The sequence below is a fragment of the Acomys minous genome, assembly GCF_964271855.1.
Source record: "Acomys minous genome assembly, chromosome: 2".
Taxonomy (NCBI): domain Eukaryota; kingdom Metazoa; phylum Chordata; class Mammalia; order Rodentia; family Muridae; genus Acomys; species Acomys minous.
Genome location: NC_140484.1, coordinates 32535761 through 33043260, shown reverse-complemented (window position 1 = coordinate 33043260; position 507500 = coordinate 32535761). Strand labels below are relative to the sequence as shown.

General features: G+C 42.5%; 2 protein-coding genes, 4 long non-coding RNA genes and 1 pseudogene across 13 annotated transcripts in view; 3 read left to right on the top strand and 4 right to left on the bottom strand.

Moving 5' to 3' along the window:
* Positions 1–73455: 73455 nt before the first annotated feature.
* LOC311583348 lies at positions 73456–91373 on the bottom strand. The gene is made up of 4 exons (XR_014774465.1): positions 91343–91373; positions 77902–78043; positions 74503–74649; positions 73456–73586 (listed from the first exon to the last, which is right to left on the bottom strand). It is a non-coding gene; the product is annotated as an uncharacterized lncRNA (long non-coding RNA).
* A 59645-nt stretch (positions 91374–151018) lies between these two features.
* Positions 151019–151328, bottom strand: LOC311591851 (U6 snRNA-associated Sm-like protein LSm3; annotated as a pseudogene). The gene has a single exon. The product of its transcript is annotated as a U6 snRNA-associated Sm-like protein LSm3 (transcript).
* Positions 151329–195762: 44434 nt separating this feature from the next.
* Positions 195763–199846, bottom strand: LOC311608126. Its single transcript, XR_014782843.1, has 3 exons — positions 199674–199846; positions 198224–198327; positions 195763–195909 (listed from the first exon to the last, which is right to left on the bottom strand). It is a non-coding gene; the product is annotated as an uncharacterized lncRNA (long non-coding RNA).
* Positions 199847–228376: 28530 nt separating this feature from the next.
* LOC311608119 lies at positions 228377–404528 on the bottom strand. Of its 2 annotated transcripts, XR_014782839.1 has the most exons (6): positions 404397–404528; positions 404101–404252; positions 325790–325892; positions 313517–313772; positions 260603–260694; positions 228377–228514 (listed from the first exon to the last, which is right to left on the bottom strand). It is a non-coding gene; the product is annotated as an uncharacterized lncRNA (long non-coding RNA). The 2 variants fall into 2 exon arrangements; XR_014782840.1 differs by lacking the exons at positions 404101–404252; positions 404397–404528 and adding an exon at positions 341491–341540.
* Positions 312340–330431, top strand: LOC311608129. Its single transcript, XR_014782855.1, has 4 exons — positions 312340–312407; positions 322156–322250; positions 330060–330162; positions 330337–330431. It is a non-coding gene; the product is annotated as an uncharacterized lncRNA (long non-coding RNA).
* A 13312-nt stretch (positions 404529–417840) lies between the features above and the next one.
* On the top strand, positions 417841–450624 carry VLDLR (very low density lipoprotein receptor). 6 transcript variants are annotated; one of them, XM_084800355.1, is made up of 20 exons: positions 417841–417930; positions 418532–418701; positions 431520–431639; positions 436379–436501; positions 437835–437957; positions 439581–439952; positions 440038–440160; positions 440249–440371; positions 440935–441054; positions 441158–441283; positions 441735–441906; positions 442504–442722; positions 444128–444246; positions 444795–444934; positions 445213–445354; positions 446558–446704; positions 447562–447645; positions 447978–448058; positions 448806–448975; positions 449969–450624. In XM_084800355.1, exons 2-20 carry the CDS (start codon positions 418620–418622, stop codon positions 450002–450004), a joined length of 2622 nt encoding a protein of 873 aa, XP_084656481.1. In that variant the 5' UTR covers positions 417841–417930; positions 418532–418619; the 3' UTR covers positions 450005–450624. The 6 variants fall into 6 exon arrangements, with proteins under 6 accessions (XP_084656481.1, XP_084656480.1, XP_084656477.1 ...); XM_084800354.1 differs by lacking the exon at positions 417841–417930 and adding an exon at positions 417994–418191; XM_084800351.1 differs by lacking the exon at positions 417841–417930 and adding an exon at positions 417995–418114.
* Positions 450625–507322: 56698 nt separating this feature from the next.
* KCNV2 (potassium voltage-gated channel modifier subfamily V member 2) overlaps positions 507323–507500 on the top strand; it is a gene marked incomplete at both ends in the record, with an annotated part of 11767 nt that continues 11589 nt past the window's right edge. Inside the window, one exon of the mRNA XM_084771689.1 lies at positions 507323–507500. This exon is cut by the window's right edge and continues 1220 nt beyond it. Within this exon, the coding sequence (XP_084627815.1) occupies positions 507323–507500 (178 nt within the window).

The window sequence follows — 507500 nt, the reverse complement described above, 5'->3', positions numbered from 1 at the left end:
TTCAGTCCATGGGAGAGTTTACCAGTGAACAATAATTGGCATACTTCTTTTTAGTTTGAAAAATTTTTGGTTTTGTTTTTTTGAAATTTCTTGAGTAGAGTAGAATTATTCAAGTCATTTATATCTTCCTGTTGTGGAGAGGTGGCTGATTGAATCTTTTTAGGAATTGGTTGATTTCTTTTAGTTTATCACTTGTGCAGGCTATTTCTCAATGACCCTTTCAAGGTTGTCTGACTTTTTCTTTGATGTAATAAACATTTATTTTGGCTCATGGCTTCAGAGGGTCTGGCGCATCGTGGCAAAGAGGATATGTTGGAGCCAATCAGTTCATATCATGGACCGGAAACAGAGAGGAGGGAGAGGGAGGAGGGAAGAGGAGGGAAGGAGGGAAGGAAGGAGGGAGGGAGGGAGAGGGAGAGAGAAAGCACACCTATTTTTGTAGGCTCTCTTCTATTTTCCTCTATTGATTATTCCTAGGACAATTCTTTCCGCTTAGTATTTGCAGAAACTCTGTTATAGGCAGAATCAGAAGCTTTCCTACCCTGCCCTAGTTTCTCTCTCTCTCTCTCTCTCTCTCTCTCTCTCTCTCTCTCTCTCTCTCTCTCTTTTGAGACAGGGTTTCTCTGTGTAGCCTTGGCTGTCCTAGACTCACTTTGTAGACCAGGCTGGCCTCGAACTCACAGCGATCCACCTACCTCTGCCTCCCGAGTGCTGGGATTAAAGGCGCACACCACCACGCCTGGCTCCCTAGTTTATCTCTTAAACCAATCAATTTGACAATCAAGATCAACCCCCACATATAACTTAATTTCATTGATCTTTTCAAATAATGTTGCTGTTTTTTCTATTGACTTCCTCTTTTCTGTTTTTTTTTTTAAATTCCTGTTCCAATTGTTACTTACTTTCCCACACTTATTTTAGATGTAACCTGCTTATCTTTTCTAGTTACCCACAGCAGAAGTTGACTACTAATTGTATCTCTCCTGTTTTCTAATAAACATGTTCAAAACAACACAATGTTTTCAGCGAACTGGGCCAATTGTGTTTTTATTTCTTTTTAATTTCAAATTTTGAAATTTATCTTGAGATGTAGTCCTTCATGAATAGGTCATTTAAAAGCATGTTTCATATCCAAATATTTTTATATTCTCTCCCTTTCCTTTTGGTAATTGGTTTCTGGCTTAATTACATTGAGGTATGAGAGGAAACACTATATGGTTGGCATTTTTTTCATATTTGTTAAAATGGATTTGATGGCCCAAAATATGGTCTGGCTGAATGACAGCTCCTTAAGCGGTTGAAAAGAATGTGCTCTCTTTTGTGTTGGAAAGAGTGTTTTGGTAGCTGATGGATGGTGCTGCTGAACTCAATGCTGGCCTTACTGATTTTCTGCCATCAGGGTGCATCCTTTTCTGACATAGGGTATTGAAGTTTCCATCAGCACAGGTGGATGCATCTGTCCAATCAGCTCTTGCTTCATATAATTTGACTGTCTTCTTACATGTGTATGCACTATGAATTATCTTTTCTTGAAAAGTGTACCTTTCTGTCTTGATATGATGTCCATCTTTGTCTCTGTTAAAGCTTCCTGCTCTGACATCTGCTTTGCTTTTCAGTTAGCCTGGCCAAATTGATCTCTGATCATTGGCTTCTGATCTATATGTGCAGTTTCATCTTTATGTGGATTTCTTTTAGACAACATATAATTGGGTCTTAATTTTTGATCCCACACAAGAACGTCTTTTAATTATTATAACTAGACCATTGCCATCAATGACTTTTACTGGTGTAGTTGCATAATTATCTATATATTTGCTAATGTTTTCTATCAATTGACTTTTTCTTGATTCCTATCTTAAACTGTTTTTGTGCTTTTTGGTAATTGTAACAACATTTCAAACAACCATTTTGTGTGTGTGTGTGTGTGTGTGTGTGTGTGTGTGTGTGCGCGCATGCGTAATGTTTTCAGTTGTCCTACAGGCTACAATACACATCATTAATAAATTCAGTATCACAGAATTTTCATAGGTAGTGTTGTTTATAAGAATCAAATACTGTAAATTTGCCACTTTTTTTCTGTGTCACTATCATTAAGTTATGTAGGCACATACAAAAGTATCCACATAGAAGCATACTCACAATTATAAACATAAGCAATAGAATGCATTGCTATTATAATTCTGATCAAAATGTTGTACATCAAAGAAATAAAACAAAGACAAAGACTAAAACAAAACAAGAGGACTGGGGATACAGCGGTAGAATACTTGCCAACATGTTTAAGATTTAGCTCAATCCCTAGTACCAGAAAAAAAAAATCATAGAGACACATACCCATAATCCTAGCACCCTCCTCTTAATATACACTTGAGTGTCTGGTCTACTTATTTCTTTCTCTCTCAAGGAACTTAAAAACAAAAACAAAACTACAACATTTCTTGTAAGATAGTTCTACCAGCAATAAACTCTAGATTTTTGTTCATTTGAGGGAGGTTTTTTTTTGTTGTTTTGTTTTTTTGTTTTTTTGAAGATTAATTTTACAGGTCTATTAGCCTGGTTTTTGCTTGTTTGTTTTCTGTTTTATATAATGAAATGCCCAAGACTGACTACTTTACAAATTGAAAGGGTTCATTTAGCTCACAGCTCTTGAGCTTCGAAGGGCGTGGCTGTAGCACTGCCAGGCTCTGGTAAGGATCTCATGGCATCACGGACAAGAGTGTGCAGAACACGGATTGACCACGGAAGCCAGAGACGCTGGGGTGGCGAGGCTTGGTCTTCTGGGTGAACTCAAGTGCTTTTTGAGAACAGATTCAATCATTGCGAGGCAGTGTCTCCAGTGACTTACAGACTTCCGCACCATCTTGTAACATTGTCACAGGTAGGACCACATCCCCAGCACACGAACTCATTCAAGGAAGACCATAGCAACGATATGTAAGCCACAGCAACTTGTTCAGGATTTTAAATTGGTATCCTCCCTCTCTTTGCTTTCATAGTTTCTGAGAAGCTGGATATAGTTTTTATCTTTGTTCTTCTATAGGACCTCTTTGTCCTTGGGCTCCTTTCAAGATCTTACAATTTTAATGTGTACTTCTTGAAGCTAATATGTCTTTGGGAGGGAATCTGTGTCTGATGTTAATTTGCAGGGATTCTCTGCCACTGTGGGTTCATCTACCACTTCTGTTCTTTTCCCTCTTGCCTTTCCTTCTGATATTCCCAACTGTGAAACTGTGCTTATAATTGGTTCATAGTTGTTATACATTCTAGATATTTTTTTTCTGCCATTTTCTCTTATTTTCCAGCTTTGCCAGTGTCTACTGAGCTATCTCTATGCTGCAAAGCCCCAGCCGTGCCCTGCCCATCAAAGACAGCCTTCATCTCTGTTAGTGCCTTTATTTCTAGCATTTCCTTTTGGTTCGTAGTTTCCATCTGTTTACATGTCCATCTGTTCCCACTCACTGTCTCCTTTGCCCATTAGAATCCTTTGCAGATTAAACACAGTTGTTCTCACCTCTGAATCTGACAGTCGCAACATTTCCACATCCCTAATACTGATGCTTTCTCTCCTAAAACCGTGTGTTTTTCTTTTTCTTATTAATATGCCTTGTAATTTTTTTCCAAACAGAAAGATGTGATGTACTAGACGAGGTGGACCACGGCCAACAGGCCATTAGTGGCGTGGTGGCAAGGTGTGGGAGTGAAACCACATTGGAGCATTGCTGATCTATGAGTAGGCCTGACGCTCGCATTGAACTTGCACTTTCAGTGAACCTTCTTGGCAGAATTCCTCTCCTTTCTCTTTGGAGATGAGACAAGGTGTCTGTTTGGGGCTGGAATTGGGTGTTTTGTTTTGTTTTGTTCTTTCTCTCTCCACAGTCTGATAAGTTCTAAAATATCCTCATTTTACATTCTAGAAAACTCCTTGGTATTTTGATCCTGGTCTTGTTAAGATGGATATGGTATATTTCAAAATGGTTTTCTCCTGAATGAGGAGGTTTTTCTCTCATCCTCACTGTGAATGACCATCTAGGGGTAAAATGCGCAAATGATTGGGTTTTATAGATGGTCATGAGCCACCATGTGGTTGCTGGGAATTGAACTCAGGATCTCTGGAAGACTGAATAGTGCTTTTAGCCATTTCACCAGCCCCCATGGGCTTTAAAACTTGGTGTGCCTACCCTGAGCCTTTGACTCTTGTGAATTCTCCTTGAAGTTTTCCTATCTCAGCTTTGGTTCCCTTGAAGGCCTCTACTCATTGCCTTTAAACCTGTAATTTATGATTCTCTGTCCCTCCTTTGGTTTTCTTTCCCGTTCTAAATGTATCAGCTCTCCCCATGGCCTCATATTTTCGGCAGCTATAAGAAGGGTTGTTAGTTATTTGTCTGTTCACATTTTGCTTTTGGTTAGGACAGAGTGGTATCTTACAAGTTCTTTACATGATGGGTGAGAAACCGGAAGCCTCAAAGGTTTGGACCGTGGTTGGAAGATGTATAAGGATGGATCCACTGTTAAAAGGAGGTAGTAGGGTGGCCTCTGCGTGGCAGTCTGCCCAGCTCTAGGCAGAGAGAAGCTTGATCCTCCGGTGAGGTCTATGACACAGTACACATTGTATCTAATTTCAGGTTTTTCTTTATATTTGTAATTCACTACTATTTCTAATCTGCAATTAAATTTTCTTAAATATTATAATTCACTATTTTCAGAGTGAGCCAGTATCCAGGCCTGGGAAATGGGGACTGCATGTGTCTACACAGCTGTGAACTTCTCATGCTCCAGCAATGTCCACTGTCCCCACGTACCAAAGAGGGATGGCAGCTGTTAAGCTTGCAAAAGTGAGCTTGAAGCATCGGCCCTGAAAGGGAGCACAGGCTTGGAGAGGCTAGGTGACCAGGATATATTGTACAATGGAATTATAGGAAAGTTCCAGAAATGCTTTAGGTAAGAACTGAAGGGTAAGATGAGGCTCCAGATTCATACCATTGGGCATGAGAAGGGAAGCAAAATTCCCAAGTGCTGCAGAAGCTGGGGACATCTAGGTTATCCTGGTCACATTCCTCAACCATTCCACTGGCTGTTTCCCCTCATCACAATCCTTTCTCCACACCCCTACAGCCTGGTGGTCCCTCGTTTTATCTTGTTAAGACATTGCATTCCCAATGAAAGCTCAGAAAAAAAAAATCACTTTACATACTCTCTTCTCTTTCCAAGAATTCCATTAGCCACAGTGTTTTGTTCCTGATATAAATGTGGGAGTTAAGGGCATCTGACAGAAAAGAAATAAAACACAATTCACTCTGAAACCTTGTATTCTAATTTAATATGAGTTTAGGCCCTGACTAAAAACTCTACCTATTGATCTGTCTGACAGAATTATTCAGACTGAAAGCAATTCTCTAAAGGAGTTAGGATGAGTTGTTAAATAAATTGAGGAACTATGTTTCCAGATTGAAAGCATCATATAGTATGAGAGCTAGTCTTGCCTATCAACCTGATTAGAAGGGGAAATGCCTAGGATAGTAACACACACCTCTGGGTGTGTTCATGGGGGCGGGGCGTCGGCTCCACCTAGTCAAATGTTTGGTTCCTTGATGGCTTCATAGTATTCTGCCCTTACTGGCAGGGAGGGCCTGCAGTAGGAGCAGGTCACTGGACTGTGTCCTTGGACTTGATATCTTGCCCTGGCTTCTCCTTGTATGCTTTCTCTCTATTTCCTAGCCACTGGTGAGAGACTGTTCCACTCTTCCACTCCCTCCTTTCCAAGATGGACTGACACCTCCGAAACCAAGAGCCAAAGTAAATGATCCCTCCCCTGATGTTGTTTCTCTAAGGCATTTGGTGATGACAACAAGAGAAGTTATTGATCCACAAGTGCACTAGAGCAGCCAAGGCCAGGGACACTCACCGATGTCAACAACCACATGGGGGGCACAGCTCTTGCATGTCAACTCCAGGTCGTCCTTGCCAGACATCGCTGTGAGTCTTTCTTGGTGGCTGTCATTTCTCTCCTTTATGTCCCTACACTCATTCCTAAAAACATTACTATGTACTTATCATGAGTTTCTTCTTGAAATCATTTTCACTTCTCTACCAATACCCTAATTTGTACTCCACTGGTCTCTTAATGGTTCTCCCCTATGCCGACTTACAACTTACACCGCCCCCATCCTAATTCATCTCCCATATAGAAGTGAGAAAGATTATTTTGAAAGCAAGGTTGGCACTGACCTTCCCACTAAAAGCATTGCAGTAGCTAACCAAGATTGCCAGGGTCAACTCCAAAACTCTTACAGTGGACAACAGGTTTATGAAGTTATGTCCTGCCTACTCTACTGCCTTTTTCATCTACCATGTCTCTTGTCACTAAGGTCCTGTCTGACCCACCTTGATTCCATTCCTCACCTATGCCATGTCCCCTCCTGCCCCATGATACTGCCCATGGTCCTTTTCCACACAGAGCTTTCTTCCTCCTTGAGATGCCAATGAGGACTTAGCCCTGTATTAGTCTCCTGATACTGTGACGAAATATCAGTGCCATAGCAACTGAAAGGAGAAGATTTTACAATCTATAGTAACAGGGAAGGCATGGGAGCAGCAGGGAAAGACCAGCCTGAGAGTCATGAAACAGACAGATCACTTCTCATCTACATACATGAAGCAAAACAGGAAATTTCTCCCCAGGACCTAGCACATCCCCTTCTAACACTGTATTATATGAACAAGTGTGTCTGGCACTGAAGCCACACGAGAAAAGAGACAGATATTCAACACACACACACACACACACACACACACACACACACACACACACACTTTAAAAATTTTTTTAAATTAAAAAAAAATTTACTACAATTTATTCAGATTACATTCCAAATGTTATCCTCTCACTTGTATCTTCCTGTTCACACCCCTTCCTCCCTCTTCTGCCCTGTTCCCTTCCCCTAGACCTCTGACAGAAGGGGTCCTCCTCCTCCACCATATGGCCACAGCATATCAGGTCTAATCAGGATAGCCGGCTTCCCCTTCCTTTGTGTGCCACCGGGCCTTCCCACCTAGGGGAAGTGATCAAATAGGGGGCACCAGAGTTCATGTCAGAGGCAGTCCCCACTCTCCCCACAACCTTGGAGAATGAGCTGTCGCTATGCTCACCCACCCACGCATGCACATACTTTAACAGTCTAAAAAGTGACTTAATGCCTATCACAGGAGTTGTTCCAGAGCCCAAGTCTTTTCCTCCCAGGACACCCCAACCTCAGAGAGGTTTTCTGGCTGACTGAAACATCGGCCCTGGACTGTAAAGGGGCCTTCACTCACCCCTCCTCCACTTCCTCCCCACCTTCCCTGGTGCAGCCCCTCTGTGTGCATATACATATGGGTGAGGCCGTTATTCTGTTTTCATCCTACAAGGCTCAGAACGTGCAGCTGATGTGACAACAGTTTTGTGCATGGGAGTCACAAGTCATGGGTTCAAGTCCTAATGCTTCCGATTTCTAGTCACCATGGGAAACCACCTGTCTGGGACTGAGTTTTCATCCATGTCCTGTGAAGGGGCTGATGTGACAAATGCTCCAGGTTTCCTTTTAGCTCTAGTAGTCTGCAATTTTTATGATGGAAGTCATAAGAGCAGACAGCTCATCTTTCTGCAGATGGCTCTAGTCCTAGTGATGACTTAACTTTGCCAAGGGAGGCTAAACAATCCTGAAGCTCTGCTTGAGCTCTCCATTACACAGGTCAGTTCTCGCTGAGCCCTCCCACGTTCTTCCGTAAGACACACTGCAAATAGTAGGTGGACAAAGCATTCTCTAGGAGCGCTGACGTGGACAATCGATGGTCGATAGCATCGCTGGGAGAATGCTGGCAACTTGGGGAGTCTTTCCTTTCACAAACCTCTTCCTTCAGGAAACGTTCTTTAGGAACAACATGACCCTATTTTCAGGGAAGGAACAGTGATAAAGTCCACGGTCTTTTGCCAAGGCAATGACTTCATAATGATTAAAGCCACAGAGAAAAGCCGAACAAGAGCCTCTCATCCTGATCTGACTGTACAATACAGGCTTAAGGCCCATGGAAAATGATCTTCTCTCTAGAGAACAAGCCGATTGACCACAGAGGTCCCCCCCCTCCAGCTTCAGATACAGACCACCAGACTCAGACACCCACATTTTTCCTATGCTGAGACTTACCAATCTGTCTGGATCTGCTCCAATGCTCAAGATAGGGAATGGCTTTGTAGGAGTGGGAACGTCTTGGTCTTCACCCTCCTCACTTTCCAAAATACCAAGGACACATACCCACGAAGACATCGACTCCCAGTGTTTGGGGACTAAGTATATGAGATCCTCTAGACCATTTTGACTCAAATTATATATTATTAACCCCATTTTTTTTTCAGGTGAAAACCAAAAGAAAACCCTAAGCTGCTTCTCTGATATCAAAGGATTATGGGAGAGCAGATTTAGGTTTCACTGATATCTCAGAAATCCAAGTCTCATGCTGCCAGTTATATCAAGAAGAACCAGGGGCGTCAACTCTCCTCCCCCCTGGCCCTTTATGATAATAAGAAAGCAGCACAAATAAGCATAGCCACCACCCCTCATCAAAGACCCTCCCTTTATAGCAAATGGGAACCATTACAGAAAATCACAAGTGGACACAATGCATAGATGAACAGAATTGTATAGAATTTAGCTTCAATGGATACATCACATCACATCTTGTAGTGGTTTGAATGAAAATGCCCCCTACAGGCCCATAGGAGTGGCTCTATTAGGAGGTGTGGCCTTAGGGGAGGAAGTGTGTCACTTGGGGGTGGGTTTTGAGGTTTCAGACAGTCAAGCCAGTCACTCTCTTCCTGCTGCCTGCGGATCGGCCTGTAGAACTCTCAGCTGCCTCTCCAGCACCATGTCTGCCCGCATGCCACCATGCTTCCCACCGTGACAATAATGGAGTAAACCTCGGAACTGTAAGCTATTGCCAATTAAATGTTTTCCTTTATAAGAGTTGCCATGGTCACGGTTGCTTCTTCATAGCAATATAAACCCTAAGACACAGCTTCCCACACTTGTGGCCCAGGGAACAATACAGAAGAGGGGATGGAAAGTTTGAGAGAGCCAGGGTACCAAGAAGTCGGCTGTGAAATAGTCTCTCCTGGAAATGACTCATGAGTGAGGTTGAAACAGTGACAATATGAATGAATGTACTGACATGAGAACGGGGAAATGTCATGAGGTCTACCTCTAGACAAAGAACTACAGGCAGCTAATGACTACAGGGCAAAGGAGAATTAGCCTCTCCTAGGGATGAACACCCTGATTGATTGTCCACTGAAGAGTGGTCAGCCCTGAAATCATATATACACAAACAACAAAAACAGATTCAGTGAGTTGTTGTTAAACATATTTGTGTATACATGTATATGTATGGAACAGTCATTTACCAAAGGAGAAGAAGTTATTTCAACCCAAAAGTGGTGTGTTTGTGGGGGGTGGGGTCAGGGGTAGGTCAGGGCATCTGTAGGGAGGAAAAGGAGGAGGAAAGTAAATTAAGAACAGTAACTAGAATCCTAGGTCACATTAGAAAGCCAGCCATTCCTTCCAGGCAGAATATGCATTGCCCCTTAACCACTGAGCCAGGATGGGGCTGACAGGTGCCCCTGGGGGGCGCCAAATCACCAGGCTCCTATGGACCATGCCCAAGCAAGGGATAGGTTGTAAAAGCAATCCCCAGACACTAGAACAAAGAAAGTGATGGAGCTGGAAAGCCTGGGATTTAATGGAGGTGAGCATGGGAGGCTCATCGGGATGCATGTAAGGGGAAATGGGTGTTTGGGAAGGGGAGGGGAGATGACGGGAGCAGGAGAAGCACTGAGAATCATGGCTAGAGAAATGGAGGAAGGAATATTACAATGTTGACATGAGGATGGTCTCGATTAGGATTTAGAATATATTGTATTAGTGAGTGTGTGTGTGTGTGTGTGTGTGTGTGTGTGTGTGTGTGTGAGAGAGAGAGAGAGAGAGAGAGAGAGAGAGAGAGAGAGAGAGAGAGAGAGAGAGAGAGAAGGGGAATCAGTCACATCACAGAGCGGTATCTTGTAGCTCAGATTCCAGGTCCTCCATGGCTTCTCCTTTCACCTTGATCTCTGGAGGAGGACTATTACTTACAAGCATACAATCTAGAGCCAACAAGGTTATGCAAGAGTAGAGGATGATGCTCCATTTTCATTAACTCTGAAGGAAATATCACTAGTTCAGGGTGTTCAAAACATTGTGATCTTCTTTCCACCAGTTCTCCACCGGGCATATGGCAGGTTAACGTTCGTGTTTTATAGAAGCAGGTGAAAGCCAAAGGACCCTGCAACAGCGGCTGTCATGGCCCCTGAGACCAACATTGTCTGCACTGAACTCTGCAAATAGAATTAGCCTCAATGATAACTGAATTCCCAGTCCTGTCTTCCTTTTCTTATTGGGTCCTGTCTGTCATGTACCTGGGACAGGTCAAAGTTTCAAAGACAACGGTAAGAGAATGTCACCAAGAGAAACAGCTTATGCACAGCAAAGGAAACAGCCATCACACAACATACACTGTGCTATATGTCCATATCTCTCACTATATAGACACAGTATATAAGGAACTTGACTCAAAATAATTGTGAATGGGTAAAGGAAACAAAAACGTATTTGTCAAAAGAAGATATACATGACCAATAGTTATATGAAAGAAAGCTCATTCTTGCTACTTAGAATCTAAAGGAAAAATCAAACCCACAATGAGCCGCCACCTCACACCTGCGAGGGCAGCTACTATACACACTGGAAAAGAGATGACAAGCCTTGGCGAACCTGTGCGGGAAAGGGAGCCCTCGTCCACTGCGGTTGAGAATGTCAGGCAGTAGAGTCGCTATGGCTCAATATGAAATTCCTCAAAAGAGCTCAAAGTAGAACTGCCACACGATCAAGTAGTTCAAATATCAGAAGTAACTCCTGGGCATACACTGAGAAAATAAAATCGAGGCATCAAAGGAGCACGTGGGTCCCTATGCTTACCCATACCTTATTCACAAAACCAGGATGTGGAATCAACCAAAGTACCATCAGTGGGTGAACAGCTAAAGAAAGTAAGGTATATATACATGATAGAACCTTCTTTGACTCTAAAAATCCTGAAGAGTCTAATGTTATATGAAAGATTTCAGGAATTGAAAATAAACCAAATACCACAAGATATCAGTTATATTCAGAATAATAAAGTTGAACTCACAGAAACAGAATGAAATGGTGGCGGGGCATAACAAAAGGGGATCAGAAGGATGCTGGTCAAAGGATAAAAAAATGCAGTTAGACTAAAGGAATAAGTTCATATCTATTGTAAAACATGATGACTATATTGATGGCAGGTTACTGGCTCTGACAAGACAGCTCAGAGGGTTAAACTGCTTGCTGTACAAACCCCATGTCTTGAGTTCAATCACCCGCTATAGGAAAGAACTCTCTCCTGAAAGTTGTTCTCTGACTTCCACATATGCAACATACATACCCAAGTGTGTCCATACTCTTACATATATATCATATAAACATCCATTCAATAAAAAAGAAAATTTTAAAATAATATGTGATTAAAAATAGTGGCACGAGTACATTTCAAATATCCTCAGTATGTGAGGAAATGAATGGTGTTAACTTGATTTAGCCATCCCATGATGTTTACACATATGGAAGCACATATAACAAATACGTATTCTATATATTTTTTCAATAAAAGAATAACTCTGAAGACACTGGGTTTGTTATATCCTATTTAAAATAATAACAGGGTTGGAGAGATGGCTCAGCAGTGACATGCACTTGCTACTCTTTATTCATTTTCTATTTATGAGCGTACACCTAAGTAAAGTTTATGTTCTCCACATGCAGAGCCCAGAGGGTGTCAGCTACAGGAATTGGGTGACATCTGATGCTCTTGCAGAGGAGCTGGATTTGCTTCCCAGAACCCACATGGTGGCTCACAACCATCTGCAACCATAACTCTAGCTTCAGGGGAAATGAAAATGTCTCTGGCCTCTGTGGGCAGCTTTTAAAAAAATGTTTAAAAATAATTTGAATGATGTAAAGAAACCAATAGAGAACAAAGATGACCTCAGGAGAGCTGGAGGTTCAACCAGGAGCTGGACTCTAAGCAAGGTGCAGCTGAGGGTAGAACAGCTCTGAACCGGTTTGTTCAAAGGAAAGAGTAAGCGTGTTGGTGACTGCTCCACCCACCTATTCTGGGGTTTGCAGAGATCACCACCAAGGCAGGAGGGCGCTGCTCTGGCTTCCAGGTGTGCCCAGCCTTTTGGCACCACAACATGATTTTGCCATCTGTAATATTCTTGATCAGGAAACACACAATCAAGTTTTTTTTTAAAAACATATATTTTTAATCTCATCGTGTTTTAATTAAGTTTATGATTTTAGATTGGGCTGCCTGAGGCATGCAGTCTGTAGTCTGGACACACCTAGGCCATCCAAACTGGGGAAAACACACACCTTTCCCATTCCTTGTGTTTTTAAATTTTTTTTTATTGTTTATATAGGGTTTATTTTTTGTTTGTTTGTATACACCTGAGTAAGTTTTTGAGCACCACATCCGGAGGCCAGATGGTGTTGGATCCCATAGACTTGGAGTAGGTTGTAGTGACTCACTGGATATGGGTGCTGGGATCTAAACCTAGGTCCTCTGGAGGAACAGCAAGTACTCTCGCTCACTGAGCCATCTCTCCGGCACCTCCCATTTTTGTGCCCTGTTTGGTTCCCATAGGAAGGCTCTTATCTTACTGCGTGGAACACAGAACCTTACCACAAGCTAACATGGCCTTCGGGGACACAACTGAATCCAGGGCTAAAGTGTGGGTACCGTACTAAGTACACATCCACGGTCGGCCACTCTGAGGCTTCTCTCAAGGTAAACCCCCTCGGCCCTAGACCACACCCAAAGCGTGGTCTTTCCAACGACAGGCGCCCCCCTCTTCCTACCCTCTCGAAACAAGTGAGAGTATCTGAAAACAATGAGGGGAGCTTCTGGGAAGCCAGCACGTGGCCATCTTAGCTCTCAACCCTTGGCCTCTGCGGTCTGCCTTGATCAAGCACAAACCCCAAATTCATACCACATGCGGCTCACACAGTCCAGAGTGTCGGGTTTCTTAATTTCATATCCCCAGCCGGCTTCTGCTTCTGAAGCCCTGCTGTGCAGAAGGTTCGGGAGGTCTCCTTGCTTTGTGGATGGTGAAAGCAGCTATGGTGTTTTTAGAATGGAGTGACAAGCGAAAGAAACTTTAGATGGCACTGATTTCTGTTCCTGCTTTCACTGGTGAGGGCTCCGACCCAGAGCACATTTGGCTTACTGACCATTGGAAGGCGCTGGGTCATTTATCGTGTGGGTGCTGTCTGCTCTCATAGCACCTCATAAGCCATATTAAAGAGTGGCTAAGCGAACAGTCCCTATGTTGGATGGCTACAATTCAAAGTCCCTGTCTGCTGGTTTGTAATTATGGAATCCTAATCACAGCAAGGAAGGACAAAAACGATTCGACGCATTTTAACACATCTTTGCGTACCGGAAGTGATGCCTAGCATACAGCAGACATGTATAGAATGCTAGCTAAAGAAGTCAGCACCTCGCAGGACCAGCTCCAGAATTATCAGATGACAAGTTTATCACAGTACCTGGAAAACACATGCTCACAAAATCGGACAGCAAGGGTTGGAGGTTGTTCCTCAGCTGACTACTTTTTCTCCTGACTACCAACTGATCAGGGAGGAAATGGAACTGAAGATTTTAATTTCAAAGTGATACTATTTGGACACCTAGAAGTATTTCGATAATAAGTTACGCACTGTGAGCACTGAAGGAGTGTCCTGAAAGCCTTGAGCTCTTGTGTCCTCTCTGAAGGGGTCCTAGGACATCCTAGAACACTTTAACATCCCTGCTTCTCTTTAGTGGGCGGGGCCAGGGCTGCACTAGAGCTGTGGCCTCATTAGTTAAGGATCGTAACCACTCGCTTTAGTTTTATGTTGTTATAGCAAAATACCAGAGATACAAGCTTATAAGTCGGAAAGCTTGTATTGATTCACGGTTTTAGAGGTTTCAGACAATGGCTGCTTGAACCGTCATTTTGGGACCCTGGCAAGGCAGAAAAACATGGTAGGGAGCATGTAACAGGACAAAACTTCTTACTTTAAAGTGCTAGGAAGAGAGAGAGGAGGGGGGAGGAGGGAGGAGGAGGAGGAGGAGGAGGAGGAGGAGGAGGAGGAGGAGGAGGAAGGGGCCAGGGTCTTCACAGGTATTGAGGTCCCAGTTGACTTAATCTCCAGCTAAGGCCCCTAATGTCTCCACCTCTCAGGCACCTTAAGGTTGAAGATACAAGATCAAAACCATAGCATCCTTTAAGAAAGACTTAAAGACTCTCATCCCGGCTCACATTTTGGCTTTTAGTGTTCGATGACCACTATCACATTTCGTAAATGCTATATAAATCTCAAGCCTAAATAGGGGTCACATGGTCAGGAAGCATACCACACCAAAATGAGCCGACGGTCTCCTTGGGTATAAAATAGGTGTCTGAACTCAGGATGGTTGAGCTGAGAATACAAATCAAAGTTCTCAAGCTCATGGGAGGGCAAATGGGATAAGAAGCATCGCTCCAACAGGGCAGGACTTCTTTGTGGGTGGCCTTCGTGCTACACAGAGCATTTCAACAGCATACTGATGGCTATCAACCTCATAAAAAGAGGTTTCTTTCTTAGGATTCCAAAAAAAAAAAAAAAATCTCATAAGCCAGTTTCATTGTCCTGGCTTAGCCATGTGTCTGTTCCCTAATGGTGTGTCCGTGGCCAGGCTGGCACTGGAGTCGTGATAAATTATGCTGTTTGGCCAGACCAAATCGTGATGCAACGCTTACATTTTGGAACACTGGGTTAGTCCCAGGCAAACTGCATGAACAAATAGAGAAAGCAGGTAGTAGCGAGGAAAAGCTGGGCACTGTTACCCAGTCTTTTGAAAAGACTATGGGTACTGGACAAGTGGACGTTCTAATGGCCCATCTATTTCCACCATTGTGCACCCCAGGGCTGTAGCTAAGTCAACTGATCTTCTCATCTATAAAATGAGAGCTTTGGACTAATGAGGGCAGGACATCTCTCATGTTAGAGAATCTAGGAATTCTCTTAATGGTTAACTCCTTAACGTAATTTTCCCTGAGCCCCACTGCCAGGGATTCTGACTCAGTAGGTCTGGGATCTGGGATGCTGTCCAAGGGGTTGGCTGTCTGTCAAGTACCCAGCTGATGCTGGTGCTGATGCTGCTGATCTGAGGGCCACACTGACCTAGATGCTATCTTGTTTTCTTAAAACATGATAATGCTTTCAGCGATTATGAGTCTTCGCTGTGAGGTTTAGCCCAGAGCTTCTCAGAATGAGAAAGACAATATAAGCCCATGACTGGACCCAAGACTGACAGCTCTCGCTTCCCAGCTTCCCTGAAAATACTAAGTGAGACCTACCTCTCAGGAGTTAAGTGGGCTGCAGTAACTGGCCTGCATAGAGTCAAAGTAGCGGAAGCCTTCTCAATTCCAAAGCTCCCAGTTAGCAACTTCTGTCCTCCCAATCCACATTGGCCCTTGTCCAAATCTGCTGAAGACTGATATTTACCAGGGAGGCAGAGGGCTTTTAAGTAACGACACAGGCTAGTGTCAGGTAAACCTGTACTCTCCTACTCATTTTTACTCATTAAGACCACGTGACCTTTTGCAGGCGATTTAATCACTTTGGGACTGTGGCAAGGCAGAAAATCATGCTTACAAAACTGGCTATGTATAGGGGCCCTGCTCATGGGGTAGAGGTTAGGATTGATTGGCATAAAGGACTTAGTACAGTGCCTGGCTTATAGAGACTTAATCAGAACTAAACATGTTTCACCGAGTTCTGGCCCAGTATACCCCTAGAAAATCCATGGCTGAGCCTCTTTTAATAAAGTATTTTTAAGTCCACCCTCAGTTATGAATAGCTTAACCAGGGGGTGCCCATCCTTCTAATGTGTTCAGTGTGTTTGCGGAGGGTTTCTAGGTAGAAGGCACTCTGGGGTCAAATGTGTTTTGGAAAATTCTGGATTAAAAGCTTTATTATGGGATTTCTTAAGGTTTTTACAATGATAATTTTCAATGAAAATTTCCAAAAAGGAGCATTTGGTATTTGATGGTTCCTAAACCTTTTGGGGGCATGAAAATCTTCCCATAAGTTCTTGTTAACATTTGCTGGCACTGCAGAATGCTGGGAAACTGCTGAAGAGCTTACCTCTATTCCAAAGACTCCAGTACAGTGGCATTCACATTTGGAGAAGCCCCACAGGACTGGCGAATCAAATGCTATGGGTGTTAAAGTAAGCCTTCATGGTGGGCCAGCTGCTTCAGGATAGAAGGGCTGGCCCAGGTAGCTGCCAACACAGGAGAGCTGAGGATACGGGTCACGTTTTGGCAACAATTTGGTAAATCATTTTTGTTTGTAGCTAGGAGGATGTAAACATTTTGAAAACAGCCTGTTAATCTTCTTTTTCCTCTTTCTTGTGATGGAAGACAGGCTTAGGAGCTGGGCAAGCAATGCGTGAGTGGCTTCATTCCCAATGGGAGGAGAGGTGGGAGCTTTGATGTCAAAGGAAGTGAATAGGGAACAGGTTCCTCTTTGTGTAGAGTAGGGAGGGGACAATGACACCTTAAAAAGGCCTAGGCTGAGGCACCATTTCTGTATCTGTTGTAGGCATGTACAACCCTGCCAGGAAGTGGTTAAAAAGTTACTAGAGTGTTCTAGGTAAAGAATCATCTCCAGTACGGTGAAGATGATACCATATTTATTTATATTATAAACATGTGGTTCTGATGACTGGAAAGGAAATAGCTGTGCTTTTCAAAACAGTGCCAGATGCAAATGGGATGTCCAAAAGATGAAATGTGGGGCCACTTGGGCCTGTTGCCTTTTTCTGATGTCTTTGGGCTTGGTGGAACTGCAGGGTCAGCATATTTTCTCAGATTTTTTTTTTTTTTTTTTTTTTTGGTATGTAACTTGTTGAACTCTTTTAAGAACAATAAATAAAACAAATGGCTGTAACAGCTCCACAACCAGCCTCACACAATGTGCTCTCTTGCGCAGTTAAGAGCCTTTGGACTTTGAAGCAGGCCTGGAGCACAGCAAACTGGCTGCTCAGAGAGAGTAAATGTGTTCCTCTCAGGCCGTCAGCAAGCCGAGACTCCGTTGCTTCCAGGCTCTTCTTCTCACCAGCTGGCCTATGTCATGTCTTCATTAGCAAGAGATTTGAGATCTTCAGCCCAGATGGACTTAAGATTGGGGGACCAGCCGCGTCTATTTACAGAAGTCCACCGAGTGTCATCTTATGAGGGCGGCACACAGGAATGTGACAAGGATGTGGCTTTTTAATTGCCAGGAGAAGAAAGCATTTATTTTTAAGGCTGGCAGACTTCTGGGGGGAGCATGCCAAGGGTGCTTCCTAGAGCATAGTTCTGGTACCCCGAGGCTGAGCTGCTTCACAAGCTCTTTCCTAAAGTCATTCTCTCAGCCAAGCCCTTCCCTGGGACTGGCTTTTCTTTCTTGGCTTCCTAGATGTATTTGCAAGCCTATGACTGCGGGACCCCAGCCGGCAGTGGTCAGCTCTCCCTCCTTCTGCAGTAGGGCTAGCTATTGGTAATGGGATCTGCGCAGTGGACTGTGCTAAGCAGATGGGGAAGCCTCCAGCCTTCTCAGGCCCACATGCTCTGGCAGTGGGTTCTGCTCAAACACTTGCTTTTAGTTTCTGTGTGTTGCTAAAAAGCTGCTGCCCTGGGGGCTTCTGAGAGAAGGCAGCAATGAGGGGAGGAGAGGAAAACAAACAAACAAACAAAAAAACAAAAAAACAAAAACCCACTGGGATCATCGGAAAGGACCAGCCTTGCTCCCCACTGGATGTCAGCTGGATTCATCAGAGACAAAACCGAGGGAAAGTGAGACGTGGTCATTTCAAAGGAGGCTTATGATGTACTTGGTACCTGATGACAAAGACATTAAGACGGAGTCTGTTGAGTCCAGAGCGGGACTCACTGTCTCCAGCACCCCCTCCTTCATTTCTTCTTTCTGCCACTCAGCTTGTAATTTAAATGAGGAATCTCGGCAGAAATAAGAGGAGCCCCTAGAAACCTGCTCTCTGGGGCACGGCACTCCAGTACTGATCACATGGTGTCAGCGGACAGATGTGCAGAGCCCTGCCGTGACCACGCAGAGATCGTGAGGCAGCTGTGTGCGATCAGACGCCGCCACATGAGGCGATGGTGATTTGAAAGCAACAGCGAAACACCACAGCACCTTCCCCCCTGCCCCCCACTAAACACAGTTCCCGGGGAGACCCGTGCACTTCTTTCCAGGCTCCTATCTGGACAGGCCATCACTTCTCTTTGGAGGCACAGGAATCCACATGCAGTGAAAACCACCGGGAAGGCTGGTTGGCAGGAAAGCTGCAAGTGACCTCATGAGAGCAGAGTGAGTGTCTCATTCCTTTTGGGGCTGTGCGTGTTAAAGTGCAGAAATGGAACAGGGGTGACTAAGAAGTGTTCACTGATGGCCCTGGGCCACCATTTACTTCATCTGTGCAGTATTGTTTGCTTTCTCCAAACCAGCTCTGCACATACGTCCTTCACGAAGCCTTCTGTGCAGCAGGTTTTCTCAGGTCTGGAAATGGATGAACTAAGTGACTCACCCATAGGGACGGGACAAGTGAGTGCAGAGGGGCTAGTGCCTGGATGGAGGGGACACTTCAGGCTTTGAAAGAAAAGAATGAGAACTTCCAGGGCTCAAATTTGTGTCCCTTGACTCAATGTTTGGGGCTGGAGAGATGGCTCAGTAGTTAAGAGCATTGACTGTTCTTCCAGAGGACCTGGGTTCAGTTCCCAGTACCCACATGACAGCTCACAACTGTCTGTAACTCTAAGATCTGATACCTTCATATAGATATACATTCAGGCAAAACCACAAATGCACATGAAAATTCAATAAATTATTTTTAAAAAATCAGAACAGCTCCATGCTTGTATTTATTTGAAGTATCTTACAAAGCATTAAAATTTTCAGTTGTAAAGTAAAAGTGTAAACATATAGTGATGAAGACCAATGTACATTATGGATGAATAATGCTTTCCTCTGGGTTAAAACCCAAGCCAAGCTTATTATTAAGCTGGGGAGAAATAATAGAGAGACTGGACCCCACCATAAGGCACAAAAATATAAAAAGAAAATCACACACACATACACACAAATCCAATATGCTGATAATGGAAAATAGAAATAATGACTATATAAGAATTGTGAATTATTTACCTTGGACACATTTTTTCCCCTAGTAAACTAAGTATTCCACTTCTTAGAACTAACTGATTCGCTGTACATTTAACTTCATCTCTCCATCATTCTTTAATTTTATGAGCATAACCCAGTGGATAAGGTGCTACACTGTATACTTTTTGCCCTGTTAAGGTCACAGTGTCATTTTCTTACTTCACAGTATTAGCACTGTCTCACCTCAAATGGTCCCCATTAGTAAGATCTTCCATTACTCTAAGGATGATAGACTCCTGTTGCTATGACACAGTATCTGTTAGAATCACGTAAGAAAGGTTAGGGCTTATTTTGCCTCACAGTTGAAAGGTTTCAAGCAATGTTTGTGGAGTGGTGCAGTAGAGCAGAACAGTTCACCTCAGGGTACCCAGGAAGCAGAGAGACAGAAAGCCTATGGCGGATTTCTTCTTTCTTCCCTCAGTTGACGCTCTATCCCTTGTAGGTTTACCCAGAAGCTCACTTTACTAATCTTTTGTATGCTTCTTAATCTAAGCCCATTGACAAGCCCATCCTGTGCAGACTTGACACACAAACATATCTCCTCCAATCATCACATTCTACCCTTGGACCTCAAAGGGCCCATGTTCATTTCACAACGCAAAATGCATTGCATTCATCTCTAACAGCCTCCATAGTTTCAAGCGCCACCGTTGTTCAAAAGCCCAAGTTTAAAGTCTCCTCTAAGACTCAAGGTATATTCTTACCTATGAATTTCAAAAAGGAAATTAGATACTTATAGTACACAATGGCATTCCCATTTCAAAGAGAAAAAGTAGGGAAGGAGGAAATAGGTCCAAGTCAAGACTGAAAGCCAGCAGGCCAAATGTTAAATCCTGTGGGTTCATGCCTGGCATCCTGGACACATGGTGGTGGGAAGCGAACTCCAAATAACTTGGGAAAGACTGTTTATGGTTTTGTCAGTGGCAGCTGTACAGTCTCTCACTTGGATGGGCTCTACTAGCCTCGTGCACGCCAGCCTTGCTCGGCAGATGTGCCACATTCGTGATATCAATGACATCCTAGGGTCTACACTACAGCTCAGGTTTCCCCCTCAGCTGTAGCCTTCTCAGGAGCTGCCCACAGGGATTCTGACCCTGCTGGGTATTGTCTGGTTTCCTATGTTCCCCTTTAAAACTTGGGTAGATGCTTTTATACTAACCCTGTGATTATTGCATTCTACCTGCCTGAAAACCCAGCAATGCATAGAAAACATCAAGGACTGCAACCAGTTTGAACAGTAGCAGGGTCCCCTTTAGACCCACGGCTATAGTGGCTTCTGGGTATGGCTAATTTAGAAAAACAAAACCACATACCTATGGCAGCCCTGGAAAGCAGTGTGCCCCCCCCCCCAGAGCTCTTTTTTTCAAATCAAGGTCTTCCAAATGAGTTAAAAATCTTTACTCCTTTGAGCCTACAATGAGAGGGATTTAGGATTCCATCAAAAACATATTTGCTATTGTCCCACTGGAAAAATATTTTGTTTCCTTTTAATGTCCCTGACCTGTTCAGCAGCCATGCTTTCTCCAACCCCAGCTTTAAGCACATTTCTTTGCTACTCTGCTCTTCATTCATTATTTTCTTTGTAAAGGTGTCTAAAGGTGTCTAGTAACCACTTGCTCTAGCCTGAATACCAAGTGGCCTTGGATTTTTTCACCATATTAATCAATCCATTTTCTTTAAACTCAGCTTCAAAGTCTCAGGGCATAGGCCAAATGTAGACAAACGCCTTCTCACAACATGACACAAACAGCCTGTGGTTATTTAATTCTAGGTTGTGTCCCTGACCCTATCTGGAACTTCACAGGTACAGATTTTATTGCTGACATTGCTCCCCACATTATGGCCTCCTGAGCTCTTGGTAGAATCATGCATTACGTTCACCCTGGAGTATTTTCTTAGCTTTTTTTCTAGCCCATATGTCCAATCTTTTCCAGCTTCCTCTCACATCTGTACTGTCAGGTAGTCTGAGCAATGGTCCCACTTTGCTGCTACCAGTTTGAAATTTCCATAGCAGACTTCTCATCACAGTGGGAAAATAATGCAAAATGAGCTTATCTGGAGAAGTATTGGGTTTGGGCTCATATGTGGTAGAGCAGAGCGCCTCACCCCACTGAGGTCAGAAAGCAGACAGGGGATGCCTGATTTCTCTGTTTTCTTCTTCTCTGGCAACAGCCCTGTATCCCAGAGGCACAGTAACCTCCTACTTGCCTCTCAATTAATCAGATTGAGAAGCAAGATTAACCCCACAATGAATAACTATCAAAAATCTGTTTCTTCTTCTTCTCTCAGTAATATAACCTCACGATATTGTTCCCCCATGGTGGTATAAATTGGTTGAAGGCAGGATAATAGTAACAAAAACTTACACATATATTATATATTATGTATCATGGATCTACACATTGGTCATAAATGCAGATATAGTGGTCCCTTGGTATGTGTAGGAAATTGGATATAGGATCCTTCAAGAATACCAAAATTGTAAATGGCATGTTCTTATAGTGTCTTGTTTTGAGAATAATAACTAACTCTCTCTCTCTCTCTCTCTCTCTCTCTCTCTCTCTCTCTCTCTCTCTCTACACACACACACACACACACACACACACACACACACATATATTTTCAAGTATTTCCAATCCCTTATTACATTAGACATATGTAACCCACACACCTTGAAAGTTGACTGTACAGCATATCTACTATATTAAAATTTCACGAGACTATTTGGTATAAACTATATTTAAAGGTGCTAGGAGAAATATTGGTGGCGCAAAAATAAGACCAGGCCTAAGAAATATTGGCAAGCATCTATGCTTGTCAAATCTGGTTTCATGGTAGTTTCCTTGAGATCCTTAAGAAATAGGGACTCCAGGGGTAGAGGAAGTTGTTGTTCAACCCACTCATTGTGATAACCTCCCAGTAGAAACAACAGTTCTACAGCTGTTTTTGCACCAAAAGACCAGCCTCCAAACTCAGGAAATCAAGTGATCCATGGCGCCTGCCTTTAGTATAACAAAATAGAAAAGGTGCTTGAAGAGGAAGGGTAGAAAGAGCAATTTCAAATTTCTACCCTAATTTTGAACTACCCAGTCAAGACAGAGAGGGAGGGGGTGGGTCGATCCCACTTAGGGGAAGATGTGAGAATTCAGTCCAAGTCCTAGACTTGAAATGCAGTGGCCAGTAAAGTAGAAAGTAGTATTGACCAAAGCCTTATCCTAGAGCTGACCTACAGACCGAGCCACTGCAAGTGCAAGCATTGTAAAGAGACAGTGGCTTCCATCGTTTGTCCAACCTCAGACTTTAACCAGTGGGGAGCTTTGTCTCAGAGTCCAATGTCATACTTTCTATAGTGAGACCAAGCACACCGTAGAAACTAAAGGCCCCATTTGCAGATAGAGATTCTCAACTGTCTCTGGCAATGTGGTGGAGACATGTATGTGTGCGGGACTAACTCAGATTTCAGGGCTGGAAGGGGCTTGGAGAACATTCATCCTCTTTCTAAGACTCTGTAGGCCAAGAGACTTGGCTGTGACCTAGTTTGCCACTGGCCTTGGTGGCCCAGAGGCTGCCTCTGCTTTCTAAGCCCTGAGCCCCTGAGTGCTGACAGTGCAGTCAGGCCCATGCTCATACATGTGCCCGGTAAGACAGACTCATGCTTGAGCCTGCATCCCTGATGTCCGCACTGTAGCACTTGGGACATGGCGCACAGCTTTGCAGCTGAGGAATACAAGGCATTGGCCAAGTTGAAGCTGAGCCCGGTGGCCCAGGTTCTGCCTTTATCGGTACTACCCCAACTTTAGACAGCATGGTGTGGTAGGAGAGCTGTTTGGGGGGGAAAGGGCTGGGTAGTAGTCATAAGACTGACTATATCCTGGGGTTTGAGCTGAACCTGGGAAAGTTAGCCCCTAGGTCCACTGCCGCCCTCCGCTTCCCACCCCCACCGCGGGTGGAGCCTTGGGAACAGTTCTAATGCCAGGGGAAGATGTGTGGCCTCTTCCAGCCAGTATCCCATGACTGGTCGTAGTGGCTTTGAACCATAGGTTCACCTAAGCAACAAATCGCTCATAGAGGTGTGGACCTTGGTCCTAACTATTATCAGTATTGTGCTAATCTTTTCAGGCTGTGGGCTCAGGGCGTGAGAGGACTTTATGACTTTGGTTGAGTATAGATGTGACATAGAAGATAAAGGTGCTTTCTTTAAGGTGATTCTACCCAGAGCTAGACAAAATCCAGAATTGTCTGACCGCAGGTCAGTGGTTAGAGATGAGCCATCTGGGATTATCCTGGATGGGAAGAGGTTTATGAGGACATGGAACCCTTCTTAGATATTGCCCTTGCTTCCCAAACAATTTACTAACAGAGTATTTGGGACAATGTTGTCCTTTAGTACAGAGGGAGTGACAGCATGCTCCTGGCAATTCTGCACCTGCGCGCCACCTAGTGCTGATCTAGTGGAAGTGACTCCAGGCTACTAGAAAATAAAGTGACTGCTTAGAGTGGAGGTGATGGTGGTTACGTGCCTGTAATCCCAGCACTTGGGAGGATGAGGCAGGATTATTATGTCAAGGTCAGCCTGAGTTACACAGTGAGCTCCAGCCCAGGCTCAAACAACATAAGAAACCAATTAGGGAAGACTGGAATGTCTTGGGGCTTTGTGTTACTATAAAACAAACAAACACCCCAAAAACTGTTATAAACAATTTAAGGAGTTAAAGGGTTACTTTAGCTCACAACTGCAGAGATTTCAGCCAGGCGTGGTGAGAGCATGGTAGAACAGAGTTGTTTGTGGCAGCCAGGAAGCATGAGGGAGAATAATGTATGACCCAGATGTAGCTTTCAAAAGAATTTCCCAGTGGGCCACCCCTCCATCTGGGTTTTCTGCCTTAAAGTTTGTATTACCTCTTCTGATAGCACTGTCAGCTGAGGACCAATAATTCAACACACAAGCCTGTGTAGAATGGGTCATATTTAAGCCATGCCACAGGAATAAGTAGGCCTCCCTCAGTGCCCAGGTGATGTCTCACACAGACACCATCTGGACCTTTCGGAAGACATGACTTTACCTAGTACTGAGTGTCAGCAGCCCACCAGGCAGCCCTCAGCACAAGAGTACTAGCAGGGAATTTAAAGCATCTGTTTTAAGGACACTCAGTGAGTTATGGGGGAGGGTACCCCTAAACAGACACCTAACAAAGAGATGGAAGCAATTAATAAGAAATCAAATGCAGTCTTGAACTGAAAGTAGCATGTGGTGAAATTAAAAATGCAACAGAAGGCATCAGTGGCAACACAGATCAAACAGGAGCAGGAATTAGTGAGATTGAAGACAGGCTATTTGAAAATACACAATTGCAGAAGAAGAAACAAAGTAAGGAGGAATGAGAAAGCTTATGGGAGCCTTGAGGCAGTATAAAAAAAAAATAAATGTTTGTGTTATAATGAAAGAAGGACTTTATAATTCCCCAGGGTTCAAAAGTTCATGGTGACAGAACATTTATGGAAACCTTGAAGTGGGTTTCAGGATTTAAAAAAAAAGAAAAAGAAAAGAAAGAAAGAAAGAAAGAAAAAAAGAAAGAAAGAAAGAGAAAGGAAAAAGTCGCTGATAAACTTAACTCAGGCCCATGACATGTTCAAGTCTAACACCCAAAAGTAGAAGATGTGACTGAAGCAAGTCAGAAAATCAGCTGCTGGACAGAATTATTTCCTGCAACTCTATCTGCGTTTGGTACCCAGAGCATGTGTGGCATAATCTGTGTTCCAACAGGCTTTGTTAGCGTTGCTGCATATCTGCTGGCTTTCCTTAACAAACAGTCTCCCTTTCTGGCAAGAGCACCACCAGGGTCTCCATTGTTGCTTACGCCTCACCTTCAGTGTTTCTCACACTGGCCTCTTTGTGTCTGATCTTGCCATGCATTGTCTGGCCTCACCTGTTTTACTCTGGAACCTTGCTGCAGTCTTGATGATCCCACTGTTGCTGCATCCTGCATGCCAGCAAAACCAGAACCACACCGGACAATTTCTGCAGCCTGCCAGAGATGTACCAGGGTCCTCTCTCTCTCAGCACAGCTGCAGTGGCCTCTGAATGCCTTCTGGCCTGAATGTAGAGAAACATTTCCCAAGGTGGTTCTGCTGGAGCAGCGGACCCAGCTTAAACCAGCGTGTGTGTGCAGGCTTCTTAATCTTTAAAACATACATTCTCCCTTCTTAGACGAAAGAGTTTCAAATACGACTGCAGTTTTTTCACCTGGAACCTTCACTGGGTAGAATCTTTCTTTCAAGGCACCTTCCCTGTCTTCCTAGTGGCTAGATGGGAGTGTCCTCCTCCTCCCTTCCAAAACTGTGTGCTCCATCAGTTGAAGGAGATAAACTTGCTCTATAGAGGAGAACAGGTCTTCGGGAAAGGGTATATTAGTATTATTATCTGCAACCCTCGCTAGAGCCTCCAAGTGAGCTCTCAGAAGGTGTTACCTGGGTGACTCTCACAGTACCCACAAAACAAACATATGTGGTGTGCAAACACAAGTCAATGAGCAAGGAATCAAAATATACAACTAAAATCATTCACTTAACTGACAAGGACCACTATGAGAGGCAGGGAGAGAAGTAAGGGATGGAAGGAGGGGAGGGGGAGGAGAAGGGATGGAAGGAGGGGAGGGGGAGGGGGAGGGGAAGGGATGGAAGGAGGGGAGGGGGAGGGGAATGGATGGAAGGAGGGGAGGGGGAGGGGAAGGGATGGAAGGAGGGGAGAGGGAGGGAAGGAGAGAAAGAAAAAAGGAGAGAGAGGGGGAGAGAGGGAGATTCTTGTAACACTTTTACTATTAATAATTACTTTGAATGTAAAAGAACTAAATTTATCAATTAAAGACAGTTACTGAGTGAATTAAAAAAAAAAGATCCAACCATAAGTTGCCTATAAAAAAAAAAAACAAAACTCAGTTTAACTCCAAGGAAATGATGAAGCAAGAGGTTCCTTGCAGATGAAATTTACAAAGAAGCAGGAGCAGCCCTGTTAATTTAAGATCAAATGGACTTTAAAGACAAAGGAATACAAAGCAATGAGGAAGTACAGCAGACAATGACAAAGGCACCAGTTCAGTGGGAACTGAATTCTAAGAGCTTATGCACCAAATGGTGGAGGTACCCAACATAGAGCAAGTATTACAAGGCTTTAACATGCCACTTTCAGCAGTGGATACAGATGGTCCAGGCAGAGCATCAACAGAGAAACACTGGAGTTAAAGTTTACCACCGAGAAAATAGAACTAACAGACATCTATGAGGTACTAGAGAAAACCCAACGTTTTCAACAAATAGTGCGAGGAAAATAATCATATATCCATATGCAAAAAAATGATGGTGGGTTCCTATCTCTTACCATTTACAATGATAACTCAAATGAACTCAAAATGCAGCAAGATTTACATGTAAGTCCTGAAACTATGAAAACACTAAGAGAAAATATGAAGAGAATTATTCTTGACACTGGGATGGGAAAGAACTCTTTGGGCAAATCCTTAAAAACATAGTGAAAGCAAAGCAGACAAGTAGGATCATAAGAAACAGAGAGCCATCTGCACCGAGTAGGAAATGCTTTCTGAAGTGAGGACAACTTACACATTGGGAGCAAATGTTTGCTGACTGTGTAGTAAGGGGTCTATATCCAGAATATTCACTCAACAGCAACACCCCAAATTAACTCTATTAAAATATGCAATACATTTAAACAGACATTTATCAAAAGAAGATATACAAAGAGCCAACAGGTATATGAAAAAACAGAATATCACTAATGACCAGGGAAATGCACCAGGGAAAACTAGTGAGTTATCACTGCAGCAAGGAGAAAAGAGAACTTTTGCATACTAAGGGTGGAAACCGAACTAGTGCAGCCATGATGGAAGATAAGCTTTTAAGAAAATTAAAAATAGAACAAATCTTTTTAAAATTTTTAATTTTATTAATTTATTCAGATTATACCTCAGTTGTTATCCCATCACTTGTATCCTCCTGTTCCTCCCTCCCTCCTGCTTTCACCCTATTCCCCTTCCCTAGGTCTAAGACTGAGGGGGACCTCCTCCCCCACTATATAGTCATAGGCTATCAAGTCTCATTTTGGTAGGCTGCTTATTCTTTCTTTGAATGCCACCAGGCCTCCCCACCAAGGGGAGGTGGTCAAATATGGAGCACCAGAGTTCATGTCACAGTCCATCCCCACTCTCCACATAACTGTGAAGAATGTTCTGTCCATTGAGTAGATCAGAGTAGGGGTTCGATGTTTACTACTTGTATTGTCCTTGGTTAGTGCAATAGTTTGAGCAAGAACAAATCTTGATTCATCAATACTGCTACTGGGCACATGTCACCCCCGACTAAGATCAGCATGCTGAAGGAATATCAGCAACCCTATGTTCATTGCAGCACTGTTCACAATAGTCAAGGGATGGCAATAGCCTAGGTGTCTATCAAGTGACGGATAAAGAGAATGTGGAGCATGCATGCGATGGAACACTATTCAGCCTCCAGGAACAATGAAATCCCGTCATTTATGATCACATGGATGGCACCAGAGAGCCTTAGACTAACCGAAGTCAGACATGCACAGAAACACAAGGGCCGCATGCTCTTGCTCTTGTGGAATCTGAAAGAGCTGATGTCATAGGAGGAGAATAACAAGGACCAGAGTCTGGGGAGGGAGAAGGGGGGAGTGAGAAAAGACTGATCAAGGCTCCTATGATACAGCTGGCAAGAGGCTCTGAGGTAGTACCATACAGTATGGCAACTGGAGATAAAAAATTACATACCACAAATTTCCAAATGCTCGGGGGAGGCATTTTGAAAAGTTTTACTATAACAAAATGAGGACTGTTTGAAGACATGACTCTATTTGTATCAAGTTAAACATTGTGATATATATATATATATATATGTGTGTGTGTGTATATATATATATATATATATATATATATATATATATATATATACATATATATATATATATATATTAAACTTGATGGTACTCAACTAATGTATCATTTTTATTTTTTTGTGTATTTGCTTAAAAAAAAGATGGATGGATGGATGGATGGCTTCTTACCAGGGTTTCTAATGTAAATAATCTGATGGCCCTGGGCATATCTGTGTAAAATGTCACCAGATGATTCTTCCTTCAGGTGGCAAACTTGAGAAGTGCTGTTCTGGATTGCAGGTAACAGAACACTCCACCATAGTAGGCATGCCTAACATGACAGTAGTCTCCCTGAGACCCCACATGTGACTCTGGATTTTTTTCTCCATACATTTTTGTAATTATGATATTTTGTAAATATTTGATAGCCTATGACTATATAATGGGGGAGGAGGTCCCCCTCAGTTTATGTGATTAAATAAATCTCATTGTTATCTCTGTGCTAGACGGGCTTGTGCTAAGCTAGAACCCAAAAGCCATGTCTTGATGTTTTAATACCCCACAGCCACTAAATAAATGTCTTCGTGCCTTATATTTTGTCATTATCCTTCAGTGATGCTGGAGGAAAGGAGCATGAGGGATGAACTGATGGTGACGCAGAAAAGAGGAGAGGTTAGTGAATGCCGGATAGAGTAGAGACAAACTATTCTTGGTTATACATGGATAATATTCCATTGTCATTACAAAATGCCACTTTTGAGACAGCATGAAATAATCCCAATTGTTTCATTCCATGGCAGGCTTCCTTAGGATAGCTGTTTTATGCTGGCTTCCAAGGCTACAATGTTCATCAGGTAGGCACAAAGGAAGAACAGGAATCAATGCCAAGTATTAGGATTATCTTCAAGTGAAAAGTCAACAAAAACAATTCCATGGATAAGAAATTTTATTATTTAGTTACCCAAATTTAAAACAGCAATAAATATATTCTATAGGAACCTTCGGAAACAAATTCCTTGAATGCGATGGCTGAATTAAAAACAAAGTTGATATAACATTAATCATTTCTTAGGCTATTCATGTGTGTGTGTGTGTGCGCATGTGTGCATGTGCATGCGTGTGTATGTAATAGTTTGTGAAACAAAACAGTAATTTGGATAAGGAAAAATGGATAGGACAATAGTTACCTGGAAATTATAATTTTTGAAAAAAAGCATCAGGTGGGCAAAAATTTGAAAAGATGGAAATACCAAACTTGCAGAGGGTCTAGAATAAGATGATATGGCGATTTTTATGGCAACACCTCTACTAGGCTCATATGTTTGAATGCTTGGTCCCTAATTGGTAGAACTATTTTGGGAAGGATTGGGAGGTGTGGCCCTATTGGAAGAGGTTTATCAAGGGGGGTGGGCTTTGAGCTTTTAAACACCCATGCTAGGCACAGTCTCTGTCTGTCTCTCTATCTGTCTCTGTCTGTCTCTGTCTTTGTGTGTCTCTCTGTCTCTGTCTGTCTGTCTCTCTGTCTGTCTCTGCCTCTGGCTTGTGGATGAGATGTAAGCTCTCAGCTACTTCTTCAGCACCATGCCTGCCTGCCTGCTGCTGTGCTTCTCACCATGATGGCCACCCTATAAAACTGTAAGCAGCCCCCGATTACATGCATTCTTTTCTAAGTTGCCTTGGTAATGGTGACTCTTCATAGCCATAGAACAATAGCTAAGATAGGCATCCTCTCTCTTGTGTAGTGAAAGTAAAGGGAAAATAAATCAAACCACTTTGGAAAAATAGTTTGGCTTGTCCAAGGTGATCTTCCTTAAATTTCATAGCCTGTAACTGTCTTCCTAGACACTTTAAAAACATGTGTTCCTGTGTGGCAGGGAGACCACTTGCCGTGATCCCAACAGAAACAGTGTAATGTCCATGGCACAGCACAAACAAGAAACTGACACAGTAACGAGCTGACTACTGTCCAGCAATGAAATTGATATTCTTCAAATAAAAACTGGATGGCTTTCTTAAATATAGTGCTGAATAAAAAGATTTTCCAAATATTTTTAAGCATATAAAACTAATAATAACCTATAGGGGTAAATACATAATAGAGCAATACAGCAAAGTGGGAAAGTAATTCCCACAAATGTCAAAAAAGCAGTTAAGAGAGATCAAGGCCGTTGCTATCATTTAGGGGCACCAAGGGGTAAGCAGAATGCCCACGCTTACTGATAATATTGAAGGAGGAATGTATCATCTATTTCAAGACACTTAAAGTAGACTTGAGAGGCCCTGTTAGCCCAGGTCTCAGGCACATTGACACTGTGAGCTGACCTTATGACATGCCCACCTAGGCACAAGTCACTTTGTGCCTGTCAAAAACACACTTAAGACAGAAATTCACTAGCTTGTGTGCCCTTTTCCCTAAACTGAGACACAGACTGTGCTCAGTCTCTTTCTTTGCAAACTGTCAGTTGGAGAGGAGATAAACAAGTGAGGCAATGCTCTCACAGTCAGTTTAAGCACAGAGTACATTCTCAAGGCTCGACTTTGGTGTTCCTAGATAGAAGTCTTAATAATTTCCAAATAAACATAATTTTTTATCTCTGAACGCAAGTTTCCTGACCCAGGTAGTTGTCAAGCTTATAGTGTTGAAGTTATATAAATTAGATTTTAATGAAATCTTCTGAGTCATATTGTATTTCACAATAAAAAAGTTTCCTAACTTCCATTTTTTCTATGGCTTGTATATTAATGTATTAATTTAAGAGGCAGGATTTGTTTGTTTGCTTGTTTTGCGTGCGTGAACATCCTAGATTCTGGAAGAGAGAGAATATGATCACCCTTATATTAAGCCCCATTGACTGTCTACCCTGACCCATCAGAACTGTATGGAGTTGACAAGCACTGTTCTTCAAAGGCTGGTGGAGAGAGCTGGAGGTGAAGAAGACAGAGGCTAGACACAACTCAGTTGTTGGACACTGTCAAAACCAGCAGAGAGGCAGTGCCAAGATGCGAAAAACGTGCTCACGGGAGAACCATAGTGAAATCCCTACCCATGCTTCACTCCAAGGCTAGAAACAAGATTGATGCGCACATGGCCACCAGCATCATAGGCTAAGGTTCTTCCCACATTGTCCTAACTCATCCTATCTTCTTATTCAAGTAATGTGTGACAGCCTAAAGGTGCTCACTCCGATCCCTTCCCGGTCCAGAGCGTCAGACTCCAGCCTCTGATTGTGGTCTCTTCTCCACTGAGTTTTTCTATGGTAATGAAAGAAGCAAGAAAGGACTAAGGTATAGTGAAGATGTGCCAAGAGTCAATGGTCCTGGCACAGAGGCCATGCTCGTCATCTACGGGTCAGCTTCATCTTGTACACAGAAGCCATTACAGTCTAGAAAAGGCTGGAGGGGTGGCTCAGCTGTTAAGAGCATGTTCTGTTCTTGGAAAGGACTGGAGTTCGGTTCCCATGCAGGGCAGCTCACGACTAACTCACTCCAGCTCCAGGGATCCAGTGATGCCCTTTGGTGACTTGCTCTGGCATACATGCACATATAAATGCACATTAAAAAAAAAAGATAGTTTCAAAAATATGAATGTACATGTAGCCACACCCTTCTTCATAGCACCATCTGGACAGTGAACCACTCTGAGCCTACAGATGTTCAGGAGTCACATTCATCACAGAAGACTCAAATAATATTTGTTGTGGAGTCTGTAGCTATTCTTCTGGACAGGGGAGCAATTAATAAACATTAGCTCATTAACATTGATAAAAAGGAATCTTAACCACACCGCAATTCAGGGTTACCATCGTACTCGCTTTGGACCTAACCAAATACTTTGCTTTCGGTAAAGCTCCTATTATTGGTGGATTCTGGGCTGTCTTTGGCATCCACAGTCCCCATCTGATCTCATTATTTTGCATCTAGGCACCCTGGCTGGCACTGTGTCTTCTGTCTTTGGTTCTCCCATCATATAAATGGGATTGTTTTATGGCTTCCTTTCTCCAGAGCTTGGGTTTTTATCCTGGCTTGGAGTGCACTGCAGGTTTAAGGATAGAAACCTGAACGCAGGGTGAAGGTCTCCGGCTCCCAGGGGGCCCTTGAATGGGTGACCTCCCTCTGCGGGGGGAGGGTGCATTAGTCCTTGAGGCTTCTCTGGGGGCCCTCGGAGTTGAACATTCCAAGTTGGCCCAAGCACTTGGCAGACAAGCCCCTTGATTGTTGCTGGAGACCCCAGGTCAGTTTGGGGGCGGAGCAAGCCTTTTTAGGAATCCAAGAAGCTGGGACAGGCATGCTGATGAGGGAGAAACGTGCTGGGGAGAAGGTAGGCCTCGATGTATGGCCCGGTGGACAAAAGCTGCTAGTGTCAGCTTGATTTGCAAGATCAACATTCATGAGTTCAACTGCTTAGAAAGGGGGATTATCTACAAGCCGGGGTCTGAATGGGAGCCATAAATAAGTGATTTCACACTACCAAGCAGGAAGAATATTCTGCCTCCTAAATTATTCTGAACAGCATGTTCGGCCCCTCCCAGGTTCCCACCAGTGACTAGCCCTGGGGCCGGGAGGTGCTCAAATAAAGGACCTCTTGGCGAGGAGCCTCTGCCTCCTCCAGAGGCACCCCTTTTACAAAGCCCTGGTGCAGCGCCTGCTTCGCTTCCGAAATCCAATCCAGGTTTTGCCTCCTACCGTCTCTATGGCCCATTTCAGGCTCCGGTTTTGGTTCCAAGCAATGATTTCTCTCCAACCACAACCAACCCTGCTCTGCTGGGGTTCCCAGGCCGTGCACGTTTGAAACGTGCTCGAATATTCATCAAAGGCATTGGGAGGGTCTTTCATCCACTGCCGAAGTAGGGACATGCTCCTAGCTACCCCATTTGTAGCTGAGTTTGCTCTGAAATGGAAATGTACCTCCTGATGCACGGAGACAGGGTGGAAGGCTTCCCCCTCCTCCACTCTGGGCAACCGATTTGATTTCTCATTTTTTTTTTTTCTTGCCCTCCTCCGTCCTTTGTGCAAGCTTTGCTGTGTTAACCCCGTGAGGCCCTTTTTGCATGTGACTTGCCCTTGTTTTCCTCTCCTCTATAGCTACAGGGGGGCTTTCTCTGGACATCTTCAGGACGGCACCTATACCTCCCTTTATTAGGGGAGTTGCTTGGGAAGACATAGGATCGACACTGTTGGATATCACTGAAGCTATATAGACTTATTTATGTATGCCGATGAGTGGTTTGCCTGCATGTAGGTATGTGCGCCACATGCGTGCTCGGGCCATGGTGGGTATAGAGACCAGAAGAGGTCATTGGACTCACTGAGACTGCAGTTACTGGCGCTTGCTTGTGAGCTACCATGTGGTTTCAGAGATTCAAACCCCCGGTCCCCTGCAAATTCAGCCAGTGCTCTTCACCTCTGAGCCACCTCTCCAGCGCCCCGCCCTGGTTACTAAGCTTGTAGAGGGTCTACGTGATGGTGAAACCTGTAACTCTCCCTGCTGCCTGCTTACCTGGCCAAGCATCTAGGCTGTTGTCGTTCTTGTGGCAAATCTCCCCCATATTGCCTCTGCTTACTTTGCCTGAACCCCACTTCATTTCAAGAATTCCTGGAAAGAAGCTGTGTCTTTGGAGACTGCGAAGACCGGGATGCTGCAGATCTGGAGCTAACCACCTTATGCTGGGCTAGTTCTAGGCCTCTGGAACAACTGTTTCTTAGCAGCTTCTGCATCTGAACTAACATCTTGTAACTAATAGAAAACGTTTGGAATCTATTGCCTTAACAGACTGCTAGCTGCCATTAACCCAAAGCTAAGGATGTTATCATATAGCCTTGGGCCTATAGAAAGCATACCCCTGTCTTGCTGTAACTACCATTGTGATGTGCGCTGTTAGACAGGAGTCTGTGAACTCCCTCCACAGAACCACTTCTGTAAGGCACAGGGAAGAGTGTCCTGCTAAGAAACAGCCTGTAGCTGGGCTGAGGGCCACTGTGAACCTAGCATATTGTAAGGGGGGGGGGGGGCTCACTCATTAGGCTCTTTGGAAAAGAATGATAAATAAATGCAGGCTCTCTAGAAACCTGGTCTTCAAGGCTCAAAGAAATCGTCTTAACAAATTACAAAAGAGTTCATAAAGCATGCTACCTTTTGTGAACTAAAGGGAAAATGAGAACTACATATGTAATGATTTAAAAAATAAGAAAATAAGATGGTAAGATAATAAGATGCCAGGCAGCAGATATTATATTATGTGAAGTTTATTAAATAAGCATGGGGAGAGAAGGAAAAGGGGAGAGGTACCCAAGAGAGAGGGGGGGGAAGGGAGGGAGTACAGGGGTAAGAGAAAGAGCAACTAGGAGGGTCTGTCCTTTTATATAGCCCTGGGCAGGGCCACACCCCCATGGCAGGTAGGCAATGACATCACAGGTAAGCCTACGGAAGCAGAATCCTAGCAACACATATATGTCTATATGATACAGGAGAATTCTATTGGGAAATATGAGAGGGATAACATCTTTGGTACAGCTTTATGAAAAATTATTCTCAAAAGCTTGCTGATTTTCAATATATGTAAATATTAAAACAACAAATATAGGAAGAAAAAGCCCAAAACCAAGCCATGAAAACAAACTTAGCTATATTTCAAAGGAGTGATGAACACCTAAAAATTCCATATAACTCAATGGATTTAGGAGCAAGAAATAAACTATGCTGTAACAGGACTTGGGTGGTGTGGAGAATGGGGAGAATTATAAATAAATGCTAAACTCTTTTAAACATGTTTGTTTCTGTCGCGGCATAGACAGTATGAATATGGCTGTGAAACCTTTTTATAGACTGCATGCAGCATAAATTTGGGCAGATGCATTGATATTGTTGAGAGCAGGGCTCTCACTGTGAGGGGAGAGACTTGTAAATACAGAAAGGGGAAGGCAAGGATATAGGAAAAATAGTCTTTAGCTGGAGTCGTTATATATATATTTTTCTTATTTTTAAATTTTTTTTATTTTTTATTTTTTATTTTTTTAGAGCTGAGGACTGAACCCAGGGCCTTGTGTTGCTAGGCAAGCGCTCTACCGTTGAACTAAATCCCCAAGCCCCATGATTTCTGAAGTATATCTGTGCTTTTGTGTATCACACTGTGAATACCTATCCATACTGTTCTGGCTTTATCTGAAATCTCATGCAAATACCCAGGCTTGAAATGCTTGGCCACCAGACTATGATGATATTAGAGTGGGTGAGTCACTAGTAGGTGGGGCCTAGTGGGAAGAAGTTAGGTCTTTGAGGTTTATTGGCTTTTCACAGCAGCCTTCCCCTGCCAGACTTCCTTTGTTCACTTGGCAAACTTTGTATATTTTGTAGGAAATTGTCCCAGCCCCTGCTGAGGAGCTCCAGCAGCCAGGCTGGGCAGCTTTAAGTTTTGCTTCTGGGATCCCCCTACATCTTTCCCTGGGCACCCATTTGTGCTCTTCAGCTCCCCTGAGTGCCACACACTGTGGTCCCTGAAAGGGGTGCTTGGCTCTTCAGGTTGTGCTGCTGGCCTCTCTACTCCTCCAGACAGCAACACCACAGAACTTCAGAGTCGCTAAGGCTAAATCTCCACAGCCCTGGGACCTGAGATCAGACCTCAGGAGAAACTGAGAAGCTGAGGCCACAGAGAAGGCAGCAGCACCTGAGGCCTCAGTTACCACAGCTGCTGACAGGGAACTAGGGGAAGGAGGCGTGTTTAACTGGAGCTAGTCGGAGAGCTCAAACAGTGCCATCTGTGTGGTAACAGTGTATAAATTAGCCATTCCCCCAAGCAGGGAGCTTTACATTGGTTTGGCACTGTCAGCCAGGGACCAGGACCAGGAAGCTAACCCCTTAGAATAAGTTCATAGTTTAGTTAAGGAAAGTTGTTTTGTTTAGTTTAAGTGTTCAAGGCTGTGTAACCATCCTTAGGGTATGAGTTAATAGGCTCCTCCCTGACACCTCTCTGTCAAACTGGCAATTTGGCCCCTAAGTGGGGCCCCTCCCAGATTCATACTAATTTTAGTTGAAAAGGCTGAACAAAAACCTATCAATTGCTAAGCTTACCCCAAGCTCAGGACTTGAAATGCCACCAATCCTCATTCTGGAAATCTCTGCCCTAGAAAGCTCTGCTCTCTCTTAAAAACAAAACAAAACAAAACAAAACAAAAAACAACAACAACAACAACAACAACAACAAACTATATAAAGGTTGTGTTTGTCCAGTTCTCCGCTGTCTCCTGCCAGGAACAGAGGCAGCCACTACTGGATTTGTCCCTTTACTCCTTGATTCGTCCCTCTGATTTACTGTCTGGTGTGACTCTTTCATCAGAAGAAATGAAGAAGAGAAGAAAGAAGAAGAAAAGAAGGAGCAAAGCTTAGGCTCCTCAGCTCCTTAGGAGTTGGGGTAACCTTCCCCTGGGGCCTGCAATGTCTCTGATGAGGAGGCCTCCTCCCAGAGCTGTGTGGTTCTGTTATGCTCAAGTGGCGAGACCTCCGAAGACTACCAGGAACCAGCCAGATGCAATTTACACAGGGTCTTTTATTGAGCAAGCGCCAGAGCAAGGACCATCAGTTTCTCAGTAGCTGGAGGAAATTGTGGGCCCCGACTCCTTAGGGTACAGGGTTTATAAAGGAAAAAAACCACAAGGCGGGCTTTCCATGCCTTGGCATTACATAATTTGGTAAGGGGTTTATAGGAAGTTGGTCTTAACACTGCTAGGGTAGGAGGGTTGGGCCAAACTTCAAGGGGAATTTTTATCTACTGTGACATTGTGGGTTTTACACCTGATTAGTTGGCCCCCGGGGGTAAGGGAGATGTTACCAGACATACTTTTCTGGGCTTTCTGAGAACTTGGGGAACATGGGGAAAGAGGGGAGTTCACCATGGGGGCAAGACAGGGGCCTGACCCTAGACGGCTTTTGGGGAAGGGGAGTTCACTATTTGTTTAGTCCCCACAGTTCCTGGGCTCCTGTGTCTCAGGATACCCTTGGGACACTGACCTACCGAAGACCTGTAATGGAGGTTTTAGTGTATTTGTAAACTCAGCTGTGTTATGTACATATGTTTTTGTTCTAATCCCAAGGGTTAGGATTTTAGTGTGAGCTTTAGTTTATCCACACCTGTTAATTCTCTCCTAAGGGGCGTGGCTTTTGCCAGCTGGTAACAGCCTTAGGCTCCTGCAGCAGGGAGAGGGGCGTGGTCTAGAGCTCCGAGGATATAAGTAAGAGACAGCAACGCACTGTGGTATGAGTGTTGGTTGGTGTGTGGCCAGTAGCAGTTTGAAGAGACCAGACGGAGAGAAATACTTCAGGGCTCAGAGAGTTGGAGGAGACTGCTGGCCTGTTGATGGAGACTGGCATAGCCCAAAAGAACACGATTGACCCTAAAGAGCTAGGAGAAGTAAAGGGAGGGCCCTTCCCCAGTAACCTTCTCTCTCCTAAGTAGGGTTGGGAGGTTAGAAAGGAGGTTGAGACCTAAACACCCCAAATAAAGTAGAGTTTAAAAGAAAGAGCACTCCGCAGAGCTGCGTGGTTCCTAGGCTCTCATGTTCAGGATACCCTTCCCTTTCCTGGACCCCTTCCCACCCAGGAAGCCAAGGGATGTTAGAATCCCCCGGCCCCTTCTTCTCTTTCTCTTCCCTACTACCATGCAGTGAGTGAGCAGCTCCAAACAACAGGGTGGGGGATCATGGATTGAAGTCTGTGCGCTAAACTAAAATAGATCTTTTCCTCCCTGTAATGCTGGAGGCCACTGAGGATGGCTATCTGTTCAGGTTTCTTAAAAGAAAGCTGCTTTCTTTCTCTGTATCAATGGGGCTCAAAAACCTTCCTAATGCTATGACCCTTTAATAAAGGTCATTAGGTTGTGGTGACCCAACCACAACCAAATTAATTTCACTGCTACTTCATAATTGTAATTTTGTTACTGTTATGAATTGCAAGGTAAATACTTCTGGAGATAGAGGGTTGCCAAAGGGGTCACGGCCCACAGATTGAGAACCACTGCTTTGGATCAAAAGCGTGGGATCTACTTCTGGCCATGGAAAGCATGGAAGACATCCCTAGCCCTTTTGCCATGAGACTTTCTATCCACCACCTGGCTGCTTAAAAATGCCATAGCTAGGCTGGAGAAATGGCTCAGAGGATAAGAGCACTGTCTGCTCTTCCAGAGGTCCTGAGTTCAATTCCCAGCAACCACATAGTAGCTCACAACCATCTATAATGTGATCTGATGCCCTCTTCTGGCCTGTAGTGTACATGCAGGCAGAGCACTGTATACATAATAATAAATAAATCTTTAAAAAAAATGTCATAGTTGCTTTCTTGGCCAGATATTCTGTTGCCCTATTCCAAAGATTAGAACATTAAATATTATTGCTTCCTCCTTAAAAGTTAATTCAGCTGGGCCTGTTAATCAATTTTTTAAAGAAACCATCTCTCAGGAAGTAATGCTAAGGAGATGGGAGGAATAATTACTCCTTCAACAAGATGGTGTACTTAGTCTTCCCAGAGGCTCATCCTCCATACTGTTGACTGCAGAGTCTTCACCTTGTAGCTCTGCTAAGCCTGCCCATGTGGGCTACTCAGAAAAGTGTAATCTCTCTTTCCTTCAGTCTCTTTCAGATACAGACCAAAATTTGGGCGTGCTTTCCAGGCCACTCTGGGCTTTCTCATTTTTTTTCTCTGACTATATCCCTACCCTTATGCCATGGAATTGCCTATCATGTGGTTGCTTAAAAATGGCATAGCTGATTTCTTTGTTCTTCTTCTCCATATGCCTTTCCTGACTGTTGATGAGCTCGTCAGCCTGCCTGTACTGTTGCTTTTCTATCACACTAGTAAAACTGTTCTCAAGCTTCTCTATGAATCCATTTTAAATCCTTTTACTAATGAGACAAAGGACCTAAAAGCAAACCCTAGGTCCCCTGACAACAGTACATTGTACAGGTATTTGTCACAATGATGGAAAGTTGTATATGCACTCTCTTCCTCACTTCCTCTGTCTCTGAACACACACACACACACACACACACACACACACACAGACACACACACACACACACACACACACACACACACACACACACGAGAGGCACACAGAGAGAATCATCCCTAGGTATCTCAAATGGATTGGTTCCAGGGCCCACTGGATTTCAAAACCCATACATGATATAGGGGCCAACAAGGTAAAGACCCTTGCTGCCCAGCCTGATGAGCTAAGTCTAATCCCTGAAAGTCACATAACTAAAGTGAAAACTGACTCCCACACACGCACACTGTGGTAAATATATGCCTACCTCCTGGGCCCTAAATAAATAAATTCTTAAAAACGGTGTGGAATCTGCATTTAACCCATGCACTTCCTCCCACGCACCTCAAAGCATCTCTAATACAATGCAAGTGTTACTGCTAGTTTAAACAGCTATTACGTTGTATTGTTTAATGAATAACAAGAAAATTTTCTATGGTGTTTGGTACAGGTTCACTTTTTTTTTCTGAATATTTTAGTCTCACGGTTGATTGAATTTGTGGAGATCCAAAGGTAATATGTAACATTTAATGAGAACTTGGAGTCTCTTATTGTGCCCCAGTGTAAGAAAGCGCTCAAAACACAAGGGGAGTTTGTTCTAAGGACAGAAGGGCCTTCCTGGGAGGTTTATCACAACACAGAACTAAGACAATTTAAATGCCCAAATGGTTAAGAATAGTAACAAACGATGGGCCATTGAAAAGGAAAGTGGGAATTCATTTAATGTACTCATCCACATAAATGTGTATGCAAGAAGGGATAAATTTTGGGTTTTTGTTGCTATTATCTGCAACTTTTATTATTATTTTTAGACAAGGTCTTACTATGTAGCCCTTTCTGGCTTGGAACTCACTGTGTAAAACAGGTTGGCCTCATACTCACAGAGATCTACCTGCTGCTGCCTACCAAGTGCTGGGATTACAGGTGTCTGCCACCACCCCAGGCTTCCAGTCTAACATCAGTTGGTATTTAGAGGGACGTTTTGACAAGTCACAGGCAATTTCGTGGTCTTCATGTTTTTGATCACAGATTGCTTTTTAGTCACAGGGGAAAAAAATTACAATCATGCAAGTTACCAACATGGAATGATAAGCAACATTTCAGGCCCATCAGCTATGAGTTTTAGCTTCTACGTCACCTGTCAACAAAGTAAAGCTCGGGCTGAGGAAATCCCTCATTGGGTAAAGCACTCGTCCCATTATCATGAAGGCCTGCATGCACATCCTCAGATCTCAAGTCAAACAGGAAGTGGAGCCTATGTCTGTAATCCCAGAGTTCCTCACTGTGGAGAGAGAGGGGAAGTAGAGACAGGAGAATTCCTGCAAGCTCATGAGCCAGCTAGTCTAGGATCTGACTCTACCACAACAAGGTAAGGACTGATGCCTGAAGTTGTCCTCTGTCTCCCACATGAGCACCCCGCCATGCATACACCTGTATTCACACATATACTGTCACATAGGCTCACACAGGCACATAAACACACATACACACAAGACAAAAAGGACAGACAGTATGAGATAAAGAAGCCCTAGGAAGAACCATATTTCTATATTTAGCCGTGACTAGTCATTTTTCCCAAGATGTCTTTTTTTTTTTTTTTTAATACTTTTACTGATAGGAGCTAGGACTTTTAGGAAACTGGGGAGAGTTCATATTCTCTGACTTGTCCTTTTTTGCTATTATTGTTAATAACGGTTTTGTTAAGATACAATTTATATTGTATAAAATTCGCATGCCCCAGCTTGGCCAGCCATCCTGACTAGGTAACTTCAGAACATTTTCCACTCCTCCCACAACATCCCTGTCTGTATCTAAGAAGCTGCATCACATCATATTCCCTTTCCTCCTCAGTCCCAGGAGAACACTGATCTGCTTTCTGTTTGAAGACTGTCCTATTCGGTGTTTATTTGAATAGACTCATATGGTATGTCTTTTTCTACTGGGCCTAATGTTTTCAAGGTTAAGTCCAATTATAAGTTACTGGTATATTACTTTTGCTGTGAAGATTGTAACTACAGTTTTGTACATAACATCCCTACCACTGAGCTGTGCGGCAGTCAGTATCTCCATTCTTAACTGTCAGATACAATCTCATGATATAGAAATGACTATTTTTTCATCCATTCGTTAGTTCAAAGAAACTTGGCTTGATTCTATTCTGGGATACTATGAGTAATAAATACGAGTGTTTAGGTACAAGTTTTTATACAGGCATAGAGACATACCTAGGAGGATTGAAAAATCTATGAACAGAACCCCTAGGTCACATGGTAATCCTGTTTAAAGATTTTTGTCTTTTTCCTTCAGATAGGGTCAGATGTATCTTACGTATCCCAAACTGGCTTTGAATTCCTCACATTGCTGAGAATAATCTTGAACTCTGGGTCTTCCTGCCTCTACTTCCCAAGTGTTAGGATGACAGGCATGCCTGTACCCCCATGCCTGCCTTCTGCGTTTTAATATATTTTTGAATGCATTACAGATTTCCAGAATTGCTTATCTTATATCAGTGCTGTAATTGCCTGAATTTCTTTGTGGGTCCGTGAGAGACATACTTCTTCAGAAGGCAATCCGTGAACGGATTCCACAGGGTCTTCCTTAAGTCCTTCCTCCTTAGTGGACTCACTGCAGCCCAGCCTGGATGATTGTTTCCACTCCTTGCCAGCCATCCTGCCCCTTACCTTCCTGCCTCCCACTGTATCTTCACCATCTTTAAGCACATACCTTCTGTTTACCCCCAAATAACACGAGCTTCCGGAAAGCGAGACTCATGCACTATCTTTCTTTCGTGCCTTTCATCACACTTAGACAAGTGTGCGATTTAATTGAATGCTAAATGTTAATCAGGGACTATCTGCTAGACTTCTGAAGTTTTCTTCAGAGCTCTTGGCTGAGTGTTGGGCATATAAAAGGTGCTTACTTATTGTTAAAAGAAGTGGATTTCAGCTTCCTAAGATGTCTCCCTAAAATTACTTCTAGTTTTGAGCTTAACATGGCTCCCATTTGACAAATCTAGTTTTTGGGAACCAGCATGCTCATTCTACCTAGACACTAGCAAATCTCTCCATGTCTCAGCAAGGTTGGTCCCTGGTACATGTACCGTTGGACTTCTGATGAATTTGGTGGGGAGAAGAGAATGAAATGGGCGTTTCCCTCCTCTTTCTGATCCATAGCGACTTTCTGAGACACACTGGCTTGGTCTGTTCTTACCTTTCCTCTACAAAGCACTCTTTTGCAGCAATGTTTTTGGCATTGTGCTAGGCAGACTAGGAGGAATTAAATAAGCACTTTAGCTTTAAACCACAGCATCCAGGCCTCATAGGCTCCCTTCTACTCTCTTTCAGTCCCAGACATCCTGTCTTTAACTCTAGAAAGGTACATACTGCAGAGAGGCTCATCTGAGCATCGTCCTAGTTAATAAAAAACATGACCAGTCAAGACATTATACCCACAATACCGTGCCTGTCATTAAAAAAAAAAAAAAAAAAACAAGACAAAACCTAAAACATAAATTTACTCAGCACCGTAGTCATCTCTTTAGAGGATTCACAGGCTTTTTGTGGCATTTAGTATTATACTACATATATGTGAGAATGCTGAGAAACGGAGAGCATTCTGGATCACAGAATGACTGTTGTGCTCAAGCACTAAACTCCTTACATTCCTTCCTCAAGAGGAAGCAGAGGAAAGAGAGACCAAGCAAGCAACATTGGAAAGCAGACACGGGCAGCTTCACCACTGCTGTCGTTAGAAGTCAGGCCTTGCTTCTCACTGCGCACTCAGCTCTCCTGGTACTGAGATGCCGCCTTCCAGTCTGGGGTAGGGTGGGCAAGAAATCTCGGTTTGTTTATTGAAACTACCATGAGAGCATCTAAAAGGGATGCTCCCCCCTGGCTTCTACCACTCACAATTTCAGTTGCTCACATTTGCATCTTCATTGGGATTTTTTGTGTTTGAGTTATTCACGTCTCTTTGCAGCTGGACCACATCTGCTTACGCTTCAAATGTGCATTTCTCAGTCCAGTGGGGGCCACTCTCGGAGAGATTGGCTAGAAGGATTCTTCTTGTTGGGATAATGATTTAGACAGAAGTCTTTCCCTGAGTTCTCCTCAAGAACATTGGAACAGTCAGACCATTAAGAGGTTGAGCCTCGTCTTTGGTTTTCTTTGAGCCGTGTACCTTTGGCTCCGGGGACTGTTCACACACATCAGATTACTGATCTTTGCCAAACTGTAGGGATGTGTTAAAAAAAAAAAAAGCTTAAAAAATGCTATCTACTTTCAAGGTAGAAGAAAGTCACACCCTCCCCCAACTTTGGCCCCTGATGTGTTTGGGCAACTAGGACACTCACAGCAGTTAACAAGCTTATCTGTGCCATCAATCCCTTTGCTCTTAGAAGCCTTCTCTCAGCTAGTTGCAGTCACATTTTATCCTCCTATCCTGATTAATGTTCTTCTCAACACTTGTTACTATCTAATTTAACGTCACACATAACCTGATTAATGGCACACGTGACCTGATTTATTATGATTCCCATCTCCCAGAACAGATGCCTTGTCAGTGACTTAGTTTACTGCTTTCTGTAAACTTTCTCCCAGAGCCTAGCACACAGCAGATGCTCACTAAGTACCTGTGGGTGACTGGATTAATTATTTTAGTCTATTTTATTTATTTTTTGAGACAGGGTCTTGCTAGGTAGCCCATACGGGTTTGAAACTCACTATGGAGCCCAGGCTCAAACTCATGATTCTCTTGATTCTCTCTCCTGAATGCTAGGATCAATGGCATGTACTGCTGAGTCTGGGCTTGAGCCACACTAACGAGCCACAACTAATCCAAATCTCAGAAGTTGCTAGTTAATGTCAGAGGTAGCAATTCGTTTGGTTAATGCCACTGTATTTAAGAACTGGAGAAGTTTTGGGGGTACTTCATAAAGCCAGGTGTGATGGGGCATGCCTGTAATTCCAACACTCAGGGAGGTAGACACAGGAGTTTGAGGGTATCTCTGGCTGCATAAACCCACCTTGGGCTATATGAAACTTGTCTTAAAGCAACAACAAAACAGAAGTGGTGTACTGGCTACTGACATATAGAGGGTGTGTGAGAGCCAAAGTTACGTTTTAAGTTTTAATTGCCACGCCTAAGAGATCCATAAAACAAAGATGCCTCTAACCTGCAAGCCCCTTGCCCAAGGATAGATACTTCCTGAAATGTTAGAGACAATTGTTTATGAAAGATAATAAGACACATGTTGCCACTCCCTTACGTAAGTTTGTTTGACCCAATTGCACTGGATGTGCTTGATCACATGTAGGTGGGTGGTACCCAGGCAAGAAATACATCATGTTACATGCTTGTCCCTAATTGGACCTGGTGGGAAGTGCATGGCCTTATGGGTTTGCCTCTATCAGCTTCTTTAAAATGTGACATGGGCCATTTTTCTGGGAGCCTAGGAATGGAGCTGGCCAGAGTTCATCATCCTGGCTAGAATTTAACTAAAGCTTCCTTCAAATATGGCTCAAAATTGTGATAGTCGTCTTAGTCTCACCAGGAGGGATTAACATGTTCTTGAGGCATTAGAATCAAATATGTGGACTAGGCAAACATAACTAATAGCGAAGCCAGGAGCATCCTCAAAACAAATGGAGCCTGTATGATCTAACAATTCAGAGGAGGTAGGTATAGGTATAGGTATAGGTATAGGTATAGGTATAGGTATAGGTATAGGTATAGGTATAGGTATAGGTATAGGATAAGACAGGGAAATTTGGCTCAAGTCCAGCCTGATGACAAAAAGAATTAGAGCCCAACTTAGGCTAAGTAATGAAACCCTATCTCAAAAGGGAGCAGGACAAGGAAGAGGAGGAGGGAAAGGAAGAGGAGGAGGGAGGGAGGAGAGGGAGGAAGTCAGAAGTTCCAAAGAAGTAGTGAGCGGGGTTTTTTTTTTTGTTTTGTTTTTTTTTTTGTTGTTGTTTTTTTACTTTTTCCTCCTTGTGTTTTCTGAAGAATTACACTAATCAAGACAGGCTTCCTGGAGGCCATTTAAATTGCCACCCAGAAGGAAGGCACAGAAATTAGCTAACTGCAAAATAAGGGGAATAGTCCACATACAATATCTTACTTTGACACCAATTACCAAGTTCCAGGTTTCCAGAAACCACCCTGAGGTTCTGATACCTCAGCAGAAAGACTCAGTGTCAGCAGCTACGTTCTTGCCCACATATGGCTTATTTAGTGACGTTTGGAGACAAGGTCTCACTCTGTAGTCAGATAGCTGTAAGAACAGCATGAATCAGAGTTAATGATAGGAACTGGCTTTTCCATCATTCTTTCTCACAGAAGGAGAGAGGGATAATTCCCGAGATGCTATGTGTGATAACAGAGCATTGACTACAAGGAAAATAGTCATGCCCTCCCCTGCTCCATCACAGAGCTCCCTGCTCACGTGACTGCCCTCCCCTGCTCCATCACAGAGCTCACTTCTACTGTGACTGCTCTCAGTTTGCAGCCTTCTGAGCACTTGAGTTCGTGTCCTAACGTCCCTGTCCAGATCAAAGTCCTAATCTTAAATCCCACTGATAGAATGTGGTTGGCCCAAGGTTTCAGGGTACACAAAGACCCCCTTTCTCAGGTCTGAGATACCAGGGCTAGGAGGCTATTCATATGCCCTCCACCTGGAGTAAGTTCTCCGTAACACACGCGAGGAAAGACGTTAGATAGGTACCTCTGATCAGCTCGGTAGGGATTCTGCCAAGAATGCTGACTGTATTCTTTCAGGGAAATAAGGAATTCTCCAGTTTCTCAGATTTCTTTCTCTGAAATGGCATCTTTCTCTGTAGCCTAAGCTAGTCTGGAACTCACAGTGCCACTGCCTGCCTTAGCTTCCAAAGTGCTGGGATTATAAACCTACACTATCAAGCTTGGCTTTGTAGATATATTTTTTTTTATAATTAATGTGATTCTTTTCTAATGTAATATTCTTTACTATTTCTTCCAGAATTCCATACGATGTATCACCATCTTCACTCTGCCCTTATTCCTCTCCTAGTTCCTTTCAGATTCACCTCCCATCCCTCTTTTTTAATTACTATTGTCACGTGTATATATGTGTATTAATATATGAATATAACCTGATGGATCCACTTAGTACTGCTCATGGGCTTATGTTTTTTTTAGGAAAATGTCATTTTCTTTAGTTCACAGCAAAAGCAAACATGAAACCATAAATGAATGTGGTGAGAGCAAAGTTACTTATTGGTACATAACTAACTACTCCAAAAGTTAATGCTTCAGAATAACCCGCTGTATTTGTGCATGTATTTGTGCATGCCTCTCCTGGGCTCAGGGTTGTGGTTGTTCTTGTTTTAGCCTGTGTCAGCCTCGAGTCTGTATCCTGTTGTAGTTTGACAGGAACTGGGTGATCTAAGGTGGCCTCGCAAACTGCTGATTGTTAGCTGTTGGCAGGTGCTGTCAGGGTACATGGCTGTCTCCCATACTGGCTTCCCAGTAGACCAGTCCGTTGTCCACATGGGTCAGATTCCAAGAGAAGAATAGCAGCAACTCTAGGCCCCTCCACACTAATGCTGGGAAGGCTGATGACCAAAGCTTTTCAAAACACCCCCATTGACCAAAGCAATCCTCCAGTCTACCCCAGGTTCCAGAACAAGAGAAACAGATCTTGCATCTCAACAGGGTCAGTAGCAAAGGGTTTGTGGTCATTAAAGAAACTGCCTCAAACCCAACCATGACAACCACTTTCACACTCCAGCTTCTAAAAAGGCTTGGTAAGGGTCTAGGCTCTCGCTTCTCTAAAGCAAACAGTCTTTGTCACAGAAGTAGGAAACTGCGAGCTAAAGTGAGGGCTCAGTAGATAAATGCTTGCCATGCAGACATGAGCAATGGAGCCCTGATCACCAACATCCATTTAAAAACTCAGTGTTTGTGGCAGTGCCTATAATCTTAGCACTTGGGAGGCAAAGTCATAGGAAGCAAGGCAAACTTAGCGGGCCAGGCTAGCTGAATCAAGGTTCACAAGGAGGCCCTGCCCCCACTTAATACAGTAAAGAGGAAGATAGCAATTTGATAACCTCTGACCTTCACACACATGGAGACAGACATGTGCCTCCAAACATACAAACACACATACATGCATACATGTGCAGATGTAAAAACTAAATACAAAAAATCACACTGAGTTTTCTGGGATTCCATATGAATTTTGGAATTTGGAATTTGAAAAACATTTTCAAATGTTTGAACACTCCTTTCACATGTGCAAAGGCCCTCGATTTGATCCACGGAACCAAAATCCAAACCAAAACAAAAAGACCTAAACAAAATCATGTCCTAAACATACCCTAGTTTGGACCAAGGAGGCCTTTCAAGAGAAAAAGCAATAAAGTGGTTAGTAAAAGCAAAAACCTAATGACTGTGACATCTGTATAGTAACTTCTATTTTAAAATTGTATCCTATGATTAAAATAAAGGAGAAAAAAAAACCTGTGGCCCTCCCTTCCCCAAAATCAAGGCGCATTTATGTTTAAATGACATAGAAGTGTTTAAATGAACAGGCTAATGAATTATTCTCCTCCTCGAAGCTACCCATTTCTTGGGTTAAAGACAAAAGCCATGTGTGTCCTCAGGGGGCTTTGCTCTGTCTGGCCACACCCACTTTGGGGGCCTGACTTTATAAGGTTTACTCTAGCTGCCCTGATATTCTTCTTACACAGTGACCTCATACTTGTTCCCTTCTCCCACAGGACCTTTGCAGAAGCTGCTTGAGCAGGAACTCACCATCCATCATCTTTTTTTTTTTTTTTTAAACCTCCAACTTGAAATCAATTCATTATTTCAGGCACCTGTCCTGAAGCAGGCCCCACACTTTGGGTGTGATCATTGGATTAAAGTTGGAGACACTGTTTGCAAACGTATGGTCATCACTACTTTGTAGTAGTGTTGCATTGTTATGAAGTTTTAGATGTTTTCTTCTTCTGTTTGCAGTTTTTTTTTTGTGTGTGTGTGTGGGGGGGGGCAGTGCATTTTACCTAACTATTGTCTTAGTTCACTTTCTCTTGGTATAAAAGATAAGTTTATTTGGGTCTTGTTCCCAACACCAGAAGTCAGAGAGGTAGCATTTGCTTAGCATTGGGGGAGGACCTCATAATGGGAGCCACTTTGGTGTCTCTTCCTCTACTTAAGAAGCCACTAAAGCTACCATGGGGTCCACCCACCTCACCCTCTAGTCTTAATTCCCTCATAGTAAGCCCTCCTCCAGATACTTTCAGCCATTACTGTGGTGAGTTAGAATTCTGACACATAACTTGGAAGGGGCACATATGCAAACCATGGGAGCTAGGCTGCCTTCTACAGTAGAGGCTCTTGCTATCTGAGTCTACAAAATAACTGCCCAGCCTGTCTGGGATGGAGACACTTGTTTTGGGCCCGGCTAATGGCGCCTGCCACTTCCCTGAAGTCTAATGCCCTTCCCCGTAGGAAAGGCTTTTGGGGAAATAGCTTGAGTCACTCTGCGGAGGAGACTGTTTTATTGATACTGCATCCAAGATGCCGGAGGACTTTAATTTTGAAGGCTGGGGTGTTGATTTGAGGATGAGACTCCCCTCCGTCCCGCCCCCCCTCCCAGGCTGGCTCGGAGGTGGGCTGCCACGTTGCTGTTTTCCCAAAGCCGTGGACACTGTGATTGCTCCCAGTGGGACTTACATTTCAGAGAAGTAAAAATGGATACCACAGAGCAGAGCTAAAATCTCAAGTCGTGTAATGTGTCCCCAGTGCTCTTTGTCATTGCAGACCCGGGTCTCATATTAAAATGTTTTGTTCCCCTCCAGATGATGGCATTTTCATTTCTTAAGTGGTGCATCGCTCTTCTTGCCCCCTTGGGAAATCAGTGCTATTTGCCTCTCCGGTCAGCGGCCAGCTGGATGGCCATGGTCTCTGGTTCCTTCTTACTTTCATTTTTCTCTGCTACCCGCAAACAGGGGTCAGCATTATAACAATCTGCCCCCGCGAGGGCAGAGACTAGAAAGGTAGAGGAATCACCCTGCTCCTATCAGGAGTGAAATATTTTCAGAAATTGACCTTGGAGTTTCCGCCAGCTGGAAACCATGGCAACCATCACTGGCCCCTGGAAAATTATTTCTCTTTACAGCATCCCTGTCAATCAGGCCATGCTTCCTCTAACTTCTAAAGCTGTGATCCTTAAAAAAAGAAATGGCAGCAAAAATCCATCATTCGAATATGGGATGGCTATTGATGTCTGAGACCAGGGGAGGCAGCAACCTTTTGTGCTTCGGCCTTTTGTGTTTCACCCTGGTGTATCTAGGCATAACAATAGCTGGCTAGCATTTCTGTATCACTTCACACACACTGGCTACCTGCTAAAAGCATTTTTGTTTTGTGCCATATTCATTCATTTAATGCTCCAAATTCCATAAAGGGGGCAATATTAACTTTATTTTCTATACCAGGACACACGACACAGATCACTCAGGCCAGCGATCCTGCTCTGAGATCTACCCGACAGCCAACTGCGTTGCCTCTCATTGAAGACAGGGACTCTTTCCCAGCTTGAGGGGAGATCGCAACCCTTTGCCACTAGTGTTCTTCTAATTTCTTGTCACCTTGTCCTCTTAGCTTTTTAAGGCCCTCGACTTCATCTGAGTCTATCAGAAAAATGGAAAGCACTTTAGGGGTTTAGAAAAGAAGGACTTTAAACAGGGTGTTGTTGACCTAGAGGACGGAGGAGTTATGACAACACAGATGAGTCCGGAAGAAGCCTGTTAAGTGAAATAAGCCAACTGCTGGAAAACAAAGACAGTGCCGCCATCTCATATCTACATGTAGTGTAAGGCTGGGAAGGCTGGGAAAGATGGGGCAGATTGGTCAACGGGCACGGTGCCAGAGTTCTATAATAGGAATGGTGTGTGTGTGTGTGTGTGTGTGTGTGTGTGTGTGTGTGTGTGTGCACTAGGGTGGCTATTGTTAAGAATGACATATTGATGATGCCACAAAAGCCAGAAGAAAGAATTTGCAATGTTTTCTCCACAAGAAAAAGATGCTTAAGGGTATGGGTAGACTACTCTGATTTGATCAATACACAATATACACACATAAATATTATATTGTACCCATAACTAGGTATGACTCTGTCAATCAAGAATAAAAATGGGCCGGGTAATTCAGATCATTCCTAAGCAAACATACCCAGATTGATTACTGACTTTACTACCCACAGAAATGGTTATTGTATTTATAAAAGGCTCCTTTAAGAAACACAATAAAGTAATTTGTTCTTCGTTTTGCCAAGGAGATGCCAACAAGGCTTTCACTTTGCACATCCCTAGATGTCCTAGTAACTGAACTGTGCAGAGCTTAATACATAAGAGCTCGAGAACACTTCAGACTTTTTCTCCAAGCCATAACTCTGCTCAAGGGTCCATTGTCTGTTCAAAGCTAACTGATTTCTCCATTTGATTACTGGTAGTTAGGCACCCAGTGAGTTAGGAGTAAGGGGGTCTGCATTTCCAGAACCAAGCATCTTTCTGAGGAAAGGGCTTCTAAAAATCTAGGTCTTCTAGGGTCATACACCTCAGAAGAAGAGGTTTTTTTCCCCTCTAGTTTGATTAGGACTGATCGCTAATGAGGCAGAGCTATACGCTAATCTTGGTGTGCGGCAGGTGCTTTTGTGTTTATGGATTTGAAATTTCTGAGCAAGGAAGGGGTCTTGGAGGTCATCTAATTCAATTCTGCCATTTTGTAAATTGAAAAAGAAAAAAAAAAAAGCCAAAATGAAAGTCAGAGAGGTTAAATGAATAGCTTCTAGTCACAATTATGTCTACAGACTGCTTTTAACCCTGTTTGCCACACACCCTACTCACTTTGGGGAAAAAAAACTCCATAAATCAAAGCACATTGTCTAGTAGCGAGCACCCAGTGCTTTGCAGTTTCATGGGGATGCCCACTGCTCTTGGATGAGATTTTAGGGACCCACAGACAACAGAAAGACTGCCCAGCAACATCCTGCCAGGTTCATTTCCCTTTGCCCTCTTACATCCTGTTCCTTACCATGTCTGCTAATCAACGGGCCACAGTCCCCAAGCATCCCCAAAGTGCCACATTAACACTTTGAAATCTGGATTAGGAAGAATGACAAAGGAACCCATGATGCCACTGGCTGTTTCTGAGAATATAGCAGACTGGAAAATGTTCATTCATCAGCAAGATGACCCTCACTTTCTGACAACCCAGGAAGCGCCTACGTGTGGGGATTAAACACTAGGGGCCCCAGGGCCTCTATTCCCAGCCTAGCTGTGTCTAGAACTGGGGCCCATGTGTAATGAGGGGCCAGGAAGGAGCACGCTACTAGCTACTCCCAAGACTACTCCTGTGACATGGTAGGGCAGGTGACAGCTTCAACTCACAGAGCACTGACTTCACCCAGCATAGAGACAAGTGAGCCCAGGAGAGAAGAGGGACGTGGGCACCTTTGTCTCTGGGACCTTGGAGATGTTGCTAACATGGTACTTCACGGCAAGTCTTGGATGACACTAAAAACTCGTGATAAATGTGACTGCACCCTTAGATATAAGCTGGCTGGTGCTCATCGGAGTCTCTGTGGATGCTCACCCTCACACATAAGCTGCCTGCAGTGCTCACTGAAGACTCTCCCTCTCCCACGTTCAGTGTGGCTCCCATGTACAGGCAATAGTACGGAGCAGAGAACATGGTAAGGGCATAGTAAGGTGTGTCAGAGCTAGGTCAGCAGTTCTGAGTGTGTAGTCTTCCTCTTTCTTCCCCTCTTGGGGAAGGAGTCTCCACAGACGGAGGAGAGCTGACCTACAAGAGGCACGTGAAGGGTTTGAGTAGAACCTTTCTTGCAAAGCCACAGAGAGGTGGGGGTTATGACAGCAATAGCAAAACTTACACGGTCACAGCTAGGCTCTGGGCATAGACAGGGAAGACTGATTTTTGTTGCTGTTTTGTTGTTTAATACAGTCCCCACCTGGGGAAGCCATTGGTTCATAAGCCCTCGCTCCCCAGGCTCTACTCCATTCCATCCTGGCATTTGGTTTCTAGTCCAAGGGCTCAACTGCTTCCCTCACCTTGAGTCTCCCGTGCCTCTAAGCCATAATCATCTTAGGAAACACTTGTTTATAACATAAAACATGACTGTGCCAGGTCCTGAAAGTCTCTTAAGAGAAGCTCAAGCATCAGGCCAGCAAATGGACTGAATGTGGGGGTCCCTCAGTCACCCAGCATGCTGATCCCCATCACCTGGGCAAGTACGCTGCCTCTTGTGCAGCACTTTTGATTGTGGATACTGCAAGGAACTCTCTGGAGCTGAGATAAAGGGAGTCCAAATTCCAGGGAGTCAGGTCCAGTGATATCTTCTTTCTTTTTTTTAAGTTATGATGCCCAGCCTTTCTCTCTTTCTTTAAATACGTAGCTTCACTCGTTAGCCCATTTTTAGCTTGGAACCCATGGCGTCCCTCCCACTCCAGCTTCTTAAATGCTGAAATTATAGGCACGGGCCATCAAAATTGGATAACATTTCTGTCCGTTATGTAAACGCTTTGTTCCTGAAGCAAGGTGCTTTTGCTTCCAATATTTAAACCTTAAAAGTATTTAAAAAGTATAGTATTTGTTGTTAACCCAACCACAAAGTATCTACACGTGTTCGGTCAGTATGCAGAGGGGGAATCTATATGTGTACACATATGCACTCTTCTATAATGCAGACATATCATGCATGCTTCCTCAAAAAGAGCATTACATTCTGTGTTGTTTGCTATGACTGAAGGTCCAGCTTGCCAAGTGCTGAAAGCATCACATTTTGTTTGTGTGACATCTTGCCCTGCCACAGCTCCTTTCAGGGACATATATAATCAGAGATGTTTAAGAGATGACTCAAATAGGTCACATGGTCCTTCTCTTACTGCAAATGTGTGTGGTCTGCCACTGGTTTGTGTTCCTGGGTGGCATCTGTGGACTTGTCTCTGGGCCTTTTCGTCCTCTTCTGAGGTTTATGTTCCAAATGGCTGAAGGCCAGCCCAGCCAGCCCCCTGATGTCCTTTCTCAGCTGTCTGCACCCACAGCCCCTCGGTGTGTTGCTTAGCAATCTCCTCCAGTCCATCCTTGGACTTCTCACAGCCCCTCTTTAAGGGCTTGGCTGTATTTTATCAATTAAGTGGAGGAAAGCTTTACACAGCACTTTCCCTCTGAGTCACCCTGCCTCAACGAGGGGGATAAATCGGAGATGACAGTACAGTTAAAGAGGGACTGACTGGCACAGAACAAAGGGACCATGCTGTATGAGGGGGAGGTGTCCTTGCTTGGTGACTTGGCACCTTAGGGACAGGCTGTTTCTTGTTTGAGTCAGTGGCAGTTATTTTTGTTAAACTAAAGATGCTCTATTCAGTCCCTGGTGACATGAAATCAATGAGTCTTAAGATCTGGGGCAGGCTTTGGGGCCTGTGACATCAGAGGAAAACACTGGTTGAGGACTAATGTGTTCTGGGGAACACCCAGGCCCAAATAATGGCATTGACCTAGTGCCAAAATGTGGCTGGGCTAACCCAGCAGTCTACTGGGAGCCACTGAGACCTAGGGCTCTTTGATTTGTAACCTTTGAAGGGGTGAAAAAGCAGACGTGCTAGCAAGTCCCGAGTCCTGCTGTGGTGGTGGTAGTGGGTTCAGGATGAAATGCCCACTTCATCTTCAAAGACTCTGGAGGCCTCACAGCTCTGAGGGACTGAGGGGAAACTGTTATTTTAATAGTCACTGATCAAGTTCTCAAGTCCCACGTTCATGCATAGCATGGCTGCCTTTTATGTGTGAACCCTTGAACTGTCAGAGAAGCTCCAACCCAGTTATCAGGAACTTATCTGTGATTCCAAGTAGGGTGTGTGTGTGTGTGGGGGGGGATCCTTAATAAGACAGCTATCGTTTTGGACAGCCTGTATAACTCATATACAAACACCTGCCATGGGGACCAAAGACATGAGTTCACACATCAAGCATCCTCCCCCTCCCCCTTGCTTCCCAGGTGCTCCTGAGATGACATTGGATCTAGTGGAGACCAACATTTTCCTCTCTGGTTTCTGAGCAGTTGTAATGGACCATGGCAGCCTCAAGAACTGTCTCCAAGAGGCATTCAGGGCACATTCTAGGAAGGGGTGTCTGGGCTGGCACTGGATAACTTTATGGGCATCACAGGCTTCTACTAAGTTGTCCCCTTGCTTTCACAATTCTTGACATTATGCCAGGAAGGAAACGTGAGGTGCCTATGACTGTTAGCATCTCTCTTTCATCTCCTTTTAATTTCTTCCCTTGGCTCAGGACTGCAAAAGAAATGCTCCTCACAGGGATCTGGTCTTCCTTACCACATGGAGTGCTTGGAGCAGATCTGAGAGATGCCTTCCCCCTTCCTTCCTGATTTCGTTGCTTTAGTCATCTGAAAAATGACTAGGTTAGGCTGAAAATGGCCCTGTGTATAGCTCCCTAGTTCTGGGTGTTCTTTTTCATGCATTATTCATCTACCACAGCCTGATGAAAACCAATTGTCTTCATGAATCTTCCACCTCAAAAGTTCACGCATATTCTTTATCGGATCTCTCCCTTAAAGGATATCACGTATATTCGGTGGCTCTTACTCGCCTCCCCACTTATCGATAGAAAAGTGGGAATTCCAGGAAATGAGATGATGCACTTGCTGTTGGCCCAGGACTGAGACCAAAGCTCTTTTTTTTTTTTTTTTTTTTTTTACTGCACCCTGGCCCTTCAGCTGACAGAGGCTGCAGTTATCAGTCATGTCAACTCCTCGATGCTGTGGGAGAGCTTTGTAACCTATTTGGTCATTTTGCCCTCGAGTTAAAAAAAAAAAAACCAACTTGATTGTGAAGGATCTGGGAAACTAAGATGGATGCTTAAATATCCCCTGTCATAAATTCACTGTCCATCTGTCAGTCCCATAGTGTATATTCCATTTCGGCTCTTAGGGTTTTGTGAGGAGAGAGGAGGAGCCTGGGAAGGAGATCTGAAACCATCATCCTGGCCCCTCCTCCCCATTAGGAAGTGCCTGTAGCCTCCTGGGCTTCCCTTTGAAAAACAAAATCGTCCATGAGGCAGAGGCAGTTTGTCATGTTCAGACCTTTGGAAGAACCGCTTGGAAAATGGACTTTGACAGCTTTACAGACATACACTGCCGCACTGTTCCCCTCCATCTACCTCGCTTTCTTCCAGAACAAAGCCTCAACAGTTGGAGGAAGAGGGCTTTGAGCCAACATAAATAACCCTGTCCTAAGCACAGGCCTCAGGGGCCACTCTATGCCCTGCAGTCTTTTGCCACTTAGGAAAGGCTGTTAGGAAGGAAGGGGGAAGGGGGCTCTTACATGGGGCTTTGGGAAAAGATGGGCCCTAGGTTGTTAGTAGGCAAACAAACAAACAACAAAACAAAACAAAACATGAAACAAAACAAAACAAATCCAAACAAACAAGCAAACAAACAAAACCATTAAAACAAAACAAAACAAACAAACAAACAAACAAAACAAAAAAAAACCTCCAAACGTTTTCAGGGCTTTGACTCTTGAAGTACTTTGTAAGGTTTTATTCCAAGGTATGCTTTCTAAATGTAAAGTAGTCAAAAGACCCAAGTGGGTCAGGGAAATGCTAGTCTTTCAAGTCAACATCAAGAGTACCAGTCTACGAAGCAGATCTGACAGCACACATCTCTTCTGGTGATTTTCCCTCTTTGGTACCAGAAGGGTTTCTGCTAGCATGCCGCTATGGGATGTACTGTACCATATGCCCATCTCTGGGCTGCGCACTGGTGATGTACAAGTGGGCAGAGAACAACGAATCTACTCTTTAGGAAACTGAGCAATGCCAATTTGGTTGTTTTGCTTCAGTGTGCTTTAAAAAAAAAAAACAAAAACAAACAAACAAAAAAAACTCTACCATTATTACTGATTTAAGCCTATTTAACATCATCTACATCTTTTACATGAAAGTTTCTTTCAGGCTGCACTTAGATAATTTTGGGGGCCTGTTTTTCTTCCCCAAAGACTCCTTTCCTCTCTTTGTAAACACAACCCTTTACAGGATGGAATTCTGGTTTTGTGTGACTAAAAACATCTTCGCTTACTCTCATTCCTAAAGGTTACTTTTTTTGGGTTATAGACTCAAGGGTAGCCTGTGTTCTCTGACCTTTTAAGATGTCCCTCAACTGAAGAATGGAATAAGAAACTGTGGTACACTTATTTACACAATGGAATACTTCTCAGCTGTTAAAAATAAGGAAATCTTGAACTTTGCAGGCAAATGGATAGAATTAGAAAAGATCATCCTGAGTGAGGTAACCCAAACCCAGAAAGACATGCATAGTATATGCCCACTCATAAGCGGATATTAGCCATAGAATACAGGATAACTATGCTATAACATAGAGACTGATGCATCAACCAAGGACCATATATGATGTGGACCTAGACCTTCTGCTCAGATGCAGTAGATAGGCAGCACAGTCTCCCCGTGGTTCCCACATATGGGGAGTAGGGACTAATTCTGACATGGACTCTGGCCCCCCAGCTTTGATCACTTCCCCCTGGCAGGGCAGCCTTGCCAGGCCACAGAGGAAGAGGATACAGGCAGTGAGGATGAGACTTGACAGCCTGACGTCAGATGTTAGAGGAGGAGGGCTCCCCTTTCTGAGGACTTGGGGAGGGAGAGAGAGGTGATGAGGGAGAGAGGTAGAATCAGGATGTGAAGAACTCAAACTACAAAACAAGCAGGTAACTTATATTGCTAATCCCAGTACATGGGAGTAACTCTGAGAGTGGCTGAGACATGAATGTCTATGCATAGGCAGTGCTTCTTGCTGGCTACAGAGTCCCTGTGAATTATTATTAGATGCCATGTTTTGTGTGACACGAATGAAGGTTTACAGATGTCTTTTTTCTGCACATACAAAGAGTAGAGAACCAACCTTAATTGTTAGGTGCATCATGTACACCTTATGCATTTATAATTGTAGGACTGTATAATGCTTGTGGGAAATGATATGTCCTCAGAACAAAAGAACCAGACACTAACGCTGGATCAGACCTAACAGGATTCATTCCTCTCAGCATGCTGGACATTGACATCCTGCATCCTTCATGTTCCTGCCCCAAGTGCTTCAGTTACTGTGCCTCATCAGAACAAGACAGCCCCCAGGTAAGCTTCGAAGAAAGCTTCTGATCCCAATTGGTCCAGCATTTCAGACTATCCCACACACGACTTCTATTGAGCCTGGAATTTCTCAAAATTTAGAAACTGGACCACAAATGCTATTCCTAGATTGTTTAACCATTTCCCCCCATTTTATTTGGGCTTCTACAAAGGTATTATTTATCTCAAATCAGCTGGAAGAAACCTTAAGAGAAGGATGCCCCATTTCCCTTAAGAGGGGTTGGGTAGATTTTGGTTGCTTTCTTGGGTGACAGATGTTTATTTTCATTGGGAGTTAGTTATAAGTTATTATTAGTCTTATTTGGAGAGAAAACAAGGTTGGGCTCAGGGATGTCTCTCCTTTCTTTTATCTTTCATTCTTAGGTTTGGAGATAGGGGTTGAAACAAAAGAAGGGGGAATATAGAAATAAATAGGAATGATAGGACAAAAAGTAGATTAGTGAATCTGCTCCTCAACTTAATTGTCACTTACAAGGTTATTTTTTATTCACTGGTATAGAATTTGTATATAAATGCAAAATAAGTTTAATTTTAGATACATTGGTATAGAATTCAAATTTAAGATTATTCTTTACATACGTTATATATTTTCTACTCTAATGTGTGATATTGTACCCATAAAGCTAAATTATAATACAAGGTTTATTACTTCCAATACTTTGAAAGCGCTATTGCAGGCTGTTTAGGATAATTAAGTTATACAAGTTAATTGTCAGTTGATCAAATCATACTCATGTCAATTACTAGTCTATTTTTATCACAAAAATATACATCCTAGGTATAACAGATAGATATGATTCTATAGAAAGATAAGGTAAAGTAGATAAGGTCTTAAAAAACCTCAGAGACATATAGAATATGGCAATTAAAAGATTTTTTTTTATTATTTCAAAGACACATTTACAACAAGACAGGTTAACTCCTGGCAAAACCCAGCCTACCTCAAAGAAGATGAGCATCAAAGAACCTCCTTATAGAAATGGCTTCAAATGTGGCAAACAAGCCACTGGGGAAAATGTCCTCATTCCTACCACAGACAGAATTCTGCCTAAAAGAGGGCAAGCTTGGATGCAGGCAGAGTCGATGGCTAAACTCTGCCAAGACAGGGTAAGCAAGTCCTCAATAGTTCCTGCCTCACAAATATGTCTATCAGATATATTGGGCTGAAGATGATGCTCCAACATTATAGAGAATTTTGGGTGACTGTTCAGTCAACAAACTGTCTCTGTCCTCTTCTCATTTGGGAAGCTGCTAATCTGCACTCCCTGAATATTCAGGTAATTAATTTTATTCCTATTCAAGTCTCTGATGGGATTGAAAAACAAATAGAACTCACAGAAATTATAAGTAAACATATATTATTGCATGCACAGATCTTATTCATATTTTCCTGAGAAATAATTTATCAGGATGTTATTTGCCAACCAATAGGATAACTGCTATTGATAAAACAATAAACCTTTGAGTCTAGTAATATGTAAACAATGACAATATATTATGTTTAATTATGTTCTAAGTAAAAGATGTATTTCTTGAAGTGATGTGCCTAAGTAGACTGAAAGGGGACGATGTGAGAGATTAGCTTGATAAAATATTAGAGAACAAGATGAGGGAGGGGGTAAGGAATGAATGCAAAGGCATATGCCTGGATCCGAATGCCAGGCAATCGGGTGTCTTTCTTCATTGAGTTGGGAGTGCCATAGCACATTAGAAACACTACATCTGTAAGGGAGTTTCTAGAGGCCTTGGAAACAAAGCAAGAACCACAGTGTGTTCATGGTGTTTTTGTTTTGTTTGTTGTAGAGCTATGACCAGAATGCCAGAGAAAATGTCAGAGATGAAATGACTTGGTTTGGGTCACAGCCCTGGCTCAATCCATGACTGGTTGGCCCCATGGACCTGGACCTGGACAGAGCATCGCTGCTGCTGCAGCACATGTTGGGGCAGTTCACATTATGGTGGATAGGAAGCAGAGACATCAGGAAGGGGTCAAGATATAGCTTCCAAGGACATGTCCCTAGAGACCTACTTCCTTCATATAGGCCCCACTTTCTACCTTTTACCACCTTCTTATGATGTCATTGTGTTAGGGATTCATCAAGGAATGAAACCATTGATTAATCTAATCTTTCCTGGAAGTACCCTGATCTCCCAGGAGCTTCTCAGTATATTCAAGCTGACAATCCAAGCTGAATTACACACACACAGAGAGAGAGAGAGAGAGAGAGAGAGAGAGAGAGAGAGAGAGAGAGAGAGAGAGAGAGAGAGAGAGAAGAAGGAGGGGGAAGAGAAGGGGAGAGGAGGAATAGAAGAGAGAGGGGAGGGGAGAGATGAGAGAGGATCAAGAAGAGGAGAATCAAGAGAAAAAGAGAGGGAGCAGAAAGAAGGGGGAGAGGGGTAAAGAGAGAGAGAGAGAGAGAGAGAGAGAGAGAGAGAGAGAGAGAGAGAGAGAGAGAGAAAGGAAAGAGGAGGAACATTTGGACTGTTAAGAGTTCAGCATAGGTGCAACTAATGTCACAACTTCCCATAACTAGCTTCACCACATCTGTGCCATGTTCTGTATCCAAGGGATGGTGACGGGCTGAGAGACAATTACAACTCTGGCTTCACTAGAGCTAACAAGTGTGGCCTTGCTAGTCCCTCATGCTCCTCATCTTTCTCAGTCTGCCTATTCTTTTCCTTCTGCCTTTCTTCCTTTATGCCTCCTTTACTTTTACTTTCTTTGGCAGTATTATTTGGGTAGTGTGGAAATCTCTTGCCCTCTCTGGATCTTTACCAAGGAACCAAGAACGTTGGCCACAGCCCTCAGGAGTCAAACTCCTCCTGCTCTCTCTTGCTACTCGCCTTAAAGAACATTCTTTTTGGAATGCAGGTTTCCTGTTGCTCCCTTGTTCTTGTCTCTAAGGAGACTGCGAGAGTTGGATAACCGAGGCCACATATGATCCCCTCAAAGGACTGTGACTGGAGTGAGGTTTGGAGTGGGTTTCCTCCTGGATGTCTGTCAGCAGCTCAGTCAGCCCTGCTGGAAGAGAGCACGCTGGGGTCATTCTCTGTGCATTAACCCCGGCAGCTTGCTCTCTCCATCTCTCATCAACTGTTCCTTTACCATGGAAAGCACACACAGTTCAGATAATTAAACACTTGTGGGCCATTGCACATTTTCATGAATCAATCAGCGGTGAATTATTTCTGAATGTGCTCATGCGATGCACTCCAGGTCTCTTTGCCATATTTTGCAGATGCGCAGGAATGAGTTTGTCCTGAAGCCAATGAAATAGACGCTGGTCTCTTATGTGCTGGGGTCTCCTCTAAGGCCCCAGAGAAGGAGCCCTGGTGGCTTTCTATTGCAATTTGTGTGTGCGATGATAGTCTGCCCCATGGCAATTAGAGACACTTCAGATCCCACAGTGACTGGAGGTTCCCTTGGGGTAGGCACGGTATTTGAATGAGGAGATTTCCGAATGAGCAAGAGGCTGGGTTTCTTGCCATATGTGCCAGGTATCGCCGCCTTTTCTCCTGATGTCAGGTATAGACCTTTGGGTTAGGCCTGATGGAGACTTCTGTTCCTTGCAGGGGAGCCAGTTTATTTTTATATTTCCCTTTCTCCGCCTCCATCTTCCTCCTGTGTTTCTTGAGTATGGTGTGAAGAAAGGGCTCTGCTAAATTCCAGCTACAGGCAGTGTAGCCTCCCTGCAGCTGGGAACTGAAAACCCCGTCTACATTTCTGTTCCGGCTGTGCCAGGCTTGAGATGCTCATAAAGCAGGAATATATGGGCAAAGGCAGATCCGGGAGATGAAGAGCTGTGCTCAACGGCCAGCGCTGATGTGAGGACTTCCTGATTAATTGTCTGTCCTTGCTTCTGCTCCCTGGCAGCTTAGGTTGTCTCTCTTTCCTGCCTCCTTCCTCTGGCCTCAGACTTATGCAGTGGTCTGATGGCCTTCCCTGAGCTCATACCATTTCATGCTGTACATGTTTTTTCTTTAACAAAATACTCTCGGGGTAAATCCCAACTTAGTGATGTTCACACACTAGGACAACAGGAGAGAATAGGGATGGGGTGGGAGGCATTAATCAAAATCTAACTAAATGTTCAGGAAGTAAATTAAAATTTAAAAGCAATATAGTGCTGCATCTCCTTGTGCTTGACTTTTGTTCACACTTGAAATTTCATTTTCCCCTCTTTCCATCTAAATATTTAATATTTTAAATGCAACGCCATTCCATCTCTTCCATGAAGCCATTTTGATTTTTCCCTTCTTTTGAATTCCTATAGTCTGGCTTCATGAGCTTAATCCTGTTGATTCCAGATCAATTTGTAGTGATCGAGCAGTCAATCTTCAAGCCCCCAAAGGCCTCACTCAAGTTAACAAGCTCTACATGTCCTTCCCTCGGCAAAGCTTCCAGGATCAGTATTCCCTGAACTACAAGTCTAGTGACAAACATTCACATTTTAGATAGAAAGGCACTTTGGCCAAATGAATCTGAGAGAAATCTCTATTATGAACTGGGATCCTTTCTGTGGTGCTTAAATACATATGAGTACACAGGGGGGCTTAGAAAAAAATGATGGGCGTGATTTTCCTCCATGTTCGCCAAATCTTCATAACAGCAATGTGTTTCTATTAAATCTCCATTAACAGTCATGGGTTTTAAACAACAACATTTGAGGTCTATGAATGAAGATATTTTTTCCAGGAGGGCTTGTGCATCGAGTCCATCAGTGGGTGACATTTAGTGGAAATGGGAAGGAAGGATACAAACCAAATGCTATCAGTGACAGCCAGGACAGCTTGGAACCTCAGCAACGCAGCCCAAACAAGACAGGCAAGAAGAAAGGAGGTGCAATGTCCAAAGTCAGGCTGTGGAAGCCTGTGCAGGACAGAGTGAATTTACTCTTAGTAGTTAGTGTTTGGGTTGAGGTGGCAACAGAACAGCTGTCTCTCTCTTTTCCTGCACAGATACCAGCAACCATCATGTATACCCAGGACACTCCAAGGAAGACCCAGGAAGAGTCTGATGCCTTGCTTTGGCTTGAAGGCTATGTTTCACATAGTTTGCTCTACAGGCAGATTAAAACTGACACAAGGAATGTGTCTCGCCATTCTTTAATTCACCTCAGCATCTGGTATGCCCTCCCTCCCTCATTCACCTAGTAACCGTTTGTCTTGCTACAGCTAGGCACTGCTTTTGGTGATGGGTATTCAGCTGTGTTCAAAGTCCAGGCTTCCTTTCCTCATGGGAATCAAATTCTAGCCGAGCAGATAAAGAATAGCCCAAGCAAGCACACCAGAGTTTGACAATAGCAGGAAGTCCTCCACAGAGAGCGAATAACTCAGGATCACAGGTCAGTAAGCTAGGCTCAGGCTAGTCACCTAATAACTGATTGTTCAGGCATGGGCTGCTTTAGTGTCTTCTCTGCAGCCACCAGAGAGAATGTTAATGAGGAAAGGGCCATCTTGCCTTGCACAGGTGTGAGCATGCCCAGAAGGTGGAGAAGCCTCAGCGTGAGCAGGAGGCCTGTGTGTGTGTGTGTGTGTGTGTGTGTGTGCGTGCGCGTGTGTGTGTGTGTGTGTTTGCCTCTGTGAGCCTGCGACTCCCCCAGGCTCCTCCAGCAGCCACAAACTCGAGCCTCTCTTCTGCACTGTCAGAGCTGTCCACTTAACACAGTTCTTCAAAGCCGTGAACATCATCCAAACCATGCTAACTTCCGCCACCCCTCCCACTCCCTTGTAATTAATGCAGTGATTTCTAGATTAAGACATTAACATCCAGAATGTTTGTGGGGAAGAAAAATTGGCAAGCTGTCACCTCTACATTCCCATCTGAATTGCTGAATGAATAATAATGCAAAATTCCTTGCTGGAAATAAACAGAATCTCATTGTGGAGCAATCAATCCTTTCCTGCAAAACGCCGGTGAGGACCACAGCTCCACACCACCTCGTTTCCCCCCAAGTACCCAGGCTATTCTGCTCAGTCTTTTTCTTTTCCAGAAGTGGCTGGATGGGCCTCCCCTATTCTCCCTCATGGCATATTAATACAACAGGAGTATATAGGAAGGGATCCAGGTATGCAGTCTTGGGAAGAGAGTCCTGTGATTAGAATCAAGGATTAGCTCAGCAAGTGGTGCAGAAAGGGCCATGCTCACTGTGGGAAGAGTCAACACAGCTCATTTTTATTAGCCTTTAACCAAAAGAGATAGATCTTTTATTCCACCTAAAGAGCAAGATTCAACGGCATCCATTTTATCCACAGTGGGATAGCTCAACCCATGTGGAAGACAATGTAAATACACTGAAAGTGGCTACTTATCCATTTGAGTTGGAGATGCTTCTTTCTGGAAGGTTCTACACAGGTCCTTATCCACGGGGCAGACCTTGGGTCAAGCAATAAATGCCACTTGTTTATTTTTGTTGTTCTTGGTTTTGTTTTTTTTGAGACAGGGTCTGTCTACATAGCCCTGACTGTCCTGGAACTTGCTGTGCAGACCACACTGGTCTCAAACTCACAAAGATCCACCTACCGTTGCCTCCTGAGTGCTGGGATTAAAGGTATACACCCCATGCCCAGCTATAAAGGCCTCTTGTAATCCAATACTGAAAGAACTACTTATCTACTGTGTTGTAGAAAACTGGTTCTTAATATTTGCTATTAATTCATATAATTATTACAGTAGTATTACTTAACCCACTATCATATCAATAACAGACAGAGATGCCTGTTAGATTTTTAGTAACCTTAAACCACTGGGGTAAGGCAGATATAAAGCCCCTCCCAGCCCCACATCTCATGTCATGTGCTTTAATGATCCCTATCTAGGCCACGCCCCATCTATAATTCCCATAAACATTCGCATATTATTTTTTCATCTGTGCTGCTTCTCTCAGAATAAATCTGTGCTGATTCTCAGAATAAATTCTTCCTGGCCACATGGTTCTTCTTTATCCTAACCCATGATTACTCCACTTTTTTTTTCCTCTCCTCTCTCTCTTTCTCCTTCCCCTCTGTGATCCCTCTGTCCTCCAAGTCCTCAAACCTTAGCTCCTCCTACCTCACTTCTGCCCAAGCCAGGTGTGTAGCCAACTTTACTAAGTCAATCAGGGATAATTTGGAGGCAAGGTTCCACAGCATCCCTTTGGTATATGTGAGGCTTTGCTTGCAGAACAGTAAGAATCTCAGAGGGCAAACAATTAATTAGAAAGCACCAGACCATGCCATAACAGTATTGTGACAATGTCATACAAGGGACAAACTTTGCTCATTATCCCATCAGCACAATCTGCTAGACAGATTATTATAGATTATTGGATAATCAAAATTATTCTTCTCTACTTATTCACATGTGAGGGTCAACGTGTATGTTGTGATCTCTAAACTGAGAGTAGACTTTTTTTTTTAACCTTACCTTAAAGCAGTTGAAGTTTAGAGACATTAAATAATTATCCCAAGGCCTTACAATTAGCAAGTGGGCAGATCTAGAACTGAAATGCCGGACTCTCTGAGAAGTCCTTGAAAGGCCAGACTCAAATGGTGACAAGGAAGATCTGTGCCAGTTAATAGGGAGCTAAAGCAGGGCAGAGACCAGCAGCTCTAGAAGAAAATTTACAAAGTACATTGTTGGAAGTTTGGCATGGGAGCCAGAGTTTGAGTATTAAAAACATGGTGTTCTAAACCTACCAACTAACAGAAACCCAAACCCACATAAAACAGACAAACGCATAGAGTGAGGGGGAGTGAGATGTGAGAGTGCTCCATAGATCTGACCACCGACCTGAAGTGTAACCAGCATGTGACCACTGGGGTAAGCATCCTGTGCAACTCAGGAAGGCAGCAGAGCGGAGCAAAGTGGAACTAAAAGGTGGAGCTACACATAATAGCCCAGCCTTCTTCCCACCTGATTGGACCCTGAGGGGCTGGGGGTGGGACTAAGTTGTCAGAAGTGACACTTGTTTGTCTGTATGGGAACCAATCAGATAAGGCCTTGAGGCATGTTCCACCTCCTCAAGGCTTTTCCTCCCTCCCTCCCGCTCCCAATCTCCGCAGCCTCTGTAGTTGGTTTCTGAAGCCCTAGCCTCTGTGCCCTACCCTCTGTGCCAGAGCCAAATGTTCCCTTCTACTTTTAGACCCGAAAAAAAATCACACCTCTTGCGTTCTACACACTGAAGCAGCTACTTCCACGCTGTGACGGCGTCACAGAAGAGACAAACATCTGCTAACAAATACTAAAGGATGCCTCCTTCCTTCTGAGGACTTTCCCAATGACTTGTTTTTACCTTTTCAAATTAGATGCTTATTATGTGAAAAAAGGACCTTTCTCATAGAAAGTAGGACAGGGGCCACGCTATAAATGGCATCCGCGGAGACCCATCAGTAGCCTTATTCGATCCAAAGTCAGTTCATGCCTGCTCTTTAAGAAAGCCACAGCCCCAAGCAGTATGAATGTCTGGAGAACAGGGGGGACCTGCTCAACGTGCAAAGCTGTTGACTTCCTTCTATCTCTCACAAGACCAGGGCCTGGGGAGACGACTGTCAGTGGAGAGCTTGTTTTGCAAGCCCAGGGACCGGAGTCCAGTGCCCATGTTCCCATGTGCAAAAGGCTGGGTAGTGAGGTGCAGTTCTGACCCCAGTGCCCAGAAGGTGGAGACGAATGGGCTTCTGGGCTCACTGGCCAGTTAGCCTAGCTCACCTGGTAAGTTCCAGGCTTGGGAGAGATTCTGTCTGAAAAATAAGGATAGCGTCGGAGAATGACACATCCAAGAGGCCTCATCTCCACACACACACGCAAATATACAAATATGTACACACACACACACACACACACACACACACACACACACAGTGGTGCGGGTGGTAAACATCAAATTAGAAAAAATAGCTTTATCTTATAGGAGTGGAAACCACATGCTTTCTGAGATTGTTGCCTTTCCGTTAGAAGCCACCTACTCATTCCAGCTGCCTTGTGCTTGGCAATTAAGCATCTTTAAAGCAAGGAAATAAACTCATTTGCTCACTACCACCTACATTTTTCTATACATCTAGAAAAAGCATCAACTCCAATGCGAGACCATTAATTCAAGCTCTTCTTTCTTTGGGGGGTTAAATGTGTAGGGTTTGGCCTTAGTGGTGTTTGAGAAGACTTGATGAGTGAGAAAGGTGAACTGTGGCCTGAGAGACTATGTCCCAGGGGGTTGTGTACACCAGACCCAGGTTTTACCACTCTTTCACAAACTCTCAACACTGGGCAACATTTTTACAAACCTCTTTTGAACCATCCGAAGCAATATAATTTCTGAGGTTCACGTATTAGTGCATGACTGAGAACAGAAAAAAAAAAAAAAATATATATATATATATATATATATATATAAATGAATCTCTATAGAAGTGTAGTAAAGATATGGGATGAAACGCTGTTTAATTAAGAACATGATGGAAAAGTCTTTTATTTGATGTCTGTCTGCTTCAGATGTATTCATCACGCTTGCCATCTCCCTTTCTCTCAGTTCTTTCTTCTGTCGGCTCTTCTATTGTTCTTTCTTTTTTTCCCTTTGGCCCCTGGTTCTCCTTTCCAGCAAAGATCGACAGGGAGAGTCTCATAGATAATGAATTGCAGTTTTAATTTGGTTTGTTTTCAGGGATTCTAGCTCTGACTTAATGTATTAACCGAAGCACCAGGATTTAATCAAGGAAAGGAGACCATCAGGAAAAAGACAATCAGCTCTGCAGGTGAGAGGGCTCGAAGTCATTTGCATTAGAGATGTTTGGTCCAAGGTCTTTCAGTAGGGGAAAAAAAATGGAAATGAAGTGATTGGTGACTTTAGAAGCTGACTAAGAACAGGGCTCGCAGGAAGCTCTTCTGATTTATTTATTGTGTTAAGACATCAATCATCTGTGCTCACGGACCATTGGGAAAACATTAATTGACCAGAAAGAAGCCTTAGTTATTGTCTCGGAAGCATCTCTAATCCTTCGGAGATGGCTGGTCTTGACCAGGGTCTTGACCTTGGGGCCTCAGACTCCAGCTGTAATGAGCTGGGGTTGGGTCTGTTGCCAGTGGTCAGAAAGTGCCAAAGGGAAAAAAGGCTTAGTAATTCCAGAGCCTCACTGAGCACCGCCTCCTGATCACATTTGAATGTGGACACCTGGGTGACGATCTCGACTGTGCATTTGAGAGTTTTTGCCTGTAATTTAAGCAAGCAGGGGAAAAAAAATCCTGCTGTGTAGCAAAAATTGAAATGGACAAAGAACTGTTGATTGTAATTCCTCAACCCGGGACTTTAGATGCCAGTAATGATTGCCAGGAATAAACACCCATGGAGTTCCTCCCTGAAACCTAATTGCTTTCTTGTTACTTACTCAGAGCGTACAGGGCAGCTGGATTCATTTAAAGAGGTGTGCTCTCAGGCCTCAATGTATGCCAAACTGCGGCTACGCATGTCAAAGGGCATGGAGAGGAAGATGTTTATCTGCTCCTTTTCTTTGCTGTCCCAGGAAGATTTTTTTTTAACTCCCCAGCTTTCAAAAATAAGGACTCTGGTTCTCTTTTAATTCAGTCCCATGTTTACTGAGAAAAGGGATGTGGGCCCACCAAAGGAGAAAGTACCTTGAGGGAACTTGGGATGTTCTTAAGAGCAAAGGGCAGTTAGGAGGAGAGGCAGGATGGAGCTAGGAAGGGGGCTTACCAACCAAATTGTGTGGACTGTGCAGTGATGTGGGTGGGCCCTCAAGAGAGAGAATCACAATATGTGAAAAGTCCATCAGTGGACCTTCCCCAGGTCCCCGGAAGGCAGCTGCTTTAGTATGCAGAGGGACCTGGTACCAAAGCATTGCTAGGACTCCCTCACTTAGCAAGGCGGAGAGGTATGTGTTTGCTCCCTTTCCTGTGCCCAGGAACTGTAACGGAGAGCATCCTGTATCACATCCAAAGTCCCATTGCAGAACGGAGCCTAGATATCTCCTGAGGCTTCCGTCAGCCCTTTTTGAATTTATTCCCCACAGACATAAGCCATCCTCCAAACACTTAATTTTGCATTGTATGCATGAAGCCAGGAAAAGGAAGGAGGCCCCAAAGGCCAGAAAGGGGTAGAGGTAAGTTGGGGATTGAGGGAAACGTTGTCTCATCACTACAGGAGCCTCAGAATTCATCATACAGAGAGAAGGGTCAGTGACTAATGACACTCAGCTTAAGAAAACCAAACCCAAATCAAATCCTAGCATGAGCTGCCACTCAGCCCACTGGCCCCTCCTTTCCAGGTGGGATTAACTCTGGTTCTGCCCGGGCAGCCACATAACCCTCTGTGCACTTCCCTTTCACAGTTAGACTTTATTTCAGCTAGGAGAGAGGCCAGTGGAAGAGTTCAGAAGCCAAAGTCTCAACAGAGTCTCAGAGCCAGCTTATAGCACTGTAGAAAGTCAGAGGAGCCATGATTTACTTCCTCTGGTTTAGCTTAGAACAGGGGAAAGAGGCTTTAAACTAGAAAATCAGCCAAGTATGTATGTATATATGTCATATTTGCTGGCCACATTTAAGTTTAGGCCTTTAAGACTAGGGTTTTGTTTTGGTTTTGTTTTTTGTTTTTTTGTTTTTTTGTTTTTGTTTTGGCCTTTAAATGGTGCCTGGGGCCTGCAGATCAAGCCTTCCCCTGTAGATAGTGATAGATCAGTATACATTTCGAATGTCTGATATTACTTACACTATTTTTGGCCCTTCACCTATATGCAGAATGTTATCTTTCCAATAGGCATTCTGGTGGGAGCTAAAGCCATGAGGATGGAGACAGCAAGGCAGGGTGTGCCCCATCCCTGCAAATGTGTCACCAGGCAGCTGGCTAGAGCAACTATAGGTATTGACTGCTTGCATGAAGTGAGTCAGTTCATCCATAGCAGAACTTAAGGACCATCTAATCCAACTCTGGTCACCAAATAATAATAATAATTATAATAATAATGTTATTATCCTCCTCCTCCTCCTCATCATCATCGTAATCATAATCATCATCATCATCATCATCATCGAGACGGGGTTTCTCTGTGTAAACTTGGCTGTCCTGGATTCACTTTGTAGATGAGGCTGGCCTCGAATTCACAGAGATCCCGACTGCCTCTGACTCCCTGAGTGCTGAGATTAAAGGCGTGCACCACCACTCCTGCTTTAGTCATCTGCGTTCCTGAGACTAATAATCATGCTTTTTCTTAAACTTTTAGTGATTAAAAAAAAAAAGCACACAAATGAAAGTCTCAGAGTTGTGACAAGGACCCCTCAGAAACTGTATAATTATCCTAAAGCAACTTTTGAACAGTGCCTTACTTTCCCTTCCGAGTCAGCTGGGCCTTGCTGGAGAATTAGAGGCAAAATCTGTTGATCCTCACTCGCAGCTTCTGCTGGAGGGGAAAATCCCTACTGAGTCTGTCAGGGCACAGGCTCAAGGCTCTTTACAACCTCCACGCTAGGCACAGTTCATCTAGCGCTAGAGAAATCACCTAGTGGGACACCTCTGTACTCTGGCATCTGGGTGCACAACTTCTTGTGCGGATAATTAGGGTAAGTACCGGCTCAGCTTGCTGATTGACTGAAGCCACTCAGCCAAATTTAATGTAAGAATTTCAGGTTTTTATTGCTAAAGTGATATTCCAATTTTCTGTTAACTAGAAGGAAAAAAATTAGATGAGATTTTTCTAAAGAGTTGGAGGACGGGGTTGCTAGAAATGGCCTAAGGCCTTTTCTTCTTCTTTTTATCATATGCAATTAGGGTCAGCTGTGTGTGGTAGAAACCTGGTTTAACAAGAGAGGAGTGTTTAGTGTTCCTCAGGAAAATGAAATCTGGGCACACAAGATAGCTCAAAGAAGCCCAGGCCTCCCTCCTCTGTGCTTGCTTTTGTCATTAGGTTTAGATTCTCTTCTGAAGGTCAGAATTTGTTCACAAACCGTGTTCACTCAGATGTGCAGAGCCTAGGGTGGCAACCATAACTGAGTGATCCAGAAACTCCTGGGTGGGCATGTCATGGGCATCCCAAGTGCCACCGACGGGAAGCTGATAGGGCTCTCAAGAGAGTTACACATGGGCCCGGAACATAGGAGGAAGAACAGTGAGGTGCTTGCTCTGCTTTCTGAAGAATGCCTAGGAAAAAGGCTTTCTCAGAAGTCCTGACAATTGACCGTTAGCATCTCCTTGCACTCCAGCCTCCCCCATGAGGGAATGCAGGATTCAGCTAGGCTCCCTACCACCCTCAGTGATGCGAGGGGAAGGAGCAATTGATACACGGCAGGTTAATAAGAAGAGAAGATCAGTAAGGTGCAGGGGCTGGGTGCATTTTGCTAATGGTTTGAACTGACTAGACTGGGCAGTGAATCATTCAGCGGGTAAATGACTTTTGCTTTCAGCCTGCCGCTCTGCCCTCTCCAATATCAAAGGCCTCACGGATCATGAATATGGTCCGAGCTGGTTGAGTGAGGAGATTCAATGTCTGTTCATGTGAAACAAGACTTTCGCAACATTTTCTCTAGTTGAGCTTCACATTTTTTTTCAAAGGTAGGGAAAAGGTGCTCCTGCTGGCAGCAACTTTTAAGGGGTGCTTTTGGACATCTGTTCACACATAGTCATATTGCTTATAGACTTTCCATACCCTTGGTTGAACAAACTGGCCTGTGAGAACTACTAAAAAGTCAAAAGAGGGGAAATCCAGGTTCCGGCTCCTCAGAGTGCGTGCCACAATCCCTCCGTTCTTACCCGCATCCAGTTTAGAAATACGAGTTCAATAACACAAAGTGACACTTACCTTGGGAATCTTCCCGAGACAATGAACTCACCTTAAGTCAGCTAGCTGCTCACAGTGGCTTCGCTGTCACCTTTCTGTCTCCATCTACAGCTGCAGGGCTGTGTGGTGGTGTGCCTCTCTGTTCGAAACTGTCTTCAGTTAAATTCTCTACAGGAGAGGCAGAGACAGGGTTTGTCCAGTTATGGTGTCTGTCCCACAATCAACGCCAGTGTGAAGGGAGGCACGTGGAATGTGAGGGCCCTGTTGTGCTTCAGTACCGCAGCAGAGGCAGCGTCATCATCATCATCCAGCTTGGAGCTCTGACCCATAGCTTTGTTTCAGGTGTGTGGGAAAAGAGAGGGTGGAGACTTTCTACCCACCCACTGGCTGCCCCTGGCTGGAGACCTGCAAGCTCAGGCTTGGCAGTGCCTATAAATCAGAGATTTTAGCCAAAATACCCACAGCTGGGCCAGGGAGTACTTAAGCCCTAAAGGTAACTCCAAATGTCTGAGTTGTCCAGAATAACATCCAGCATAGTAATGTCAGACGATTTTTTAGTTCTAGTGTCAAAAATATCTAGTCATGAGAGGTACTCTGGTCGAATCTGTGTCCTCCCCCTGGTCTACAGATCTATACATGATCCAGCGCCTGTATCACCTCCCAATTTCTCAGTAGCTTTCTCCACCCCCCACACTGCTCTTACAGCAGCAGTTGTCAACGTGTGGGTGGCAACGTTTTAGGGGTTCAGATATCATATACCCTGCATATCAGATATTTACGGTGTGATTCCTAACAGTAGCAAAGTTATAGTTCTGAAGTAGCAAGGAATTAATTTTATGGAGATCACCTCAGGATGAGGAGCTCTATTAAAAGGGTCACAACATTAGGAAGGTTGAAAGCCACTGTCATGCAGTGTCCTGAGTACCTCAGTATCAGTGCATTGCTGTTCCCTCTCCTGGACTGTGTGTCCCACAAATCACAGGTCTCCTCAGATGTCCACTCTGATAAGACTATCTTAGCAAATCTCAAGCATCTCCATTATCTTTCTGTCTATTTCTTTGTTCAGCCTCATAAGATTTGTTACCGCCTCACATTTTATGATAGGCCTTTTTGACTTTTGTCTGTCTTCCACCCATAAAAGGAAAATCCATGAAGTCACAGGCTGGTTTGTTGGCTCAAGGATACATGAGGCTTCTAGAATAATGCTTGGTACAGGGTGGAAATTCAGTAATATACAGTGAACCAATAAATTAAATTCTCTGTGATTAATTCCCTGAAGTGGAAAATGTTACTTTTCAGCAGAAATGAAGAAAGTTAATAACGATCTTTGGAAAAGCAGAAACTTAGAACCAACATGTCCCAACCCTTGGCACAAGCCCTGTGCTTGGAAGGACGTATCAGTAATGCTTAGCATCTTGTATCCCCTTGGAATCAATATCCACAAGCTTAATTTACATGTGGCAAACTGTTTTCTGCCTGTTCAATTTTGTACAGCCTTACCTCTGGTCATTTTTGGAGGGGGATCTGTCACTTTAACTAGGTCCTGTGGAGAAGGGCTATCAGGGACAATACTGGACATGGCTCACAGTTGACCCTTCACTTCTCCCCCGACCCCCTGCCCCATCACCTGGAACAAAATCAGAGTGGGCTTTTTAATTGTCCTTTCTTTAGATGTAACCAAATATCTGATTTTAGGGTTCTGCATCATCAAGGTGGGCAAAGGGCTTCAGTGGCCCCAGTACAGCAATGCTCTGGGCTGATCGAGTTCTAGTCGGTCCCCGCTAAAGAGGTCTTCTCCCTCTACCTGTTTGATGATGTCCTGGGGGTGGGAATATAGACCTTGGAGGACATGCCTGGTCTCAGAGGTTCCTGTAAAGGCAGCTAAGTGCTGCTGTGGTATTGCTAGCCAAGGTCAGAGGTGACAGACGTGATCTCATGGAGACTCTGAGGGAATCCTGACCACACGCAGAGTAGCAGCCGGGCCAAGATTAGCCAGGTTGGCCCCCAGAGTTAGGGACTCACTTATCTGATCTCTGCAGAGTACCTACAGTTCTGTTGTACCTCACCCCCAAATGAACTTAAGACTCATAGGAGACCCCCCACATATCAGAGATGAGTAGCAGAAACAGGGGCTTTATTTATTCACCATGGCAAGCGGGGGTAAGGGTGGGAAGGGAATCAGGGATGGGGTGGGGCAACCATAGTTTCCATTGCTGTGGGCACACGGAGACATCCCTCAGACCCTTCTGGCAATAGCTGTGGCAAGGGACAGAACAATTAGATTGAGTATCTATGGGATCGAGAGCCACTGTGATTTCCCCCCTCAGTTTAGATGTGACCCTGTTTGCATCCATAGCCAGGTGGCTTTTGGGTCAAGGGATGCTTGGCCTGGAGTCTTTGCAACACAATTCTCCTGGAAGCACTGCTTCTTTAAAAAAAAAAAAAAAAGCTTAATTTCCATCCCAAAGAGAGCACATCTGTGTTCAGATTCACTTTTCTTACTTTCCTACAAAAATGTAAGTTCTAGCCCTGCAGAATCTAATCGATGGACAATTAGAGGAACTCAAATGTACTTGCCCTGCCTTGGAAAGTGCACAAAGCTGGTTTGCTCTGTCCTTACTCCACCAAGGCTTGGACCTCCCGGGATCCTCTTGTTTCCCTCCCTCTCACTTAAAAAGTGACAGCTGACATCTGTTTCTGTTCTTGTCATCACGCCTATTCTTTTGGGTTTTAACAAATATTTCATATTTATTTCTTTTAATCAACTCTCCCTTAATATTAACTACCCAATGACGTAGAATATAAAATGTACCTTGCTATCACAGAAGGGGAAATTGAGGCAGAGGGGTTAAAGACATGGTTAGAGAGCCACAGAATGGGACCTCAAGGTCTTTCTCTGATCACCACTTTGTTCTTCCTTCTACTTTTTCCACAGCTGTGGCCCTGTGCATGCCATCCTTAGGTCTAAACCTAGTGACACACAATCACCGCTCAGTGAGCTTTTAGTGTGTGGCCAGTTGATAGCTGGTAAAATGAGTGACAGGCTCTTTTTCTGAGTAGCGACATCAAAGGTCTTCAGAGCACACCACTTGCAATAACACCGATGACTGAGGACCGGCTCAGGCCCTCCAGCAGTACGGAGCACCTGCCTGGCTACCTGCAGAGCACCCACCTGCTCTGTTATTTCACACATCTTTTTTGGCCGGTGTTTGTTAGAGCACTTGAAGTCCGCAGCAGGTTCCTTTCCCCGGAAGTCTCAGGCTCGCTGATATCCTGACGGGCAATGTGATTGATCTCGGAGCTTTCATGTTGGTCCTGTCTGAGGTAAGAGTGGCACGGTGTTTGAAAGCAAGTTAGAGTCTGCAATTGCTTTTTATCGAGCACGGGAGAGCCATCAGGTCTGAGTTTTTAATTAAAACCGCACAGGCTGGCCAAGAAAGTGGAAGCTTCAAACAGCCTAGTTTAGGGGACTTGGTTCCGGGCTTTCGGCTTGATGGAGTCCCTCCTGAGCACATCCGACTGTTCAGCTGCCTGGGCTTGGGGACTTCAAAGCGCCACCTCCCTCTGCATCAGGCCTTCCTGTGCCAGAAATTCAGTTTCAGCTCTGACTCATTAATGACAATGTTCTTGCCGCCGTAGCCTTTATTGATATTTCATTAACAGGACTAACAGTCCTTCTGAACGATGCTCCCGCACTCTGTAGAAACCCATCCCGTGGGATCCCAGCACACGTTTTGCTCTCTAAATTTAGAGTTGGTTCTCACACTTTTTTTTTTTGCCCCCACTGTGAGTTGAGTTGGTAAAACTTTGTTGAGACCAGTTTGGTGTTTTCCCTTTAGTTTGGGATGGCTTGTCTGCTCTTCTACAATCCCTCTTCATTCACAAACCAAAACATCTGCTGGTCCTGAATCATTTTTTTGTATTATTTCTGCAGAGCCTTCTTTGAAACTCTCTACCAGGTGTTCTATAGGAGACTATAGTTGTGACTCATGTAAATAAATGTGACTCAATGGACAGACAGATGGGTATCAAGCAAGACAGAGTGAAAATTTTTTGAGACAAAGTCTCACTATATTGCCTAGATTTGCCATGAACTTACATTGCCCTGTGTAGGTGTATCTCATCTATTTTATTTGGGTTCCTATACCTCTACCTCCCTTCCAATTCCTGAACACTAGGTAGGGGATAAAGAAGGTTGGAGGGGAAAGGTGACTTAGACCTCCTTAAAGAACATCCTGCTGACTAGGGGCAGGGTTGATCTTCCTGACATGATATCCAATTTCTTCTACTTTGTTTCTTTGCCTACAACCACTTGACAAACCACAACAACAGCAACTAGGAGCAGAGAGAGTAGCAGCCTTCTTCTTCTTCTTCTTCTTCTTCTTCTTCTTCTTCTTCTTCTTCTTCTTCTTCTTCTTCTTCTTCTTCTTCGAAGTGTCCCTGTCCCTTTCTGGGCTCTGGAATTTATACCTCTCAAGACTTTCCAGAATTCCAAGTTATCTGCAGCTGGCAAAGATCACACCTTGTGCACCTAGTGCACAAGGCAAATCATAATCACCTGCAGTGAAGCAGCCTCTTAGCCCACACCTGGGATTAAAACAAAACCTTACTCTGATAACCTAACTGGGTTTTTAAAGAAACCAAACTTCTCGCTACAGTACTGCCTTGGTGTTTGGGGTGCCAGGATTACAGGCAGGCAACATCATGCTCAGCCCATTCTATGAGGATTTTGGCAAAGAAATGAATGAAACTTGGAAGCCTCAAAGGGACAGAAGAAGTGTCTGATTTCTAATGAAGGAAACATATTCTGTATGTATTGTGAATTTTTTTTTTCAGGGCCCATTTTATCCCATAGTTCCTAGGAAAGGGTAGCCAACAGAACTTCGGAAGGTGCCACCTGATTGTATGCAGAGAAGAGGGGACGAAAGAGGAGGTACCTGCCTCACGGTACACTATCCAGAAAAGTCATCTGACACGTGTGATCCTGATTACTTCTCCCTTCAACTTTCTCAGTTCCTTATTCTTCTGCCTTTGCCTCATTAGGTACCACAAGAAAGGAAGGAAGGAGTGATACCCATTGATATCCAGTCAGTCCATCATTCCTGCATATTGGCCCTCGGGGGCTGGTGCCAGTAGACCAGCAGTGTGGGGCCCCTGCCTTTCTTGGCATGGCTCAGAAGCTTCTGAACCAGTGAGCACGGGGCAGTCACCTAGAACATCATCCTGTCCCTCCCTGGCAGAGGGATGCTCTCAGAGAGATGCCTCAGGAACGCATTCTTCAGCCTCGACATCTGTTAGCTGAGCTTCCTATTTAATTTTATGAAGATTTTAATCCCACAACTACTACACGAATATATTTTTATTATAAACCTTAAAATCCAAGGATAGAAATAAAGCCAAAGTTGTGCCTTGCCTGTGTTTTCCCCCCATTCCTAACAGTCACTAGTTTTAATTTTCTTATGCATTTAGAATCCTATGATGAAGATGCAGGAAAAAAATGTGTGTTTTTTTTCTATTTTAAGAATGTAAATATCATCATATAATGTGGCATTTTCAGTAAATTGCTTTTTGCTTGCATCGATATTTCTTTTCTTGTCTGTTTATACAGATTGGCTTCATCTTGCCTCGCTGCTGCATGCAGAATGGCTGCGGGCAGTGACGTGTTTAACAGCTGCCTCATTTGTAGAAATTCAGGCTGCTTACAGCGCTTTGCCACTAGAGACGACAAAGCCACAGAGATCCTTGTGCTGGCTTGTGTGTGACCGAGTGAGACTGTTGCTATGAAGCATGAGACATTATAAAAGCAGATACAAAATTTCAGTGCACACCAGCAAAGAGCTCTTAAAGCAATTCCTAATTCCACCAGGTAAATAAGTACTATTTATTACTTGTTGGATAATAGTTTGTCATTTCTTATATTAAAATGTCATATTTATCATATATTTACTATTTGTATTTATCTGGTTACTCACTGTCTTATTCAACAAACATGTTCTGAGTGCCCTCACCCCTACCCCATTTCACCTACAGACAATGGGATCCATAGGCAAAAAGGGCTTCTAAAGACAGCAGCTTTGGGCCCAGTGGTGGTGGCACATGCCTTTAATCCCAGCACTCAGGGGCCAGAGGACAGCCTCGTGTATACAGCAAATTCCAGGACAGCCAGAGCTACACAGAAAAACCCTGATTCAAACCAAACCAAACCAAACAAACCAAAACAAAATGATATGACAGCAGCTTCACAAGCAGTAACCGGCAGTGTCAGGAAAGGCCCTCTGCCTGCTGTGGATGCCCCTTACAAGGAGACTTCTGCTCCTGTACCTGAACAGCCATAAGGCTGTTACTGCAGAACTGCTGGAGGCAGGACTCATAATCACAGGAGAGACTGGATCATTTTGGAGAGGGTGTGGCTGCAGGATTTGGGAGGTGTGGAGAATGGTCAACCACAGACAAGGGGAAAGACAGAAAGGTTTTACCCACTTCAAGCTATCCTTAGAGTTACCTGGGTATTACTATAGGCTCGGGGGCTTTTGTATATTTCTCCTCGAGTGGACAATTATAACGGGCTTACCGTGGTAATGATGGCGATGAAGACACTGACAGTGATGAGTAATGGCTTTAGGTCCATTGATTGTTGACTCGTTATTTTGTGAGCCACTGAGAAAAAATGCTGCCAATCATAACTGGAAGATGCTACTGATTATAAGTCCATCCTGCTTTAATAGATGTAAAAATGTCCAAATAAAGAGTCTTAGATTTTATAACATATGTTAACAATTTAATTTATTGCAATAATTATAATACCCAAATACTTACTGTATACACAATACTCTAAAACCTTTCAACATCATCTTTTTTTAAACAGCTACCTTATTTAATTCTTATAAGTTTGATAGCTCATTCTCCAAAATAAATACATAAATAAAACTAAAAAATAAACAAACAAGCAAACCCACAATGCTCTGATTTGTAGAATTCACCAATTTCCATGGTGTAAATACTCCCAGATGGTCATTTTTGACCTCCCAGCATGAAGCCACTGAACTCAGAGGAGGGAAGAAAAGCAGAAAACCAGCGATGCAAGCCAATGGCAGCTGGTCCAGAGACTACTGGAGACAAGGATGAAGATGAAAGGTTCAAAGCTTCACCTGGAAGCAGCTGGAGTTGCAGCATTAGAGCAAGAGAAGCAGTTGTTATTGCTGTACCGCGTAGGAGGTAACTGAGGTTTAGGGAGCTGACATAATTTGCTCAGGACTATGCAGCCAGTAAGCTGGACTTGTCACCTCCTTATCTCCTTATGAAACCATGAGAACCAGAGGTGGGGAGGTGAGGTGGGGGTGAGGAAGGATGACTACCCACTGCACTGAGAAGCCAAGCTCAGCTGACCTCTTGAGGGTCTGGAACATCCTTGGGGACCATAGGGACAACTGTGCTTGAGTCCACCTGTTCCCTGCCTTCTTTCCTCCATGGACGAATTTGTTCTTTTGTTTTACTTCAATGTAGCAAATGCCGGTGGAGCGTTTTCAGCAGGGAAAGCATCGTCTGTGGTACCATCTACTCAGCTTCCCAAGGGCATGGGAAGGCACCCCTCCCTTCCACTTCCCAGCGAGAGGAGAATAACTGCTTAGTATATATTGGAACTGTCAAAAGTACGTGAGAGTGCCTATGAAAAATGTGAGACCTAAATCAGGATTCTGTTTGTGTTGGGGTAGAATAATAGATCATTTTTACTCGAGGAAGAAAATTAAAATCTACTACCATATACTCTTCGCCTTTCTCCAAAACATTTTAATTAAACTCCACAGTGGAAGACAGGATAAGGACAGCATCTCTCCGACTTTTCTCATTATCTATATCCTTGGCCCAAACATGTGATTAGATTGATTGGATCTTTCGAGCCCCAGGAAGCGCTGGGAAGTTTGTGTTGTCCCAGAAATGATGTTATCATTCATGGGATGAACAACCCAAGAGTAAAGTATGCTGGAGAATTCAAACTGCAAGTTCACCATTCTGGGATAGAAATGGCTACATCTGTGCCTTTGCTGTGGCTTGGAGCTCATACTCGGCTCCCGAGGAGTGGATTACATCCAGATGGGGTCTGTCACCGCCTATACCAACAGCGTGCCACATACTGAATTTATTTCTTTGCAGCCACGCCTTGTGTCCTTTTGTTGTGCTTAGCTATTCCCCCATGTAGCCCACAGGCAGGTGTCAGGTTCTCGGTGGCCTGATCCGCTTGTAGGGACATCACCAGCACACCAGGGCATGACTGTCTGGGCAACAGCCAGATGATGGAAATAGTCAGACACTGAAATGGTGCCAAGTTGCAGGCATTCTTGCAAAACCGACGTGGCTTTGGAGACACGGGGCCCTGATGAGGGAGAGAGAGAGGCTTGATGACATTTGTAGAAAGCCAGCTGTTGCAGACAGTGACGTTAACTTGCCTGGCTTCCGTGGTAGTTGTCTGGGTTTGGGGTCACGGTACCTTAATATAGATTTGGCTTTTTGTCTCTACTGCTGGTAAGCTGTGCCTAAGGACCTCGGTGGCAGCTGTACACTTCTGAAAGGCATGTGTATACAGTTCTATGAGCAGGAATATATTGGATCACATGGCCGTACAATTCACCTCCAAACTGGAAATTCAACTTTAGCTGGAAGCTGGCCTAGCAGGAGAACAAAGGCCACACAGAAGTTTCTAAGAAGAGGGTAGTTTTCTCCAGGGGCTGCGGGCCCTTTCAGCCATGCAGGCCTGTGGCTCAGCAAGGAGGCTGAGTACAAAGAGAAACAGGGGCCTGCTTTTCTGATTACTTGTCAAACTGATACACAAAGCTGGATTTAAGAGGAAAGAGGGTAGACTGAGCTGGGACATTATGAATCCCACTCATAGTCCCAAACACAAAGAAGACTTTTCATTTATTCTGTTTCTCTTTGTTTCATCTTTTCCATGGGAAAAATGCATGAGATTTATTTAGTAACTATTATCTATCTATCTATCTATCTATCTATCTATCTATCTATCTATCTATCATCATCATCATTATCTATCTATCTATCTATCTATCTATATATCTATCTACCTATTTTTGAGACAAGGTTTGTCTCTGCAGTCCTGGCTGTCCTGGAACTCACTAATTAGATCACGCTGTAATCACAGAGGTCTACCTGCCTCTACTTCCCAAGTACTAGGATTAAAGGCACGTGTCACCACGCCCTGCTTGTGAGACACTTGTCTCTCAACTTCCTTCCGACCTCTTGGCCTTACATTTAATTTATTGGATGTTTATCTTAGTGTCCAGCAATGTGCCAGAGATGCTCAGTGGTACACAGTGCAGCAGGACTTCTGCTCTTGAGATATCCTTACAATGACAGCATGCATGCACATATAGCATAGTAGAAGAGGGAGAGGAAATCTCCTGAGTATGACATCACTTTCTCACGGTGACAGGTGGCAGGCTGTGGCTTCCTTTTCTTCTTCTTTTTCACTTTCCTTCCTCTGTTCTCACTCTCTGGAAGGAGGAGCAGACTTTAGATGGGTGACACCAGGCAGGGAACATGAAGGATTTCAGGAAACCGAGTAGTGAGAGTGACAGTGGCATGAGGGGCTGAAGCAGCCAGCTTTGAAACTGGTGCTGCAGCCTTCAACCAGGTGGACTCTGCCCAATCCTTCTGTGGCTTCTACTGCCTCCTCCGTGTCACACCCTCAGCATAGGTCTCAACTTCCTTAGCCCCTCATGCTAAGTGCTCAGCTCTACGCTGTGCCCTGCTTGTCTCTGCTGTTCAGCTGCCACTTCCTGAGCCATGCAATGGCCTCTGTAATATGGGTCTTCTTTTCCAGGCAAGCAGAGATGGGAAAGGGAAGAAAGTGCCCTGTGTGAGCACCCAGTAGGTGGCAGGGTATTGTGAAAACTCAGGTTTGGTGGCGTTCAGAGCCTGGGCTCTTGTTCTCTTGGAGTGTTGTGCAATGTGGAGGTTTGTGACTGGGGAAGTGAATAATGCTAAAATACCCCGAGGGTATATCTGAGGCTTTCCTTTGCTTAGTTGGATGATATGCTTCTTTTGTTGGACGTTTCTTTAGCTCTGAGATGCCCTTGTCATGAAACAGACTCATGTCACGTTAGCTCAGGACGGGCTGTTGCCTCTTATTCCTGGCAGCTGTGCTCTGAGGCAGGAGAGCACATATGAGCGTGCTTTCTGCCCAGCTCAGAGTATTTCAGCCATTTGTCCCACAAAGCATGCATGCTTGGAGGCCCAAGAGATTTGATCTTGGCTTTGGGAAGGCAGCATTCTTTCATGTGGGGATTCCTCCATGCATTTGGAAAGGTGGAAGAGGTCCAATTTGGGGTATATCCTTTGATGGAAGTGTATGACAAAGTTTTATAGAATGGAGATTTATTTTTTTAATTTTTTCTTTTATTGAAAATAGTTTTTTCCCCATATAATATATCTTGATTATAGTTTCCCCTCCTTCTACTCCTTCCACTTTCTTCCCAACTCCATCCCATGTGGATCTACTCCCTTTCTGTCTCTCTTTATAAAACAAACAGGCTTCTAAGGAATGATAATAAAATAAAATATAATAAGAGAAAGCAAAAATAAACGTATTAGAATAGGACAAAACAAACAGAAGGAAATTAGCCCAAGAAAGGATGCAAGAACAGAGACCCATTCGTTCTCACACTCAGGAATCCCATAAAAACACAAAACCTAAAACCATAATATATACACAAAGGATGTGTAGGAGAGGGAGAGAGAGGGGGGGAGGGGGAGAGGGAGAGGGAAAGAGGGGGGGAACAGGAAGGAGGAGAGATAGAGAATAAAAATAAAAATATGAAATTAAAAACAGAGTAGAAAAGGAAAAATACTGACATCACATTATAAAACAAGAAACATCCTAAGATGCCCTTGAGTTTGTTTGTGTGTTGGACATCTACTGTTGGCATGCAGCCTATTTTTAAGAGTAGTTTGTTTCCTCAGTGAGCCTCCCTTGCAGAAAACTAAATTTTCATTTGCAAGTGGTTAACAATAGGAGATAGCTTCTAGGCTGGGGATTGCGCACATGTATTCACTTCTTTCAGCTCTAGGGCTCCATCTAGCACAGATCCGCCCCCGCCCCCCCCCGGCCCCCCCGCACCCCTTGCCAGGTCCCTGCCCATGCTACCTCAGTTGCTGTGAGTTCTGTTGTGCATTGGTCCTGTTGTGCTAAGAAGCCCTTGTTTCTTTGACGTTTTTTGTCCACTCTGGCTTTACACTATTTCTGCTTCTTCTTCCACAGGGTTCCCTAAGCCATGAGGAGGATTTGATGGAGATATTGTGTTTAGGGTTGCAAGTTCCCTTACTATACATATGGTCTCCCTATGAGTCTCTTTATTTGTTCTCATGTGCTGCAGGAGGAAGTTTCTCTGAGGGTGGCTAAGCCAGGCATTGATAGCATAATGACTACATTTATTCAATGGAATATTAGTCAGCTGTTAAAAATAAAAAATTGCAGGTAAAAGGATGGAACTAGGAAAAAATCCACAGACAGGCAATCTATACTCAGAAAGACAAAATGGTATGCAATTATTCATACATGAATATTAGCTGTTAAGTCAATGATAAGCAAGCTATGATCCATAGACCCACAGTGGTTAGGTAATGAGTAAGCTGATTGGGGAAAACAGAGAGCTGGCCCTAGGAAAGGGAAATAGAGATAATTTTGGATGTATGGGGTGGGGTGAGGGGGACTGAAACAGGAGGATCAAGCAGGGAGGGGGAGCGGAGAGGAAGAAGATGGAGAAATACAGGGAGGGACAGCTAAAATTAAGAGCCAGTTGAGGGGTAGTTTGGAAACCCAATGCAGTAGAAGGTTCATAAAAAATACACATATATGAAGCTGCTCTAAATGTAATAGCTAAATAACAAGGAAGACAGAGCCCCAACTGGACACTTCTTGTCATCAAATTAAGACTTCTAGGACTGGGTTACATCAATTGAGTTGTTGGTCAACAGGGCCCCGTGGAAACCCCCAAATGACCCAGGTTATTTCTAAGGCTCTTTATTGAACTCTATAACCTTAAAGCAAGGGCCCTGTTGCTGAAGCCAACACCTACACAACTCATTGAGTGTGGAGAATTCCAGATGATGCCTACATAGAGCCTTCAACCCTATAGGCCAGTGTTCCTGGTACCAGAAGGTACTCTGCTCACTAGCAAGAAACATCAGCACCAAGCCAGCTACAATCCCTTTGATATATAGTAGTGCCCTGCCTGCAAGATATGCTAATGTAATGGTGGCACAAATTTTATGGGAGTAACCAACCAATAACTTCAGGCTCACTACATGAAATGAAACTTATACTTAACAGTCCTTGGGTGACCAAAAAGCCTGAGACTAGAAAGTCAAGGGACCTAGCATAAAACCACATACTACTATTCTTCTAAAGAATGTAGCAATCAAATGACTCCTACTGGTATTCTGCTACACTCAGAGAAAGGAGGTTTAAATAGTTCATATGGATGAGCCTGTATATACTGCTGGAGCAGAAACCTGGGAAAGAGTGTTTTTTTTTCTCCAGATCACATGGAAAAGAGGCAGAAGCACTTTTACTGCCAAGACAGATGACAGGGATGGTTAGAGAAAAGCCAAGGGCATATTACAGTAGTCTTGATGAATGTCAGCCCCAAAACCAGCTCAATATTTGGACGCTATAAATTGTATTAAGAAATTTAAGACCAAATAAACCTCTGGGACTGGCTGTGAGTGATTCAAGATGGCTGAGCTTAAACTGCTGTTGGTAAAATGGATGGGGCCAGAATAATGGTATTAGCAATTTGACAAAACCCTAATAAATCAGGCATGAACCTGAATTAACTTAGACAGTCTTGCCAGGGCACACAGGCTGAGTTTGGCTGAGGTTGGTGGATCAGATGGAAATGGAAATTGGAGCCCGGAGTCAGTGCTGTTTGGACTCACATCTGTATCTCCAGGAGATAGGTGTGGTGATTCGGGGAAGATGACTTCTCTCTCTACATCACTGTCTATCTTATAAGCCCATGTGTCGTACTATGCCAACATCACTCATTCAAGTGCCCTGTTTCATTAGTACTTGGTTTGGGAACCTCTCTCTTATCTCAGGTTTCCATTGCTGTAAGAAATATGAACAAAAGCAGTGTGAGGGAGGAAAGGGTTCACTGCTGCTTCCAAGTGTGAGGTTATGGTCCATCACTGAGTGAAGTCCTCACAGGAACCTGGAGGGGGAGCTGAAGCAGAGGCCATGGAGGATTGCTGCTTACTGGCTTGCTCTCCATTTCTTGTGCAGCCTACTTTCCTATAAAATCCTAGACCACTTGCCCAGAAGTGGCACCACCAAAAAGAGGCTGGACCCTCCCACATATAACACTATTTAAGAAAATGCACCATAAGCTTGCCTACATGCCAGTCTTATGGAGGCATGTGGTTCCCTCTTCTCAGATGACTCTTACTGTGTCAAGTTGACAATAAACAAACTAGGACATCACCCATCTTTCAGTTGCCACCTTAGGGAAAATGATTTATTACCCACTAAGGATATATGAGAACATTCTTATTCACTAAGTCTTCAAATGTTTCATGGAATTGGACTCAATTAAAATTTTAAGGCAAATACTAGTAGAGAAAGGTGGTCATAGTCAGCAAAAGTCCCTGCAAAAAGATGGCGAGACATTTGTAGTTGCCCAAAACTTGAGACTACCCACATATTATAAACAAAATATTATATGCTTATATATTATATAAGGATCTAATATTATATGCATACGGCATGCTTATATATGCATATGTTATATACTTATAGTTACTATAAGCATGCATAAATTGTGGTATATTCATAGAATGTAATTCTATTTAGCCATGAAAATGAAGTAACTACAGCTATGTAGAAGAAGATAGATAGTACTCAAAAGGATAATTTTGAGTAAAGAAGGTAAGATATCAGTTGGAAAAACTGTAAAATTCTGTTTTTATAAGATCTTACCTGTGTGGTGATATTCAGTGTGCCTGGAGGGGTGACGGAAGGAAGGGGGGCTCCATTTCTTAGCTGTGCTCCTTCTGTGGTAGCTCCGTGAGCTGGCTGTTTATGCACTGTGCATGATTTTGGCCTCTGCTGAATATTTACTTTAAAAAGATTAGAACATGATGGATATGGAGATGTCTCTGTGGATAAAAGCACATGCTGTGCAAGCACGAGGGCCTGAGGTTTTTGTTGTCATTGTTATTTTTAAACATTTACTCATTTTACATCCCAATCATAGCCCCCTCCCTCATTTCCTCCAGGTCCCACCCTCTGATACTCCCCTCCCTTACTCCCCTCCCCTAGTCCTCAGAGAGGGGGAGTCCTTCTCCACTACCAACTGTCCTGATCCTATCAAGTCTCATCAGGACTGCCTGCACCCTCTTTCCCCGTGGCATGGTAAGGCTGCCCCATGGGGGAAGTGATCAAAGTGAGGCAATATAGTCTATGGCAGGGATAGCCCCTGCTCTCCTTAATAGGGGACCATATGGAGACTGAGCTGCCTATTGGCTACATCTGAGCACGGGGTCTAGGTTCTCTTCATGCACCGTGCACGGTCCTCATTTGGTGCATCAGTCTCTACTGTATCCCCCCTGCCGCACCCCCTCCCCACTGATTTATTGGCTCTATTGGCCTTCTTGTAGAGCTCCTTGTCCCATCCAGGACCTTCTATCCCCCAACTCATCTGTAGGACTCCCTGCACTATGTCCAACATTTGGCTGTGAGACTCAGCTTCTGCTTTGATTCCCTTGATGGGTGAAGTCTTTCAGAGGACCTGAGTTTGAATCCTCAGAACTCACACAAAACAGGCAGGGCAATACACTCCTAGAATCTCAGTGTTCACACAGTGGGAAGTGAGGCAGAAGTGGAATCCCTTGAGGCTATGGGACAGCTGGCCTGACATACATAGCCACAAACAAGAGACTGCCTCAAATAAGGTGAAAGGTGAGGACTCATACTGCGGTTGTCCTCTGACCTCCACATGTGTCTCCTGCCACATGTGTGCCCACACTCACACATGAATGTACACATATCCTAAGTTTTAAAATGCCAAGAGCATTATGTCAGCAGGTATATGATGTTTCCTGTGCAGGGCCAGGAAGCAATGGATTATGGGGGTACCCAGAAGCATCCCTCCAGTTCAGATGGTGCTACCTCAAAGGACTGGTTAAGGTAAAATCCTTCAAGTCTATCTTTCGTGTTGCTGTCACTCATGGCACGTGGCTCCATTTTAGACTATGTCATAATTCGTTGTCTCACTAGATCCTTATATATATAATATATATATTATAATATATATATATTTCCCTGTTGAATTCAACACCCCGAACTCATGATAGATTTTTCAGTATCCCCTAACAAATCCAACACACTAACCCTTCCATTTTCAGGATGCATTTGTGGACTCAAATCACCCCAGGAAGAATGAATAAAGAGTAATTTTCTTTCTCAAGAACAAAGGGTGATAGATTAGCAAGAAGATTCAATCTGTCTGTCAAGACATTAACTTGCTGGAGTCACCACTGTCTAACTTAGAGCAGGGTGCAGCTGTGAGAAAGAACAGCTCTCTAGTTCACTGGCAGCTCAGGGCAGGACCCCTGTGCTCTGTTCAAAAGTGCTGGTCCATGCACCTTCTACCATGGTCCTATGGGCCTCACCATCATGAGCCCCAGGCACTGTGCATGCAGTCCAGCCAGCATCCTGCAGCCTCACTCACTTAGTGGCTCCCTGGGGCCTGGTGGAGACCTTCTGCCCCCTGCTTTCTGCCTCCTGTCTTCTGGAATAGCCCTCACAGTCCATGATATAGTTCAGGAAACTCTATAAAACATGGCTTAGAGCAAGCATTATTCTACCAGAAGGCAAACTATAATTGATTTCTTCCTCTAATGGTCCCTGGTTACAGAGAATGCATGTTTTGATGGGATGAGGGCCACTCCTGGTACTCGATCATCCTTCACTATGGGGAACAGTTCATATTTTGTGGGAGCATTAGCACCTCCTTGGCCTATAGGACACAATTCATCAGCCTTTCAAAGGGCAACAACACTGTGTCTCCCAGACAGTGCCAATGTCCCATGGAAGGTCAACTTACTGAGACCAGTGACTCAGAGGAATTCCAGCTACAGGGTCATATGTCCCTTTAGACAGAAATCTGACTCAGACACCGCCTGCAATTTGACTAATATATGTTAATAACAGTAGCTTAATATTCGGCGTTAACTTAATATTATGAATATATTATTAACATCAATAGTATGTTTTATCTCTTGGGGAGAGAGGTAGATGAAGAAGGCCAGGGGAGGGAAGAGCAAGGGCCTCAGGGCAGGCACAGACATGGAACCTCATTGGCCTTGGCTTTGGCTTCTTAGTGAATCTCAAAAGCCCACAAGCGGTAGCTGATTTAGTTGACATAATTTCAGGATAAGAATTAAGACTTGGTTTTTATGTCATGTATTGATAGGTGAGGGGATGGATGGGTTGGAATAACAAGGTTAGGGGAGATGGAGCATAAGAGAACCTCAATTCTAATCGTGCCTCGTCTTAGATGGGTGTACGCACTAAGTGTCTTAGTTTCTTGCTTCTTGTTTTTGTTACCACTAAACAGGCCTCGTAGCACACACCCCTGGACTGTCACCTGCCACTGTGACATGACATGGTCAAGTCAGGCTGGCCTGTGGGAGGCAGCTGTTGTGCAGGACCTAATGATATAGCACAGCCCTGTGCCATAACTGACCATGGGTGGGGCCGTCAGGGGGTTGTTGCCAATCATGAGTATCCGTTTCTAGTTCTATAGAAGGACTGAGCTAGGAGAGACTCAAGATCACGTCAGAAAAACTAAAGCTTAAATAAATATGATGTCAAGGCCAGTGGGTTAGATATGAGGCTTAAAAAAAAAAACAACAACAACACAAAACAAAACAAAACAAAAAAACAAAAAACAAAAAACAGATTGAAGATCTTTGATGCTTTTTTACAGTGCAAAATGCAATTTCTATGCTTATATTTGAAGTGCGTCCCTTGAATAGCCCCTGCATTGAAAACTGGTTCCCCAATGATGCCTCTATCTTGGGAGGTTTTGTAAACAATAGGAGGTGGGGGCCTTCCTGGAGCAATGTGATCACTGGAATTGGTCCTTGTAGGGTATCTTATCCAGGGCCCCTCTGTGTTCCTTTTCTTTTTCTTTTCCTTAAAAAATTTTTTCCATGATGGAGGCAGCCCCGCGCTGCTCTGCACCCCTGTCTTGATGGACTGAAACCGAGGAAAATAAATCCTTCCCCCTGTTAAGTAGTTTATGTCAGAGATTGTTACAGCAGTGGCGAAAGCCGACACAGAGAGAAATTAGCTCCCATCAGCAGCTACTCTGGAGGCCGCGCGATTTGGGCTGTTTTTCATCTAAGAGAAGAGATAAGAACGCGCCACCTCCAAGAGCTGCCTTGCTCTGCTTATTTTTATAGACTGCTCTTCTGTTCGCTCCACCTCTCTGTGTCTGCACAGCCATTCATCCTGAGACAGCGCTCTTCCTCACCTTCCTCTGGGGAGATGACTTGCTCAGGCCCCCATTGTAGCCCACTCAGCCATTTGTAGCAGGGCAGGGAGCACGGGGCATGTAGGTGCTGAGCAGGCGAAGCGCTGGAGCACATCTGTTGTACTGCACAAAGGCCACAGTGTTTGGAAAGAGTCACAACCTCTCTGCTAGCCTCTGAGAGGACTGATGAATCTGTGCGAGTTAGTGAACTTTGTGTTTAACAAGAGTTTAAAGTTTCCTCAAGCACTGACTGTGATGTGCAAGTGAACTGACACGGAGCCCCACCCCCACCCCTAACCAAGAAGCTATTTTATGTGCCCTCTTCCCTTCCTCCACTTTATTTGTTGACTTTCTCCCCACACCTCCCGTAGGAAATTATTTTTCCCTCCAACATAGTATTTTTATTAATTATTTGGGAATTTCAGACAATGTACCCCAATCATACTTGTTTCCCATTCCTCCCATGTCCAGCCCCCCCCAAAGGCAACAAAACCCCCCACCAAGTCCAATTTGTGTTTGCTCATATGGGCATATACTCATAGGAGCATGGGCAAACTCCCAGTGGCCAGCCCCTTAAAGAAAACTGAGTCAGGTAGCCATGTTCCCCTCACCCACCCCTCACCCCATCCCCACAAGAAGCCAGCAATTGTGAAGAGCATCTTTTTCACAGAATTTAAGTACTTGTTTCAATAGCTTCCTGTCTGGACTGTTTCTTTTTCAGGGGGTGGAGAGGTTGCCACAGAAGCCTTCAACTTCTCTCATTCTCAGTTGTGAGTCTGCAGTTGTCAATACCACTTTGTCCAAAGCAGCTAGTGCTGGCAAGAGGGTTCACGGACATCAACATGTTCTCCAGCGGCAGAACAGACCATGGACCTCAACATGGCTTCCAGGGGCAGCACGGAAACATAGGGAAGTCTTTCGAGGAGGCTTAGTCCAGAAAATGAACCATTGTTCATCTCAGATAGCTTATTGTTGCTAAGTCAGGGCGATTGTGTGGCTGGGCAGCATGTTTGGGGGCAGGAACTGTTCCAGCCGCAGGCTGCTGCAAACCACCCTGCTTGCGGTGCCAGCCCCCATGCAGGTATCCGGAGTAATGACCTCATGCTCCTTTCTGTCCAGCAGGGTGAAGGTGAGAGCCACAGCATCAGCAGCTGCTCCATGCTGTAGGCTGTAGGCTAGCCTGGTGGTTGGCACAAGTCTCCCTTTGCCTCTACTTGGCAACACCACCTTCTTTTGTCCCCTGAGACTGTGTTTCCGTACCTGATGCCACTGCCACTCCACTCTGCCATCTTTTTCCAGTTCCATGAAACCATTTTTTAAAAGCATCTTCCTTTAAGATCTGGTTTTTTTTTTTTTTAATTTTAAGTTGTTCTGGAGAATTTAAAACTCTTCAGGCTCATTCTCCTCTGCTTGGCTCCCCTCAACACCTCCACGGGCCTCTCAGGCTCTCAGAGCACAGATGCTGGCAACCACACCATCTTGAATCTCTGTTGTTGGCTTCCTTCCTTCCTTCCTTCCTTCCTTCCTTCCTTCCTTCTTTCCTTCCTTCCTTCCTTCCTTCCTTTCTTTTCTTTCCTTCCTTCCTTTCCTTCCCTATCTGTTTTGATATTAATTTTTGTTGGTTTTTCCCATGGGTTTATCACTTTATTGGGTGACAAAAGGAACATGAAGGTAGGTGGGTAAGGAGGTAGTGGAGGGGAGATCTAGAAAGAGTTGGGCGAGGGGGAAGAATATGATAAATATATATTACATGAAAAAAATTAAGGTAAAGATTTTTTAAGAGTTTAAGGGTTCCCAATCAAGGATAAATGTGATCACTCTTTGAACTAAGCAGCAGTACCCCCCAAACACAAGTCCTTGGATGAAGTGGAAAAGGCAAGTTTTACAGCTCAATGGAATAGATGGTCACCTACAAATACTTTTGCAAGGACTTTCAAATAACTCTCTGGTGTTCAAAAAAAAAAAAAAAAAAAAACAACAACAAAAAAAAAAACAAAACAAACAAACAAAAAAAAACCAACCCAGTTTTAGGGACAACTAAGGACCCACAAGTTATCACTGATGGGTCTAGATGGTGGAAACAGAATATGTACATACACACAAGATGGACTCGACAGCTGGTATTTAACGTGGTTATTAGAGATGAGAAAGATGCCCAGCTTTTGAAATGAAGGCATTTCTCTACTGACATCTGCTGTCCTTTTAATCATATTCTCTCACTGTTATGCAATGACAAGAACTCCTTGGTGTTTTTTTTTTCTTCCACAAACACACAAACACTAATGCACTACAGGCCGTTACTGAAAAGAAACAGCGTGTGAGTCTAGGCATGGGTAGGCATTGTCATTAACGATCCCTCTCTGTCTTGTACCGTAAATCTCCCCATTTCCACTGGTCTTAGTTTCTACGTTGCTAGGAAAAAAATACAACTTAAAATGGGGAAGATGCACTTTTGCTCACGGTTTCAGAGGTTCCAGTCTGTTGTCAGCTGTCTCCGTTGCTAGGGGACCATGGTGATGAAGACCACCATAGCAACTAGAGCATGAGCACTCACCTCAGGGCAACCAGGGAACAGAGCGTGTGTGTGCGTGTGTCCCCTTCTTTTATTTTTTACTCGAGTCCTTAGCCTATGGGATGCTGCCACACACATTCAAGGAATGCATTTCCCTTTATTAAACTGCCTCTGGGAATACCCTTCCAGGCACATCCATAAAAAGGCTTTACTCATCTTCTAGGAAGTCCTCGTTCCAATCACACAGACAATTCTGATTGGCCATCACAGCCACTGATCTCCAGCTATCAACAGACCCAAATCTCCTCTATCTTAAAGAAAAACCCAGTCTTCCAAAGCACGCCACTCCCCCAAGCATCCCCTGAGGATGCTGTCTTCTCCTTCCTCTTTGCCATTTTCCTCTGACATGCTTCTGTCTTTGCACATTCATCCAAGGGAACTGTCTAGAACAAGCTCTTACTTCCCTCCCTTGCTTAGCATCTCATGGTGGCCTCTTCTCCCCTTGTCCTGGCACTATACAGCTGAGTTCCTGTCCGCTTGCCAACCTTATCCCTAGCCATTTATTATCTGCTCAAATTGCATGGGAACCCTTGTTGCTACCCATTGTTTTCTGAACACTGCCAGGGTTTTCTTTGCCTCGAAACCTTTGTCCCTATTAATTCTTCTGTCTAGATGGCTTTTCCCAGTTCATATCTGATAAAGTCCTCTTATTCTGTATGACTCAGCTTGGGACATCTTCCTTGTGTAAGGAGCCTAACACCCCGATCCCCTTTTAATCTAAAGTTTGGCTAGTCTCCTTTCCCAGTAACTGCTATGTAAATATTTCCCCTTCTGCAAGGATGCCCACCTTTTATACTTGAGTTTTTATTTTATTCATCTTTATACCCCACGTTTTAATGGAGTGCCTGACATAAAAGGATATCCAAGTGTTTATTGAATTAAGTTGCGTATGAGTTATTTTTTTAAAAATTTCATTTCATATTAGGATTTTAGACTTAAAAGTCATTATCACTTCAACCTAGAAAGAGACACCTACAGAGACGTAAAGTCAGAAAGCATGTCATAGCTCCAGGGAGGTGTACAGCTATGGATGGGCTCTAGCCTCTCAGAAGAAAACAAGTTATGGAGAATTACCAGGCCCCTTAGTTCTGAAATTTCTCTCCCCAGCTGTCTTTTATTTGATCTGATGGAAAAAAAAACATAGAGTCTCTGACCTCCTGGGCCATCAGAGATTCTGCAGAATAAACTGGCTATCACAAAGGAGGACGTGCTGGACCTAGGCCCCGTTCCTCAAGCCCACCCTATCAGCCAGAATCCACAGGGAAATGAGTCGTAGGCTCAAATGCTCAGGCCTTGGTGCTTGTAGGATCCGAGCAGGAAAATGAAATTAAGAGGCTGAGTTATTTTCATCATGCAAAACTTAATATTTGCTTATAGGTCAAAGACACAGATAGGGAACAAAGGCCTTAAGGGGAGCACCTTACAGAGCCCGTCCCCACCACCTTCTCAATCTCTGCGTAGACTCGGCTGGCTTCCAAACTTCATGTACATGTTTTCTGGACTACGCAGAGATTAGCTGCCCAGGTCCACACTGCAAGCAGAAGAGCCAGCATCCTAAAGGCTCCACGGCTTGCTTTAACTGTGTTGACTTGCACAGGCTCTCAGCGTCTAAAACAGGCTGGGTGGCAGTGTGCATTTCTGTACTGGCCATGGGTCTACAGCAGATAGGAGAGTTGTAGTGGATGGATACATGTTTTTCTTTTGATCCCAAGTGTGGGATGTGAGACAGACTTGTGTGAGGGCTTTGAGTGGTTGGATCTTCCCACCGCCACCAATTCTCCTTGCGTCCATACAGTGGAAGGGTTCTGTGTACTAGGAAGATGGATATGTTCTCCTTGTGACTCAAGTTGAGCTTACATCTTCATGAACTGACTCTGAAATGGATAGTAACTTAACAACAACAACAACAACAACAAAAAGACACCAGTTGTATGTGCTTGATACTAGTAAGTGCACGGCAATGCTATGATCTTTATATTATTTACAGAAATAATTTCACAATATTCCTTTTAAGTATGAAAATACATGGGGTTTCTATCTGATCAACAGTGAAGGAAAAAACTGAGTTCTGAATCTTTTACGACTTGAGATACACCCAGAGTTATTCATGACATTAAAATTTCAAATCCAATAAAACCATGCTCATTTAGAAAGCATTCCTCCACGCCCTTATAACCCTCCAGAGGAGAATGAAAAAGAATCGATAAAGGCAGGCTCCTATAGGAAAGAATATTTCATTCTCTAGCTCAAAGACTTTCTGAGAAGCAGGATATAAACACGCCAGGAGTGCAACTGATGCTGCGAAGCCTGCATTTGATACCCCATCTGCATCTGAGGAAGGTCAAGGAGTCAAGGGCAAGCCAATGATGTTGGCTCTGAAGCTAACTCATCACCAGTGTCCCGGGAGCAGAAAGCAAACCGTGACAAGGGAGTTTCTCAAAGTTAATAAAACATAAGGGTGAATGGCAAAAGGGAGAGAATTTGAAAGAAAGTACTGGGTATCAATTTCTAAGTCTTTATTCTTCATCTTTTGGTCTTCCTCCATCTTCTCAAGTGCCAACCATTTATCAATATCTGGAAAACTTAATACCAAAGCAAACATGAGCTGTGACACTGGTCTGTGTGCTGTAGGTTGAGGTCAGCTGAGCCTTTCTTTAAGTAATATTCAGTTTGCCACTTTCCAGAGTTTTGATCCGCCCTTTATTTTGTACAAAGTTGTTGAATAATATTGGGTTTTCTTCATCTTGTTATTAATAAATAACCTTGAGAGAATGCTATGTGTTTCCTGATTGTACTTTCAGTTACTTACCTTTGTACTTTCTCTAGAACCTATTTTTTTTTTTTTTTTTAGTGTTTACTCTAAATTCTTGGCTTTACATTTTGCTTGATTAATATAAAATGACAGTATAGATAGATAGATGTTAACATTCCTATTTAATGCTATGGAAGTTTCAGATGACTAAAACTAGAATTTTGTTTTGGCATTATAGATAAAATAATAAAATTAAAAACAATAGGTAAATAGTATAAAGCCACAAATCTCTTTCTGCCTTTCCCCTCATATCCTGGCTACCACCATTTGATTAAATTGCATGCTTAATACATTCCTCAGAGCTCATCAAAAGAGGGCAGGCAACCCACCATACCTAATGCCATATTCTGGTTTCTCCCACATTACAATGAAATAGAAATGTCAGGCCCCAAGAAATGGAGGTTGAAGCAGAGGTCATTTGTAGGTACGATGAGTTTCCTTCCTTTGTTTCAGAGTCTCAGCGTGTCTCTCAGTGTCAAAGGTTTTCTCAGTGTCAAAGAGATAGATGGTAAGTGGCCCACCCAGGATTCGAATACCAGTGAAGCAGTTCCACGAGCTCATGTCCCTCAGCAGTGTCCCCACACTGCCACATGTGTCTGAGTCCCTTGAAGGACTGGCCACACACTGCTGCTTCACACTCACAGAGGTGGGACCCACAGATTTGTGTTATTGTGATACTGCTATTGTGATGCTGATGCTACCAGTCCTCAGAGCACATGTAGAGAATCACTGTGCTGTGTATATAGCTCCCCCATCATCACTCCTAGGCAGCTGGACCACACACTATGCTAGCAGTAGCTATAGTCAGTCGTATAGAAACTGTAATTCCAAACATGATGAAGAACAAATAAAGTACAAAACATGGGTTTACAAATAATTAGCAGTGAAAAGCAAAGAGGAATTGCTTTTGAATAGGCCATGGCAGGAATCAGAGACATCTTCAGTGAGACACTTGAGCCAGAGCTAGATACGTAATTTGCAAAGTCTGGTACAAAGCAGACTAGACATCTGGGGCCCACAGTTTGAAAAGATGGAAAAGGGTGTCACTCGTGGGACTAAAACACAAAAGTTTTGCCTTCTATTCTTAGCCTCTCAGCTTGTCCTGGTGTTCTGATTTGCTATGCAATAATATTATAAATAAAGAACAATTTTAAATTTTCACTTTTGCCATCCACCTTTATGCACATTAAAAACACATTTAAGAACATTAATTTTGTATTCAGAATCACTGGCATTCCATAGTTCATATTTCAGAGTCTTACATAGGTGCACATTTCACTCTTACCAGAGCGGTGGACAGGCCCCTTTCACTTCCCATCTTTATACGTGCCTGTTCTGCTAACACTGTCTGCCTTTGGGTTATTGCTAAGGAAAGCCTAAAGGAAAAGGAGCTACTGTGCCCTATCTGGTTACTATGGCAGCTTAGGTAGTTAGCTAATACAGCAAAGTGATATGGGCCCCATAGGGCCTTTGTAGGTTTTGTTAGAATACCATAGTCTTCTCAGTGGGTAGAAGCGAGTTCTAGTTAGAACAAAACAGGACTTTCGAGGTGTCTGGTGTCCCTCTTATTCTGCCTGCTACAGAGCATGCTCACTGACCTCGAGCACCTGAGCTGGGTACCCACGGTGTGTCTTGAAAGCCACTTGTACACACAGTGAGCAAGAAATGAGGGACTCTCAGGTTTACACACCCTCTGCTCAAATACACACACTCTCCTGCTCCAGTGGGCATCTCAAAACATAGATTCCAAAACAAAACCACTATAAATTTCAAGGTGGTAACAGCAGGACATTAAACCATGCGTGTATTTAAGCCTGTGCCACACTCAACAGGCAGCATGACCCTATGCCAGCAGACTTAAGATCTAAAATGATACTGTATTAAAAAGGGAAGTAATAAAAAGAATCCCAGACGCAGTGACCTGGATCTAGTGGAGGAAGGGGAGGGGAGGAGGAGATAGACATCAGCACCATAAAAATACCAAGGAAACCACATCCTGACTGGGGGCAGCTTCCTTCCTTTTAGACCCGTGTTCTTGTCAAGTGGCCAAGAATCTGGCCAGCTGGCTGACGAGAAGAGGTGCTCTCGTTGACGGAGGAAGCTGTTGGAAATTCTTTTTTCCTTTGCCCATCCCCACCCCCAAACTGACTTAAGCTCATATGTAAGAATCAAAGTAGATGTAAAGTCATTTTATTACCATGGCTGCCGCATTTTCTCTCGAAAGCAAGGGTCTATCTCATAAAAGGCCCACATGTGTTATTGATCAGTGTAATAAAAGCATCCAAAAAATAATTTCTAGTCTTTGGCTGCCTAGAGGGCCCTTTCATTTCTTTAATGAGATTATAGAGAAATATATCCAGTTGTTTGTTAGCCTTTCCATAGGAACAGTGTTTATTAGATCATGGTGTTATTGCCTTCGCTTTCCCTTGGTTAATATCGTGCAATTGTGAGAAACGGTGCCATCGAGGTTCGGGATTGCTTTGCAACACAACTAACATTTTAGGAAAGAGTAATATAGCTTTCCTTTTCAAACTCCTATCACGGGAATTAAAATTAGGCCTCACATCTATTTATAGTATCCAAACCAGGAGAGCATTCTTATCAAAACTCCAGTTTCTGATTTCACATAAAATACAGCCACTTTCTGACAAGAGATGAGGTTCTACATTGTAAATCACATTAATATTGCACATATGTAGCATTTAACTTTTCAATATAAATTTCAGTTAGAAATGCTGCTTAAACTCTGTGATAACGAGCCTTTTAATGCCTGTAGGTAACACACCAGGGCTCGTGACCAGCCTCTAATACTTGAAATTAAAGAATAGTTTGTAAATTTATAATTTTCAATATATTTGAATTTGACGGTAACTAACCCGCATCTTTTCATTATAAAACAAAATTCAAATGTTGTAAACACTAGTCAGTCTAGAGCATGGCTTCTCAACCTGTGGGTCGCGACCCCTTTCCCAGAGATTGTACATCAGACAGCCTGCATATCAGATATCTACATTACAGCGCACAACGGTAGCAAAATTATAGTTAGAAAGTATCAATGAAATAATTTTATGGTTGGTGGGGGGGGGATCACCAGAACAGGAAGAACTGTACAGAAGGCTCATGGCATTAGGAAGATTGAGACTCACTGCTCTAGTGGCAACACTTACTATCAGGATGACAGGCTGAATTTTTTTTTTTTTTTGTATTCAGATCCTAATGTACAATTGTAAATCGGGATTTTAAGTGATATCTTTGTCATTGTTTTGTTCAGCTATCTATATGTCATAGAGTTACAAGCAGATTATTTTTATAGATCATGCATTAATTTTGAGAGCTGTCAACATCTCTTTTATGTTTTGTTAGCTGCTTGTTTTTCTCTGCTGGCAATGGCTTGGCTATTTCCAGGTTTTCCTTTCCTTACAATAGTGTAATGAGCAGCCTGGCACATGCCTTCTCGCTTACATGCAAAGTTATTCTTAAGGATGATAAGGGAGAAAATAGAACCGATACTCAAAACATACTCTTCTTTGTACTCTGCCAAATTGCGGTCAGATAAGGCTCTGTCCCGTTCTAATATCCATCTTTACTCTGCATCTCTTTCAATTTCTGTCCCTTGATTTGGTGTCACTTCTCTGTACTCCTCGCAGGTGGGAGACTGAGGCAGGGGGAATTCCTAAGTTCAAGACCAGCCTAGGATAGCTACCTACTGAGACTCTGTCATGTATACACACAATTGACAATCTACAGGACAGGGGTTCTTAATAGTGAGAGGAGAATCTAATGTTCAAAATTATGCTAGTAAAACAAACTATGTTAATAGAGAAGAACATCATATATGCTACAAATGCCCTTTTCTGTATGTGTATGAATGTGATGTGCAAGTGTGTGCCTGTGTGCTGTGCGGAGGACGCAGGATGACATCTGATATCCTGGTCTTTGACAGTCCACCTAACTCCCTTGAGACAGGTTCTCTTATTGCGGGCAGGCAGCAAACTCTAGTAACTTTGTCCCCCCCCCCCCCTCCACAAATGCTTTTGACGTTAAGTCCATCTTTATGGTAGTTAATTGAATGCATAAACATGATCTACATGAGGGCACTCGGATATTTGGCAAACATTATTTTAGATGCTTCTATGAGGGTCTTTTAAGAAGTATATTAACATTTAAATCAGTAGATGTTGAGCAAGGCAAGCAAGTACCCCTCATCTTGGGAGTGGGCCTCACTTAATCTGTTGACAGTCTTAAGGGGAAGAGGCTAGCCTCCTCAGGACTAGGGGGTTCTGCTGGCAAATGGTCTTCAGGTCCAAACTGCTGTGTCAGCTTGTTCCTGTGTCTCCCATTTGCCTGCCTACCCTGATAGGCTACAGGATTTTTTGCCCTCTACAAGAGTATGACTCAGATTCTTGTAACTCTTTCAATTTGATCAATTAAACTATCTACCCACTCACCATGCCCATTTGTCCTTCTTTTTGGTTGTCTGAATCTTGAATAGTACACCCCCTAATTTAAAAATGGAAAGAGACTTTTTTTTAGCTCCTCAGAACTAGAGGGAGCCTTCTTTAATCTCACTAGCATCTACTGGAGGAGGTTAAGAAGCAACGTGTTGAATGTTGAAACAGATGTAATTTCTTCTTGGATAGTCTGCTTAACAACAACAACCAAACTTATATAAATTGCACCGGGGAGCCTTGACAATGTTATTTTAAAAAAATAAAGAAGTATGAGGCATAACTGCAGTTATTAGTGGGTGTTGTGATAGCCTCTGGAACAGTCTGAACAGCCAGCCAGCAAGGCATGGGAAGGCCTCTCACCTCTGCACAGCCTCTCTGTTCTCAAATTAGCCTCCAGCTTCTACCATCCCTGCCCTTTTCTGGTAAGTGATGATTGTGGCTTCAGTGTGTCTAGGCAGGAGACTTCCTTCCTGTCATCACAACTTACTATTCCCAGCAGGCCAATCATGAGCAATGCCGGTTCCATGGAACAGAGCTCTGCCTTCATAAACTCATCTTTTAAATATATATACATAAGGGAAGTGGGGCCTTAGCAAGCCCAATTCATTGCTACTTAACACCTAATCAAAAAAAAGAAAGATAAAAGAAAAGAAAAAGAAAGGAAGACATGTAGATATGTAAATATCCCTTAACTTACAATGGAGTTACAGTTTTAGAAACTGTTACATGTTGAAAATATGAATCGTAAGTCTCAAATGCACTGGGCACTGCTGCTTGCCTGTCATCTCTGTACCACATAGAACACTGACTATTTCCCCTTCTGATCAAGTGGCTGATGGGAGCGCCAGCTCACTGTTACAGCATAGTCTCCTGAGAGAGTATCGTCCCATGTCACCCTAGCCCTGGAAAGACTGGAACTGTGCCAGTGCACCTGAACGCAGGCCACTTTCACACCACCATGAAGTCAACCTGCCATAAGGCAGGGGCCATCTGAATTTGGCCTAAGTGAAGGAGATGAGACTGAGACTCTGAGGCGTTGGCTCCTCGCCTACTGCTCTGTCCAGGTGCCACACATACTTATAAAATAACACCAGCAGCAGCTGAGTATTGGCCTATGTTACAAATCATCCTAAGTGCTTTCTGCAAACTAACCTCTTCAATTCTCTCAACAGCCTTGTTAAGCGAACTAGAATTTGAGCCCAACTACGTTGGCTTTTTCTGTCACCATTATCTTATTCTTTTAAGCAGTTCTTAAGGGAAATCCCCTCCCCCACATGCACACCCAGGATTTATTATTCTATGAGAGGGAGAGAATATAAAAATCAGGTCTCCTAAAAGATGAAGATAGGAAAAGCCGTTATCCTGGCTGTGTCCTCACCATTCCCATGCCATCAGCTGCTCCTTTGGTTACTTGCCCAAATGTTCATTTAATGGAGATTCTTCATCTGCTCCTTGGGACTGATCCAGGTCAGATAGTAATACGAATGCATTTATAGAAATAAAAAGGACTTCAAAGCATAGACCTGAGCAGGAAGGTGGATTGTCCCTCTTCCTAGCTGTCCATGTATTCTCATAAAGCTGTGTCATCTTGCGAGATCATTGTCAGGGTGAAATAAGCCAATTGTCCTTTCACTTAACTGATGTTTTCAAGACAGACACAGGCATTACACCTGTTAAGTAAGAGCATGTGCTGGGAGCCAGACAGCAGAAAATCTGTGCCAACCCTTATCGCTCATCAGCTGAGGGACCACAGACAACTGGCCTAACCTTATTAACTTAGTTAAGTTATTCTGTACTTTTCTTACTTCGCCTGTGAAGTGGGGGGGGGGGGGGAGGGGGGCGGTTCTAGGGAGTTCTAAACGTGCTCATGTTGCAAAGCTTCAGACAGGGCCTGGGAGACAGGGCACACTGAATGACAACTGGCCATTGTTATCATTGACATTGTGTCTGTCCTCAATCTGAAGCTCATGCTAGAGGGCTCAATGTAGCACAACACACGCACAGAGGGATCTCAAAGTACCAAAGAGAGGCACCAGACCCACTCTAAGGATGCACGGGGTCTTAGCTGGTACATTACCTGAGTGAGGGCAAAAGAATCAGTCCTGAAGGGCAGGAGCTGTGACACATACATGCCAAGCCCTTGAGCTAGCACATGGGAAGTGCGTGTTCTGTTCCTCCTGTCTAACTCCATCTGCCCACCCACATCATACCCTGTAGGTGGCTGTGCTCCATGGGATAACCTCACACATGCAGACATGGATGGGCTCTGCTGGTCCTCTGGGTAATTCGGTGACATGGTCTCTTTATCTCCAGGAAGCCTATACTTTTCCCCATTACTAACGTCAGAAACACTGTATTTTCCCTATAACCAAGTAGGTCACAGCAGCCAAACTGACCATGTTGAATACATAATAACATTATAATCTTGTAAACCCAAATTTCCTTAAAGCAAATGGAATAACCCCACTTAAGCTAAAGTTGTCCCCAGGTAACAGGAAACCACATCGTTAGCTTACTAGTTTATTGGCTCCTCCAGATTTGCCTGTATTTATAAGTATAAATTAGTTCCCACTTCTAGATTGTCAGCCTTGCTCTACTGAGCACACATTTTATCTGAGTGCTTGAGGAACACTGGGAGACATATTCAAGGAAATCAAAGATTGGTGGCCAAGATTTCAACTAGAACGCTCATTTCCTAAACACATTGACTAAAATGAAAAAAAAAAGTGATCATTCTTTTATACAAAAATTGTAATTATTTGTAGACAAGCATCCACACATACACACACACACACACACACACACACACACACACACACACACACACATGCACACACACAAAGCATATAAGCACGAATGCACACTCACACTCCTTGGCTAGGTAAACAGAATACAAACCATAAAAGGAGCTGACTTGATATCAGAACACCTGCGTTCCATTCCTGATTTGCCATTTATTACCTGTTTTGAAAAGTTATCTATTATTGATATGATATAGCTTCATGATTTATAAGAATAATAAAAAAAATAGTAGCATTCTAGTCACAGACTCACAGCTTCTAAACAACTATTTATTGGAGGGGTTGCTACAAGACCCTCAGTGCTAAGAGCTTGTTTTTAAAGGAGTGGACCTGTTCCACCCACTCTACTCAGATTGTCTTTTCATCTATCCTTATTTAAACTGATTCAGCTGTCGGCTTTGAGACAAGAAGCCTCCATTCTTTCTTGCTTTCAGATGAAGGGAACAAATATGAATATTCTGGCTTTGGGCTTTATGTAAGAATAGATTTGGCTTTTACAAGCAAAAATATGCCCCATTAGTATGAAAGGAGAAAATAAAACACAGATGTGATATTGTGAAATACATATATTTGGTACTTGTCTTGTTTTCTAGCATACAAGCCCAGAAGTCTTTGAAATCTCCAAAATGATGGCATCTTTCTATATGTTAATGAATTGACAAAATGGCTGAGAGGCCCTGGGTAGCTTTTGGTTAGGTCCCCAAAAGACCTTGAGAAAATTAAGGAGTATTTTTAGTCCTGCTCCCCAGCCTCTAGGGAGAGGAGATGTGATCACCCATGCCTACACAATAAAGCATCCATTAAAACTTAAAGGCCTTCTGCATAGCTGATAATGTAGAGGTCCCCTGGAGGTCGGCCATGGATGTCCCAAGCCCTTTACCATATACCTCTCCCTGTGAACTTCTTTCTCTCTACTTTTAAAAGTTTTGTTTTAAAGACAGGATCCTATATAGCTAGTCCGGGTGTCCTTTACATAGCAGAGAAGGATTTTGACGCCCACATGCCTCCACCTCCCAAGCACTAGGATTTCAGACATGCATCTAGTTTATTCAGGGCTGGGAATTAAACCATAGAGCGCCATGCGCGCCCTCTGAGCCAGAGCCCCAGACTTGCCAGTGTCTGGCATCACTGTGTTCCCTTGAAATCTGTGAGCCAACCTAGTATACCAATAGAACCTGCTGAGGGGTTTGTGGGAATCTTTGTTTATAGCTAGTGTGTCAGATAGAACAACGTGGGGTTTGGAATTGGAATCTAGCATGAAGAGACAGGTCATAGGGACTGAGCCCTTGCCCTATTGGATTGGTGATACGAAGGTAGAGTGTTTAAGCAGCGAATTGGATTAGAGGAGACCGAGTGGCTGTCTGTTGCAGAATGGATGTTTCAGGGAGAGAGCTCTACAAGTTCTGAAGTCATTCAGGATGTCTGTTGCTTACTGCACAGTAAGAGCGGAGAAAACGCACTCTACTTTTCCAATGTTACCCAACATCCCTACTTCAAGAAAGCATCCAGACTCAGTCTTGAGAGTGCCTCGCATACACTGTGCTAGCATTCTGGAAGTCATACTAAGAAAGCCGGTAGCCATTAAAGAGCTAGCTGACCGATGTGATCTCACGAAAACCATAGCTCTGGGATGATGGAAGCTACTGCAAAGTTAAAAAGATAGGTGACAAATAGGGTAGCTGCAATATATACGGTAAATCAAGATTTGCATCTAGAATCTACACCGAGTTCTTAGAAATTGATATGAGAAAGACAAACACCTCGGTAGAGAAATGGGCTGTAAATGAATAAGCAATCTGCACAAGAAAAGCAAAATTCAATAAACATGGGAAAAGATGTTCAACCTAACTGGTAATTATAGAAATGTAAATTAAAACTATAATGAGCTATCTTCTTCCAGTTTAAAAGCCTGGCAATGCATAGTGCTGCTGGGGATTTGGGGAAGCTGGCATTCTCAAACACTTCTGCAGGGCAGGGAAGAGGTAGGAATGTTGGGACTTAAAATGTGTAATACCCTCTGGATCCCAGCCCGCCAAACTGTGTAAGTATGTGGTAGGTGTTGATTTCATCATAGTTTGTAAATAGCAATAAAAGGTAAAAAATTATAACAAGGAGAGTCTAAATAATATTTTTTTCATCAACAAACTAAAAGAATATTTTGCTGGGTGTAAAAAGACTGATAGACACTGGGAGGACATTGTCGCCAAAGGACACTCATGGTTAAAAAAGTAATAATACTGTCATTGTTATTATTTAAAATGATGTTTAGGCAAGGAACAGTAGCACATGCCTATGATCCTGGGACTCAGGAGGCTGAGGCAGGAGGCAGCTTGCCCGACCTACATAGTGAATTTTAGGTCAGTGGTCCCTACAGAGTGAAACCCTAAAGCAAAAGAAAAGGAAAAACACACAACATGACAAAAACCAAACCAAGCCAAACCAAAACAAAAAATGCAGCAAAACCCTAAGATGACATTTAATGTATTAACACCTGTTTTTTAATTTCTTGAGCAACCTTAAAACACAAGGGCTGCTACACTGAACTGCACGACACTGCAGTCTTTGACATCTTTTGGCCCACCTAAAACACTGCAGCATCACATAGCTCACACTAATATTAAAAAAAGTTAAAAGCTACATTTAAAAAATGCAGCAAAATATAGAAGGTGTACTCAAGAAACACTTTGCGGCCTTATATCATACCTTAAGTCTTCACCATGAGCACACATTGAATGATCATGAAATAGCATTTTAATTTTTTAAAATGAAAGTTGGGCTTTACTTATTATTACGATTAATGATTACCTGCCTTGTACCGTGTATCTAGGTGACATACGGCATACAGCAAACACTCCAGGAATGCTGTTAAACATCCTACAGTGCCCTTAGCAACCAAATGTCTGCTGTTCACATTGAGAAATTCTGATTTAAGGTAACAGATGAGAAATGATGAGGTGCCCCAAACCCAGAAACAGAAACAAGCTGTTACGTTATGTATGTCTGACGGGGCGGGTACTTCATCTAAAGGGACAGCAAGAAGGCAGCTGGCCTGCAGGGTGAGAAAGGTGCTTTACTAAGAGCCAAATCAGCCAGCACTTTGATCTTGAAACACCAGCTTCCAGATTTGTGAGAAGTACATTTTTGTTATTTAACCTCACCCACCCCATCTCACCTCATCTCCAGTCTGTGCTATTTTGTTACAGCTGCCAGATATGACTGACTCTCTCTCTCTCTCTCTCTCTCTCTCTCTCTCTCTCTCTCTCTCTCTCTCTCTCTCTCTCTCTCGCACTGTGTGTGCGTGTGTGTGTGTGTGTGTGTGTGTGTGTCTGTCTGTCTGTCTGTCTGTCTGTCTCTGTCTCTGTCTCTGTCTCTCTCTCAGCCTATTCCAGGATATCACCATATTTGATAGGTCTCAGAAACATGGTCTTTAGGCAGATTATTCTCTAACCCTGGACCCAAGAACCCTGTGGAGTCCATTAATCCTTCCTGTTGCCCAGGTTCCACCACTGACAGCTAGTCTGAGGCAGGTATTACGTACATCTGATTCTCAACAAAACCACAAGGACTGCTGTGTCAGAGAGCCACTACCCCCTCCTCCTGGCTCCTTTGGCACTTTGAAAGTGTCAATCAAAAGTAACTCACTTGTCACAGCCTCTGTGAAGTCCAGCCAGGCCGGGAGTTCCTAAAGCAGCAGAGATGCCTACTGGTTCCAGGTGCCACCACACGTTCTATTGCATGTCAAGTCAACTGAACATACTGCTTTTGTTGGGGAAAGCCTATCCCTCCACGTATTGATGAGGAAGGGGCACTCATAATAGCAAATTTGTGTCCTCTGTTGAATATTTACAACCGTATTGATCCAAAGACCTTAATCCTCCTTAATAAGCAATAGATCCACGTAGCAGACATCTGAGACATTTAAGTTAGTGCCATGGGGTTTCCAAAGAGAGAACTGAGTGGGCTAGCAACCCAAGTTTTAGGACAAAAGCCCAGGCTCCACCCAGTAGCCTCAATGGGCTAGTGCCAGCCATCTATCCCAGGATGACAATTAGAAAGACAAAGAACGGTGATGTGAAAGGGGATTTAATCAATGTGCTTTAGGAAGAGTAAGAGATAAAAGGGTGCAATGTCCCCAAGTTCTTGTCTTTGTCTTTGGGGTACTGATAGAAGCTTTGAAATGGAGAAAAGACTGGAGCAGGGGGAAGAAATGCACCTAATTAAACATTCCTCAGCAAGGCTTGGGTCTACCTGCCATTCTCAGTCCTGTCTTGCAAGGTGGGTGGTCTGATAAGAAGCTAGCAGTTAATTGCTGTCATCTATCTTGATGGTTCCTACAAGATGATCCATCACAGATAACTGTCTTCCTCTCTAGGATGGGCTGTCCTGTCTGGGAGGTCCTGTTGCTCCTTGTTCGCCCAAGTGAGGAAGGAGTCAATCAATGCTTTTGGGATAAAGCAGTTTCTTAGGTGCCTGTTACAGACTGAGGACATAGGAGAGAGGCTCTTAAGGGGAGTGGCTTTGATGGCATCCTAACTGATGTGTAGCTGCTGCAGCAGAAAGACAATGAAATTTCCATGTGGGGGAGGGGAGGGGATACTTTAGAAGAGCGTCTATGTTCAGAACACTTGCCCGAATAGTCTTATACCACCACAAGTTGCACAGTACAGTGGTTAAAGGCTCAGCCTTTGGCAATTTTGCAAATAGAAAGCCTAGCTCCCCTATTGGACAGATGTCAGCCCTTACATCTTTGTGCCTCAATTATATCACCTATTTTCACTGACGCGGTCATAGGAGCTTAGTTTACGGGCTCATGGAAAAGACCATTGCACACATGAGACCTCTTTGGGTACCCACTCCAGGCTAACTGTTCTTACTGCAATAGCCCAATCAATCAGCTCAACTGGGGGATGCGCTCCCCTGTGGACTGCCAAGAGCTCCTTGCAGATGAGGGATATGCATGTCAGAAGAATCTTTTCCTCTGTGTGGGACAGCTGGGAAGAGGAAAGGCTAGGACTGAAACCAAATCTTGTCTGTTTTCAAATTCTGCATGCCTTTATCTCTCTTCCAGCCCGGCTCTGCCTTTGTGCTTAAAAATTGTGTGATGCTCTGAGTGCCACTATAGCTCTATCCTGTTTCCTACCCTCTGGCTGAAACAAGGAAATTGTAGTGCTGTGCTATGTTCTCTGACACTGCCATCGCACCTCTTGACCATGCCACAGCAGATAGGTTGAGAGTCAACCACACGCTGGGCTTGTTTCTTTTTAAAATGATTTTTCTACCATAGAGGTGTTTACATTCCACCCATTTCCCAAGCAGCAGTAATTATAAAAATAACTCCAGGTTACCAAGAAGAGACTTGATACCCTATGAGCATATACAGGGGAAGGAGGTCCCCCTCAGTCACAGTCATAGGGGAGGGGAGTAAGGGGAAAGCAGGAGGGAGGGACGAATAGGAGGATACAAGGGATGGGATAACAATTGAGAAGTAATATGAATAAATTAATAAAATATATTAAAAAATAGATAACTCCCCCCATTTACTGAATACCTGTCAAGTGGGCCAAGCACCCTCCTGTGTGCTAAGCGGTGTGTGGACGACACTTCCTTTAATCATCACAGCAACATCTTCTTACCACTACGCCTACAGCACTTGGGGCAAGGATAGAAGAAATAAGTTGCTTCTTCTAAATGCCACCATTGCTCAGTAGGTATTCTGTTGGCACTTGATCCGAGGTCCATGTGATCTCATTAGCCTCTCTTCCCCCAATTCATGACATTTGTTCCCTTAGAATGTTCTTGAAATAGAAGAGTAAGGATGTGAGTGTTAGAATCATCATTGAGACCTCAGAGTTCATCTCAGATTACAGGATTGTTTTGTATGGTAGAATCTTCTCTTCTTGACAAGGAGAAAAGGCCAGCACCTGGGTGACTTTTGGTCTGATTGCTGTGGAGAAGTGCAGAGGTGATTTGCCTCCATCCGGGTATACCTAGGGTCGCAGGTAGGACCTGTACCCTTCTACATACATCTTTCATCCTTACTTCTGATGAGAAACTGAGGCATGCATTTAAAAACATACAAAATGCTAAAGTGCTGCTGACCATAATTGGCTCTTCCTGAGAGATAGTCCAATGTGTACAGAAATATGGTGATTCATTCCTGTGTAAAAGCTTACCACTAACATCTGTGTGATGTACATGGTCATCCTGTCCTCAACAGAAATGAAAACACATGAGGACAAGGTTGCATGTTTTCCCTAAGACGCATGGTATATTCTGCTTGGCAATGCAGAGGTTCACTCATATGTTACAGGGAAAGTGTCTCAGTGGCTAATGGGATGAGGGTTCGCTTTCCTTTTGATGCTCTGAATCATCCTCAGCTCCAAGATCTGTGCTAGCAGAGCAGGAGTGGTCTAGGAGTTTCTTAGTAAGCCTCGTGAAAGGAAAGAACACCTCTGCAATCTCATACCAAGGGTTAAAGGTGCTGGCTTAGAAGTGCATGTTTTTCTGAGAAACTCATTGGCCATAGAAAGTCAAGTGGTTTCTCTCCTCCAAGAACCACAGGAAATACCTGAAGTGGAACAGAGGAAGAAGCCAGTGACATAAGCACCACTGGTTACCTGGGAGCACTGTTCCGTGACTGCTTAGGTCGGATGCATGAACCCTGAGCTGAGCCAGCAAAGCAGTTGTCCTGACAGTAAAGAAGCAATGTTGTCTAAAATACAGAGACCATCAAAACAACTACGAGCAGCACTCATTCTCATGCGGCCCACGGTGGCACATTATGCTTTAAGGCAAAGCAGATTATGAATACAATATCCGAAGTATAAAAATGTTTCATTCACTGTTATGTATTTTGCGGTGATTTATACATATATTTGTATATTTTAATTTACAGAGAAATCGATAGAGTGTTCCAGATCACTGAAAAGTCAAGTTGTCCTTTTGTCTGTTACTTGCACATTGAAGATGTTTTAGAGCCATAATGATTCAGCCCACGGCCCTGAGTTCCTCAATGCCATTCCAAGGGTACGCGGCTTATTATAGGATTTCCTGATGGGGACTGGAGAACTGAACTGAAATCTAGAATGTGAATAAACCAATGGATTGTAAAACTCTGTCATTCCTGAGACCAGGCCTCCAATGAATTTGTAAAGGTTGGGCAAAACTTTGAGCTGCTGAAGAGACCAATTTCACACGCCAATGCCTCTGAGCATTAATCTAAAAATAAAGAAGTGATGAAAAGATAGAGAAATTGCAGCTATCATTGATAGTTTCAAAAATTAACAGAATGGACATATTTGTGTCATTTTAAGATAGGAGAATGAAAGATTTCTCCCTACGTGGTTTTTAATTCGCAGGCCACACAAGCATTGTGGCCACAGAGGAATGTAGGTCAGAATTTTGTGATGTGCCCTCAGCATCTTTCTTCTCATTCAGCCGCCTTAAGCACCTGAACCATAGACCTCCCACACTCCCCAGCATGGGGGCTCTGCATTGGATCTTTACTGGTCACCAGAGACAGTAGGATAAATTAGGCTATGCCTTGGATCTGGATACTCAGCATCCTTTGGCCTCTAGGAAAGACATTTCCCAGCACTGCACTGCTCCCCAGACTTGGGCAGTGGCTGGAAGGAGAGAACTATCAATGACATCTCCTACACGCCTTCTAGCCTCCAAGTGCTGGCAACCACAGGTGTGAAAGCCCCTTCAGTGGATGCATGGGTTGTGAGGAAACGCGGGGTTGTAGGCTGCCTCCTTAGAGATATATCAGGGGTGAGTGTCTCAGGCAGTTTAGGCTGAGAGTTGGGCCATCCCCCAGATCTCTCCCACTGCTCCAGTAACCACTCTGTAGTCTTCTCCTTCCAAGTTGCCTGTTTTCAGCCTTTCTTCATTCTCCTGTAACCACAGCATAACCACGCCCACACGGAGACTTCCTTATTTCTTAAGATGAAGATTCACTGTCCAGCCACCCCGTGCCATCTCATCTGAACATGTGGATATATTATTAGAAAAGACATTTAAGGTGCAAGGATACGGCCAAATCCCTATGATATCAGCTCAGTTGCTGTTCATTCTTCTGTAGATAGCTCAATACCATGGAACCACCATCAGGTCACAGCTAAATGATGAGTTAATATAGAACCAGCTATGAGAGTCATATGAGAAGATCTGTGTGGCAAACATTAGCTTCTGGGAACTTCACCCCCTTGTAGCCCACATGGTCCCTGGAACCAGCTTCATATTCAATTGGAGCTCATGGCTTCAGTGCAAGCAGGGAAAGAAACCATTTAGGGACAATGCCGCCAGACTGCAAGGCCCTCTCGGTAGGACTTTCCCCTTTCTAGCCTTCAGTAACGCAGCTTCTTGCAGATGGAGTCGGCCATGCCACTACGGCCATCTCTGCATTTACAGTGGGTTGTGATCCATGAGAAAGATGTTGCGAAACGTGGCCTGGGGCTCTTGAGAGTCATAGAAGCCAGAAACCAGTGCGTGTGAGCAGTACATCCCAACAGCCAGGAGGGGGTGTGATCAGTGAAGACTTGGCCCCATGCCTGATGACTGAGGCAAAGGCCCCTTTCACCCTGGACCCTACCTGCCCCACCCATCATGGCAGCCCTGCACATAAGCAACTTCAGGTTGGGACTTCTTAACAGGAGAGTTAAGAAAGAATTGAGTAATCACCTCTTTCTCCTACTATGGAGTACGATAGTTACTCAGTAGTAAATATTGACTAGTGTACACTTTTGCTCACTTCAGAGAATCCAAAAAGTCATCAGTGTGATAGCGGAAAGCTGCTATGTACTCCTCAGTACCACACAACTTCATCTCTTCAATTTTAAAGTGAAGGGCTTCCCAGCCTAAAATCCTATACTTCAGCCTGACAGAATATCAGGAGTTGAAGCTGGGCATGGGAATATGAGGTTATATTGCAGTCTTCTCCATACTTGGAGTATGTTCAAAATTTTATCTGAACACTCAAAAGCAACCTGCTGTTTATAGACTTAAAAAATGTGTGTTTGTGAATGTGAGTGTGTGTGCAGGTATGCGTTTATGTGTGAGTAAGTGTGTGTGTTTGTGAGTATGTGAGTGTGTGTTGTATGTACAACCTGCTGTTTATAGACTTAAAAAAATGTGTGTTTGTGAATGTGAGTGTGTGTGCAGGTATGCGTTTATGTGTGAGTAAGTGTGTGTGTTTGTGAGTATGTGAGTGTGTGTTGTATGTACAACCTGCTGTTTATAGACTTAAAAAAATGTGTGTTTGTGAATGTGAGTGTGTGTGCAGGTATGCGTTTATGTGTGAGTAAGTGTGTGTGTTTGTGAGTATGTGAGTGTGTGTTGTATGTACAGGTATCTGTGTATGTATATGTGAGCGTGTGTGTATGTGTGAGTGAATGTATGTGAGTGTGAATGTGTGGGTGTTTGTGTGTGTATATGTGTGTGAGTAAGTGTGTATGTGTGTGTATGTGCAAGTATCTGTGTGTGTGTGTGAGTGTGTGTGAGTGTGTATGATTGGGTGTGCGTGCATGCGTGTGTGTGTGTGTGTGTGTGTGTGTGTGTGTGTGTGTTTACATGCATTGAAGTTCCCAAGGATGCTAAAAGAAGGTGTCAGATCCTCTGGAGCTGGAGTTACAGTTGGTTGTGCGCCATGTAAAGTGGGTGCACAGGTCCTCTGCAAGAGCACTACATACTCTGAACCATGGAGTCATCTCTCCAGTCCTACACTCTATTGTTTTTCTAACCATCTTTCACTGCTGTCCATGTTTTGAAGGTACATATCATAGATGAGTATTGACTCACACATTATAAGGATGTTCAAATCTTTAGTCATTAAACAATTTATATAGCATATAATTGTGGCACTCTGATGGATAAGGTTGAAGTCTGACTTCTCTGGATAGCTATTTTTCACTCAATCTATGATTGTGGACTCACTTTTCTCAGTCGGGGTTCCCACACTACCTAATCTGGTAACTCCAGATCTTGTAAGGAGTGTTGCATAGTCCTCCAGAAAAATTACATGCCCTACCTTATCCTGATAAGGAATTTGTTCAACAAGCACAGGGAATTCTTAGAAGTACCCCACCCTATGCTGAGGAGATTCTAGCCTCTTGCAAATGACCTTCCACTGTACTTAGAAGTTATCCCCTCACCCATAGGATAATTAAATACTCTGTTTTCCTTCTTGTGATAGAACTTGTATTTGCTGCATGTAAATATACTATACCACTATATGTAGATTAAGTATTCTGGCACCCTTAGCCTAGCAAATCAGGCACATTCGCCCCCAAAACCCATCCCTACTGGCCATGGTTTACAAATAAAGGCTGGCTGACACGCTTGGGAGCTCACTCTCTTGCTTGTCGTTCCTTCACCATGACCATCGGAGACTCTGTTTATTCCATGGGAAACTGACACTGGATGCTTGGTGGTCAGACAGCAATGGCAGAACTGCCTTTGCAGCTGCTGGGACCTGCTCCACCACTGCTGTTAGCTTGGTGCTGACCCCTGGTGAAGACCTGCATCTCACTAGACCTGCCTGCCAGCAGGTTTCAGATACCTTCCTGTTCCTGCTGTGCTTGGCACAGTAGCTCAAATCAAGGGCTGTAACACTGGGTATAATCATGAGCTTGTGGAGCTCCTGTGTCTCCACTGCCCTCTGAGACCTGCAGTCTTGTTCTAAGAAGAGCAAAACAGTAACATCTGGTGGAGGGTCAGGAGGCAAGCAGCACCTGGACCAATCTGAGTAACATGGAATCTGGACCAACTCATATGTGGTGGCACCCACACCACTTACCAGACACTGTCCTGACCCACCCCCTTCAGTTCTGGACAATACAATCCAAACTATATACATTTACTTCTGTGACCTTTCAGACCCTCAGTGAAGATACTTTCAAATGTAGTAGCAATACTGAAATGCTTGGTCAGATAAAAGCATATTTTAGATGAATAATAAATTTCCCTGTGTAGGATTCAAGTGTTCATCAAAATGACATCTTATTATATATATACTTATAACATATAATAGACATAAAATTCACATTATATACTTATGCCACATCATATATGTGGGGGTCATGTTATACATATCAGCAAACTTTGGCCACCTGCAGTGCACCTGCAGGATACTCAGACAGCAAACAATGGCTCCCCAACTCAATGTGAACAAGATGGGGCTGTTTAAACTTTGTGCAAATGAACAATCTCATTTCTATTTCAAGTTCTCTTTATGCTAAAATAACATAGGCTGAATCATAGACTATTTTGGGAATCTTCCTTTCCCTGTGGTAATCTGTCATTTGGGGGGAGGGACTTTAAACTGTATGAGTGGAAAATGAGGGTGTTCCACATTGTCATTTTGCCAGACAATTCTACTGGCACTCCCTCCGCCCATAAAGCAATCACTAACTGTCCCTCATATTAGCTAATAAGGTTCCCTGTGGAGCAGGTAGCAGTTCTGTGGCTCCTATACCAGTTTGATGACAATGAGATTTAAAAAAAAAAAAAAAGGATGTGCTAGGTTCAAGCATTCAGCACACCACACAGCTTCTTTCGATAGAGCCTGGCCTTTTCCCTGGGGTGTCTCCTAGGGGCACAAGGATAGTGATCTCAGATTTTCTTCATCAAACTGAAGGTACTACTGATTGAACTGGCTTGCCTCCATCTTAGGCTTGAAAGCCATCTTATAGTAAAGACAAACTAGACTTATCACTGTTTATGATTAAATCTCTGTTTCTCAGAGAATGGCTAGGCCCTACCTGTAACATTAACTACAAATGGTCCTGTACTGCCTGTTCCAAGAAATGGGAACTATATCTTTGTTTCAAGAGGTTGTTTTGGCCATTTTGCAATCCTACTTTTGTATCAAAAGGTTACTATAACCACCTGATGCTATGAGTACCTGATGTAGTGACCATCTTGTTACGGGTCTGCTTCTGTAATCCTGGCTATTTGCCTGCTAAATTCCTCATTTGGAACCCCCCCTACCCTTTAGCTATTAAAACCTCATCTTCCCCAAGTCTAATTCTGACCTCTTGAACCCTGCCTTAGGGGGAGGAGGCCCATGTAAACCAATAAAAGATCTTGCCTTAATTAATTTTGTCATAATTATTTGGGCCAGTGATCTTTCTCCTTGTATTTTTGGGATTAACACTTCTCGGGTTTAGTACCATGTTAATGCAGAACACTCCTGTGTGTCTCCACCACAAATCCACACTATACACTCAGTCCGTTTACCATGGTGACCACTGTATCCCTAGTCCAGGGACTCTCCTCTGGTCTAGAATGGAGGCCTCTTCTAACTCATCAGGCAATAGTCCCAGCTTGTTGTTTATGCCTTAGGTACCCTTGGGGATAGGCTTTTGAAAATGAAAGTCTTTTTTTTTCTCTTGTTGCAGTCACACAAATTCACCATGACAATGAATCCCTGAAGCCTGGGCTTGTTATGGGGTTATAGGATGAGAGCAAAAAATGAGACAATTAAGACTCCTCTTACTAGTTTAAAATACTTTAGTTTTGCTGCAGCTCACAATTTGCAGAATCTCAGCTTACCTTCAAAGCTCTCCACGCCTTCAAGGATTCCTCCTGGGGTCCTTATAAATTCTTTTGTTCTCCTTCTCAGCAACTAGGCTCCAGTTCAAGCCAGAGGCTGCTACAAAGCTTCCTATGGCTGCCTGACCAAGCCAGTGTAGGATTTTTGTTTATTCCAGCGACCTCATGATTCCAAAAAAACAACGTTTGGTTTGGCCACCCTGATGAAAGAACTGGATGTGAGCCCTTGAGGCTAGAACAGGAAGTGGGCTCAGTAATAGACATGGCCTGGGTCCTCAGCACCCTTGGATCACTTGGCTTCAATGTTAGCCTGAATCTTTTTCTGCAGGTTCCTAGGGTCTACGGGTGAAGGTTGCTGGGTGGCCTCTAGGCTCTGTGGATGCCTTAGAGTTGAATCTCAGGATATAGCGGCTTCCCAAGTTGAACCTCACCCACTCCCAGGATACTGGAAATTCCTCCCAGAAATGGTATTTGATCCTCCAAGGCCAGGACAGAAACTATTCATCTCTACTCATGGATATCCAACTAACTCCCTCCCTGTCTACTTTGGTCTCCAAAATTAAAAAGGATATTCTTGAGGTCACTCTATGTTCCAAGGATGTATCAGGTAATTTCTTCCCCCATTATTCTGAACATAGCATCCTTCATGCTAGAGCTATTTGCACATGAAATTTATATTTGAAACTACAGAGGAGCTATATTTAATTTTAAACATTTATATTTAAAACTATTAGAGTAAACACAATTCTCCTAAACAACAGCTCCCAAATGTGAGGACTAAAGTTATGTTTTAAGATTTAACTATTGGCTGCGCCCCATTCATGGTCCAGACCCTCATCCCCAGAGGCCTGTGGTGGGTACGTACGTCGAGCAGACAGGTGAGACCTCTGACTGTCTGCAATAGGCCACTTGGCAAACAATAGCAGGGGTGAGGTACAACTTGCCCCCTGAATGCTCTATCTATTGGAATCCTGAAGGAATCCTAGAGATGGAAAACCTAGGGAAGAGAACAGGAACAACAGACACAAGCATCACCAAACAGAATCCAAGAGATGGAAGAAAGAATCTCAGGTGTAGAACATAGGATAGAATAAATACACAAGAATGATACACCAAAAAAATATTAAATTTAATTCCTGACACAAAGCATCCAAGAAATCTGGAATTTTATTAAAATATCTAAGCTACAGATAATAGAAATAGAAGAAGGTAAAGAATTCCATCTCCAAGGACAGAAAATATTTTAACAAAATCATAGAATAAAATTTCCTGAAGCCAAAGAAAGAGATGCCTAAAAACATATAAGAAACATAGAGAACACGAATTAGACTGGACCAAAAAAGAAAATCCTCTACTCCATAATAATCAAAACACTAAATCTACAGAACAAAGAAAGAATATCAAAAGCTTCAGGGGAAAAAGGTCAAGTAACAAATAAAGGCAGATCTATCAGAATTACACCTGACTTTTTACCAGAGACCCTAAAAGCCAGAAGGGCCTGGGCAGATGTCTTTCAAACCTTAATAGACCACAGATGTCAGCCCAGATTACGATAACCAGCAAAACTCTCTGTCGGCATAGATGGAGAAAACAAGATATTCAAAGACAAAGCCAAATTTAAGCAATATCTATCCACAAATCCAGCAACTCTGAATACTAGAAGGAAAAATCCACCCCAAGGTGGGTAACTACAACCAAGAAGTTAAACAATTCCACACCAGCCAAAATAAAAGAAGGGAAGCACGCACAAACACAAACACACACACACACACACACACACACACACACACACACACACACACACACTACCAACATAAAAACAACAATAATTAACAATCACTGGTTATTAATATCTGTCAACATCAATAGTCTCAATTCACCAATAAAAAGGCACAGGCTAACAGAATGGATACAAATCTAGGACCCATCATTCTGCTGCATACAAGAAACACACCTCAGCTGTAAATATAGACATTATCTTAGACTGGAAAAATATCTTCCAAACAAATGGATATAAGAAGCAAGCTGGAGTAGCTATTCTAATATCTAACCAAATTTATCTAATATCAACCAAAATTAATCAAAAGAGAAGGAGAAGGACACTTCATACTTATCAAAGGAAAAGTCCACCAAGATGACATCTCAATTCTGAACATATATGGCCCAAATTCCAAGGGTACCCACATTCATAATAGAACCATTACTAAAGCTTAAATCATACATCAATCCCCACAAATTAAAACTAGGAGACTTCAACATCCCCCTCTCACAAATGGACAGGTCATTGAGACAGAAACTAAACAGAGAAATGATGAAACTAACTGACATTATGAGTCAATTGGACCTAACAGATATCTACAGAACATTCTGTCCAAACACAAAAGAATATACCCTCTTCTCAGCACCTCACATAATCTTCTCCAAAATTGACCACATTCTCAGTCACAAACCAAGCCTCAACAAATACAAGAGCTATCAGACCACCATGGATTAAAGTTGGACTTCAACAACAGAAACAACAGAAAGCCTGCAAACTTGTGGAGACTGAATAATTCTACTCAATGACCACTGGGTCAGGTAGAAAATGAAGAAAGAAATTAAAGACTTTCTAGAATTCAATGAAAATGAAGGCACACATACCCAAATTTAGAGGCATTGCTAAGAGGAAATTTCATAGCACTACAAATACTAACAATTTAAAAGCACACCTGAAAGTTCTAGAACAAAAAAAAAAAAAGGAAACACACCTAAGAGAAGTAGATGACAGGAAATATGAAACTCAGGGCTGAAATGAATACATTAGAAACAAAGAGAACAATATAAAGCATCCATAAAAACAAGAGCTGGTTCTTTAAGAAAATCAACAAGAGAAAGAAATCCTTACCCAAACTAGCTAAAAGGCAGAGAGACAGTATCCAGTTTAAGAAAATCGGAAGTGAAAAGGGGGACATAACAACAGATACTGCTGCATGTGGTGGCAAATCCCTGTAATCTCACCACTCATGGAGGCAGAGGCAGGCAGATCTCTGTGTGTTCAGAGTCCAGCCTGGTCTACAAAGTGAGTTCAGGACAGCCAAGGCTACATAGAAAAACCATGTCTTGAAAAAACAAAAGAAAGAAAGAAAGAAGAACAAAAACAACAGACACTGAGGAAATCCAAAGAATCATAAGATCTTACTTCAAAAACCTGTATTCCACAAAATTGGAAAATCTAAATGAAATGGACAATTTTCTTTTTTTTTAATTAAAAAAATTTAAAATTTTCTTGATATATACCAATTACCAATGTCAAATCAAGATCAAGCAAACAATTTAAGTAGGCCTAAGTGGTAGTCAGTAAGAAGTAGTCAGTAAAAGTGTCCCCCCCCCCCAAAAAAGCCCAGATGGTTTCAGCATAGAATTCTACTTTCAAAGAAGAGCTAATACCAATAGTCATGAAACTATTCCACAGAACAGAAACAGATGGAACATTGCCAAACTCATTGTATGAGGCCAGAGTTACCCTAATCCTTAAACCACACAAAGACTCAACAAAGAATGAGAGTGTCACTCCAATCTTATGAACATTAATGCAAAACTACTCAATACAATACTCACAAACTGAATCCAGGAATACATAAAAAATATCATCCACCATGATCAAGCAGGCTTCTTCCCAGGGATGCAGGATGGTTCAACATATGAACATCCATCAATGTAACCCACCATATAAACAAACTGAGAAGAAAAAAACCCACATTATCATATCATTAGATGCTGAAAAAGCTGTGGACAGACTACAATACTCCTTTTTGTTTAAAGTCTTGGAGAGATCAGGGATACAAGACACATACCTAAACACAATAAAAGGAATATACAGCAAGCCAATAAAACACCAAATTAAATGGAGAGAAACTTAAAGCAATTCCACTAAAATCAGGGACTAGACAAAGCTGCCCACTCTCTCTGTATCTAGTACTTGAAGTTCTAGCTAGGGCAATAACACAAATAAAGGAGATCAAGATAAAAATTGAAAAAGATAGATCAGAGTAGGGGTTCGATGTTTACTACTGTATTATCCTTACTATTGTATTGTCCTTGCTTAGTGCAATAGTTTGAGCAGACCCCCCCACCCCTGCCTTGGTCCCGATCTACCCATCACAGTGTTCTTCTTGTAGGTGTCTAGGACTCTCTGGGTTCTTCTATTTCCCCATATCCTATATTTCTCTTACCTAGAGTCTCAGTAGGATGTCCTCATATCTATCCCAATCTCCTGGTAAGTGAGGACTTTTGGGCTAGTGCCCAACTATAAGTGAGTATATACCATGTGTGTCTTACTGCTTCTGGGTTAACCCATTCATTATAATAATTTCTAGTCCCATCCATTTGTCCACAAATTTTTGGATTTCCTTGTTTTTAAAAGCTGAGTAGTATTCCATAGTGTAAATGCACCACAGTTTATTTATCCATTCTTCAACTGAGGGACACTTAGGCAGTTTCCAGGTTCTGGCTGTTATGAATAAGGCTGCTATGAACATGGTTGAGCATATGTCCTTGTTTGGTGGATCATTTTCTGGGTGTATTTCAAGGAGTGGAATTGCTGGGTCTTGAGGAAGCCCTATTCCCAGTTTTCTGATAAAGCACCAGATAGATTTCCAAATTGGTTGTACAAGTTTGCATTTCCACCAGCAATGAAGGAGTGTTCCTCTTTCTCCACATCCTCACCAGCATGTGGTGTCACTTGAATTTTTTTGATCTTAGCCAATGGACAGGACATTCTCCACAATTATGTGGAGAGTGGGGACTGACTTTGACATGAACTCTAATCCTCCATATTTGACCACCTCCCCTTGGTGAGGAAGTCTGGTGGCACTCAAAGAAAGAATAAGCAGGCTACCAAGATGAGACTTGATAGCCTATGACCATATAGTGGGGGAGGAGGTCCCCCTTAGTCAGAGAACTAGGGTAGGGGAGTAGGGTGAAAGCGGGCAGGAGGAAGGAATAAGAGAATATAAGTGATGAGATAACAATTGAGTTGTAATCTGAATAAATTAATTTAAAAAAGAAAAAGACTTAAGGGCTGGGGAAACGGTTCTGCAGTTAAGAGCACTGCTGTTCTCGCAGGAGACCATGCTTTGGTTCCCAGCACCCACATGGTGGCTCACAGTCATCTGTAACTCCAATTCCAGAAGATCTTACCCACTTCTGGCCTCTGGGTGCACCAGGCATGTACATGGCATACATGTATAAATGTAGCCAAACACTTATACACATAAAATAAAATTAAAGAAAACTTTAAGAACTGCCTTTTAAAAAAAATTGAAAAGGAAGAAGTCAAAGTATCACTAGTCACAGATTATGATAGTATATACAAGTGACCCCCCCAAAACTCTACTAAAAAAGTCCTGCAGATGAGAAACACCTTCAGCAAAGAAGCTGAACCAAACAATAGTAGCCCTCCTTTATACAAGCATTAAAAAGGCTGAGTAAGAAATTAGGGAAACAACATCCTTCACAGTAGCAACAGATATCTTGCTGTAACTCGACCCAAGCAAGTGAAAGACCTGTCTGAGAAGAAGTTCAAGTCTTTGAAGAAAGAAATTGAAGAAGATCTTAGAAGATGGAAAGATCTCCCATGCTCATGGATAGGCAGGATTAACATAGTAAATGTTAACAAAAGCCATCTACAGATTCAATGCAATTCCCATCAGAATTCCAGCACAGCTCTTTACAGACCTTGAAAGAGCAACCACAACTTTATATGAAAAAAAAAAAAAAAGACCCAGAATAGCTAAAACAATTCTGTACATAAAAAAGAAAGAAAGAAAGGAAGGAAGAAAAAGAACTTCTGGAGGCATCACCATATCTAATCTCAAGCTGTACTATAGAGCAATAGTAATAAAATTTGCATGGTACTGGCATAGAAACTTATAGGTAAATCAGTGGAATCAAAGCAAAGACCCAGAAATAAGAAAAGAATGCAAATAGATACATATTTATCATCCTACAGAAAACTCAAGTCCAAGTGCATCAAGGACTTCAACATAAAACCTGATATACTAAATCTATTAGAAGACAAAGTGGGGAAAGCCTTGAAGTCATTGGCACAGGAGACAACTTCCTGAACAGAAGACCATTGGCTTAGGTTATAAGGTCAACAATTGATAAATGGGACCTCATGGAACTGAAAAACTTCTGTGAGGAAAAGTACACTGTCAACAGAACAAAGCAACAGCCTATAGTGTGGGAGAAGATCTTCACCAACTCTACATTTGACAAAAGGTTAATGTCCAAAATATATAAATAACTCAAGAAATTAAACACCAAAAAACCAAATAACCCAATTAAAAAAAAATGAGGTACAGAGCTAAACCGAGAATTCTTAACAGTAGAATCTATAATGGCCAGGAAGCACTTAAAGAAATGTTCTGTGCCTTTAGTCATCAGGGAAATACAAATCAAAATGACTCTGAGATACCATTTTATACCTATCAGAATGGCTAAGATAAAAAACTCCACCACATGCTAGAGAGGATGTGGAGAAAGTGGAACATTCTGCCATTGCTGGTGGGAGTGCAAACTTGTTCAGCCACTTTGGAAGTCGATCTGGTGGTTTCTCAGAAACTGGCAATCTATCTACCTAAGACCCAGCTACACCATTCCTGGGCATATACCCAAAAGATCCTCTAGTATACCACAAGGACATTCATCTGTGTTCATAGCAGCTTCATTCATAATAGCCAGAAACTGGGAACCACCTAGATGTCCCTTGACCAAAAAATGGGTAGGAAAAAATGTGGTACATTTACACAATGGAATACTACTCAGCTATTAAAAACAAAGACATCATGCAATTTGCAGGCAAATAGATGGAACTAGAAAAGATCATCCTGAATGAGGTAAACCAGACCCAGAAAGACATACATGGTATGTACTCACTTATAAGTGGGAATTAGTCATAATGCACAGGTTAACCATGCCACAATCCACAGATCTAAAGAAGCCACACAAGGAGGGTTCAAGGGAGGGTGGGTAAGAAGTGTGGGGATATAAGATGTGGGGAGATCAGGGGAGGCAAGGAAGGGAAGGACCCAGAGAGGGAATGAAAACAGATGGCAGAGCATCACTTATATAGGGGATATTCCCAGGAGTCTATGGGGTTGACCCTAGCTGAGAATCCTAGCAGTGGAGTATCTGGAGCCTGAAGTCACCACCTCCTATACTCAGGCAGGACTTCTAGTGGAGGGAGGGGACACCAACCCAACTATAAAACCTTAGACCCACACTTTGCTCTGCCTACAAGAAATATAGGGGTAAAGATGGAGCAGAGATTGAGGGAATGTAAATCCAATGACTGTCCCTATCCCATTTGAGAGAGACAACTGATGACACTATTAATGATAGTCTTCTCTGCTTGCAAACAGGAGCCTAGCGTAACTGCTTTCTGAGAGGCTTCCTCCAGAAACTGATGGAGACAGATGTAGAGTCTCTCAGTCAAACAATAGGAACTTTTGTGGAAGAGTGGGAGGAAGGATTGAAGGATTTGGAGGGGTCAAGAACATCATAAGAAGGCCTATAGAGTAAACTAACCCAGGCTCATGGAGGATCACAGAGACTGAGCCAACACCCAAAGAGCTTGCTTAGGCCAGACCTAGACCCCTACACAGATGTATCCGATGTGCAGCATAATCATCATAGAGATCTCCTAATAATGGGAACGGGGCTGTCTCTGGCTCTGCTCCCTACCTTTGGGCCCCTTTCCACTAGCTGGGCTGCCTTGTCAGGCCTCAGTGGAAGAAGATGTATTTAATCCTTCTACAACTTGAAGCGCCAGGGTGGGTTGGTACCCTTAAGGCTCCCCCTTCTCTGAGAAGAAGGAGAGGGGTATATGGAAGGCAGGACTGGTTGGAGAGGGGGGACAGGGCCTGGTATTAGGCTATAAAGTGATGAATAGAAATAAATAAATACATAAGATCTAATTACTGTGCTTAAGAGTTCTATAAAACAAAAATATGTCTAACCTATAAGCACCACTTGCCCATGGACAGATAACTTCCTGGAATGCTGGGGGCTGTAATGTAACAGCCATGTTTTCACGTTAGTAAGAAAGGTTGCTTCTCCCAACTGCACAGGATGATCTGGAACACATGGAGGTAGGGGTTGTGGAGACAGGAATTATGTCAGGATGTATGCTTGTCCCGCTTTGACAAAAATGGGAAATATGTAGCCTTGTGAGTTTTGCCTTCCTAAGCCCCTGTCTAACATAATTTGGGGCCATTCTTTGGGAATCCCAGGTAACGGACCTGGCTAGTGTCTGTCATATCCTGGCCAATACTGAATAAAGTTTGCTTTAACGTTTGCTCAAAAATTGTGGGAGTAGTCTTATTTTGCCTGATAGGATTAACGCCAAGTATGCTCACATTCTAAGCCTAGCCCCAGGGAGTATTAAGAGTCACATAAATAACATAGGCTATTGCATTGGTGACCAAATTCTGTCTTAACGTGGAGAAGTTATCCTGGAATGCCTGTAAGGCCTAATGTAATCATCACAGTCCTTATAACAGAAGGAAGGGGAGAGTTCAAATCAGGAAATGGTATAAGGACAGAAGCAGATGTCACAATGAGGGGAACCACATGCCAAGAGCCACCTGCCAAAGAGTACCTAGCACCTAGAACAGAAAAGTACAGACTCCCCTTTGGAGTATCTGGCAAACAGCCTTGCTGACAGCTTGATAAAGTGCCTGACTTTTAGCCCTGCATAATCGTATTCTTCTAAAATGATAGCCTTGTAAAAGAGTTTAGTCCCTCAAGGATTTTCCCTGATAAAAAAGAAAGGGGGGACGCTGCAGCCATCTGGCTTCTAATACCCTAAGACTTCTGATATGGTAAGTAGACAGAGCAGCCACAGGAAACTATGTGTGTCTTCTCTCTCAAGATAAACCCATCACAGCTCACCAGATGAGAACAACAGAGCTGGCCTGACCTCTCTCTGGAACCTGCACCTACAACTCTGCAACTGCTGAAGCAATAGAAGATCTCTTGTCAAAGAAACATTTGCTATCTGCCTGCCTCTTTGAAGTACAGAGGACGAGAAGCTTCCTATGAGGTGGTAAGTTCTGCATTCAACCTTGACTCAGTTGACTATTTTGAACTCACCTGCACTTGCTAGCAGAGTGGACAAGTAACTGACCTTTGAGAAATGGAAAAGATCAGTGTCTACTGGTCCGGTGAGATAATGTAGGTGAAAGGTTCGATATACTCTACACACCTTCACATGCAGGAGGCACACTTAGAGATGAAAAGCGAGGCAGATAGTATCTAAAGGATTTTAGCTATTTGCATTTCCTGCTTCCTGCATACACTGAAGTCCGCCTCAGGTATGCTCTCATCATGGGCACTGGACTCTGTCTCTCAGGTCCCTTCCAATTCTGCCATCCTATAATTCTACATGTCACCATGACTGATCTGATGATGGCACCATTAATTCTCTCATGGCAGATAGATGGAGACTGAAGGGCCAGGAAGGGAGCTGGCGGTGATCAGGAATGAAGGATGGTGTGCTCTGCTGTGGACTTCTGGGTGAGTGTTTTATTCGTGCACTCTTTATTCATGCATTCATTACGCATATAATCACAGAGTAGATATTGCCTGTGCCAGGGGCTAGACTAGACACCGGCAACGAGGAACAAAGGGTGACTGAGGATAAGGACAGTTATGAGAATGAATCAAACAAGGCTTGTGACCTCAGGGATTTTACATCAAGTGGAAGTCACAGACATACAGCCAATCAAAACCCCAATACCCCTCAGCCTGCTGCTCCTGGGGACTGCAGGGAGATCACAGACATTTCTACTCACCCAGAAAACATCGTGCAAAACCATCTCACATCTTTGGGGCTCATAGGAGAATATTCTATTTTCTCTTGCCACCATTTGGGAGCTGCTGGCTGGTGCTCTCACCAGCAGGGACCCTGAAAGCCTCATGCTGTCTGCTGCCATCAGAGAAAGCAGGGAGAGCCATTCTATTTCATAGAAGTAACCTTCAGTCCGGGGCTTGTAGCAACCAAACCATCCCCAGTTCCCTGGACTTGAAGCAGCTCCTATCCAGCCCCCCCAGCCCCCCCTGCCCCCCCTGCCCCCCCTTTCTTCTATTCCTCACTTCCTCTGTCAGTTCTTTACATTGTTACTAAAGAGTCCATCTGCTTCTGTTTACAAAGATACTCACATCCACCAAGCACCAAAGCCTTCCTGTCCCTTCCTTCCTTCTTTTTTCCTTCATCCTTTCATTTTTCCATTCTTCCTTTCCTTATTTGCGCTCTCTCTCTCTCTCTCTCTCTCTCTCTCTCTCTCTCTCTCTCTCTCTCTCTCCTGTCCCGGATATAACATAATTTGTGTGATAGGAAAAAAGGGAGCATCCAAAGGGAGAGTCATTTATTGAAAAGATGGTCTTTCCCACCTATAGGCTCCATGCACACTCCTTTCCTCTCTTCCAGCCACCAAAGCCACCCTGCCAAGCAAACCCTTCTCCCCCATCTTCCTGAACAGCCAGATTCCCTGGAACTCTAGCTCTCACTACAGGTACTTATCAGAGTAATGTCCCAACAAGGTGCTTCAGAAACTATCTACGTATATACAGATACGTGCATGCATCCAATGACAATTAATATAAAAAGAGGCCATGGAATTGAAGAAGTGAAGGAAGGGTATATGGGAGGGTTTGTGAGGAGGAAATGAAAGAAAGGAACAGTGTTATGAAATTACAATAACAAAAATAAAAAAATAAGGGGGGGAAAGGGCAGAGTCTCACATGTGAAACTGTCAGGATAAAATAGAATACGCAAAGTCCGTAAAACTCCTTCCATTTCATCCCCTGAAGCACCAGCACACATCTGTTATCTGTTATTGGAGAACACAGAACAGTCATCAGCCTCAGGAGCCAGTAGTGTGCTGGCAAGTTGATGTTCTATTGCCAAGGCTAGCAGGGTGGGGGTGGGGCCAGCACTCACACCCTGGTGGTGACCAAGGGGACCCTGCAGCACCCACCCTTTAGTCAGAGCAGATGTTCCACTCCTGTTTCCGGATTCTGGGTGTTTTTAAATACCAGCCATGTACCAGATGTCACTACAGGAGGCTTTCCTGGATACAATCTGATTTAAAGCAAGGAGGCTCAGGTGGGTGCTCTGAGCTAGGGTAGGAGGGACACACACAAAGCTAGGTGGATTTCACCAAGAGCTAAAACAAAACAAAACAAAACAAAATAAAACCAAACAAACTTGTGTTCCGGGGCCTGACATTTGTGTGACTCTCTTCTAAAGTCCAGTTCCTAATTTTTTTACTTGTAATTTATATTCATTTTCTTGGAGAGGTTTCCCCAATTTTTAGGTCTCGGGTCCCATTAATAAAACAGCACTCCAGTGTACCAGGGTCCCTGTGGCTACCAGCCTGATCATAGACACACAAAAACAAGAAGTCACTGGACCAGCCCTAGAAAAGCTGGAACTGTGAAAACTCGTTCCCTGTGTGCTCCTCTCCCCTGCCCCCTCCTCCTTCCTCAGAGCTGTGGCCTTGACCTTGGAACTCCCTGGGCTCCCACACTGAGCACAGATCGGTGGCCATAGTTCTTGTGTCCCTCTAGCCTGCTCATGCCCCGCTGCCAAATCCACAGCTTCCCAGTCCATGGCCCATGGGCCTCGCACGGTTTGTGGGAGCACAGTTCTAAGGGGCACTGCAGTCCTCAGGCCTGTGTGGTGTTTATGCATAGCTTATACCGCTTCCAGGAGACAGAGTTGAGGGGCTGCCATAAGCGCTAACCTGCCCTCAAAACCTGAGGTAGTTCCTCTCTTGCTTCTACAGAAATGTTTGTCATCCTTTGAGTGGATTCCAGGGATCTTGAACAATTACTGATGATACCAAAGATCTACTTAAATATAAATGAGTACGATTCATGACTGTTCCCCCCCCACTATGATTAAAACCCTAACTGCTTAGGCTCCACAGTCATATCCCCATCCCTGATACACTCTACTTCGCACCCTTCTGCTCACAGTTACCACACGGTCCTGTTCTTCCAACAGTGAGTGTTGTCCAGCACCCATATCTTGGGCCCAGCTGTGAATTCTTCCTAGAAGCCCTTTCCTCTGGCTTTGCCACAGCTCTAGACACAAATCTGCCTACTGGCAAGACTTCCCATGACCATTATCAAATGCCCCCACCTCCCCATCACTTAATCTCCCTGTGCTAGTTTCTCTTTTCATATCTCCTACAGCATCTTGTTGGACTCTTTACCTGTTTGCCCTTTGGTTTCTGATATTAGCATAAGCTTCGTGGGCCAGGGTGTGCTCTGTGTGCTCCATGTTTGAAAAGTGCCTACCGCAATAGTCTCCTCCAAGACTATGTATTGAAAAGACATGCGTGAGCAGAATGGCCCGGCTAGAGCAGGTCATCCTGAAAGCTGGAAAGGAGTAAACACTAGTAGAAGCTTTTCAGCAGGGCACACCATTAGGGTGTGTACACTGCAGAGCCTCGGTCACAGGGGAAACTGGGGGTCCTCCAGGAAACATTGAGGTGTAGGCTTCAGGATTCCTCTGTGACCAGGACAACGTCAGCTGCTGAGATAGATTTAACCCACAGCTTAGGATGCCACAACTGGAGAAGGCAAACACACATTAGACATCAGGCTACACAGAGAATCTAATTGCTTGACACAGTCCAGTAGATAGCATGGGTCCTGAAGAAAAACGGAAGCAGGGCCTTCACTTTAGAATCTTAGGTAGCAATATATAATAGTCACTAGCAGGGAGCCTCTCTGATGCCATGCCATCCTGCTGTTGGCCAATAGCACTTCTGAGATGCATTTCTACCCTGCAGCCCCAAAGTCACCATGTCCCTCTGACAAGCTCAGAAGCTTCTCTTCCTGTCCTCTTCCACAGCCTGCTTACTCTCCTCCCTATGCCAGGAGAGCCTTCCTCACGCCTCCCTCTTGACTAAGGTCTGCCTAGCTTCAGTACTATACTTAACCCCCAATTCCACCACCTCAGATACCCCAGACTCTGCAGTAATTTTTTTCTAATGATACTGTCATAATTTATTCTTTATTAGGTTTGTACTGCTTTACCCCAAACCTAACCAGTTAAAGCAGCTACTATCTTAAGTTCTTTCAGGACTTTGTGGATCCAGAGGTCTGCAGGTTTTCTGCCCAGCAGGTTAAGAACTGAAGCCATTGGCTAGAGCTCTCCTGGTGGAAGGGGAAGTGTGCTCCAGACTGCCCCCTCCAGGTTAAGCACCATGCGAAGAACGGTGGAGGTCTGAGCTTGACCTGATGTCATGTGGATACCTACACTTGGCCTACAATGTGTGTAGGTGGCATTCACACCCCTTTTGTCACTGCTCAGGGTTCCTGGGGGTTGGGGGAGGGGGAGTTCTAAAACAGGAAGTAGAAGCTCCTTGGTCTGTGGCTTCCTCTGGGAATGCAGATATGTTTCTTAGTGAGCTGTTTCCCAGTCAGCCCCTACCCAATGTCACCCACTGTAACTGCCTCCAGTGTCTGCATTCTAAGCCATCGCTCTTTTCTTTACCTGGAAAATAAAGGACTTCTAGTAATCTCTGACAAATGACAACCGAATGTTTTAGGAGCTGTCTTCAGGGCTAAGGACAATGAATCAACCTGTAGAGCAGGGTTGTAACTGAATACATACTTCACCGTGCTGACAAAAACAAGCAAATAACACAGTTGTAAAAAAAATAATAGCTTCTTTATGTGTTTAACTGATCTGACTTTCCTTCTTCCTGTTTTGTTTCTAATCCCTGATAGATAGCAAGGCTATGCACAAGGAGTGAGACAAAATGTGACAGTTACCAGTGTCCCCTAGGGAAAGATTTCTTTTTAATTTATATTTAAACTCCTTAAACGAGTAATTCTCCTTCTTTCTGCTATCAAGATGGCTTTTGGGTGAAGGGAAAGCCTTGGGATCTTTTCTCATAACTAGAGGAGTAGAATAGAGGGGGGAGATGTTATAGAAGTGAGAGACAACTTTCCCAGTCACTGTCATCTGGAGGCCTGGCATGAGGGGCTGTATTGAGCTGCTCTCAGGGTTGACTTCTTTGATTCTTAGTGTCCTCTTCTGCTCATGGCCTTTCTCCTTGACTCTCACATCCTTTCTGTTGGCTGGCCATCCTCTAAGTCTCTGTGACTCCTCCCCAGCCTAGGCAGGAAGTTCAGAGTCTTGCCTCACCCTCTGAGAATCAGCTTCCATCGGGGCAACTCTTTCTCCCTGCTCTGTCTCCTAGCGCAGACCCATCTTCTGACAGGTGTCTCCCTGTGCTCCTTAGCTTGGTGTTCACCAGATCCCGGCTGAGGAAGAGGCCATCCTCAGAGAGCACAGCTGCAAATGGAGGTTCTCACAAAGGCAGGAGAATTCAGCCTTAGTCCTGGGAGGGCGGGGTTTCCACTCAAGATTCTCCCAAAAACAGAAGGCAACAGCACACCTGTATCTTTGACTCTGGATTTCCCCAGGGCCTCCAACTTAGTTTTCATTCATTCTTTTATTTGTTCACTTGGCTTCTAACTTTTTATTGCAACTCATTAAAGAAATCAGACTTCTCCATTTTTTCTGTGTGACTAAGACTTCACAGAACTTCTAGGAACCAGTGTAACATCCCCCAAGGAATTCAGGGATTCATTTTGTCTACAAAAGCCTGGCTTGAAAAACTGATTTGCTAATGATTCAAAATTCTAATCTATTAACTTATTGATGGGATTTGTTTTCATCTCTTCCTGAGCACCTTAAAACCAGTGACTCAGGGTGACCCTGACCCAGGGTGACAATGACTCAGGGTGACCCTGACCCAGGATGCTACTGACCCAGGGTGACAACCACTCTAGAAGATGGAATACTACAAAAATGTATTTTAAATTATTTTCGGCACATGCATGTATGTTATAAATGAACTCACTTTTTAAAACGAATAGTAATATTACTGGGACCTCAGGGACTTAAGAAACAAACAGAAACTCACATTATTTTGCTTCCTCTGGATTGAATGTTTTCCTGGGCCTATTTCAACAACACCTGGGCTTTTGACATCTTTCTAAAGATAGGGCTTGTGCCTCATAATTTCTCTTATGAAGCCAATGCACATTTTGAGTTCACAACACTGTGGATTTCCAGGTAAAGCAGGTGAACTGAGTCTAATGGCTACCCTTATGGTCAGCACAATCAGCAGAAAGCACTGCTCAGCCTGATCCTAGCTTTTTGATGGAGAAGGCATGTGATGTAGCAGAGACCCCGTCCTTCTGGGTTTTCACCTGGAAGTTTAATCCCCTGTTGGGGCCATTACCTGTGTGTTGATCTGCGTGAAGTACTTGTTTGTGCACGTGACTCTTACGGTCCCCATCCTAACCGACCGAAGCTCGTCATTCCATGACGTAACTTCCAGGCTGCCACCTGCAAATCCCAACAGCCCTCTTTGTTCCCCACCCACCTTTCTGACTCAGTTTGCTGACCCCCCCCCCCCTTTCACATAGTTCTTCGCATGCAACTGGCTACCAACTTCCCACACGGTGTAATAATGACCACTTAGGAAAGATCCACTCCTTGCTACATCTCTATTTCTAGAACCTAGCACAGTATTTGGTGAGAGCAGAGACCCGAATGTACATCTGGTAAATCATCTATTTTATATCACCTGTGGTAGTCATTTATGTACACACTTTTGATATCAAAGAAGCTCCTATGTATACATGGTGACCTTGGGTAAGCATCCTAGCATTCTGAGAAAAACAGGTAAGTTTTTAAAATTTAGTTCAAATATTCACTCATAGGACATTGAATCATTTGAGGCCTGAAAAAGAAGAAGAACATTTTAATTTTTAAATAATTCTTGTGGAAAAGAATAAGTTGGCTTACAGTCTGATAAAACATGATGATGGGCTTTCAACTTCGTTACTCAAGGATGAAGGGGAGTTTTTATATACACCTTCCTGGGACATCACCCAGCAACTGTCAAGCTCTCTCTGCTTAGGTTTATTGGCAAATGCTCCATTTTTTATATCTAGTAGAACAATGTGGATCAAAACAATCTACTAATTAAAGGTAAAATGTTGGATAATATCTCAGCATCTCAAAATTATTAGTCCAAAGTAAGAGGCAGAATAGTTAAGCAAGAAGAAAAGTCAGGAAGAAGGGAGAGACCATGAAGGTAAGACATCAGGAAGAAAGCAGAGGCGAAAGGAAGTAAGACCAGCAGAGTCCATGCATTTGTGAAAGGGAAGGCAATCTGGGGATTTCAAGCAGCCCACAACTTTACTGTTCCCTATCTCTTACTATTTTTATCTTGGTGGAAAGCTATGAATGAGATACCAGCCATAGCTCACACCATAGACACTGGGGACCTTTCAGGGTTTGTAGCATCCTGAGTTATCACTCTACTGTAAACTGGCTATGTATCTTAGCAACTTGGCTCCCCACCACCCATAATTACAAATAGAGCTGTCCGCAGGAGGACTTGACCCTGAGATCCTTAGAGGCACTGTGATTTCCTTTCTCCTTCAGTAAACTATTGCCTCCAGAGCAAAGACTAATGGTGGCACTTCGATTCACGGTTCAAGGAGTGTTTACTGTTCTCACGGTGATAGATGGGATGGTGACTGCAGTATGTCTGCTTACTAGACTGAGCCATAAAGAACATTTGGGGGCCCAGCTTGTTGTTGCTCAAATTATAATGTACACACAATCACCACGGGATCTTGCTAAAATGCGAGTTCTGATCCAGCAGGAGTAGGATAGGGTCCAAGGGGGCAAAATGCCAAAAAGGTCCCAGGTAATATTACCAAGCCTCATTGGAACATAAACCATGTGTGAGTAGTAAAACACCCCTTCCCACCTCACAGGGGAGATGTGTTGGAATGGGACAGCTGTCATGACTGCTTTGGGTCTAGCTGGTGATGCCATGGTGCTTCTCTTATCTGGAATTCAGTGGACTTGGCCTCAGTCTTCCTTGACACAAGCCAGTGAGCCTGGGCTTGACGAATTCTGCAAGCATGGTGTCTTCTCCTGTCACAATGGACCAGGGAAGACAAGATGGGTGCCCCCGAAACTCACCCACACAGCGCACAGCATGGATGAGTCCACAGAGCAATGACATTTCCAAATGGCTTTGCCTTATGACCTGATTTACATCTCCACAAAGAGGAAGGGACACAAGCAATTTTCCCAGGCTTAGGTCCTACTTCCTTGATGGCCGAACTCCTGGACGAAGCGGGAGGTATGCATAACTTGAAGATTTGTGCGAAGTTCCCTTGACTAGCAGAGCAGATGTAAGCTAAAGGGATATTTTTGAATGTGTATATTTAGGTTCTGCCAAAGGGGAGTTCCTTTTATCACCTGAATATGCCACTTCAATTTGATAAACAGCAGGAGAGAATGGCATTGAAAAATGTGTAAAACACTGCACAGTGCTTCAATTAACTGGCACAATGGATGGTTATAAGACAGCAGCTTTATTTTCAGCCCTGCTGTGTTCATTTTGCTCAGTTCAACAAACACACATTCGAGTCCCTATTTCACAGTAGCACTGTGCTGGGTGCTGAGCGAGCATGAAATAGCACCTATGCTTGGGAGGTATTCAGCAAATCTGGGAGATGGAGGAGAGCAGAGTCAGTTTCTGTGTACATGGAGTAGGATGGGCTCTTCTCACCCATACTGGACTGAGGAACATAGAGTAGGGAAACACCACTCAATCTACAAGCTTTAGTGGAAATTAGTCAGTATGTTTAGCTTTTGGATGCTATGATAAAACATCCAAGAAAGGCAATTTAGAAGGCAGAAAGGTTTGCTTTGCTCAGTTTCAGCCCAGGGTCACTTGGCCCCCATCACTGTGGGCCTATGGCAAGATAGATTGCCATGGTCAGGAGTACATGATAGATCAAGGGTGCTCACTCTGGCAGCTAGGAAGCAAAGAACAAGAGAGGAAAGATCCAGATGCAAAGTATAGCCTTTGAGGGCATACTCCTAATGACCTACTTTCTCCAATTTAGCCCCACCTTCTAGGGCTTCATCCACCTCTCAATAGCCCATGGAGCTAAGACTCTATCCATTGAATTAGTCTGAGCCCTTATGATCCAGTCATCTCCCAAAGGCCCTGATGTCTTGTTTTCCCTTTTCTAGACACATAATACAATTGTACCTTATCAGATTCTGTGGTCTCACTTGGCATCCAGTAATTTGGCTATATTACTCCACCAAACCACTCTCATAGGAAACTCACAAGCCCATTTGGACCACTGGCCAAGGACCATCGGCCCGAACATCTAGATTCCGCGGTCACTTCCATGTTCTAACTAACTTGTTTGCAGTTTTCTAAAACACCTACTGGGGCCTAGAAGAAGGTATTTGGAGCAATATGGAGCCAGTAGATACAGTCATCTTGTTTTCCCAGGACTGTTCCATTATTCTCACTGTCTTGAATTTGAGCATGGCCTTTGGAGTAGATTTTGTTTTCTGAGAAACTTGGGCTCACATAGTTGATTTCTGAAGTGGTTCAAGAAAAGAAACATCCAATAAGTTTTGCTTGCTCATTTATCAGAAGGCAAGATGGGTATCAGTTACCATGGATACACAACAGTATCACAGCAGGTACCTGTATTTTTACCTGTAGGTTGACTGAACAAAGTCACATAAATAAGAGAGTGTGCTTGGAGACTAAACAGCTCATGTACTTTATCAGTGTAAAATTCTCTAAAATAAATGTCTAGTGCCAAAAATCAGGGCAAGACCCTTAGTACAAGGCCCTTATAAAAGGTAGTGGTTTTGTGTGCCAAGTAGATGGCCCTCCTATGTCAAAATAGCCCTGATACAGAAAGAAGGAAGCCTTGAAGCATGAAATATGGACATCTTTAGGGGTGGGCAGATATTAAACTCAAATTTATTTGCCACTTCTTCATTGGCTAGAGAACAGCCCTGCCATCTTATAATGATTCCAAGAGAAACAAATGCCTTAAAAGATGGTATTTATCATTGTCAATATCTGTTTCACCACTTCTCATTGCTTCCAGGCCAATAGATAGAGCCAGGAGTAAGATCAGCTTGAGGAAGAAGTATCAACTCTTTTTTTTTTTGGTTCAAAAATAGTCTATATGCCAAAGAAATAATTGTGCTTGATTGAAGCTATTGAGAAGGCCAAGATGAACAGGAGCTACAGGAGTAGATGCTGGAGATGTCAGACCATAGGGATGGGGCAGAAAATATATGTTGGTTGGAGAAGACTTTGTTGGAAAAGGGACCTCACTCTGACTTGAGATTCAATGCTCTGGCAACCATGCTTGGAGTTTGTTCTATTTTCTTTTGTAATGGACCTGAAATGCTGAATATGGTGATGGCTGATAGCACAGAGAGCATTGAGGAACACCACACTTCAGAAGGAAGTAGGGGGCTATAAACTTTACCATGAAGTTACCTCAACTGCCACCGGGAAGCCAAAGGATATATTTATAGAGAATTTCTGCGTAGCCTGTTGGTACATATTCTACTCTTATGGATTTAGAGAATCCTCTTTCCTCTTGTTATACAGGAATATAAGGAATGGAAGGCAGCCTGTTGTTACAGGAGGAGACTAGCAGCATATGCTTCTTGTCCATTTACTGGCTTTAATGCAATCTTCAGAGACTGTGACACAGAACAGCACATAGGACCAATATATTGATGGCGTTATGTTACCTAAAGTGGATGAACCAATCATGGAGGCTTCTCTACTCACCCCAGTAAGGAACATGAATGCCTTGGCCAAAAGTGGAGTTCAAACACCCTATGCTTGAAGTTTTCAGAGTTTCTGTGGTTAATAACACACCGGAGGCTCATTCAAATATAAAAGGTGAATGTTTTTCATTCATCTTAGGATCATTAAGAAAGAAGCACAATTGTGCCCCCTTTTTTTTGGAGAGAACATATTCCATATTTAGCTTTTTAAAAACAATACATTTATTGGTTGACTCTGAAGACTTCAAAGGTGATTGGGAACATAAGAGTTCTGTAATAGGCCCAAGGCCTATGAACTGCAGTTCTGGTAGGTTATTAGTGGCTTGGACAAGTATGGGATCTCTGAAAAGTCACTACTGGGTTCTGAGCAGAGAGGTTCAATATTTAACAAACTACTGCTAGTGTGGAGATGGTCTCTAGTAGATGCCTGTGTGCCTGGACATGGAACGTCACGTGACTTTATGAACTTGATGATCCTTTAGGACCCAGGCATTTACTTAAGCAAACAGAGCAGGCCCAGGAGCGACCACTGAGTGTGGAGAATGCTTTATTGTTGGCCGGGTGCAAGTAGAATGTGCACATTACAAATTTGGTATCTCACACTTCCTTATTCCTCACTTCCTACTATGTTCATTGTCGTTATGTGACAAAACAAGTGTACCAATGACAGACCAGAGCCTGAATCCCACCAAAGTCTAACTTGGCGAACTAGTGATTTTTATTTAGGTTACTTAGAGAAATATGGGTGAAGGGTTACTTATATGAGCAGAAATGACTCAACGACGGCTGCATCACCAAAGCCCACCCCGGCATGGGTGACAGCTCATAGCTGGGAACGTGGAGCACACTGTATAACCAGCAAGAAGCTCAGTAGGTTGGGGGGTGTCTTTTAAGTGACTCTGGTCTAAAGCTCTTCTAGGCAGCTTGGCTGGTCTTTGCTTCTTCCAGGCATCTGGTCTGGTGTCAGAGTCCTCTTTGTAGTTTTGCTTGTCTGAGAGGGACTCTCAACTTTAATTGCTTACTTTGGCAAGGAAGGCCCTAGAGAATCTGATTGACTTTATGGACTTCCTGAACCTAATTTGAGTCGTTTACTTCCTGCTTAAGGCGCTCCCTTACAGGATGCAATGTTTCCATCTCAGAGGCTAATGTCACACAGCAATTGCACCGACCCCACTCATTCATGCCGACCTGTCACCAGAAGGGAATTTCACACTTGACTAATGAAGGAGAAAAGAATTCTGGCCCGTGTCACCAATGAGTCTGAGTAATATGTCAGTGTGAGTAGGAAATGGACAGCTGCTGCATTAGGGTGCCACTTGGGTGTCACCTAAGGGAAAGTGTGAAGGGAAATCCTCCCTGTGAGCAGAGCTGTAAAGAATGGGCCCATTATCACTTCAAATGGAGGCAAAGATGACTTGAAGGATGAAGATATGCAAATTTTAATAGCAATGTTCCTGAAAGGACTGAAAAGAACCGGACTGGAAATCAATGACAAAGAAGGTCTGAGAGAGGGGTATGTCATCTGAGAAAGGTGGATGTCATGGAACTCTATCAAAAGACCACAGATGATATGCATATTTGGCTTTTATATTAGTGTCCATCTCCCCTCCTCCCCCAGGCCCTCCAAAAGAATCAATGGAGGTGAGGGAAATAGAAAGATGACTCAGCAGTTAAGAACATGTACTGGTTTTAAAAAGGACCTGAGTTTGATTCTTGGTGTCCATGTCACATAAAATAAAAATTTTAAATGCCAGTAAATCTATCAATAGCCAGATGGTATATCCTGTACATGGTCATCAACTTTTATGGGTTATTCCAGTGTTTCTACTATGGACCAAGCAACACAGTGGCCAGGTAGCAGAAATGGAAACTTTTAGGGACTGTGAGGCAAATGCTGAAAGTCAACCAGTCATCATCTGTGGTCCACACTCTGCCTTCAATACAGCATTACCCTTGGGAGATCACCCAGATACTCCATGATAGCCTCAGAGTTCTGGATCTCTTTCATTCTGGAGAGAGCAGTGACTTGGCCTTCTTACCCACAGTGTCTCTGTTATCTCTGTGTTGGGCATGCAGAATGCTTCATCAATTGGTATAATGTCCTGCGGAACACTGCCTTGGATCGATGTACATTATTTATGGCACGAGAGATAAAAATTGGCTCATAATTATGGGCTCCACTGCTTTCATCATGAATTCCATCATCCTGAAACTTTTGGAGTCCTTTGCCACCTCTTGATTTGGATGAAGTGTTTTCCCATAAAGCAGGAGTCAACAAGCTATGACCTGCGGCCCAAATGCAGCCTGCTGCATGTTTGGGAGATGAAGTCTTCCTGGAATACAGCCATGTCCACTTATTTGAGAAAGGAGCATACTTGCTTGGATACTGTAATGGTAGAACTGGGTAGCAGTGAAAGAAACTATGGGGCACAAACCCTACATTTTACCACCCATTGCCTTATGGAAAAGTTTTCAGATCCCTGATATAGGACATGTTCTCTTATTTGCCAAGGGGCTGGGTGACACAATAAGATGTCAAGATGAGTTCATCCCTGAGATGAAAAAATTTGACCAGCACTCAATTCACTTCTCTTCTATCTGTCCTTTTTGGAACATGTTGTGCTTTGTGGCTTTCTTTCTTTCTTTCTTTCTTTCTTTCTTTCTTTCTTTCTTTCTTTCTTTCTTTTCATTTGGTTTGGTGGTTGTTTTTGTAGAAATGGGGACTGAACCTAGGGCCTCACACGTGCTCCAGCAACGTGGGCCTCAGCTCTCTAACTCGGTGACCTCATGAGAACCACTGCAACAGTTGCTTTAAAGCTTTTATCTGGTAATTCCAATTTTAGGTTGTCTTCGAACTGGCATCTGGCTTTTACATGAGAATAGCTTTGCCTCACGCTTTGGATGCTGAGTCATTTTGTGTTTTTCTTTTTTTAAACCCTGAACATTCTGTGTATGTTACAGTGAGACTCCAGGTCGTAGTAAAATCTTTTGGAGAAAGCAGTTTTTTTCTGTTTGTTTTCTGAGCAAGTAATGAGCCTGTCCTGCCGTTTGAGGCAGCAGATTCCAGTGAGATCCAATTTTCAGTCTTGGCTGTTTGGACATGCTTCTCCCTGCAGAGCTTGAGAAGAGGTGTATGTAGCAGTTCACTTCCTAAAGCAGGAGAGGAGCCAGGGGTGCTCTGCACATGCGCATTTGGGGAGAGCTAGGGCTTTGTATTGAATGGATGGGACTAGGGAATCTTTCTTTTCTATTCTCTCCTCTATGCTATTAATTTTGGCTCCCGACAGCATCGTTTATCACTCTTCTATCTACAAGCAAGGGCATTCCCTGTAGTTGGACCTACTATCTTGCCTGCTTTCACAGAGAAACAAAGGGCAAGAGAAAGGATTTCCTCCCCTTGTTGCGTACAAAAAAAGTGCCTATTTTTCTTATTGTATTCAGAAAGATGGGGGTGATCTCCAAGGTTTTAGTTGTTCATCTCACCACAGAAATATGCCACTGTAATTGACCTTGAAGCAGGACCAGGGAGAAAAGAGAGCATCATCGGAGGACCAGCTTCCACTGCACACTGGCTATGCCTGCCTGCTGCCAGTCCGCTGACAGAAAGCTGGACAGAAAAGGGAAACCCTTGAGTTTTGTGACATAGGCCTGCTGAAATTTCCCCTCACATAACTTGTTCTTCTATCAAACAAAGCTCAGCGATAAAGCTTGAGGAAACAGACAAAACTCAGAGAGACTCCATCGTCCTCCAAGACATCGCGTCCCAAGCAACCTATTACCACTAGTTCTTAGAGCCAGGTTCTATTTTGTCAAGTTTAGTCAGAGACAGGTTTACGGCCACGTGGGCCAGATCCAGAAAGACCTACACGCAGTACCTGGCTCCGTAAGTACCCCAAGCCTGCGCTCCCGAGTTCTTCCCACCACACCGGCTGGGAGCTCCTTCGTGTTAGGGTAGAGGTCGTACCTATCATGAAGAAAGGTGCAAAAACCAAGCAAAATGATTAATAGACTGACGCAGACAGTCTAGAAGTTCCTTCACGTTACCGTAGGATTTCCAACTTAACCGGTGTCCACATGAAAAATTAGTGAGGATCTAAAACAGACACTGCCTACCTTTCAGCAGAACCAGGGGCTGCTGAGGGGAGAAGAGATTTCTGGAGGCTAAGTCAGGTGAGCCTGGGGCATGAAATAATGACATTTCCTTTATTAATAGATACCATAGATGGAGTGGTCATTTACAAAGGCCTGACAAGCAGACCCTGTCTTTCAACCACTAGCCATTCCTCGGAAGAGCTAGAATTCTTTATAAAAAGTATTATTATTATTATTATTATTATTATTATTATTATTATTATTATTATTATTATTATCATGAATATGGGTGTTTTGCCTGCCTGTTTGTCTGTGTATCACACTCGTGCCTGGTGCCTACAGAAGGCAGGAAAGAGTACTGGACCCCTAGAGATGGAGCTACAGATGGTTGTAGGTTTCCATGTGGGTGCTGGGAATCAAACCCACGTCCTCCAAAGGATGGATCAGTCAGTGCTCCTAACTAATGAAACTTCTCTCCAGCTCCAAGCTTGAACTCCAGGTTCCTGCACGAGCAGGCCACGGTAAAGAGTAGGCTCTACTGTGAGCAGGAGCTGGGGCTCTGTGCAATAGCCATGGCTGTGTCCAGCCTTGGCCTGGCATCTCACTAGTGCCTATTGCAAATGACAAGGGAAAACGAGGCACCCAGCCAAAGGGGCAAAAAGCACATGCTCGGTGGCAAGCAGGTCTGGGATGTGGGATGTGGTTGTTTCCAGCTGAGGAAGACCTGGGTGTGCTCTCTCTCTGCCTGACCCTAGCTGCATTGACTGCAAAGCAGAAGTCGACACCGATGTGGAAGAGCTGAATGAGGTAGCATGTATCGTGTGCCTCTCTCATCACCAAAGCCTTTCCTCCAAGCTCTAATGAGAGCTCAATTACAGATTATCTTATTTGAAAGAGAGATTTATATCTTCAAATGTTAATTAAACTCTGCTTATAAAGTATTGCATAGTAAACATTCGCAGTTCTCCTTTAATAAACAGATAAGGGTGATTAACAACCAGCATGCATTATTTATGAGTAACATAATGCGCTTCAGAAATTTTGAAGTTCGTTGTCTACAAGTAGGCCTGCTTTCCCTGTCTCCATTTTATTATGTAAATTATTACTGTAATAATCTTTTACCTAGGAATGTTCTAAATGAATAGGCCTGGAATTAATGAAAGTTTCTTTTCATGTTGATTTCTCTTTGTGTCATTCAGTTTTTAAAGTCATCGTAACTTTGATTCATCTTCCTTTATGCCAGCCTCAGAGACAAACATAAACAAACATCTAGTAACTATTGGCTATATTAATTAATGGCGAAGGGCACATGAGTGATTATTTCTAGAGTCAACTCAAATATTAATGTAAGTGGCTGAAACACACACACACACACACACACACACACACACACACACACACACTTCATGTGTCTTTTCAATTCTAATCACTTGGAAAATTTAAATTTACAGGTAGAACTGTTAATTCACAGTAAGATCTGATCACAAGAGAACTTAGCCATGATGAGAAGTCCACTGCTTTCTAGGCCAGCAGCGATGCCACCGGGCCTGGTGCTTTACAATAAAGAGAGAGTGGCAGAGCAAGGCCAGTGGACGGAAGCCGGAACAGCAGGTCATTTATCACTATTTATAACCATTAGGTTTCCTTTCTTTTAGGATGACATATTGTCAAGAAAGATAGTTGTGGGACTTTGCTGAGAAGACAGGGGACCCTGGCCATCAGTGAGACTTCTCATTAGGTGGGCAATCCAGACACTGGAGAAGCAAGAGGACATGAATATTCATGAGCACCAGGCTGCACTCATAGCTCTAGGTACCTTATCTTACACAGCCCTCTCCATTACAACCCTGTGAGGGGCAACTAATACGTGATACCCACTGAGGGCTGAGTTGGGGCCCAGCATTTTACATTCTCAGAGCAATCTATGAGGTACAGGTACCCTACACTTTATAAGTAAGGTTTCAAGGGTTAAATGGCTTCCCTGTGGCCACACAGCTACTCAAAGCAGAAATGGAATTTGAAAGTACGTGGTTGAACTTCAAAACCTGAACCCAAATGTTCCTTTTCTCCCCTTCAAATATAAGCCACATTTTTCTTATGAGAGAAATAAAATATGCTGCTGTCAAAAAAGTAAATCAATGCAGAAAAATTTGCAAAACAAGTATTTATCTGTTTAAATTTTGAATAGGTAATATATTCCCATACCTCAAAAAGCAAAGTTGATTTTTGAATGGTAACCATGGTTATTAATCTGCTGTGACCCACCCGGAGGGCTTTTATACATATGAGGATTTATTTCTCCTTTTTATACTGACACTAGCGTATGCACACCATCTTACAGCTTGCTTTTCCCCATTTAACCATGTGGGTAGAAATCTTTGCAATCAGAGCCTAAAGAACTTTTAATTAATTTTTAATACCTGCATAGTATATTATTTCATTCCTTTCTAAAATCAAGGCTAAAACTTATAGAAGAATGGTCCTTGTTTGATAGGGATTTGACTTGTTTTCAAATTTTGGCTTTTTGACACATTCTGGATAGAATGACTTCTCACATAGCCTGTGTATCTTTACTTTCAACTACTAGCGGGGGGTAGGGGGTGGGGGTGGGGGTGGGGTGTACCCTTAGTAGACACAGCCCTTGACCTTCATGGGCACGTGCCAATTTCTCCTCTCACTGGCAAAGTTTGTGAACCTTTGTTTCTTTATGTCTCTGCAAAGTGCTTTTGGTTTTATTTTATTTTGCCAAACATTTTTGAGTTTTTCCATTCTAATAACAGACTAAAAGTTGAAGGGAGTCTGAATTACTTCTCTTTTTAAAATGATGAAAGAGGCTGAACATGTTTTTCCATGTGGAAGGAACACTCCTTTCTTCAGCACTGGTCTCTTTGCATCCTTTGCTCATGTCCCTTCCTGAGTCAGGGAGTTAGATTTGCCAGTAACCACTCCTAGTTTCTCTCTTCTCTTTTGATATGTCATGCTGTCTCTATGGATTCCTTCTCTCTCTCTCTCTCTCTCTCTCTCTCTCTCTCTCTCTCTCTCTCTCTCTGATCTCTTTCTTACTCACTCTCTCCTCTCTCTCTCTCTTTCTCTTTTTTTCTCTCTCTCTTTCTCTGTATGTGTGTTGGTATATACATATGAATGTTCTGCTTTAATTTATTAAGAAACTTCCAGCTCCCGGTGGGCATGGGTCCACGTGCTGGGCATGGGGTTTGAAAGATGAGGTCCTCAATGCATTCTGAGGAGGATGATTGTGTTCCAGAGCTACACTGAAATGTTCACACCCAAGAGCAGCCTGATCGGGAGAAAACACTTAGCGCAATGTATTAGAAATACCCAAGCCAAGATCGTCCAAGGTGGGGGCAGTCATGCACTGTGTCTGATCTGCAGAACAACAGTGACTGCACAACCATCAAAGGACCATACTGAGAGCCCCAAAACACAATGCTGGTCTTTCCCAGAAATAAAGAAACCCTGTAATGTAGATAGTCCATGCCCTACTGCCACAGGACCACGGGACCGCGCTCCAGTGATCTCCCAGGCACTCAGTCTACTGCCATTGCCTCTGCTGCTGCTGTTATTCTGGCTGTGGCCCAGCACAGTGCTGGCCAAGGAGATGGCATTTGAAGAGAGAGTGCTCTTCAGGTTGAGCCCAAGCAAGGACTATACCATCTATGCTGCAGGCCTCAAGGAGGCATGAATCAACAGAGCCACAATTCCCTGGGACAAGAAGCTGAGCTGGGCCAACATCAATAGTTCCTGTAAGCTACTCAATGAATACTTTGAGGAGCCTCCACTTGCCACCTGCTTGATGGCCCACAAGATCCAGTACCCACAGGAGTAGGAGGCCATCCAGGCCTTGACAGGCAGCAACACTCTGGCGAATTGAATGGGAGCAGAAGATCTGGCTCTGAGGACACAGAAGCAGGAGAGCTAACCCTGAGGACACAAGAACAGGAGAGCTGGATCTGAGGATGCAGGAGCAGGCGAGCCAGCCCTAGGGACATGGGAACCTGAGAGCTGACCCTGCCTTGAGGACAAAGAAGCTGGAGAGCCAGCCCTACCATGAGGACACAGAAGTGGGAGAACCAGCCCCATCCTGAGGACATGAAAGTGGATGAGCCAGCCCTGCCCTGAGGACACAGGAGCAGGAGAGCAGGCCCTGCCCTGATGACATGGGAGCAGGAGAGTGGACCCTGACCTGAGGACAAGGTAGTGGGTCCTGATCCACGGCTCTGAGTGGATCTCACCTGAACATCTACCCCATGTATGACCTGCTGGAACACATGAAGTGGCCGGACCTGCAGATCCAAAGATGAAGAATCTCCTTGACACACAGCAACAACGGGATATCTGACAGCAGTCCCAGTGAGGATTTGATAATGATAGTGTAGGCCTCCAACCAGACCCATGACTCGTAGCAATGAACATTTGAAAGTAAACATAAGTGGACAAAAGGCTATACTGTGTGATACACTACAGCTTCTGTGACAAGACTGCTTGTTTTTCTGTTTGTTCATTTTAATGGGGGGAGGAGAGGGATTTTGGTGCATGACGTGTAAATCATAGACAGTCAATAAAAGTAATAAAAAAAGAAAAGAAAAGAAAGAAAGAAAGAAAAAAAAGAAAAAAAGAGAAACTTCCATACCAATTCTCACAGTGGGTACACAAGTTTATACTCTCACCAACAACAAATAGGAATTCTTCTTTCACCATCATCTGGCCAACATTTGTTGTCATTTATATTCTTTTTTTAAAAATTCACTGTACATCCTGTGAGTAGTCTCCACTGTCCTCTCCTCCAAACCCACCCCAACCCTTTTTCTTCCCTTATCCCCTTTCTCCCTAACACTCAGAAAATGGGAGCCCCCCCCCACTAACCACCCAAACACATAAAGCCACATCAGGATTGAGCACATCCTCTTCCACTGAGGCCAGGCAAGTCAGTCCTGCTGACAGGAAGTAATAAAAAAAAGCAGGCAATAGAGTCCATGTTAGAGATAGCCCTTGTTCCTCTTGATAGGGGACCCATATGAAGACTAAAGTGCCCATCTTAGGTCCAGTCCATGCAAGGTCTTGGGTTGGAGCTTCAGTCTTTGCAAGCCCCGCTGAGCCCAGGTTAGTTGACTCTGTTGGTTTTCTTGTGGAGTTCTTGTCACCTCTGGGTCCTTCTAGCCTTACCCTGACCCTTCCAAAGGTTCCCTGTGCTCTGCCTAATGTTGGCTGTGAGTCTCAGCATCTGTTTTGATCTGCTGCTTGGTAGAGCCTTTCAGAGGAGAGCTATGTTAGGCTCCTGTCTTCAAGTATAGCAGAGTACTGTTAATAGTGTCAGGGGCTGGCTCTCTCCAATGTGGGAGGTCTCAGGTTGAGCCATCTCCTCAATCTCTGCTCTATCTTTATCCCTGCACATCTTGTAGGCAAGGTAAAGAAAGCATCTTCAACACTAGTCTAACTGGATGTCTACATGTATGAAAATGCAAATATATCCATATTTATCACCCTGCACAAAACTCAAGTCCCAGAACTTGGCAGAGAAATGCAGATCCCTGTAAATTGAAGGCCAGACTAGTCTACAAAGAGAGTCCAGGATAGCTAAGGCTACACAAAGAAACCCTATTTTGAAAGACCAAAAACAAAAACAAGTGTATCAAAGACCTCAACATAAAACGATAAACACTATGTGTATTAAAAGAGAAAGTAGGGAAGAGCCTTGAATTCATTGGCATAAGAAACAACTTCCTGAACCAACAGCTCAGGTTCTAAGATCAAAAATTAATAAAAGGGACCTCGTGAAACTGAAACTCATCTGTAAGGCAAGGGACACTGTCAACAGAACAAAACATCAAAAAGATCTTCACCAACCCTACATCTAACAAAAGGCTAATAGCCAACATATATAAAGAACTCAAGAAATTAAACACCAACAAACAAAATAATCCAATAAAAATTAAGAATCCAATTACAGAGCTAAACAGAGAGTTCTCAACAAAGGAATCTCAAATAACCAAGAAGCACTTAAAGAAATGCTAGAAGTCCGTAGTTATCAGGGAAATGCAAATTGAAAGGAAATTCCATCTTGTCAGAGTGTCTAAGATCAAAAACTCAAGTGACAGCACATGCCGGGCAAGGATATGGAGAAAGGAGAGCACTCTGTCATTGCTGGAGGGAGTGCAAATTGTAGAGCCACTTTGGAGTTTCTGAGAAAACTGGGAGTAGTAATAATAAATCAATATGACTGTGGCTATATGGAATCTTAAATAGTTTTAACTTGCACTTTCTTGATGGCTGAAGATGTGAAACCTTTTTTCCCCCAAACACCAAGTTTTATGAAAGAATCCATTATAATAGAATACTTACTAAAACTATATGAAGTTCTTTAATAGGTAAAATTTACCTATTAGATGTCATTGCCTCTCGGTTGTTACTGGCAAAGAAGAGACATGTAGGAGTCTACTGGGGCACTGAAATATCCAATGACTTCATCATGGCCATACTTAAATAAACTATTTATAGAAATAAACACTTGATATTTGTACATATTACTACAAGTAAATCATAACCTTCCAGACCATAGAAATTTTTCCCTGTGGTAAGTACTATGGTAATATATATCCTTATGCACAGATCATAGCTAGCATATCTGCATATACAAATGGAAAGGCAGCACAGCACAGTATGGTGGTAACATGAGCCAACCATGAGGTTAGGTTTCATTGACATAAATTCTACTTCTGCAATTGGTAGCTGCCCAGATGACTACCAGATTAACTTAGCTTGTATTGCTGCTAATCTCATCACCAAAATGGCAATAAAATACCTACCTAATATGGCTCGATGGGATTCAACTGCCCTGATGTATGTAAGACACTAGGAAGTATCACCTGCATATTTTGAAAGTTATTGATAAATGGCATAAAAGTTGTTTACAGAAAGGTTTATATTAGTTTATATTTCAACTACCTGGTTTTAAAGCCCTTTAAAAATATTTACTGGCATTAGTGTTTCATCTTTTGAGAACTGTGTGCTCAGTTTGTTGGTCCTTTTATGAATAGACAGTTGTATTATTTTGATGTATAAATGTTACAGTTCTTTTTTTATTTCAGTTATTAGCCTCTTATATGAAGCATCACTGGCAAAGATCTGCTCCCATTCTTAGGCAATCTCTTCACTATTTAAATAGCTTCCTTTGCTGTACAGAAGCCCTTAAATCCCAGGTGATCTCACTTGTCAGGTCCTGAGGTCCTGTTCAGAAAGCTTTTCTGTATGCTTACATCTTGTCATGTTTTTTTTTCTTCAAGTAGTTTCAATGTTCTATACTTTAGTTTGAGATCTGTGATCTACTATAAAATGATCTTTGTGAGAGTGAGAGATATGGATTTAATTCCACTCTCCTCCAGGTGGCTACCCAATTTTTCCAGCGTTATTTGTTAAGTAGGCTTCTCCTGTGTGTACTTTTGACACTTTTGTCAAAACTTAGGTGGCCACAACAGTGTGCGCTTCTTTACATGCCTTCATGTCCATTTGTTTGCTGGTGCCATGCTGGCTTTGTCGCTATGGCTCTGTAGACTCTTTGTCTATTTGTGTCTTTTTCTTTCCACATAAACTGTAGGCTTGTTTCCTCTAATTTTGTGAAGAATTTTATTGGAATTTTTATGAAGAATGTATTGAATCTTTAGGTTATCTCTGGTAATACAACCATTTTTCACAATATTATTTCTCATGATCCAGGAGTCTGGATTGGTCTGATAGGTCTTCTTAAGGTCTGGGATCTCCTTCCATTTCTTCATTCAGTATCTTAATGTTTTCATAGTAGAAGTCTTAATCTCGTTTGTTAGGTTTGTTCTGAGTTGTTTTTTTAAAAACTACTGTGAATGGTATGTTTTTCCAATTCTTTTTCTTAGCTAGTTTATTATTAACATATAAAAGCCTGTTGATTACCATATGTTGATTTTTGCATCCCACAACTTTACTGAAATTATCAGATTTAAAGGTTTTCTGATAGAGTCCATAGAGTCTACTAAGACTAGAATCATGCCACCTATAAATAAATATAATTAGACTTCTTTCCTATAAATATCCCTTTTTTACATTTGTATTTCCCTATTGCTCTAATTAACATTTTAAACACTATATTGAGTAAGAGAAGAAAAAGGTATTCTTTTTTTGTCCAGTTTTAGAAGAAATGCTCTAATTTTCCTCATTTAGTGAAATGTGACCATAGGTCTGACATATATGTTCTTCATTATATAGTAACCTGTTCAATCTATTCTGAATTTTTATTATAAAAAAGTTGAACACTATCAAATGTCTTTTCTGCATCAAAATAATCTATTTTGTTTTGGGTTTTTGTTTGTTTGCTTATTTGTTTTGTTTTTCAAGACAGGGTTTCTCTGTGTAGCCTTGGCTGTCCTAGACTCACTTTGTAGACCAGGCTGGCCTGGTACTCACAGTGATCCACCTGCCTCTGCCTCCTGAGTGCTGGGATTAAAGGTGTGCACCACCACTGCCCAGCCAAAATGATCATCTTATTTGTTATAAGTTTATTTGTTTGGTATATTACATTTACTGTATAAGTGATGTTGTTATTTCTTCAGATGAGGGGATGCAAGGAAAGCCACTACCAAGGTACCCCTTTCTAAACTCTTGCTGGTTGGTTCAACTCAGCTGTTCTAGCCCAAACTCTTCTCCTAGCTGACTGATCCAAACTGGCTTCTTTTGGTTTCTGACTGAATTACTCTGCCTGGCCTCAAACTAATTTTGGCAATACCTTTTAATCTTCTGGATCCTTCTCATTCTCTGGCTCATCTGTCTTCATCTGTGTCTAGCTTGTTTGCTCTGCAACCTGTCTTTGTCCCATTATAAACTTTGCAGTAAAAAACGACAAACAAACAAGCTCTTTTCTTTCCTTTACTGTCTCTTAAATTTCTTTTTAATTTTAACTTGTTTACTTTACATCCCAACTGTAGCTCCCTCCCTCATCACCTCCCAATTGATCCCACCCTCCCTCCCACATACCTCTTCCTCTCTCCTCTAGTCCTCAGAAAGGGGAGTCCTCCTCCCCTAACATCTGACCTTAGCCTATCGAATCCCATCTGAACTGCCTGTATCCTCTTCCTCTGTAGCCTGGCAAGGCTGCACTGCCAGGGGGAAGTAATCAACGTGTGGGAGCCAGAGTCCATGTCAGAAGTAGTCCCTACTTCTGTTATGGGACTCAAAAGGGGACTGTGCTAATGCACTACATCTGAGGAGAGTTCTAGGTCCACCCCATGTGTGGCCCTTGGTTGGTGCATCAGCCTCTGCAGCATCCCCTTCATCTGCCCGGATTTGTTGGCTTCACTGGTCTCCTGGTGGAGCTGCTGACCCCTCCAGGTCCCTCTGTTCCACAGATGTCCCTCAACTGAAGAATGGATAATGAAACTGTGGTACAATTACATAGTGGACTACTACTCAGCTACTAAAAGCAAGGAAGTCAAGAAGTTTGGAGGCAAATTGATGGAACGAGAAATGATCATCCTGAGTGAGATAACACAAACACAGAAAGGCACACATGACATAAACTCACTTCTAAGTGGATATTAGCCAGGTAATATAGGATAACCACACTACAATGCACAGACCTAAAGACACTAAATAACAAGGAGGATCCTAGGGAGGATGCTTAATTCTCAATCATCAGAAGGACAAGTAGAACAGACACCAGAAGCAGTTGAAGAGAAGGAACAGGAAGGGAGCCTACCAAAGAGGTCCTCTGAAAGACTCCACCCAGCAAGAGATCCAAGCAGATGCTGAGACACACAGCCAAACTCCGGGGTGGAGCACAGGGTGTTCCTCACTGCTCTTAAATAGCCTTTCTTTCCTGTCCTGTTCTTGTGAGAGTTGGGAATATACCATCTTTGACTCATTCTGTCAGATCTTTCTCTTATTTATCACTTTGTCTGGCCCTCAATTAGACATTACTTTCAAACATGGCTGCTTCCTTCTCTACACTAACTTTACCTTTACTGTTTGGGATCGAAGGGGTGTACAAAGAGTATGTATCTGCATTTTAGGCAGATCATATAGACTAGAAGGCTTTTGGATCGCAGAGTAGCCATGTTGCTGGATTAAAATTCCTCTACATTACTGATTTTCATCTGTTGAGCCAAACTTCTTTCATCAATCCTGTTTACCATGACTTACGATATCAGTTTTTAAGAGATGAGACAGGGTTTCTTTTTGTAACCTTGGCTCTCCTAGACTCACCTTGTAGACCAGGCTGGCCTGAAACTCATAGAAATCCTCCTGCCTCTGCCTCCCTGTGTGCTGGGATTAAAGGCATGCACCACCACACCTGGCAACATATAATATTCTTAATGTGAATTCATTTTGCAAATATTTTCTTGAAGGTTTTTACATCTATATTCATCAGAATAATTGGTTTGTAGTTTTATTTTATTTGGAGGGAACTTCATTTTGTTTGGGGTATTATGGTAATACTGGTTTCATAGAATGAAGTTAGTGATATACATTCCTTTTTATTTTGTAGAAAAGTTTGAGAAGTCTTTGTGCTATACTTTTAAAGTCTTTAGAAATTGGCCAGATATAGTGGTGCATACCTTTACTCCCAGCACTCAAGAGGCAGTGGCAGAAATATTTCTGTGAGTTCAAGGCCATCCTGGTCTACATAGTAAGTTCCAGATCAATCAGAACTATACAATAAGATCTCTCTTAAAGAAATGGTTTTAAGAATTGGTTTGAGTTTATGGAGAGATCTTACTGCTTTAATCTCATGGCTTGTTATTGGACTTTTAAAATTGTTTATATCTTTTGATTTTAATTTTGGTAGAAACGTGTATGATGGCTGCCTATTCTTAGTTGTCAACTGAACTATATCTGGAAGTAACTAAAATTCAAAAATGGATGGAATACAACTGAGAGCTTTCCCCCCTCATTATTTTGAAGTAGGAACATCCACTTGTAATCTTGATTTTGAGGTGGAAAGACACACCCTTAACCTGGGCCACGCCTTCTTCTGGAAGCCTATATAAGGACATGGAAGCAGGAAGCCTGTATAAGGACATGGAAGCAGGCAGCCTGTATAAGGACATGGAAGCAGGCAGCCTGTATAAGGACATGGAAGCAGGCAGCCTGTATAAAGACACGGAAGCAGGCAGCATGTGCTCTTTGCCTGCTTGTCCTTGCCTTGTCAGTAAGTGCATCTCTTCGCTGGCATGAGAACCTACGCCTTCAGGTTCCAGTATCTAGTGAAGACCAACTAAGACATCTAACCTCACGGACTGAGTAACTTGGACTTTCTATCCATAGCCAGCTTCGTGTGTGTGTGTGTGTGTGTGTGTGTGTGTGTGTGTGTGTGTGTGTGTGTGTGCGCGCGCACACACGCGTGTGTGCTTGTGTTAAAAGTTTGAGGTGCATCATCAAACTTACTTATTTGAGATTTCCGATACTTTAATGTGAGCACCTACAGTTGTTAACTCTTCTCCTGGAACTGCTTTAGGCTGTCATGCAGAGGACCTGGGGAACTGTGCTCTCAGTTCTCACTTGTTTCTATGCATTTTTACTTCCCTATCTGATGTCTGCAGTGCTTCAGTGACCTACTATTAATTCAAAAGCATTTGTGTAGGCTACTCATTTGTGTAGGTTTTAGGTGTTCTCTTGTTAAGTCCTAGTTTTATTCCATTGTCATTTGATAAGGTACAATGATTATTTAAATTTTTCTTCTTGTATTTTTAAGGCTTTTTTTTTTGTGGTCTATAATGGGCTCAGTTTTAGAGAAGGCTCCACGAACTGCTAAGAGGAATTTCTATGTGTTGACTAGAATAGACTATAGGTATTTATTAAATCTGGTTGACCTGTAGTATAATTTTCACTCTGAAGTTTGCTTCCCAATTTTTTTTTTTGTTTTGAAAATCTACCACAAAAGTGGAATATTAAAGCTTTTCGCTACTACACTGCCAGGATCGAAGAGAACTTTTTATCTTTAATGTTTGTTTTATGAAACTAGGACCCTAAAAATACTATGCATAAAAATTTACAATTTCTATATTCTCTTGATAATTTGCTCCCTGGATTAATATGTAGTGGCCTTCCTGATTTCCTATGAGTAGTATTGGTTTGAAGTCTACATGATGGGATATGAGAATATCTATGCGAGATTGTTTATTACTTCTGCTTGCTTGGTAAATTGATTGCTACCCTTTGGTTCTCATTGCTGTGGTTGCCTGTGCTATCTGTCTCTGGTTCTTGGTGACAGCATATAGTTCCCAATCCAGTCTCTTAATCTGCACTTATAAAATGGTGAATTAGACTCATTTGCATTTAAGGCCATTAATGAGAGGGCTTTAATATTTCCTGTGTTTTCCCTGGTTGTTGCTCTGGTTGATTGAATTGATAGTTCTATTCCTCTTCCTCTGTTATTATTAGAGGTCGGCTGATATGCTGTACATGGTAGTATTTGTACGTGGTGGGTTCCTTTCTAGCTGTCCTCTGATCACCTGTTCCCCATCAAAACCTATCATTTTCTGTGTTCTTAGGGATGAGTCTTTCTTCTTCTTTTGTGTGTAGTATATGTTAAAGAATTTTGTGCAGTGTTGGATTGTTATAAATTGCCTTAATGTTTTTGCTTTGAAATGTTCTTGCTTCTCCAGGAACATTAAGAGACAACATTGCTGGATAAAGTAGTCTTAGTAGCTAGTTATTTATTTACTTCCTGGGCATAAAATATGTAATTACTTATTATAATAAAAAAATAGTTTGAGGGATATTAGGGTGAGCAATGAAAGATCTGATATTTCTTTCTTAGCATGTAAGTTAATGTTTTCTCTCTCTTTTTAAAAAAGGAAATATCACATTGAATTTAAAGAAAAACAACCTGAAAGCAACTGCAAGAACAACAGGCAAAGCAGCCCCTGAAGAGGGCAAGGTGGTTACGCTGACTAGAGAGCTGGAGAAAAGGAGCATGTCATTTAGCTGGAGAGGTTGTGTGTTACTTACAAATGAACTTTTTTGAGGGTGGAGGGATCCGTGGGTCATTTCTGGCTATCAGAACGCATGTGAGCTTCTCTCTGTGAGTGTCCTGCAGATATCAAGAGGTAAAGTCTCCACTTTCCCACACAGGTTCATCTTCTGTCTCAGCCAACACTCAATGTAGGGGCAACTAGAACAGCACCGTCTCCTGCATGAAGAGCGTGGGGATGTTCTGTGTTGCTGATTGATATATCTCTTCACACACGTCTCTTCATCCACCTCTATCATCTTCACAGTTTCTTCTACATCTTCCAGGATCATATTTAAGTGTTGATCACAAGCATGTAATCTACCTCAAATCTCTTGATCATTTCTCATCTCCACATAAATTTGCTCATCCAAACTGAGCCTGATGAGATCCAGGGAATCCGCTATAGTAGTGGTAATCTGTTGCTGATCTACATCGTCCACCATGTTTTCTGTTTCTTCTCTTAAGACTTTGAGTATTGTGTCTTTATTTTATGTATTTGATATATTTGCTATGTTGTCATGGGAAGGTTCTCTGGCTTTGTCTGTTTGGGGTTCTCAGTGCCTCGTGCGTTTGGATGTGCATTTCTTTATCTAGGCTTGGGAAATTCTTGACTATGATATCACTGAATAACTTATCTAAATCTCCTTATTTTACCTGTGAATTCTTAGTTTGGGCTCTGGAATATTTCCCAGAGCTCTTGGAAGTTTTCCTACTGTTCATTATTTTCTTAAATATATAGATGTATCAATGTACAACTGTCTCAACCTTGTCCTCCATCTCTGGAATTCATCCTTAATCTTGATTTTATGTTTTGATCATATTTTCCATTGTGCTTTTAAACTGGTAGGTTATTTTATTTTCAAAACTTCTGTTTGATTTTTTTTTTGGAACTGTAATTTACTTCACATGTTTCCCCTTTATACTTTAATTTTTTTCTTTCGTGTTAGCGACAGTTCCATTCACTTTACTAATGTTCTCATCTGAGACTCACGTTCATGTCCTCATTTCCTGTATCTTCTTATTTGACTACTTCATATGATCATCAGACTTTGATAGATGCTTAATTCTGAACTCTTTTTCTGACATCTCAGCTATCCCATTGTCTCTGCTTTCTATCACTGAGAAGTCATGAGCTAGTCAAGGTCGCACAGTGGACTGATGCCTCCTGCATTTTGCATTCCTTTTCTGTGTTTTATACATGTACAGGGGTAGATGTGTCCTCCAGTTTTGCCCCTTCCGCTCCACTGTTTCTGTTTCATTTATTTTATATGAGTCATCCTTGGGAGTTGAGTTGACTTATATTTATGATCTGGAAACCGAAATGCAAGAACAAATGTAATGATTTGATAGCATTCCTAATGTTGACTTCAGAGTACTGGTTGGGGGAAGTATGAAATATCAATAAGTAAAGTGAGTAGAATGTAGGGAATGGAGAAAGTAGAAGCAAAGTAAGAATAAGAAGGAAAGTGTATGGCTTAGGAATTCCAAAGTATATAGAAAAATATTTAATATTAGTGTAAAGAAAGGAAGGCTTAACAGCCATTTCCATCCACAGACAAGTTTTTGTTGTTGTTTGTTTTGTTTAATTTTGTTTTAAGTAATGGAACAATCAAAGTACAAAAATGTAAATAATAGACCTGGGGCACAGACAGCAGAGCACTATAACCACCTTCTGGAGGAGACCTGCCAGGCCCCAAGAGGATCCAGGTTACACCCTCCTGCCAGCCCCCTGCCTGATGGGTCCATCTGGGGCACATTCAGCAGATGTGAGTTGCATACTGTCTCCCAGCACCATCACTTGTCTTCATGAAGAGTCCTGAATGGCCCCATGAACATCCAACTTAGCCCACTTCCCACCAGTTCCCTACCTGTGTAAATAGCCTATGGCACAGCCAGCAAAGGTGAGTGTTATCTGTCCCATTAGCTCCGCTGTCAGTCCCCCAGTGCTGCTTCCCTTCTGGAGGAGGCCTGTGGGACACCAGAAACATTCAGGTCTATTCAGGGCATAGGCAGCAGAGGTAAGCAGCAGACTGTTCCCTGAGCCCCATTGCCTCTGCCTGACTCCCCAGTGAGTCCTGCTGGCATTAGAAACTTCAAGACAACACAAGAAACAATGAAATGGCTAAAGGCCAGTGTAAGACTACAATAAACAAGAACCAGAGCAATATGGTACCACCATAACCCAGCTATCCTATAGCAACAGGCCCTGGATGTCCTAACATATGCAAAGCACCAGAAGATGACCTTAAATCCAATCTTATAAAGATGATAGAGGCCTTTAAAGAGAAAATAAATAAATCCCTTAAAGAAATACAGGGAAATATAATAAAATAGGTGAAATAAATGAATAAAAAAAGTTCAAGGCCTTACAATGGAAATAGAAGAAATAAAGAAAACACAGACTGAGGGAATCCAGGAGACGGGAAACTTAGGGAAGAGAACAGGAACTACAGACATAAGCATCATCAACAGAATACAAGAGATTGAAGAGACACTCTCAGGTGTGGAAGACACAATTGAAGAAATCCAAACATTGGACAAATAAACTGTTTAATCTAAAAAGTTCCTAACACAGAACATTCAAGAAATGCGGGCCCCTATGAGAAGAACAAATCTAAAAATAATAGGAACAGAAAAAGAAGACTCTCAGTTCCAAGGCCCAGAAAATATTTTCAACAAAATCATAGAAGAAAACATCCTCGACCTATATAAAGGGATGGCTGTAAGTACACAAGAAGCTCACATAACACCAAATAGACTGTACCAGAAGAAAATCCTCCTGTCACACAATAATCAAAACACTAAATGTATAGAACAGGGAAGAATATTAAAAGCAGCAAGGGAAAAGGGCCAAGTAACAAATAAAAGCAGACTTATTAGAATAGCATCCCATTTCTTAACAGATTCTAAAAGCCAGAAGGGCCTAGGACAATGCATTGAAGACTCTAAGAGGGCCACAGATGTCACACCTGACTACTATACACAGGAAAACTTTTAATCACCATAGATGGAGAATACAAGATTTTCTACTACAAAACCAAATTTAAACAATATCTATCCACAGATAAAGCACTACAGAAGACACTAGAAGGAAAACTCCAATCCAAGGAGGTTAACAACACTCAAGAAAACACATGGGAAATAAATAACCTCACACCAGGAAAACTAAAAGAAAGGTAACAAGGGTAACAGTCAGATAGAAAGACAGACAGACAGACAGACAGACAGACACACACACACACACACACACACACACACACACACTACTACCATCAAAATAACAGGAATTAATGGTCATTGGTCATTAATATCTCTTAACATCATGTACTAAATTCCCCAATAAAAAGACACAGACTAACAGAATGTATATGAAAACAGAATCTATCATTCTGCTGTATAAAAGAAACACACCTCTGCAACAAACATAGACATTATCCCAGAGTAAAGGACTAGAAAAAGGTTTCCAAGCAAATGAACTCAAGAAGCAAGCTGGAGTAGCCAATTGAATATCTAATAGAATATACTTTCAACCAAAATTAATCCAAAGAGATAGGGAAGGACACTTTATACTCATCAAAGGAAAAATCCACCAAGATAACTTCCTGATTCTGAACATGTATGTCCCAAATGTGAGGGTAGGTACATTCATGAAAGAAACATTAATCAAACTTAAATCACACATCAAAACCCACACATTAATAGAGGGAGGCTTTGTTACCTCTCTCTCCCCAATTGGCAGCTAATCGAGACAGAAACTAAATGGAGAAACAGTGTAACTAACTAATGTTATAAATCAAATGGACCTAACAGATATCTTCAGGACATTCCATGCTAATACAAAAGAACATACCTCATTCTCAGCATCTCAAGGAACCTTTTTGAAAATTGAGCCCATAGTTGGTCACAAAGCAAGCTTCAACAGATACAAGACAACTGAAATAACTCCTTATATCATATCAGACCACTATGGACTAAAGCTAGACCTCAACAACAACATAAAGCTTGCAAACTCATGGAAACTGAACAACTCTCTACTTCATGACCACTGAGTCAGGTAGGAAATAGAGAAATTAAAGACTTTCTAGAATTTCATGAAAATGAAGAACAACTTACAAAAACTTATGGGATACAATGAATATGTGCTAAGAGGAAAGTCCATAGCAGTAAGTGGCTTCATAAAGAAATTGGAGAGATCACATACTAGCAATTTAAAAGTACATTTGGAAGCTCTAGAACAAAAAGAAGGAAATACACACAAGTGGAGTAGACTGCAGGAAATAATCAAACTCAGGGGTGAAATCAATACATTAGAAACAAAGTGAACAGTATAAAGAACCAATAAGAGCAAGTTCTTTGATAAAATCAGCAAGATAGAGAAATCCTTAGCAAAACTAACTAAAAGGCAGAGAGAACATCCAAATTGTCAAAATCATAAATGAAAAGGGGACATAACAACAGACACTGATGAAATTCAAAGAATCATTAGGTCTTACCTTAAAAGCCTGTACTCCACAAAGTTGGAAAATCTGAACAAAATGGACAATTTTGATATATAACACTTACCAAAGTTAAATTAGGATCAGGTAAACAGTTTAAATAGTTCTATAACCCCTAAGGAAATAGAAAGAGTCATAATAAGTCTCCCAAGCCAAAAAAAAAAAAAAAAAAAAAAAAAAAAAAAAAAAAAAAGGCCAGGGCCAGTTTTAGCACAGAATTCTACCAAACTTTCAAAGAAGGGTGAATGCCAATAATCCTCAGCCTAGCCTACAAAATGGAAACAGAAGAAACATTACCTGCCATTCCCCAAGACCAGAATTCTATGAGGCCATAGTCACCCTGATACCTAAACTATGCAAAAACTCAACAAAGAAAGAGAATTTCAAACCAATTTCTTTTATGGAAATCAATGCAAAAATACTCAATAAAATTCTTGTAAACCAAATCCAAGAACATAATAAAAACATCATCCATCATGATATAGTAGGCTTCATCCTTAAAATACAGGAATGGCCCAATATATGAAAATCCATCAATGTAATCTGCTATATAAATAGACTAAAAGTAAAAAAAAACATATGATCATCTCATTAAATGCAAAAATGCCTGAGAAAAAATACACATCCCTTTATGATAAAAGTCTTGGCGAGATCAGTAGTTCAAGGTGCATACCTAGACACAATAAAGGCAATATACAGCAAGACAATTGCTAACATAAAATTAAATGGATACTTAAAGCAATTCCACTAAAATAAGGGACAAGACAAGGCTGCCCACTCTCTCCATATCTACCCAATACAGTATTTGAAGGGCTAGCTAGAACAATAAGACAACTAAAAGAGATCAAGGGGATACAAATTGGAAAGGAAGAAGTCAAAGTATCACTATTTGTAAATGATATGATTGTATACATAAGTGACCTTCAAAATTCTATCAGAGAACTCCTACAGATGACAAACAACTTCATCAATGTGGTTGGATACAAATTAACTAAAAAAACAAAATAGTAGCCTTCCTTTATACAATCAATAAATGGGCTGAGAAAGAAACTAGGGAAATACCACCTTTCACAACAGCCACAAATTACATAAAATATGTTGATAAAACTCTAAGCAAGCAAGGGAAAGACCTTCAAGTCTCTGACAAGAGATTTGACAAGAACTGCAAGTCTCTGAAAAAACAGATTGAAGAAGGAGACATCAGAAGATAGATAGATCTCCCATGCTCATAGCTTGGAAGGGTTAACATAATAAAAGTGGCCATCTTACCAAAAACAATCTACAGATTCAATGAAATTTCCATCAAAATCTGACCACAATTCTTTGCCAACTTTATAAGAGCAATTCTCAACTTTATATAGAAAAATTAAAAATCCAGGATAGGTAAAATAATCCTGTACAATGAAGAACTTTTGGAGGTATCACCATATCTGATTCCAAGCCATACTACAGAGCAATAGTAATAAAAACTACATGATACTTGCATAAAAACAGACAAGTTGATCTATGAAATAAAATCTAAGACCCAGAAATAAACCCATTTACCTGTAAACACCTGACTTTTGACAAAGAACCAAAAACTATACAATGTAAAAAGAAAGCATCTTCAACAAACTGTGCTTGTCTAACTGGATGTCTATGTGTAGAAGAATGCAAATAGATCCATATTTATAACTCTGCACAAAACGCAAGTTCACATGAGTCAAAAACCTCAACATAAAAGCTACTAACTAAATCTACTAAACTAATAAAGCTACTAACTAAAGCAACATTAAATCTAATAGCAGAGAAAGTGGGGACTAGCCTTGAATGCCTTGGTAGGAGGCAACTTTCTGAAAAGAACAACAGTTCAGGCTCTAAGATCAACAATTAATAAATGGGACTTCATGAAACTAAAAAGCTTCTGTAAGGCAGAGGACACTGTTAACAGAACAAAAAAGTACCCTGAAGATTGAGAAAAGATCTTCATCAGTGCTAAAAGGAATTCTTTCCCTAGGGGACACTGGTAATGGTCACATTTTGTCCCACTCTGTATGCATAGCCTTGCTATCTATCAGGACTTAGAAATATAGCAGGAAGAAGGAAAGTCAGATCAGCTAAACACATAAAGAAGCTTTTATTAATTTTACAACTGTGTTATTTGCTTGTTTTTGTCAGCACGGTGAAGTATGTATTCAGTTACAACCCTGCTCTACAGGTTGATTCATTGCCTTTAGCCCTGAAAGCAGCCCCTAAAACATTCGGTTGTCATTTGTCAGAGATTACTAGAAGTCCTTTATTTTCCAGGTAAAGAAAAGAGCGATGGCTTAGAATGCAGACACTGGAGACAGTTACAGTGGGTGACATGAGGTGGGGGCTGACTGGGAAACAGCTCACTAAGAAACATATCTGCATTCCCAGAGGAAGCCACAGACCAAGGAGCTTCTACTTCCTGTTTTAGAACTCCCTGGGGACCCTGAGCAGCTACAAAAGGGGTATAAATCCCACCTACACACATTGTAGGCCAAGTGTAGGTATCCACATGACATCACAGGCAAGCCCAGACCTCCACCGTTCTTCGCATGGTGCTTAACCTGGAGGGGGCAGTCTGGAGCACACTTCCCCTTCCACCAGCAGAGCTCCAGCCAATGGCTTCAGTTCTTATCATGGTGGGCAGAAAACCTGCAGACCTCTGGATCCACAAAGTCCCGAAAGAACATAAGATAGTGGTTGCTTTAATTGGTTAGGATTTGGGGTAAAGCAGTATAAAACTAATAAAGTAGAAATTATGACAGTGTCATTAGAAAAAAATTATTGCAGATTTCGGGTGGTGGAAATGGGGGTTGGATATAGTAGTGAACCTAGGCAGACCTTAGTCAAGAGGGAGGCGTGAGGAAGGCTCTCCTGGCATAGGGAGGAGAGTAAGCAGGCTATGGAAGAGGGACAGGAAGAGAAGCTTCTGAGCTTGTCAGAGGGATATGGTGACTTTGGGGCTGCAGGGTAGAAATGCATCTCAGAAGTGCGATTGGCCAACAGCAGGATGGCATGGCATCAGAGAGGCTCCCTGCTAGTGACTATTATATATTGCTACCTAAGGTTCTAAAGTGAAGGCCCTGCTTCCGTTTTTCTTCAGGACCCATGCTATCTACTGGACTGTGTCAAACCATCAGGTTCACTGTACAGCCTGAAGCCTAATGTGCCTTCTCTGGTTGTGGCATCCTAAGCTGTGGCTTAAATCTATCTCAGCAGCTGATGTTCTCCTGGTCACAGATGGAACCTGAAGCCATGATACGGGTGCTGGACAACACTCACTGTTGGAAGAACAGGACCGTGTGGTACTGTGAGCAGAAGGGTGCGAAGTAGAGTGTGTCAGGGATGGGGATATGACTGTGGAGCCTAAGCAGTTAGGGTTTTAATCATAGTGGGGGGGGAACAGTCATGAATCATACTCATTTATATTTAAGTAGATCTTTGGTATCATCAGTAATTGTTAAATGTCCCTGGAATCCACTCAAGGGATGACAAATATTTCTGTAGAAGCAAGAGAGGAACTACCTCAGGTTTTGAGGGCAGGTTAGCGCTTATGACGGCCCCTCAACTCTGTCTCCTGAAAGCGGTATAAGCTATGCATAAACACCACACAGGCCTGAGGACTGCAGTGCCCCTTAGAACTGTGCTCCCACAAACCAGTGCGAGGCCCATGGGCCATGGACTGCGAAGCTGTGGAAGCAGCGGGGTATGAGCAGGCTAGAGGGACTCAACAACTATGGCCACCGATCTGTGCTCAGTGTGGGAGCCCAGGGAGTTCCAAGGTCAAGGCCACAGCTCTGAGGGAGGAGGAGGGGGCAGGGGAGAGGAGCACACAGGGAACGAGTTTTCACAGCTCCAGCGTTTCTAGGGCTGGTCCAGTGACTTCCTGCTTTTGTGTGTCTATGATCAGGCTGGTAGCCAGAGGGACCACAGACTCTGGTACACTGGAGTGCTGTTTTATTAATGGGACCTGAGTCCTAAAATTTGGGGGAAACTCTTCAAGAAAATGAATATAAATTAAAAGTAAAAAAAAAAAAAAAATAGGACTTTAGAAGAGAGTCACACAAATGTCTGGGCCCGGAACACAAGGTTTTTTGTTTTTTCTTTTTTTGTGTTTTTAGCTCTTGGTAAAATCCACCTAGCTTTGTGTGTGTCCCTCCTACCCTAGCTCAGAGCACCCACCTGAGCCTCCTTGCTTTAAATCAGATTGTATCCAGGAAAGCCTCCTGTAGTGACACCTGGTACATGACTGGTATTTAGAAACACCCAGAATCCAGAAATAGGAGTGGAACATCTGCTCTGACTAAAGGGTGGGTGCTGCAGGGTCCCCTTGGTCACCACCAGGGTGTGGGTGCTGCCCCACCCCCACCCTGCTTGCCACCTCATTGCTGGCTCCTGAAGCTCGTGACTGTCCTGCGTCCTCATATAACAGATGACAAATGTGTGCTGGTGCTTTAGGGCATGAAATGGAATGAGTTTTATGGACTTCGTGTATTGTATTTTATCCTGGCAGTTTCCCGTGTGAGAGTCAGCTCCTTTTTTTTTACTTTCCCTTTTTTGTTTATTTTAGTGATTGTATTTTAATAACATTTCTTTCCTCCTTTTCCTTTTCTCAAACCCTCCCATGTATCTTTCCTTCATGCCTTCAAATTCATGGCCTCATTTGACATTAATTGTCTTTATTTGCATGTATGTATTTGTATATACATAGATAGGTTCTGAAGTGCCTTGTTGGGGAAAATACTGTGATATGCACCTGTAGTAAGAACTACAGTTCCAGGGAATCTGGGTGTTCAGGGAAAATGGAGGAAAGGTGTTTGCTCTGCAGGGTGGCTTTGGTGGAGGGAAGAGAGGAAAGGGAGTGTGCATGGAACCTGTGTATGGGAAAGGCAGACTTCTCTACAAATGACTTTCCCTTTATATTCCTAGGACATGAATTGCCAGTTACGACCAGGACAAAAGAAAGAGAGCAAATAAGGAAGGGAAGAGTAGAGAAAGGAAAGGATGAAGGGAAAAAGAGGGGAGGACTGGGGGAGAGACAGTAGAAATAGGTGGGGGCATCTCTGGAATGCTAGGAGGGGAGGCTTCTCAGAGTCTATAGGATGTCCCTAGCTGAGATTCCTAGTAGTGGGAGATATGAAGCCTGAAATTGCAGTGTCCTATTGCCAGGTGGGACTTCCAGTGTAGGGAAGGGAACATCAACCCAGTCATAAAACCTTAGCCCCCAAAACTGCCCTGCCTACTAGAAGTGTAGGGATAAAGATGGAACAGAAATTGAGGGAAAGGTCAATCAATGACTGGCCGAACTTGAGATCCTCCCCATGGGATAGAGCCAACCCCTGACACTATTAATGATACTCAGCTATGATTGCAGATAGGGGTCTAGCATAAGTCTCTTCTGAGAGGCTTCATCCAGCAGCTGATGGAAACAGATGCAGAGATCCACAGTCAAACAATAAACCAAGCTCAGAGAGTCTCATTGAAGAGTGGGACGAAGGACTGAAGGAGCTGGCGAACTCAAGGACACCATAAGAAGACCTACAGAGTAAACTCACCTGAGTCCAGGCTTGCCCACAGAGACTGAACCATCAGCCAAAGAGCATGTAGGGGCTGGACCTAGGCCCCCTACACATATATAGCAGCTGTGCCACACGGTCCACTAACAATTGGAGTGGTGGATATCACTAAAGGTTGCCTCCCTTTGGATCCTTTTTCATAGCTTGTCTGCCTTGTCTTGCCTCAGTGGGATAGGATGCACTTAGTCCAGCTGCAACTTGATGTGCCAGGGTGGATCGGTACCCAAGGGAGGGGGGATTCTCTTCTCAGAGAACGGGAGAGGGAAACAGGAAGAATGGAGTGTGAAGGTAGGACTGGCAGGAGGAGAGGCTGTGATCAGGTTGTAAAGTGATTAAATTAAAAAAAAAATAATGAAAAGAACAACAAAAGTAAATAACAAAATTAAAAATTTTAAACTAAAAAATAAAAATGAAGTAATTAAGAAGAGTAAGATGGAAAATAAAGCAAAACAGTATTGGTTTCTGATTGAGAAGACATAGTTTCTCCCTCTCCATTCATGGTCTTTTTTCCCCAAATCAGTTCTCAAAATGGGGTGGTGCAAATTAAGTCAGGTATCCTTACAGAAAGTGGGATTTTGTGGTTGAAATTCTCTGCCGGAATTCCCTGTCTGATTCCTCCAGGTTGCACATTACAAATCTGACTCCGGTGCTTTGAGAGGCAGCTGGTCTCTGCCAGGCTTCCTGGGACTGGAGCTGTGAGTGGGTGTGGAGGCCCTGCCTACCTGCGTTTACCTGTTGTGAGTCCATCATGGTACTGAGTCAAAGTCTGCAGCTTCCTGGCTTCCTGCCGTCCCATATAGGTCATCCCAGCCTGGGGGTGGGAGGCAGAGAAAGACACTGGGGTCTTTCAGGCTCAGATTCTCTTACCGTCCTTTTGCTTTTATCTCCACAGGCGCTGGGACTTGGGGTCTGTTCCAAGTTCAATCTGTGCTTAATCTCTTGTCCATCTGGGCAATGGTGGTGAGGTGGGTGTTGCAAAGCTCTGACTTCCCACGACTGGACTCTCCCCCTGGGGCCGTGAGTGCTCACTCCCCTTGCCTTCTCCCATATGCTGAATGCATGCATCAGATTTAGGTTCAAGCATCGGATTTAAGGAGCATCTCTGGCTCTGATGTCTGGAGTCTATAACCACGTTCCACAGCAGGAAGAAACTAACCTGAGAAGTTTCGTGTCACTGAGATCATCCGCTGACTTCATTATGGAGAATATGTCATCTTGGCTTCTGTTTTCTGTAGTTCTTTCTCTCATGTCTCTATTGATGGCTTTTTGTCTTGACCTCCTTAGTCAGTCTCCCAGGGACAGCTTTGCACCTGCCATCTTGGTCACCAGGGAGCTTGTTTTCTGAGGATCTCTGGTTTTTAGAGTTGAATTTACCAGTCCCTCTTCTGAGATGCCTAAATTAGCCCAGTTATCAAAATCCCTACCTCTCCAAGGTTTGAGTTCTCCCATGGGTTTGAGTTTTTTATATTTAAATAATTCTAATTTAGAAACAGTCCTACCATTGGCATTAGCTCATGCTATATCTATTTATGTATGTGAGTTTCCAGTTTCCCCTGTAATGTACATTGAGTCATTTCACCACTGACTGGGATACCTTCTTTATCATATGCTGACTTCAGATCTCTATATTTTCAGATGTATTTTTTAGGGACTTTCTATTCTATTTAGTAAATCTGTTCCTACATTCTTAACATACTGTTTTTAATAAAGAAATTTCAAAAAAATTGTTTTAAATACTATAATTCCTTGAATATCACTTTCTTGGCTACCATGGTTCCTTTTCAGGTATTTCTTGTTCATCTTATTTATTTATTCATGGGAACATTAGACTGACATCGTCCAGTTTCTTATAAAATAGGTATTTTTTTTTTAAAAATCAAGATTGCACTTAAATTAGCTCATAGAAATTTCACCTCTTTGCCATAGTGTGTGCCTTCATTTTTTGAAAGTCCCTTTAGCTCTCTTAGAATATTGCATTAATAATAATTTTAAAATAAATTTAAATTTAAATTTAAATTTAAAAATAAAATAAAAATAAAAATAAATTTAAAAGCTTCTGCACAGTCTTATGAATGTCTGTGCTGGCTGCTTTACTCACATGATCATCTCTTAGGTAATGGCACATATGTATGTGTGTGTGAAAGCTAATGTTGTCATTGCTTTTTACACTCATTATCTGAGCTTTATTGATTGTGCAATCCTGACAGTTAGCTTTCCTATTCTCTGGCATATGGTTATCACACTAGTGAATCATCGCCTTCCACCTGTAGAATTATGATTTCTTTCTCATTCTCCCTTGCCTTGGTTAGAACTTGTAGTACAAAATCAAATTTCATTTCTGATTTTAATTGGAAGATTTAGGATATCTCACTCAGAATACCACTAGTTTTGAGATGATGACTGAGAAATTTCATCTCATGATAGACCGTATCCAATAGTACTTAACTGCAATTTCTTTTTTAAAGGTAATTAAAAATTTTTACCTTTGTTTTAGATTTTGTTTGTCAGTATCACTTAATACCTTTCTTGTGGCTACATAGCGTGAAACAAGGGGCCTTGTCTTATGCATGTAAATGTGGCTCGTGTCATATGTTTACCCAAATATTGTGATTTTTACTGCACAATATTTTATGGAATTCTTTCCACTTATGTCATATGCATCTTGCTCATCATTTTTATGGCTTTATAATATTCCATTATTTTCATATATCTCATTGGTTTTCCTATTTCCCTATGACTAACGTTCAGTTTTTCCTTTTTATGTCCCCGTCCTATAAACAAATCTGCAGTAATCATCCTTGAAAGTGTAGTTTTATATGATTTGTCCTTTTATTTCCAAAAGCTGCATTCCAAGGGACGGGAGTGCTGAGTCAAAGGTTTTTACATAATTCTGTTTTAATAGCCACTTTGCTATAGCATTCAATCTCAGAGCTAGAGCTGAGACTCACAAGGGTTCTTTGACTTTAAAGCTCATTAAACCAAAGCGCTGCTGAAATCACAGCCATAAATAAAACAGATCATGGAAGCAGTGGCTTCTGAGTGTGATTCTGTCACACCTCACCTCATGGACCAAGACAGACAGGAAAGGCTCTTTACCTCACAGGGAGGATGAGCGCTCCTGAGATTTTGCACTCAAGTAGATTGCAGGTCTCTGCAGACTTGGAGAAGTCTGTCTTTTTGCCATTCTGTATATCCAATTTGTCCATCTTGGAAATGGTAATAGAACAGTGGGCACTTCACACAGGCTGAGTTCAGAATGCTGGCAACCCATGGTAATGTGTCCGGAACAATGTATATGAACCTTCTTGAAACTTTTATTGACATTATCCAGCTGTTGTGGTTTGGATATAAAATGACCGCAAATGCTAATGGGTTGAAGGCTTGGCCTACAGCTTCTGGCACTATTGACAGGCAATAGGACCACGGGGCCTTGAACTTCATCAATACATCAATGGACTGAGGAATTCCTAGCCAGCACATTGACCGTTAGGAGGTCAGACCTGGTTGGAGGAAGCAGGGCCTTTGAAGAATTGATCTGGTCCCCTGACCTTAGTCTCCTTCTTCTGGCTTCTGAATTTCACAGGATAAGCAGCCTCCTCTGCCACCTCTTCCACGGCCGTGATATTCTGCTTTTCCAGAGGCCCAATAGCAGCGGAGTCAGCCAAACTGAATCCTGAAGCCATTAGTCAAAAAAAATCAAGCTCCCTCTTTTAGGTTGTTTTTCTCTGGTACCTTGCCACAGGGGTGAGAATGACTAACCAGAGAAGTGACTCGAACTTTTTCTGGGTGTTTTCGAGTTGCCCGTACTGACAAGACACGCGGAATGGCGAGTCTGACCTTGCTTGACATGTGGACCACTGGAAAGAGAAAAAGACGTTGAAGGGCTGAGATCAGAGTGAGACGCACACGGTTCAGGTCAGCCTCTGCTGGTTGATGCCTCATGGCTCACAGCATAGGAAGTCAGTATGTAAGAGAGAAAGGAGAGGGGGAGAGGGAGGGAGGGCGGAGAAGGGATGGGGAGGTAGAGAAAAGATGTGCCTATTGGTCAGCTTCCAATTGTTGCCACACACAGAGTTCTTCAAATGGTATAGTTGTCACCCAGGTTTGCAGAGCCCATCTCACTGGGCTAAAGTAAGCACTGGCAGCGCCGCATCATGCGGAGGTCCTACAGAGGCATCTAGTCATCCCACTTGCATGTTTAGAAACTACCCACACCTCTTGGCTCCATGTTTAGACTCGCCCTATCAACTGATTTTGTGGAGGCCTGCCCTTTCCCGATTGAGATCCTCTTTGCTCCTTGAAATCCCTCGTGATTCCACTGGACTCCCATAAAAGACCACAGCCATCTCCTCGGCTCAGTGTCTGAGCCTTTAATTGCATCCATAAAGCCCCTTTGCCACTGAGGTCCCAGCTTTGCTGGTGCTGGGATCTGGGATGCAGGCATTTCTGAAGGGGCCTGGTTCTTTGTCTACGCACAATCCATGGCTGTTTGCAGAGATTCGTTCTCACACTGAAGGATCCTCGCTTGGCAAGCTGGCCTTTGCCTTTTCCTGCTTCCCTTCCTTCCCTGCTCACATATGCAGCATTCTGCATGGAGGGTGGGCAGAGAGTCTTGGGAGATTTTCATTGTCAGTGCCCCCTCTCTCTGTTGAGAGAGAGAGAGAGAAAGAGAGAGAGAGAGAGAGAGAGAGAGAGAGAGAGAGAGAGAGAGAGAGAGAGAGAGAGAGAGAGCCCACTCTAACTGAAGAGGTAGCCATGAGGTTAGCTGATCTGCCTCGTGCAGGGCTATCTCTAACCTGATTGCTCTCCAGATGCCTGGCCTCTGGCTTGTCTCACTCCATGCCCATCTTTCCCTGCATTCACTTGCTTTGATCTCTGCCCTCACTTTTACCTTGGTATCGGACTGTTATGGCTTCTACAGCAAAATACCACAACTAGGTGGCTTAAAGCACAGGATTTACTTTCTGTCAGTCTGGAGGATGGAAATCAAGGGTTAGTGCATTGACAGATTCCTTTGTTTGAAGTCTGTTCCTAGTTGCCAAGTTATCACTTCCTCTTGTATCTTCCTATGGTTCTCTCTCTCTCTCTCTCTCTCTCTCTCTCTCTGTGTGTGTGTGTGTGTGTGTGTGTCCGTGTATCTGTGTTGTATCCCTTGTGTCTCTTGTAAAGACATCTTTCAGGTTGTTTTAGCGTTGATTTTTAACTTTACTTTTCTAATAACATGGTCTCCAAATACGCTCAGCTCACATTATATGGCTTCAATGTATGAATTTTTTTTAAAGGAACACAATTCAGTGCATAAGCTCTGTCTACCCTTCTTTCCCTTTATGTGCACCCAGACCATACGTAATGCATGCCAGCTCTGCAGCCCTCATCTACCATCTGTTAATTTTTCCTGGTACCCAGATTAAAACATAGACTGGCTAGCTGAGGCCAGTGTAAAATATCATCCTCTGCTAAACACAGAAACCAAGTTAGGTAGACTAAAGAGACTGGACCAAGTCATTTGTAGCTTGAAAATAACGGAATTTGGCATTTTAAGGAATGTTTGGTTCTTGGAAGGTATCAGCTTCTTAGAGAAAAGCCTAAGGGAAGGCAGGGATAGAAGGGGAAGGAGTGTTAGCAGGTTTAAGTAGTTTACCTCCCAGAGAGGAGTCACGTCAGGGTTAGGGAACTCAGGACCCTTGGTTACAACGTTATTCTACCATCTCACCACTAAGAATATAGAAAACTGAGGCCAGGGGAACAGCTCATTTGCTAATGTGCAAGCACTGTGCAAACGTGTAGGCATGGCGGCATTATCTGTAATTGTAGATCTAGTTAATTGGACACAGGAGGAACCCTGAGGTTCACTGGCCAGCAAGTCTAGACAAATCACTGAGGCCCAGGCCCCAGTGAGAGACCCAGGTCCCAGGCACCATCGCAAAAATCAAGGTAGGGGTGAGGAATTTGTTATGTGACAAGCATGAGGAGTAGAGTTCTGATGTCAGTATCCATCGAAATGCCAGATGGACATGAGGGTCCATATGTAATCCTAGCACTCAAGAGCAGAGTCAGGGGAATCTGTGGAACAAGACTAGCCAAATGAGTGATGCTTGGTTTAAGATCTATAGATTGGAGAGTGGTTACCTGATGTCAAACATTGGCCTCCATACACACTTATGCCTATGTGTCCCACCCCCGCCCCAAACAAACAATCAATCAAATACCCAAAGATGGATTTATTTTATTTTTAATCTTTTGCATAATGACAGCTGGAGTTGACTTCTAGTTTCAACACACACACATAGACACAGACACACACACACAGACACACACACACACACAGATACACACACACACACAGACACACACACACACACAGACACACACGCACAGACACACACACACAGACACACACACGCACAGACACACACGCACAGACACACACACACACAGACACACACACACACACACACACACACACACACACACACACACCTACCTCAGAACTTCTCTGAATTTCAAGGTATCCATAAAAAAAAAATGGGAATGACCATGCTTTGATGAGAGCATGAAACAAACAATTTCTAAGCTCTTGAAGTCCAAATTAAATGCATAAGTGTTAATTTCTACTATTATCTCCCAGATTCCATCCTGTGTAAAATTGTATCTCACAGTTGATGGTGCTGAGAGCTCTGCTGCTGTGGTAGAAATGTGACAGTTCTTAGCCCTTGGTGCTGGGCATGCATGTTAAGTTTGTATCCTACAGTGTTTTCAGTTTCCTAAAACAGAAAGATTAAAGAGTCAGGGGAAAGGAAGACAGAACCGAAACAAAGCTTTGAAATCAGAGAAAATAAAGCTTTGAAAATCATGAAATAAAACAAACTGACTCTTGAGGGCATCTCTAGAAAAACAAGACGAGGCATAGAATCCATCGATTCTGCCTTGGGTTGTATTTGTAAGGAAACAAAGCAACCCTAGGAGCGTCTCCCAAATGCAGTCCCATAGGCTGGACGTTCAGGGCATGGGAAGGGAGCACAGTTGTCCTATGCTTCTGTAGGCTTCACAAAGACAACGGGATGCACAGGAGCCCTGCAGGCACCCTCAGGCAAGGGCAGAGTGAGTGCACACACATGCTCAGCCCTCTCTTTACCCCTAGGTGAAGCCAGCTAGTAATATTTGGGGAGAGAGAGAGAGAGAAAACAAAAAACCAAAAGGCTAAGAGAGACAGAGACAGAGAGATATCGATCCAGAGAGAAAGGGGGAGGGACGGAGGGAGGGAGGGAGGGGAAGAAGGCAGGGATCAGGGTGGGAGGAGGAGGGAGGGAGGGAGGGAGGGAGGGAGAGAGAGAGAGAGAGAGAGAGAGAGAGAGAGGGTGGGGGGAGAGAGAGAGAGAGAGAGAGAGAGAGAGAGAGAGAGAGAGAGATCAAGCATATGTTAAAAATATCTAAGCCTCATTTTAATCAGAATGTCCTATCTTAAGAAAGCATTAGATACAATCTCCAAATAACCATAACCTTCCCAAATGACAGTCTCTTTGTGACCCTCTCAACAAGTTTACTTGCATTTAACGAAGACCAAAGACATCCTCCCATTTTCTCTCTTCAAATGAAAAAAAAATTTTTATCACATTTTCATCATTTGCCATTTGCCAAGACCCCTCACCATGCAGGAGAGGGTGCGTATTTGTGCCTGTGTGCAAGGAATGAAGGAAAATTAGAGCAGGTGAATTTCAGGAAGATCGCTGAACCAAGGATGGGGAGCTAAACTTATATAACCTAGAAAGGAGCTGACTCTGGGGAGCAAGATAGAGCCACACTTGGCAGAAGCCATATAAACAAAGGGGTGGAAGGAATTATTCAAGATCTCAGAAGGTGTGTGTCAGGGGAGGGACAGAAGGGTTGTCACCAAGCCAAGGCTGGAAGGGGAATCACGTGGATGACAAAGGAGGAAGGAGAGGGCTCCAGAGGTGGGACTTGGTCCTGTCCTCTTCAGTTCATGTCTGATGCCCATGAAGGATCCAGGCATACCATGGTCATCTGAGTGGCTTTGCCTGCAGCTTCTTCACCACTGAGTTCCCTGCACCACTATGAGCACTGGGATCAGGGACATGCTTCCTGTGAAAGTAACTTTGAAATCTTCTCTGTAAACAGGAATAATATTGTAGCTAACAACCTAGTTGGGTGCGCTCCTGTTAAAACTGTCCTGTTCTGGGTTTTGGTAACAAGAGACATCTTAACACTTGGGAAGTATTTCGTTCAGGCGACAGCTGAGGACCCCTTTTACTCTGAGCACAATAGCATGGGCTTCTGATGGTCATTGCATGGGGCTTAAAGCCACCATTAAGAGCAGTGTGCTGAGCTGGGAACAGAAGGCAAATGTCCATAATCTACTTCTAATTCTGTCATTATGTAGACATGAGTTGTTGACATGCAAACGTGTTTGAAGGACTGCACCATGGGACCATTTCATCACTAAACATTAGAGATGCAGACAGGGCAGGGCAGCCACTCAGCCTCCCAAAGCAATCAAGAGGCATAGTAAACACTGTCTGAGGCCGCTGCAGCACTACACCACTTAGTTTTACAGCACACATTTTTTTTAAAAGCAAAGAGAACATGCAACAAAATATAATGAGCAGGGCCATAATACATAAACCGTTTATTGCCACAATCACTTGAGAGATGCTACACATCTTATAGGCTATACTTGTTTTTAATATATTGCTTATTTATGTTGTGGGAAGATGCTCATGCCACAGGGTACTTGTAGAGGTCAGAGGACAGTTTGTGAGAGTCTGCTCTCTCCTTTCAGCATGTGATAGTCTGTATCCATTTACAATGGACCACGTGTAAGACGGTGAGCAGGGTTGAGCTGTAACCTCCCGCTGATACTTCTGGATACTTCTGGATCCCTTAAAGCAGTGGTTCTCAACCTTCCTAAGTTTGTGGCTACTGTTAAGACTCCTATGTAAATATCCGTGTTTTCTGATGGTCTCAGGCGGCCCCTGTGAAAAGGTTGTTTGATCCCCAAAGGAGTCATGACCCACAGGTTGAGAACCAGTATCTCAAAGATACCAGGGACAACCAGCAAGAATCTTAGGCTAGGTTAGATCTATAGGTCACCAGTCTGACACCATGCTAGATAACATGGGGGCCCTATATAATTTTGTCTTATTTCATTATTCTATAAACTGTGTCATTTTGCATATGTCCAAAGCAAGTAGTCCTGGCCCTTCTGAGAGTCATAGGTTTTAATTCCATGAGTGATGAAATGACAGTATGACTGTAAGAGGATGTCTCATTGAAACTATTTTTCTGCCAAACAAATGAATGCTGATGACTGGGGGAAAGGAAATTGCTATTTTTCTTGATCCAAACCCAGGCTGACTGTGTGTTTCCCATCAAAATAAACAGGGGGGAGGGTGTGGGATTTCCTAAAGGTAATCTGTGATCAGTTGAGGAGATACTTTATGATCCAGTTCAAGCATCCCTCATCTGGGCACCCCAAATCCAAAGTGTTCTAAATCCCAAAACCTTTTGAGGGCTAGCATGAGATTCAAGCAGCATCAGATTTGGGGTTATTTTGGAAATCTGAAACACTTCTGGTACCACACGTTGTGGATCAAGTATATTCTATTATATATATATATATATATATATATATATATATATATATATATATATATCTTATACTACTACTACTACTAATACTAATAATAATAATAATTTGTACTTTGTCATTTCCTCAACAAATATTTGCTGAGCTCCTACAATGCCCTGAGCTGAACATGCTCTAAGGAGATAAAACTGAATAAGACACTGACCTCCAGGATCTCCTGGTGCACAGAGGGCACAGTGACAAGACAGTGTGATGAATGACAGAAGGAAGGGTAGCCAAGGTTACACACCCACAGTGGAGGGGCCAGTGGGGTTTGTGACGGGGTGATGGTTTCCCCGAGGGCCAAGTGTAGCTTGCCCCCTTCACAGGGCAGGGTCTACTTTTGATGTCCAGATGCTTTATGATAGGATTACCTCACTGATCCTCCTCATATCCTGGGATTGCTGGAAGAACATAGGTATTAATTACTCTGCCTGGTAGAGAGACAGCTATGTGGGAATTGTACGACATGAAGCAGAGGCCTCCACTCACCACCACACCAGCACCTAATGAGATCCCAGGGCAAGGCTAGAATCCCTCCCCAGCAGCCACTGGATTTCATGGCTCAATTGGGTTCAGAGAGGCAGCGGGGTTGAAATCATATTGCCTGTGGCATCTACATATTCTGGTCCAGGATGGACTGTGGTATTGTCACTGATGCGGCTGGTAATGGGATAACGATTACTGTGGCACAGTGCTTGGGGTAGTGTGCACAAACGTTTCTTTGAGAGCAGCTGAGAGCCTGCTTTAGAAAGCAAAAGTATCACCTTCTTTCAAGTTTTGAAGAGATTCAGTTACACCCACCATTAAAGCACCCAGTCCAGGATAAAGATAGGTGTTTGCTTCAATATGGAGTTAATTCATATTAGATCGAAGAGGGTCATGCTTTTGTCTTATAATATGCTAATTGAGAGAGAAAAAATTAAAAAGCCATGTTGTCTCCTTTGTTTTACTAACACTATCCTTAAGCCAGTTTGCTTCAACATTTTTTTATTTTTCAAACCTGCAGCTTGGTCATTATATTCCTAATAGACACTCCCCCCCCCAAAAAAGCATTTGCACACTGGAAATGCTACAGAAAGCTGTCTCCACTGTCCTCCTCACTCTGTGACATGAGTGAGGCCCAGCTATTGTGCTTCTGTGACCACAGAGAGGGAAAAAGTTCTCTGTATTTATTCATCTGTGAGCTGCCCAATCATCGACTCTCCACTAGCCCCGCAAAGCTGTCCAGACAACATCTGTTTCGATGAGAGAGCAATTCAATAATTATCTAAAACACCAGGAAGATGGCAAGCTTAAGACTCAGAGGAGCACACGAAATCAGGCAGGAAAATGTAGCTGTTTTCAAACTTTCTCTCTCTCTCCCCTTTATTAATCCGTGCACTGCCAGTGACCTTTAATATCCAACAGAGCCCCGGGGCAGCTTTTACAGGATGTGCAGAGGCCTCCCTGAGTGTGGAGGGGATCCCTTGGGGTATGTAAACTCTGGAGGAGATTCCTTTTCATCCCCGACAGCTGAGCAGCCAGGCCATTTAGACTTGCAAAAATGAGTAGTGAGTGATGCACATGCCCTGGCTGCCTGTGTACAAGGAGCCTGCTCTCCCAACCATGCCAGCCCAGCCCTCTTAGCCGCTGATGTGACCTTAATATTCAGGATGCTCGGAGTGGCAAATTCACGCCTCGATTGTGCACGGGTGAGTTGTTTCTCCTTTGACTCATTTGCATTCTCTTCCGCCCTTGCCCAGAAAAACACATCCAGGAAAATCACAACAGCCCCTTCTGGAAAGAAACAGAAGGCCAACTCTTCTACCCACGCACCTGCCTGGGGTCTTCATGGGAGGTCCCACCTCCACCCCAGCCAGCTACTATCTTGCCACTGCAAGCATGTGGCCATCCTCCTGCCAGCAAGCCCCATGCAGTCACCCTTGGTAGACACACAAATGCTCAGCAAATGGCCTATTCAGAGCAGGTTTGGACTTCTGTACTGTCTCAGAAATCTCTGAGGCGGCCCCGCACAAAAGGATGCAAATGACAACAGCAGATGCTGCACAATGAGGTTGGGGACAAAGAGCATTCAGGGCTTTGTGTGTGTGTGTGTGTGTGTGTGTGTGTGTGTGTGTGTGTGTGTGTGTGTGTGTCTTCCCCAAATGGCACCTCATTCTTCCCATGTCATTTTCGATGTCAGCCAATCCTATTTTCATGTCCAGGAGCCCCAGTGAGGGCCTCTGGACTTGATTCCGTTTGAGGTTTTTCTACCCCTGGGTTGAAAGAGTGTCCCTTCTGCTGTGTTTGCAGAGTGGTGACATGTGTTCCTCAGAGCTTGGTAACAGCTGCCCCATCTGGCCCCATGTCATAGGGATGGCTGTGTTTTCTTTCCTGTAGAGTGTAGATTGGAGTATATGTCTGTACACAGCACACTTTAATCTGGAAGGAAGAAGACATAGGAGCTACACACACACACACACACACACACACACACACACTTAAGGAAACAAAGGGGAGAATGTGATGCTTACGTGGGTTTGTATCCACATCTCTTGCACCTCTATAGAAGAGGCGAAGGCGAAGGTCAGTCAGGAGACATCATCTCCTGTGTGACAATTGGAGTCACTGTCTCTGAGAGAATGAGCATTTTTTTTGAAGGGAGCAGCAGATGCAGCAAGGCCAAAGTGAAGTCAACCCCAGTGTCAGGATAGCTTTGCTCCTTTCTTGTACGTCAATAACAACAACAACAACAACAAAAAAACAAAAACAAAAAATCACATTTACCTAATGATGACCATGTACTAGAGACTATTCTAAGTGGCATCTAAGTACCATCCATGAGGCAGATGGCCTCGGTGATGTTATTCTTGCATGAAGAGATGAAGCAGAGGCAAGGCACTTAGGTAGATTGTTTAAGGAATGGAGAGAAGCCCATGGGGGCTAGCCTGGAACTCTGGGAAGATTCTGGTTCCTACTTAGCTCAGGCTCACAGATCTTCAAGTCTAGGCAAAGTGGCTTGTTAACAGAAAACTAAGAACAGCACCAGAGAGCATACACAGGACTTTATTTTATTTTTCTCCCTGGTTATAAAAGGTGTCTCCCAGAGGCAAGCCCAAAGGCGGCACGGTAACTCCCTGTCACTGGGGTTGGATTTGTTTTTATGTGCCACCTTCCTTACAGAGTAGTCACCTTCAAATCCTAAGTTCACTTATTGTATGAAAAACTGCTCATCGAATCTTGTTAGCTATGACTCGATCTGAGATGAAAGCAGGGCAGTGAAGGGGAAGTAAGCCAGCCTCATTGTCTAGAACTTAGTGATAAGACCACAACCACCTACAAGAGAGATTGGGGCATACAACTTTTAGGGAGCGTGCTCTGCCTTTCTGAATAAAATAAGTTCCCCCTTTCAAAAGGAGAGGAGACTAGATCTTGGTAGGGATCCAACATGATCGAATAGGATCCCAGTCGGGCTTAACTGGAGACATGGCTCCGACTGACACTTGTCTACCACAGTTCTCAGGGGAGACAAGAAGCCTTCTGGGAATTCTTCATGTTGATCTAAAACTGAGATTCTGGCAAGTAGCACCTAGCATGTTCATTGGCCTGGGCAATGGTGGGTGTACAGGATCTAAAAGGTCACTTCCTGCAATGGCAGAGCCTTTTGTAGGGAACACAGCACAAAGGTATCCATAACTCTGAGCAAAAAGTATCGTGTGGTGCTAAGATCCACTGTGATCACCGGACTCTGTGTATTGTGTTCATCCTAGGGGCACACTTGTCTTTGCACAAGAACTGAAGTAACTATATTGTTCCATCAAGTTTCAGACCTAGACATAGACAGCCTGACTGCAGAGCTCCCTCGGAGGAAGGAAGCCATTTCTAGCTATTATTTCATGGGTTGTCACTGAATCACAGAAGTGACTTGAAGATTAACACCTGCCGACCAGGGAGTCCCAGAGGGATGCACACCTCACAGAGGCAGAGAAGGGGGGGTGAACAACCGACCCAAGGGACAGAGCAACGCTAAGTGATGTCACGGATAACATGGTACAGGTAGCAGCTCTTTCCTTGGGACTAGAGATGGTAGGTGTAGTGGTTTGGATCTCAGAGAGAATGACAGCTTGTACTCAATGCGGTGACGTTACTGATAAGCATACTGAAGCCAGGGCATGTGGGGGGGGGGCACTGAGGTCACCGCAATGATTTGGTTGCTCAAACATCTGGACCTGGAAACACAATGCACGTGGGGGTGAGTTCAATTTTCTCACTTTCCCTTCTGTAACCCTTCAGCTTCATTTCAGTAAAACTCAAGCAGGTAGCTGTTGACAGAGGAACATAAGATGAAGAAGTGAGAAAGGAAGAGGAGCAGTCAGTGTAGCAAGGACAGAAAGAGGGGTGGAAATCAAGGTGAGGGAGTGCAAGCCACAGTTCCCAAGATTCTGATCCTCATTGGTAAAATGGACAGCGGGAAAAGTAGCAGTGGGAATCCCTAGAAACTATAGTATTATTCTCAGCCCAGTTAGTAAGACTGGGATGTTGACTGGGCCATCTGCTTCTTTCAGATTTCTTCATTTTGAGACTATATATATACATTCATGCTCTGTAGAAAGTGAGCCTGTGACTAAAATACATTAAAAAGGGGGGATAAAGCTGTGGCTCTCAGGTCTCAGCTCGGTCTCCTGAAAGACAGCATCAACTCACCCCAACTTGCCAGGATGATGTGAGTTAAATGAGAAGATAATGGCTAAAGTGCTTCTCTGCTTCTAAGTTTCATTAGGATGTGAACTGTCAGGTTGAGCAGAGGTTTGAGACTCGGGATGAATGCAGGCTCACCAGTCTCCTCCAAGGAGTGAGCAGCCATCTGCAGGTCATTTGCTCTTGTGAGTGCCACTCTAACAAAGGGACAGCGCATGAGTGAAATACACCATCTGGGAAGCAGAAGGCAGTCCTTCAGGTTTCAATCCTGATCAGGGGTTCCAAAATAATGCCCTTTGGGTAGTTTAAGATGTAATATTTTGAAGATTCAACCAAATTGTATGGAACATTTATACACATATACACACACATACACACACACACACACCACACACAGACACACACATACACATACATACACAGACCACATATAAACATACACACACATGCACACCACAGACACAGATATATACACACATATACACATATACATATACATACCACACACATAAAAATACACATACACACAGACCACACACATATACATACACACTACACACAGATCACACAGATACATACATACACAAACCACATACACAAACACACAGATCACACACACACACAGTCTACACACACATACACACAAATATGAGAACACACACGTACACACACATACACATAAATGTGAGAACATGAAATTAAGATACTTGTATCAAAACTTTAGGCAAGCTGGGGAGACAGCTCAATAGGGAAGAGCATGAACTCTGCAACCAGGAACACCTGAGTCTGAGGCCCCAGACCCCCATAAAATGTTGAATGTGGATGCATGTGTTTGTAATCTCAGTATTAGGGTCAAAGACAGCAGATCCCAAGACCTTGCTCACCAGCCAATGTAACCAAACCTTCAGGTCATGCCTTGCCTGCACGTGTGCCTGATCACCAGAAGAGGGCACCAGATCTCATTGTAGATGGTTGTGAGCCACGATGTGGTTGCTGGGAATTGAACTCTGGACGTTTGGAGGAGCAGCAGGTGCTCTTAACCTCTGAGCCATCTCTCCAGCCCCCAGTCATGCCTTTTGAAAAAGTATATTTATATCTTGTGTGTGTGTGTGTGTGCGTGCGTGTGTGCACATGCATATCAGTGCAAATACATGTATGTACACATGCTTGTAGAGGCAGAAGATCAATGTCGGGCATCCTCCTCAACTGTCCCCCATATTATGATTTTGAGATAGAATCTCTCACTGAACACAGAACTCACAAATTCAGCTGTGCTCATTGGCCAATAAGTCCCAGAAAATCTACCTGTCTCTGCCTCCCTGGTGCTGGGATTAGAAGTGTGCGCTGCTGCTCTTGGCTTTTTATTCAGGTGTTGAAGATAGAACTATGGCGAGGCAGAGGTGGTGCATGCCTTTAATCCCAGCACTCGGGTGGCAGGGGCAGGCACGTCTACACAGTGAGTTCCAGGACAGCCAAGGCCACACAGGGAAACCCTGTCTCAAAAACAAAGATAGAACTCTGGTCTTCATGTTTTCATGGCCATCTCCCCGGCTCCCTTCCTAGCTTCCACGTGACTGAAGGCTACTAAAATTTGCAAGCTGTAGCGAACAAAACTCTTCTATAAAAAGAATTTCATGTTAAGCCTGTAAACATTCCTTCAGGACAAAACAAACAAAAATTAAGGCCAAAGAGAATGATATGTGGTCAAAAATAGCCAAGCCTCCAAAATAGGATAGCATGAGTAACAATGAGAAGAGGCAGCCAATGAATGAACCAGCCAGACAACCTTCACATACTGTAATTACCAGGTATTGCCAGCAATGTACTGTTCATAATATATAAAGAAGAGACACCTCAAATTTCCTACAAAAAATGATGATGTATACAAAGTAACCCAACAGGTATGTAAAACATGCACAGCAACTCATGAAAGACAATAAAGAAAAATAAAAGCAGAATGAGCTTGCTATGGTTAATATGAATGGTCAGATGTCAAGATTTGAACCCCTGGTCCCTGGGTGCTGGTGCTGTTCATGGAGGCTGTGTAATCTTTTAGACAAAGGGTCTAGCAGGCACTCATAGGACCACAGTGGTAGGGCTGTCAGTTTGCTGTCTTTTATCTCTCTTTTGGCCTTCCTGTCTTCTACCACAATGTGAGGAATCCTGGTGACCTCACATTCTCACCATGGCAGATGGAGCATCTCTGGTTGCCATGGATATTCTGCCATGATGGACCACACCCTCACACACTCATCAGGCAAATATAAAATTCATTGCCTCTTCCCTTACCTGGCTGCTGCTTAGATGAGCAAAGAAGCTCTAATACAGAGTTTATTAGAAAGAAATGATGAGGAAAGATGGTGCTGTAGCTGTGATCTGGAAAAGAATCACTGCACAGACAAGAAGCAGAATGGAAACTGCGGAAGAGAATGACAAATACAAAGGGCGAAGAGAAGAAATCCAACAGACTTCCTCAGGGTTCTTGAAAGAGAAGAGGAAAATAAAGAGTTGGAGGTCATATTTACACTCAGTGTTCAGACCTCAAGTGATGAAGAATACTAATCAACAGTCTAAAAGGCCAAATCTGAGAACAGTAATAAAACAGTCTGTGCTTATGCGTTGAGGAAAAGTCTCTGAGATACTGCAAAAGAAAAAGAGAAGCTCTTCAAATCACTTTCAGTAGGAAAAGACAAACCGCCTTCTAAGAAGCAACTGTTGTTCAGACAGGAGGCTCCCCAAGGGCAGCAGCAGAGGCCAAGGTGAAAAAGATCCAACAGCAAGGATCAGAAAGCAAGTATCTCCAACCTAGGATACTGGACCACACAACGCATTTTTAAATGATGAATGGAAGTCAATGTGGGTGGACAGCTTCACCCAGCCGATGCTAACTAGTCGAAGACTCTACTGGCAGTAATTAAGAAAATTCTGGCAGAAGGAAAGTAATACAAGTTTGCAAGCCCAAAATACAAGGGAAAAAAGTAAAGAAGTGGAGAACAAAGGAACAGGAAGGACACTGTTAAACTACAAAAACATGAAATTGTACCACAGTACTAGTTGACTCCTAAAAGAAAGGAAGTCAACAAAGGGAAAGTCAAGTCAGACATATGAACCAATAGGAGGATGGACTTCAGTGCCCTGAGTTCTTCAGCCATCCTGAGATCCAGACAGTATTCACTAGTCCTTGAATTTAAAGTTATTTATCCTGTGGTAGTCGCAGTAACTACAAAAGTGGAGAAACAAAACAACCTCCGTTTTAGCAAATGGAAATGTATGTGGAATTAGGAAAAAATCAAAATCAGTAAAAGAAGAAAGGGCATGAGCTTGAAAACCAACCAAATGAAGGAAGCAAGCAAGCAAGCAAGGAAGGAAGGAAAAGGGAAGTAGGAAGGATGGGACGGGAGGAAGAGAGGATAGGCGCGGGGGGGGGGGGAGGGGGAGTATTACCAAACAGACATAATAATAATGTTAATGTTAATGAAAAAATCTATCCAATTAATGAGTGAATATTGTAGTATGGAAGGAAAATAAAATAAAATAGCAATGTAATCTGATTATATGCCATTTATGAGATGTATGTCTAAAATATCAGAATCTGAAATGTTAAAATGTGTAAAAATTATAAATACTATAGTTTGGTTACTTCAATATTAAACAAATCTTAAGACAAAATATGTCACTATAGATAAGTATAGTTCTTCATAAAGATAAATGATTCACATTATCAGAAAACTACCTTATATTTTTCCTCATTTTTATATTCAATGGGTTCATAATAATGGCACATATAAGTAGAGTGGTACATGAGATTCTAATGCATGTATGATGTATAATGATCAAACTGGAGTGATTAACTTACAGCTTCAGAAACTTACTATAGTGAGTTTACACTGTCTTAAATGTCTTTACACAATAACTCATCTACACACTATATAAATCAAAATTGACAAAAGTATAAGAAGAAATGTAAAAATAATAATCAGGAACTAATATAGTTCTCTTAAAAACTATTACAAGAAACACATCGCACGAACCATTGTTCTACTTAGGGTGACTATTGCTGTTATCAACATCATCATGGCCAATGGCAAGGTTTAGGGAGGATAGGGTTTATTTGGCTTACACTTCTATAACACTGTTCATCATCGAAGGGAATCAGGACAGGAGCTCAAACTGGGCAGGAACGTGGAGGCAGGAGCTGATGCAGAGGCCATGGAGGGGAGCTGCTTAGTGGCTTGGTCATCATAACTTGTTCAACATACTTTCCTATGGAAGCCAGGATGACCAGCTGAGGAATGACCCCAACCACAGTGGGCTGGGCCCTCCCCCATCAATCACCAATTAAGAAAATGTTCTACAGGCTTGCTTACAACTCGATCCTGTGGAGGTATTTTCTCAACTGCTATTCCCTCCTCTTGGATGACTCCAGCTTGTGTCAAGCTGACATAAAATTAGTCAGCATAGCCATGTTCTGGAATATTTAAACAAAATCATTAATAATTTGGCTGACTGAATGTATATGAATACATTATAATCAATAAGTAGAAAATGTATTTTCTTTTTAAGTACAGAAGGAACATTTTTAAAAATCCTGAAGAACACAGCAAGATTCCACACATTTTAAAGGGTAGAAATGATGGATGCTATGTTCTCTGGAACACTGCAAGTAATTTAAAAACCAATAGAAAAACATAATTAGAAAACCCTTATTGATTTAGAAATTAAGAAAGCTACTGCAACATAAGCTATCAGTTGGAGAACAAATCAAAGAAAAAAATTAAAAAGCTAACCAAAAGATTAAAATTACTCTTTAATATCTATACAAGTGAAGACATCACAGTAGGGATTTATAGCTGTTGATAATTATATTTGAAACATCTGAGAAGTAATGAGGTAAGCATTCATTTGGGAAGTCACACACAAAAAAAGCCAAATAAACTCAGAGAAAGAAAAAGGAAATAAAAATGAAGCCAGAAAGTAGCTTTAGAAACGACAGACAAAATAAAGAGAATACACCAAGTCAGGAAGCTTGGTTTGTTGAAAAGTTATTACAACTTAGAGGCTGCAGGCCAAGCTGCTAAGAAGCAAATGACACACGATGAGTATCAAAAAAGAAATGATGTCACTGGGCAAGTGTCACAAACATTTCAAAACGTGACCTGTGGCTAAGTTACGAACTTGTGTGGATGGGCTGGGAAGAAATTAGCTTAAAGAGAAAGGGCCTAGAGAGCCTAAAAACATTGACACGATGCAGTCATACACGTAAGGAAAACATTGGTGAGTTCTCCCTCAGATCTGAGGAAGACTATTTCAATTTTTCACCGATTCTTTTCTTAAAAAAGAAAAAAGAAAGAAAGAAAGAAAGAAAGAGAAAAGAAAAGAGACACAGAACTAAATAGCTTCAGTATTCAAATGCCATGACTCGTGCCTGCCCTCTAACCCCCCTCCACCATGTAATTACTCTTTCTAAATACAGCGATCCACACAGAAAAATATGGACAAGGTGCTGCCATTCTTGTCTGGTGCAAGATAGATGGAAAGTGGCTTGTATTCATATTCCTCTCGACTAACAGATCTTCAAGGAAGTGTTGCTTTCTATGGAGAGGAGGTAAAGATAGTGCAACATCAACATTGCATCCTTAGGACAGACCACTCACATGTAATGAGCAAGCATAACTATCTTACTTAAGTTTTATAAGTATAATAAGAAAGCTATAAGCCCATCTATCAAATAGGTACAAAAATCCTAGGCAAAATTTTAGCAAGCAATCCTATAATACAACATAGTTCAAAGATTGGTTTAGAATCCCAACTCACGTAATTAGACATATTAATACATCTACTATTTCCTTTCTTGGAGGTTATTTTGACTTCATTTTGTTTTTCCAGATACACAATCAAACAACATGTTACTATATAAAGAGAAGGATTATAACAAATATAATTTATTTATAGAAAACCAGAAATACAAAGAGAAACATGTGATTCCCAAAAAGACCATTGACGAAAATCAGAAGATACAGGGCTTTGGGGTGAAATGTGCTATGCTTCTCCTTTGAGATCAGAAGCATAGGAATTCCTCTTCATCCATGCTGCTGTTTCGATATGGAACCAGATTCCAGTCAGAGGCAAAAACCAGGGGAAAAGGTAACAGATGAAAACAGCTTTCGCCACTGGTGGAAATAGAAAGATACTCAGGAAGATCTTCACATCTATATGGGGGATGTCTAGCAAGTTTCTGGGTACACAGTGCATCAGCTGGAGCCTACAAGTCAGAGCCCAACAGAAGATATTTCAAAGATCTCTTAGGTCTAAGTTTAGCTAAATCTATATATAAGACATTAGGCTTTCTGGAACATGTGTGTCATAGACCATAAATATGTCCATAAATTACAAGTATAGACTGAAATACTAAGTATTATAAATAGTCAATTTCCAAAAAATTGGTATATAAAATAAATTCTATAAACTAAAGAAGTTAATTCTAAAATGTAGATGCACAAAACAGCCACATATATCTGGGTAGAATAAGGTGGAGAATATTGTTCTAAGAATTGTCACAGTTTATTCTCCAGCAATTATGATGGTATAATACATGGGTATATAAATATGCCAGTGAGACAAACAGGTCACTTGGAAAACCTGTCTTTCTGCACACTGTGTCAGTGTGTATAGCAAAGAGATGCCCCGACAGGAGTCAGAGGGAAACTATCCTTCTTTGCCACTTGTTTCTTGTTCTTTTGAGGCAGGGTCATATATAGTCTAGAATAGCATGAATTCAGCATGTAGCTGAGTATTGGAACTTATCTGGGTAGCAATCTGTTTAAAATTTTCATATGATGCTTTAGAGAAACAAATTCTCAGTGTATAAGTAAACTGTGAGAGAAAATGTTGTATGGCTCTAAGAGGGTAAAACAGAAGAATGCTGTCAGAAAAAACTTAAAGAAGAGCAGAGTGACTCAGGAGAGTATCTCGAGGGAAGAAAGTAAGGCACAAGAACACACTGTAGAAGAAAACACAGTAAAATTGACATTAAAAATCAAATTATTCTCACTGAGAACAATAGAAGCTCTGACGAGGAAAGTGAGGCAGTAGCTGTTATGTCACACAGAGCTGAAGGGGATGGGGCTAATCGATAAGGAAGGAGAAATCGATGAGAGATGATGGATAGAACCTGACACTGGAAAGGGGCAGAAAGTGTGAACAAGCATTTCAGAGGACAAGTGACTTCTGGTAGGCCCAGAGTAACAAGTCCGCAGGATCGAGTTACAGAGATGCCAATAAACTACACTGAGATGACTCTGCCTACCTCCAGATACCTTCAGCAAACAGGCAAAGAAAATCCCTACATATCCGTTAGTGCCTTTCTGTGATGTGCCAACTGGTCTAAGTCCTTTAGGGAAGTGACCTGGCATGATCAGTCAACCAAAGCAATAAATGACTCATGTAGGCTTATTTCTACATATGTACTCATCAGCTGCATGTATTGTGCACGTGTGTGTACATAACCAGGTGCACAAATGAACCATCTGTTACTAAGATAGTTTCTTGTCAAATAAAGAAACAAGATAAAACTGAAGTATATTGCCTACCAATATCTAGGTTCTAAAACTACTTTGGAAAACCATTTTGTTTTAAAGAACAAGTGGTAGAGTCATGGTTACTGATGCGACAGAGAGGTGGTTGTGAGACGGAGCAACACACGGAAGATTGGCAGGGTGCCTGCAAGAGTCATGGGCCTTCAGAGGAACAGAACCTGTACACATGAGGGGAGGAGGAGGGGCGCACAATGAGGAACTGACCCATGGGGCTGCGCTGCCAGTGCAGCCCCACACTCGGACATCTGTGAGCTGGAGCCCAGGGGAAGCTGATGGCGTAAATTCAGTCCTAGTTAGAGGGCCTGAAGTCTTAGGAAGCCCATGTTACAAGTCTTGGTCCAAGGGCTGGAGACTGATGTCCCATCTCAGGAAAGTAGGAGGAAAAAAAAAAGCATCAATTTTCCCCCTTCTGCTTCTTTATTCCATCCAGGCCATAATGGTTTATACACACACACACACACACACACACACACACACACACACACACACACACATACACGTGTGCACACATGCACACTCACACACACATGCACACACACACATGCACACACACACACATGCATGCATGTAAGAATGCACATACATATACACATACTCACCCTACCTAATCCCCACAGCCCCTACGCATTACACACTGTGCAGGGCAACCTGCCTTACTGAGCCCACTGATTCAAATGCTAGTCTTTTATGGAAACACCCTCACACACACCCAGAAGTTCTGTTTAATCCAGGAACCACGTGGCATAGCCAAGCTGACATATACTGTGAGCCATCAGCAAACAAACTGGTCCTCTGAAAGGACAGATAGAAGTTATTTTAGCCTTTTAGGGCCATCTGGTTTCTATCACAATTACCCAACACTGCCACTGTCGCTGAAAGCAGATATGGGTAATATGTGAAAGAATTGGCAGTTGCGTATTCCAATAAAAAACCTTATGAGAAAGGGGGCAGGAGGAATCAGGCTGCATTCAGCTCAGGGACCACATTTGCCATTCGCTCTTCTAGGTAACAACTGTCTATGCTTGCATTACCATTATATATTTTGTGTATTTTTGTATGCATGCCATTTTCCATGAAAAGAAACTAACTAAGACCAAAGAAAGGCACTTATACCATGTTAAGCATCAGTGTTGCACAGTCAGGAAGCTTGAACAGGACTCGTGCCTTGCCCATTTGCAAAGTCCTAGGCCTTGGACAACATAATATAATCTGTACACTGGCCACACTCTGCCTGCCTAGCGTGTTTGTGTTGAAGATTAGCTGAGAAGTCTGGGTTAGGCACTTGCTAGAGCGTTCAGCTCAGTATTTTTTCCCCCTCTGACAGATAAGAGCTGATCATTAAATCATATGTTATGACCCTCACCAAGACTTTAAGGAGGCTTTCATTACTGTTGGCATAAATGATCGCCTATGGAATAAGTTTATAGAAGACATGAAAATATACATCATCTCCTCTATATAATGTGGAAAATCACAAGTAAACATAGTTTATCGCCTACATGTGTCGCCTAGTATTTCTTGGAAAGCACCAGGTTGCAACATACTTTGAGTGCTAAATAGGGGACTTGTAAAAATATACTCTCCAAATGTAAATTCTAAGAGGAAAAAGGAGTTTGGAGGGAAAAGTTCATTTCTCATTCCAAACTTAGAATGACTGTGCTTTAGTACTGAGAGAGTCTCACTGGAAGATAAAGCCTATCTATCTACAGAAGACCAGGTGGCTGCAGAGAGACACCCCAGGATCATCTGAATTCCCCCAAAATTTGACAGTGCTACCTTCTATGACAAAATGGACTTTGCAGCTGTCATTGAAATCAGAATATTGAATGGGGAGAATGTTGTGGCTGTTTAAGAGTCCTTAAAGATGAAGATAGAGGTAGGACAATTAGAGCCAGGGATGCTCAAGGATGCTATGCTGATGGTTTTAAGGAAAGAACAAGGGGTCTCTAGCCAAGGAGTATTTTGGTCTTTTGATGTTGGAGAAGGCAACTCATAGATTCTCTCCAGAATCTATCAAAGAAATGAAATAGAGTTAATGCCTTAACTTAACCTCAGTAAGACCCATTCTGAAATTCTGACCGACAGGACTCAGGCAGAGCTATGTGGCTTAAATCTACTAAGTGTTATTATAACAATGAGAAACTAACAAAACTGTCTAATCATGTCCACTTGGGGTAATATGACTTCTTAAAACTTGCCTGCAGAGCCAGGCATGGAGGCACACACCTTTGATCTCAGCACTCAAGAGGCAGAGGCAGGGGGAATCACAGTATGTTTGAGGCCAGCCTGGTCTACAAAGCACGTCCAGGATAGCCATGGCTAACACATAGAGATCCTGTCTTGAAAAACAAACAAACAAACAAACAAAAAAGGAGGATCTCTACAGCATACCATGTGTTTATTAAAGTAATTTTTGGGGGCTGGAGAGATAGCTCAGAGGTTAAGAGCACTAGCTGCTTTTCCAAAGGTCCTGAGTTCAATTCCTAGCAACCACTTGGTGGCTCACAACCATCTATAATGAGATCTGGTGCCATCTTCTGGTGTACATACAGGAAAAAAAACTGAGTATATATGATAAATAAATACATTTTAAAAACTTGCTTGTAGCATTTTGATAATGTATCTGAAAGATGCTTAAGAATTATCTCCTGGGTACCAGGTTATAAGGGAATTATGTGACTCCAGGCCTTAAATGCTTAGAGAAGTGCTGGGCATTTCCTTCATGGCCCTACACATCCTGTGGACAGAGGCAGTGACAGTCTATGTAAAACAGTTCACAGCGATGTGTAGCAGCATGATAAGCAGCCATGTATAGCAGATAACATGCCTCTCATTAGAGCAGAGGACGTACACTCACAGCTCAGTGAAGTCTCTGCTTCCTTGAGCTCCTTTGCTTCTTGGCATTGCACTGTATCTGAATGCATCATCTTGCCTTCTCTTTGACATCCTATGGGAACTGGGGCTAGAAAATCAGGTTCAAAAATGCTGCTCCTCCAGTTACTGCCATGACAGTACATTAACAGACAAATCAGGTTTTGATTGGATGCCTCATGTCATCAATGGGCATCCATGAAGCTGGGGCAGCCTAGCTTCTTAGCTTATGAATTTCAGCACAAAAGTTTTAGGCCTTTCATATAGGACACTTTTGTGAACACGGAGGAGCAGGACTTACTAAAGTTCTTACAACAGAAATGAAAGAGGCATCACCTCCACCAGGTACTTTGTAAATATTCTTTTAAGTTTCACAAAACTCTATCAGAGAGACCATATTCCATTGCATTAACCATCAGGTGCCAGCCTGGATTAGCTGATCCCTTATCACTCAGTCAAAAAAGACTCACCATACCCCAATTACCCTAGTAACTGTATACCCTTAAGATGATCCAGTGGTGTCAGAGGACTCCAATGTCATGCCTTTCAAATGAGGGGGATCTCCTCTGTTTGATAGTGGCAGCACATATTTTTGGTGACAACAGCTTGGGATAGAGCTATTATTGCATTCAGTGGTTACAGACTTAGAGCATGCAGCCCTCCTATAGTTAACACCATAGCCCCACAGAGAAACATCAGTCCGAATTACCAGTAATGCCCAGCACAGAGATCCTGCCTAATATTGAGCACCCCTGAGTTCTGGTCATCATCAGAAGCCTTTAGTGTGTTTTTTGTCCACAGACATCTTTGTCTTACCTTGGCAACTATCTAAAAACCCATCCTTCTCTCCCTAAAACTCAGTCACCACCACATATGATTACTACAACCCATAATATTTTGTAAATATATAGTTTAGCCTGAGGTAGATAGGTTTTAAAAAAGCAATTGCATAACAGCCAAAGCAAAAACAAAACCCAAACACCAAATAAAACCACAAGCAAAAAACAAGCCATCCAGGAAGAAGCTCTGCTTTCACAGTCCTTTGTCACCTCTGGTTGGGGCTTCCTTGATGCCTCTGCCATCTCACTCTTTTACCATCCTGTCACTATCTTCGTAGAGCCTCTTCCCAGACCCTATAGGCATTGCATATCTCTCTCCCTATCATCAGGGACCATTGAGTGGGCCACTGCTCCTCTAAACCCAGTCCTGGGCTTCCCTTTACCTCAACCAGAGTCTTCACACTTGAGTGTGAAGTGGGGGATCTGTATATATCAGCTTCCTGGGTTATGATTCTCCAATGCACACTTGAGAATTTACATTTACTCTAAGTTCCCAGGTGAGCTGAGGCCACTGATCAGGAAGAACACATAAGGTCCATAATAACCCATAAGCCTAGTTAAATGAGAGAACCACCATTCCTACAGCAGAAGCACAAAGTTCTGGAGACCCTGAGTGAAGATCTTTCTCTTCTCTTGATCCACACATTTCAAAAGATAGCAGATTCTATATAGCATTTCCTGCCTTCAAGAGAAGTAGAGACTTAGTCACAAGGGCGCAACCCAGAGACTAGGTCTATGAGATGCACAGGGTCTTTTCTATGTAAGTAGAGTTAAATGGAGGGTGTGTAATGAAGCTGCCATTTTGGCTAAACAGATCTTATTTTAACAGTATAAGGCGGTGTTGCTGGTAGAACTCACACATCTAACTCAGGACTGCAATTAACTATAGTTCAGATGCCAGCCACAGTGGTGGGAACTGCCGTACTTCACCATTGATAACTCCTCAGGGAAAGTATGATGTCTGGACCATCATAAGGGTAACAGTGGAATCTCCAGAGTTCCTCTATGTCAATGAGGACGTGTGTGTGTATGTGTGTGTGTGTGTGTGTGTGTGTGTGTGTGTGTGTGTGTGTATGTGTGTTGTGACTGTATAGGATATGCCTGGCCTGAGATGGCTGATGCATTTATAAAGCCTTTGAGAACAGAGACATACATGAGCTTCATAATGAGGAGTGAACCCATTGCAAGATGACAGACTATCACACAACATATTCAGAGAAGATGCCCTCCTGATGAATCTTCCTCTTCCTCCATATAGAACAAAGGTTACATTTATCATCTGGAGAGAGTCAGGGCACTGTGGTACAACTGAGTCCTGGCTTGGGAATTCAAGAGATGCATATTGCTAACTCAGGGTACAACACTTCCTGGAAAGTGCTGGCTTCTGGATTTCTGTGGTTTGTTTGATCTATACTCTTGATAGGTCATATCTCAAATCAATCTTATACATGACCATGATTAAGATAAAAATCAATTTGAATGATCACAAAAATGTCTTTTTTTTTTCTGGATGGATAGTAAGACAAACAGCACAGAGATGCTTGATTGACACAGGTAATGGCCAATGAAAGATCACGGTCATATATTTATTTATGTACTTATGTATTCACTTTACAACCAGTAATAGGGTTATAGCTTCCTCCTGTCTCTCCTCCTAGTCCCACCTTCCTTCCCACAGCTCCTATTCCTCAGAAAAGGGGAGACACCCCTACTCACCTACCACAGCTCATCAAGTTGTATCAGGACTGAGTGCAACTTTTTCCCCTGTGGCCAGGCAAGGCAGTCACATCAGGCAGAAGTGATTAAAAAGCAGGTAACAGAGTCCATGTCAGAGACATCCCCCTCTCCCCTTACTAGTGGACCTGCATGAAGCCTGAGCTGACCATCAGCTACATCTATGTAAGGACCTAGATCTAGCCCATGCACGGTCCTTGGTTGGTGCTTCAGAATCCACAGGACCCTCTGGCCCCTGGTTAGGTGGCTCTGTTGGTATTCTTGTGGAACTCTTGTAACATCTAGGTCCTTTTATCCTTCTCTCCACTTTTATACTAGACTCCCTAGGCTTCACCCTGTGAGTCTCAACATCTGTTTTGAACCAGTGATGGGTAAAGCCTCTAAGAGCACAACTGTGATAGGCTCCTGTCTGCAAGCATAGCAGAGTAGCGTTAATAGTGCCAGGGGTTGGCTCCCTTCCATGGTGTGGGTTTCGGGTTGGGCCAGGCATTGGTTGGACATTCCTTCAATCTCTGCTCTATCATCTTTGGTTTTGAGTACAGAATCTCATCCCTTTTGACCCACATGATGCCCTACGTGTGTATATCCAATTCTAATTTGGGAGCCACTTGCTAGATGCAGCTTTGAATATGCACTGCCCATTCACTATCCAGAGTTAAAACTATGGAGATGGGGTAGACACATTAGCTTAGGCAATGTCTGAAACAAACATTTCTGAGTCACTATGACTAGCGTTAAGTGTCCCTTCTCTGGAGACTCATTAGTTTGGACATATTGGTTAGTCAATGGAGCCCAGAGCAGAAGAGAGGAGTAAAGATGGGTGCCCAGGGGTAACAATGATACAGGAAGCAGAGAAAAGATGCCTGGAAGTAGAGGGTGGGAAAGCTGGAGATAGCCTTCTATAAAAAAGTAGCATTAACTGGAAGCTGAGGTAACAAAAAGCTATTATCTCATAGATCAAAAGCTAAAAGTCCAAATGGAAATGTTGCTAGAGGCCCAAGTTCCCTCTGGTATCCATGAGGAAGGAAAATTCCCTGCTTCACCCCATCATCCATCCCTTGGGTTGCATATGGGATTCCTTGTGTCTTCATATTGTGTTCCCTTTGTATTCAAATAGCTTCCTTTCATCGGGACATTGGCCACATTGGATAAGGCACTCAATGAAGACCTCATTATGAGCTGGGGTTGGTGGAACTTAGGATCCAATACTTAGGTGACTGTGGCAGGAGAATTAAGTGTTTAAGACCAGCTTGGGCTATATACAGAGGCCCTTCCCAAAAGAGGAAAGAAAATACTTCATTATAGACATATGGAATACTACAGGCTAATCTCTCTCCTCTCCTCTCCTCTTCTCTCTCTCTCTCTCTCTCTCTCTCTCTCTCTCTCTCTCTCTCTCTCTCCTGTCTCATCTCTCTATCTGTCTCTATATTTCTCTGTCTTTGTCTCTGTCTGTTTCTGTCTCTCAGTCTATCTGTGTCTGTTTGTGTGTCTGTGTATCTCTCTCTCTCTCTCTCTCTCTCTCTCTCTCTCTCTCTCTCTCTCTCTCATTCCCTCAAGGCAGATGCAACCCTGCAGAAGGTGTGCTTTTACTAGTACACAACCTGTACAAGTGAACACTTGCAGCCCTCCTCAAAGCAGTTCCATGAACTACACATCCTCACTTGCTTAAAATTCAAAATCCTCTTTCTAAAAAGCCAATAAAATAAGTAGAAATGCCATAAAGAATTTGCCAGGGCATGGATTGGAAAACTATCGACCTCTGTGTATTTGGACTCTGCTCTGTGTCTGAGTGCAAGGAGACAAAAGTAAAGGAGATGGATGGTGCGGTTCAACTGACAGGCTGGTTTCAAAAGCAATAGATGAGCTAAGGCACCAGCATTTTGATATTCATAGGTCACTGTGATAGACAAGATGGAAATAAAGATAGGACTTCAAATTTATCTGTTCTTTGCCTTTCAGCCACCCTGAAAGAATGAAGGAGCTTCTGTGGAAAAATTAAGAAAGTGCATTTGAGGGCTTACAGGATGGCTTGGCAGGAAAAGGAGCTTGCCACCAAGCCTGACAACCTGAGTTTGATTCCTGGGACCACATGGTTGAAAAAGAAAACTGATGATTGCACGTTGTCCACTGACTTCCACATGCATGTGTACACACACACACACACACACACACACACACACACACACACACACCAGGAAGTTTTTAACAATAAATGCACTTGAATTTGTTTAAAGCCTCAGTGGAAGGCCAGGCTGCTGCAGTTGTACTACTGGCCTGTAAGTTCCTCCTCATGTCATACTCAAAGCCTGTTTGAAGGGGACAAAGAATCTAGAGACAACCAGGCCAGGCTCGTGAACACCATTGTATTTTCCCTAATTTGTTGAAAGTACTGAAACAAGCCACTGTTGTCATCTGGAGAACAACTTTCATCCTCCATCCCCAAGCCATCTTCAAACTGACAGCATGCTCTGGGTGAACACACTCCTCCTCCTCCTCCTCCTCCTCCTCCTCCTCCTCCTCCTCCTCCTTCTTCTTCTGAGTAAATATTTATTTTTTTACTAATTAAACTTTTTATTTTTTGCATATACATTTATATTATTATATATATATATATATACAATAGACTACCTATAGCAAGAAGAACCATGACACAGTCAGGAATTATATAAATGTTACATTCTTAATGTTTTGGCTATTTGTATTTGACAGTCTTGAAGAAAATATCTTCACACACCCTTCTGAATGTCTCTCTCAAGCACTGTCCAGGGGTCTGTGCTTTACCTTGTACAAGTCAAACTATCCCTTTATGTGCTGCTTCCTGTGGCCACTTAAGAAAATTAGGCAAGAGCTCAAGGAACAGGACTAGAAACATGAGGACCCTTCACTCCATCCCAAAGAAAACCTCAAGGGGATATGGCTGTTCTTCCTTCTAATCGCTCCTCTTGCATACTTTTGTTTGGCTTAATTCTCTTTGGCTAACATTATCATTCCTTTCGGTTGCTGTATGAGAATTTGATCACACTGTATACAGAATTCAAAAGAAGGAGCTACACGAAAGAAAAAAGGAAAATAACAATTATCTTTTTTTAAAAAACCTTCTATTAAATGCATTACTACTAGTTACAGTCTAGCGTTTGCCAGGAAGGAGCACTGTTCTTCAACCGTAAAGGACGATACCACAGACAAATGCTGGTAGAGTCCTTACAACCTCAATTCAACTTGATTTATGTCTGTGAGATGTCTACAGATGGCTTTGGTTTTTGTTTTATGGGAGGGAATAACAGCCGTTTTTAAAATCCTACTATCACAGAATCAGTATTTGGCAAAATTTCCTGTCTTACTCCGGTGTTCCCATGGCTGGCTTCATCTACCACCCAAGAGGATGTTGGCTAGCTTCTCTTTTCTCCTCTTTGACTTTGTTGTTGGCATGCATTTTTGTTAGCTTCCTTTCATCAGATAAAAGGATGTGAAGCTAACCACACTTAGAGGCTACCAGTGGAACTGCTGGTTTGTTTTCACTGACATTTCAAAGCCAGAGCTCTGCTGGGCCTCTCATAGCCCACAGGAGTAAATATTGAATGTTTTATGCCTTTTATACACACATACACAGAGGAGAGAGAGCGGGGGAGAAGTGGGGAGGGAGAGGGAAATTAAGGAAGCTATCGTTAGGGTTTGGTTTTAGTGTTTCCCCTACCCCAAGGGACAACATATATAGAAACTTGGTCCTCAGCATGGTGTGTTGGGAGCAGGTGAAAATATCAGAATTATGACACAAGCTAGCTCCTTGTGGGCACTGACCTCAGAGAGGGTTAAAAGTTATTATGGGCACTAGTTAGTTCCTACGGCCTGGCTGACCCCTTCCATCCTCTGGCTCGCTCTCCCAGCAGATACAGGATGCCATAGGCATTCCTCCCATCAAGACACTGTTTACACGAGACCTTTGCAGGAGACCAGACCAAGGGTCCCACCTGATCTTAGAATTCCACCTCTACAACTGCAAACATTCTTTTCTTTATAAAACACTCAGCTTCTAACATTTTTGTTATAGCGATGAAAAAACGCACTTAAAATGTGTGAACTACACTAAATGATTGGTAGGTTGTTTGTTTATTTGTTTGTTGGTTGGTTTTTTTGAGACAGGGTTTTTCTGTGTAGCCTTGGCTGTCCTGGACTTGCTTTGTTGACCAGGCTGCCCTCGAGATCACAGAGATCTACCTGCCTCTGCCTCCTGAGTGCTGGGAATAAAGGTGTGCACCACTGCACAGGGCTAGTTGTTTTTTTTTTTTTTTTTAACTAATCATTATTGTTCTTGCTATAAGCCTTGATTGTTTAAATTGGGAACATAAAGTATAGGAAGGATAATGAAGATTATTCATATTTCCATAGCCTCAGGATAAGCACTGCTAGTCCATCTTCTGTTACATTCTCAAGCTGTTCCTAGCACGTGCATGTTTTATTGACTCACAAAAAATATGTGTGATTTCAATGGTTTTCTAGTTCTACAAGATGCTGCTCCCATTATGAATGCTGTCTTAATAGATTGCCAATTGTTTAGTAAATTACCCAGACACTTTAAATATTTTGACTTGTAGCCAAAACCCTAGATTTTTTTTTTTTTTTTTTTTTAGTTTATGGTTTCAAAGATCTCAGTGGAATTTTATTCTTGCTTGCTAGGTGTAGTAAGTTTTTATTTCTGTTGGTATTTAGGTATTCATAGTTTTGGTGTTTTTCATTTTTGTCTGTTTGTTGTCTGTGAGACAAAATTTCATACCACCCAGGTTGGTCTTGACTTTACTACGTAACGGAGGATAACCTTGAACTTCTGACATCCTGCCTCCCTTTCCCCACTTGTGGCACTTCAGGCTGCACTAGCTTGCTTTTGTTGCTGCATTACACTGCACCCAAAAGGAATTTGGGAAGATAAACTGGTTGTTTGGCTTACACTTCCTGGAAGTCAGGGCAGGAAGTGAAGCAGGAGCCATGGAGGAATGCTGCTTGCCGGCACACTCCCTCTGCCTTGCTCAACAACCTTCCTTAGAGAGGCCAAGCTCACACAGGGATGCTATCACTCACAGCGCCCTGAGCCCTTCTCTATCAATTAGAAATTACAAAGCTGTCTTATACACCACTCTGGTGGAGGCACTTTCTCCACTGAGGGTCTCTCTTCCCAAGTGACGCAGGGCTGTGTTGAGTTGACAGCTGAAGCTAACTATGACACAAGCAAGAGGCATGCACAACTCCATCCACTTTCATAGTTTGGCTTTGTTGGATTTTCTTTGCATTTTGGGGAACACAGCTTGTCAGAGGTCTATTCTCTTCAGAGCTGCTCTTTTAAACTTCAACCTTAAACTGAACGCTCTCCTCACAGTGCTGCAGAAGGCGAAGGAAACTTGGCCCATCTTTTGATCCCCCCACTCATTTTTATCTCTCAGTACATGTTATTGAACACCTGTGAAGCCGAAGGTTTCCCTAGGGTCTGGGCTGCAGCAGTAACACCTCTGATGGCCTGCTGCCTCCAGACAGAAATCCTGTCTTCTCATCCACCTGCATGCTGTCCCACCTGGCCCCGCAGCCCCAGTGACGCCCTGGCACCCAGCAACATGACACTGCAGGCATCTGTCAGATGAAGAAGTGAAAACTAAATTGCTCTGGAAACATTTCGCTATAATCTTTGTAGATTTATGTTTCTGAATGAGAACAAGCCAATTCTAGTCTCTAGGAGGAAGTAACATAGCAAATACCCCTGAGCCATTAGTATGTTGGTGGAAATCAATCTCCCGACTAAGTGACTTCCAAATTTGTACTGGGAAAGGAAAAGGGAAAAATAATCACTTTGGATCAAGAAACGCTTATGACAGGTATGGAGATCCTTCAGGGCCACCCTGGGACCAAAAGAGTGGCCTAAGAAGGCCAACATGCAGGGTAGGAAGCATGGGGGGGCGTGATTTCAGCTAATCTCACAATCCCATTCTTAATTTTCACAAAGGGGGGCTAAACCCACAGATTATTAAATATATTTACTAAGCATCTCTATGGAGTAAATATGGAAATGCCAAACAGCATGCCTGAGGATAGAGACAGGATGCAGTTCCTTGCATTCACTCGTGTCCCGGGCACAGAGGGCATTTCTTCCTGGCAAGTGCATATACCCATATTGTGCGTTCTGTTCTGATCTCCAGAGGGCTCCCTGGGGAACAGTACCTCTTAGGCAATATTTAGCTGATTGAATTCTTGGTTCTCTCAAAACCAGAATGTTGGAAAATTGAGAAATATGAGCAACGGGGGCAAAAGACACAATAGGAGTCAGTGGTGCCCTTATGAATAAATTCTCTGACTTCTTCCCCATTGAGATTTGTTAATCATGCCTATAAACACAGGTGCAGAATCAATCTATGAGGGCTGGCAGCATTCATTTCAAAATCTACAAAGGCAGCTTTATAACGATGATAAAACTAAGGACTTCATGATTGTACACTCCAGATCTTTTTAAAATTTAGAACTCAATTCACACGAAGACACAGAGTACAAAAAGAACAAGTAGAAAAAAATCTCAAGCAATATCTAGTAAGTTACTGAAGACTATATTGTTTTGTTAACTTAAAAGTGGGGTATGTCGGGGGAGGAGGTCCCCCTCAGTCACAGACATACAGGAGGGAAGTAGGGGGAAAGCGGGAGGAAGGGAGGAATGGGAGGATACAAGGGATGGGCTAACAACTGAGATGTAATATGAATAAATTAATTTAAAAATTTTTTTAAAAAGTGGGGTGTGCTAGGTGTTATGCTCTGTTTGGATGGCTTTGTCTGAATTATTTCAGGTCAATATCAGTGGACAAAGCACAAAAGCAAACAAAATGATGGGGAAAAAGGAACAAGATGGGCATAAGTGTTGGCATAAGCATATGACAACAATTTGATCCTACATTTATTAAAGCATCTTGCTGTAGCCTCATGGGTTATCTACTTAGGGGATCTGACATAAAAAATTCAAAATCACTTCATTTCCCAAACTAATCTTCTAAGGATCCTCTTTGAATATGGATTGATGTTGAAATTCTTGGCATGTTATATCATTTATAATCCAATAGTGGATTATAGGCTTGTCTCCCAGGCAACACCCCACATGGGTCCTCACTGCTTTTCTTTTCCCTTACACCTGATATTTTCTCCAGAAAATCTATCCCTCATCTCTACCCTGGGCCCAGTGTGTTCATCACACTCTGAGAACCTCCCTCCTGTCCACAGGCCAGTCTTCCTTAAACAACATGTCCCTTGAGAACGTGGATATGCCCTACATCTTCTCTGAGGCTCTAGGATATGACCCTACACGAGTTGAACAGAAACACTGTTTCTGGCTAAGGGCTGCCTGACTGGAGTGGAAGCCTAGCTGACTCTCCTCACTCTGGAAAAGTCCACACTTGAGTGGGTTACCTGTCAACATGACGCCCATCTTCCTGAAAAGCATCAGAGGGTGGAGTAGATGTAAACGCAGAGCTGGTAGACGTCCCTCTCTGTGTGTTTCTGCTGTGTTCTGCTCTGTCAGTTCTTTCCCTGTTCTGGCAGCCATGTGTCATCTCAGCATACCTGCAGAACATACCACAGCCAAGCAATCAACTACCCAACAGACCACCTCCCCAGAGTTGGAGAGTGGGAAAGACTTTAGGAGCAACTGTCTCATGAGGAACTTCCTTTAGATTGAGGGTTATGGGTTTAGTTGCTTTTGAGAGCCAAAAGAGTTGTAAGAATATAAACAGGATTGAAACAAGATATTTCCAAAACACCCAAACACCCCTGACTTTCGTATTCTACTCCCTGGTTGTTAATTTGGAGCTTCTGACTTAATTTTTTTGATGACCCCCAAAAAATTGTTCCTGGGACCCCATTAATAAAAATTCACATTACTCAGATGAAATTTCTTTGGGCAGAATGTACTGAAAGACATTATTGATGTCAGCATGGTTGGACGAAAGAAACAGCTTCCCACAGACAGGAGATGCTAGATTATGCTATAGTGACTAGGCGTGCTCACCAACGGGCAACAGGTCAGAGGTTAAGGGCTCTCTGGCTCGTAGTGTTTGAAGGTCCAGCTAGGTTCTGAGGTTTGTTTATTCTTTATTCTCTATATGGACTAGCTTTCATAGCCCAGGCAAAGGTTAGCTTTTGGGGTTGTGAAATGGATATGATTGTTGCCCCCCCTCCAAGGATGTATTAGAACAGTAAAGGGAGACAGGCATCTATCTATATTTAAAAGTACGTTGAAATGTTACAGAGCCTCTGGGATCTACACAAGGAAGTAGTCATGGCAACTTTGAGATGCTGGGCATAATTCCCAGGGTGAAATCCTATGAGTAGGCACAGAAAGGAATCTCTACAGGTGAATGCACAGGTAATTCCCTAGGAGACCAGGACATAGACATGGATGCTGGACACAGTCACTGGCATGAATGTCTTAAAGGAATGTGGACAGACATTATTATACGTTTTGCAGGGCCTAAGACATAGGAGAAGGAGAAAGCCTAAAGGTTTATTAACAATATAATTATATTATAATTAATAAAATCTAACAAAATAAAAAAAGAAGAAGAAGGATAAGGCCAACAGAACTAGATGAAAGAGATGTCAAATGTCAGGCTAAAGAATATGAATTATATTCTACTTAAAAAACTAAGTACTTGAAAGTGTGGCACAATGATTTATTATGATTATTAATTTGTGTTTCTTATTTATTACTACACAGCTGGCCCATTACTTCTCAGGAGACAATTTGAAGTTTTCTTTTCCCTCACCTTGGAGCTGTGACACAGCTAAAGGAAAACCACTAGAACATCTGCAGTGTATGTGTGTTTGTGTGTGTGTGTTTGTGTGTGTGTGTGTGTGTGTGTGTGTGTGTACATAGGTTCTGTCAATGAAATGTGGAGAATGGAGAGGGAAAGGGACAGAAGATGTGGTCCATCAGCATCTGGGGACATAATCCTGGCGATCTAGATAGTAAGAACTTGGACGCTGACTCAGATGGCATGCTCGCACAATCTCCTCCTCAGTACTTCCTTTGGCACACGTGCTGTACCAAATCTCACACTTCGGGAACCGTGCCTATGTGGAAAATGAGGACGCTGGTGGGGCTACAGCAGATGGGATGTTAGAAGCTGCCTTCATTCTCTGGGCTGTGTGTACATTTCGTGAGTATTTAGAATACTCTAGAGTGGGAAGACCCTCCTTAAGGATTGTGAATGATTCTCCTGCCGGCTAAGAATGGGAGTTTTGATTTAATAGAGTTCTTAAAGTGAAAATTTCAAACAATAAAGCTTGCAGAGTAAAATTAATTTACTCACAAAATGTGTTTTGTAAGGGAAAACAATATGATCAGAATTGTATTTTGGATACTTAATATTTGAAAAAATCCACCATGTATCCATTAACGTACTGCAATTAGGAATCGTATCTCTCTATATGTTAATAAGTAGGGGGACAGAAACAGAGAAAAGGTCCATAAAGAAAGACAACATTAATTTTAAGAGGGTGAAACAGAAGCAATGTGTGTAATCCCAGTTCTAGGGAAACTAAGGCAGTATGATGACAATTTCAAATCCAGCCTGATCTACATAGCAAGACCCTGACCCCCAAATGCGAGAAGAATAGGTTACTCGGCATATCAGGCAATGCTCGCTTGCCACAAGGTCTGAGTATCTGAACTCAAGCCCAGAACCTACAGACCTACAGGTAGTCCTCTGACCTCCATATCTACACATGGTGCACATGTCTACACACACACACACACACACACACACACACACACACACACACAAGTTAAAAAATGTTAGGGAGTGAGAGAAACAGAGACATATACTAAGTATGTCTTTCCCAGTATATTCAGGAGTAAAACATGGCCCGTCCTTACCAGCTCAGAGTACGGCTCCTCCCCATCCTGCCTACATCCATCAATCTCACAGATACCTAAGTCTTTGATGTGCGCTTTTAGAAGACCATCATGTGACCATAGATCTACAAAAAGGAAGCTCAGTATCATTGATACAAGTCTGTGTGTTCTGGCATAGACCACTGTTTGTTAACAAGAAATATGAATTATGAGAGAAAAAATCCATTTTCAATAAAATGAAAAAGGAATAAAGAATGATAGAGGAAGACACAATACATGCGCATAAACAGAATCTCTATTTGCATCTGAAAAAATGAAATATTAACTATCAAAGGCTATTTTTTCTTAAGGTATTTACTTGCTGAAATGAATAGAATATCACTACTATATTCCAGACACTCTGCAAAGACCTGCCTTCGACAGCTCCAGCGACTGGAAAAAAATATGTACGCAAACATTCACACTGGATGCATGCACGGGAGCTGCAACAGGCTTGTCCGTTTTCCTTTTCCTTTGGAGTGGCTGCTCCCACATGAGCCATCCTCTGTGATTTTTCTTTTCTCTTGTTTGCACTGACCTTGGCAGACATGATTTGGAAGCAAAATTCAAAATTCTAGTTTTTAGTTATCGTATCTGGTGGAGACCTACATGGAAGGATAGCCAATTTAAATTCTTTCTCTGGGGAATTTGGAAACAGGTCTGAGAAGCAGTCTGAGTTTCCCTCTCAGGTCGATGTTTGAGTAACTGATTTCTCTGAATTTTGCCAGAGCTTTCTAAATTATCCACATAAAGTCATTCAGAACCGTAATATCTGCTCTGCCTGGCACAGCGCCTTCAGTTTCATCCCTAACTTTGGGGACGTGTGCTTCATCTTTGTCATGAAGAGTTTTATCAAGTCTGTTTGCTTTCCTGTAAAACAAAACAAAACAAAACAAAACAAAACAAACAAAAAACCAAGATTTGTTTTTGTTGATTCTTTCCAAGTTTGATTTATTTCACTAAAACAGCTCTTATCTTTATGATCCCCATCTCCTTTGGGGGGGTAGCTTTTAATTCTTTCTCTAAGGTTTTATGGTGATTGCTGATTGCTTTGGTCATTAATTTTTAACCCATCTTTAGCTTTAACACAAGCATTCCAGACTATACATTATAAGCACTGTTGGAATCGTACATGGTTTTGAACCTTTTTTTTTTTTCAATTTTGTCAACACATTTGATTTTAATTCATCGTGTGTGAATTGAGCCAGGGTCAGCATTCTACCAACTGAGCTATAACTTCAGCACTGAACCTATTTTGTAATAATTAAGGTAAAAAATGATTCTAATTTCCATTTATCTAAAGCATGTTTATTTGACTCTTGGGCTGTTGATAATGCTATTTCTTAATTCTCCCATACACAAAACACTTCCTAGATGCACAGGTTGCCCATCTTACTGTACTATGGTCACAGCAAAGGGTTTTGAGACATACCTTTCAGTTAATTAACTCTTTCCACGCTGACTTCTGCAGTGGTTGTACCAGAACGCATGCCCACCAACAGTGAGTAAGGATTCTCCGCATCCTCAGTGGCACTCACTACGATTCCTTCTTTTGATGACTGCCATTTTGATGGGAGTGAGATGAAATCTCAAGACAGTTTTTACTTGAAGTTCCCTGGTGGCTGGGATATAGAACACTTTTCAAGTATTTACTGGCCATCTGCACTCCTACTTTTCAAGACTGCCCAGTCCATTAGGCCACTTAGTGATGGGAAGATTTGAAATTTGGGTCTTTAATTTGTAAAGTTTTTATATTATCTACTAGTCCCTTGTCTGAGCTATACTGGAAAAAGATTTCTCTCCTATTCAGTAGCCTGTTCTGCACTTCAATGACAGTTTCCCTCACTGTGAGGAAGTTTTTTTTTTTTTTTTCATTTCTTTTGCTGCCATTTGTCAGCTTTTGAGATTATCTTGTATGTGATTGAGTCTTTTCCAGGAAGCTCTTGCCTCTGGCCATATCTTGAAGTGTTTTCCTAATGTTATTCTCTACCAGTTTCAGTGTTTCAGAATTTGCATTATAGTTTTCAATCCATTTTTAATTTGTTTTTGTGCAGGGTGAGATATATGGGTCTAATTTTATTCTTCTCATGTGGATATCTAGTTTTCTCAGCGTCATTTGTTTAAGAGAGTGTCTTCTTTCCAAGGCTTAGTTTCACTACCTTTGTCAAAAATCAGGTTTCTGTGGCCAGGCAGGAATATTTCTGGATCCTCTATTTTATTCAGTTAGCTGGAGCATGTCTGTTTTTATGCCAGCCCCATGCTATGGATTGTAGTCCAGAGTCACTATGGCTCTTTAGTACAATTTGAGGTCAGTACCTGGTGGCACTCAGAGGAAGGATAGCAGGCTACCAAGAAGATACTTGATACCCTATGAGCATATACAGGGGGAAGAGGCCCCCCTCAGTCACAGTCATAGGGGAGGGGAGTAGGGGGAAAGTGGGAGGGAAGGAGGAATGGGAGGATACAAGGGATGGGATAACAATTGAGATGTAATATGAACAAATTAATAATATATATAAACAAAAGTATAAAATATAAAAAGAAATACAAGAAGAGGTAAGCATAGGAACAAGGGCCTATTAATAAAATTCTTGTTTGTTGGCACTGAAAAAAAATATTGCTTTGGCTGTTTGTGAGGTTTTGTGTTTCCATATGAGTTTTAGAATTGTTTTTCCAATTCTGTGAAAAATGTTATTGATATGGTTGCCATTGAATATGTAAACTGCTTTCCGTAGTATAGTCACTTCACATTAATTCTACCAATCCATAAGGACGAATGATGTTGCCAATGTGCAGTGTCTTCTTCAACTTCTTTCTTCAGTGCTGTAAACATTTTATTGTAGAAATATTTCACAGCCTCCGTCAAGTTTACTTCTAGGTATTCTGTCTATCTGTTTGTTTAGAAGGCATGTTTAGTGAGCACTTTTTTTTTCCTAATTTTATTCCAAGCACCTGATATCTGCTGAATTGGGTCAATTTGCCTTTAAGGTTGTTATTGTTAGGGCTTGTTATTTCCCATGGTTTTGTCAATTGTTCTGGTTATCTTGGTAGTTATTTTCTTCATCCCCTACTAGTAATAGAGATTTGTTGTTGTTGTTTTGTTTGTTTGTTTTTTATTGGACATGGCAGATTCCTTTCTTTCTCATATATATATATATATATATATATATATATATATATATATATATATATATATATATATTGGTTTTTTAAGACAAGGTTTCTCTGTGTAGTCTTGGCTGTCCTAGAATCACTTTGTAGACCAGGCTGGCCTTGAACTCACAGTGATCTTCTGCCTTCCAAGTGCTGGGATTAAAGGTGTGTGCCACCACACCCGGCTCCTTCACACATTTTTCTTTATGAAATATATTTTCCTGTTTCTTATGGACAAGGCCATCTTTCTTATGCTATGTATAGCATTGCTTTAAATATTTCCTGCAGCGCTGGCATAGCTGTCGTGACTGCCTTCATTAGTGCTTATATTAAAATGTTCTTTTCTTCTCTTTTACTTCTTTTCCCCTTCCTTTTCTTCCCCCAAATTCTCTCATATACCTCTTCTTGCTCCATTTCAAAGACATGACATCTTTTTTCTTTAATTGTTGCTACATACATATGTGTGCACTCCTAAATATATAAATACAATCCATTTTGTCTGTGTAATATTATTCGTATGCATAGGTTTTCAAGGCTGACCATTTTGGTATTGGATAATCTATTGGTATGTTCATCTGATAGCTTGGCTGGCAATAGTAATATTGGTTGACAGTTATTAACTTTCAAGGCTGAAAAATCACCTCATGCTTTCATGGCTTTTGAGATTGTTTACAAGAGATCTGATACTACTTTAATGTTTTTGTCTTTGTATAAGAGTTGACATTTCTCCTGGCATCTTTTAATATTCTTTCTTCGCTTTGTATTTTTGCGTGTGCATGTGTATCTGGTAGAGCATCCATGATCACACATGCATGTATAGGTGTGCATGCACATGTGTGTGCACATGTATGAAGGACAAAGATCAGTGTTGGTTGTCTTCCTTAGTTGATTTCCATCTTATATACTGTAGCAGTTTCCCACTTGAACCCAAGGCTTGCTGGTTCCACTGGTAGAGCTAACCACCCTACCTTGCTCCAGGGGTCTCCTCTATCCACCTCCTGAGCGCAGAGGTTATAGGTGGACCATCAGGCCACTTGGCATCTATGTGGTGCTAGAGATCCAAACTTTGACCCACATGCTTCCATGGAAAGTGATTTACCCATTGAGCTACATCTGACGGCCCTGTTTGTATCTTTTGCATCTTGATTATGATATATCACTGAGAAAATCTTTTCTGGTCATGTCTATTTCATAATGCCTCTTATATTTGGATATCCTTTTCTTTATCCAGTGTTCGGAAATTTTCTTCTCCTTTTCATTGAGTGATTGTCCAAGATTTCATTCCACTTCTTCTTCTACCCCATGACATCTTAGGTTCGGTGTCTTGAACTTATCCCAAAGCATTTGAAATTTTAGGATATGTTCATTAATATTTTATATTATTTGTCACCAAATGTACTATTTCCTTAACTTCATCTTACAAACCTAAAATTATTTCTTATGTTTAGTTTTCTCTGCTTATGATGCTCTCATTTTTCTTTTGTTTTTGTTTTTTTGTTTTTTGTTTTTGTTTGCTTGTTTCATTCTATTTGGCTTTTAAAAGGCACTTTTTAATTTTTTCACATATATATTTATATTATTACACATATATCCAATAAACTACCTATAGCAAGAAGAATCATAACACAATCAGGAATTATATAAAAGTTACATTCTTAGTGTTTTTGGCTATTTGTATTTGGCAGCCTGAAAGAAAACATCTTTCCTATCTTGGTGAGTCTAAAATTCAGAATGTAAATCAATATCTATAATATCTCTTCATTATCAACTTAAAACATTTATCTAGACCTAAAAACATCTTAACCCCTAAAGGACTAAGCTTAATTATAAAACTAAACTATCTGGTCTTCAACCCCATCAAAGACTTGAGAAGGAATAAAATTAGTTAACTGAGTATACTGGGAGTGCAGGTTAGTAGCTTTCCAAATGAGAAGATGACAGAGACAGTTTGCTACCTGAAGAGTCACCCAAAACTACTTCACATACACTACTGTTTGGCTCTTTTTAAGCATCTCAATTTCCTGAATAAATTTTCAATCTGTTTTTAATGTTTTTTTTTCTCCATGTTATGAACTATCATTGGCTTTGGTCCTGAATTTTTTTTTTTACTTCATTCATCTGCTTATTTGAGCCTTCTTTTTATAACTTATTTATTTATTCATTTTACAACCCAATCACAGCCCCCCTCCTCCTGGCTCCACCCTCCCTCCCTCTCCCCCTCCTCCATGAGCCTTCTTTGTGGTCATTTTATTTGTCTGTTCTAAGAGGGTAAGAGTTTACAACCTTTTTCTCACTTTTCAGCTATCTCATTTGCTTAGGTTTCTGATATTGAGAAGTTATTGAACTTTTGTCTCCCTTCATAGACCAAGCTAGCCTCGAACTCACAAAAGCTCCACTTGCCTCAAGTGCCACAAGTGCTGGGATAAAAGGCCTGTGCCACCACCGCCTGGCTACAAAGTAAATTTTTAAATTCAAAAACTAAGCCGTAAAACAAAAGAGGTGACCAGCTATCTTGCCTTTGGCGGACTCCTCCCTGCTTGGGAACATCCGGTTCCTGGGACTTCTTGTCCTGCCTTTGCAGAACCAGTCTGCCCAGAGGGGCAAAGAGTAGGAGCTGTATCTTTCAAACAAGCAAAGACAATGTTGCTGTGCTTGCCTTTGGGGCCACCAGGACATTGTGCCACGTGTTCCATCCAGCATACTTGCTGTGGTTCCCTGCAGCCTGACCAGGCAGTGTGCGAGGGGAGGGATGAGGCCACGGAGCATGTCTCAGCTTGGGAGGCCGACGCTACACTTCTGTCACAGTCTGCACCGTCAACACTTCTTTGTTTCTCCTGTCAGGATGCTGTACCAAGTTCTGCCTCACACTTTTCAGGTTCCAAACACAGTGAGGCTGGCACAGGCATTATGAAGGATGGGGGGTGGGGGGGAAGGGAGCACCGTGCATCTCTCAGCTTCAGACTCCTGCACCGAATGCTGCACTCTTCTGATGCTTTGCCTGCTATGCTCTGTCTGTTACTCCGTCCGGCATTTTGAATCCAGCTTTCAAGTTGGGTGTCCAGACTGTCCAGCACCCTGTACCCTTCACCTCACTTCCCAGCAGAACTGATCTCAGTGAGATTAACTTGGTGTAGTGTGTGTGTGTGTGTGTGGGGGGGGGGGGGGGCGGTAAGTAGCTGAGTTCTCTGTAGACAGAATCCCACCCAGTCTTATTTCTGCTTTCTGACATTTCCTTTTCCTCTGAGGATGGTTTTCAATCTTGATTTTCTTCCATTTGATCTTACAGATATTGCTTCTCATCCGTCAGTGTAGCCAAGACTTCACTTAATCTGCTTGATTCTTTTTGAATGTCTGATTTGTTAGTCTTTATTGTTTCCTGTTCCCTGTGTTTCTAAATCTATTTCTTACAATTTCAGTAGTGAGAGCGTAGTTATTTGTTTGGTGACTTTTGTCGTCCACTGTTGTTATTCCTCTTGATCACAAGTCAGAATTTCCTTGATGCTTAAATTTTGCCCCTGCTGACTATTTTCCATAGAACTATTATTTCTAGAAATACTTTGACGACTGTGATAAAGATACATTCTCCAGACAGCATTTTCTCTTCCTCTGCCATGAAATGGTGAGTATGACCAGTTTTTGATCTTTTGGTTTTTACAAGCAGAGGGCAGTCTATTTTATATTTCCCGGTGACTTAATTTGTGCTACAAAATGCAATGAAGTGTATTGCTTCTTGGCTAATGTGAAGGAAAGTCAGTGGGGAGTGGTCTGGTTTTAGAAAAGATTTCTAGTGGGCTCCCCCACTAGAAAGATTTAAACTTTATTCTCTGTACCTTGTGTATAGGACTCTATGAATGCTTAGACTCAGGCCTATCTGCTTTAGAGAGACATCAGATATAGGGTAGTTTTGGAGGCTGGTCTGATGTATCTTGATGGTATTCACTACTTGCAGTCTTTGCCTCACCTGTACCTTGCTGAAGAGGCTAACTTATTTGACCAATAAAAGGCCATCACACCTGGGCAGGGCAAATGGGATAGGTGTGGCTAAGGTTCCCAGGCTGTGGGAGAGAAAGCGAATCTGGGGAGGAGAGACTGAAGGAGAGGAGAGGGCGAAGGAGGCTGCATCATGGGTGAAGTGGAGGAGAAGCACATGGCCAGTGTGGATGGAGACTCGGCCCAGACGATGATAATTAGCAAGTATTGGGGATTATAGATGGGCGATAGCTTGATAGAAATTATTAGAACCCTGCCCCAGGTTAACTAAGGCTATTTTAAAATATAACCAGTGTCTGTGTCTTGATTGATTGCTAGAGGGTTAGGAAATACTGTTGTAATAATAATTATCATCCAAATAATAAATATTATTAAGTCATACTGGTAAGTTAACCACAATAGGGTAGATTGGGCATTCTCTGGTTCGTGTTCCAAGTGACCACTATCAATGGACAAAAATACATCCATGAATATATCCCTGAATTCAAGAGAGAGGCTAAAATATTCCCACTGAGCCATAAATCTGAGACACACAAAGAAAACAAGAGTGACTTAGGCTTTGCCCTGTCACTCATCCTTTAGGATCAGCACGGTCCCACTCACAGAGGATTTCTCTCAGCACATAGCTTACACGGTGAGCAACGAAAACGGTGGCAAGCATTCACTTTCTCTGCCATTTAAGAACTTATCGCAGACGGCTCTATCTCGTTTTGTTCCTCAACACATACTGAGAGCATCATTGAACCCAGACTACCTGAGCTTAGTGAATAAGTGGTCCTCTGGTTTGGGAAAGCATTATACACAGTGCTGAGACTTTGGTCAGCTTAGAATATTGGCCACTGTAGAAAAAAAGGTCATATGTTCCTTCTGCAGATATCCTCAGATCTTTGCTTGCCTCCTGTGGTGGTTTGAATAGGCATAGTCTCCCAGACTCATGTGTGAAAGCTTGGACCATAGGGAGTGGCACTATTAGGAGGTGTGGCCTTGTTGGAGTACGCATGGCCTTGTTGAAGGAAGTGTGTCACTACGGGGGCAGGCTCTGAGGTCTCATATGCTCAAGCCAGGCCTAGTGTAGTGGTCTCCTTCTGCTGCCTACAGATCAAGATGTACAACTTTCAGCCTGGAGGCCACCATGTTTCCCACTCTGATGATGATGGACTAAACCTCTGAAACTGTATCGTAGCCTCAATTGAACGTTTTCCTTTATGAGAGTAGCTGTGGTCATGGTGTCTTTCCACAGCAATAGAACCCCTAACTAAGACACCTTCCGATCAGGAGAAAACTTATACAGAACACTAGGGCTATGCTGGCCAGCTTCCAAGAAGCTTGAGCCTGACAGTGTTATATGGCTTTTCCTGGGAAGACTTGAATGAGCATTTGTGCACACCAAATTGGGAAACCACCAACATATCCAAGAAGCAAGGCTCATAAGAAAAACACCTAGCTTAGTGCACCGATGCATTTGTTGGCGTGCTTTATGTGGGAACATAGTGACTCTTAGGAGTTGTGTCATTGAAAAGCCCCACCCCAGTACTGGTGACACCTTATGAAAACTATATCCCTGGAGCTCCCTGCAGGCAGTTCCACTGAAGAGGCTTCTCCGAACACTATTGATTGCTTATATAACTTTGCAGAGAGGCCTTATGAGTCTTTTTGAGCTGCCCGAGAGTCCTCTACATTTCCTGAGTCTTATGAAACAGCAGCTGGTGAAAACAGCCTATAGTGCTACATATCAAGAGTAATTACTATGCCTAGTTAATGGCTCCTTCTGGTCATACAGTTGACCCAGTGAGCTCATCAGATCACTGGGCGCGGCCAGTAGTTCCACTCAACCTCAATGCATAGGCAGCATCTAGCGGAAACAGAGATCCTGACAGCAACTTCTGCCTGTCTGGGACTCTTAGCAGCTAGAAACCCATCTAGAGATTGAGCCTAAATAATGAAGTGCTGCCTCCACCAAAGAATGCCTGAAAAAGGTAGAAGAGGCAACTCCACCGAACATGGCAACACCAACAAGAGGACAAGAGGTCTACAGAGAAACAAGACACTTCAAGAAGTTTTACTGGGTCCCAAATCAAAGAAGTCCTGTAAAATAACTGACAGAAGTGCCAGGAGAATCGTATCAAAAGACCATGGGGGATCCAGCAGAAAACAGACAAAAAACCGACAAGGCCGGAAATAATATTGTTTCCCACCACACGGTCAACACTGGTTGTGACAGGGTGTGTTTATGTGTGTTCTCTAACTCTGAGAGCGTGATGGGAAACTGTTATCTCACACACGGTGTCTGAACACTCCTTGTTTTGTTATGTATTGTAACATGAGCAAGTTGAAGATGGGAAAAATACAGTTCTGGTGAGCGGAAATTTTCCAATGTGTCTTTAATGATTAGAGTTCAGCTGTGAGAAACTGTTTTGAAAAAAAAACAATAAGGACAACCATTACTGCTTTTATCGATGTAATGTGGGGTGTTGTAACCAACTGGAAGGGGGTGATGAGGTGATAAGCTGACTGAGGCTCGTAATCAATGCACAGCCACACATTCATCAGCCATTTCATATCTGTAATGCTTTTTATTGAAGCAGAAGGATATAAAGTCAAACAAGACAGATGTTCCTTTCTTATGGAACAACATGAGAGGAACATCTGTGCGCACACATTATGAATAAGGAAAAGCAAAACATTAGTTACTGTGGTAAACACTGTGAAGAAAAACACTGGCCATTTCTTAGGGTCTATGAATAGACAGTGGTAGAGTTGGGATCTTACATCAGTCATTTCTGTTGTCATTTACCAAGGGTCAGAAATAGTGAGAGTGTCAGCTCATTGTCACATAAGGAGTTAAGTTTTGACAATAGTGTGTGTAGTGATTTAGCCCTTGGGATTGAGGCATTGCAGCAGGCAAATATATCCAATTGCGGGAAAGTATAAGCCAGCCTCTGCCATGGCAAGTTGAAACTTGGGTCTCTGAACTATGAGTAGTCTCAATTTAGATGCACTATAGGTATAAAACACCAGATCTATTTATTTATCCATTTAACCAATTTTAGATTTATTTATTCTATATTTATGAATGTTTTGCCTGCCTCTGTGCTATTTTCCATGTGTGGTAGAAGCTAAAGCAGGGTGCAGGCAGTGAAGGCATCAGATTGTTTGGAACTGGAGTTAAGGATTGTTGAGAACCACCATATCTGTCCTTGGAATCAAACCTGTGTCCTCTATAAGAGCAATAATTGCTCTAATCCACTGAGACATCACTCTAGCACCCCGACACACCAAACTTTAAGGATGTAAAAAAAAGGTGAAAATACCTCAATGTTTATACTAGTGAAAATAAAATATTTTTGATATGATGATTAAAGTAAGATAGTAAGTGTAACTTATTTTTGATAGGTATTCTCCACTGATGAGGTGAGCGGATTCAAGCCAAATTAACTATGATTGCAATATAAAGGGAATAAATAAATAATTTTTTTTAATTATAAAGGCAGGTTTATTAGGAATGTCTCTTGGGAAGGTTTACTGGTCCCAAGGAATAGGCCATGGAAGTTGCCAGTGTGGGTCGGGGAGAATCGGGGGCGGGGGCAGGGGTGTTGGCATGGGAACTTCACACGCAGAGAGAGAGGAGAGGAGAGGAAGAGGAAGAGCCAGAATGTCTAGATTATATGGTGAAGAGCATCTGGGTGAAAGAAAGACCAGCTCCTGAGTTTGAAAGTTCAGGTAGGGACTGAGAGATGTTAGGAAAATCTGGAGGCCAGGTCCACTTTGATTTGTTAAATAGGCACCTGTATCGGATTCCCAACAATTTTCAGTTGATTTTTTTCCTTAAAGGTTTAAAAACCCTACACAAGACTCTCATTATTTTCTTTTAACCATTCTACTTAAATGAAAATGTGAGTTAGACAAGGATTGAAATGATTTGATATAACACACCTGGAAGATGTTCAATAAATGTTTCCTTTCTTTGAGAGAACAACAACAACAACAACAACAACAACAAAAAACCACACACAAAACCAGAGCCAGTGGGATGTCGAAGCAGGTAAAGGGTTTTATTACTGAGTCTGGGAACCTGAATTTAATGCCTGGGACCCATAGGGCAGGAGAAAACAGAGTCTCAGCAGGCTGTTTGCTGACCTCTGTTCATGAGCTGTGGCTTGCTTCGAATAAGTCGAATAAATATAATAAAAAAATAAACTAACAAAAACTTAGGGAAAATTTCATCAACAAATTTAGAAGTTTGACAAGTGAAATAAAAACTAAAAAAAAAAACTGAATAGAATTAGAAATATTTTTAAAATGTAGTAACTAAACTGAGAATGCGAACAGAGAGCCTCGGCAGCATGATGGATAAAGCAGAAGAATCAGTGAGCTAGGAAAGAACACTGGCCAAGCTGAGCTGAGACTCACTATGTAGCCCAGGCTGGCCTTGAACTCATCCACTCATCCTGCTTCATCTTCTTACGTGCTGGGATGACAGTTATGAGTCACCATGTCCAGCTCTGAAAGTTTTCAATGCTTACAGGAGGGACCAAATACCATCAAAGGAGCCGTCCTTCACATTACAGCCAATATAGAAGGAACAGAGAGAAAAAAAAAAATATGCCCAGACCATATTTAGAGAAGCAGTGATTGAAAGACTGCATCAAAATTCCAGATGGTTTGTGTGTGTGTGTGTGTGGGGGGGGGATTCTAGCCCAACTCAACTGTAAAGAAGAGGTAACCATGAGGCATTATAAACAAATTATTAAAACACAAAGACAAAGAAAGAATTCTGCGAGCAAAAGGAAATAAAATACATCATTTCCAGTGAGCTCACTCCACATGTAAGGATGCTCACTGCCCAATCTGACATCCTGAGTTTGATGCCTCAAACCCATATGGTAGAAGAGAACTGGCAAGCTGTCCTCTGAACTCCTGACACCCATCCACCCACACACCAGATAAATAAAAAAAACTAATGAAAAAATTTTTACAAATAAAGTTCATGTTCAAGGTTCCTGCGTCACCCTCAAACTAGGAGAGAATGAAGTGATGTATTTAAAACACTAAAGAAAAACTACCATTTAATCTCGTGCCTGGCAGAGTCCTTCAGGCAGGAGAAATTAAAAGTTGCCTAGACAAACGAAATCTATGAATCACCACAGTGCCTTTCTTTTAGTAAATTAATCATGAATACATAAAACTCAGTACATTCAGAACACTCTAACACTGTAGTCTGTTATGTAAAGCAGTTTATGTGAAAGATATCTTTAAAATATTGTATTTGTTTCTCTGTTTCTCTCTTAACCCTGCTATCACTCAAATAATTGAGACTCTGTTATATTATTTTTTATCAAGCTTTACAACACAATACTGAACAGCTATTACTCTATTCTTAACCCTCTAAACTACTCTGGTCTCCTCCCAGGGTAAATCCCAGACATACTGGCACTTTGTGGCTTTCTTGACCCAGCTCCTCTCTCCTGCTCTCTCCTGGAACTCTACCAGTGGCTGAATCCTCTACTTCCTCTTCTAACTCCTCCCCCCTGGCTGACAGGAAGTCCAGCTCTATTCTCTCCCCTGCTCAGTGATTGGCTGTAAGCAGCTTTATTGGCACATCAGGGAACAATTTGGGAGCACCTTTTACACAATACTGAGACAAGAGAGTCTCAGAACAAGGACCAGATATGGGGGGAGGGGTACACAAGTCAGCATTTGAATTATACAATAACCTTATGCCTACAAGTTTTATCTCTATAATAAACCATTTTAACTATGAAGGCCAGAAGAACAATTATTAAGAATGATGGCAAGAACAACAAGCTGTTAAGTTAAACAAAATTTTCAAAATATAAATCTAGAAAATGGGAAGGATGAAAGTTTGGGCAAGTTTATATACAATTACAATTAAATTGCTATCAGTTTGAAATAGCCTATCACATATGTAATATTCTATGTAAGTGTGCTGGTTACTTATATCCACTTGAAACAAGCTAGAGTTATCAACTAAAAAAAAAAATACTTCTATAAGACTGAGCTGTAGTTAAGTCTATAGAGCATTTTTCTTTTTTCTTCCTTCCTTCCTTCCTTCCTTCCTTTGCATTTTCCTCTCTCTCTCTCTCTCTCTCTCTCTCTCTCTCTCTCTCTCTCCCTCTCTCTCTCTCCCCCCCCATCCTTCCCTCCCTCTCTCCCTCCCTCCCTCCCTCTTCTTTTCTCCCGCCCTTCATTTCTTTCTTTCTTTCTTTCTTTCTTTCTTTCTTTTTTGTTTTTAAAGACAGGGTTTCTCTGTGTAGCTCTGGCTGTCCTGAAATGCACTCTGTAGACCAGGCTGACATGGAACTCAGAGATCCACAGGTCATTGCCACCTGAGTGCTGAGATTAAAAGCATGTATAACTACTGCCTAGCTGACACTTTCTTAATTAGTGATTGATGGGAGAGAACCCAGCCCATTGTGAGTGGTACTGTTCCTGGGCTGGTGGTCCTGGGTTCTATAAGGAAGCAGGCTGAGGAAGCCATGTGAGTAAGTCAGTAAGCAGCACTCCTCCATGGCCTCTTCATTGGCTCCTGCCTCCATGTTCCTGCCCTGTTTGAGTTCCTGTCCTGGACTATGAAATGGAAGTGTAAGCCAAATAAATACTGTCCAAGTTGTTTTGGTCATGGTGTTTCATTGCAGCAGTGGAAACACTAAGACAGTAAGCCTCACAGTAACCAAAAAGTAAAAACCTATAGTCCCTCCACTCAGCAGCAAGGAAGTGATTCAAAGCCTGATACCACAGCCAATCATCGAATGACAAAGACAGCATGAGGAAGGGGCAAGGGTGTACAGACCAAGCAGAAAACAAGATACAAAGCAATGACAGATAGTCCTTACCTCACAATGATCAACCTGGACATAGATGAATTAATTTCAGCTAAAAAAAAAAAAAAAGAGTGAATGAAAGAAATAAGGGGAAAAAATAAAGTCAAACTATGCTGCTTATAACAGGCTCACTTCATTAGTTTAAGTAAAGACACATATCATCTCAAAGTGAGGGGATAAGAAATGATGTTCTATACAAGTGAAACCCAAAGAAAGCAGACACAGCTACACTCACTCATATCAGAAAAAAATAGACTTTAAATCAAAGGCAATAACAAGAGGCAAAGAGGCCATTATGTAATGATAAAAAACACTCAACATGAAAACCCACACACCCAGGTTTGGAGCACCTAAGTAAAAAAAACAAAACAAAACAAAACAAAACAAACAAACAAACAAAAAACAAGGCTCTCATGAACCAATCTGAAGGGAGAGACAGACAGTGCAATAGCAGCAGGGCACCTCAATAACCCACTTCTGATAATGGGCAGATCGTCTAGACAGATCAATAAAGGAACACTGGGCTTGAGGGTCACTGATTTCATAGGAGCCCTTGAGGCAGGATCCATCTCTATCTTTAGCTCCTGCTTTCCCCTTGGGTTTAGTCCCCATAGATTTTCCTCTCATCTTAAAGACTATTTTCTAGTTTAATTGTTTTGTAAAAGTCTCAGCATTTGAAGTGCAAATTCAAATGCCAGTTGTGTTATAAGAAGAAGACATCTCACTTTCACCCCAAAGTGCCAAGTAGCTGTTTTCCTTAACGGGAACCTTGTTTGCTTTGGACTCCTGGGAATCACACTTATTCCCTAAATGTATTCAGATGCTGCTTTGTTTGCTGTTTCTTATTTATTGGACTTAAGTGATGTTGATATTTAATATTTTAAGGTTCGTTAGTGTGGTTGTTTTAAAGATGTTTTGCCATTGAAATTATGTTAAGATAGATGTTCTTTGTAAGTTTTAATGTGTCCTATTTAAATTATAATTATAATCAGTTAAAGTGTTTTCTAAAGTCTACTGATTATACCTTCCTTTGGTATGTCAGATATTTAGAAGAAGACTGTTTAGTAGCAAAACGTTGGCAGACATCCAGTTTATCTTTTATTATTGATTTCTAAATTACTTTCACTGCTATAGGACAATAAATCGTTTGAGTGCTTAAAATGAACCACAATTTGCTTTGTAGTCAGGGATGCAGTTAAATTTGACAAACAGTCCATGCATATTTGAAAACAATTGTCCTACAGTTGTTGGGCCAGTGTTCTACGGTGTTAAGTTTGTGCGCTCTATTCCTCATACTTCCTCCACTCTTAATCAGTTCTTTCATTTTACACTATCACTTATTTAGAAATGTTTCTGGAAGCTTCTACTGATGTTCCGCAATTCCTATTGCCCGTTTTCTACACCAATCTGTAATTTTTTTTTCCCTCTCTTACTGAATTGGACCTAGATACTTGCATCTAAGAATTGGAGCAGAGCAAAAGTGGTGAGCCATTTCCAAGATTAATTTATTTTAAAGAAATTCTTCCTGCCTACTTCCGGTCATTTACTCTCTCGTTCTGGCATAAGTCAGCAGCCATGTCAGGAGTGGCAGTTTCTGAGGGCAGGAAACTGAGAGGGAGGTTTTAGTCAGCAAGAAAGAAAATAAAACCCTAAGGCTAGGGGTCTTCAGGGAACGAAGGGACTCTGCAGTGTTGATATTGAAGCCCTTTTTCTTACAGTGAATGCTGAGATAGGATGAGCGATCTTAGATCAGAGGACACAGACTTCGCCAAGTTTGATTATAAACTGAAATCTACATAATATGCTTTTACTGTTTAAGCAGCTAAACATAGGGGCCGATAATTTATGGGGTTGCAATAATTATCACCAGAGAGATTAGAATATGGCACTTTCTGTTTCCTATCAAATATATTTTTATTACTTCTTTGATAATTTTATACAGGAATAGTTTTTCCTGTAAGAATTTTTTAAAGTTTAATTTTACTAAAATACACAAAATACAACTTTTTCTATCTTAATTATTTTTTTAGTGTTTGGTGGTAAATGCATTCCCACTGCTATGTGACCAATCTCTAGAATGTTTTTCATCTTGCAAAACTGAACTCTGTACTAAATAATAACTCTTCAGTGTTCTCCATGACTCTAGTAACCCCTATTCTGCCTTCTATCTCTATGAACTTAATCTATATTTTTACAATGGAATCACACAAGTGTTTGCCTTTTCTTCCTGGCTTATTTTAATTAGCTAGTGGTCTTAGGATGCATGTGTATTACAGTGTATATCAGGACCCTCCTCCTTTAGCAGGGATACTGTTCCATTACATGTATAGCTTTTGTGAGGACATACCTCACTGTTTGCCTTAGTGGCTACATGATTGTACAGTCTTATGAGAGGTTTGTCAGTAGCTCCTGAAAGGTTTTACTGTTGTTGCTGTCTTGTTTGTTTTTGTTTTTTGTAGTCCTGGTAATTAACCCCTGGATCCTGTGTATGCTAGAAAAGTTCTCTATCATTAAATTCCATATTTAGACCCAAGGGTTCAATTTCATAGCACATTCGTTACAGTCTAAAGGTTCTGGTTGGAGTTACAGGAATGCACCATTGTACCCAGTTAATTTGCTTTTATGTTAGCCATGCTAATAGGTATGGTGTGAGTTCTGGTAATTTTTGGCTTTATATAAAGTTTAGAAATTGTTACTAAGTCATGCACCTAATTTTCATTAAAAGATGGAAACTATTAAAAATACCAAATGATCCTGCGTCATTTTCAGCCAAGTTGTGAGATACAAAATCAAGGTACAAAACCAGTTTTCATGTATACCAATAACAAACTTGCAGAGACCAAATCTAGGAAAAATATCCCATTTGCAAGAGTGCCAAAGGGGGAAAAGCACCTGGGAATAAACCTAAGCAAGGAAGTGAACAGACTCTCCACTGCAAGGCACACTCCCCCATCTGTGCCTGCTGATTTCCATAGGCGGCTCAAGGGCAGAAACCAAACCTGATTTCCTTTCTTTGCACCTTTCTAAGAATTTCTCTTAGCTTTTTATTTCTCTAACTGCTCAGTGAGTTACTGCAAAAAAAGGTGAGCCTGGACCACTATTCACTCAAAAAAAGATTATGCATGCAAGGTTGTTCCCTGGGTGACATAAAATGAGTACAAGGATAAACTGCTGTGCTGGCTGTTTCTTCATCCCCTCGGGGGTGGGGGGAAGAGGCAGAGTGATTCTGGGTAGAGGAGAGAGGAAAGAAAGCCCAGCTCTTCTATTTTAATTTCATTAGACTGTAAAGCCATTTCAGTATGGGGCTTACGCACTGTGTCTGCTAGGAGCCATGTGGGTACCACCTAGAGAAAACCAGGCAATACGACAATCTTTAAAGGATTTAAAAAGCACTATGTTGTAACATATCTTCTAGGAATGGGGCTAAATGTGGACCACATCCCACCAGTGGTATAAAGAAATAAGAGATAGGGAAATCTCTTTTTTTTTTCCAGTTTTTTATTCAAATTTATTGCTTGAATTATATTTTTAACATTATTAGTAAGGATTAATAAAATTGCTATTTATTTATTTAGTTAATTTTAATTTTAACTTTTTATTTAACTTTTACTTTTTATTAATTCATTCATATTATATCTCAATAGTTATCCCATCCCTTGTATCCTCTCATTCCTCCCTCCCTCCCACTTTCCCCCTACTCCCATCCCCTATGAGTGTGACTGAGGGGGACCTCCTCCCTCTGTATATCCTCAGAGGGTATCAAGTCTCTTCTTGGTAGCCTGCTATCCTTCCTCTGAGTGCCACCAGGCCTTCCCACCCAGGGGATATGGTCAAATATGGGGCACCAGAGTTCATGTGAAAGTCAGTCCCCACTGTCCATTCAACTGTGGAGAATGTCCTATCCATTGGCTAGATCTAGAAAAATGCAATTGGACCCATATTTGTCACCATGCACAAAACTCATGTCCAAGTGAAGTAAAGACCTTAACATAAAACCAGAGGCATTAAATCAGTTAAAAGAAAAAGTGGGGAAGAGCCTGGAACACATTGGCATAGGAGAAAACTTCCTGAACACAACACCAACACCAGGCCTTAAGGTCAACAATTAATAAATGGGACCTCATGAGGCTAAGAAGCTTCTGTAAGGCAGGAGACACTGTCAACAGAAGAAAATGACAGCCTACAGACTGGGAAAAGATCTTTACCAACCCTACATCTTATAAAGGTCTAATATCCAAATTATATAAAGAACTCAGGAAATTAAATACAATGAAAACAAATAACCCAATTGAGAAATGGGGCTCAGAACTAAACAGAGAATTCTCAACAGCAAAATATCAAATGCCCGAGAAATACTTAAAGAAATGTGCAACGTCTTTAGTCATCAGAGAAATGCAAATCAAAATGACTCTGAGATTCCATCTTACACCCATTAGAATGGCTAAGATCAAAAATTCATGCTGGCAAGGATGTGGAGAAAGAGGAGCACTCCTTCAGTGTTGGTGGGACTGCAAACTTGTACAATCACTTTGGAAACCTATCTGGCACTTTCTCAGAAAACTAGGAATAGGGCTTCCTCAAGACCCAGCTATTCCACTCTTTGGAAAATACCCAGAAGAAGCCCCAGCACACAACAAAGACACATGCTCAACCATGTTCATAGAGGCCTTATTCATAATAGCCAGAATATGGAAACAGTCTAAGTGTCCCTCTATATAAGACTGGATAAAGAAACTGTGGTACAGGAGACAACTTCCTGAACAGAACACCAACAGCCCAGGCCTTAACATCAACAATTAATAAATGGGACCTCATGAGGCTGAGAAGCTTCTGTAAGGCTGGTGACACTGTCAAGAGAACAAAGCGACAGCCTACAGACTGGGAAAAGATCATCACCGACTCTTCATCTGACAAAGGTCTAATATCCAAAATATATAAAGAACTTAAGAAATTAAACACCACCAAACCAAATAACCCAATAGAGAAATGGGGCGCAGAGCTAAACAGAGAATTCTCAACAGAGGAATATCAAATGGCTGAGAAACACTTAAAGAAATGCTCGACCTCCTTAGTCATCAGAGAAATGCAAATCAAAACGACACTGAGATTCCATCTTACACCCATCAGAATGGCTAAGATCAATAACTCAACTGACACCTCATGCTGGCGAGGGTGTGGAGAAAGAGGAACACTCCTGCATTGCTGGTGGGAATGCAAACTAGTACAACCACTTTGGAAAGCTATCTGGTGCTTTCTCAGAAAAATGGGAATAGGGCTTCCTCAAGACCCAGCTATTCCACTACTTGGAATATACCCAGAGGATGTACTACCACACAACAGGGACATATGCTCAACCATGTTCATAGCTGCCTTATTCATAATAGCCAGAACTTGGAAACAACCTACGTGTCCCTCTATAGAAGAATGGATAAAGAAACTGTGGTACATTTACACTATGGAATACTACTCAGCTATTAAAAACAAGGAATTTCCAAAATTTGTGGACAAATGGATTGAACTAGAAATTGTCATAATGAGTGAGTTCACACAGAAGCAAAAAGAGCTAAATGGTATATACTCACTTATATCGAGACACTAGCCCAAGGTGTACGTCCCCATGAAAAACTGTACCTACCAGAATAATGGGTAAGAGGGGAGGACATCCTATTGAAACTTTAGGTGTGAGAAGCCTGGGAGAAAGAGGAAATGGAAGGATCCAGTGGGTCCTGGAAAACTACAGGCTAGTCTGGGCCCTGGGGTCCTCCGCAAACTGTGGCAACAGCCAAGGAAAAAATAGGCAGTAAAAACCTTGAACCCCTACCCGGACTAGCCGATGGACATTCTCCACTGTTGAGTGGAGAAGAAGATCTAACTCTCACACAAACTCTGGTGCCCCATATTTGATCATGTCCCTTGGATGGAGATGCCTGGTGGCACTCAGAGGAAAGATAATAGGTCACCAAGGAGAGACTTGATACCGTATGAGCATATTCAGGGGGAGGAGATCCCCCTCAGACACAGACATAGGGGAGGGGAGTAGGGGGGGGAAGTGGGAGGAAGGGAGGGATGGGAGGATACATGGGATGGGCTAACAACTGAGATGTAATATGTATAAATTAATAAAAATGTATTAAAAAAAATAAAAATAAAACCAAAAGAGTATGAAAAAAAAAAAAAAAAAGAAACTGTGGTACATTTACACTATAGAATACTACTCAGCTATTAAAAACAAGGAATTCCCAAAATGTGTGGACAAATGGATTGAACTAGAAATGATCATAATGAGTGAGTTAACCCAGAAACAGAAAGACTCAAATGGTATATACTCACTTATATCTGGACACTAGCCCAAGGGGCATGTCCTATGAAAATCTTCACTTATCAGGAAAGTGGGATAGAGGGGAGGACATACTATTGGGACTCTAGGTGAGAGAAGCATGGGAGAATGGTGAATTAGAAGGATCCAGAGGGTCCTAGAAACCTATAAGAAGAACATTATGATGGGCGGATCTGGGCCCAAGGGTTCTGCTCAAACTATGGCACCAGCCAAAGATTATACATGCAGTAAACATCAAACCCCTACTGAGATAGGGAAATCTTTACTCAGTCTTCCTAGCATGATGCACACTGTCACCTGATCCACTTCTACATGACTGTTTTCACCTCCTAGTAGGCAGAAGCTCTAGTACAGCACAAGAGACTGCTTTTTAAATATAAATCAGGCATGTAACTTCTGATACTTGATGGTGATTGGGAAGTGGCAGATGAGCAATTGACAGCAAAATTCACCATATTCAGTATGGAAGCCTAATTCTGTGCATGTGTAGGTGTGTAACATGAGACATGCAGACATATAGATAGATGATAGATGTAGAAAGACAGACAGATAATAGAGCTAGACATGCATTAGAAAATGCCCCTCTCTTCTGGGACAAAAGGAAGTGAATGGGTAAGGGCCAGTTTGGTTTATTGAGCTATTCTCCAATCTAGGAGCAAGGGACACAATGAAGTATGATTCTCAGAGTCTAGCATTGCATAGACACAGAGGATGGCAGGTTTCCTCTGGCCTGATTCTGAATGAATGCAAGCACAAAGCGTAACTAGGGTGCTGAAGAGAGAGCAGGTGACCACAGGGGGTGGAGCCAAAGAGAGATCACAGAGGACACTGAACACGCTTCTCTGCACTGAGCCTGCCTTGGCCCCACCATCTGTCTTCATTCTCTGTTTCATCACCAGGGCCATCTTGATCCTTTGTTGTGCCAATGACCAAAGTGCTGGGCAGCACTGGGTCTTCATATTTCCTGGGATAACGGAGAAAGCAGACACGAAACGGGCTATCATCACTCTCTGTGATAGGAGCTGTCAAAGTGTGTGCAGGCTCTTTTGGAATATTATTGAAGGAGCTGCTGGTTCTGCGTGGATGTAATTAGGGAGGAGCTGGATTTGGGGACAACTTTACAATCAGCTCCCCTTTATAACCCATCTCTCTGGTGTGCCCTCCTGGGCCTCCAGCAACTTCAAATTGAGCCCCTATTAGCTCGGCCTCATTACCCACCTAACATCAGCTCTGCCCCCAACCAGTTTGGTTGAGTCTCAGATTTATTTTTTCTCTTCCAGCTGGAAGATCCCAGCTGTTTTCTATTGTCCTGAATCTTATATGTTAAACCAAACCAAACCAAACCAAAACAACAACAATGACAACAACAACAAAAAAAAAACCCTCTAATGCTGCTTCCTCCATGAAACCTTTTCTGATTACCCCAGCCTAATCTCTAAGCTCTTTGTATGGAATTCCACCCTACCATTTGCTAAGCTGTATGTGGCATCTCTCACACTTGCATGAAATCCCCCTGATTTCATATTTATTTCATACACAGGGTCTGGAGATACTTGTGCACAATGTTTTTAGTACAGCCATAGTTGACTCTGCCCCGTCACATGCGGTTGTATGTAGAAACTCGTGTGTAATGTAGCTAATGTAAAAGCAGTTGGTGAGTGCTGTTGAGATGGCAATTGCCACTAAGGCTGACAAGCCAAGGTTGATCGCTAGGAGCCACATAGTGGAAGGAGAGAACTGGCATCCACAAAGGCCCGTTGACTTCCACCTGTGTCCCATGGCATATGTACATCCCCCTTCTCCCACACACAATAAAGCAAATAAACGTGTGTTTAGAAATGGCAAACATATTGAGGAAGAAATAAGGGAAGGAGCACGTCTCACAATAGCCTTAACAATACTTTGCATGAACTCTAAATAAGCAAGTGAAACACTTAAATAATAAAAACTTTTAAGAAATTTGAAGAATAAAATCAAAAAAGACAGTAGATGATGAAAACAATCTCCCACACTCATAGACTTGTAGGATTAATATCCTGAGAATCATCATCCTTCTAAAATCTGTGTACAGATTCAATGCAATCTCCATCAAAATTCCAACACAATTCTTCATGACAACTGAAGAAACAACCTTCAATCTCATATGGAAACATAGAAAACCCAGGTTAGCTAAAACATTCCTAAGTAATAAAAGAACTGTTGGAGGTGCTGCTATCTCAGATTTCAAGTTGTACTACCGAGCTATAGCTATAAAAAATAGCATTTTTTATTTAAAAAAAACTGGTATTGGCAAAAAAAAACAAACATACTGATCAGTGGAATAGAGTTGAAGACCCAGATGTAATTCTATAGACATCTGTTTTTGTTTTTTTTTAAACAAAGCCTAAAACACATGTTGGAGAAATGACAGCATCTTCAACAAATGATGCTGGTCAAACTGGACAGCTGCTGTCAGCAAATGAAAATAGATCCATATATAGCATCAGATACAAAATTCAACTCAAAATGGATTAAGAACCTCATCCTAAAACCAGATTTGCTAAACCTGACAGAAAAGAGGGAATAGTTATGAGCTTATTGGCACAAGAAAATTTCTGAACAGGGCAGCAATAACACGGGCACCAAAACCAACAAGTAGCAAATAGGACTTCATGAAGCCAAAAAGCTTCTGTACAGCAAAGGGCACTATCATGGGGACCAAGCATCAGGCCACAGGATGGAAAAAGATCTTTACCAATTATACATCTAAAACTGTAATATAAAGAATTTTTTCTTAAAAAGCCTGAATATCAAGAAAACAATTAGCCCAACTTAAAAAATGGGTATAGGACTAAATAGAGAGTTCTCAAAGGATGAATTGCAAATGACTGAGAAACACTTTTTAAAATATTTAATACCCTTAGCTGTCAGAGAATGCAAATTAAAACTATTTTGAGATTTCATCTTACCCAAGTCAGAATGGCCAAGATCAATAAAAGAAGTGATATCATGGGCTGCTGAGGATGTGGGGAAAGGGAAACACTTATCCTTTGATAGTGGGACTGCAAACGGGTAATCAGTGTGGAGATTCCTCAAAAAGCTGAAAATTGATCTACCATAAGATCCAGCTATGTCACTCTTGGGCATATGCCCAAAGGACTGACAGTACATCTTACTGCAGAGATACTTGCTAATTTATATTCATTACTGCTCTATTCATGATAGCTAGGAAATGGAAATAGCCTAGATATTCATCAACTGATGAATGGATAATAAAAAATGTGGTATGTGTATACAATGGGATATTATTTAGTTGTTAAGAAAAATTAAATTCATAAATTTGTAGGGTAAATAGGTAGAGCTAAAAGCAATCATCCTCAGTGAGATAACCCAGATGCCAAAAGGCAAATATTGTATGTTGTCTCTTCTATGTGGGTGTTCGCTTTTAAGTTTTAGATGTGTTTGTTTTAATCGGAATAGCCACAGAGGTTAGGTAAGTAGTGAGGGACTAGGGAGAAGAGGGGGGTCATTAGGGAAAGGAAACAGAGTCTAGTGTTCTAAAGAACCAAAGGAGAAACTGGGATAATTAAATTGGGAGGAAATATGAAGAAGGACAAGTAACACTAAAGGGCATTTGAAAAATCATATGGAAACCTACTACTGCAGAAGCTTCCTAAAATATCTACATATGTGAAAGGGCTTTAAATGGGGTCGCCATATAAGGGGGCAGACAATGCCCCAACTGGACACCTTATGCTACAAACACAAAATAGATGTCATGGTTTGGTGTGCTTTTCTTTTTAGTGCTTTTTGTTTTATTGTTGTTGTTTAGTTTGTTTAAATTGAGTATGAGAGAGAGAGAGAGAGAGAGAGAGAGAGAGAGAGAGAGAGAGAGAGAGAGAGAGTGGGGTGGGGATAGGGAGGTGAGAGGAGGGGAAAGATAACAATTAAAACATATTGTATGTAAAAATTAATTAAAAATTAATTTTAAAATAATATATTTTACCTTTTAAAAAATGTGTTTGGATTTTTTTGATTCCCCCATTAGGTATGATTAATTTGTTCTACTGTAAAACTGTCTTAATATTGATTTAATACATACATTTTCCCTAAAAAATAAAATTAAAGGCATTAGATAAAAGAAGCCATTATCTAATATTCCATATAATTCCTAGTAGAGTGTAGACACAGTACCTAGTAAGCTTCAATAGAATGAATGAATGAATGAATGAAAACATCCCGTGTCCTGGGAGAAATTTAAGATGATACACCTTCTACACACCACACACACACACACACACACACACACACACACACACACACACACATCTAGTCTTGATATGAAGGCCTTTCCCTTCCTGTGGCTATAATTTCCAGTAATATGACTGTTTCCTGAAGGCTATTACATGTATCTGCCCAACAAATACCTACCTGAGACTTTGGTCCCCACTTGAAACTAGAGATAAGGGGATGGATTGATGGGTGAAACGGGACAGCATAAATGGTAATGAGCCTTAGTTTATTTGTTGGGTAAAGGTGGAGGGCTAAAGTGCTATCATAAAGTAGGATTCTTGAGCATGGGGGTCTCTGCAAGTGCCCACCACCAGCACAGAAACAATCTCTGAAAAGCGAGAAAGAAATCTGGTTCAACACAACTCAGTAGCTGGTGTTGGTACAGATTTCTACAGTCTGACGACAGGCTGTTTATTTTAGGCATATTTAAGGTCAGCACAATTTGGAAAAAAAGTTTCCTAGTGTAACACAATCCCATGCGCACGAGGAGAGATAATTACATGGAAACTCTTCTCAAAGTACACAGCACTTCTTCCACAAAGACGGGTTCTAAAGATGGTTACATGTGTTACCTTAAGGGTCTAGGGTGAGTCATACAGGATAGCACAGAAGTCACCTACACTATCAGCCACCTCTGGTCCTTGCTTATGGGAGTTTAGGGGAGTCTCTGGCCATAAAGATAGGACAGAGGTCATCTAGATTATTAACTATCTCAGGTCCTGCTTGTGGGAGCCTGAGGGAGCTCCCTGGCCATACAGATAGTGCAAGGATCACCTAGGATGTTAGCCACCTCCATTCCCAGGCTTTGGGGCAGAAACCAGGGCATACATACATCTCTTATATTGAAGAGACAACCCTGTATATTAGCATTCCTGGGTTCTCTAGTGCTCATCCGTGAGAGTCAGTACCTCTCTGTTCCCAACACTTGAGACCTTAGGTGTCCACTGGGATGTAATGTCACTGGGGCTGGAGACTCAAGGGTAGAAGCAGATGGACAGCAAAGCCAAGCTGAGGCAGGCAGCTTTGTTTGGCCTCACGCTGGCTCAGGATATCCACCTGGGACATTTCAACCCTGCCCTCATTATGTCTTCATTGTACACTGGCAGGTGATTTTCTTGACAGTCTGCCATGAGATAAAGTTCTTGGCCGGAAGTCTTTTTCCCTCAGAATTCTGAAGGGATTTCCCAACGGTTTCCCCATGGCTTACATCAGAACTGTCTGATTCTTGGTGCAGATTCTGACATCTCTTTCTTCCCCAGGCAATGTTAGGGTTCTGTCTACCTCTGGTATGGAGGACAGTCTAATTTGGTTGGACTTGTGGCTATTCTTACCTCTTTGAAGTTTAAAGTTGAGAGGCATTTTGTTATTTTAGCCTGGCTGGTGTGTTTCGTTAATTTGTTTCATTTTAAATTGTATTTACATGTTGTTTAGTGTAGGCGTGAGTAGGCTATGGTACCCATGTGGATTTCAAAGGACAAACTTTAGGAGAGGGTTCCCTCTTCCATCCTGTCTGGACAGGGCGGGCTTTACCCATTGAAACTTCTCAGTTCCTATAACGCAGTGAACCTCTCACCTGCTGCGCACAGGGCACAGCAGATGCCTGGGTACTCTCTGCTTCCTGCACAGCCCTTTATCTATCCCTCTGATCTAACCACATGCCAGGCTGCCTTTCTAGCCTTGGGTGACCCTCCCACCCCACCCCCACTCCCTCGCCTCCCCACCCCTGCCCACCAGACCCAATTATACTATAAGTTCCCACTTATATGTTACATTCTATGATCCAAAACATTTTGAAATCTGTTTGAAATCTACTCTCTGGCCTTAGGCCCATTTTCTTTGTGTCACGTTTTTGTCATTGTTGTTATCTCTCTATTATTTTGGAGATTTCTCTGGACAGAGCTGAGCAGGCCTGTGTCATCTGTCACATTTAACTGGCAGATCTTGCGCTGGAGCGCAGATTTAGTCTCTTGACACTCTCAGGCTTTGCCTCGAGCCTCAGCTTGCACCCCATACTGGTAATAAGGTTGTCATTTTTGGCAGACGTAAAGATTCAGGGTACCTAGTAAAAGCTGGGTGTCAGACCCATAAGTGCTACATGGAACACAATCTCAAAAGTTAGCCACTGTTTCTCTGAAACTCAAGGTTAACTGGGGATTCCATGTCTTTTTAGGAACTTCACTCAGGGCTGGCTGCTGAGTAGAATATATTGTCTGGCGTGTGACAACAAACTTCATTTCTCATAGTTCCACGAGACTGAAGGTTCAAGAATGGATGTCTACATGAGTGGAAAGTGCACCATTTACTTCTCTGCATAATCTCCCGTGGTAGGAAGGTTAGAAGGCTCCCTGTGGCCCCTTTTAATAAAGCCTTTACCTTTAGGGCTCTGCATCATCACCTTTTTTATTTCTTAAAGGGCCCCTCCTCCTAATTCCGTCACATCGGGCATCACAACTGGGGCATGAGTTTCAGAGGACAAAGCTTCAGCCCATCATACTGCAAGGACCAAACTAATGCCATGTTCTGTATGTTCTGTATGTTCTCTGAGAATTTGTCCTCCAGGTGACCTCTTCCTTCTCCCTGCATTCAGGGAAGTGAACTCTTACGGCTGTAAACTGCACCTGCCAGCAGTCTCCAGAAACTCCACTGGAGCGATTAGATACAATCAGCATCCAATGTTCCTCTGAGATTAAAAAAAAAAAAAACTTCCCCTGGAGACTCAGCCTCCACCCAACCTCCTGTGACCCACAACTTCCCCTTGTGATCCAGCCTCCACCCAACTGCCTAAAGGTCAACATTCCTGTGACCCACAACTTTCCCTTATAGGTTTCCCCTTTATAAACCCTTGAAGCTCCAGCTCCATTCTCCTATCCTGTTGCATCTGGAAGGATTGTGGTCCAAGCTTGAGCCCATAATCCAGGACCCTCGATACCCATGGGTATAGAGTCCTGTTGGTCTTTTCTGGGGGGGTCTTGCCATCTGGGTGATCTGGGTACTATAAGTCAACTTTACCCAGAAGTAAATTTCTAACCCAAGCGTTTGGCCTTAGAGGTCCCAATCGTTATGTCCAGCCACATAGCTTGTACCCAAGAAGACCCACTCTCTTCCACTGTGGCAGGAAGATAATATAGAAAATATTTACCTGTGGTCTGGAGCCTTCTACATCCTTCTAGAAACAAATTCATACAATGTCTACTTACATTTCCATTTGCCAAGCTAAAGACTTCAGAGAATAGCCATTTCGTGTGTGTGTGTGTGTCTGTGTGTCTGTGTGTGTGTGTGTGTGTGTGTGTATGTGTGTGTGTCTGTGTGTCTGTGTGTCTGTGTAGTCTTGGCTGTTCTGGACTTGTTTTGTAGGTCAGGCTGGCCTCAAACTCACAAAGATCTGCCTGCCTCTGTCTCCCAGAGTGCTGGGATTAAAGGCATGCACTGCTACCATGCCCAGCTTAGCCAAATATTTTTAACAATGAAGTAACATGATTTGGATTTTTAAAACAAGGTATGCCGTAGCAGAGAGGGGGCGGAGCCAAGGGCAAAAAGACTTCTACTTGTCTCTTGTAGTAAGTAATCCAAGAACAAGTGAGTGTGGAGTAGAGAAAAATGCAAAGATGATTAAGGAGGCTACAGCTGTTAGCTACAGAAACTGTACGGGAAGCCGTGGGGTACAGCAGGAGAATGCTAGCTCACTGGTTCTCTTCCCCAGGGTCCTGGTATAGGGAGTCCAGGCAAGGGTTCTGGAAACCATGAATATCATCGGCTTTTCTTCAGACTCAAGTAAGATGTAGCGCTGTTACTGATGTCGTTTGTAAGCTGTTGCTCCATGAGACAGTCCTGTCCTTCTAAGGAGTGGCTGTTGTCAGCTGAGCAATACTGGAAGTACACTTCATTTTGCCCTGGCCAGTGGTGACTAACAGGAATGGCTGAGCTGCAATAACTCATCTTACTTACACGGAGACCTGACAGAAGCAAACAGGACTGGGTCTGGAAGGAAGCTTTTTAGAATGATGAAGCGACCCTTCGCTTTCCATGCTTCTCTGCGGGGGGTGGGGTGGGGGGGTGTCAATCATTAGCAGCAAGCTCCCTTACTGCACCAAATCATCTGCCTGAAGTAATTACGCCAGGAGTAATTTATCAGCCTCAATCAACCCCTACCACTCACTGAAGAGTTAGCAATTTGGACTCTCTGCCCTGACTTTGTTTTGCTCACACCAAAATTCATTATTGAATCAACTGAGTTGGTTGAGAGTTTAACATTAACTTTCATTCCAGTTCTTTGCCCTGTTAACTGCCAAGCCAATAAAGGCACCTGCTATCTCTGTTAAGCTAATGAGGCAGAAGGAAAGGATGGGAGGATGGCAGGTGAGACACTTCATCCCCCCCACCCCACCCCCCACCCCCCAGAGTCTAGTTGCTAAGGCAACTTGTCCTTTAACCATATCAATGGTGTTTTCTCTACCCTGCTTTAGCAGGCTGCCCTCCCAATGGATGGGCCCCTCTGCTTTGTTTTCTCAAAGAATTATGTTCAATGAACTCCAGCTACTGTCTCCTGGCAATGCCAGGCACCAGGTGTAGCTTCTCTGTTAGCTTCTATTGCTGTCAACTTATCTCTTTTTGAAAAAGTTGTAAGAATTGGAAGCATAATTTTGCATGTGAAATCACTAGTAGGAAGCAGTAAGTGATTATAATGCCTGGGAAAAGGAAGGCAGAATTCGTCAGGAGAGATGCATTTGAGAAACTGGGGGCGGGGGGAGGAAGGTCTGAAATGCTTTCTTTCTGGCTGCAGGATTCTAATGAGTGTGTGCAAAGACTGCTGCAACAGTTGTAGGAGTGTAGGTTCCACAAGCATTACTGCCCCTCACTTTAGCTCTCGGACCCGCTGCTGAACTCAAGTCAAAGGACAGAGCCATGACAAGTAAGTAAATACTTGATCCAGACTGTCTAGACTACAGGGCCACAGTGGAAGTAGAGGAGACACTGTGCCTTCCAGACAGGAATGCAGCACAAATGCATGATCAGTTACTGCAACAAGTGTGGACTTGTATTTTGCTGTTTGACCTGCCCAACTTCCACAGCATAATCATGGGCCACAATGAATCAAAGCCTGATATTTTCACACCCACAAACACACACCCACACCCCACCCCACCCCCACCCACCCCCACACAAACACACAGGCAAGCCCTAAGGCTGGCCCATGAGTTTTCAAGAAGTATTATTCTATAATGATTAAAAGCCCAGTTCTAGACCTTAAATAGTGATTCGTGCCAGTAACTCCACCCTGGGAAGCTGGTCCAGCCTGAGCTACATGGTAAGTTAGCAGCCTGCCTGAGCTACCTAGTAAGGACCTATTTCAATAACAACAACAACAAAAACAAACAAACAAGAAATGTAAACACTGGTCTCTGGAGTAAAAGAGCTTGCGAGTGGGGTGGGGTGAAGAGTCATTCCCCTCAGGAGAGAACCAGCCATAAAGCAGGCCCCATATGGTCCAGCTTGGCCCAGTTAGTTCATTTTAAAAGACTTGCCTGCAAAGACTTGCCTTTCTGTTGCTCATGTTCTCCAGCGGAAGTGGAAGCGCAGCCTACTGTATCCTGCTTCCTTTCTCCTGGGAAGTACTTCCTGAAGCCCTCTCCTCTCTGATTTGCTGGCTCTGGGTCAGTGGAAGTTTGGTTCTTTGCCAGCCTGTGAGGAGGATTTCCCAAGAGCGCTAAGTCAGAGGCGCTAATGAGTCTTTGCTTAACTGTGACAGTGTGCTCCCCTGACAATCTGGACAGAAACACCTTGCAAAACAATTAGCTCTTCACAGCCATTAGCAATTTGCAGTCATTAGCACCAAAGAAACACAGCAAATAACACTCAAGAAGGAAACAGCACTGTGAGTAACAACAGGGCGTCTGAGTAGTGGGATGCCCAGCAGGGTCTGTGGCTGAAAGTGGGTTCCCTGTGCCCACCTGCTCCAGCAATGGCACGCTTGCTCCCTCCCGTCCTAACTGTGTAAAGGGCTCACAGCTGGTCTCAGCGAAGCAGGCATACATACATCTTCCAGAGGAAACGTTCAAAGGATGTAGTGCATAATAAAGCAATTCCGAATTCCCTCAAAGACGAGGAAATCCAAACAAGACCTGGAGGAGCGCTGTGAAAAATGGAAATTTAACTTGAGTGGAGCTCCTGTGAGATGCAATGATTTAGCGCCAAAGCTCGTCACAGAGGTATTGCTAAATACGGGAGCCACGTATATCTTTCCCAATAGAGGTTGGTAAAATAATTGTGCATTCCCCATTCCATGAAATACAAGGATGCCTTAAAAAAAAAAAACATTAAAAACTACAAGTTGGCCCCATTGGAAAAGGTTATAAAACACTAACAAACTATTCCATTTTTACTATAAAAATGGATACACACTAAATATCAGTCATGACCAATCTGGGTACTATGGACATGAATGCCTTTTAATCTTATTCTTGTACTGTTTTTATTTTTATATATTTATTTTATATATATTCATACACATGATATTTTAAGGCCATTTCAGGTATAATTAGGATTTTATCTCCTTGACCAAGAATCTCATGGAAAAATTAACCAGTTCTATTCTAGGAACCTGAGGTCAAGATGCCCTAGCTAACGTAGCTTAGCTTGCTTATACACCTGTACACACACACACACATTGCCACCTGCAGCTTCAGGAATATCAGGATGTAATTTTTAACCTTTAAAAAAGCTCTAAGTGCTCAGGGCTAGACTTATTTGGTACCAGCTGGCTGGAGTAAACACTTTCATTTGGCTAGAAACTGTTATCTGAATGGTCATCTCTGTTTGGTCCCCAGTAACACTTTGCCCTATAGAGAAAGAAAAGCTACCGGAGGGAGAAAGTAAGCAGACCTGTCTGCCTCAGTGGGTTTAACAAAACTGACAATTTTAAGTGCTTTACTGAAGGACAGCAAATGTACAGAAAAGGGCAAAGGTCACAGTCTGACAATTGCTCACAGAGTGCATAGGCCAAGAAGCAGACTCAGTCCTAAGTGCCATGTGGGCATGCTTGTGGCCTCACAACATGAGTCTGCAGGCTCAGTGGCCATAGGAGATCAGCCCAGAGGCAGTCAGTGATGCAAGCTGATTAAACCGAAGTCCTAGAGGAAAGGTGGTTTGATTCTGTCATCCATGTGCACAAACCGAGCCGTCAGCGCCAATCTTCTGTCAACTCTCACATATATAAGTGGGGAGAGCTGGGATTGATTCCCACACAGTTAGGTTCTCACATCCAAGCTTCAATAATAATAATAATAATAATAATAATAATAATAATAATAATAATAACAACAACAACAACAACAGCTGGATCCAACAGCAGAAGGCACAGTTCAAGTGTCTAAGGATGTAAGGGTATAGGAGGATATATAGGAGACAGAAGGAAGCTCACATTTTTCCAAAAGAAGCCTAGGAAACCCACTTTCAAACAAACCCGCTTTAGGCAGACTAGAGGGCAAATGGAGAGTGACGTTTGGTGTCCTTGGGTACTTGCATTCCATGGGAACTGAGCTGTAGCCTTGGGGCTGGTTTGTCGGTGACGTTGAGTTCAGGCGCTCTGGCTTCCTTCAGAAGTCACAGCTAGAAAGAAGGTGAGTGAGGCCTAATTTGCATTGGATTTTTATCTCCTTGTCAGTAGTAAAGCATGGCTCTACTCAGTATCCTCCTACAAAGAAAAAAGATTACCCCTAAATCTTCACCAGTTTTCAAACTTGCTTTCTTCTTGAAGTAGCTATTGTGGGCGAACCTATAGTCTGGAAAGCTTGTGCCCCTGCAGGTGGAGCAGAGAATGATGAGGGCCAAGGGCAGTAAAAGCAGCAAGTAGCCTCCCCACACGAAGTCAGGCAAGGAGGACCTAGGAGGGGGAGTTCTCATGGGTACCAGTTCATTAAGGATGGATGTCTGAGAATCTTGGTTTTCTTAGTTACCACTCTGCTAATAGGGCAGGGCCTAAAATGTTGTGGATGCCTTTGTGGGGGCTCTTCATTCTGTTTTGGTACTGTGGTCTTCAAGGACAGAGGCTTCCCGGCTGCCCGTCTCTCTTCCCTACTGCACTCGGAAGTGCCTAGCAGATGAGTGGATGAAAGATGTTGAAGATATGCCTGCTAACTGTATAAAACATATGCCTGGCGTTTCCTGGGCAATATCTCTTTAAATATTCTGCGACTGGACACATGATTTGAATTCAGAAACACGGGTCTCTATGCGGGTGGTGATATTTCTGGGCATCCTAAGCAGTTTTTTATACCAGTCATTATTTATTTAATTATTTATTGGCAGGTGACACCGTATGTTTTTATTATGTAGTGTCACACCCCACAGTGTTTTTCAGGCATCCTTTTGTCATAGACAGAAACAAACTGGTAGTGATTCAACGAAAAGTGACACAGAACACGGATCCTGATCTTCATGTTTCAGCAACCTCACAGTTTCTCATTTCTGAACAAGTCTCTCCTTTATTTTGGAGGTCTTACTAAGTGCTGAGATTACCTCGGTGCTAGGAATACAGAAATCACTCAAATATAACCTTTGACAACAATAAATTACACCACAAGTTGAATTGTGTCCACCACTCATGATGCCCCCAGTGACAAGTAACATAAAAGACACAGTGGTTGAAGCAATAAACATATTTAACTGGCTCACAAACCATACAAAGACCAGAAGCAGATTTTTCCCATATTGCTTTGCAGTTCAAGACTGCTCAGCAGAGCCTACCCTTTAAGTCTCTCTCAACCATTGCACCCTTAGACCTTTGGCTTGTCTGGTCACATGGTACTGTAGCTCCATGAACCATCCTCTCAAGCAATGGCGACTGCATCGTGGAAGAAAAAACTTACTGCTGCTTTTGCTAACAGGAAGCAAAGACCTCTAAGAAGAACCCACTTCCTATCTGCTCCTGTGGTCTTATTGTTCAGAACTGGGATCACCTGCCTTTCCCCCAAATCAGTCTCAAAAAAGGGAAGACAGGGTTTCCATTTGTGCCATAAGGCAATTTTGTTCCATTCTCTTAGGCCAGAGAAAGGGCTCCATCTTTCTTGAATGTGTTGTTCTGGGGATTTTATAACCTAGAGGAAAAGGTGGAAAGGGGAGGCATCAATCAACAGTGTTTGTCACAGGCCCAAGCCCAGACATATGACCCTATACTATATTTTCTCTGCCATGTTTCTGGTGCCATGTTCCTTCCTTCTCCAGAGTATAGCCAGTGCTATAAGGCTGCTAGAAAACCCCACATGTTTCCTGATGCAGCCCTGACATTGACCTCCTGACCATCCTTACGCTGTAATAGCCTAAGCTTCTCCGAGTCCAAAACAGTTCCAACCTAGTATGTGAAAATAAGTGAGAGTTAAGAGTACTGTGTGGAAAGAAGGAGTCAACTCCATAGATGAGACTGGTAATCTTTCAGGAAAGGCTCTCAGCAGGACTTAGAACTCTGAGGGCCTCCCCTGAGTGGGAAAGAGGCCAACTCAGCTACAGGCTGAACATCACTTAAGTAGAAGGACAAGAACAACATTAGATTATACTTTTGGTATTCATGAAAGGAAAAAATAGAGATCCGGTCTATAACAGAAAGTCAAGGAGGACTTGGAGGAACATGTGACTTTGGACAAAATACCCATAGGCGTGGATGTGACAATGTACAATCAATCAATACATGACTCTCTATGTACAGTACTATTATATGTAAAATTGCTGTTTGTAATCTCATATATCAAGTCTGAGTGATATGAAACAGTATGATGTTATATGACATCATATATATCATAATAATGCAAAATGAAGACAATATGTGGATTTCACATTGTGCAATCTCTTCCAGGCACTAGGTACCAAAGAGGACAATGGAGGCTTGAGAAGAAACGAAGAAACTTGCCTTAAATGGGATAACTCTACATACTCATAAGATGCCTTCTCTTCTGATATTTTTAAAGCTATCCATCATCTCTCAAAGGCTCTTTACTCTGGACAGACCTCCATGGCCCTGTAGCAAGGCATTGCCATATTGTAGGGAGGCAACTGAGCAGCAGAAGTAGAGGTCCAGAAAATGAATACTGGGGCACAGTGTGGTGGTGGGAGCTAGTTTGATGAGTCCCATGTCTTTCGGAGTATAGAAAATTCTAGTACAGAAGCTCTGAGGAGGATCTAAAATACCAAATCCTATAGGAATCAAAAATATCAACATCCAGCTAGACAGGACTCTTAGTGGAGAGAGGGGAACAGCAACCAATCCACAAAAACTTTAACCCAAAATTTACCCTGTTTACTAGAGGTACAGGGATAAAGATAGAGCAGAGATTGAGGGAATGTCCAACAAATGCCTGCTGCAACCTGAGACCCACCCAATGGGAGGGAGCCAACCCCTGACACTATTAACGATATTCTGCTATGCTCACAGACAGGAGGTGAGCATAGCTGTCTTCTGAGACAGCTTTTGAGACAGTTTAAAACAGATGCTAAGACTCACAATCAAACATTGGATGAAGAATAGGGAGTCTTGTGGGAAAAAGGGGGCGGGTGATGATAGAAGGACCTGGGGGTAACATGAGCTCCACAAGAAGACGAACAAAGCCAACTAACCAAGGCCCAGAGGGGCTTGGGGAGACTGAAGCACCAACCAAGGACCATGACGAGGCTGGACCTAGGCCCCCTAGACAGATGTAGCCAATGGGCAGCTCAGGCTTCATGTTGGTCCCCTAGTAAGAGGAGCAGGGGCTATCTGACAAGGACTCTGTTTTTGCTTTCTGATCACTCCCCTTTTTTTGATCACTTGCCAGGCTACAGAGGAAGAGGATGTGCTCAGTTCTGATGCGATGGGACTTGATGTTCTGAAGTGGGTGGGTAGGGGGAACTCCACTTTTCTGAGGAATGGGAAGGGGAGATGGGGGAAAAAGGGAAGGAAGTTGGGACTGGGAGGAGAGGAGAGAAGGTCTATGATTGGGATGTAAGGTAAATAAATAAATAAATTTTTAAAAAAATCCAAGAACTGATCAATCAAGCTTGGTTCCATCAAGATTCAGCTAGTAGGCTGAAAAGACATGCACTTGTCAGAGGAACTGAAATAATAATATCTAAATTACTTAAATGTTCAGAGAACAAAATAATTTTCAGTGGTTGTGTTCTAGAGATGATAGAGAGGTGTGCTAGGAACCATAACCTTCTGGACATGGCATGGCCATTGCATTCATGAAGTCACAGCAGCTATGGTTACCTGCATTAGCTCAACCCTGTCAAAGTCCCAACATGGAAGGGGCATGACTTTGGAGGGTCTATCTCAGCTGAGGAGCTATTGGTAGTCTATGTTATGCTTATGGCCATCGGTAAGTTGTCCATGCTCCAGTGGATGCCTCTACACCCAATGTATGGGCAGAACCCATGGGGCACACTAGTTATTTGAAAAAGTACAAGAGGGCATGAGAGATGGGCATGTTGAGAGGGGGCTTGGGGGAGCGGAATGGGAGAGGAAGGAAATGACTATGATAAACATATATTGAATACATGTAAAAATGAAAGGTAAAATAAAAATAAAAGAGTGTTTGCCTAACTAGTGCGAGGCCCTGGATTCAGTCTTCACGTGTCAAACAGAAATTACTCATAAAAAAGATTTCTGTTTCACTTCACAGATTCAGAGTGGCATTAGGTTATAAGAAGTGTAGATGCCTAAAGTTTCATTCTCAGAGCCCTCATGAATATATATGTTAACTCCTGCAGCTGGTTGATTACTTCATAGCCACTCTTCTGGTCTGGCTTTTGGCTTTACTGATAGATGCTAGTACCTTCTATGACCATTCTTTTGTGTATTGAAGAGCCAGTGATGAGCAATTCTAGAATTTTCTAACTTTCCCTCTCCTTTCTCTTGAAGTTCTTATTATCCAAGCCCCCAAGAGCCAACAGGCCCCTAGGATCATCTAACCTTAGGGAGGCCTGAGCACTTCCATAGAAAACTACTCCCCACGACAATGGCAGAGCAGCTTTCTGTGCCTGAAGCATCTGGCCCCTGGAGGGAACATACAGTGATGATTATGTCTCAGATGGGAAAGATGGCAGAATGGGACCCAGGAGACCCCACACAACCATTTCCATGAAAGCCTGGCCAAGGAGTCCTATTTATTTCTGTGCCCAATGTCCACTTCTTCAAAGTAAATCATGGAGACAGGTCTTCAGTTCTTATCAAGCATGGGGAAATTACAGTGAGGTCTGGAACTCCCTAATGTTCACTTAAGTGTTATGTTCATTTTTCATGATAAACGCCCACTGAACATAAAACCCCTGGGATCAATGAACATTTGGAGGGTGAGAGGTTGATGGTATTTGCAGCCTAGTCCTACAGGAGCCACTCTGTGAAAAGGCACATTTGCCTCTGCAGGAGCTGAGCTGAAAGAAGGGAGCCACAGGTGAAAGTGCATGAGCTGGCAATCTATGAGTGGACAGAGAGGAGCAGGCTGTCCCCGGATGTGTGTGTGTGTGGCCTCCAAAGTCCCATTTGATCTTAAACAGCTGGACTTTCCGTGGGACATGGAAACACTAACACCCAGAGGGTGTGTGGTGTAGTGGAGGGAACTGATGTTGGAGTCATAAGACCTACATTGAGCTTCATCTTAGCCTTGGCTACGTGACTAGAAGCAGGTCACCAAACCCTGCCCAGTGTGGTTTTTCTTGTCTGTCCAGTGGAAAGCATTGCTTTCTCTCATAACCTCACAGGGCTGGTCACTCTTGATTGCTTTTCCGGAACACAGTGTACAAAGCCCCTGGTGATGCCTTAGTCATCCTCCGACAGCAAGATTAAAGCAGGGAAATGATCAAATTAATGTTACTTTTGTGAAGAATATAACACTAGTTGCCATTGCTACCAGCTGCTGGGCTCTTACTGTGCAGGACTCAGAAGGCATTATTTATTGCTCAAGGTCACATGGCTGGCAAATCCTGTGATAGAACTCAAACCAGACATTTAAGACTCCCACAGTCAGAATCTTAACCCTGTGTGCACTTTATTCCTTGTGACCAAATAAGGCCCTTCAAGTCCTCACTCACAGAGCGTGAACAAGACATACTGGCTTGTCTCCTAGGATATAATAACCAACCAACCAACCAACCAACCAACGAACCAACCAACCAACAACCCACCAACCAACCAAACATACTCAAAGATCACCCAGCACAGAGACTTTGTACTTTTGCTGTTATTGTTTTGTTTTGAGCAGGGACTTACATTTAGCCTAACTGTAAATGATATCAACTTAGCAATCTCCTGACATTCCTTCTCCAGTGCTGGAATCACAGGCACACATCTAGAAAATCTAATGTCAAACTACCGTTATGGAGTTGAGTTAAATAAATGGTTAGAAAAAAAAATGTGATTGTGTTTTTACCAGTAGTTGCCAACATTGCTTCTTGTTTTAGATATAGCTTTTTCTTTGTTAGATAAAGTAAATTTCCATTCCCACCATGCACTTATACAAAAACAAACAACAACAACAACAAAATTTCCACTTCATGGCTAATGTCCAGGAAAGCTCCCAGGGTCAATATCTACTGCAAGTGGCATGAACAGAGTACTGAAGACAGACAGAAAATAAACTATCATAGCCTGAGGTTATCAGAGAAGTTTTTCCAGAGGAAGTGCTAGCTACATGGGATGGAGGCCAAACTGTTGGAAACGAAGGACATGGATAGAGGGAAAGAAGAGAGGAAGGAGCAGACATTTCTGGAAGTGAGAGTATCAGTTGCCATGGCTCAGAGACAAGATCCACTCACAGAATCAAAAGAGGTATAAGAGCAACCGCAGAAGTTAGAAGTTGGGGGTGGAGCTAGTAGCCTGTAGGGCTCTGGGTGGCATGACAAGAAGAAGGTTAAACTTTATGATTACCATTTGGGGAATAACTGAATAGGCTTAAGGCCTTGACTTGCCTGGGGAGTGGGTTCTAATCCTATTTTTGTGTTACAAAGCACAGAGCCAGTTAGTAAACATTCTTCGCAGCAATCCCATCAACAGAGGTGGGCGAGCTCACCTGGGGTACCGATGGTCAGGATGGAGGGGAGCATGACATCTATAAACCCTCATGGGTGAGCCCATGTGATTTCCTGATGGAAGGGTTGGGTGTAGAGAGGGTGCTGGAGGTCTGCCCTGTCCTTTCCAGGTAGCATGGTGATGACACTGTGTCCCCTGATTTTTAAACCCATCAAGCCGTCAGATGTTCCTCATGCCAGAGTTCCTGTGTTTCAGGCTTGCCTTTTGCTCAACAGCAGCCAAACGGCCATGCACTTACTTCACAGCGTAGACAATCCTTTCTCGGTCTGTGCACTAAGGAACGCCATCCTCCATCTGAACTACAACACATGCACGGATATGTTTATAACCACGCCTATGAACAGCAGCTATCAACACACAGGAAAAGAAGCTAAATAAAGGAAGGTGGGGTAAAACTGCTTAACACCCAGGGCCATGGTGTGATGGAGGCAGCTGGTTGTCCAATGCAGTCTCATGGTCTATCCAGGTGTAGTTCACAGAGTCAGGCGTGCACAATCAGATATGGTCATGTGTCATGTTCTTGCTAAGGGACATATTGGTGGAGTTTGGAGCAGGAAGGATCCTGTCTCCCATCTTGGCTGCCTACTCACCCTGTGACTGCTGGCCAGAGGTAAATGGGTTGAGTACACTCTTGCTCATTTCAACTGTTTTGGTTCTGAAAAGGAAAAGGGTCCACCCTGGAGCAGCTTTCTCTAGTAGATTGTGATGGATTTTTTTTTGTGGGGGTTGTTGGTGGGGGGACAGGTCTGGTATAGTCAGCTCTGCTCGTCAGCATCTAAGAACTAACTTAACAGTCAACAAAGCCTTGGTCTAGAGTTAGACACAACTGCTCACAGTTTCCTCTTTCACACTCCACTTACTGGGAGATGGAAAGCAAGATGGTGCAAAAGTAGGTGAGAAGCTCAGAGAAGATGACACCACCCCAAGGCAATGTGTTCCTCTCCTCCACGAGGGTGCTACAGACTTCCAGGGATGGACCCACAGGACACTGGCATCTGGATAGGAGTGCTATTGCTTGGGTAATCCTGCCTAAACCTCTCCCTTGTGGATCTGTCTGCTAGTGTCTGATGATCCTAGACACTCAACCCTCACAGAAAGAAAACAAAAGTACTACACACACACACACACACACACACACACACACACACACACACACACGCACGCACATGGGAAACAGTTGCTTCTGTTTTCCCTTACAGTTCTTAGTTCTTCAGGGACAGCATCCTGAAGGCAAGTAAGGCAACAGATGGAGGGGAGAGGACACACTGGAGTGGGGGTGGGGCAGGTTGGAGCTCACAGATACAGAAGCCTTGAAGCCAGGAGCACTGCCCAGTTCAGATCCCACAGCTCAGAACCAGAGGAGTCGATAGCATGACTCAGCAAGAAGCTGAAGGCCTAAGAATGGAGAGAGCTAAGGGATGCGGATGTATGTTAGGATCTACTGCCCAAAATGGACTTCTGGTGTTCAGGGGCAGGAGGAGGGAGTGGTCCATCTCCAGTAGAGAAAAGATGGAGATGGAGAGAAAGAGGAAGAGGGGAAAAAAAGAGGGTATAGGAGAAGAAAGGGGGACAGGAGTCCCATTAATCTAGTGCAGGCTCTCACGAGTCTTCCTCACTGGTGTGTGAATCTCCTCTGGAAACTCACAGAGCATCCAGAAGCCACTTCCCCAACACTTCTGCTATTCCCTAATCTAGTCAAGCTCGTACCTAAACAACTACCCCAGGGCAGGATGATAACAGAGAAATTTGCCCAAGGATGAAGGTGGGGCAGGCTGGGACAACTGGAAATTACCTTCTGGCCAGGGCAATGGTAATCCCCTAACCCATTTTGTTTATTTCATTGTGGAGCCCACCTAGGATCCTTGATAGTTGCCCTGCCTTCTACCCTCATGCCTCTTCCGAGGCATATAGGGTTCATTCAGCAGAATAAAGTTCCACAGTGGGCAGACATGGTCCGGGTATGGGGAGTCTGTGTTCTAGAGGCCTATGCAGCCAGGCCAGATGTAATCTGGACCATCCTGTCAAGTCTATGCTCCTACAGCACAACACGGAGGCATGCCCTATGTCTTCTCAGAGTATCGCCATCAGAATCAAGTCCCAACAGCCCTGTTCAGGAAGCATGTTTCAGAGCACACTTTCTCGGCTTCTTCCTGCCAGTTTCTCCATCTCCCACTTGTGGTCCTGGAGTACTTCTTAAGGAAGCCATTCAAGCCCTTCCCTGCCGTCTGCCCTGGGGAAACTCATCCTAATACAAGACTCTTCCCCAGGACCATTCTTAAAAGGGTCTCAAGTCCCTTCTTACACACTAAGGTCCAGTGGTCACTCACAGTGGCCAGCTCTGATTCAGTCCCCGTGTTACCAGGGACAGAGATATTGATGTCAAGCTTAGGTAATTCTGATGTTAGCACTTCTTCTAATCCCTTAAGACTAAAACTGTCTTTCCTGCCAGAAGCCACTTTTCCACAGCAGCCCAGAGCAACCAAGAATGGGGAGTGCTTCTCTGACACTCTAATAGTTCAAATCAGGAGTGAACATATTTTATACAAATAAACATGTTCAGCTATCTTCTATATATAACTTTATATGTATATATATATATGTATATATATATATATATATATTTCTCAATCATACCAAGACATAATTTACATCACACACATATGTGTGTGTGTGTGTGTGTGTGTGTGTGTGTGTGTGTGTATGAACGAGAGAGAGATCTAAATTATTAGAAACTAGTATTGTTCTGACATGTTTAGAGAGAGGCAAAATCATTACAATTAATTTCAGATCATAGATCATTTTCATCATGCCTACAAAGAAACAAATCTATATGCAAAGCAAGTCCCATATTCCTTCAAGTCTTGCGGCTCTGAGAAACTACTCAGTGTCTATTTCTGTAGGTTTACATAATTTGGAAATGTTACACAAATGGGTGAATACAATATGTCTTTTTGTCCTTCTACATTCACTGAGCAAAATGTAACAAGGTTTATCCATGTTGTAGAATATATTGTATTCCATTCTTGTTGATGGCTGAATAATATTCCACTACACAGATACTCCATGTTTCATTCATTCATCTATCAGTTGATGGATATTTGGGCTCTTCATATTTCTGCCCAATATGAGTAATGTTGCTATGGATGTTTATATATGAGGATTCTCATTTAACATCTTAAAAATGAATTTTTAATGACCATCATCCTATTTGATGTGAAGCTGTACTGCATGGTTCTGACGTGTGCTCCCTGGCAGCCAATGATATTTGGCATCTTGTATATCTTATTCAGAACATGTATGTTTAAAGCCCTTGTCCACTCTTATTGGATCATTTTTTATTGTTGAGTTAGTTACTTTTCTATTGCTGTGATAAAACACCGTGGCCAAAGCAACTTATAGAAGGAAGGGTTTACTTGTTGCTTGCAGTTGCAGAGGGATAGAATCCAGAACCATCACTACAGGGAGCATGGCAGCAGGCAGGCATGGAACGGAACTGGAACAGCAGCTGAGAGCTCACATCTTGATCTATAACCAGGAATCAGCTGAGCAGCCCACCCCCAGTGACACACCTCCTCCAACAATGCCACACCTTGCAATGCTTCCCAAACAGTTCCACCTATGTGGACCAGGTGTTCAAACATATGACCTTATAGGGGCCACTCCTCATACAGGGTACTTTTTAAAAAATCTCCTATCAAGTGGAAGTTTAATAAATTTAATAAGAGATAAACTTAATAATAAATGGGCATGATTTACAAAGAGGCTTGATATTCTGAGAATTATCTCTCTTTTTCAGTGGTGCCTGGGATCAAACCCTGGGCCTGGCATCAGCAAACTTGATACAACTGAGCCACAGCCAAGCTGTGAATTATCATTTTCCCATTTGTTGGAGAACTCTGTGTAATGTGTTTTGATGGAGCTCATGCCTGGCATGAATAACAGAACCAGGAACCGGTGGCTGGGTACATCACAGGCCCTAGAGGAGAACCACTGACTGCTCTTGGTTTGCTAAAGGTGACCCTCTCTTAACTTTCTCAGTGGGGACCCCTATGTCACAGGGTTTTCAATTCTGTTGACATCCAATTTACACATTCTTTTCCTCTTTTTATAAACTTGGGCCTTTAATGTAATACCTATGAAGTCATTGGCTAATTCAAGATCATGAGGATTTACATCTGTAATTTCTTCCTTTTGTCTCAAATTCCAGCTCTTGCATTTACTTTGTTGACCTATTTGTGGAATTAATTTTGTGTGTATATTATGAAGCGGGTTTCCACTTCATTTTTTCCATGTGATTTTATAATTGTAGTATGACTATTTTTTGACAAAAATATTTCCTTTAATAAGCTGTCTTAGCATTCTAGTTGGAAAGTGACTAAAAATAAACGCAGGGTCAAGTCTCAGTTTTAAGTTTAATTTGTCTGATTTCTAGTCTGGCTACTGCTTTGTGTGATTTTTGTTTTGTTAAGACCAGGCCTCATTCCATAGCCTAGGCTGGCCTCGACCTCATTGTATAACCCAGGCTAGCTCCAAACCTGTGGCAGTCCTTCTGCCTCTGCACCTCAGTTACTGAAAATGTGGACATGCTCAACCTTGTCAAAAGATTTAAAACTAGTAAATGAAAGTTATTCTTTTTAAATGGTATTTTGGCTCTTCTGGGTCCCTTATACTTCCTTTGATTTTAGGATCTAGTTTTCAATTTCTCTAAAACGCAAGGCCAGTCTGAATTTGATAATGGTTGTGCTGAGTCTGTGGGGCAATTTAAGAGGCGTTGCCATCTGTCCTAGTTTCTGTTCCTGTTTCCATGGCAAAGGCAGTGTTAAGGGTTTATGATGCCTCGCAAGTCACACCAGGGCAGAGAAGTCAGAAAGCAGGATCTTGATGGAGCTGCTTGTATCACATACATAACCAGGAAGCAGGCAGGGTTGCCGTGAGCATATGCATATCCTTCAGATACAGAGTTCAGGATCCAGTCCTGGAGATGGTGCCAGCCACACTGGGTGGGTCCTCAAAGGCCCATGCATCAAAGGATACCCAAATGTCTGTCTCCAGGGTGACTCTAGAGTCATCTAACCATCACATCTTTAAATGTTAAACCTTGCAAAGTATAGCCACAGGTGCCTCAGTTTAATTGAGTCTTTTAATTGTCTTTCACTAATATGTTATACTTTCTAGAGTACAAGTTTATATAGTTCTTTTTCTTTTGAAATTTAATCCTATGTTATTTTCTTTGATGTTACCATAAATAGACTTTGATAATTTCATTTTATAAATTATTCATTGCCCTTGTGTAGAAATACAGGGTGGTTGTTTTTTTTTTCCCTATCACCATGAGATTCTGACAACTTGCTGAACCTACCAAATAGTTGCATTTTTTTTAAAAGAAGGTATTTCTGGTTTCTTTATACTCAGTGAATTGTGTATTGTTATAACTTCTAGTTTTATTATTTGTTCTCTTCTGCTTTGTTTTCTTCCTTAAATGGCCTTGATAGGACTTCTAAGTGCCAGACTTGTGAGACTCCATGCTCACCTTTGTCCTAACCCTGCTTGGGAGGAAGCATTGAGATTTTCCTCTTTAAATAGGACCACAGGTCTAGGGTAGCTGAGTGGCCCTTTCTGAATGAGGCTGCTCTCTCAATTCATGTGTTGTTGTTGTTTTGTTTGTTTTCTTTTTAATTGTGAAGAGGTTTTTGGCAGGGTCTTTTCAAACAGCTGTTGATGATCTTTGTTAAAGTTCTTTTTTTAACCATATGTGTATTTTATTAACTGATGTTCTGACTCCAAATCAGTTATGCATGTCTGAAGTAAATCCCACTGGGTTATAATATCTAATCTTTCTCATATCTTCACCATGAACATAATCTTTACCATAGGTTACTTGATTTGGCTGGTTAAATTTTGTTGAGATTTGTGCATATATTTTTTAAGGATGTAGCTTTATAGTTTTCTCATTGTCTTTTCTTGGACTGTTTTTTTGTTTTGTTTTGTTTTGTTTTGTTTTGTTTTGTTTTTGGTAGCAGTGTTATACTGACAGCTGAGATGAGGCAAAAGCATCCTCTGTTTTCTGGAAGACCTTGAGAACTATCACTTTGAAGTCTTTACCTGTTTGGTAAAGTTCACTAGGAAAGACATCTGGTCCTGGTCTCTTCTGTGTGCACAGTTCCCATGGCCACTATAGCTATAATCACTGCAACTTAATGTTTTTGCTTTGATTTTCTACCACCTCCCATGCTGGTTGGCTTTGCAAACTTGACATAAGCCAGGGTCATCTGGGAGGAAGAAACTTTAATTCAGAAAATGCTTCTAGCAAAATGGCCTGTAGGCAAGTCTATGAGGGCATTTTTCTTGATTGACATTGATATGGGAGGGTCCCTCCCTCCCTAGGCAGGTGGTCCTGGGTTGTATAGTAAAGCAGGATGAGCAAACCATGAGAACTAGCCAGTAAGCAGCATCCCTCAGTGACCTCTGCCAGGTTCCTGCATGAATTCCTGTCCCTCATTGATGGGCTGTGATGGGGATGCAGCAGCCAAATAAACCCTTTCCTCCCCAAGATGCTTTTGGTTGTGGCTTTATCAAAGCACTAGGAACTAAGGTAGGAAACTTCCTTTTGGTTTGCATCTTTCTAGACCTATGGTACTTAGTTTGTAGTCATTCAGTTGTTTGTAACTGTTTACAGCGCCCTTTCATATTCTCCTCATTTCTGTGTGGCTGTTGCCTATATCCTTTCTTCTATTCCTGGTTTTAATACTGTGAATATTCTCTCAGTTTCTCAGTTTTGTTAAAGGTTTGGTTGACTTTTTCTAATAGCTTGCTGTTTTGTTAATTTCCTGTATTGTTTGTCTGTTCTTCACTTTATTAATTTCTACTCTAGGTTTTGTTACTTTTTTATCTATTTATTTTATGTTTTATGTTCTCTGCTTCCAAGGTCTTACAGTAGAAAACTAAGTCATTGGTTTCTTTTTTTTATTTTAGATAATAAATTTAGTTTTTCTCTCTCTCTATGTATCACTTAAGCTGATGCTCTTAAATTTTGCTGGATTATGTGTAAATTTTTTTTATCTCAATGTGATTAATTTTGTTGATTACTTTTTGACCTGCTGGGTATTTAGAAGTGTACCCATATAATATATGTTTAAGTCACTTAAATGCATGTGTTATTAGGTTCATATTTCCTTTCATTGTGGATGGAGTATATTACATAGGCTTTATCACCTTTCTAACTCATTTCTTTTTTTTCTTTTTTTTTTTCCTTTCTCAGCACATGGTCTAGTCGAAGACTGTCCCACTGTTGTCAGGTGTGAGGTCTGTAGTTGCCCCTTAGGTATAATTTGCATGAGTATGGCTCAGCACTTCCGCTGGTGCACCATCTGCCTTGTTGTTACTTCTGGTACTGAAATCAAAGCAATGGAGTCTTCAACTATTATTGTTGAGTCTCTGACTTCGCTTAAAAATTTTTTTCACTTCCTCACTTCAGTTTTTGTTCATGGGATAAGGCTCTATACTCTAGTAATTAAATGTTTATTTATAGCTCTCTGGTAGAACGCTTCTTTATCATTACATTTCTCTTTTCATCTTTAGTAAGAATTTTGTATAAAGGTCTGTTTTGCCTGCAAGTGGTCCAACTTTCTTTTTTAATTTAAATAATTTATTCAGAATACATCCCAATTGTAATCCCCTCACTTGTATCTTCCTGTTCCCACTCCCTCTTTCATCCTGTTCCCCTCCCCTCGGTCTGTGACAGAAGGGGACCTCCTCCCCCACCATATGATCACAGCCTATCAGGTCTCATCCTGGTAGCCTGCTTCCTCTTCCTCTGAGTGCCACCAGGCCTCCCCACCAACGGAAAATGGTCAAATAGTCGGCACCAGAGTTAATGTCAGATGCAGTCCCTGCTCTCCACACAACTGTGGAGAATGCGCTCTCCATTGGCTAGATCTAAATAGGGGGTCTAGGTTTACTGCATGCATTGTCTTTGGTTGGCACAGTAGTTTGTGCAGACTCCCATGCCCTGAGTCCAGATCTGCCAGCCTTAATGGTCTTCTTGTAGGGTTCCTGGACTCTCTGGGTCTTTCTATTTCCCCATTCTCCCATGGTTCTCTCACCTGGAGTCCCAATAGCAAATTCCAACATCTGTCTCAATCCCACGTGACATCCATGTTGGGCTAGTATCCAATTATAAGTGAGTATATAGTATGTGCATATTTCTGGGTCTGGGTTAATTCACTCAGGATGATCCTTTCTAGTTCCATCCATTTTGCCTGCACATGTCAAGATTCCTTGTTTTTAATAGCTGAGTAGTATTCCATAGTGTAAATGTACCACAGTTCTTTATCCATTCTTCGACTGAGAGACTTCTAGGTTGTTTCCAGATTCTGGCTATTACAAATAAGGCTGCTATGAGCATAGTTGAGCAAAAGTTCTTGTTGTGTGGGGAACATCATTCAGGTATATTCCAAGGAGTGGAACAGCTGGGACTTGAGGTATCCCTATTTCCAAGTTTCTGAGAAAGTGCCAGATTTATTTCCAAAGTGCTCCAGCTTTCTTGAGGAAAACCATTTCCCACCCTTTTGCTTTCAAAGTATTTACATCTGTGGGCATAAAGTATGTCCTTTGCAGGTAGTGTGCTGTTGAATCTGGTCCTATTTTTGGATCTGATACTCTGCCTTTTATAGAATTGCTCAATATCCTTCCCCGATGTGAGATTGCTGGTAGAGTCATAGTTGCAACCGGCATTTTGCTTTTCTGTTTTTCACATGTTTCCATTTGCTAAGGCTACCATGAAAATTATCATAAAATTGGTGACTGTGACAACAAAAATTTGTTGTCTCACAGTTTTGGAAACTAGATGTTCAGGATCAAGCTGTCATTAGGTTTGGTGAGGTGTATAAGCTGGGAGAGAAACAGCTGGCTTGGGACTCTGTTCTTGCCCTCAAAGTGGCTGTGTCCCTAATCCCACTCATGTCACCTTCCTTCTGTCTGTATCTGTGTCCAAATTCACACTCCCTGTAAGGACACCTGACATATTGGATTAGGGCCAACCATGACTTTGATGACATCATTTTGAAGTAAATGCCTCTGCAGGTGTCCTGCACCAGGGCTCAGAACTGTAACACAGGAGCTTGGGAACAGTAACAGCACAACACATGACAATCTGTCTCAAGCCTTTTTGATTCTTTTACTGCTTCTCTTGCTTTATGGAATTCTTTCTCACATCCCTACCCAATGTTTGAATTCTTTGCTTAGCACTCCCCCTAAGATTCCCGTGTCCACCATAGTTTTTCAGGCTCCACTTTAGATTGTACTAACTTTCTCCCAGTGTTTGGAACTCAACCGTTTCATTTTTTGTGCTAATAGTCCTCTACACACCACAGCTACCTGTGTTGTAATGCAATACGCTGCTGTAATTATTTATGTCGTTGCCTGTCTTCTCTAGCTTCTGATAGAAGAAAGATGATCAAGCATGTGTGCGCATGTTTGTGATGTTCCACAGCTTGTTTGCTTTTTCGGGTCCTATGCTTTTGGGTCACAGAAAATGCTGTGTTCAACACAGCTTATTCAACTCAACCTCCTTTTGGCTGTGATGATGAGCTCAATCACGTGTCTATACGTTAGAGATTCTCACGTGTAATTACGTACATACCATGTCGTGCAGCTGCTTCTTAGGTGGGCTAAGACAAATGAGAGGGGCTGGCATCTGTGCTGTCTTTATAATTACGTAATTAACTCTCAGGGGGCTTTGATTTTTTTCATGAAGATTTAAGTGACTCCCTCTGATTGCTTACGTTTATCCCAAAGAGCATATTTTGCTATCTGTTGTGCAGAATTCTAATAGCAATGAATTCTCTCTGCCTTGTCCATGAATGTTGGAGCTGAGCGTGCCTTCCGTTTTGAAGGACTGTTGGTGTACATATATTTGTGGTTTGACAGATTTTTGGTTTTCCTTCAGCACAAAAATGCACTATTCCATTCTGTGGCCTTGTTCTGGAGAGGAGTCGGCAGCTCTGTTTTGGAGGGCTTCCTTTCACGTGCTATGTCACTTCCTCTCTATCTTTGTCATCACAAGTCACCGTGAGTGGTGGCTGTGGAACGTTTTATGTCACCCTTTTTAGACCATGTGAGTTCCTGAATGTACAGATCACCATCAGTCATCCAAGGACTTCTGAGGACATCTCAGCCACTGTGAGTTCTTGACGCTGTCCCCTAATTCTCTTTCCCATTGTCCCGCTACACATCTATCGGTGCTCTCAGCGATGGTCCATGTTTCTTTAAGACCCTGATCAGTTTTCCCCATTGATCCTGCCATTACTTTAGATTACATAGACTAATTCACTGTGTCTTTAAGACGGATTGACTGGGCAGCTCAGATCAACTCTGTAGTCAGGTCTGGATTTTTTATTTTAATTGCTGTATTTTCAACTTTAGAACTTTTGATTACCTTATTGGTTACAATTTCTCTCCATTTACATTCCTTTTGATTTCTTATTTTGTTGTACCTTCCTTTACTTCTGTAAGCATTGTTTTCTTAATTATTATTAGTTTTGAGCATATTGTCGTGGCGGCAGTAAGGACTTGTTTAGTCTGACAGGTCATCTTTGCAGGCAGCTTCTGAAACCCAATGTCCCCACCATATCCCACTCCTGGGTTGTGATAATGATTTTAAAAAGCATCTCATAGGTTTGTTGTTGTTGAAAACTGAACATTTTATACTAAAGCAACTCCAGATACTTTTGCATGCTTATTTGGTAGCATCATTGTCTGTGAAGTAGTTTGGCTTGGATATCTTAAGAGAATCTACTGCCTATGGTGCAAACTGTCTGATGACATCTGTAAGGGGCTGTAGCCTTGGACTGGTTTCACAGGGGTGCTCTGTGCCTTTGCGATTGCTGTAGGACTTCTTTCCTCATTAGAGTCATGCTCAACTGCTAATTCATGTTTTAAAACAATGTCACAGCGCACGAATTGCCTCACAGTCTGACTGGTTGAAGTCTGGCTCAGTGAGGAACTGCTGAACGTCACTGTTGGTCCTTCAGCTGGCTATGTGTGGTGTTGTGGCTATATGTAGGTGGCCTGTGGAGCTGGCTGCTTCCACTAAGCTGGCAGGATGCTCCTAATTGTTATCACCAAAGCCCACTGTTCTCTGAGAAGACCTTCTGATCCACACTGTACCGAATCGATTCGGAGGGTGCGATCGTACATGCAGTGGCCAAATCGCTGAGCCGCTATCCAGATCAGAGAGCAGGACAATAAAGCACCTCTCCTACCTTGCCTTCTTGCTCTGTGAGCACTGGGCAAGGGCAGTTGCACACCTCGGTAGCTTTCCGTTCTCAGCGTGCAAAGTTCTCCCTATGAGAAAGCTAAGGCAAGGCTAATTGGACCACTTATTAACCCCTTTCTATTCCTTGTTGAACCAGTAGCACTCTTAGTAGGGCAGTTGGAATAAAGAAATCCTTGCTATCTTAGCCAAACTGATCTGGAAACTGGCCTCTGAAGAGTCACCTAAGAATGGTTGGGAAATGATGGCCATTTACCCATCATAGACTGATGCAATAGCCTTGAGTGCTTTGGCAGGGAGAACTTCCTCTGGAGTAGTGCTCCCAGCATGCTGCGGGAGGGCTGAAAGGTGAGAGGGAGTGGACTCACTGTTATCGGCAAGTCTTAATAACCTTTTGCAAATTCCAAGCATCGAATGTCCGGGTTTGATATGCACACGCATTACCTAATGATTAGTACATTAATCAATCTATCTGTTACCAACCCATGGTTTTGTTGTTGTTGTTTTTGTTTTTTGTTTGTTTTTGATTTTTGAGACAGGGTTTCTCTGTGTAGCCTTGGCTATCCTGGACTCGCTCTGTAGACCAGGCTGGCCTCGAACTCACAGCGATCCACCTGCCTCTGCCTCCCGAGTGCTGGGATTAAAGGCGTGCGCCACCACGCCCGGCTCCAACCCATGTTTTAAATTAGATGCCCAGAACCTATTCACACTGACAGAAACATTGTATGCCCGTTGGTGGGTGTTTTCCTAGTTTCTTAACCCTCCAGGCTCTGATTACTCCTATTCTACTGTAGTTTTATGAGTTAACCTCTTCAAATTCTGCGTGCGAACAGGGTTGCACAGTTTTGCCTTTGCTGTGGCTTCCTCAGTTAGCACTATGCTTTCTAGTTTCCTCCACTTTTTTTCTGTGACTGAATGGTGATCCACTGAACACATACTGTCAGCCTATCCTTGGCTTCTTCCCCTACCTTGGCTGCTGAGACGATGCAGTGGAAAACATGAGTGCAGGTATTTCTTTGACATGATTGCATTTCCTTTGATTATCTCCTCAATGGTGAGACTGCTGTCCCATAGGATGGTTCTTACTTTAATTTTTAAAAGAAGCATCTGAGGTGCTGTACTAGCTAGGACCCCTACCAACGCAATGCAAGGGCTCCCTTTCCCCACATTCTCCTCAACGTGTAGTTGTTATGAGCTTCCTTGGCAAGGTGTGGTTATTTTAACCAGTGAAGTGATATGTCCTAATTTGCCAGTCTCTAATGATTAGTGGTTTTGAATGCTTCTTTTTATGTGTATATTGGTCAATTGTATATCTTATTTGGGTAAGATTTCTATCCCACTCTTTTGCTCCTTTTGATTTTGAAACATTCTTATTTACTTATTGACTGGCAGTAATTACACAGCTTTAAGGAGGGAAGCATCGTGATTCAGTACATTTATACACTGCATCATTATCAACTCAAGATATTTGCCGTCTCCGGTATTTATCATTTATTTGTGGTGAGAACATTAGAAATCCTCTTGTCAAGCTTTGTTGAATTTTACCGTACAATATTTTGACTGTAATCATTGTACTACTATAAATTATCTGGCTGTGATTTTGTATCTGTTAGCCTATTTCTTCCCACCCTCCTCCACATTTCCTGGCTCCTTGTAACAGTTGCTTTGATTTTTTTTTTAAACAGGGTTTCTCTGGGTAGCCTCTGATTATCCTGGGACTCACTCTGCAAAGCAGGCTGGCCCTGAACTCAGAGATCTGCCTGCCTCTGCCTCCCAAGTGCTGAGGTTGAAAGTATGCACCGGTACTGTCTGGCTCAGCTGTTTTGAACTCTACTCTTTGATTTCAGCTATTTTAGATTCTACATATTAGTGTAACTATGAGGTTTTTATTTTAGGCCTCCTTTGTCCATTTATAAATTCAATTGTTTGCTTTTTTGCTATTGAGTCACAGAAATTCCTTATATATCTCATTAGCTTCTTATCACATAGATGGCTGACAGTTTTCTCCCAGTCTATGGGTTGTCTTTCCCTTTTGGTAACATTCCCTTTTCTGTGCAAACGCTTTGTAGCTTGACACAGCCCAAGGTTGTTTTTGCTTCTGTAGCCTGGACTTCAGGTGTTCTAGATAAAACCCATTGCCAAGTCCAAGGTCCAGGGCTCTGCCCTGTCTTCTTCTAAGTGTTTTATGGTTTCAGATCTTACCCACTTGTCTTTAATTTATTTGAAGTTATCATTATAGAATATAAGCATCCGTTTTTCATTTAGTGTTTCATGTGGCTATCCAGTTTTCCCGGCACGATTTAGTGAAGAAACATCTCTTTCCTCCTTGCATGTTCCTTACTGCCCTTGTCTACATTAATTGACCACATGGATTTCCTTGAATAAATATTTCTTCCTTTCTATATGGCCTTCAGCCATGCACAAAGATGATAAATAATTACCAGGTTGTATTTAGTTTAATGATGTCACCCATTAGGATTGAGTTCTGCAGACCCCATCCAGGAAGTCACATCTCTACAATTATCTCTAGATGAGACTTAACTGATTAGGGTAAAGGAGACAAATTAATGTACATTCAGAGAGAACAACCCTGGAGTGTAACTAATTTGGATATTAGTGGCAATTAGTATCTACAGATAGATTTATTTGTAGCTCATTAACTGAAAACTTGCTTCATTTGGGCTGTGACTCATTAATTAGAAAGGTAGGTGGAGTGATGGGGCTTTAATGTGGTTTGACTTCTTAAATAAATTTCGAGATTTCAATATCGAATTGCAATGGAGCAGTAAGTAGTGAGCAAGGAGACTGAAGAATCAGTGGTTTTATGCATTTTCTAGTTGCACCTAGTAACTAGACAGGTCTTAATAAATCTGCTTTGTACCATATCTCATGTCAGCAAAACTTGCACAGTAAGATTTTATTTCCTAGATAACACAGCATCTGATTTAATTAGCAAAGGGATATTTATAGCACACCCCTTGCCTACAAATTTACTATATTAGAAGATACAGATGCCTCAACAAGATACCTGTTTCTAAGAAACCGTTGCCAGCATTACTAATGCATTAGGGGATGATTCTGAGACAGCACAGCCCAGTGTCAGATGTGTGGTCCAGCGGGATTCAGAGGAGAATCAGGCCTCATAGTCTTGAAGTCATAATTTTTTCCAGTTAAAATTATAACTTAAAAAGAATACCAACCTACTTTTGTATCTCGGGGATCTCCATGTGGAGAGGCTCCTCTCTGCCCCATGCAGCATTAGTTGGGGACTGGTGATAAGTGATAATTACATGAAGTCTGAAGAGCTTTGTTCTAATATACTCTTTCTTGTAGCTATTTAGAATCACAGAAAAAAAAAGTTGGCGTCTCCTTGGATATTAACTTGTACAGATGCTCCTAAGCCCAAGAAGGGAGATTCTGAGATTATCCTGCCTTATCCTTTAAGCCTCGATCCAGGCCCTTCCAGAAGACAGCAAGTGATACTTTATTCCCATTGCTATGGGGGAGTAGTGTCCCCTGGAAATGAAGAGGAGGCTGAGTACTTCATAACCTCAGGTAATGTAAACCATGGCTAAAGAGGCAGTGGAACTTACGGTACAAAGCTGCCTGAGGCTGACAAGCCCCTGAAGGATTGGAGTTTGCCTGCATACCAAAGAGGTTACATTAACAGGGAAAAAGAGATAATGAGACAGCCTGGTGAGAGCTGCCATTTCCAAGAGCAACTACTGGTGACAAAAATTCCTGCAACAGCAAGCTCCTGACTACAGTCTCCAACAGAAACCAACTTTTGTTCCTGCGCATCATCACTGATGGAAGCATACCATCACTGATGGAAATGCATGAGCCATGCTGTGTAGTTACGGTGGTGCTACTTGACGGTACCATGCTTAGAAATGTCTGAAGGTGGTACCATGCATCCTGAAAGTTTTCATGGAGCTGAATTTAGATTCTGAACTCAACAATCTTCTCTCTGTGTCAAACAAATCGGCCTTAACGTCAATGAGAACAGACGGTTGACATTTAATAGACCTCAAGCACAAGGCAGAAACTATGATGAGAAGTGCATGAGCTGTGCTGTGTAGTTACAGTGGGTTTGTATCCTGCTACATTTGTCACCTGACATCTCGCCAATGGTCATTGTCTTAGTTTTCCTGTCACTTAAAGAAAATCAGAGTGTGACAGAAATGGCTCAACAAGATAAATTAATACATATAGCACAATCTACCACATTGAACGAACTAAAAATAATAAACCTAGTGGTGTCCTTTCCTATCTTGACTCCAAGTGAAGTGAGAAGTGACTAAAGTCCAAGTGGGCCACCCAGATGAGCACTTTAGTCACATCCTGTCTTTTGTATCCCAATAGAGGATACATCTTAGGAAAAGTGGAAGACATCAGCCTGTGCCTGTGAGAGCCGGCACATTACCACATAAAGAAGGACCTACAATTGGTAAGCTTTAGAAAGCAACAATCTCATTCCATATGCTCACTGTGATGACTCCAGAACATACTATCATTACAATGTTATGGAAGGATTGTAGTTATAAAAGATTTTGTTTCTGGAAAAGGTTTTCAATGTAGGTTTCCTTCACTCCATGCATAGACACATCAGGCCAAATTTCTTCTAACAATCTACTGTTTGACAAATTCCTTCTTGCCCTAGCTCTATGTGTCATAGCTACGTGTTTGAGGGCATCGCTTTGCAATTTAAAATATGAGCCTCCTTGATTTGATGTGTCAGATGGGTTGAGAAGAAAATGGACTGTAAAGGATTGCTTATGACTTTGAGAGATCTACTTCCTTCAGCAGACTATAGAGTGCCAAGATGCCCCTGCATTCTTTCCTCATGTTTTTCTGATATGAGGTATATACCACGTGATGGTGGCAAGCAGCTTATCTTCATGCATATCCCAAGATCAGTTTAGGTGGTGCTCAAAGTTGATGGGACTTCTGGACCCTCACTATACTGCTTTTTCCCCCCACTAAACTCATTATCAAGGAGACTTAAAAGTTTTGGTTGATAGAAAAGAGAAAGACTGGTTTTTACTTTATATATATAGTTTTTTTATATAGCCAGATCTCTCAAACTGTATTATTCTTTCACAATTCAAACTGTACCCACAGTTCATTTACTTAATGTAACATATCTGATTTAATTGAGAAAATATGCAATAATTATAAACATAAGCATTTGAAGCATTGTAGTATATTAAAGTCTATGAAATTCATAGACAGACTAATATTTTGGTTTAGTATCAAGTGATTGACCTAAAGAACACTTTGATAATTGTGAAATACTTGCATCTAGGCTATAGTACAAACAACAATATGATTTAATTGTTTTTTCTTACATATTTTACAACATTAACACAGCCAAGATAAAGTAAACTGAGACAATTGTTTAATAACATTTATTAAGATTCTATTTTATACCAAGCCCTGAATCCACACTGTCTTTTTAAAGGCCTAGCTCTAGCTAGATACAAAAGCACAATGTTTTATATTCACACATAAAATAATTCTAGTGTGTCCTGTGTATCTTAAAGAATATTGTATGCAGGAGCATGACATTGAAGTTCATAAAGTGATGTACTTTAGCTAGAATAAAAAAAAACATTTCAGACTTAAGGAAGGTTCCACTTGAGCTGAGAACTAAGGGATGAGATGCCAGCCACTAAAAAGAGTGGCAGAATGAATTTTTCTGGTAGGAAGAAAAAACATCATGGAATCATGATAAAGACAGAGACATGGGCATGCGTGGCAAGGGATGTATGAACAGGAAGTGTTGGGATGACACCAAGTATATATTTTTATTAGCTGTATTTGATATGTTAGGAAAAGAAGGTTCTGAGAGTAATTATCAACCTACAGAGGGGCAATAAGTGTTTGGAATTCTAGTCTTCTAATTTTAATACAAAGTCAATTATGGTTTTTTTTCAGGACAGAGAGATAAAGGAAGAAAAGTGGTTAAATGACACAAAAATGATTTTCTGTAGACCCTTGACACATGTGATAATGCTACACTTGAGTCTATTATATATTTTCCTCATAGGCTTATTTACTCAAAAGAGTATTGGCCAAGAAATGTGTAGCATAGTAAAAGAGAAAAACCCACTAAAATAAAGATGATCATTCTTTTTTAAAAGTCCTTATAAGGAAAGCAATGCAGAGCATAAACTGAGCGTGGTGGTGTATGACTGGAATCCCAGAAAATGAAATTAAGACAGAAAGATAACAACTTTATTACCAGACTGAGTTACAGAGGGAATTAATTCCAAACAAGTCTGAACTACAAAGGAGAGCTCATCTGTGGAAAGGTGTTGGAAAGGAGGGAAGAGAAAGAAGAAAAAAGAGGAGGATAGGTAGAAAGAGAAGATAAAATAAGAAGGAAGAATGGAAAAGAATGGAAGGAGGAGGAAAAGAAAGAAGAGAAAAACATTTTAATAAGGCAGTGGTGTAAGAGCTTCAACTAAATTGCATGCATGTCAGAAGCTTATAAACAAGGATGTATATACATATACATACATATATTCACACACATATATATCCTTGAGTTCTAGCTTAAGTATCCTTTTGAATTTGATCTTGACTTTGAAATAAAAATTACTTTTTAATTCTAAAACGTAGCTAATGCTTCCAGAATTGTATGTTGAACTACCTATATTGGACGCTACCTAATTGGATGCTGAAACTCCACTATAGGAGGAACATGTATTACTGATGTGTCTAGACACACTGAAATAGCTCAGATTACTAGGAAACTCACCAGTGGCCAAGAGAGAAGGGATATTCAGAAATCCACTAAAACTTGAAATATGAGACAGAAATCATAATCGCAAGGGCTGTGTAGTTACAGGCCTAAGCAACCATTAATCCAAAACACAAAGTACAAACCCCAAAGCCTCTGACAGCACTCAGAGGGGCCTCTGCTATGGTAAGCAAAACTCAGATTTGCCTGAAAATGAGATTCAGGATCTGATTGTGAGAGTCAAGTTGAAAAGAAGGTCTAATTTGGGGTTGGGGAGATGGCCTGATGGTTGAGAGCATTTGTAGTTCTTGCAGAAGAACAAATTTGAGTTCCAGAATTCATATGGTAGCTCTAACAATTCATAACTCTGGTTCTGGGGGATTGTCTGTCTTCTTCTGACCTCTATGGGCACTGGGTATAAATATGGTCACATACATACATGCATGCATACATACATACATACATACATACATACATATATACACACAAACAAATTAGAAACAGAAAATAAAATAAATACATATTTAAAAGTTTTTAAAAGTTTAACATTGAAGTTCTGTGAAATCTCATATGCCTTTCCTTTACTCCCCCTCCCCACCCCACCCCCCGTGTGTGTGTGTGTATGTGTGTGTGTGTGTGTGTGTGTGTGTGTGTGTAAGCATGCTCCCAGTCACACTTTTACCATATTGTTTGTGGCAGAGTCTTCCAACTAAACCCAGAACTCACAGACGTGTCTAGTCTTGCCATCCAGCTAGCTCCAAGTACCCATGTCTGCCTTCTGAGGTTGGAATGATGGGCAGCCTCATTATCACATCCACATGACATTCAGGTGAGTTCTGGGTCCTCTTGGACAACTGACAACTGATTTCTCTGCTAAACCATCTTCCTAGCCCTAATTCTTATATTCTAAAGCCAGGCCTGTGACAGGAAAGGGTCACACTCTGGAATATGGAATGAGGTGATCTTTTTTAAAAAAATATATTTTATTAATTTATTCATATTACATTCAAATTGTTATCCCATCCCTTGTATCCTCCCATTCCTCCCTCCCTCCCATTTTCCCATTACTCCCCTCCCCTATGACTGTGACTGAGGGGGACCTCCTCCCCCTGAATATGCTCATAGAGTATCAAGTCTCTTCTTGGTCGCCTGCTATCCTTCCTCTGAGTGCCACCAGGCCTCCCCATCCCGGGGACATGGTCAAATATGGGGCACCAGAGTTCGTGTGAGAGTCAGACCTCACTCACCACTCAACTGTGAAGAACTTTCTGTCCATTGGCTAGATCTGGGTAGGGGTTCGAGGTTTACTGCATGCATTGTCCTTAGCTAGTGATCTTATGTGGCAAATTTTAAGAACCTTGACTTCTCATAATCTAAAAACTTTCTGGTCCTATGGAAGTAGTCTATTGTTCTTTTCCTAAAAATATTACAGATGCATCCCTTGAGGCCAGTGTTATAAAGTGATGCCAATTCTCCTCAAGGTTAGGAAAGGCACTGTCATTGTTAAAGTGGTTAATGTACATTCAGCAACTGGATAAAAAGCAGCTTTCAAATATCACTGTTGCTATGTGGATCCAAAATTTTTCTATTCCCCTACACATTTTCAAGACTCTGTCTATGGTAATGTTGTCAGACAATGCAGCCGTGTGGCTCAGGCTATTCACAGTAAGGCTCTTGTGATGGGTAAAACGTTCTGCCAGGCCCAAAACAAGACCAGATTGGCTCAAAGTTGCAGATACCTCCACCCACACAAGATCTTTCAGTGACAATGAAATTTATTTCATAGCTCTTTTCTCTTATGGCTAACTTCTATTTGACCAACAGAGGAGTAGCTGCCATTTTCTTGCCTTGGGCTATCCTTTTAGCTCTACTGTAACACTGGCAAAGCCCCTGAGATGATTGTTCTGTTCACTTTAAGGACTAAAACATTCTATTGGTGGACTAAGGAAGCATCTATAATCTAGATACCTTCACAAAGTTCTCTGGCCTGACAGATGTTACACAAATAAGAGAACACATCTGGAATAAGTGGTAGTGTCTAAGTATAGGCTCCTTTGGTGTTCTGAGGAATGCTGCAATAGAAAAGAAAAGATTTCCCAAAGATCCATTTGTGATGCAGCTCATTTGCTAGCTCCCTTCGACCCTGAGCTAAGTTGAGGGATCCACACAGCTGATCCAGAGGCAAATATGAGCAAACTGAGGTCCCTGTGGAGTAGTTCATGTCTTTTTTTTTTTTTTTAACTTAGCATCCCAGGGAATTGTCCCCACTTGTTTTTTTATAGGGCAGGAAGAACTCAATAAAAAAATGAAATAAATTCATGTCAGATTGTATTTTCAAAACTGGAATACAAAGACACATCCCACCCTGGAAGAGTACAGCATTTGGCAGAGAAATCAGAGAAGCTTTAAAAAAAAAACTAATAATAAAGATAATAAAACATATCAAAAGTAAGGTATCCTTGAGACTCTAGTAATTAAGAAGATTAATTGTTAATGGGATTGGAGCGGGGTCATAAGAAAGGAAACATTCTTGAAGACCCTGTACCCAGAGGAGCTAGGAGAGAAGGGGAAGAGAAGGAGATTCTTGGACGCATCCATGAAGAAGGCTCAGGGAGTGGAAGCCCTGAGCATGCCACAGAAGCCTATATAGTTTAGTTTGAATGAAGTATGAAGGAGCTGAAAAGAAAGATGATAAATAGGGTCTGGAAAAGGAGTTTGAAGCTGGGTTGTAAAAAGTCCCATAAATCATGCAAAGGAGTTTGGATTTCATTTTCTCTACTGGAAATTCAATTTTCAAAGAACCAGATTTCCTCCAGTACCAGGTGTTCAAAAGGCCATTATTATTATTCCTGGGCACATTGGCTCTATAGGATGCTCATAGATGGTATTCTGTAACACCTATGCAGCATGCGGTTGAATGGAAAAGGATAATTCCCCTGGGTAGATAGCCTGGAACTATGATTATGGGAAATAGAATTCCCAGAGTTTTTTTGGGATATGCACAGTTGATACACTGGAATAATTCAAAATAGCCTCACCTGTATCTGGCTTCAACAGTTTGCTGCCTCCTAGAAAGGAGTGTGCTCTTCCAATATTCGTTCATACGAGGTTGGCATAGACCAGTCGTTCTCAACCTTTCTAATGCTGTGATCCTTTAATAGAGTTCCCCATGTTGTAGTGACCCCCAACCATAACTTATTTTGCTGATACCTCATAATTATTGTCTTGTTACTGTTATGAATCATAATGTACATGTCTGTGTTTTCTGGTGGTTTTAAGTGGCCCCTGTGAAAGGATTGTTCAGTCTCCAGAGTTTATGAAAACCGCTGCCTTAGGCAAAAAAGTAGAACCAGAAATTGCTTGCTGATGGGGCTGGACACATGGCTCTGCCATTAAAGTCCTAGCTGCACAAACATGAGGATCTGAACTTGGACTCCAAGCATCTACACAAAAAGCTGGGTGTAGTGGCATAGGTCTGTAACTGCAGCATTGTGGGGCTAGTGACAGGTGGATCCCTAAAGCTTATTGTCCTGTCAGCCTGAATCAATGATCTCTAGGGTCAGTGAAAGATTGTCTTTAAAAATAAGGTGAAGAGAGATAGCAGAAAACAGCCAATGTTGAGCACTGTACTAGCAACCCCACCACCACCATCACCACCACATACACACATGTGCACACATATGCAAACAAGTGTAGAAGAGTTTGACCCAGTGGTTATCAATATATATGGTGCTTTCCCTGGATAACTAGTTGCTCTTATCCAATCGGACGTGGGTGCCATAATTGAGTGTGTGTCCATTTTCACTGTAAATATTTGGAACTCCCTCCCAAAGAAGGATTTATAAAGTGTGCATTTTTTTTGTAATGACAAGCCCAAGCTTTTGTTTGCCTTCCTGAAGTTAAAATCCTTTTAGTGGGAAAATGGCCAAGATAAAGAGAGCGTATGAGTGTGAATCACTGCTCACTAGGCCTCCAATGCTGTTATCCTGGTTTTCATCAACTCTGTTCACTCCACTAGAGTCTCTATGTTGACAGAAGTGAAAAAGTAGCATATTTGACTGTCAGAAATATTTCTTAAATCCTCTTCTCATGGTCTTAGTCTCCATTAAGCATACATGCTTAACTGAATAAATATTGGTTGAGTAATTACCAATGACCAAGGCCCCGAATCTTATGCTGTGGAAAAGGTAAAACAGCAAATCAAAGAGATGGTAAGTGGCACTTCTAAGCTGGTTAGGGAGATGTGAGATCTCTATGGGCCTTGAGCCTCATCTGTAAATGGGAAAAACAATACAACCTACCCCATGGTCTCATTGGGAAGGAGCCTGATTCTATCCACATCTAAAGAGACTAGCACCTAATAATAACTACCTAACAATAATAACTACATAACAATAACTACCTAACAATAACTACCAGATATTCAGTTGCTTTAGTATTTCATTGCATATCATTGCTGTAAATTATCTTACATGTGGAGAACATCAAAAAGCCCAGCTCTAGTTTTTTAGACAAAAGAAAATTCACTTCTAGGTTAAGCCACTCGGGAAAGTCTTCCCAGAGGATTTGATATGTGACCTAAATCTTGAAGGATAGAGAAAACTCAACTTGGCAAAATGGTCTTGATGGAAGCCCAATAAAAAAAAGTTCAGAGAAAAGGGGGATATTCCTCCAGGAGGAGACATGATAAGACCGGAGGATTCATGAAGGGTCCTAGAAGTATCCTGTCCAGGCAAAGGCTCCTGTCTTCTCCTTCCGCATTGTTTACATGGTCACTATCCATTCCCTGATTCAGGGTGGACATTTCAACCATCCCTTGAGAGCATCCAGCGTTGTTTTTTGAGAGATTGGCAAGCATTCTTCTGCACCATTGCTACACCTTCTAACCCATGAGGAAAATTACCTTGGGGTGTGGTAATTTAAGGGGAGTTACATACACCCTGTTTATTCTCCCGTGAAATTTCAAATTACACACACAGTGACATTCAAAGTTAAAAAAAAATCGGATTCTACTTTTGGCAGTGAGGGCCTTAGTAACAACAACAACAACAAAGTGCAGGAAACATGAAGTGAGAAGGTGGCTCAGAATTCCCACTTGAACAGCCTTTATTATGCCTGTCAAAGAGAACCACCCATCCCACCCCCCACCTCAGCAAGGGAAGGCTGGACTGGCTCCAGGGTGTGGGCTACAGCAAGCAGTAGCCACAGTGGCTGCTGCTGCGGCCAAGGCAAGGATTTCCAGGCCCTTTCTCCACATTCACCTGCTTATCTAAAGAGAAGAAATATATCGTTTTGAAAATGTCTTGGCGTCTGCTATTTCCAGACTTCAAGAAACACGGAGGAAAAATGCCTACCAGCTCAAATATGTTCTTTAGGTTTCAAATCACAATCCTACTCATTATAAAGTGTAGACGTAAAGTGTGAGCCATTAAGGTGTGCAGATACCTTCAAAGCTGAAGGATGAAAGTAAAATGGTGGAATTCCAGAGTCCCGGTCTACTTATTTGTACTGTAACTTCATCTAAAATTATTTGAACTTGCTGGAATTCAAGGTGAGCCTTGTGCATAATACCTGCTTTCCTCATTGGGCACCATAGTTTTTTAAACAAATGCTGCATTCTGCATAGGGGAGTGTTCTCTTTTAGTTTTCCTGTCTCCCATGTGATGGCATTTTGAGTGGGACAAACGCATCACTCACCCTGGCGATTCACATTCTCCATTGCTCTCTCAGACTTGAACGCCAAGAAGGATGCGCGTCACACAGAGGACATTCCCAAATCAAAGTGTTTACTGGAGCAGAAGATTCAGATATGTGTGCCGATTATATACAAATATATTCACGAAATGCCTGTGTATCCTGCCTCTCAATAAAGAAAGAGAACATTATTTGAGCCGTAGGTGCCCTTCCCATCAGGTACCCATTGTTATGATCTCTAACATTATAGGTGATGACTTCTGCATGCCTTTGAGCTTATATGAGCTGATTAAAACACTGAAGACTGTTTTCATATCTGGCTTCTTTCACTTAGCACCATGTAGTTGTAATTTACTCATTTCCATGCAGGTTACTCATTTAAAAAGTTATGGCTGTCTATCTAATTCCACTATACATAATCTATATTTTTGGAACTAATTCAATTGAAGCTGAACATTTAAAAGAAATTTTAATTAGTGTGTGTGTGTGTGTGTGTGTGTGTGTGTGTGTGTGTGTGTGTGTACACCAGAAGAGGATGTGGATCCTATGAAGTTAGAGTAAGGGGCAGCTGTGAGTGTGCTAGGAATTGAACTTGGGTCCTCTGGAAGAGTAGTACCAAGTGCTCTTAACTGGAGAGCCATATCTCCATGCCCAGTTATAAACATTCTTATATTATACCCACAAATAGAATTATTATAGTTTTGATTCTATATACTAGAAAATCCGAAACCAGGCACTGGAATAAAACTGTGGAAAGACTCAGAATCTAAGTGCAAATGCATCAGACTGCAATGAAGGGCAGAGACGGGCCAGCCGACCTCCTTCAGTGTCCTTGAGGGTTCCACGCAAGAACTTTCTGGGCTGTATGAAGGACTAGGAATGGAGTAGAGTCAGGGTCAAGCTGCCCAGTGGAGGTGATGCCCAAGTTACCTTTTGAAATATAAGGAAACATTGACCAGGGAACAGAGTGGAGAAGGGACAGGGAATAGCATGGGAAAAGACAAAGACGAATGACAAAGTAAGTAGGACTCAAAGCCCTGCGCTAGGGCAATGGAGGAAGTGGAATATGTGTAGAAAAGAAAGGGACTGGGTAGGTGAGCTGGCGTCCTATCTTGAAGGACCTTGCCTGCCACCTACAGAATGCAATTATTATTCTGAATAGGACAAGAGCTATGGAAGACTAGGGTGAGGGGAGGCTATAAGCAGTTCACTCCGTGCCTATATAGACTCAGGGATAGAAGAAGATGGAAGGCATTCAAGCTGGTAAGTTACTATATATATGTAAGATGCTTTTTTTTGGGGGGGGTAAGCAGATGAGGTATTGCGTCTTACCATGGAAACTAGCTGAATCTTTGAGGAAAGCCTGGCTTTGGCCCAAGATCCTCAACAGGAATCTGGATGGCTTCGGCGGGAACATGGAATATGTAAGAGAAAGTGGGGTAAAGGAAGTGTGTGTGGTGGGGAGCATGCCAAGTTTCAGTGTGCAGAAAATGCACACAGTAAATCATGCAGAAAGCTTTTGGGGCCCGCAGGCCACCTGCTGACAGCTGAGTGGTGCAGCCAAGGAGCCTCTGTGTGAGAGCGGAAAGGCAAAGCATATGCAATGGGAAGCGCAGGCCAGAAAGCAAGCACACTACAGCATGGAGCTGAGAGCCCTGCCAAGTTCCGACAGCAGATGCCTGTCCACTCGGGGACCAATGGAGAAGTCTGGGGTGGAGACGAGCCAGGTCACGTCCTTCCCAATTCATGATGGACACCAAAGAAGCTTCTAGAAAGGTATTTACTTTATTATTATCATTTTTTGTGTGTATGCAGATTAGTTTTGCCCCACTTTATTCAGCATTTACATGTATCACAGTGCACAGGGGGTATCAACAGGTTGTGTAAAAGGCCCTGGAAACTTCCAGTAGTTAAGTCATTAGGCCTGCAGAACACACAGTGATACAAAGGAGGGCACTTAAGTTTTGCAACTAGAGCCAGAGTCTGAGATACGACATCCTCTCTGGTAACTAAGTAAACAATGTTAAGTCACTTCATTTGCTTAATATTTAGTGTTCTCATCTGTAAATGAAGGGTAACATTAATTCTGAAATTCCTTGTTTTCTTTTTCCTTACTACTCTAAATTTATACCTATTTATGTGGAGCCTATTTTCTGCATCCTCCATTCCTGGAAAACCTGGCAAATGTTCCAAGCTTCTCGGATGCAGTTATCATATACGTGGTGGCTAGTGTTAACTGTCAACTTGATGTGGTCTAGGGTCACTTGGGAGATGGTTGTTTGAGCAAGCCTATGGGAGATCATCTTGATTACATTAACTGATGTAGGAAGGCCCACTGTTGTGACTTCCTTGTCACGATGGACCGTACCTTGAACTAAACTCTCCTTCCTTCCTTAAGTTGCTTTTCTCAGAGCATGTTATCCCAGCAACTGGAAAAGGAGCCAAGACAGTGTCTTATTCAATACTTTCCCCTACACAGCAAATGATTCATGAAAAAGTTAAAAAGAAACTAATTGAATGACCTCAGAAATTTCCTACCATCAGTTTATTTTTCACATACCAATGGATTTGCAGAAACACTGATAGGAAAGCGACCTAACATTGGAAAGAAAGGATGGATTCCATTTTGTAAGGCATTTTCAAGGAAGGGGTGGGGTGGGGTCACCTCTCTGTGGAGTTCCACTCAGCTCATTTCCCATTTCTTTTCTCTCCCTGGAGTCAAAATAAATGAAACCTTAGGTTGGTCTAAAGGTTCTGGCTGGATCAGTGTTTACGATCCAATAAAGCTGTCAACATAGAGCAGGTAAGCCAAGGTGAACCAGCACTCACAGTAATTTTTCATGGACTCAGGGCGGTAGGCAGCACAAGGCAAGAGGTACCATATGCCTGCTCACCCAGTATGAGTGGAGTTAGACTTCAAAGCAATGCGAGCATATGTCTCCAGATGTGCTTGCCATGTGGTAAGATACCTTGTCAAACAGCAGGGCCATGCATAAGGAAAGAGAATGGAACAAGACAATGAAACCATATAGAAATAACAGGTTTTCTCAGAACTTTTGTGGCTTGTAGACACACAAGGTAAAAATGGGTCTTCATTATGGAAGGCAGTTTGGTGGTGTTAAACTGCATACATATCTGGTGACTATGCACTTCCAGGCATTTTACCCATAGCTACATTTAAAATAGCACAGTGGTGCCCAATACAGTTGAATTTTATAGTTTCACTTTTTGTCATTTAGCTTTAATAATTAAAATATAAGAAGAAACAAAAAAATATATCATTAATCGGGAACTGGTCAAGTGAGTGACATACAACCTAGTGTGCTAAAATCATGCAGAACTGTATATGGTAGTTGGTGGGAACCCATCAAGTTTCATTGTGGTGACACGAATTGGGAGCCAAGGTGCCCAAACTCAAGTGCCTATGACACTGGAAAAATAACTTTTTTTCTCTGAGCCTTGTTCTGTTCAAATACAAAATAAAGAAAAGTGGTACTATTTTGAGACCTAGACTGACTGTGAGTTTTGACTGTAATTAATATACAACACATTTACAACCGTATGTGATTCACGGCAAAGCACTAAGTGTTAATGAGTATTAACATTAAATTAAAACTACCCTGTATAACTTGGTTATCTGGAGGTTGAGTCTGTGGGGCTTGAAGAGAAAGGTACTTTCAATCAAAAAATTACTATATGTATTGTTTCCACTGAGCATATTTTTTATTGATCCAATGAATTAAGATTGCCATTAAAAAGTATAGTGGATAATAAGAGAGTTGCTCTAAAAGTTTGGCATGTGACAGGGACTTTAAAAGAATCAGTCATTAAAGATGACTGTATATTCAATTCATTATTGACTGACTAGCCCTTTATACTTAACCCCTGAATTTGTGATGCATTTTAAATTTAGCAAATGTCCTTCTATATTTATGACCTTATCTAATCCAACCATGGGCTTGTCTCATACCTTACCTTACAGAGTTTCTCTCTTCTATTGCTATGTGATAAGTAGAAAAGAGAGAATCCTAGTTTTGCGGTTTCTTTTTCTTCCTTCCTTTCCTCCTTTCTTTGTTTCTTTCTTTCCTTTTGGTTGTTGCACTATTTTCACTTTTTAATTTTTCACTGGCTAATTTTGTTATTTAACGATTTCATATATGTGTAAGATATTCTGATCATTCTGTCTCCCACATATCTCCTTTTATCTCCCTCTTATCCCTGTAATTATTGTTTTATTTTTTAAATAACTAACAAGAAAATTGATTGTTTGACAAAGTTGAGGCTTAGAGCATCAAGGCTTGGTTACGATAACAGAGTAGATGAAAAGACAAGTTTGCAAAGTGCAAACTGTTCCCATCAGACCACAAATCTCAGTGAAAGTGGTCCACAACAGCAAAAACAAAACAGATCTTTAATACTGCCCTCAGCCCAAACACAATCAAATGTCTGGCTTGAAAGAATTGTGAGTTTTAGTGGGTTGCAGAAGAGAATGGCCAAAATTTGAGTTTCCAGAATTTATAGCTAGAGCTTGAACAACTGCCTCAGGACACAACTGAATCATGATTGACAAGTGACACCACAGATCATGTCCTTGGCTTCGCTAACAGCAACCTCAGGTGCAACAATGCCAGAAAGACTGACTGTTATCCCTGCCTCCAAGATGCAATGAACTGATAACCCCAGGAGAACAAAGAGTAAAACTCAAAACAGCTCCAGTATGACAGAATCAAGAGCATTATAGCAATGAGCACATTCATAACAATAACAACAGGCCAATTTGCCCACTACTTACCTGATCTTTTGCAAGCTCATTTTCTCTTTGGCTTCTGCCTTGTCACTTGTAGACATAAACTTATTGAAAGATGGTTTGTCAAGTGCATTTCACCTGTCTCTGAATTCATGTATACAATGACAGGCACGGAGCACATTCTTAGTACAAGATACTGATGGCAAGATATATGATGTGGCTGACAAGGTCACTGCTCTTATGCAGTTACATTCAAGAAGACCTTAGACAGACAAAAAAAAAAGTAAACAAGAGATGCATAAGTCAGAGATAATGATCTTCTGTGGAATGCTGGGAACATTCCATTGTGACAGTAGGCTGATGGGAATGAAAATCTCTGAGTCGATTAGCCATGTGGGAGTCTGGGGAAGGACACTGTGAGGAGACGATACCTCAGATGGAATGAGAATATGACACCTAGAAATAGATGATAGAAGCTTATTCCAACCAGAGGAAGGGCTGGTCAAAGGCCTAAGGAGGGAATTGTATTGAAAGGAACCAAAGACTTAGTAGGCAGAGCATGGAGTATTCTGGAAGCCATGGAGATGGAAATATGTGATAAGACTTTGAGTATATAATACTATTTATACTTTTTTTGGCTGTTATTTATAAGGTTGGAAGCAGAGATACCAGATTTAAAAAAAACTATTGTATTGGCTCACATAAAAACAAATGTCATTCAGGTCTTTGCCAAGGAAGCCATCATGGAAATGCAAAGACTGGACATTGTTGAGGTGCCTGCAGGAAGCAGAACCATGAATATAGATAAACATTTTCATATTTTATGTGAAAGGAAAGATTCTTGGCTTGAACAATGAGCATTGCTGAGTGTTGGTTCCATTTTTTCAAAGTGAGATGTAGGGCATGTGAGCATGAGAGCGGAGGAGAGGCACTAGAGACTTCTGTGCTGGACACACAGTGTTGGCTGTCTGCTGAGCATACATGGATGATGCCAAATGAACCACTAGAGTGACCATTGGGGGGGGCAAAGCATAAGAGAAGTACAGATCTGGGAACCATCGCTATCATAATATGGACAGGGCAGAACAATAAGATGCCAGGAGCAGAGGGTTTGAGAGCAGGGTCCAGAGTTGTTTCCACGCTGGATGGCTAGGTGGGGAGATGGACCTAGCATCTGGAAAAGAATAGCCAGGGCAGTAGGAGACAGAGTAAGATCCAGAGAACAACTAGAATCAGAAGACCACTGAGGACACCAAATGCTGCTGTGAGGTCTACTAGGGTAAGAACAGAGAAACGTGCACAAGGAACCATGTTCGAAGATTCAACACATTAACAAGCACTATATTTCCCTGATATCTGGGGGCTTGGGGTAGAAGTTATTAACAATAAGAATAACCAGGCAGTCTAGAGGTTGAATTGACAAGAAAGACCCTTTAAAAACCAACCAAGACCTTACTGTATAGCTTCAGGCTCCGTTGGCCTGGTCCTAATTATGTATCTAGCTAACCCTAACATGGAATCCTCCTGCCTCAGCCTCCTAAATAAAACAGGGTTTCCTGTTGTGGCTATTTTAAGATAAAGAAAATCTCAAATCTCAAGCCCTTAAAAAGACAATCAAATGCATGTGGTTTAGGGTCTGAAGAGGATTCTTACACACACACACACACACACACACACACACACACACACACACACGAATTATAAATAAAACTAATATTAAGAAACAATGTAAATGTGGAATATTAGAATATGAACAAAGAGGAGAAATGGATGAAGGAGAAAGAGATGTAAGAAAGACAGCCTTAGCTGCCATAACAGGAAGTGAGCAGAGGTGTGTTCCATCTGAAATTGGGACTGCTAACTATTGAAATGAATAGCTAAGTTGAAGTGGTCCGGAAATAATAGAATTTGGTTAACTCTAGCTATTTGGGCTTTTTAATAACTAATATTAAAGAAAGAAGGGATGGGAGAGGGTCAGTTGCCCTTGCAGGGATTCTGATGAGGGCTTTAAGATGTGTAACGCTGGGGAGGAACTCACAGGGAGGAGTTGTTCTCCTTATCCACTCCTAAAACTCCCAGCATGGCTCCCTACTGCCCTAAAAGGCCCTTTTCTTTCTATAAAAGCCATCTTCAGCAGCCACTGTTATTGGCTATTTTTCTGTTGCTGTGATGAAAACCATAAACAAAGGAAGCTTAAGAAAGATTGTGGTTGTCTTACAGTTCCAGAGGACTAAGAGTCCACCATAGGGCTAAAGACATAGCTCAGTGATTAAGAGCACTCGATGCTTTTCCTGAGGATTTGAGCTCAGTTCTAGCACCCTCATCAAGCAGTGCACAACTTTCTGAAACACCAGTTCCAGGGGCTCTGACACCTCTGGCCCTGCTGGTCACCTGCACTCACACAAACATTCCCATATGCAGACAAATACACTTACAAATTAAGATAAAAAAAACCTAATCTTTTTTACATGAAAAAAAATCCATCATGGCTGGGCCTTGGGGAACACGTGGCAAACATTAGGCATGGCAGCAGGAGACTGGGAGATCATGTCTATAACCACAACCATGAAGTATACAGGGTGACCTGAAAACCAGTGAGGCTGTAAGTCCCTGAAGCCTGTCCCCAGTGACAAACTTCCTCCATCAAGGCTCTACCTCCCAACATCCCTAGAAAGTACCACCTACTGGGGACTAAGTGTTCAAATTCCTAAGCCTATGGGCACACTCTCATTCTAATTACCCCAGCCTCCTAATTATAAAGAAGTGAAAATCTTTCTTTCTTTCTTTTTGTTCAATAAGCTCTGACCCATAGGATTATATTACATTTACTTCAAAATGAAAAGAATACATTTTGAGTTGAAATGGTATCTTCTATAACAGAAAGTCACATTACGGCCTGTCATGCTCCATCTCTTGACTGTGTTCCATGTTCTGGGCATGCTGAAATCCCACAGACCAGCAGCCATCAGGGAGTAGCAGAGATGGCTAGCCCACAGGGACCATCAGAGATGGGTGGCAATCAGGGACCACCAAGCCCCATCTCTGCCTGTGGCCCAGAGACTGGCAGCCATCAAAGCTTACCAGTTCACCCTATAGCCCCTGAGGGCTGCTACTAGCCAGGAAAACTAGAGGATGCTGCCATCTGGGACCACCAGCTCTACCTACAATCACAAAGACCTATTACCATCAGGGACCACCAGGTCTGCTAATACCAGAGACAACCAGATGGCTAGAGGTCAGTGTAAGAATACAAGCAACCAAACCCAGGGCCATATGGCACCACCAGAACCCAGCTATCATACTATAGCAAGCTCTGAATTCTCTAACACACCTAAATTGCAAGAAAATGGCCCCAAGAAGCAAACTAGAATAGCCATCCTAGTAGCTAATACAATAGACTTTCAACCAAAATTCATCAAAAGAGATGGGCAAAGACACTTCATACTCATCAGAGGAAAAATACACCAAGATGACTTCCCGATTCTGAACATCCATGCTCCACATCCAAGGGCACTCACGTTAGTAAAAAGAAAAATTACTAAAGCTTAAGTCACACATCAAACCCCACACATTAATAGTGGGAGGCTTCACCACCCCTCTCCCACCAATGGACAAATCATTGAGACAGAAACTAAATAGAGAAATAATGAAACTAACAGATGTGATGAATCAAATGGACTTAACAGATATCTACAGAACATTTCACCCAAACACAAAAGAATATACCTTATTGTCAGCACCTCATGGAACCTTCACCAAAATTGACCATATGTCACATAGTAAGCCTCAACAGGTACATATGTCCCTTGTATCTTATCAGACCACCATGGATTAAAGCTAGATTTCAGCAACAGAAACCAGAAAAAACTTACAAACTCATGGAAACTGAACAACTCTCTACTCAATGACCACGGCGTCAGGGAGGGAATAAAGAAAGAAATTAAAGACTTTTAAAGAATTCAATGAAAATGAAGGGACAACATACCCAGACTCACGGCACGTGATGAAAGCAGTGCAAAGGGGAAAGTTCATAGCACTAAGTGCCTTCAAAAAGAAATTGGAGAGTTCGCATACTACCAATTGAAAAGCATACCTAAAATCTCTAGAACAAAAAGCAGCAAATACACCCAAGAGATGGCAGGAAATAATCAAATTCAGGGCTGAAATAAACAACTTAGAAACAAAGAGAACAAGAGAAAGACTCAACAAAACCAAGAGCTGGTTCTTTGAGAAAATCAACAAGATAGACAAACCTCTAGCCAAACTACCTATAGGCAGAGAGACAATACCAAAATTACAAAAGCAGATATGAAAATGGGATATAACAACAGACACTGAAGAGCTCCTAAGACTCATTAGGTGTTACTTCAAAAGCCTGTATTCCACAAAATTGAAAAACTATAAAAGAAATGGATGATTATCTTGATAGGTTTCACTTACCAAAGTTAAATCAAGACCAGGTAAACAGTTTAAACAGTCTTATATCCTCTAAGGAAATAGAAGCAATCATCAAAAGTTTCCAAACCAAAAAAAAAAAAAAAAAAAAAAAAGCGCAGGGCCAGATAGTTTTCACACAGAATTCTACCAGACATCTAAAAAAGAGCTAATACCAATACTCCTCAAGTTATTCCACAAAATAGGAACAGAAACAACATTGCCAACCTCATTCTATGAAGTCACAGTCACCCTGGTACCTAAACCACACAAAGACTCAACCAAAAAGAGAATTTCAGACCAATTTCCATACTAAGCATTAATGCAAAAATACTCAATAAAATACCTATAACATGAATCCAAAAACAAATTAAAAATACCATCCAGCGAATCTTTAAAATAATAAAAACATCTTTCAGTACCATATTCTGTAGATCTCTGAGGTTTTAAAGACCATATCTAACCTTATTTTACCTCATCTATATTTTACATTATCTATTTATAGAATCCTATCTATCTGTTAAATCTAGGATATATATTCTTGTGATGAAACTAAACTAGTAATTGAAATGACTGTGATTTGACCAACTAACAATAGTTTATATTACTTAATTATCCTAAACAGCCTGCAATACCACTTTCAAGGTATTAGAAGTAAACCTTGTATTATAATTAAGTTGCATTGGTACACTACCTCATATTATAGTGGAAATATGTATAATGTGTGTGAAGAATAATATTAAATTTGAATTCAAGTCTCTGATGAGTTTGAACATCAGGTAGTTTAGTCTTACAACTAAGCTTAGTTATTTAGGGGTATCCACTTATAAGCAGATATTAGCTGTATTATAGTACAGGATAACTCTAATGGATATTAACATGTTTTTGGTTTGATCCCACGTATGGAATGGGAAACAGATTTGTGAGAGAACAGGTGATGTTTATCCACTTAGAAGTCAAACCACCTCATGAGAGGGCTTGGTTTTTGCCAGCTGAAACACATCCTAGTACAGACTCTGTGTGTGTCCCAAAACAGGTGACTGGGGCTTTTTGCGTCTTGCTATTGTTTGGCTGTTCATTGCTCCACTTTGAGATGCTCCTAGAGAGGACTGCTCCAGTGAAGGCTTTGGGGCTCCAGGTCCCAGCAGTAACCTTGGTGGAATTGCTGGTCTGCTGAAATCCTGCCAACTATCCCATGGGAATTGCTCCCATCTAGGGCAGGTGGGTTGGAAGGGAGGTATAAGCATTAAAGAACCTCAGGTGACTGTAGCTGAGCCTCCTAGTAGTGGGGGCCATGGAGACTGAAGAAGCCACCCTCTAACTAAGCTGGATTCCTAGTGGAGAGAAGGGACCACCAACCTACCCACAGAAACTTCAACCCAAAGTTTACATGGCCTACAACATGTCCACGGATAATGATAGAGATTGAGGGAATGTCCAACCAATGCCTGGCCCAACCTAAAACCCACCCCATGGGAGAGAACCAACCCCTGACATTATTAACAACACTCTGTTATGCTTGGCTGTTCTCTGAGGGGCTCCACTTAGGAATGGATTGAAGCAGACGCTGAGACTCACAGCCAAACATTGGGAGAAGCGCAGAGAGCCTTACGCAAGAGTGAAGAGAAGGACAAAGGGACCCGGAAGGGACAGAAGCTCCACAAGAAGACCAACAGAGTCAAATACCAGGGCCCAGGGGCACTTGCAGTTACTGAACCATCAACCAAGGACCATGCATGGACTAGACCTAGGACCCCTGCGCATATGTATCCAACGGACGGCTTGGTCTTCATGTGGTCCCCTAGTAAGGGGAACAGGAGCCGTCACTGGCATGGACTCTGTTGCATGCTTTTGGTGAGGCTGCCTTTCCAGACCAGGGTGGAAGAGGATGTGCTCAGTCCTGATGTGACTTGATGTGCTGGGGTGGGTTGGGGGGAGTTCCCCTTTTTTGAGGAGTGGGGGAGAAAGGCTAGGGAGAAGAGGAAAGGAGGGTGGGACTCGGAAGGGAGGTGGGAGCGGGCAATGATTGGGATGTAAAGTGAAGAATTAATGTTTGGAAAAATGAAATGGATAATAGGAGAGCTGCCAAAAAATTAAAATAAAAAAATTTAATCAAAGGATGAGAGAAATCATGCAGGTTGTCCTTGTAAAGATAAAGCTGAAGGCAGGTCTAATTTCATGTGAACTCATATGACATTCTCAGGGCAAGGCCAGCAGTGCACATCCTAGTGACTGAGAGTATGAGATGTTCGTAGTTTTCTTCTCCATCCGAGAGACTTCATCAAGGGGAGTCTCCATCCTTGGATAGTCTCAACTCATGCTGCATTAACTGAACACTTAGCAATAAGGACAAAGTCAGATCATGAAGCATTTCCCTGCCTGGAGCACAAATGTGTTTGTATTTCAGTAAAGATGCTACGATTTCAACAGCTGGGCTGGAGGCGGCTGCTCCAGAAAGCCAGGTGGCCTAGAGGCTCTGCCCTTTGCAGGGTAATTTAGCAACATCAGGCTGCGCTGACATACAGAGAGGTGCAGGTCCTTATTGCAGGTCCTTGAGGTGATCATATTTCCTACTGTGTCCAAAAGGAACAGTGCCCAGGCTTGAGGATACCTTGTTTAGGTCACATTAACACCCCCAAAAGCTATCTGTGAAAAAAAATCCCATAAAATGTCAGACAACACATATTTTATAGCAGCTGTGGGAAGTAAGGATCTTGTAAGCAGAATAATCACAAATGAACTTCTTTTTAACCATCTAAGATTCAGAGTAAATGGCCATCAATTCCATGGATTTTGATGTTTCCATCAATTAAGCAGACCACTGAGCTTTGGGCTTAATTCCTTCAAACATTTCTTCATGGGACCAAATAGCTCCCCCTCCCTCCTCACAAAGATACATTTCCATTTATATTTGCTTTGTTTTCATCCAGGTTACATCTATGGGGAAAAGAAGGTCAATAGAGGAAGGAAATAAGTGTGATAAGTACTGTTCTTAAGGCTTTGACCATGGCATCATCACAAGCTTTCATGATTCTAAGCAAGGAATTATATTAAGGTACCAATTCTAAACAATAAACTAAAAAGCAGTTTACAGTATGTATAAAATTACAGGATAAATGCACAACAAAGTTGATATATTAACATGAGATCTTTCTGAATTGTAAATTGGTGTGCTTTTTGACATCTTCCCTCCCATGTGTATTGCAACACAGCTCCCAGTAACTAAGAGGCAGGTTCATCTTAAATGTCCATTCATGAATGATTTTTTTTTAAAAACTGTGGAATATATTTACATATCACAAACACATATTTACACACATACACACATTACGCACACACATATCAGCATACTATTCAGCCTTAAAAGCAGAAGGAGCTCCTTTTATTTGCCATAACACGAGTGACATGCTAAGCAAAAGAAAGCAGGCACTGAAAAAGCAAATACCACGTGATCTCATTTACAAGCGGAATTTTAAAAAACTCACAGGAGTCAAGCTCACAGGAACAGAGTCTGTAACGATGACTACCAAGGACTTCATGGTGGGAGGTGCTAAGGTAGCTATTGCCCAAGGATATAAAATTTCAAATTAGACTGTGTAGTCTATGTTCAAATGACCCATTGTCCAACAAGGTGACTCTAGGTAATAACTTCCTCGCTTCAGCTGCTTACACAGCAGAATGGAGGTGGCATTCCCACCAAAACGATAAGTGTTTCAGGTAGTTAAATTGATTGAGGCATTCTACAATGTATGCCTATTTTAGAATAGTTTTTGCTATACACAGTAAAATCAATATTGATTCTCTAATTAAAAATAATATAAGAGACAAATAGGAGCAGCAAAGAAATCTATGCTCTTTAAAAAAAAATGTACAACTTGCTTCATTTGATAAACTCCAAGCCCAGACCTTTTTTTTTCTTTAACACACGAAGACAAGGCTGCCACTAACATAGGCGATATATCTCATTTGTGCCCGTAAGCTACGCCACAGAGTCCATAAATTCAAAGTGAGAGGAAATGCACTTATCTCTAGTTTGTCAGTTGAGATCCTGATGTAACACATTGCTCTGTTTGCCAAGTATTTAAACCTCTTTATTCCTTGCTTCTCACCTTGCCTACCTAAGCTTGGCAAGTGTTGCTATCCTCACCTAAGTAGACACGCTAGCCAGGCAATAGGCTGGGTTAGAAAAAGCCAGTTAGGATTCTGACAGAGTGCATTGCATTGAGGGCTCCTAGGAGGCTCCCCTTCCTTGTTTTCCTTCAGAGCTCCCTGTGTCTTAGAGGCAATCCTTTGAGTTTCTATAAAGCTTGGGACCCAGCTTTCTCCCTGACTCCTCTCACTCACTTAGCCAAAATGTCTCAGTGCTCCTGTTATGTGTTGCCTTTCAGGTTCTATTTCTGACTCTTGTTTCTGTTTCCAGCCCACTGGTCAGTCTGTCCAGACAGTTCCTGTCAGACAATGGCTTCTATGGCATGCTTTTTTCCATGTTCCTCTGGCCCTGGGGGAAGGCAGGCAGCATCTCCCAGCTGTTCCTCATCCCTGCTCACTTGGTTGCTTTTTATTTGGTGTCTAAGCTTTTCTATCACCCTTTTAACCAACTATCTGTGTTAAATTCCATCTGTTGAGAAAACCACGAGGGCTATTTTCTTGGCTAGATTCTGATGGACACAAGCAGCAGTCTCAGTTACAATTTAGAGACACTAACACTGTTACTTTATAGGGAAGAAATTTATTAGAAAAGACATTGGTGAGATCGAAGAATCAGTCTCAGGGGTGGAGTAGCCCTCAAAACAAATCAAAGCAGAATTTTCTATGAAGCCACCTTCACATGCACAGTTGCTAGTTAAGGCTTTACCACGGTGTCACAGATGTTACGTTCCAGAAGCTGCCATTCAAGGTGTCTGCCACTGTCTGTCAACAGAAAAATCTCTGGCACTTCCATTGGTGTGGTCTTTTTATGCACTGTGTAAAGATTGTCCTTGCATTAGTCAAATGATGATTTGTGTAACCAGAGAGTTGAGTATGGGCTGGATTCTCACATTGTCATTTTTATGAAGCATGACCTGCCTCAGTATTTTGTAAACACTGTCCTCCATCACCTTCTGATTGGTTGAATAAAGAGCTGAGTGACCTATAGCAAAGGCAGGAGGGAAAGGCGGAACTTTTGGGAAGATATAGGAACCCTGGGAAAGACTCAGGTGCTGGAGGATTCACCTACAAGACACGAAGGAAGTTGGACATTTGAAACTGAGGAGAGGCAATGAGCCATGTGACAGAACATAGATTAGTATAAATGGGCTAGCATAGGTTATAAGAGCTAGTTGGGAACAAGAGTAAGCTAAGGCCCAAAGCTATTATGAATAAATATATGTCTCCATGTCATTATTCAGAGCTGCAGTGGACATAGAAAGTCCACGTGGTTCTATCCTCCTTCTTCCTTCCTAATGTAAGCCTCCATGGATATATCTGATTGTCCCTGCACAGATTGTATACCAAACCTAGCTGCAAGGGAAGCCAGAGAAAGTGGCATTTTCAGTGTCATAATTGGAGCAACATTGGCCATACATAGAACAGGGGGATAAAACCTCAATGGATATTGAGTGAACCTGAGACAAAGTTTTCAGTGTACATGGGTTGTTTAGAAAGATGAAGAAGTCTAAGAATCATTGATAAGGAAGTAATATAAGAGAGAAAATAAAATGTTGTCAAACTATCAACAAAGTTTTCACTAAGAGGGGCTTAGATACCACTAGAGAGGACCCCGGGAGCCATAACTCAGAGGTCTTGTATGACTTCTCCTGAGGAGACACTACCCATTTCTGTTCATCCCAAATCAAACACAGACAACAGAAGAAAGAATTTATTCCACTCAAATCTAACTTGGTGAATCAGTGAGCTTGTTATAGTTAACTACAGAAATGTGTAAATCAGAGACAATCAACTGCTTCACCAAAGCACCAACCCCACCATGGGTGAAAACTCAAGAACACAGTATCCCTGGAGCCTCCTGCACAAACTGCAGCTGACAGGAATGTCTCCTTCCTAAGAATTGTTTACTGCTTTCATAACACGAGAGAGGGATCCTGTGAGTTCGTGCCTCTTTCTGTGATTCCTAAATTGCACTGGCTTCTTGAGGCTTTGAGTGTTATTAGATTCTCTACTCCTATGAACCTCGATCCTTCCTCTAGGAGAAAAAAAAATCTCAGTTCATAATACTTTTCTTTCCCAAGAGACCAGGCATATGGGATACTAATCCACCAATTGCTATGTGATACCACCATCAACAACTGGGCATGAGGCTCAGGTCTCAGCATCTGCAGTGGACTCCCTCTTCTGGGACCTGAGGGTGGAGGGGGTGTCAGCAGAGAGACAAAGCCTTCAGGAAAAGCGTATAGGTGATGGCAGCTTGAAAGTCCAGCAGGTATAAACAGAGGTGGTCAGGTAAAGAAGATACAGCTTGATGCCTACTGCATTTGTGGTAGACGAATGATGGAAAACAAAGGCTACATAGCACTAGAAACTGCTGTGCACGGGATTCCATGGTGAGTCGGAGAGAGGGACTCAGCTCCCTATGTGGATGGTCTTGAATTTCAGACACATAAGTAAGCGAATACTGTACCATGGAGCAGAGCCAGAGCTGTAATGAAAGCACATGGGGTCCACAGACAGGCTTTTGGGCTCCTGGCCTTGAAGGATTAGGAGGCAGCATCTTACATACTTTTGAACCCTATTGCCTAGGGTGGTACTTTTAACCTCCCTTACCTGACCCCATGCAGAACTGTCAGGCACATGCCTGTGTGCCCTAGTCATAGTCATCGTCCACTTCCTGCTAGAATCCAACAAGGAAGAAAAGGATGCAGTGGCCCAGTTTATAGGAGAAAAGGCCAAGATATTCCTTAATTCTCCTAACTGCCTGATGACCCCTTACTGCTGTCATGTCTCCGTTTGATATGACTTCTCTGAAAGGCTCGCCAGCAGTGTGCTCCACCCCCAAGCCGGGGTTACCTCTACCTCAGAACCAATCCTGGGTTTTATCACTGGCAATTAATTCTCATGTATTCTCCTGGGTTCAGTCTATGGGAGTAGGAAAAAGCTTTTGGATTCAGTGGTGTCAGTCCAGCATCCAGGCTCCTGCCGGCACATCCTAATGCACAGATCTCATTAAGACACCACCTTAGGAGGGACCTGGATATGCGAACAGGCTCCGAGATGGTAAGTAACTTGATCAGCCACGAAGCTGAAGAGACTGCACAAATGAGGCTTGCACCACCATCTGTGTGGCCTCCAAGTCTCTCCTCTACTTCCTACCTGTGGCAACCAGAACATTTAAATTGCTTCAATGATGCTATTCTAAGGCTAGAAGTAACAGATGGGAAGTTGCTAAGACCCATTCACACGCCCCAGGGTGAGGAATTACCAAACAGAACTCCAGATTGGAAGCTACAAGGACAAGTCCCATATCAAAGCTTCAGCCCAGTGAACAAGCTTCAAATATGTCCCTACACTTAACACTCTAAATTTCTTTTCTTTCTTTCTTTCTTTCTTTCTTTCTTTCTTTCTTCCTTCCTTCCTTCCTTCCTTCCTTCCTTCCTTCCTTCCTTTCAATATCTGTGTGTGTACCTTGAGAATCCAGAAGGGGGTGTTGGATCCTGAATTATGGGCAGTTGTCATCCTCCAGACGTGAGTGCTGGGAAGTGAACTCTGGTCCTCTGGAAGAACAGCAAGTTCTTAACTAGTGAGCAATTGCTTCAGTCTCCCTGCTCTCGACTCTAATGTGTTAAATCTAATCTAAAGAAAAAGGAAGGTTGTTCCCTCTAGCATGATAACCAATTGACCTTCTCAGCCAACTAAAATAACCCGACAAAGCGGGAGATAATGTGGTCTGTAAGTCACCTTACAGCGTTCCCAGGCTTCTTCACAAGCCACAGAGAAGTCATCTCCCATTCCCAGCTGCGACACACGCAGCAGCTGCACTCAAGTAGAAATCAAGAGACAACGGTTTGGAAATCTTCAAAGGAATTCTTTATGTTTTATTAACCAATGTTCTCCTTTCAGTTTTGCAAAGTCACTGAGAGCAGCAATGCATCCTCCCTCTGCCTCGGCAGTGTTTCCCATGTCTCCTCAACTTGAAAATGGCCAGGAACAGCATTGATTCCACAGTCCTTTGGCACTAAGGGTGAGAGCAGGAAGTGCAGGTTTGGAGCAGAGAGGCAACCTATGCAGACTGTAATGTAAACAACTTGATTCCAGAATGCTAAAGCACCACCCCAAGGAAAGCCTTAGGATAAAAAAAAATGCTAATTGCAAATAAAATCTTCAAAGAAAACTAAAATGTCAAATGTTATTAATGCAGAGCCTATCAATTTTATCTAAATGACATATCTAGAGTTAGCTGAAATACAATGGCAATAACAAGCTGAAGCATCACATAAGTTAAGAGTTTTGAAGACAAAAATGCATCTTAAAATGTCTTGATGCATTTAATGTATCTGGATCTGGTAAGCTGAACTGTTAATAGACCAGCGTGTGTGTGTGTGTGTGTGTGTGTGTGTGTGTGTGTGTGTGTGTGTGTGTGTGTGTGTGTATGTGTGTCATGTCTACTTTATATTTTTGGTCTTTCTCTTCTAGAGGAGATGCCTGGCCCATAGCTTTCAGATGGAGATCTATAAGTGCAGAAAACCTAAGGACCAGCTCACCAGCTGCCCATCAGCCCAACTTTGGTTCAGAAGCCATGCAGTGAACACCAGGCTGCCACAATGCTTGTCAACAGGATTTAAAGGACAAGTGGAAGCATAACACCCGTGTCCCCAGCTCAGAAGTCAGGAACTTTGGTACATTGTGAAAGACCACAAGCGATCAGGACAAAATCACTGAATGGTACACCAAAATAAGTGACCCTATGGAAGACACCTTTAGAGAAAGCATTAAGTGTGTATCACATGGGCTATGGATAGAAACACATGGTGGCACCAATCTTCCTGTTGCCTCTCTTAATGTCCACAGTTCTAAGCCACCCCAAAGGCTTAGAATCCATCTTAGCCCACTTTCCTCAGAAGGCAACACTGTGTGGCTGCACAGAGAACCAAAGAATTCTCTGTTACTACCAATGGCAGCCAACATTTACATGTTTCTCACATAAAGACCACGCAGGCCACACTTAACTATGCACACAGCTCTGTGACTGTACCCTGCAACTTCAGGCATTTTTGCTTTGTGACTTAGTCTCCTCCATGTGGAAATATCTTTTATCTACTCTATCTGCAGAAGTTTGGTGTTTTGAAGTATCATGTAGCAATAGTCACTTTTATGAGGAGTGGCGTGTTTACTGCTAAGTACACTCATTGCTGGTGGTTGTTCATTTATTCTGTGTTTAGTGTGAGGGGCCTGAGAAATCTGAAAAAAAAATTTCTAGCCAGATTATCATTATAATAGTTATCTTTGTTATTATACATATTTACATATAAAAATATTATAATCCATACACAAAACTCAAAGACAAGTAATGGTGAGAGTTCTGAATTAGATTGCCTTTCCTTGTTTGTTATCAGGTTGTGCTTGCACGTAAAGCAAACAAATATAAAATGAATATAAAACAGCGTACTGTATGCCTATCTCACCGTTCGCCTGTAACAAGCACAGTTAAGTGTAACATCACTCCAGCCTCTAAGAGCCTTGATAAGGCAGGTTGTCACACCTCACAGCCCTCCAGATCAGCGGCTCTTACTTAGCTCATGCTGACAGCAGACGCACACGGGAACCGCTGGACACTAACACACTCCCTGCTCATCCTCATTCTCGCCCTGCGAGCCAACATCTTCAGAATGCGGGAGCCAAGAGTTCATAATTCATAATTCATAAAAAAACCTCTAGGCAAGCCGGCAAATAGCCAAATTGAACCTCTTAACTGATGAATTTTCTAATGAAGTGTCTGTGCTGGAGACAGTCGGAAATGACTCCTACAAGTACAAATGCACACTGAAATACTTGGGTTCTGTCTCTGCTGGCAAGTTCAGAGAAGACACAGCCCATGCATTCCCTAGTTTTGCTATTTCAGCACCAGAGTCCCATGAGAAGAGGGAGGGCTAGCTAGCTGAAGCTTAACAAATGTCCGAAATATAAAATGTTGACTTAATAGCAGTTTTTAGTCTAAACAAGAAAATGTTTGAGAGGAAAACTTTATTAAATGTATAGACATACAAGTAACATTGTACAGGATAATCAGATTGTCTTTTCATATTCAGAAATATATATTCCTATTATATTCAATCATATATATGTATATATGTGTATACATATATACATACGTATTTATATACATATATGTGTGTATAAAATATATATGTATATATGTATATATATATATACATACACACACACACACACACACATATATATATATATATAAAAAGAAAAAAAGGCCATGAATTTGAGAAAGAATAAGAGGTGTACACGGAAGGTTTAGAGGAAGGAAAGAGAAGGGGAAATGATATAATTATATTACAATCTAAAATAAAATAGATTAAAATTTTAACTTAAGTGTAGGAGTAAGAGTGATTGATGCACGCGAGGTTCTGAGTGCAAATCCCCAAGACCAACATAAAAAACTGATGCAACCCAGAACCCCACTACTGCTGAAGAACAGGCAAGTGGAACACTGGGCTAGCTGGCCACAAGCCTGGCACCAGATTCACTGAACCTGTCTCAATGCAAAGAGATGGCGAATGGGAGAGCAAGAAGCCAGCGCATTCCTCACTCCAGTCTGTGCACAGGGACCAAGTGTATCAGCACACGCAAGTATGCGTATACCAAATAAAATCTAACGGGCTTATATGATTATGAATGCAAGTCATTTTCCCCATTTTAAAAAATAGTCTGAAAGCCGAGATTGTACAAATTTTGTTTGGACTTTGTAAGTTCTGTTGTTGTAATACTGGGGACTGGACCCAGGGCCTGGACATGCTAGGTAAGCAGTCATCACTTAGCTCCACCCCAGGCATGTTGTTTGTTTGTTTTACAAACTAAGCTTGTTTCCCATGGGTAATTATGAAAAAATAACTTAAGTTTTAGGCTTCTGTTGGTTAATGACCTTAACATCTCAAGTGAAGCAAGGATTTGGGTACATTCAAAGAAATAAAATTGTATAATAATAGTGTCTTGGGAAACTAGGAGCCCTGCAGAAGTAATTTATATCTTGTTTTAGACTAGAAATTCATACCACAAAATGGAAAAGGATTTGGATCTAGTGGGCTCTGCTAATGGGATGTTTCCTGTCAACCCACTGAGCATGGCTCTGCAGTGGTCTATAAACGCACACTGATTTGTTTCCTGCTAATGATGGTCTGTGTGTCTGCCCCAGTTGGAACCAAGAACAGCAGGAGTGTGAACCAAAAAGTTGGTTCAGATCTAGTAAATGAACAACATGAGGAATGTGCTTGAGTCTCAGACAGCACATTAAGTCTTGTATGAAGTGAGGCTGGCAGATAGAAAGATACCGATGTGCATCGAAGACAGCCTTTAACATTCCTCTGCAGAACACTCATTCTCACAAATTCTCCTCTGTGCCCCATTTTTTTTTCATTTGAGAATTAAGCTGAAAAGCAAAAAAAAAAAACAAATAGTGGAAACTCACTAGCTCCAGGGTTAGCTCAGGCTAATAATGGAAACACATCAGCACCCGGGTTAGCTCAGGCAAAGGTAGATGTCTCTGACCCTTGGCATAGATCACTTTCTCTTTTAAGTTAACATAAATTTCATGGCACACAGGAGAACTAATTTTAAATGCGCAGCTTTGCCAGGCATTGGAAAGACAGTGAGACAGCATCAAAATCCTTTGGTTATAGGGGGAGTAGGTTGATCGATGGATACTAAGATATTGTGAAATAACAAGTCAAGAAGATTTTACCATATGGTAACAATAAATGGTCACAATGTACTGTGTATTTGAGAAAGCCAGAGGAGGGGAGTGTTCTTACCATGACAAATATTTGAGAGGCTAGATACATTTAACTTGATAAAAAAAATATTGCATGGCCAAAATATACATCTATCAAAATCTCACACAGTATCTCATAAATGTGCAATGTTTATGTCTTAGTAAATAAATTTAAATTTAAAAAAAATCTCTGCTTTTCTCACTTAAGAATTTATAGTTCTTAAAATGCATAAATCGTCTCTTTAAAGATGAAGCTGTAATTCTCACCTGCAGCTATGGAACTGAGAGCATCTGGCTAATTTCCATATTCTCACTGCAGGTTTGACATCTGGGGAGAGAGACTCACTGTAGCTGCCTATGTTTTCATAAAGTGGTCGTTAGTGTTTTGGATTTCACATGGTCTTGCGGAACGGTTACTCACCACCAAGGGAGTCTGAACACGAGTGCCTCAGTTACAGGAACGGGGAGCAGGTGATGCCAAGCGGCTTCACTTCGGTCCCTAGTAGTGAACACAGCGTCCACCTGGTTCTTGGGACAGTCAGCCACCTTTGCAGCCCTGCTACCCCACTATGAAAATGGCAACTAGTCATGCGGGAGGTCACCAGTCAGTGTTGCTGCCACTGTCCCCTAGTCTATAGTCAGCAGCCAGTGCCAGACACGTGTGTGGGGGTCCCTGTAGGTAACTCTACTCTCCAGCATGCATTGCTCCACCTGAGGTCAAGAAAATCAGAGACAAAATCCATCGCCATGCCTCCACCAGACTGCAAATCTACGGGCAAGATAAATGCTGCTGTTGTTCAAAGCCATGCTTCCAGTGCTCAGCCCAAAGTGGAATATCTTTAGAGTGATTTAAAAAAAAAAAACAATTTCATCCTTTTCCTCCAAGGCTTAAGTTCACAAGTGGATAAACCCTGTTTTTAGTATGAAAATCTGCATTCTTGTCATGTCTTGTAACTTAACTTCATAACCCTTTTCCCTTGGTTTTCAGTCCCAAGACCTTGGACCTGATCTAAACTCAAATGTATGTTGTCTAGGAAACATAATAGTTTACCACCTAGTTCATACTAATTTATTACAGTCTAGCTTTCCAGAGTCCCCTTTCACTGTCCTTATTACAGGCCGAAGTGACACTTTGGCTCCTGAATTTGGTAGAAAGCTCTTGGCCAACATGGGTAGGCTGTATGTAGGAGTCAGTTCACACTGGCTGGCAGTTGCAGATTATGTCCACATCCTCTGGTAGGGCAAGACACAGATGGCTTAAAAGCGGCTATGGTGGGACCTTTACACCACAGAAACTGGGAAATATTAATGGTTGAAGCTTTGTTTTTGGAAACACAGATGTTATAGATTTACCAGCAGAAGCAATGCTCGCCTCTAGTTAGTAACACACCCTTAACACCCACGGAAGTGTAATATAGGGAAGGCTCCCAGTAAGTATGGACTCAATGTAAAAAAGAAAGAAGGAAAGACAAGAAGGAAGGAAGGAAGAGAGGAAAGCAGGAAGGTATAGTCACAGAGTCAGATATATGTCTGCAATGAATATGGCTTTACCAGTTTTAAGAATGAGCATGCTTTGAATGCAGTTACTGTTATTTCTTCTTTGTTTCCATGTGGTTCTTTTTTTTTTTTTTAAAGGAGATTACAGTTGCCAAGAGGTGGTGGTACACGTCTTTAATCCCAGCACTCAGGTGGCACAGAGGTATCTACAAATCGAGTTCAAGGACAGCCAAACACAGAGAAATTCTGTCTTGAAAAAACAAACAAACAAAAAACTGGGTCACCGGAGAAGCATGTGAGTCATTGGGAGGCACAGTTGCTCAACAAGCCAGTGACTGACGCAACAGCACATATAGACCTCAAAACCAAATATTACCACTCCATTCCCCTTCCTCTTCCTCACTGTTATAGCTTTAGAGGTAGCATTCCCCTCCCCCCCCAGGAATAGCCACATTCATAAAAATATACATGAAAGCACATATACCCTATGGAAGTATGTGTATATCCATGTGTACCTGGACACACACCGGCATATGCTGATCTTTTTGGAGGGCCCTACAATGATAATAGATTTATCTTTTAAAGAGAACTAGAATGGTTGGGGTGAGATGCAGAAGAAACCGTGAGCCATAAAACATAAACTCTGGCAGATCTGAGAACTGCAGAGTGCTCATCTTCAAGGTTAACCGGTGCCGCATCCCCATCACCGCCACAGAAACAGAAACAACTCACTCACATTAGACACAGAACCAAGAAAGTGTGGTACCAATAAGATGGGAGGGCAACAGCTGTCATTAAGGAACAACTACAGACATTATTTAAGCATCATACTCCAAGTTTCAGGCCACTGACGATTATTACAGCTTATGCAGTGGTGAGTATCTACTTGGAACTTCCTCAGATTCCACCTCTGATTAAAATTACAAATGCTTCTCAAAGCAGATGTACGTTATGCTGCCAGTTAAATTTCTTTTGAGCTTCCAGAAATTCTATAAGGACAGTCCAGACATGGAGTAGCTCAAAGATAGTGGTGCTGGCTCTGGCTTCCTTACTGATTATTTTTCGCAACCACTTCTGTCGAACACTGCTTAACAAATGGGATTTGGTTGAACTTTTGAAAACTTTTCTTGAAACTCCAGGAAATCTACTGTCTGTCCCCATGAAAAACTCCTCATGTTGTGATAAACATTTTTGTGGCTTTAGGCAGGGTCACCCTGCAAGCAGAGGCTCTGTGAGCTTCATCACTCATGTCCACTACTGAAAATATATCCTCTATTCCTAAGTAATTTTCATGCCAAAAGCACTGGGAAACTATGAAGAAGCCAGGAGAAAGCCTTGCATTACTTGTATTTCTCATGGGACCCAAAGAAGAATGCCATTAAGTGAATGTCTGAGACATTTCTAGTGTTTCAAGCCTTTTCATAACAGAAAAATAAATGAACTTTGAAACAGCTTGAAGACCAGCAAGATGGCTTACTAGCTAAAAGCACTTGCTACATAAACCTAATGACCCTAGTTCAATCCCTCAACCTGAGCGAGAGAGAGAAAGAGACAGAGACAGAGAAGCAGAGACAGAGAGACAGAGGCAGAGACAGTGAGTGAACTGACTACAGAAAATTGTCTTCTGGCTTCCATAGATGCCCTTTGACATGTGCCCTACCACTGCACATCCCAATACACACACACACACACACACACACACACACACACACACACACACACACACACACCATGCATACATAACCAAGCATATACACACCAAAATAAATAAGCACAATATAAATATTAAATAAAAGAAAAGTGAACAAAGTACAGACATTGCAAAAAAAAAATCCAAGGTGAGTGGATGCTAGCACAGTTCACGAATGAATAAGTCACAATAGAAAGCCAGCTTTCTCTTCATTCTACTGCTCCCCTCCTTCCATTCTCAAACAGTTCAATTCAAAAGTCATCATCCAGGGCTAAGGAGGGAGGATGGTGGAACTTGAGTGGGGTGACAATAGACAGGTGACAGGTTTAAAGGTGTTGAACAGACATATAACTATCTCAAGGACAGTGGAACAAAGTTTCTTTGTCCCAGAAAAAGGAGTTATGTGGCAGGAAAAGGAGAAATGAGAACAGATGTGTGGAGTTGGAGGAAAGGTGCTAATATGAACTATTTTCTCTCTCGGGTGAGGTGGGTGGATGGATGGAGGAGCAGATGCACAGAATGGGTAGAGAGACATTACTGTGGAATATATGAAGACGCATGGGTTTAGTCTTGCTCAGGTGACGAGGAGGGGCTGGAAGCCGTGACGCTCAGCACTGCACAGGCCTTAGTGGTCAGATTTTGGTATCTGAACATGTACTATCACAAAATGAATCATTGAAAATCATTCTAGCTATTTCCAGGACTGAGGCAGACAGAGCACACGATGGAAGGAGAGCACCTTCTTGTATCAGAGCATAAGAATACAGTCAACAACGAAAGGGAGACAGGACAATGCTACGGAAACCAGCTTGGTGGGTCTCTGAATGGCCAAGCCTAGGGTAACTGAAGGACCCTAAGGGGTAATGGTAGAAACACAGCACAACGCAGCACACAAACTGTAAAAGAACACTTTCATTCTGTCACAAACAAATAAATATTTCATGAAGATTTAGAGCTGTAGAGTCTCAAAGTGCCTTTCCACAAAGTAAAATGACTTCAAAGGAGAAAAGAAAATGACATTAAGGAAGAATATCTGATAGGTACTAGACTATTTCAGTCAAGCTAACCCAGTGATAAGAGAACAAAGCCATGCACTAAATGCAAGGAGCAGAGACAGGATCCCCTCCGAGATCTTCCTGGCTAAGCTGTGTAGACACTGTGAAGAGACATTTTAAAAAAAATCATCTGACAGGAATAATATACAAAAGAACTGAAAATTTCAAAAGTGCCATGGTAAGTTAAATCAGGGAAGGCCAACTAATTGTCCCATATTCAAGAAGTTGTTTTCAAGCAGTGGTTTTTTTTAAAATAATAGCTTTAGTGAATTATAATTCGCAGCTCATACACTTTATTCTTCCGAAGTGTACAACTTGGGTATGCCTATTCAGTTCACAGATGTGCAACTATCATCCCTGTCACTGTAAAACACTCCATCACCTCAAAGCAGAAGCCTCAATTCAAATAGCAGTCACTTCACAGTCTCTTTCCCAATGCCAAGGACCAGGTAAAACCAGACTACTACCTGAAAGAAAAAAGTTAAAAAAAAAAAAAAAGAAAAAGAAAAAGAAAGAAAGAAAGAAAGAAAAAAGGAAAGTAGATGACTGGTCCCGAGTTTCAGCACCTGATGATTGAAAAAACAGAAAAAGGACTGGACATGATTGTTCCTAGATATGGTGCAGGAGATAAAATGGAGACACAGCCAGAGGCAGGGACATCTGGGAGAGTCCAGAGTGGACATGACCCTGAGCCATGGGAGGAGATGGGGGAGGGGAAGAGAGAGAGAAAAGAGAGGGGAGAGAGGGGGATGAGGTGCAATGCCAGGACAGCAGGGTAGCCAGAATGGCTGGATTATGTAGGGAAAAGCAGCCCAGGCCCCTGAGCTGGAGAGTTCAGGGTAAGGAGCAGGCTACGCAGGGCAGGATGACCCTGTAACAGGTAGGGCTGAGGGATGCTAGGAGAACCTGGCAGCCAGGTTTACCTTGATCTGTTAAGTCGGCACCTCAGCCATTTGTTCAGGTTTGGGTTGGAAACCTAACATCCTAACACCACCAGCCTCTGGATTTCCCTCTCCTGGGCCTTTCACATAAACTGAATAATACAGTACATGGTTGTTTTGTGCCTAGCTTGTTTTACTTAGCGCAGTGCTTTCAACGTTCATCTTATTTAGCATGTATCAGCAGTTTATTATTATAAAGCTCCAGTGAACCATTCGGGGTCACTGCTGCGAGACCTTTGCTGTGCCTCGGCTCCTGCTTCTTCCTGCCCCAAGAGGCTTGATCATCCTTGCCATCCTTTTTTGTCCCTAGATTCGCTCTTGTCCCTTGCTGTTTGACAAGGGGCAATACATGAGAAGAGGTGACCCAGTCTATGTTGCACAACAATGCTAAGAAGTGCTTAAGTAGGGGTTTCATTGTGGAAACATCACAAGGCGTAGCTAGACAAAGCTGGGTGGTCAGTATAGTCTGCTACATGGGTCAGCTCATGGCACATGGCATAGTTGTTGCTCCTAAGGAAATTATAACTAAAACACTGTAAGTTAAACCAAGCACAAGAAAAAAATATGCAATGGTCAATAGATGTAGTAAATGCCTGATTTATGGGGCCCCTGTATGGATAACACTGTTTGCAGTAAGTTTCTAGAAGTTAGAATGATTATACCTTAAAATAATGACAAAAATAAAAAACAGAGGAAATGTGTAAACCAATGACTTATTATTATCAAGTGCTTGATTATTATCAAGTATTGATACTATACCAATGACCTATTATTATCAAGTGTGATACTATACCCAATTACAAGCATTGTACTTTAGTGTGACTATGAGCACAGTAGGTTTGTGTGTGCCACTACAAACACATAGCTAATTCATTGCACTAAGAAGTTCCAGTGGTCTCATCATCCCTAGATGACGGAAACTTTTCAGCTCCTTTATAGTCATCTTTACACGTGGGTTTGGCATAAAAATTATACATGTTTTATGCGGTACCATGTTGTATTGGAACACGCACATTCATTGTATAACGTTCAACTCAGAGCACATGTATTCAGATCCCCAGACACTTACTATTCTTTGTGGTAAAGCTATTCAAAGTCTTTTCTTCTATAGCTTTGAAATACAGAGTGCAGTAGCTCTGTTGTCAGCCTACTTTGCAACGGGACAGTAGCGCTTCTTTCTTCGAGCTGCCAAGTTACTACTCACCAAGTGGCCTCCCCTCACTCCTCCCTTCCCCTAATCTTCCCAGGCATCAGTGGCTGCTACCCTATTCCCCAGTTCTATGAGATGAATGATTTTTGATTTCACATTGAGGAATCTCCTGCAGGTTTGCCTCTCTGTGCCTGACTAATTTAGTGGAACATAATGACCTCCAGCCCTCCAGCCCCCCTATGTCATCACGCATAAAAGATGTACTTTCTTTTTATGGCTAAAGAGCATTACATATGCACTCTTTCCCTCTCATTGGGTGAGAGATAACTGTTGTTTCCACTTCTTAATTATCGTGAAGAGTGCCATGGAGGTACAGGCCTCTCTTCAGCAGTGTAACTCCAACCAATTATTAAATCTGCAATCCATCAAGTTTCTTTTCAAGTCATAATACATTAAAATCAGAAATTGGTAAAGACTTTAGAAGCCTTTAACAATACATGGAAATTAAATACCAGGTTGCTAAATGGGTCAAGAGGAAATAGAAAAAAAAAGCTTCATGGAACAAATTAAAATGAAAATAGAACATACAAAAAACAAAATCAATATCGGGAAAGGAGTTATAACAATTAATATCTAAATTCATCATTACCTTAGAAATCAGAAAGCTCTCAAAGAATTTGTCATTGTTCCATGAGGAACTAAAATAAATAAGAACACGCCAAAGCCCAGAGAGCAGAATAATAAAGAACAGAAATCAACAAAACTGAGACTGAAAGCGTCACTAAAGATCAACAATATTAAGAGTTGGTTTTGAAAATATAAGCAAAGCTAATGAACCCTTAGCTAGACTAAGTAGGAAAAAAGGAATAAAGGCTCAAATAGAATTAGGAGCAAAAATTGAGATATTGCAATTGACAGTATAGAAACAGAACAGATTATTAGAAGCAAATACGAACGAATATATTACATCATTTAGCTGTAAAACAGCCCTATGTTCTTTACATTATTAATGTCTTTATTTTATGGGTAAAAAAATCTTCCCCCAAATCATAGCATTACGATGAAGTAGAAGAGCCAAACAAAATTTGAAAATAAATATTGTGTTGTTTGGGTTTTGTCAGCCTGACACTAACCTATACATCTGGGAAGAGAGAATCTTAATTGAGAAGCTGCTGCCGTGAGATTGGCCTGAAGGTGAGTCTGCTGTATATTTTCTTAGTTGCTGATCCATGTGGAAGGGCCCAGATCACAGTGGGTGGTCTTTCCCCTGAGCCTGTGGTCCTGGGATGTGTAAGAAAGCAGGTTCTGAAAACTGGGAGGAGCAAGCCTGTAGGCAGTGTCCCCCCACCCCTGCCCCCTCTAAGGCTCTGGTTCAGTTTTGGCTTTCAGGTTTATGCCTTGAGCTCCTGTTCTGACTCCTCTTGATAACAGCCTGTGACCTCCAAGGTAAAATAAATCCCTCTTCTCCCCCAGTTATGCTTGATCGCGGTGTTTATCAAAGCATTAGAAACTCCAACTTCAGGACTACACAAAGAAACTCTGCCTCGAAAAACAAGAAACAACACAAAAGACACAGCTGTGAGATGCTTCCTCCAACACATGGGCTTCTTTCTCCTGACACTCATTTACCGACCCAGCAAGCACGTTCTCCGGAGCTTTCTGACCTGCTCAGCCCTGTCCTCCTGTGTCTGTGTCTCTTTATAGATTCTTGAGCCAGCCTATGCTGGTTTTATGTTTACCATTTTCCCACACGTCCACATGTGGCCTGAACTCTGTCAAACCTAGCAAAATGGCAGTTTTATACAAACTGCTTCTGGAAGCCACCTTGTCAGAACCCCACCTCCTCCCTGTTCCCTAAGAAACAGTGGTGTATAAAAGGTTTTCTTTTACCCCACCCCCAGGTGAGCACCACACAGCCTTTCTCCCAGGGCCTGACGTGGAGTGTGCAGTGGTAAGCTTCAGTTGAAGGGAGTGAGGCTGAATTATGCCTAAGAAAAATGATGCGGATTTCAATTTGGGAGGTGTACACAAATTCCATTATCGCTAAACCACAGGAGCCAGAATCACATCTGGCAGAAGAAATAAAGCTAGAGATGTAAGGAATAAACAGATTAGGAGAAGCCATGAAAACAGGCAGCTGAGTATTAGGTTTGATGTGGTGGGAAATAAAGATCCCTTGAGGCTCTCGGAGCATGGGAGTGCTGATGAAAACACCGATTGCGAAAGATGAAATACAAGTGGGACAAATCAGAGGGAAGCACCAGACACCGAGAGGAGGCAGTAATCCAGGCCCCAGGGAGGTGAAGGGAGCCAGGGTAATGGGAGAGAGAATTATAAACTCTGTACAAATTAATTAACACATGTCCACCTCTAACTCACTTCACTAGCAGCTTACCACCTAGGATTTTTTTTAATGCTCTTACTATATTTGAGAATGCAAAATAAACCCATGAGCAGCTGAATATTTTCATTAAAATGATAATAAAATTTTCGTCTCTGTGAGTATAATAGTTGAATATAATAGTTTAACTGTCTGAGCATCCTGCTGAGCAAAAGGCTTTATCATGAGCATGTGGAATGGTTTGTTGGGAGGAAATGGGTTTCAGGAATATTTACATCAGCCCCCTTATTCACAGACTAAACAAGCACAATGCAAATGGCTTAAGATTTTTGAGTAGTCCCTTGCTGACGCTGCCTAAGTGGCCATAAAAAAGATGTCAGTTGCAGACCAAGACGGTACTGAATTTATTGCCCTGTGCCTCTCTGAACATGTCCTACCCAGGTCAGCCTCTGAGTAGCAGGAAGAGGGGGATGCCTATCATGTTGGGGAGCCAACATGATCTGTTTTGGCCCAACTCAGGGAACCTTGTACCCTAATCAAGCTTCTTCTTTAATTCTGAATACAATTCAAAAATGTTCCAAAGATTCACAAGTTATTTTCATTCAAGTATAAGCCTTCAAAAAAAATCATTGAAGATATCTAAAGCAATAGTTTAAAAAATATTTTGAGGATGTACCCATTTTTTCACCAATTAAATTTAAAGGAAACATAATGGTCAAATATTAAAATGGGGTTCCTTAGGTAAGGACAGAGGTGAAGGGCCCAGAACATCACCTCCTCACTCCCTGGTCCTCTTCCCTTCCTGGATGATGTGCACACACTATAGCAGCATCTAAGGCTGACAGCAGGACCCTAGGGCTCTGGAGAAAAGTGTCTGAAAAATACATAAGTCTAGTCTCTGTTTCTGTCTCTGTCTCCCTCAGCCTCGTGTGTGTGTGTGTGTGTGTGTGTGTGTGTGTGTTTCTTGGTACTAGTATGAAACTATGACCTAGAAAGCTTAAAATACAGCTTCAGTTTCAGCTGTGTCACACACTGAATAGCTGGAAAGCTGTACTCTAGCACTACACAGAATGCTCCCAAGTGCGTACAATATCCATTTACTTGTTTAATACATGGACTCACAAGGACAGGACCATCAGTGTGCACGCTATGAGCACTCTAAGACAAAGCAAATTCCTGATTCTGCATGTATCCAAGACCTCTGGTGGCTGTGATTCAGCAGGTAGTGGGATTACTTTAATCAATTGTGCTTTGAGATTTTGCATTGGAGAGGGGAGTAATCCTAACTGGATTATAATTGAATAAAAATAAGATTTTATTTGGAAAAATATATATTCTCTCTATACTTACACACATACACACACACACATACTCTCTCTCTCTCTGTCTCTCTCTGTCTCTCTCTCTCTCTCTCTCTCTCTCTCTCTCTCTCTCTCTCTCTCTCAAGCATTTATGTGTGCTGATTTTCCATGTAAAGTGCACCTTTTCTTTTGAGTATAGAGAAAATTCTGTGATCTTAACGAGGCTTTTGGAAGACCCATATTCTGAAGCATGGTTTGTGATAGAGGAAAATGAGATGTGACCTAAATAGTCATCACCTGAAGAATAGCTAACTATGTAGTGATCTGTTTGGGAAATGGTATTCCACAAATTGGTTCCACAAGTTGCAGGTTCATGTTGCATATGAATCAAAAGCTAAATTGCTGGGGGAAAATCCAAAACAAGTTGCCGAATAACATGTACTGTATGCTTTCGTGAATTTTACTCTTGCAAAGCAATAATTCATCTCACTGAATTGCACATGTAAACAGAACAGTATGTTAAACGTGAATTAACACATGTAGACAGCAAAAACATGTACATGTACACGCTGAATAGACTGATATCTTTGGGGTGGGCAGAAGAGAGCTAGAACTCAGGAGACTTCAACTGCCTCCAACGTGAGCCTGTGACTCTGTTGTGCTGTGCCAAGTTGGATGACAGCACACGGTTTTGTTACTTAGGCTGACTTATAACATTTTCTTAAAGTCATAGGCAGTGGCCTGAGACACTTCTTCCATCAAGGCCAGATCTGCTCTGGCCAGAAATCTCCCAGAGTGCTCCTGCTCTGTGAAGGCTGAGCTGCTCTTTCGCGTTCCTCGCTTGGATCTGTGATTCAACTTTGCTCAAATCCTACCACAGAATGTTAAGCTATTGAAAGGTCAGTGGAGAGATTATCTAAATATGAAAAAATAAGCATGGGAGAGAAAGGGAAAGAAAATGAGGGAGGAAAAAAAACAGCTTTGCGTGGGGGAACCAATCTATTTAAGTCAGAATATTGTTGAGAAACTGGAAAGCAACTGTATGTTGTTTCATATAACAGGAATAACTTCAAGTGGTAGCAGGCTGTAGCCTTTAATTAAATTAGCTATTTTTTCCCCTCGTCTATCTTAAGGCCAAAACAACAGACAATGGACACTTTGGCCAGAAATGGAAACCAGTACAGGGAGATTTATGGTGCTTTGGGAAAGCTCGGGGCAGTGGTTTTCTCGCTGGCTCCTCCATGCCCTCCACGTTACATAAGAGGCTCTTACTTTTGCCTCTCTTTTCAGATCAAATACTTAGTATAACCTTCAGGTCAATGTTTGCTTTTCAAGTAGGCAAGCTGAGCTTTCTGCTCTTATACGGGTGATGCTGGCAGAAAATGAAGATAACCCCGGGAGTTCAGGGCCCGGAGCAGATCAGTCCATAGGGTTAAGAGAAATGGTCCTCAGTTGTATCTTTGGAATGTTTCCTGCTCTAGAAAGGCTGCCCTTGCTGTGACCTATGAACACAATCCTGTTGGAGTACTGCTGAGTGCTCAGATCTGAGTCCATGCTCCTGCGCCTGGATCAACAGCCACGGGCAGCAGCTTAGCTTTATTGAGCACGCGCACATCTCAGTCACTGCCTCAGTCTTTACCACCTTCTCAGGAAGGTTCTATTGCTGCTTTGTGTTGTACAGGAACTACTGAGACACATGCAGGTTCCGCCATATACCTCAGCCTCAGGGTCAGAAGCAAGACTTCCATCCAGTCACGTGGGTCTTAAAGGTCCGACCTTTTAGGTTCCGCTCTTAGTCTCACGGTAAAGATTAAAGTACGAGAAGGTTAGGGTTGGAAGAAGACTCATTGAGTAAAGCAAGCGCTTGCCATGCGATCATGAAGACTGGAGTTCAGATGTTCAATACTCACATAAAAACTCAGGGGTGTGGCACCCTTTCTACCATCCTAGAACTAAGGCAGAGACAGAAGATTCCCTCCAGGCAAGCTGGCTAGATAGATGCGCTAAATTAGCAAGCTCCAAGTTCAGCAGGAGCCCCTGCCTTAGCATGGAGAGTGATGATGGAGGAAGACACCTGACATCAACCTCTGACTTCCATACACATATGCAAACACATACATGAGAAAACACACACACACACACACACACACACACACACACTATAGACATATTTACTCATATCCATATAAAAATGTTTGAAAGTGAAGAGCTACCGTGGAGTGTTTTGTTAGGGGCCTCATGGATGCTGCTTCTGCTACCGTTCTTCCTAATGGGACACTTCCACACACTGCTGATAGCGGAGGAGCACCGCCAAAAGCCAATGGCCAGTGTTTGGACTCCTATTTGCCCAGAATACCTACCTCACCAGTAGAGACCTCACAGCACCCATATGTACTTCACCTTACCTAAGTCATGGTTAATTTCTATGTCATCAACGCCCCTCCCCCAGAAGATGGAAATACAGATGCACTTAGAATCAGAATCAGAACTGTCACCTGCATTGCTACTGCCAGCTAAATATATTTAATTATGCTGGTCTCATTTCAGTTTCTGAAAGAAGAACAATAACACAGAGGAATGTGGAAGTGAAAACACAGAAGGTCAGTAAACACCACCCAGTGGATACATGGTTTGTTTGTCCCATAAGATGAAGAGATTGTCACACCACAGTGCCCCACCCATCTCTAAAAGCACTGAATAGACCCACAAGAATCTTCCTTTGTAGTATGAACATCTGTCTTGGTCCAATCTTGGACTGTCTCTATTTTATATTGAGTCTGGAATCCTAAGCTGTCTCCAATTTGGGCATTTTGTATTTTTATGTCCCAGATCTAGGAGATATGAATCCATGGTATGTAAAAGAGATAGGTTGGGCACTTCTTGTCAACTCTATCCTCCTAAGGTGAATGATCACACTTTTAAAGTCCCACCATAACCCAGGGGAAAGGTAAACAATTGCCTAGAGACACCATGGCTCCAATGGCCAGCAAGTCAGAGTCAGAGAAAAGAAAAGTCATAGAGATCCAACTTAGCAGGCCCCCTGGTAGAAACAGAGGTGGTAGTGTTCTAACACTTTGCTCTGGGTAATGACAGAGGAATGAGGTATGTAAGGCAGGATGACCTTTGAGAGAGACTACTACGGTCCTGTGATCTCATGTGACTGCTTCTCTGATAAGCATCACTTGAAAATGGCACCAGGCATGAACAGCTGTGGCAGGCTGTGAGCCACCCCAGGCTGCATGCCATAGCCTGAGGCATTCGCTGCCTCCCTGATTTTTTTTTTTTTTCTGCAAAGGTCTCTCCCTGGGTAGCCACCAGCAGGATACATGTCTGACATGACAGCAGGGCCTTGAGGGGATAGCTGGAGCATGGCCTGGAAGCAGCTGTGTGCCTGCTGAGTGCTTTGCCAGTCCTTCCAGCATGAGACTGACCCCCCCCCCCCCCGCCGCCTCCATCCCAAGGAAAGCGAGCCCTGGCTGTGTGTGAGAAAACCAGTCCCCTGGAGAACTGTACCTGCCAGGGATGGGTCCATCCCAATGGATAGAAGAGATTAGTCTGGAAGGATATTACCCACTCACATAGACTCCAGCGATCCCCTCCTCTGGGCTCTGACAGCTGTAGCAGAAGATAGAAAATTCACAACCCACACTGTACTATACAGAGTTCAGCCAGCAACCTGAGCTTTGTGAGTGATAAGGAGTGGAGATGCTGGTGGGGGGGGTGGGGGGGAATATGGGGTGGGGGGTGGGGTCCAAAGCCCCTGTAGCATATACCCACCCGCCAGCCACCCTTCTCTCTAGCAGGCCAGGCCCACCCTGTCTTATTGCCTCTGCACTGACCCTTCTATCCTGAGTGACCTGGTTCTCCGGGCTTTCTTGATTGACTTTCTTCTACCACACGTCTCACTTAAAATACCAGTTTCTTAGACTTCATGCCCACAGCCTCCCTTAACTTACCATCCTGACACTCTAGTTTACATTGCCAGGCTCCTCACCAGCCTAAATAAGCCTATGCATTTCATTCCGTGTTTATTGTCGCGTCCCTTTCGGAATGCCCACTTAATGAGAGCCAGTATCTCCATCCATCTGCCATGAGCACGAGAAAAACTCCTAGCAGGTAAGGACAGCTGAACACAAATCAGTTTAATTAATTCATGAGTGCAAGCTAGGACAGGGATGCAGAAGGGATGCTGTGATTTGCAGCAACAGGGAGGGTTCAATGCTTGTGGGAACCCCAGCACCCACCTTGGGACACCTCATTCTCTCGTGAGCTTGCACTCCTCTCTTCTAATAAAGCTGAGCCACTCTCTGAGTCATAGTTGTTGTCTCCTGACACTCACGTTTTCATCCATAACTCTTCCATTTAGGAACACTACGGTTGTGGGGTTTTGTTGTTGTTGTTATTGTTGTGTGGAGTTTTTTGTTTTTGTTTTTTAAAGATTTATTTGTTTATTATTTATACAGTATTTTGCCTTCATGTGAACCGGTGGGCCAGAAGAGGGCACCAGATCTCATTATAGATGGTTGTGAGCCACCATGTGGTAGCTGAGAATTGAACTCAATGGAAGAATAGCCAGTGCTCTTAACCTCTGAGCCAAACAATAATCAAGATGTTGGTTCAACAGAGAGGTTGTCGTCATTTTTCTCAAATAAGAAACAACCAGGAAGTTCCTAGGCTAGTGTCATGGTGGAAATGTGGCCTTCTCTTCCTGCCACTAGGGCATGGTTTTTATCCCACGTTTGTCATAGTGTGATCACATATAGCTGCTGCTGTACCAGACATCGTGTCTTCATCTCCGAGAAGAAAAGGAAAAGCAAAGACAGAGAGAAACATGCCAGACAAATATGTCCCTTTACCTAAGGAAAATAAAAGCTACCCAGAATTATATCCAGCCAGATTCCAGCGTGGCCAAGCACGGAGACAGCATATACTAGAAAAGGTCCCTTTTCTCTAAGCTTGAACAGTTGCCACAGTCTTCTGAATAAATCAGGGTTTTCATGGGAAAGATAATAATGCAACCTATTGAATATGCTAGAGCTGGGTAGACGACAGTAGGCATTTGATCCCAAACAGGGCTTAGAAAATCCCCTTTCTCAAAAATTATAGTCAAGACACACAGCAATTGAGTCTAGAAGATCCCTTATGCCGTCAAGTTTTCATGCCCTAAGAGAACGTTTGAATTCTTTAAATTCTGTCTTTAGCTTCATTACCTTCCTGCAAATGAATCTTCATGTCTTCAGCTCATTCAAGGTGGCCTCTGTAGTTTACAACCAAACGGTCTTTGTCACGGGAGCTCTGACACGGCACCCAACAGCTCTGTCAAGTCGTCATCCTGCCTCCCTTGGCACATCTCACTAGACCCAATGCTACTTCTCTGGGGTGACCCAGGCAGTGTAGACACTACATCATCAGCTCAATGATACCTCGTCTTCACCTTCAGACGGTATGCGCTGAGCTCTTGATGAAAGACAGCCCTTGTAGACACCGAAGGCCTGCATGTGGTGGAAGGGCTGGGGCAGGGGATGGGTGCCACATTAACCAGTGTAGCACTGCAAGAGCTGGGTAATAAAGGCCAAGGCATGTATGCTCTGCCCTCTGACTGCTCAGCCAGGGTCACATGCTTGTCCAGACCAAGCTCAAGATGACTCATACTGTCATCCCTTCCCACAATTAAGAAAGTCTCCAGGGAATGCAAAGCCTGTGAGCGAGCCCAGCCCAGGGTGCCCCTCCCAACTACCCACTGTGAACATTCACATCCAGGGCACATTATGTGTCACAGTATTAGGATTTTCCTTCCTTGTGAAGTTCTTGCTCTGTCACCTATTTCAATGCATATCTGGGTCTTAAGTTTATGCAGATTTTAAATAGGATTTCTTAAAATGTGTTGCTTGCAGGTTTTGTAGGAACAAATGGTTTCTCACTCAAGACACTCTTGGGCACAGCTGCTTAAACTAAAACCTCTGCTTCGTTGATGAATATCCATAAGCTTTCTACATCCCAGTAGATACAAAGGTACCAGGGAAGGTTCAATATATGGCATTTTTAAAAAACCTGTTGAATAACTGACATTCTTTTCCTTGGCATATAGCAAGAGTTTGATGCTTTAGGGGAATTGCAAACTCTCCAGTTCAGGGCATAGACCAGGACAGTCTCAAAAATTCCTTTGAGAAGCACCTGCTAGTGTTCTTCAGGGTTTTAGGTCACAGCCTAAAACCCACTATTACCTCTCTCAGGTGTCAAGTATTGATGCAAAAACACAACACTCACTGCAAAGGGGATATTGCTAAGATTCCTTCTCTTGCAGAGAATATCCAATCCCTCCTCCCATGGCCCCAGTGATAAAGTGGGGCTCAATTGCAATGTTCATCTGGGGGTATCAAGGATTTTATTAGGCTTACTTACAGAGAAGTGCGTGAGGGGTTACATATGGGCAGCTACAATGGAAGATCTGTACCTAGCATAGATGAGGACTCCCCCATGGCTGTGTATATGGAGTCTCTTCCCTTCACTCTTCCCTACTCACTCGCCCAGAGACCCACATACAATTAGGGCAAGATTGCATATGACTTTCTGGGGTGAGGGTGGGGTAGATGGATACTCAGTTGAGGGTCCCATAACACTTCTTCTATCTCCTTTCCAGGAGGGAAGTTCAACATGACTGTGGTGTCTTTTGGCAAGAGGGCCAAGCTGGACTTGAAAACATGCCAGCAGTTTGGCTCAGAAGATAGTTCTATAACTGAGAGATAAGATATAGTCTATTCTGAACCCAAATCTGAGCGACCATGACTCAGGAACACAGAGTTAAGTTTCTTCACAGTCCATGTTCCAATGTTGTAACAGTCTGATGATTTTTTATGGTAACAGAACAAAGAAAGTCATAAAGATACTTTACTAATATATCCGTAGAAACATCAAGTGAGTGGCTTAAAGGAAAAATGGAAAAATGCTGCATCCTTGGGGGCTATCTGACAACTGGTTGGTTGGTTGGAAACTAATATTCTATCTGAACCATCCAAATGACTTTTCCAATGGTCACAACGTTGTTAGGTCAGCTACGGAGGCAGGCAACAAATGACTATTAAGAAAAATGATGGTCCAGATAATTGGTAATTAGGCTCTAGACCTGCAAGCAGTCCAACCCTTCCATAGTCATTGGAGTTCTAATCAACCAGTCATCAACTCTGCAGAAGGTTGAGGTGAAGATGTGACTTCCTTCTGGACACTTATATGTTCCCACAAGAAACATGTTCTGTGTTATGGGTGAGTTTCAAAAGCCTCCCCTGAGTGTGTTGAGGTGGGTGGGTGGGGTCCTCAGCTGTGAAACACTGCTGCCGTGTCCAGTGAAGCCAAGCCTAAGAAGACTTTGACTGTGGGCTCAGAAGGGGCATGCCGTTAGGCACCCACTTCCAGCAAGTGTCTTGGGCCACACACAAAGAGGAAGAATGGAGTCACCAGAGTGGAGCTCAGCATTATGATATTTGTTTTTTTGTTACAACAAATCAAAGCACTTTGGGTTGATGTGAAGGTGATCAAGCCACATTGACCTTGATGACCTGCCATATGGCTGAAAGACACATTTGCCCTGTTTGGAGCCCTCTTCCCCAAGAGACAATTTGGTTCAACTTAAGAAAACCACCTTTCAACCAATGTACAAGGATGCCTCTCCAGAGCGCTACACTGACTCTGCTGCCTCCTAACCCTCATATGGCTCCAGTGTCCTTCTACTGACAGAATCATTTTAGGTGAATGTAATGCCTATATCGCCCTATCAAAGCTTTGCTTCCATGGGAGATGTTTCCTCCCATGGACCCAAAGGGAGGAAAACTGACATATGTGTTTATTATAACAATTTAATAACACAAAATACAGCTTATAAAATAATTCTTTAAAATAATACCTACAAACTTCAATATCATCTGCCCATCATACAGTAACGAAAAGCTCATAGTTGTCCCCCAAATGAGCATATCTGTGCTATATTAATAATAGTCATTGCTGCCTGGAATTTACTTTGGCTTTATTTTCCCCTAAACTGAATTCTTTGAAGTGTCTGCAAAAATTCTTAGTTCTAACAATACATTGATATGCCATCCCAGTGTGAAAGAAACTGGAAACTGAGAATGCTGAACTTAGTGTGACTGGAATAAAAGCTAACAAAGGTGTTAAAGAACTGGGTTTCTCTCAGTCTCAAGCAATGTTAGGGGCTGAATTCTGCCTGCTCCGTCTTTCTCAGAATCCTCGAATGAAGTCCTGCCCACCCTCCCCATGACCTCAGAATGTCACTGCATTTGAATAGAGCATCTTTACAGAGTCACTCCAGTTAAAAGGATATCATTATGGGTGTCTGTCATCCAGTATCACTGGATGGCCTCAAAGGGAGTGGAATTTGGTCACATGCAACCATGAAGAAAGATCTCATGGACAGACATGGGGTCAAGGCGGTCACCAAGAAGCTAAGAAGAAAGAAGTGGGTGACATCTCTCTCACACACAGCTCTCTGGAGGAACAGCCTGACAACGCCTTGGCTTTGGACTTTCATCCTCCAGAATTACAAGACAGTAAATCACTCTTTGAACAAGTTGAACATGGAAGGTTCTCAAGTTATCCCTGACAGATTAACATAGCTGTGCCTATCAGTTACTTATTAGTTCCTTTTGTTGCTGGGATAACACACATGATCAAAGTTGGCTTAGAAAAAGACAGTTTATTTTGGCTATGGTTCTAGAGGGAGAGATCATAATGGCAGAGGAGGCATGGTGGCTGCAGTCAGCTGGAGCAGGAAGCTAAGAGATCACATTTTTCAATTGCAAACACAAAGGAGAGAGAGAGAGGTGGGGGGGAGAGGGAGAGGGAGAGAAGAGAGAGACAGAGACAGACAGGGACAGAGACAGAGAGAGACAGACACAGACACAGACACACAGAGAGACACAGACACACACAGAGAGACAGAGACACAGAGAGGAGAAAGGCAGAGACAGACAGACAAACAGACAGACATACACACACACACACACACACACACACGCACACACAGGACAGAGAGAGAGAGGGAGAGAGAGAGAGAGAGAGAGAGAGAGAGAGAGAGAGAGAGAGAGAGAGAGAGAGAGAGAAGCACACACAATGAGTCTTCAAAGCACACCCCAGTGATGCACTTCCTCCAGAAGGCCTCCATTTCCTGAAGACTCCATAACCTCCCAAAATAGAACCATAAACCAGGGCCCAAGAGTTCAAATACTTGAGTTTACTGGGGACAGTTCTGATTCAAAGCACCATATACCACTTCTTGGTCTTCGTAGGCCCACTGCCATAATCATAATACAAAATACATTTATTCCAGTTTCAAAAGTCCCTCTAAGCTCCTAAATCTCAAGGTTGTTTTAAAGCCCAAAGACTCTTTTGAGACTGGAGGTATTCTCTTAACTGTTACGCCCTGTTAAAAATGAAAATGACACGTTTTCAACACTGAAATGGCATAGGATATGTACTACCAACCTAAAAAGGAGGAATGGGAGTACGGTGATAAAATACTGGACCAAAGCAAGACTGAAGTCCATAGGACACTTACCAAATCCTTTAGCTCTGTGTCTCATATCAAGGGCGTTAATTTCCAAGGGCTCATATAGTCTTATCCCTCCAGTCTTGCTGTCTGCAATGTACTTCCCTGCTCATTCTGCTCTCTATATGACGTTCTCCTTGGCATATTTCTCACTGCTCTCCCATCTTGAACTTCTTGAGGCCTTTCCTGAAACTTGGGATTCACTCTCATGGCTTCATGCAGTAGCCTTTTGTGGCCTCGTGGCTTCCGGGGGCCATCGCCTTGCAGTGACTCCAGCACCGCCACACACTGACTTCAGCAACATTCTGAAAACATAGAGGAAGATTCTAACACACACACACACACACACACACACACACACACACACACCCCACCACTACCACCACCACCAGAAAAAGACTTTTAATCCAGAATATGGCTGCTCTGGCAAGAGATCACATCCAAAGATCGTCTAGGTCTCAGTGATCTGGCAGGAATACAGACGCACCTTTAATCCCAGGAGACAGAGGCTAGCAGATCTCTGAGTTTAAGGCCAGCCTGGTATAGAGCAAATTTCAGGTAAAGTTTAGGTCCAGGTGCGGTGGTACACACCTCTAATCCCAGTACTCAGAAGACAGGGGTTTGCAGATGCCTGAGTTCTAGTCAGTCCTGTTTGGGCAGTTCAGTTGAGTCAGTGAGATGAGAAACAGTGCAGTGGAGTTGAGGTTGTGTCAGTTCAGTTTGTGGGATTCAGAGACCATTTTACCGGAAGAGTTTTACAGAGTCAGGTTGAAGACTGTACAAGTTATAGACACACGTGAAAACAGAATGAGCTAGAGAGTGAGAAGGAGCTAGACTATTAGAACATATTACCAAAGTTAGTGTGAGTCCAAACACAGCAATTCAGTCAGAGGCCGAGAGAGAAGCCAGATTAAATCAGTCAGCTAGGAGAGGAGTTTGAGCCACAACAGCTGAGTTGAACCAACCACCAAGAGTTCAGTAAGAAATGGAATCTTACTCAGCAGTTAAGTGTCAGAGGATGAAAACATTCTAAACCTAAATTAGATTGTACAGAGAGGCTAGGAGCTTCCATGACTAGGCCTAGGTTAGCAGAGAGACATAATAAGCCTCCGAGACAACAATTGCATCAGGTGAATACAATATACTTTAATGCCCCCTCATGACTCCAAAGCCAGTACCACATGGATACCACTGCCAACTTCAGCCACATGGTGGGGTGGACTTGGCCCCTTCAGCCACATTTTCAACAGATTTTGTATATTCAAGCAATTGCTTTCTAGGAACAAGAAACCTTTACTTCTTTCTTCTTTCACAAGTCGGACTTTTAGCAGACAGTGGCATCTTACCCTGAGGACACTCTTCCTATTGCATCAGTACAGAGCAGGAAGTCTCTCTTTAATGACATTAAACTCCTGAATGGTTACAACCTCTCTTTAAGCACAGTCTTTGGCTATTAATTAAGCTTCCTAGTATTCTTTTTCTCTCCAAACTCTGCATCTTGTATCTCTTTTTGCCACACTCGCTCTTTATCATCATAGACTCGCGTAAGAGTTGCCAGTACCACCATGTGACACATGAAGTGTTGCTCTGTCTTGAAATCTCCTTCACCAAAGGGATGAGTCCATTTCTTTTACTTTAGTCTCAGGCAAGTTCTTAGGGCACAGACAGAAAGACTCTTCACTAAAAATCATCAGAACAGCCTCTAGCCCAGTCCTTACTAGACATTGGTCCCAGCTGAAACCTCTTAAATTTCCATAGTCTACGTTATTCTCAGCGTTTCTGTTTCACAGGCTCCCATTAGGATGGCCCGTTATATTCTGCTGACAGAACACTTGTAGTCCAAAGTTCCAAAATCTTCCACATTCAAAAATAAAAATAAAAACAAACAAACAAAAAAACCAAAGCCCTGTCAGGCTCTTCACATTATCAGCCCACTATCTGGTACCAACTTTTGTATCAGTTTCTCGCTGTTGCTGTGATGAAACACGATGACCAAAACTGACTTATGGAAGAGCAGGTTTATATTGGCTCCTGGTACCAAAGGGAGAGTACGTAATGGGAACTACCACACTGTTTGAAAATCCACATCTGTAGCACTGGGGATGAATGGCTTTTGAAAGTCTTCATTTCTTCAGGTCTAAGATGGAGGCAGCCTCTCCCCAGCCATGTAGAGATCTTCCTACACAAACTTCCCCTTTATCTTAATGAGAATGGATCAGAGACTGGTTGAAATATGCAGATTTAAATATCCTTCCTGACCATCCTAATGCATTTTTTAGTAGTAATTTAGAAAGCAAAAGAGGCTCAAAGTGGTGCTCATGGAAAGGAAAAAAAAACATATGAGTTCATATCTTTTCACTAGAAAGTCACCAGAAAACTAACAATAGATTCTAATATAAATGTTAGTGTGGGGCTCTGACACTGAGACCAATCACAAGCATCAATTATATGATAGGCTTCTCTGTGGTAAAACCTCTATGAACAAGAAAAGCACACATTTCCCCCTCTTTTTGGGGTCTATGACTGGGCTCTCTTTCACTAAAATGTTAATCAGGAACCATGCTTCAGGGATAACTATCAACCTTCTGAGTTGATTCCTATTCCATCTCACCAATAAAACGTTAATAGCAATAACTTTTGCATCATTTATCAACCTCTCCTCAGCATGTTTCATTTTGCTATAAGCCCACACCATTAATGCATCTTCAAAGCTGGAATATAGAAATGATGCCAAAATCACAAGGAGTAAGAGCTGCATCTTGGCAATAGAGAGTGCAATTCTAAACGCTATAAAGCAGAGCTGGTGCTCTGGCCCCTTCTCTGCTCTCTTGTGCCAAAGGAAATAGGAAGATAAGCATTTTGCTCTATACGTTTTTTATCATTGCAGACTGGGTGACCTTCGTGAACAGCTGAACAGCTGGCATAGCATCAACTACACTAAAAGAAAAGTCAACACACTAAGCAAACATAAATCCAGGGTTCACAAAAAAACACTTCTGGTTTTGGGTCCCAGAGTGATAGAACACTCCTATGAGGATAATTCAAAGAAGAAGGCATGTTTACTAAGGAAGCTTCTTTTTTAATATATTTTTTTTTACAAGTGTATATAAAGGTATAATAGAACCACAAGAGTTGACAGAGGCTGAAACACTTTTGCCACTCCTGGGCCCCACACAATCAGAAGAAGCTACCAGAATGTGAAGGGAGAAAGGCACTGTGAAAAGGCACGACTCCAATGGTGGCCTCACAAGGAGGAAACATCTTGCTTTAGCTCATCATCTTCTCATCAGTTTCCTACTGGCAGCTGGAGCCCAGTGATCTCATACACACAGGGACAGAAAGCATGGAGCCCACTGATGTGGGCCACAGGGGTTAGCACTGAGGCCAGATTAAGAAGAATTCAGTGGGTAAATGGATGGTGTGAGGCATTATGCTAAAGAACCCTAATAAACTCATTGCCTTGCTGCAGAACTTGAGAATAGAAACTTTGTTTCTGTTCACCATTTTATATCCAGGTATATCATTCAAATACCAACTAGTTCTTCAGTTCACTATAATAACAACTAGGTGGCCAACAATGGAATTCCTTGGATACTTCTTAACTAGTGCAGACTTCATAAGTAAAGCCATAGAGACAGAAGATGTCTCCACTTTAGACACGACCTACAAAGACACTTATGCTTCAGTCCAACCTACCACAGATTTAGGTACCATTCCCCATGTACACATGTGTTCCGTAATTTCCTAGAACGACTCACTGAACAGTCAGGAAAGCTGCGTACTTTCAAATGCAGTTTCAATATGAGTGATACACTCAGAAACAGCCAGTGGAAGAGCTCCACGGGGCCAGGTAGAAGAAGGGTGTGGGCACTCTGAACTACCATGCCCTCTCTGGACGTGTCACCTTCTCAGAATTGCCTTTTGTTTACCGACCAGGAAGCTTATATAGACCTAGGATTTTTACAGCAGCTTCATTTTGGAGGCACGACTTACTGAATCATTAGCCCTTGGTGATGTAACTCTTTCCCCTGTCTCCAGACCATCCTCTGGAAGTAGAAGTGACATGCAGAACTCAGAGCTCTACTCCCCCAATCATGTATTTGGTTCCTCTGGTGACCAGCTTCTGCCTTCAAAGGATCCAGGTCAGCCCCTACATTAGTCACCTCACTCCTGTCACTCAGAAAACTTCACAAGTTGGGGTTCTTTATGTTAGAAATTAGAACTAAGCCTAATGTGTTTTTAAAATGATATCACTGCGACACATTGTACCACAGTGCCTGGCACACAAAGGACAGAAAATGTCTTCTTGTGAATGAATAAGGTAATAAGGTAGGCTACTCTGCAATAATTTCTTATTTCTCTCATGATAAAAGACTTTTTGTACGTCTAAATTCTGATTTTTTAAAGGCCTCCTCCCCTTTTATTTGAGTTATCTAAGGAAGACAGATGCTGGTGGTGCCCAGAACTGGAGGACACTCCACACCTCTGACAGTTCAGATACAGGTAGGCTAGCGAAGAAACAGGAAGGTCTTTCAGAGATGGACACTGGCCTAGTCACTTCCTCTCTACCCTTTATCTCTTCCTGCCGACATAACCCACAGGTTCTGATGCCCTTCAGATGAGGAGGAAACTAGAGTTGGATATGTTCACGAGTGGTGGGATTACTGAGTGTATATTATGCCACCCAAAGGAGTTTACATTCCAGATGGTTTCCAAGACTATGGATGTCACTCTACTCTTCAAGAAACTCAAGTGTTCAGTATTATATATCACAAGGAAAACTGGATTTCTACCAGGAAAACCTAAAATCAGCGATGAGGAGAACAGAGTGCAGTAGGGCTTTTCTAAAATAACTGGAAGCGAGAAATGAAAGTGAAAATAAATATAGCCCAATCAGGGATATAACACACTTTGAAAACAACATGCAAAATTCCCAGCATTGAATGGGTGTGTGTGTGTGTGTGTGAAGTCACCACAGCATTAGGACCCTGTGTCTTTTCTGTAAGAGACCCGAACATCCTCACCATATGGTGCGGCTTGCTCATATGGATGTCGTAACTGCCTGGAATTTTCACAAACTGGAATCACTGGTGAAGAGGGCATGAGCTGAAGTGTAGCAGAAAAGGTGTCATTGCCTGCTCTGGCCTCTGAATCTGAGAACTTTTCCATGGCCTGCTGTCTCCCAGTGTAGCAAACACACACACACACACACACACACACACACACACACACACACACACACACACACACACCCCTGGGGACTCAGAGCCACGCCAGGGGTCTAGGTATCTAAATTGTAAAGCTCAGTACCAAGCTATGAGAGTCATGGTCGGGGTGGCTACCGATCTAACAGTAGATGAGGTTCATTTGAAGGAATGTGGAAACAGGAGCAAGTGTCAAACTTGCTCTTACTGGGACTAAACGGAACATAGAAAAGCCCCACTGGCTGTGATTGGCCAACTAGCCTACTAGCTATAGGAAAGACAACATGCCATAATGACACCAGGAGGGGTACAGTCACAGGCTCTGTTAACTCTGAATAGATGGCAAGGGTGTACGGTCACAGCAGAAGCCCACCCACCTTACCCTAGAACCAGCATAGCCACAGCAGAAATGTGATAGACCATGGTAGAAGCCAAGTGTGGGACTGTTACATGATATTTCATGGGGAGATGTAAAGAATCATCTATTCACCCCAGCAAAGACACTGACATACCAAAGAAAAGATTCTATCTTAATCAAACATGGTGAACCAATGGATTTATTGATGAGGGTACCTATGCTTCTAAAGAGCGTAGGAAACTCAAAGGTGTCTACACTACAGAAAAGTCTCACCCAAGAATAGGTAATGACTCACAAAAGCAAAGTCATTGGCGTTCCAGTCAACCTTTTACCACTTATACACTCTAGCATCACCCAAGTCTGCATACAGCTTGGCGCATGAACAGGAACATGTGAGGGTGAAACCTCAGGTGAGTATTTAGTGGATCCTCTACCTACAAGGAAAAATTAAGAGCCATAGATCTGATGTCACTGTATTGTTTTGCTTATTTCATTGCTGTGACTGCAAGCCAGGTGGTCAGGTCTCACCCAGAGAAATAGCTCTTCTAAGCACAGGAACCATCTCTGGCAGCTCTGTGCATTATTTACTTCTCTCATTGCTATGACCAAACACTCAAAATAAACAACTAATGGCAGAAAAAAAATACTTGGCTCACAGTTTAGCAGGTGCACCTCATTGTGGTGGGGAAGGCATGCTGGCTGGAGCAGCTCAGTCGGCCAGGTCATCTTGCCACAGTAGAAGAGGAGCAGAGACCTTCAGCTGGGAGCAAGGCTGGGTTATAACCCTCAAAGGCTATCCCCAGTGGCCCCACCTCTATCAGCTGTGGCTCCTACCCCACAGCATCTATGATTCCCCAAACCAGCATCTTCTATATTCATGAGTCTCTGGTGGACACTTTAGGACAGAACTGTCACAAAGGACCACCAAGTAGTACCTGGCCTAAGAAGATATGTGAAGACAAAAAAATTCTAAGAGTGCATTTCTTCCCTGTGAAGAAAAACAATCATGAGAAGAAGGGTGTTACATTTCCCCTCCATCCATGGAACTCACAATAACTCTTATGGATTATTGGGTTTATAACCCACCTTCTAGTAGCAACCAAAATGGATGAAGCTCTACAATCTCTAGATTTTTAGCTTAAATATGTGTCCTAATACGTGACTAGATCCCATCAGAGGACAGCTTTAGCCCTGTGTCACACTAATAGCTCACTCTCCGGTGGAAGTGGAGTGCCCTTCAGCTTGGGTGAAAACCCAGGCTTCCTTTTTGTCAGCTGGCCGAAGCAGCCTCCATGGACACGTTACAGGCTTTGATCAGCAGTACAAACTACTGTCATTTCAGGTCTCCAAGAACAGACTAGAGTAGGCAGCTTGCAGAAGTTGAGATAGAAACTCACTATTGGAAAAAAAAATGCCTAAAGTCACTGCTCTAAACTCAACTGCTGATGATCCTAGTGACTCAGAGGGAGGGCGCGTGCATGGATGAGTGGGGTGCTCTTGTCAATGAGAACGGGGTTTCTGTGCTCCAGCAGAGCTGCACTGAATCAAAATGTCTAGAGGGTGGTGTCTTCTAAAGGCTACACCCCCCTTGTGACAACAGCAAAAGACACACTAACTGTCCTTTCCATGGCTTTGAATTAGACTGTTCTAGGCTGCAAATGCTATGGTCTGAATATGAAATGCTCGCCCTCGTCCCACCTTCTGTTTTGAACACTTGATCACCAAGTAGTGGCACTGTGGTGGGAGGTTCCTTTCACTTTGAGAGATGTGCCCTAGCTAGGGAAAGTAGGTCACATGGGAAGAGTCCTTGTGGGGGCGGGGGCGGTACCCCATTCCCAGCCACTTCTGGTTTCAAGCTCTGCTTTCTCATCAGCATGAAGCTGTCCCTATCCTTGGTCACGCACTCTGGCTAATCCGATATTCTGTCCATGTATGTGACCCCATCTTCTAGAACCATGAGTGACATAGAGACTGGAACAGTGAGAGACATAAATCTTGTCTCCTTTAAGTTGGTCCTCTCAGGCACTTTGTATTTTGGTCGCAGAAATGCAGAAAGTAACAACCACAGTCACACGTGAAAAGCAGAGAACTAAATGAACACACACACACCACACACACACACACACACACACAGAGGAGAGAGGGAAAGGGGAAGAGGAAGGAAGAGAGAAAGAGAGAAGGGAGCAGGGAGGGAGGGAGAGGGAGAGAGAGACAGAGAGAGAGGGGGGAAGGGCTGCCATCTTCCTATAAGGTGAAGACCTGCTCTACCCACCCACCCACAAGATATGACTTGCACACTTGGTAAGAGCCCCCCAGGGGGCGCACCACCCCCTTCTTCTTCCTTCATCTCACGTGCCTACAGCTGGGATCCACTGTGTGTTAGTTCTACATTACATTGAGTTACTAAAAAGAATTACAAAATTTGGGTCACATCTTAATTCCCCACTGACATGCCTTAATGGAACAATTATTTAATAATACACACTTAGCTCAGCAATGCCTTACAGGGTTGATCCGCTTAAATGTTACATTGTTACAGTTTCCTGAAAATCTTCAATCCTGTGATAAGCAGCCAACACCCATTCTGTAAAGCAGTCCCCAATCTCGTGCCAGTAAAGAGAAGGTTCCAGTTGCTGGGCATGGCTATGCCTTGTTAACCAACAGCAGTGATGAGTTAACAACAGTGAGCATCGCCTCAGAGTCTCTGCTAGGACACTGATGTGTCGGGGCCCACGCAGGAGGGGACAGCACGACAGTTCTAGAACTCATGGGATGTGGTCCAGTGGTTAGTACAACCACAGTGGGCGGGTCTCAGAGAGGCATAATCCCATGGCCTACATGTCCTGAGGACTTCAAGCTGTTACGGAGCATAGCTCTGCTGGTTGCTCTTGTGGTTACCACATCTCTCATAATATAGGAGTCATATGAGAACTCTAAGGGGGCTTCCAGCCCCTGGCTGGGCAGTAGCACTTGGACTTACAATAGTAATGCTTGATCTCACTCAGGCATTGCTGCTGGAGCAGATCTGATTCCACCGCCACCCTTGAAAAGAACCTGCAGATATAGATTGCTAGCAATGACCACTACCAAGAAAGGATTTGGAGAAACAGGTTGTTTAACAAGGTTACGTAAAGATGGTTTTGCTTGGCTCTGATGCAGAAAATCTTAGGGAACAGTTTGAAGTTCAGAAAAGTACACTCTTTTTTTTTTTTTTTTTTTTTTTTTTTTTTTTTTTTTAGTTTTTTGAGACAGGGTTTCTCTGTGTAGCCTTGGCTGTCCTGGACTCACTTTGTAGACCAGGCTGGCCTCGAACTCACAGCGATCCGCCTGCCTCTGCCTCCCGAGTGCTGGGATTAAAGGTGTGCGCCACCACGCCCGGCTAGAAAAGTACACTCTTAATAGTAAACCTAGGGGCTCCTTGAAGTTGGTGAGCAAGAACAGTAGCCCAGAGTAGCGCATTGGCTGATGTGATGCTCGCAAGTTGGGTGGGTGACTGAGGTCATGATTAATTTCCTTACACCTAGTTTTGGCTCTCAGCTTCATGATACGGTTTAATAAAAAATATTAATGAGTAGATGTTCACCTTAAGGATTTAAAGTAGAAGTAGATGATTGTTATATACAGATTTAGGTTTGTGATTCTTTTTAAGATTTTTTTTATAAGATTGCCTTTTAAGAGACTTGACTCTTTGTAGCCACAAATTGCAGCCTACTGGTAAAGGAAAGCTGGCCTAGAAATTACCTTGCTTGATCACAGTTTGTTAATATATAAGAAGTTGCCCAGTTACAAATGCATATGGTTTCCTTGGGGGAGAACTTGTTTTTCGTATTTGTTTCTTGTACATAAATGTAAAACATTTGGTCATGTTAGGGTATTGGGTAACATGTTTTCTTTTTAATATACCCATTGTAATCATTCACTTAAAGAAAAATAGAATGTTCCCACATTGTGATTTTTGTACTGCTTGAAAGGTCTTTCTGGCATATATAAGCTATGGCAAAAATAATAAATTTTGCTGGAACTTGCTCTTCAGAGTTTGTTCCATCCTCCAAATATATAATTACATATAAATACAATTATATATTACATATATAGTATATATGTTGCAGACATGAGGATAAGTCATGGAGGCTTTGCTTGACAAAGTTCCTCCAACTGTCCAACATGATCTCTAGACATCCAGAGCGGCTCTTGAGACTTTGCTTGACAAAGTTGAAAAGATCTCCAGCTGATCATCACTGACTCTAAATATTATGTATGGTCCAGGTATAATGTTGTTTAGAAATGTGCTATTTCTCCTAAAACTGCATTTTTCTCTTTATTTCTCAGCCCTAAGGAAAATCATACAGGGAAAATTTTTTCCCACAGAGAATATTGAAAGAAGACATCTGGCCAGAGGCTTGAGACAATGACAGAAGCTTTGTCTGTGACTCTGAGCACCCAAGCAGATGCTACATGAAAGAAGGTAAGACCTTGACATAACAGTACCTGGCTAGATACTGTTACCTGTAGAAACATTTCCTTAGAATCTGCTTTGAGAGCAATAGAAGGTAGGCTTGGAATGCCATGCTTTGCATATATTTTACAATAAAGGATCACTTGGCAGTTAGCCTAGGCTTGGAAAGCACACCTGTTGGTCGGTCTGCGACTGGAAGTAGGTCAAGTTTTTTCTTTAAAGAATATCTAACTCAAGCTATGTTGCCATGACCATCTTGTAAACACACTGGCTTTAGCCAGGAAAATTTCTGATTAAACGTTCCTATGTATTGTTTAAAAAATATTGATCACATTCTTCTGACAATTGCTTGAAAATTGATTGATTTTGTTGTTGTTGTTGTATGCTTTGTTGTAGGTTACAGAACTTTTTGTATTTCCTTGTTACTCTGTTGATTTTTGGTTGCCCTAGTGATTGTAAAGATTGGGAAAAATCATAGTGTAATTTGTAATGAAAAAAAATTGAACTTTATTTCAGTAAAATACTGGAGTTAGCCCAAGGAGAGGGGACAAGCAAGTAACAGACATGAGAGAGTGTGCCAGAGTGAGATGGGAACAGCAAAAGGGATGGATAGATGGGGAACAGCAAGAGAGATAGGTAGATGGGTGACATCAGCAAGAAAATTAGAAAGATGGGCAACAGCAAGCAAGGAGATAGAAGGATGGGTATCACCAAGCAAGGAGATAGGAGGATGGGTATCAACAAAAAAGGAGATAGAAGGATGGGTATCACCAAGCAAGGAGATAGGAGGATGGGTATCAACAAACAAGGAGATAGAAAGATGGGTATCAACAAACGAAAGATATTTAGCCAGACAGACAGCAAGCAAGACAGAGACAGGAAAGGAGACAGAGAGAGGAAAAAGTTCTCCTGGGCTTTGAGACCTTCAGCTTGTACCACATATGCCTGCGTCTCCGAGTATTTCTTTTTCCTCCATTCCTCAACCTCTCCTCAACAATTAGTTCCTCTAGCTAGATGTTCAAGCAATGGTTGATTTTCATTAACCAGCTGTTCACCACCTGCTCAGTTCTCCCTACAGTGGATCCACTTCTCTTCTCTCCCCTTTGCCTTTCCTGGAGCTGGTGTTGAGAAGCAGCATATATGTAGGTATGTATATATGCATATACATATATGTATATATAAAATATAATATCTTACATATATGTATATGTTGTACATATATGTATATGTTTAATAGCAAGTTGAGTTGGAACTCACTCTTCAGAGTTTGTTCCATCCACCAAGATGTGTGTATTAGTATATGTATGTATGTGAGGTTTTTGGAATCCATTTCCATCTACCCAATGTGTGAATGTGTGTGTATGTCTGTGTGTATATATGTATGTATGTATATATGTATGATGAACATGTAAAGTAAGAGAAGCTTATATAAGAAGCTTGTTGGAACCTACCTGCTGGAGTCTGTCTTATTTCATCATGAAGTGTGTTAAGTGTGTGTGTGTGTGTGTGTGTGTGTGTGTGTGTGTGTGCATGTGTGTGCATGTGTGTATGTGCATGTGTGTGTGTGTGTGTGTGTGTGTGTGTGTGTGTGTGTGTGTGGTCTTTTCTTTCCTTCTTTCCTTTCTTTTTTAGACGCTTTGCCACTACCAGTGGAAAGCCCACACTAGAGCCAACATCTCTAGCCCATGTTTACCATAATAGGTGTAAAGCCCCCGCCAGGAAGCTACCTTGTGCCTTAGCTGCCACTATCAGTGGAAGCCACTGTAGGCAATAATCAGTTCCATCCTGGAAAGTTGCCCTCAAAGAAAGGCTATTGGGTGACCATCCAGTTGTCCATCTATGCTCTGACTCAGTTTTCTCTGTAGTGTCGAAGCTGGTCTTTTCCCAGGCCTCCCAGTATCTATGACCAAGTGATTCCCCAGACATTGGTAACACCTGGACCAAATAGCAAACTCTTAGATGGCTGGCAACTTAAGAAAGAAGCCAAATCTCACTTAGATTTTGCTTTTGTGTTACAATTATTTTTATTTATTATATTTCTAGTATCTACCAGCTGTCTGGTACACGAGACACAATTAAATAGTGGGTTGGATAAATGAATAAAGGCCATGATTTAAAATACCTCCTCAGTGTTTAGCATTGTATAAGATATAACCAGAAAATGCTTTCTGACAAGTTAAATATTTCTAGAAAATGCAAGAATTCTTACTGATTATATGAAAAAGAAAAATGGGGGAAACTAAACTTTTGCATACCTTGATGTGGCTAAGGTGATCGATCTACTGGCCTTTGAGGATTTTCAGCAAGGAATGTGAGTGTGGGAACGTAGTCTCCTCATTTCCAGATTGTCAGTGAGGGGGGTGCGGGGCTCCTTTACCTCTCGGCCTTCTCTCTTCACCCAAGCTCATGCCAGGCTGCTGCAATCTCTCCCTCTCTGCTTGCTGAAGTCCCATCTCCATAACAGGGTATGAAGAAGCTTCCTAGAGCCCCAGCTGTCAGCTGTCCTGCACCCTTACAGGAGACAAACAGAATGGCTTCAGTTCTGTGGTTCCTGAGCCTGGAAGTGATTTTGCCACAGGTCATTTGTTTAACACGGCAACATTTTTTTTTCACAATCAACCCCCAGCAAATAATTCTTAATTAAGGCCTAACCCTCTATGTCTTGGGGTGTCTCACCTCTAACACACACGGTCAGATGCAAAGGAGGGAAAGGTATTCCTACCACATACAGATTCAACCCAACATTTCACACAATCTGGCCTTCACTGTCTATTTACCTAAACTCTGTATGCTATTTTACGTTTCTGGATAGGAGTTTTAATTTAACAGGTAATAGCACGCTCTAAGGTCCATCTCACTACCCTTGACCTTAAAGAACTGCTGCATGCAAACATCCAAAATTATTAAGCCAGACTACTCTACCAGGCCAGAATATTTATTATAATTAAGGGGGTAGGGGAGGAAGAAAGAGCAGCCTGTTTGTAGACAAACACCTCGCACACAGCAGTGGTGGATGGCTGCTTACGAATTAGAATTACCTTGGGAGTGCTTGAAGGTCATGAAGTTGAGGTCATGATCCAGACTAACTAAATCAGAAGCTTGCGGGTGATGCTGAGGTATTTGGATATTTCAAATAACATTTTATCTGAGAGTAATATTAAGTCTGTAGATAAGTTGAAAAATGACATAGAATGTCCATATGCATCACACTCAACTTCTGTTGTTATTAATATGTTATATTATTATATTTCTTATTAGTAAGTCAGTGTTTTCATTGCCTCTCTTCCTCTTCCTCCTCCTCTTCCTCCTCCTCCTCCTTTTCCTCCTCCTCTTCCTCCTCTTCCCTTCTCTATTGCCTCTCTGGGTTTGAAACTAGGGAATCTCAAATACGAGCCAAACGTTCTGCCACTGAGCTTGAGCTTTAATCAACGATACATATTGCTGATACAAGCTTCTCTCCTTAGGTTTTACCCAGCATTCATCTTTCTTTGCCAGGTTCTTATCTAGGATACCCCCACGGCATGCACAGCATCATGTCTCTTTGGGCTGCTTTTGATGGTAATAGTTGTTGAAATATGCCTTGGTTTTTTTCCAATAATTTATTCAGATTACATCCAGATTGTTATCCTTCACTTGTATCTTCCCATTTGCCCTCCCTCCCTCCCTCCCTCTGCCACCCTATTCCCCTTGCGATGAAGGAGGCAAGGCTTTTTTTCTAGAGCAAGTGGTCCAATGTTCTCAGAGGCATGAGCAGTGCCTTTGTGCTGGTCTTGTATGATGAGATCAAGAAGTACACATAATTATGTCCTTGGTGTTCTCCCCGAGAACAGGCATGTTGCATGATGTACCATATCTTGACCATTCTGGACAGTTCCTCTGGGCTTGTCTGTTTTCTCAGTTGCCTTGTTTTTTACAACCCTGGTTTGTTGCTGTTGTTAGTTTTTGTTTTGGAGGAGTACTTGTAAGATATTTTAGAAAATGCTCCTCACTTGGAGTCTGTTGATATTTTCTTCAGGATGTGTGCTTTGGTACTCCTTTTCCAAACTATCCTTTTTGGAAGGAAAGGACTGGGCTCAACACTTAAGCAACAGGGAATTGTGTCTAATTCCTAAAATTCCTGAGAATAGACTATCTGTACACATAGCACAAAATTCTTTGACAAAGAAAATTATTTATTTAGTTACTTACTTCTTTTGGCATAGTCATATGTGTATTTATTTTAAACGTTGGATTTCAATCCATTAGGCATTTATTTCTTTTGTTATTCAATTGCCCCACTCCAAACAACTGGGAGTTAATTTAGTTAACTTTGGCTAATTTGGCATATCCCCATCCATGTGCATATAATGATGCCTATGTTTAATGATCATTTCTTCTTTCCAGTGTTAAAGCTATTTTTATAAAATTGTGTTTGTGTCTCACTTTTTCTTTTAACCTGGCAATCACCAAATAATTGAGACTCTATTGTATTATTTGTTAAACTAACTTCACAGCACAATAACCGAGCAGTTATTACTCTATTCTAAACCTTCTAAGTTAATCTGGCTTCCTCTCAGTATAAATCTCAGAGATACTTGCACTTTGTGGCTGTCTTTCCTGTTATAGATCCTCTCTCCTGACATCTCCTGGCTGACTCCCATTCTTCCTTCTCTAACTCCTCTTCCCCTGGATGGCAGGAAGTCCAGCCCTATTCTCTCCTCTGCTGAGCAACTGGCTGTAATCTACTTTATTGGCATAGTACGGTACAATCAGGGAGCATCGTTTACATGACTCTGAGATAGGAGATTCTCAGAATAAGGTTGCAACCAGACATGGGGGGTACAAAAACCAGCATTTGAATTACACAATAACCTTATGCCTACATTTCAGTCTCATCTTTGCTATGTCCCACCTTAGGCCTAGAACCAGTCATTTATCCAAGTCATGTTCCTTTTCTTAAGGAATGACATTGGAAATAGCAATCTACATAGTAGTTGTGTCTATATGCAGTGAAAAAAATTTATATTGAAACTCTAAATCATACCACATGGATGATTCCAGAGTCCTTCCTTTACTCATCTGTAGCATTCCATGGCAACATGAGACACCTGGCTCCTTTGACTGTTCATGCCTATAGATGTTTAATTCTAGCATGCATGTGTAGCTGTATGGAATTCCTAATATGAACTATCATGAGAAATGTTGTCAACTATAGCATGATATATATAATTTTTGCCTTATAGATATCAATTATTTCCATACTTACTTAGGTTAGCCCCCTTTGGTCTGCATACCTTTCAGTGAGGTTGTTTCCAACTTTACCAGTAAACTAAAGATGTCACAGTACCATATTCCATCCCAAAACTCCTGCATGATTGATTTAATTAGTATACAATATGGTTTATTCATTGTGTTATTGAGTTTATATATACCTTTAAAATATATAATAGTGTATAATTAAGGAACATATAATACAGAATAGCATAACATAATATATAATGTAATGTTATATATTTATATATTATTTTATATAATATATTACAGAACATAATATAGTATTTTATATAATATATAATATAGTGTTTTATATAATATGGAATAGGTTCACTTTATTAAACAGTTGCCAATGCTTCATTCATCCCCTCTTCACTGCTTCCTGAGCCCCTGAAACCACTGTCCTTAATGGTTTTCTTTTTCTAGAATACCATATAGTGGAATCATACAACAAACAGCCTTTTTGCAAAAAATTTATTCTCTCTCTCTCTCTCTCTCTCTCTCTGTGTGTGTGTGTGTGTGTGTGTGTGTGTGTGTGTGTGTACTGTTTCTTCTCATATGCCATTTAGCTTGCTTTTCTCTGTGTCTTTGAGATTGTGTCTTTTGCTGGCCTGTGTTCCGTGAATATGGTAGATTGTCTGGTCAATGAACTCTGGAATCTCTCTCCCCAGTGCTCTCAATACAAGTGAACCACCAACACTTGGCTTTTTTTTTTTTTTACATGTGCCCTGGGGGCTCACGCTCAGGTCATCAAGCACTTTGCCATTGAGCTGTCATCCCAGTCTTACAGTGATCTGTTAAATGTATTTTCAATTTGTAATTGTCCATTTCTGCCCTCTCTGTTCTGCTGACCTTTGATGCTACTCTCTTAAGGATGGAATACATTGCAAAAAGGAACCCTTATAGCAGCTTTTGAAAGCAGGTAATGGGGCGTCTCTAGCTTTACTCCTTTTCAGCAGTGTATTAGGCATGGCTACTTTTGATAACAGTCCAAATGATTTCAGTGCATAGCCAAAGGCTATGACCTCTGCCTTTGAGGCTGTTGGGGACAGAAAAAAAAATGAACATGTGTTTTAGAGCCAAGTTTCCTTTGACATTCTTTGTCTACAAGCAAGATATCTGCGATCTTGGGCTTCAATTTCTTACTCAGAAAACTCCATCTTAAAATGCTTCCTCGTACCATTCTTGCCACAGAGTACCATGGAGGACCCTGGAGTTGGGATGAGCAGGTGACCCTCGAAAAACAAGGGTTCCTTTCCCCCTCGCTTCGAATGCATCCATGACTGTGTTCACCGTGTACTCACTTTTGACCATCTCATTACCCATGTGATGAAGGACCAATGTAGCTACTACCATGCAATACCATAACAGATTCATGAACACTGAGGATGGGTTATGGTCCAGAGTGAAGCTTCTCTTAGAAGCTTGGTTGTCTGGGTAAAGAAATGAGCTTACTTGACAAACTTTGTAGAAAAAGTGATTCATTGTGTGCCCACAGGGGAATTAAAATTGATCTAGTAATGAGAACTTACTGACTCTACAGAAGCATTAATAAAAGAGTTGCAGGTGGCATAGTTTAAAGGGAAAAGAAGATGCTTGGAAAAAAATAAGGCAAATAAGAAATGATCAGAAGGATCATTTCTTGAAGCAACAATCAGTCTTGCTATGACTATAACTTTGTAAAATTTTAAGATTTGAGTCATAGTTTTAGTATAGAATTATGTGAGATTATTAGGTGCATGTGTGTGTGTGTGTGTGTGTGTGTGTGTGTGTGTGTGTGTATTAAAGACTGTCATATAAATGTCATCTTGCTCCCCCAAAACCCACCCACCATTTTACAGAGTAGCATGATATGTGTTTGTGCACGTGTATGTGTGCATATGTGCAAATGTGTGCAAGTGGTGTAAGTACACCCGCACACACCCAAGAGATAGAATGAACAAGAAAACAAGTAAATGAACAAGAGCAATAAAATCAAGTCAGAAAGGGTGAAAAGACAGGGGAAATCAATCTCACATTTATCAAGTGTGTATATGCTCTAAGCACCATGCTAGGTATTATACACATTTAAATTACTTAATCCTCCTGACAAATTTAATACCATTCTCACTCCACATAGTCTCAGAAAAGCTGTGCATGTATCTTGCCTAGAGGCACACAGCTAGCTCTGCAGAGTCAGGACGTTCCCCAAGTGAGCCTCAAATCCAGGCTCCACATTCCCGTGCCAGGAATCGCCCCGCCATAATGGCCTGACTCTTTAATTTCTTAACAGGAAAATGAGCGTGAATAAAATTTTAATTTCACAAAATATTCCCAAAGTTCCTAGACATTTTCTAAGCTGAACCCTAACTGCTCATCGTGTTGTATGGTGTGCCTAAGAATGCCAGCCTGGCTCCTTCGGTGGCTTCAAAAGGAAAGAAATCATTCATGCCTTACTGGACACAAACGGATGCATTTTCTCCGTGGTATCTCCGAGGCAGCAACCCACCTGTTGAACCTCCCCAGGTGTCCTTAGTGAGTCCCAAGGGCTTCTATTCCGCTATCAAAAAGATCTGCCAGCCCCACAGCAGGGGCAATAATGAGGCTTAGCAGCAGCCTACCAGAAACCAGGGACTCGCTGGGAAAGAGGCACCAGCCCTGCCGAACTCCCCACAATAAAGCTCACAACAAGATTCGGGAAAATGAAAATGCCAGGGGGTCAGATCTGGCCAGGGAAACCACTACAGAATCCAATTAAGAGTTGGTTTTCCCAGCTTCTCTCTTGACAGGTACTTTGTGCACAGCTCCCTGTCATTTCCCAGAGGAGAGGGGATGAGCTCCAGCCGGGCAGAGAGATGCAGCTCAGTGAGAAGCTGTCGTGGCTGCCATGGCAGCAGGTGCAGAGAGAATCTGGGGGTGTAGACAGTCTAAGAAAAAAACAAGCCTTTGTCACTGTCACTGGAGCTAGCCGGAAATGTGGGAGTGACCTACATTCTAAGAATTTAATACATTCTTTAAAAATGTTAATTGATACATAATGTATATTTGATTATATATGTATACACACATATGTATGTATGTACATATATGCATATAAGTACATATGACATTGTTATAGTTTTATTTCTATAGCTGTGATAAACATCCTAAGCAAAAGCAACACAAGGGAGGAAAGGGTTTATTAACCTTACAATTCATAGTCCTTCACCAAGGGAAGTCGAGGCAGGAATATATTTTTTTGGGGACAGAGTTTCTCTGTGTAGTCCTGGCTGTCCTGGAAGTTGCTCTGTAGACCAGGCTGGCCTCAAGCTGAGAGATCCACTTGCCTCTGCCTGCTGAGTGCTGGTAGTAAAGGTGCATCATCACCACCCAGCAAAGGCTTGTTTTATTTTATATGTGTGAGTGTTTTGCCTGTGTGTATGTATGTCCACCATGTGGGTGTCCAATGCTTGCATAGGCTACAAGAGTGTTGGACCTCTAGAAGCTTAGTTATAGATAGTTGTAAGCTGCCATGTATGGGTGCTGGGAATTGAACCCAGGTCCTTGGGAAGAGGAATCAGTGCTGGTAACCACTAAGCCATCTCTCCAACCCAGAGACAGGCACTTGAGCCTCTAGTCACAGCACAGTCACAGTGGAGGGCAGAGAGGAAACAGATGCATGCTGATCACCTGCCTGCTTGACTTCTCTCATCTAGCTTTCTTCACTCTTAAACACTCAGGGGAACACCTGGCATGGAAAATGGTATTACCCACAGTGGGCTGCATCTTTCTATATCAATTAACAATCAAGAAAAATCCCCTACAGACACGCCCAGCCGACCTGCTTTACACAATCCCTCAAGTGTGACCCTCTTCCTGGGTGATTCCCTGCTTACTGAACTGACACTTCAAACTCACAAACACAGGTGGGGTGATCATATGGGAGAAATTAGCATTCCTTTTCCGATAGTTTCCACTTCTTCTTCTTGGCATCTTCTAATGCCTCTTCTAGGTCCTTCTCCTCATAGGTAAACTGGAAATGTGGGAGTATTTTGGGGGAAAAAAAATCATATGGCCTTCTGTCTGGCAGCTTGCCAGCGCAAATAGGCCTCTTTCTCGTCACCCCCCAGCCCGTGTCACGCCACGGTGGTTCTATATGGCTCAGTGAATGCAAGAGGCACATGCAGGGCCTCCTGAGACCTTTGCTCAACACTCACTGGCACACTCACCCTTCCAGCAGCTTCCACAGACCACAACATATAACAGGAGGCCAGCTCAGGGAGAGGTGAGGAATTGGGCTGTGTGCCCTGAGGGAGCAATAGCAAAGTCACACTGCATGAGGCCTGGCTACAGGGAGGGGATAATTACAGCTGCTTTGGCATTCATCTACCACACTTCCCTTACTCAGGCTCTTGGAAAGTGAATTAATAAGCAGGGGTTGCTTGGTGAATACAAAACCAAGTATAATTGGATATGCTTTGGGGTTATTTATACCAGGCTTCAAAATAGCTTGATGAAATGTATTGGTCCCAAACCTACAGTAAGCCAGAGTGCTACAGATTCTTTCTTTGTGTCTGTCTGTCTGTCTGTCTGTCTGTCTGTCTGTCTGTCTGTCTCTCTCTCTCTCTCTCTCTCTCTCTCTCTCTCTCTCTCTCTCTCTCTCTGCTATACCCCAAGTATGCACCTGAAGATCATTTCTCAGGGTGGGCCCCTTTTGCACATCCCTTCCAGTGAACCGAGAGTTCCGTCCCCACACAGCAGGATTGCTGTCTATGGAATCCACCAGAATCATTGTTTGGCTTTTAGTCGACGAAGTCAGAAAGAGATAGAAGAAGTCTCTTTATCTCTCACCTGCTCCTCTGGGGCCTAGAGACAGTGGCTCTCCTGGAATCCAGAGAAAGAACCCTTCTTCTCCTTTTCTGACTAGCTAGAGCTGTAACGACCAGGGTGTCTCTGGCCCTTGTGATTCATGACTCGGTGACAGAGCCCATGTTTCTGTAAGACTACTGGGCTATGGACACCAAGGAACATGTCCTGGGGTGATCCGAAGCTGAAATCTAGCTGTCCTGTGGCAATCAAGACACCTAAACTCCATTGGAGTAAATAAACATTCTGCTTCTTGACATGGCTTTGGAATGAATCTTGCAGCAGAAATGAGTTTTCTGGGTCAGTATCCCTACACACACTGCCCTTCTTACTCAGAGACAACCCTCTCTGGCTTCGGCATGGGAAACGGGCACTGCTTTGTAAGATTTGCTAGTTTGCAGGTGGCTCTTCCTTTTGACAACACAGATCCTGCATGTGAGGGCATCTCTTTTTGTGTATCGCCTGCTGGCCAGTTCTCTGCCAAATCTGAAACCCATCTCTGGCGCGTCTACAGACCCATCTGGTGTGAGTTTCAGATGTTAGCTTCACGCTGCTCTTGCCTTCGATGCCAGAGTTCCGTGTGCATGTGGTTCTGCTTCTTTGTCTAAATATTTTAACATTGATTTTGTCCAATTCCAGATTCTGATTTAAGCAGCCTCAAGCACTTTATAGAACCTCAAAGAGGTGGGAGGGAATAAATAAATACCGCTTTCCCAAGAATGCTCTCATTTGAATAACTCTTTTGAGTACTTTATAAAAAAATCCACAGTTCCATGCATTTTGAAAGAAATCTTGTTTTTTTTTTTTTTAAATCCAGATCCTAAGGATGAATCCATCACACTTCTCCATGGTCCAGCCAAGACCCCCTCCCATTCCGTCCCATGTGTCCTGCTCACTGCCCCCTGCTACAAGGTAACCATTCTGACCGCATCCTCTGGCTCCTTTGTGTTTTGTAGAATGCATGGTTTTGCTCAGGCCTTAACTCCAAGAGAACGTAACTTGTATAATAAGCCCACTCTGTTTCTTTTCCACCCAGCGCTGCTTTCGACATGCAAGTGTTTTGCTAAAGGCACGTTTAGTCTGTTGCTTCTCTGTGCTAAATAGCAGGAACCTAAGCTAATTTTGTCTTTCCACTTCCCACCATCACAAATGTGCTGTGAAGACCACTGCTGTGGTTTGCGTGGGAAACGTACCCCGGAGCTCCTGTGCTTGAGCACTCAGTCACCAGCTGGTGGCGCTGTTTGGAAGGTCGTGGAAACTTCAGGAGGTGGAACCTCACTGCCGGTCTTGGGAGGTGAGTCTAGCTCCATTTCCTGTCTACTGTGCTTCGTATGGACCAGCGACCTCCTGTGCCTACTGTGATGCCTTCCCTAGCAGGATGGCCTGCATTCTTAAACCGTAGGCCAAAATAAACTCTTCCTCCCCAAGTCTCTGGTTGGGATTTGGTCACAATAGTGAGAACAGTGGGTGGTACAGAAAATTGGTGCGGCTTGTGCACCTTTAGGATGGGTTTTCAAAAGGAATGCGGAAGACTTCGGAGGTACAGAAGCCTTAGACTGCTGTAAACAGAGCTTACTGGGCAATGCTGGTGGGAATCTGAGGACAATAACGCAGAGAGACATGTAAGACAGCGAAGGCCCGGCTCTTATTATATTAAAGCAGACCAGCGACTCAACTGGGAACTGAGCTAGAAGGCCATTTGTATTATATTCTGGAAAAGACTGTGAACGTGAAGGCTATGAAGATAACTCAGCAAGTAAAGTGGCTGCTCTGAGAGCCTAGTGATGTGAGCTTCAACCCCCAGAACCCATGTAAAGGTGGAAGAAAAGAACCAACTCCATAAAGTTGTCCTCTGACCGCACATATGTTTACACACACACACACACACACACACACACACTTGGTGGGGTGGGGGGGAAGAGCCTGACTCTGGGAACTTGTGGCTGAATTCAAAAGTAATACCCAGCAGAGGAAGTCGCACATCAGGACAGCATTCAGACTGGGCCCTGGTTACTGCTCATTGCTCTTCATCAAGCTCTACAGTGGGAGACAGTAGCAAACGCAGCTGGAAGATGCGGAAAATGTTAGATTGTTGAAGAGAGTAAGTGAGTGACTGCAAAATCGCTGATAACGAGGGAGAAAGAGCAGCTAAAAAGATAAGCCCTTTAAAGAGGAGGGCTGGTGCTCTGCACTGGGGCCACAGGAAAGGTGTCCCAAGGGCAAGGTCCCACCCCACTGATGGTTCCAACCTGTGGAAATGCTAATTTATTTGAAAGCAGAGACCCTGAACTGATGATAATGTTGCCGAAGGAGATGCCTGATCCAACTAAACTGCCCACCGGAAATGCTTTGTCACATTCCTCCACCCAGACAGGCAGAGGCCATCCCCTGCAGCTTTCACTTTGACCCGAAGGGACCAGACTGTATCACAAGCTGGTTGTAGAACTTTGCATCAGCATCCGCACAGTATTGGTTTTACAGGCATGTTAGATGCAGCACCGAGGGAGCAATGGCGGCTCCCGACAAGGTTCCAGAAGACCACTGAAACCAGGCCCTGGGAGCTCTTTTTTGTAAGGCTGTGAAGTCTAAGTTACAGTGGAGATTCCACAGTGATGGTGATGTCAGGACAGTAGCTCATTTTCCAAAGTAAGCAGCAGGTGTGGGGTGTTCCTGGCCAGAGAGATACACCTGTGCGCTGTAGGTGGAAGAGCTGGGGAGCAGGCTAACCAAGGCCAACAGAGCCCAGGTGACTGTCATCATGAGTTCTCAAATGCTGTAATCATAGCGACAGAATTTGTGGTCTGGCTTGTTGGGTTTGGTTCTTGCTTTGCTCTAAATATTTTTTAGGTATGCTCCTATTAACTCTTTTTGGAATGGAAATATTTACTCTGTGTCATTTTATATTAGAAGTATGCAACTTTTAATATTACAAAAAATTTTACAGGCATTCCCTGTAAAGATTACATTGAATGTCAGAAATAACTTTGGACTTATTATTATTATTTATTATTATTATTATTATTATTATTATTATTATTATTATTATTATTATTATTATAGCGTGTGTGTGTGTTTGGATGTCTCTGAGAATACACATATGCATTCATATATAGAAGGAGTGGATCAGTGAAGGTGGGTCTTGAGGATTTGCCCATTACCACTTCTTGTCTGCTCCCTGCCCTGCCTCCTAACTGTGAATTCAATGTGACCAGTCACTTCACATGCCTGCCACCATGCCTTCCCCACCATGACAGGCTGCACCTCCAGACTGTGAGCCAATGCAATATGACCAGCTGCCCCCACTCCTGCTGCCATGCCTTTGCCACTGACAAGCTACACCCCCTTTTAATGTTCCCCAGAATAACTCCTTCTCCCCTTAAGTTGCTTCTTGTCAGCCATTTGTTTACGGCAATGAGAAGATGAGAAAATACTACAAGTAGCCTCAGAGGGGCATAATTAGTAATTACACCAAGACAGGAGCTGGGTAGTCTAACTGTCCCGAACAAGCTGGGATACCTCCTTATCTGACTCATATGGGGTTTTTGATGATTCTTTTGTGAAATGGATGCTCAGAAGTGGCTTTGGCTTGCTATAGCAGAGAGAAGAAGTAGATCGAATTTTCTACTGCCTCTCGTGTGACCATCCCAGTTTCCATACCATCAGCAGTAGATGAGAGTTCCCATGAGCCAAGATCTGTTCCAGCTTCTTAACTTTGCTTGCCTAACACACACACACACACACACACACACACACACACACACACACACACACACACTAATTGCTCAGAATTAACTTATTCTGTATTTTTTCTGTCAATAATTAATATAAGCATCTCTTCCTATTCTTCCCAACTTCCAGAGTCTCCTCTTCTTCACAGTTTACTCCCTCCAAATCTTCTGCCCATTTCCCCACTGGAGGTATTTCTCTGTCTGTATTGACTGGTGGGAGACAGAGCTTCCGCCTAGAGCACAAATCTTCTTGTCTTCTAAAGAGGTGCATAATGAGCAGGGCTACGCTTTCTTGAAGAACAGGGTCCTGTGATGATATGTAACAATGCAGTGATTACAAGATGTTGCAGGATGCAGGCTTTAATGTCTATACACCATTCAGCAGAGAGGAGCCAATCTTCACACTTGTCATTTCTATCTTTCTTCCAAGGTACAATAAAAGGCGCCCAGCTGTAAGATGCACTAAACAATGGCAGCTAAGCTCTCATTCCCAGAAATTATTCACTGAGCCAACGGCTGCAGAAGCCACGTCCCAAATGATGTTTCTCAGACTGTAGCAAATCTCTTTTTAAGAATCATAGCTATCAGTGTCTTCTGTCTTAACAGCATCCTCCACAGCGGCACACACAGTAGATCCTGGGTGTTGCCAGTCAACTCCTTCCCTCTCTTTTATGTAGCTCATTCTTTCTATTCAATGAGATATAATAGAGGATTATTCCTCACCATTTCTGGCCAGAACTTCTGAAGGAATTTTCTTGAAAACAGAGACATTCTTCATCTTCCCAGGTCGGGGTAGGGTGGTGCAGAATCACTTCTGAAGATGTTACTGGAATAAGAATGGGAAACCATTTTTTTTCCTTCTTTTTAATATGGACAGAGATCACTACAGAAAACTACAATCAAGTCTGGTCAAAATGCAGAAATCTACTGATCATAGAGTGACCAGCCCAAAGGACAGGTCTACAACACAATTCCTGCACAAAAGGCTCACAAGACATTATAGAAAGTGGGTAGAAAGACCGTAGGAGCCTAAGGACCAGGAAATCTGCTATGAGATTGTGTCTACTATAAATGACATGGAAGCTTCACGCGTGAGAGCTCAACAGCACAGTTGTCTGAGCAAGATCGGAACAAGGACAATACCAATGAACGTGATAACATTGGAAGTGGGAAATCTCACGGTCCCCACCCAGAGCCAAAGAACCACAGGCAACTCAAGAATGCTGAGAACAGGAGAAGTAGTCTTCCCTAGGTACAGTCCCAGATGGCTTATCTAATACCAAGTGCTCAGCTTGGAACTCACATGCGTACAAACAGACTAAAAGGACCCAGAAAGTTGTGTTTATGAATTTAGGTGTCAACAATAAAACAAAAAGAGGCCAGGGATTTGAGAGATGGGTGGAAGACATGGGAGGAGTTAGAAGAAAAAGAATAAAATGGGGAGAAATGATGTAATTATTGTTTAATTTTTTAAAAAGTGAAAATAAAAATAAACAAAACTGGTGGGTAAGTGCATGGTAGAAAAGACAGGGTCCCTGCTGGAAGCTGGGATAATATCTATGGCACATGTTACCATAAGAGCCATGCAAATGAGCATAGTCGGGCTGCAGTCTAAAGCCATGTCGATGCCCATAGGCCATGCTGCTTCAGGGGCCATATTGATGAGTGGCCTACAATACATTCTAATTCCACGGTAATGTAGGGTCCTTGCTGCTACAGAGGGCCATGTCTGGGTCCCTGGCCCTATGGCAACGGCAGGGGTTGGGGGGGCATTCTGTGTTGATGTGCATGGCCTGAGTTATCACCAAAGGCCATGAGGATGTCTGTGGTCTATGCTATAACCTAAAGCCACATCGATGTCCATAGGTGTGATGCCACCACAGGCCATATTGATATGGATGGCCTGTGCTGCCACCTGAGGCCATGTTGAAGACCATGGTCCCAGCATCCTCCAAGTGTCTTATCTGGATCTATGGTCCTACTATAGCAGGGAGTTGCATTTGTTGTTTATTCTGTCACCAGAAACAGTGTGGGGGTCCAAGATCCCATGATCGTGCTCCCACTAGCTATGAAGAGCAAGTAGGCTACTTTTGCTGTGATATTGAAGACTTCTGATGCACAGTTAAGAAGGAGGGACATAGAAGGCTTCTGTGACAACCTGTCCCCTCCTCCAAACCTCCGCCCAAAAGAGTAGCAGCCTCGACATGAAGCTACCAAGGAGAACTCTTTAAAAATGTGTCAGGGATGCCAAAGAGTAGCTTTCTACAACTGACAGCTTCTGGTGGGGATGTGGCAGGGAAGGGATTGTTATGGGTGCCTAATGTGAAACTCCCAGAAAATCAATAAAAATGTTATGTAGGAGAAAAAAATTAACAAAACTAAATAAAAATAAAATAATCTTTTTCTAAACTGTGATTTAATGTTATCACCATTACTAAAATTATATATATAGTAAGGTTGACATTATATTACCTCACTTAAACCCTAAAACTATTCTAGAAATCAGATGCCCATATAATATACATAGGTGGCTTTCCCCACATCGGATATGTGATGGAGCCATTGTCCTGACTGAGGTGTTCTGTCTCTAGACACCAAATTTTAAATCTAATATGTGACTCTTTACTTAATATCAACAAAGTTCTATTTTAGGTTCACTCTAGGTTAGACAGAGGAAAGTATATTAAACTTGCTTTAATTGTTTACCCCTTGAGAACTTAGGAGCATCAAAAACTGTTGTATGTTACTCACAATGAGCTATATAAAATAACTACATTCTTTCAGAACACAAGGGTTTTTATGGGGAGTGGCTTCCATGACTCTCAGTTTTTAAAAGAACTTATTTTCCAATATACTGTCCTTTCTGATACCAGCTTCCTCAGTGATAAAAAGTATCTAGCTTAAATACACTGATGCTGTTCTTAACCTTTTTTTTTTTTTTTTTTTTTTTGCTTCTTCAGTTACCAAGAGGCTAAAGATGCTGGGATGATTTATGACTTTCCTCACCAAGGAAAGCTTGTAGGTTTGGAGATAGTATTAATAACTTTTTTGTTTTTTTTTTGTACATGGCATTGGCATCTTGTATATTCACAAGCATCCAGTTTACTTCCTACACATCCATGAAGAACCACTGTGAATTGCCAGGATGAACTTCACTACAATTCCTCACAATACCTCACCATGCGTGTGACAGCTGTTTACAGGACTCAGGCATCCTGCGTGAATGGTCTCTATCAGACTTCAAATCCCCAGGTTACCAAGGCCTCTGAAGAACCACTTTGGGCTTCAAATGAATGGCCAATGACTCTACAGAAGCGAATGGGATGGGGTCCATTTCCTTACTACATGGTGAGCCTGTTTCACTCTGTCTAGAGAAGAACCAACTTCCGTTCTTCAGAGAGGTAGACTTCTCAAGTTTCAGCCACCTGTGAGATTCCTTCTTTCCTGGTCACCACATTTCCTCTTTAGTGTTCTTACAGCATCTACACTTAAAACTTCCAGGCCACTCTCTTTTCTCTATCTTCTACTGTCACTCATTGATTTCCACATTCTCTTGCTATCTATAGTTACTCCTCTCCTGAGCCTTGCTGAGTTGTGACCATCCATTGGAGTGGATGGTTAGTTTCTCAGTTTCCACCTGTAGAAACGTACATATCCCAAATATCCCCCTAAGTGGCCTAGCGAGTCAAGTCATGTGTGTATGTAAGAGTGTGCACATCTCTAGGGAAGGGACAGCAGCAACCCCCACACAAAGTCTGTGTTCCAAATAGTTCACAATGACTCGTGCCCTTGACTCCCCATCAAAAGCCAATGACAACTTATAAATCATTGCTACTTTATTGTCACTGTTATTTCTAGCCCTGTTGGCACTGAAACAGGGATAGTGAATGAGCAAAACTCCAGTTAGTTCAGCTACTACAAGTTGGCTGTAGGCAGTCATCTCTCTATCAACGGCCAAGCACAGGCTGACACTGAGTTTGAATCTCTGTGCGAGTCACTGTGAGTAAAGCAGTGTGAAAAACGCAAGCTGAAAAATAAGAATCTGGACTGTGAAAATGTTTTTTTATCAACTTTTTTGATTTGGGTTGGTTCAGGAAAAAAATCTCTTCTTGAACGAAGCCAGGTTTTAATAGGAGAAACTCTCCTCATTTTCCTCATTATTCCAATGTTGGGTGTGAATACAAAATATAAACATGCAGATGCCATCTCACAGGGCTAGAGGTGGCAGAGAGTTGGAGGGAATGTAGCTACTAGGCTACCATCTTAGCTGTGACTCTTTACCTACAGACCTATGATTGCATGTTATTAAATATATATTGGGATTTTATTTTATTTTGGTTTTTATTTTTTTAATTAAATTAATTTATTCCAATTACATCTCAATTGATATCCCATCACTTGTATCCTCCCATTCCTCCCTCCCTCCTGCTTTCACCCTATTCCCCTCCCCTAGGTCTATGACTGAGGGGGACCTCCTCCCCAACTTTATGGTCATAGGTTATCAAGTCTCATCTTGGTAGCCTGCTTATTCTTTCTCTGAATGCCACCAGGCCTCCCCATCTAGGGGAAGTGGTCAAATATGGGGCACCAGAGTTCATGTCAGAGTCATCTAGCCAATGAACAGGACATTCTCCACAGCTGTGTGGAGAGCGGGGACTAACTATATTGGGATTTTAAAACTGGAGGTAAAAATAAAAGCATGAGTTAGGAACCATTCTTCCTGATCCCCACATGGCCTGCGTGTATATATAGACACTCCAGGAGCAAACATCTCACTCTGATCACCTCTGTCCAACAACAAAGATGTTATGATCAGGGCAATCAGTAACTTAGCATTGAGGAGGGGAAGGGAGAGAAGTGGGAAGGCATGCTGTCAGAAAGCTTTCTGTATCGTCAATGTGTTAGTTTGTAATAGGAATAAAAGGAAAGAAACTAGCATTAATAGTTCGAGACAGGCCAGGCCTATCTTCCTACACCCACTGTTTCTTTCAAGGTGCCTTTGATGCATTGCTAAGAGCCTCTCCGCCATGAACAGACATGCTCCATGTGGTGCTGCCACCTGTGATGACCAACAGCCAGCCAGACATGTGGCAAAGGTAGGAGAAGGCAGCTGACTTAGGGTGGCCTCCAGCCAGCCTTGGAGAAAGAGAAGTTAAAACGGAAAAAGTCAACAGCCCACGAGAGCCTGGAATGACCACACCATCACCCACATCAGTGGATCCTCCATGTCTCATCAGGCTTTAATTTCTCCAATTCTCTTCCCCTGTCAGGACGGCAGGCACCAGCCAGAACTTGCCATCCTTTGCAGGAAAAGGGAAGAGCAAGCTCTAGACACGTGAACATACACCCAGGATCCCAGAGGCTAGGTCAGCAGCACAGAGAACCCCAGACCCCTCTCCGTCATCACCATCACCACGGTCCCCGCCTCCTACCTGCCCCCGGTTTGGCCTGTGAAGTGTCACACCTTTATGAAACCTCACCAGGGTTGCTTCTTTGTCACCATGATTTTAACTTTGAAGAAACTAAGGCTTCCCCTGTTCATTTACATTTTCCAAAGCTAGCAAAGGAAGATTCAGGAGTTTAACTCAGCTCTAAATGGCTTCCAAGCTTAGCTCCCCGCGCCCCCCCCCAAAAAAAATCCGTCAACGTTGGCTCAACAGTGTTTGATCTATCGCTGTAACACTTGTTCAACACTTCCCCATAATTCATCTGTAGGAGCCCTTAGCTATTGGAGCTCAGAAGACCCCTCCCACTGCTGCATCCCTCTCCTATCTGGTGTAGGGGATGCTTCCGGAAACAGCCTGTTCCTTCAGCAGCTGGTGATGCTCCACTTGATTAACACCGCGGGACCAATCTCCAGACTTGAAGATACTGCCTAATTAGCTGCTTACATAAAAGACTTGGGACTCTCTACATCTGGTTCACACTGACAGCCTCGGTATGTTTTCACCTCCGCAATAATATTTACATGATTAGGCAAGAGTCACTTCATGTTCTGCTATAGACCCAGGTTATGCAGGTGACTTCCCCAAACAGACGCCCTTGATAGTAGGAAGAGACCTTCCCCCAGCAAGAGCCACAAACCAGACAGATCTACATATTTTCCAGTGACATGCTGTACTCCGATCAAAAAAAGCATTCATTGATAGTGCATCTAGTCCACATTCCAGGTAATACCTGTCTAGGTCTTAACAAACAAAGCTTAGACAAAATAGAGAATTTCTGAAAAGTCAAATCAGGCTAACTCAGATGTTTCCTCTATTTCCCCTTTCTAATTTACTTTTTATTTTGTCCCCAGAATCTAGATATATAGATTGTTATGTTATATAGAGAGAAATAGGTTATTACCAGATGGTACTTCGCAAAGCATTTGCTGGGGTCTTCCAATATGTTTTCATGAAAAAGCTAGAAGCATATGGTTTTTATGAAAACATAATTAGGTAAATTGTTCTGTTAAATGACCTCTATGATGTGACTGGCAAATGTCAAAGTAGAATGAGGTGAAGAGCCGGGAAGACTGCTCTAGGTGACGTTTAAGTTGGTAATCTTGATAATGATACAGAAAAAGCCATAGCTTCAGGTACCTGAAGTCTAGAGGAGAAAGTGTTCTGGGTGACACAATTCTGATGAATACTAGCATCATGAAGTTTAGTAGGAACAAAGGCCAAAGGACCACCAGCACTAGTGGCCATGAGTGGGATGAAGGGTTGATGACTGCCGGCAGCCCCAAGCTGAGTATGAGGGGATGGTGCCCCGCATGGTCCAAACTGCTGACTTCTATATGTAACTGCACTTGTAGAGCAGAGAGAGACTGGTGAGTGGCGATTTACTTTAGCTCTCGGGTGTCTTTGTTTGTTTGTTTCTTTCTTTGTTTCTTTCTTTCTTTCTTTCTCAGAAGCTAGGCCGTCAGGGATACTTGACATCACTAGGTCCTTTCTAGAATGCTTATCAATTCTAGGTGGTAACTATTACCAAGAATAGGGAACTGTTTGAAGCTGAATATCTTCTATATCTTCTTTTATAAAGTCCATAGTACACTGGATCTGAGCCACCACCACGGCTGAGAGTCTTATTTTAAAACATATTATGTGTCATCCAGAGAAATGTGTGCAATTACACTTTACCTAGAGTCAGTTGCCCCACAGTCACTTTTCAAACAGAACTGGCACACTTATGGAACTGGTATCAATGTCCTTAAAAGTATTAAGAATATAGCATTTGCTTTAAAAAAGAATTGCATGATTATGGGGGCTGGAGAGATGGCTGGGAGGTTAAGAATCCCTGCTGCTCTTGCAGGGTACTAGAATTTAGTTCAGCACCCACACCAGGCAGCTTTCAACCACCTAGAACTCTAGCTCCTAAGATCTAATGTTCTCTTCTGGCCTCCTCGGACACCTGCATAGGATGGAAGGAAGAAAGGAAGGGTGGGAGGAAGAAAGTAAAGAAGGAAGGAAGGAAGGCATTTAAAAATTGCAGTGTTAGAGAGATAATTCAGTGGTTAATAGCACTTGCTGTTCTTCCAGAGGACCTGAGTTCAGATCCAGCACTCAACCACCTGTAACTCCAGTTCCAGGGGATCCAACACCCTCTATTGGCATCCTTGGGCACACACACACACACACACACACACACACACACACACACACACGCACACGCACACGCACACGCACACACACACACACACACACACTATATACAACACACATACACACTCACAGAGTAAAATAAACTTTTTGAAATAAATATTGCATTATCATGTACAGAATTCTCTTCCAGGCAACTAACACCCAGAAAGGTTTTACAATATTACATCTTAAAAAAAAAAATCTAACCAGCCACATATGCTACCATTAGATTCCTAGACAACAATCAGGCCTACTTTTCCTCCTAACGATCTGTGACTAGACTGTGGGCTGAAACTTTGAGAACTTGAAGGTATCCAATGATACCAAATTCACCAAATACAAGTAAATTATAATTTTGTCCCAATGGCCCCGGCCTAGCATATGTCTGGGATAATGAAATGTGAAAGATGTATTATTCCAATAGATCAAGTACAGTCATTCCCTTTGCAGGCCTGCCTTTGCCTCCTAGGCCTAGCCATACAATTTGCTGATAACCCCAGCATTTTCCCAGCAGATGTGATAACCTCAGAGCACTTCTTTACTTATCTGAGTCTCCTTGGGTTCCTCGCATTTCCCTTATTTCTATTTTATATCCAATATACTCTATCTCAGAAAATTTCCCAATCTTTTTGTCTTCATTGGTCTTTCTCATAGTTGAAAGAAAAGAAGGGAAGAAAAAAGGAAAAGGTCAACTAAGACTTTGCATTTAAAAGAAGACACATGGTGTGCATCTATAATCCCAGTACTCCAGAGACAGAGGCAGTTGAATCTTTGTAAATTCAAGGCCAGCCTGCTCTACAAAGTGAGTCCAGGACAGCCAAGCTGCACAGAGAAACGCTGTCTCAGAAAACAACAACCACAAAACAAACAAACAAACAAAAATCCTAAAACCATAAGGAGACATGCTTGGGGTTAGGAAGAACTACAGTTGCGGAAGGCTCAATTACTCATGTTTTGGGAATCCCTGGGCTTGTCCACCACCACCACCCACAACAACAATAACAACAACCACACACAAAAAAGTTATTTATTTAGGAGCTGGAGAGATGCCTCAGCAGCTAAAAGCATATGATGGTCCTATTAAAGACCCAAGTTCGGTTCCCAGCTCTCACATAGGATGGCTGAAAACTGCCTGTAACTCCAGCTCCCGACCTCTTCAGGCACTGAACTCACATGCACATACCTACCCACAAACACACACACACATGTACCCATAATTAAAAGTACAAAACAAAATGAACATCTTTTCTAAAAATAGACAAGATACACTTCTTTACTCGTGGATTTATTAGGAAGAACTATACACATTTAGAATCCAAGAGACAATTATCTATTTTTGAGACAGGATCTCTTCATGTAATCCTGGCTGCCCTGGAACCCTTGGTGTACATCAGGCTGGCCTTGAACTCATAGAGATCTGCCAGCCTCTGCTTCCTGACTGCACTAAGATAAGAGCCTACTAATAACCCTACTGAGATAATCTGTAGAGAACTTTAAAAGGTAGTTTCCACTAGGCTATCCTTATACCTAGTCACACTGATCAGTAGGTTGGAGGGTATGGGTAAAGGAGGAAATAAGAATATATATTTTTCAGAGTTGCACAGAGTTGTCATTCCATTTAAATTCCAAACCACCAGGAAAAGGACATGACACATTTCCCAGTTCATCTGGGAACAACTCTCTTGCCACACACTAGCACAGATTTGAAATTAACGCTCCCAATTCTGTGGGTGCTACCGAAAATTTCAAATGGATGGACCATAATTCAATATATTCAAAGGGTGGATATTCACACCATTGTGTCCTTGATGTGATTGCCTAAAGGGCATGCTGGAAGCTGTGATGGCTGAGCCTGGGCTATGCAGTGGCTATAGAGGCAGGAAGCATGGACGCGGTTTTCTCTTATCAACCCTCCAGCGTCCCAAACACCTGCTGGTCTAAAGCCCCAGGGAACTCGATCTCATTCTGCACTCTTCAGCCCTCACTCAGCAGGGCCTTTTCAGGGGCGAGATGATCCAAAGCCTAATTAAAAGACAGCTCCATAATAAGGATGTTCCTTAGAGGATTGTCCTAATGATGGCTTAAACTCCAAAATATGCAAATCCCAGCATAAGGGGGCTGGGGAGCTGGGTTTTATGGCTGTGGAGAGCTCTGACATTCTCCCTTAATCATCTCAAGTTCCAGCAAAGTTCTTCTACATCTTGCCTTGGTTTACGCAGATGAGTGGTGGTTCTGTGGCTTTGGGGGAGGCGTGGGGGAGGAGCAGGGATTTCTAATGTGGTTTCCAGACTTAAGGCGGGTCACTTCTTCCTTGCTATATAGAACCAGAAACGTCTTCCTCATAGCCAAGGAAGAGCCTAAGATTGACAGTTTCCATGCATTTCTTTCTCTTCAGGGCCTGAAATAGAGACTGGAAGTAAGAGTGGTCTAAACCCCAAACTGCTAAAACTTGGGGTGATGGAGGAAACATTGTGCCACGCCCATCAGCTAAACACACACTAGGTACCAGACCCTTTATATGTACCACCTACCTCACTTGGCATTCACCATACTCCATGAGTCAGGTATTGCCAAACACAGGCTAAGAGAAAAACAAAAACAAAAGCACCATGGTCAAAGCCACATACAAATGGATTGAGTGAGGAAATGAATCCCACATCTGGTTCCAAAAGGCTCCTAGGCATTGGAAGAGCTTGAAAGTCAGTGAGGCTGAATAACAGGGCTGGCAGATGAAGTGATACACACAAGCATAAAAGAGTAGGTATTGCAGGAGCTAGGTGGTCCTGTCTCTCTTGGTTAGGCAATTCTTTGAACTATTTTGTAGTTTAAAAAAAAAAGAAGTTGAAGAAAAAGAGGAAAAGTGGCATGGACTCAAACAGAGTCAGATACTAGACCGAGGCAAGTCCATGTGTCAGATCCTTAGGTTCAATCTAGTTTGATACACATATGCCAAGGACCACACCATCTGCCAGCTCAGGATGCTAAGGTGCTGTGCAGACACACATCAGCACACCTCTGGGGGCCCAAGTCCAGCAGCTGACATGGACTTAGCCAAAGCATGTAGGCTGAGCAGCTGCCTTTGATAAAGAGACATAATGGACACCTGAAGTCTTAAAGGGATGGGAATGGGGGTGGCTAAGAAATTTCAATCAACAGGCAAAATTGAACAGCGCCTGGAAAATGGAAAAGATGGCAAAAGGACCGAAGGAAGGGACAGGATACGGATTAGGAGTGGTCTGAAGAAAAGCAACAAAAATGGCTCCGCACGAGGGACCACACAAGACAGAGGAACTTGTGTTGATGTAGGAATGAAGGAGGGATACACAAAATTGTGGGAGCAACTTGTGTCAGGCAAAGCCACACAGTTACAAAGGCTCTCTCAGCTTCACTTCGCTGAGCCTACACCTATCTGTCAGTAGAGGAGGAATAAAATGTGATCTTCTGGATGTTTCTCAAGGAATAAGTGAATGAAAATAGAAAGCTTCTGGAGCGAGGTTAGCTGCAAGGCCAGCAGGTTTGTAAAAAGACATATTTGAAGACATATTTGTAGGTGTCTGGAAAGGCCAGAGGAGAGCATTAGATCCCTTGGGGCTGAGGTTGACTGTGAGCCACCCTGTGTGGGTGCTGGGAATAGAACTTTGGTCAACTGGTAGCGCAGCAAGCACTCTTAACTGCTGAGGCATCTCTCCAGATGCCTGGTCAGTTTATTGAATGGCTTTACTTCTGAGTTCACATCTCCATCTACAAACTCAACTGTTACAGGATTTGACTTTATATTTCTAGGGTGACATATCAATCGAGGGTCACCTTCAGTGTTAAGTCAGAGCGTCACTCGCTTCTATGTGCTCATTCTTCCTATTGGTCCTGGGGGCTTATTTGGTACCAGGACAGCAGAGGGATGCCCCCGTCCCCTCCAACTCCCATCTCCCTGTGTTGCATCAGCTTTGGCTGAGATGTCCTCCCAGCTGGCGGTTTTCTACAATTGCGCTGCCTCCTCCCAGGACTCCTACAGGTTTGACACATTTTCTCTTGGCTTTTGGTACAGCAGGACAGATTACACCACCGCCTTCATACCACGGGGCTTCTCAGAAACCCTCTGGGTTCTTTGTCACCATTCTGGTGACACTCTGAGCACAGAAGCCCATTCAAACACTTTGCATGCTGTGTTTACAGCGTGCTTTGCCCCTTGGGGCCGGCTTAGATCACATGCTCCCCACACAGCACTCTCCCACTTTGCTTTTCAGGTTTGCAGTCACATTGGTTTCTACCTCGGAAGCAGTGGCAATGCCAAGCCATCTGGATACTGCCGCCGAGCACTGTTTCCTGCAGGGAGCAGAAGGCTGTGGAGTCCTTCTCAGAGTAGAGAAGGGCCGCAGCATCTGAGAGCTCTCTGCTTCTCCTTTATCCCCACAGCCTCCCTTCCTTTCTGAGCAGCTCACTCTGTTCTTAATGCTTTACGTTATTCTGACTCCATCTTTGCCCAAATCCCTGAGTTACTTGCTTTCTTTGCTCTAGCTGAATATTCTTCATCTCTCCTGCACCTCTGCCTGTGGCTGAATCCACTGCTGAATCCCTGATTCTTCTAACTCCTCCTCCCCTACCTGACAGGAAGTCCAGCCCTATTCTCTCCCCTACCCAGCAATTGGCTGTAAGCTGCTTTATTGGCATACAAGGGGACAACTGGGGAGCAGTGCTTACACAACATTGAGACAGGAGATTCTGAGAACAAGGATTCTAACCAGATATGGGGGAGGAGTACAAAAGTCAGCATTTGAATTACACAAGAATCTAATGCCAACATCTCCCCCTTTCTTGGTCTAATAAAACACTCTTTCTCTTACAATAACAAACTACATGTAATATAACAATTAGGAAAATTATTAAGTAAGACTTACATTTGTATAGTTGGCATCATTGGATAAAGTATTTTATGATCTATCAATATCTATCATCTTAAACAATTTAAGTTTAACTGTGAGACTATAACTTTCTAGTCTTAACTCCATCAGAGACTTCACAAGGAATAAATATTACCTAAATATGTAGGAAGTGCAGGCAAGCAGCTTCCAGAAGTTAGAAATGACAGAAATATTTGGCTTTCTGGACAGTCCCCCAAATTTCTCTATAATGCTGGGGCATCATCTTCAGCCTTTTTGCTCAGAATATTTGACAGACTTTACGGTGTAGAAGGAATATAAAGGACTTGTCTACCTTGTCCTTGCAAAGCTTGACAGTCAACTCTCTTGTACCCATTTTGTCCTATTTGGACAGTATTCTGTCTGTAATTTTCATAGGCCGTTTTCTCACACAACTGCTAGCTTGCCACATATGAAGCCTTTGATGCTCTTTGAAATAGAATGGGGTGTTGCCAGGAGTAGACCTGTCTCATTGTCAAAAAAAAAAAAGCCTTATGTTAATAAAATCTTTAAATGCCATATACTCTGTAGATTCCTGAGGTTTTTGAACACCATCTGTCTAACTGATATGAATTGTTTGTTTCTAGCTATTTTTTAATCTGTCAAGCTAAGAAACATATTTTTGTAGTTAACTAAACTAGTATCTAACATAACCCTAAGTTTGAGTGTCTGACTGCTAGCATATATTTCTTAATTATCCTAAGCAAAAGAACTAGAACTTAACATTGCAGCTTTAAGGATTACATAGCATATTGTAACAAAATATAATGCAAAGATATACACCAATGTAAGAATTTTGGCTTATTAATGTTCTTTAAACTCAAAGTAGATTCAATAATTTACCCTTTTACTTACAATTCCTATAGCCAACACCTAAAGGTAAAACATAACAAACATCTATCATCCATAGACCAACCAAAAACTATTCACCCTCTTTTGGGAATGAGGCATCATTTTCTTAAATTGCTTCCTGGTGATTTGGGACATGGTTTTTCTTTTTGGGGGGGACACATAAGAAAACTTGGATATTGTCCAGTCTTAATAAAGCTAGCTATGACTTTTGCTGTCCAGTGTCTGAATGCTGAGAAAGTTCAGAGCTTAACGGAAGTCCTGACTGGAACAGTCTGTGATGCTGGACAATTTAGATAGCCATTTGAAATTGTCCCAGATGCAGATTTTCAAGGAAACATTGCCACTGAGGCTGCCTGTGAGGTAGGACCATCTGGGTTACTTGTCTTGTGTTCTTTGTTATTTATTTGTTTAGGGTGTGTGTGTGTGTGTGTGTGTGTGTGTGTGTGTGTGTGTGTGTGTGTGTTTCTGGTCTTCTTGCTCAGCAAAGCAATATATAAACTTGGAAAGGTATTATACATTTTTCTATTATATATGATGGGCTGTACATAGAGCACAGTTCAATTAAAAAAGATTCTCTGTAAAGGAAATTTTTGTCTACATCATTTAAAAGCATGACATGGCCAGTCTTGATGAATTTATAGCCAAGATTTATTGGACTGGTAAAGCTGAAGTCCTGGATGGAAACATTTTCATGTCTCATTCAGTCTCAGAGTTGTTCCCATGTAGAGGGATCAGCAAGTTAACTATGCATGTTTTTTTAACTGTACATATATGGACACAGGTGTCAGTTATTTAAGACATCCTGACATGGTGTCTTCAGTGTTGACAGTCTTTTACATTTCCTTTATCTCTTGGGAATGCTGTTCAGCCTCTTCATTCACAGGAATGGTTGTTACTTCCTTGTCCTTTTGTCTCAGCATTTCATCCCTGAGTGGCTCCGAAAACAGTGCGACCTTAACATCTGTAAACAGAGATACCCTCCTCCTCCAGGGTCACATCATTAAGGATTCTCTGCAAGTTTAAGAAATTCAGCAGAAGAATCATAAGTTTCAATTATCAAAGCATATGACACACAGTTGCCATAAAAGTTATGTAGCTGGTGGCCTGATGCACAGCCTTTGCCAAAACCATAGTGTAAGGTCTGCAGTCTGAGGCTACGGGATTGACAAGCTGCATGAACTCATAGGTCTCATCCTGCTGCTGGGATGCATGGCCTGCCATGCCCTGCTTCATCAGCTTCCAATCCCTGGACCATGCCTTGGGTGAGATGCTGGACTGATTTCTTTGGGGAAGTGGGTCTGTTCTCTCTCTCTTTTAGATGATGCTTCTCTCTCTGTCTCTCTGTCTCTCTCTCTCTCTCTCTCTCTCTCTCTCTCTCTCTCTCTCTCTCTCTGTCTCTCTGTCTCTCTGTCTCTCTCTCTCTCTCTCTCTCTCTGTGTGTGTGTGTGTCTATGTGTCTGTGTGTCTGTGTCTTTCTGTGTGTCTCTGTGTCTCTCTTTCTGCCTGTGTCTCTGTCTCTGTCTCTGTCTCTGTCTCTCTCTCTCTCTCTCTCTCTCTGTCTCTCTCTCTCTGTCTCTCTGTCTCTCTCTGTCTCTCTCTCTCTCTGTCTCTCTCTGTCTCTCTCTCTCTCTCTCTCTCTCTCTCTCTCTCTCTCTCTCTCTCTCTTTCTCTTTGGACTTGAAACAGAAATAATTCTGTTTTGTTGCTGTTTGTGTTTGTGTTTCTGTCAGTGTTGCTGATATTTGAGAGAAACAGAACCTCGGTCCTTTTCATTAATTGCCACCCCAGGTAAAGCTCTGGGTTTTATTCCTGAAAGTAGCCCTTCATTAGAAAGGCCGCCACAGTTTCACTAGTGCGTGTCCCCAGGGATGACTTTCTCCCTCCATAAGAGCTCACAAGGAAGGTCCAGAGGACAAGGATGCCACTCCCCATTAGGCAGAAAGAAACTCCCCTTGCAACAGATTAAAGGCTTCCTGCGTGTTATGGACATGTCGGCAACTGAGTCATAATGATCGCTTTACCAATGGTCACTGGAAAAAGAGATCATTTCTTCCTACTAATTATGCTACTTAGATTGCTTCAAAATGCCAGGCTTCCTGCTGGAAGGAGCCTTCCTGGGAGGGAATAATAGCATTCTTGGGGGGAAAGTGGGGAAGTAGACAATTAGAACCAGGGGAACCCACATTACCAAGTGTGAGGGGAAACAATGAGAGATCTGTACCATAATCATCTTACACACATTCATTTTATCTTATCATTTCATTCTGTTTCATGTTTCCAATACTGGGATTGAACGTCAACAGGCCTTAGGCATGATAGAAAGTTCTCTACCACTGAGCTACATGCCCGGCTCTCACCTTCCACACCACTCAGAGCAGATGCTAACCTCACCCTGCTGGGCTTTTGTTCATTGCCACCCACTCAAAGTTGACTGTTACTTAACTGGGACTTTTACTGAGCCATAAGACAAACACCTCCTCCCCCAACACACATGTACATACACATTAGATCCTCACGTGAGCATGTATGTCCCTAGAACCTTTCTGTCCTCCTTTCTGGTGGTGAAAAAAGAAGCTGCCTTTTACAGGAAGAGAGAAAATTCAGGTCACTACACTGACTCTATTATACAAAGCATAAGGCTTCTGAAAAACCATAAATCACCAACATCTCAAGCAGTTAAACTTTCAAAAAAAGACCCAGAAATATATTTACTTAGTTGCATGTTTATCAGTCCCAACCATTGTCTTCTTGACACTGTTCAAAAAGCGCAGAAATGTCTCCTCTGTCAACATCCTCTCACAAAGCAAAGCACTCACTCACAATACATACCCTTCACCAATCCAGGCATTTCCCTTGGAGCACATAGAGGGTATTTTTCTAACTCAAGGCAACAATCAGACCTGCTAAACATTTCTCAACTCCTCTAATGGTTTCCATAAAGCCAGGACAGACCATATGCCTGACTTAAAGTAGTGTGCTGCAAGAGTCATCCACACGGAGAGTTAAACAATGAAATTGTCTAAGCAGATACCTGCTGTGAGAATCAATAACCTCTTCGAAAACCAGCAAATTGGTTTCAAGTGTTTGGTTCACTGGTTCCATCCCACAGCTGCGAGGAAGAGGCCCACCCCCCGAGTGAAAGAAAAGGTAGAGATGAATTCTGGAAAACACATTCTCATCAGAATTCCTGTTCTTGCCGCATGGGTGGCATTTGCTGGCGTTTCGCATTTAGTTTTGGAAAATACTCTGTTGAGATTTTGGTTTGGTTATTGTTTTTTGTTATATGTGTTTGTTTTCTTTTCAGAGAGAGAGAGTCTCATGTAGCTCAGGCTTGCCTGGAACTCATTATGTGGTTGAGAATGATCTTGGACTTCTAACCTTCCTTCTTCTCTCTCCTGAGTGTGGATGCTAGAATTATAGGGCTTGCACCACTGTGCCGAGCTCAGGCAGTGGTGCGGATCGAACCCAGAGCTTCTTGCATGCTAGGCAAGTACTCTACCAAGGGAACTCCATCTCCAGCCTTTGTTTTATTGGAATTTTAACAATAAGGTATTTTGCCAGAGTATGTGGTCTTAGATCATCTCATGAGAATGACTCATGACAATCCAGCTGTATAACTGAGTATCTTCATGGTGGTGGACTTTTCTTGACTTCTCAGCCAGACTCTTCTTTCCAAAAGAAAACTGGTTCTCTGTTGACAAAGATTTGCCTGAAGCAAGTAGCCAATCTACCAAGCTCTACTTTGGGAATATGTGTCAGACAGCCGACTCACCAGAAGCATCTGTGTCCCTGGCTCCCAGAGAGGCAGGCTTTCTCTTTACTACCTGCAGCTTCTCAACCTTCCTCTTTGGTCATCAGTATTTGTCATCGGCTCCATGTGCTGCCTTTATTGTCCTTATCAGAAAGCTTTGGAACAGTCCTGACGCCTTGGAGTCTTTCATCTTCCTCCACCTAACATCAAGTGTTTACAGAGAATCTTATCAAGCATACCGTTGCTGCTAGAGTCTGGGAGGGAGAGACGTCTTCCCCCAGCAGGGTAGGCTCTCTTCTATAGATGGTCAGTTACTCCTAGTAACAGATGTAGACAGGAGGAAGACAAACCTGGCCACTCATACCCACCAGCTAATGAACAACTTGCTCTGTTGTTGAGTGGGCCCCATGGCTCCCCTCCATTTCATCACCCTGCCCCAGCTCATGCTGACTGCCAGACTGCGGACCTTAGCCATGACTCTGAGGGACACTTCCCTCTGTGCACCTCTGGGAGTTACTTACTATTGGAGCCCCTCTTCCCTTCATACGTGTGACCATATCAAGTCACAGGAACTTAGACTTTGAGGATTAAATCCCACTCTTAAAGATGTAAGACTACAACAATGGCTAGGGAGATGGCTCAGTAAAGTGCCTTCCACACAACCATGAAAACCTGAGCTTCTATGCCGAGTACCCACATTAAAAAAGGGGGGCACCATAGTAATACATATCTGTGGACTCCAGTGTTGGGAAAGAGGGAACAGTTCTCTGGATCTCACTGTCCAGGTTAGCCCAACCAAATCAGTGAGCTCCAGGTCCAGTGGGAGACCTTGTCTCAAAATAATAAGTTGGAGAGATATGTGAAGGACACCCAACATTGACCCCTGTCCCACAGAGACCAATACATGTACACACACACATGTGCACACACACACACAAACACACCCACATACAAAAACAAACACACATACACACACAAACACACACACCTCTGCTACTATTACCAATACTGCCACCACCACCAAGAATATATTAAATTATAATTTATAGGATGGCTAGGAGCAAAGCTAACAATAATAATGTTTATATGCCATATCTTATAGCTTTACTTGTGAAGGAAACATTTCCATCATGAGTGACACAGTTCACAAGTCATCTATTCTCTAAAGCAGTGGTCCTCAACCTTCTGAATACTGCAACCCTCTAACACAGTTCCCTGTGTTGTGGAACCCCCAAGCATAAGCTTACTTTCGTTGCTGCTTCATAACTGTAATTTTGCTACTGTTATGAATTGTAATGTGATGGTCCTAGGTGACCCTGTGAAAGGGTAGTTCAGCCCCCAAAAGGGATATGACTCACAGGTTAAGAAGCACTGGTCTTAAAAGAATCTGTACGTTGTAAAAGCTGAATTATGTATTTCGTGTCTGAAAACAAAAACTAAGTTGAAGGCAGCTTTGCCCTGCTCCTCTGCTTGCTTTTCAGTTGATTTGTTTTGCCATATATTTATTAACTTGGCGATTCCTGTTGCCACCGTTACATAAACCGTCTGCTGCTGTGACCAAAACAAGTGAGCAAGGATGGATGGATAGTTCTATAGTAGCAGGAAGCCTAGTGAGAGAAGCCAAAGAAAGCTGGTGACAGAAAAAAATATTCCAGGAACGAAAATTACATATGTAAAATCCCCAGTGGAGAGGAAGCTGATAAGACATAGATCGAAAATGAACCCACATCAGGGTATAGACAGGGAGGGAGTGGACAACAAGACAAGCTTGGGCAGGTGTGGGACTTGACAGAAAAAAAAAAAGTAAATACGGTCATTTAAAAAAGTTTTTAAAAAGTAAACATAGACATTTAAATTTTCATTTGGAAGTGGTGACAGGACATCTAGGAAGTTGACAAGGTCACTGGCCCTATAGGGAGCTGAATCCTGGATGTCATGTCAAAAGTGAATGTCAACAGGATCCCTGACTATGGCCACTGATGGAATTCTCATAAGAAATAAGGGCCATGTAGGTGGAGGCCAACTCAAGAGGCCATGAGATGGAGGAGCACACAGGCCTTGGCGATGGGTGGAACAGTAAGACTGCACGGCAGAGTATGAAGGAACAGCTCGGGCATCTCACGTACCCATTTGAATGCGTGCATTCTTGCCTTTATTGTTTAAAGCTGTCTGTGGGTATTTCTGGTATTTCTTTCCTCACCTTAAGGGAAATCTTTCTCTGGCTTCAAAAATAAGAATGCACAAAGCCCTTTAGTATTATTTTACCAATGCTCTGGAATCCAAATCCATTTTAATACCACAAGAATCTCCCGTGATTTGCTTACAAGATTTTGGGGTGTTTGTTTGCTTGTTTCAGTGCTGAGGGGCAAGGTAGGGCTGTGTGTATAATAAGCAAGCTCCCTATTACTGACCAACATTAATATTCAGCCCTGTTCAGAATTTTAAAAACATATCTATCTGACCATTATTCCTCAGCCAAGCATAATTTCCTTTATTGAAATGGGAAATCCAGATATTTGATGTTATAAATGAATTTTTTTTGGCACAAATGAGGAAAACCAACCTAAATAAATTTTAATACTAAAGGGAATTTATTATAAGAATATAAAGGTGTCTTGTGGACACTGCAGAAATGCAGCCAAACAGACATGATTTGGGATCCCTCTGGATTCTCGCCCCATTTCTGTTGTCCTTTCTTGTGTAGTGACTTCTGCCTTTCTGTGTTTCTGTGATCTGGGATTTACCACATAGACTGGCCCTCAGTTTCCAACCTTAGGAATATGTACCCTGGATACGTTCGTGGTTCACCTCTCGTCAGCTAAGCGTGAGTGGGGGTAGGTGGGTGCAGGAGTTCAAGGAAGGACTAGCCAACACCAGTTCTGATTTCAGAGAAAGGAGAATTGTTATAAACTTGGCAAACTGCCCACATGGAGGAAGAGGGAAACAATAGCTCCTTTGCTTCAGTGAGCATGTGTTAAGAAAGAACCACGCTCCTGGGCCAGCAAGGCTCATAAATATGAAACATAGACCTTCAGGGGCTGGAGATGCTTAGTGGCTAAGAGCACTTGCTACTCTTCCAGAGGACCTGGCTTTACTTCCTAGCACCTACATCAGATAGCTCACAGCCAACCACCTGTAAGTCCTGTTTGAGGGGGATCGAACACTCCTTCTGACTTCCTCAGACACCAACAAGTGTGCCACATGCACTCATGCACACACACAGACACACACACACAGACACACACACACACACACACACACATAAATAAACAAACAACATTTCAAAACTCACAAATTCTACCTTTAGAAAAATGTAACACACAAACAGCTGGGTTGGTATATGTGCTCACTCACCTATAGTGTACACCTAAAACTCTGTGGTGTACTACAGAGAAACAAGCATGTGTGATGTATACATCCTGACTAGGATGTCAACATTAACTCTCATTTGGATAGAAATTAAAAAAAAAAGGCAAAGATTTAATGCTTTATCCCCAGTGGCTGTTAGATGCTAACAAATAAGCAAGGTATAAAATTCAAAAGGTATACTGCAGAGAACTTCAGTATTTTTATTTCCTAACATTCACCCATCTGCAAAGAGAAAGGCTTTTATCTATACATTTGTTAGTGGAAAAAGCAAAATCTTCAACATCAAACCAGGGAAGGTGCTAGGTTAGGCCCAGACTGCATGCTTAGAAAACATCAGAATTTGAATGTCAGGTCCAAATTACTCCACAGTAAGAGGATGTGCAGTCATGAGCCTCTGTGATTGTCCCCTATTCACAGTCCACTCGGTGAGACTGGGAAAGAACTCAAAGTCTACAGTTAGAAAATGAAGGCCTGAGGAAGCAGTGGGCAGAGATGTGTGCATTGTAAAGAGTTAAGGAAGTGGTAACGCAGGGCAACTGGGGGGAAGCTGGGAAGCTGACCTGACAAAAAGGCATCCAAGGAGATGCTGTGGTAAGAGATAAGGCTGCCACTCAGATGGGAGCCTTCTACTGAGGGCTCATAAACAGCTTAAAACAAGTGGCAGCGGAGGAACAAAGAGAAGAAAAGTAAACAGGCTCACCAGAGGAAGACCTGAGATTCAGACCTGGCCTTTGATAACCTGGTGATTAGCCTACAGGATATCTGTTTTCAGTCTGCCCCATGCCTGACGTGGCATGTTTCTCACTTTGCAGGTTTCACTGTGTTTAATCTTTACTTTTCAAATAACACACAGGGTGGGGGGAACCTAGTTATTGTAGAAACTTTGACCCACAAACAAGAGAAGTTCCTATTACTTCTTCAGCTTCCTTATCCAGCCAATTACCCTGCCTTTGGATTGCCTCTCTAACGCTTTTATGCTTCCTTTTTATGACATTACAGTAGTATCACTTGTCTCTCAGGAAAACCTTAATGTCCTTTTCAACTTATCTTGTATATGGGCCTCAATCAGGTTTTTGTTTTTCATTTTCAGATTTCACTAAAGTTCCGTTCATCTGTGCGAGCATCTAAAATTAATAGTGTGATTTTTTTTTTAAACCTTTAGCTGCCATTTCAATTTGATCCCAAATGCAGACCATGGTTGCGATGCTGCTTTTCACAGAACAGGTAGTTAAAGCAGCACGCAAAACAGCACTTGGATGAATTCGCTCCTATTTTTTAGAAGATGCTGCCTCAGTGACGAGAAATTTCCCCGAGAGTTCAGAAGTTGTCTTTAAGAGTTCAAACACATCTGAGGTCATGACTGCTCCAAGGTTGGCTAAGGGCAAAGTTTTTATTGTAGTTATGAGGCAGAGTACAGCCAAAGGCCTCTGGAAAAGTCCAGAGGAGAGAAAGCAGTGGAGTGAACATGGCCAGCAGACTGGACGGGGGCATGAAAGACAAGAGAGGGGGAGAGCAAGAGAGAAAGAAAGTACCAGCAAAGGAGATCAAGCGAGAGGAGTAAGCAAGGGGTAACCTTTTGTGGGTCAAATATCAGATATCCTGCATATTAGAAATGTACATGATAACTCATAACAGTAGCAAAATTACAGAGGGGACCAAGAAAGAAAGACAAAAGACAGCACATAGCCAAAATAATGTAGTTATAAGGCGATGAAGTGTTGGGAGACGGGAGCACATGGGCTAGAGAAGTTTAGGATAGGGTTAGAGCAAGAAGAGCTGAGAAGAGCCATTGGTATTTGTGGTCCTGAGGAAGCCTGGAAGCCAGCATGTGCTTTAGCATCCTAACAGGCATCACAGTCCTTTGCCCCAAGTTTCTTCTGGACCTGACTATCAGAGTGATATGTAGCCCCCAAATGTCAGCCATATCCAACCACATAAACAGAGGGACAATATATTTTTGCCATTAACATGTCACCAGAGGATGGAAGCAATTAGAGAAAACAAAGTCTTAAAAAAAGGAAGAAAGAAAAGAAAAAACTCATTAGTGGAGAAATAATAAAAAAACAACAAAAGAGTTGAAGAAAACATTTAAACTTTTTTTTCAAAACAGGGCTTCTCTGTGTAGCTCTTGTGTCCTGAACTTGCTCTGACCAGGTAGCCTTGAACTCACAGAGATCTGTCTGCCTATGCCTCCTGAGCACTGGGATCAAAGCATGCGCCACCACTGCCTGGCTTCTATTTTAATTAAAATACAGTTAGTTACACCTTTCCCCTCCATTCCCCCCTTTTCCTCCAATGATTCCCTGAATATGCTTAGCACTTATTCCTCCATCAGTCTACAAACAACTCAATATTGTCATTGATTCTGCATCTCAACAAAAACCAGGTGATTAATGTCAATTGGTTGAAATCAATCCTTTTTCCAGGCTGTGCAGAGTGACAATCAGAGAGGTTATATTCTTCCCCTATGGTGTCGATGGCAACCGCCCTACCCAATCTATGACATAACAGCATATCCATACTTTTAAAGCAATGGTTCTCAACTTGAGGGTCACAACCCCCTTGGGGGTTGAATATAAGACATTCTGCATATTAGATATTTACACTACAATTCATAACAGTAGCAAGATTACAGTTATGAAGTAGCAATGAAATAATTTGATGGTTGGGGGTTACTACAATCGAGGGTCACATGAGGGTATCAAAGGGTCACAGCATTAGGAAGGTTGAGAACCACTGTTTTAAAGTCTTTCCAGCATGACTAACACTACGGGGATGATAAATCTTTGTATGACTGCCCGTGCATCATGGGACATTTAGCATCACTCACTGGTCTGGCCACTAGACTTCAGTTGCAACCAACTCTGTCTAACCGCCAGGTATTTTTAGATACTGTCAAACATTCCCTTTGGGGAGGTGGATGCTATGACTTGAATATAAGATGTCCCCACAAGCTCGTGTGTCTAATTCTTGGTCCTCAGTAGTGGTGCTAATTTGGGCAGTGGTAGGATCCTCCCAACAGCTCTATAAAGTAGATGATAGTACTTACCAGTCACATTTTATAAACAAAGACACCTGGGACACCTGGACCATGGATAATAAAATAAGACTAGGATAAGTGAATATTGATGTTGTTTGTATTTATTTCACAGATAAATAGGTGACTCAAATGGAACTATTTTCCTCACAAAAGGTAATCTACATCAAGAACTGCCATTGTGTTTACATTGGGCATAGCCTAGTTCTGAGCATTGAGTCCTATCACAAAGTGAAAACAGCCTTAGCGAATCTCAAGGTCCCATTGTGCTCCTTCATCACCCCAATGATGGACAAAAGTCAGTTTCTTGGAGGGGTTGCCTTTTAATCTGTTGATTTGCTTTATTCTTGTTACGCTCAAAATGAAATTACAGTAAACAAGTGTGTAGGATACAGAACACAGGTGGACTTTTGAGACTTTTATCTGTCTCTGTAATAATAATTGAACAGAGGAGAGACCAAGAGTAGACACACCTTAACAAGACGTGTTTGTCCAAAGAAAGACAATGGGCATTTTAAGTTTTGTCATTTAGTATATTTAAAGTTATATCAATGAGAGCTTTTAGTTAAAAAAAAAATTGATGGATTAAATAAATAAGGAGAATACTTAGGGGAAAGATAACTTGTGTTAGACCTCATCTCCAATTTTGAATTGCCTATGTACTAATAAGAGTCCTACACCCACAAATAGCTGAGCCAGACAAGTAGTTTTTAATTCCTCTAATCTGTTAACCAGCATAAATAATGCCCTTTTCCAAATTTTCAAAGACAATTAAATTCAGGAAAAAATTAAATTTTTTTTTCTTCTTACAGATTGCCCTTAAACCTTATATCTACCCCTGCTTATTTCTAGAAGTCCTATAAATAAACATTATATTAACACATGAATGAGTAGGAAATGAATATTTGGAGCAAAACTTACAAATCTAAGTAGCTAAAAGTACTTGTTGGGGGTGGTATTCATAATCATGCAGAAATATTGTTTCCTGCTTGGTTAAAAAAAAAATTAAAAATGAGAAATTAAGAGAGATGGCCTTGCAGGTAAAGGTGCTTGCTTTGTGTTAGTTTGGATAAGAATGGCTCCCATTGGTCATAGATTTGAATGCTTGTTCACCATTTGAAAGGACTGGGTGTAGCCTGGTTGAAGAAGGTGTGTCACTGGGGGTGGGCTCTGAGGTTTCAAAAGCCCATGCCAAGTCCAGAGTTTCTCTCTGGGCCAGCAGCTCAGGATGTAGCCCTCGGCTATTTCTCCATCACCTTGTCTGCCTGTGTGCCACCATATTTCCCACAACGATGATGATAAACTAAACCTCTGAAACTGTAAGCAAGGCCACATTCAGTGCTTTTGTTTATGAGACTTACCGTGGTCATGACATCTCTTCACAGAAATAGAACATTAACTAAGACACCAGACGAATAATGCCAAGAACCCTCATGGTGAACAAAAAAACCCACAACTCTTGTTGTTGTCCTCTGACTTCCATACATGAGCTGTGGTACACACACACACACACACACACACACACACACACAAACACCTTTTGGTTTTTTTTTTTTTTTTTTTTTTTTTTTTTTTTTTTGAGACAAGGTTTCTCTGTGTAGCCTTGGCTGTCCTAGACTCGCTTTGTAGACCAGGTTGGCCTCGAACTCACAGCGATCCGCCTGCCTCTGCCTCCCGAGTGCTGGGATTAAAGGCGTGCGCCACCACGCCCGGCCCACAAACACCTTTTGAATATATGTTAAAAAATAAAATAAATATGTTATGCCTCCCAAAACTTTAAAGTTAACAAGGAGACTTGGGCTGAGTTCCAAGGTAGGTCTTCGTTTGATTTTCCTCCGTAACTCCTCTGGTGGTTTGAATTAGAATGTCCCTCTGGGCTCCTGTGTTTGAATACTTGGTCTCCAGGTGGTGGCGCTGGTTAGGTAGGTTTAGGAGGTGCAGCCTTGTTGGAGGAAGTATAGCAATGGGGACGGATTTTGAAAGTTCATCGTTTTTCCAACTTCCAGTTCACAATGTTTGCTTCATGTTTGAGTTTAAAAGTGTGATTGCTTAGATTCCTGCCTCATGGCACTCTGCCCCATGCCACCGTGCCTCCCCTGCCACTATGGACTCGCCCTCTGGAACCATGAGCCTTAAGCATCCCTTCCTTCTGTGAGTTGCCTTGGTTGTGTATTCTATCCCAGCAACAGAAAGTACCTAACACAATAGTGATCTCTACATTATCTTTTGAGATAGGCTCTCTCACTGAGCCCTGAGATGACAGACTGGATAGATTCACTAGCCAGCAACCTCCTGAGATCTGCCAGTTTCTACCCTCCACCCTCCAGCCCTAGAGGAAAGGACATGTGTGCCTACACCTGGCTTTATGTGGGCGCCAGTGATCTGACCCCAGTTCTTCATGCCATGTGACAGTTACTTCACAGACAGTTACTTCACACGCCCTCTTTTGTGCCCCTATTGAGTGTTGATGAGTGAGGTCAATGAGGAAAGAGCATTAAGTTTCTTAAGAAGAGTGAGAAAAACAAATGGCATAAGAACTCTAAGGTGACATGCAAGGCTGAGTTGGAGAGATGGACCAGCTAAGTTGTTCACCAGATTCTCTTTACTTCTCCTGAGCACCCAAATGCTAGACACAACATGCTTTGCAGCTAGATGTGGAAATATGATTGATTTATACCAAAAGAATGTGGGCAGAGGCAGGAAGCTACTATGGACCTGGCCCATAAAAGTCCCCACCTAGCCAGGGGTGCTGGTTCATGCCTTTAACCTCAGCACTCCGGAGGCAGAGGTAAGCAGATCTCTGTGAGTTTGCAGCCACCCTGGTCTACAAAGTAAGTTCCAGGTCCATCAATGCTATATGGCAAAGACAAAAGCAAAAGCAAAAACATTAACAAAAAAGCTGCCAGCCGAAGGGCTGGTGGGTGAGAAGTGCAGTGCTATGGGAAGATAAAACCATGAAACAGAAGCAGTCTGTATCCTCAGAGCCGATCAGGTGAACAATGCTAGACCGGCAACACCAGCAACACGACCCATCACAAGGATGGGAAAGATAAGGCTCAGCCTCTGACACTTAGATGCCTGGTATATCAGGGAGTCAGCTAACCTTGTGAATGCATTTGCTTCAACTTGAAGCTGCAAGTGCGCAGGACCTAGCCCAGCACTGCCAGCTTCATCAGATAAACTGATTCAAAAAAAAAAGCTTCCAACTGATGCTATCACCGACTTTCTGGAGACAACAGAACCACCATTTCTAGCATAAAATGAGATTATGAATAACATAACGCCCTTGGGATCACATCTGAACCAGTACCTATGAAATAAGTAAATTCCTTCGAGCCAAATGCACTTTAATGTTTTTTAACTGTTATTTTATGTGTGTGAGTATTTTGCCTGCATGGATGTCTGTGTACCATGTGCATGCCTGTTGCCTATAGAGGCTAGAAGAGGGATTGGATCCATGGGTGATAGAATTATAGATGATTAGGAGCTGCCACATGGGTGCTAGGAATCAAATCCAGGTTCTCTGGAAGAGTAACCAGTGCTCTTTTCAGCAGAACCATCTCTCCTCTCCCCAAAATGCACCTTAAAAGGTCATCTTGCACTTCTGTGTATACGTTACCAATTAGAGATGTGCTATTAGGTCAACTACAAGTGCATGAGAAAATATGCAAAAGGATTGCCCAACATACCCACAGCATCCTGGATCTGATCCTAACCAGTCCCATTTCTCATTAAGGTTTAAACATGAACAAAGCAGCTCTGTACTAGGATGCACTCCAATCGGGAAACAAACATATACATAGTCAGTTCTATGCCTTAAAGGAATGTGGGTGACGCAAGGGCACCTACCTCATCTGAAAGTTATCCCGGCATGGATGGCTAGTGAGGAATGCTTCACTGCCAGTTCTTCCAGAACAATTCTAGGCAACTCCACGTCAGCCAGCATCCTTTCTCACACGATTGTTTGCAATGGGAAGCTCACTCGAATGTTTTGTGAGCGTCACATTGGAAAGCTTCATTGGCTTCCTGAGTTTTATGAGCCTCGCTCCTCTCTCCAGCAACAAGGACATTTCTAGGGGAGGTCGCAGAAGGCATCCTCCAACTCCTTGTTTCAGTTCTTCTAGCAGAAACTTGCCCTATTTTGAGCATATCTTGTGCCAGGCTTCCCACAGCACACATAAACCAACAGCTTTCATGGAATGTCAGCTACTTACCCATTAAAAGAATGGAAACCAAGAATTTGAGCTCTGTTAGATGTGCATCTGCATGTTGGGGTCAACATCTGCTAGTACTATGCAAATACTTGGGCAAACTAACTACGTAACATCAAATTTAAAGTAAATTTATTTTCTTTCCCTCTGAAGTCAACAGAGGTCTTGTGGGTCACACCATGAGACTATACAAATTTCTTTGCTCCTCAAACTTCTGCCCACTGTGCTCAGCATTGGACAGTGGGTTCACCTACAACAATTATCACAGTGGAGGCTTTCTGGTGACAGTTTTCTATGTCCAGCATTACCTTCACATGTACTTTTTGAGAAAAGACTCGTCACTTTGTCATACGTGGTTTTCATTATTCTTTATTACTTACTTGAGGATTTACATATATACTAAAGTGCATTCAAAACTCCAGTATTGACATTGTTATCCATTGACGGGCATGGGCACAGTAGCAAACAAGAGTGAACATCCCTGTGCATGCCCCCAGCAGAGGCGAAACCAGGCTTTTTTGTTTTCTTGTATCATCTCTCCTACTGGAGATGTCTATTTCACAGTCTATTTAGTGCCGGACTTGGTGCCCTTTTGAGCTTTCTTTGGTCATTTTGCTGTTTAAATTGAACTCAACCTTACTGCAGGAGTGCTAGCTTGTGTTACTAAACACAAGAGCTGTGATAGACAGGAAAATATGCTTGAGACTTCATCCAGGCATGAGTTACACAGTGCTGATGGCTCTGAGCTCAGTGTTAGTGAACTGAAATACATTGAGAAAGTGTACAACGAGATACATTATTGAAGTGCATAAATATAAGGATCTTAGATTAACATTTGCTCTTGCAAATATATTTAGATTGAGATGCCTCAACATTTTAAATAATATTCTGGTAGAACACTACCTTAATTCACCAATTTAAGAAAATGTACATTAGGTACTGATACATATATAATTAGTATTCAGAACCAGGAATGTAATATTTTGTATACTAGATCCTTCCTATATGATAAGGAAATTTGCTAATTTTTCAGATGAAGCTGACTCCACTAATAACCTTGACTTCTGCCCATTTTAAGAGTGATGCCCCCTGAGCCACTTAGGAAGAACAGGTTGGGGGAAGAAGCTGTGTAGTGATGTCTGTCAGGGTGCAAGGACCACTCTGCCAGGGTGTCAGGACCAATGGTGGAGGGAGGGGTTAATGCGCTTCCTCCTCACTAATGAAATGCTTTCTCCTCCTCACTTTCTCACACGACAAACTCATTGATTGTTGGGTCTGTTGAAAAAAGGATGATGAGAAGCTCAGGTGGTGACAAGGATGGAGTGCCGTCCTGTGCTGTCTCACATGCTAATGCTTCCTTGCTTTGATTTCTGGGAGGCAAGAGAGGTTCTATGCCAAAAATTAAAATGAATATGTTTTGAACCATAAATATTATACTTGTAATTATTTGATCAAAATCTAATAACCCATTTAGTTCTCCCTTTGTATTAAACATAAATTTTTTTCTTCTACAATATATCCTGATTACAGTTTCCCCTCCCTGTACCCTTCCCAGGTCTATCCCATCTCCCCTCTCATCTGGATCCTCTACCTTTCTGTCTCTCATTAGAAAAGAATGGGCTTCCAATAGATCACAACAAAACATAACACAATAAAATACAATACGATAAGATGATAAGATGAAAACCATCAGAGACCCACCTGCTTACACACCCAGGGGTCTCATAAAGGTACCAAACTGCAAGCTACGGTGCATATGCAGAGGACCTGGCGCAGACCTGGGTAGGCCCCGCGATTACTGTCTCAGTCTGCAAGAGTTCACATGAGCTCTCTTAGAGGGCTCAGCAGTTTTACAGGGCCTTGTTCTCCTGTGTCCTCCATCTCCTCTGCCTCCCCAACTCCATCTGCCTTGTCCCCTCTGGGGTTCCTTGAGCTCTCAGGGGAGGGACTTAAAGGACACATCTCATGTAGAGCTGTGTGTCCCAAGGCCTCTCTCTCTCTGTATTTGTTCTCACCTACTGCAGGAGGAAGCTTATCTGATGATGGCTGAATGAAGCATTGATCTAAGTGCATTTTATTTTTAACCTAATAAACACGATCAGTTTAAATAGTAAAATCTAGAATTGATGGAACTCACTTAGCCCAGAACTAACACTGTGACCTCTTGTCTGCCTGAGTCTTCATCCTGACCAGTGAAGTAGCTTCCTTCTCTAGACCCTGCTTAATCAGTTAATCAGTTTTAACCCAAGAGCAATTCAGATGGCATCACCTAGGGCAGCGGTTCTCACCTGTGGGTCCTGACCTCTTTGAGGATTGCATATCAGATAGCCTACATAGCCTGCATTTACATTGCAACTCAGAAGAGTAGCAAACTTACAATTATGAAGTAGCAACAAAATAACTATGGTTGGGAGTCCCTACGGCATGAAGAGTGTATTAAAGGGTTGCAGCGGTAGGAAGGTTGAGAACCACGGAACCGGGTTATTATGAAAATCAAATTATTTAATATACATGCAAGACTTGGCACCAGGTCCAATAAATACTCTACATACAAGACCTCTCACCACAATGCAACTTTTAAATAACAGCAACAAAAGTCCCATGTGTGCGCATCCACACTGAACAAATGTGTCAGGAAGCAAGTGAGAAACACAGCAAAGTGTTAATGCTAGGAGCCTCCAAGCACGGGATCACAGTGACTACCATTCCCTTTATTAGGCTTCCTTCTCTTGTTAAATTTCCCATAATAGATCCTGAAGCATCATGTTTTATAAACCAGTCAAGATAAAAAGACAAAAAAAAAAAAACCCATAAGGCTGTTATATTATCTCTTCCTTTCAGTGATACATTGTCTCAACATTTACCCCCCAGACAGACAGACAGATGAGCATGTAAAAACATATCATTTCTACCTGATCTGAACCTTCCAAATGAGTTAGAACATGTTTGGAAGGTGCCTTCCTGGGCAGGAATAAAAAATAATAAAACTTAATCCAGGAGGAGCAGATGAGAGAGATCTGCAGGTACTGGTAAAATTAACACAAAGGAAGAGGCAGGGTATGAGGAACTCGGGGAGGAAGCACTGCTAGGATTCTCACAAAGGAAGACTGGGCACCCACACATCACCTGGCGGAGCAGGTTTGGGTTGTGGCAAATTTCGTGTAAGAGCTGTCCATAGGAGTGTTTTAAACACCTGCCCGACTTTTCCATTCTGGCTGAGCATATGAGGAGCTTGGAGGTTGCCACACCCCATCCTTGCAGCAGGTAAGTCCAAAGCAGAGAACACTGAAAATCAAGACCTCTTCTTGAGTCAGGGAGAGAGAACTGAAGTCCTGCATGGCGCAAACTGCTTTCCTTTAAGAGCAAACAGTAGAAGCTGAGAACCACAGCTTTCCTGAGCAGAAACTCAAAACACTTGGGGGAAGTAGACTGGTAATTGGTGTGAGCATGACCTGATCAACTAACAATTAATTTGTATAACTTATTTATCCTAAACAGGCTGCAATAGCACTTTCAAAGTGTTGGAAGTAAACCTTGTATTATAATTGAGTTATATGGGTCCAATACCTCATATTAGAGTAGACATATACATAATGTGTGTGAAGAATAATCTTACATTTGAATTCTATTCCAATGTATCTAAATTTAAATTTATTTTGCATCTATATACAAAGTTCTATCCCAGTGAATTAAAAATAACCTTGTGAATGACAATTAAGGCATTAAGCTGAGGCATAGATTCACTAATCTGTTTGTTTTCTCTTCCCTATATATTACTATATTCCCCCTTCCTGCCTCACAAATATGTCTGTCAGATATATTGGGCCAGAAGGCTGAGGATGATGCTCCAACATTATAGAGAGTTTTGGGTGACTATTCAGGTAACAAATTGTCTCTGTCATCTTCTCATTTGGAAAGCTACTAACCTGCTCTCCAGGCATACTCAGGTAATCAAGTTTATTCCTTCTCAAGTCTCTGATGGGGTTGAAGACCAGATAGTTTAGTTTTATAATTAAGCTTAGTTGTTTAGGGGTTAAGATTTTTTAGGTCTACATAGATGTTTTAATGATGAGATGTGATAGATATTGATTTACATTCAGAATTTTATATGTACCAAGATGTTTTCTTCAAGGTTGCCAAATTCAAATAGGCAAAACATTAAGAATGTAACACTTATGTAATTCCTAATTATATCATGGTTCTTCTTGCTGTAGGTAGTTTATTGTATATGTGTGTAATAATATAAATGTATATGTAAAAGAATATTTAATTGTTTAAAACCCTTGGGAAGAAGCAGTGCTATGCTAGGGATCAACTGGTGGTCACCTAGAGGCTCTGTACAGACAGCTGTGACAGCGAGCCCCACCCCCAGGCCTCACAGCTTTAAACTCCACCCTCTACCCCACTCCCCACCCCAGACCCTGCCATCAGGGCCCCCACAGCCCACTCCTCACCCCAGACCCTGCCATCAGGGACCCCACAGCCCACTCCCCACCCTAGACCCTGCCATTGGGGGCCCCACATATTTGCAGGTTTACCTCCTGGGTCTCTACCAGGTTCTCACAATGAATATTGAAGAAAAACTGACTCGTGATTCCAGCAGGGTGAAGAGAAACTATTTTGAAATACATCAGAACATTTTGTGCTGCCTTGATAACACCTGGCACCAGGAGACACTATTTAACTAGATTCTGATATCCTAGGCTCTTACCAGAACCTATCTAACCTGGGAGAGGGGAAACGCCCAAAGTCCAGCCCCTTCTAGCCATCCTGTTTCACCGAAAAGAGGAAAAAACCAGAAGCCCTCATGGCGCTCAGAGTTCAAAGCCTAGGCGCTCTAAAGGTGGAGCCTGTGGCCGAGTGCTCACCTCACCACATTAGTCTCAGGTCTGTTTACATCTGCTAATTTTATCCACTACCTCATGGGAGGCTACTAGGAAAACATTCTGAGCATATTATAAACAAAAACACAGGCTAAAGAGCGCACACAAGCTTCAGGCTAAGACTCAGATACGGAGGGGAAGTTGGGTGATGAGACCGGAAGTTACGGCAACTGTGGTTCATCTGTTGAAGATGCTGCTGGATAAAGCAGACAGCATGCTGTATCAGACCAAGGCAAGCAGAGTTGGAACTTCTAAGACACACCTGAAAACAAACAAACAACAAAATTGCTGACAACACAGCTGAGGAAAGAATCTTCTGAGCTTGAAAGTCTCAGCAAATCTCTCCAAAATTAAAGAAAACAAAAACCTGGACGGTTTAACCAGTAAAACCAGAACTTAAAAGAACGATGACATAGTTAATCATAGAAGATGGACATGTACATAAAGAAACTTAGCTGAGGGGGAAAAGAAAAGCATATGCGCACGCGCGCGGACACACACACACACACACACACACACACACACACACACACACACATATTGTTAACAATAATGCTTTACCAGGCATGTTAGCACAGGCCTTTAATACCAGAACTCAGGAGGCAGAGGCAGGCAGATCTCTGAGTTTGAGGTCCTCCTGCGCTACAAATTTCCAGGATAACCAAGGCTACACAGAGAAATCTTTTCGTGAAAAACAAAAACAAAAGCAAAATAGTGCCTTAAAAAATTCTTTCAATCACAAAGTCAGAGATCTGTGAAGATCAAGAACCACCAGCACCAAGATGCATGAAAAGAAACAAAACCCCAAATAAACAACAAGACGCTTTAGGTAGATAGATTTCTTTTAGTGTAGAAAGTTATAGGCTAAAAACCACTGAAAGAAGCTAAGGGAGACAATTCTTTTTCCCACAGAGGACAGCAAAGATAAGAATTATATCTATTTTGCCCAGTGGCTGGTTTGCCACATTTGAAGCCATCTCCATAAGGAGGGTCTTTGATGCTCATCATCTTTGATGTAGACTGGGTGTTGCCAGGAGTTAATCTGTCTTGCTGTCAAATAATCTTTAAAACAATAAAAAACATCTTTAAATGCTATATTCTGTAGGTCTCTAAGGTTTTTGAAGAACTTATCTATTTTACCTTATCTTTCTATAGTTAAGGTTACACCTAGGATGTATATTCTTATGATAAAAATGGACTAGTAATTGACATGACCATGATTTGATCAACTAACAATTAACTTGTGTTACTTAATCATCCTAAAGAGACTTCAATAGCACTTTCGAAGTATTGGAAGTAAACTTTATATTATGGTTGAGTTGTATGGGTATAATACCTCATATTAGAGTAGAAATATTTATAATGTGTGTGAAAATAATCTTAAATTTGAATTCTATACCAATGTATCAAAATTAAATTTATTTTGCATCAATATACAAAATTCTATATCAATGAATTAAAAATAACCTTATTTGTGAGTGAAAATTAAGGGCCTTAAGTTGAGGAGTAGATTCGATAATCTGCTTTTTGTCCTATCATCCCTATATATTTCTATATTCCCCTTTCTTTCTGTTCAAGCCCTATCTCCATACCTATAGAAGAAAGACAAAGGAAAACAGAGACATCCCTGAATCCAATATTGTCTTCTCTCTGGATAAGACCAATAATAGTGTATAACCAACTCCCAATGAAAATAAACATCAGCGAACTAACCACTGGGCAAAATGTCCTCATTTCAGCTACAGACAGAATTCTGTCTAAAAATGGGCAGGCTCGGATATAGGCAGAGGCTGATGGCCAAACTGCCAAGACAGGGAGGGTACACAAGTCCTCAGTAGTTCCTGCCTCACAAAAATGTCTGTCAGATATACTGGGCCAGAAGGCTGAAGATGATGCTCCAATGTTATACAGGGTTATTCAGGGTGACTGTTCAAGCAGCAAACTGTCTCTGTCTTTTTTTTTTTTTTTTTTTTTTCACTTTTGAAGCTGCTAACCTGCACTTCTGACTTACTCAGGTAATTATTCCTTCTCAAGTCTCTAATGGAGTTGAAGACCAGACAGTTTACAGTTTTTTCTTTGTTTGTTTGTTTACAAAGAAAATAAAAGTTTATTTCCAAGTCAAATATGCTGGATCAAAGCTTAGCGGACCCAGATTTAAGTTACTCCGAGCACTGTACTCCCCAGCAGGAGATGGTCTACTAATGTTCATAGTCACAAAACAAAGGAAGTCATAACTAATACATTTACCATATGAATTGGTCGGAGAATTAAGCAGGTGGGGAATGCAAGGACATATGTAGGCTGTTTATGCTCTTCTTCAGCATTCTTTGCCTTAAGATTAAAGGAAGATATGTTTATTAAACTTTTCCATACATTATAATATCAGTCAATAGTCAAAAGGTTTGGTGAGGTATAGAAATGGAATCTAAACTATTTTCAATGGGACTAAGATGTACCAAGATGTTTGTCACCTAACCTATAGCATTCCACATTTGTACAGACATAAAATTGTACTAAACTGTGGTCAAATGGCATACAGTATATCTAATCTAGACTCACCTTCTTTAAAAACATCAGTTTCTTAGTTAATTTTATTTAGAGATTTCTTGATTATCTCATGCGCTTGCATGCTTTAACACATATGGATGTCCTGACAAAGCCAATTTGTATCTCTGTGATGTGTATTTTCTTGGAACATTGGACATGTACCTGCAACTGTCTTGCTGACACTCCATTTGGATGTACTATATACATGCCCAGGTTTGTATGTTCCAATAAAACGGTTTTATTTCTTAGCTAAAGTCAATCTTGTTTTAGATCAAGGATCCCCACCCCCAAGCCCCATCTGCTAGAGAGGAGAACTTGCATCTACACCCCTTCTATCCTCTTTAATTCTACATTGTCAATTAATCCCAAAGCTTCTAAAGTATGTACAATTTCCCTAAAACCATCCAATTTTCTTCATCTTTCCTGCTGCTCTCCTGTGTCCATGTCCTATTGTTCAAAAATTGCCACTTAACTTTTCTCAGTGGTCCTCTTTTCTCCCTTCCTACATGTACTTATTGTACTAAATATATAAATTGCTTTTATGTATTTAAAATATAACTAAAATCTGAGTTTGTGCTCTGTGATGATGCATTTTGATTTGCAAAATACCAAACTCATTTTGTTCTACAACCGTAACCACCATAGTGTTCAGTCATGTTGTTTGTTCAGATAAGGGGCTGAAATGATGTAGTGATGTCTCAGAAGTTAAAGATGCATACTCTGCTTGCACAAGATAGGAAGGTCAATTCTCAGCAATTTGCAACTTTAGCTACAAGAAATCTGACGTTTTCTTCTGGCTTCCAAAGGCCAAAACATTGAGTACCATACACATATATACCCCAATATAAAAAAAGTACACACATATGCACAAATTTTTTAAAAAATGAACTTAAATGCTGTAGGGCATTTGCACAAGACTCTCCTCAGGTTTTTGTTCTTGTTGATTTTTGTTTGTTTGTTTTGTTTTTGTTGGGTTTCTTTTTTCTTTTTTTATTAAATACTTTTTTACATATACATTTATACTATTACACATATATGCAATAAACTACCTACAGCAAGAAGAACCATGACAAAATCAGGAATTATATAAATGATACATTCTTAGTGTTTTGGTTATTTTTACTTGGCAGCCTTGAAGAAAATATCTTTTTCTATCTTGGTGCATCTAAAATTCTGAATGTAAATCCAGATAATTTAGTTTTACAATTAAGCTTAGTTTTTTAGGGGTTAAGATGTTTTTAGGTCTAGATAGATATTATAAGTTGATAGAGATGAGATATGATAGATATTGATTTACATTCCAAATATTAGACTCACCAAGAAAGATGTTTTCTTGAAGGTTGCCAAATTTAAATATCCAAAACATCATGAATGTAACATTGGTATCATTCCTGATTGTTTTATGGTTCTTCTTGCTGTATGTAGTTTACTGTGTTTATGTATAATAATATAAATGTATATGTAGAAAAGAAAAATAATAATTAAAATTTTTAAAAAGAACTGTATCTAATGTATCTTAAAAAATAAATGAACAAGAAAAGTGGAGTGAATATTTCTAGTGCTGAGAGAAAAGGGCAACCAAGCTAGAACTCTGAGCTGTTCTTATGTCAGTTCTTCAGAGATAAAGAAAACATAAGCATTTTTTTTTTCAAACAAAATTTGAGAGATCTGTTGTGAGGAACTAGCTTTCAAGAAATATTCTTGGGCTGGTGAGACCACTCAGGAGGTAAAGGTGCTTGTCACACAAACTTGGTGACCTAAGTTTTATCCCTGGGTTATGAAAATGTGGGACAAGAGAACTGACTCCCAGAAAAATTTTCTTCAACCTCCACATAAGCCCCTGTACATTCACACACATACATATACCATGTATATATCCTTTATAGTCTCTGGTATAGAGCTGGGAAATGTATCCTCCCATCGACAGGCTATCTTTTTACAGTACTGTGTGTTTCCTTTGCTGTGAATGTTTTAATTTAAGGACATCCCCATCAAAACCCCAACAAGTATTTTGTGGATACAAACAAAGTGATTCTGAAGTTTATATGAAGAGATAAAAGATCAATAATAAACAACATAATATAAACACAGCAGAAGAGAGTTGGAAGACAGACACCAGAGACTTCAAGGCATATTATAAAATTGCAGCAATCAAGACAATGTGATACTTGGTGAAAGAATAAAGAAACAGATCAATGAAACAGAATAGAAAGCCAGTAATAGAGCAACGGACATATAGACAGCCAATCTTTCTGAAAGAAATAGATGCAATGCAATGTAGGAAAGAAAAGAGTCCCACAAATTATGCTTGAACAACTGGGAATTCACATGAAAAATGTTTTTCTTTTAAAGAATCTAGGCATATGCGTACTTCCTTCAGAAAATGAGCTCACAAAGACACAGAACTATGGACACCAATCTATAAAACTCCTTGAAGAGAAGAAGAAGAAAAAAAAAATCTGGGTAACTTTGAGTTTGAAATTGATGCTTCATTTTTTAAATTTTACTTATTTATTTTATATCCTGATTGTACCCCCTTCTCCCCTCCCAAACCCTCTGTTGCACACCCTTCCCCCTATTCTCCTTTTTCTCAGAGAAGTGGAAGGTCCCCAGTGGGTACCAATCTGCCCTGGCACTTTAAGTTGCTGCAGAATTCAGTGCATCCTCTCCCACTGAGGCCAGACAAGGCAGCCCAGTTGGGGGAAGGGTACCCAAAGGGAGGCTGAGATTCAGAGAGGGCCTTTGTTCCTGTTGTTGGGGGATCCACATGAAGGTCAAGCTGTTCATCTGCTACATATGTGCAGGGGCATAGGACCAGCCCCTGTATACTCTTTAGTTGGTGGTTCAGTCTCTATGAGCCCCTATGGGCCCAAGTTGGTTGACTGAGTGGGTCTTCTTGTGGTGTCCTAGACCTCTCCAGCTCCCTCAATCCTTCCTCCCACTCTTCCATGTGACTCCCAGGGCTCTGTCTAATGTGTGGCTGTGAATCTCAGCATCTGTTTCCATCCGCTGCTGGGTGAAGCCTCTCAGAGGAGTTATGTTAGACTCCTGTTTGCAAGTATGGGAGAGTAACAATAATAGTTTCAGGCATTGGTTCTCTCCCATGAGATGTGTCTCAAATAGGGCCTGTCTTTGGTTGGCCATTCCCTCAATCTTTGCTCCATATTTGCTCTTGCACATCTTGTCATCAGGAAAAATTTTGGGTCAAAGGGCTTTTTTTATTTTTAATTTTATTTAATTAATTTATTCAGGTTACAACTCAGTTGTTATCCCATCACTTTTATCCTCCTGTTCCTCCCTCCTTCCTGCTTTCACCCTATTCCCCTCCCCTAGGTCTAAGACCGAGGGGGACCTCCTCCCCTGTTATATGGTCATAAGCTATCGAATCTCATCTTGGTAGCCTGCTCATTCTTTCTTTGAGTGCCACCAGGCCTCCCCACTAAGGAGAGGTCATCAAATATGGGGCACAAGATTTCATGTCAGAGTCAGTCCCCATTCTCCACATAACTATGTAGAATGTCTTGTCCATTGGCTAGATAAGAGTAGGGGTTCAATGTTTGCTACCTGTATTGTCCTTGGTTAGTGTAATAGTTTGAGCAGACCCACCCTGGGCATCACAATGAAAAGAAAATAGTTAACAAGGTAGAATTTTTAAAACTAAATATTTCTGCTCTATAAGAGATATGAAGGCCATAAGATGAAAAATCCACAGAGAAAATGTCAGGCAAGACATATGATAAAGGTCTCACATGTCAGTTGAAACACATGCAGAGCTCATACATTCAACAATATAAAAGCTTCACTCAACATGTGATCTCAGCACATTAGGATGACATCAGAGATTTACAGGTGACAAGTAGTCTTGTGAAAAGATGGTCAGCTCCCAATCATCAGTAAAATGGAAGCCAAATCTAGTACTATCACACACCTCTCAGAATGGTACAAGTCTAGAATCCTGAACATACACAAGGCTTCACCACAGATGTGGAGTAGGAGGCAATTCTCCTTGCTCACTGGTGGAAATGTAAAACAGTACAGCTACTTGGGAAAGCAGTTGAGCAGTTGCCTACAGAATTAAATGTACTTTTATTTTAAAAGTCAGCAACCATGCTTCTCAAATTTTACCCCTTACCCCCCAAAAAAGCATTTATGTTCACGTATAAGTATACACATGAATGCTTATAACAAGTTTACCCCAAATGAGAAAGAAACCAAGACATACCTTAGTAGGGAGATGTATAAAAAAGCTATCATGGGAACTACAGAGATGGCTCATTAGCTTCCAGAAGACCCAGGTTCAGTTCCCAACACCCACACCAGGTGGCTCACAACCACCTATTAATACCATCTCTAGAGGGATATAACACCTCTCTCTCTCTCTCTCTCTCTCTCTCTCTCTCTCTCTCTCTCTCTCAAAATAATATAATAAACCTTCGACAAATACTAGGTTCCTGTCTGCAAGCATAACAGAGTATCATTAGTTTTAGGAGTTGGTTGTCTCCCACGGTGTGGGTTTCAGGTTGGACCAGGTATTGTTTGTACATTCCCTCAATCTCTGCTCTATCTTTATCCCTACACATTTTTATAGGAAGGGTAATTTTGGGGTCGAAGTTTTTGGGAATGGGTTGGTGTTCCCCTCCGTCTACTAGAAGTCCTGTCTAGTTAGAGGGCACCTTCTTCAGTCTCCATGGCCCCTGCTACTAGTAATCTCAGCTAGTCACCCGCAAATCCTCCAAGGAGCCTACCTTGTCTTTGGTCTCCAGCTTGTCACAGAGATGCCTCTTCCCAAAGTTTCTCTTCTCTCTGTAGGTCCTCTGTTCTCTTGCCCCCACTCTCCTCAGGTCTGATCTCCACCCTAATTTCCCTCCTCTCTCCCACTCCTACCTTGTTCCCTCTCTTCACCCTCTTCTGTTGTCTATTTTATTTCTCCTTATGAGTGAGATTTAAGCATCCTCCCTTGTGTTCTCCTTGTTACTTAGCTTCTTTGGGTCTGTGCATTGTAGTATGTTTATCCTGTACTATATGGCTAAAATTTGCTTATAAGGGAATATATACCATGTGTGTCTTTCTGGGTCTGGGCTACCTCATTCAGGATAATCTTTTCTAGTTCCATCCATCTGCCTGCAAATTTCATGATTTCCTTGTTTTTAATAGCTGAGTAGTAATCTATTGTGTAAATGTACCAGTTTCTTTATCCAGTCCCTTGGAGAAGAGGAGGGAGGGGACTACAATTGGGATGTAAAGTGAATAAGTAAATAACTTAATTAATTAAAATAAAACTATGAAATGACAAGAAGGAAACAAGTTTGTATTTAGGAAGTGAAGAAAGTTAATTGAACAGAGTACATACCACACAATTTTAGCTTCATGACCTTCTGGGAAAATGATAGAAACAATAAAAAATCATTTATTTCCAGAATCAGAGGGAAGTAGACATCTGTTATTATGAGTTATGATGCTGAATACCTATTACTGGGTTTGTCTAAACCCATAGTGCACACAATGATGAACCCAGTAAACCTAGGTTTACTAGTAAACCTCGCAGGATAATAATAATGTGCCAATAGTCTCACTGGGGAAGAAGATGATAAGGGAGGTTATACAAGTGTAAGATTGGAGGTACATGGGAAATCTCTACCACCCATTCAATTTTTCTATGAATATAAAACTCAAAAAAAAAAAAACAAACTAACTAAAACTAAAGTCTACTTCAACACTTAGCTGAGAGCTGGAGATAGTGGCTCACACTGGTCATCCCACCACCCAAGAGGCTGAAGCAACAGGATTATCACAAGTTCAAGGCCAACCTAGGTACATAATAATTTCCATACCAGCCTAGCCAAGAGTGATGCTGTCTTAAAAACAAGCAAAAAATAAACCTATTTTGTTTACAACAGAAGGTACACTGAGTCAGAGTTTCCTGGGGTAAATGAGTTTTCCTATGCGGCTGAGTACCCTCCTCCCTTAGGGGCTCCTTTCCAGTCATGCCCATGGGTTAATGATTACTTTAGATTTGTTTTGAAAATTTGTAAAGAGACTTGTGACCATGATAAGGAAACAACAAACTACCAGATTCTGTAAAGAATTTTCTATTCACATTTCCTACTCCTCACAAAACAACTAAGTTGTCACTTAAGAACAGTGTTTTCAGTGTTACCCATATAACTGTGAAGCCAACACCTGCTGAGAACTGCTGATCACCTTGTGTGACCTCAAGTAGACAAGGAGCTACTTCTGCTGCCCTCTTCTATTAAATCAAGAACTTCACTTAAACTGGGCATAGTGGTGCACACCTTTAATCCCAGCACACAAGAGGCAGAGGTAGGAGGATCTCTGTGAGTTCGGGGCCAGCCTGGTTTACAAAGAGAGTCCAGGACAGCCAGAGTTGTTACACAGAGAAATCCTGTCTTGAAAAACAACAACAACAAAACAAACAAACAAACAAACACCCAGAACTTCACTTAAAACATGATGCTACCAAGTTACCTAGAAGTTATCACCCAAACAACATTTCCAATAGGGTAATTTCTTAATGATTACTCAACCACTTGTAATGGTTATTACACAATCTTTTCAAGGGGCCTGTTTACCACAGGTAGAGAAAGGTTCAGCCAGTGACCACAGGAGAGAATCAAGTTCACAGTAAAGCTAAGAATCGGATCCATGGAACTAATGAATCAGATGGCTGTCGCTCTCCAGTTAGAAGAGGGTTAGTGTTAAACAGCTTCAAACTAAGATGTGGTCAGCTATAAACACAACTGAAAATAGAACTGAAATTGTCTGACTTCTGTTTTTAGGGACAACTAGAAGACGCTTATTGATGAAACCTAAATGAATTATTGCTTTATTTTATTTATTTGCAGGTCTCTGTGTGAGTGCATGCCAAGAGCGTGCAGGTGGCTGCAGAGGCCGGAAGACAACACTGGCTCCCCTAGAAGTTTGAGTTATAGGTTATGGTGAGCTGCCTGACGTAGGTACTGGGAACTGAACCCAGGAGCCTTGGATGAGCAGCAAGCGCTCTTAGATACTGAGCTACCTCTCCAGATCCCTAAATGAATTAAGAGCTACTAAATATGCTGTTAATAAACTAACCTTAGCATGTTGCCAGGGCTTACCAAGAATTTATTCTGTCTTCCGGAAATGACTCAGTGCCAAGCAATTCTTGCCAGTATTTGCTTCCACCCATTGGATCCACCCCATATGCAAATAGAATCCTTGTAAAGCTTTGGAAAGGTGCTGAGAAAGGACGCTCATCCCTATGGATTTGAGTCAGTCAGGCCTGTAATTACTATTACTTTTCTTAACTGTAAGTTCCTCTTACTTTGTCATCTTAAGTGTGGAATTAGTTTGTCACAGGTTGTTAATAGTATCAAATTCAGAGTTTCTGTCTACTTCCTGCCCTATGCTGGGGTCTTTAACAAGCTCATTTGTTATCTTTAGGAGCTTTTAGAAATAAATAATACAAAAAAAGAAATAAATATTCTCTCATTATTATTGGGACCCTTTAGAGACAAATATTATCATACTCATCTATAAGTTGAAAAGTAAGGAACAGAGCACTAAACAACTCATCTAAATTTACACAACAGGATACCGCAGAGCTAATGCTGAACTCATGGTCTTTATTGTAGTTTTCTGTAAAAGATCAAAAATTAAATTTGGGACTGTGTTGGTTAATCATATGCACTCCACTAAACTCCACTGTTGGGAACCCAAAGCAGGCATAGGTGTTACATAAACAAATGAACACAACTGTGTTACAATAAAACTTTATTTACAAATATAGGAAGCTAGTAGGACTTAGAGCTCACACCCATCATACCATTAACATTTTCCTTCTTGGCTACAGTGGAACATACATGGATCAAGAGAATAAAATGCCTTAACAGCCACAGTAAGACACAAAGACATTGCAATTCAAACATTATTCACCTATACTTTTATTGGTTAAAAAAAAAAAGATATAACATACACACACCCGCACAACAACACTTTCATTGGTGATTTGAGGAAGATTTGCTTGCTTTTTTTCCCCCTTAGAGTTGTAACATAATCAGAGAGCATGGTAGGTTTATTTGACTGTTGAAACTTACTTTGCAGTATTCTAGGTAAAATCTCATTAATCATTAGGCTCATTATTTTACTTTTTTTGTTGTGTCTTTTCTTCAAGACAGACTTTCTCTGTGTAGTTCTGGCTGGCCTGGAACTTGCTTTGTAGACCAGGCTGGCCTTGAACTCAGGGACTTGCCTGCCTCTGCCTCCAAGTCCTGGGATTAAAGGCTTGTGCCACCATACTCATTTTAAACCCATTATTTTAAAGTAAGTACATAATCCATATAGTTTTTGGTCCTAATGCTTTATCTAATCTAGCTGAAACATGTGAAGTACAGACCCCAAGAGATATTTTGAATGGCTTAGGATAGCTGTAGTCTAAAACAGTTGGAGAGCCTCTCTGCTGAAGGAAGGAGATCAGCTAAACTTCCAGAGCCCCACCATTTCTGGAGATTTTAAGTGGTGGGAGCAGGTAAAGTAGCATTTAATTGTGTTTGGCAATTTCTAATGCAATGGTGCCTGCTAAGGACTGAATTGGGTTTTCCCCAAATTAATAAATTGAAGGTCTAAGCCCCTTCACAAGATGTTTCTGCTTGTTTGTTTTGTTTTGTTTTAAGGAGATGGTTAAGGGTAGGCCATTAGGGTAGGACCTAAATTCAATAAAAGCCCTGTCTTTATAAAAAGGCAAGTACCCTAGTAAGTGTGTTCCTTGTGTCTTTCCTTCCCCTTCCCCTCCCTCCCTCCCTCCCTCTCTCCCTCCCTCCCTCTCTCCCTCCCTCCTTGCTTATCTCCCTGTCTGCAACAAAGATAGTGCCTTGTACAGACATGGAGTTAAGATAGAAATTTGTAAGCTAGGAAGATGGGTCTCACCAGAAACTGCTGTGGGTCTGAGGTTGTTCAGAGATTCACCAGTCTGACTCAAGTTTTGGTTTTAGTAAATTAGAGATTAAATATTGGTGCTGGATACCCATGGTACCAGGACAGCAATGAGAGTGCTCCCAAGATACAGCATCTAGTCATATCACTCTAGGACTTATAAAATAAAAAACAACAAGATTACATGTATTTTGTCTATGTGTAAGCAGGGGCTAATTTTGACATGTGTATCTTGTAGTCACCCCAGTCATTGAGCAGAGTAAGCAAGCTTGACTAAAAAGCAGAAATAGAAGTTAGTCTTATGACCCTATTATGTTTCTAGAACAGCAAGTTTTACAAGATCCACCAGTGTAAGAATAGTCTTTTCCACACCATCTGGGGAAAAAAGGGAACAGGACTGCTAGGGTACAGCCGGTGCAAACTTGGGGCTCACATGTTAGAGGCATGTTTTGCCTTTTGGTCTCTTAAGTATAATCACTCTAAATGTAAGGTTAGCTACATCACCAGCTCTCTTTTCATCTTAATTTGCCTTCCCGATTCCAGAACTGCTAGAAAGAGTATTTGTCACTGAATCCATCCAACCTATAGTCTTTTCTCATAGTAGCCCCAGTTGAATAGTAGAAGTTCCCATCATTTGAATGTAAAAAAATTATATGAATGTCTTCAAACTGTCGTACATTCGCTACAGTTGCCTGAGGTTATATATGAATATATTCATATTCATATATGACACATACGCACATACATTAAAAAGAAATTTAGTAATACTTTAGGATATTACCAAACATAATAATATATAACTATTTGGGTGAAAACATATACATATATATGAGGGAGGGGTGTAATTTCATATTTAGCCTGCAGATAATGCTAATCTGTTCTCACAGCCAGTTCCCTTGCAATATACTTCCATAGAGCTCCTGGCATGCTCAGTCACTGAGATAAGAATCCTACTCCCAGCTTCTTCTCAGTCCATTTATATTAGCACTGCCTGCCTAAGCCCCTCGTTCATAGCTCTCTGGGATGGAGGACATGACACTCATAGAATGACTCACGTAAGTCACTCTTTGTTGTGGTTAATTTACCAATAAGACCTAATAATGTTTATTATTAGGCCTAAAATTATTATTAAGGCAGTATTTTCTAACCCACTAGCAATCAATCAAGATAACAGACACTTGTTATATTTTAAAATAGCCTTAGTTAACCTGGGGCAGGGCAGATATTAATCCCCTAAACTACGTTCCATACTGTCCCAACCCCATGCCATCTTGTTCTAATAATTTCTGTCGAGCTACCTCCCATCCACAATGCCAAATACTTGCTAATTATCATCATCTGGGCCGAGTCTCCATCCACGCCAGCCATGTGCTTCTCCTCCACCTAACCCATGATAGTGAGCCTCCTTCTCCCTCCTCCTCCACTCTCTCTTCTTCCCAAGATTCCATCTGTCTCTCCCAGTCCTGGAACTTTAGCCACACCTATCCCATTTTTCCCTGCCCAGGTGTGATGGCCTTTTATTGGTCAAGCAGGTGGGTTATAGAGACTGCAAGCAGTAATTAGCATCAAAATACATCAGACCAACCTCCAAGGGCTGTTAGAGGAAACTTTCTAGTTACAAGCATAGGCAGAGAAGAGTTTAAGGCAAGGAAGAGTCTTATAGCCTTAAAAGTTGGCTGGCCTGATGCTAGCTAACTTATCACCTATCAGTATCATTTGCTACAGACTAGAGGATCACAGGGAAGGAAGGCCAATTTCTTTATGCCACAGCCATGAGAAATCTGTCCAGGGAAGCTGCAGACAGAGAATGGAACCACCCTCAAGAGAGAGAAATGTGTTGCAATCAGCAAAGCTGGACAAGAAGAACAACCTAAGTCCTTCACACCTACACAGAGCTACAGGATTTGGTATTAACCCCTCTGGGTTTGAGTCATACTTTGGTCTAGTAATTCCTCAATATGTCCCAATTCCTCCTTCTTGGAGTAACTTTATATTTCATGTCATTATATATCAGAGATATGAAACTGATTTTTTTTTTTGCAGTGGTTACAACTAAGAACTACCCTAAGGAGATTTTGGACATTTAAACAGTGTTGAGACTCTGAAACACTACAGGGATGTTTGGAGTTAGACTAAATGCATATTGTACGATGTCATGGTTTGAGTCTATGTGGGCCTGGTAGTGGCATGTAGTGGCTTGAATAAAAAATGCTCTTCATAGGCTCTGGTATTTGAACAGTTGGTCCTCAGTTGGCATTCTGTTAGTGATGTTTAGGAGTTAAGACCTTCCTAGTAGAAATATAACACTTGGAATGAGGGGGAACAGGCACTGAAAATATGGCCTGATCTTATTTCCAATTTACTCTGCTTCATTCTTGAGGTGAAAGCTCTCCCAGCTCCCTGATCCAGCTGACAAACTGCCACTTGCTAGTATTATGCCTCCCTCCACAATGGACTCTTATCTCTCTGGAACTGTTAACCCAAATAAACTCTTGCATCTATAATTTTCCTCGATTTTGTATCTTTATCACAGTAACAGAAAAGTAACATATAAAATGGGTAACCATGATTTTGTGGTCCCCTGTTGGAGATGGAAATCTTGGAATCTGCATTGTTACTACCCCTGCTTTAATTCTGATGAAGCCATTGGGGTGTCACTTCCAAGATTTTTAGTTAATAACTGTGCTAGAAGCTAATGGCCTCCATTAATGTCCCTTATGTTGCTTTTTAAACAAAATCAGAAACATTCCATTTTACCAATAAAGACTCAGGAGCTAGATGCCGAAGTGAAAGCCTACTAGCTCAGAGAGGCAAAGAAAGCACCCAGATGACCTTCCTTCTCAGCCAATATCCCAGAAGGAAAAAGCTCCTTCTCATTCTCCATGCTGTCTTAAAAACCCTTCAATCTGAATACTGCTCCTTTCTACTTCCTATGTGTCTTTCTATCCTCGGGATGTCCTTTCATTCTCTATTTTTTTTCCCCTATGTTTACTCCCTGTCAACTTGTTGCTTGCTCCGTCTCTTGACCTATGGTTGACTTTATTTAATCCCAGCACAGAAAACTCTTGGATTAAAGGTGTGTGGTAGGGTTGAGCCCCACCATAACTGTTCACAATGAACAGAAAGCTCTTGGATTAAAGGTGTATGCTAGGGCTGAGCCACACCACAACTAGAAACAAGTTTTTCCCCTACACACTCTCAATGTTCACAGTGTGATCAAATATCCTGCAACACCCTTATGACCTCTCTCTTTGCCCCAAGATTTGTGATGTCTCCCACTCTTGCTTTCAGCTCCCATAAGTCTCTTGTTCTGGCCACTAGAGTATAGCAAACATGATAGAAACTTAGATCTGCTCCATGAGTCTGATCCAGTGCTTCTAGAAGAAAAAGATGAGTGGCACATGAGTTACAGAAGAGTCATTTCATTTGTAGAAAGACTAGTATCATCATCCCCAGCCTATTTAGCAACTAAATAATCCTAGCTGAGATTAGTCATGACCAACGCACACCTGCAGAACCACCCAGACATCTTTACACTTTGGCAAAATTATAATAAATGACTATGATTTTTAAGCCACTAAGGACTGCAGTAAGTTGCTCTACAACACGGCTCACAGTTGCAACAATCATGACAAACTATAACCAGAGGGACAGGTCACCCTAAACCAACACCTGTGATTGGTATCAGTGATTGATTGATGTCAGGGAGTTTTGTACAAACTTTAAGTTTCAATTTTGCAAGATTCTGAGAAGAAAAATAAGGGATGTGTTTCCACAGCCAGGGAAATGGGAAGTCAAAACTCAGTCTAGATAGCTTTTTGTTACAGGATATAAAAGCCTTCAATATGATTAATGATAAACCTTCAAAAAGGAGGGCTGATACCCAATGTCTCCCAAACTTGCATGGTCATAGAACCTTCTCTGCCTCCCACCCCATGCTGAGAGTCATGCAGAATGGAATGTTTCATAGAATATATTTTGGGCTATAATTAAAGATGAATTTTTTAAAATCCTGCTTTAGGTGTCCCAGATGGCTGAAATGTACACACACTTGAACATTGTAAAGCAAGGGATTAGAATTAAATAAAGCCACCAAATAAGATTCTGTCAGCAGTGGCACAGGCCTGTTATTCTAGCAATCAGGGAGGCAGAGGCAGGTGGAGCTCTATGAGTTTGAGGCCAGCCTGGTCTACAAAGCAAGTCTGGGACAAGCCAATTTTGAAACCCTGTCTCTAAAAAACCAGAAAACTGAAACTAAAAAAAATAAACAAACAAACAAAAATATTCTGTCAGCTAAGAGAGTAATCTTAAAGCAGATGTGGCATCTTTGTGATGTGACCACAAAGCACAGGACCAAGAACAGGCAGGAAATGAACATAGAACCTGGAGGGTTCTGGTGGTGACTATTTGCCATCACTGGAAGTCTTCTCCTATAACATGACAAAGAATTCAGATTGTCCCTTTCAAACACAGTAGTAAGAAAGTTAGTTTTATGTCTCTGTTTTGTCTAACCTATGGTGATCTATGGTTTATTTAGACACTAGCCTAAAGATTGCTGCTTTTTGTAGATATGATTAACACTCACACCTGGTGTATTTTATAACTAGGAAAACAGAGTATTCTCCATAGTGTGGGTGAGTCTGTGGGAGGGTATGTGGGTGGGCCCATGGGTGGGTCTGTAAGTGGGATTGTGGGTGGGCCTGTGGGTAAATCTGTGGGTGGGTCTTGCAGAATCCATGAGAGGTGTTAAGATTAGAGGATAAGGTCTCTCGCAAAGATATTCTGCTCCAACATTGCACATGAAATCATTGCCTGAGCTTATCTGTGGTCAGCGGCAGAAATCTGGCTTTGCATGGTAATGTGAGCAAAACCACTAAAATAATTCAACTCATAGTCTGTCTGTCTGTCTGTCTGTCTGTCTCTGTCTCTTTTTCTTTATTCTTAGCATTTGAGAAGAAGAGGCAGGAAGATTTCTGTGAGTTCCAGGCTAGCAAGACCCACATGATGAGACCCCATTTCCCCTCCCCAATACATGAGTAAATAAAACAATAAAATATAATAAAAAATATTCAGAAATTCCATTCTAGCTGCCTCTTTGTCTTGAGTAGGTAAACCAGCAATAGGTTTTTCGCAGATTTCCTGTTTGGTTCTTGAGGACTTCTCTCAGCAGTCAGCAAATAAAAAAAGCTCATAATTGCATTATCATGATAGATAGCCAAGAGGTGACACTGCTCACATTTCCTTTTTAAGAGGAGCAGATGTTATGAGTCACCTTGGGTGGCATAGCAGTTTTGCAGCTATGCAATGTTTGTAAGGAACTGACAGTCCCTTGTGAGCCGCAGTGACCCAACTTGGCAGGGCCCTGGCACCTATTTATGGCCTGAAATACAGGGGAAGAGGTCACGGGAGGTGGTTCTCTCGTCATATGATAACACTGCGGGTCAGAGGTAACTCGATGTTGGCTTTCCTGCAACCTGTCCTCCGAATGACTTCCTGGCTCTGAGCTGAACCACTACAAACTCTGTGTTGATAATCCAATATCCAGTAAGTTAGGAAAAAAAACCGAAAGAACTGGAAATTTAGAAGTAAGATTGAAAATTGGAGAAGAAGAATAGCAAGCAGTGCGGTGACTGGACCACAGAGACCGGAACAATGTCCCAGCATGCACGGCGGCACTGTTCAGATGTGCTCCTCATTCTGCTGCGAGAGCCAACAGAACTAGGTTGGTTTTTTGTTTTTGTTTTTGTTTTTGTTTTTTTTTTTTTTAAAATTATGTGCCAACCAGTTATGGGTTTTCTATACCTTATCCAATATCTTATATTTCTGATATGTTATGCAGTATCATAGCATGAGCTTTAAAATGTTCATCTAGGGCTGCCGTGGTGGCACAGGCCTTTAACCCCAGCACTTAGGAGATAGATATTGATGTATCTCTATGAGTTAGAGGTCAGCCAGGTCTGCCTAGGTAGAGCTCCTTTCTTAAAAACAAACTAACAAACAAACAAACAAAAAACAAGCAAAACCTGTTCACTTTGGGATATAAACTACTTCATTTTGTATAGTTAAAGAATATCTAGTCAAGACAATCTCATGAGCAGCAGCTATTTAGGCTAAAACAGGAGAGCCACTTATATATAAACAATAGCCAAATAGCACTGACACCGAGACAAACTGGCACTGCCTATTCAGAGATAAACTCCAATGGGGTATCTGCTTCTAGATACACAGAAGGGTCTGTTGACACTGCCGTTACCGGAAGTACATTCAAGAGTTACGTGGCTGTCTCAGTCGGCCTGGCTGCGGTTTTGCTCTTGCCAAAACTAACAAGACAGGAACAAAGGGCAACACGTGAGTACTTGACTAGTCTTCAGTGCTTTTCTTGTCTAACACCAGCCAAGCATTCCTGATGCAGGCCAGGAAACCATTGATAAAGATGCTGATGAGGAAATTCTTAAACATTTAATGCCTACCATTCCGTATCTCCCCGTGGTTCATTACTTGATTGTCATTCTTAACTATTGCAGCTCTAGGCTTGACCTACATACACTGTTAGCCCTAACTAGGTCCCAGTTCCTCTAAATCAACCAACCATGGGTCAAAAGTATTTGCAGAATGTATCTATATTAAACATGGACAGCCTTTCCTTGACATTCTTTCCTAAACAGTGTAGTAAATCAAGTAGTTATAGAGAATTTGCATTCTATTAGGCATTATAAAAGAGTATATTTAAAGCATAAGGGAGAATATGCTTAGGTAATATGCAAATACAACACCTATAAGGGGAGTTGAGAAACCTCTAATATGTCATCTCTGAGGAAATGAGAATTCCTGAAAACAGTCTCAAAAAAAAAAAAAAGACTTCTCACTCTAGCAATGGCCTTGTTAGATATCTAGATATCTAGGGGGTGGGTGAGAAATAGTGTTGGAATGGATAAAATTGGAGGTTTAGGCCAGAGTGACAGGATAGGGAGTAGTGGAAATTAAGAGCTGTATTTTAGATGTAGTACACATGGAATGTGAAGTCACCAGCATGTGGAGACTTGGGTTACTAGAGAGAAGCAGACCTTTCAAGAAAGCAGACATGAGGTAACAGGGCTGCATCAAGGCATTATCTGCAAGCAGCATACCGTGGCTCATAACCACACTGGCCATGTTACTTTAACATAACTTCAAACACTAGTGCCAGCCAGTTGAGATAATATCTCAAAGGTCTAACATACCCAAAGAAAGCACACATCAGTCAAGTGACGTTTCTCAGATTGAGATGCATTTGAGATGATATATATATTTTTTTTTATTTATATTTTTATATATGCATATTTATATATTTATATACACACACACACACACACACATATATATATATATATATATATATATATATATATATATATATATATATATATAAGCTCACTGTTCTGTTGCATCTTGCATGGCTTGGTCACATCTTCCATGAATTGGTCTTAGAAATTTAGCATGGATAATGAGAAGAGGACACATATACAGAAAAGCTTGGATCCAGTGGGCTGTGTGTATTCTATTGCAACTACAGCAACAACTGAGAACCTCAATTTATTTTAAATCTCTGAATCAAGGAAGTGAGTTTATTGTATACAACTGAATAAGGAGGTGGATGCATTGTATACAAATTGAACTTGGGGTAGGTTTAGCCAATCTCTGAGGAGGAGCTGTCTCAGGATGTAGTCAGCACAGAAGAGGAAGTTGTGGTTGATAGTTTCTGTATACACTATTAGCACTGTCACGTGGATCGGGGGAAGGCTTTGTCAATTCCCTGAGCATGACGTGGGGAAGGTCTTGCCATTTCCATGAGTCTGAGGCATTGGGGTCCTTGATATGGCTGTGCCAGTATCAACAACACACACTCAGCCAGGACTTCATCAGCGTCTACATGGTTCTTTTTGCAATAGCACCCAAAGGAAGTAGAGGTTTGCCAAATAATCTTAATTATTATGGTCCCATTGGCAGGGCTGTGACTACTGCATGGATTGATAAAGGGAATTAAAGCCAATTGACTTCAAGCAGACTGGACCTTTTGCAATATAGACCTTATTGCGGAGATGAATGCCGATTGCTTGGCAAGCACACGGGGAGGAATAAGGAAAATCTGGCTACTGCAATCACAAGCAAATGGCTATTAATAGGGAGAGCAGGAGCTGAGAATAAAAGGGCACACATTGGGAAATCACTGGTCCTTGCCAAGGTGAAAGAATGGTAGTCAAACTGAAGTACGGCCTTCCATGGAAATTTAAACGCTTTTAGTACCTTTTTAATTAAAGGGCAATAAGCCTTGTCACACACCAAATTTTGGAAAAGAAAAGGCTGTAATGAATTTTCTTCAACCTTGGCTCTGGTTAGCAAAGAGCTTGGTAGATTGTTCCTGATGGCTGAAATATCAACATTAAATTTTGTTAGCTCTTGCATAATTCAGGTGAAAAGAAAATTATCCCTTGAAACGGCATCCTATCGACTGACCCTAGAAAATATTTATTAAACCTCTGTTAATGCGTGAGATTTATCAAGGTTCCGAAAACAATCCATTCCGCCTAAGTAGACATTGCAAATGATTGACTGCAACCAGCAGGCATACTAATACTTCAAGAACCCTGACAAAAGTAATCTACAAACCGATTCCACTTTTTCTGCACTCTTGGACAAAGGGCATCCAAGATTTAGATCTATAACCATGAACGTTAGTAATCATGATGCCCTCAAAACCCACTCATTTCCGTCAAGGGACATAGCTTTGTACTAAATAGCTAGTATTAAAAATAAAGTCAGGATGGCTTTTCTCAAACCCCCCTATCAAGCAACCATTTTCTCTTGACTGAGGCTGGTGTCTTCTACTTTATTAAAGTGCTGTGGGCTGAACTGTGTTGTCCCCTAAATCCATGCAATGGGGTTATCATGCAGAGGGATGGTGCTTGCACACAGGACCTTTGGACAGGAATTAAGGTTGCGAGACGTCACAGAGCCGGTCCAATGCTTAGGTTGGGGTGCTCATAAGATCATAAGATCATATGAAAGAAAGTCCCTGCAAGAAGGCTATGGGCTGCAAATCATGGGTGATCCCTTACAAGAACATAGATCAGCTAGCATGTAGGTCTTGGCTTCCAGACTCTGGGATTGGGAAGCATGGATGTCTGTAGCTGAAACAATTTTGCTCCATGGTGTTTGTTATGCCAGGCCAGAGTGACTTTTCATGGGCAAGCACATTTCCACTCGAGATTCGTTGCTTTCAATCAGCTATGGCCCTACCTGACCCAATGCTGCTTAAACTAAATAATTCAGTGTGATCTTTGTGTGGTGTATCTTTTGCTTTGACTGCTGAGGGTCTTCATTCATTACCTATGTTCAAACTCCAAAATAACTTTCGGTATTTGGAATTTCATTACTAACATCTGTTTTGGATAGTTATAGCTGCAAGCGCTTAATAAAATAAATAGTGTGGGTCACGATTGTATCGTTTTGCCTGACTTTAAGTAAAAAGAGATCAGCCTTCTGTGTCTCTCACATCTGAATTAAGATAAAGATCTGAAAGTAAGAATTCCCTTTGAGAAAATAGGATGGCATGGTCTAGATTGATAAAAGGCTTGGAGGGGGGAACAAGAGAAATAGATTGCTAGCATTTATTTTGGTTTTTTTCAGGGATAGTTAAAAAGGCAGTTTTGGTTGTTAGCTATTCCTGGGGAATGTGTGAGTGGGTGCAGGGAAGCGCTGTAGCTAATGCAACCTCTGGAAACAAAGTAATTAGAATGCAGGGCATCAAGCCTACTATTACTGGGGCTGGGTGACACAGTAAGAATAAGCAGCAAAGGACCGTTATTCACAGGGTAAAGAAGTGACTTCTGGCCAGTTTTTGGCATTTGATGCAGGTAAAGGGAGCTAGAAGGGTACAGGGAGCTTCCTCCCTTTAAGCAGTTTTTCTATGAATTTTAGCAAAATGTTCAAGACCAGGAGCCGTAACAGAATGGGCTCAAGGAATACCTGATGAGTCCTGCTGAAGAGAGGCCGTTTTAAGATTTCCAGTTCCTAATAAGGCCCCAAAGAGGGGGGGAAAATGCATTTTGCAAGTATTGACTTGTTATTTCATGTATACATAATGCAATGTATACATTATGAAGGTTCCCGGATTTAAAGCGAGGGGAGGAAATGAAACTTAGTTATAACTCAAATAAAGGAAGCATTTACTGATTTCAACTTCCACCTTTGGCACAGAGCCGAGAGAGTCATGTGGTGAATGTGTGTAATGAATACAAACACTATAGGGACTGGGCGCCAGAACTTCAGGAGTGGCAGTCAGAAAGTGAAAAGTAAGATAAAAGCGAGGAAGGAAGTCACATGACCTTCTCTGGTCACAAGGTTCCCATCCAGAGGCATGGTTACATGGCTACCCTTTCCCTCCCAGGAGCATTTCCTAACCTGCCCCAGGACAGTGTGGCTCACATACATTAGGACAGCTAGCAAATGCTTGTACAGGATATAAGCTATTATTGTCACCCATGTGTAACTACTCATTCTTAAGTCATCCCCATAATCTAGGAGGAGAAATTGCATTATTCTTCTTAACATATAGACGAGGAAGTAAGACCCCAGAAGTCTTGTTCTTTGTCCCGTAACAAACAGCTGCAGGAGGACTTTAACTCAGGCTTGTGTCCAGACTCAGTGCTTTCTCCCTTTACCACGTCAGGACATCACACACTAAACAGAAAGACAATGGCTGAACCCATAGCACTGGGCTTGAGCAAAACCTTCCAACCCCACATGATTAGCTATGAATAACCCGCCCCCTAGTAACTAGCTTCACACTCTACCTTCCATTTCCTCACTCATTTCAATAGCCCACGTTGCCCCCAAAGTGCAGGTGACAACCTGTCCCAGGAAGAGCAACTTATCATAGGAACCACCTTGTATCCTTAGTCGCCGAAAACTTATGTAACAGCTCACTAGCTTCCTGACTATGTATTCTCTGCACAGCTTTCAGTCAGCTGCCTGAGAGCAGCACCGGTAAAGACAGAGCTTGTTTGCCATGAATGACAGGGTAATTTCCCGGGAGGCTCAAGCTTATGGACCAGCAAGCTTAAACATGTAAAGTGAATTTGAAAATGCCAACACATCAAATAGTTTGAAAGTTTTCTCAGACTTTGAAGATTTTCCAAGAAATGCACAAGAATGAGCAAGCTACTCATATGTGCTGTTAGTTTGACTGGAAATCATTCCAAAGGCTGACTTTACATGGAGAGACTGGACACACAGTTTCTTTTCTAAAATGTTCAAGTTTTTGTTCCTCTGTGATCTGGATCCCACTTGGACTGTTTTCTGTTCTATTCTGCTGTACTTTCCTCATAGCCTGACTTGTATCAGCTCCACGCTAAGACATGGGGGTTCAGGGGTCCTTTCCTTATTCAGTTTCTTTGACATCATTCTTTTGAGCATTTCATTTGACAAGTAGCATGTGTCTTTGTGATTTCTCCCAGGAATTTGACTTCATGCCCTGTCAAGATAATATTCTCCCTGCGTATAATAAGGACTCTCCCTGCCAAAGTACGCCCATACTACAGCAAAGTACAAGCAGTGGACGGAGTAACCACACCAGATCTTTAAGGTAAGAAGAACTGACCAACAGTGATAGAATTAAAAAGTCAAAAGGAATATGCTGCTGTTACCAGGGCATTCCCTCACAAGATTGCACTGCCAGTGGACCAGTAAAGGCTGTGGAGGTGAACCACACTGGAGATGGCCGGCCAGTATCTGCTTTGTTGTATGTCAACAACTACTTATATAGTAGAAGCCTATTGGCTGATTGGTAGCACATTACCTCGGATTGGACAGTGAATGCTCACACACCACCGTCTCTAAGCACGTAAAAGGAGATGCGCACAGTACAGACTTGTCAGCAGGCCAGCTATGGGCTACTCACGTTGCTTTGGAATCAGTGTTCTGACTTCTGGGAGTCCTCAGGGATGTGGTGTGCTGCGCTTCTTACTTAGAAGCACAGTGTGCCAGGTAGACTGGCTGCCAGGTCATGCCTGCGTTTTCTCCTTTAGGGATAAGATACCCACAAGTTAGCAGTAGTCGCCTCTTCTACTGTGGGGGTGAAGAAAGTGAGGCAATGGTGTTGTTGCGCTCTAGATGGTGCTCAGGCAAGAGCTGGAACCATAGTAGGGATGAAACAACTGAGAGACCTGGGGGTAGGCAAACAGTGAGGAAGGTACCTTGACTTTCCTCCAGGATTCTCACCCTCCAACCCCCAACCAGTGTCTTCTTTGAGTCACATCTACTCAAAGATGGAGGGAGCAAAGGAAGGAAAGGAATGGGAGGGGGAGGAAAAGGGGGAAGGGAGAGGAGGGGAGGGGAGGAGAGGAGGGGAGGGGAGGGTTGGCGGGGAGGAGAGTGAACATTGCTAGAGTCAATGAAATGATTTTTGGTATTGAAGTGTTCTATTTAAAAAAAAAAAACATCTTCGTTACTGTCCTTAGAAATATTTGTGAAAGGATTAAGAGAGTGATGTCCACAAGATGGCTGATGAGAGGCCCTGGTACACGTCCCTCTACAAGACAACAGCAAAACAAGAGAAAAACAAACAGGAAACATCCCACCCGTGTTTGATGCCAAGGACTGTAGTCCATTGGGGGTGTGGCAGATGCTTCACAGAGTACAGAGACGCACGGTAGCCTTGTACTGAAGGGTTAAAATAAGCCTAGCTCTGAAATCAGCCCTGAATCTGATAAACAGCATGGAAGCAGGGGAGGGGCAGGGGAAGTAAGTTCTGGAAGGGAGACTGGAAAAGTTGTGCTAACTCAGGGAAACCTGGAGTATTTGCCATGGAGAGACCAGAAGCAGCTGGAGGAGCTGTTGGGGTATGACATCACTGTGCTGCTCTGACGATGGAGTCCAGCCACGCTGTACCTTGTACAGGATAGTAAGCGCAAACACCCAGCTATCCTCTGGGGACATTTGCTGATTTAAGAAAGGGCGGTCAAGAGGATACATAGCACTTTTGACACCACCAAGTTACAAGTGCTGCAATCTTGAGCCTGGTATGGGAGTGTGGGTCACCTTGGCAGCCATGAAGGAGAAGTGGGTCCTGCTGGAACGTCAGCCTGGGGTCATCTTCATGCCTGAAGCTGGACTGTGGTGATGCCTGAGGCACCAGCTGCCAGGCAACTGAGGGGAAATATAAAGCCTCCCTTAGGAAGAAAGCCTCCTAGGCATCAAATTATTTCTACGGGTGAATATTCAATATAATGTCTGCAATACAATAAATAATATGAAGAAGACAAGAGCAAGAGACTACAGAAAGATCAGACATGGAGACAGATTGGTAATGGATCTAGATGGCCGACTTGCCAGCAACAAAGGTCAAAGTAACTAAATGGTAAGTTGTTAAAACCCGATGCAAATCATATACTGTGCCTTCTAGTATATGCTATATTTTTCTTTTTAAGGCAAAAAGTCAGACTTGGAAGATGGCTCTGTTGGTAAAGTGTTTGCCATGTAAGGAGGAGGATCTGTGGATTCCAGAGCCGGGGTAAAAAGTCAAGACGTAGAGCGGCATACTTGTGATCCCAAAGCTAGAGAGACAGAGACAGGAGGATGCCTGGGGCACACTGGACAGCTAGCCTAGCTGAAATGGTAAGCTCCAAGTCCACTGAGAGAACTTGTCTCAAAAAACAGAGTAGAAAGTAATTGAAGGAAACATTCAGTGTTGACCTCTAACCTTTGCATGCAAGCACATACAGGCAAACTCACTTGTACACATGTACACATACCTATCAAGAAACCTCCACACACATATATACACACTCACAAGCTCACATATACATGTACACACACATACAAGACACCTACACACACTCATACACACAAACTCACATACACATATACAAGATATCTACACACAAACACACACACACACACACACACACAGAGAGAGAGAGAGAGAGAGAGAGAGAGAGAGAGAGAGAGAGAGAGAGAAGTGGGGAGATAGATAGGTTTCTGCAAAAGGTGGTGAGAGTGAAGGGGGTGTCTTTGAACCAATTCAAAAAGGATTTTTACTTAGCACTTTCACATTTCTGACATCCTCTGGTATGACACGTGTAACATGGAAACAGCATAATAACAAAACCTTGCTCACATTTGCAAAGGACTAAAAGAGTAGGTTGTAAATAGACATTATTTTAAGGACATATCAAATCAAAAAACATCTGAGCAAAACTTCAATGACTGAAGAACATAATAGCAGTGGCATCGTGGTTCTCAACCTATGGCTCATAACCCCTTCAGGGGTCGAATGCCCTTTTCACAAGGGTCACATATCAGAGGTCCTGTGTATCCGATATTTACACTATGATTCATGTCAGTAGCAGAAGTACAGTCATAAAGTAGCAATGAAATAATTTTACGGCTGGGAGTCACCACAACCTGAGGAACTGTATTAAAGGGTCACAGCATCAGGATGGTTGAGAACCCAAGAGAGACTCAGGGAGGAAAAACTAGTGAACAAGGGAACAAATGCAACTCATACAGAAGCACAGAGGCTCAAAAGGTTGGAAAATGTGTTTTAAAAGAAATTGAGAGGGTAAAGGAAGTAGAGAGAAGTCTTGAGATACTCCTGAGATCTGGGAGAGAAAGGCAGGAAGAATGAGGACAGTACAACATCAGAGACAAGAATGGTTGAGAACATTCCAAAATAGTGAAAACCGACAATCTTCAGATTCAAGACATTCCACGAACTCAGGGTAAAATGGAGAAATCCTTTTACCTAGGCCTGTCATAGTAAAATTACTGATATAGAGAGAAAGAAATGTAAAGAGTGCCACAGTAAAAGTAAAATTGTTTTCAAGAAGTGTTGGGGGCCAGTATCAATCTCTCAAGACACACCAGTGAAAGATGGATGCCAACGGATGATTTCATCAACACTGGCTGCCTTAATTAGGGGGGAAGGAAGGACAGAGAAGATGTAGGAAGATGTCAGGCCCACCAGCGATGGCTTCCTCCCTGATCTGGCATTCACTCTGTGAATATGCTCCAGTTGGACGTTCATGGTCTCTGCACGCTGGGAATCAATCATGTAAATTTAAAGACTGTGTCACAGTAGAAAGAATTCTAACTATTCAATACCACACTGCCTTGGCTTTATGTGAAAGCAAACTTTATTGTATTGAAAAATCTCGGGCTATCCAAGGAAAAGGCTATTATGTTTGAGAAAAAGAGGTCTCATGAGTCCCAATTTACATCTAAAGCTGGCAAACCTCACCTTCATTATTGGTGGTGCTAAGAAACCCTAGATGTCAGAAAATGACTAAATATGTTGAGATGTTTGAAAGACAGTTTTCCTTAACTGTCCATCATCTACTCTTTGTGTTACTTGTTATTTGTTTGTTAAAATGTAATAGTCCGTTCAGGTTACTCACATGTGGAGTAAAGCATTGTTTATTGTACTTTTCAGGTGATTTATTTTATAATAAACTTTACGTAAAAGCTCTCCTGCTTTCAAAATAATAGGAATGAAACAGTGTCAGGCTGTTACCTAAGCTGCTTGTCATGCTCCCCAGGGCTGCCATAAAATTGTGAGGGGAAGCTAATTGTACACAGTAAGAGTTGTAATTGACGAGTGCCTGACCATCACTGTAATATGCACTTCCAGAAGCATCCCCGATGACACTGTTATAGAGTAGCCTAGATGAGAAGAGTGGGACTAATTGGAGCAATTAATTAGAAAGCACAATTAGCTTCCATGGCAGAGAATTTTTTTAAGCTTTTTTTTTTTTCATTGCTTGAGGCCTGTGAGGGTTTTATTGAGTATTACTACACTCGGCCTGAAGACTAGAAAAGAAGGAGCTGGGCTCACAGCCTGACCAGGTAATGGGGTGTGGCAACTTTTCTTCTTGGTAAGCTGAATCTAGAACAAAGACCCAGGGCTGAAATGGTAACACTGGATGAGGGGTCTATGTAACAGCGTAAACGGAAAACTTGAGCTCATTTGCCAATTCCTCCACCTGTAAAGGAGGTAAGGATTCTTTGTGTGCTTGACACGACAGAAAAGGATACATGAGTCATTAGTGTGTTAGCACAAAAGAATGCTGCCCTTTGCCACCGAGCCTCACTCCTGCCCAGCCAACAGTTGGGGGAATTTAGATTTGATAGATGATTTATAGGATTAAGCCTGATTTTGTTCTCTTTTGTGGCTCCACCTCTGAGAGCCACAAAGGGATCAAGAACCTCTACAAAGATTCAAGAAAGGGACATTTTCTCCTCCTCCTGGCTCAGCAGCCTGAGGCACTTGTCACCTTGGAACACTCCCAGAGCCTACCAAGAAGCCTGTGGTACAGGAGGGACCACACAGATCCCTCCTGCAGGAAAAGTCAAGGTGTCAGGCTAAAGTTTGCCCTGAGCTGGCTGCCACAAAGGAAGCGAACAGCACAACAGTGGACTCAGTGTGATGATTTCTTCTTAGATGGCTTCCTCTGGAAAAGGCCGCTGGCTAATCTCCTGTGTTACTTGTAAAAGGTCGGCCTGGATTTTATTTTGTAACCCTGCCCTGGCCACTCTGCTAGGAAACATTCTACAAGCTTTTCTTTCTAGCACAATCAATCTCTGTCCCAATCAGATGAGGCTAGAATTATAGTCACAGGGCTTTGTAAAGAAGTTGCCAATGAACCCATAATATAAATTAGTTTTAAAGAAAGATCCTTTTCATGGGCGCTTTCAAGGCCTAGAACATGTGATGCCTGAAAAAAGATGAACTTGAGGATTCTTGCTTTAACGTTTAAATTCAAGGTCAAATTTGTAATTCCACATCATTTTCATGATAATTCCATAGATTTAAGATGCTTTGATGTAGCTGTGTGACAGTAGCCCATGCCTTTAATCCCAGCACTTGAGAGGCAAAGGTAAGTGGATCTTTGTGAATTTGAGGCCAGCCTGATCTACAGAGTTCTGAAATCTATAGATAGGGCTAGACCAAAAAATTCTGTTTCAAACAAACACAAACAAACAAACAGATGCTTTGAACTTAAACATAGCAGCAAGACAGTAGCCGTTTCTGTAGAAAGAGAATCAGTGAATGCTCAGAAAATAATACAGGCATCATTTTAAAATCTCTCCACTAAAAAATGTGAAAGATAAGCTTGTGATTGCAGAGGGAGGAAGATAAATCCACTTTTGTTTTCCAGCTTGATTCAACACTTAGCTGCCACAGCAGTGGCTGAACATATGATGTGTTCCTCCTTAACCTCAAGGGATTTGCATTTTCTTGGCTATCCCCCAGCTGCACGCACATAAATCATAACTGCTTGTGTTCCGTAAATATGTACATCACATAGCCAATCAAAAATTTATGATGCCTCAGTGATTGCTGCAAAATGCCAAAAGGTTTTAATTGCTTTGTATACCCAAGGCTTCAAGCTCACTCTATCAAAACCAATTATAGTGGTGGCCAGAACATTTGTAAGCACAGAATAAATATATGTAAGTTCAAATTATGTCCATTAGCAAAGCCATATCAATGATTAAGGGTGAGCGAAAGTGTGTCAAAATTGGACTAATATGAAATACTTAGATGGCAAGAGGTACGGATATCCTGCTTTAGACATCACATGCTTACCTTACTAGGCTTGTACAGGACAGCAGTCTACAAGAAACTGGGGTATTTGCAAATAATTTTTATTATTCATGTTTGAGAATTTCCTGCTCCAAATTGGAGAGCCTGTAGAAGTTGGCACAGACAACTGTCTCCATTTGTTCCCAATGAATTAAAAAGGTAATCTCTCAGAGAACATCTATGTTGGGGTCCACTTATAAGTGAGTATATACCATGCATGTCTTCCTGGGTCTGGGTTACCTCACTCAGGATGATCATTTCTAGTTCCATCCATTTGCCTGCAAATGGGAGAGCGGGGACTGCCTATGACAGAAACTCTGGTGCCCCTGATTTGATCACTTCCCCCTGGTAAGGAGGCTGAGTGGCACACAGAGGAAGGGGAAGCAGGTTATCTAATGAGACCTCATAGGCTGTGGTCATATGGTGTGATGTTGTGGGAGGAGGTCCCCTTCGGTCAGAGGTCTCGGGAAGGGCAATAGGACAGAAGAGGGACAGAGGGTGGGAACAGGAAGATACAATCAAAGGGATAACAATCAAGATGTAATCTGGATACATTATAATAAATTAAAATTTTTTTAAAAATTTAAAAAGGTAAATAGATTTAGTCTGAGGCATGCTCATATTCCAGCATAAGTCAGAAATCTAGTCAAGGATGGATAGCAAGAAGCAATGGTTTCCTCCAGTTCTTCATTCGAGTCCTGCCTGAATCTGATGACTGTCATAAGGGAGAAGGATGGAGGAAGAAGAGTGGCCTTATCCTTCTTAGCAACGGTCATGGTCTTTAAAAGTCGGGCCTTACATAACAGCAATAGAAACAGCAAGCCATAATTAATGGCTGACTCTAATACTGACTAATACATAGGTAAGCCAGGAATGCTTTCAGTCATAACTAAGACCAACAATATCTAAGACAGGCTCAGGGTGAGTTTTCTTCATGAAAGAATAGTTAGTGGATGCCCAAGTCTCCACAATTCTGTTCATCTTTTTTCTCTGGGTTTATTAGCTCATGTTTATGGTCTGAACATCCAAGTCCAAGTGTGCCCTCCTTGAACCCAAGGCTAGAAGGGAAGAAGAGTCACAGTGACATAAGATTATCTTTTCCTCAAAGACCTTGACAGGATTTGGCTTACACATAAGGTGGAAGAACTGGATCGTAGGGCCATAGGCTATGAGAGAAGCCAGGGAAGTGAGTCTATAAAAAGCTGCACAGTTCTTCTGGGGGAAGACCAGCACAGAACAACAACGAAGAGATGACAGTCTACACGACCATGTGGATAAATAGCTGACCTGATCATCTGAGGTAAAATCATTTAAAAAGAAAATATTTTCTTCTCTTATTTCATAAGGATATGGAAATATTTCAAGAAAGAGCAGAGCACTAGCCAGAGGCGGAGACACTTCTTTAATCCAGCACCGAGGAGGCAGAGGCAAGGAAAAGGCTAGCTTAGGCTACATAGCAGGCCCTGTCTTACAAATTCAAAGGCTGGACTTTGGAGGTAAAGACAGGAGGATCAAAAGTTCAGGCTCATCCTCCAGTATATAATGGGTTCAAGATTAGACCCTATCTCAAAACAAAAACAAACAAACAAACAAACTAAGCAAAACAACAATAACAACAACAACCCAAACTCAAAACAGCAACAACTTAGAATACCAAAACAAAACTGTAAGGCATAATTTTGGGGACTGGAGAGATGGCTCAGAAGTTAAGAGTAGTTACTGCTCTTGCAGAGGACCTAGGTTTGCTTCCCTGCACTCATTATCAGGAGGCTCATACCCACCTGAAACTTCAGCTCCAGGAGCTCTGAAGGCCTCTGGCTGGCATGAGCATCTGCATACATATGGTACACATAAACTTACATGAGTGTACATACATACATACAATAAACAAATAAACAGAAAGCATGGCTTTCCCCTGGTTCTAGGAGATGTATTTCTCTGCCATTATTAATCCTGAAGTTATCTCAGTTATCTTTATTATAGCCTTTATTTTAAAAAAGTAGGTTATATTTCTTTTCTTTTTCCTTCTTTCCTCCCTCCCTTTCTTTATTTCTTTTTGTTGTTGTTGTTTTGTTTGTTTTTACTTGATAGTTCTCTGTATAGTCCTGGCTGTCCTGGATCTTGCTCTGGCTGGCTTCAAATCCAGGAATCCACCTACCTCTGCTCCCAAGTGCCTGGACAAAAGGCGTGTGCTGTCACCACCAAAGGCTCTTTCTTTCTTTCTTTAAATAGGGTCACACAATGTAGGTCTGGGTGACCCAAAACTTGTCATATAGACCAGGTTGGCTCTAAACTTACAGCAATCCTCTTCTGTCAGCCTTCCAAACGTCAAGATTACAGGCATGTACCCACATATCCTGCTTTGTGCCTTTTTAAATGGGTAGTTATTAATATTTCATTAAAATGACACAAAGATCACACTGTTTAATGAAGTATAAAAATAAGAAGCAAAAGTACTTAGTATTTAAACCAGATCTTATAGTGATATTTAAGTTGATATAGAACGGAAGTCAATTAATGGTGACATCAAAAAGTTGTCAGGGATGGAGAGATGGCTCAGGATTAAGAAGCTCACTGCCTTTACAGAGGACCCAAGTTCTGTTCACCGCACTCATATTGAGCATCTACAACTGCCTGTAACTCCAACCCTTCTGGACTCAGGGAACTTGTATGCACAGGCACATACCTATACATAGATACACACACATACTCATAAAAGACAAGTTTTAAATCTTTATTAAGTTTGTCATATTCCATTTAATTGAATATAGATTATTTTCTTCACTTCCTAATTTAAATGAAGCGTCACTCTGTGTGTTTATATTTTTATTAAATATGTGCTATATATCAACATCCAGTATTGTTTTTTCATGCTTTAAACTTCTCATCAGTGTTATCATGTGGCATCAATTCCTCTGTAGTTTGTTTGGCCTTGAGCTCACATTGCTTACAAGGCTCCCCTCTCTTCACAACCCTTCCATAGGGCTGAGGATCAAATACAGGGACTATATAGACTTGGAAATTAGCACTAGTGAGCTGCACCTCCAGATCTGAGCTTACTTTTTTTTTTCTTACAGCTGTTTCTAATATAATTTTTTTTTTTATTTTGGGATGAGCTCATTGGTAAAAACATTTACATCATGATAAGTTATTAAAAAATAGATGAGGGAGAACAGAGTATTATACATCACCTTCCACAAAAAGGGTAAGTGAGCAGGGTTTTCCTTGACTGACTCCTCCAGAAGCATGACCCAGAAACGTTAGGTGCCTCCCTGAATTTAATCAAAACTGGCAGGTTCAACTTCCATTCTATCTTAGGCCTTCTCTACTACCTATCAATTAAACAACATCTAAGATACGGGGGAGTTATGATGCCATATGATGATATAGAGGAAAACCTTGCATTTGACAGTGCACATCCCACTGCTAAAAATGAATAAATGAAATGCTTGACAATCAGTCAAACTGAACCGTGATGAAAAAGACAAGACAGTGTGAAATTCACCATTTCTGAGAAACTCCAAACAGAAAGTTTAGAGGTGAAGTAAGGAGAGCTACTCTAAGCCTCATCTGGGTACCAATTTGTGAGATGATAAGGGATACTGTTCAGATGCAGGATGTGCTGATTTTATCCATATCTGAGGGTTCCAGATGCAAGTGAGGGATTCAATTAACTCTAAATGGGACTATATTGGGGGAAATTCTTTACAAGTACATACAGACTTGAGGAGTCATTATTTCCCAAATGATACAGTGTAGCAAGTCTTTACACAGAATTTGAATAGTATTAGGTATTATATATAATATAGAGATGATATATATTAAATGTCAGCAGTATACTTAAGGGGCTTGAGCAAAAGACTCTAGTTTCTAAATTGTGTCCCAGAACAAATCCCTGATGACAGCCAAGGTACAAGTGTATGAAAGTGGAATGCCAGACTATTTTGGCCAGGATTCTAACTTCATAATATGCTTTCAAGCTAATAAAATAACCAACACAGACTACTTAAATTCTAATTCGCCTTACAACCATAAGGGCTTTAGAAGAGAGCATTTTATTTATTCAATTAACAAAGTGATTCTACTTAGCCACCAGGGAAATGCAAATTAAAATCTCATTGAGATTCCATCTCACCCCAGTCAGAATGGCACTCATTGAGAGAACAAACAACCACAAATGCTGGCCAGGATGAGGTGGGCGGCCACCATAGCAATAAGTATGGGGAGTCCTCAAACAAACAAACAAACAAACAAACAAATGAAACCCCAGCAATAGAATCAAAATTTAAATGTATTTATTTTGAGGTAGTCTCACTATGTAGCTCTGCCTGGTCTAGAACTTTCCACATAGCCTAGGCTGGCCTCTGACTTACTCTGTCTTCATGCCTCTACCTCCAGAGTGTTGGTATTTTAGGCATGTGCTACCAGGCCTGGCTAACACTGCTATTTTAACCAGCTAATCTCATTTGAATGCTTTGGCTCCCCTACCTTTCTCAGAAATTCCAACTTAATTAGTTTAGAACAAGGTCAGCCATAGGCGTATTTGTTGCTCTTTGCTGATTCTAGTATTAAGTGAAAGCCAAGAAACATCGCAGAAATTCCAATACATAAAGTTTAGGACCATCTGTTTGAATGTATTTGTCAATATGTCAGATGTCTAAATAAATAAGTCAACACTTCTTTCTAAGAATATCTTAAATAGGCAGAAAATCAAAGATTAATATACTAAAATATTGGTTTCAACATCATTAGTTTTTTAAAAAATGAAATAGTCTGACACACTTGCATTGAGGAATATTTTCAATAAAAAGTTCAAAATTGAGATGCCACTAATGACATTTGTGTCAAAGCAGACCATAAGGATGCCTATTAAAGTTGGATTTAAATGATATACAAAATGCATGATTACAAGAAAAACAAGATGTCTATAGGGCATGGAAGCAATGGTCTCAAGACAGCATCACACCATGGTGACCACCTTTATACTTTCCTGCCTTTTAAAAAATATTCTATGTTTTTTGTTATCAGATGAACAAACATTTCTTTCTAAATCCTTGAGCTGCAGCATCCTTTGAGGTTCCCATTTGCCTGGAAAATCCTTACATATTCCAGTGTATTGATTGGCTAGAGGGAGTTCTAGTCTGAAGGAAGAAAATGTAGGTTCTAATTATTAAACAAATGGGTCAAAAAATTCAAAGGAATGAAAACATTTTTTTAAGTTTCTATAGTTCTTCAGTTAATTAACTTTTTGTGTTTATGTAAAATATAATTTAATTCCATTTCAAGGAGAACAACTATATGGACAAGTTTGTGGAACTTTGGAGAACACGATTAATTTCCTTTTTTATACTATCATCTCCAAATGCAGTTGGCATTTACTTAACCAGAAATGTTTCTTCTCCTTTTTTCATGATTTATTTTTTTTTTATTTTCTTTTATGTGCATTGGTGGTTTGCCTGCTTGTACATCTGTTTCTAAAGTTACAGACAGTTGTGGGCTGCCATGTGGGTGCTGGGAATTGAACCTGGGCCCTCTGGAAGAGTAGCCAGTGCTCTTACCCACTGAGCCATCTCTGCAGCCCCCATAAATGTTTTTACTACATTAAATACATCATGTTATGCACTCAGAGACATTCATTTGCAGAGGTGGTCTCCCATCCTGGCTATTCTCTTTCTTTTATTCTCTTTATCCTTGTGATCTTCCTCTCTCAAAGGGAGCTACCCTGATTGTCCTATAATATTATACTTATATTTACAGGTACAACAGTGACTTTTATTTCATGGCTGTGTACGGGTGACCAAGCATACGGCAATATTGGTTTCCAAGTTTACATTCGCCAGGGAAACTACTGCCTTAATGTCATGGTTGTTGAGTAAATTGGTGTTTTGATGACTAGGGATAATGGTTTGTAGAACCCCCTAATTTAATGTTTTTCAGAAAATGTGCGGTGGTTCTGGTGGGTATGGACATGAGTACAAGCTGAGTCACCCTGCTAAAGAAAAGAAAAGACGGAGGAGGGGAAATCTGTTGCCACACTGCAAGTTAGGGAGAGGACTTGAGAGCCGCTGGCACTGTGGGGCAAGTGCCCTCCCACTGTGGTAACTTACCAGCTGTTGGTAAGAGGAAGGGCTCTTGCTCAGTCACCTGGGAGAGGCAGCCTTGAGCCTGTACTCTTCAAGTCCTGAGGCTTTTAGCCACCAGAGAGAACCGTAGAGTGGTTAAGTGATGCTCAAAGGAATACGGCAGCTTATATAGATTAACTTCAGCCCAATTAGTGAGAAAAGGCAAACCAAAAGCTAGTGTGATTAGACAGTCCACATTTGTTACAGACAAAGACAATGCAGTATATATAGATTGTATCCTAAGCTGGCCTAGCAAAGGAGCTGCATGGAAATTAGCTCAGGAAAACCTAGAAAACAGACAGTTTGTCTCTGACACTTCTCCCCTGCTCTACACACAGGCTTTTCCTCAGCACTAAACCCAGGCCTTATTTTTGCTTTCAGAAGTCAACCAATCTCACTAATTCTGATACCATCAAAGGTTGGTTTTAGTAACCCCACACGGTGATGCTTCTTGGGTATGCTCACATTTTGGAAGGAGAAAAGAGATGGATACTAGAACCCTAGCACAAAGAACCTTCTGTGTCTGATTGAACCAGCGGCGTCCCTCCTTACAGAGCACCAACATACCTCTTCTCCACCAGCATCCCTCCTTACAGGATGTCAGCATTTCTCCTTATAGGACATTAGCATCCCTCCTTACAGGATGTCAGCATTTCTCCTTATAGGACATTAGCATCCCTTCTTACAGGACAGACGTCTGTTGGCCAATTTTTAAATCTATTTTATTGGGCTCTTATACTTCTACCTCCCTTCCAACCCTTATTCCTCCCTAAATCCCTTCCAGCCCCCCAACACTAGGTAGGAGAGAAGATTATAGGGGGCAAGGGTGTCAACCTCCATAGGCTAGTTCCTGCTGATTAGGGATGTAGAGTTCCTTGAGACAAGTCCAATCTTTGTCATCAGAATACCCAGTTGTTCCGCAAACCAGCAAACCAGAATCCAGCATTCTGGTAATCCAGCAATCTAGTAATCCAGCAATAGCAAAAGCAACAGGAAAAGCAGCAATTGGACAAACCAGTAGCAGATGCCACCGCAGAGGGAGCTGCAGCTGCCACAGGCCCTGTCCAGAGTCCCCAGCATTACACTATCTGGCAGCTGGCAAAGACCAGGCCCCTGCTAGTGCATGAGGCAAATCATAATCCTCTTCTGTGAAGCAGCCTCTTAGCTCACACCTGGGATTAAAACAAAACATGTTCACATCCAAGTTCATTTAAAGTTTTAGCTAAATGCAAGAACAAGCAAAAAAGGAGTGTCAAATGTTGTTGGTTATTATAAAATGATTACTAGCTGTTTCTCTGAAATCAAAATATTAGAGTGTTCTTTTAATCCTAGCATTTGGGAGGCGGAGACAGGTAGATCTCTGTCAATTCAAGGCCAGCATGGCCTACATAGTGAGTTCCAGAACATCCAGGGCTACATAGAGAGACTCTGTCTCAAAAACCTAAACAAATAACATCAAACAACAGCAGAAATGTTAAAACATTGCTGAATTTCTGGGCTGCGGGGAAGAGTTGTGATGAAGTCAGAGTAAAGTGTTCATAAATGTTCGTCCTTTATTCGTGATGCATGTGGCTATTTGGTTTATGTAAGTGAAATCTTAGATGCTAGGGTCTTTCCTCCTAGCATGGTCATCATTACGTCTGAGATACAGAAACATAAGAATGGGGAAAGCGTTTTGCCCCAGTGACATACAAGAGTGGGTGGAGCCAAGACCAGACCCATGTAGCCCTATGACAAGGCTGTGTTCTGAATCACTGTAGACGGCAGGCAGAGGAACCGCAACTGTAGTCAGTTATGGCTGCAATTCTGTGCTAAGCACTTGTTACGTTTCCCCAAATCCTCAGACAGCTTTGTCTCACCCCACTTTCTACCCCATATTGCATGTGACAACAACTGAAACTCGAAGGGGTTCAATGAGTGACCTAAGGTCCCTGAGCCGGTAATTTCTGGAGTCAACAAAGAAACCACATATCCAGATGCCCCAGTGACATCTGACCCAATATTCCTGCCAACAAGGGTCACTTACTGAGAAGTCTGGCTGGAAATAAACACTTTGAGTATCTTCTTTGGAGTATGGGAAGTAACTCACTTCATCTTTCTCTGTCTGATCTATGACGTCACTTTGTTTATTTCCCTTCAAAAGGCTGGAAAAGGAACAGGTAAGAAAGGCTGCTAATGTTATAACTTAACCTTGAGAAAGAAGGCTTCACAGTGCAGAGAGAAAATGGATCAAATACTCTTTCTCACAAACCACCAGTTAATCACTGGGGGACATAGTACCAAAAAAGCTAAAAATGGAATATGCAAAAATAGAGTTGTTCTTTGGGAACACTGCCTTTTTATAGACGTTGAGACCCTCTCCACTGATAGCAGACACTAAGTGGAGCATGAGTCCTGAATTCCAGATGCCTGTCGGAGCCCATGACTCATCGGTTTATTTCCCCGGTGTCTGATGAAAGTGAGAAGAGCTGGAGACAGTTTTGGCAGGCTTTATACAAGGCTGATCAATATTTTCCGTTTCTCCATTTATGTATCCCTACAATTCACTAGCTGCGAGAACAAGTTGACCAGACACTGTGTGAGAAAGTCCAGCCGACCCATAAGTCACGGCGAAGAAAAGAGTGATGGAAGGAAGCAAAGAGTTGGAGGAAGCAAAGCAAGCAGATGCTTGTAAAGGAGCCTGCAGACTAACCAGGGTGCATGTGTTACAGTGCAGAAGAGAGACCTGGGGAGAAGGTTCCATCACATCCTCAGTGCTAACCTGGCAGTGACCATCTTGTGGTCCATGTCACAGTCAAGGACACCTGAAGCCCTGGGAAGCAGGGGCTTCAAGCAATCCCAAGAGAGACTCTAGACTCCAGGAGCTGCATCCAGGCAACAGTTTGACCGCTGGAATTGATGCTGACATCTTAGGCTTTAGGATCCCTGTCATGTGTTTAGTGCCTTGCCTCTAGGGTCTGCATTTATTCCCAGAGATGTGGAAGATAGCAATAAAGGAAGGGCTGTGGAAAGCTGGCCAAATATTAGCCGGATGAGCAGCGGCCTCTACCTGGGTCCGAGCTTGCACTAGTGGAAGAGAATGAGGACTTGCTGAGAAGCCATTGTTCAGAGACTTCAATTAGACAAGAGGAGACGGGAGATGGTAGTTTGTACTTTAAGATGTAGTAAAGATGATACCTTAAGACCATGAGAACCCAACCACAATGTGGCCTGAGAATATGGGACACAGCCACGAGACCAATAACTCTGATGCAGACACTAAACTATGGGGGAAGCAGCAACAATAAAGAGGACAAAAACAAACAAACAAACAAACAAATCATCATAGTGTCTGGACCATTGTGGATCCAAGTCAGCTTGTCCAGGAAATCTGGAGAAATTTGGAGCACTCACTGGAAATCGAGCTGCTCATACTGAGGAGCTCTCAAAGACAGAATCCTAGCAGGAAACACAGATTCAGGCATGGACAAGCCTGGATGCATTGCTTAAATGTCCTAAATCTGAATATTTCCCACCAGTTTGCCCAATCTACTTACTCTCTGTACTATTTCTTTTTTAAAAAATTTTTTATTAATTTATTCTTGTTACATCTCAATGGTTATCCCATCCCTTGTATCCTCCCATTCTTCCCTCCCTCCCATTTTCCCCTTATTCCCCTCCCCTATGACTGTGCCTGAGGGGGATTTCCTCTCCCTGTATATGCTTATAGGGTATCAAGTCTCTTCTTGGTAACCTGCTGTCCTTCCTCTGAGTGCCACCAGGTCTCCTCCTCCAGGGGACATGGTCAAATATGAGGCACCAGAGTTCGTGTGAAAGTCATACCCCACTCTCCACACAACTGTGGAGAATGTTCTGTCCATTGGCTAGATCTGGGTAGGGGTTTAAGGTTTACCGTCTGTATTGTCCTTGGCTGGTGCCTTAGTTTGAGCAGGACCTCTGGGCCCAAATCTGCCTATCATAATGTTCTACTTGTAGGTTTCTAGGACCCTCTGGATCCTTCTACTTTGCTATTCTCCCATGCTTCTCTCATCTAGAGTCCCAATAGGATGTCCTCCCCTCTGTCCCAGTTTCCTGGTAAGTGAAGGCTTTCATGGGACATGCCCCTTGGGCTAGTATGCAGATATAAGTGAGTATATACCATTTGAGTCTTTCTGCTTCTGGGTTAACTCACTCATTATGATCATTTCTAGCTCAATCCATTTATCCACAAATTTCGGGAATTCCTTGTTTTTAATAGCTGAGTAGTATTCCATAGTGTATATGTACCACAGTTTCTTTATCCATTCTTCTATTGAGGGATACTTAGGCTGTTTCCATGTTCTGGCTATTATGAATAAGGCTGCTATGAACATGGTTGAGCAAATTTTCTTGTTGTGTGCTGGAGCATCTTCTGGGTATATTCCAAGGAGTGGAATAGCTGGGTCTTGAGGAAGCCCTGTTCCCAGTTTTCTGAGATAGCACCAGATAGATTTCCAAAGTGGCTGTACTAGTTAGCATTCCCACCAGCAATGAAGGAGTGTTCCTCTTTCTCCACATCCTTGCCAGCATGTGGTGTCGCTTGAATTTTTGATCTTAGCCATTCTGATGGGAGTAAGATGGAATCTCAGAGTCGTTTTGATTTGCATTTCCCTGATGACTAAGGAGGTTGAGCATTTCTTTAAGTGTTTCTTAGCCATTTGATATTCCTTTGTTGAGAATTCTCTGTTTAGTTCTAAGCCCCATTTCTCAATTGGGTTATTTGTTTTGGTGGTGTTTAATTTCTTGAGTTCTTTATATATTTTGGATATTAGACCTTTGTCAAATGTAGGGTTGGTGAAGATCTTTTCCCAGTCTATAGGCTGTCACTTTGTTCTCTTGACAGTGTCTCCTGCCTTACAGAAGCTTCTCAGCCTCATAGGTCCCATTTATTAATTGTTGACATTAAGGCCTGGGCTGTTGGTGTTCTGTTCAGGAAGTTTTCTCCTATGCCAATATGTTCCAGGCTCTTCCCCACTTTTTCTTCTAACTGACTTAGTGTCTCTGGTTTTATGTTGAGGTCTTTGATCCACTTGTATTCGAGTTTTGTGCAAGGTGACAAATATGGGTCCAGTTGCATTCTTTTACACATAGACCTCCAGTTAGACCAGCACCATTTGTTGAAGATGCTAGCCTTTTTCCATTGAATGGATTTGGCTTCTTTGTCAAAAATCAAATGACCATATGTGTGTGGATTCATATCTGGGTCTTCAATTCGATTCCACTGATCAACCAGCCTGTTGCTGTGCCAGTCCTATGCTGTTTTAATTACTATTGCTTTATAGTACAGTTTGAGATCAGGTATGGAGACTCCTCCAGAGGATCTTTTATTGTACAAGATTGTTTTAGCTATTCTGGGTTTTTTGTTTTTCCATATGAAGTTCAGAATTGAACTTTCAATGTCTTTAAAAAATTGTGTAGGTATTTTGATAGGGATTGCATTGAATCTGTAGATTGCTTTTGGTAGGATGGCCATTTTTACTATGTTAATTCTCCCGATCCATGAGCAAGGAAGATCATTCCATCTTCTCATGTCATCTTCAATCTCTTTCTTCAGAGTTTTGAAATTTTTTTCAAACAAGTCCTTCATTTGCTTAGTTAGAGTAACTCCTAAATATTTTATATTGCTTGTGGCTAATGTGAAGGGTGTGGTTTTCCTAATTTTTTCTTCTGCAAGCTTGTCATTTGTGTATAGGAAGGCTACAGACTTTTTTGAGTTAATTTTGTATCCAGCCAATTTGCTGAAGGTGTTTATCAGCTGTAGGAGTTCTCTGGTGGAATTTGAGGGTCACTTAAGTACACTATCATATCATCTGCAAATAGGGATCTTTGTACTATTTCTATAAGAGGCATTTATTACATTTTTTTCTGGATCACCTAGTACATGGGTTGAGCATCCCTTATCTAAAATGCATTGGACAAAAACTGTTACCAGTTTCAGAGCATTGTGGATTAGTGGTCCTCAAACTATCTCTTGATTTAATAACCCAGAGCAAGAAAGCATCCTTTCGTCAAGCAGATGCTGACATAACTGCACTGGCAGACAAGAGACATGGAGAATCATGTAGCTTCCTGAGACATTTGCTATGTAGTAACCTCTAGAAAGAGGAAGATGAACAGACTGAAATGTAAATGCATCAAAAAGGTTTGAGGGATAGCCAGATGGCTTCAAAGGGAAAAGCACCCTCCCTCCAAGCCTCACAATGTGAATTTAATTCCCAACTTCCGAGGGTTGTCCTCTGAACAAATGGGGTGAGTGCATGTGTGTGTGCGTGCATGAGTGTGTGTGTGTGAGTGTGCATGAGTGTGTGTGTGTGTGTGTGCATGTATGTGTAGTAAAATTATTTTTAACCTTTGATTTCACTTACAGCATTTTATCATCACAAAATAAAATTGGACTTTAAAATGTTAGTTATAAGTGTTGTGTGCTTTGCTCTAATTTTTTTTAATGTATGAAAAGGAAAAGACTAGACCCTCCAAAATGAAAAGTAAAGAGGGTCGAGGAGAGCAGAAAAGATGGAGTATGGTTTGTCAGGAGATGAGAGGAAAGACTATGAGAAGAAGAAGAAGGAGGAGGAGGAGGAGGAGGAGGAGGAGGAGAAGAAGAAGGAGAAGAAGAAGAAGAAGACAAAAAAGCCATTTATAGGGCTACTCGTGAGCCTTGGGGTAAGATGACAGGGGATCCCTCCATCAAAGGTTTAAGTACCCAAAGTAAAGGAAGAACAAAGAACAAAGATAAAGGTTCTAGAAAGCGGGTGTTTATTTATTTGTTTGTATGTGTATGTTTGTGTATGTGAGCTTACGTGTACCTGGGTACAATGTGTGTCACTATGTATGCACGTGGAGGCCAAAAATTGGGATGGGTGTCCTCTATTACTCTCTGTTTATTCCTTTGAGGCAGAGTCTCTCTCTGAACACATTTTCTCTGCCAAGCCAGAACCTAGCAAGGCCCAGCAGTCCTCCCATCTCTATCCACCTTGCAGCTGGAGCCACAGGAAAGCACTGGGTACCCAGATTACTGATTTTGCAGCAAGTGCTCCTAACCATGGAGGCAGCTCTTCAGAGCCCAAGATAAAGGTTCTAAAAACCACAATTTAGTGAAGGAGAAAGTCTCTTAACCTAGGAGAAAGAGCCAGCGACTCCCTCATAGGGATGGTGCCATCAGAACTCCAAAGGAAAGGATCTGAGTCAACAGGCAAATCCAGATGTGCCCAGAATTCCAGGGCTTTGGTCACCATGTGACATCCCCATCAGATCCTTTAGGTGGATCCACGTCACTCAGCACCCCAGTGTTTCTCAGGATTTAAAATTGTGTGCCGAACATTCACTTCACAGTCAAATTCTGAATCAATTCATCAGGCAGTTGGCAGTCTGGGCTGTATGGTAGGGGACAGTCACATCTATGAAACCCCAGTGAAGGTTCTGAAGAAGGCGACCACCTGGAGTTCACCCACCTGCTATGCCTGACACACACACAATGTGCTCCCATTTTGATAGAAAAGAGGGTTTTGCTTTATTCTTACACTGAATATTTACTGTTAGAGATTTCAGTATTTAGTAGTTAAGCTAACAGCTTCTCAGACTTGCAGTGTTGGCTAGAGGAAGAGAACATTCCAAACATGCAATGGTTGTTTCCTTTCATTAGCTGAATTCTAGACAACAGAAGGGGCTCCATCACTGCAGGAAGGACCCAACCTCTCATTAATCCCAGATGCTTAATTAAATCAACCAATAGCCCCTAATTTCATTGTGTCTTTTCAGATACCTACATTCATTCATTGTGAAAGGAAGGTTTATAGATGGTTAAAAGTCACATTGGTTGAATTTCTAAGGTTATGGCCTCCTTAGCAAAGGGATTATTGGAGGCAAGTTAGTGACAGGTTCCCTCCCCTGCTTTTTAAGGTCATCAGAGACAAAAGTGATCATGTATTAAGATCCTGATTTCTGCGACCTTCATCATCTGGCCAGCAAAAACTACAAGAATTTAACAAAATACATTTTCCCATCTTTTTCTGGAATAGAAGTAACACAGAGACGCAAAGGAGGGAAATGACCTGTATCAATGCAACGCAGTAAAGCCATCTGTTCAGGCTTTTAACAGGTGTATCAGGCCTAGAGGTCATTCAAGTCATGCGTTCACGGCTGAAGGCATAGCTCAGTAGAGTGCTTGCTTCCCTTGAATATAGAAGGGTTCAGTGCAAGCATCTCATACATACACACACACACACACACACACACACACACATATAAACACATGCAAGTGCACACACACACATACACCACACACACACACACACACACACACACACACACAATTGTGGTACCTGGGGCTGGAGAGATGACCAGACATCTGTGTTTGGTGGTTCACAGTTGTCTGTAACTTTAGTTCCAGGGGATCCAATGTCTTCTTCTGGCATCCCCAGGTACCAGGCACAGGCATGGGATCCATACATACATGCAGGCACAACACTCAAACACGCAAAGAATGAAATGAGTTTTCTTTTAAAGTCATGTTTTCAATGAATTTCTTGTTGTATTAAGTAATCAGAAATTCTTGGTTTCTGGGAATGCTGGAAAGAAAATGGAAGTGAGAGTGAGAGGCAGGTAACTAGGCGTTTACATGGGAGACCTAATCAAAAGGAAGCACCATATCTCCTTCCGTAATTAATATTCTTGTTTGCATCCTCCCATGCAAAGAAAGAGATAAGAGAAGCTCTTGACTTTCTAAAATAACTACTTTGGAAAGGGGAGAAATTACAAGGTCATGTCACCTATTATCACCACCAGTGGCTGCTGTATTTTTACCATGGGTGAAAGGCAGATCTTACACCCACTTAAACTTTTAAATCTTTTCTCAGGAGGCACACTTGCTCTGTCTTGAGACTCGCATAATTGAGTCCTCAGACCCCAAGGCTCCTAAACTCTTTGCCTGTGTAAATTCCTGCAGACGCTTTCTCTTCTGGTTCTGTTTTACTGGACTCTCTCCCACACCCGGGTCGCACTCCCTGCCAGTCCTCTCCCTGTACTGGCTCTAATCTCCTTAAGCGGACTCTCTGCTTAATTTCCTAGGGCATCACTTGTGGCAGGTGGCATATGACATACTTTATGGAAGGTCTGAAGCACAGTAAAGATTACATCACGTCACACCACACGCTCTGGTAATATAAAATGTAATAACCTATTTTATGCTGCTTGCTTAAGTGAAAAATGGAATGGATTTGTATGCACACCCTCATGCTGTTAACGTTACCCATGAGGAGATTTTTTTTTAAAGAGAGAAATATGCAAAACTGTGACAAGCAGTTAAGGTAATAAAATCACCATTAATTTTTTTCTTCCCCTCCCTCAAATTTTCTGCCTCTTCTTTGAGGTACTTGTCCCTATTCGTCCCTTCTTCTGCCTCACTTGCCACATGCCACAGGTGTCCTTCTTCTCTTGCTTCGGGAAGGGAATACTGTCACTGTCAGGAACCTGTAGCTTTGCTCTCAGACACACGCTAAGCAGAGCTGTGCCCTGTGGCCATCAGAGGTAACCTCTAGCCCTGGGTCCCATGGTTCACATGCATTCAAGTGACAATAAACAGTGAGGATTCATGCCGGCCTGGAACTTATTTCTTTTCCTTTAGAGAACTAAACTTTGGCAAAATACCAACGAAGACCATTATACAAAGCAGCTCTGTACAATTGGGTGGCAGTCAGCACAGGGAAACTGAATCACCAGAGTCCAAACAGCCTTTTATTAATTTATTAATTTTTAACGAGTAACTAAGAAAATTGATTTCTGTTCTCTGTATGAGGCATAAAGGAGCCGTCCTTAAGAAACCTCATTTCTCTTCAAGCAGGTGAGATTCATTTCCTTTTTGTCCTGGTCACTAGGACATTCACAGACAAACTTTATTCCATGGGAATGCATTTTCTATAGCCAACTTCAGCTTGTAGCTTTTACTTTTTCTCTAGGTCCACTGTAGATATGTATGTATGTATCTATTTAAAGAGCCTCATATAGCCTAAGCTAGCCTTCAACTATTATTTTAGCCCAGGTTGGCCCTGAACTCCTGATCTTCCTGCTTCAGCCTCCCAAATGCTGGCATTATAGATGAGTACCAACCCATCCAGCTACACTGTATCCTTTTTAAAAAGCATCTTAATGTCTTTAGGAAACAAGGTGAGTGTTCTTGTGTGTTTTTATTGTTGATTTTATACAAATTAGAATCACCTGGGGAGAAAGAGCCTCAAGTGAAAAAATATTATCCACCAGACTGGCCTGTGGTCGTGTCTGTGAGCCATTGTCTAGATTCATGATTGGAATATCAGGTTCCAGGCCACTGTGGGCAGTACCATTCCCATGTAAGTGAACCTAGAAACCTTTGACCCTCAAATTTTTCTTATCTACAAGAAGTGTAAGGATAAAGATGGAGCAGAGATTGAGGGAATGGGCAACCAATGATTGGCCCAACTGGAGACCCACCTGATGGGAGAGAGTCAACCCCTGTCACTATTAATAAGACTCTGCTATGCTTGCAGACAGGAGCCTCGCATAACTGTCTTCGGAGAGGCTTCGCCCAGCAGTTGATGGAAACAGATGCACAGACCCACAGCCACACACTAGACAGAGCTCTAGGGGTCGCATGGAAGAGTGGGGAGGAAGGATTGAGGGAGATGGAGAGGTCAAGGACCCCACAAGAAGACCTAGGAGGTCAACTAACCTGGGCCTATGGGGGCTCACAGAGACTGAACCATCAATTAAACAGCATTCAAGGGCTGGAGCTATCCCTCCTGTACACGTAGCAGATGTGCAGCTTGGTCTCATGTGGGTCCCCTAACAATGAGAGTAGGGGCTGTCTCTGACTCTGTTGCCTGCCTTTGCATCCCTTTCCCCTTAGCTGAGCTGCTTCATCTGGCCTCAGTGGGAGAGGATGTACTTCGTTCTGCTGCAACCTGATGTGCCAGGGTGGGTTGGTATTCCTTTGGGGGGGGCTTCCCGTCTCTGAGAAAAGAGGAAGGAAGGAATTGGGGGGGACTTGGGATAGGACTGAGAGCAGAGGAGGGAGACCACTACGGTCAGACTGTAAAATGATTAAATAAATAAATAGATAGACAGGGGGATAAAAAGAAAAAAAGAATACCAGCAGAGAGCAATCCAGTAAGCAACATACTTTCATGGTTTTCATCTCCAGGTCCTGGCTTGGTTTCCCTCCGGGATGGATTATGACCTCAAGTGCAAGCCAAATAAACCCATTCCTCTCTGAGTTGCTTTTAGTCAGTGGTTGATCACAGCAACAGAATGAAGCTAGGGCAGAAGTGATGACTGCTATAAAAGGGAAAAATGGAAAGTTACCTATTGAATGATAGCTGCATGTGATCAGAAATTCCCTTCGTTCTTGAGAAAGGGCACAGCCTGCATCTTCTTCGGAGGCACAAAACTGATAAGAGGAAAGAATGTGCGTCCCACCTGCAATGCTTTCTCCAAGAATCTAGGGCCTCTTTCCATTGCAGTCTCAACCTCTTTTCTAACTTCTGAGCCGGCAAAATGCTTTCATAGGACACACACTCAAAGAGATTTTCTCTGTGCTTTGTCCCAGGAACATACATGTGTAGAAGGGAGCGTTTGGTCACTTGCTTTGCATCACCACAAGCATACGTTAAGATTCATTCATTTTTTAAGTAAAAGAATACTGTAGGTTGAGTCACAAGAATTCCTCTTCCAAGTGCCTTCTCAGCATAGGAGTGGATTCCAGGGGAGCTAAGCATTGAACAGCAAACCTGAGGTTCCACAAAGGCCTTGTGGACAGCCTCCCTTGTGTAAAGGAACCTGTGGGTCGTAACTCTTGGTGGGGGGGGCAGTCAAACAGAAAGTGCAAGTTTATATTATTGATTATAACAGTAGCAAAATTACAGTTATAAAGTAGCACCAAAAAATAAGTTTATGGTTGGGGGTCACCATAACACGAGGAACTGTATCAAAGGGTTGCAGCATCAGGAAGGTTGAGGACCAGTGGTGAAAGGTTCCTTCCTGGTGTAGTGATCAGAGGTTCCACTGCAACTGAGAATGGAGCATGAAGACAGGGAGGAGAAGAGGAAGGAGGCCACAACTGGGATGTAAAGTTAACAAATTAATTAATTAATTAAAAAGAGTGAATCCCTTAAAGCCAGGAGAGGTGGCATGTCTGTAATCCTGGCTCTTAGGAGACTGAGTTTGAAGGAGCTGGACTGAGACCTGCCTGAGATGATGTACAGGGAGAGACCACCCCCAAACGAGAACAGCAAAAGCAACCATGGATGCCCTGAGATGTACAGGGAGAGACCACCCCCAAACAAGAACAGCAAAAGCAACCATGGATGCCCTGAGATGATGTACAAGGAGAGACCACCCCCAAACAAGAACAGCAAAAGCAACCATGGATGCCCTGAGATGATGTACAGGGAGAGACCACCCCCAAACAAGAACAACAAAAGCAACCATGGATGCCCTGAGATGTACAGGGAGAGACCACCCCCAAACAAGAACAAGAACAAGAGCAACAGTGGATACCCTGAAGCATGAGGAAGAACCTGGATGTTTACTCTCAGGCTTCAGCCATTCCATGCAATATGATTTAAAACTATTTTGATTTTTTTTTTTAAATTCTTGCCTTAACTATTGCTTTTTAGGAAAAAAAATCCCTTTGTGCTAGAAAGGGGTTGCAACTTGTGATACAGTTGGTCTATGTAGCTCTGTTTTGCTTGACTTCCCTCAAAAAGTGAATAAATAAATAAGCTTCCTGGGCGGAATGTAGTGTACACTGCAATCCCAGTACTTGGGTAAAGATAGAAAAATCAGGAGTTCAAGGCGAGCCTTAGCTACAATAGCCTTTGTTCAGACAAACATTAAAATAAATCAATAAGCTTCCAAAGATGAGTGTCTTATCACAAGTAAGAGCAGTTAAATGGGGCAGGTTCTCACCATGTTCCCGGGACCATGAAAAGTTCTTTATGGAATGACTCATGCCATGAAGCTGAAGTGCTCTCAATGTTTGTGTCCTTCCAAACTCCTCAAAGCTAGCCCTGAGCTCAAGGCAGAATCCTTTGAGGTTTTGTAACAAGACAGAACCTCGCACAATTGCTCACAGAGAGTATAGAACATTCTAGCTCTGAGACAGATACCTTCAGACCATCTTAGAGGGCCACATCATCCACTCCAGCATGAAGATCTCTGTAACCTGCCATTGCAATTAGGGACTGAGATTTTTGTCCCTTTCTCCCAAGGAGAACTGCAAGATTCCTTGTACAAATTTACTTACTCTAGTTTTACAGTGTTCTCTAAAACTCAGAATTCAGACTATCAACACACATTACAGCACAAACCTCACTGGATAGCTGGACAAACCATCAACAATCACCTCCATGCCTGTTCTCTCTTCAAAGCCAGATAAATGTTGAATAAAAAAGGCAACCATCTCTCCCAGTTGAACAAAAGTGAGGCCCAGAAGGAGTGAAGGACCTTCTGAAAGGGTGTGGAGCCCATAAATGGCAAAGCCTGGATGAAAACCCCAGCTTTTGAGTCCAAATGGCAGCACAGGCCACACTATATGAAGGTGACGAAAATAGAAAATGTCATGGCAATTCTAGAGTCAAACGTGCCCCTTCTACAACAAACAGCACCTTGGAAACTGATTCTTTCTCTCTTAAGCCAAATAACTAGACTCGGCCTCTGGACAGGCAGAGATAATAATACTTAAAGTGCAGAGAATAGTTTCTAAACAATATGGGCCCAAAATATTTACAATACACACTCACTCAGAAACACATAGACTCCTGTCACCTGCTCAATTATTAATGGTCCCTGTCAGCTAGATTCTACGAATATCAATATTAAATCACTGAACACCTTAATTCCCAAACTCCCAAAGGAAAAGCTGGAAGCTTCAAGAGTGCCATTTTCAGGACTTTTCTCAGCGTCGGAGGACAGTTAGGTCTCATTAGCTCTAGAACTTCATAGGACCAAGCTAGGAAGATGGCTCAGTGGGTAAAATGTCTGCTGTATGAGCGTGAGCACTTGAGGTGGACACTAGCAGTCTCTTTAGAAGCTGGTCATGGCCATGTGCCTCTGTATTGATGGAGCAGGGAGACACAGGCAGACCCCTGTTGTTCCCTGGCCAGGTGATCTAACCTGTGAGCGGGTTGCAAGTTCTATGAGAGATCCAGTCTCAAATACAAGCAGGGAAGTGTACCTCTCAATGTCCCCTCATCAAAAGAAGGGGGGGAAAGCTTATTTTTGCAGTAGAGGGCTACAATACGCTTCACAGTTGCTCAGTTATTATGCAGATAATAAGTGACCTGGGGCATCTGGCCACAGCTGGTGGACCTACAACATACCACGTGACCAAACGTACACTTAAGATGCAGGAAACATCTTGGAAAGAGGGACAGAAAACTTGGAATTGTCAAAGAACTACAACGAGTGCTGATTAAAGGTCTTCCAGACCTGGCAGAGACGCTAACCCCATGAAATCTCAACAGTATAATTGCCTAAGCAAGATCGGAATAATGACAAAGCCAGGGAACATGCCAACACAGACAGGGGAAGTTTTACAAGGTCCCACCCTAGACAAATAACTAGCATCCAATGGCTGCTGAGAGAGGAAGAATCAGTTTTCTCCAAAGACTAGACTCCTGAGCGGTTATCCACTCCCATGTAGTCACTCTCAAATGCATGCAAATAAAGCAACACTAAGCAGGCTCAGGCAGACAGAATAGATAGATAGATAGATAGATAGATAGATAGATAGATAATGATAGATAATAGATAGGTGATAGAAAGATAGATGATAGAAAATTGATAGATAGATTATATATAGATAATAGATAATAGATGATAGATAGATACATAGATAGATAGATAGATAGATAGATAGATAGATAGATAGATGATAGATGATAGAAAGCTAGATGATCATAAACGAGAACATGAATTGTTTGAGAGGGAATGGGGGACAGAGGAGGAGTTGGAGGAAGGAGAAAGAAAGGTAGAAATAATGTAAATATAAATATCATAAACTTCTCAAACTAAAATTAAAATTAAAAACATAGAGAAGAATCTAAAATGTAAATAAATAAATAAATACATGCATACACACATAACATGGAGGCTTCTGCTTCCTGACAGCCAGACTGGCTTCATACTCCTGCCATTATGCCTTCCTCACTATGATAGGCTGTGTCCTCTTGGAACTATAAGGCAAAAATAAACCCTTTCTCCCCTAAAAACTGTAAAAAGGTGGGAGTTATTGAGGAGAGCGCCCAAGGTAAACTCTGGTCTCCACATACATGTGCACACATGTGCATCTACATACGCATGTGCAAATACACATGCATGTACACCCATATACACAAAATAGTCATATTGCTCTGACAAGGCCATGCTTCTTTCTCCCTTAGAAGACACTGGGCATCAGAACATTTTTGTCTAGGACCATCTCAGAATCCTTGGAGAACATGCCAGAACATGGTAGGATGGCCCTCCCAAGCATTTCTTGGGGTGAATCCAGATAGAATGCTCTGAGCACTGCATATAGATCTTAAGAAGAATGGCAATGATTTCTAGAACATGGAAAATCAGTGTTTGCTACCTCTAGTGGGGCGTCTCCAGGAAGAAGGCATAGCACAGAAAAGAGACCTCCAGTCTCAGCCATCAGAGTACAGAGTTAAGACCAGTGCCTGATCCACATTGTCTCTATCAGCGAACACAGAGAATCCATCCAGTGATTGTCACATACAATGAAATGTTAGCACTAATTTCTTTCTAAGAAACATTTGTTTAAGATAGGCATTGCCTGTGTGGAGTCTAAGACTGTCAAGCAGGGAAGTCGGTACCGCAGGTGCTTTCAACATGCCGGGTGTGAGTCTTGGAGGATTTAGGGAGCTAAAGAAGGCGCAGGAAATAGAACCGAGGCATAAGTTACCCTTATTTGTCATCAAGTGGCCTTTAAAATACGCATTGGGAACATCCTAAGGTGGGCCCAGAATATTACGGAAATATCAACACAGAGAAAAGGCTAAAAAATAACCAGAGTAATGATTTGTGATCACAGCCTGACCAAATATGAGGACAGGTCCACAATGACAACAATGTCACAAACCCTCCCCACATGATCCTAGTGATCAAGAGCAAAGGTAAGTAGGAGAAAACATGTGATTGGATGGTGAGACTCTGTGTAGGAAGCGGGGATAGGATCTCATCATGATGAGTGAGAGGAGGCTCCAAGGGCTAATACCAAAGTGTTTACTAAGCTTTAGAAGCAGAGATGTGGCCATTTCTCAACAAGAGTAATGCATACAACAGGAACCTGTGAGAAGATGCATTTGACAGTGCAATTCTAAATACATGCACTGTCACACCACTTTCTTATTTGGTCCAAATAAATCCAAAATCCTTGTAATAGCCTGACCAGGGTTGTTGGGTTGTTTATTTGTCTTGTTTTTTTTTTTTAATTGTTAGTATTCAGGAAGGAAAAGACAGAGTCTTCCCCAAATCTAGTTAACAAGAAAACCACTGCCAACCAGCTGCTTGGTGATAAAGCCAGTTACACAGGGCCAAGTCTAAATATAAGACCAGTGATCATAGCAGAGGGATTTGTCTGAGCAGTACTGCTTCCTACCCGAGATAACTTGGTGGAAAAGAAACAGTGGATCTGGGGTTACCAAGAGCCTTGGCGAAGCTGGGGACAGGAAATGGAAGCTGTTTGTCAAAAGGATGGAAGGGAAATATTTTCTGCCATCCATTGAGCAGTCAAGTGAGCATAAACCAAAATAATATATTTTATACTTCTCAATCACGAGAGGACATTTCAAATGTCCTACCATTAAAAAAAAAATTCTAGGTAACTGAAGTGCTAAATCAATTGGCTTGATTTGATCATGCAGCATTTATATAAAAAACATCACATTATATCCCATAAAGGTGGGCAATGGAGATGTGTTTATCAAATACATTATTAAAATACTTAAAGATTAAATCGTATTTTAAAAAAATAATGAAAAAGTGGAAGAAAATAAGACATTAATGGAGTAATAACTCTGACAGACTATCAGACCCATTTGTAGAAATGAACTCCAGGCCATCTCAGGTCAGGGGCAACTGAAACCGGAATAGAATTTGACCTGATAAATAGTTCCTATTTTCACCTTCAATTTCCAAATAACCTTTGCTGCATCAGTTCCGATAATGTCTCTAATGAATGTCTCCTGAAATCAACTAGACTTGAGGAAATGTTATTAGATCCATAAAAAAACAGCTCCATTTTTCTTCATATCCTATCAACTTTCTTCCATGTCCAGAGCACCTAAGATATTTTCAGACAGGCAAGCAGAAGAGAGAACAGAACTGAGAGACTGAGAGCAATCAAGAAAGTAAAAGTACAAACAACTTGACTAAATGTGACTGACATTTTCTTACAAGAAAGAAAAAAGAATATATATATATATATATATATATATATATATATATATATATATATATATATTCATATGTGTGTCCTGTTTATGCTGTCCATTTTACTTCAAGTTGCTAAGCAACTGGTGTTTGCTAAAAGATGGCACCAGAGAACCAGAGAGGAATATTTTTACTCTCCTCCTTGGGAAGTGCTCTGAGACTCCAGACCAGATCCAAGGGGATGTTACCTGGTATCTCTATTTGTACTCATTTTATTCTTGCCTTACTTAAAACAAAACAAAAAAATTATAAATATCTCCAAATACTAAAACTGACTATTAGGGAGAAATAAACAAACAGTGATAAAACTTCAGTTTGTGTCTTTAACGTATAAGTTTACCAAGAGGCCTCACCCAGGCTTCCTCCATCCATCCATGAGTAATAAATAACGACCATTTTTCTACAAGTGAGGGCTAGGAGTCAAATCCTTGGGGGACACTTTGCATAAACTCAACATGGGCACTAAACTGTGCTTGAGCTCTGAAAGTCCCCAAAGTGGATTATTTTCCTAAGACTTGGTCCACAGACTCCTCCCAGGGAGTAAGGTCGCCATGTCTGCAGAGTATTCTTGAACCCGCACAGAAGAAAAGCAACACACAAGTTGAAGACATTCTTCCCACACCATGCAAGACATAGCTATCATGTTTCTGTTCTGCATGTAGAAATCCTTCCCTCTTCTTAAGCCACTTCTATAAAGTCATTCCACAAAGAGAGACGGGTCCTCCCAGAACATTGCGAGCTTTGAACATTCTCTCCTCCTCCTCCTCCTCTTCCTCCTCTTCCGCCTCCTTTCTCTCTATTCCCACTCGTTTTTCTCTGCCTCCCTCCCTCTCTTTATTTCTGTTTTTGTTTGGTTTCATTTCATTTTGTAGGCCTTGGTTAAGGGGAAATGGAGAAGAAAACCAAGAACTAGCTCGCTCTCCTTCTAGACACTTACTTATTGAAAATGCCTGCTGCAATTCACCAAAAGAACCAGACTGATTGATAGTTCCCCCATCCTTTCATTGATAGTCCACCAACGTGTACTTATTAAACCATGGGTTCCGTCCTTAGGGCGCATAATTCTTACACAGATAGCAAAGGAATACATCTTGATTGGAAGGAAATGTTTTGATGATGTTAGGACAATTTGGTGGAAAGAAAGGAAAGTAAGTGTGAGAAGCAAGAGACAAGCCTTAAGATGGCTGTGTGTAGCCCAGGCTTGCCCAGGGCTCATGGTCCTGCTTCTGCCTCCCAAGCGCTAGTATTATAAGGGCAAGCCACCATCCCTAGGTTCTCTTAATGATTTAGCAAAATAACCACATTGTTATAATGCCTGATGGATTCGTTATTCCTTTATTCTCCGAGTCATAACTTATTTTCTATAAAGCTAATGTGAAAGATCTTTAGACCCGCAGTGAAACAACCCCCAACTCCTGCTAAAGAACAGCTTCTCTACTTATAATGAAATCCAACCCCTGCCTCTTTGATCTGTCTGTCTATTTAGTCCAGACTTCTGACTCTGAGAATCCTTAAGCGGTCTTTCCTTTCTCAGATGGCAAACTCTGTCATGCCTCATAATTGAGTGGGCACTCGATAAATGAATGCTACAGTGCTCTGCAAAAGAATACACTTCCTATTGGCAGCAAATCTGAGAGAAACTTCCCCAGAAGAAAGGACTGTCAGTTACCACTTAACAAGCCTGTGCTGGCTCCCATAGAAAGAGAAAACAGAACAGAAAACAGCAACTTGCTCCCCCACAGCAGCCACATGGCTTTCTGGTTGCTGCCTCCAGTCACCTGGCACACTGCTGGTCCCCACAGAAGGAGCTCAACAAGTCCTTGTTAGATTGATTCAGAAAGGCAAGCGACTGGTGATATGTAATCCATCACCTGATAGGTGGACGCCAGCTGGGTTTCTCACATTCTGGCTGTGCCCAGCTTTTGACCTCCTGTGGTCTTTGGCTCTCTTACAGCTGACAAATTTAGCTGAGTGTGAGATGCCAGGGCAAGAGCAGGAAGCCCAGAGCAAGGACTAGAAGGCTGTTCAGGAACTCTGGTGGGAGATTTGCTTTTACAAGACCCTCATCCTCTCTATAGATGATGTCACCATCAAAGTTTATCCCAAGATGTCCTCTACAATACTCCAGGCCAGAGCTTCAGGAGGGGCAGGAGTGATTCAGAGTTAGGATGTACATCAGACTTCCCTGGGAAGCCTGAAGCTGCTGATGGACAGACCCCACTTACAATTACAGCTATTAAGAAGGGCGTCAGTTCTGACATTCTCGTAAACCAAACGAAAGGGCTAGTGTGCAGTGAGGCTCAAAAACCATTGCCTTCCCTTTTTGCAAGGCCCAGCATCACTTTGCCTCCCTTTTCACATCATCACAGCACCAAACATCACTATTATTGTCAACTAGCACTTTTTAATGGATCATTTGTCATGTGCTAGATGCTAGTTTGAGTGATTGCTGGAATGCAATTAATCCTTGTAAGAACTGGGTAGGCTTGCTAACCCATATCCAGGTTGGGGCAAAACTGATTTTTTTTAAAGTTTAAATAATTGGACCGAGTTTTAACAACTTAGTAGGCATCAGAGTCAGATTTTAAAGGTCCCAAAACATGCTTACATCCTCCTAGTCTTTCAGCTATCCAGAGCCATTCAATGCCAAAGATTTTCCAGTATCTAGTGGGTGCTCTCTGGATCCTGTGCGGATAAAACTACCTTCTTGATCATATTTCTAAATATGCATATCAGCTTTCACCAACTCTTGACCATAAATCTTTAATGCCATACTAGAAGCTTTGAATAAACACTCAGAGACGATGCCAATATCTTCCTCAATTGTGTTCATCTATTTCTCTGGTATCTCCTCTCAGCTTAAATAAACCTAGTTTCCTACAAATCACAACTAGCTGCTCTTCCTAAATCAAAGTGTTTTCAAATCTAGGCCTCTCCTTTAGCCTCTAGATAAGCCACTTTTGTTCAGTATTTGAACTCCAGTAAATATATTTCTAAAACAATAAAGATGTTTGGACAACACCTTCCCTAAGAGCTTGGCAGGAGGCACACCTCTTCTTTATGGAGTATTAGCTGTGATGTCGCACAAGCCACACACATAACCAAGTAAGAAAACGTTAGATACATCATGTCTGCCCATGTGAAAAATCTCATGAAAGTTCAATAATGCAATTATCACGATGAAACTGCAGATATTTTTATCTCCAAATTGGCTTCCTTCGTGTTGGCACAATGACAGAAGTGGCCCTGGCATTAGCCTACCTGTCACATTAGTTAGAAGTAAACATCTAAGAAAACACCTGAAACTAAGTTCCTGCACATCCCCACAACTCAAGCAGTGTGGGGGAAAGGGGAGATGTACTTAGGACTTAATTCTTGAATGGTTCACCTGGAGAATGCCATAGAGTAACTGGCTGAGGCCCTGAACCAATCATGCAGTTGAGGGAGGAAGTTCCCTAGGTGGATTCAGGAGTGATTCTCAAAGCACATTCCTTGACCAATAGGACCTGTATTCCTGGGGAATACATTAAAGACTCTGGAATCTTCAGTAGTTCAATCACAAGCTCTGGAGGTGGAGCCTGGCACGCCACTGAGACCCAGCTTTCAAGTGACTCTGACAGAACTTACGATGTGTGGCACACTAGTTTAAACCATCAGGCCCTGCCCATGCAACCTAGAGAGAATTCGAATCTTGTGGGTTTTGCTAGCCTCTTACACAACTAAAAAATGATAGAGGGAGAGCTGGATGTAAGCCCATAACAGATCAGACAGGATCGGCTCTTCACTTCTGACTTGCTGAGGCTTCAGCGACGAGCAGGACAAATTAGCTAACTGGTCTGAAGACTAAAGGCTTTGGAGAGAGAGAGAGAGAGAGAGAGAGAGAGAGAGAGAGAGAGAGAGAGAGAGAGAAAGAGAGAGAGAGAGAGAAGGATGATAATGACAGAAGGGTGTGAACTTTGATATTTCCTGTGAGCCCTACCCTGATGAAAGCTTCAGAGAAATTAGACAAATGAATTTACATAGTTTTCAGTGGGGGAAAAGCCCTATTATGAAACATATTGGAGTTGTTCTCTAACAACAGTTTCCTTCACACATTTTTAGATTTTAAGTAGTTATAGATGTATACATTGAAGTACGATAATCTCTGCCTCTCAGGTTATTGGAATAGCGTTACACATACAGATTTTTTGAGGCCTTGTTACAGTAGGATTTCTGAGGAAGAGGCCTGGGAATCTGTGGTAAGAGCAGCAATCCTTTCTGTTCCTCAACAGACTCCATGACAACGGTGTCTCTACGTCTTCCTTCTCTGATGCTATCCCACACTACCTTACCCATTGCAGAGTCATCTTTAGAAAAGACTGGATGCCAAATCTCCAAGCAAACTCTATCTCAAAGCATCCCTATGCTTCATAGTAAACTCCAAAGCCTTAGAGTGACTCGGCAAGCCACACTAACTCAGCCCCTGCTTCTTTCTTCAGCTCTGTTCTCTACCACTAGTGCCTTGGGCCCCAACCTTGAGCTATTCTGAATTCTCTACACTTCCCTGAACATACAGTGCTCTTGTGTCTTGGTTTCCTTGACTCTCTGAGCCCTTCCTTTCCTCTTCTCAGTATAGCAGTCAAGATAATACCAGATCACATTGTATATAAATTCTCAGTAGATTAAGTCAACATGGATTGTTTCCTCACTCTGTGTCAGTGGTTGGCAAGTCTTTTCCCTAACAGGACAAATGGTAAATATTTTAGGCTTTGTGAGCAACTTGGTCACTGATATGTGGGTATATGCATCCAAACCTTTACAAGGTATTTAAGATCCTTCTTATTCATAGACATTGTCAAAGTTGTATGTGCAGTTACTGGTGAAGTCAAGGAGAAACCTGGGCTAATGGCACAGCCACATCTTGAATGCATCCTATTGCCAGGGAGGCAATAAGAGAAAGACTCACACAAGCAACTAAATGTCCCAGTCTGGAAGTGATGCCCTGTAATCCTGTAATTAGTCGAAGTTAGTCTCTTAACCCAACCAACAATAAAGAGGCTGAGGCAGGCTGTGACTGACTGAGTGAAAAATGCTAGCTATATCAGCTCAAAGACACTTGAGGAAGCACGTCCTGCAACCAACTCAGCTGGGTTTTCCCTGTAATCCTATTCATTCATTCATTCATTCATTCATTCATTCATGCTTTCATTCTTTCTTTCAATCAATCATTTGTTCATTTATTCATTCATTCTTGTGATGCTTCTGATGGGATGCACAACCTTGTGCATGTTAGGCCCCAAGCCCATCTCTGCATTTTACAGCATCTCAAACAACTTTGGATTACAGTGTCATATGTAAAAACACTGCTGTACTTTTCAACATGACTCTCTTACCCTGACCAGCTCCCATGGCCTCTTCAGATAAGTATTTATCTGTGGCAGTTGCCTTGCATAGCACCACCCTCCCCGCACTGCTCAATGTGTGTGGTTGCTTGGGCCCTCTAAATCACATGGAGGATTGTGGGAGTAAATAGAACCGCTGACACAGTTGCCTGAAAGCTCCCGGATCCGATCCGGTTAGTTTGCCCACATTATCTACTTGTGATCACCATATTCTTTTAGTTATTGGTTACTCTCTACATCAATCACACGCATGCCTCCTTTGCAACTTTTTTTTTCAGCTAATATTGCATGCTGAAGAGAGTCGGTTCTTGAGGCCACAGAAAATTTTGATTATCATGTGGGTTGTTTCCATTTTCAGTTGAGAGGTGCAAAAGGCAGGCACAGGAAAGGGAGTGGTTTGTTTTTGTTGTTTGAAGTTTCACAGCCAACCATAGGCAGAGTCAAATGACTGAACAAAAGTCCACCAGACTGAGTTATGGACCCATAGCTCGGTTTACCAACAGTTCATTCATGCTAGAAAACATAATACATGTTACCCAAAGATAAATCTACCCGTAGGATACCAATGTTTCCCTCGTAGTATATGTTTCTCTCAAGTGAAACATTAAAAACAAGCATGTGATGGCCTCATCAATACTGAGCCTTTCACCTATGCCCCCACCCATTTCATCATTTGCTTTTCAAGCCCCAGGGATCCTGAAGATACTGGGGGCCTAAAGTTAGACCACCACCCCCTCAACTTGGTCTGTGAGGTGAATAATAACTGTGAGCACCTGCACAGTAAAATGGCATGCACTTTGTTTCCCATGCAGTTTTTAACTCATCTTCTACCCACCAATTACAGAAAACAGCATTCACACTGAGCTGCGTTGAAAGAGTCCCATCTGCTCGTGGGCTTATCAGTCACAATGAGGATAAATTCCAGGGACCAAAATGAGTCCTGGCTGAGAATTACCCCTGTCTCCTGGGTACAGGAAGTCCCCCAAATAAACATCCCTTCTAGTAGTCTGTCACTGACAACTACTCAGTGCCAGAAGAGAGCTAGGACCCGGAATCTGTAACCTGTCAACGTTGATTCATTCAAGATACAGCAACCTATAAAAAGAAGTGTTGACACACCATACTAACAGGTGAAATAGTTCAGTGTACCTACCCCTCTCCTCTGCTTAGACCAGAGCAGAGAAGGCATCTCAACCAGGGGAATGTGTTTAAGAAAACTGAAGTACAGTAAGAGCAAATCTTAGATTGAGATCCTGTCTGGCAGCACACCCCCTTAACCGCCCCCCCTCCCCAAAATCTATCCTTGCTAGAAGGGTTTACTTCGCTTCCGTCTTTCTCTCCACTATGCTTATAATTGAATGTTACAAAGTATACCAAGAATAAAACTACCGGGGTCCCCTTCCCCCAACCAGAAAAGGTTAAGCTTTTAATTACAGGCCCTCTAACTATCATTTTGTGCAATTAGCAATTAACTATAATCGTTGATGAGAGAATGCAAAGCTGCGCTGGCAATTCCTTCCCATCCCATCCCAGACTCAGTTATTTTAGTCTGGTTAAGACTATTATAGAGGACAAGCCACAACCGCGGGAGCGCTCTTGGCTCTTGTTCTCTCTCTCTCTCTCTCTCTCTCTCTCTCTCTCTCTCTCTCTCTCTCTCTCTCTCTCTCTCTCTCTCTCTCTCTCTCTCTCTCTCTCTCTCTCTCTCTCACACACACACACACTCTCTTACTTAAAGACACATTTAATTTTTAACAAAATGGCATCTCAGCTTGCCATTGCGATGGGACTCCGAACCCCACAGCAGAGCAACGGAGCATTTGCACGCCTTCTCTTTATCACTTTCTGGATGGAAAGGAGATTCCCGCAGAAGATGCTAACCTACCTACTGACCTCACAATACCAGCCCTTCCTAGGGGCTCAGGAGGGGGAGGTAGACCTTCCTCTGCCCCCAGACTCCTCAACTGCCAGCCCCCTGAGCCCCGAGGCAGTGGCAACTGTAGCAATAGTTGCATCAGCGCTCTTAGCCAAGGAGCCAGGAGGGTACAGTAGCGACTGTAGGGAGCTAGGGAGCGCACAGCTGCTGCGGCCGCAGGTTCCGTGGATCAGGAAATTAGGACAGGCACCCGGGATTGGAGGTGAGGATGGTGCGCGAGCCAACCAGCGGCCGCCCTGGGTCCCCCGTGAGCCCCGGGCCGACGCGAGGAGCAACCGGGCCCCGGGAGCCGTCCGGATGGCGGCGGCGACAGCCCCAGCCACTGCCACTCACGCACGCACGCTGCCACTTGCCCCCGCACCCTCCTCACCGCGCGCGGGAGAGCGGTGCGTGCAAGAGCTGCTGGGCTGAGCTCCCCGCTGGGGTCCCCGCGCCCCTCGGCTGTGCTTCTGCCGCCGCCCGGGTGGGTGCCCCCGACCGCTCGACTCCGCTGTCCCCAGCGACGAACGGGCTCCCCGCCCCCCTCCTCCAGCGCCGTTCCCTCCCCTCTCCCTCCCCTTCTCTGCAACGCCTGCATTATTTTCCGCCCGCAGGGTCCGCGCGCACAACGCGGCCGCGGCTGGGGAGGTGACCGAGTGGGTGGGTGGCTGGGTGGCTGGGTGGCTGGTGGGGAGCAGAGCGTGCAAGTTGCAGGGAAGGGGTGCCTGCTCCTTCCGAGCTCTCCGTGCTCCCGGCTCCTTACTCCTTCCCCCTCCTCTTCGCCTCCTCCCTCCCCGCCCCCACCTCCTTCCTCCTCTCCGAAGGGCTGGTAACTTGTTGTGCGGAGCGAACGGCGACAACGACGGCGGCGGCGGCGGCGGCGGCGGCGGCGGCACCATCCGGGCGGGCAGCATGGGCACGTCCGCGCGCTGGGCGCTGTGGCTGCTGCTCGCTCTGTGCTGGGCGCCCCGGGACAGCGGCGCCACTGCAAGCGGTGAGTGGGGACGCGCCCCTCCGCACTCGGCCCGGAACAAGCCCGGGAGCCCACGTTCGCTGCGTTTTGGGGGACCCCGGCGCTCCTCTTGCCCACCCCCACCTAGCAGGAGCCGCTCCACGCTCCTCTTCTGCCTCCCCTCCCCACTCGGGTGGCGCCTCTGAGCTGTCAGAGCCGAGGCTACTGGAAGCCGGGCCCGGGGGACTGTGTGGTTTAGGGTGTCCTAAAGCGTCCCTTGAACTTGTTGTCATCCCTCTGTGTCCCCTTTCTTCCCAGAACCTCGGTTTTACATGGTCTTCACCCCCTCCACCACCCCTCCATTGACAAGGGCTAGGGGGATGTGGGCTTTGGAGCCACTGAACAATGGTTCTGCCTCCTCTGCCAGGCGGGCTGTTAAGACCATGGCAGAGCTTGGGGCCTGGAAGCGCGAGTGCTCCCCTCGGACTTAAGTAGGGTTGAGAGCGCACAGTGGGCGAAGGTGGGCGTCTCCGAGGACACCGGGCACCAGGTGCTGGCCAAACCGGAGTCCTCGCGCTGCCGTGAGCAACCGCACGTTCGGTGGGTGGCAGCCTGGAGGCTGAGCCATGACAAGTGCGCAGCCTGAGCACCGGGACTGCGATTCCCTAGGCACCGGGCGGTCTCTCAGGCTCCAAGTGTGGCTTTCAACTGGACTGTCCTCCCCGAGTGCGTTTCTTCCTTCCCCAGGGATTCTGCCGCTTCTGCAAGCCGGTTACAAACCTCTGAGATAACTGAACGGGGGAGGGGAGTGGGACCAAGACTTAATCAGGTTACTTTGCCAAGCCTCCTTCCGGGCGACACTTTCCCCCAGAGAAACTGAGTCCCAGTGTAGTGGCTGTAATTAGCCTTTATTCTACACAAGAAGACCAAAGGTGTGCTGCTAGAGCTACGGTGTGATTGTAGCTTGGGGAGGGCGGGAGTGACTACCTTCCAGTCCCCAGGGGTCCGCACACTGGCTTAGGAGCCCTGTGTGTTTTCAGTCCCCTCCTCTAGGGTCGCACAACTTTCCAGAGCAGGAAATAAGACGCTTTCCTAACAAGATCCCCGGCTGGTCCTTGGTGGGCCACTAAAGAGGTCTTAAGAAGTGACACCAAAGAGCTTGCATGCTAACCAGCTCTAGGTTATTAGGGCAGAACGCTGCCCCCGCTCTAAACAGTTCACAGCCCCCACCTCCTATTGCCTGGTAGCTTAGAAGGCTTGCCTGCTTGCGGTCACGTGTGTCCTGGAGTGAGAGCGAACTTTCAAGTGTGTGGTCAAGCAATCTGTCGAGCTATGCTGGGGTGTTTAAGTCTCCCAGCGTCCCTGGGCCTTTGGTTCCGCTGTCCTGAGCGTGAGAAGCTGGGCAGGGCTTTTCTGCCTCATGCGATTGGCTGCTAGCTGGATTGCGTTTAGGTTGGTCACGTGTTTTCGCGGACTTAATTGAGCTGCCCCAGCTAGGTTACCTTTAAGATCAGCCAGGCTCAGATGGGGCTGTTCCCTCTGGTACTTTTTCCTGCCTGCACTTTGAAAAGGGCCCATGTGTAGCGACGACGCTGCTGTGTGGCAAGAATCCTCTATGTGGCAAGCCCCCGAGCCCAGAGAAGCCCTGCTTAACAGAAATTTTCACGATGACATTAATCATTAATGGATGAGCAATGCTAACTTATTAAACCGTCTCTCAGAGGAGGGACTTGACTTGCGTTATAATTTTTGTGTGTTCTCAAAACACAAGTGTGTAAAACACGTTATTGACTGTGATCCAGGGAGGTGGGAAAAGGGAGTCACTTCAGCTGCAGGTCCTTTTGTATTCTTGGGATTTTCAAAGTGCCAACTTTACATCAGGTGCAGCTTTTCATGGGGTGCTAGGGAGGCGGCCAGGCTGCTGCAAAGAGCTAGTCAAAAGTCAGAAGTCCTCAGATAGAGTCAATGAAGTGGGGCTATCTTCTGTTCGTCTCTTACTGCAAGTGGACTACCACGGTGCTGCAAAAAGTGAAAGATTGAACCCAGCCCAAGCCTGTGTCATCACAGAGGTGGCGTGGGGGGTGGGGAGGGCGAGGGGATTGTTCTTTTTGAACTGCAACAAACTTAGAGTTGGTTGAAGCAGGTTCTCTGCCCCTGACCTCCTAACTCTCTCTAACTCTTCAAACTACCTGGCACAGGGCAGGGGGGGTGTGCACAAAAGCTTCTGCAAGGAACTTCAATGAGGCAGAGAGGAGACAGATGGGGTGTTACAGAAGCTGGTGGCAGAGCACATGGGGCCTCTAGGACTCTTTCCTCTAGCCGAGATGTAGATTAAGATGTGAGGTGTTGTGTAGTCTTTCTGCAATAGCTCCTTTATTATGTCCACTGACTATCACTTCCCTTACTCTGGGAGTGAGTAGTTTACCCTCAATCCCAGTGTACCTGCAGGTGGGAATCTGGAAGACCATGAGAAGAAATAATACCTGGCTTATCAGAGCACCGAGAGAAGGTAGAGATCATAGCAACCCATGAAGACAAAGGCTTTTCTATCTGAGAGTCACAATCCAAACCTCATAGGCAGCACATTTCCTAAAGCCTGGGACAGCTTTTTGCCCAGGCTCATCCTCTGACCAGTAACTCTAATGCTGGTCCTGTGTCATTTCAACTCCTTGCTTTTTAAGGCTTGAGTCTCCAGAGACCTACAGAGTGTATATAAAGGCTTAGTGTACAGCATGTATACAAAAGCCAAGTTCAGTAGAGCTGGCATGTGTTAAGACTTGAGGCCAGCCGACTGCATTTGCAAACACTATGCAGTACTTGTAAAGGTGGCCTTCTTTACTTTCTCAACAACTGCAAACATGATTATCATGTTTCTGCCTTCTAAAAGATGAGTGACCATAGACAGGGCTTCACTCCAGTACTTTTAGTGATGGTTCTGGAAGAGCTAAACAGCTGTCGTGACCCCCTTCTGTTCCCTGAATATCGTCAGACCGATAAAATGTAATGTTCTAAAGCACTGCCTTAAGGTCAAGAATGCAGAAGGACCCCAGGCATATGGCTTCAGGCTTAGAGTTCCAACCCCTGCCACTTACCAAATAGCATAGAAGGAGAAAATGTATAGTAAATATTCTCTAGTCCCCCGCAGAGTATAAAGATAGGGGAGGAAACATCATGGAGACGGGTCGTTCCCGCCTTAGCCTCTGCCTCTGGTCCTAGTCCTGATTGCCTTAATTTAACCTTGCTTTGGAAAGCCATTGGCACGTGTTAGTTCATGAGACATTAAACACATTACAGAGCCAAAATAGGCCTGAAATGGTGCTTGTCGCATGGAGATCTAGCTTACAAGGGAAAACATAACAGCAGACTAAGGCAGCTGCCCTTCATGTGGTAGGTGGCAAGTTCTTCTAGCTTGAAGTAACTGCAAGAAAGGATCACCCAGATGTTGGCACAGCAGGTGGCTTCCAACAAACAAACAAACACACGAATAAATAATAAATAAATAAATAAATACCCTTCTGTGGAGGTTATGAGTGAAATGTACTTATTAAACACGGGAAATCTAAGACTGTTTTCTTTCCTAGTTGTGGGGGGTGGGGAGGGAGAATAATCTGAGAACTGGTAGCTTTTTCTGAGGTCCCCAAGGCACAATATAACCCAGTTCTTGGAGAACCTGATTTTGTAAGTGAAAACTGGCTCCTTTCTACTCTCTCTGTATGTGGTCTCGGTACAGATCAGTACCTGCCAAGCTCCACTGTTGGTTTGCAATCAGGGCCCTGACCATGGTTAACCCAGCTGGTTAGATATGCTAACTGTGGCACAGCTAAGTGAGAAAGGGGTGGCACTCTAAGCTGGACTTACTTTGCCTTCATGTGGACAAAGAACTCTGGATGGTTTGGGCCTGCTAGTTACTTTTAGGTTTTTAATTAGAAATGTAAGAGAGAATCCACTATGTAAAGGGGGAGTGAACACAGAGATCTTCCAGAAATGTCTCAATGTTTGTGTACGGGGCCTTGCGCTAGCCTTGTGTGGAAGAGATGCCCTGTGGAGAGCGAAGAGGGTATTCCTGAGCCAGGACTTAAGAAGTATACTTAGGGCAAGAAACTACAACTCCAGAAGGTTCAGGCACTCACTAGAGTGGCCAATCTTGCCACCAACTTGGGGCATCTGGGTTGACATGGTGGCCAGTAGTCTTCAGGTATCCAGAAACAGTGTTGGAATGGAGGTGAGGGGGTGGGGAAATGTGCAGTTTGCCAGGAAGTGACGGTTGACACTTGAGAGTTCATATGTTTAACATCTCATGCAAAGACTGTTAGCATAGACTGTTCTGGTCTCTGTACCGGCCTCTGATCTTGAACTTCCCTAAGGATACTGTCTCAAGATCTAAGTCATTAACTAGCATGGAGATTTACCAGGCAGGTTATAAATTGAAGCCAGGCAGTCTTCCGCGTACATCGGGTCAAGACCACTTGATATCACATCATCAGCACAGAAACCAGAAAGCTGGCCTCTTTGTGCCATTTTTTTTTTAAAGTAAGTCAAACCAGGAAATTCAAGAGCCAAAAAGAGCTGAGCACAGGAGCTATGGATGGAGTAAGTGGAGCTGGTGTTTCTTAATCATGAAAGCCACAGGCATTAGCTGAAGGGGTCTTGAGCTTTCCCCTCCTGGCGCTTTGACTACAGCTCATAATGTTTCCCGGTTCCCTAAAATCACCAGCAAATTCAGACTTTCATATGCCAAAGCCAGAAGGGATTTTATCTCTGCCAATGGTCCTGTGAAGGTGATGATTCTAACAACAGTAGTAGGCTAGTGCCAGCATTCCCAAGGAGCAATAGCATGTCAGAAGTAAGACTTTGGTCTCAGGCACCAACCTCCTAACCTTACCAGATCGTCAACATGCATTAGAAACTCTCTCATGTGGAAATGTGGCTGACACACTAATTATGGCAGACAGGTGTGCTACGTGTCTTCTTTGTTAATGATAACTTGTCACACAGATGAGATGAACGTATTCTCACAGGCATAGGAAGTAGATACCTTTATAACTTTATCTCTCAGAAGGATTCCACCAGGCAAGACTTCATTTAGCGGGTCACACTTCATTTCAAGTTCAGAAAAGCTGTGGAAATATTGTGACAAAAGTCTATAATGCAGAACAGATTAACAGGGTAACTTATTAATTGACCAGGACTTAGCAAATCTTCGGATGCTTGGTGATAAATCCTCAGTGAACGACCTGGCTCTGGGACGGGTAGGAAAACTTTGGGGGAAATAAGCCAGATCACACCTGACTCTAGGGGGGAAACAATGTAAAAGGCTGAGAGGGCCTCCATAAAGAGACACTATCTGAACTTGGCCCTGGTTGGGAAGAGAACAGGAATCCTATGGACCAGTAGAAAGAAAACGTTAGTGAGGGTGGTGTAAGGTGGTGGTGGTGGGGGGGGAATAAGGGAAGCCCCTGAGAGCTGTTAGCTCAGCTGCTGTAGCCGGAGCAGATGGCGGGTGATGACTGAGAGGAAGAAGCCAGGGCAAGCTGGTAGGGAACTGAGACTCAATCCTGGAGCCAGTGGGAAGCCAGGAAATGATCCTGTCCTAGGCCCTTCTGGATCCTCTCAGTGGCTTAAATCACTGTCTCAATTTGGATAGAGAATGTGACAGCCTGGAGGCAAAGGAAGGGTGACTTAAATTTAGATCAAGTTGAGAAAGGGTTAGACATGGCCAGGATTGGATGGCCCCGTGTCAGGGGAGAAGAATCTGGGCTACTGATTTAGCCTAAGTGGTCAGCCAAGATAAGACACAGAAGAGAAGAGGGTAGATTTGGGGAAGAAATTGCTTTTCCTGTGCGTGCCTCCTAAGGCATCCAGATGCGTGTTACCTATGCAATGTGCTCAAAAGCTGTACTGAGGTTATCCGAGGCATGCCTGTTATAAAAACACTTTCATTTATCTCCTATCTCTACCCAGTGATGTATATTCAGTGTTCAGTGTCAAGTACACCCTTGAAAACAAAGCTTCCTCCAGGATTTGTTACCTCGGTCACTTCTTGGCCTCCAGGCTGGTGCCTTTTGGGCCGTTCTCCACCCTCAAGCAGATAAGGTACAGAGCCTTTACAATGACTTGGTCAATGTACCCTAATCAAGAAAACCAAGAGTCTTGGACCTTCCAGAAAAAGCTACTGGAAGGTTCAAGAAAACCAAGAGTCTTGGACCTTCCAGAAGAAGAACTCTAGTAGCACATTTTAAAAGGCTACGACGGGAATAGGAAATAGAGCCCTACCTTGACCATAAAGCTATACGTAGAGTGCCTTCTTGAGATATGTAACTACTTCATTCTTGATGGACTTAAGCAGACTGTGCTAGCTAAATTTTAAACAAATGTAATATTCTAGAATTATGTAGCCCTGAGTTGGTTACTGTCATTTGTGTGCTTGGTAGCATGGGATTTAGAACCAGAGTTCAAAATCTTAGGTCAGTCCAGGGTAATCTTGGGCAAGCCGTTATGTTTTTCTTTTTTTTCCTAAACTATAAAGAGGGAAAGGGAAAAGGTCACATACAACTAACAGGGTAAGAGATGAGAGGCCTTAGAGCAGCAACTGGCCAACAATAAAAAAAAAAAACTATTTGGTTATATCTATGGTTCTAAGATGACCCCATTCAGATGTAAGTAGAACAACTTGTGACAACTGAACTGCAAAACTCACTACTCGGCATCCTGGGACCGCTTCCTGGGCACCTTGCTGCAGTGTGTGCCACTGACAGCCTTTCATTCCCTCAGAAAAGCTTTTTTTTTTTTTTTTTTTTTTTTTTTTTTTTTTTTTTTGCTGACTCAGAAGTCTGTTTGTCCTAATAGAAATTTTATCCTATGAATAGAAGGATTGGCATTAAAGTAGCGAGCAGTAGAGATGAAGCGACTAAAAATAAATGCCCTTGGTGGCCCCAGAAGGGCCAAAGGATGGACTGAAGGAATACCAGCAGAGGATAGCACCTTTATGTGTTGGCAAGGGAAGTGAATGCTGGGCCTGGCAGAGTGTGGGAGCACAAGATCCCCTACAGATTTAGGTACTCTCTGAGCCTGACACCCTGAACACCTCCTCAGTGCTCCAGCTATTCAAGCCAGAGGACTCTTGCCAACGTTACTCAAATCCCACGGGGGGGGGGGGGGGAGGGGAGGGGGCTGTGGGGGGAGGAATCGGTGGCCCATCCTGAAAGTCCAATAGGCTACTCACTGTACTCACATGCTGATTTCCCCCTGTTAACCCTTGCAGGACCAATTAGACAAAGGCAAGCTGACTTCTCTGTATGTTCAAACCCCCCACACCTCCTGAGGCCAGTGTACTGCTGATTGTGGGCAGCAGTGAGTGAGCGTTAACTACTTAGGTGAACAAAGCTCCTGGGACATGGATACCTTCTGATGTTTGGTGCTTCCTCTACAAGTGACAACAAAAGCAGAACGGCCTTTGACATTTTGGACAATGTATCTATTACTAACTTTAATAGCCACATAAGTGGGTAGATGCAAGTGACCATGAATCTTCTGGCCCAAAAGGACAAAGATATTCCTACTCAATATTAGAGCTAGAAGAAAACTTTGATATGTTTTAGAGGGGCCTTTTCTTATGTATGTATGTATGTATGTATGTATGTATGTATGTATGTATATGCATATTTTTCAAGACAGGGTTTCTCTGTATAACAGATCCCTGGCTGTCCTTGACTCACTTTGTGGACCAGGCTTGCCTAGAACACATAGAGATCTGCCCGCCTCCGCCTTTCAAGTGCTGGGATTAAACGCATGGGCCAGCACTCCTGGCTTGCCTCTCCATATTTTTAAACTAACACCAAGAGAGTCTTTCTCATTTGCAATGGAGGCAGAACTCCAGGCTCCATGCCTCTCTGCTCTATCCCCCTACCCCTACCCCAGCTCCCTACTCCCACCCCCACCAAATCCCTTTAGACCCCAAACTATTTCCTGAGAACGTTGCAGATTTAAGGAGTCCACTCAAAATTGTATTTAGTCCAACTTCCTGCTTTTCAAAGCAGACCTATCCAGAGGTATAGAGTCCCTAGCACTTCCACTCCTAAAGTTGTTTATGGTGTAGGTGGTTTAGCTCAGCTGAACAATTAAGAGGAACCTGGTTGTGATGAGTCCATGCCAGTCTGTTTTCTCCCTGAACTGTAATAGTGAACTTGAGATTTAACGTTCATGGATGAAAATAAGCCTACAGCTCTAAAATCCTCTAATCCCCAAAGCTTTGAGAATCAAAAGCTTCTTAATTCATGTGGTGCTTTCAGTTCTGGACCTCCAAGCAGCAGTGTTCTCTGCAGAACACCCATATGGAAAGGTAGAATCTTTTTGGAACCCACAGAGAAAACCTATAGTGTCCCCGGCAGGTGGCTAAGGTCTTTGTCTTCAATTTAGTGGCCAAGCTCTTCCAGCTGTGGTTGGAACAAAGCACTACACTGAACCAGGGAGCATTGTCTACGCCGCAGAGCCTCCCAAAGTGCTTAGGAGGCTAGGAGTCTGAGAGGCTTGACCATAAAGCTCAGGTCTTTGTTTGTTTCTCTGTAGAGGACCCTTTACCAAACTGGCTGGCTTCCTACCCAACCTTTTCTCCCTCATCTTTTAAGCAGGGATATTTTGATACCTACACTCTTCCTTGTGTAAATTCTTTGTCCTTGTTAATGGGGTGTCATGTGTGTCCATGGTGACATATAAGTTTCTGATAAGCAAGCAGGAGCCTGATTGACAATGACACATGTAAGATAAGAAAAGGTAGAAGTTAGACCCCTTTCTGCTTTAGGATATTGGAATGAGCAGATGAAAATACATATGTCTGCTACAACTGTGTTTTGGGCCAAACTTCCAGGGGATTTTGACATAATCTATTACTGTTCATAGCTTGTGTATTACAACTAAATCCAGAGTCTAGGATGAGCATGAACTGTATATTAGCCTTATCGCATTATATCCTGGGCTTTTAGCTCTAAGACAGCTCAAGTGTCTACAAAATCCAACACACAGCATCATTTTTGTGGAACTTCTCTCTGGCAGGCCTAATCCTAGGGTTTAAAAAAAAAATTCCAAGTCTCTCTCCAAGCCTGATGGCAGGGTTATCATCCTCATTATACGGATTCCAATGTTAGTGTTTGGGGCTCATTTGCCCTTCAAAATGGAAGTCCTGAAAATATCCGTCTTTTAGCCTTTACTGTATCCTAACTGCAATGAACTATCCTTTCCAAGTGTGCTTCATGCTATATTCTTTGAGTGTAAACTCCTTTTTCTAATAGAGTCTCCAGAGTAGAATCCTGCGATTCCCATAGTCCTCCAAGCTGAAAGGACATAGAGTCAGCAAATGGCCCCTGGACTACATACCTCCAACTTTGAGAATATGAGGAACATTCTGCAAACACAGTGGCAATGGCAGGGAGGGAGGAAGGGAGGGAGGGAGGGAGGGAGGGAGGGAGGGAGGGAGCCAGGTACCACACACTTGGCTTATTGCTTTTAAAAACAAACAAGTGATGCTCACCTCTTGTTCCCTTTGTAACTCCCTAGTATTTTTTAATTTGATAAAATATTTATAGAGTGAATAAACATGAAATGTTGGTGGGAAATGTCATGAAATTACATAGCCTTGTAGCCAAGTTCTAGCTTGCTAGGAGTTTAAGAGCAGAAAGATCCTTATAGTTTGAAATGCAATATACATAGTACATGAAGGTAGCCACACCCATGTGGTAATCTTAACTTGGGCCAAATTTTAATCTCTTTGGGAATTAGCCACAAAGCATAGAATTCTCCTCAGTGGCAGGGCATAGTTGGCACTAGGGAGGCCAACTAGAGCATTGTGTGTTTCACACAAGAGTTCCAGTCTGTGCTTGCCTCTGCCCTGTCTGTTCCTATGCCAGGGTGCCCCAGCTGCAACTGCTGAGAGGTGGCAGGAAATCTGAGGGCTTTCTGCTTGGAACCACCCTCCCCCAGCAAATCTGCATGCACCCCGGGTCTGTAAGTCTATGCAGTGTATTTGAGAGGGGCCTCTAAGGGACAAGAGCTGTTCCTTTTATTGCATAGCAATCTGGTCCTGCAACGCTAGAAGTACTAATGATTAAAGCACCTGAATGTTAGCTGTCCTGGCCATGGAGTGATGCCACGAAGAAGTCTTAGTTCACAGCTCTGTAAGCACATGTCCATAGTGAGCCAAAGCCACTGAGCTCAGGGCAGCAGAAGCAAATCTGTGGCTCCACTTGCTCTCCTTCTCTCTCTTCACTAAGTTAGAAATGTCATCCTATTGTCTCCTAACCATACTTCCTTGACACTTTTGACTTGTTTTTGGAGCTGTTTGGTAAATACGTGTTTACCAAAGGAGGCCTCAGTTCTTAGGACACAGAACCATTATCAACCCTTTATTTCTGCTTGCCACCCTCACAAGTCATTTTCTCTTTGCTTGTGATAGCAGCATCACTCTTGAACAGAGCTCTGGATATGGCCAGGAAATGCTATTAAAGGATGACTGTTGCCTACATGTTGTTGGCCATGCCACACACAGCTTATGTAAAGAAGAGCCCAGAGGCCATGTGAAGGCCCCTTGTGTCTCTGGCCTACCTAGGTTCATTAATCTTGGTCTGATTCCATTGGCCCAAGATCACCATTCCAGCCACTATGTCCAACTTTTTAGACATAAAAAGGATTTTATTACATTTACTTATTATTTATTTATGCGTATATATGAATGCATATGTATGTCATAGCATACATAGGAGGTCAGAGGGCAATTTATAGGAAATCAGTTCTTTCCTTCAACCATGTTGGTCTCAGGAATAAATGTCTCAATGTTGGTAGCAAGTGCCATTTCCTGCTGAGTCATCTCATCTCTGGATCCTGGAAATAAAAACTAAAGGGATGGAAATCGAGCTCCCTGTACTTTTAGAAACAAAATCATGCATCCCACATGGATAAAGATAAGTCCTAAGAACTACAGTGTTCAATAATTCATTGCTCCTTTACTTAAACACACAGCAATGGTTGTCTTAGTTACTGTCCTATTTCTGTGCTGAGATACCATGAGCAATGCAACTTATAAAAGAAAATACCTACTTGGGGCTTGCTTACAGTTTCAGGGAGTTAGTCTATGACAATCATGGTGGGGAGCATGGCATCTGACAGGCAGGCATGACATTGGAACAATCATGGAGAGCCTTCATCCTGATGCATTCAGAGAGAGAGAGAGAGAGAGAGAGAGAGAGAGAGAGAGAGAGAAACAGAGACAGAGACAGAGACAGAGACTGGACTTAGTGTGGGCTTCTGAAACTTCCTAATGATTTCCAGTTTCATCAACTGGGAACCAAACATTAAAATGTATGAGCCTATGGGGGACATTCTCATTTAAACCACAATGACTTCACACCTATGGTCTAGCCTATTGATTCTAGGCTACCTGCATATAGCATGGAACTTGTATTAAATATTGTAGGCAGCTATAACACAAGGGCAAGTGTGTACATATCCAAATATATCTAAACATAGAAAGGGAACAGAAAAAAAATATACCAGAGAAAGATTAAAATGGTGCCTCTGTATAGGAGGCTTGGCATGGATGAACTTGCAGGTTTGAACTTTGCTCTGTGAGGAGCCTGTGAGTGAATAATATGTGAAAGCCAAGGCCTACGATATTGCTGTCACTTCAGAAACACTGTATACTTGGTGGACCTTCAACTTAGAAAACGTTATGAAAATATTTCTTTTTCCAATAATGAATTATTCTTATAACTGTTTTTGAACATTTAAAAAGGGGGTAGCAGAAAGCACACACACCATAGCACCAGTGTGAAGGTCGGTAGACAAATTTCAGGAGTCGTTCCATCCCGCCAAGTGTTCCAAGGCTTGATTCCAAGTGCTTGGCAGCAAGTGCCTTTTACCCACTGATCCATCTCACTGGCCCACTTCTTAAAAAATTTAAACTCCGGTAACAGCTTAAAACACATGCTGCACAGCTATACAAAAATATTTCCTTTATGTGCTTATTCTACAAACTTTTCCGTATTTATCTTTTTGTATCTGAAACTTTTCCTAAGAACTAACACATGAGCACCCACCTTCTCCCAGGCCTATAGAGGGTCAGGCCCAACAGTATGTTAGCCTGTGTGCATGAAACTATCCTCTACAACAGTAAGGCCTTCAGGACTCTCTCCCAAAGGAGGATACCGGAGCTCTCTCTGGGGCAGGTTCTTCCTTCCTTCACACTTTTCAGAAATATTCCCATGATGGCTTTTCTTCTTTTGCTTCTTTTCAATCAGACAATTCTCTATGGACACCCCTCCCTGTCAGTGAGGACATCTGGGTATTGGGTGTTCATTTTTTCCAAAGCATTCCCACACTGCTTGAAATCCATAATCTTCTCATAACCCAATTTTCTCAGAAGTGGTTCTTTTTCTTCTGGGCTTTTCCTTTTGCTTATTCTCCAGCAGACCGTTCTCTAGACACTGGGAATTATTTCGCCCCATTTCAATTTTATGGTCGCCACCGGAGATGAGGTACATGCTGACAGAAAACAGTGCTGGCCATCATGTGACTGGATTTCTTAGAACCTATAAAATTCTTTTCTGCTTTCTGTATTCCACAAATCGGAGCCTGGTGTCACAGCTGTGCCTCTCTAGGAGAAAGGCTGGAACTCCAGTGTTCCTTTTTAGTTTGTTGCCCAGTAAGGGACTGTACTGCTGCTGTCCACTGCTCCCAGATGCATCCAAGGCTGGCCTCTAATGTGTTACAGCTTGCGGAGTCTGCAGCTGTCCCTACCCATGGGCTTTGGGGGAACTTGTATCTCTAACTTACCTTCTATGCATACGTCGCTCAATGTTCCTTCCTTATCCTAGGGAAGAAAGGCAAATGTGATAACTCCCAGTTCCAGTGCACCAACGGCCGCTGCATCACTCTGCTGTGGAAGTGTGATGGAGACGAAGACTGTGCTGATGGCAGTGACGAAAAGAACTGCGGTTAGTAAAGACTTTGGCCGTCTCGCTTGTCACCAAGCGTTGCCTCTTCGTCGGACTTACGCATTTCATTGAAATGTGCAGGTGCTCTGTTAGTTCCTACGCATGTTTTGAAATTCCATAAATAGACCAACCTTAGAATATCGCTCTGATTACACTGGTTTAGAGGACCATAATGAATTTGATATGAGGTAATCAACTTGAATGTGGAACGTTGACCACCAAGTGGGGTTTCCTGCAGATGACAAGACCTGATTCATCTTACCTCAGACAGACATATGCTATAGGAAACCGAGAAAGTAAAGGGAGGCCCAGACATAAAAGCAGACAGAAGGTTGCTTGAAAGTAACTTTATAAATTTACAAATAGGGGCAGGGGGTGGGTGATGTGGAGAGATATCTTAGTGATTAAGTATAGCTTTTCCGGAGGACCTGAGTTCTATTTCTCCCACCCATATTGGGCATCTCACTAATTCCCTGTAACTACAACTCTAGGGGATTGGATGCCCTTATCTGACACTCATCGGCATCCTCTGGGTAGGTGCCCATGCACAAGTGCACGCGTGGACACATACACATATACAGCATGTAAATAAACAGACACGCACACACAAGTGTGCACATACACAGCATAGAAATATACAAACATCCACACAAAAATAAATAAATAAATCTTTAAGCTGGGAGTGGTGGCATAGGCCTTTAATCCCAGCATTCAGGGAGGCAAAGTCCAGTGGATTATTGTGAGTTTGAGGCCAGGATAGCCAAAGCTATACAGAAAAACCCTGTCTCAAAAAAAAAAATTCAAATCAAATAAAAAATTAAATCTTTAAATTCACAAATGGCTCTGATTCAAGAAGATAGCAAGCTATGGGTACAAAAAAAAATCCCCTAACATTTTAGAGGTTGACTAACTGGCAAAAAAAAAAAAAAAAAAAAAAAAAAAAAAAAAAAAAAAAAAAAAAGGACAAGGCAGCACGTGCCACAGATCAGAAAAGGAGTCGTTCTATTTCTCTGCTCAGAATACCTGCTTCCTTGAAGGCAATAGGCAGGGCAGAAAAATGTTCTCTTCCCAAACGAATGTGAATGTGCCAGCATCCCATTGAGAAGCTATCAAAAGGTCTTTGTGAGAAATGCGTGAGTTGGGGCCCCAGAACCTCATGTCACAAAGATTAGCTAAGAACTGTATGCCAAGGTCACACAGACCAGGGATTCCGGCTGAGGCTTCCTTTCTCATCCCTCTCTTCTGTATTCTAAAAATCCCAGAGCAATGTTGAATATGAATATTAATGTGACCATTGCCATTTGCCTTTTCAAAGACCGTACATACAATGCTGGGTACAGAGGCACATGCATATTCCAGCACTCAGGAACAGAGGAAAACTAAAGGCCCGGTTAGATTTTATTGCCTGGCATGTTCTTTATGACTTTGCCTGTTTCTTTGATCATTACCACTAATACGCCACAGATATAACCCTAGCCAGAAATACCCCAGTGCCAAGGCCAGATCTGGAAGTCCATCCTGTCAAACTTACTGCCAGTCTCCAGACCAAGAAGAGCTCTCCTGTGTGCCCCTTTTACACTGTGTGCTTCTAGCGGAAAGAGTCCAGTCTGCCCCACAAAACACTGAGTTCCCTGCTGTTTCTGGGTTGTCTAGAGAAGAAAGTCCTCTCAATACGTATCTCACTAACATGACCTCTTTTCACCTGTTCTCTGGTTGTAAGCGGCAAGGCTACCAAAAGAAAAAAGAAAGAAAGAAAGAAAGAAGGAAAGAAAGGAAAAGAAAAGAAAAGAAAGGAAAAGAAATCATATACAGGCAAAAAGCCATCCTTTGCCTATTTTTTTAAGTATTTAAATGCAGGTTTATTGGGAGCAGCTCTTGGTGGGTTCACTGGTCCCAAGGAATAGGCCAGGGAAGTGGCCCTGCAGCGGGAGACAGAAAAGTGGGGGAAGAGAAAGTGCACGTTCAGAGAGAGGGAAACCAGAGAGAGAAGAAACACAGAAAGAAAGGGAGAGAAGAAAAGCAGAGAGCCCTGCGCCTACTTTTATAGCTTCTGTTATAGAAGACTTTATCATCTAACTCAGCAGAGACACCTGGGTCATCATAGGAGCGATAGCTGGGTTTTCTTATGTCCTTTCTGCATAAACACTCTCTACCAGCCACATGGGAGAAGGTTTGGGGTGAGGGAAAGAGGTAGACGAATAGCCCAGTGAATCAAGGTCACCTGAGGTGGGATAAATTGAACACATCAACGTGCAGATTTGCTGCCAGCACTCAGGTCTGGAGATAAACAAGGAAAACGTGAGCCTCACCAAAAGGGGCTCTAACTGTGGGCTTGAAATGCAAGAAACATTTACTTCAAGCTTCCAACGGCCACTTCCAACTTCCCCGTCTAAGCTCTGCCCCGTACTTGGTTGTACTTTTCGGGAGGACTCACTTTTGAGCTCAACAACTAGAATCATATGTTTGAGTGTGGATCCCATATGCCGCTTGCTTCTGCGGGTCCCCAGAGGATGTAGCCGATGGCTCTCCTCCCCTGTAAAACACTTTCTATCTGCATGTCAGATATGCTCAGGAGTGAAAGGAACGGACTCTGTGAAGACATATCCTTATTTGTCTTTGCTCCAGTTCTCTGCTGCATAGCTGGTCTTTCATATCACCACGGCACTGCCTACTTTTCAAAAACCATCTCCTTTCTTCACAGCCATTACTCTGTGTCCTCTTTTGCAATTTACTGAGGTGAATCCACAGGTTGAATGCTAGCAACAAGCCCTATAGCCCGACCACTGTTTCCAAATGGGCCCAGGAGCATACGGGCCTTGGACAGTATTTGCTGTACTAACACTGTATTATGGTGATCTAGAAACAGGTGAATTTATGAGCTGGCATGACTTTCCACGGTCTCTTAGCTATGTAGTTCAAGGGTATGAATAAGCCCGTAGGGATCATCACAATTCATCATCCATGCTGAGTGCTACAAAGTGACTGTCTCCCAAGTTTCTAGGCAGAACCAGAGTGGCCTAAGGGTAAACCTCAGACCCCAGGCCTCTACCTAACTTAAACCCTTCATGCCAAGTGATCTCTTTTAAATCCACAATGTATTGCAGGCTTTGGCTGATTTACAAACATAGAATATTGATTAGAGGTATGTTTAAAAATGGATGTTTGAGTAGAAAGTATAGACACATAGGTACGAAAGAATCTAGTCTGAAAAGACAATCACAGGGTGTTGGTATCTTCCCTGGCTTTGGCAAGACTCTTCCTGATTCTGGGACTCCTTCATAGCTATGGTGACCAAACTGTCTGCTTTGCTTGCCTTTACTTTCCTGGTCTAATGAATGGATGGCAAGCTATACTGTAACTCTATGTCCTGAGCTAGGAAGAATTAGCAATAGAATTGATATTTTGCCTGAGGCTATTTGGTGGGAGGTGTGAGTTATGGGTCCCAGTACTGGCAGTTTCAGCGACTTTCAGTTGGTTGATGTTAAAACAAACTTTGGCTGAAGGCTTAAAATCTCTTTGAATTCCAAGTTCTGCCACTTGTTATAAGTGTTATAATTGGCTTTAAGTTTGTCTAGTCGGTGAGTTCTTCTGCCCAGGTAGATGAATAGGAGTGGCAGCAGTCAGTTCTGGAGCATCCCTCTACACACCTCTACGCTAAATGCATGGAGTGTGACACATGTTCCTGAAAGAGTCTTGGTTTACACTGCTATGACAAAAATACCACGGGTAGAGTGGCTTAAATGATGGAAATTTGATTGGAGGATTCTGGTGCTAGAAAGGCCCAAAACAAAGAAGTGGTGGATACAGTGTCTGATAAAAGCCATCTTTCTGAATTGCAGATGGCTGTTTTCTTCCTCTGTCCTCCCATGGTAAGAGAGAGAGAGGAAAGAGCAAGCAAGCACTCTTATTTCTACTAAGTGCACCAATCCCACCTGTGAGGAGTCCATCCTCATGACTCCTTCCTCTTCCTGGGGTCCTCCCTCCCAGTCTAGCACTGTGGGCATGAAGACACACACATTCACTCCATAGCAAATAGTCATCCTAAGGTCCCGCCATAGGATGAAATGTTGGCTTCTTAATCTTTTCTATGGTTTGTCTCCTCGGGAGCTCATGCTGAAGTTTGATTTTTAATAGTATGGCGTTGAGAGGTGCAGGGCATTTAGGAAGCGATTAGATCAGTGAGAGGGATAAATCCTTTCTCCCTGGACCAGATTAATGACTAAGAGAAGAGGCTGGGAAGCAGGGCACGTGGTCCTCATCCAGAGTTAAGAAGGTGTTAGTGGCACGCTCTTGGAATTGCCAGCATTCAGAACCTTGGGCTGAAATATGCTCTTTTCCTTTATAAATTGCCCATTCTCAAGTGCTCCATTATAGGGACAGAAAATGGTCTTAGAGAAAAACACCTGAGAGTGTGTCAGTGAGCTGGAAGAAATCCATGGTGTTAACACTGTAAACAGACCAGTTCATTTTAAGGTGTCCCTGGGTCATAAGACAATGGGCAGCCTTTGTCATTCCTTGACTTTATTGTCTTCCAAGGCTCTCCAGTGAATAGCTCCTTCCTCTGAAATCTATGAGGTGAAGATGAGCTTTTAAAAGATGCCAGCAGTTTGAGTGTCAGTCGACTGATCCAGCACTACTTTTAAAGGGAAACGTACCAAATGACAGCTTTTACCCTAATATGAAAATTGGTGTCTGGGGTAGTTGACTTTAATTCTAACTCTGGGAATAAACTCTTATAGTAAAGAAGACCTGTGCTGAGTCTGACTTCGTGTGCAAAAATGGCCAGTGTGTTCCTAACAGATGGCAGTGTGACGGGGATCCTGATTGTGAAGATGGTTCCGATGAAAGCCCAGAGCAGTGCCGTGAGTGTGCCTTGAATTGCTTTCAACCTGATCTCTTTTGTGCTGTTCTGTCTCCGTCCAAGTGATGCTTTATCGATTGCTTGGCATTCGTTTTTCTTTGCCTGCCTTAAACTTGAGGCCAACTGACTTGAAGGTCATTCCAGCTATTAACCGTCATTCCATCTCCTTTAAAGACTGCTTTCCCTAGTCTAACAAGACTGACATTCTCTTGGGTAGCTTCCTCATTTGAATACCTGCGACTGAAGCCAGCAGATTCAATTAAGAACTCCTTGACTAGGTGCATAGATTTCAAACGTTTGACAATAGCTGAGTAGATGGTCCCCTGATCCTGGAAGTGAAGTCAAGATGTAAAGGTTTCTAAAGAGTCACACATAAGCTTTGAAATACACAGGTTTTCATAATATGAAATCCTGTTATTATTAAAACATCAAGATAGTTAGTAATGGGGTAATTTGGGAATTTTTAACAAATGTATAAGCTAAAGCAGGGACCACAGAGTCGGTTGTTGAATAAGAAAAACTTCATAAAGGTACAAATATACCTCTCTTCTCATAGGATGGTATGCAGGAGAGAGTCTCAAAGCCATAGAGAAAGGTGTGTTGGAAGCAAATAAACTGAGATCACTGGGATGCTAAGATGAGGAGAAGTTGGAGGGGGTCACTGCAGTAGAGTCCTGCTGATGCAGAAGAAATAGAATTGACATCAACCAAGTTTAGCTTTAGGATATAATTATGAAAATAGTTAAGGTTGGGCTTTCCTTTTCTAGTAAAGAAGTGGCAGTGACAGCCAGAGAGTTAGCAACCCAAGGGTCCTAGACAAGATCTGCATAGATTCGGCCCCATGTCTTGGTGGTTAATGATAGGGCATATGCTTGTTTTGAATAAATAAAGAAAGCTGTGAAAGGAGGACTAGGAAGGAAACTGTCCCGTGGATGGTCTCATAGGTATTAGCCTATGACCTTTAATGAAGTCAGGATTAGGTGACAGTATCTGCTGTGCCCACTGATAAAAAAAAAAAAGCCATAAGTAATGGACTAGGAACAGGGCAACAAATCAACTTAACTGTGCCAAGTAAAACAAAAGCCAGAACTAAGCATGCGGCAGAACCTTGAAGGAGTGACCTGGTCCGGGTTCTCGGGTATGCTGCCAGGTGGCCTTGCTTGGCATAGCTTCTAAGGATGGAGCTGCCGAAGGACCTGCCTGGCTTCCACTACTCAGTGTGCCCCATGTACCTGACCACTGAGTCCCAGGTGTTGCACTTCCAGGCAGCACGGGAGCAGCAGCTTTGCGCTGACCAGTTTGGAGGCTCTTTTGAGACTGTATGTCGTCAACAGATATGAGAACATGCCGCATAAATGAAATCAGCTGTGGCGCCCGTTCTACTCAGTGTATCCCAGTGTCCTGGAGATGCGATGGTGAAAATGATTGTGACAATGGAGAAGATGAAGAAAGCTGTGGTAAGAAGACCAGTGTGCAGTGGCGTACCCCCAAAGACCCTTTTCCTAAAGAAAGGTGAACAAGAGATGCTAACGTAAGCCCGAAGACGCAGTGCCACCTACTCACTTTTCGGTGGCTTCACTGCCTGCTCAATATTTGTCCTTTCCTGACTGCCGTAAAACTGTGAAAGGCCTCTTCCTGGTAATTGGCCATTGCCTGGTGTGTCTTCCAGGCAAGTAGAAGCAAGCAGAGAGCCCATCTTGGTGCTTCTATTCAGCATTCAGCATCGTAAGGTAGTATCAGTGTGGGCTCTTTCCTTTTATGCCAGTAATTCATGGGCCTTCCTTACATCGGCTCAATGAAGCTACGGGATGGGGCCAGTGGACACACCCATAGGCTTAGATAGGTTAGTGTCTTGGAATAATGTATTTGAGTAGGAGACAGGCGCTTCCACCAACTGGAATTTATGGTTGAGTTAGCATAGAAGCATGATCTAGCATGTTGCCAGCAAAAACTTAAGGCCTGCCCAACCTCTGTGTCCTGTCTCTGAATGCTAGCACTGTTTCCCACTCTTCCACGCTTATATTCTTGGAAAGTCTAGAACGAAGTGTTCTATTGTGAACGGTGAGGTCCTGGGAAAAATCTGTAGGTTGAACAAACATTGCTCTGCATCTTCTTTCAAGCTAACCACCCTCGTGACGCTTGTAGAACCTGACTCTGATGAGCTTGACTTCAGGCTGCAGTAGCATCCAAGGGAGAGCAGGGTCCTTGCGGGTCAAACACTGTGAGTCACTTCATGAGGACAACACCACTGCACCTAGTCCAATGAGTTTCATGTTCAGTCATAGAACTGAGCTTCATACATTGCCATGGCGAGCCCTGGAGCTGCCAAGCATTTCCCTTCCAAATCTACACTGTGCTTCCCAAGAGAGTCGTGGTCTCCTGTCCAATTACCATCAAATTGTGACCTTGGTATGTCTGGCAGGAATTTCATCAAAATCTAAGCTAGCTACCTTGTCATCAATAGCATGCAGGGTTGCTAGTCTGTGATTCTGGCCCTAGCAATGACTTCTTTAAAAAAAAAAAGCTGAAAATTATTAAGATGGTAATCCTAATGTTTTTTTAAGGACCCAAAAGAAAGGAGCCATGTAGAGTCTTCTTTGGTTTGTTTCCTTTTGGACAGTGCCTTAATACCCATTATTCATTGCCCATGTAGCTGATGCATAGTCTCAGCTAGTGATGTGATTTGGGCTGGTATGTAATAGGTATAACTATACCTATAGGTCTAGGTATAACTCTGCCTTCCAAAATGAAATACCCAATCCCAGCTTAAGCCATTGAGCGCTATCCCTTTAAGTGTCAGTTGTGGGTCTCATCTCAAATTAGTTTCTAGCCTTCTATACTTTTTTTCTTGGTCCTTTGTTTCTGCTCTTATATATAGTATGGCTGCATCTTATTTTATACTGTGGAATTGTCTTGTCATATTTCAGAAACTCATTCTCAATATAAGAGCATTATATCTTTTAAATTAGAGAGCTAAAATTAATTATCAAAGATCAATTTTATTTGATTTATGATGAGAGTCTTGTATTTTTTCTAAAAGATGCTGATGCACTTTCAATGGGGCATCTTCCCTCTAATAGGCAACATAACATGTAATGCTGATGAGTTCACTTGCTCCAGTGGCCGCTGCGTCTCCAGGAACTTCGTGTGCAATGGCCAGGATGACTGTGATGACGGCAGTGATGAGCTGGACTGTGCACCACCAACCTGTGGTACCCACGAGTTCCAGTGCAGCACGTCTTCCTGCATCCCCCTCAGCTGGGTGTGTGATGACGACGCAGACTGCTCTGACCAGTCAGACGAGTCTCTTGAACAATGTGGCCGGCAGCCAGTGATGCATACCAAATGTCCCGCCAGTGAGATCCAGTGTGGCTCTGGCGAGTGCATTCACAAAAAATGGCGATGTGATGGAGACCCTGACTGCAAGGATGGCAGCGATGAGGTCAACTGCCGTAAGTAACTTTTCAGTTCTCTTCCATGTGCCAACTAGGGAACTATTTGGCTGGTTTCATCCCATTGTATTACCTCCTTTCCTAGCTTCTCGGACCTGCAGACCTGACCAGTTTGAATGTGAAGATGGTAGCTGCATCCATGGCAGCAGGCAATGCAATGGCATCCGAGACTGTGTTGACGGCTCTGATGAAGTCAACTGCAAAAATGGTGAGGTTCTCTCTGTCGTGTGCCATTAGGCCAGTGGTTGCTCCTGTCAGACCAAAGTGGAACTTCTCTCCTGTGTTTGGTTTTACAGCCAATCAGTGCTTGGGTCCTGGAAAGTTCAAGTGCAGAAGTGGGGAATGCATAGACATCAGCAAAGTATGCGACCAGGAGCAGGACTGCAGAGACTGGAGTGATGAGCCCCTTAAAGAATGTCGTAAGTGAGGGGACTTGCTTGAGGCCAAAGTGGGAGGTTGCATTCAGCCCTTTGGAGCCAATGCTGTTTGGACCCTGCGTAGTGCCCTGCTGAGCTCAGAATGAACTAAGATTTAATAGTTAAGCTTAAAGTGTTATGAAATAGGAACTCTAGCCAGTGACAAACTAACTCAAGAGTTTAGGGTCTCTTAAGGTAACTAAGGACAATAGAAAAGCTTGAGCAGATCCTGGGGAACTAAGTGGTAGCCTCCCATTCAGCCTGGAATGTATATCTACAAAACAAATAATCAAATCTTAGAAAAGCCACCACCAATAGCCAGAGATTAAATAGAAATAAGACATCTAACTATCAATTAAGAATAAGTTGATGTGTTAATTTGGGTTCTTCTGGGTTACAAAAGAGAAAACAAAAATGGAGGGAGCCATGTGTGACATCTTCAGAGGGTTGGGTCAGGTAAGGGGTGGAAGTCTAAAAGGATAAATCTAACATACTAAAACAACAACAACAACAACAACAACAACAACAAGCTATTAGTTGACCCTGCTACCTTTTTTTCCCCCCAGATATCAATGAGTGCTTGGTCAATAACGGTGGCTGTTCCCATATCTGCAAAGACCTAGTTATAGGTTATGAATGTGACTGTGCAGCTGGGTTTGAACTGATAGATAGGAAAACCTGCGGAGGTGAGTTGAAACAAAGAGTGTGGCCTCCGGGGGACGTGGGAAAGGGCAACGAGCATCTAGTAAGGCACAGGGACAACAAGACTAACTCTAATTTCCCTCCTAGATATCGACGAATGCCAAAACCCGGGGATCTGCAGTCAAATCTGTATCAACTTAAAAGGCGGTTATAAGTGTGAATGTAGTCGTGGCTATCAAATGGATCTTGCCACGGGCGTGTGCAAGGCAGTAGGTAAATGGGCTTGGGCGGCTGAGTCAATGATTCTAAGAGGTAACAGCTGGTGACTGCAGCAGCCAACCTACACATAAAACCATACCCCAGAGCAATGTTACCAAACTCCTAGTGCAGTGGGAATAGCTGAAAGTAGACTGTCTTTCCACGCATCTGCCTTGGCACTTCCTTTTTCTTAGAATGCTATGAATATTCACCATATCACTTCCTTTCTGCTTCTGAAACAGCACAATTCAAACAAGTAACTTGTTTATCAACTGCCGTGCTGTAACACCAAGACTGCCTTCCTCAATAGGATAGACATACTTGCAGGTCCCAGGGGTTGGGACCCCCAGCTGGGGACTGCTGAGATGCTCAGCAGTAGTTTTATAAGTGGTCCTCTGTGGGGAGGAGGTGACTTAGAAGATGTTGCCTTATAGCAAAACTAAACTGGGGTGGTTTATGTCTTAAGGGAAAGAGCCGAGTCTGATCTTCACTAATCGAAGAGACATCAGGAAGATCGGACTAGAGAGGAAGGAATACATCCAACTTGTAGAACAACTAAGAAACACCGTGGCCCTTGACGCTGACATTGGAGCTCAGAAGCTATTTTGGGCTGATCTAAGCCAAAAGGCCATCTTCAGGTAACTTGCCCTTGTGTTCCTGACATCTGGCCATCTAAGCCACTGTCATTGGGACTGTGCAAACACGACTGGGGTAGAGGGTGGCTCTTTTCTCATCTCTAGCTCTAGTCTGTGACCCAGTTAGCTGGGAGTATTGAATCTAGCACTGGTTTTTAAGCTATTACCGTCAGCTACTACTTAGGAGAGAATTGTTGTTCATGACATAAAAGGTGACTGTGCCTACAGATGACATCTGAATTCCTCATATTTTTTCCCCCGTTTATAATTGTGAACTGTCTTCTCTTGCCGCACATAGAAATGATGGTAGCAGCCGTTCCTCAGTGGGAACTGTAGACCCGGGATAATGGCTGCTGAGTCAAATGCTGCTCTTCCAATTTTGTTGGGCTTGTATCTAGAATTCATATTCACACCTAGATAAGCTACAGTGTTACTAACTTTTCACCCCTGAGCAGCATGGCTGAATAATTTCAGGGTGAGCTATGGGGTTCCCAGAGACCTTTCTGAGTAAAGTCCTTGAACATTTTATAAGCAGAAAATTCATTCTCCGGGGTCCAATGGTGACAACGTTTAAATTTCTTGTGACCTATTCTGTTTCAGTGCCTCAATTGATGACAAGGTTGGTAGACATTTTAAAATGATCGACAATGTCTATAATCCTGCAGCCATTGCTGTTGATTGGGTGTACAAGACCATCTACTGGACTGATGCGGCTTCTAAGACTATTTCAGTAGCTACCCTAGACGGAGCCAAGAGGAAATTCCTGTTTAACTCTGACTTGCGAGAGCCCGCCTCCATAGCTGTGGACCCATTGTCTGGGTTTGTATCCTGTGTTTTCCTTCACATGGTCTTTTGGGTGCTAGACACATAGGTCAGGAGCTTTTCTCATAAAATGTTGATAAAGAGCTTTTCTCATAAAGATCTCACTTATCATAAGAGTACCCAGGAACAGAATCATATGGCTCAAGACATCAATGACAGTGTTCATGGCCCCGCCCCCCCCCCACTTTCCCCACCCCTCTAGCTAATTCTCTTTCTTCTCTTATCTCTCTGTCTCTCTCTGTTTGTCTCTCCCTGTCTGCCTCTCTGTCTGTCTGTCTCCTCGCACCTCCCCCTGCCCCACACACAAATAATTTATGTCTTTATAAAATTTAGGCTCTACAAGTAGGAGACAAGATGTGATTTTTGTTATTGGTGTCTTTCTTCACTTAATATGCTAACCTCCAGTAGCCTCCATTTCCCTGAAAAATGGCATAATTTCCTTCTTCTCTATGGCTAAATATAATTCCATTGTGCACATGATAAACTTGAGTGAAAATATCTTCTTCAAACTAATCACAATACATAATGAATACATATACTAATAAAAAGAGGTTATGAATGACAAAATATGGAGCAGCCCTTGGGTGTGATGGGCTCTGCCAACCTCACTCCTTACCCAGCTGCTTGGTGGCATTGGTGAGGCTTTAGGTTTTATGCATTACATAAACCAAAAGTATGTTTGTGTCCTTTGCCTACCCAGCTTCTGCACAAATTGTGTGTGTGTGTGTGTGTGTGTGTGTGTGTGTATGAGAAATCAGAATGCTTTGCTGGGTTAGTTAGTTCTGGGTGGTCATATCTAAGACTTGCAAGGAATATTAGGATTTGCATAACTCTGTCCCCCTTGAGGCTTCTATCTAAAAATGCAAATTGTGTAAAAGTTCAATTGAAATAAACAGACCCTCGCCAGGCAGTGGTGGTGCATGCCTTTAATCCGAGCACTTGGGAGGCAGAGCAGGTGGATCTCTGTGAATTCGAGACCAGCCTGGTCTACAAAGCCAGCCTAGGACAGTTAAGGCTACAGAGAGAGACCCTGTGCCTTTAGAAAGGAAATGGAAAACCTTGTGGCTTTGAGTTGATACTTATAGATTGGATCAACACAGACTAATATGGCTATAACTTGGAAATATATTATTGTGTCCTATAGTCCTGAGGAGTGGGTGTGGAGCCTCACACATGGTGGGCCAAATGCTCTACCACTGAGCTCTGCCTCCAACCCTTGTGAATTCCAACTGTTTAAAATTTAGTTTACTCGAGGCATAATTAGAGCCATAAGCATCAGCGTTTATCTCAAGAGCCTCAACCTCAAGAGTTCTCTGCTCACTCTTTAAGCTTTTGTTTTAAGTTACAATTTTATTACTTCTAAGACATTCTAAAGGAATATTTCTGATTTAACTCTTCCCAGCTTTGTTTACTGGTCAGACTGGGGGGAACCAGCTAAAATAGAAAAAGCAGGAATGAATGGATTTGACAGGCGTCCACTGGTGACAGAGGACATCCAATGGCCTAATGGAATTACTCTTGGTATGTATGTCCTGCCCCTCACTCACTAGTTAACTGCCTTCATAGTGTTTAAATGTATGCCCTTTGTGAACCTGAGATGACCCTTCTAGTTCTAGCTATAGCAGAAACTTTGGTGGTCTTAACAAATTATGGGTACCTGTATGGCTAGCTTGTCATCTAGTTGGACTACTATGCAATGGAAACTCAGTGAATCTTGGATCTTTGGGGTTCTCATGTGGAACCCCATGAGTTCCTTTGCCTTTCCTGACTGGTGACTTTAACTGTTTCCTTTTGAATTATCTGGGAAGAAGTACAAAATACAAGCCTTCTCTCTTCTTTCTTTCTTTTTTTTTTTTTAACACTTTCTATAATGTAACATATCCTGAGACATTGAAATCCCATTGGCCCCCACAGAGGGAATGTAAACACATGTTCTGTTGGTGATTTGACAAGTATTACGGTGTCGCCATTAACACCTCTCGAGAGAGAAGATCACAGATTATTTGAGTATTTTCAATAGAAGCCAGAGTAGCAACAGCTCATATAATGTCAATTCTCTTCCTGCCTAGACCTTGTCAAAAGCCGCCTCTACTGGCTGGATTCCAAGTTGCACATGCTGTCTAGTGTGGACTTGAATGGTCAAGATCGTAGGATAGTGCTCAAGTCTCTGGAGTTCCTAGCTCATCCTCTTGCACTCACAATATTTGAGGTAAGACATATGCCTCATATCTAAGTGGACAGTTTTCGAACAGGTGTGTGGGAAGAGGAGGGAGCGGAAGTCAACTGAAAAACTTTTACCTAAAGCCAGGTACACATTAGACACTAAGTCCTCAAGAGAATTTCAAAAGACCTGAACTTGCCTCACTTTCCCTTTGTACTCAGTGTTCCAGAGGATTGTTCAGTAACCTTTTCCCATTAAATGGAGAAAATCTTAGATCTTCTGTCAGTCTTGGGTATATATGCTAATTGCAGGGGTTCTATTTTTAGGATCGTGTCTACTGGATAGATGGGGAAAACGAAGCAGTATATGGTGCCAATAAATTCACTGGGACAGAGCTGGCTACTCTAGTCAACAACCTCAACGATGCCCAAGACATCATTGTCTACCATGAACTCATTCAGCCATCAGGTACCACGAAAAAGCCCACTCCTTAATGTCCACACTACAGGAGTAGTATGATCCAGAACCTACCACCTACTGGCTCCTTAGCAACTCAACTTCCTTTAAAATGGAACCTTTGTCCTCTTGAGCCCTAGGCCAAACTCCACACCTGATGCCTGATAACTCATTCCAGCCACCTTAAAGACATGGCTTTAGAGTCAGCTCTTAGCTCCTTCTAACCCTCAGTGGCATAGCTCTCATTTTGATGCTCTGGGCCTTCCTTGCTAAGCCTGTTGTACCAGCTTCCATGGTAACCTTCAGGCCACAGATACATCTAATGATTAGTTTTCTAGATTTACTGTAGCAAAATACTATAATGTGAGTGCCTTAAACAATAGAAATGTACTCTATCAGAATTTTGAAAACTAAAAGTCCAAAGTCAATGTGCTGGTACGTTAGTTCCTTTTGGGACTTTGGCTGTATCTCAGACCCTCTTGTAGGCTTGAGGATGGTCTTTTCCCCCAGTGTCTATTCACACCTTCTTTTCATACATGCTGTGCCCACATTTCATCTTCTGAGAAGGACACTGGACACAGGATTAAGACCTACCCTAATGGCCTGCTCTTAACTTGATTACCTCTATCAAAACAATATCTACAAATAAAGTCACATTCTAAGATATTGACAGTTAGGACTTCAGTGGGCAAATTTTCACAGAGGCATATCTTACATGTAGGATTTAGCAAATTATCAATTGTATCTAGGCATGTTTTATCCTGCCCAGAACAACAGCCCATCTATCTAATCACACACACACACACACACACACACACACACACACACACACACACACACACACACACACACACACCCCTGTGGTTGAGTTCCCTTCTGCTTTGTAGGAGTAAGTCAAAATAAAGCCTCCCCCTCTGACTCTTCATTCTAAGCTTTGAACAAAGCATGCGAGGCAGGCCTGGCCTCTGCCCTCCCTTCACACCTGCATATGGAAGCCATGACTCTTACTCTACTTCTAAGAAGCCTCTGACTCTGGTATCTTTAGAGTGTGCTTCCAGTGTATTGATGGATACCCATTCAACACCGATACCCGTTCCTCGTTGATGATAGCTTCCCTTGAAGGACTGACAGGTGGACAACATTAAACTCCGTGGAGACTATAGATGGCTAACACCGCAATGCCCATTTTAAAGAACATTTTTTTTTTCTGACTAGGTAAAAATTGGTGTGAAGAAGATATGGAGAATGGAGGATGTGAATACCTCTGCCTGCCAGCACCACAGATTAATGACCACTCTCCAAAATATACCTGTTCCTGTCCCAATGGGTACAATCTCGAGGAAAATGGACGAGGGTGTCAAAGTAAGGCTTCCCACATTTCAACCACAAGCAAAACCTAGAACTATCACTATAAGACACCAGCCATAATGTGCTCAGATTCCAGAGACTCCGTTGTACCTCAGCTTTGAAATCAGCTTCAGAATAGGTGACTAAGCGTTACGGTGGCATGGCGGGCATTCTAACAGTACTCTGGGCCTGACCTGTGACCCATTTCAACATCAGATGAGTTTATGAGGGACCCAAGTGTCAATGCACTACATGCTAATTTGTACCCATTGCTCTATAAAACACCTAAGCTAGCCTATTTTTAACTAATTAGAATCCTCCATTGAGGGCAGAACAAATATACTGAAGGCACTTGAGGAAGGAGGCCGTGGTTGCAGGACACTTACTGGCCTCAGTAAATGACACAAGCTTAAAATGACAGATAGTCTGAATTTGAAATTTAATATTTTATTCTCTGCTTTTGATTAAGCAGTGAACTGAACTTGCTGGTTATACGGCACTCACATAGTGCTGAAAATGGTTGCAAGACCACCTGGTGTACACTGCGCATTAGAGAATTCTTGAGCACGTTTGTGATCATTTCAGGAGCTTGGGGTTTTGTTGAGAGAGAATCCATGTGTTTGTGAATCATTCTGAGTTGTCAAATTCTACATGCTGACCACCCAGCCCAGCGTTTCCTGTGTCCGGGTTTTTGCACAAAGCTGGCTATTTCTCTCTAGTTAGACACGTCCACCTTACAAGCTAATTCTGCAGTGGGTTGTCTCTTTTACCTGGAGTTAAAATTACCTTTCAACGTGACTTCTCTGGACTATGCAACCGGCCAAAATTCAGGAACCTTGGCCTTAACCAGGTTCTTGGTTTTTATAATCCAGGTACTTCAACTCCTGTGACTTACAGTGAGACAAAAGATACCAACACAACAGACATTCTACGAACTAGTGGACTGGTTCCTGGAGGTATTGGGTCCAGTACTGCAACTGTTAATCTCAACTAACTGCCGCTTACTTAATGCAGCCTTTAACTACTGGTTCTGCCCCGACTGGCTACTTGTGCCAAAGTACAAAGACATAGAACCTGCATATCCTGGATTCCTGTGACTTATTTAAACTTGTTGGTGAAATGGCTATATAACTCAAATAATTCTAAGCCAAAGATCTTCTGGTAGAGAATTATAGTCCATATTAGAGATCAATATTAGGTACAAAGGTAGGAAGATCTCTACCTAATGAGTAGATTTCTAAGTCTTAATTTTAAAAAATTCAGACTGATTCCTTGTATGTCCTTGTAGGAATCAATGTGACCACAGCAGTCTCAGAGGTCAGTGTTCCCCCAAAAGGGACTTCAGCTGCCTGGGCCGTCCTTCCTCTCTGTAAGTAAATTTGCTTCTCATATGGATCTTATGGACAGTTTTAGTTAATGGGCAGCCGCCTTCCTATGGTCTTTTATGCTGTCATGACACACAAGACGCTGAATTGCTTTCACTCCCTCGCCTTCCTGGTACCTACTCTTCAATGTTATCTTTCACATAACAATGGACACTGGTGAATATGCATCACTTGCCTAAAGGGTCTTATTGTGTGTGTTGAGCTTGTGAGTCTTGCTTATCCCTACTGAGAAGTCCCTTTGATAAGAGTTTTGGTCTAGTCCCATTTGTTATATATAATGATTCCCAAAGAAGAGGTGAGCAAAGGGTCAAATGCTTTTTGAAAAAGCTGTAAAATTCAGGAAGGGTAAATTGAAAATAGTTAAAGATTTTCAAACTCAGGAGCAAGGATCTCTAAAGCCACTTTCAGGGCACTTTGCTTTAATGGCCTCAATTGACCTGGCTTACTGGTTGACCTAACACACCAGGGCCACTTGACTAGCACTCCAAAGGCTTCTGTGATTTTCCTTCTGTTGGCCCTAGGGTTGGGTCTTGGGACTCTACACTCCCCTGGGTGCACTTCCCCCCAGTGCAAAGATTCACACAACCACTGGGTTGAACTTATTTCAAAATGTTGTCTCACCTGTATTTCAACTTCTAGTTATCCAAGCTCCCTGAGCCATGGAACTTTTCTTAGTTCCATGGATCCATGAACATTAGACCTCATTTAGTTGTCTCTCATTTTTTTTTCAGTGCTCTTAGTGATGGCAGCAGTAGGTGGCTACTTGATGTGGCGAAATTGGCAACATAAAAACATGAAAAGCATGAACTTTGACAATCCTGTGTACTTGAAGACCACTGAAGAAGACCTTTCAATAGACATTGGTAGACACAGCGCTTCTGTAGGACACACATACCCAGCAGTAAGTGTGCTTTGGCTGTATTCACTGTGGCTTGACATGAGTCTCTTCAAAGAAGACAAGAGCCACTAGATTATAGAAATGACATGTAAATAGCAGTACGAACCAACTAGCTTCTTTTTAAACTTCAGTTCTTTGCATACTGGACAGGTAAAGGCAAACCAGTTTGGACAGATAAGGATTGTGTAGAGTGAGCTGGCTGAAAGTCAATAGCTTGAGTAAGATTCAATTAGCTTAAGTACTAAATGCTTTCCTTGAGGAGGTGCTCCAGCCCACCCAGGAAAGCCAGCTTTCCACAGGAGTAACAACAGCAATTAATTGTTGTTTTCCCCCTAAAAACCCAAGCACATATTTGGCCTCCACTTCAGAACCAGGCTGAATGAAATATGATGAACAGGAACAGTCCCTTGCAAGCTTTTGGTAAAACATGGAACCCTGCTAAGCTCACATTTTATGTCTTTTCACATTTGTCTTTAGGATTTACAATTCTTAAACAGAATCAGTCACACTGGTTTTGTTTTTTGTTTTTCCCTACCATGTAGGTACAGGTTAAGTATCCCTTATTTGAAATACCTGGTGCAAGGAGTGTTCCGGGTTGGGGATATTTTAAAGGGGTAGGGAAAAGGTGGATTCTGGAGTTTTTGCATACATGAAAAGTTTAAACACAAAATCCATTTGTTTTATTATTCTTATATGCATTGCCTAAGATATTTTACACAATATGTTAATGTGTATTCATTTTTAGCACAACCAATAACATAAGGTAAAGTGTGGAATGGAATTTCCTAGGTGCAGTGTCAAGGTGACACTCAGAAGACTTCAGATTTAGGAGCCCTTTTGAGTTTTAGATTTTCAGGTTGGGGACACAAATACAACTCGTGTATCTGACCTCCAACTCTGTTGGTCCTTGAATGGCCAGCTCAAAAACCAAGTCTACATCATGGAGCTGTAACAGTGAGTGACATCAAGCTCAACAGAACCTTTTCTTCTCTGCAGATATCAGTCGTAAGCACAGATGATGACCTGGCTTGACATCTGAACAAGTCTTGACCTGTGAGGTCTAACCCAGTAACACCCGACTCCGGAATGGTAACCAAGCCAGCGCTGAAGTCTCTTTCCTTCCTCCCACCTGGAAGAACACCAAGATATTTTTTCGTGGGTCAAGTTTGTGTACTTGGCCATTTTTATATTACTTTTGTAAATATTCTTGGCCACATTCTACTTCAGCTTTGGATGTGGTTACCAAGTATCTGTAACCCTTGAATCTCTAGACAGTATTGCCATCTCTGGCCAAATATGCACTTTCCTAGAAAGCCATATTCCAGCAACGAACCTTGTGCTATAGTGACTCCCACCTGTACATACACTGTATAGGCCCCCTGTACATATCCCAGAGAACAATCACTATTCTTAAGCACTTTGAAGATATTTCTATGTAAATTATTGTAAACTTTTTCAATGGTTGGGACAATGGCAATAGGATAAAACGGGTTACTAAGATGAAATTGCCAAAAAAAAAAAATTTGTAAACTAATTTTGTACGTATGAATGAAATCTTTGACCTCCATGGAGGTTTGCAAAGACTGACTTCAAACTACTGTACATTTTTTTTTCAAGTGCTAAAAAAAATTAAACCAAGCAGCTTAACCATGGTTCTGATTATTCCTGTAAGATGAGCTTCTGGGAACAGTAGCACCAAATGTCCTAGACATCTAAGCTATATTCTTGATATTATATAACTAAGTCCATAACCGGGCTAGTATCTTTTACAACCAAGAACTAACTAAAGGGTTAGGTACCATGTAGTATTTGTTGCCCCAAACCTATAACCTACCCATCCTTCTCTCCTTCCTTCCTTCCTTCTTTTCTTCCTTTGTTGGCCTCAAAAGCTTGCAATGCTCCTGCCTCAGCCTCCCCATTTCTAGGATTCCATGTCTGCACCACTACACCCAGCCCATGTATTTTTTTAATCTTATAAAAGACACTGTCTTCCTAGAATTCCTTTTTGCTAACAGAAGATTTATTTTTCTTATTTTTTTTCTCACAACGGTCTAGAAACACGTGTCCCCATGCATTCTCACATTTTCTTGTTCATGTTCTGTCACTATTTGTAGGTCAAAGACAAGTGCCTTCTATGGCGTGGGAAGAGGCTTCATTCTTATATGAGTCTGGCCTGTCTCACCATGGACATGGGTAGGAAGGGTACTAGGTAGCATCGTGGTTGAACAATCTAAGTTGTGGTTCTCAGCTTGTCCCAGGAACTGCGTCATGGGCTGGTAGGAACCTAATAGAAATGAGGATCCTTGAGCCTCACCCAAAAACCTACTTAATCAGAAACCCCAGTAATAGGGAACGGGAAACAGTTTTCACAAACTCTCGTGTATTTCTGATGTGACAAAAATTATTCTAATATGGCTTCGTGGAGCGTGTAACCGTAAGGTTGTCAGTCTGATATCTGACATGTAAGCATGTTCTTTCTGTGAGGAATCTGTGGAACTTTGTGTGGAGAACAGATAAGGAGCTGGAGATGAAAAAGTTCTATTGTGTCAAGGGGAGAGTTGAGTTTGTTTTCCATCACACTGGCTGTCATCTCCTTACTCTGAAGCCTCAAGATGCCTGGGAGCGAAGGAAGGTGCAAGGCTTAAAATTCAGACAAGATGCTCTCATTCCACTGTGAGGTGGGCACTGTAGAAAGGCACTGATTCCTCAGGGAAGAAAAGGCTGAGCTAGCATCTAAAACAGTCAAGGTTACTTCAGTTTTTTTTTAAACCTTATCTCTTCTGTAAAAACCCAATATTAGAAACTCACAGTAATTGAAAAAGCACAAACTCACTCTTAAAAATGAAATGCTTAAATATTGTTAGAGCATTGTAAAGTATTGCTAGAGTGGTTAGTTATCTGGTGAGTCTGCTAGTTGATTCAGTGTATAATAGTTTACAAGGAATGAGGATGCTGGCCTTTGCCATCCAAACAAGATCTTAAGAACTCTGTGTGAGATGGGTTGATGTAAGTTGGTTGAATTCCTACAGCAGTGGTTCTCAGCCTCTGGGTCATGACTCCTTTGGCGGGTCACATATCAGATATCATACATATCAGAAGTTTATGATTCATAACAGTCACAAAATTACAGTTATGAAGTAGCAATGAAATAATTTTATAGTTGGGGGAGGGGTCACCACAAGATGAGGAGCTGTATTAAAGGGTTGCAGCATTAGGAAGGTTGAGAACCACTGCCTGAGAGCTTAATTATTGTAGTAGATAATTCATTAAGGTGTAAAATATCAAACAGTAAATTCCTAGAAAGGATATTTATAATTAAACCAAACTACCACCTGAGGCAACTGTAAATGGCATGTCCAGAAACTTGAGGAATATCTATAAAAATCTGAAAAATCAACAGATGTAGACCCTGGTAAAGAAATCTAGCCAAGTCTCAGAGTCCAAACATTTTAAAAAGTCATTGCAAGCTACATGATTCTCAGCAAGAAGTAGGCCTGGTAGGTTACCAGTTCCCTTACAGTATTCTAACAGCTACCTGAGGGATTTCACATCATTTCTGAGCCTTTGGATCTGGATAAGTAGGGGACAAATATAATTATTTGAGGCTTCACCTTGGGCACTTGCCTTGATTGCTTTTATTATTAGAAGTCGTGCATGCCCTCTCAAAAGTGAGCAGGTGAGTTTTAAACAGTGCTAATTGCTGGTCAGTTAAAGGACTCAGTTCAAGTGAGAACACTACGGAAATCTGAGCCTCACCCCAGTCTAGCCTTTAGCTGTCTTTACCCCAAACCCAATGAAGCTGGTCGACTCCCCATGCATCACGTACATAAAGAGAACTGAGTTCCTAGCATTCTTAACTAGTAAACTCCTTCCTAACAGGACAGTATGATCCCTTAAGCCCTAGTGAACGCTGCATTTCTTCTACTTGGGGCAAGACAAACAAAGAAAATTCACAGACCCTTTTGCTTACTTAGGTTCAAAAACAACAACAACAAAAAGGTACTCTTGCTCTAGACTTTGAGCCTTTTGTTTCTAAAGCTAATGTTTCGTTTTCTATGGAAAAGAGTGAGAATCAGGTCCCTGCTTCACCCATATTCTAGACCCCTAAACTGGGCAAATTCCAGAGATGGAAAAAAAAAGTCTATGAGGATGTCTTGTTTTCAAGGAGAAAGGAAAATGACTTTGCAGATGAGACAGCTTTTTACAGGGCTTTTGTGGTTTGTTTGTTTGTTCACTTATTTTTCTCACAGCTTGGCTTCTGGCTCACAAGAGCTTCATGAAAAGGTTAATAATAACCGTGTTTGTATGACGCTCCTCCCTATCCACCTTCCAGTGGAGAGCTGGCTGTAGGTTAGGAAGGAGTCCTAAACTGAGGTTTGTGATCACATGGCCCATCTCTCTACAGCACCCCTTCAGTCTGTTTACTGTTTCGGTGTTTCTGAACCTGGTTCATCCAAGACACAGGAATGAAGTGGGGCCGCTTCCCAGAGTCCATTTAAATCTGCCTCTGTGCGTCTGTGTGGAGCCTAGGACAAGTGTGAGACAGGGAAAGCGGTGGGAGTGTGGGCTCAGCAATAACTCTGGGATATCCCAAGAATGGCTTTCTTGGCTATGCTTGGGGGCAAAGGCAGCCGGGCGGCTGGGTGGGCGTGTTCAGAGCTCTCCATATGATGTCAACAGCGTGTGCTTCTCTGTCCTGTGCGTGCTAGCTTGGGCAAGTTACTAAAGAGATCTGTCGTAAGGAGATGATAGAGACTCACTGGGGCAATGGGATGGATAAAACATAGAATCCAAGGGTTGAGCACAGTGTCTGGCATTTGATGTGTAATGGGCAAATGTACTGACTGTCACTGTCAGTGTGTGCTTTACACATCGTGGGAGCTGGTAAGTGACTACCAATGGACAATGAAGGCAGCGTCACTCATTGAAGAGCAAGGCCATTTCACCCTCATATACTTGTTCCCCATTACACTGAAGACTGAAGTTCAGGAAAGATCTCACCTCACTCAGGTGAAAACGCCTTAAGGGATTCTATAGTTTAAAGCCTGGAGTCATAGCTATCTGTGTCTGCTTCAGTCTTTGTTCCTCCTAGGACATGGAAACAAGTATTGGAACCTGCAGAGTCTTTCGATGGCTGTTGGAGTGTTTTTAATGGCCCTTCAGTTCTTACCATATGCTTAATGCTGTGGTAAGTAAGTGTTCCCCATCTTTTATTAGAGCTTCTTAGGAATCCTAATAGGTGAGCGTTATCTTCCTTTTGCAGGTATGAAAGCTAAGGCTGTGAACCGTGTGAGATTCCTAACCAAATGAGCTTGCTGCCACAGTCTCAGGGCAGGGTGCTGTCCTGTGTAAACGTTAAGCCGGATATCACAGTGTATGCTTGCTGACTCTCCTTTCCGGCAGATTGTAGAACATGAATGCAGTTTCTCAGTTGTTTTAGATTGCCTACCCAGAACAAAAAAAAAAAAAAAAAAACCTCGATCCTGAGGCATCAGAATAGCACAGTTAAGCCATGCCTTCAAGATGCTAGACTAGGTAGGATCCTTTTCCTTGGCCATCTGGGGAGAGAGAGAGCTTGAAGGAAAGAGATGCAGAGCATAAGGAGAGAGCATGCTACCACACAATAATTCTCAGTTTCTGAGGCACCCAAGTTGAGAAATGCACCAGCAAGGACAGGACGAATGTGGCTTGCTCATAAAACAGTGGTGCTGTAACTTCAAAACTGATCTCGAGTGTTCTAGAACCTGCCCTGACACCCTGGCTGTTTCTCAGTTTACACACGCACTTGGAGAGAAAAGAATGTTGTTGAGCAAAATAAATGACTTTCACAAAACTGTCTTGCCTCTTTTAAACATCACACTTGATACTAAAAATATGATTTAAGAGCATGTGATGCCTCAGGAGGCATCTTAGAATCATCAGTGTTGTAAAGGCACACACACATTGGAACGCATCCAGTCCTGCTGACCTGTAGATAATTATTTTTCTCTACATGAACTGTACACTTATTTTAAATAAAATTTTATTTTTGAGATAACTATTGCAAGTCTATTTTCTCTAGAGACCTTTTGGGAAAACATTTGCTCAAATCTTCTTTCTTTTTCTCTCAGCTGACTAACTAAGGATGACCCAGTTGCCCTATAAAGAAAACAATAAGAATCATCCAGACCTGAACTGATCAGGCTAAGATGACCCCTGTCTTGCCCCACTGAGAAGGACAGGAGGCCTCACCACAAGTGACGGTATGGCAGTGACCTTCTCAGACTCTCAGATCCCTGTCCCTCTTCCCACGAATGAAGTGCTGTCAAAGCTGTGTTCCGCAACAATGTTGGACCAGTCCTTCCTCTCACATCAGGCTGTGCCTGTCTGAAGGGATGATGCTTTGGGAAGACAGATAAAACAGGCATTGACAAGCAGGAAAGCCAGTCCTGCATTTTCTGCCTTCATCAAGCTCTTCCAGGGTCTATTGAAATCGATTTGTAACAAGGCTACGTCTTCCTGAGCCTTAGAATTATTCCACATGAGCCTTTTCTAAGAAATGGGCTTAAGAGTGTTTGCATTAGACTGGTTGCAAAATCTTGAAACTAACTTACGAGGGGGATAAATAAATTGGAAAATAGAGAAACTCAAAATAGGAAGATAGAAATGAAGGGAGGGAGGAAGGGAGGGATAGAAGGAAGGGCAAGGGAGGGGAGGGAAGGACTCTGAAAATCTAAAGCTCACTCACTCTAGTGGGTTCTTAATGAAGGCAAAGAGGCTGGACACTGACCTGCTGCCACCTGACTGGCTGCAGTCACACATATACTACCCTCCCTTGAAGCTGTTCGGAAAACTACCACACCCACCTCCTTGTACGAGGCAACATGTACCAAGTTACAACCACTGCTGTCCTTGCACCGCCCCTAAATCACCGTCATTATTCTTATAGTAAAGTTAAAACCTTTGACTCATGTTCACTTGGAGATCTGGTTCCTGATCTGCTTCTTTGTATTAATCTCCCATTTGCAAGTGTTCCTTCTTAATTCTGTCCTTGAAGCACTAACTTTGGTGACCTTTTCTACATTCCTAAAAAAAAAAAAAAAAAAAACAAGATTAATTGTCCTGCACGTACTGGCTTTGCATAAAGTCTCACGTGTAACCTTCTACTGATTAAAGAATGCATGTGGTTGGCTAGAGTTCGCCGGTTATACCGAGAGGTCTTCCTGATCAGTGGGAGAAGGCAGGTTACACCCCAGACTGCTCAGGAAGGAGAGGTTAGCACACCTTCTTGATTGATTATACTCAGCAGACACACATGTCTGGCCCATAGTGTAAGAAAAAGAGAGTTCAGGTCTGAAAAACCAAGGCTGGAGTACTTAATTCTGGCCCAGAATGTACGTTTTAAGCCTTTAGCCATATTATTTGTTTTCTTTATTTAAAAAGAGGATTTTTAATTATGTGTAGGTGCATGTGTCTATGTGTGGGCATAGTCACGTGAATGCAGGTGCCCATCAAAGCCCATCAAGCTCCAGGTTCTACTGGAGCTGGAGTTACAGGCAGTTGTAAGCCGCTCTACATGAGTGATAGGAACTAAACTTGGGTCCTCTGCAATAGCAACTTGTGCTTTCATTTGCTGAGTCATCACTCCAGCCCCTGGATTGTCTTCATCCATTCATATGTGGCATGTTCTGAGGATTAGTTCTTTAATACTGGGAGGAAATTTATGTCTAAGCACGATCCCAAATGAATAGGTCTGTGGTTTTTCTGAGATAAACTTCTTGGGAGGTGGAGGGGGGGGGTAGAGAATGTAAGGTAGAGATATTCTATTCTTCCCTGTGACCTCAATGGAATGGCAGGGCCAGTCTTTCAGAGGTTCTTGAACAGTTTCAAGAAGGGCAGATACTAGATGGAACGCTAATTAGGGCAAAATACAAAACTCTTTTAATGAAATTGAGCTATGATATATATACCTATACTTCATAAGTTACTCCTCCTCATGTGTACACAACACACACACACACACACACACACACACACACACACACACACACACACAGAGCATATCCTATGGGTCTGACAGTGTTCATTATGCTGGGGAGCCAGCAAGACCATGACAGCAAAGCCACACCCTTCCTAGTCCTCATTCAAACAGACATTGAGCCAGGTAGAGACAAGAGCTGTGAGGGAAAATAAAACAGACCTTGCAACACAGAATAATAGTTACACATTTGATATCATGTCAAGGACACCCTCCAGGGAGGGGCCTGGAGCAGAAAGCCCAGCTGAAGTGTGGGGGGGGGGGGCAAGCCCATCAGGGGAGGAACAAGGTTCAGAGTGAAAAGCATGCATGGCTCATCCCAGACAGGCAAAGTGGCCCCTTTAAGCCCAGAGGCAAAGGCAAAGTGGGAGAAGAGAAGGAAACAAGGAGCAAGTGTTGTCAGCGTCAAGGATCATGTCAGAACTCGGGGATGTCTGAGTGATTGAATGGCATGGGAGGGGGTGAGATGACAGAACCACACCCCAATTTGCAGAGGGTTGCACCGGATGCTCTGTTTGGAGTAGATTGCCGGGAGACAAGCACAGAAGAGGGTGGAAGTTAGAGGCCTGTGACGGAAGCTCTGGACCAAGTCCAGGGGCTGGTGGCGAGCTACCCTGGACATTCATTACAGGAAGATGTGTGCAGGATGCCTCCCTGGGTGGATAATGGACTGGGACACATGTCCCTTCCTCCAGGCTCCTATCTCTGCCTGGGACACATTCGGATGGGGTCACTGGAGAACAGAGCCACAGGCCAGCTTCTCTAGAAGACATGCTCTCTACGGGTGGTATTTTCTCTTGTACAGCACAGTGGCTTTAGACAGTGTTCTCTGTCCACCCAGCTCCTTCTCAAGTCTTTGCTGGCCATTTGGTTCTTAAAGCGTCAGAGAACCGTGCAAACTACTTTTCCCTGGGAAAGGTTGGAATCCTGACTTTCCTGAGTTAAAGGGGACCCGAAGTCGTTTACCCTAAAGCCAGGAGGAGGAAGATGGCAACGTGCTGGTGGAGCAAAGAACGCAGTCAGCAGAAGAGCTTCAGGCCACCCACAGTGTAACAGTAACGCTTATCATAAGCCAAGAAAAACAAAAAACAAAAAAGAAAAGAAAAGAAAAGGATAATTGTCATGGAATATAAGGTCTCCTAGGATCTAAAATTTGAAGGATTTTATTTAGATGTGCTAATACATGAGCTGAGTTTCCAAACTGCCACTCACTCTGTGTGTCACAGAAGGGAATCCAGAGGTCAACAAGCAGCTTCTGAAACAGAAGGGCACTTCCCACACATCAGCCCCAGTACCTGTCTCTGCTGAGAGAAGCAAGCCTGCCTCGCACTATCTCTGGATCTGCTAACCTCCAGGAAGGACACTGCTGTGAATAGAGACTACGTGCAGTTCCCCTCGCAGGCCTTCCCTGGCAGCAGACACAGCGTTCCCAACACTCTATGAACTGTCGCCATGGGGAAACAGATAAAGGATTCAAAGGGCCTAATTAATAGCATCAGTTCGCCGGAAGTGGCAAAATAGTTTGCAGGCAATCTCAGGCTTCTGGAAACCCAGTGGAGGTCAGGTGGAATGGTATCTGCTCTTGCCTTGGCAGAAGGCCTGGGAACATGAGGTCCCAGGAAAGGCACTTTCTATATTGCTGTAGGAATGGGCAATCCTTATATTCACTGGCAAATGTCCCTGAGTTGAGTCTGGGGAGTGGGCTAAGCCACTGATGCAAATTCTACAAAGAATCAGGTAAGGCATAGAAGAAGGTTGAGCCAAAGTGTAGGGAGTATAAGTTTGGGCCCTGAGAAAACAGACAATAGGAAAATGTGTGTGTGTGTGTGTGTGTGTGTGTGTGTGTGTGTGTGTGTGTGTGTGAGAGAGAGAGAGAGAGAGAGAGAGAGAGAGAGAGAGAGAGAGACTAGATGAATTCTTCTACATCCATGGTCTTTCAGTAAAATTTACTTGAGTAGCTTTTGATGAAAATCAAAGCAAGAAGGCAGTCCTGGAGCTAGCTACACATGTCAGCAGAACAGGGTACTTACTTACTTACTAGGCAACCCATTGACAACAAATTCAGTCACTAGGGAAGCACAGAGCACTGCAGGGAGATTTGTTCATTTATAGTTCAAGTGTCCTGATACACGTAACTCGAGGATGATTTTTTTTTTAGCCCAGGGTGGTCTCAAACTCACAATCCTCCTGCCTCTGCCTCTTTCAGCAAATCCTCTCAGCACGTGCCACCACAGCTAGCTAAAAGTAATCTTATACAAAGATCATTTTGTCTATGAAACAAGGCTCATGATGTGAAGTTTCCTTCTTCCGGGATCATGTTAGAGCTCAAAAAGTTTCTAGTTGATGTTTGGGGTTATGGATGCCTAACCTGTAATCTTGATATAATAAAGTATGTGGAAGGATGCACACAGGCTGTGAGAAAGTAGGACCATATAAAGAAGCAGAAGAAGTGCTGCCACCCATGAACTTGGGTATTAACAGGGGTCCTGGGATATGTCTTTTATGGGTACCAAGGAATGACAGAAACACAACTTCTCACCTTTAGTGACAGTGACCCGGACTCTCCAGGTGCCTACCTGTGAAGTCTAAAGATGAGCACAGTTCAGGCTAGAGTTCTTTACTTCAGACATCTCAACAACTCAATCATTTCTATTAGTGTTTCTTTCCTCCTAAGAAGTAAGATTTCAATATTTAAGTCCGAAGATGTCACCACAATCAGCAGAGCCAACCACAGAATTAATATCTTACGTGATAGTAAAATATAGGAGTCCTTTATACAGTTGTTAACAATTGATTATTTCACGAAACATCCAATTCTACATCACAGAAACAATGTACGTGGGTTAGAGGACACAGAGAATTCAAGCTGGAGCTGAGCTGTAAGTGCCCTCCCTGCTGGCCACTGTCCATAGTGCCAGAGGTGCTCTGCAGGCCACTGGGGGAGAATTGTCACCAACAAATTTGTCCAGTTCTGAACACTCTGTGCTCTAACATCAGCCTACCAGGCAGAAGTATACCTGCTTCTGCAATGGTGGCTTTCTGATTAGATTTAAGGCCCACGCCACAGGAGGGTTACACTGCTGCTACAGTAAACCCAGCTAAAAGCCTATGGCTAGTGAGAGAAAAATTTAAAAATCCAGCGCCAGCAGCGCAATGTTGATTTTTAACCGTGGGTTGGGGATGGGATGTGTTTTGATCTGAACACTTAACTATGATATCTGTGTTTTCGTTCTGGAGAGAGTACCACAAGGATAAAATCGTGAGCACCCGGGGTTGGAAGCTGTGAGTTCTTATCTTAGTCGCTTCCTACACGCCTTACAATCCTGGCAAATTCTCTTCTATCGCTAACTCTCCATTTCTCCACCTTAAAACAAGCCAATGATAAACTCTGACTTAGTTGCTTCACACAGTTGTTATGAGGACCAGATGGGAAAACAGATGTGTGCTATTCCAATGCGAGCGAGCGAGCTCTCCCCGAGAGTTGTTGGAATAAAAGACATTTGCCATGTGCACTCTTGGCAGGTTCACATCCCAGATAGAAACTGTACTGAAGTTTGACACCACAGACTCCGGGTTTACAATAAGAATCACTGTGCAGGGCGTTCTGTGGTTAAAATAATGCCACCCACACTGACAAAGCCGAGTCATTGGCACTGCTGTCAGTGAGCCCTCTGCCTGATCCTCCAAAGACAGCCAGTGGCTGTGGCTTCTAGTTCTTGACATTAGTAAGGTATGCAAGCTTTATTAACACATGGGCTTTGGTGGACTTAACGGGCAGAAGGAAATCCCCAAAGATACTCATAGGAAACTTGTATCTTAGGAGAAATTTTCTGGAGATGTTAACAGATTTACAAGATACCATGGTTTTGGCCTTCAAATAAGCACGCAACAGTGTTCTTACGGTTGGACTCACTAAGCTTTTCCTGTGGCCCTGTCCTATCCTGGGAGCTGATGCAATGCAGGGCAACTCGGTAAGAGCAGCCGTGGCGATGGATCGAGTGGCACTATTGTTCTCTTCGACACAAGGAACAGTGTAGACGGAAGTACCCTGGACACCAAGTCCAGAATAGAAGACCAATTCCAGACTGTACTTGTTCACACGACAAATCTTCAGAGCCTTACAGAGTGGCGCTGCGAATGGTTCCTTCGGATTTCTGTTTCCTCTATGACTGTTTAAGCATACAACAAAAAGGAAATCCAAAATAGTCTTTGAAAACTCCAGTCACTTAAATAAATGTTCTGGTCTAATTTCACTCTTGGCACTTCATAAAGCATATGTGAAGCCAGGCTGGGTTTGTTTGGCTAAATGAGAAGCTCCAGGCAGGAGGTGTCACTCTCCAGTGTCCATGGTTACCGCCTTCATATGGCTTTTCCAGGAAGAAAACATTGCTTGCAGATTTCATCAGAAAGGTTTACTTTCTCTCCCTTGTTAACAGATCTCCCCAAGGCTTCCAAAATTAGCCAGGAGCTTTATCTTCAGGAACATTGCCAATTAGAATGTATTTTCCTCAGTGTCTAGGCTCTCTCCCTACCTACAACTGCTGGACTCCATTTCTCAGGCAAACTGTGTAGACACCATCCTTTTGTACCATAGGTATGATCATGAAACTGGTGTTCAAGGCCCTCCCAACCAAATATTGAAGAAAATAGTAGCAGTGTATTTATCTAATATCTCCTGGAATTTGAAGGCCATAGAATATTTCTCTAATTATTTCAGGGTGCTAACAGTATTTTGATACAAAACCAGATGAAATATGACAAGAAAATAGGCGAGTGTATCCCCATGATAAGAGACACAAAATTCTTCAGGTATACATGTCTACTTACTTAATGAGTTATTAAGAAAGAAACATTGAGATCTCGTATTATAAATATAGGTTATCTATTGCATTTTACTTATAGTGAAAATAATCCTGTCCTGCTCCTAACACTGATAAGTTGCTTACATACACAACCATGCACACATGAATTTATACACACTTACTAACCTACAGGTCATCATCAGGAAAATGAAGGCAAATGAAAGAATTCCCAAAGAAAATGCTAGCAATCAAATTCAAAGGTATTATAAAGTACAGAATTTACCATGACCAAACTATAATTCTCAAGCTAAACTAGAAATATTAAGCAATCTAATATGGCATATCAATGAATCAAATAAGAAAAAACTTATAGAGCCAGGCAGTGGTGGTGCACGCCTTTAATCCCAGCATTTAGGAGGCAGAGGTAGGCGGATCTCTGTGAGTTCAAGGCCTGCCTGGTCTACAAAGTAAGTTTCAGGACAGCCAGGGCTACATTCAGAAAAACCCTGTCTCAAAAAAAGAAAAGAAAAAGAAAAAACTTATAGAAGGCATTCTGAAAAGTCAATTGACAAATTTAAATCAATGCCCTTTGAAACCCAAGATTGTAAGGAAACTTCATTAATATGATAAAGAGGGGTATGGGGAGAGAATGAGTCTTCAGAGTCAACAGGCCACTTTCACACTTTTTTTTTAACGTTTTTGAGACAGGGTTTCTCTGTGTAGCCTTGCTGTCCTGGACTCTCTTTGTAGACCAGGCTGGCCTTGAACTCACAGCGATCCACCTACCTCTGCCTCCCGAGTGCTGGGATTAAAGGCATGTGCCACCACACCCGGCCACTTTCAAACTTTTTGACATATGATTGACATTTTTTCTAAGACTCTCAAGAATGCATTGTAGCTTGCTCACTCTCACTCTTCACGCTATATGCCTCCTGGTCCTAGGTCCCTTGATTTTCTCTAGTTTGTACCACAGACAGAGGCTATGGGCTGATGGGTCACTTGCTGCCACAGCAATTGTACTGTACTTCCCCTCCTATCTTGGCCAAAGAGTCAAGGCAAGAATACCTATGAGTCACACAGATGACAAGAGGTAGGAGGAAAAAAGCCAAAGCAACTGAGAAGGTGGTCTCCTCCTTCTACATTGCTGAGTGAGAACGCTTTCTGAAAAGACACCTCTTCAGGTTTCCATTTAAGGAACCATGGTGCCTCATTTATCTCCTTAACACAGCTTTTGTCTTAGAACTCAAAATAACTCAAACAGTGACAATTTCTCAGTTAATTTCTTTTGCTCTTAAAATAATATACTATGCATATTTTATTACATGAACTTTTGATTATCTATTACATTATGAACATTTACTTCTGTAAGAGTTTTGTCTACCTAATGATTTTTATCATGCAAGCATCAAGGCGGAGGCTGCAGCACAGTCCCCTTGACTTTGTCCTACCATCGGCACTCCATTTTGTTTCCCGTGTTCCTAAATACTGCATTTTAAGGGAATAGATAGACCTTCTCTCATCCACACGATAAATTGAAAGCCTTTTAGATATCATTCACAACACAGATCATTCCCTAATCCTGACAGGAATCTTCTGCTCTGCAATCTTAAAGAGACAAACCCAGAGACTTTCCACAGAAAGTAGGATGATCAAGCTGAGAGCCAACATCAAACATCAACCAGTTTTTCAAAGATTTAATTATTTATTCATTTGTTTGTATGTCTATGAGTTTGTGTGTGTGAGAGCTTACATATGTATGCCCATGCACATGAGTGTGTGTGTGTGTGTGTGTGTGTGTGTGTGTGTGTGTGTATGTATGTATGTTCAGGTGCCTATGGAGGCCAGAAAAAAACATGCCAGACCTCCTGGACCTAGATTTCCAGGCAGTTGTGCACCAGCTGTGTGAGTGCTGTGAACTGAACCCAGGTCCTCTGAAAGAGCAACCTTCCCTCCAGACCCCATAAAGTTAAATGTTTCAGCCAAAATGTATACTCCTGATCACTCCCCCAATGAAAATATACACCACACAGGACCAGAAATTTTGATACACCAAGAAAATGAATCTATAGTCATGAGTTCACGAAAGGCTCTCTAAAATGGCCAGGTCTGAACTAAACCATGTATAAGGAAAACCTTCAGTCCACAACGTTACTCATACAGAGGTCAAACCATTATTTCCATTTTTCGATCTTAAATATGATCAGCAGAAGACCAAATACTTCAAAGATACCTTTTAACTCTAAAAGAATACATAGGAGAAATGGGAAAGAAAAAAGCAAGAAACAAAACATGTAACAACTGTAAGAGTGGCCTAGGAGACTTCCAGAAAGAGTTAAAGAGCATCATCAAAGGGACAATGTGAGTCTCATGGAAGAAGAGCCAGGGACACTGATTAGCCAGCACCAAGGCCGGCCATCACAGCACTCGGAAAACCAAAGACCTGGTCAGAACAAATGAAAGACAAGGCAACCACACCACCAGAAACTGAATAATAGAATAATGGTCCTAAGATTTAATACTTGTCAATCCTTAAGAATCCTATACCCCATCAAACTATTAATCAAAGGAAAGGGGAGACAGAAATGCATTTTCAGATACAATATATTAGAAACATTTGCCAAAAAAAATTCAAAGTTAGAAAATTACAAAAGACATTAAAAGTGGTTATGCGAAAAGTTAAAACATAAATGGTTCAGTTGAGAACAAGATTTACATTGTTATAAAGACATAAATACCAGCTACTGCTATAACCCAACGTTGCTTAAAAAGACATGAGGAGAGAGGATGCAGGCTAGAGAGCTGGGAGAAATTTTAAATGAAAAAATTCTCATAATTGTAACAAGTCAATTGATAATGTCTAACAATAAAAATAAAGAGCAGTAAAGTTATATAATTTGGAAAATGGGATGTGATAAATATCAGCAATAAAAGCAGAAAGAGTTAATGATACTTGTCTCTGTGTAGCCAGATTCAAGAAGGGGGATGAATAAGAAAGAAAATGCCGGGTTTCGTTATAATCATTGTGAAACCTTTTGACTTTTAAAATTGCCTGCTCTAAAAATAGTAACTTTAAAAAAGAAAGCCAGGAGCACACAAGAGAGAAGGGGCTCCTTTGTGCTTCGATATAAGGATGCTAAAACTGACATTCTAAGAAATCAATGGCTCTAACTCCATGATGGTGGAGGAAATGTGTGGGCTGCACCAGCACTGCCACAGGGCCCAAAGACCTCTGAGCCCCAGCTTAAACAGCTGCACAGCTTTCCAAACACACATCTAGATCAACGACTGTTGTCTCCATGGTATCTGCTCCCTGAGGTATCCAAGGAGGACACAATCCATCAGTGATGCAGTTTGAATCAGAGGACCAAATGTCTGCAAGGTAGACATGGACGATAGGAAAGGTGAGATGGGAGCTCATCAAAGCAGCAGGGTCTGATACCATGCCTTACCTTTTTAAACCATGGCAGGACACACATAACAGGTAATGTGTCATTTTAGCTGTTTTGAAGCAGGCAGTTCAGAGGGACAGTTTTAGTTAGGTTTCTATCGCTATGATAAAACACCATGATCAAAAGCAACTTACAGAGAAAGGGGTTTCTTTCATCTTCCAGCTTACAGTCCACCCTGAAGGGAAGTCAGGGCAGGGACTCAAGGAGGGTAGAAACTTAGAGGCAAGAGCTCAAGGCAAGAACCTGGAGGCAGCAACGGAAGCACAGACCATGGTGGAGTGCCGCTTACTGGCTTCTTCCTCATGGATTGCTCAGCATTCTTAGATAACTGATGCCTGTGAGGTTGGAAAAAGCCAACTACAGTTTCAGGTTTTAAAAGAACCCAAACCTTTTTGTGCCACTCTTACTAAGGCAATGGTTCTTAACCTTCCTAATGCTGTGACCCTTTAATACAATTTCTCATGGTGGGGTGACTACCACCACCCCCCAAATCATAAAATTATTTTCGTTGCTACTTCATGAAAGTAATTTTGCTACTGTTATGAAGCATAATGTAAACATCTGTATTTTCCTAAGGTCTTAAGCAACCCCTGCAAAAGGGTCATTGGGCCTCCATGTTGAGAACCATTTGCTCTGATATACACTGCTGCGCCTACAAACATTACAGAAACAGCCCTGACCTTGTCATCTCTGATTTCAGAAACATCAGCACCCTTGAAATCTGAAGCATAGGGCTCTTCTCAAAGATGTGGACTCACGTTCTGTAACTTGCATCCACTAAAACGTCTTAGTTGGGTTCAGCCCCAGATGTCTCAGGAACATCAGAGCACAGGGGGCCACTTGATCTTTTTAGAGGACAAGCAGGAAAGGAGTGAGAAGCAAGCAGGTGTGCTTTTGTTTGGCCAGGTCAAAATCAAGATCGCAAATTGGCACTGCCAAGCAACCTTAAAGAAGTGTGCTTTTTCTAGTTTGGGCAAGAGGGGCCAGAGGAACAAAGAACTGGTCACATTCAGTGACACATACCAGAGTTAATCCCTCCACCGAGCCAGCCCGGCTGCCAGGGTGAGCACAGGCACTCCACCAACTTGACCAGAAACCAAACACAGCAAAGCAAACAGGAACAGACTTCTCAGTGCAGTGCTGCCCACAGAGGAAGCCCAGGAACAGTTGGGGTGAGATATTCTAGGTTCCCATTTCCTTGTGTGTCCCCTTCACTCACCTAACTCCCCGACATACACATTCTATCTAGCCTAATCCCCCCCCCCCCCCCAGGGCAGTAATGCTCTTTAGCATGGTCAAGTGTGATGTCCTCAGGCAGGTGAGTTTCCATAGATGATTATTCAAATTAATTTTTAAACCTGGACTATCCTCAGGAGAATGCTTTTAAAGTAAGTGTTCAAATGGCACTTCCCCTTTGGAGGGACAAAAGAAGGGACAGTGCTCTGCAAGGAAGACAGCAGAAAGGCCACGCAACTGACATGAAGGTACTGTACAGAAAAGGTAATCTCAGTTGCACGCAACAGGGCCAATCAGAGTTTGCTCCTTGTATCAGCATTGTGCTATTGGCAAAGGTAGCTGTGGTGGTTTGACTAAAAATGGCCCCCAAAGGCTCAGATATTTGACTCCTTGGGCCCAGTTAGTACGGGAAGGATTAGGAGGTGTGCGCACATACACTGTTGGAGGAGCTGTGCCACTGGGTATCCTTGAGGTTCCAAAAGTGTCTTGTCATCCCCAGCAGATGCTTAGTATTCTGTTCACAGTGCTAAGGTGTGGGATCTCTGCTCTTCCTGCCACCGTGCCTTGGTTTTACCACTATGGACTCTAATGCTCTGGAACTGTTAGCATTGTGAGATCTCTTCTTTTATAACATGCCATGGTCGTCATGTTTTATCATAGCAAGAGAACAGGAAGACGGTCACTATGGCACACATATGGCCTTAGCCAGTACGAGGAAGTAACTAGCTGGAGAATTTCCTATGTGTTGATCTGTGGCTTGGCTCTCAGATGCTGTCCTGCTTTCCTGGTCTTCACTCACGATTGGATGGGTTCTCACCATCTATGTTTGTTTGTATGGAGGGAGTGGAACCTAATCTTGAACTCTCTGCTTTTGAACCCAAAGACTAGCTATAGGTTAGGCACCCCTAAGCTGAAAATGTGTGACCCAAAATGCTCTCAGACGTAAAATTTTTCAGAACACTGGCGTGCCGCCGTAAGGGAAAATTCCATGCAACAGACCACAGTTAGAACACAGATGCACTACAAATATTAGATAAAATTACTTCCTATTTGTATGTGCATATAAAACAGAGATGAATTCAGATTCTGATCCCAATTTCATCATATATGCATATAAATGTGTATTTGTGTGTGTGCACGTACATATGCAAAAATTCAAAAATAAGAAATCAGAAAAAATGCAGTCTCTCAAGTGTACTGGAAATGGAATATGCAACCTGCACCTTGCCCAAGTAAGCCATTGACTCCTCTAGTCAGCAATGTAAGTGGGCCTGTCTGTGCCCTCTCCATCAATCGGCAGACATAGACTTATTTTCCATGTTATATAATCCAAACTACATCACTGAGGGTAACCCCAGCAGAACTGAGATTGAGGTCACTGTTATTTCCCCGTACAGAAGGAAATGATGGCACTGTAATATAGCCTGGCCTTGGTTTAATTAAATAACTTGCATTTCACCGTAGAGCTAACTGTCACTCACAGACAGTGTGACCAAGTGACTTGTATACATTCAAACGTGACATCTTAATACACAAGGCCCTTAACTGAAATTCCTGAAAAAAAAATGTGTTTTCACCTCTATCACTTCTACCATCACTCCATTTAGCCCAGCAGCATGGCCTCTGAGGTCACCACCCATACAATGGAAGAATCCAGTGACATTTGTGTGTATTTTTCTTCAGGATGAACTTCCCTTGTCCTAAGTTCTCCTTATTCTAATTTTTCAAATATATCTAAGGGGCAGGGACATCAATATTGAGAAACCTACTCTGTCCAGGATAGGTAGGACTACACAGAGAAACCCTGTCTTGAAAAACAAACAAACAAAAAAACCAACCAAACAAAAAGAGAAACCTATTTTGCCCTCTGACACTACGCCACCGTTATCTCCATCCCGCATTGCGCTTCTCGCCCAGAGTCATGAACTGCTCGGCCACCTGCCTTCCCTAGGGTAGGCCTCTTATGATCTGGCCCTGTGCCATATACAACGTCTAATTTTCTGTCCTACCATCTTCCGAGAAGAGAGTAATACTCAATAGATGTTTGTTGAATGGACAAAATTTACCCTACTTTCTAGGTCTTCTCTCAGTTCTTACATGGTCTTACTCCCCGTAAGCACATATGGAAACTGACCCACCCACCATACCTACAACAAACAGCTGAAACACCAATGGATGGAGAAGAGATGATAGGGAGAAAAAGACAGCAAAATAAAGTAGATGATAAGAGTTATGAGTGAAAAAAAAAAAAACTAAGATAGCTTGTGCCCAAGAACATCACGATCCGATAATTCAGTGGAAAGTCTCCTTTGCTACAAATGGCAATACTTGTCAGTCAGGTGTCAGAGAATTTACCTTTTAGCATAGTTACCCACTTGCACTATTTTTCTGTTGTAACCTCTTTTGTAAGGCTTTGGGTCTCTATAATTAGAGTTCTATGGGAATTTATAGAAACAAAGATTGCCCTGAAAATAGAGCATCTCAGCAGGGTTGCATACACTTATCACCAGAATTGTACAAAAATTCAGTGTACCTAAAAATTAATTTTGTCTCTTAAGCAAGTGCTTGCCTAAGTACAAAGTATGTGTGTACATACATATATTGTGTTTCTGGTCTATAAAGGGATTCTATACTGAAGCAAAGATAAGCTGTAAGAAACAGGATTATCCAGCAATTAACTAATATTGACAGGTCTAATAATAGCTCATCCTCGGTTAATCCTATAATTTACTCCCTCATGTGATAGGTAATCATGTAGAGGCCTGAAGCTCTTGCAAGCATCCCTGAGCACCCAGCTTCCTGTTGTGAGTGGATACCTAGTAAATCCTGAAGCAACCTACCTATAAGATTTCAACACAGAAGTGTGCCTTGTCTGCATTCTATTGATTTACTTATGAATGCCAGAATTTTGTTCTGGTCATGGATTTTTACATACACTTGAAATATGGTTTTTGTTGGTGGTAATTTGCTTATAGCAAAAAAATATCAAATTTAAGACTGCACAACAAATTTCAAGGTTACTGTATTTTAAAGTAGAAATATTTACCATATCCATTTTTGTAAATTGTTTTTAGAACTGCCCATATGGGTAATATCTCAGCATGGTTTATAAAATTTAGCAACAGACATGCATTTTTAAAAAAAAGAGCAATGCTACATTCTTCCATATCTTAGTAGCTTTTGTTTCTTAAGTTTTGTCATAGCACAAGAGAGGACACACACACACACACACACACACACACACACACACACACACACACACATAAAATCACATCTTCATTTTCTGACTATTGAATCAATGGGAATTCTTTAGTTTGTATAATTTATCTCTATAATGACCATAAAAGAAATGCAGTAGGATTCTTTTGGCTGCAAATTTTAAAAAACTAAAAAACAGCTGTCAAAAGCATGAAGAATTCATTTTTTCACTTTCTAGAAGTCCAGAAGCAAGCTGTCCCAGAATCACAAATCCTGTGGCCATCATGGCCTCTGATCCTTCCCATAGCTTTTGCTTTATGACTTCAGCTTTCTCAGTTGTTCTCAAATTGACTCTCCCTCGAGCTGTGAGGACAAGGCTAAATAGCTTTAGCGGTCACATGGATGTAATGCTGGGGACTGCTATCTTCAAGTGATCCTATTAACTGAAAGGAAACTCTCCCACATCTCCAGCACCCAGTATTCCTCTAATTAGTCAAAATTGTATCAGAGATCTATGTTAAGGCCAGTTGTAAACAAGAGTTGTGAACTAGCAAGATTGACCAGTTCCATCTCCTACCACTAGTGTGGGGATGTAAAAGAAGCTAGACATTTTATTAACAGAACTATATTTACAAAAAAAAAAGAAAAATAATTATTGAGAAGCAAAAGGTTCCTATAATATGGCCACTGTACACATTGACTTCTCATGTGCCAACAAAGGCTTCCTGGCTATGTTCTATGCACTGTTCACTCTTCTGTGTCACAGAACACCACAATCAGAAAAAGTACACATCATCTGTATGCTATGATAAAACACCATGACCGTAAGCATCAAATTAAAGTTTATTTTGGCTTATAGATACAGAGGGATAAGAGTCTATCGACAAGGGAGGGGGCAGGCATAGTAGCAAGCAACAAAGGGGCAGAGGCAGAAAGCTGGGAGGTCACATTATCACAAGCATGAAGCAGAGAGGCTGAAATGGAAGCGAAATGAGGCTTCGAACTCTGAAAGCCTACCCCAGTGATGTACATCCTCCAGAAAGGCTACACCTTCTCACAACCTCTCCGAAGAACTCCGCCAATGGGGAAACACGTGTTCAAATGCCTGAGCCTATAGGCAACACTTCTCATTCAAACCACAAAATTGCACACCCTGGTGCCCATAGGCTCATGATCACTTCATAAAGCAAAATGCATGTAGTCCAACTTCAAACTCCTCATAATCTTTCACAGTCTCAACAATGGTCCAGGTCCACGGTCTCTGCTGAGACTCAGATAGGTGTTTAACTGTAACCACGTCTAAAGTCAAAAAGCAAGTATATACTGTGGTGGCTTGAATAAAAATGGTCTCTGTGGGCTCATAGGGGAATGGGATTATTTGAAAGCATTAGGACATGTGGCCTTGTTGGAGTAAGTGTGTCCTTATTGAAGGAAGTGTGTCACTGGGGGGTGGGCTTTGAGGTTTCAGAAACTCAAGCCAGGCCCAGTGGCTCTGTCTTCCTGCTGCCTGTTAATCCAGATGTAGATCTCTCTCTCTCTCTCTCTCTCTCTCTCTCTCTCTCTCTCTCTCTCTCTCTCTCTGTCTCTGTCTCTCTGTCTCTCTCTCTCTCTCTCTCTCTCTCTCTCTCTCTCTCTCTCTCTCTCTCTCTCGGCTCCTTCTGCAGTACGACATCTGCTGAGAGATCACGTCTTTAACCTCCAGTGTGAAGCAGAAAAAGCAAAGCAAAGGGTATGAAGGTTTAAAACATCAAAGTGTCCCCACAGTTGTATTCTCCCTCCAGCAAGGCTGCATTTCCCTATGATCTACCCAAACAACACAAGCAACTGAGGACCAAGTGATCAAATGCTGGACCCTATAGGGGGGGACATTTCTTATTCATATCGTCTCTACCCTAACTATATGGGCATTTCTTGATTGCCCATATTTTCCATAGTTACAAAAAGCTACAAGGAGCCTTAGATAGCAAATACCATAACATTCTCATTTTACAGTGAGAAGGAAGAATCCTGGAATGTAAAGTCATTTGGTAAACTGAGGGCATACCTGACGCGTTTTAGTTACCTGTCACTTGGATTTTTGTGACACCAATTTCTCTAGGTGTGAAATATTTTGTGCATATAAAACAGAACTTGTTATATGCCAATCTAAGATATGTCTGATATTTTTAGACAGAACTATTACGGAATGATTTTTCTACAGGATCCATTTAAATGGCATTAAGGTAAAAATATCACTATAATTTGTCCATAATCTCTTTTAAAGTAGATCACTTGCTAATCATAAAAGTTCAAGAGTCTTGCTCTCGTACCCCATCCCCAGACCCTGTCGCTCTGGATCAGCTATTTGGGTGCTTAGGAGCCTCAGTCCATACACCAATAAGTCAGCTAGAACCCTCAGAGTGCTCAGCAGGGGAGAGTATTGTAAACCTCCCACCATGCATTGCAGTCACTAAGTGTGCTAGCTGGTTTTATGCCAACTTGACACAGCCAGAGTCACTGGGGAAGAGGAAACCTCAACTGGGGAAATGCCTCCACCAGTCTGGCCTGTCGACAAGCTGTGGTTCATTTTCTTAATAAGTGATTGATGTAGGAGGATCCACACAGCAGGTGGTCCTGGACCAGGGTGCGGGTGGCACTGTAAGGAAGGAAGCTGAGCCCATCCAAGGGAGCCACCCTGTAAATGAGCACCTCTCTCCATCACTTCCGCTTCAGCTGCTGCCTCCAGGTTCCTGTCCTGACTTCCTCTAAGGAGGGACTGTGACTTGTCACTTGTAAACAGGAATAAACCCTTTTCTCTCCGCCACCCCTGCCAGTTGATTTTGATCATGAGCTTTTATCACAGCAATAGAAACCCTAACTAAGACACTAAGAAATGCCAGTTCCAACAAGGTTTGTCTATTGACTTTGGGATCTGTATTAATGGATGACTTCTGGAAAGATTCAGAATCGCCTGCCATTTTCCTGTAGTGTGGGCATGAAAACTGCTGAGAATATAGTCAAATTTATTGTCAGAAATTTCACTCTGTTTGTTCTAAATTGATCGCTCTTTTATGAATTTATTATATAGACATTCACAGAGGTACATAAAGGAAAATGTGCAAAGCTGTCTGTAGCTGTGTTACTTATTTAAAAAAATACACAGATATTGGACAGTCCTTAGTGGTCCCTATATACCACAGGAGTAATAGAAAGAAAAAATTCTATGAATAGAAACTTTAATATAAACATCCTGGGCCGAGCAATATGACATAGAGCTGTGTATGGGGGAAAAAAAGAGAAGAAAGGGTTGGAGAGATGACTCAGAAGTTGAGTGTCTGGTGCTCTGCCACAGCACTAGTGTTCAATTCCCAGCACCCACATAAGGAACTGTATGAAACAGGAACACACAACTACCTGTAACTCCACATTCAGGGGATCACACACCCTCTTCTGACCTATATAGGCACTGTCACACAAGTGACACACATTCACATAGACACATACAAGCACATAGTAAAAAATAATATTAACTGTCAAGCATAGTGCATTCTGGAGGCAGAGGCAGGTGGATCTCTTTGAGTTCAAGGATAGCCTAGTATACATAGTGAACTCCAGAACAGTAAAGAATACATCAAGAGACCCTGTCTCAAAAATAAAATAAAATAAAATAAAAAACAAAATAAAATAAACCTTTAAAAAGAAATATAAGGAATATAAATTGGCATGTGATTGCATATACAAAGGTGTTTAGCAAGGGTCAGCAAGCTACAACCTAAGGGTCAAATCCAGCTTACTACCTATTTTTACATATGTATACTATATATATTATATACTATAAATATACATATTTATATATAAATATGATATATATTTATATATGTGTATGCATAGTCACCTGCCCATCTAGAAATACATATATGTGTGTATGACCAGATTATATATGTATGCACATGTATGCATGTATATATAATATTACTTATAGTAGTATCTACATATTTATGAATACTGAAACACAAGAATATATGTTAACTGCTTTTATGTTGAAGTTAACAATTGTACCGATAACCACACTATATGTTTAACTAATTTTCCCTGTACTTTTTAAAGTCTTACATTTTACATTGAATGTACATTTTACATTAAATGTATAAGGCAAAATACGTTGTTTTGATAGATGTATACATTGCAGAATGACCAAATCAGGACAATTAGCATGTCCATTATCTCAGATATTTATTAAGTCTCTGGGTATTTATCATCTGAAGCATTTTAGGTTTCTTCTTTCTTCGCTGGTAAGACACATGCAGGACACTACCAAGTGTGGTCACCTTGATACTTTGTGCCCTGTTACATCATCTAGTGGCTGGGGAAAAAAAATATCAATAGAGCAAGCTCAAAACAATAACACAATTTCAGGGAAGGTTTGTGGAATTCTAATGGCACTGGCCACAAGTTTCCTCAGAACACAGAAACACCCCTTATTGTTTGGCTGGTTCCATGCATCTCTGGAAGAGATAAGGGCTTGTGATACTGCTTAGTGTTTCATGGACAGTAAAAGATCTATTATCTAGCTCTCTACAGAACATAGCTGGAGGAGCATGGAAAGCATCAAAGAACTCCAGTTTCCTCAAGGGATGGTGTGGGAAGATAAAGACAAGGCAAGAAGGCTTACCTTCTAGCCTGTGGTGCCATTTTGAATTTTGCACAATGGGCAAATATTACCCAAATTAAGACCATGAATAATCAATTCATTAATGAGTTTATTAAATTGTTTAATGAATAATGCAGTAAACCTCTGAGCTGTCTGCTCAGGGTAAGCATTACTGTATCCTGATGTGGTGTTCTTTTCTGGCCCACCATTCCCAATACTATCCTGGAGGGTGTCAGGAGCCAGGGAGCTAGACAAGCCTGGTGCTTGTATTATTTTATAACCAGGCTTAAAACAATCACCTATGACCTGAAGTATACAAAAAGAGGGCGCTGCATGTCAGTCTTCTTCTCATGGAGAAATTCCAAAATGCAACAACTTCTTGTTTTCTGCAGTAACTCTGTATTTCATGGTCCTGAAGGCAAGACCTTCATGTATATGGTTGTTTGGCCTAAGCTCACTGGGACCCTCAGATCCAGGACTAAGAAGCTTCCCTAAAAGAGAACATCTTGAAATTTTGCCTCAGGATAACTAAAAAGAACTCATGGGACAAACCAAGGACGGCCATCCGTGATCAGAATTGAGAAAAGTGTGGCCTTAAGGAAAACAATGTGACTGGAAGTCTTGAGTAGACATGGAACACTATCTGCAGCTGAGTGTCTGAAGACTCCCGGTTTACCCTCCCTGCTTCACCCCATCACCCCCAGAATCCTCGTGGCATTTCTTTTAACTTGACTTTCACATTCTAGGAATGAATACCCTTCATAAAATCTGAAGTGGTGAATGCACGGCAGAGGGGGCCTTTAGCATACTAATGCATCCTGTCTTTCCTACACACCCAGCCTCATAGACAGAGCACCAATTCAGAGACTGGACAAACCGCTGGCTACTGTGTGGAACCTGCGTTAGTTACTTTTCCACTGCGGTGGCAAAACACCACGAGCAAAGCAATTGATAGAAGGAGGGGTGTATTTGGCTTACCATTCCAAAGGGTAAGTAAGAGCCCGTTGTGACGGGAAGCGCAGCAGCAAGCGGCAGACATGGCCGCTGGAACAGAAGCTGAGAGCTCACATCTCTCATGGCAAACAGAAAGCAGGGTGTGTCTGTGGAATGGGAGAAGGCCCAGGGACAGACATCTTCTGGCAAGGCCACCCGTACCTCCTAAAACCTCCGAAACAGCATTACCAACTGGGATAATGGGGTATTCAAATGCCGGAGAATATGGGGTGCGTCTCATTCTAACAACCACAGTACCTAGCCCTAAGGCCAGGAGGAAGCTGGAGGAGGAAGAGGGAAGGCAGTGACAGAACACAGTCGTAGACAAGCATCTGAAGATGTTGGGAAGAACCTAATCTAATAGGATCTCTGGACAGCAGAGGGAAAGCTGATCGCAGCCAGCCTGAGTGTTCCCAAATCTTAGCCAGAGTCTAAAGCCAAAGGGCTATGGAGTGAAAAAAGGCTGGACTGCGGACTCCCCTGAGGCCGAGTGAACATCTTTTGTTCTTCTTGCTTCCTGATGAGCTTGCTTCCCGCTGCAACCCGTCAGATGTCAGGATTGCCCTACACCTCTGTCACCCTTACCACCCCACCCCACTTTACACCAGTGAAGTGGCTGAACTCCAAATGTGCTCAAAGAAAAACAGCCAGATCCCACCGGTGTTTAGCAATCACAAAGAGTAAAAATAAACAAGGATTAGGCCAAGAAAGAAAGTGAAAGAAAGCTCACGAGGGCATGGACAGGGCAACCTATTAGTAAAATAAACAGCAGTCCCTTCTTATCTACAGGTGACATGTCCCAGAACAATTCTCAAATGCCTGAAACTATGGCTAGGTAGCACTGATTATATATACACATATTCTTTGACTTTTCCTATACATATACAGGATACTAGGATAAATTTAATTGAAAAATTAGGTACAATAAGAGGCTAATAATGATGATTACTAATAAATAAGGCAATTATAATGATATAGTGTGTGTGTGTGTTGTTGACGTGTTGTGCATCTAAACAAATGTTCTACCACGAGCCGTACTCCCAGACACCTCCTTTGAAAGTTTCCTATAATAAATTTTATTTTTAAAATATGATTTTTTTTTCATAGTAGAGACATCCAGTTTAGATTTTGGTACCACAAATGACCTTGGGTAACAAAAAATACTCATGTAGGACTATGGGCTAGAGGGACTAATAGCAATGATTAAAAAGCCAAAGAAGATACAAGCTCGACACAAGAAAATGGATGCCCCTAAAACCTTTTCATTTAAAAAGAAAATCAGTCGATGAACTCATTGGATTCATCATGAGCTCATCAGGATATGGTCATTGTTGTTGTTCAAATTCCCTGTTCTGGGAGACTGAAAGACTCGAATGATAAAACACGGGAGGGAAGTTATCCTACAAGAAAGTAGCACAGTGGAATGCAGTGGCCCATGAACTCAGATCACGTCCACCAAGAGAAAGAAAAGACAAAGGGAGAGAAAAGGCCAGAATACAAAGCAAAACCTGCCTTTACAAAGCATCTCAAGCTTTGTGTCAAAAACATTTGATGGATTTTAAATGATACTTTTGAAAGGTAAATTAGACTTATCTGTCTTCTAGAATAAACTTCCAAACTCCAAGGATGAAGAGAATCTCATAACCTCTGTCTGAAAGAAAAGTGGTCTAAGAGGAAGGGGAAATCTTATAAGCTAGAAAAATCTTACAATGGAAAAAGAAACCATCATGCATTCTTCCTATCAAAAGTACAACTGGAATGGAAATTTGATATGAGAGTTCATATGACCATTAAAAAAAGACACTAACAAACCATGCTTAAGGGAGGCGCCATGCCCAGCAGTAGATGGCTAACCCAAAACAAACTCCATGGTGGTTGTGGAGGGGTTTCTTTGTTTCATAATACTTTGTCTGAATATTTTTCTTAACTTTCAAGTCTTTTCCACATATGTTATGGTTTCTGGTTTTGTGTTTAAATAGGCTTTCTATGTATGTGAATCTGTGTCTTTCTGTATCTATATATGTTTCTGCTGCTTTTTCTTTGGCTTTTCCTCCACCCCATTTGTTTGTCTTATCCCATTCTTGCTTATTTGTTTTTATTTTACCTAATTTTTAAATTTTTTTGTGTGTAGGGGTATTTCTGCCTGCCTGTCTGTCTGTCTGTCTGTGCACTGTGCCTATGCACACCAGAAGAGGGCATTGGATCCCGCTGGGACTAGATAAACAGCCAATAATGAGCCGCCACTAGGTGCTGGGGATTGAATTCAGGTCTTCTGAAAGAGCAACCAGTACTCTCAACACTGAGCCATCTCTCCAGCCCTCTTGTTTATTTTTAGTTGATTGCTTTTAATGAGAGAGAGCAAGAAAGGGTATGAATTCCAATGGATGAGGAAGATCTGGGAGGAGGGGGAGGGGAGAGGAAGCCATAATCAGAATATGCTATATGAAAAAAAATCCATTTTCAATAAAGAGATAAGACATTAAAACGAGTTTATAGTTACAATAAAAGGATGGATACGAGGTAAAACAGCAAATCATAAAGTAAAAATTACACGATGCAGTATGATTTAAATGGCTTTAAAATGTACATAAAAAGCTAGAATAAGTAGCTGGGATAACAATAGTTTAGAGTAGTGACAGGATCACTCCTACAGTGTTACAGTGATGAGTGTTTTTTTTAAGTAAGAGTGTGCGTAAAATTAAGATTTTTTTTCATTTTGAGGAGTATGTATGTGTGTGCGTGTGTGCATATGTGCTTACACATGTGCTACATACAGCACACAGGTAAAAGTCAGAGGACAATTTGTGGAAGTTGGTTCTCTCTCCTTCCAACATTTGGATTCAGAGGACAGAGCGCAAAAGCTGTCAGGGTTTTCAGCAAGTGCCTTTACCCACTGAGCCATCACTGGCCATCATCATGTGTGCTTTATAAAAGATCCATCTTTTTAAAATGAGTAACATGAGACAGCCATGGTTATAACTTATAGGCACTAAGGGATGTTCACACACACAGCACATTCTTTGCAACAGAACCAGATGACTCAGCTCCAGGATTAACATGCCAATATCAGTTTTGAAGACGGATATGGCCTAGGGCAAAGATTTGCCCTGAAACTTTTGAAGCATTCAATTAGTTTCTCATTGCATGGAATAAAAAGGCCTTGATACTCCCTGACGCCTGAGTGTTTGAGAAGATTCAGACCCAAGTTTTACTAAAAGTATGCCCTCTTCCTCACTATGTACTCAGTGGTGCACAGCCTAATCACTCTTCCAAACATACAGTGTCAGAGAGAGAGAACAGCACCAGCAGTCAGGGGTGGGATTGGCACTCACGGGCAGGTCTTGCTAGTCCTAGGAAGCAATGTTAGAAGGTCACTTATCACGGTAATGAAGTGAGACAAAATAAGCCTGTCACACAATCGTGTCAGAGTACACACAAAAATGACATCATCAGAGTCACCGCCAGACTCTCTCTCGACTCTTTAGGGTTTCATAATTGTCACAGTGTTGGCCATGATCCATCCTTTCTGCCGTGTAGAGCAAAAATGCAGATGCACAGAACTGCCCAAGTTCCAATGGTAATCATTTCAGAGCATGCTCTTGCTTCTGGGAAGTCTCTCTCCAAACCGCTGTGCGTGTGAGCGCATGCATGCATGCACACACACACACACATACACACACAGTAAAACCCTGTCCTGTGGACCCTTTATGCCTTGTTCCTATTCTTCCACATGTCTATCCTCTTCAAAGCATTTTGGGTCCAGGTGTGTTCCTGACCTTTGGCCTCAGAGCATTGACAAATGGAACGGTATCTTTGTTATTGGCTCTGCACCCCTTGAGAGGAATCACACAAAATTCAGCTGGTGATCCAGAATGGCACCATTGCCTACTGCCATTACTGAGTCCATCACTTATTTTGCACAGGTGTTTTCAAGCCTGGCTCACGTCTCACTCTCCAGCAACATCAAAGCTCAATGGAAACAACATGAGGAGCTGCCCCATATACAACCCCCTCCCCCTCAAAGCCAAGACTTCTCCTCCATCCAAGGAGCCCAGCAGAAACTGCTGTACTTCAGTCCTACCATGGGGCAACTGCTACAATTTAATGAGAGCCACACACACACACAAAACACACACACTTTGTGAGTGTAGGCTCATGACTTGAGGTACGGCTCCCAGTGTTGCACTGTTCAGATATGGAGCTGGGAGGTGCTGGGGATAAGGAAGACCCTGACTAGCTTGTGATTCATCCTTGATGCTGTAATACATTGGCATTATCAAAATGTGGTAGAAAGCAGGAAGTGAGGATGGCTTGGAGGAAGTGATCATTGGGGTGTGCCCTATGACCTTGGGCTTTTGTCATCTCTCTCTGCCCAGCCACCAGTAGATGAAGGAGTCTGTCCATCATTTTCCAGCTTTCAAGCTCTGCTACCTCACTCTATGCCCAGAAACAATGGTGCTACCAAAAAAAAAAAAAAAAAAAAAAAAAAGTCCTGAAACCTCTGACACTATGAAGCAAAATATGCTTTCGCTCCTTCACACCGTTTCCCTCAGGTGTTTGTCACAGCCATGACAAGGTAACTAACAACATCTGTGCAGCCGCCCTTGCTGACTTCGACTTTTGTTTAACTGTGAGAACACGCATCGAATCTCATTACCGGTGGGGCTGTTCCGTATGTTAGATAGCTCCAGAACTCTCGGGAGAAAGGCTTTTCTTTGACAACACGAAGGACAATTATCCTTCTCTTGAGCAATTGGTCTGTTTCCATCCTGTAAATCTCAGAACGGTGAAGCCTCTCTTCTCGGATGGCTTCTTCAAGTGAGCCAAATGCACCGCCAAGATGCAGCTTCCCGCTGTCTGTTCCCACGCCGGCTCCCTTTTATAGCTTTGCCATTGCTTTCCTTTCTCTCCTGTGTTGAAATTATGGGTTTTTGCTACATTTTATGACTTGTGTAAACTACTTCAATTTTTTTTGTTTACAACTAGGTAGACTGTAAAAAAAAAAAAAAAAAAAAGGAAGAGAAAGAGAAAGTTGAACTCCAAATAGTGCTGGTCAATTTACAACGTGGGAAGTACACATAAAAAATGAGTGGGATGAGCTGGACCCTGGAGTTCAGGTGAGCAGAAGAGCAAGGAGGGACACCCCAATCTGGAGAAGCAAGATTCCCAACTAAGACCAGAACATCACAGAGCATATGGGAGGGCCAGAGAACATGGCATCAGGAGACACTCCCGATTACCTTGCACTGTACGGGTTACACACAGGTGGGACAGAAGAGGAACTTAGAAACGAGAAGCGGGAGTGTAGGTTCAGTGTGGGTCATCTGTGGCCTCTGTATGTGTTTACCAAGCACAGTTGCCCTTGTCTCTCTGCAGATCAGGTGACAGAAAGAGTGCTGTGTTACTGATCTGCTCTGGCTGTGATAAAGTATCATATACGAGAGGAATGCGTTTCCTCACACTTCAGGAAGTTAGCGGCCCAAGCTCTAGGTGTGAGCAGGGCTGTCTCCTGAACCTCCCCACACCTTCGTGGGTAGCTCTCTTCTTCCCTGTACCCTTACATGACCACTCTTAGTGTGTCTGTGTTCTGATCTCCTCTGATAAGGACACCAAGCATGTGGAACCACTCTTGGGATGTCATTTACCTTAATTGCCTCTTTAAAGTCTTGCCTGTCAAACACCAAAGGCACAACCAATCCAAAGCAATATAGTTCCAGCTATTAAATGCCCAAAGGTTTAAAGTCAGTAACTTCTAACATCCTGCAAGTCTAGGATGGGTTCCAGAAAGTCACAGTCTTGAAAAACAAACATCCTCAACATTGAAATATTAAAAGTACCACAATCTTATGGGAGCACACATACATGCATAAGTGTGTGTGTGTGTGTGTATGTGTGTGTGTGTGTGTGTGTGTGTGTGTGTAGGGAAGGAATTACCCATGCAGTATGACAACATGAGAAGTTCAGGTAAGAAACATATCTATTACACATTCCTTCTAGCCCCTGGGTTGCCTCCCCACAATCACAATTCTTTACTATCTGTATAACACCTTTTCAAAGGACAACTGACTTTTTAGTTCTTTGCAGGTCTCATCCCCAAATTTGCCTTCTACTATTTAAAATTGTCAATACTATTCTTGTATAAATTTCCATGCTTTATATTTCATCTTTACATCATTTCCAAAATTGCACACACATACATACAGTAAGACTCTTGGAGAATTATAACTTGGTTTATAGGGTTTTTTTTTTTCAATTTTGACTCATTGAAAGTGTATTACTACAATGGTACCTCTATTGTGCAGAGACAGAATCTTACCATAGCTTCGAATGGTCTGGAACTGTTACTTAATACTGTCCTCAGGTGTCACTCTTCCCACCTCAGCCTCCTGAGTGCTGGGATTGGAGACATGCACTGCTGTGCCCAGCTCACCAAAAGCACCAAAACTACCAACAAAAGAAGGTATGTTCTTCCTCCACACACGCACATTTCAGGCTAAAAATCTTCCACATTGCAGTTTCACCTCTTTGGACAAATGGAATTGGCAATGCCAGCCCAACACAGTTCAGGGGTAATCATCAAAATGCAGAGCATTTCAGATGGAGGCAGACTTACAGGAAGATGTACACAATTAATACCCATCATAATACACATATTTGCACTTTGCTTTTGAACTTGTGTCTTTTTTGGAGGGTGGGGTTGTTTGGTTTGGTTTGGTTTGGTTTGGTTTGGTTTGGTTTGGTTTGGTTTGGTTTGGTTTTGGTTTTTCAAGAGAGGGTTTTTCTGTGTAGCCCTGGCTGTCCTGGACTCACTTTGTAGACTAGGCTGGCCTTGAATTTACAGCAATCTGCCTGCCTCTGCCTCCCAAGTCCTAGGATTAAAGGCATGCACCAATATCTTCATGAATATATTTCACATGTTTATCACTGAGAGCAAGAGGCCATTTTAAGCTCACATGTGTATATTTGCAATGTCATGTATGTTGTTGTATATTTTGTTGTGTAAAACATTCTGCCATGCTCTTTTGCTTCTCAAGTAAATGGCCATTAAAATGTAAGTAAATATCTATTAAAGAATTATTTAAATTTATTAGCTCTAGAATTCTATTTTTAAGACTTTCATCTATTGAGATTTCAACATTTGAGAGGCTTTTGACTTTGGAAATTGGGACTCATACCGCTTTAAAGACTGCCTCCAAATCTAGTTACAACCTGAGTTTTTGGACAGGAGAACTTCAATTCAGCCCATAGGAAATTCTTGGCGGATCTTCTGGGAAGGCCACAAAGCACGTGACAGCTAAGACAACTAGGTTAAAATGGAAACTTCACTTTATCTCTGTGAGCCTTGGCACCTCCTGCTGAAGGGCTAGGGTGAGTGAGTGCTGTGAAGGAGTACTTCCCACTGCCCTTGGCCCCCCTAAGTCAAGTAGGGTTTCTGTTTTCAAACATTGAACAACATCAAGAGGGAAGGGTGAACTCAGGCTTAACAAAGTTGACAAAAAAACTTTTAGTGACTGTGATGATAATCAGAACCACATAGTTTGTTATTTATTTCTCAATGCTATGAGAGATACAGGGCATGCAGTGGCTGCTTATGAGTTTGCAATTTCCCCACCACTCATTTGCAGAGACCACAGCCTGCTCTTTGTTTTTTAGGTTTGTTAAATTTATTTTATTTTATATGTAATAGCTTTTTTCTTTCATGTTTATCAGTACACCATGTGCATACATGGTGCCCGTGGAGGACAGAGAGAGATGACAGATTCCCTAGGACTGGAGTTACAGAAGGCTTTGAGCTGCCATATGGATTCTGGGAATCAAACCTATATCCTCTGGAAGAGCAGCCAGTGCTTTTAAACACTGAGCCATCTCTTGGCCCCTATGACTTGGATGATCATTGCCTGTCTTTCACAGACTCCTGACCATCTGCCTGGGATAGCCAATTGTCCCTTTAGTCAGTGTTGTAGTGGAGATCAAATTCAGGACTTTGTAAGTGCTAATCATACACTTCCAGGAACTCTACTCCAGCCCTGACTTCTCCCTTTTTAAATTCCCTGATGATGTTTCAGAAGCTGATCATAGATTCTGCTGAGCAGCATCTCAACCTCTGCAACTGAATCTGCACCATCAGTTGAGTTCTCTGGATCACTTATTCTCAATAATATCTATAGGAAAACGCTGACTGCTTTTTTATGTGATCCCACTTTACACTGGGCATCCAATGCGAAACTGAATCCCTCTTCCTCTCTAACATGAGCTTTAGCTTAGCTTTGACAGCTGTGTGTGCATCATAGGAAGGCTTTCCCTCCATGGAAACAACATTTCCAACAAAATTCCCAAACTGCAACTTGCTCTGCACATGGGAAGGAAATGGTGTATTCTTTGTAACAGGATGGATCACTTCCTGTTATAGATCCAAGTGGAAACCAAGTGTTTCCTTCAGAATAAGGCACATCTGTGACATTGCTATACTACCCACTGAATAATTCCTTTCCAGAAGTAACTTAGATGTTACAGCAGAGTCACCTCAGCATCAGGTCTGTTAGATTAGCAAAGTACATCCTCTTCCTGCCATTACAGTATACTAATGCCTCTGGGCAGACTTTTGCCTTTCTGCAATACTCTGTTTAAGTAACAGCTCATGAATTAACTACTTTTCCTAACCATACTGCCCACTGTAGATTCAGCTGACTGCTGTTACCCTCTATTGTTCCAAATGAATGTTTTCTCTTCAGATACATATGTTATATGCACAAAAGTTGCAATCAGATCCAACTCTAGAGGGCTTACATTTGAGAAAGAGTAACTGACAGCTTTAAGTAAAAAATTAAAGCTCAGACCATTCTAGTCATAGCACTCAAGGCTGCACAGCCTGGGGGGGGGGGGTGAAGAGAGAGGATGCCCTGGAGGCATTTCCAGTAACCAAGACCTGTGGTGATTGCTTAAATGCTTGACCCTTTCAAAGCTAGGAGAGAAGGGGGGAAAAGGACCATAGACTTAAGAATTTAAGAAAATGACAAGAGTCAAAAAAGGGGGGAGCAGTCACATGGGTAAGCAAAGGCCATTGGGAAGTGGTGACATATCCAAAGTGGTGAGCTACAAACTTTTATGACCTTATAGGTCACCTGCTTGAGTTTCAGTTGAAGACTACAGGCTTTGCGGTTGACTCAGTTTCACAGGATTTGGTTGCAGACTCCACACCCCCATGTTACACTGTGAGGTCACAATGTGTAAAATACTCCTAAGAGAAGCTGTTGGCCTTTCAGCATCTTTCCGTGAGTTGCCAATGTGATTAGCTTTCTGGCCTGTCCCCACCTGGATACTGATGGGCTGAACAACTATGATTTACAGTGACATTGACTGCTCAGCATCACCTCCTGGCTAACTCCACCCACTGGCTGGCTCTGATTTAGTGATATTACCCTTGTTGATGGGAACAAACAACCACCAAAAGCCTGACACAGAAATAAGTCAATCACTTTCATTTCGAGAGAAAAAAAACTAGGAAAAGACAGGTCATATAGTAAAGTCACACACACACATACGCGCGCACACAAACACCCTCCTCACCCTTACTAAGCAATACAATAAACATCTTTCTTGGAGGAAAACCTTATGTGGCAGGGCCACCGTACAAGGACAGATTTGGTCCTGAGTGTGCGGGGTGAAGGGAGGCTGGTGAGCATTAAAGAAAGCAGATACTGCCTCTCACATTCTGTGACCTTGGCTGCTTCACTGAGATTCAGTTTCCTCACCTACAAACAACAGCCAGAATCAAAAGGATTCCTTCACAAGTTGTAAAAAAGATATACAATCATTCTGATAAGCTAGAAAAGGCCTTTAAAACCAAACAGTGGCCATTACTGTCATTTAAGAGAAATAATATTTTAAGATAAGCCATTTGGTCAATGAGTATTTACCTTGTTCTCTGCACCAGGCAATTGCACATGAATTACTTCATTGGATTCCCATATCTACTTTGTAGTATAGATTTTATTTTCCTGGCTTAGACAGGTAAAACTATTAGCCTAAAGTCTTTTGGCCGTAGTTGTCACCCGAGGCCTGTTTTCCTCCAAGCCTCTAGATGACAGGTTTAATTAACCATGTTTGGTGCCCAGGCCAGGGCATTTTTAGAGACTTTGCTATTTTTCTAGGCTTTGTGACTTTGTTGTTTCCTAGATAATCCTTTGAAGACAGTCTAGGTGGTGTATACATTCCATTGTCTCTCATAGGGAATTAGACATGCATTTACATGAGACTCAAGTCCCCTTACAAGCAAAATCCTACCTTCAAAATATTTAAAAGAGGACTCTAAGAGTTCTTCACATTTGGATCAGGGTAGAATCAGGACTAATATTTAGACTATGCATCTGTCTCTCTACTGATAGGCAGGCAGGCAGGCAGGCAGATAGACTGATGAATGGATCGATTAGTTAGGGCTCTTCAGAGAACCAAAGCCAATACAATGGATGACATATACATACAGAGATTTATTAGAACTGGCACATATGCTTAAGGAGACTAAGCCCCACCATCCACTGCAATCAATAAAACACGGGAAGTTACTTAAGTCATCCTAGTCAAGTCCCAAGTCTGAGAACCAAGGGAGTTGGTAATGTAAATCCTACATCAAAGACCAGAGAAGACCCATGTCCCAGCTCATGAGACAAGCAGGAAGAGAAGGGAGCCCATTCCTTCTTCTCTTTTTGTTCCATTCAGGCCTTTGGTAGATAGATAATACTCACACACAAACACACTGGGAAGCTAATTTTCTGTACTGCATTCACTTGTTTAAAGGATAACCTCATTTGGAAGCCTTCTAATGGACACATCCATAAATGAAGTCTGGAAACCTCATAACAAAGTAAGCTGATAAGACATAAAATTAACCATTACAGCAGCTATAAGATATTGTGATTTTACATATATAAATATGTAAACTCACTAGGATAGTGTGTGTGTGTGTGTGTGTGTGTGTGTGTGTGTGTGTGTACACCTGCTGTTTATCTTTCCTTTTGGATTATAACATTTATGACATAGACTTTGAGATCATTTCCTAAAGTGAGAAGGACCACGAACCCTCATTATGTGTGTGGCTAATATATGTCCTTGTAACTTCTATTAGTAACATATTCCTGTTTCCTTCCATTTTCTATAACCAACTCTTCATTTCCTATGAGTAATTGAAGTTACTGAGCCCTGGCCTTTCAAACCCAGCTACAACCTTACCTTTCTCTTTCACATGAAGTGAAAGAAGAAAGGAGTAGCCACAAAATATGTTTGTAAATCATAGTACTGGAATACAAAAATAAAGAACAGCTCCCCAAAGAAGCCATGTGAATGTGTTTCTGGTCTTAGAGTCCTTGTTTGTAATCACTGTGTTCTGCTTCTTTTCACTAATGCTATCTGAGGGCCGTGAGGAACAACACTGCCTAGAAAGTAAAATAGAGAATCCTGGGCCTGGGGAAAAGAAAATTACTTGTCTCAGCCCCTGTTCTTTTCTCGTGAGGAGACACCGTGATCAAGGCAACTTATAAAAGGAAGCACTTAATTGGGGGCTTGCTTACAGTTTTAAAGGGCTAGTCCATAATTGTTATGGAAGGAAGTAGATAGGCATGGTGCTAAAGCAGCAGCTGAGAGCTTTACATCCTGATCTTCAGGCAGCTGGAAGAAAGAGAGAATCACTGGGCCTGGTATGGACTTCTAAATCCTCAGAGCCCACCCCCAAAGACACACTTCTTCTACCAAGGCCACACCTCCTAATACCTTTCAAATAGTTACTCGCTGGTGGCAACAGATCCAAATTATGAGTCTTGGGCCCATTCTCATTCAAACCATCCCATTCCACTCCAAGGCCCCCAGAGGCTTGTAGCCATTTCATAAGGCAAAATTAATTTAGTCCAACTTCAAGTCTCCATAGTTTTTCATAGTCTCAATGCTGTTTAAAATTCCAAAGTCCCAAGTCTCCTCTGAGACTCAAGGCAATTCCTTAACTGCAACCTCCTATAAAGTCAAAATCAATAAGCAGATCACATACTTCCAAAATACAATGATACAGAATATATATATTACCATTCAAAAATAGAGGAAAGTAAACATCATGAGTAAATACTGGGCCAAAGCAAGACCAAACATCAGTTGGGTAGACTTCACTTCCTATATCTTCATGTCTGATGTCAAAGCACTTACGTAAGGAAGATGACTCTTCTCTTCCAGCATTGCTTACTTCAGCACATTTTTTTTTCTCTTGGGATAGCTCTACTCCTTGTTACCAGCTCCCCTTGGCAGGAATCCGACAACTCTGGCATTTACAACAACTCAGGGGTCTCCAGTGCAACCCAGGCTTCTCTTTCACAGCTTCACCCAATGGGCTCTCCATGGCTCCCTGCATGGACTCCCTCATACATGCCTGGCCTCAGAGGCTTTCTTTAACTATGGAGGAAGATTCCACAAAGCTTTTACTCCTATACACTTCTTGACTCTAAAGCCAGAACCACATAGCCAAAGCTGCTCAGTTCTTCTGCATGCTGGGACTGAAATCTAACCCCTTCCTGAATTATATTTCTATAAGCTTTTCATTATTGATGGTTTCTTTTTTTTTAACTTAACTTTTCCTATTAATTCCTTTTCAGAAGTTGTAAGCTTAGCTGGATGGGGTAATGGCCTGAGGGCCTGCTTCCTTTATCCATTTAGCGTCAAGCTCTTCTTTAAATTTTTCATCTCCTTGAGCACAAGACTTGGCAATAACATTACATTCTCTGGTGCTCTTTTTCTGGTCAAACTATGTTTTGCATTTTTTAAGCCCACTTGTTCCTTTTTATTGTAGATCTACATAAGAATGATCACTTATAACATGACACAGTCAATACTAGACTGTCTTGAAATCTCCTTTACCAGTGACATTAGACTCTTCAATTTAGCCCCAGACAGATTTTTATAACAAGGCCATAGACCAGGGACATTCTTTGCCAGGAATGGTCTGTAATATTCTTTCCCTTTGAAACATCTTGAGATGGGCCCTCACAGTTACACATTGCTCTCAGCACTACTATCTTCCATGTTCCCACTAGGATGACCCATTAAGCCCCACTTAAAACATTCCACCACCTTTATAGCCCCAAATCTCAAAGTCTTCCCATATTCCTCCAGAACAGCAGCATGATGAGGTCTGTCATCAATAAGCCACTTCTGGTGCCCACTTCAGCTTTAGTTACTGTTCCTTTACTGTGAGAAGGCACCATGACCAAGGCAACTTATAAAAGGAAGCATTTTCTTGGGCTTACTTACACTTTTGAAGGGTTAGCTCATGACTAACCTGGTGAGAAACAGAGTCCTGGAACAGTAGCTGAGAGCTTTATATTCTGATTTGGAAGCAGCCAAGAGAGAGTAAGAGCAGAGAGAGGGAGGGAGGGAGGGAGAGAGAGAGAAAGTGGTAGTGGTCTTGGAACATCAAAGTCCACCAGTAGTAACCTACTTCTTCCAATAAGGCCACACCTACTCCAAGGCCATACCTCCTTATCCTTATCAAGTAGTTCCACTCCCTAGTGGCTAAGAACTCAAGTATATGAACCTATCTGAGTCATTCTCATTCAAATCACCACATGACTGTTTAGTAAAGAGTCTGCTTAGGATCATTAAAAAGTTTTGGAAATATATAATCATGATACATATTATGAATATGTATATCATTGAATTGTATGCCTAAAACAGTTCAAATATTATGTCTTATGTTATGCATATTTCACCACAGGGGGAAAACAAACAACAACAAAAACATCAAGATGCTACAAAATAAATAATAATTAGTACAGGTTGAGAATTCATAATCAGAAAAGTATGAAACGTGAAATTGTAAAAGGATAGTTTTTACATGCTGACATGACATTACAAATAGAAAGTTCCACACCATAAAACTTTGTTTAATGCATAAAATTAGTTTTTAAGTTATACAGAATTTTCTTCAGGCTATCTGTATCAGGCAGAGACGAAATATAAATAAATTTCATGTCTGCCTTTAAATGTTAATGCTTGCACACAGCCTCCATTCCTAGACTCTCTCAATATGTATATGTAGTATTCTAAAATCTGATTCCAGCCATTGCATGTAAGGTGGCTCATCCTGTACTTGTGTTATAATTCCTTTAACTTTTCCAAGTCTTGGTTACTCCACTCAAAATAGAATTGATAGCACCAACCCTGGGCCACTGTGATAATTAAACCCTAATGAAGAGAAAGCCCTTGCCCATCATGAGATCACTGTGATGCTCTGCTTGTGGTCATCCCTCTCTATTACTAACACTAATAGTCCCATTGTCTTACTCTTCAATACTTGTTGCTGATAAGGCAGATATATGCATGAGTCACTTGATTTTACTTCACATTTAGCCTATTTGTTTTCAAAGCTGCCATTTTAAGTACAATTTTACCATCTTTTAACAACTAGAGCCAATAGAAAATTGGTGTTTGGGAAACTATCTTTAATAGGTACAAAAGGCAGACTCACTTGGCCCAAGTTACTGAAGTCTGAAGAACCAAAGCAGGCATTAATTGGAGTCACCATTCATTGGGAAGGTTTCATTAAGTCAAAAGATGAATGATCTTTATGGGGCTGGCAAGTAGGCTCAGAGGGTAAGGGTAGTCCTCGTTAGTCTGTTGCTGCTATATGTGTTGACTTGACACAAGCTAGTCATCTGGGAAAAGAGAACCATAATTGAGAAAATGCCTCCTTTAAGGCTGGCCTATAGACAAGCCTGTAGGACATTTTCCTGATAAGTGATTGCTATGGAAGGGCCCTGTCTGCTATGAGTGGTGCCACCTATGGACAGGTGGTCTTGGAGTATACAAGAAAGCAGGCTGAGTAAGCAGTGAGGAACAAGCCAGTAAGCAGCATTCCTCTGCAGTCTCTGCTTCAGTCCCTGCAGGTTCCTGCCTTGAGTTCTTGCCATGACTTCCCTAGATGATGGACCACAACTGGAAATAAACCCATTTCCCCCAACTTGCCTTTGCTCATGGTGTTGTATCACAGTAATAGAAACCCAAACTTAGACAGGAGCTTACCTGAAGACCTCAGTTTGGATAATTCATTCAAACACTCTAGGCAGAAACGTAGAGACACTCAAACCCTCTCTGTCCCTGATTGCCACTCACAGATTCTACTGGTATAACTCTGCCTCCTTATTCCTGGCTCTGCTGGGTCACATCATGCTCTTCCACACCTATGTACAAGAACTATTATTGCCTTCTCTCAGGAAACGATAGCAAGAATTGACAAATGGGATTGAAAGAAACTTAAAAGCTGTACACAGCAGAATAAATAATAAACCTAGTGAAAAGACAATCTGCAGAGCATAGTCTTTGCCATCATTTGACAAGGGCTTAGTATCTAGAAGACAGATGATACATAGATAGATAGATAGATAGATAGATAGATAGATAGATGGAAAGATAGATAGATGAATAGATATTAGACAGGATGCCCCAAACCATCTAATCAATCAATTAATTGGCAGATAAATGAATGAGCAATTCTGATAAGAAGCACATATGGATAATCAATGCATGAAAAAATGCTCAGCACCCTTATCCATCAGGAAAAATGCATACCAAACTCCACTGAGACTCCCTCTTGCCCCAGTTAAGAGTGGCTATAGTCAAACAATAAACACTGGTGAGCATGTGGTGATGAGGAATTCTTAGATGCTGGATGTGTAAAATAAATTAGTACACCCACTATGAAAATCATAATAGAGGTTTCTAAAACAATTAAAAATAGAACTATCATATGATCAGCCTTTATGATGTATGCCTGATACACACACACACAGATATAGATAGATAGATAGATAGATAGATAGATAGATAGATAGATAGATAGACAGACAGATAGATCCCTGAAGGAATCCAAGTCAGCATGCAACAGAGATATGGACATCCATAACAACTGCTGTGTTAGTCACAGTAGCAAAGCAGGGAAATTGGTGTAGATGACTATCAACAGATTAAGGGATAAGGAAAACACACACACACACACACACACACACACACACACACACACACACACAATGGTATTTTAGCCAGTCACAAAGAGGAATGGGGTTATGTCCTTTCCAGATAATATGGTAAATGGATGGGACTGGAGATCATCAATCAAATCAGGCCAAGAAAGCTAGAAAGAAACATATTTTGTCTCACCTTCAAAATGTATATTTAAGGTGTGTGTGTGTGTGTGTGTGTGTGTGTGTGTGTGTGTGTGTGTGTGTGTGTGTAACAAACAAGAGACCTTTTTGGGGATAAGAAGGAATCGCGCGGGGTGTATGTGTGTGTGTGTGTGTGTGTGTGTGTGTGTGTGAGAGAGGGGGGGGGGGGGTTGAATGAGCAAAATAAACAATATACACATACAAAATTATGGTGAATTCCATCATTCTGTGAATCCATGGGATGCTGAGTATTAATTGTCCACTGAACACAATCTAAAATCACTTGGGAGATTCAATGGAGGATTTCATAGATTAGGTTGGTCTGTATGTCTCTAAGGGATTATCTTAATTATGATAAATGAACTGCCCACTGTGGCTAGCACCATTCCCTAGCAAGGGGATTCTGAATTGTCTAAGAAAGGAGAAAATACACTGAGCAATAACACACACACACACACACACACACACACACACACACACACACACACACACACATTAATTCATCACTCTTTGGTGTTGACTGTGGATGTGATGTGACCAGTTGCTTCAAGTTCCTGCCACCTTAAGATCCCTATGATGACATCCTGGAACTTGGAATTATGGGTCAAATAAGCCAGTTCTTCTTTAAATTCATTTTGTCAAGGTATTTTATCATAGCAATGGCAAAAAGAAAAAAGACACCCATTGACAGTAATTTCTAAGTGGCAATCTCCTTATCCTAAGCCTCTTTTTTTTATTTATTATTATCATGTGATAATAAGTTATATTCACAGCGCATGCACAGAGGTCAGAGGTCACCTTTGTGCAGTCCATTCCTTCTTTCCACATATCCCGAGTCACCAGCATCACACTCCTAGTGCCTTCACCAGCTCTAAGCTTCTTTTGTGTCAGTTAATGAAACATCATTCAAGCAGTATAAGCCCCACATAGGGGAATTTTAACACACTTTGCTCTTCCCTGATGTCAATGCAGGCTATCTCTCAATAAACACAATGTAAGTTGAAAATTCCATAGAATGACAGAGTATTTAACACACCCTACATCATAACTTAATGACAGAGTACACCATGATGTATTGGTTGTTTCGTCTCAAGGTCATATGGTTGACATGGAGCTGTGGCTTTATACTGTCCCCACGAGAGTATCAGCCTACATATTAATAGAGACTCTTAAATTTTTAAACCCAGAGTACAGTTCCTACAGAATGCATAATGCTTTTGCATGACTGTATTCAGAACATCGTAAGTTGAGCCTCTCTATCTTGGGACCATGTGGGTTATAACACAGTTTTTCTCCTGCAAGAAATATCAGATTCAGCAAACCTCACTAAGGAAGGAGGCAAAGCAATTTCTAGCACTGGGTCAGAGAAAGCAAAGGTCACAAAGGAAATGACTCGGAGCAATGAACACCTGAGCCAGGCAGTGGTGGCTGCTGGCCTCTGGGGATTGTGTGTAGTGAAAGAGCTTCTGCACAGCAGAGGAGTGAAGAAACAGGCTACAGAACACATGGGAAGTCTGCCATCTATACATCTGACAGGAGGCTGATGTTAGAAAACACAAAGAACTCTAAACAGTGAAGTCTGAAAATCCCTCCCAACCCAACAGAGCCACCCAATTAGTAAACTGACACGTGAACTAATGGATGATTCACAAAAGAAGCCAAAAAGAATCCTGGAAAAGGTTCAACACCCTTAGCCATCAGGAATATGCAGATCAAACTTCAGTGAGGGTCTATTCCACCCCAGCTAGACCAGCTGCCATCAAAGAGAGAACAAACACTTGGGAGGATGGAGGAGCAAGGAGACCTGTACATTGTTGCCCGTGAGGATGGAGGAGCAAGGAGCCCTGTACATTGTTGCCCATGAGGATGGAGGAGTGAAGGGCCCTATATATTGTTGCCTATGAGGATGGAGGAGTGAGGAACCCTGTATATTGTTGCCCATGAGGATGAAGTAGTGAGGAGCCCTGTACATTGTTGCTGAGATAGCAACAGCCTTTGCAAGGGGTCCTAGGGGTATTGCCTCCCCCTGAGACTGGTCCAGATAGAAATCCTCCCCCACCTCAAATAAGTACTGTGCCTGCAGGACATCAGCCATTCAAATGGGGATTTCCAACAGTGATCTCATCAGATGTTATAAGACACTGTGAGAAAACAGGTACCACTGCCAGTGTCTGCATCCAGCCACGTCACGAAGAACAAAACTGGGGAAGTCAGCTAGGCAAGGGAGGATGGCCATTCTCAGTGCAGCATGCTTGGTGCACAAAGAACCCTCAGGTTATTGGTAAGCTTCCTAGTGAGTGTCCAGAAATAAAATCTGATGGTGGTGGTGGGGGGGCACCCAAACAGTAACAATTGAAATGGCAATAGCATTGCTTGATTTTGTCACTGTCATGTTTTACAGTGGGTCTACCTCATTGGAATGAAAATATTTCAGACTTGCAAGGCCTCTGGCCTCACGTGTATCCTAAGACCTTCAAAGGCCCAACTTCACTGCTTGTGTGGGAGGCTGAGCCCAAGGTTCATTCATGACCCTGCCACTTAATAGCTCTGCCCATTGTTTTCTCCCTAGTCAAGGGGGATTTCAAACCCTGACCTCACAAGGGCTGTGAGAAGACAAATAAGAAGATAACTTTGAGAAGCACTTTGACAAGTCAGACCCAAGATACCTTTATTGAAGTTTTGTACTCATCAAGAGCACTGAGCCTGGGTCTCAGTGTCCTGTACCCACCCACTGGCTGAGCTCTCAGTCTTAGTAAAGCATACACTGCTGGTCTGATGCCCCTCCCCCCACCAGGGATGTTGAATCTGGATCCCCCACTGGTCCTCAGCTCCTTTCAGACAATTTTCCTTCCATATGACAAAAGAATCCGTTACTATATCTTCAGCCACTCACATGAAATAAGTAAAGCAATTTGCAACTATGTAGCTCAAACTAAACTAACCACAACCCTAGACCATGAGAGTCCTCTAAGGCAAACAGGGACCTATCACGTCAGTGAGATGCCCCGGTGGGATGGTACTGGCACGTGGCCATTTGGACATGCACATTCCACCTTCTATTGCTGCCTTCTGCCAATCATTAGTCTGTCACTTTCTGTATTGTCACATGGTACTTCATGAGGCCCTCTGTACTCAAATGTATCCCAGCACCCCTGTCACACAGTGACACTGACAAACAATTGCTCAGCTAACTTGGCTTTCGTTCTGGCCTGTCTATTGCATAGTAACCTCCATATATACTCAGTACAAAGGAAACAGGTGGAGCACCCCAGAAATGCCTTTCAGTATATTCTGACACTCACAGGCTTAATCCTATCACTGTTTCAAAACAACAATGGAACTGAAGTGGGTAAATTCTTTGATCAGAAGAGCAAATTAAAGACAGAGAAGCTAAGCAACCAATAGTTGGTCATACAGTATCTGGAAACAGAACTCAGATTGACATGTTTGGTTGTTTACAAAATAACTGCCAGAATAGACTGCCCAAACAATCTTCATACTTAACTCTCAAAAAGAGCAAAACAAAAACCCAAGTATTTATCGTCGCCTTTGTGTTACAGCCTCCCCATCCTCACCACATTCCAAAGAAACACAGAGACACCCAAACCTTCATCCTCAACTCTTTTTCTTCTGCTTGATATATTAGTCAAAAAAAAAAACTAAATCTAAAAAGTTTCTAACACAAAACAACCAGAGAATCTGGGACACTGTGAAATTATAGAAGAAAAATTTCCTAATCTAAAGAGATGACTGTAAATGTACAAGAAGCTTACAAAACACCAAATAGATTAAACCAACAAAGAAAATGTTCTTGCCACATAATAATCAAAACACTAAATCTATATAACAAACAAAGAATATTAGAAGCAGCAAGGAGAAAAGGCCAAGTAGCATATAAAGGCATACCTATTAAAATTACTCCTGATTTCTCAACAGGGACCCTAAAAGCCAGAAGAGTCTGGGCAGATGTCTTGTAGACTCTAAGAGACCACAGATGTCAGCCCTATCTACTATACCCTGAAAAACTTTCAATCACCATAGATATTCCATGACAACACTAAATTTTAAACAATAGCTATCCACAAATCCAGCCATACAGAAGATACTAGAAGGAAAGCTCCAGTCCAAGGGAGTTATCTTCAACCCCCCCCAAAAAAAAATACAAGAAAATAATTTTACACCAGCAAAACCAAAAGCAAGGACACACACACACACACACACACACACACACACACACACACACACCCATCACCAACATCAAAAGAACAAGAATTAATGATCCTTAGCAGCAAGCCAATAGCCAACATCAAATTAGATGGGAAGAAACTTAAAGTAAGTCCACTAAAATCAGGTACAAGACAAGGCTGTCCACTCTCTCCATATCTATTCAATATAACACTTGAAGTTTTAGCTAAAGCAAAAAAAAACAAAAACAAAAAAACAACTAAAGGAGATCAAGGATTACAAATTGGAAAGCAAGAAGTCAAAGTATCCCTATTAGCAGATGATATGATAGTATACATAAGTCACCCCAAAAATTCTACCAGGGAATTCTTACAGCTGATAAACACCTTCAGCAATGTGGCTGGAAACAAAATTAACTTTTAAAAAAATCAGCAGCCATCCTATATACAAACAATAAATGGACAGAAAAAGAAATTAGGGCAATAACACCTTCACAATAGCCACAAATAATATAAAATATCTTGGGGCAACTCTAAGCAAGTAAGTGAAAGACCTGTATAATGAGAAATTCAAGTCTTTGAAGAAATAAACTGAAGAAGATATCAGAAGATAGAAAGATCCCCCACACTTATGGATCAGTAGGATTAGCATAGTAAAAATGGCCATTGTACTAAGGGCAATCTACAGATTCAATGTATTCCATCAAAATTTCAACAGAACTCTTTACAGACCTTGAAAGAACAATACTCAGCTCCATATGGAAAAACAGAAAATCTAGGATATCTCAAACAATTCTGCATAGGAAAAGAACTCCTGGCGGTATCGCCATCCTTGATTTCAAGCTGTACTACAGAGAAATAATAATAAACACCACAAGGTGCTGTCATAAAAACAGACAGTTTGATTAATGGAATAGAATTGAACACCCAGATGCAAATCCATACACCTATGGACACTTGATTTTTGACACAAAGAAGCCAAAATCATACGGAGGAAATAAGAAAGATTCTTTAGCAAGTGGCACTGGTCTAACTGGATGTCTGCAAATACAAATATGCAAACAGATCTATAACTATCACCCTCACAAAACTCAAGTTCAAGTGGATCAAAGACCTCAACATGAAAACAGACACACTAAACCCAAGATAAGGTAACCGAGGAATGGCCTAGAATGCACTGGCACAGGAGACAATTTCCTGAACTGAATACCAATAGCTCAGACACTAAGATCAACAATTAATTAATGGGACCTCATGAAACTGAAAAGCTCCTGTAAGGGAAACGAAAGCATCAAAAGGACAAACCTGCAGCCTGTAGAATGGGAAAAGATCTTCACCAACTCCACACCCAACAGAAGCCTGACACCCAAAATACATAAAGAATTCAAGAACCTAGACGTCAACAAGCCAAATAACTCAATTAAAAAATGGCTCACAGAGCTAAACAGATAAATCGCAATAGAGGAATCTCTAATGGCCAAGAAGTACTTAAAGAAATGTTAGAGCAATTTCGGTATAATATAAGTGTCTACTACAGTCATGCAAGTAATTCAAAATTCGTATTTACACAGGGTGATAAGTGGACTAAGTTGGAATGTCAATGCCCAGCTCCAAAAACTAGGGTTCCAATCATATCAAAATTATAAAACACTATTGTCTCAGTCTCAGCTAAAAAGGAGCCAAGGAAGATGTTGGTAAGGGCATCCTTCCAAAATAGCACTATAAAGAGTTCCTTGTTGCTTTTGCCTCTTTCCTTAGTCTCTCCCTTTCCTGGTAGCCTGGAATATGGATTCAGTAACCTTGCAGTCAGAGGAGAGAAGCCATGGACTCACTTAAGAGCAAAGTAGGAAGAGCAGGGATCCTTGGTGGCAGCCTTAGCAGCGTCTCTCACCTCACACTGCCAACTGGTGTGTAGCCCATCTTAAGAGGAAATGATGGCTATGTACAGAAGCATCTTCCAGCTTCACACACCACGTAGAATCCTCAAGAATAAGTGCAATGCAAATTCTCTTTAAATTGATTTGACCCAGTCATAGTTTTGATGTTCTCACATAAGCAAGCAGTAAAACAAACTTTTGTCAAATTAGTTTTAGAAGAAATTGAAGGTAAAAAAAAATTATGAGGGTAAGAAATATTGTGACCTTTCTCAAAAGAATACTTATCAGTCATCAGCCTCTTAGCAGCACCCAGGCCAGGGTTGCACACTCATAGTTGCTATGTCAACTGTAATCTTTTCTATTTCGTGAACCCTTTGTTGACAACATGCTAACGTGGTTTTTCTTTGCTCTTCAGTCCCATATACTGACTTGCCCTATGGTTATTTGATCTCAGCTGACTGCTCTAAAATGTAAGCTGCATCAACCCAAGAACAATAGAACCATAAATACATTTGTTTAAGCCGTTATTTTTGCTTTTTTAGCATGTGCAGCTCCCACACAGAAATTCATCAACTCAGCCTTTCTAGTCTAATCCCATGAACAACCCTCGAAATAAAAAAGCATCTTTTAAAGCACTGTAGGAAAAATGTTTATTGACACCACATCATTTTGCCATGAATGGCCAGTAGTGATCAACATTTATAAAAAAAAATTTTTTTAAACTTCACTTTAGAGTAAAAAAGTTGCATAATCCAATCTAGTCATCATTAATCTTTTGTGCTCTTTTCCCTTTGCCATGTTTACTAATCCTTGAAAGGTTTTCAGGGAACCGTTTTATTCCAATGTTCTTCACGTACCATCTGTTCCAGCACATTCCTTATATTCTTACTAGATTTCACAGATGCCACTTTTTAACTCAGCAAATCTCCTTAGGAGTATCATCTGGCTCCCATCACCCTACTCCAGGGAGTCCCTGTCACCACGGTAATGCCTGCATTAGAGCAGATGTTCCTCATTCTCTTTCATATTTCCCTGCCACGGTAGAATTTTGAATGCAAATTTTGAGATAGAAAAAAAAAACAACCAATCTCATAGGCAAAAGCATTTTTTTGCAACTCCTTTCTCTTCTTTGCAGTCTGGGTCAGAGAGCACCTTTTTGTTCAGAGTAGAGGCCACCTACTAAGGTCAACAGGGAGAGGCCGTTCTTCAATAGGAAATAATCAAGACTCGGATTATGGAGAAGAAAGCCTATTTTTTAAATGTATATGACCCTAAGTTGTGACTACAAACGTAACAGCAAATGAGGGTCAGAACTACTCCAGGAAATTTGATCAGTGAAGGTAATTAACTTAGGCGACTGAGCCCCATTCTTTTAATGCTAGGCTTTGATATTTAAGTTGTTCTAAAACACCGGTTTAGGAACCACACCTTGTCCATGTTCCATGAAGGTAGAAGTTCTAAGTGAAAACCAAACACTGAGATGGAGTCAGTACGTTAGGGACCAAGTATACTGACCTGGAGTTAGAGAGAGATCTAGAAAGATTTAAGAGCTAGCTGACTCATCTGTGGGACCTTGAGCAAGTCATCAGACCTAGGTGGCACCTGTACTTCTTTAGCTGTAAAGTAAGGAGTGGGACCAGATGACTTAAGCATCAGCCCCTACTTTATGGTAGCTACCCATGCAGTAGGCGTCCTCACTTTGTGTTGAAGTGGCTTGCATCCACTTCCTCAATGGCAGAACAGATATCAAGACCTGCTTCTTTTTTTTTTTTTTGTTTTTTTAGCTAAAGCACTGTCTTAGAGCTTTATTGCTGTGAAGAGACACCATGACCACAGCAACTCTTATACAGGAAAACATTTCCCTGGGGATGGCTAACAGTTCAGAGGTCTGGTTCATTTTTGTCATGGTGAGAAGCATGGTGGTGTGCAGGTAGACATGGTGCTGGAGAAGGAGCTGAGAGTCTTACATCTGGATCTTCAGGCAGAAGAAAAAGACTGAGAAACACTTCCTACAACGAGGACACACCTCTTAACAGTACCACTCCCTAGGGCCTACCAGAACCATTTTTATTCAAACAGCTACATGCCGTAGGCTTATAGCTATATCAGAATGCAAAATGTATTTAGTCCAACTTCAAAAGTTCCCATAGTGTATAACAGTCTCAACCTTGTGAAAGTCCAAAGTCTCTTTTGAGACCCATGCAATCTTTTAAATATAATCCCCTATAAAATGAAAATCAAAAAAGCAGATCACATACTTCCAACATATAATGGCACAGGATGTACATACCATCCCAAAAGAGAAGAAAGAGAGTATAGCATCAAGGATATACTGGACCAAAGCAAGACTGAAAACCACCTAACCACCTGGACAAACACTGGGTGATTTAAAAAAAAAAAAACAACTGAGGAGCTGGGACAACCAATATTCTACAAAGATTTGTCAAGTATAAAAAGGAAACCTACAATAGTTTTGAGAGATGGGGGCATGGGTATGCATATGTTTCCACAAAAAGTTAAAAAAATATATGGTTACCAACAAAACTTATAAAGATTAGATCTGACCATTTAATAAATAAATCTTAAAATCTACCCGGTTCTTTTTTTTTTTTTCCTTTTTTTTAATGAAAAATAAAATCATTCATACTACATCTCAATTGCTATCCTCCCATTCCTCCCTCCCTCCTGCTTTCACCCCATTCCCCTTCCCTATGACTGTGACTGATGGGGACCTCCTCCCCCTGAATATGATGCTAGGGTATCAAGTCTCTTCTTGGTAGTCTGCTATCCTTCCTCCGAGTGCCATCAGGCCTCCTCATCAAGAGGACATGGCCAAATATGGGGCACCAGAGTTTGTGTAAAAGTCAGTCCCCACTTAACTGTGGAGAATGTCCTGTCCCTTGGCTAGATATGGGTAGGGGTTTGATGCTCACTGCACGTATTGTCCTTGGTTGGTGCCATAGTTCAAGCAGAACCCCTGGGCCCAGATCTGCCCATCATAGTGTTCTTCTTGTAGGTTTCTAGGACCCTCTGGACCCTCCTATTTCCCCATTCTCCTATATTTCTCTCACCTATAGTCCCAATAGGATGTCCTCACCTCTAGCCCACGCTCCTGGTAAGTGAAGACTTTCATGGGACATGCCCCTTGGGCTAGTGTCCAGTTATAAGTGATGGTGGCAAGTGGGGTGGACCTTGTTTAGAAACCAGAGTAATCGAGCCAGGGATTTGGACTATTTTCTCAACCAGGAACACCAAGCTTCCCACTCCACCATAGCAGGAGAATTTCATTGTTCAACAGGAAAAAACTACAGAAACCCTGAGCATCTCTGAACTCACTGAGAGCACCAACCAACTGCAGAGCAGCAGCAGCTACTGCTGCTGCTGCTGCTGCTCGGGCAGCAGCAAGCAGGTAGCCAGGAATGCAGGCAAGATCCCACCTACCTGGTTCTTAGAATTTGACATTGTCTAATACAGCTTAGAGAACTAATGCCTTCTTCTGGCCTGTTAGTACACATGCAGGCAGAGCCCTATACTATTTTTAAAAAACAGAATAACTATAAAAACAAAAACAGAGGATAGATATTGCACCTGCGGGGGGGGGGGAGGAGAGAGGGAGAGGGAGAGGGAGAGAGAGAGAGAGAGAGAGAGAGAGAGAGAGAGAGAGAGAGAGAGATATGCAGACAGAGAGGAAAGGAGATGCTACAGGCACTTAGACTGGGGAGACACCAACTTATAGGCCAGACCAGCGTACAGACCAGAGACACCTGGTGACCCATCCCATGGAACAGATACCAAAAGGTTTATTCTTGTTTCCCTTTAGCTTTTCCCCTCTTGTATAAGACAGTTAGAATATATAATAAAGTCTAATTGTTTAAAAAAAAAAACAAAGGCAACACCTTTCAGCTTTGTTGACTATAACCTGCTTTTCTCTCTCCTTGGCAGGTATCCCATGACTCTGGCATCTCCAAACATCTCGGGGTCTCCAAAGCAACCCAAGCCTCATCTTCACAGCTTGCTTCATTTGGTGGCTTTTCTAGGCCTCCATAGGGACACCTTTGGCACATGCCTGGCCTCAGCAGCTTTCCTTAGTCATAGAGGGAAATTCCATAACACTTTCTTCTATCCTTGACTCTAAAGTTACAATCAGGTGCCCAAAGCTGCTGCTTGCTGGGGCCTGAAACACAGGCCCCTCACTCATAAAGTGAAATTTTCATGTGGAAAATTTTTCTCAAAGGATAAATGTAGAAGAACTGCAATCTAGAACGCAGACTGGTAATCGTGATGCATTCAACTCATCTTCAAAGCAGTCAGAAAAGTATCAACAATTCAACAGAGGAAAAAAGAGAGCAAAATGTATGAACAAATAATTCTCCAGAAAAGAAATACAACAGCTCTTAATCACGTAAATAAATGTTCAATTATATCTGTAAACAAACATGGTTTGCAGTGGACTGCAGGCAGTGGAAAGATACATAGCTGGCCAAAAACTCTCAGTAATGAAGCACACGTCCAACATCATAAGGACTCGGGTTCAGTGACAACGCCCCCCCCCCCACACACACACAGCACAAAAACAAAATGAAATTAAAAAAATTAAAATTAGCACATATATTATAATTTGTACCTATAAAACTTCAGTTCCAGAAGTCATAGTACATTTTATCTACTGATGGACGTTTTCTATCTACTGATAGAGAATCTGAGAAAACTTTGATAAAGGAAAATTTGGCACTACCAATTGAAGTTACCAGTGTATAGTTTTTATCATAATAATTCATCCATTATCCATCCTGTATGCATATTACTTTTTTTTTTTTTTACCATTTTTTGTTTTCTAAGAGCAATGCAAAAAAAAAAAAAAACCAGCCTAGTTGTCTATCATCAAGTTCTATATTCTCGTTTATGTGATAAAAAAAAAACCACTCTGATCAAAAGCAATGTTGGGGAGGAAAAGATAGATCTGGCTTATACTTCCAGGTCATGGTCTATCACAGAGGAAGTCAAGGCAGGAAAGGCAGGAACCTTAAAGCAGGCCAAAAGCAGGCAGCATTACCTCTAATCAAGGAAGTCTCTCCACTGCCGATGAGAACAGCAAGAACCATGGAAGCCACTGCTTGCTACCTGGCTTCCAGGCTCAGGATTAGCCAATTTTTTATTTTTTGTACAGCCCAAGGAATGGCGCTATTGACGGTGGGCTGGGTCCTCTGGTATCAATTAGTACTCAAGACAGTCCCCCAGAGACATGGCCATAGCCCAGTCTGATCTAAGAAACCCTGCAGTTGAGACTCCCATCTCAGCTAACTCTATGTTGTGCCGGATTGATACCCCATTTAGTGGACTTTCAAAATGCATCAGTTATGTTAATATACTGAAAAACCTTCAGGATGAGAAAAGCAGTGTATCATGTCCTGTGATTTGTGTTAATGGTGGGCTGATCATCTAATAAAGAAGGGCAGGTGTTTGTCTTTGTTTGTTTGTTTATTCGTTTGTTTGTTCTTATGGCATGTTCAAGAATAATAGGAAGGAAGGCCAGAAAATAGTAACAGTGTTTGCTTCCTTGGGAGTCACCTGACAGCTAGAGGCTGTGGTCGGAGAAGAGACCATTTCTACTATAATAAACCTTTGTAGCTCCTAAAGTTTTAACATGAGTATGTATTAGCTAATCAAAACAAATTGAATTGCAAAGTCAACTCCCTGTTCAAAACAAATCTCTTTCTGCTCTGTACCTCAGCTGTTCCCTTGCTCTTTTTGTCAGCATCCTTGCAGATGTGGATCGCCAACAAGAAATGGTGAGTTCTGCATCCCTCTGCCCCTCCCATGTCTCCACCCTAGCAGTTGAGGTGTTCTGAAAACTCTCTCCCTATACTGGGCATGGCGGTGCAGGCCTTTAATCCCAGCACTTGGGAGGCGGAGGCAGGCAGATCCCAGTGAATTAGAGGGCAGCCTGGTCTACACAGCAAGTTCAGGACAGCCAAGGCTAAACAGAGAAACCCTGTCTTGGAAATGCACCCCCCCCCAAAAAAAAATAAAAGAAAAAGAAAAAATAAAAACTCTCCCTAGAAAGAAGCCTCACTCATTTGAACAAGGCCTTGCAAATTTCTTTCAGTCAGTCCTGGGATTCTACCTTGAAACCTGTCCTTATCTTTTAAAGCACTGTTTCTCAACCTGTGGGCCATGACCCTTTTGTGAGGGATAAATGACCTTTTTACAGGGGTCCCCGTAAGACCATCGAAAAATGCAGATATTTACATTATGATCATAACAGTAGGAAAAGTACAGTTATGAAGTAGCAATGAAATAAATTTATCGTTGGAGGGGTCACCACAACAAGAGGAACTGTACTTAAGGGTTGCAGCATTAGGAAGGTTGGAAGGCACCATTTTAAGGGAAAGGTGAAGAGAAAAAAGTGAGAAAGTAAAATGGTAGTACACAATCACATGGGGAAATTCAGCTGTGTGAGTGGAGGGAAAGGAGATGTTCAAGGTCTTGTAGGTTGTGTGACCCCATAACTGTCATGCTGGCCATGCCACTAGGACACCAGTACATCTTGCCTGGCAGGTTGACATGGTTTTTGATGGGAGGAGGTGATGCCTGCTCCAAATGGAGCAATTTCATGCCTTGTGCTGTAATCCTAGTCAAAAGCCCATGGCTGGGAAAGGTCATTGTCCCTGGAGTAGAACCTGCTGTTGTTATTTTGCCTAAATGATTATTCTGTCAAATTGCCTTCCAAATATTTATGCTTTACCCACAGACCTGGGATGCTTTCAACCCCGGTCCAAAAAGCTTTTGGAGGGGAGAGCAGTTGATGGTGAGACACACAAGCATTGAAAGTGCTGAGAATAAGAGAGTGGGTGCTCAGCTCTAAGTAGGACAGCTAATTAATCCAACCACCAACAAGGCTCAGGGAACATCTTGGGAAAGAAGGTGGAGAGAATGTAAAATTGGAAGGATAAAGAGGAGTGCTGTGAAATGCTGTCTTCTGGATCTGGCATGGCTAGCTGTCACGATAATGAATGCACAGCGGCTGTGGTTACCTAGATACAGTCTACATAAGATCAAGCCAGACAGAACTCTAGCTTAGACTGTGCAGACAGTCTCCAGGCTCCACCTCTTACAGAGGAGCTATTGGTAATTCATAGTCGACAAGGGAAAGTGAATCATTCTTTTTGGAGGATGTATCCACTGATCCATTTCCCATCATCTCTTGGGTTGCCCCAACCCATACATATACAGGCAGTGTTGACTTGGTGGTTTTAATGAGAAACATCCCCCTTAGGCTTGTGCACTTGAATATTTGGTCACCAGTGGGTGGTACTGTTTGGGGAGACTGGGGAAGTACAGCCTTGTTGGAAGAAATATGTGCAGGGGTACTGACTTTGAGAATGTGTGGACTCCTCTTTTAATTTGCTCATTCTCTCCTTCATGCTAGGGCTCGAAGAAGTGATCTCCAAGCTTCCTCTTCTGACCCCTCCACATTCTTCCTCCTCCTCCTCCTCCTCTTCTTCCTCCTCCTCCCATTATCTACTCTCCCTCTAGAACCATAAGGCAAAATAAATGCTTTCTTAAATTTAATTGCCTACATGTCCCCTAGATGGGGAGGCCTGGTGGCACTCAGAGGAAGGATAGCAGGCTACCAAGAAGAGACTTGATACCCGATGAGCATATACAGGGGGAGGAGGTCCCCCTCAGTCACAGTCATAGGGGAAGGGAGTAAGGGGAAAATGGGAGGGAGGGAGGAATGGAAGGATACAAGGGATGGGATAACAATTGAGATGTAATATGGAAAAATTAATAAAATATATATTAAAAATTACAGTAAAAATTTAGTTGCCTTGGTCATAGTAGTTTATCACAGAGATGGGAGAGTAATAAATATAGTAAATAATAAAAATAATAATATAAAAGATATAATGTGGAAGGGGTCATGTTGGGGTAACAAAGAGAGGGAAATGGATAGTAGATATGATAATGTTCCATTGTATACCTCTATGCATGTCTCAAAACTAAGGAAAAGGGTGCAATAGTGGCACAAAATTTGTGGAACCAACCATTCAACATCTGATTCAAGTTAAGGCTTACTCCATGAAATGTAACCCATATCCAACACTGCTCACTAAAAACCTGAGACTACATAGGCCAGGGATCTAGGGGGAAACCCAATACTATTGTTTTGCTAAAAAAAAAAAAAAAAAAAAAAAAAGTAGCAATAAGATGACTCCGAACAATATTTTGCTATACTCATAGATCTGAGCCTTGCTCAGCTGCCATCAGAGAAGCTTGCTCCCGCAGGAGATGGGAAGAAATACAGGGACCCACTTCCAGACAATATGCAGAATGTGAGAGGTCTTGAAACACCGAGTCCTAAAAGGGATGCCTCCATCAATTCCCTCCCCCTCGGGACTCAGGGAACTGTACCAAAGAGGAGGCAGAAGATGGTAAGAGCCAGAAGAGATGGAGGACACCAAGGAATCAAGGTCTTCCAGACTTAGGAAGATGGTAGCATATGTGAACTCAGAAGTGGTAGCAGCGTGCACAAAGCGTGTATGGCTCTGCACCAGGTCAGATCCTAGCAGTTCAAGGAGAAATGGGTACATGCCCTCACTCCTAACCTGGAAGCTCTCTCCAGCCGAGAGGCACCAGCAAATGAAAACTTAGTTTTCTCTAAAGGAGACCCAGTGGGGGAGACAAACTACTCTTTAGGGGTAGGCCCCATGCCCAGCAGTAGATGGTTTCATAACCTTAAGATGGGGCATTTTGTTTTTCTACCTTACAGATCTTTTGTGTATACATATTATGGCTTCCAGTTTTGTGCTTTTATGGGATTCGTGTGCATATGTGTGTGTGTGTGTGTGTGTGTGTGTGTGTGTGTATGTGTGTGTGTGTATATGTGTGTGTGTGTGTGTGTGTGTGTGTGTGTGTGTGTGTGTGTGTACACCTATATGTGTTTCTGGTGCTTTTCCTTTGGCTCTTTTTCCTTTTGGTCATTTTATCACATTCTGATTTGTTTTTGATTTGTTCTATTTTATTATCATTCCTAAGATGCCTGTTTGTTTTCTAAGGAAAAACAGAAAGGGTGTGCATTCCTATGGAATAGGAGGTGGGGAGAAACTGGGAGGAGTAGGGGGAGGGGAAACTGTAATCAGAATGTATTGTATTAAAAAAAAAACTATTTTCAACCAAAAGGAAAAATTCTAGAGGATTTAAACAAAGGACCATAAACTGACTAGTCGCAAGGTACGCTTTCTGTAATTTTCACGATAGGTTTCCAAGGGCAGAGGCTTCAAACTCAAAACTTTAAGGATGAAGACAGAGGCATCCATGTGTCTACCTAATTCAGTTATTTTATCTCGGCACACATACCCTAAGCACTTCCCCAGGGCAAGGCTGACCGACATTTTTATTAGCAATAATCTCTGCCTTCTTCTGATTATCTGGAGATTTAAGACCACATAATCACCCTCCACGTCAGAGGTGGGGGCTGTGGGGGAGGGTGGCAGAACTGGCTAAGAGGACCCAAATCCCTCCGAAGGCTTGCTTCTTCCGTATCAGCAAGATTAGAGCACTCAAGTCTCTCTGCGGAGAGCGTTCAGATCCGGCAGGCTAGCCTAGGCTTTTTCAGGCCAGAAGAAAGAACAGCTTTGGGGGTAATTGATGCATGCCTAGGCCCCAGTATGCTGGTCTCTCTCTGACCCAGTCCTCCCGGTGACTGTGAGCAGACCAGGGGCCCTAGACACCCAGGAGAGACAGGAAAGTGGTCTGAGACCTACAGCCATGCTGAAACAGAGCACGGAGAGGAGGTGGTCCTTGAGCTACAAGCCCTGGAGCATTCCGGAGACTGAGGAGGTGCCCAACACGAGGAGCAACCAACACCGCAGGAGCATCTGCTCCATGGGAGCCCGCACTGGCTCTCAGGCCAGCATCACACCACAATGGACCGAGGGCAACTACA

What these genes read in the sequence shown, in the direction of transcription:
- VLDLR (XM_084800351.1), top strand. Translation starts at nt 418,026, where the DNA reads ATGGCGGCGGCGACAGCCCCAGCCACTGCCACTCACGCACGCACGCTG. An exon ending in CAGTGACGAAAAGAACTGCG is followed by an intron (nt 431,640 to 436,378) that starts GTTAGTAAAGAC and finishes AAACTCTTATAG; the next exon opens with TAAAGAAGACCTGTGCTGAG. An exon ending in AAATGGACGAGGGTGTCAAA is followed by an intron (nt 446,705 to 447,561) that starts GTAAGGCTTCCC and finishes TTTATAATCCAG; the next exon opens with GTACTTCAACTCCTGTGACT.